Below are 427,529 nucleotides of genomic sequence, written 5' to 3' on the forward strand. Positions count from 1 at the left end.
GCACAAGCTGAAAAGAATCCCACAACACTGGACAAGCAGTTGCCAAGGGGACATCATCAGACATTGTCAATGTGGCATCCAAGTCGCGACGAATACGATCGATTTTATCTGCAAAGTGTTGGACAAACACGTCACAGCGGCTGACCGTGTATTCCTCCTGGACTACCGGAGGGGCCTGATGAAGGAGGCCCCGCACCGCACAGAACAGCTCTGCCGGATGGCTATCAGCAGACACAATGGTAGCAGAGAAGAACAATCTCTTCGCTGCTACCACCGCCACGGAGTAGGCTCTATAATGAGCTCTACTCCGTGTCCGATCGGATTCATCGCGAGTTTTCTGCCACCGTCACTCTAGACGCCTGCCCTGCCGCTTCATCATTCGCAGCTCCTCAGTGAACCAAGGAGCCGCTCTGAGTCTGCGACGTGGCAGAGGTCGCTCCGGAGCAATCTCATCCACAGCCCTGGAATTTCCCCATTCCAGAGGTCGACCAGGGTCTCAGATGAGGCGCCAGTCTTGGCAGTGGGAAAATCCTCCAGGGCCCTCAGGAAACCTTCAGGATCCATTAGCCTCCGGGGGCGGACCATAGAAAAAGGTCCCCCGCCTCTGCGGAGGTAGGAAGTCGCAACAAGCCTAAACCCTACCAGGAAGTGATCTGTCCATGACAACGGAGTGATGTTGATCTCCTCTACCTCCAGATCATTGCCCCCATGCCCAGCTGTAAACACCAGGTCCAACACGTGTCCTGCTGTACGTGTCGGGGCCCAGATCTTCTGGGACAGGCCCATGGTTGTCATGGCAGCCATGAAATCCTGAGCTGCACCTGCCACAGGGGCCTCGGCATGAACATTGAAGTCCCCCAGCACTAACAGGCGGGGGGCCTTCAATGCCACCTCCGAGATCACCCCAGTCAGCTCAGGCAGGGAGACTGTTGGGCAGCAGGGCAGGCGGTACACCAACAGAATCCCAATCCTGTCCGGCCCTCTCAACACAACATGCAAGCACTCGAACCCAGGAGACTGCTGGACAGGGCACCTGGTAAGGGAGATGGACTCACGATAGACCACTGCAACTCCCCCTCCCCGTCCCTGCAATCTTGGCTGCTGCAACACCTGGAAACCTGGCGGACACAGTTCAGAGAGACTAACGCCTCCCTCCACGTCCAACCAGGTCTCCGTAATGCATACCAGGTCGGCTTTCTCATCCAGGATCACATCCTGGATGATACAGTTCTTGTTATTCACCGACCTGGCATTCAAAAGCAGCAGCTTCAGATCCAGGGACTCACCGCCAGGACCACCAAGTATCTGAGAATTGGGGGAAGGACCAGAAGGGGAGATGATCTGCCTACGATGAACTCTCCTTCTCCTGTAATGGCCTGTCCAACCCCCACCACCATATCTCCCCTGGCCCGTCACACTCTTGACAATGGCACCCTTCCCTTCCCCTGAGCTCCCTCCCGAGAGAACAGACATGTGGCGAGGCCCACCTTCTGAGACTGGCCTGCAGGCAGATCCTCTGCTGCTAAAATAACTATTGCTCCTCTCTCCCCAGCCTCAACAAAAGGGGAGGATCTCCGACGACTGTTGATTGGTCTACTGTTCAAGAGGGCAGCAGATCTTCCGGGCACGAGCCCCAGGCCAAGAGCCCTTTGGCTCGCGCCAAAGGCTCGCGCCTCTGGCAAGCCCAGCAAGCTCTAAATACCTGGGGAGAGAGGAAAGCAATTAGGCAGGCCGGCTTGCAGGCTCCACCCCTCAGCTGGTCAGTCCCCCCAGCTGGGCTCCTCCAGAGTAACTGCCAGATACAAAAGGGGACGGAGTACCTATACCTTTAACCATTGTACAGAAGAGGGGATTTTGGCAGGTGCAGCTTTTTAAACTCTTCCATGTTGAGCTGTACCTGCCAAAATTCTGTCTTCTGTACAATGGTTAAAAGTATAGGTACTCCGTCCCCTTTTGTATCTGGTAACCCTAGGTATGCTAGAGTTATTATGAAGTATAAAAATAAACCATAACATGCCCTTAAAATCAGAGGATTAAAAAGACCTGGACATGACACACCCCTTACCTAATCTAGGTAACAGTTACTGCTAGACATTTTCACTTATGCAACTAGCTAACTTCATTGAGAAATCAGAGGTTCCATGACAATGGGCAAAGTTTTTTCTTCATGCCTTGGTCTCCCTTCCCACCTTGGTCTGCTGACCTGTATTGTCCTGAGAGTTTGCAGGGACAGTTGCTGGGCTTTGGGGGAGGTGCACTTGAGAAGAGCAATTAGACCTTTGTAAACCTGATTCTGGTACTTGGGGTTTCCATGTCCTAGGGCATCCAGAAGAATCTGTATTTGTTCTTGGGTCTCCTCCAATTTGGAACAAGCCAAAAACTCAGCAATCGATCGCACACCTGTGTGGAAAAAGAATTTGTAAACCACTGCTAGAAGCAGATGGCAATGTAGTTTCGTTTTTTTAACTTACTCAACAATATGTAATACATATATTTTGTAAGTAAAACAGGTAACCAACCTCAAACATGTACAGTATTGATGGAGGCAATAAATTATATAATATCACACTGAGGTGTGACAATAGGTCTACTAAAGCTGCTTCTCTGATAGAGGAAGGCAGCACATTCCTGCTCCTTCAAAACTACCCTTCCCATGTTGTAGGAGCAAGTTCAGTGAACAAATCATCTCCTCTTCTGCAGAGGCATACCTAGGCTTCTCCAGTCACCTTCCTCAGGTAGGAGTAGGAGCATACAGCCATGCTAGAACCCATTCCACCTAGCCCCATTCTGCTGGAGTACAACATGCTTGTGGAGGGTGGGTAACAAAAGAGCCTCTACCACTAGCGGTCTAGCGGTTGTCATGGATGAGAAACCTTGCTTCAGTGGCAGCAGTGAGGCTGGGAGAGCAGGACACAGTGCCTGGCCAACATAACAAGAAAAGATGACAAGGGATTCAATTGGAAGTGGTTGCACCATAGAAGCCTGAAGTGGGGGGGGGGGAACCAGCAAGAGTGATAATTGCTGCACAAGACCAGGCATTACAAACAGATGTTATGAAAGCAAAAGTGGAAAAGATATATAACAATGCCAAATGTTGACTCTAAAGAAAAAGATGAAAAAAACGGATCACACTGTAAGTGGGTGTAACAAAATTGCTCAGAGCAATAAAAAAATACCACAATGAAGTCACTGCTATGCTCCACTGAAATTTGTGCAAGAAATATGGAATAACATCAGTAAAGAAGTGGTGGGTGCACATGCCTGAAAAAAGTTGGTAGCAAATGAGCAGGTTACGTTCTCAGTGGGGCACTACAGTTAACATACCACATCATGGTAAGTACCAACAACTAACTAATGCAAAGGTTCCCAAAGTATGTACCGCCATGCCTTAAGGCATGGCAGCACACTCACAGGGGTACCACGGATGCCCCTGGTGGCCCCTCTTACCTGTTCTCCCAGGCGCCACCATCTTGGATCTAACAAAATCTTGTGAGATCCAAGATGGTGGCACCCAAATCTCATAAGATTTGGTTATCACCATCTTCACCATCTCATGAGATTTGGGTGCTGCCATCTGGATCGCATGAGATTTTGTGAGATTCAAGATGGCAGAGCCTGGCTCAGCTGGGAAGAAGAGACTGTGGGGGTGTTGTGACCCAAGTAATTTTGGAAACCATTGAACTAATGTAAAGCAGATCAATTTCCATTTCATGAGGCAAAAATATTACATTCCCCTTTGCTGAAGAGAATTAGTTCTCTGGGCCAGGGGTGTCAAACTCATTTGTGGGAACTCATTTCAAACAGCAGGATGAATAGCATTCATGGCATCTGCTAAGGGCTAAAAGTGACATCTTTAAACAGGAGGTGATGGCATTAAGCAGATGATGGCCAGAAATAAGCCCTTTGCTCTCACATAAGAACTCATTAGCTACAACTAACAGAAGAGAAAATGTGCAAATCTTGATAATATTTTCAAGTTATTGGAGAGCCCAATTATCATGTGGACTACGGGCCTTATGTTTGACACCCCTATTCTAGACTGTACCAATCTTTAACAGTCAAAATTTTGTATCCTTCCCCTCCTTAAGAAAGGAAACCTTAAAAAGTTAGTAATTTTTGCTAGTTTCAAAGGGGCTGCAAGTGGGACTATTCTTCAGCCAGGTGCAAACCTTTCACTACTATGTCCAGTGAAAAAAATTACAGTATTATGAAGTCTGCTTCTTGTGGGACTCAGAGACTTCCATTCTCTTTTTTCAATGAAAGTTGGACCAATGAAAGATGTCACCTATATGAGATACTGAACAAGACACAAAAAGAAAGCAACCTTTTTCCATCAATGGGACTCACTGGGACTGGAAAGAATAAGCTTGGCTCTGTGGGAAAAACCCTGAGGTCATACAGAACTGCTTCACTTCAATATCTGGCAGTACATCTCACAATCTGCCTACCATAGCTTTCACAAATAATCTCTTTGAACTTCCTGCCAGAGCTTGCTACTAACTGGAGAAGCTTTATGGACTCTCTTTTGTCCTCCTCCTTCAGTTGCTTGAGCCCAAGTATTTCCAGCAGTGTGAGGATACCACCAACCTCCAAGAATTCAATAAGGTACCGCTGGCTGCAAAGATTTAAGAACAAAGCAAAAATCTTAGTCGGAAACCTTTTTCTTTCTTTTTGCAAGTTCACATACAATGACTTTCTTAACACATATCAATCATCATTCTCTTCACATAAACAGGGTAATTAAAAGGGTGACCAAAATGTTGTTAAGAAAAGACTGAGGCTATAGAGTTGCCAAGGGAAAAAATTCACTCATCGTGGTCCTCTCAGCTACAGAACCTTCCATTGGTGCAACAATGAAAATAAGTCAGTAAAAGTAATTCCAATCACATTATATGGGACAACAATATTGGGCATAGGTAGTTCCAAAACCATCACAGTCACCCAGTTTTCCAGTCAAGGGATGCCTCAGGGCCCAATTCAGAGCAACACATGCCGACCCAGCATTGATGCAAACTGTTGCAAACATGCTGTAACGTACACCTGCAACCGTATCCACCGGTCCAGCACCAGAGCTGGCTCAGCATAAGTCTGCACTGAGCCAGCACTGGAAGGTGAACTCTGGGCAAGTACCAGGCAGCGGAGAGGTAAGTCTTGACGGGGGGGAGGCTTTCTGGGATGGGGGGAGGAAGGTATGACGGGAAGAGAGCAGGGCAAAGATGCTGGCAGGCCCTGCTGCCATATCCTATCCCTCCTCCCAGCCCAATAGCGGGCACAGATCCAAGGAGACCCATTGGGGCCACTTGGCTGTTACATGGGGTAAGGGAGTGTAAGCTCCCTTATCCTGAGTAGCCCTGGAGCAGCTTCCCAGCCAAGCTGGATGCAGCAGTAGCCATTTTGGTGCTGCTACAGCCCAGGGCTCTGGGAAACATAGGATTGGGCTGTCAGTCCCCCTAAGAGCAGCCCCTGTAGCACTTGTGGGAACAGATTCTACCCCCTCAAGCTATGCCAGTGTGACTGTTGCGCAACTCAGGGTTTGATAAAATCATACCAGAAAATATCACATAGCATTTATCTTGTTTATGTCAGTTAGTCTTCAAAGGATCTTGTGCTACTGAAGGTTTCTGAAGACAGTAATCCATGGAAGTTTGTAAATAGTAGATTGTCTCCAGTCAGTGGAGATCAAATATTATTTATATTTATACAGGTATTTATATACCGCCTTTCTTTGGTCATCAGATTTCTCCTCAGACTTTTAATCCAAGGTGGTTTACATAGGCAGGCTGTTCTAAACCCCGGTAGGGATTTTTACAATTGAATAGTTCTAGTCTTTCATAGAACTCCTCGTTGAATTGGGAGAGAAGAGATTCCTCAGGTGTACAAAAACATTCCCAGAGAGGCACAGAAACACACACCAGATGGCACACATCCTATTTTTGTCAATCCTTGGATAATACAACACTATTATGACAAAATTTAAACTTATAATTTCTCTTTGACTAGGATGCTGACACTCTCAGGGACCCATTAAAAATTTTTACTCACCCATTTGCAGCTGAAAGGAAAATGCCAAGGGATTTCAATTGTTGCTCGAGACATGTTCCATACATGTAACTATTGTGAGTTTGTTAAGGCTTTAATTAAAAAAACTTTCAGGTATACTAAAATTCAGCTAAATTGGATTAGCTCCCGATCTACTTTAGTTGTTTGCAGGGACTCAAGATTGCTGAATGTTTAGAAGAATGGTATATCTGAAGCAGGTGAGATGCATCTGTGTAGAAAAAGGGTTCTGGGAGGAAAAAAAATCATGTCCGGGATTAGCAAATCTTGCTAAAACAGATTTGTATAGAACTGCCCTCAGATTCCTGCAATGATGTTTCTCAAACTGTGGGTCAGGACCCTCTAAGTGGGTTGTGAGCCAATTTCAAGTGGGTTCACATTCATTTCAATATTTTGTTTTTAATATATTAGACTTGATGCTACCATGGTATAGCATTTGGGGTGACTGCATTTGGGGAAATGTTACAGACTTGTACTTTTAACAATGACAGTAAATGGGACTTACTCCTAGTTAAGTGTGGCTAGGTTTGAAGCCTAGGATTGTTAAAAAATTTTCTGTGATGTCATGACTGGAAGTGATATCATCAAGTACACATGTGGGTTGAAGTGCTAAATGTGTGAGAACCACTGCTGTACAATTTTAAATGCTGTGCTCATTTTGTCCAACATCATTTAGCCACCCTTTGTCACTTTCATAGGGACATGCTTCCTCCTTATTCTCCTTTTACATCTGAACACTTCCTCTCCAAAGAAGTGGATACGTCAGTCTGAGCCAGGCCGTTAGGCGGGCCAGAAACAGACTGGCTCCTTGCGAGAATTCCATCTCCAGTTCTGGACCTGTCTTGCCATGGTTGGTCAGGATGAAATCATTCAGAATACGGCTCCGGGCAACTTTGCCACCACTGTCCCATTCCTGCAGAAAGCTTATTAATCTGCTGATGGCTGCCTGCTCCTTGATGGAACTCATGACTAGTAGCGCCCACCTATTGAAAAAAAACAACAGAAGACTTCCAGAGATATTTAATTTAGAGCTGCACTGCATTAGATTAGATGTAGATTAACGCTCCCAATTTGTAGCTCCAGAGCTACCATTTTGAGATCCGATAATGGCCTGAAGCCCTTGATGCCCTATGTAGCTTGAGTGGAGCTCCCTCTAAGTATCACTACTCAACCAACACCACAATCCAATCAGTGACTTGAGCTGGTGCAGGCCCCCTGCATTGGCTCCCAAGTGTCGAAAAGTGCACAAACTGTGCCGGCTCCTGGGTGCTGACTCAGGAGTTGACTGGTCCCACCCACCCAGAGCAAATCCCATAGCTGCGTCAGCCAGAGCAGGTAGGTTTGTGCCGGGCAGCACAGCGGGTGAGAGAGGATGACAGGAGGGCATTCCAGGGGCATTTCTGGGTGGAGATGACAGACTAGAGATTGGGGGTGGGATCAGTGGTGGCAGTGCATGCCATATCCTAGCTTTGTGATCTTTGTTAAGTTCAACGAACCTAGCTCAAGCCAAAATTTATTCTGTAAACCTTTGTGGTTTGAAAATCCAAAACTTTAATAAGAACCACTGAAGTATGCTCTTCTACATATATCTGTCTTACATATGGGACACAAAATTTAAATTTGGTTCCTATAAGCACCCATAAGTTTAGAGGTAACTTTTACATAATCACTATGGAATATTCTAGGCTACATTAAATCCCTGGAAGATCGATAGATCTTATATCATGCATTTTTTTTTAACAGCCCATTCAAATTGTATCAAGAAGAAATGCTGAGAAATGCACAGGAATCCATTACAGAATTAACAATCTGTGGACTATAGGAGCTTTTGTCCTTGGCAGATTATTTTCAGCAGAGGAGAGAAGGTCTGAAATAAATCAATTTTCCTTGAATAGTTGTGATTGAAAGTGTTATTAGCCATAACAAATGTTAGCGCTGACAGGGGAGCAGCTGAAGCAGACTTTAGGAGGAAGGAGGTGAAACATGAGTCTCATTCATTTGATTTACAGAATATTTGTGAAATGTTACTTGTGAACCTTGTAGCTGATAGTTGCGGTTTGGGAGAAGTTGTTTTTCATAGAGATCATCTACGTTAAATTTACAGCCCCATAAAGGGCTCCTGTGTCCTAAACACTGATCTCGTTATAAGAACTTTACCACCTGAAGCAACCCCTAGATTGAGTCTGAATTAACATCTCTATATTTACACAGGGGAATGTATCTCCTCTTTTTTCTAAAGAGCAGAGTCTTCTCAATGCTAAAAAAATTAATTCTTCAGCTTCTGGATTACAACACTTGATTACAACACAGGAATTACAACACTTAGGGCGCAATCCTAACCCCTTACGTCAGTGCTTTCCAGCACTGACATAAGGGCAATGAAGCTCCGAGGTAAGGGAACAAACATTCCCTTCCTTTGAGGAGGCCTCCGTGAGTGACACCCAACTGCAGGATGCTGCACATGCCCCATTGGCACCACTATGCTAGTGCTGGAAAGCACTGACATAAGGGGTTAGGATTGTGCTCTTAAAGGTACAGGGGAGAACTCACATGCATGTTAGACAAATGCATGTGTACTCCGTGTGGGGCTGCCATTGAAAATGGTTTGGAAGCTTCAGCTGATGCAAAATGCAGCCACGAGAGTGCCAAGTTGAGTCAAGCAGACAAATCACATTACATGAGTTTTGGCTTGGAATATTCTGATATTCTTCTGGGACCAATTCAAAGTTTTGGCTTTAGCCTGGGACTAGTTTATCTTAAGAACTGTCTCCTCCTGTATGAAATGTGCCTGGCCTGCAAAATTGGGCACCAAGGCTTTGCTTGCTTGCTTTGCCATTATCAAAATGGCAGTGGATAACAAGCAGGAGCAGGACCTTTAACAAATGACAAACTGCGTACCTTAGGAACACCTTGCTCAGACAGGTTAGGATGGCCCCCTCCTTCCTCACTTTTAAGCCATGCTTGAAAATTATTCTACAGGGCTTTTGATTTTATTTTTATGTTATGATTATTCTTGAAAAACACATTTGTTTATATCACTGCTGTGTTTTACTTTTTGTAGGATTTATATTATTGTACTATTGCTCTTTTTCAAGTTGCTAAGCCGCCATTCCCTATAATTTAAGTAATTAAAAACCTTGTATAGAGAGTTTGGGATCTGGGTAATTGTTTCACTTTTATATCATTTTTTATTTTTTATATCATTTTTATATACCAAAGGCTCCAGGCACAATATCTAGGGCTGTTTGTATATATGACTTCTTCATTGTTTTTCCATCGAGTTCTGCACAACCATCTTAGGGCCCAATCCTATCCAATTTTCCAGTGCTGGTGCAGCTGTACCAATGGGACCTGTACTGCATCCTGCAGTGGGGAGGCAGTCCCAGAGGCCTCCTCAAGGTATGGGAACATTTGTTCCCTTACCCTGGGGCTGCATTGCAGCTGCACCAGTGCTGGAAAGTTGGATAGGATCAGGCCCTCAGGGGGCAGATTGGCAGAGGTAGATTGATGGGAGCATCCTGCACCCACCTTGCACCTCATTATACCTCTGCCCAAGGGCTCCTCTCACCTGATGGTTAACTATTAAGGAGTGGAAGGGATGTGTGGAAGAGAGCAGAGTGGTGGGCTGGAGTAGTGGCTCTCAAACGTTTTAGCACTGGGACCCACTTTTTAAAACAACCCTCTATCGGGACCCACTTAGGTTTACCAGGCTTCTAAAAAAGGATATCTAGAAAAAAATATTTTATTTATAAAATAAATAAAAAAGACCCTCAAACATTTATCCCTATATTTATACATGCTTGCAAACTGCAGAAGCTAAGCTCTTTACAGGGTAATTAGCTGCTACAGTATCTGATTTTTTAATACCTCAGGGCTTGAGACAATTAGTTATCTGATCTCTCCATTACCTTTTGGCTACCCGCCAAAAATCATGTCACAAACCACAAGTGGGTCCTGACCCACAGTTTGGGAACCACTAGCTAGATCAACACTCTAGCCCACCTCTTTCCTCTTCTCCACATGTCACTTCCTTCAGCTCTGTTCCAGGCAAGGGATGGAAGAAAGAGGAAGAGAAGCAATAGTGGTAGCTAGCTCACTGCCAGGTAAGGAGACATGGGAAGGGAGATAGCACACTCTGCATGTTGTTTTGAGTGACTGCCTTACATGCCTCTATCACTAGAATGGTTGTCTTTAAGAGAATCAAAACAAGATCTTGATCAGTATATTGTGCTTTGTTATTCACAACATCCAACAAACACAAATGGGTGACATTAGGAACTTGGGATCCAACAATTTTACTCATTTTAATCAGAATGTCTTCCCAAGGGTTAGACACCTTTGTATCACTATTCCCAAATCCCTCCAGCAGCTTCTATTTCTAGTTCCCTTGAAACAGGCTATTCCAGTGTTTCTCAAACTGTGGGTTGGGACCCGCTAGGTGGGTCACAAGCCAATTTCAGGTGTGTCCCCATTCATTCCAATATTTTATTTTTAATATATTAGACTTGATGCTCCCATGGTATGTGACTGCATTTGGGGAAATGTTACAGACCTGTACTTTTAACAAGCTACTATGTATATTCTTTTAACAATGATAGTCAATGGGGCTTACTCGAGGTAACTAAGGGTAGGATTGCAGCCTAGGATTGTAAAAAATTTTCCTACTTGATGATGTCACTTCTGGTCATGACATCACTTCCGGTGGGTCCTGATAGACTCTCATTCTGAAAAGTGGGTCCCGGTGCTAAATGTGTGAGAACCACTGGGCTATTCTATCAGTGGTGAGGTATCTGCAAGCCACCATCTTATACAGTTGGTACCTGAATGATGCAATAATTTGCCCTTTGGGGAGGTAAAGCAGGGTACAAATTTAGTAAATAAATAAAATAAATTATTTATTATTAAAAATTATGGAATCATACTTCTATATCCTATTCCAGCTGATATCTTCAACTGGTTTGTTTTAATTTTCTCTTATGCCTTTTCATACTCAGGATGGGAATCAAGACCATGCTTGGAGCAGGAGGCACAGGCCACAATCCTAACCAACTTTCCAGCACTGACGCAGCTGTGCCAATGGGGCAGGTGCTCCATCCTACAGTTGGGTGGCAGTCATGGAGGCCTCCTCAAGGTAAGGCAATGTTTGTTCCCTTACCTCAGAGCTGCATTGCCCTTATGTCAGTGCTGGAAAGTGGGTTAGGATTGCGGCCATAGTGATGCAAGATCCCTATAAAACTAAAGAAATTAAGGGTGCAATCCTAAACCCTTATGTCAGTGCTTTCCAGCACTGACACAAGGACAATGCAGCTCTGAGGTAAGGGAACAAACATTCCCTTACTTTGAGGAGGCCTCCATGAGTGCCACCCAACTGTAGGATGCAGCTCATGTCCCATTGGCACAGCTATGCCAGTGCTGGAAAGTTGGTTAGGATTTGGGCCTTAGCTGAGAATATCAGCTAATATGAACTCAACGGGATGTATGCCTGAGTAAACCATAGTAGGATTGGGCTGTAACTCTGTTTCCATGGAGGAGTCAATTACTGTGCATCTGAAGGAATCTAACCCCATCTTAACCTGTCCAAAGAGACCCTGAACAAAAATTAAACCACCTTAGTGTGTGTCCTTTTTCAGTCTTCTATGGAGAAGTGCCTGGCAAGGGCAATATCTGCTCCAAAGGCTTTAAGGTTGTATTGAAATTGCAGAAGGTATGGTGAGGAGACAGGATGTGGTGTTAGCAGTGGCCCCTTTAAGGCTTTGAGCTGGGCTTTGAGCAGAGGGTGTGCTGCACAGAGGCAGTCAGGCCATTACAGGATATAAGGAGCACCTGATGCAGAGAGAGTTAGTGGATAGCAGTAAAGCTTGAGGAAGCAATGGAACTGCTGATGGACTGATGCATGAATGGAGTTTGGAGACTGCTGGATAGGAAACTGCTGGAGACAATAAGATTTTTGTGTTTTTAGCTGCCACACCTAAGACCTGTGGAGAACCAAGGGGATGCTGGCAGGAGAGAGGACCTCTGCAGATTGAACAGGTGAGCTACCCCTGATAGTGGGGTCCAGCAGGATTGCAAGGCAGAACTAGAGTCATTGTTGGGTAAAAAAGGGAGCTAATTAGCTAAAAGTGGGCATTAATTCTCCAGGCAGAGCTTGGACTGGGAATCTGGGAAAACAAAGGTGCAGGGTGGCTGCAAGCTGTTTATCACATTCAGAGGATCTGTGTGGTGTCCTGAAGGCTGCAGAAACACATCAAGGGACAACTTACAGTGGCTCACTCTGAACCACTCAATCCTGTAGTTGTTAGTCTGCCCCCCACCAGCCAAGACTTGTTCCTTTGCATCCTAGAGATGTTTTCTTACTCTGCAATTTTTTATTCTGTTCCAGCAATTATGTTTCACTTACAGCACTCGGTTTGGGCACTGCATGAGATGAGGAATAGAGGATGTTCTGAAGAAAAAGATGCCCAGTGTTGCTGCTCCTTTCTCACTAAAGCTGCAGTTCTATTAATGGGAGTAAGTCCCATTGACAGTACTGGGCCCCAGGGAGTCACTTCAGTCTGACCCCAGGCTGAAGGCGCAGCAGAGCTTCTAGGGTTGCACTCCTATCCACACTTACCTGGGAGTAAGTCCCATGGATGATGATGGGATTTACTTCTGAGTAGACATGCCCAGGATTGGGCTCCAAGGAGTCACTTCTTCAGCCTGTCCCCACCACTGAACCCAGGATCTTAGGCTGCAATCCTAGCCACACTTTCCCGGGAGTAAGCCCCACTGGCTATACTTCTGAGTAGGCAGGCATAGGAGTGGGCTGTGAGGTGCAGTCATGTCCACACTTTCCCAGGAGCAAGCACATTGATTCTAATGGGGCTTACTTCTGAGTAGACCTGCCCAGGCTTGGGCCCCGAGGAGTCACCTCAGCCTGCCCCAGGCCGAAGGCGCAGCAGAGCTTCTGGGGGGCGGTTGTAGCCCTTACCCGGGAGTGAGTCGCACTGCCTCCAACGGGACGTACTTCCGAGCAGTCACGGCTGGGCTCGGGGGAAGGACGGCTGACCCTCTGCTCACCTCCTCCTCCAGCCCTGGGCTCCCTGTTGTGTTTCGGGAGGGGGTGGGGAGCGGTTGCTAAGGCCGCCGCGTTGCTAAGCAGCGCCCCGCCGGCTGGCTCCCCACGTGGGGCAACTGAACGCAGCGTGCGCTCCTTCGCCTCTTCCGATTGGCTGGGGCGACACTCAAAGGGGCGGGAGCTTCCGGCACGGACGGGGTGGAGGTGGCGCTGCGGTGTCTGGCGCAGCCAGTGCGGCCTGGGCGGGGATGGCGGCGCGGGCCAAGGAGCTGGGCTGTGCTGTGGAGCTGCCCTCGGGGTCGCCGGAGCGAGGCGTGGGTGAGTGTGGGGGGCCCTGGGGCGCTCTCTGGGGGCGGCCTTGGAGGGGAAGAGCCCAGGAGGAGGGAAGGTTGGCCGCCTTTGCTGTCCCAAGAGGCTGGCAGCCCAGTCCTAGGCATGTCTACTCGGAAGTAAGCCCCATTAGAGCCAAAGGGGCTTACTCCCAGGAAAGGGTTACACACTTAGAGCCCAGACCTCTGCATGTCTACTCACAAGTCCCTTTAGGGTCAATGGACTTGCTCCCAGGTAAGTGTGGATAGGATTGCAGCCTCAGAGCCCAAGCCTATGCATGTCTACTCAGCAGTAAGTCCCATTAGCGTCATTGGACTTACTCCCAGGAAAATGTGGATAGGTTTGAGTGGTGGGCTCTCCAAAGCTTAGACCTGGGACAGGTCTCCAGTGCCAGAACAAGAACTGAGCCTTGGCAGGGAGCCTCAAGGGCTGCTCAGCTGGCTGGCTTTGGAAGCTGCCTGGGCACCTGCCACTCTGTCATGGCGGTGTGGCTCTTGTTTATGCCAAGCCAGACTGCAGCCTTCTGTTTGTTTTGCTTCTCTTCCAGGTGCAGGTGCGGAGAAGGGCACCAAAGACAAGCTGCCTGTGGTGATCCTGCTGGGATGGGCCGGCTGCAAGGACAGGCACCTGTCAAAGTACAGCACCATCTATCTTAAGAAGGTGAGTAGTGCCCTCTCATATAGGCTTGCCCCAACCTGGTTACTCCAGTATCTCTTGGTGTGAGAAGAATAACCCCTGAAGGTTTTTACAGGTAAGCCATTTATACACCAGAGGTACCAAATGTGTACACCTGTGGGCCAAGCAGAAATGGATCAATGCTGGGACAGGTTCATTCTTTCAGCTCTTTAGGTTTTGGTTCACTAGGGGGGTTATGGGCTGCGCAGGGTGATGCACATGGGGGGGGGAGTGTTATATCAGTGTTTCTCAAACCTTGAATGCCAGAAATTATCACAGTGTTTAGTAGCAGATGTGGAATAGGGAGAGGGGAGTCGTTGGTGTTGGTGTGTTCCTAGAATGCTACAGGTACAAACATGAAAAAACACTCGTGCACGATTTTGTATCCCACCCACTTTGTGACTATACGTTCTGAGCTGTCCTAGTGAAATAATTGTTCCAATTATTCTTAATGTGTATGCGTAAACAAGGAGAATTAGGATCTTGGGATTAGAATGTTTCTGTGCTCGACAGAGGCTAGGGTTGCAATCCTATGTGTACTTTATATAGGAGTATGTCCTGTTGGATGCATAGGATCAGGCTGTATGTCTGAATTTCCTGATATAGCTAAAAGTTGTCATTAATTAACAGTGTTTGGGACATAGTGCAGAGACAGTAGCTTATTAACTGCTGTAGTTCAAAGGTCATAGTGTGGGTAAAAGGCACAATTGACAGTTAAAAGATTATGCACATGTTTAGTTAGAAAATATATGTACTGATAAAAAAAACAGAAGCAAAATGACTAATCTGAAAACAGGCTGGTGGCAGCATACTTTCACCTTATGTATGCAGCATTTTATAGCTCTAGCTGTTTTAAATATTTCACATTAAAAACAGATAACTTTCAAATTATCCTAACAGCAGCTGTGTTATTTGTCCTTTTTACCTCTGGGTATGAAGCATGAGGCTAGGCTTCTCCACTTGATATCTGATTTATACAGGTTGTAACTAGTAAAAGTTAGGATACATCCTCTCTACCTCATTTGAACCACAGTCATTTATAGCTGGTCTGCTGTTGCAATCTTATAGTACTGTAGTAGGTGTAGTTTGAGGCTTTTAAAGCAGTGAAGTGTATTATACCCATAGTTTACTCTCCTGTATAAATCTAACATGGGTCTGTTTTGGATTTAACAGCCAGTGAGAAAAGTGAAGTACAGGTAGTGACAAATAGTATTGCTGGTCAGTGCCCATCAGACAGCATTTGCCTTCAGTCATATTTTTTCTACAGATGTTGTTGTTGGCAACCTTCAGTCTCGAAAGACTATGGTATCGCGCTCTGAATGGTGGTTCTGGAACAGCGTCTAGTGTGGCTGATAAAAGACCACAGTCCTGCATTCAGCTTGAGATGTGTTCCTTATGGTTGTCTTCCATACCTGTTCCTCAGTACATCTGGAATGTTTATGTCTGAGGTCCAATTTCACATATGTTGGAATGGTGTTGCAGTAATCTGAAAGTTAGCATCCTTCAGTCTTGGAAGACTATGGTATCGCACTCTGAATAGTGGTTCCGGAACAGTGTCTTCTCCAGTGCGCAAAGCCTGGGTAAGATAGATATGGAGGATAGACTGTTACCCATGCAGCAAATCCCCCCTCTCCATGTCGCTGAAATGGTCCAGTGGAAAGGCAGAAGCCAGTACGGTTGGTTCCAGCGGTGTCGCAGGAGTTGCCAGAATGTGACTGTGTTCAGCCATGAACTACCTTAGGGACTCGGCTCTGGATTTTGCCTCAGGGTTGATTCCCGAATCCTTTTCCATAACTGGATGTAGCCACAAGGCAGTGGAGGTTTGGGATCGGAGTTTTCCTTCTCTCAGATGAGCTGCCTTCCCAGGCTAACGAGTCCCATCTACCCAGTAATTTCCGGTAATCTGAAAACAGCAACTATAAAACAAGTTACTTGAAAGTAGTCCTATGGATAACCATCCAGTGTAAATGATTTTAGAATTTGGGCTTTGGCTCTGTTGTGCTGATCTTCATGAAGTATCTAAACAGCAGCATGGCAGTTTTTATGGCTCTGGCTAATGCAAGTAGAGAATACATATTACGTACCATATTGTAAAATATGGATAACTTGCTACACAAAGGAGTCTGCTATTGTTTCCCTGTAATGTGGATAGAATTTCATCAGAGAGCATAGTAGAGGACCACAGCTTTAATTCCTTTAGGATACCTTTGTGGTTTCTTTCTCAATTAGGATTCCTGTTCCAGCAATTGTGTATAGGGCTGGTTCTCCAAAGTTACATTGTGGATTAAATTGTTCTGGTGTCTGTGAAGTTGCTAAACTGGAAAATTCTATCAATTTTCTAAAGCTGTGATCTTCAACCTTTTCTGTGCCTTCAACCTTTTTCCGTGCCATTTATACACACATGAATAAACGAATTAGTCTGGGGATCCACAACCAGGCCTACCCCCCATCCAATCCACCCAGTTTTGATAAGGCGGAAGCCTTATTTGATTGGATCAAAGCCCTCTCTTGCACAGGCTTTGAAAAGTTTCTGCAACCCTCTAAAAGAGGCTTCATGATCCACAGGTTGAAGAACACTGATCTAGAGGAGAACTCTTTTTTAGGGTGGGAACATGTTGCTGAGTTTAAATTTAACCAGGTGGTGGTCTAAGACAGTGGTTCTCAAACTTTTTAGAGGCCCTAGAGGTTGCTGCTTGATTTATAAATGCCATTTGGCTGTAATGGTGATTGGGTAGCAGTGCTCTATCCCTGTAGTAGTTTGTTTAATCCTTGATCAACATAGCCTAATCTACCAGTTTCACAAGCCACCAAATATTGGATCATGACCCACTGGCGAGTCCTGGACCCACGGTTTTGAAAACAGCTGTCTAAGAACAGGTGTGTTGTACCTGTAGACAAGTGCACATATCTGCATGTTATAAAAGCAGAGAGAAAGAGAAATATGTACAACACCTGTCTATTTTCATGGTCTTATCAGCACCATCTTGGTTAAGATATATAGAGCAGCTCAAGGAGGAAGATGTCATTGAAAATAAAAGAAAGTGGGGAAGCTTGGTACTGTGCTGAAAAGTTGATTTTTTTCCCACTTATATGTACTTGATAATGATCATGGAGTTGGGGACCACATCAAATGCTAAATGAGACTGAGGAGGAATTGCAAGTGATCGGACTGACAAATGGAGAGTATCTGATTTGGCCCATACACACAGCTTCTCAGTTTTACAGTAACCTAGTATGTACCTGGTTTGTTTTTCTTCTGAAAATTATTTTGCCATTTTATTCTCTTACTCAAAAATATACATCTAAGTAGGAAATCAAACAGGACCTGCTGCTATTCTAAGAGCCTAACCAAGGCTCTGAAAAATCCAGCACTTTCTTCATTGCTAACCAAGCAGGCTGTTGCAAGCCATGCTAAATTATATGACAATGTTGTTTTTAAGACTTGCCTCTTCCCTGAGTGAAAGAGGCTGAGGAGAGCAATCCTCATCTGCAATAAAATTACAGATTCCTGTTGACTCAGAAGACCATGCATCTTTTCAGTTGCTTGTTCTTTGTATTATATGGCCCATATTAAAACGTGTATTCCTTGCAGGGGTGCATAGTGATCCGCTACACAGCTCCCTGGAAGTTGGTGTTCTTCTCAGAATCCTTGGGTATAAGGTCCCTGCGCAACTTGGCGAAGAAGCTGTTGGAACTCCTCTTTGACTACAAAATGGAGACAAAGCCCCTGCTCTTTCATGTCTTCAGCAATGGTGGTGTCATGTTCTACCGTTACATTGTGGAGCTTCTTCACACTCACCAACACTTCCAGCAACTGAAGGTGGTGGGTACTGTGTTTGACAGTGCTCCTGGCAGGAAGAATGTGAAAGGTGCTCTCCGTGCCTTGTCGATTATCTTGACATCAACAAATGTGTGTGTTAAGTACTTTCTTCTACTGATATTTGCAGTTCTCGTAGCAACACTGCGGATTATACTATATCCTTTGACCCGCTTTGTGCATGAGAGCCACTATGATGCCATGCTGAAGCACCCTTCTTACTGGCCTGAGCTCTACCTCTATTCCAAGGCTGATACAGTTATTCTAGCCAGTGATGTGGAGAACATGATAGAGGCCCGGCGGCAGCTTCAGGTTCTTGTTAAGGCTGTAGATTTTGTGGGCTCTGATCATGTCAGTCATCTGCGAGCATATCCTATCTTGTATGCCACTCATTGCACCTCCTTCATGTACAGTTGTATTGGGGGCACTTAGGATTGCCCCTCTTGCAAATATGCATGTGTCGACCTATGTCTCTTCCCACTCCCATCAATACTTGTGAAACTGTTTGTAATTCTCAGTAAAATAAAAATTGGTTCTACTTCACGTCAGTGAAGGCCAAAGTGTTTTTCAGAACCTGAATATCTGGAAATGTCTTGTAGCTAAGCAGGAGTGGAATTGCAGAAGAAAGCTGGGATTTGGAATGTGGAAAGTGTTTTGCACCTGGGCTGTGTGTGTACTTTCTACATTTAGGAGTACACACATGCATGCATTTCTGTGCTAAGAAAAGTTAAATTGTGTGAGCAGGATAAATGTGTGCATGCTTATATTTATTTTGCATACTTTATGGTGCTTCTGGTGCTCATAAGATGGGCAAGGAACCATACAGGGTGCTAAAATTCTGCTCCCACAACTAGTGGAAATCTTATTCAACTTCCTGTTTAGTTCCTGAGACTTTACCATGCATAGACTTTCAGTCTGTGTCATATACTAAATTCCATCTGTTTGCTGCATTTATGTGGAATTGCAGAATACAAACAGTCTTGTCTACGCCAATTTCATCCTTAACTGCTTTCTTTGCTGCCCTGTCTCTTTGAGTTTGCATCTCCATCCTTGTCTTGTTTCTACCCCTGCCACATTCTTGGCCATTATGTGACAATGAAGCAGAAGTAATTCCTTTCTATTTTTCTATGTGAATTCCTGCATTTATAACCATGGATACACAAACATTTCTGGGCTTCTTTCTCTTAGGCTTGCATTGTGGCTTTCAGCTATTCAGTGAGAATAGAAAGTTCTTGTGGAGTTAGACCTGTACAAATGGAACTACAGTTTCAACTCAGTTACAGACTACAACACAAATTAAGAGTAATCTCTCTCTCTCTTTCTCTTCTCAGATTAGCATATATAGGTTGAGCCTTATTATTCTCCTGGGTTCGTTCCAAGCACTCAGTGGATGGCAAAAAACGGCACTATAGCAAATCAATTTAAAAAACAAAGTTTCTTTGCTCCAGTGATTGAAAAACAGCCTTGCTGACCTTTGTGATGTAAGATAGGAGTCATTAAGACAATCCATCAGTCCTCCCCTTCACCAAGTCCCTCCCTTCACCAATGCAAAGTGATCATCTTTCTTTCATGTACTTTCTTTCTTTCATCTTTTCTTTCAGGGAAGGGAGGGGTTGCCTGGAGAGAGGAGGATTGATGGATTGTCAGCCAGCGGCCCCCCCCTCTCTCTCTCTCTCATATTAAGAAGGCTATTGTTAAAGGACTGTTCAGTTTTTTAAATAATACAGGTATTTTAAAGGTATTTTAAACTGATTTTAAAGGGATGCATTTTTCCCCTTCTCCAGGGATCAGCACATTCCTTCTCATTTGCAGTGGCCATTTGTGTTGAGTCAAATCCATGTATAAAAAAATATATATTTTAATGGCAGAGTGAATTGGACAGAAGAAATGGAAACAAGGCTGATCTTGACTAAGTAAAAACCTTGCAACTGGTGATTAACAACCTCATAGCTTGTTAATTAACCCTGTAGTGTGCTGAGAAACCCATGGGTTGGATTCAGACCCCTTCCTGTGATGGTGTTAAGTCTTATTATAACCTCTATTTTGTCTTTATCTAATCTCTTTGGAAAGTTATTAGTCAAAGATTATTGTCTTAAGAGCCTTAGCTGAGTGGCTAGGGAACACTGCTGCCACTCCTGGTGAATGTAACTGGTTTTACTGCTGCTTTTCCACAATTTTGCCAAAAACCAGAACTGAATTATCCAGTCTACTATAGACAGACTGAGAACCAATATTAGGTATTGTCATTTAGTCTTTATTTGAAAACGAGTTTCTGTGGTGCACAATGCACCTGTGTTGACTAATAGACACAGTGGGTGTCATAGCCCTTGTGTATTTATGTTTTGTTCCTGTGGTATGTTGGCTAGAGTGACCTTGAACCAGGAAGATCTGATTTCAGGTTCCCACTCAGCCATGCAAGTCACTGAGTATTCTTGGACCAGTCACAGTAACTTAGCACAACCTACCTTAGAGGATTGGTGTGAGGATAAAATGAGATCACTTCATGTACACCTGTCTGAATTTCTTGGTGAAAGATTGGGAAATGCATGGAAATTATTAATAAATAATAAACTAAATGTTGCAGGAACTTTGGAGTTGCATAATTCTTTGTGCCAGATCACCTTGTATGATACATGCCTTACAGTGTTCTTCTTGTCCTTCTCTAGCAGTGCATATTAGCTTCATTCCAAGCTATCTTAGTTCACATTGTAATTTGGATTCAGCTGAAACTGAAAAGTTGCTAAGTGACAGACTAACTGCAGGCAGTGACTCTTAACTTTTGGTGGGAGTATTTGTATGGAATTTACTACACAAGATTTAAGTGAGGGGTTTAAGGGTTCTTGGGAGAGTTTACCAGAAAACATGGGTTCTGCTTTCTTTCTCCAGCGGCAGTATGCAGGGGGTGTGAATATGTATTAGTTTATATTTTGACATATAGACAGCTATATTTCCATTAGCTGTCTAATGGAGGCAGAAGGCTAATGGGGGCAGGAGGTCTGGTCTAGAGGGTTGAGCCTCCATTTGCCTGAAGATAACATTCAAAGGTCACCAGTTTGAGGCCACCAGCACCGTGAATGGCGAGACCGTCAAGCAGCTGACAAGCCCAGCCAAGTTATTCCACCTGCTCTTGGAAAGATGAAGGAGCTGCTTGTCAGCCTGCGTGGGAGGAATCTGGAGGTCAGAAAGTGATAACAGACCATAAAAGATCCATCTGAAATGTTGTGCGGTTTTTGAAAGATAGAACCTTTCTTCAATTGTAAAAACCCCTACGGGGATTTAGAACAGCCTGCCTATGTAAACCACTTTGAATTAAAGTCTGAGTAGAAATCTGATGACCAAGAAAGGCAGTATATAATAATAAAAATAACTTTATTTTTACCCCGCCTTTCTCCCCGAAGGCACTCAAGGCGGCTTACAACAGGTTAAAAACAGATTAAAAATATAATTTAAAAGCATATTAACACATATCATAAAAACAGCAGTCAGATAAAAAGTAGAGCAGCAAATCATAAAAGAATCAGGCCTGTAACCAAGTACTTAAAAAATATTAAAAGATGTTGAAAAGATGTTAAAAAGGACGAGAACTCAGAAGGCTTGTTTAAACAGAAGGGTCTTCAGGCCTCGCCAAAAGGTCTCAAGAGAGGGAGCCATTCTTAAGTCAAGGGGCAGCCAATGCAGTCGCTGGAGAAGTGGACTGACAGTCAAACCATCTACCTCCAGTAACTACACGGGCCGCGGCATTCTGCACTAGTTGCAGTTTCCGAACCATTTTCAAGGGCAGACCCACATAGACTGCGTTACAATAATCTAACCTCGATGTCACCGCAGCATGGATCACCGTAGCCAGGTCTGCATGATCCAAGTACAGCCGCAGCTGGCGCACCAGCTGAAGCTGAGCAAAGGCCCCCCTACCCACAACCGCCACCTGGGAATCCAGGAGCAGCTGTGATTCCAGGTGGACCCCCAAGCTGTGGACCTGCTCCTTCAGGGGGAGTGCAACCCCATTCAGCATAAGCCGATAGTCCAGCACCTGCATTGAGGATTTCCGAACCAGGAGAGCCTCTGTCTTATCCGGATTTAATTTCAGCTTGTTAGCCCCGATCCAGATTCTCACTGCCTCCAGGCAGCGCTCCAGGCCCTCAACCGCCACCCTGGCGTCTGGAGGAAAGGAGAGCTAGAGCTGGGTGTCATCGGCATATTGATGGTACCCCACTCCAAACTCCAGGATGAGCTCTCCCAATGGTTTCATGTAGATGTTAAATAGCATGGGGGACAGAATTGAACCCTGTGGCACCCCGCACCTCAAGGGCCAGGGTGTCAAACAGGCATCCTCCAGCACCACCATCTGGGATCAATCCTCCAAGTAGGAACGGAACCACCAAAAAACAGTGCCTCCAACTCCCAACTCAGCCAGTTGGCCCAGAAGGATACCATGGTAGATGGTATCGAAAGCCGCTAAGAGGTCCAGCAAAACCAACAGGGATACACTCCCCCTGTCCAGTCCCTGGCATAGCTCATCCACCAAGGCGGTTTCCGTCCCAAAGCCTGGCCTGAAACCAGATTGAAAAGGATCCAGATAATCCGCTTCATCCAAGACCCTCTGGAGTTGAGACGCCACCACCCTCTCAATTACCTTGCCCAGAAACAGGATGTTGGAGACTGGCCGGTAGTTGTCTAACACTGTGGAGGGGGTGAACCACCGCCTGTTTCAAAGCACATAGCAATGTCCTCTCCATCAAGGAAGAGTTAACCACCCTCCCTGTCCACTCAGCCAGTCCACCCCGGGCAGCTCTTATCAGCCAAGCTGGGCAAGGGTCAAGCAGGCAGGCAGATGGCCTCACACTCCAAAGGAGTTTGTCCATATCCTCAGGCTGTACAAGCTGAAAAGAATCCCACAGCACTGGACAAGCAGTTGCCAAGGGAACAACGTCAGACATTGTCAATGTAGTATCCAAGTTGTGATGGATATGATCGATTTTATCTGCAAAGTGTTGTGCAAATATGTCACAGCGGCTGACCATGTGTTCCTACTGGAGGGGCCTGATGGAGGAGGCCCCGCACCACACGGAACAGCTCTGCCGGACGGTTGTCAGCAGACGCAATGGTAGCAGAGAAGTACGATCTTTACGCTGCTACCACCGCCACGGAATAGGCTCTGTAATGAGCTCTACTCCGTGTCCGATCTGATTCATCCCAAGTTTTCTGCCACCGTTGCTCTAGACGTCTGCCCTGCCACTTCATCATTCGCAGCTCCTCAGTGAACCAAGGAGCCGCTCCGAGTCTGTGATGTGGCAGAGGTCACTCCGGAGCAATCTCATCCACCACCCTGGTCATTTCCCCATTCCAGAGTTCAACCAGGTCCCCAGATGAGATACCGGTCTTGGCAGTGGGGAAATCCCCCAGAGCCCTCAGGAAACCTTCAGGATCCATTAGCCTCCGGGGGCGGACCATAGAAAATGGTCTCCTGCCTCTGTGGAGGTAGGAAGTCACAACAAGCCTAAACCTTACCAGGAAGTGATCTATCCATGACAACGGATTGATCTTGATCTCCTCTACATCCAGATCACTACTCCTGTACCCAGCTGTAAACACCAGGTCCAGCACATGTCCGGCAGTATGTGTTGGGGCCAAGATCTTCTGGGGCAGGCCCATGGTTGTCATGGCGGCCATGAAATCCTGAGCTGCACTTGCGGCGGTGGCCTAGGCATGAACATTGAAGTCCCCCAGCACTAGTAGGCAGGGGGACTCCAATGCTACTCCCAAGATCACCCAGGTCAGCTCAGTCAGGGAGACTGTTGGGCAGCAGGGCGGGTGGTACACCAACAGAATCAATCAATAAATAAACCAATAAATGCCTGTATTATTTATTCAGAAGTGTTTCAGGGTTCCAGCAGTGAACATGAAATGTTCAGCCCTGCAAAAAGTATTTTCAAACCTAAGATTAAAATGGGCACAAAACTGTTCTTTCATAAAAGAGATGGGGAGAAGCGTCAACGATTGGTGGCGGCTCTGTAGCTTCTAGTGTATTTTGATATTAAAATTATTTTCAGAAAAGGAAACTAGTATATAAAAAACATTCTTGGATAAAGTCCTTGTAAAATAGGATAACTCTTGCCCTCTAGTGGTTCTAAAACAAAATAACAAAGTTTAGAATTCTTTAAAAAATTGTTTTACCAGAATGCTTTGTTTAATCCCGGCAGCAGGTAAACTTTGTCTGCTCATTAGACCATTGCATTACTTATTCAGTACAGCTGGGCATTATTTCTCTTTTTTTACAGATGAATTTTTTTGGAAGACACATATTATGTACCAGGGTCATATCTATTATATTATCAGCAATATGGGAAGAGAACTGCTTGTACATTTTAAGAAAGGGAGATGTGTCAGGCTACAATAATTATAACATATTTATGTACCACTTTTCAGTGTAAGTAAGTGTAAAGTAATGCACATTGGGGCAAAAAACCAAAACTTCATATATAGGCTAATGCAGTGGTTCTCACTCTTTTTAGCCCGGGACCCGCTTCTGAGAATGACAATCTGTCTGGGGCCCACCAGAAGTGATGTCAGCAACCTGGAAGTGATGTCATTGCCAGAAATGACATCAAACAGGAAATGACATCACTCTGGTGTCAGGGCCAGAAGTGATACCATCAAGCAGGAAGTTCTTGCCTAGAAACTCAAACTGTAAATGACAAGAGACAGTATTCCAGCTCAGAAGCTTCTTCCAATTCTCCCTGCCCTCACTATCAAGCAAAAAATAAAACTACATCTGGAACAAAATATTTGTGTATTTATTTGCTACTGTTCTGCCTTTATTTACAAAAGCTCAAGCTACTTCTTGTATTGCGCTTGAAACTAACAAACATTGATGTGGCTATTGATACTGTGCTCAGCACTAGCCAGAAACAAATGCACCCTACTCATGCACCACAATACGAGAAGTAGCTTGAGCTTTTGTAAATAAAGGAAATAAAAACAGTAGTATCCCCCTCAGAAGGAAGATAAGCAGGGACGCTTCCCCTCATCTCCCCCAAGCCTAAGCACATCTACTCAGAATTGACTCCCATTATTGGCAATGGGGCTTACTCCCAGGTAAGAGTAGACAGAATTGCAGCCTAAGAGAGAAGTAAGAAGAGGGTAAAGGTGCACATCTGAGAAGCAGCTGGGTGAGCAGCACTCTCCCTGGGTGCTCCCCCCCCCCCACATGCCAGGCTTGCCCTCCTCCCCCCACTCCTGGCTGCTCTCTTGGCAGCCAGGCAACCAGGGATCCCCCCCTCAGCCCAGCAAAGATATAAAGAGAGGACTTGCTAGCCAGGGCAGGAAAGGATCGTGGCTTCCAGGCGACTGCAGAGAGAGGTGGTGATGCAGAGGACAAGAACAGCAGTGGGGTGGTGGTGGCGGTGGCGGCGGTGGCACCGATGCTGCTTTCAAGGCAGGCTCACAAGAGGGAAGATCATGGGGGTCTGCCTCTACTCACCCAAGCCCTGTGTTCAGGTCTCTGCCTACACTCTCCAGCCCAGTCCAGCTGCGAGGGGGGGGGGAACTGCTCTGTCTTGCAACCCTGAGGCAGCTCATCCCATCAAGGCAGCCAAGCTAACAAAGGTTGGTGGGGAGAAACCTGGCTGGCTCGTCCACGTCTCTCCCGGTCCTTCTTTGCCTGCAATCCAAGCCTGCACTCCGCGATTGGCCCCCCTGAGGGAAACCTGCAAGTGCAGAGGGAGGTCCAGCTGGAAGGCAGCAGCACACTTTCTGGGGAAAAGCGGCACACTGTTTTTTTTGCACATGTGCAAGCTGCTCTTAGTTACGTCTCAATGCCGGAAAGCTTAAAATGTCAATGCCTAGGCTTTGCCCACTTCCAAAATGGCGCCGCCTAGGTCTTTTGCCATCTTCCAAGATGGCTGCCGACAGCTTCTGGCAACCCACCAAGTGGGTCCTGACCCACAGTTTGACAACCACTGGGCTAATGGGTTCTGAGCTATCTTGTGACAGGTCAGGAGAGAACGCTTGGGGTGCTAGTGAAAAGCTCAATGAAAGTGTCGACCCAATGTGCGGTAGTGGTAAAGAAGGCTAATTCCATGCTTGGGTAGGATCATTAGAAAAGGTATTGAGAATAAAATGGATAATATAATGCCATTGTACAAATCAATAGTAAAGCCACACCTGAAGCATTGCGTCCAGTCCTGGTCACCACATCTCAAAAAGGATATAGTGGAAATGGAAAAGGTGCAAAAGAGAGCAACCAAAATTATTACTGGGCTGGGGCACCTCCCTTTCAAGGAAAGGCTACAGTGTTTGGGGCTCTTCTGTATAGAAAAAAGGCACCTGAGGCGGGTCATGATTGAGACATACAAAATAATACAGGGGATGGATAAGGCAGGAGGTCTGGCTCAGTTGGTAGAGCTGCCGTCTTGTATGCCTGAAGATCTTAGGCTGGCAGTTCGAAACAACCAGAAGTACCCGAGAACTGACGACACACTGATATACTGATGAGCTGACCCTTGGTGGCAGAGAGTAGTTGCCGTCAAGTGGAGTGTGGGAGGCAAAGGGCCAGAGAGAGGCCAGACCGGGAAGGAATCCAGCTGGAACGAGGAGTTTGATGATAGACTAGAACTATTCAATTATAAAAATCCCTACAGGGGTTTAGAACAGACTGCCTATGTAAACTACCTTGGATTAAAAGTCTGAGGAGAAATCTGATGACCAAAGTAAGGCGTTATATAAATACCTGTATAAATATAAAAATAAAGGGGATGTTATTTTCCCTCTCAAGCAACACTAGAACCAGGGGGCATCCACTAAAGTTGAGTGTTGGGAGAGTTAGGACAGACAAAATATTTCTTTACCCAGTGTGTAATTAGTCTGTGGAACTCCTGGCCACAGGATATGGTGATGGTATCTGGCCTGGATGCCTTTAAAAGGGAATTGGATAAATTTCTGGAGAAAACGTCCATCATAGGTTACAAGCCATGTTGGGTATGTGCAACCTTCTAATTTTAGAAATGGGCTACCTCAGAGTGCCAGATGCAAGGGAGCGGCGCCAGGATGCAGGTCTCTTGTTGTCTTATGTGCTCCCTGAGGCATCTGGTGGACCACTGTGAGATACAGGAAGTTGGACTAGATGGGCTTTTGGTCTGATCCAGCGGGGCTCTTCTGGTGTTATAACCAAAAAATAGTTAATGAAGTGATCTTGCATATAATTTTTTTAAATGGTTCCCTGTCCTAGAGGGCTCTCGGTTTAGAAGGCACCAGCAAACAGCCACTGAAAAAGGCACTATGTTTGAATGAATAGGGACTGTAGTTCTCCTAGTTAAATAAAAAGGAGCTGCCACTTAGGTGCCTCTTAGCCCAATTAGCTAACGGTGCTTAATGGTCCATATCTGCTTATATAGGACAAGCTTATATCTGCAGGTTTTCTGTCCAGTGTTTTGTCACTGGCATTGGACTACATTGTTAAGATCAGAAATAAGTGGAGAGACATCAATTTATGTATTTATCTTATCTCCTTGGTGGTTCCTATTTTTATTTCACATCAATGTATGGATAACTTGAAAAATAGTTTTGAAGTCTGTGCTCTTGTGCAATACCTTTGACTTATTTTGCAAATCAACTATATTAAACACAGATCTATGGCACTATGCAATTGATGCTGCAAATACTACTGTTACATTTTTCAATGCCATCAATTTGTGTCTGCATGTTTTGTTAGCATCTGTAACTTCTGAGCTATTTTTTTCTTTCTTTTATTTATTTATTTATTTATTTATTTATTTATTTGCAAAATTTATATCCCACCTTTCCACTCCAGAAAAGAGCACTCAAGGCGGCTAACAAATGAAATACCAAAGTATGTCACTCCTACCCCCAACTCCCTTGAGATGTCAAACATATTGCCCCACAAACCACACAACCTCAACCACACACTCCACTCAGTATTCAGTCACTCACACTTCACTATTAAATTATTACTACATACAACACCCCCTCTCATTGAACTCTCATGCTTCCTGTCCCCCTCTCATGGAGCCAGAGGTTTCCACCTTCTCCCCTGTTCCCCTCTCAGGGAGCCAGAGGACACCAGCTTCTCCTTGGAATCCTTGATCTAAGACCAAGGTCTTGAATCACAACCAAAACTCACTCACAGTACACCTCCTCAACCATCCACTCACGATTCTGCTTTCAGTCTCACACAAACCCTGATGCTGACACAATGCCTCATCACCCCTGAATTTGAATTAAAATATGGTAAATATAATTTAGATAAAAGAGAACTTTTAAACAGAGCCCTATTGTGAAACTCAGTGCTGCATAATTTTAAGGACAGAGACTTAAACACTTACCTGAGAGTAAACCTTACTGAACATAGTGGGACTTACTTCTGAGTAAACATGTTTAGGATTGTGCTGTAAGACTCTGAAGAGATGGTATGGCTGTTATGAGGCTACAGAATCTACTAGGCTGCGTCAGTCTCTGACCCTGTTAGCCTAAATGTTTCAGGCAAACAGATTTTTAAAACAAAATTGATCATACATTAGGATTAAGCAAATATTTGGTAGCTTGGTGCATAAAGGATTTTTTTTTTTTTGGTATATGTTTTATTTATTTATTACAGATACAGGTAAGGAAAATTGGATAGACTTAGGGCTAGGACTACATAGGTTACACACAAGGGTGGTGGCCATCGATTACAACAAACATTAATCCAAACGAAATTAATAATCAATACAAAAATTATCATATTCTTTAACCCTACTGGTTAATACTTTTACATTCCATATTTTTCCTCTAACCTTATCTAGCCCATCATAAAAAAAAATTCAGACTTTTACTTATACACTCTTCTTACCACTAAACTAGTCTCTAAAATAAAATCTTTCTTATCTAATTCTTAATTTCTAATATGACATCTAAAAAAGAAGTCTCTGATTACAATGGTATTACCTCCTTCAGTATCTCTTATAACATGTTATACATCATTTTTCATAACTATCCAATCAAAAAAGGCTTCAAATTTTTACTTATAGATTCTTCTTACCACTAAACTAACCTCTAAAATACAATCTATCTGATTCTTAATTTCTAATATCACATCTAAAAACAAATATCTCCAATTACAATAGGTGCATAAAGGATTTTTATGTAGTGTTTTTACCCTCTCCAACTATCTTCTTACTCAGTGATTGTTACTAGGTTTTAGGTGTACTTTATAGTACTTCAAATGTGCCATGTACCTTAAGGGACCTTTTGTGTCTGAACGTGGGAGCCACAAGACCCATCCAGAGAATACACAACCCAGTTAGCTTATGCCCAATGCATTTGTTTGTATGCTTGGGAGAAAAGATCTTCATTGCTGGTTTATGGATTCTCAACCACTTTGCAGAAGATTTACTATTGGTAGTATTTATTTATACAGCATTGTTGTGCAGTCTTTATTGTAGTTGTCCCATAGCAACCTGGTAGGTCGGTTGATATTCTACCCCTTCAAGAGTGGAAAACTGAGGAGGAGGTCATGAGTCCAGGGGCACAGGTCTTGAGGATCAAGGTGGATTCTGTATGCACCATTTTCCAACAGGTTATAAAATGAAAAACAGTAAACATATTTTTAAAAGACTGGATATTCACTAGTTTTCAACCATTTATGTTAATAGGAAGACTAATCTCAGATTTAATTTAAATATATGTGCATTTGTACTGGGCAGAGGATCAAAGGCTATTTAAAAGTTTGTGTCCAAACTGGGCACAGTGTAGACTAGATTCAAGGCGGGGTTTAAGTTCCAATAAAGCACAAAAATTGGTCTTAGCAGGGGGATGGGGACACTAGTGTTTGTGTGTGTGTCTCTGCTGTCTGCACACTTCAGTGGCCTTGGACCTCTCACTTTGATTAACGAGCTGACAATGGGATATTGATAAGGAATTAACCTTGAGCCCTTCTTGCTTCAGTGTCAATAGACCAGGAGCCAAGTACTACACGCCTCCAATTGGAAATCTGTGTTTGGCTTCTCAGGATCTCTGCACATTGACTTATAAGGACAGAGAGCCAGGGTCCAGGAGCAAGGAAGCAGGACATGAATTTGAGCCTGCCGTGATGTGCGTGCAAATGAAGTCCACCTGCTTTTTAGAAATCCTGCTCTGATGCCTCCCTGCCCCTTTCCTTATGGAGAGATGCAAATTTTAGATGATTCTTGTGCGTAATTTACAAAAAGGATGCAAGTACATGTATAAAAAATACAGATTCTGTTGTATGATTTAAAGTATGCATGCTTGCATTGTCATTTTGCATGCCTTAGTTGCATCTGGGTTTTCAGTTAATCTGGAGAAACCTAGAAAAAAATGTGGTGGTAGACTAACTAGGAAGGAGGTGCATAGGCCTGAGATGAAGGATAGTTAGATAATAGAAATCATGAAAAATAGCAAAGAGTAGGCTAGATCTTTATCCATTTGCACCCTTTTGAGAAACTTTCTCATATTTTGAACTTTCAGCAGAGACTGTACTGCCTGAACTTATTTCCAGTGTGTTCATTGCTATGAAAATGTGTTTGAGCTCATAGCAGACAAGAAGAATGAGATCTTCAGCCAAAATTCATTCCAGAATCTCTATTCCAAATTGCAGTGTACATCTAACTTGCAGATCATTAATAGACCGATCGTTTATAGCACTTTCTGATCCCAGGCCTTCTCCTTCCATTGGCTTTTGCTGCAGTTCTATTACATATGTAGCATATAACTTTACAGATACCTGTGTAATATCACAATAGCATTAATGACCATGATACTCGCCCATTATGCTTATTGCAGACATGCCTCCAGTCTGACCCTTCATCCCATTTGACAGTATGGCTTCCCATGTTCAGCGCATAGAAGACATATGCCCCACAAATGGGGGATGCAGGCTCTGGATGTACCTCCATCTGGGTGAGCTTCTATTAGAATTGGATATTATGGCAATAAGGCACATAAGCAGCTTGTAACCTTTATTGAATTCAGAGGTACACTAGGATGCTTTTGGGTCGGCAGAGGTGTTGCTCTTTGATTCCTGTAATGACTGGGGCAGAGACATGTTCTTTCTTGCTACTGTCCCCATCAATACTCTGCTAGGGATGCAGTTTGTCAGGTTATCTTTATCCCTTGCTTTTCAGCCAAAAATTGGCTTCCAGAGTGGCTCACAGCAATAAACACCAAGTGCAATGATAGCTAAAGTTCAATACAAAATACTTCTGGGGGAGGGCACTCTAGGCTACCATGATGCCTGGCTATTGTGTCTCTTCCCTCTGACTTGGTACCCAGAAGGAGAGGGGTTCTTGACTGGAACTGGATGAAGACATGGTGGTGGGATAACTACGGTCTGTCCCTCCCTCTGATTGCCGCTACCACAAAAACATGGTCATTGCTATCTGAAGATCACATATCATATTTTGGGTTGTCTTATGGTTTATAATGTGTCAGCCGAACACACTGTTAAGTTGGGCATAAGGCTATATGCACCACTTTGTCCTAGACCAGAATTGGCTTCCTTGCTTGGCAATACAGGAGGTCTGGTCAGTCTGGGCAGGAGGTCTGGTCCAGAGGGTAGATCCTCCGTTAGCCTGAAGATAACATCCAAAAGTTGTCAGTTCGAGGCCATCGGCAGCTCCGTGAACAGCGAGAACTTGAAGCAGCTGACAAGCCAAGCCAAGTTATTCCACCTGCTCTTTGGTGTGAGCGAAGAAGGGTCTTGGCTGCCCTTCAAGTGAAGGAGCTGCTTGTCAGCCTGCGTGGGAGGAAACCGGGGGCCAGAAGTGAGACCAGACTGTGAAAGATCCATCTGAAATTTAGTGCGGTTCTTGAAAGGCAGAACCTTTCTTTGATTGTAAAAATCCCTATGGGGGGCTTAGAACAGCCTGCCCATGTAAACCGCCTTGAATTAAAGTCCGAGGAGAAATCTGACGACCAAGAAAGGTGGTATATAAATATATATATCATGGTCTGTCAGCCTCTGTCCAAGACTAGTTAAGAGTCAGTGTATTCTGCTCATACCAGTCAATTGGGGGAGGGGTGTGTTTGAAGGACTTGTCCAGGATCCAAAGGACACAGGATGGAGGGGTAGAATTGGGATTTGAATATCTGTTCTTTGAGTGCCAACCTGGAGCCCTCATGAGCTTAGAGTATTGGTTCCACTGTCCTTTGTTGGAGACAGAACAGCTCTGAAGTTGGGGCTTAGATGTTAGGCTGCCACAGTGCACGCAGTTTGTTTAATTAATTGTTTTGCCTGATTTCCATAACAAACTGGTGGCTTGTTGTCAGCGTGACTCGCTCATTCATTACCGTTAATTAGATATGGATCTCCTGGAAGGCGGCAGAGAGTGATGGACGAGCCTCTTGACACGTGCTATTATGCATTAGCATTTTCTCAATACATTCGATAGATCATCTCTCTCCTTTTTTGAAGATATTTTAAATAAAATATTAGCTGCACCATCAGTGAGATTTATGTACCCCTCCCTTGCATAGTGTCTGCCTCATTGGCCTGGGTAAGAAGAAGTTTAATTATTTATTTCCAGCCCCTCAGTTTGCCAGCCTAAAGGTAGTAACCATAAAAGAACAGTGGACCTCTTTGCCTCCTTTGCTCATATGAACCATATTATCCACGGGCATCACTGCACCCTTTTGGAGCAGGGCAATTTGTCTAAAGCCACCTCCGGAGTCAGTGTGGCTGCACAGGGAGTTAAGCTCATCTGTCCTGGGCTTCAGAAGAATATTCCTGTGTATGTCGCATGTGCGCGCACTTGCTTTCCTATATAACTGCTTTATACTTTTCAAAATGGGATTGTATTATTATGTCTCAGTGATGTTAAACAAGGGCTGATGCTGGCTAGCAGATTGTCTCCAGCCTCAAGGACTGTGTGGAGCCAGACCTCTCTCTCACAGCCCATTTAATGCTAGGGCTGTACCCTGGAGCATGCAAAGAAGAAATAATAACACGAACGGCTGTTCCTCCCCAGAGTAAATCGTGGGGGTCCTCTGCTCTCTCTGTGTGTGGGTGGATGTCTGTCTAACGAATTCTATCCTCGCTGATGGTGACAGGCTACTTGGGCCCACAGGAGCTGCTGGAGAATTTTGACAGGGATGCTGCTGACTTTGACGGGGGTTGAGAAGGAGGCAGCAATTCTTCCTTGCATGTGGTACATCCCAAGCAAGGTTAGGAATTGTTTTTTTTCTTATTCACCAAAGAGCTGGGTGGGTGGAATGCTGCCTTGATTGACCTGTCTGCATGATGTTTGCACACTTGCAGTAATGGCGCCACGTCTACCTTCCCAGTCAGCAGAGCTGTTGACCTCAAGCCCCAAACATCCAGCCTCACTTTCACATAGTAGTGGGGCCAGTGTAACTCTACCCCCGAGTCTGTGGCCTCCTAATGTAAGCCCTTATAGATCTGTTTGGGCTGTGCTTATGTCTCCCTTTCTTTGGTCAGGAAAATGACAAAATAATGCAGCTGCCCTGACTTCATTACCAGAGCGTTTAACAAACCTGACACCCTCCTTCAGTGCACTAAGTGTGACGTTAGCCTTTGACCTCCTTGAGTTGTATTGATGGTGTCAAAGGACAGCTGGGACAGGCACACACTGGTCAATCTTAATTGGCTTCTCAGCTGGGATCAAGGAACCATTTAAGGGCCAAGCAGGTGGTTTCAAGCAGTACTTACCCAGGGGAAGGTAGGAACATGGCCAGTAACTTTACTGGTTAATTTCAGGGTGATGTACTATGTAATTTCAAAGTACATAGTGATCATTGTCTAACCACTAGTGGTCTAACCTCATAGGAAGTGGAGATGACTTGGGCAGTGGCACACCAGTGGGCAAGATGCTGCTGCCTGGTCCTTCAAAAGAGGCATGGCTTGGAGAAGGAGGTGCAAAGCAAACCCCCAATTGAAGGGAAAGTTGCTCACTCCTGTGTACCACGACTGTGTACAGTCCTTACGGTGATGGCATGGTGGAACCTGCAAAAGGTTGAAAAGCCCTGGCTGTCCAGTGTAGTGTATATTCCTGATGGAAAAGCTGACACAGCAAGTAAGAGCAAATAGACAACCTGCTAACATGAACACTTTTCATTTGATTTGGTATCACTTTATTACATACATTAACGGCAATAAAATGAAGGTGTGGCCTCCAGTGATACTGACTAATTTCTGGATCTTCTTTGATGGGAGAAACAGAGAATGGATCTTAATACAATGAGGCCCTTTCACACTAAGCTCCTCTTTGGCTTTGACAAATGTGTGATGATTTACATTTGACCTCTTAGTTCATTGACTTTATTTTGTATTTGAAAATCCTTAATTTTTGTTTAATTTTGGGAATAGAAGCTGTAAAAAATGAGAGATCAATGGCCCAGTCTAGTAAGTGATCCATAGGCAGGAGTAAGTTCCATGCAAATGTACATCGACACTCTGACTCTTCCTTGGATCCATGTTGAATTGACTCTTCTGATGCAGATGCATCCTCATCTGGGCTGCAGGTTGTGTCTGATGGGCTGAATTAAGGCTCAAATGTTGGTTTTTAATTTCTTCCCACCCATTGATTACACCTCAAGAGGAATTTCAATGAATAGGAAGTTGCTAGGAGCTGATGTTGAAGGTAGAATGAATGGACTCAGAAAAGTAGCAGGTATCCGGATCAGAATGTTTGAAAGGGTCAAAAACTCAACTTTGACAGATGTGCTGGTCTGAATTATGACTTGCTCAGTTTAGTTTAAAGTGTAATGTTGAAACGGTTTTTAACCTTTGTGACGTTACAAAAGAAGTTATGATTAAATAAGAATACTAGCAATTTGGTTGATACACAATTATATTTGAACTTTGTATTGGCAAGAAATAGCATTCATTCTCAAAAAATTAGTTAATGCGCATTTGGCTAGAAATAGAAGAACTGCTATATATCGTAGGATAATTATTCTTGCCATCTTACCCCAGTTTTGGAATTCAGTTTCACTATGCTATGAAATGAGAGAGGTAGCAGTTTCTTTCAAGCGTCCCAATTGTCAAGAACATCTTCCAGTTGAATGCAATTTCTAAGATGTTCTTTCCTTACCCTTTCAATGTCCCTGATTCGTAGAATATGTTCCCTTTCTTACAGATTTGTCTGCAAGCTGAGCAAATTGTTACCAGAGATTATGGTGAAGCCTGCCAACTGAACTGTAAAGGGGGCTTTGCTCAGCTGGTTTTCCTCATTTCCCCCACCACCCCAGACCCTCAGATTTGCAGTTCACTCATTCCAAGACATTTCTCACTGTTGTGCAAACCCATAGCTCTTCATGAAGTATTTCTTTAATTTCAGATGCTTGTTGTCATTGACGATGTCACTAATTTAAATGCATCTTGCCCCTGATAATCCCTTTTGCTAGAATTCAGAAGTTGAGGGAGACAGACTTGATTCTCTGGATTGCATGCATGTCGACGTGTGGGTCCAGCTACCTGCTGTGCCTTGAGACCTTGGTGCAACAACATCTTTTGTAACCTTTCTAGGCCAATTGTTGTGACAAGCAAAAATTCAGTAGGTAAACCTTTTCTTGGTATCCAGTACAGTACTGTAAAGCCTTTACCTGTTGAATTTCTGTTTGTCGTACTGCTATTAAGGGCACAGGAGCCTTCCCAGAGGAAAAAAAAGCCAGCAAACTTGCATCTTGCTGCTGCAGAGTAACATGGATAGAACAGTTCTTTTCTTACGTGGTAAGACTGATGACACAACTTTCTTTCTCTTGTACTTGGAATGTGAGATGGGAAGGGATTATTGAGATAGAGAAACTGATGTCCCTATTTTGCTGGAAACATATTCCCAACAGTTTCATGACATTCAGCAACTACGAACATCTCAACTTCATTGTTTGAGATCTTGACATAAATATACTTTCAGCCTCTTTTGCTGGCTGCAGTTTCTTCTGCTCTAAAAAGCTGCTTGCACCAGCAGGTGTCAGCATTGATCCACCCAAAAGGCTCCATAAAGCTCCTCTGCTTGTATATGGCACGGGAAGGCCCTGGGGAAGCTGCCATGTGGGTCTGGCTTTGATAAATGGCAAGGAGGTGTCCTGTCCTACCACATTTGGAACCTTTCCTTGTGTGATTGGTTTTCAGTTGAGTGGCTCACTTCCCTCCAGGCAACCTCTCTGGAAAGAGCCAAGAGGTGAATACTGAACCCACAGAACACTGCCCATTGTGTACCTTGTCACCCATGAATAGATGCCAACCTGATATCCTTTGAATTTCAGCGTGCTGTTCTGCAAAAGGACATGCTCAATATGTTTGACAGAATAGTGGTGGTCCAGTTAAATCTGGACGATAAGGAATATCTGACAGCCTTTCTTTTCATGGCGTCTTGGCCACTTGGTATCAAACCATTAAAAAGAGGGTTTTTTTTCTTTTCTTTCAGACATGATATGGGGCATGAATACAGCCTCCATTGGCAGTCAGGACTATAAAGGCTATTCCCGTTCAAACGACCCTGTCTCGGAGGAACTGTACCTGAATGTAATGGACCAGCAGCTCCAGGGAGCTAACTACCTATTGACACTGAGCATATGAATTGGAATGAGAAAGATGCTTTCTTTATGACATGATACAGTTTTTATTATGGGGAATTAGGTCTTGGAGATAAACTCCCCAACCTGCAATCACATGGGCTTAAGGGGACATATATCAGCAGGGAACAGTGGACTGTGCACCAGGGAGCTATTCTGAGAGGCAGGCGTGCAGCTGAATGGATTCTGGAAGGAGCCAGTGGCCAATTCCGACAGTCTCTCAGGCCTTGTTCCAGGGGCATCAAGATCTGGGCCTCGCTTTGCAGAGTCTTATTCCCAAGATTGAATGGAACCTGCTACCTTAAGCTTCATGGGGAATTTGAAAGAGAGCATTTCTAGTATATTTAGGGCTGTTCCATATGTGTGTGGGTGTGTGGGGGGGGTATTGTCATACCCCCACCTTTGCTGATAAAGATGACAGGACAGTAACTGCTCTAGCAAAACAAGCCACCTATGAATCCTTCCTTGAGCTTGGTGTTGTTGTTTTTTTGCTACACCTTTTGGTATGTAACTTAAGTTAATGTTAATGCCTTAATTTTCTCTTGCATGCATGAGATCTGGTTACAAGGTCTGGCAATGCAGGCATTTCCTCTTGCACGTATGAGGTCTAGCTACATGAATAATCACTGCAAGCATAGCTTATTCCTACAAAGACAGGTGCTGAAGCTCAAAGCCTGCCTGGAAGCCACACTCTCAATGCTAGTCTGAGAGGTGTGTCAAACTTGCTGTGCTTATTCTACAGTGACGGAACAGCAGTTGGTATATGTTCAGCTGCACTTATCTTTGACATCATTTAACATGTTCTATAAAAGTGGAAGTTCTCAGTGTTCCCATTTACAGGCAGTGGTGAATTCAGTCTGGTCAGAAAACTCCTTCTGAAGCCAGTGCTGTTGTTTATTACACAACAACAGCTAGAGTTGGAAGTTGACATGCCAGGTTAACTTGTCAGGTTGCCAGGTGCCAACTCAGAGCCAACCTGTAGTTTTTCTCCAAGGTAGGAAGAAGTTTTGCTCTAAGACCTGTAGTCTTTGCTTTAACAGCCCATTCACCCCATTTTCTGCTCTATGTGCTGTGGGACAGGGCCTAGGAGAGGGGAGTAAAGGGGGTAATTTGTACCCCAGCCCAGGAGCCAAAGGAGAAGGCCTAGAAATGGCCCTATCTATTCAGACTTGTTGCCCGCATGGGATGATGGGGATACTACCACAAACTTGCAGTTGCAGCTACTGGCAAGCCATGTATGCTGGGAACAGGAATGCATACATGACACTCCTTAACAGTGTCAAATCTGGGAGGAAACTGGCCTGCCACAGTAGCTCTTTGACTTGTGGAACTGCTTACCATGAAGGAGTGTCTAGGGGCTCAGGGACACAGCTGCAAGACTACAGCTGCTGCAGAAGCACGTTTTGGTACACACAGGACACTTTCCATTCTAGCGTGAGCCTAAATATGTCAATGCTAATTTTCTGCATGGTTTTCTATATTTAAAAGATTTTAGAGAGACTTAGGAGTGTGTTTGGTTTTCCATATTACTGTATCTACCTGCCAGTGCCACATGGATGGGTAGACCTGGGCTCCAAAGACTTTTCCAGCTGTCTCCACACTCCCCTTACCCTGTTTTGCCCCTCCCTGCCCCCATTCTGCTCATCCGTCACCACCCTCCCCTGCTCTGTTTCACCCCTCCCCTTTGCAAAGCAGCCCAAAAGAAACTTTGTACCCCTTGGTAAAATTCCTCTTAGAGGCCAAAACGAGAATCTTGCTTGCTATGTAGCAGGGAAGAAGAGAGGAATAAATGAATGCCTTGGGGATGCATAACATTTGCATATGTGAACCATGCTTCTATCCTGAAACCAGTTATTCTAGGGTTGATTGCAACCTTGACTTTACAGTAGAAGCTGCACAGCTGTCCTGCTTTCATAACCAGGGTGCAGCCTTTCTGCTCTTATTTCAGCAATTGAATACATTCCTGAAGCACATCCAGTCTTGTAATCCCCTCTAATTGAAGACAAGCTCATGCTTATTAGGATGATCCCCTGCAAAGGAGGATCCAATACCTTTAAGAATTATATAGGAAACAGAATTTTGGCAAGTGCCGTTTTTCCTCCCCTTGTAACATGATGGCAGGTGCAGCTTTGTGTCATGCCAAAACGTCTTCTTCAGTCCAGCGATTAAGGGTCGAAACTCCTTGCACTCTGTCATCCAGTCATCTGTCTGTCCAATTCCTGATACTAATCTGTAAGGAGAGAAAAGAGATCACTGTAACGACTATTCTCACATGGATTGCCTGTGCTAGATGCCTCTTCAGGCTGCCAGTTTGGGAGCAGAGGGGTCTGCTTTGTAGCCAGGGCCTCAGTTACTTGAGTGCGCTCTGCTCATTCCTGTCCTTGCTTCATCTTCCCTCCGTCTTTTATTTATTTATTATTTATTCCTACGGCGCTGAATGTGCCCTGAGGGCAGCCGACCCCTGCCTTGCATAGCCCTCTTTTTTGGAGCTGCCTTCTCTGCCAGACTCACTCACACACTCTAAGCTCACTCACAATCCAGTGTGTGTGCTGCAAAGAAGAGGTCATAAATGCTTTACGGATAGTCAATAGTGAGATTTCTTTCGCTGTGCTCCATAAACTGGAAAATCCTCCTCTCCCCGCCCCTTTGGCTCCAGGGAGCCACAAAACCCAGGACAGATATTAAACCGTCACATTTCAGGAATCAGCTCCTGCTGCCCGACCTTGGTCAGCTTGGTGTGTTATTGCTTATGGTAGTGCCTGGGATTTGAGGAGTCACTTTGAATTTCCTTCCTAGCCAAGTTGTCACTTTCGGGAGGTGTGATAAGAGTTGAGGTTTTGAGACTCATTTGGATTGTTCAGGGTGTGTGAACTTAGTGAGGCTTTTGGCACTTATTATGGGCTAGGTGAGTAACTGAGGCCTTAGCTACAAAGCAGACCCCTCTGCTCCCAAACTGGCAGCCCGAAGAGGTATCTATGCCCCTGGAAAATGAAGAAACAGGACATGATGAAGATCATCATCTCCTATGTGTCTCCAAGTATATGGTAATAATGGAGGTATACTGCCTCCAACTATGGCAGTATGTACTCACCAATAGGCCATATTATTGGACATGGCCTATTATTGGCAAGTACATACTGCCATAGTTGGAGGCAGTACACCTCCATTATTACCATATACTTGGAGACACATAGGAGATGATGATCTTCATCATGTCCTGTTTCTTCATTTTCCAGGGGCATATAAGTGGCTTGAAGCAAAGTCCAGCAGACTGCCAGGAGATGTGGTAACGACTACTGGCTCCAGCTCTGTTCCGAGATACAGATAGCAGCTGACACGGGCAACATCAAGGGGATGTATGATGGTATCAAGCAGGCCCTAGGTCCAACACAGAAGAAAATTGCCCCTCTGAAGTCTGCCACAGGCGAGGTCATCCAGGATCAGACGCAGCAGATGGAACGCTGGGTGCAGCACTACTCTGAGCTATATTCCAGAGAAAATGTAGTCACCGAAGAAGCACTGAACAACATTGAGTGCCTGCCTGTGCTGGAAGAGCTTGACAGTGAACCAACCCTAGAAGAACTTCACGTGGCCCTGGACTCCCTTGCCTTTGGCAAGGCACCTGGAAAAGACAGCATCCCTGCTGAAGTCCTAAAGTGCTGCAAAGAGATCATCGTCACTGAGCTGCATGAAATCCTCTGTCTCTGCTGGAGAGAAGGTGGAGTACCTCAAGACATGAGGGATGCAAACATCATCACGCTGTACAAGAACAAAGGCGACAGGGGTGACTGCAATAACTACCGTGGCATCTCTCTCCTTAGTGTTGTAGGAAAGTTGTTTGCCCGAGTTGCACTAAAGAGGCTCCAGGTACTTGCAGAGAGCGTTTATCCAGAATCACAGTGCGGATTCCAAGCCAACAGGTCCACCACTGATATGGTATTCTCCCTTAGACAACTGCAGGAGAAATGCAGGGAACAGCGACAGCCACTCTTTATAGCCTTCATAGATCTCACGAAGGCCTTTGACCTGGTCAGCAGGGATGGCCTCTTCAAGATTCTCCCCAAGATTGGATGTCCACCCAGGCTCCTCAGCATCATCCGATCCTTCCACAAGGACATGAAGGGCACTGTTGTCTTCAATGGCTCTGCATCAGACCCCTTTGACATCCGAAGCGGAGTGAAGCAGGGCTGTGTTCTTGCACCAACCTTGTTTGGGATTTTCATCGCTGTCCTGCTGAAGCATGCCTTTGGAACCGCAACAGAAGGCATCTATCTCCGGACCAGATCAGACGGAAAGCTCTTCAACCTCTCCAGACTGAGAGCAAAGTCCAAAGTCCAGCTGAAATGTCTGCGTGACTTCCTCTTTGCCGACGATGCAGCTGTCACTACCCACTCTGCCAAAGATCTCCAGCAGCTCATGGATCGTTTTAGCAAGGCCTGCCAAGATTTTGGACTGACGATCAGCCTGAAGAAAACACAGGTCATGGTTCAGGATGTGGGCTCACCTCCCTGCATTACAATCTCTGCGCATGAACTGGAGGTTGTCCATGACTTTGTGTACCTTGGCTCAACGATCTCTGACACTCTTTCTCTTGATACCGAACTAAACAAATGCATCGGTAAAGCAGCTACCACGTTTTCCAGACTCACAAAGAGAGTCTGGTCCAACAAGAAGCTGACGGAACATACCAAGATCCAGGTCTACAGAGCTTGCGTCCTAAGTACACTTCTGTACTGCAGTGAGTCATGGACTCTTCGCTCACAACAGGAGAGGAAACTGAACGCTTTCCACATGCACTGCCTCTGACACATTCTCGGCATCACCTGGCAGGACAAAGTTCCTAACAACACAGTCCTGGAACGTGCTGGAATCCCTAGCATGTATGCACTGCTGAAACAGAGACGCCTGCATTGGCTTGGTCATGTCGTGAGAATGGATGATGGCCGGATCCCAAAGGATCTCCTCTATGGAGAACTTGTGCAAGGAAAGCGCCCTACAGGTAGACCACAGCTGCGATACAAGGACATCTGCAAGAGGGATCTGAAGGCCTTAGGAGTGGACCTCAACAGGTGGGAAACCCTGGCCTCTGAGCGGCCCGCTTGGAGGCAGGCTGTGCAGCATGGCCTTTCCCAGTTTGAAGAGACACTTGGCCAACAGTCTGAGGCTATGAGGCAAAGAAGGAAGGCCCATAGCCAGGGAGACAGACCAGGGACAGACTGCACTTGCTCCCATTGTGGAAGGGATTGTCACTCCCGGATTGGCCTTTTCAGCCACACTAGACGATGTTCCAAAACCACCTTTCAGAGTGCGATACCATAGTCTCTCAAGACTGAAGGTTGCCAACAACATAAGTGACCATTGCTGAAGGCAGAAATCTAGTCTAATCTAGCCTGTGGTGTCACCAGGGTTTGTGTCACTTGGTGCAGGAGGCCAGTGTGTCACCCCTATGATGAACATTTTTCCATGCAGTGGGTGGGGGCAATGCCCTGGGCAGTGGGCATGGTGACATACCATTGCCCTGTATCTGGGTTTTCTTGGCTATAACTTTTGATAGAAAGGAGATATTTCAACAGTTTGTTTCATTGCATTCTGCATGAAATTACACAATGATTCTGTATACCATGATAGTGGTGTTTGAAAATACTGAGATTAAAATTTTTTTGGTGAGGAGTGGTGTGTCCCCCCCTTACGCATCACCCGGTGTGGCCCACGCACCCTAGTGGGTCTAGCAATACAATTATTATGTTTGCAATAGCTGAGTTGGTCTGTTGCTGCAGCATGTATGTTTCAGGGGGTAGTATCTTCCACGGCTTGTAGCTTCACACATAGTTGGATATCTTGAGCATGTTGCTGAGTAAAGCAAATGCTTACTGAGTCTTTTCAGCTTCCACTGGTTTTGTAATTGCTGCCTCTTCAGAGCATATGAATGGAGGATGAGCACAAACTCCAGATCCAGCACACTGTGGTTGAGGAGAGGAGAAGTCATTTATACCGCTGATGCCAGCAAAAGTACTTCTGTTTTGCAGGAGGTGCTTTGCACCCGCTTTGACTAAACATTCCAAGCCGTGGAGGGCGCTCTGCAGCCTACTGCAGTCCTACCTATGTAAGTGAAAAGAATCGCCCTCGCTGCCCTAGCCCCTCCCCCACAAAGTAAAGCTCCCTCAAAGTTTGAGAAATGCTGGCATATAACATGATGGTATGATTCCTACAAACCACAATTTTAGCTATTTTCATCACTAGTGGTGTCATCCCGCCCATGTATGTCACCTGGTCCGCACCTCCCTAGCAATGCCATTGCTCCGCTCACCTGTTGACAGTGCCCTCTGCCATAAGCCACCACGCTATTGGGCTGTAGGGTTGCATGGAAGGAGCAAAAGATGCACTAAAACTGGCTACTAGTCATGCTGGTTATATGTTATCTCCTGGTTCAGAAGTAGCTACTCCTGAATACCAGCTGCAAGGGAACAATGGGAGGAGGAATAGGTCTCCATCTCCTGCTTGTGGACTAACTAAAGGCACCTGATGGGACACTGTGGAAAACAGGATTCTGGCCCAAATGAAATCCAGCAGGGCTGTTCTTATGTTTTTAAAACAAAACAAATTTAGGGCGCAATCCTATCTTGCGCTGGAACAGGTGTCGAAAATGGCTGCTGCTGCATCCTGTGCACTCCTTGGGAAAAGGAGTCCCCCGGATAAAGCAGGTAGTCCTGCAATGGGGCTACTCAATTCACCGCCAACTAAAAGGTCGGTGGTGAATCAAGAGCCTCCATGTAGGGCGGCAAGCCCAACACGGCGGCTCTGGATCTGGTGGAGCTTTGCTCCTGCCTCCTGCGCTCTCCCCCCTGCCCTCTCCCTACCCTACGCCCCTCCCTGGAACACCTCCTCCCTGCATTTCCCTTCATTCTCCACTTACCTCTCTGCTGCTCCGCCGTCCACGCAACTGCCGAGTGGTGGAGCTTTGGTGGCCACCTGGCAGTAGCCCAGCACCAGCCGTCACTGGGCTACCCCCCACACTAGGGCCTGCAAACATGCCTTACATGTACAAATAAAAAAAAGTGCAGAACATAAAGTTTGGGTGGCAACTGAGCCCTCTTCCTTTCATCAGTTTATGAAGGCAGGAGACACTGCAGTGCCTGAACTGTGGTTTGGCATGCAAATCCTGGAAAGAGGCTCAGACTTTACACTGGACTTCCTGGCTCACCTGCACAGTGGCAAAGAGGCCAACACATGTCTCACAAAAAAGAGCTTTCCACTCAAGACAAGGAATGGCTTTGCACAGGACTGCTTTTTTGAGCAACAAGGCACAGTCCTAAGCAGGCTGAGCAACAGGGTTAGAGGATTTTTATAGTTTTTGAATTGGTTCCCAAGTTTCAGCACAAGTGCTTCAGAAAAATGGTTCCATGTGAAAGCACCTGAGATCTGTTTAGCACAGAACCTGGAAGCAATTCCTGTAGTGTCATAAAATCCAATTTTTTTTTTCATTCAGTGGTCATCTTTATTTTTCTTAAACCATATAATTTTGTAACCCTAAAACTCTTATCAACTTGGGCTACCAATTCTTCTTTTATTGCAGTAATTTTCTACTGTTGTCATCCCACAGCACGCTGGTAAGGTGCTAAAATTGTCAAGGCACACCAGTTTTCTGACAAGGTACTGCACTGCTGGTGGGGGGGGGGGCTCGGCTCACATCCCCCAGTGGTCCTACTAATAAATGCCCCTCCCCCAAACGCTTGTGGCACACATGTGGACCATTTGTGGCACACCAATGTGCCATGGCACAGTAGTTGCAAATTGCTGTTTTATTTGTGTGTTCTAATATTTGTATGTCTATGAGTATTTGGGGAATTGAACTTGGTACATAAGTGCACATTAGATTGGAAACCCCCTTAATTTGGGACGTAAGAGTTCAACATCAAGGCAATGCCACTTTATTTTTCTTAAACTCAGCAGGTGCGCAATGGTGCCTAACCTTTCTAGTGCCCAATTTTTACCTGCAAATGTCCCATTAACAGGGCTTACCTGTTTTTTTGTCTAGCTGCACTCTGAAATGGGGGGGGGGAGATTGCAGGGGCCCAACTAGGAGAAAAATGACCTGCTTGGTTACTGAAAAGAACTGGCAGGCATAAAAACGGTTAAGCGCCTTCATACACGCCCATCTTATTCTCTCCCACAAGTGCTCCTGCATTCAGATTATGTGGGCAAATGCCATTTAAGGACAGGTGTATGATAAGGTAGGCTGGTGAGGACATGAGGGAGGGACATCTCTATTGTGGCACCATATACATGGTCTTCTCTGTCACTGGAAATTGTTGCTGCCTTCATTACCAGCATGCTGGCAGAAACTGAAATACACTTAGGCCCAAATCCTAACCAATTTTCCTGCACTGGCATATCTGTGCCAATTAGACGTGTGCTGCATCCTACACTCACAGAGACCTCAAAGTAAGGGAATATCTGTTCCCTTATGCTGGTGCTGGAAAGTGGGTTAGGACTGCACCCTTAATTTCTTTAGTTTTTTAGGTTTTGTTTGCTCTGTTTTGGAGTTTGACTCTTGTTCTTTCTTTGCTGCCTTGTGATTTGTTTTGCTGCTTTTAATTGTGTTTGGGAAGTGAGAGGGTGTTAAAAATCATTAATTGAATGATTAGCCACCTTCAATACCTCTCTCTCAGGTGGAGAATAAATACTTTTAATAAATAATGAAGGTAACATATAGCTCCACTACTAAATTCTGGGTGCAGGAAGATGGATCTTCATCTGCTATATGTTCTTGTAAATTACTTTTAAGTTTAGACAAGAAGGGAGTCAGTTCTTTGTCCAAATTGTTTGATATTGCTTATGCATAGAGGTGTTTCAAAATGAAATTGTTCATTTTACTCAGAAGTAAGCCTATTGTGTTCAGAAAGACTTGGGCTATAGTCCTATCTTGCTCACCAGAAACAAACACTTCTACTTCTACGTGCTGCTCTCCCAAAAGCAGCTCCTTGGTCATAGGGCACCATCCGTACATGAGACTACTGCTGCATTCCTAGAAGGAAAAGAGCCACAGTCTGGTTCTCTTCCCATCAGGATGGAGAAGCTGTCATGGGGACTGGGGTTGAGGGAGTTAGTTGGTCTGCTTTAGTGGGAGGATGAGGGAATGGGCAAAGACTAATGGGGCAGAGAGAGCATTAACCTAACTCACCTTGCTTGTGAAATGTCCTACTCTTGTAGTAGAATCACTAAGAGCCAGCCTCACCGCAGCAACTAGAGTATCAGAGTAGAAGTAGGGAAACCCAGGTTCAGACCAATGCTTCTCCTTGAACTTCTCCCGAGGCATCTGATAGGCTGCTGTGAGATACAGGAAGCTGGAGTAGATGGGCCCTGGGCCTGACACAGCAGGGCTGTTCTTGAAGTTCACTGGATGACTTTGGCCCTGGCCCAGTTGCATCTGTGGAATGACAATCTGCAAGCTCCCCATTGGCCTTTCCACAGGGCCTAAAGACCATTCTGTGTCATTCTGCCCTTTATCATTGTTTGTGTTTGGTTTAGTTTTAGTGTTGTAATGCTGTTAGCTACCATGGGCCCTTTTAAGATGGGCATTGTACAACTGTGTTAAAATAATAAAAACCTGAGGGATGATGGCCAGCACACAGCATGCCACATGCCACTTTTTAAGTACAGAATCTTGAACATGCCACTTTAGCTGCCTATGGCAGCATCCTTGCCGAGTATAGCTCAGCCAGGATGCCCCACTCTATCAAGAGGGAGCGGGGCCCAGCATTGCTCGTCTCCTGCAGTGACTGGACCCACCATACTTTTGTCCATACTCCTGGGCCAAATGCCCGGGTGGGGAGGTAGTTCCCCAGCACTTTGTGCACTGGTGACTGCTGGTTGACCAGCCTGTGTTAGCCCTGGCTCAGCAGTGGCCTTTCCAAAGAGTTGGTCTGTGCAGTCAGGCATGGAGGCTTTGCCCAGGCTGCCAATGGGGGGGGGGGGGAAATTGGCTCTGCTGTGTGTGCCATTTTGACAGTGTCTATGTCAGCCACCCCTGGTAACTTTTCTCAGGGAGTAGTTATAAGGATACAGTGCAGGAGGGGAAGAACCATATTCACTGCCCTAAGTTAGAGTGGAATAACTATTTATTACATAATAAAACAACTTATTAATGTATGCAGATTCCACTTAAGATTCACACGGCTGGCAAGATAAACAGAAGGATAGTAAAAACTTCCGGCTGCAGAGAAGGCAGCAAATAAGCCTGAACTCAAAAGCAGCTTAATTAAGCGAGCATTCTCTCCCCCCTCCCCATTAGCACATGTAGAATGCAAATAGCTGTTGCTTCTTGCAAATCTGGGGAAAATTGTTTTATGATGTGAAGTTTTTTTAACCCCAATAGATTGCACACATGGAAAAATGTCAGAAAAGGAAATGTGACAAGTGCTGGAGGTTCCCCTCTTTCCTAAAGATCAATGAGGTAGTCAGGCAAAGAGCAGCTGCCAACTCCTCTGCCAGAACAGAGACCTATCTTGGGGTCTTGTCTGTCTGCACAACTAAGGAGAAACGGGCCATTGACTGAATTTAGAAATGGAACAAAATGACTGTTACTTGCAGCCCGTCCCCTGCACGGGGGAAAAGATCCATTGTCTGTCTTACCATTATGATCCTTGGTTTTGAACATGCAGCACCTTTCTTTCAAACTACTTTACAAGCACAGCTTGTTTTGTTCTTGCAACAATCTTCCATGGGCAGGCAGGACAATATTTCCATTTTGCAGATGAGAGAATGGAGGCAGATTTGCCCGACAGTGAATCCATGGTAGAACGAGTACTTTTGAGTGGTCTATCAAATCTGAGAGGATCTCTCTGAAAATGGTTTGTCAACTTTTTCAACAGCTCAGGTTACACTAGATGAGCAAAAGATAATTTTTTGCAAGTTGTTCATAAATTGGTGGATTTCACAGCTCAGCTCTCCCCCATTTAATTTAATGTAATACATAGGAATTGTAACTCAATTAAAAATCAGTTGACTTAAAAATGGATTTAGAAACTATAGGCTTTGAACAGCATAACATACTAAGGGCCCAATCCTATCCAACTTTCCTGCACCGGTGCAGCTGCAATGCAGCTCCAAGATAAAGGAACAAATGTTCTCATACATTGAGGAGGCCTCTGTGACTGCCTCCCCACCACAAGATGCAGTGCATACTCCATTGGTACAGGTGCATTGGCACTGGAAAATTGGATAGGATTGGCCCCTAAGGCTGCAATCCTATACACACTTTCCTGGGAGTAAGCCTTATTGACGTCAGTAGAACTTATTTCTGAGTAGACATGCATAGGATTGGGCTGTTAAGCTTTTTAATTTGTCTCCTGGTCTGTTCACACCTCAGCTATTTTGCATGTTCTCTTCCTTTTTTTATGTCATCTGCAAGTAATCATGTAATTTGTACTGCATCTCACCCTAATCTCTTCTGGGTTTTGTCCCCCCAGTCCAAGTCATCTTTAAAAGGATACTGTTGTGCTGGCTTTCATGATAATGCTATTACTTCATCAGTTGCAATGTTCTTTAGTAGTTTGAGTAATTTCTTCTCTGCTTCACTCCTTTCCCCTTTTTTCTTGCTGTCCTTCATCTTCATTTTCTCCTTGGAACATGCCTGCTACATGTGCTATCGGCTCTCTTCCCTTCCCCTCTTAAAAGCACTACCTAGGCTGCTCGCATGCAAGACCAGGATTCTACCAGATGGCAAACTCTAAGTGACAAATGACTTGAAAGCCAGCCAAATGCCACCCTCTATACAAAAAGTGTACCTTTAACATTTTTAAAAAGAAAGTAAGCCATGAAAAAAAATCAACAACAGTATGGATGGAGATCACTCTCTGACAAGGTAAAAACAAGTATTTTTGCCCACATGTTGGATACTTGCAGTTGCACGTAACTGTGTGTCGGTTAATTTTGGAATGATCCTGAATCGTTAGTTTGAACAAAATAGAAACAAACTAATGAGATATGAGCAGAAACAAGGTGGGTGGTGAGATTGCAGCTTGAGTTTGAGCTGTTTTTACACACTACCATTACTGAGAGCATTAAAAAAAGCTACAACTATAAAAAAACTGGACATTTACTTCGTGAACAGTAGAATGTTCAGCATTTCAACAGTTGACTGAACAGTGTATGAAGGGGCTGCATGCTTAAAGTGAAAGAGGGAGCTTGGGTCAGGCTGATGATTCAATGATTCTGTATAACTGTAACTTAAATTACTATGTAGTATGGCAAAAGAGTCAGGGCTTGAGAAGAACAGGAACAGAAATATCTGGTCTACGCAGTTGCTAAAGCAGGGGAAGAAAACTAGCAAACAGGCAGAGGACGGAAGGAACACTTGGAAGATTTTATACTCATTTAATTAATGTCAAATGTAGTTTACAAACGGGAATGACAAGTACCTTTTTATAGAATATACATTGACACACAATCATTGACACAACTTGAATATCACCTTGTGCAGCTGGGCATCTTTGGGCAAAGAAAGTTCATTTAGTTTCAAGCTCATTGTGGAAGAGGGAGGAAGTTGAAGAGTGCTGCAAAAATGTGCCTTGTGTCAGAGGAGGAAAGGATCAAGTCAGTCCCTTTAGGCCCCTCCCTACCCTCTGAAAAAAAAGCAAGGACAGATTAATGTTAAAAATAAGTTAATTAGTTATGTGTGGTTGTACACAGATGCATTTGGCTTCATGGTGGTCCACAGGACCAGAGAAAGCTCTTTGCTCCCAGTGCCAATTAGCTGGGACATAATGAATGAGCCCTCTCAGCACAGCCTATTTTCAAATATATTGGGGAGAACAGCAGCTCTGTACTAAATGTCCTCTTAGCAATTGTTTGATTGTACTGGGCAAACAGGCTTGGGTGTGGCACCAATATCCCCATCATGACCCATTTCAACTGATTGCCTTGAGGAAGACTTAAGTGGTATATCAGACCCTCCTGGACACTCCAATGACTGGCTGTTGTTGCCCATCAATGATACCAACTCAACACTCTTGCTCTTCTCTCAACACAAGCTGCAGCCAGACCTTCCCCCTCCCCACTTGTTTAAGTAGCAGCAGCCAGAAACGTGTTGTTATAAGTGAGACACCGATGATTATGAGTACTTTGGACTCAGAATTGTCTAAAGTTAGACAGAGGCCAATATTCAGTGGGGAAATGTCAAGCAGCATGACTCACATAATGATGGCTGTCCCCTCTTGCATTGAACAGAGACAGCATCAAGTGCATAAGCAGCCAAATTGCAATGGGAATCTGGAATCAAAAAAGACAGTTCTCTTGTGGTGCTCTGCTAGATGCTTGATCCATATACAACCAATCCTTTTCACAACAGCATAACTGGAGCTAGCCAGATATTTGGTGCAACCATGGCCTCTAAGGGCTCAAATCCCAGATCTGAGTTAACATCCAATGGAATTAGTCAAAGTGGAAAAAACATGATGTTGCAGGAGACCCCAGAGTAGCAAGTGAGGTTCATTTCATTCTCTTAAGGGTAGTTCATGCCAGGCCCATTTGCCTGGCAAAGTCAGCCACGATGCATGCCAGGGAAACAGCCAGCTACCACTCATCTTCCTAGAACCTTGCAAAACACTCCCTAGGAAGAAGACAGAAGCCTTGCTTGAGCTGTGTAGGTAAAAAGTTGCAGTTTTGTTTTTGATTAAAGCAGATAGCAAGCAGATTTCATATGGCCCACAGCTGGGGGCATTTTGCAAAAAGGAGAACTGGGGGAAGCAATGAATAAAGGTTGCTGTGAGGATAATTGTGGAAATATATGAAGAGGGCTTTTAAGAATCCAATCTCATGTGGACCTGTATCGAGTTCTGCTGTTCTGCAGCCCAAGGATAAATAACAGGAGGAAAAAAAGACCCCACTACAAGTCAGCACATACCTCCTTTCTTTCCTTTTGAAAAGTGGAATATGAAGTGCGTTCTTGCAATGGAATCCCTGAAAGGGATAGGACCTCATGAGGTACCTCCACTGCGAAAAAATCAGAACAAGGTACACCAACAAGTCAGTGTCAGAACCTACTTGACTTAGAGAAACCACTGAGGAGGGAAATGGACTGAGGAAGCACTAGACTCCTCTTCCTCAAACACAGGACAACAGGAATGAGGCGTTTCCCTAGTGCTTCTTTGCACTTATTCTCATGGGCATAGGAAGGGCTACAGAGCAGAGTTCAATACTAGCTGGTTCACAACCTGGTGAATACCATATGCTTGGTTACAAGCAGCTTCTGCAAGATAAGCAAGTGGTCTGAGCAAAGCTTTACCCAACACTGCCAGGGGCACTAGGCGATGACCACTTTCAACTTCTACGGATGCATGAAGTCCTTCCCAGCTGGCAATGGAGTAAAAGCTTGCAAACCTGATTTACACACTTCTTGCTTTCCCTCAGCAAAAAATTAAACACAGCGGGATAAAGATTTGACATAAATAGCCCCATTTGCTACAACCAACGACAAAAATCTTGTTTTCCCTACTTCCCCCAGAAGTCATGTAAGTTACGGGCAAAACGACAGCCATTACTAGAAGCTGTTAACTTCATATCTGAATGAGGAAATATACACCACAGAACATTAAACCATTTATATTATATATATGTATTATATATATATATATATATATATATATATTTCTTTTAAACTAATGACTTTAATGTCAAAACTTTGCAGAACTAAGAAAAATATGGGTTTAATGTTCTCTGCTTATTTTTTTTCTCTCTTTTTTAAAAAAAGTACAACCCAAAAAAATCAAAACAAAGGGGAAAAAATAAAAGGGAAACATATTAGTATGTAATGTTGGAGTCTATCCCATTTATACACAACATTGTAAACATATAGTCTATATTACATGTGCTTCATTCTGCCTTTGTGGGTGCGTGGGTGTAGGCTCTCACTTTTTTTTTTAACCACTAAAACACCACAAAAAAGGGGTGGGAGAGAAGAATACAAGTTACAGGTTATGAGCGTTCCTGCTGTGGAAGATCCTGGCCCTTTGCAGGTTGGCTCATGGGGTTGGGTTGGCTACCAAGACGCTCCACTGGAAAGGCTTGCAAGTTGTCCACCCGGAACCCGGCTCATGGAGAAATGGGACAGGTGTGGAACATCAGTTTGTAAAAAAAAAGGTGGAGTCACAATAAGGATTCTGGGTCGGCCTTCTCATGGAGTTGGCGGCACCAGTGACAGGTCTGGAAGCAGAGGCATCGTGCGGCTCCCTCAGCCTCTAGTTCACATTTGGAGTCTTTAGTTTTGTTTTCAATGTCTGTTGCTGCCGCTCCTTTCCCCTGATCCCCATGATACAACAAGCTGGTCTGAGCAAGCTCTGTCCTTCATAAGTAGATGCGCCTGAGGTCCCCTGGAGAGGTGATGGTGTTGCACTGAGGACATAGCTTCTTAGCACCCTGTACAAGATTGAACAAGAATAGTGTTCAGGAAGGTGAGCAGATTCAGCTACATAGAACAAGATATGAGAAGAGGTAGAGAAAAATTTCACACTGTGTCCAGCTACTACAGGAAATAGACCACATGAATTAAGCCTCAAGTCCACGGAAGAGACATGATCTCCCTTTCACATGAAGTTATTACCAATGCTGAGGACAGACCAGAGAGGAAAGATAGGAGCAGACTTCTGGCTTGCTTGCTGCCACAGCCCTTTTACACTTACTTTCATCTGACTCAATGGGATCTCTCTTCCATTACTTTTTCTGGTACAGAGACCTTTGGTTACCCTCCATGTCTTCTAAGTTGCAAAGTAAGGCTGTCCAATGGCAGATCAAAAAAAGTGCCTAGCTGAGGGATGGCAGGAGCTGATATTGTTCCCAATAGAAATAGTCATATTTTGTAAGGATCAAGGTGGCATGGGGGAAGGCCTGTTCCTCAGTTATCTAAGAGTAGCCAAGTGTTCTTCTGCAATTCTGAAGGCTAGAGACTTGCTGTTAGAAAATTAAAAGTGGAGCTCCAAAAACCACTTTAACCTAATCTTCTCCATTCTATGATTGTTAAACCCAATTAGACATGATCACAACCACTGTGGCCCAATTCCTTTGGATTATAGTCATGCACTGTTTAATGACAGGGATGTGGATCAGCATCCCTGTTGTCAAGCAGGGCTTGACACTATGCGAAGCCTCCGAAGGTGAGGGGGAAGCTACACTCCCCTACTTATTTATTTATTATGTATGCCAATAAAGGTTCTCGGAATTCGAATTCACTCCCCTTGCCTCTGCAGGCTTTTTTGAGCCTCCCAGAGGCTCAGAATGCCGAAATTGCACAAAAGACATTACTACCAGCTTCCTCAGATTTCCAGTAGGAAAGCCTCCAGAGGTGAGGGGAGCAAAGCTCCCCTCAGCTTCGGAAGCTTGGGGGGTGTGACCTCCTGACCAGTGGCAGCTGTTGCATATGCGAACTGTCACTGGCTGGAAAGTCATTAAGGGGTGCAACACCTGTGCTTCTGTCCAATAGCTAACAGTCTCCAGTTGGGCATCAATCTGCACTGCTAACTAAACCATGGAAAGCCCAAGCATGGCAAGGAAAAACAGTAGTTGATGCATGAGAAGTAAAGGAAATAAAACAATGTCTGATACATCATTTGTCGATTAGACTGACTGATGGGGGGGGGATATATCTCAGAAACAGGGTCAAGTTATACCAGTAATTATCAGATTGGCAGCTGTGATGGACGAAAAACAAGAGCAATGACAGACAATGCAATGGCAGTGCAGCCTAGGCAAGCAGTTGTGAGGTGCATGGAGACAGTACAAGAATTTGGTGTCTTTGGCAACAGAAAAATGGGTGAGTCCCTGTCCAAATGATCCAAGCCTCCTGCTTGCATTGTGCTCACTCGGAAGTATTTAATGACAGGCTTCATTTATGCCACTTCACCACACAGCATAATGGCTGCTGCTGCTCAGAAGAGATATTCAACATGTAGATTCTAAAAAACCGCACAAAACTCAGTTCTGGCAGAGGCTTGAGGGGAAGGGAAGGAAAAGCCTAACATGCTGGTGGGGTTTATGACCCCTGCAAAATTTAGAAGATTAGCATTTGGTGGTGGCTAAGATTAAACAGGTTAAGCCTAATCTGCAGATCTGGTTCAACGTGGTCCCTTGAACCCACATTGAGCCAGATTCGGCCCAACCGCCTCTGAAGGCGACCAGAACTGTGCTCCGGTCACCTCCAGAGGCTCCTCTAAGGCCTGTGGAGACCTCTGTGGGCCTCAGAAGGTCTTCTAAGCCTCTGGTAGGCCTTAAAAAGCCAGTTGACGTTTTAAGGTCTTATAAGGCCTTTTGGGGGCCTGGGAGGGCTTCCCCAGTCCTCCAAAGGTCTTATGAGGCTTTTAAAATCACTTCTAGTTTTGACGCGAAACCAACTGACCTTCCAAGGCCTCCCACAGGTCTCCATAGGCCTCAGAACGTTATTAGATTAGAACACAGCTCTGGTCGCCTTCGGAGGCTTTAAAAGGTGCCTAACAGCAGATTTTTTATCTGTTTTTTTTGTTTTGTTGTTATATGTGGGGGGTCTGGGAACAGATCCCCCGTGGGTACCAAGGCACCACCTATAAACCACTTGAGAACAATCTTTGGAAAAGCAGTCCAGGCATTGAAAAGCTAAAGAAACAAGGTCCACTATGTTAGTATATGAACGCATTCTAATGCAGCGTTTCTCAACCTTTATCCCCCACCAGTCCTCGTTGCAAGGTCCACCTACTGGAAGGGCCGCTTCCAGTGGTCATCATCATCACAAGTTACTTCTGGATTGAGAGGCCAGATGCAACATGACAAACACCAGTAAGGGGCTCAAGGTGGATAAGAGAGCTTTTCAGAGCACATGAAAAGCATGCTTTGGAGCTCTGCCTGCTGAACCATGTCTCCTACCAATCTTTGTCACATCACATCGCTGGTCTCACTGCCGGATGGTAGATGTCTGGGAGTCCCACAAGTACCACCAGAAACCAGCTCAATTACCACTGGTGGGACTCATACTACTGGTTGAGAAACAGTGTTATAAAGTGTTCAGGCACAGATTACTGTCACCAGAGACAAGCTTTGCTAGCAGTGACCAAAGTCTGTGCCTGCAGCCTAGTTCCCTGTGCTAGTTCTTGTCCTGCAGACAAATGAGGACATGATATGCTGCAACCAGTGATCGCTCCTTCGTGTCTACAGAGAATATGAACAACACAAGCCATTTCTGCTGCAGGTTTAGAAACCAAACAGAATCTAGATGTGTCGTCTTTCAAACCAACTTCTAGCCAGAAGACTTTTACCACAATTTTTCATAAGTTCCAGTCCTTATTTTCTGCCACCTATACTAATTCCTGAACAACTGAGAACATTTTCAAAATTACAGAGCGAGGAGAGAGAGGGAAAGAAGATGGAACCTAACATCATGCAACAAGACAGCCAGTACTGTGCAGCACCCCAAGTGGGAACTTGGCTTGTCAGAGATACACTGAAAATCCATGGTGAGGGGCTGAAGCTCACTGGGTGATTTTCTGTAAGTGGTTCTTGCAGCCATAACCTATGAGAAAGTTGTGAGGGTCGTGGAGATGAGCTATAAAATATTTTGTACACAAATGCTAAGCAAGATTAAAACATGAAAGTTAAGGAAACCACTGATCCCTAACTTGTTATACAGAAACTGGATCTTGGCTGCCCAACTGTGAGCCCGGCTGATTACATCCAGGGATGTGGGTTGAGAGCGACGGAAGTTTAAGGCACTTGCAGGCTCATTCTTCCATTTAAACATTTTCTCAGTGCTGTATAATGCACTCGTTACATGAGGCAATTAAACAAGCCTCACACACATGCACTGGCACTGAGCCAATGAAAAAGAACTTCCTTCCCCCAACGCCACCCCGCTCACCTGCCAGCTGGGGTTACTAAACTTTTCCCTTGAAATAAAAATACTGTGGAATAATAAGCCACACCTGTTGGCCATGGAAAAAAAACTCTGAAATGTCCTCCTGCTCCTTTCATCGTTGCCCCATGGAAAAGCCTTGATGGGTAACAGCAGTGTATGCTGCACTGAAGGCCACCTCAGCTTTTCCGTTATAAACCCCAGTTTTCCAGGGTTTATAAAACCCGGCTGCAAAATGTAGCTCCAGGGCTGAAATACAGCACCAAAAAGGAATGATGAAGAGGTTTTATTTGCCCCCACGCATTCTTAATTAAAATTTGGCAAGCGATTGATCTAAAATGTGGGCTAATCACTTTGGAGAGTTTGAAAATAACGAGTGCGTCCCACTTTGCAAAGTCATTATATCTCACACCATGTCAGGAAGGAACAGTGCTTTAAGAAAAGGGTGGAGAATTTGCTTTAGAACTCAGAACACTGAACATTTGCTGTTCAAGATAATTCCATCTCCTGGTCTGTGAAAGGGTAGGGAACTTTGCCACTGAAGCGATCACAGAGAATCAAATAGTTAAAGCACAACAGTGCCTTGCTCAAGAGAAGGATTCAATCACCACATTACGGATGCGAACAAGAGAAACACAAACCAAAGAAAGGAGAGGACCAAGACTACAATTTTCTGGAAGGGAAGGAACACACCAAATGCTATGTAACAAGGCAGGTAGTAGGAAGGGAACTTAATGTACATATTTGAGAAGAGGGGGGCTCTGTCGCTCCAAATTCAGCACCAAGATAACTCAGTCCTCACCAATAAATGATATATACGTACAAATAATGAATATAATTGTCTGGTAGCTTGTGCATTCAGAACTTGGCATTTTTCACAATTTTTTTTTTTTGCAATTATCAGTACATACTGTACAAGTATGCCTCTTACAAAATCAGGCATTGGTCCATCCTGCTCAGTTTTCCTTTGCACTAACTAGTAGCAGTTCTCCATGGTCACAGATAGGAATTCCCATCTGAATGACAGTCTGACGATATAGTTAAGGGAAGAAGACTACAGATTCATAGCAACTGCCAGGAAGCCATTCAGGGAACAGAAACTCCAAATGCTGTGCTGTGGAACACAGGCTGCCTGTTCACATGTATCCTGACATATGTATCAGAAAGTTTGCTTTATCAAGACATAAAGCTGAGATCCTAGCAAATTCACACTCTGGACCTGATATTTAATTTTGCTTGTGGGTTTGTGGTAGGCTGTTAACATCAAAAAGCAAGGAATGAGGCAATTTGACTCCAAAGTGTAAATATGTACAGGGAAATGTGTTATTCAGTGAGGGTTTTTAACTCCAACAGATATTCCTTGACAGGTTGGAAATTTCCAAAGCCACCAGTGCAACTGATCAGGATTCTGGGAGCAATCTGAGTTTAGGGCCTGCTCAGAAAGATCTAAGGATCTTGAGAATTTAAGTAGCAGACTTTTGGTTTCTAGCACTGCTTTTGTCCACAGTTGTGCCCAAACATGGCGAACTGAAGTTAAGTCTGGATGCACTGACCTGGAAACCACTGTCAGTCAGTGACAGAGGTAGGGTGCTCAGCATTAGAGAAGCTCCAGACCAATGACAGCCTGTGGTACGTTCCCTCCTGCAAACTAGCTACTTAAGACTAATTCACAAGACCTAAACTTTCATTTAGTTGACCTAAGGTAACCTAAACCTCACACATGCTGAAGTATGAGTACACAAGAAAGTTTAGGTTGAACTTTTGGTTTTCAACATGCAAGATAACCTACTGAAACACTAATTGGCAGTGTCGTGATACAATGCCTGTGCAAGCAGAAATATCAGGACGACTGTGAGATGACGAAATCACGTAAGTATCTGTATTACAGCATATTTAGGGCTAAACTACATGAGCACACGAGGTGTGCTTGCTACCAGAAGTGCCTTCTTTTTCCTTTACCACAGTTTTGCTAGGCAGCAATCCCAGTTAGAACCAGAGTGTCTGCAGGGTGGAGTTCATTCTCCAGTGTGCCGTTTTTCCCCATGGGAAATGTGTTGCCCCATGTAACTGTTTCAAAGGAAGAAGAGAGGTGGTACTGGTTGGAAGCATGCCAACATTTTTCCATCTCATGGCATGCTGACAAGCTGCTAAAATTGTCAAGGTACAACACCAGTTTTTTGACAACTGGCAAGGCACACCAAGTTGCCAGTGTCTTCACTAATAAATAAGCCTCCCCCAAATGCCCAAGGCACACCTGCAGACCATTCATGGCACATCAATGTAATAGCTGCTCCACAGCAGCCGTTCTCAACCTTTTTTTTTTTTTTTGGGCTATGGCTCCTTAGGAGCTCTTCTCAGCTTTCAGCTGCCTCTTGCCCCCCAGTCAAACAAGGATACAACATGAACAGATAAACATATGCTCCCCTTCTCAGTTTTCAGTTTGTGGCCCCTTCAAATCTGCCAGGGCTCCCCAAGGGCCCAGATGACTCCTGTTGAGAATGGCTGCTCTAGAGCATGCGTTTACATGCCCATGTAAGTAGGTGCTGCTAATAATAATAACCATCATCCCAAATTGCTCAACTATCATACTTTTGAAAATAGTTGCTATGGTTGGATGGCGATTTCCAACCAGGTGAGAGACAACAGGGATCAGCAAACAGCCTTAATGTGGGATGAATGTTTCCCAACAACTGTTCAATAAAAATCTGGAACTTTCTCCTCCCCTCACCCATCTCCACAGTCAATTCAGAACACTGTTTCTCTGTGCAGGCATAATTGATGCTTCAAAAAAAATTCTTGCCACGTTTGTTTCAACCGTCATTTCCCAGCTGAGAAACTGGAAAGCAGCAGAATATTTAGATATTGTGGGAAAAAGGGGATAAGGATTGTAAAGACGTTGTGCAATAAAGTGTCATATTAATGATTAGTCGGTCAAACCATCACCCAAAACTGAGGATGGCACTATCTTAGAGCCATTTTTGTGAGCCCACACCGGTGGCGTAGCTGGAGGGGGGCGGAGCACCCAGTGTGGCTGGGAGCCTTAGCGCGGTGGGCAAGCGGCTCCTCCCTTCGAAGCCATTCCTGGCGGCGGCAGGGGGAAAACGGCTCCGTTTCCCCCCCCTGCCGGGAATGGCTCCAAAGGGAGGGACCGCTTGCCCACCACGCTGAGGCTCCCCACCACAGTGGCTGCTCTGCCCCCCTCCAGCTACGCCACCAGGCCACAAAAAAGCAGAGGGCCAGAAATGCCTGGAATCTGCAGGATAGCCTTTCAGGGATTTAACTATGCGAGGACCAAACTTCACATGTATTCACACATCTCAACCTCATTTAAAAATTCAACTGCTATTTTTACAAGTCAGGGAGTGGGGCTGGAGTCCTGAATGGAGATTACAGGAGTATAACCATTTTCCGCCATGAATATCCCCACTCTCAAACTATTTTGCTCAACAGATAAACCATGCATGTGTGCATATGGTTTTCCTACCAGGACTAGTGGCTTGTGTGTGTGTGACTGACTATGTGAGTGTGTGAGTGTAGGGTTATTGGGAAAATGACATAGGGGAAGAGTTCACCCCCTTCTGAGCTATGGCCTTGGCTGGATTCTTGCCTTCCACCCCCTGCCCCCCAAGCAACAGTTATTTTTGAAAGTTTTAAAGAGATGGCTATACTACTTCATCATGGATCTAGTTTGGCCTATAGCAAACATAGAATGCTTGGGCATTTACTAAACTTTACTAAACTTGCATTTATCCCCATGAAAGTTTAGGAATTTCAGGCCTACTTTGTTTCCAGTTTCTTTACTCAACTAACAATACAAGCATTTGGTCTGGTCATATAAATTGCAGACACAGAAGGAAAAGCTTGATTTTTTTTCCCCTAACGGAGGAAGAATGGCAGAACTCCAGAAATGTTCAAACACATCAGGAAGCCCAATGAGCCAACCTCCCCCCATAACTCCCATTAAGTGCAACAAATTGTTTATTGCACAACACAAGAAATATGCTGCCCCCTTTGCTGAGCACATTTTTCCATGTGTGCTGCACACACAGGTTTCGCTGCCCTCTCCCCACCAAGAGGGAAGTCAGTTTTGCATCCAGAGAAAGGTAACTTGTGGCAATTATTAAATCCATTATCCTATAGCGCCTTGCTAGTTAAAAGCACACACATAGCATACACACCCACCCACCACAAGCATCTCTTTTGTGCCCCAAAATAAAAGGAGATACCTTAATTAGAACAATGCAGGTTGGTGAGTATGAAACACCCAGCCCAGCTGCCGCGTGCCATTAAATTCATAAAGAGGAGGAGGGGGAGGGAAGGGCGGCCTTAACGAGATTACACACATTGACTTTGATCAAGACACAAAAGCACCAAGGCGTTCCAGGGTTTTTATTGCTGTCTTCGGGCTATATTTTAATGGTTACATTAGAAACATGCGAACATAGGCTGAGAGGTTTTTTAAAAGAGCAAGAGCAGTGCCTGTCTTGCAAAAGGCCTTGCTTTAATAAATTGTGGGCTGTAGGGAAAAGGCAAGGGCTGGAGAACAGATGAGTGGCCACTTATTAATTGTTTCCCCTGTGCAATTCCCAATTCTGAGTGCTGTGTTCCTGTGGAACAGTCCTCATGCCCCATGGCTTGGGAAGTGCAGAAAACATACTCCGAGTGTGGCTGGGACAACAACTTGAGCTTGCTCCTCCCCTCACGGATAGATTCACAATTTTATACATCAGTGTTTTTCAAACTGTGGGACAGGACCCACTAGATGGGTCATGAACCAATTTTAGGTGGGTCCCCATTCATTTCAATATTTTATTTTTAATATATCAGACTTGATGCTACCATGGTATGTGACTGCATTTGTGGAAATGCTACAGACCTGTACTTTTAACAAGTTACTATGTACATTCTTTTAACAATGACAGTAAATGGGACTTATTCCTGGGAAAGTGTGGATAGGATTGAAGTCTAGGATTGTTAAAAATTTTCCTGCTTGATGATGCCACTTCCAGCCATGACATCACTTCCAGTGGGTCCTAACAGATTCTCATTCTAAGAAGTGGGTCCCGGTGCTAAAGGTTTGGGAACCACTGCATACACTGTTGCCCTTTGACACTTTTTTAATATAGAAGTGGGCACACTTATGCCTCACTCTCAAAACGCATGCAAAGGTAATAGAGGTACATGACAAAATGGGCATCTATTGCCCGGTGAAAATATGTATGTTCTGGCCTAGCAACACTAGTTTGCTTGACCCCCCCGTCTTCTCTGGGAAAACAGCATTATATTGCATCTAAAGTCTTGGCTTGGAATGGGTAGTAGGGCTACTGAAGCTGAAAAGAATCATTATTGGTTCCAAAATCTAGATGCAAAGGAGAATGAAAAGGGACACAAAACGGATGAAGACAGCTTGCACCAGACACACTTGGTTTCCGAAGGCAACCGCTGTCAACAGATTCGATTAGGCATAGCAAATTAGCAGTACATGGGCAGGATCTTGCCCATGAAGCAATTTTATGGAGCCCCCAATGGGCTTTAAATCAACATGTAGGTAACATTTTTCCCAATTTCACTTGCAGGGAAAAGAAAATTGTTTTCAAAGCTGGAAAGAGATTCTACGCTCGAATGTTACATCTCTCTTTTGGTATACAGTGCGCCAGCAGAAAGCTACTGGGATAAGCTCTGAGATTCTATGTGCATTTCATATGCATTTTATTGCACTATTGTCTTCCTGAAAGGATGTTTGCCAAAGTACAGCTGGAGGGGATTTTTAGAGAAGAATATTTGTTCTTAATTCAGCCATGCACCTCTAACACACGCAATTTAGGACTGCTTACCACCCAAGTGCACCTAGTAACTATGTAGCCCTTGCTTCTAGGCAGAGCTGACTTTATTTAAAAAAAGAGCTTAACCACCCTGAAGTGGCACTGCAGACACTTTTGTGATTGCCCTACTGGTTGTTGCACTGTATGCAAAACAGTTCCAATGAGCTAGAGCAGTGTTTTTCAATCAGTGGGACTTGTACCACTGGTGTTACTTGAAGGTGGTGTCTGGTGATATGCGCAAGAGAAGCCCACTGCCTGGAAGTGAGACCAGAAATGCAATGTGGCAAGCAGAGGTAGGAGGCTTAGCTTGGCAGGCAGACCTCTAGCATGTGCTTTTCAAATGCTCAAATAAGCTCTCTCGTCCACCCTGAGTCTTTTACTGGTGTTTGTTGCATTGCGTCTGGTCTCTGGAAACAGTAGTGATGACATTACTGCCAGTTATCTCTGGTGGTACTTCCAATAGGTGGGCCACGCAAAGTGATACAGTGGGGGACAAAGTTTGAGGAACACTGAGTTAGAGTATAACAGAAACACTGTCTATAGCAGGGATGCTTAAAGTTTTTGGCAGGAGGGCCACAACATCTCTCTGACACTGTGTCCGGGGCCGGAAAAAAAAAGAATTAATTTACATTTCAAATTTGAATAAATTTACATAAATAAATATATTAGAGATGGAAAATGAATGAATGAATTCAATCCAGTTTACGATTCCATTCACCCTAATAAGGGGGGGGGATCTTCATGCCAGTTTATGATCCCATTCACCCTAATAAGGGGGGGGGAATCTTCATGCCAGTTTATGATCACATTCACCCTAAGAAGGGGGGATCTTCGTGCCAGTTTATGATCCCATTCACACACACACACACACACACAAATGGAGGGGGGGATCTTCCACACTTTCACATACCCGCCTGCTCACCTGCCCCCTCGCCCTCCCTCCTTTCCTTGCTTGGGCTGCCTGCCTGCTTGCCCAGCTGCACGCCTACCTGCCTGCCTATGTGCTGCTGCTGCCTGCCTGCCTGCCTGCCTGGCCAGCCAACCAGCCCTCCCTCCCTCCCTCCCTCGGGAGACGTGCTGCGAGCTGGGATGGACTCCCCTCCCTCGGGATCTCTCTCTCTCTCTCTCTCTCCCCTGCCCTCCCCTGGCTCAGGCTGCAGGATGGGAGGGAAGCGGAGCCAAACGGAGCTGAGCCCAGCACAGCCCAGCCCATGGGCAAGAAAGAAGAGACCAGCGGGCAAGTGCGCAGGGCCTTTTATAGTGGGAAGTAATGTGAGACCTGCAAGTCTCATGTTACCTTCCCACTATAAAAGGCCCTGCGCACGCGCTGGGCTCGTCTTTCCTTCACTGCCACTGAGCTCAGCGGCAGTGAGGGAAAGGAAGGCGCGGAGCTCGTGTGGCGGGCCAGCGTGGGCTGGGGTGAGGGCCGAGTGGCCACTGGAGGTGGGGGGACCCCCTGGGGGCCACATGGGGACCCACAGCGGGCTGGGGTTTGGGCACCCCTGGTCTATAGGAAAGGCACATTAGTGCTTAGGGTGGCATCAAATCCCACACTTCTCATAAATGCAAAGCACCTTCTAAAAAACATTCCCTACTGGTAGATTCTGTGTGGGAAAAGATGCCACCGGACTTTGAAATGGAGTAACTCAAATGTGTATGGTTTGTGACCAGAACCCTGAAAAACCTTAAGGATCAGCTAGTCCAAACCTCTGCTCCATGCAGCCAACAAACTTGCACTTCCCATTCATCAGCATCAGAAAAAGTTGCTAAGAACTTAAGACATTCCGTAGTCTACTCCTTAGAGTTTTTAAGAAAAAAACAATGACAAAAAGTCAAAATCATACAAAGCAGTTATTGTTGAAAGGATTCCAACACACTCTTCCTTAGGGCAAAAATTTTGATACGAAGACCTGCTCTTTAATTCAAAAGATCTGCTCCTTGGGCACACAAACTATAATGTCAACATGCCCACAGAGCAGGGTCTGCCTTTTTTGCACCAAAGACTGACGTGTATCAGCATCCTTTCATTAACACACTATTTTGGATTTTTGCCTTTTTGCTGTTGTGTTTCTTTACCAGTGGCACTCCTCTATTACTTCTAGAGAAATGCAGAGTGTTTGGATGCTGACTCAGTTTAAAAGAATTTGATTATACTTGTGGGCTGGTATAACTATATTCATTAGGAAATGTTGAATGGGGGTAGAGATGGAATAAAATGCATTACTGTAGATCTGCTTCTCATATTACTTTTCTGGTTGTGCATTCCTGAGATGCACATCCAAGAGCATTCAGAAAATGCATATCTTTCTAACTTGTAAGAAGTTTGTGAAGATGCATTTGACCATTTGGTTGGTTCAAAGGTAAACATTTTATGATTGAATGCTTTCCTTCCTAGACACCTGACGTGAAAAACTAGTTTCTTGCACCCACATGTAAACATCCTGAGTTGTTGCTTTCAGATGAAACAACAAATCATGGTTTGGACTTGTGTACTTCCCTCTCCTATAGGTGCAAAGGAAGGAAACGTGAAGCTTCTGTTTGCAGTTTGGTAGAAACTGCAGATTCCCATTTTGACCAAATAAAAGAAACTGTGGTTTGTGTACCACTGTTTGTTAACAAACTAGAATATTAAACCAAGTTTTGATGTGCATGGGAAAGAGGGGGTAGGAGGAGAGGAAGTGTGGAAGCCTGAGACTCACCATGGCACATACCTGCAACAACAAATGTCCTCCGTCCCTCCCTCATCCATAGGCCATTCCTACTCATCAATGTACTTTTGTAAACTCCTCCACCTGTGGCCCCTGAATCCAGCTGTTCCAGAGACAATACCTCTTACTCATACTTCTGGCACACACTTCCCTTTTAAAATCAGCCTCAACTCCTGCTGCAGCTATAAAGTGGTGGACAAGTTGTTGTAGGGATGGGCAAGCAAGCAGAAGGCTGCAAGCCAAGTATGACTGGGTCCCAGTGAAAATCAATGAGCTGGAGTCTTGAGGGGATGCTATCCTGTGCACAATGCTCTTGAGATTCTCATCACCCAAGCTGGGCCACGGGAAACAGGGCCAAGACATTCCCCAGAAAATTCTCATGCAGCAAAAGTAAACTGAGACTTGCAAGATCAAACCACTGGGAAGGGAAGCCTTTATCCCACGAAAGATTCCCATTCAGTTGTAACTGTAAGTAGGGAAAACACTTAATAATACAAAATGACATATGAGCCACCATTCAAGAAACCAAGGGCCTCACCAGAGTCCGTAGCCAGCATTCTTCACAGTGCACGTGCCAGCACTGAATGGAGGTCAAGGGCATTGTATATGAATCCTGTAGAGAGAAAGTGGAGACACCTGAAAAATCTGGGAAGTCTCCCACTGAAACATGAGCTCCTAGGATAGGATGCAAAGGAAATACTATACTACTATACCTTGATTTTCACACTGCCCAAACCCCCAGACCCCCAATCCGGCCCCCAGGGAGCCCCTGGTCTCCAACAAACCTCCAGCCCGCTGGAGACTTGCAGGAGCCCTCTTTGCCCCGACGTGCTGCTCTTGGCAGCATCAGTGTCAATGAGGGAAAGGCTGCCCTGCCCAGACTTCACAGGAGAGCTCTGCAGAAGCCCCGCCTGTCCGCAACACTCCCCTGAGGTTGGGGAGGCTGCAGCTGAGTCCGGGCATTGGATGGGGGTGAGAAGTCCTGGGCCTGATTGTCCTGCTTGAGTTTGGCTTGGAGGGGGCGGGGGATGGGTGAGGAGGAGGGAGTGAGAAAGTGTGGGTCTGGGTGTGCTGCTTGAGTGTGCCTTGGGGTCTGAATTGGAGAAATGGCGGGCTGTTTGAATGCAGCTGGAGAGCAGTAAGCAGTAAGTCTACTCAGCAGTAGGTTCCATAGAGACAGTGGGGATTACTCCCAGGAAAGTGTGCATGGGGTGAAAGAGTGTCTGGGGTGGCAGGTGCTGCAGGGGAGAAGTCACAGGGATGTTTGAATGCTGCTGGAGTGCATGTCTACTCAGCAGTAAGTCCCATAGAGTCAGTGGGGCTTACTCCCAGGGAAGTGTGGGTTGGTTGGGCTGTGAGTGCTTGGTGTTGGAGGTGGGTGCTGCAGGGGAGAAGTTGCAGGGTGTCTGAATGGGGAGGAAGCAGGCTGCTTTTGCTTGTTAGGGTTGCTGGCAGAGGAGGAGGAAGATGGGGGTCCCTTTGTGAATGGGAAAACATGAAGCTCTCTGCCCGCCTGTTTGTTTGATGCTTGATGCTGGCTGGGGGAGGGATGGGGAGCCCAATGTTACTTCTTACTTACTTCTGAGTAAAGTTCCATTATAGTCAATGGAGCTTACTCCCAGGAAAGTGTGGATAGGATTTCAGCCTAACAGAGAGACATACACAGCTCCCTTCTGTGTGTGAATGAGGAGAAACAAACTCTTGCCCTGAGGGGGGAGGTGCCCACCAGCTCCCTGGCTGACTGTGTTCCTTTGCTGCTGCTAGTTGCCAGAATGGGGGGGGGGGGAGAGAAAGAGTAAAAACATGCTCCTGCAGGGAAGGGGAGGGAGCCCAGGCTTGCTCCTCTTAAATTTGTTTTTTACATTTCCCTGGGAAGAGGTGCGTTAGGTGTGTCAGGAGGTATTTTAACACCCCCCTTTTCTGTATCTCGTGCATTAGAAATAAGCTCAGTAAAACCCATTCATTCATAAATGTTCCATCGCTAATGTATTCCTTTATGCAAAATTTATGTAAATTTATTCAAATTTGAAATGCAAATTTCCCCAGCCCTCTGACACAGTGTCAGAGAGATAATGTGGTCCTCCTGCCAAAATGTTTGGACACCCCTGGTTTACACAATAGTGTCAATTCCCATACAGCTGAAAATAAAGGACCCTTGAGACTTCTGCTTGCACAATAGAGCACAATCCTAAGGCTTGGGCTGGTGCAAGCTGCTTGAGCTGGCCTCTAGGGGTTGCAAAAGTGGCATAAGGCACTTCTGAGCCACTGGAACAGTTGGAAGGCTGGTACACAGAGGTGCGCACCTCTGGAGGCCAAATCCAGCCTCCAGGGTGCCAACCCAAGGTCTGAGGAGGGTAGGGGGCAGGCGGGCAGAGAGCAGGCCGGTGGGAAGGGAGCAAAACCTAATCCTGGGCCACTGAGATCTGTGCCACTGATTTAAGTGGCACAGATCCAAGTAGCCCCATAAGGGCAACTGCTGTGCAACATGGGGTTAGGGGAATGAATTCCCCTTAGTTCGAGCTGTGCTTAGTTTGAACCCTGTGCTGGATGTAGTGTAGGCCAGCTGGCCTGCCTGCTCCAGGGCAGGTTAGGATTGACCTTTCAGTCTCAAAGAAAGTACAGCCACAGTGCAACACAGTGTGGTTACTTGGAGGAGGGGACAGAAACAACTGTGGTGGCCATCACTTCTTGTCCCACAACTGGGGGCAAGGGGGCCAGGTCAGTAGGTTTATGGTAGACTGCTGGCAGAGGCAGTATTGACCCTTATCTTGAACAGCCAGATTTTAGACCGAGATTCCTTGAGGCGCTCTTTTTGAAAACTGCTGCTAGCAAGTTCCTCTTGCTAGGTTATTCTCACTGGAACAACCTCCAGTAGGCAAATGAAACTCCCCCTCAATTGGCCACTCTGTGGTAGCTCATCTCTCTTAGCACCCAACTATTTATTTCAACCATTTTCATGAGCAAAGAGAAGAAAAATATGTATGGGCTTGTACAGGCAACCATTTGGTTTTTAAAAGCAACAGGAGCCACTTCCCTCCCACTTACTATGCCAATGTTAGCCGCAATTCTCAAGCAATATTGGGATTAGTCACATGTTATACTGTATACATGTGCATGAATCTGTACTCGCATATGCATTTTTATGTGAGTAACCACAAAGGGATTGGACCCTACAAAAATGTAGACATTATATGCACTGCTGTATGTATTGAATATACAGCAAATGGGTTGAGTAAAGTGAATGCGACAACTGTATAAATATATTATTGGGAAAGATACAACTTGATGCTACAGGAAAACATTTTCTAAAATAGTGGTTTGGAAAGTGAGAAATTCATCCTTCAAAGAAAAGGAAGTTAATGAAAGTGTTAATTGAAAGGCTGTTACTGCAGGGAACGGGGTAGTCTTACATCTTTCTTCTGTTAAGTAATTTAATTTTAAGTAATTAATGAAAATATCTGCATGCCTCCTTTCATCTGAAAGGTTCTGCAAAATAACCTAACATGAATATAAAAAGAAAAAATATACAAGCAAAACAACAACAAAGCAATCCCAGCACCCAGCAGCTTTTAATGTTTATCCTTTTAAGGAGTAATGCTTAAAATAAAATTAGAACTATTCCAGAAATGCATAGTAATAGCAGGAAATGCAGACATGGCCCATATCTGGAAAGCCCTTAGGATACATGAATCTGTGGATACAGGGAATCACCCCCCTCAGGAGGTAAGGGGAGCTATGTTCCCCTCACCTCCAAAGGTTTTTCTGAGCCTGGCAGAGCCTGGCTCTGAATGACCAAAAATAGAGAAAAACACTACTTCCGATTTCTCCATGAAAACCATAAGTGACTCTTTAAATGCCTTGTAAGGCATAGGGAGGCCCCGGGAAGCTCAGAAGACCCTCCAGAGGCAAGAGGAGCATAGCTCTCCTTGCCTCTGGAGGGTGGGAGTGGGGGGCTCTCCAGCATCCACAGATAAGTCAATCCATGGATACAGGATCCACAGATATGGGGCCCCCTTGTATATGAGTATTACCCAACAGGTGCCTATGGAAATCATGGCATGTTCAGAGTGCTGATTAGTGGGTAAAGAGGGGCAGAAAGGAGGGCATTTTCCTTGCAAATTGTAATTTGCTCTTCAGAGTGGCATGAAAAGTCAGTTGTCATAAAATGGAGACATAACCTGGAGGAAAGATATCCTTATGATCTGTTGATAAAAGGGATACAAAAATAAGAAAAACAAATTGGCCTTAAGAGATGTGAACCGCTGTAGACACCAAGCCACTAGAGGGAGTGTCAGCATTTCAGTAAGTGAGTCACAAAGGTCAGGTGCTCATCATCAGGACATAGATAACTTTAAATCACTCAGACTAATGGCTTATACTTAAGCCATATGGTGGGCATTAGATCAGGCATTCTGGTCTCCTTAAGGCACGTGCAGAAAGAGAGGAATATGGACACTGTAAGGTCAAAGGCATAGGTGTTCTATAAAATGACCACTATATAGCTGGTGAGCTGTTCAGGAAACTATACCACAGTGGCACAAACTGAAATCGACCCCTGAAAAGAGAAACTTGAGCTACTTCTGTAGAGCCAAGGGACAGTCATAAGGTATCAGCTGCACTACTTTGCTATTTTCAAAGCAGAGGTACAGAATCATTTCCTTATTCATGACCACTACGAGCAAGCTACTCACCATGCAAATGAGACATTTATAGCGGTCCCCGCGGGAGAGTTGCCTTTCTAACTCACGAACACGAGCCTTTAGTGCCTCAAATGTTGTCACTGCTGAGTCTTCTGTAATCCTAAAATAGATGACACAAGTCAGGGCTGGCTGAGTTCTTAGAAACATTCCACTGATTTCATTATGTGCCAAGTATAGGCAAAACCAAATGGTGGCAGGGTGTGTCTTGCCTCTTGCTAAGAGCAATTTGATGAGGGCAGAGAGAGTCAAGAGAGCTTAGACCAGCCTTTTTCAGCTCACTGTCAAGGCACACTCCCAGTTTTTTACTTACATTAAATTACTATATTACAATTGATTTTTAATTAATATAATTAATACAATTAAATCATTACATGACAAAGGCCACAATCCTAACCAGGTCTACTCAGAAGTAAGTCCTATTTTGTTCAATGGGGCTTACTCTCAGGAGAGTGTGGTTAGGATTGCAGCCAAAGACTTGGGGGAGAATGTGCTTGTGGGACTTACTTCTGAGTAGACATGCCTAGTACTGGGCTTTTGGTTGCACTATGTTTTCTCAAATACCAAAGTAGGCAATTGGCACTTCTCTCTCCTCCTCTCCCCCATCCCACCCCACCCCCTCCCACAGGCACATTCCCCCCTCATCTCATAATTGCAGTTAGCACCTCTCCTGCTGTCCCTCCCCTCGCTGGTCCACACCTTCCAAAGGTCCAGAACCACTTGCCTCACATTCCCTCCCCCCAATTGCCTGCCCCTGTATTTCAGAAAAAAAGTATGACTAGTAGACACTTTGCCCGATCCTAGGCATGTCTACTCAGAAGTAAGTCCCATTATAGTCAATGGGGCTTACTCCCAGGAAAGTGTGGATAGGATTGTGGCCCAGCATCCCCCCTCTGAAAGGCAAAGGCAAGGCAGGGAGGGTTGCTTTGGGGAGCTGCAGGCAACTGTGGCAAGGAAAAGGGACTTTCGTGGACCCTCAGCCAGCCCATTCTTAGGCTGCTGGCCTCAGCAGACGTGCTTGCTTCCTACCTTCTTGCCTGCCCAGCTTCCTCCTCCTCACTGCTCCGCAGCCCAGACCTCTTCCAGGCTTTTCTGGTTGCCCAATCAGCAGGCAGGGCAGACAAGGGACTTGATACCCAATCCTAGGCATGTCTACTCAGAAGTAAGCCCCATAATAGTCAATGGGGCTTACTCCTAGGTAAAGGAGGATCGGGTTGCAGCCTTCCTCTTGCTCACAGCAGGAGATGCAAAGCAGCTGCTGCCACGTGAGAGGCTAGGGTCAAAGCAGCCGCTTCACCTGCCTCCTCTGGCCCTGCGGCACACCTGAGGCTGCCTAGCAGCACACTAGTGTGCCGCGGCACCGCGGTTGAAAATCGCTGGCTTAGACAGTTTGCAGCCTTGAGAATCACACTGTAGCAACAGAAACCTCTGGGAAGATTTAGATACAAAGAACACAGAACCCCATCCTAGAGGGTCAGCATTATATTGAAGTACGTGCGCAAAAACTCACGATCCAATTTTATGTTTGGCAATACTAAAATTATGATAGCCACTATTTCAAGGGAATCCTGCAAAGTTAATGTCAAATCACCATAAATGGGAGGGGGGCACACCCTTAAACAGAATGGTATATGAAGGCTGTGATATGCCACAGGACTCTAAAGTGAAGAGAGCCACAGTAAAATAAGGTGATACATATCTAGCTGTCCCAGATGCCCTCATGAAACTGTATAGCATGTGAAGTTAAGGAGACAGGGATGAACAAGAAGCTTCTGTTTGTTTCGGAAGAAAAAAGGAACCTGGCTGCTGTTAGGACTAAAGTCTATGCAACATTCTGATGATGGAAAGAACAATATGCATTGTACTGCAACACTGCTACATGTTGTTGGCAGAGCAACTGGCGCTGATACTTTCTACCATAGTTCGGTGGCAGGAAGGCCCTTCAGTACATTAGCTCTCACTAATCCTTGCTGCTGCTAAATCCTTCCAGACTATCACAGATTGAGAGGCTGCAATCCACTCCCCTCACCTAACCCCTTCCTTGTGTGATCCCTTTTAAATAAACAGGAAGTGTGGGACACACTGGAAGCACTCCCAGGGCATGCCTTGATTTCTTTAAAGGGCCAGTGTGAGAAGGGAGCACAGTGATGAGGTCCGACTGCTGGCGTGGTGCATTTGTTTTTCCAGCAGCAGCCCTGCTTGAGGCATGGGAGCAGGACCACACTGTGCTGCACCAATGAATTGCCCTAACCAGGTGGCCTAGATGGTGGCGGCGGCAAATTTTTCACACCTCACACATGACTTGCCCTTGGACTGGGCCTGATACCAAAAGCCATTAGTTATGGCTTTTAAAATGCAATATTTGATTGTTTTTCCCTTTGTTTTCTATTGCTTTATCAATCTAGAAATACCATAAGATGTGTACAGCAGAGCAACTATAGGCTATTTAGTAAGGCAATGTTGGCATTCTTGCTGCCTGGCATCAAAATGCAGATATTTCTTTATCACAGGGACTAGACATCTACCTGACATGACAGTTCTTTGGGTACTTCATCAGGAATAGTATCTAGTTGAAACCAACCAGGCTCCAGCTCAACAGGATCCTCATTCGGTCTAAGGGCCAAATCCAATCCAACTTTCTATTTCTGGTGTGGCCAGTGGGATGTGCACTGCATTCTGTGGTGGGAGGGTAGTTGCAGAGGCCTCCTCAAGGCAAGGGAACATTTGTCCCCTTGTCTCGGGGACCTTACTGCAGCTATACCAGCACTGGAAATTTGGATAGGATTGGGTCCTCAGTAAATTACTGCAGCTTTCAGCAGCAGGGTAAATAAGGGAAATGTAAGCCTTGTATTGAACTCAGCTACCAGCAAGAGCAAAGTAGGCCAACAGGAATGCTATGTAGCATAACTTGGTTCAGCTTTCCAGAAAACTGAATATGTTTAAACCAACTGCATTCTGCTTTGTCCCTAGATGGCTGATAGAGGAACTGGAACCCCTAAGAGCAGGGCAGCATCTCCAAGCATAGTATGGAGCATTGCCATCTGATAGAAACTAGAGCCTGAGAAGGAAAAGGCAGGCAACAACAGAAAACAGCTTGTTTATAGGAATCTGACCCTCACTGGCCAATTTCAGAAAGTCTCTCAGGTGATCACTGCTGTCCAGTAATAAACAAATGAATCAGAAAAGGAGGCTGAACAGAGGAATAAGCAATAAGACTCAGTGCCTGCCCAATCCAATGGCCAATCAATAGCAAGGCTGTAGATCAGGGTGCTAGTTAGCTGGAAAATTACCACATCGCCTTGTGCGTCACGCTGGAGGAATCCTTGACAATCAATGAGGGAGGTATTGATTTAGTTATTATCACTTCATATGCTCCAGACATTGTTAAATATACATTTATTAACAAGGCTGGGGGCATACAGCAAGCAGTGAGTCTGAACAAGTACAACCTCTCTTCTAGTCAAGCCAGTATGCCTGAACTTCTATGACCACATGTGCAAGATTCAGCCAGACCTTAATATTACTTACTCTGTTTCATCTTAGTGGAGTATAGGGCGATGTTTCCTAATCTTTTTCCTTTGCTGTGTGTGTAAAGGCCTCAACAGTAAAGGAAAAGATGACCGCTTCCTTCCATCTCTATGGGATTCATGACTGATCAAAAGATCAGCCATTTTGCAGTTGGCTTTTCTTTTTCGTTGTGAGATTATGTTGAAAAGTGAAGGGGCGAGGCAGTGATTCCTAAACTGTGAGCTATGGCTCCCCGGAGAGCAGTGGAAACCAGCCAGAGGAGCCATAGAATCCACACAAAAAACCTGCTGCCCTATACAATGTATTGCATTCATAATGGGGAGCTGCAACCAATGGTCCAGTAGGTCAAGGGAGCTACCAGGCAAAAAAGTTTGGGAACCACTGGGGTAAGGAAACATTCTCTTCACTTGATGCACCTTTAGCCTATACGATTTCATGCCAGAAGGCGGAATTCAAATAATAAAGGCTTAGCAGCAGGTAGGACTGTGCGTAGAGCCTGGAAAAAGTGTACCTCCGCTCTCCTCAAACCTGCTGTACAGGAAACTCACCTGCCTGCTTTTCTTACTGTGTCCTGCCACGCTGCTAGAAAAGGCATAAAAGAAGCAAGAGAAAGGGTTGTGCTACTTCCACAGTCCAGAAGCGGCCATGGGCATCTCAAAGGGCTAGGAAGAACACACTGTATGTAAGATTCTTCCTAGGGCAGTGATTTTCAATCAGTGTGCCACGGCACATTGGTATGCAAATGTGCCACAGGAGTTCAGGGGAGAATCATTTACTAGTAGGGCCATTGGGGGATGCGATCCCCCTACCTGCAGCATGGTGTGTCTTACTAATTGTCAAAAAACTGATGGTGTGCCTTGACCATTTTAGCCCCTTGTCAGTGTGCTGTGAGATGAACAAGGTTTAAAATTGCTGCTGTATGGTGTAATATCCTTCCCAGTTTCGCTTCAGAAGTACAAAATGGCAGGTGGTCTGGTCTAGAGGGTACAGCCTCCGTTAGCCTGAAAATAACATCAGACGGTCGCCAGTTCAAGGACACCGGCAGCTCCCTAAACGGCTGAGAATGAGACCTTGAAGCAGCTGACAAGCTGAGCTGAGTGATTCCACCTGCTCTTGGTGTGAGCAAGAAGCGTCTTGGCTGCCCTCCATGTGAGAGATGGAGCTGCTTGTCAGCCTGCCTGGGAGAACTGGAGGCCAGAAGTGAGACCAAACCAGGAAGATCCATTCTGAATTGTTGTTGGTTCTTGAAAGAGAGATCCTCTATGTTTGTAAAAATCCCCTTGAGGGATTTAGAAATGCCTGCCTATGTAAACCACCTTGAATAAAGTCAGAGGAGTAATCCGATGACCAGAAAGGTGGTATATAAATACCTAGTTATATTATTATTAAAATGCTCTCAAAATCCATCTCCCAGTTTGTTTATTTCAAAAGAGAACACATTTCCTTCCTCTTCATAAATGGTCACACTGTACATAACATTCCATAAATTTTTACAGCCCTGCTGTTTGTATGTATCTTGTAAAATGCATTTAGAACTGATTAAACGCACAACCAATAAAATTTCACAGCTACTTTCAGCACCTGATATCCTGACCTTCTACTCTTTCGGTATTCATGAATACGAGAATTGGGACAAATTTAAGGCATCTACCAAATATTAACTCTTAAGAGATGTCTCTTTCCACAAAGAGACAGATTTCTGATACTTTCCATCAAGTAAGAATGTGATACATACAAAACAGACCCCCCCCCCCAAGAAAACTTAGTCAACAGTGATATTCAAAAAGTGAACAAAATATGAAGGCCACATCTGATAAAAGGTGAGAAAATTGAGGGGCCCATGGAGAGCTTCCAATTGTGAGGGAGAGCTCCTTTGCTCTTCTGCTCTTCCTTACCTTTTGCCACAACACATCTACTTCCTAGCAACATCAATGAAGCGGCTGTTCTCCTTCCACAATTATCAGTTATTGCAGAAGATGCAGACATCTTTGTTCAAACACTTCTTCTGCAGAAAAGTCACATTTTCTCAACATTCACAGTGCAACATCCGGTTACTAGGAAAATGTGATTCTTTCTCCACCCAACAGAACCATTTCTTTTTGTAATTGCTTCTGGAAATGTTGTGTTGCATCATTGGTATTTACTGCATTTGTGCCAAAGACATTACTGATAATGAGTGACAGTTCATGAATCCCCTTCCATAAAAGCAGAAGATAATCCTAGCTACTTCACAGTTCCAGAGTCCAGCTATATCATGATTCCACCCATCTCAAGTCACTGTGCCTTTATTTCTGGGAGGGAAGGGGAGGCATAGTATATCAAATTTACTGGTGTATCTATGAGTACAACCACACACAATTTGCATTTATTAAGAAAAAAGAAAGTGAAAGCCCAAATTTGCAATTCTGTAAATAGAAAATGTAGGAAGATTTAGTAGAACATGAAATAATGAAATTGAACTGAAAAGTTACAAATATGTTTGTCTCACTGCAGGCTTAACTGGATGTAAAAGTTTAACTATCTGGTATGAAAGTGTTAGATATGTATCACTACTAGCCTGTAAGTGCACTGCTGCTTTCTTGGTAGCAGCAGAATATCAAAATGAGTTTAGAGTCGCACTAGATCATCCCTACCAGTGGACTACATGCATATCTTTACTGAGAGTATTTATAATATAAAAAATAAAGGATGATTTTTGGGCTTGACAACAATCCTGTATGACTGTCCCCACAAAGGAGATTATAAAGTTCCACCAAGAAGCAGCAAAGCATATAAAACCCAAGTGGATCAAGCAAGTTGTACCACTTGCTGAAGTGTCACCAGTCACTTTGACCTAGAAGAAATTCCTTCCTATTCCAAAGACAACTATCTGACTCCCATCTTCAGGTGAAAGTAATAGCTATCTAACGGCTTTTCCCCAAATAACATTTTCATAGCATATCAAGCTCTGTCCAGTACCAGAGAATTGCAAAGCATGTGCAACACATGCATTTTAAGACCAATGAGACTGTAAAAGGCTTCAGTGCCAGATGCTAGCAGCAGACTGGCTTCATGCTGTCCTCATGAGGGGGTAGGCTACCGACTTGGCAAAAGAGTGGAAGTTACACTACTGAATAAAAAGCCAAGATCGAGCGGAGCAGATCCTTAGCTTGACTGCATCAATTGGCACAGGTGTCCCTCCATAGAACTTTGGTGATACAGTACTGAGGTGGAATGAGAAAATGTCACAATTATTTGCTCCTAGCTCCAGGAGTAGGTTTTCCAGCTGCAGACGCAGAAATCTTTTCCATTGTTTATCTCTGTAAACTAACCTTCTAGAAACAAGACTTGGAATTCTGTGAAGGAATGTTTCCTCTATTAAAGAATTGGCAAGGATGCTAATGCATTGTTCTCTAGGAGTGTCCCCCATCTTGATTAATGTATGTTTTGGAGCACAATATATTAACAATACTGTTCACCTGTAATTACAGTGGGTGTTTATTTTGGCAACATGCCCCAATTCCTGGTTGCCAAGTTATGAATAATGCAGCATGCCCTGGCCTAATTTCCATGTTCTCAGTTGAAAATTTGGAAGAGGTTGCATGCAAGGGTGCGTGTCTGCAAAGCAGAGGCCCTCTGAGTCACAAGTGCCTCTATTTTATACTTGCTTGCACAACTTGTTAATGCCACCAGCTGCTTGCCAAGTTTGGAGTTATCTGTTGACTAATTTAATCTTCATGCAAAGCAATAGTGTTGTGTTGCTCCACTCCGCAGAGGAATTATTCTTCTTACACTTGCATGCTCTATCACAGTGGCATGGAGGGAAAGCCTACTGCCACATTCTAAACTGCATTTTAGTTAGGATCTGGGTAAAGATTCCCCAAAGAATTTCTCTACAGCAGAATTCATTATGCTGCTTTCACGCCCTCATCCTCCGCTGACATGGAGCCCAAGAATGTCTCTACAGAAGCAGAGAGCGAGTTCAGGAGTTGGCACTTCGCCTTCTCTGCCTCTGGGGTTCATGTGCCTGGCCTGATCAAACTGCAGACAGATGGCACCAACGATCAATGAAAACAGTAAGAGGCCTCCAAGTCAGCGTGATTAGAGGCATCTGAGGGATTGTGGAGAGCTACTAGGAAGGATGTATGTATGTATGTATGTATGTATGTATGTATGTATGTATGTATGTATGTATGTATGTATGTATGTATGTATGTATTTAAGAGGGAGGGTAGAGTAAGACTGAGCTTGAACCCAAACGCAAAGTGCATAATTTGAACAATTATGTGCCTATACGATTTTGGGAAATGGCTAACACCAAACTTAGCAAGCAGCTGGGGAACATTAACATCTATCCCAGGGGTGTCAAACATAAGGCCCGGGGACCGGATGCAACCCATGGAAGCTTTTTATCTGGCCCTCAAGCTCTCAGCTGCTGAGCAGTGCTGAGGTGTTACTGCTATAAGGATAGCCCACATGAAAATGGGGCTCTCCCATAACTTGAAATATGATCAAGATTTGTGATCTGTTCTGTCAGAAGAGAAGTTTCTCTTCTGTCATTTGCAGCTAATGAGTTCCTAAGTGAAAAAAGTACTTATTTTTGGTTATGACATCATTTCCTGCCTAATGATATCACTTCCGGCCCTCAGCAGGCACCAAGAATGCTGTTGGGCCCTTGGTATGAAACAAGTTTGACACCCCTGATCTATCCTATCCTCATGTTGTTTGAATGTGAATGTTTTGTCTTCCTTCTTACAAATGCCACACTGTGTTCTTCACTTTGCCTTTAGTTAAAAAAAGTTGGGAAGACAAGTTTTACATCACTGAAAATCAGCAGCAAGTGTCATTCACAATACTAAATAAGAAAACAAATACAAGCAAAAGGTTACAAAGCACCAGAGGGTGAGAAGTAGCTGAATGCTACACAACAGAAGAATGCTTGACCTCTGAAAATGAAAGTCTCAAAGCAGAAAAAAGTCTGCAAACCAACACAGGAATTGGTTGGAGGCGGTGGACTGGTGTTGCTCACTATCAGTGATACCATGGGCTTTACTGCATTTGAAGCACTAGCTGAGGGACAAAAAATATGCTGCATTTTTCCATGATAAATGAATACTGGGAAAGTGCAATTTCCACACAAGTAGCACCTTTGGAGGAAATATCTTTTGAACCTGTCCACATTATCTGGAAATAATTCTCAACAACCAGGACTCCCTGATACAATTCAATAGCAGGGAAGGCACCTCAGAGCAGAGCTTCCCAAACTGGTGGTTCCCTTAGAGCAGGGGTGTCCAAACTTTTTGGCAAGAGGGCCACATCATCTCTTTGACACTGTGTTGGGGGCTGTTTTTACATTTAAAATTTGAATAAATTTACATATATGAATATATTAGAGATAGAACTTATATGAATGAATGAATGGTCTTGCAATAGTTCAAGGATTATAAAAGGCTTTGCACAAAGCAAAGCTGGCCTTTCCTTTGTGCTGCTGCAGCAGCACAGACATGAAACAGCAAGCAGCGGAGGGAGCACTAGGCCCACAGCTCACACGAGAGGTTGAATAGTCGCCTTCATGCTGAGATCAGTTGCGTCGGGCCAGCACAGACTCCAGCAAGTCTCTGGAGGCCCAGAGGCTCATTTGAGATGGGGGGGGCTCCCCATGGGCTGGATTGGGGGTCCCAGAGGGCTGCAAATAGCCTCCAGGTCGGGATTTGGGCACCCCTGCCCTAGAGCAGTGGTTCCCATGCTGCCTATGCACCCGGTACTACAGCATGTCCCCAGTGGCCTTTTCTTCCTGGCTTTTCCAGGTGCCACCATCTTGGATCACACAAGATCTTGCACTATCCAAGACAGCAGTGCCCGAGAGAACCAGGAAGAGGCTGCAACGAAAGAAGGGAGGCATGATCACAGTGCCTAAGAGACTTAAGTAAAGTCTCTAAGGTTCCCATGGTGCCTGGGAACAGCTGCATTAGAGACCTGAGCAAACTTCAATGACAGCGGTCATGCCAGCCCTCAGCTATATGCCATTGACAACCTATGCAGAATGCAGCTGAATAACATCATGGATTCATTTAACCGACTGACATTACCAGCCTCTGCTGTGAAGAATTAAACCCAGAACAAATTTCAGGACAGTGCATTTTGCGGATTAGGTATAACCACACACACGCCTGCCAGGATTAGGGAAAAGAAGCAAATGAAAACAACTCAGTAGTGAATATCATAGGCACTAGGTTCCATATGGTCATGAGGAGTGGAGAGAAGGTAGGGTGGGAAAAGGGGACAGCAGTAACACATTAGGGGCTCAACAGATCTCTGATTCCGAACTGGGCCTCTTGTTTCTTTTTCTGAGGCTATTTCAGCTGTGTGCTGGACTGGAAGAGCAGTAGGATGTTCGTTCTGTGTCTAGAAAGGTAGAGGCAACTTCAGACATTTCACAATGCAAGGGAATTTCCTTGTCCTCAAACAACTTTGCATATTGTCAAACAACTTACAGCACAATCCTAACTTGTGCTGGAACAGGAAGGGAAGGCTGGCAGCCCTGCCCCGTATCCAGCACAAGTTTGGGGCTGACAGGGCCCAGTGGAATAACTTCCCTTTATCCCTTGGAGAGCCGCTGCAGCCCCAATGGGTCTAGTTGGACCTGCCTGGGCTGCCCAGGAATGGGATGAGAATCTAGCATAACTGCTGGGTCCTGGTCCCACCCCCATTGCCCCTCCCCCACCCATGGGCTCTCCTGCTGCCTCCCCTCCTCCTGTTCCGGAACGCCTCCTTCCTGCCCTCCTCACGCCCCCAGGCGCCCACACTGACAGAGCTTGGCTAGTGTGGGTTTAACTGTTGCCCTGGCAGCTTGGGGCCTACACTGGCCTCTGGAGGTTATCGCACTCACCTCTTAAGTTGGCATGAAAGTGCTTCATGGCACTTTCACATCCATCTTGGGCCAATTAAAGAAACTTGCGTCGGCCCAGGGCACAGTTGGGATTGCGCCCTTAACCTACTTTCAAATGGGCAAGCTGTTGCCCCACATCGAATATTTCCAGAAGCAGCCTCCTGTGTGGGTAAAGTGGACTAACCTAAAATGTAGAATTTGCCAATCCTCTTAGTTATCCTACTTTCATTTACAACACTCACAAATCTCAAATACAACTATTTCTAAGCACTGTAAAGAATTTCATAGGCAAGAAACTGCCTCATATAGCTTCTCATCAACCTTGCAAGCTAGAAATGCTAAAAACTTCTGAAACCCTGAAGAGAGGCAGGTAATAATTTTTGCTCCCATGTGGCACAGTTCAGGTTCCCAGAGTAGCATTCGCTTCTTTTTTTTTGGGGGGGGGGGTGTGCAAGGAGAATGGCCCTAGTTGCATTTTCTAGGCTCTGGTTTGCCCCACCTGTGGGCTAACTCTAGTATTTCACACAGAATCATCATCCATCTAACTGAAATGTCCTCTAAATGGCCCATCAGTCTTTCTTCTCTTTGAAATAGTCCAGGAGGATTGCACAAACTGTGATTTTTCCCCTTCTAAGATGTCTCACTCACTTCATAAGCTCAAGATTGACATCAAATTTCACACTGCAATAGCCCCCCATCAATTTCTCACTTCCAAGAAGCAACTGCACAAATTAAAGTTAACAGCATTGTTGAAACTTAGAAATAACTGGAAAAAAATTGAATAAAGATACCTGAACTATACCCTCCTTACCAGGGTTTTAACATTATGGGGGTGGAGGAGGAGCCAGAGGCTCTTTCTAGACAATTAAAAAACCTCCAAAAGAAGCCTGTCAATGAATGATACACCAAAGGTTCCTAAAATGGCAGAATATTGGTATAAGGGCAAAAGAAAAGGTTTGCTGGCACCAACATTAAAAAATGGGCAGAGGCAGCATGTTTGCATTGAAGTGCTTCACCCTACTTCACCTATATCCCATTTTAGAAATAAAATGCCATTTAAAAAACACATGGGACATTGGGGATGGTGGGGTATTGCTGCTTGTCCATAGCTATAAAAAACGGAAAGGGTCATAGTTCTGTGGTAAAGCACATGCTTTGCATGCAGAAGACCTTCAACTTCAATTTATTTATTTAATTAACAGAGTTTTATGCTACCTTTCTTAAATTCAAGGCAGTTTGCAACATAAAAGAATGTTAAACATGCTAACTGTAAAATCAATTCCATAAATTACAGCAATTAAAACAGAGAAACAAAGTACGGCATAACGAAACAATCTGGAAAGTCACATTTAAAAATGTCTAAAGAGAAACAGTAAAAGAGAAGGAGAGCCAGCCAGATGCACCCCCTGTGGGAGAGAGCTTAACAAGGAAGGAGCTAAGCTGTGCCACAGTGAGATGTCCAGGAAGGCCTCCCCAGAGGATCTAAGAGTAGGTTCTTGTGGGAGGAGTCAGACTACCAGGTAAGGAAATCCCACATCCTTGGCATTTCCAGATAGGGTGGAGGAAGTTCCCCAGGTAGAACTCCGGAGACAGCTGGTGTGGTGTAGACAATCCTGAGCTAAGTAGACTAATGTTCTGACTTGGTATAAAGCAGCTTCATGTGTCAACTTTACTGGTAGCTCCTGTGCACTTCTGCTCTTATCTGCCACCAAGGACTACTCATTGGTCCACAGATTTCATAACAGGGACCTGAACCTCAAAGGCAGGCTTCTGACATACACAACTTCAGTTCCTACAAAAGATGCAACAAGGGACATATGAAGCTAGTGTGGTGAGGTTGCTAATGTGTTGGACATGGACTTGGGAGATGGTTGAAATTCCTACTCGGCCACAAAGCTCACTTGATGACCATGAGTCAGTCACTGTGTCTCAGCCTGACATACCTCACAGGGTTACTGGAAGGATAAAATGAAAGGCGGGTAAGCAGAACCATGTACACTGCCTTGAGTTCTTTGGAGGATAGGTGGAACAAAAATGTAATAAATATACTAACTATTTGGCAAGGCTTCTGTACCAGCTGCCCTAAATGCTTAGGAGAAGCGCTGAAGTGCCTCTCTCTGGTGGATCCCTAGAAAAGCCTCATGCATAGTGATAAGCAACAAGAAATAAGATGGAAAAAAAAACCTTAAGTTAAAAGCACAAGTGGAAAAAATCATCTGTTCAGCGCCTAACCCTACACATACTGGAATAGAGCTTTCCTTCCTTGTATAGAAACGGGGGTTATAGAGGACACCTCCCACTCTGTACATGTTATGTGCAAAGAAAACTCAAATTTCATGCTCATAAACACCATTTCACAAACTCAGAGAATTACAGTGGGCCTTTGGGATTTCCAAGAGATCTGTTACAGGACGCCCCACACCTGCAAATACTGAATTCCACTGATAATGAGATTGATCAGCAGCAGAAGGACCTCAGAACAAGTCCAGGTGCAACTGGAAGTCACCAGCACCAACTGGAAGTGACTTCCAATCGCATCTAGCAAGTCCTCTGAAGCCTTTCAGTCACAGGCTCGGCATCTGCGGATACTGAAATACTTCTCCATACATCTCAACATCCATTACCTTTGTTTACCTTCTTTACTCTGGTGCCAAGCAAGCATGTTTCTTTCTTTCAGAGAACATTAAAAGAGGAACGTGGCAAGCAGGCAGGCAGCCAGGACACTAGAGGGAGGAGACTAAGTGAATGTAAACAGAAAGCTTCCTGTTAATATTCTGGATGTGTCCCTCTAGTGTCCAGGTTGCCTACCTGCTTGTTGCGGTCCTCTTTTAGAGCCCAATCCTATCCATGTCTACTCATAAGTAAATCCCGTTGTACTCAATGGGGCTTACTCCCAGATAAGTATGGATAGGATTGCAGCCTTAGTGTTCTGTAAAAGAAAGAAACATGCTGGCTTGGCACCAGATAAACAGAGGTAACGGGTGGGGGATCCCGCAGACAACTGGGGATAACTGAATTTGTGGATATAGGGGGACACCTGTATCTGTTTTACAGACAGATGTGTGCGCACAGCTGTTCCCCACATGGAGCATCTCCGTTTTGCCAGACGAGGGAGCTAGTATGTGCATGGATTGGCATCTTTCACTAAAAGAACAGGGGTCACAATAAACTCATGAAACGTATCTGAGAAATCTCTGGTTTGGAATGACTGCCTAAAAATATTAAAACTAGTTTCCACATCCACAAAAGCAAGAAATTGTATTTCATTTTTAAAGAATGTTTCAGGAAACACAACTCTGCAATTGTCTCAATCACCATGGAAGGTAAGAATTTGCTTTTACTTAGAAGAAAAATGTTTAAGTAACTCAATTCAATACTGGAGTACAGTTGCCATGTTGTGCAGCTGATCAGAATATGCTTAGCCTTACTTCTGGAGTAGATCTGAGGGGGAATAACGGACGCATGCACACTCACATGCGTGCGCACTGACCTCACTCCTCTAAAACCCTCTTCTAAACCCAACAAGCACCTTGCCCAATCAACCATGAGGAGCATGAAGAGTTAGATAAAGAAGATAATTATAAAGGGATTTAATGGTTGGCAAGCTCAAATTGCCAAGGCTTATGACAAAGGTAGCGCACATGCTTGCTTAACTGGCCCAGTGCCCTGGCTTTGCTCTTATGTAAGCAGCACAGCCGGAGTCGCATCCCAAATGAGATTTGTTTTATGGAAAAGAAGAGCATGGCCCCTTTGCTCCTGGGAACAGCAGCAGTCCCACCTCCCTCTAGTTTTGCTCCCTTCTTGATTAATGATCTTGTCTGCCTGATTTATGACCCACCCTGACAGATTAGAGTTTCCCCTTCAACTGCCCCTCCTTTCCCCCACTACCTCAGAAGGCACAGCCACACTCCTCTGGAAATATTAGAGAATTATTAAATAAACATTCATACGTCATGTCTCTTCCCATCCTGAGCTCATCCTAGTCAACACTCCGCAGCCCAGGCCTGTTTGCTTTTCATGCTGACAACAAACAGCTGGAGTGATTCATGGAGAGGCTGGCTACAATGTTTCATGTCATATATCATGCTAGCAGGGCTCCCTGCCCCAACAGAGATAAACTGATCAAGCACAACGGGCTGGAATGAATTTATGACAACACAAAATTGAGGAAAACAAATGGGAGGTGACCCAGTGGGCCACTAACCCAGACTCTTTCCTTGGCCTGCAATCTAGTTTGGTGGCAGAAAGCAAAATTGAACATTGGCACTCAGAATTAAGAGGCTGGCTTCTTAACCCCAAGCAGCCTTGATTTCAAGATGGCACCAGGCTACATGGGGAGCGTCTGCAGGAAGAGAACGTGAAGAGGAGTTGTAGATTCTGCAGCCTGCACGCAGGTGGGCTAGTCTAGCTGAATGTCACTGCAAACAGCAGAGAAGATTCAAGAATCAGCAATGCTGAAGGGAAAGTGCCAAAAGCATGAAGAGGGCTGATGGATCTAAGCACCTACTCATGAGAGAAGGAAGACATTATATCAAAGTTTAACACAATTTTAAACATGCATAAAGAAGGATTGTTCCCAGGAAAAATTGTTCCTGATGACAGGGCAAGGGTAAAATATTTAAGTTCCAAGATGGCAGGTTTAAGGCAGAGGTGTCAAACTGGGGTTCGAGAGCCACATACCGCTCTTGACCTGCAAAACCAGAAAATTCAAGAAAAAGGTTTGCTCCTGCTTCTCCTCAACCATATGTTGAAAAGAGGGGAACAAGAGGAGATTGTAGAAGCAGCAGCAACTTTCCCTGGATCCCAAGATGGTGAGTGCTTTAGGATCATAGCCAGGATCCTAAATAAGGAAATTAAACGGAGAACATGAGAGTAGAAGGGAAGCAGGCTGGGTGGAATGGATGGAGATTAATTGGTACAAAGGCAAGGGGCTGGAAGAAGAGGTAAACAGCAGAGACGGTTATGGAATGATAGTGAAACAGGGCTGGCGGAGATGTTTGAAAGGAAGCAGCAGCAAGGCTTGGGGTTTGCAGCAATGGAAACATTTTTGTGTGCTATTTTTAGGCATCCAAACTTCCCAGTGACAAAAATATGCAGAAAAAGCTAACAAAGGATTAGACCATCTGTCCAAAGCCTAACACCAGCACCAAGTGTCAAGAAGTTTTCATCCAAGAGTCTGTTTTTCAGATTTGTCAGGATTCTAGGATGCAAACATAAAGGAGGGAGGTCATCCACAGACAGGAACTATGACCTCACAGTGTGCAGGTATTTCCCACAGGGGACTCAGAAGTGCTTCCCACTCGCCTCATTCTGCATCCTCCCTGTCCTTGCCCAAGAGTTCATTGGAACCTGCCTCCCCCTCACAGGGAAGTATCAAAGAAAGAACAGCAAGTCTCCAAAGGAGGCAAACTATTTGCCCCACTACAAAGCTCAACTACTGATTTGGATCTTCTGAGTGCATGCCTGGGTAGCAGTTAAATAGAAAATCAAGACAACAGTTCCTACTACAACATTCTATGATGCCTATTTCTTGGTATCCAAGCTTTATTTCTAGCTTAGTGTTGTAGCCACTGCTAACTAGCCTAACTGGCAGGATTTCTCAATCCTGAAATAAAGATTGGCTGTCTGGATTCACTAGACTCTCTTTTCGTACTACCTAGCTAGTTCTGTCTAACTATTAGTTGATCATCTAAGCCAGTGGTCGGGGAACAGGGGTAAATTACCCCAAATGGGGTAAAAGTGAAAATCTGGGGGTAATGAGGAGGTTGCGCTGGCCAATGGCGGAACTATCGGCATAGCAGCAGTTATTACGGTCCATTATAGCACGGACGGCCAGTGTCAGTGTGTGTCAGTGTCACCGCATCCTCCTTCTCTGCTCTGCTCCCCCCCGCTCTCTCAGTGGACTGCTCCAGCGTTTACGTGTATGGCGCAAGCGCTGTAGAGAGAGCGGGTACCACCTGATCCAGAGCCGCCATCTTCAGTCTGCCTGCGAGGAGTGTCAGACGAAGAAGCGATAGGTAAGGTTGCCTTACCTAACTGTGTGCGGGCGCCGGGCGGGGAGGTAGCGGAGGGAGTCAGCGCACCCGCTCTCCACCCGCTCCAGGGGGCCGGCAGCGGGCTGGTGCGCTGTGTGCACACCGCCCGCTGCCCTGCTCCCTTCCGCTCACCTTCAGATGCGGTGAGCAGAAGGGAGCAGGCGATACACTCAGGCTGTATCCACAGCCTGCGTGTATCGCAGCCGCCCGCTCTCTCCGCTCTGTGCGGGAGACTGGAGCTGCCCGGCGCTGTAGTGATGATGTCATCACACAGCGCCGGGCCGTCAGTGTCTCCCGCCGAGCGGACAGAGCGGGAGGAAGAAGAAAAGCTGCGCCGACCGACGTGGGATCGAGGTAAGGTGAGTATTGTTTATTTATTTTTATTGGGGGCATCGTTATTTTAGTAATTTTAAATACAGTATTTGAATTCAAAATGTTATTGGATGTATGATTTCCTTACTTTCAAATCAAGGGGGTAACGTCTGCGTTTATAAATTTTTTGGGGGGTAAGAGGTAAAAAAGTTCCCTGACCCCTGATCTAAGCAGTAGCCTGTAAGCTCTCCTTGCACCTGCAGATTTCACTATCACAGAACAAGTTCTTTTAAGCAATTGATCCTCAACTAGTGGGTCATGAAAGCGGAAGCAGGACAGTTCCTACTTCGTCTCCTTCTAGCGTGCAGGCTGCTTGCCTGCAGGCACATTTTTCAATGAAGCAAGACTGTTCCTTTGTTAAAGCAGGAACACTCTGCTTTCAGTGGCACTAAACAAAAACAAAGATATGGTAATGGTGTCGGGGAGGGTGCACCCCCCTCTCCCGGAACAGCAGATAACTGAATTCATGGATACTGGACCCACAGATACAGAGGGTTTGTATATGCCTTGGCAATAGACAGTCCAAGGCATCCTTTTTAGCCTTCCTATTTCATGGGATTTGAACTCACTTGCCCAGTTGCAAAAGCTGAATAAATTTATCTCAACATCACTATGAAGTCACAACCAAAACTGAATCCTGAGGAACTTTGAACCCTGACCTTCAAAGCTCCCCTTGGCCTTGTCCCTCTTTCCTTCTCAGCTCTCATAATGTCATTGGTGACATTTGCTCCTCTGGCTCTACTGCCCTCAGCCATGCAAAGGCATCCTGCCCTCTTCAAACAACTCTGCCCATTCTTCCTTTTTGCTCCTTATGCCTGGAACTCTCTCTTAGATCACCTGTGTGATGCTTACTTCCTTCATATCTCTCTTCAAATCACGCCTTTTCTATGAAGCCTTTGGCACAACTCCCTCACCTCTTTATCTGACTGCCACTAAGCTTAAGTGCAGTGGCGTCACTAGGATTCGCATCATCTGGTGCGGAAGGCCAGTGCGTCACCCCCATGCAATGGGTGTGGAAACGTACCATTGCCCCATCCCCACTGGTTTTTTGGCGGTACCTTTTGATAGAACACAGATATTTCAATGTGGTTTGTTTCATTGCATTATGCATGAAATTACACATTGATTGATATATAACATGATGGTATTACTCCTACAAACTGTGATTTTAGTCACTAGTGGTGTCACCCCGCCGGGTGTCAGCTTACTAATTATTGCAGCAGTTCTCAAACCTTTAGCACTGGGACTCACTTTTTTGAATGACAATCTGTCCGGGACCCACTGGAAGTGATGTCATGGCTGGAAGTGACATCATCAGGCAAATTAAAATAAATAATAATAAATAAGTAAAGTAAAACAAATAAATAAGGGGAAGCCAGCCCTGTTCCATCAAGTGAATTTTCTCTGTAGCCTGCCTGCAATAACCCCACCCTCCAAAAAACCAGTAAGGTTTTCAGCCCTACCCAGTGCCCAGTTCAATTTAACTTCTGTTTAAACTACATCAACTGTCAGGATTCATCTGGCCTTGCAAGTCTATAAAAGAAAAAAGTTCACCTTGCCAGCTGAAGCCTCTGTTTTTATCCTTCTTAGTGGGGGACAGATGGACTGCCTTCTGGAACATTAGTTGAGCTCCACTTTCATCAGATCAGGACAATTCTATTAGTCTCACATTCCCCTTTGACAGGCCTGACCACGAGCTGAGGCACGTTTGCTTACTCGTGAGTAAATGCAACCATGTGGCTCAGTTTCGCTTTCCATAGGGCTCAATACATTTGCCAGCTTGGAGGGAGAAACCTCCTTCTCGAGTGTTTTTTTTGGGCTGCATTCATTGGATCAGGACCATTCTTGTGTCTCTGGATTCCTCTCAGCCTGCCCTTTCCGATGGACTAAGGCAAGTTCGCCTACTCATGAGTAAACATGCAATACAGCTCGGTTTCACTTTCCATAGGGCTCCATGCATTTTTTTTTGTTTTCTGGCTTTTTGCCCATAACTTTTGATAGAATGGACGTATTTCACTCTGATTTTTGTCATTGCATTCTGCTGCAAATTATGCATCCAACGGTATATGACATGATGGTATTACTCCTAACCTCCGCAATTTTAGTGCGTCATCCCCCAGTGCATGTCACGGCCCCTGTGCATGTCACCCGGTGCAGCCCGCAAACCCTGCATCTCCCTAGTGACACCACTGCTTAAGTGTATGTACATACACAGGAGGTCTGGTCCAGAGGAGGGCAGGAGGTCTGGTCCAGAGGGTAGAGCCTCCGTCTGCCTGAAGATAACATTCACAAGGTCGCCAGTTCGAGGCCACAGGCACCGTGCGACCTTGGAGCAGCTGACAAGCTGAAGCCAAGCCATTCCATGTGCTCTGAGCGTGGGAGGATGGAGGCCAGAATGTGAAGCCAGATCGGAACGAAACACCTTGAATGTAGTGGTTCTTGAAAGAAAGAACCTTCTTTCAAATTGTAAAAATCCCTATTTAATAAGGGATTTAAATAAAAGCCTGCCTATGTAAACCGCCTTGAATAAAGTCTTGAATAAAGACCAAGAAAGGCGGTATATAAATACCTGTTGTTGTTATTATTATTATTATTATTATAAAACCATGGAATACTCTTTCCAATTACCCTGCCACCACTCCAATACCTTTACCACCTCCCTTGTTACTTTTTCTATAGATTGTGAGCCCCTCAGAGCAACAACCACTCCTCACATCTGTTGTAAAGTATCACTTATATTAAAGGTGCTGTATACATTATTAGCAATAGTTTTTTAAAAATTTTAACCATTTTACTAGCCCTCTACATATTGTTCTCCAGTAACCACAACCAACAGATTTAAGCAATATCCTTAAAACCTTAATTAACACATACATTAGAAAACATCGTGGAAGCCCTCACATGCAGAGAAGGGAAAAGAAGAGAAGGTCTTATCCTTGTCTTGTCACTATGGCAGTACCTATGAAGTTTACAGATGAATCCAGAGAAATGGAATGAGTACAGGAAAACAGCTTCAGGCAGGGCAAATGTGTGACGGCACAAACAAGGGATAGATAGCAAATATTTTCCTGCTAACCTAGGCATGTTTCTTAGCATGCAAAAGACCCAGCTACAAGAAGTGTGAAGCACACATTCCATTAACTTTCAACCTAAGTACATTAGCTGTGTGCCAAAACAAGGACAGTTTACTGTATTGTATTAGCTAATTAAAAAAATACTCTCTATGCCTGGACTTTGTTTTGGAAGGGGAGAGAAAATGAATGTCATTCTTATAAAAGTAGGATCAATACAGAGAATCACTGCTAACTCCATTAACCATTGTTCTAAATGGACAGCCTAGCTGACACAGGTGATAAACCATGTGCTTCTAAACACTTTTTAAAATGCTAATCAGACGTTACATGGAGCTTAACACACTAATCAATACCGCCCAGATTTAAAAGCAAAAATTAAAATTATGAACAGAAGAAACTGATCCCACAGAGAGCTCGCCACAAGCATCAACCAAAACAAGAAAAATGAAACCAATTTAGCTCCAGATTAAGAACCAGGAACTGGAGATGAATCAATTTAGCTAGCTGGGCTGGGCTGCCATATATCATGGCTTGGCAGTGCAGGTGGAAGCAGGCAGACAGTAGGAATAAAAGAACACCTTCTTTTCCGCGGGCCCTGAGGTCCGATCCTGGTTATCAATTAATTTAACAGAGCCCACCCCTTCACACACAGCATCCTAGCTCCTTAACCATCATGACACAAACTATTTATCACACACAAATCCCTGAGGGGCAGGAGCAGCACAGCTGGAACCTTTGTTTCTAAACACTGTTTTCAGCTCCCAATGGAAGTTAAGAGTCTTTAACTAAAAAGCCACTAAACCCTTTCCACAGGGGATTCCTTATGAACTAAGGAGAAAGCGCTGTCAGGTAAAAGAAATGGCATGTGGGCTTTTGCCTTCTTCTAAAAAGGGGATGAAAGTGGAGTGCCAAAGTATAATTTTTGACTTTGGAAGCCATGAGGTTTTTGAATGCCCCATGATGGGTCAGGAGTTGTCACAAAGAAGGAGCAGTGCCATATTTCATGATGCAGAATCACTGTATGCACCACTAGGAAAGAGTTTAGTGTCTGCCAAGAGGCACTGAATAAAGCTTTTTAATAATCTGATCAAGGAGGTGATGTCAATTCATCATTTGGACATAAGTGTTCTGGAGAATGTCTAACCTGCCAATGCCGAAACAACTTAAAGAGTTTCAGTTCTGGAGCATTTGGGGTGCGGGGAGGGAAATGCCTAGTCATTAACAAATGGCATAGAAACAACTGAATTATTCTATTCTCTTCCAGACAAAGGAGCCTATCAAGGAAGGCTTATGAAAAATAACACATTCTAAGGGAAGAAAGGGGGAAGCATTGATCCTGTAGAGCAGCGGTTCACAAACTGTGTGGTCCGAGACCCACCAATGGGTCATGACCAGATTTTGGGTGGTTTGCTAAACTGACAGGGCAGATTAGGCTATGTGCATCAAAGGTCAAACAAGTTGCTACTTGGAGAGGCTAGGCACTGCTGCCTAATCACTATTATAGCCACACCCCTTTATCAATCAGGCAGCAGTCTCTAGAGAAGCACTGCTTTAGAGAATTTAACACAAGGGGAGAATTTATCATCACCCCTCTAAAGCTACAGATACTGCACTGGGGCCTCGGGAATGAAAAGTGGAATCATCTCTCCATTTTAGAGCCAAAACACCAAAGTGGTTTTTCGCCCCCCCCTTCAGACTGGGAGATTCCGAAGACAGAAAAAACAAGAGATGTAAAAGAAACCCATTTGGTTTTCCAGCTAGACAAGAGATAATGCATTATAAGCTGGAGATAGGCACATGATTCTCAAGGGAAAGTAAGGAAGTGAGGATAGCCATAAGCAGCATTGTCTTGTGCACAGGTGTTGCACCTCTGCTAGAAAGACCCTGGCAATCTTTTATTTCATCCTCAGGAAAGTTATACTCAAGTTATACTCACTTCTCTATGTCACTGTTCTTGCAGGTTTTCTGCATGGGTTCTTGTTTACTGCTCTCCCCATTACTCGTTGATGGCATTTCTGCAAAGGAAAAAAGTGCACAGATCAGGTAACAGGAACATTTATTCAGAGAAATCAAAAAGACTTACAATCTGTTCTAGTGTTGGTTTCCAACAGAAAATTGCTAGAAATAATCAAGTCCCCAACTTGCCATAGTATCCCAGTGAGGGGTGACCTCAGACTATATTCCTGACTGTCTGGTATAGAGACCTGCAAAACTCACTCTACCAACAATGCTGTTCTGGAAAGATGGCCATGGATTTTTAAAAAAAAAGAAATTCTACTGGTAAGTAAAGAGTTTGGGATGCTGGACAGTGAGAAATTACATCAGATCCTCTCCTCCTGTGCCTGTGCAGCTGGGCATCTAAAACTGAAGCATCCAAGATACATCCAGCCATTTTCAAGTAGGTCAGACAGAAGAGTCAGTTTTTCTTGTAATTCCAGCAAAACACATTTGGAAGATGGCTTGTATGCAATTTACTCCTCACAGTGCTATGAACTGCAGTCAGGATTGTGGATGGTTTCTGTTCATAGAACTGTTGGGAAGTAAAGCATGTTTACAGGCCAGATACTATTTACCCGCTCATGAGAATAACCTGCTGAAATCACCCTGCATCTGTAGACACATAATAGGATCTGGCCCAAAATTTCCCCATGAAATAATTTGGTGCCCAACACAGACTGGGGTGCAGGGAACACTGCAGGATAGCTAACAGCACTAGCACTTTTAGGGAGCTAAACCATAACTGAATTTTACCTCTCACAGAATTTGTCACAGTTCTTTGACCAGCTACATTACTGATATTTAACTTAGTCGCCATAGAGAGAAGCAACTATGTGGTATTACAAAAATGAAGTAGAAAATGATGGCTACTGAACTTTTAAAAAATGTTCTTCTACTCCAGGGGTGCCCAAACCCGGGCCCTGGGGCCGCTTGCAGCCCTCGAGGCCTCTCAATGTGGCCCTCAGGGAGCCCCCAGTCTCCAATGAGCCTCTGGCCCTCCGGAAATTTCTTGGAGCACGCTCTGGACCGACGCAACTGATCTCAGCATGAGGGTGATTGTTTGACCTCTCGCGTGAGCTGTGGGATGAGGGCTTCCTCCACTGCTTGCTGTTTCACGTCTGTGATGCAGCAGCGGCAGCAAAGGAAAGGCCAGCCTTGCTTTGTGCAAGGCCTTTTATAGGCCTTGAGCTATCGCAAGACCTTCATTCATTCATATAAGTCCATCTTTAATATATTCATTTATGTAAACTTATGTAAATTTATTCAAATTTTAAATGTAAATTAATTCTTTTTTTCCCTGGCCTTTCTCTGACACAGTGTCAGAGAGCTGATGTGGCCCTCCTGCCAAAAACTTTGGACACCCCTGCTCTACTCCAATTCAGCAGCGGTTCTCAAACTAGGGTGTCATGACGTCTGAGCCTGAGGGCCCTGGCCTCTGCCCCCTTAAGGGGCAGGGAGGGGGGAAAGGAGCAAAGCAATCGCCTGGAATGTGCCGTTTTAGAGGGGTGCAGAGGCTTTCCTGAACTCACCAGAGGCTGCAGCAGCTTCCCGGGGGTGTGGAGAGCCCCATGTAAATCTCTGCAGGGCCCACTAAAGTGTAAAGACGCTGAAAATAATGATTGCGACCCACTTCCATTTTTTTGTCATGAAACTGGAAGTGGGTCGCAATCGTTATTTTGACAGTTTGTGCACTTCAGGGAGCCCTGCGGAGGCTTGTACAGGACTGCCCGCACCCCCAGGAGCTTCTGGTGAGTGCAGGAAAGCCCCTGCACCCCTCGAAAATGGAGTGATCCAGGCAATTGCTTCACTCCATTCCCCCCTCCCATGTAAGAACTTACAGGAGGGCTCAACCTCCTGTAGAGTTTGAGAACCGCTGCAATTCAGAATACTTTCCTATCTTGCACATTTTGTCTTTGGAGTATTGCCAAAATACATACAAACTAAAGACACTTTCAACACAATTTTTTCTCAGCATGCAAATTCACACTTTTTTTCTTAAGATGTATGCAAATGTTTCTTGTATGAAGAGCCCAAATAGGTTAATTAAGAGAATACTGAACTATAAAAATTGAAAGTGAAATTATCCTAGGATAGCTTTTGATTTTAAACAAAATTTTTCTGGCAACAAATGGAAATTTATGACATTCCCAAAACCACTGTCCAAACAAAGAGAAATTAGAAACTATATCATACTGAGCACAGGACTGCAAGATAGAAAACCATATCTTAACTTGAACTTTCCTGACTGCCTCATTGTTGGTTTTTTTTTTTAAATTAAGATTCAGTCTTTCTTCTGAAAAACAGAAAAAATATTCATCTATAGGCATACAGATTAGATTGCTGCATGGATTTCTCCATTAAAAGTTGGAAGGCACTATTCCAACTACTTCAACATCCCAGATGTGTTGAGAGGAAAGTTGTATCTGCTATACAAAAACCATTAAAAATGCATCCTGAAATACTCAAAGACAGAACAATCCACTTTCAACCTTCAAGTGTCTGCCTGGCCAACACACAGACAAGCCACCTACAAATATCTTTCACTCACCATCACTTGCCCACTTGGAGAATTCTGGTGTTATTCGGGTACTAGGCGTGCCACCGCTGGAAAGAGAGAAAACAGTGAAGGTTGTCACAGGGAAAATTCTACAGCATACATTTAAACCAACTATTAATACCCAGCTGATATTTATCATGTTGGTAACCTTCAGTCTCAAAAGACTATGGTATCGTGCTCTGAATGGTGGTTCTGGCACAGCGTCTAGGGTAGCTGAAAAGGCCGATTCGGGAGTGACAATCCCTTCCACACTAGGACCAAGTATAGTGTGTCCCTGGTCTGTCTCCCTGGCTATGGGTCTTCCTTCTTTGCCTCAGTCTGTTGGCAAAGTGTCTCTTCAAACTCGGAATGGCCATGCTGCACAGCCTGCCTCCAAGCAGAATGCTCAGAGGCCAAGGTTTCCCATCTGTTGAGGTTCATTCCTAAGGCTTTCAGATCCCTCTTGCAGATATCCTTGTAGCGCAGCTGCGGTCCACCCACAGGACACTTTCCCTGCACAAGTTCTCCATAGAGGAGATCCTTTGGGATCTGACGATTGCCCATCCTCACGACATGCCCAAGCCAACGCAGGCGTCTCTGTTTCAGCAGTATATACACGCTGGGGATTCCAGCTCGTTCCAGGACTTTGTTGTTTGGAACTTTGTCCTGCCAGGTAATACTGAGGATGTGTGAGAGGCAGCGAATGCGGAAAGCGTTCAGCTTCTTCTCCTGTTGTGAGTGAAGAGTCCATGACTCGCTGCAGTACAGAAGTGTACTCAAGACGCAGGCTCTGCAGACCTGGATCTTGGTATGTTCCGTCAGCTTCTTGTTGGACCAGACTCTCTTTGTGAGCCTGGAAAATGTGGTAGCTGCTTTACCTATGTGTTTGTTTAGCTCGGTATCCAGAGAAAGAGTGTCGAAGATTGTTGAGCCAAGGTACACAAAGTCATGGACAACCTCCAGCTCATGTGCAGAGATTGCATTTTAAAATTGTCAGATGCTTTACAATAAATTTGCATTCACTCTCACAACTGTGTGAAGTAGGTCACTTTTGCTTCCATTTCACAGATGGGGAAGAGAGCATCTTTTGAAAGGTCACAGAATGAACCTATGGCAAAAACAGGTCTTGAATTAAAAGATCTCCCAATCAAAGTCCACCATATATTCACTGAAGCATATTGGCTCCTAACACAGTTTGGTTACTAGTACATTACAGTCCTGAGCAGTTACGAATGGCTCCCTCTTGCATAAGTATTAGGGACTACCCTACTCTGTTCCTGACTGAGTTTGCAGGGATGATCTTGAATTTGACAAAGAAGAGGATCCTCAGGATTATCATTCTGGAGAATCTCATTATTCATGACTGGGTCTCTTTGTCTGAGGTGACTCAGGATTTTAAGCTTCCGTTATATCCAATGGGGCTTTCCCACACGTTATAGGCTCAACATATGTTGGTGAGTCACAACCCTTACTTGCTGTTCTCAACAGGATGGGAAAATTGTGGTTGGGGGCAGGGGAGATTACTCTGACTCCTCGGTTATGGACCAGACCACTTCTTGATGGGGTTTAGACTGTTGAGGGTTATTCCCTTTCATAGGTGGGTGGACCCATTAGAATGGTCCACTCCCAGAGACTGAATCAATTTCGTTTAAACTCCTTGCAGAGTTGCCAGTTGGCATGGCTAGTGCTCCTAGCAAAGCCCTAATTGCTCTGTGGAATGCATAGGGAACGAATGGAGGAAGAGCTGCCATGAAGTGCGCTCTTTCACTCTTGAACACCTTTCTGGCTTGTTGGTTGACTAGAGCGATGGAAGGCAATACGACAGTCTGGTAGAGAATTAGAATACATATGGAGGAAAAACTATATGAATTTGATTAAACACAAATTCATTGTCAAGTGCACTCTGTGGTGCTGAGGGCAGCAGAGAAACATCACTAACACAATGGTGTTCCATCTTGTGAAACATTTCTGGATGATTCAGGACCTACTTCAACTTGGTTCCCCATGATGATGTAGAACCCTTGGAAGTATACCATGACCATGGTGATCCTAGGGGGAGTTCATGGGTGCAAGTGACCGCAGGTGGCATGGCTGGGGGATCCTGCTGCCACCTCAGCTTCCCTGGCCTGAGGGCCACCCAAACCCACTGCCTACCCTTCCGGAGGCCTTTTGAGGCCTCTGAGGGTGTGAAAACATCACTTTCCGTCTCTCAGGAACGTTCCTGGTCCTCCATATCCCTCAGAAGGCCTTCTAAAGTCCTGGAATTGTCATTTCCATTTTCCTGAGAAACCAGAAGTGATGTTTTCATGCCCTCGGGAGGTTTTAGAAGACCTTCTGAGGGCCAGAGAGGCTGTGAGCAGCCAGGATTGCAACGGGGGGGGGGGTACAGGTGTGAGAGATGGTAGCAACAAAGACCAACCAATGATTATGGAATGCTGAGATCATATCTGTGTTGAAACAGTTTCTCTGACTCAATTCATTTCCAAGCACAATTCAAAGCACTAGTGCTTGAATTCTGTAGGGTTTAGGACCTAGGTACCTAATGGTATGACTCACTGCCTGGACATGGATACAGATATTCAAGGCCTTTCTTTAGATTTTTCTACTTTCTGAGCTGAGGCAGTTGGCAACTGGAGAGAAGGCTTTTTCAGATGTTGCACCCAGTCTATAATACTTTCCTAGGACAACTTGCCTGGCACCTACTCTGATGTCATTTATGTGAAGATCTCTAATTTCACAAGCTTTTATCCTTACAAACTGCTATTTAATTATCTGCAGTGTTTTTGACTAGTTTAACTGCTGGTTTTTGTTTTTTCATATTTGATTTTATATTTGAGTGTCGCTCTGATCAGCACTTGTGTTGAAGAGCATGATATAACTATTTTGAATTGGTAAAAAATGTATTTAGTTCCAGTCCTACAGTATCCCTCAAACTATGACTCTACCCATAGCTTAACATGACAGGCCAAAGAGGGCTTGTGGAAGTACAAAATCTGATTTTAGTGCATTTAGATAGTTTTAGCAGCATTCAATTCTAGGGATCGGATAGGTTAGACATATCTAAGCTTTCCTCAAAGATCAAGTACTAGCTACTGTTAATTCAAAATTCCTGGAGGAACCAATAGTTTGAGCCATACAGATGTGTATTTTTCTAGAGTGAAATGTGATTTGTGGCCACTGCACACAATGTTAAACAGTAGGAAAACTTCATTTCACTGCTCTATCAATTTCTTTAACTCAACCTCTAAAGCTCATTCAGTCTAAGAGACTTAGGCAATGCAAGTGCCGTTTCCACATAGGGCAGAGGGCTTGAAAAACCATTCAATTTCTTGGCTCCCTGTTAACATCCACTCAGTTATTGCCTGAAGTGCTTTCTTGAGTTTTCTACTCTGAGGCTTATGCAGAACTCCAGCTGACAACAACATGGCGTACAAAAGCTATTTCTACTAGTTAAAGTAGCTCATTCCTGAAGTCTTCTGACTCTTTCTAGATTGCAGAATGCTCTGGAGGATTCATATGGTCCTGACATTGAGCTAGTGAATCACTAGAATGGGTATGTGACCCAGATTCTTGAAACGGCTCCTCAGCACCTCATCCAACAATGGACCCAAGCCCCACCCCCTCCATGGTTTCAATAAGCGGCTCTGGGTAATAAAACTGTGGGAAGTAAGCTAAAACACCAGTGATTAAAAGCTTGGGATAAATCCAATCAAAAAGTTTGGCACTCATTTGAAGGTCTACTCTATGGCACTAATGACAATGAAGAGAGCACAATTCCCTTATGTCATTGCACTGGTAGAGTCATTCTGCAGAGCTGTCCTGAGTGCTGAATGGGCTGTTGCAACTATGTCTATCACTCAGTGATGAATTCTCTGCAGCATGGTGTGATGTAAAGAGCTCCTCCAGTGAAATTGCTTGGGTTAACCTGGATGCACTGCTTACACAAAATAGTTCACTTTTGTGTACCAGTACTCCTGATTGCCATTTAAAAAATATATATATTTTGGTCACTGCTCCTCAAGGATGTGGACATCTTTGGAGAACCCACTGTGCCTCTCAATAAAACAAGGATAAAACAAAAGTTCTAAACCTAAATCAACTGGAGCCAAGGCTAGAATTTCTAATAGAAACTACTTTAGAATAAGCCTAGGGGATGACTTCTGTCTGGATGTAGAATGAGGAAATCTGAACATGTTAGCGCTAATAGACCTCTCAGCAGTTTTTAACAGATTATTCTGATCCAACTCAAAGGTTAGGAGGCACCATTCTTTGGTAATTTTGCTCCTACCTTGTGGACTAGCTGATAAAAATTAGGCAATTGCTGCTCTATCCCAAGAGATTTGCCTTCTGTGGTTCTGCAAGATTCCATCTTCTCCTCACTCACTATTAAACAGCCACTTGGAGTGATTACACAGGCCAACACACATTTTGCTTCCTTAAACGTTACACCAATTCCTGGGTATTTTTGGGGTGCTGATTCCAAAAATGGCATCCATTTTGCCCTATCACGTCTAGTTTTGGAGACACGGCATAGCCTCTTTAGTGAATGGTTCAAGCAGCTTCCTCATGAGGAAGCCTACACCATGGCCTCCTAATGAGGAAGCTGCTTGAATCATTCACTAATGGGGCTATACTATATCTTCAAAACTAGATGTGATAGGGCAAAACAGAGGAAGCTGCTTAAACCATTCACTAAAGAGGCTATGCCGTGTCTCCAAAACTAGACGTGATAGGGCAAAATGGATGCCATTTTTGGAATCAGACCCCCAAATCCATATCAAACCACCATGAAGTTTGGGAACAACATTTCTGACCCTCAATTGTGTAGGCCTGTGTTATCTGGTGTTTGGAGAATGCCAATACCCAATGCTACTTTTCATTTACACAAAACATGGCACAGCAGTCAGTTCCTTTGAATGTATGCCCCAATACTGTCAACGGCTCCTAGCAAGACAGATCTGTGGAAGATTAGCAGAACTGGGACTATAGAGTTAGGGGTATTTCCTATTTTAGACAGGGATACACTTCCCTTCATTATGTAGCTTTTACCTGCAAGTAAGAACTATATTTGCTAGTGTTTTTCTTCACTTTTCACTGGTTGTGGCAGGGTGTTTCGGGCAGTGTTTTTTTTATTGTTTTGCTTGTTTCCCCTCCATAAAAGTGAACAGACTTTGAACGCCACATGGTAGGAAAGGTGCCTAAGAATAAGGGGCGGTTCTTTGTACAAACTCAGTGAACAGAGCAACTGATACCCTGACGCCATTTAGGTTTAGAAATCTACATGACTATACTCTTGCCTCCTGGATCCTCATTCAGCAATCTTACACAGAATATAAGAGTGTATGAATACTGACTGAAAACTAGCATTTGCTTTAGTCTTAGAAGGGCTTACACATTCAGTCCCTATGAATATAATCTCTAAATATGGTGATTTTTTTGTATATGGAGATTATGTATGATAAAGGGGGGGAAAGCCTCTGTGTGGGGCTTTCAAAAGCCAAGTCAAAAGCTTAGTTTTGAATAAGTCAAAAGCTTAGCTTTCAACAGCTAAGTCTTTTTGCTCATCATCACTCTGGGCACAATCTATTCTACTTTTATTCAAATCAGTGGGAAAAGTCCTTGAACTGTGTGTGTGTCTTAATGATTTCAGTTGAGATACATCAACAGAGTCTCCATAGCTCCTTTTCCTGTGCTTATCCATGGATAGATACACATCTGTTTCTCAATGCTTCTTCCATGCCACACTCAGTTCTGTCAAAAATTCACAAATGCAGATTGTTCTCAAAATTCAAAATGTAACAAAATTCAGCATTCAGCAATTATAATAAGTTCAGAAAGTTCTGTAGTGTTATAGAAATTTAATTTCCTGTTTCTAATGGCAGAATTATGAAATTGTTTGCTTATGTAGACAGTTTTTTGTATATGCGTTTTAGGTAGTTACAGAGGTAGTACTAAGAAAGGTTTGCCCAGAGATGGTCTATAGAAGCAAAACATGCCACAAAACTGCCTTTGGAGAGTCACCAGGCTAGTGGGATGGATTTTTATTGTTTCCTGTCTTGTAGAGTAAATAGCTTCTTAGTGTAAAGTTTTCAAAACTTCTCCTTCTCACTTTGATGTGCATCTCACACTAAGTTATAAAAGTATCTGCCTTGAGGAAAAAAAGTATAAATCATATATCCGACATGATGAAGTATATCCTGCTCCATCCATGATAGTACTTTTTTAAGCACATACTTACTTTAAGACTGCACCTCGGAGTGCCTCTCTTTCTTTGGCTTCACCTGGTTCTTCCCCAGTGCATGGAATGATATCTGCTTCTGTGTATCTAAGCATGGAGGGTTAAGGAGAATAAAGCCTGATGCAAACTTTGGTACTAATGGTCTTCATCCCAAGACACAGAACAACCAAGATATTCTTTGAAGTATGACATCCAGACCCAATGAGTGTTTGATTATAATCATCTTAGCAATCATGTTTCTATTGTTTAAGGTACTAAAGACTGAAAACTTCAAATGCTAAGACAAATGTGGGATGGAAGCATGCTTCACTGCAAGCAGCACAAAGGGAACTCACCTTTCCAGCAAGGATTGGCATGTGAATGTTGCTGCTGGGGAACTGCAACTGGTGTGTGCTCATCTTGCTATGTTAAGCAGGAATACTCCCCTGATAAACCTTTGGAGCACATGCAACCTATGGAACGCTCTCCTGACCCAATGAAAATTTGTGTATGCACTGGGGAAACTGCAAGGGTTTGAGAGGCCCAGTGATGCCACAATCATGTGGGAATTCAATACATCTAGAAAATGATACTGTGGTTTCCCATATTCCAGTGTGTCATCTCCATCCACATCAAGGTCAGCATCGCTATCTGGATTCTCCTTGCCACTGCACATGACAAATCCAGACCCTATAGGGAAAGAAAACATGTGAAGCACACATCACAACAGAGCAGTCCAAACAGAGGAACGCAAAGTGATGACTTGGAAAAACAGTAACAAAATACTCTGAGGGGACAGGACTGGAGAAAGTTAGTAATCTCATTTGCTTAGTGAGCAATGATCCTCCTCCAGTTTAATTTTAGCAAGGATTTGACTCAGATACTTCTCTGGCATGGATATGTAGGGCAATGGTAGAAATTCCTTAGCACTTTCTGGGCTTGTAGGGAGATCAGAGGTAGCTCTATATTTTGATTTATGAAAAAAGAGTTTTATGGAATTTCCTTTGCTCTTCTTAAGGGGATAAAGAGCATTGTGACGAATGAGAAGTCTGTCAGAGACAAACTGAACCAGGAACAGCATTTCAGCAGCAGCAGATAAAAGTTAGTAATCTCATCTGCTTAGTTATGCAGCAATGATCTTCCTCCACTTTCATTTTAGCAAGCATTTGATTCAGAAAAAGTGTTTCTAAGTCCAGAGCTAGCTGGTCTTTTTGAGGCAAACAAGAGGAGGTAACACTAAACATTCAAATGCAGAGACAGGCAAGTAAGAAACAGGGGTTTAGTACATGCTGTATGGACTAAACTGATATGTAAAGCAGAATGCTTGTCCATGCATAAAGGAAACACTATCATCAAAACCTGTCACAATTTCATACAACTGAATAGTTTGCTACCTTTTCCTCCCCCTACTCTTCAGATTACCCAGATCAGATTATAAAGAGCAACGGGAACTAAAGTGCAATATGCTAGAGGTGCGCCAAAGAAAAGAAAATGCTTATTATCTAGATATCACAAACATCTAGCCACATATTATGCTACCTGCACCAAATTACAAAATGCCAGAGGCAGTCTTATGTGTGATGAATTCCCAACCACAAATTCAGCAGCAAACTCTAGAAGAAAGCAAAATTCATCTATTAGGCTACCTGAGAATTTTCATCCCTGTGTCACCAGCTCCTAGCACAGTGCAAGCATTTCACCTACTCTCAGGATCATCATATGGAAGTCTAAAATTCCAGATTTGTACAAAAAAATGCAGTATTCTACAACTCAAATAAATGGGAAGAACAAAGCAAAAGTGTAAGCATTTGTTCTTACCTATTTGTTTGTAATTTTGTATTCAAAATTAATTCCAGCTCAGGACACCTGTGAAGGCTATAATATAGTGTTGACACAAAGTTATATCTGGTTTTTTTTCTCTATGCTGCAACGGTTGTTTAATTCCATGATCAAAACAATTATAACTTGACTTTCTAGTAAAACAGTTAACACTAACAAATCATGTTTTACTTTCTACAATACTTAAAATATTTTAATATTTATCAAAAATATAACATTCTATATACTTAAGACACCCGAGTTGTTTCTTGAAAGAGTGCACAACTTGATAAAATGGACAGGTACACTGGAATCTCTGCCTACCCCCTCTGCTTTACCTTACTTAATACAACTGTATATAACCTTGTCTGAACTGTCATAATTTCCAAGTCTCTTAAAATCAGGCTCATTTGGAAAGTCTACAACATTTCAGTTCCCCATAATTAAGAGACTAAAAACAGAAGACTTGCTTAAAGAGTGGGACATTCTTCCATAATTGCTCAAGGATGAGTTGTGCTACTTTATAGATGAGACAAAAAGACCACATAGGTATCAGCCTTCACCAATATAATACCTACATCAGGCATCACACTAGTTTGTCATCTCTCACAGTCATAGCCATGCACTCATTGGCTTAATTATTTCTTCTCCTCCCATCCCTCCTGCCAATACAAAGTAGAAAATGTGGCCTGGCTCATTTGGCTCATGTGGCCTGGCCTGGGGTGATCTGAATGCTCACGAAATTATGTACATTTTAAACAACAGTTGGGGCAGAAGAAAACCAAACAAATAGAAAGGAGTTTTCTTTTGTTCTTCACTTTAGTAACAGAATAGATGCAAAAAAAGAGACAAGCAGCTTTCAAGCAATCTGACTTCAAATCCCATATGCCAAATGAAGCAATCAAATCCTATCCAAATGACATGGGTTTAGTTAGTCAAGAAACCATACAACATTTTCAAATGTCATTTGCTTAATTTTACAGCTTGGATTTTGGCAATTCAGTTTGAGATGTCTTCCAATGCTCAGTATTTTCTGGCAATATTCCAGCCCTCTTCCTTGGTGACTCCAATAAGCTCTTCTAGGTTCCTGGTATTCCTTTCCTAGGCTTTCATTCTGAATATCAAAATCTAAGCCTCCTCAAACTAAGTAGTAACATCTGTAAATTTTACCCAGGACAGACTCTATGGCATTAAATTCAGAAAGAAGACTGAGGACAGCTGGTACCAGCTAGCTGCACAGAATTAGGTTCATGCAGGTAATTGTAAAGCAAAGGAGCAAATAGCACTTGTCTCAGTGCTGTGTATAAAATTTGATAATATGATTCAGGAGGGCTTAAAAGTTGGTTGACAGGGCAGTGAGGGTCACACACACACAAAAAGAGGAACTTCACAATGGTTTTCAGAAACCTCTGCAAGATTTGGTGAACTTAAAATGTAATCCTGTCACTAGACTTGTGAATACAACAAATCCTTTGCTCTTGTACTCATTGCTAACTGGACTGGTTCCCCAGGACTGTTTCCCACTGTACCTCGTACTATAGTATCGCCATCTACTGCATCTACTGGAAAGATTGACACAAATTACAACTATCAATCAGCTATAGAAAGTCAAAGATCCCTGCCCTAAGTTGCACAGAACCAGGGAAAGAGGGGGATGCTTTAATTCCTAAACTGCCATCAGGTAGCACTACAGCATTTCCAGGACCCAGAGTGGCCTTGCACCAAGGGTTCCCAAACTCTCAGGGAGAGAGTTTGGGAACCAGTAAGTATTTGCTGGTGAGGGAAGAGGGAGGGGCAGTCGCAGCAACATAATTGGGATGATCATGCTGCTGCGGGGGGGGGGGGGGATTGTTTTTTTCCCCAAGTTATCTAGGGGTTGCTATGGTTCTCAGGGTTGTCCAGAGAGCCTTTGACCCCCTCTGCAGCCCTCCCAGCAGATCCAAACTGATGAGAAAAAGAAAAAAAAAAACTTCCTGTTTTTGTCACAAAACCGGAAGTGGATTTTCCCTCTTTTTTACAGTAGTTTGGAGCTGGGGGGGAGGCTCCCTGGACCCTCCAGAGAGCCGTAGCAGCCCCCAGATAATTTGAACAAACAATTCTCTCCCCAGCAGCAGCACAACTGTTCCAATGGTGTTGCTGCCATTTCTGTCACCCTGCCCCTTAAGGGGGCAGAAGCAGAGCTTCCTTGGCTTGGGCGTTGTGGCACTTCCGTTTGGGAACCCTCTGCTCACAAGGAATCCTGTGTCTAGCGCAGGGGTGGCCAACCTTTCATCCTTAACAATGTTGTAGAGGAGGGAATTTCAGCAGGTGCAGCTTGTTATCTGTGAGATGACAAGCTGCACCTGCTGAAATTCCCTCTTCTACACCATTGCTAAAGGTCCAGGAGCCCTAAAGATGAAAGGTCGGCCACCCCTGTGGTAGCAAAAGGACAGTTTTAGGTCCTCCAACAGGTTCAAGACTTTCTCTGACCTTTGTGGCTCAAGTTGCTCACATTTGCTCACGGCACAAAGAAAGTGAACATACTCCAGCAGCTGTTCAAATATTTGCCGCTTAAACTGCTTTACATCAATTATTCATCTCAGGTTCAGTGAAACCAGATTTCTGGACAAGAATTAAATAGATTGAAAAGTGTTTTGAGAAGCAAGACGTTCTGATAGGCCCATATCCGGTGTGCACAAACGAAGTGTAATGTCTTTAAAACCATATTGCTTTTTAGTACAAACATACTTTCCTCATATATGCAGGCACGCAAAGTCGCCAACTGAACCTAACCCTGTAACAAGAGTGCTCCACAAAACCGAAGGTCACTCCATTATTACCTTACTCAGAAGACTAATCATGCTAAAATACACATGTGTCTACTTGAGGCAATACACTAGGGGAGAAGGGAAGATGAGAGAAGAAGCACATCTCATCTAACTAAGTGTCACTTGGTTAAGTGTTAGCTTTAGGGGTTATAACCAATCTGTTCACTATGTTTTATGTCTATATATCCCTATTTTTCCATTAATGAAAAGGGGATGTGTGAATGTAGCACTATGAAGAAAAAAGTGCTTCGGTTGCTTACCTTGCATTATTTCAAACGCAGCAAAAGAGCTTGCTGCAGAGGCATGGGGTTCAAGGCTTGCCAAACAATCAGGACTGGTCAGGAGGGGATCTCCAAAAGAGACAATGAGTTGAAAGGTTTCCGACAGAGCTTGCTGCACAGAGAGGTTAGCCAACTACCTTCCTACCAAGACTTAACATCATCCACATGATTGAACAGATTTGTAACATCTACTTCCTGCCATAAATTATCTTATCTGGGAATCAAAACAGAAAAATTTTGCTTCCTGAAGCTTCATTTTCCCTAAGTTGTTTCAAAACCCATGAGGGAACTCTGGTCACTGCTCACTTCGAAGGCACAAGGAGTAGAATTCTGTATGCATGCATCAGCGATGCTCCACCGTCCCAGTCTAGATAAATCCAGCTGCTTTCTCAGCTCTGCCTCCAGCCATAAGAAATCTCAACCTTAGCATGATGGAAGTTCTGGCCATTTTTATGGTTAACATTTCTCTCCTTATTGCCAGAAAGTTGCAAATCTTCAGGTCAGGCCTCAAAAGAGGACTTGGAGGGAAGGGGGATGATGATAACTTGCCTCCCCCCGCTAGCTTCCTTCACTGTGCTTCCTCCTCTTCAATACGTTTCATGTTTGGGAACTTGGTTCTTCATACATTTTATACTTTTTGTGTATAAAAAAGTATATACTTTTATTTTATACTTTTAAGATTTAACTGCTGTATTATTGGTGTACTGCTACTGCTTTTGTCCTTTTCCATCATTTTCTTGTTAATTGCTTTTTAATGTAAGCCGCCTTGAGCGCCCTGTATTTTAGGAGGAAAGGTAGGACATAAATAAAAGAACCTTGCAATTACACTATGAAAATTTTGACTTCAAAAATAAAAAGTATGCTTTAAGACTTGTGTCTACTTAACATTCCTGTAAGAAAAGCATTTTTGCCAGCTCACCTCCAATATGACTTTGGATGTGTATCACCAGCCCTTGGTGATATGACCAACCTTACTGAAGCTAAAGCAACACCATTCTCTGACAGTCTTAATCCAAGATGCCTCTTTAAAAGGTCCAGACAAACAAGAGTGAGCATGCAGGTCAGGCTCTAGGGCCATTAAGCCGAGAAAAAACAAAGTTACTGCTCTGTCTCTGATCCCCATTGCTCTTGTAGGCGGCTGCTCTGACAAGCAATTCCAGCACCGGTATTGAGTGGCACCTCTATAAACCCTGTGACAGTTCAGGAGACAAACTCTCTCATCAGTCAGAATGTACCTATCAAGATCACTTACCTTGAGAGCCCAGTAGCCCTCCAGTGCTGTGTACACAACTCTGTTCTGCCTGGCCTTGCAGCTGATGGTCCCAGTGCCAAAACAGACTTAATGCTGAACACTCCAGTAGCTTAGAACATGCCTTCTGTTTCAACATGCCTTAGAACAACATGCCTTAGAACAAGCTTAGGTTTCTTAACATGCCTGCTGAGATACCTGTGCAGAAGCTTTGTAAAAAGCAAGGAGGCCAATTTTACATATGTGACAGGCCAGCTCTAATCTGAACAGATTGGACAATTCTCCCTTCAACTTCAGAGTTAAAAATGATTTATTTAATCTCTTCTAAGGAACACTTTTCCCTCACAAGTATTTCCACAGCACTTCTGCATGAAGGTATATGGCAGTGTTATTCAAACTTTGAGGCGTGGCTCCTTAGGGAGGCGCCAGGAACTCAAAGGGGAGGCACTGGGATGTCCTCTTGCAGTGACACAGTCACACCCCTGGGCAGAATACAAGCCCCTCCGTCCTATGCGCTTTTTCTTAAAGCAAAAGAAACAGGAGTTGCTCAGCTGTTCCTTCCAAGTGACTGCGAGAGTGGCTGCTGCCGCCCCGCCCTCTTCTGCCTCCACTCTGAGGTTGCCGCCTTCTGTGTTTGCTGCATGTTATTTCCAAAGCTCTTCAACTCCAACCCCCACCTGGCAAGTACCAAGCATGCTCATTTTGCAATCCTTGTCCTTGCTGACCGTCAGAAAGAAACCCTCCTTGATCCTTGTCTGGTTGGTTCCTAGTTCCCAGCCTGGGAGTGCTTCTAATCAAAGTGAAATCTCTCTTTTCAGCCCCTTCGCTCTTCCACTCACCCCTTTCGATCTCCAAACCTTCCCGCTTTCCTCCCCCACCCCAAATAAAACGCTTCCTATTTTACCAGTCATCAAGACTCTTAAATTTGCTTCCATGCAGTTGGCAAAGGGGGAGGGGAGAGACAAGCACACACTTCACTTGGCCAGGAGCAAAAAAAGGGTACTGTTTTTAAAGTGATTTATTAATCTTGTTGTTTGACTGAAGAGGAAAGGCTGTATTTTTAAAGTGATGAATCTTGCTATTCGAAGGGAATACTTATCAGCCAGTGATGAAATGATTGCCAGCCCGATCCTATCCACACTTTCCTGGGAGTAAGCCCCACTGACTCTAATGGGACCTACTTCTGAGTAGGCATGCGTAGGATTGGGCTGTGCATCTGCTAGTATAGGAGACAAATCAGCTTCCTAACCAAACCCTTATCAGCTCTGGTATATTTTCATGGTCTATTTTTGTTTTCCCCACCAGCTGCTGGAAAAATTTAATTTCATTAAATTAATAAAGGGTTCAATCCTATCCAAGAAGAATGGGAGAAATGACTAGTTGGATTGGGGTCCACAGGGGTGTGTGTGTGTGTGTGTGTGTGTGTGTGTGTGATGTTGGTCAGACTGGTTTGTAAGCATACCAATAGAATTGTTTTATCAAATGAACTTTGTGAACAAAGTTAAAAAAAACGAGTCTTCCTGGACCAGACAAAATCTACCTACTCCAGCATCCTGTCTCCAACAGTGATCAGCAGCTGATCATTTATAAAGCATGTATATTGCTGTGTATTAATAATATGTTTTTAAGATCTGCATTTAATTAATGATATGATTAATATAATTAATATTAATGTAGTTAATATTTCTGGCCACTTCCAGTTTAATGATGTCATTTCCAATGCTCAGGAACATGATGGGGAATCATGGCCAACAGCCACGGAGGGTCAAAGGAGCCACTGGCCGGAAAAGTTTGAGTACCACTGGTATATGGTGTTTTATCTCAGGTGGTATTAACATGAACAACCTGGAATAACAGCCAGGAACACCAACCTATCTGGGATAGCACTAGGGCGCTCAATGAAATTAATTTATGTACTAAAAGAAAGGCATTGATAATATGTGGTGCTCACTGGAATACAGCACACCTAGGTTAAGACAAGTTACGTAAACACAATGAGGACATGTTCTCTTGGGGCCACATTTCACAAGAACACAGAATCACTCTCGTTCTCATGTTGCACGCAACATACACATCTATTTTTTGTTATACTTCAGTCATTAAGCAAGCTAGGTTTAGATTGGGGGGTTGTGGTGCCTCAGGAGGCACCTGCTAAAATCCAAAACTTCCTCCCAGAAATGTGTCCAGCACTGCTGTGGTACAGATGCAAACATTTAAAAGTACCCATGACCCACGCATGAGAACCACTCCCCACCCCTCTTGCAAAAAGGCTTTGAGTTGAAAATTTGCCATGAAACAGTATGCACATTTCACAAGGGATGGGCAAGTCAGGCATGGTTTGACTCGAGCTGCGAGTCTTTGCCCCCCCGCAACTCGACTTAAAAACAAGTCATAATGGGGGCACTTTCCAAGTCGCCCACAGAGTTTTCACGATTTGAAAAGACTTGAGTCACGAGTAGTTTCTTTTAAAAAGCCAGTCGTGGGGAAAAAAACGGGGCTGCTACTGGTGTGTGTGTGTGTGTGTGTGTGTGTGTGTTGGAGTTCTCTTTAAACACTCCCCTACTGTCCCACCCCACCTGTAAATGAGGCAGGAGGGGGTGGAATGGACTGTGAGGGAGTGGGGACAGAAATGGCAAGGTGGAGGGTCATGCACAACAGCTGCGAGGCTGACCAGGATGACCCAATCCTTTGCAGCTCCACTCAGAAGTAGTCCAATTTGTACCAGTCATTCAATGAGACTTCCTCCTCCAAAGTAACAGAGCCCACTGGTAGTGTAGCTAGAGGGGGTGAAAAGTACTAGGTTTTGCAGGGATCCTCACCTTGGCTTGCAAAGCACTGTGTGTTGCACAGAGCCTCACTGCAGGCATGTAAATGGCCCCCTGCCCTTCAGAGCAGGAGTGGCAGAACTGTCCTGTCATTGTCTGAGGAAAAGTACCACAGCAGCCCTGCCTGCTTACACCTGATGAGGCTATCCATACACTCAATTTCTCAGGTGTAAGGAAAGCCTCCGCAGGTGTGAGCAGGTAGGGAAGCTGTGGTACTTTTCCATGAACTACCTCACCTGCTCCAGCACTCAGAAGGGGAGGCTCCATGCAACATGTAGTGCTTTGCAAGCCATGGTGAGGCTCCCTGCAAAACTTAGTGCTTGCACCCCTCTAACTACGCTACTGGAGTGCACAGGCGCCAGCCATGCAGTTGAAAAGAGTGATCATTATGAATCTCCATAGAATCTCTGTGGGTTAAATTACCAGGCCTGAGCAGCGATGTAATACTGGGGGCGTGCTATCGTCCTCCAGACCAGAAACCAGAAGGGGACCTTGAAATGAGGAAACAGATCAGGGAGGTGACAAGGAGGGACAGGGTTGTAATCATGGGGGACTTCAATTATCCTTATATAGACTGGGTCAATTTGTGTTCTGGTCACAAAAAGGAGACCAGATTCCTTGACATGCTAAATGACTGTGCCTTAGAGTAGCTAGTCATGGAGCCCATCAGAGGACAGGTGACTCTGGATTTAATATTGTGTGGTACTCAGGAGGTTGAAAGGGAAGGTAAAAAGAGTCAATTCTCTCCAGAGTGTATGGAGGCTGCTTAAAACAACAGCCCAGCGGAAGCGTATACTGCAAAGGAAGAAGGGCTCCACTAAGTCCAGGAGGGTGCCCGCATGGCTAACGAGCCAAGTTGGAGAGGCTGTAAAGGGCAAGGAAGCTTCCTTCCGTAAATGGAAGTCTTGTCCTAATGAGGAGAATAAAAAGGAACATAAACTGCGGCTAAAGAAATGCAAGAAAGTGATACGGGAGGTCAAGAGAAACTATGAGGAACACATGGCCAGCAACATTAAGGGGAATAATAAAAGCTTCTTCAAATACGTTAGAAGCAGAAAACCCAGCAGAGAAGCAGTTGGCCCTCTGGATGGTGAGGGAGGGAAAGGGGAGATAAAAGGAGAGATGGCAGAGAAATTAAATGAGTTCTTTGCATCTGTCTTCATGGCAGAAGACCTCAGGCAAATACCGCTGCCCGAACAGCCCCTCCTGACCAAGGAATTAAGTCAGATGGAGGTTAAAAGAGAAGATGTTTCAGACCTCATTGATAAATTAAAGATCAATAAGTCACCGGGCCCTGATGGCATCCACCCAAGAGTTATTAAGGAATTGAAGAATGAAGTTGCTGACCTCTTGACTAAAATATGCAACTTGTCCCTCAAAATGGCCACGGTGCCAAAAGATTGGAGGATAGCAAATGTCACACTGATCCTTAAAAAGGGAGGGAGGGGGAACCCGGGAAACTATAGGCCGGTCAGCCTAATATCTATACCAGGTAAGATGGTGGAATGCCTCATCAAAGCTAGAATCTCAAAACACATAGAAGAACAAGCCTTGCTGAGAGAGAATCAGCATGGCTTCTGTAAGGGTAAGTCTTGCCTCACAAACCGTACAGAATTCTTTGAAAAGGTCAACAGGCATGTGGATGCGGGAGAACCCATGGACATTATATATCTGGACTTTCAGAAGGCGTTTGACACGGTCCCTCACAAAGGCTACTGAATAAACTACATAGTCAGGGAATTAGAGGGCTGGTCCTCTCATGGATTGAGAACTGGTTGAAGACCAGGAAACAGAGAGTTGGGTGACAATGGGCAATTTTCACAATGGAGAGAGGTGAAAAGCGGTGTGCCCCAAGGATCTGTCCTGGGACCGGTGCTTTTCAACCTCTTCATAAATGACCTGGAGACAGTGGTGAGCAGTGAGGGGGCAAAGACATAAGAACAGCCCCACTGGATCAGGCCATAGGCCCATCTAGTCCAACTTCCTGTATCTCACAGTGGCCCACCAAACACCCCAGGGAGCACACCAGATAACAAGAGACCTCATCCTGGTGCCCTCCCTTGCATCTGGCATTCTGACATAACTCATTTCTAAAATCAAGAGGTTGCGCATACACATCATTTTAAACTGATCCCTGGGGGAAGGCCGACAGGAGCCGAGGGGCATCCGGTTTGGGACTCCTCATCCCTATGGGATGAGGATGGGGAGGTTAGAGAACAACAAGACAAAGGCAGGGTAGGAGAAGAAATTGGGAAAGGTAGGGTGATGGGATGTGATAGACGGTTTGGCACAATGACAGGATGCGGGGACAAAGGAGCGAATAAGCAGCCCATCCTGGGGCATTCCGTGTATAAATGCTTTTATGCGAATGCCCGAAGTCTACGAGCAAAGGTGGGAGAACTGGAATGTCTGGTGACAAGGGAAAATATTGATATAGTGGGCATAACGGAAACCTGGTGGAATGCGGAGAATCAGTGGGATACCGCAATCCCGGGCTATAAACTCTACAGGAGGGACAGGCAGGGGCGTGTTGGAGGTGGGGTGGCCCTTTATGTTAAGGAAGGGATAGAATCCAGCAAAGTAGAGATTGAAGGTGGGTCCGACTCCACCGTAGAATCTCTGTGGGTTAAATTACCAGGCTTGTGCAGCGATGTAATACTGGGGGCGTGCTATCGTCCTCCAGACCAGAAATCTGATGGGGACCTTGAAATGAGGAAACAGATCAGGGAGGTGACAAGGAGGGACAGGGTTGTAATCATGGGGGACTTCAATTATCCTCATATTGACTGGGTCAATTTGTGTTCTGGTCACGATAAGGAAACCGGATTTCTTGACGTGCTAAATGACTGTGGCTTAGATCAGCTAGTCACGGAGCCCACCAGAGGACAGGTGACTCTGGATTTAATTTTGTGTGGTACGCAGGACCTGGTTAGAGATGTAAACGTTACTGAGCCATTGGGGAACAGTGATCATGCTGCGATCCGTTTTGACGTGCACACTGGGGGAAGAATACCAGGCAAATCTCTAACAAAAACCCTTGACTTCCGACGGGCGGACTTCCCTCAAATGAGGAGGCTGGTTAGAAGGAGGTTGAAAGGGAGGGTAAAAAGAGTCCAATCTCTCCAGAGTGCATGGAGGCTGCTTAAAACAACAGTAATAGAGGCCCAGCAGAGGTGTATACCGCAAAGAAAGAAGGGTTCCACTAAATCCAGGAGGGTGCCCGCATGGCTAACCAGCCAAGTTAGAGAGGCTGTGAAGGGCAAGGAAGCTTCCTTCTGTAAATGGAAGTCTTGCCCTAATGAGGAGAATAAAAAGGAACATAAACTGTGGCAAAAGAAATGTAAGAAGGTGATATGGGAGGCCAAGCGAGACTATGAGGAACGCATGGCCAGCAACATTAAGGGGAATAATAAAAGCTTCTTCAAATATGTTAGAAGCAGGAAACCCGCCAGAGAAGCGGTTGGCCCTCTGGATGGTGAGGGAGGGAAAGGGGAGATAAAAGGAGACTTAGAGATGGCAGAGAAATTAAATGAGTTCTTTGCATCTGTGTTCACGGCAGAAGACCTCGGGCAGATACCGCTGCCCGAACGGCCCCTCCTAACCGAGGAGTTAAGTCAGATAGAGGTTAAAAGAGAAGATGTTTCAGACCTCATTGATAAATTAAAGATCAATAAGTCACCGGGCCCTGATGGCATCCACCCAAGGGTTATTAAGGAATTGAAGAATGAAGTTGCAGATCTCTTGACTAAGGTATGCAACTTGTCCCTCAAAACTGCCACGGTACCAGAAGATTGGAGGATAGCAAATGTCACACCTATTTTTAAAAAGGGAAAGAGGGGGGACCCGGGAAACTATAGGCCGGTCAGCCTAACATCCATACCGGGTAAGATGGTGGAATGCCTCATCAAAGATAGGATCTCAAAACACATAGACGAACAGGCCTTGCTGAGGGAGAGTCAGCATGGCTTCTGTAAGGGTAAGTCTTGCCTCACGAACCTTATAGAATTCTTTGAAAAGGTCAACAGGCATGTGGATGCGGGAGAACCCGTGGACATTATATATCTGGACTTTCAGAAGGCGTTTGACACGGTCCCTCACCAAAGGCTACTGAAAAAACTCCACAGTCAGGGAATTAGAGGACAGGTCCTCTCGTGGAATGAGAACTGGTTGGAGGCCAGGAAGCAGAGAGTGGGTGTCAATGGGCAATTTTCACAATGGAGAGAGGTGAAAAGCGGTGTGCCCCAAGGATCTGTCCTGGGACCGGTGCTTTTCAACCTCTTCATAAATGACCTGGAGACAGGGTTGAGCAGTGAAGTGGCTAAGTTTGCAGACGACACCAAACTTTTCCGAGTGGTAAAGACCAGAAGTGATTGTGAGGAGCTCCAGAAGGATGTCTCCAGACTGGCAGAATGGGCAGCAAAATGGCAGATGCGCTTCAATGTCAGTAAGTGTAAAGTCATGCACATTGGGGCAAAAAATCAAAACTTCACATATAGGCTGATGGGTTCTGAGCTGTCTGTGACAGATCAGGAGAGAGATCTTGGGGTGGTGGTGGACAGGTCGATGAAAGTGTCGACCCAATGTGCGGCGGCAGTGAAGAAGGCCAATTCTATGCTTGGGATCATTAGGAAGGGTATTGAGAACAAAACGGCTAGTATTATAATGCCGTTGTACAAATCGATGGTAAGGCCACACCTGGAGTACTGTGCCCAGTTCTGGTCGCCACATCTCAAAAAAGACATAGTGGAAATGGAAAAGGTGCAAAAGAGAGCGACTAAGATGATTACGGGGCTGGGGCACTTTCCTTATGAGGAAAGGCTACGGCGTTTGGGCCTCTTCAGCCTAGAAAAGAGGCACCTGAGGGGGGACATGATTGAGACATACAAAATTATGCAGGGGATGGACAGAGTGGATAGGGAGATGCTCTTTACACTCTCACATAATACCAGAACCAGGGGACATCCACTAAAATTGAGTGTTGGGCGGGTTAGGACAGACAAAAGAAAATATTTCTTTACTCAGCGCGTGGTCGGTCTGTGGAACTCCTTGCCACAGGATGTGGTGCTGGCGTCTAGCCTAGACGCCTTTAAAAGTGGATTGGACGAGTTTCTGGAGGAAAAATCCATTATGGGGTACAAGCCATGATGTGTATGCGCAACCTCCTGATTTTAGGAATGGGTTAAGTCAGAATGCCAGATGTAGGGGAGGGCACCAGGATGAGGTCTCTTGTTATCTGGTGTGCTCCCTGGGGCATTTGGTGGGCCGCTGTGAGATACAGGAAGCTGGACTCGATGGGCCTATGGCCTGATCCAGTGGGGCTGTTCTTATGTTCTTATCATGGCTTGTATCCCGTAATGGATTTTTCCTCCAGAAACTTGTCCAATCCCCTTTTAAAGGCCTAGGCTAGACGCCAGCACCACATCCTGTGGAAAGGAGTTCCACAGACCAACCACATGCTGAGTAAAGAAATATTTTCTTTTGTCTGTCCTAACCCGCCCAACACTCAATTTTAGTGGATGTCCCCTGGTTCTGGTATTATGTGAGAGTGTAAAGAGCATCTCCCTATCCACTCTGTCCATCCCCTGCATAATTTTGTATGTCTCAATCATGTCCCCCCTCAGGCGCCACTTTTCTAGGCTGAAGAGGCCCAAACGCCGTAGCCTTTCCTCATAAGGAAAGTGCCCCAGCCCAGTAATCATCTTAGTCGCTCTCTTTTGCACCTTTTCCATTTCCACTATGTCTTTTTTGAGATGTGGCGACCAGAACTGGGCACAATACTCCAGGTGTGGCCTTACCATCGATTTGTACAACGGCATTATAATACTAGCCGTTTTGTTCTCAATACCCTTCCTAATGATCCCAAGCATAGAATTGGCCTTCTTCACTGCCGCCGCACATTGGGTCGACACTTTCATCGACCTGTCCACCACCACCCCAAGATCTCTCTCCTGATCTGTCACAGACAGCTCAGCACCCATCAGCCTATATGTGAAGTTTTGATTTTTTGCCCCAATGTGCATGACCTTACACTTACTGACATTGAAGTGCATTTGCCATTTTGCTGCCCATTCTGCCAGTCTGGAGACATCCTTCTGGATCTCTGAAAAGTTTGCAGACGACACCAAACTTTTCCTAGTGGTGAAGACCAGAAGTGATTGTGAGGAGCTCCAGAAGGATCTCTCCAGACTGGCAGAATGGGCAGCAAAATGGCAGATGTGTTTCAATGTAAGTGTAAAGTCATGCATATTGGGACAAAAATCAAAACTTCACATATAGGCTAATGGGTTCTGAGCTGTCTGTGACAGATCAGGAGAGAGATCTTGGGGTCCTTGTGGACAGCTCAATGAAAGTGTCGACCCAATGTGCGGCGCCAGTGAAGAGGGCCAGTTCTATGCTTGGGATCATTAGATAAGGTATTGAGAACAAAACAGCCAATATTATAATGCCATTGTACAAATCAATGGTAAAGCCACACCTGGAGTATTGTGCCCAGTTCTGGTCGCCACATCTCAAAAAAGACATAGTGGAAATGGAAAAGGTGCAAAAGAGAGCGACTAAGTTGATTACTGGGCTGGGGCACCTTCCTTATGAGGAAAGGCTACGGCGTTTGGGCCTCTTCAGCCTAGAAAAGAGGCGCCTGAGGGGGGATATGATTGAGACATACAAAATTATGCACGGGAAGGATAAAGTGGATAGAGATGCTCTTTACACTCTCAAACAGCACCAGAACCAGAGGACATCCACTGAAATTGAGTGTTGGGAGAGTTAGAACAGACAAAAGAAAATATTTCTTTACTCGGCGTGTGGTTGGTCTGTGGAACTCCTTGCCGCAGGATGTGGTGACAGCATCTGGCCTAGATGCCTTTAAAAGGGGATTGGACAAGTTTCTGGAGGAAAAATCCATTACAGGTTACAAGCCATGATGTGTATGTGCAACCTCCTGATTTTAGAAATGGGCTATGTCAGATGGAAGGGAGGGCACCAGGATGCAGATCTCTTGTTGTCTGGTGTGCTCCCTGGGGCATATGGTGGGCCACTGTGAGATACAGGAAGCTGGACTAGATGGGCCTATGGCCTGATCCAGTGGGGCTGTTCTTATATTCTTAATCTCCTTCTCCCCCTCCCTGGACTTCTCCAGCCAATTTGAAGCAAGAACTCCTTGGGCTCCTCCTTCCGGCCTCCTCAACCTAAGAAAAAAACCAGACCATCCATCCTTCATCCAATGACCACTGGTTCCACTGACATGGGCAAGTGATCCTGCTCCTGCCTCCCACCCGATGCAAAAGCAGAACATTAACCCTCTTAGCTGGAACTTCCCTGCTGCTCGCCTGGTCTGAAAGATGGCTCCATGAGGTCTTCCATGCCGCAAAAAAAAGTAAGCAAGCACACCCAGACACAGATACACTCCAGTGTATGCATGGGGAATCAGTGCCGAGTCAAGTGACCTCAATACCTGTGTCATCAGTGCTGGTGACTCAAGTCACAAGTCTGCAAAAATGCTGCTCTTGCAACTCGGACTCGAGTTACCTGACTCAAATTCCCATCCCCACATTTTACAGACCCAGAAACTACATTATGATTTAAAGTCATCACATCTCTTTTGTAGAGGAGATGAGTTGAATTAAAATAGAAACACATATCTTTTATCTATTGATGGTATTTATTAACAGGGTGTTAAAACCCTACTGAGCGCTTTCCACATGCGCTGCCTCCGACGCATCCTCAGCATCACCTGGCAGGACAAAGTTCCAAACAACACAGTCCTGGAACGCGCTGGAATCCCTAGCATGTATTCACTGCTGAAACAGAGACGCCTGCGTTGGCTTGGTCATGTCGTGAGAATGGATGATGGCCGGATCCCAAAGGATCTCCTCTATGGAGAACTCGTGCAAGGAAAGCGCCCTACAGGCAGACCACAGCTGCGATACAAGGACATCTGCAAGAGGGATCTGAAGGCCTTAGGGATGGACCTCAACAAGTGGGAAACCCTGGCCTCTGAGCGGCCCGCTTGGAGGCAGGCTGTGCAGCATGGCCTTTCCCAGTTTGAAGAGACACTTTGCCAAAAGTCTGAGGCTAAGAGGCAAAGAAGGAAGGCCCATAGCCAGGGAGACAGACCAGGGACAGACTGCACTTGCTCCCGGTGTGGAAGGGATTGTCACTCCCGGATTGGCCTTTTCAGCCACACTAGACGCTGTGCCAGAACCACCTTTCAGAGCGCGATACCATAGTCTTTCGAGACTGAAGGTTGCCAATACAAAATAAAACCCTACTTGACCAATTACTAGTGCTGAATAAAGTATCCCTCAGTTGATGTACTGTGTGTTTAACCACACAAACTGGCTTGAGAGTTCCACTCTCTGAATTGTAAAGGTTGAACTATATTTTCTTTTACACACACTTATTTCAAATTTATTCACACACAATTACTTCCAACTCAGGTAGCTACTACTTGTATTTTAACTGTGTTTTATTGTGTTATATATTTAAACTTGTTCTAAGTAGCAGTAGTTTATGGATATGTTGCTGTATATTGTTATTGATTTTCAATGGTAAACCACCTACAGGGCTCTGCTGAGTCAAATTGGTAGGGATATAAATAAAATATAATAAATAATAATAATAATAATAATAATGAGCTGCCAGAAGAACTGTCCATGAACCTCTGGTGCAGAGCAAGAAAGCTCATCTGCTTGTGGCATGTAAATCTAGGCTGCCCTGTACTTTGACTCCAGAATTTTAAGCAGAGGTTTCTTCTGTGATCAGTGTGCACGAGTAATACCGCACAATTCACTTTTTCACTTTAAAAACACAGACCCTTAGGAGCTGGTCAGACTCCAGCTCCACCCTTACTTTGGTGCAGTGCCTTGTTTATGACTGTATTGGCCAGAAATAAAATTGGTTTTTAATATTGATTGTGGGCAAATTCACCTAGATTTGGTGCAAAATACAGTTTCGAGTTATAGATCTTAAAATGATAGGCTTGCCAATTCCTTTTCCCACAGAATAAACTACCCCCTTGCTAAGCTCATTCACCTGCTTCTCCCAATGCGCAACTCACTGTGAGACAAAAAGTTTAAAAAGCAGCATTAAAGACTTTTATTGCTAACATGTTGCCAGGCCTCACACACATTTCCTGGGAACAGCGTTTAGTAGTGTTTGTTTCCTCAGCTGCTGAAATATTCCCAAACTAGCACTAAGAGAACATAGCGACATGGATGTGGCTTTCCTTTAAACATGGCTTGAGGAAAAACAACCTGCCTTGCCTCTTTTAAAAGGCAAAGGAAAGGGCCACTGTAGTCGCATTTTCTGGAGCCAGTTAATAGATTGCTTTGTTCTATTACCTTATTGCACTATAAATAAGCAGGTAAACAAGAATTGGGTTAGTAATGTTCATGGCTCCAGGTTAATGGAAAGTTTGCCACCTTTATGTGAATAAGGCTAAGTCTGATTTTCACTGACTGCTATTAAAGCACAGAACGAGTTTCATAGGATTTATAGAACAGCAGGTTTCTTGCTTATGAGGATGTGCACATGGATCGCTGTAGCAGAGATGCAACTCTCAAGTCAGCATTCATAACTGCAAGCAAACAGAATCCTTAGATGCAAGTTTGGATCTGGCTACTTGTAGTAATCTTTACTAACAGACCAGAACAGCAGGCTTTAAGACAGGGCTATATAATTTTATGGCTGTTAATATTTTGTGGTACTGCTGTATGCCAAGGTGAAAGTAATCAAGCTTCAACCTCAGGGGCCAAGCTGATTGCCAGTAGAAGTATTTTCTCTCCCATAAATGCAATCTCAGAACTTGGCTAACAGTATTATACACGCTCTCCTTAGGTCTCCACTGCACATGGCCACAGCTGCAAAGAGGACCTTATATCCAAGCTACTATGGCAGTTCCTGCTGCCCTGCATCAACCTAATGTTCAGCAGAAGGCAGGCATACATTTGTGTGCTTGTATGTGGAAGACTGCTATACAAAGGGAAATTTGCAAGCAGAGGCTTAGCAGTCACTGATGTAATTTCCATGAAGGTGGCTCAGGGGAATTTCTGTTCCCATGAGGGAGAGTGGAAACAAAAAAGGAAAAAGGGAATTAAAGTAATCTTGAATTACTAAACAGGTTCACATCACTGGATCAATAAGCACCACTGACAGGGATCACAGTCACATTGCAATTCTGCCAATAACAGGAGGAAGGCGGAAAAGCTGAGAGGATGGACTTTTCTAAAGCAACCGAGCATGAAGCTGCAAGTTTGGTGAGCAACCAAGAGCAATGTCCCGGTTTGCAGGCACCAGTAGAAGCAGCAGGCCCTGTTGTCCACTCATTTAAACAACAATGCACTCAGGCTTGATGGAAAGCATCATAAGACGGAACAACAAGCTTTCATAAAGGGAACCTGCATGCTCATCACAAACCAATTCACATCTAGGCCAGGAAGAAGAAAGAAAATCAGTGTTAATTTAATCAATTGATCAGGCTATTGACTGCAAAACTGGAGCTGCTAGTTAGCCATGTGCGGTAACGCTTCCTGCTTCTGAAGCCACAACACACACAATTGATTTTTCTTCACCTGCTGCACCAAAGTAAAAATACAGAATGCTTTTCTAAGGTGTGTGGGGGATGAGGGGGAGATCAACTGCAGTCCAAGGAGAGGAAGCAAGCCACTAAGCACACCAGCCAGGAAAACAGGGGCAGTGCACTGTCTTGCAAGTTTCAAACTGAAATTAGTTACAGATGCAGTCACGGTGTCTTGTGTAAACGCTATCGATTGAGAAGCTGACAGTCTTAGGAGCCTCAATGCTAGGACAATCAATCCGGCAGCAGTGTCACCTGCCACTTTGCTGAATAGTTGACAATGCAATTATCCAGTGTGGAGGCAGAGAGTTGGCGTGTGTCAAACGCAGTTAACCACTTTCCGGGCACTACTTGATAATGCGTTTCACCGCCTGGTGCGAGAGACGACATGCGAAGACAAGGAGCGGTTTAAAGTCATTGAGAAACCACACTTCTCCTCTTGGGGGGGGGGAAGAGAAAAAAAGTCACACTGCCCTAGCTTAACAACTGTATTTTAAAATGCTATTAAAATTGCGTCGATCAGCAACTTGTCAGTTGAGGCTGAAGGGCAACCCAAAGCCCATAAGAGAGGCTGCACTCAGGGCAGACGGCTTGAAAAAAATAATCAAATGACTGGCTTAGAGACTGGGACCTTCACACTGAGAGCAGAAGGAAAAAAGCTATTGTAGAGGCAATGCTGCAAGACCTAGGACTAGATGAGCTCACACTGCTAGTCTAACAGCCCCAAAAAATGTACATTTAAAATGTATGTTCTCAACTTGGAACCTAATCAATTTCCAGCATGGAATAGTTTCAAATGTTACCCCTTTACCCCAGACTCCTCCTGCCAATTTAGTTTAACAATCACATTTTCATTCTCCCTGCCCCACATTAATCTTTTTCCTTCACCCATTGCTGATCGGGAAACTCATGCCAAGAGGGAAATGGTTTACTCAAAGTGCTGCCAAACACATGGTTAAGCTCAGAACAGATACTAGATTTCTCCTTGATCTCTTTCAAGTTTTAATAATCTTGTCCGTGACAAGACAAGTAAAACTTCAGTCATTTCATTTCAACTGCAGTTTCTTTAATAGAATTCCACCCAATAGTGGAAAAGTGGTAATACAACAGATACCGGACATTCTTCCATATGATGCTTGACTTTTTTCTAAAGCTGGCAGAAACATGGTGAATCCTACATGCTCCTACTCCCTTCTCAAATACAGGGTGTCTCAAAACAATGTACACACATTTTAATGAGCTCTAATTTATACATGCTTCAGTGTAGATAACCTGCAACACTTGAACATTTAAGGGAAGCAATTTAACCCTTTTCTGCTCAGCCCATAAGGGCACACATTTGACCCTGTTGAGTATATGCAACGTTGGACAGAAATTGTTTAAGAGATGTGTGGAATCATCCCAGTGCACACACCATTAGTCAATGATGTAAGCTGTGGACAGACAGCAATGGGAACATTTTGAACACTTGGTCTAATTAACTAATTAAATGAGTCAAGCAACTGCTTCTGTGTATACTTTTGCAGTATGCATGTGAATTATAATAAATGTGTGAATTGTCACACAATAAATTTGATAAAGTATAGCATCTATTTTCTTGAGATTCAACTGTATTCAACTCAAGTACAGGTGGGGCTTCTGTATCCACGGATCCTGTATCTGCAGATCTGGCTCAACACAGGCTCCCAGACACTCCAAAAGGGATCAGAGTACAGCTCCAGAGGGCTTTCTGAAGCCTGCAGAGGTGAAAAAAATGCAACTTTTGGTTTTCCAAGAAGTCTTTTCATGCCTTTAAGGTATTCTGAGGCCCTGGGAAGCCCCCAGAGAAGCAGCTCCAGTTCCCTTTGGAGGGCATAAGGGCCTAAAAATCACAGATTTGCTTATCTGCGATGTTGGTATCCCCCAAGGATATTGAGGCCCCTCTATATCCTGTGTATCTTTCTGTAACTTAAACCCATTTCCCTGACATCACTGAAAACTTTTGTTTTTTGTCTTTTCATGATCTTTGACATTTCAGATTTCCTGTGGTCATCTTGTATTTAAAGAAGCCCAATTTACTGTTTTCTCATAAGGTCTTGTATTCCTCCATATTCAAGAGTACATGGTTCTTGAAAAATAAAAGAATTATTGAAAAATAAAATAAATGGTTTGCCCATTTAAAGTACCAGAGCAGTAACTTGACTGGAATTCATCCTTGTATTCAGAAACACACTCATATTGTACAACTTTGCCTGGAACTCTACTACTTTAGGAAGTAGGTAACAAGTTGCCTCTGTTAACACCCTTGACGTCAAAACACCACCTGCACACAAAAAACTATCGCATCAGGCAAACTGATCCATTAGGACCATCTCCCTTGCCTAACTTTCCAAAGGCAGGGATTTGCTGAAGTGGAGAACCGTTCAATCATACCATCCTCACATGCATTTGAAAGTGGCCCCGACCCAAGAGGGCTAAGCTACACTCTTTTTTGGAACATATAATTGGTTCTTCATCTGTGGTAGCAAACAGCACATTGCCAGTTAGTAGCTTACTGATTTATTGTGACATCACCTCATTCAGGCTACACTGACAAATGTGTTAAATTGACTGTGAAGGGGGTAGATAGGTAGGACAGGCATCCTTCGAATTCACAGGTACCATATCCGCAGATGGTTTGTTTATTTATTTATTTATTTGATTTAAAAGATTTCTACCCCACTTTTCCTCTGCTGAAAGCAGATGCCCAAGGCGGCTTACAATTTATAGATTAAAAAAATACAATATACAGCAGAGTTAAAAAACCAGAAAATACAATATAACAAAAGAAAAAAGGAAATATAATGGGGGGGAACACCAAGTGGAGGAGGGCAAAAATAACTCAAGGAACTGCTGTAGAGGTAAGCCCTGGTTGAAATGCCATGAGGGAGGAGGTAGATCTTAATTCCTCCTGTAGAGAGTTCCATAATGGTGGCGCCACTACTGAGAAGGCTTGCCCCCATACCGCCAACCCCCTAACTTGGGAGAAAGGCGGCACTTGTAGGAAAGCCCCCTCGGGTGACTTAAGAGGGTGGGCCGGAATATATGGGAGAAGGTGGCCCCTCAAGATAACCTGGCCCCAAACTGTGAAGGGCTTTAAAGGTCAAGGTTTCACTTATCCCCCCTGTAGCACTCAAGGTTCTCAAATTCCCCCTGCTGCACCTCTTTCCATTAACAAATTCTATGCAAAGGGAAGATTTTCTTTCTTTTGATTTGGAACGCTTTGGAAAAGGAAGTAAACAGAGAGAACCTACATTCATAGCTACTAGAGAAACACTACAGGAGGTAAACTTATTTGATTTCTCTGTAAACCACTTTGTGAACTCTTTGTTGAAAAGCAGTATATAAATACTGTCAATAATAATAAAGTGAGAATGGTAACAGAAAGAAAGTCTAGAGTTCTCACTGCCTGTCTGCTTCCTCTGCTATAAGCTTCCTGCTAGCATTCTCACTGTTGCCTCCTGTAGTATTCTTCTAGCAGCTATGAGTCTAGGTTCTTGCTATCTGCTTCATGTTCAGAAGAGAAAGGAAGAAAAATCTTCCTCTTGCAAAGGGTTTGCAAATGAAGAGAAATCAGTGGTGAGCACAATGGGGAGATTTGAGTAGTGTCTGCTGGATCTGTAGTAGCAGCAGAAACCTATCTCTGGCAGATGGGGGAGGGGAATGACACCTGAATTCAACTACAGAAATGTACTAACTATTCTGTAAAAATATGCTTAGAGTAAATTCTACCTTCTGTTTTGAACTACTATTACTACAGTGCAAGGTCTGTGCAGCCAGGTCAATGACCGACAATGAAGGGAAATATCTGGAGAAATGGAGGGCTCCATGAGTTTCTCTCATTCCATGAGACCCATGGAATCAGGACCATATTCTCATGACTATGGTAGAATAAAAGGCTATGTATGAAGACATGTATAAAAACCTTGCGTAAAAACCCTACTTGACAAAAATTGAGTTTATCGTTAGCCTGCCGATGTAAACTGCCTTGAGTTTGCAAGACTTAAGTTTAAGAGAAAGGTGGTATATAAATACTGTAAAATAAAATAAAAATAGAATACTTTAAATACTTTATTGATAAAAAGTTATTTACAATAATAAGTATATTTTAAATATTACAGCACTAAACAACTTTAAGGCATCGTTAATTATACTTAAATAGGCAGATCTCATGGTGTGACCACGCAAAGCACTACGTTGCAGAGGATGGCAGGCTTAAATGTGAAAACTCATATTCAAGTTCCTACTTAGCTATGAAGCTCGCCTGGTGACCTTAGACCAAGGAGTAATGATTTGTCTACCTACTCTTCACAAGGTTGCCATGAGACTAAAATGCCACACTAAGATCTTCATGGAGAACAAGATAACACAAATATAACATTTATTTTTACTGTGGATACACAGCAGACTTCTTTCATTAGTTGTCTATCTTTACTCATCTACTGTGTTCTGAAAACAACGTCCTGAGGAAACCACAATCAGAAGACTACTGATTGACCCTTTACAATCAGTTCCACTCACCCTGGAGATATTTTAAAGGATTTGGAGACGACTTCTCAAATGAATTTGCTATACTTAAGAGACACACAGAGAAAGAGATGAAAGACATGAATATAGTCAGCCCCAAGAACATTTAGAGGGAAATGTAACGTAAGAAGTATCCCTGATACTAGAAGGATGCAGAAATATAGCCAACAGAATATACTTGTACATCCCTGAGGAACAGAGGAAAATGGCATATTCAGCAGTTTCAGAGGACCTTGAACTTGAGCAGTGACCCAGGCTCCTGCTGCTACCCTGACTCAAAAATAGGCCACAACATGCAAATAACCAACTTCACAAATCTCTTCAGGTAATTGTGTGGGGTTCCCATGCTAAAGAAAAGCAAGGCTCTGAGTATACAAGGGCTTTTCCCCATTCTGTAGCCAACAACAGGGCAATGGAAGTCACATTTACAGTCCCGTCTCGATTGCAGCCATTGCATTTAATCAAACAATTATTCTGAAAGGAATTGCAATTTTCATTTCTTCTCAAAGAAAGTATGTTTTAAAAGTAAAAAGGCTTATAACAGGAGGCAGCCTTGGGTAAGAATTTATTATTTGAGGGAAGATGATGAGAAAATACATTATGGAGAAGCAATTCCTGAAAGAAAGGATTTTCAAAGTGGAAAGCGAGAGGGGGGGCAGTTAAAGACTTCATAGATATGAAACTCTCTTAAGCTCCACTGCCAATAGTTCTCCAACTTCACTTCCTTCTGTCAAGTTCATTCAGATCCACGGATAACAAATATTAGTTACAGATTCATTCATCCAAAGGCTCTTGTACACACTACAGACACCTTTTATTTCCTGGCCAATCCCCAGGGAAATCTCATTGTCTCTTGCACTAATGCCACTGCCAGCTCTCTTTGATATGACCTTAAATGCAACTTTAACTTGACAGACTAGGTGATGGAAATCAGGCACAGCCCTGTTAGTTTTGCAAACTACCCCAAAGAAACTAATCTTCCTTCTTATGCTCAAGAAACAAAAACCAGAACACACAGCTAATAATTCCAAAGAAAAACAGATGGGATGTCACTGCCGCCTATAAAAATCACATTCTGAGCAAAAGACAATTATGATATCTACATTTTTCTGGAAGAATAATACTTTTGAGATGACAAGATAAAAAAACAAGAATGATGAAGGCAAAACGCCATGCATTTCCATATCAACATGGCAGTAGCAGGATTTCCATGGATCTCAGCCTTACACAGTACAAATGGTTTCTTCTACTTGCACTGAAAATGAAAGTCATCCCCCCCCCTCCAGGTTTCAGGGCAAGAAGGGTGTTCCAATGTATAGTGATGCCTCTCTGGGACTCTTGACTCTCTCCCTTTAACTCTTCCAGATAGCAAAGAATTTGGGAGTATGTTTTGCTTTTGAAATTTCTTAACAAGTATCCAGGAATTTTTATCTTCTTTATGGGTGGTCCCAATTTGACTACAGTCCTAACAGCATGTAGACTTCAGAATTAGAAGAGCAGATTACTGCTTTTAGATAAAAAATTATCAAAGCAGTTTACAAGCAAAAAATGAACTGCATTGTCTCTACTGTATCTCTCTGGAAAAGTGATGTGGCACTTTAAAGTATTTAAAATGATTTTAGATTCCACCCACATAAAGAATGTGTTGCTGATGGTGATGTCACTTCTGCTGTTTATTCTAATTTTTTAAAAAGCCTGCTGTGACATTAGTGCTCAAAGCAAAATGAATTTTGAAATTAGAGGGACAACCAGGCTGCAAGACTATAGCGGATGACAGCTGACTTCTGGAAATGCCAGGCGCTCATATCTTTTATCAGCCTGACTTTTCAAACAATCATAACGAGTACAGCTGAAAATAACGTTTGGCACAAATGATTAGGGTCTCAAGTCACTCTCTCACTTTACAAATTAAGAAGAGCCCTACTGGATCAGACAATGGATCTATCTAGACCAGCATCCTATTCTTAATTACAGCCTGGCAAATGCCCCCAAGAAATTTGATAAGCAGGGCACGAAGGCAATAGGTTCTCCTATTGTTAGCCCCCAACAGCTGGTATCCAGCAGAATACTGCCTTTGGATACCAAAGTTCCATTTAGGAGCCATCCTTCTAGTTGGTAGTATTTCCACAAACTAAAACTAGCCAGGAGATGCAGGACTTCTTGCTTACCAGGACTTCTTCACACATGGTTTTGCAAGGGGTGGTTAAAAATGTGAAATGTCCAAAAATCAGTATTTCCACAGAGCTCATCTCAGGAGGCTCCTGTTAATAGCTCTTTAGAAAGCCTTACTTATTGCCTTAGTGACTTTTACAACTTTGCCTGTGTATGTGATTTTCAAGGTAACTAAAATTCCCAAGAATGCCAGGTGAATAAACAACTGGCCGGTTGTTGCTGCACCTGTCAAGAGGTGCAGTGCAGAAGGGCCAAGGAGAAGCAACTTGGCTACGTTCTTCAATCCCTTCATATCTGGAGAGGGCAACAATCTCGGCTCTATCAGACAGCACAGCTCAGAGTTTAAATGGGACTTGCTGCTCGCTTGCTTTTCCTGTCTCTGTCTCTCTCCTTTTGAAGTTGCCTGGACAGCTTCCTCAAGCTGGCGTTATCACTCCCTCTAACCACTCTTGGCAGGCAATCTAATTCCCCCTGAAAAGGTCACCGCCATTTTAACTGCCTTTCAATCACATTAGGAGTGCTGCCGCTTGTGCCCGCAGAGCTGCGCCTGCAGCTCTCCTGGTTGAGGTGCGATCAATAAACTGACATACCGCTTTCCCCCTCACCCTCCCACCCAGCCTGTCCCCTCTTTCCCAATGGCTCTGCCATTCAGACTCCCCCCATCCCTACACCACTTTCTTTGGCTAAAGGAATGACACAAGATGCTGATTGACCAAACTCTCCTAAAAGCCATCCAACACAGGGGATAGAGATAACCTATCATGCATTAATCTACTTAGCCTATTTGCTCCAACAAAGAGGAGGGGGGATAGGCTCTCTCCCTAGATACACAGAGGCAGCAACATCCCAGAGACTGGCCAGCTCTGGCTCCTTTGAAGCCAAGTTACTACAAAGAGTAAGCCTGCCTCCAGCAGCCCTGCATGCAATCATTACTGTTATCTCTCTTGCATTCACCCTTTTTTCCTCACAGTTACCAGTGCCGTGTTTCCCCCATCGATCTTCGTGTAAGACACTGTTTTAAGTCTGCTCGCCTTTTGACTGTGCTAAGCCGTTTAAGAGATGACAGCAGCCTCTATCAGCACAAAGCCAATATGATTCTTTTCTGATAAAGCACTTTTTCTCACCCACTCCTGCTCCCCCCCACTCTTTCAAGTAACAGACTCGTTCACAAAAATGCTAAGCTTTAAAAGAAAAGCAATTTTTGAACTTCTCTCTGCAATTCTTTAAAGGGATAACCTTACAATGTAAATAGAGTAAACGAGCAGCTGTTCTGAAGAGCAAATGAGGAACTGCTGCAAATGCAGAGAATTTAAGGGAAAACTTATCAGTGGGGAAAGTACTCAATGTCTCTGTTCAAGCAGCAGGAAGTAGATGTAACTTGGTAGACACAGACTGTAGGCTATAATTCTCCATAAAGTTTAGCAGATATAAATATTCAGTAAGCAGACCCTACCCCATGGATTGGAGAGTCTACAAGTGGACAGTAAAGCTGAAAGTCTGAAAAGCAAGTTTGCATCCTCCAAAATAGTTCCTGCTTACTGCTGCAACTGTGTCTAACTTCAAGCACCTGTACCTAGGAATCAGAGCTCCAGGGTGGGCAACAGTTGAACAAATCATGTTTTAAAAATTTATTTACTTATGTTCATAGCAGGAAGGATAAAAAAGTTAAACTGGACATTTACTTTCCATGCTATGGAGGGGCACTGTTGCACCTATTAAGAGCCAATGCTTGCTTCTGGAAAATTCAGGACACTAAAGTCTTCAAATAAGTGATCTTGCTTAGTGTTTTTACACATGCAGAGTCTGTAAGATGCACTACAAAAATGCTTAATTTCATAATTACTTTCCTAAGCAGTTCTAAATTACTAATTAATTGATTAATTATTTAGAAGACTTCTATATCACCTTTCCCGAGGTTACAATCTTGGTGCCCAGTGCAAATGGCAGGAGACCTGCATGTTGGGGTGTTAAATTATACTCCTTGGTAGTGCCAAAGCTCTGCTTCTTAACATATAAATTTGAAAGTAGGAAATTTGATTTAAACTTGATCCTTTTCTCCTTGGTAATTCAGATCACCTAGATTTAAATTAACCCATTCCAATTACCTAACTGAAAGAACTATGCGGAGATGTGTCTTACCACATCACTCTGGAACAGTGGAAGAACAGCTACAGACAGAGACCTGTTCTACTACTTCAGCATGAATTTGGGGTCAGTTTCAGGCCACTGAGCTGCGACATGCAAGCTAAGTCCATGCAGAGCCCAACACCTATCGAACACATTTATTTGTCCACTCCCAAATAAATCCAACTAAGTCCAGTGGAGCTTACTCTCAGGTAAATGTGTATAGAATTGCAACCCTGGGCAGATCAAGTTAGGTCAGGCTTACCTAGAACAGTGCAACATAAAACGAATGTCTCCATATTAGTTATACTTTATTCCAGCAGGCTCCAAACTGTGGCCCACAGGCCAGATGTGGTGGCCTCAAGAAAAAGCTTTTGTGGCGCTTAATTTTCCACATGGCAGTTTCTTATCTTTTCAGCTGATCTGCTCACAAATTTGTGCCTGCCAGCCATTTCCCACCAGAAATCAGGACACAGAGCCTGCTGGGGCAGTGGTCAGTGGAAACAGCTGCCAGGCATGGGTTTGTGAGCAGATCAGCTGGGAAGATAAGAGGCTGCTGCAGAGAATGGAAAGCCCCACGCATGCTTTTTCTTAATGCAGTGGTCCACAGTTTGGAGACTGCTGCTTTATTCGATGCTGTTTTTCTCAGGTGTTACCTCCCCCCAACCATCAATTAATACAGAAACTCATGCAAATCTGAATCACACAGATCCATACAAGCTGTACTAAATAAAGGGTACGTTCTCAAATTGAAATCTGCTTCTTTTTCTAACCAGCTCAGATTAAAGTACTTTACAAACTCAGATCCACTTGGTTTCTGTTTCCTTCAGTTAGATTTTTAGCAGCCTCTTGGAAAAGTAGCCTAGAATAACACTACTTCATAGGAACATAGGCAGCTGCCTTACCAGTAGCCCATCTTGTAGAATGTGCAAGACAATAAACGGAATGATTAAGAAAATAATCCATGGAATGAGTAGACTTTCAGAAAATGATTGCTTTACACATATCTAAATAGCTTCTATTTATCAACACTCAAATAAAGGCAACAAACAGTATAGCAATTTCTATTAAAAGGAAGACAAACATTGAAAAATATTTCACAAAAAGGGCAAAACAGCATGGAAATTATCACTTGTCTGAAAGGTGAAGGCCCATATTTCCAGGCCAACAATAAGACAGGTATAGTTGAATTTACAGTACAGTTAATTTTAACAGCAGAATACTCCCCTGCCTGTGCAAATAAAAAATGTTGCATCCGCGCTGCTGGGTTTGCATATCTAACCTCTGGGCTCTGCAGCACAAGTACAGCATCAATTTACAGTGTTATCAGGATTGGGTGTGACACTATGTACAAAGATCAGTTGGCTGCTAAATGGTTAAGAGGCACTTTTTTCAAGTGGGTGCTCCTCTTTTATTTAGCAGGGGTAGAATAACTGGCCCACCTTACCCTTGCAGTGTCTTTTCTAGTGGCTGTCTGCTGATGTTCTTTTGCATCTTTTTAGATTGTCAGCCCTTTTGGGACAGGGAGCCATTAGTGATTTGATTTTTTTCTGTATACCACTCTTCAACAAAAAGTTCACAAAGCGGTTTAAACCGCTTTGTGAACTTTTTGTTGAAAAGCGGTATATAAATACTGTTAAGAACAACAATAATGGTCCTGGTTAACAAGGAATAACTCTATCATGCTACATTTCCTCTTACATCCAGCCTGTAGGAAACCAACGGCGCGCACACCCTAGAATTCCACAGGCTTAGGGAGGGGTGACAAGGTTAAGATCTCCTCCACCCACAGAAGTCAATTCACTGGATGGAAATAATGAGCTAAAAAACTGCAGACACAGGAAGCACAAGAGATGAAAAGGACAGGAACAATTTCAGATGACAATGTATCAGAAGAGGCTAAAGCTGTTGCTGAGGAAAGGACTAGGACACCTGGGACAAAACAGGTACACTATTTAGGCTTCGAATTCCAGTATTCAACTCTGAGATCACAAGCGCAGGCATAAACTTCTGTTCCCCACCACTATGAAGTCTCAGTGAAATCAAGTGTGCTATGCTAACTAAAGTAGCTGTATTTCAGCAGACAAGTCCTTGCAATTGCTGTAGCCAAGAGAGCACACTTTTCCCTTATGGATAACCACCAAATATCTGTCAGTGCTGTTTAATCTTTGGGATTCCTGTCTGGTTTTTAACTGGGATTTCTCCATAAAGAAAAAGGGGCATTGTTTAAAAACCCAGGTCACAAATGCAGCTTTTAAATGTGAATCCCTCTTCCAGTGGGATTTTGTCTTGGGATATTTTAAATTTAAATCTAGGGCAAGCTATTACAATATGGTCCTTACATACACCATGATACAAACTCTTACTCTGATGCGGTGAAGGGTGGGACACCATCTCCCACAAGGTTCACACCAGACAGTTTAGTCAGTCCTGACACAGAGCAAAAGGCTGAGTGTAAGAAAGGAGCCAGGTGCACAGCTAAAATTACATTCACCAATAAAACTCACAAAGGTCACATTTTGCCATAACTCATTCTCTCCTTTGCAGCCGATTTTCCTGTCACAAGGGAAAGAATAGGAGGAGGAAAAATAAGATGTGTTTGTCTGGGAGCCCCGAGGGCTGCAGTGTTGAAGGTGTATGGCAGGTTGCTGAATTCTCATTTATCAGCCTTAAAAAAGATGGAGTGATAAATGCATAACCGGCCCTTTAATATTTTATGCAGGTGCTAAAGTGACTTAGCTGTCAACTTCCATACATCACCAGCGGCTGATAAACCAGCTTTCGTCACTCCAGACTGGGGCTTTATACAATTTCATTCTCCATTAAAAAAAAAAATACACACAGTATCATTGAAACCAATCTACCTGTGGCTGCTCCTGTCCTCTCTAACTTTGGGCTACATTTCCCTGATGCCAGTTAAGAGCAGTGCTTTACTCATAATGTCTTACAATTTTATTCTGTTTTCACAAGCATAGGAAATAATTTTGGCACTGACAGAACTGCAAACTCCTAGGTAAGCAACTGGCATGTTACGCAATTAAACAAGATTTACTGAGGGAGAGAATGTTGAGCCTCCTAAACCAGAATAGACAATAAATGCAAAGTATTTCTCCAGTTAAGAATATAGAAAGGGACCTTTATAGGACCAATTCTGCTATCACTACTTTGCAAGGGTTTCCCCCCCCCCCCATCTTCTGATAGGAAATGCAGAACAACCATACAACTACTGATCATGAGGGGCACACCATTCATCACGACTGTGCTAAAGACTGAGTGGATAGAACCTAAGCTTCCTTGAGTAAGCAAAGCTGTTTCCAAGATTCACAGAATCTAGCAGCTGAACATGAACAGACACATACACACATCTTTCTGAAGATATGTTTGTTGTGGCAATGACTTGTGGATGTATTCGCGCTGACAAAAAAACTAGCATGGGCTATAGGCCTAGAAAGACAAAATGATTACCCAAGGTTAGCATTCTATGTGCTAAGCCCCACTTCTTAAGATAAAGAGAACCTAAAGAGAGCACCTGTTCAGCCGACACCAGGTCGTATCAATCCCCTGCAGAAGCCCTCTTACCTCTGAATCCCCCTTCCAGGAGGGTGGTGGCACGTATCCTTTTCTGTCCACACCATTCATATTCTTCAAAGCGATTACCATTCTCATTTTCAATGTCCACAGAGTCATCCTCCATCATGCAAGAACCTTCCCTCTGGATAGGCAAAGAGAATAGAACCAACAATCATCATAATGTCTGGAATAGAGAGAACTGTATTAGCAGAGTGGGATTCCTGCCAAAAGAAGGTGCACTTCTGAAATGTTTATATAGCATGCAAAAAATATATAGTGCAATTTTCTAGTTTTGTTTACTAACAGACATGCTAAATTTGATCTCAGTTAGGTAATGTTAGGTAATGATCTGGACAAATTTCTATATTCAATTTTGTTCCCCAAAACCTATCATTATTGCCCCAAACTTGAGCCCAAGTTCTTCAGCATGTTACATAGAAAGCTTCCATACAAGGACATGGATGCCCTAGTTCCACTGCCTTGCAAATATTAACGATGAGCACAGCTAATGTGGATTTAGAACAAAACGAAAAGCATTACATAGTCTCAAGTCATAACTACTAAGATTGAAATGATCAGTGGAATCAGATCCTTAATTACAGATGAAAACGGTCAGTTTTTAAGAGATGATACAGATGAAAAAGTGATTGGTGTTGGAAGACTTTCCATCAATGCCATGCACATCTCGATGCATGAAAAACATGCAAAATGCTTACTATGTTCTCAAAATATCATCTAGATTAAGACCAATGCCAGTTTTAAACACTGGGAAATGAGGCTAGCAGCCTGATCCTAGCAGTCCCAGTGTTGGCAGTGCTGTAACAAATGTGCTGTAAGGCACACGTGCATCACCTAGAGAGGAAGCAGTGCTGGCGGGGAGGCCTGTGCTGTTGACACCAAAGACTGACCCCTGGCCACCTCCGCCAAGCAGGTAAGCACAGAGTGGCACGGGGGTGTGGTGAGAAGAGGACAGGACAGGGAGAGGCCTGGGAAAGGGATGGGACCAGTGGAGGCCACCTCTGCCAAATACTCTATCCCATGTCAGGCCTGAAAGCCCGACACAGGCTTCTTGAGTCTGCGTCTGTGAAATAGCTGGCACTGACTCAAGATGCCCATTGAGCAGGCTGGGGCTTTACTCAGACAAGGGGACAAATGTCTCCTTCCCTCGATGAGACCTCCAGTCTGTTTGGATCCAACGGTAGCCATTTGGAGCTTCTGCTCCTGTGCTAGATAGGACTGGGCCCTAAATTATATCGGATGTCCAAGGTCCCTTACCAAGACCATGGCCTAGTTGGAATGTGAATTTAGGACTGTTGCCCATCTTCAACAACCTTATCAAGTAAGGTTGTGTGCCTTAGCATGATAGACAAAGAGCCAAGTTCTTTTCTCCTTCCCAATGCTGGAAGGGACATGATATCTTTTAGGAACTATTCAAATAAGGCAAAACCAGGAAGTTAGAGAAGGCAGAAGACAGAAAAGTAGAGCTTCTGCCAAACTAAGAGCAAACCGTAACACTCTAGATCAGTCTTAGTATCAGTGTTACCATTGGGAAGGGATTCTTCAGCACCGTTAGAAGGCACAGAGGTGCTGCTATCATAATTGTTTTTATTTTTATAGCATATACAGGATATGTATGCCAAGCAATATGGGGAAGAGGACAGAATCTTGAGAAATGCTGGATATCAAGGCTCTTGAGGATGGTGCGTAATAATCTATCACCACAGTTTGATTCCAATCTTGGAAGAGACTACTCAATCCACCAACTGGCAGTTCTAGTCACACTAACAGCGTTAAACAACTCCCAAAATATCAGTCCATGGTTAGCTGTATCAGAGCCTGCTGCAAGGCCCACCTTGACCAAGAGAAGCAATTCTCTATTAGTAAATTTTTCATCACCCTAACCACTTCCATCTATCCTACAGAAGTCTTCAAAACATTACTGTTCTGCAGCTACACTGCGACAGCCTTTTTCATCTTCCTAAAAGTGAGAGACTCTCCAATAACAGGGACAGACTCGCCAATAACAATAACTCAAGTGTCAGCAGGTTTGTATTCTGGGGATAGAAAAGCCTGGTCTGCATCTAACTAGCTATTTGCTCTCCAATCTATGCTTTCACCTTTAGAGTTTTGCTGGATTATTGTGTAGCTGCCTCAATATAACCAAAGTCTAAACAGAAGATAGAGGACCCCCCCCCCCGAACAGCTAAAAGTAGTAACTAAACCTTCTGTCCCCAGACATTTAAAAGACTGAGGGCACAAACCTAACCAGGTCTCCTACAAAGTAAGTCCTATTTTGTTCAATGAGGCTTACTCTCAGGAAAGTGTTGTTAGGATTGCAGCCTAAGAATACTACATCTAGCATGATGAGACTGCCCAGATCCCCATGACAGGACAAAACCCTATCAAGCCATTTTCCAAGATAGAAATCAAGTACAGATCTGCAAAGGACGGCTTAAGCCTGAGGAGTTCATTCTGCAAACCTGGGTTTTTACACAGATTGCAGGCATAGCAAAGCGCAGAAAGACAGAAATGAGAGAAGCAGCAGGGAGCCCTCAACGCTTCTACCTTTGCAAGGCATTGTTCGACATGCCTACTCCTCTCCTCCTCGGATCCTGAGAGAGGTCGGCTGCAGAGGGGACATACCTGTCCTTCGTCTTGCTTCCTCCGTTTCATTTTCCCAATCCGAGCTATGCAGGGAAGGCAGAGAGGAAGGGGGGAAAAGACACAAACAGGTTATATATATATACAAATATTGTAAGGTCTCTGACCTGATGCCCACTCCTATTCCAACCATCTCCCACAGCAACTTGAAAAAAGAGAAAACTTTCAGATTGTATACCTAAAAGGCAAGGCAGCAGCCTACTCATCAAAACTTTTACCTTGAGCAGTTCAGAACCTGAAGGAATCCAATTGCATCCTATGAACTAGAACAGTTTTGCTATTCTCATGGAACAGCAGAAATTACAACAAACACAAAAAGCATGACAGGCTCTATTACTCGTAGAACACAATTTCTTCCCCAAGAGAAGCTAGGAACTGATCTTTTCCAGGAAATCTCAGTTATCTCCTACAAATGCCAAAACTATCACAGGGATGCAGGAACCATATGGGGCATCTTCCCCCCAAATACAATCAGGACAACATATCAACACATTTTTGCCTCTGTCATTCCCAATTCAATTTATTTAGTATTTTTCATGACATTATTTTTGCTGCAAAGACTAATATGGATACAAATACACTAATATGGATACAAAGACTAATATGGATGCGTGCTAAAAAATATCCAAGTAGTATAAGTGGAAAGGACCAAGCACCTAGTAATCTGTACAGCTGTGATGACACCACAGTGTTCCTCTCAAAAGAATTTTCTACTATGCTCCCAAGTATAAGGAATTATGAAAGTGAATTTCTGTTTAAAAGGTAAGGAGGTGTCTACCAATTTATCTCTAATAAATATTTAGAAACATAAATAGAACTACATTGGGCTTCCAGTGGTCAGTAGAAGATTTCACTCAGAACAACTCCTAGCCACTGTTGCTGTCCCTCTACAAGTAACATCCTCCTATAACCCTCTGTTCCATCCTTCATTATTCTCCCAGTTCTGCAAAGACAGAAACACAAAATATGCATATTTTGTTATTTATTACAATCATGGAACTTTAATTGCAAGGAATGCAATCTTTCCCTAGACCTGAGACGTATCAGTTAGGAGAGCCGGTTCCTTTACCCCAGTGGTTCTCAAACTCTCTGGGAGAGTTTGAGAGCCACTAAGTACTTGCATGGGTGGGGGGAGGCAGCAGGGGCAGGGGGAAGGCAGCGGCATGATCCCCAGGATCGCGCCGCCCAGGGGGGCTGCAGGGGCTTGGGTGCACTTACCCAAGCTTCCTGCAGCCTCCCCAGGTTGCAGGCAGCCCGGCGTGACCTGCAGCAGGGCTCCGCGCAGAAGTGAAAGTAAATGGGGAGCGACTGCGCCTCACCTCGGAAGTGGAGCATGATCACTCTGCATTTACTTTCACTGCTACAGGGAGCCCTGCTGCAGGTCGCGCCGGGCTCCCTGCAGCCTGGGGAGGCTGCAGGAGGCTTGGGTAAGTGCGCCCAAGTCCCTGCAGCCCCCCTGGGTGGCGCGATCCCAGGCTGCACTCGCCCCTTAAGGGGGCAGAGGCCAGGGCTCACAGGCTGGGGTGTTGCGACGCTGCAGTTTGAAAAGCCCTGCTTTACCCATTTGCTGGTTAACTTGAATCATCATTAAATGCAGACAAAAATCTGCATTAAAGCAACATCTATCCTTAGGAAAAATTGCTTTAGGCAGATATTATCAAATATCTCAATCATAGGCAGGGAAAAAATGAACAGCTTAATTAATAGGGAAGGTCAAAATTCTGATGGAGACCCTAAGAAGAGCCCAAGGAAATCCTGTACGTATGGTAACGTGAGGTGACATGATGGAGAAATTGTTTAATGCATCAACAACCGACGCTATGCTTTCTGCAATGCACAGCCAGATTTGTAAGGCATTATAGTTGCACTGCAACTAAAAGTTGCATACACAGTGAGAAGAACAATTTGAGAACTAGAACTAAGGGAGAGAATGGAAAATAGAATGGGGGGGCAAACAGATGGCACTGGCAGTTGTAGGCTGTAATAGTTTAAAGAAGCAAATTCAGGAAAGGCAAAAATTTTCAGCGAGTCAAAGTTGACCTAATGTTGCAACATCTATTTTGGCTCCTCTTTTGGGTCTAACATACAACGACACTATGAAGTATTTTCTACTGACGACAAGGAATAGTTCATCAGTCTCATGGGTCATGAGTCAACCCCCCACCACGCTTCCCCTCCTCTCTTCACTCCCAGAAGATGAGAGTGAAAACTGACCAGCAACCCCTCAGCTCTTAGAATATGCAGAAAGTCCAAAGAGGTTTTTGTAATCTAAGCTAAAAAAAGTAATCTACCTTTAGCACTGAACTAGTATCTTTGACTCAACACTAATGGCTCAAACCTTCCTTTCTCCCTCCTAGACAGAGTTAAAGGATTTTCTGGAGACACAAAAAAAGAAATAGCCAGTCCTTCTACATTTGCAAAAGAATAAGGAGCAGGACCCATGCTGAGCTTTTGTTCCATTTTCTCTAGAAGAAACAGAAGGTCAGTTCAACGAGCTGGTTCCTCATGGTGAGAATGAACACCTGTTTAAGACAGAGAGCATCTTAACTTAAACTTGGTGGAGGCCTGTGAGACTGTTCCCATCCCCAACAGAAGGAGATGAACATCCTTGCACAAAGCCTTCAAAGCAGGGGAATTTCATTACCGACAGAACATGCCTTGTGGTTTATTTCACGTTTCCATAAAAGGGACAAGATAGATAGTCTCATGTGTCTCCAGAATCCATGAGGAAAGAGTCTACTCAGACAGGAAACCAAATGCAGGCCTCTTTCACTTGGTCTATTGGGGCAATTTTTATTTGCCCCAGACAAATGATTTGCAAGACTGTATTAGATGCCACTAACATTAAACATCTTATATGAAATACATTTTTGTCTACCTGAATTCAGCTACCAAATCTACATCATAACTTGCATTCACGTGCCTCAATGACTTCCAAACCTGAAGTTGGGAAGCCCTTTCCCTCTCACATCACTCAAGTTATTTTTCTCTATCTTTGACAGAATGAGGCAAGTCTGAACCACTAGGATTTACTAAAATTTCAAAGGAAGCATCTGCGGAGACATACATTGATATTCTGTTGACTCCTGCTGGCATAATAAAAAAAAAGAAAACAAAAAACTGTTTGCCTCAAACTTTATAGCCCTATGTAGATGCTACCTGAAATAGAGAGAAGAATGTGGGGGGCGTAAGAAAGCACCAGCAAATTCCACTCTCCACACTGATGTGGTGAGTGGAGGTGTGTAATTAAGAAAAACAAGTGCAGCATTTGCTCAGTGTTCTTTGTCATGGGAATGATCCTTTCCTGAATAGAACATATAAATAACAGGAAATAGTGCACAAGTGGTAAGTAGGATGTATGGTGAATGAGGAGTGCAACAGCATGCTTCCAACCCCAATTATACATTTCTCTGCCTATATCAGGAAATGTCTATGAAAGGCTCATGGCAAAATATAACAAATTGTAAGCCATTTGCACAACCTGAAGGCTCATTCATATGTTACTAGAGCACTTTTAAGTCTATTTCATGAAAAAACTAAATTTGAATTCAAAGTGATTTTGCAAAACTTTCACAGCATTGATACTAGTAACCCTATATGCTTTAGAGTCAGTTACATTTTGGCAGCTTTTTCTGCCATCAGTATTTGTGCACTACTGTGACACACACTGTACTAACGCAGAGATTTAATTTTGTGCCTGGGCTTATGAGTTTTCAATGCAACACAGCAAATAAGAGTGTCTTGTTATCAGACTCTCAGTAACAGAACTAACTTTAAAGACCCATGAGGGGTCCTGCAAAGAAAAATGCTCCTACCCACAAAATTAAATGACATAAGTGAAACAGTAAATGGACGACAGAGGAGGTACCCAAGTTTCTGTTCTAACACCTTTTGGAGTAACTTGATCTTGGCAAGAGGTGGATCAGAAGAGTGAAGCAGACTGTTGGAAAGCTGCAACAAGCAGAATTTTCAATTGCTGCCACGGAGCTCAGCTATCACTTCCAATCAACGTAGGAGGGATGGAGCAGCCCCAGAGGAAGGGGGGGAATTGCTGAGCTGTCCCGAAGGAGAACAGCTCAAAAGAACACACAAGTGAGACCACAGTATTGTTAATTAGTGCTGATAGATGCAATCATTTCTAATTAGCTCACTAATCCTTCTCCACATACTCCTGTCGAAGGAGCAAAGACAGGGGCCTTGGATGATTTTTCCCTTACCCCTCAAGTCACAAAGATTTTTTAAAATCTGAATAAAGGCAACAGGGAGACTTTCACTTAAGCTTCCCTGATTTCTGATTCAATCTCAGCTTCTAACAAAGCTTCTATTCCAGCTCTGATTCAGAAAAGCAAGGTTACTCATTTTCATCACTATTACAATAATATACCACTGAAAAATCTTGCTACATAATGTCATGATGTCAAGCAACCTATTTTGCCCGATATCTCTCTTCATTACCACAGTTGCTCACTCTGGACTGCACAGAACTTGGCCAGAGCTGTAGAGGAAGGTCACCTCAGTAGCACTTTTGTTACCTAGACCAGTGCTTGCCAAAGTTTTTAGCTCTAGGACCCACTTATTTTAAAAAATGACAATCTATTGTGACCCACTAGACAAGAAAGATCTAAAAAAATAATATTTTATCAATTAATAATAAATAAGTTATTAATTAATAAATGGGGTCCTGTGCTCCTGAGGCTGCTAAACACCTTAGATCTAGTATGTGTGTGTAAACATTTGCTAGACTCTTCCTAGAAATTTAGTTCAAGGGCTGTTCTCCCAAACCTTTACAGTCATTCCAGGGTACCCAGAAGGCTGAACAAGATGTAAGACATGCAGTTAGGGACTTCTAGGCCAGACAAAAGGCTGAAACTGGGTTCACACCAATTACTAGAGAAAACTGGAAAATATGACATTTTAATTTGGGGGGTTGGAAGATTACCTCATATCAGCTATTTTATTCTGCAGTCGAGGCAAGGGTGCTTGCAAGGTTCTTTGCTAATGTTTTAAAAACTTTTCACAACTCACCAAAAATCAGCTTGTAGCCCACTGGTGGGTCCCGACCCACAATTTGGAAAACACTGGCCTAGACCCAAATAACCATCAGAAGATGTACCTTTATCCACCAATTACAAAACCCAGATTGTTTTAATGTTCCAAGAAGGCAGAATCTGAGCTAAACCTCAGTCTTTTCAGCTACAGATACATTTAGTTCTGGTTCAGCAAGTTCTTTCTTTCTTGGGAGAGGTGCTGCTTGAAGACAATCACGTTAGTGTTCCTGGGCTGGCTGTCCAGGTGATAAGTTCTCTCAGAAACAGACTTCCCAAGATTCTTTCAGTGACTCCGTTTCTTTCCTCAGGCCTTTGAACATTCTGCCTTGTCTTTCCACAGCTTCTTGCCAAGCTTCTGTGTGTGTCTGTCCTTGATGTCAATTCCTGGAACGCTGCTGAAGGGGCAAGCTCAGAGTTCTTCCAGTGGCTGGAAGCTTTGGAACCCACACGAACCTTTCTGCCATGTCCAAATTACACATTCTTGATTCATGTCTTGTTATATATGTGTATATATACACGTATACACACACGTGCACACACACACACACACAGAAGCTTAATGCACTGTGTACCCCACCTATCCTATATATCTTTTTCTGCTAAAAAATACCATGCCCTAATCCTTTCTAGTTTCCTATAGTAGTTTCTACTGATGTGCTCATCTTGTAAGTACAGGTCCCATCTGTTGATTGCTGAGGTCCTAGATGTTCTTCATCTAGTCATGCCTGCTATAACTGGCTGAAGTCCCATCCATTCTCTCTGTTCCAATTTTCTGTAGTAGTCTAGACTTGCTGCATATCCCAAGTTCAAGATGAAAGGATATAACTGAACTACGCCTGATAGTTTTAAAGATTCAGCAAAGCTGCTGGGGAGGGGGGCATCAAGGGGCTTCATATGGGTTGGACAGAGAGTGGGGTCCTGTAATTCACACAGTTCAGCTGGCATCTATTTCCAGCTAGCCTGGCATGGGACTTAACAGGTCACCGAATATGTTCACTCAAGCAGAGTGCTGCAACAGAACTCCTTATAGGAAAATCTGTCTTCCCTCATCTTCAGGTATAATTGCTCCAAGTAGGAAGAAATACCTAATTCAATGGCTTTTGAAAAGAGAATCATTTTAAATACTTCTAGCATTCATGCTGGCAGCAGTGGAAAATGCACCATTTTTCTGTTCTATGAATCAGCCAGCTACTTGTAGTTTGCTCATATTTTGATTTGTACCCTGATTTTTGTTTAATCCTCTCTTCCAACAAGAGACCTTAGAAGATTTTCACAGAAACAGCCTGGCTGGATCAGGTCAAAGATCATTTAGGTCACTTTCCTGTATCTCACAGTGGCCCACTAGATGCCTCAGGTAGCACACAATAAAACAAGGTACTTGCATCCTGTTGCCACTCTCTTGCATCTAGCATTTTGAGGTGACCCACTTCTAAAACCAGGAGGTTGCATATACCTGTCATGGCTTGTACCCTGTGATAGACTTTTCCTTCATAAATCTGTCCAATCCCCCTTTCAAGGTAATGAGGCCAGGTGACATCACCACATCCTGTGGCAAGGAGTTTCACAATCTAATTACAAGCTGAGTAAACAAATATTTTCTTTTGTCTGTACCAACTCTCCTGACACTCAATTTTAATAGATATCTTCTGTTGCTGTGTGAGAGGGAAAGAACATCCCTCCATCCACTCTATTCAGCCTATGCATAATTTTAGATTTCTCATTCACATACCCCCTCAGACACCTTTATTTCTAGCCCCAAACTCTCACAAAGGTTCTTCAAAGATCTTTTGACAAAGCACTGGAATACAGCACAAACTAGAATCCAAGCATCATCTTCCCTACATTCCTTACATAACATCAAGTACGGTAAAGCTCAGCTATTCCAACTATGAGGCTTCAGTGTCTGCACTATCTATATGTAGGAATTCTGGCAGGTGAACCCTGAAATTTTTAAAATGTGTGTCAAATACACCCTCAATAAGCCAACAATTCAATGTATAAGACTTAACACTGAAAGGTTAGCTATCATCTATAACAGCCATTCTCAACAGGAATGGGACCCAGGGGGGCCCAGGAACTTGAAAAGAGCTCCTAAGGGGGGCTATAGCCAAAAAAAGTTGGGAGAATGGCTGATCTAGAGGAAGCAGCTTCTCACAACTACACAGCAACAGGAATTCAGATTTCCATACAAATTGCTCACAGGTATCAATACTGCCCTGCAAAGCCCTCAAGTTGCTGAAGACATAATCACGCCACAAAGTTATGTCACAGAGACCAATTCCCTTCCGTGGAAAGGCTGCCAATTTTCCTTAGAATCCATTTTCTCGAAAAAGAGGTGGCAAGAACTTCACAACATTGAAATCTTGCACTACCATCTCTCTGTCCTACTTATGTATGGTGTCTGCTATCATTATGGTGATAAAACAAAAAGTGCTGAAACTAAGACACAATAATTGCCTGTTCACATAAATTATGGTGTCTGGAACACCTGACAGAAATGGCATTAATACTTTACAAGAAAGCCCTGTGTATTTCTTCAGCTCATTTCTGAAAACCAGCTAATGATTCAACCAACCCTCTTAGCAATTTGCTTTACAACACAACAAATAAGTTTGTTTTTAGGAAATGCTTAAGTTGGCATCTTTCTTCTTGCAATGGAAGTGATTTCTCTACTGTGATATACTATTTCACTCTCACTCTCTTTCTGAGAAACACTATCTGCAAAGAGAAACTTTCAACTGGCAGCTTTCAATCTGCCAGACTTCACCACAGTGTCTTCAAAACAGCTGAAGAAAGAATCATTGCATAACACTGCACACAGATCTTCAAACAAAATTTGACAGGCAGCCCAATCCTAACTTACACTGGCTCAGCCAGGCTGCATGGCCTGCGCTGTATCCAACTCAGGATAAGAGATAGCAGAAGGTCTCCTTGGGGTAAGAGGATATATTTCCCCATTACTCCAGGTAAAACCCCAGCCACCCTATGGGGCTTCTCAGATCTGTGCCCGCTACATAGCAGGCACAAATCCAGGAAGCCCAGTGTAACACAGGGTGACCAGAGAGAGGGGTTAGGATACTGCAGAGGCCTGCTCTGCTGACCACACCCCCTTCCAGGCCTGATCAACTCAATTCCACCTTCCCACACCCAGAAACACACCCTCCCTGCCTACAAAACTGCTACCATCTCCCAGCTCCCATGCCACCCAGCACCACCTTACCTGTGCTGACCAGTGCTGCCCCTAGATGCGGAGTCAGCAGGCCAGTGTAGGACATTGGGCTGGCACTGCCGGCTCATGAGTAGTCGCAAATATACTTTATGACATATTTGTGACACTCTGAGCTGGTGCAGGGATCAATCAGCACTGGCTCAATAAGCAGTTAGGATAGTTCAGTAAGTGCTATTAAGGAAAGGGGACTTTGGAAACTGCTATGGGGAAAGAGTGTTTCACTTATGGGTTATATTGTTAGCTACCCTGAGGGCTCTGTGAAATTATTCAGCAGAATAAAAATGACAAAAATAAATACTTGAAGCTGCATGTCATTATGGTATCTGATCAAAACTAAATTAGAAAAAAATTAAAATTGAATATGTCTAATGGAAGTATCAGTTTCCATTTCAGAAAAAAAATGTTGCAAGATGTGTCCTATTCAACCATTATGCCAGGCTCCTAAGATGATTCGGAAAGAGGGAAAAAAGCACAGTAGTGGTGATAGAGGTAAGAGAACCCCTGGCTACCAGGAAAAAAAAGAGCCCAAATGGATTTCATCTATTTATGATAGGACAGCTCAATAAAAGCGTACTGCAGACTTTACGACTTGAGTCCCAGCCTTTTCTTTAGAACCCTACAAATGACTAACTTTAGAATCCTGCAACTTAGCAATTTTGAAATGTCATAAGATAAAAAGCCGATACAGAATAGTCGGTTACAAAGATCCTGAGAACAGCAACAAGTGAAGACTGAGCAAGAGCAACAGTTGCAACACTGAATGCTCACAATGATCTAGCGTAGAAACAATGTGCAATGTGCAACATGTTCTGGTCTGGTTACAAAAGTGGTCACATGTTGGAAAAATATTAGTATTTCTGAAACAGACATTTCCAATAGTAGCTTCAAGGGCCCCAAGAGATGTTTGCGAGACGATCAATAGATAGAATGCTGTGATACTATTCATTAATCACATGCTGGAATTATTCAGTAGCAGAAAGACTACAGTGGCTGTGTACATGAAATCATGGATATTCACTATGCAATCCACAGTTTTCATTAATCCCGATTAGAGTACCGTCTTGCAACCTGCATAGTGAGTACTACCAACAAGGATCTTACAGACTTGGTGCTTGTTGGTATCCAAGAATGAAGAAGAAAATCTTCCTTTCCCTTGCAATATCAGGATAATTTACAACTGCTGTTGGTTTTGAGGACTTTTATTTTGTTTGTCTCTACTAAATCACTTTTGACAGAACTGAGCACAGCAAAGTGCTCTTTATTTCTCCGCAGAGATAATGAAAGTCTAATTAGTTAAAATAAAGATGATATAACTTGATAAATTATTCCTATTTAGTGACAATACAAGGTTTTGTTGGTTTCTTTAATGCTACAAAATTAACACACAGAATTTGTGTTGAATTCTGCACAGGTTGTGCACAGGGTTGAATTAAAAGCTTCTGAGATGATAGAAATAAAAATCTAGCCTCACATCAAAAGTTCTTGAAATTGCTGTGATGCTCGTATATTTATAACAAGCACACAAAAATGAAGCACAATACTATAGGCCTTTTATCCTATACATCAGTGGTTCCCAAGCCGAAGGTCCAGAACTCACCAGTGGGTCATGACCCAATTTCTGTTGGGTCACAAAACTAACAGGGAAGATTAGGCTAGGTTCACCAAGAGCTAAACAAGCAGCTATGGGGGGGGGGGGAGAGCACTGCTAACCAATCACCATTATAGCCACACCCATGGCATTTATAAATCAGTCAGCAACCTCCAATAAGTTTGGGACTCACTGCTGCACATGATTTCAAAAGGGGAAATTGGGGAAGGGGGTCATTTGACAGAAAAACAGGGCAAAAAGAGTTTTAGCAAAACAAAACAGATGTTATATTGTTCATACAATTTTTTATTATGCAAGGATTAGACATAAATGATTAAAGGGTAGCATTACTAACAATTGGGGTTTATTGTTGACTTCACAATGCTTTTGCAAAGAAGAGCAATACCATTGCATTTGATAAAAAAGAATAAAAAATGCAAGTACTGTACTAAAGTACTCTACAGGACATTAATGATGTTTCCTCTGGAACAATTAGTTTGCATAGCAAGACATGTGTCAACAAATTGGACACTACATTATTCAGAGAAACAACAAGTGTTTAAAAATGCAAGCAATGGGATAAAGCTTAAAAACTTTTGGGGCATATTTAACTGGAAATTATTAGATCCACCAACCCCGATCCAGGCAGTTGTAATCTCAGAACACAGAGTTAGGACAGTCTACAGTTCTTGCTACACTCACCATTCAGCCGGGTCTGTCTATTTGCCCTCACTCGCAAGAAGGTCTGCAGAAAGAAGACGTAAGAGCAAAAAAGCATTAGAGTTTTGCTTATGAGAAAACTATATAGCATGATCATTTCCTTTCTGAAAAGCAGTCTTGAAATAAGCATGAATGTTAAAAAGATAAAATACCACACATCCATCCAACCCATAACCCCCACCCCTTTTCTGGGTACTTCCCTTTCCTCTATTCCCCAATTCAGAATAATAACACCCTCCAACAACTTCCTTAAATATAAAAAAACCCACATTTGCTTTTAGTCCTAGCTCTTGATGTCTTAGTCCTAGCTCTTGATGTCTTAATTCAGACATCAAGAGCACCCCCTATAAACACATAACACCCACTCTGTCGAGGTGCAATACCCCTTCCTGCTCCCATAAGCCCTCCACCTGCAACAGCACCTATAACACAGATCAATATAACCTATATTTTGACTGCATACGTGTGTTTGTGCGTATATTTTGACTGTATGTGTGTGTGCATATATATAGGTCAGTGTAACCTATATTTTGACCCATAAAAACAAGGCAATATATTGCATTGTCTAGTTCTAATACAGCTATAAGCCAGTTGTTCTCAAAGTTTTAGCACCAGGACCCGCTTTTTAAAATGAGAATCTGTCAGGACTCACCAGAAGTGATGCCATCACAGGAAGTGATGTCATCAAGCAGGAAAATGTTTAACCATCCTAGGCTGGAATTCTTACCCATTGACTATCACTGTTAAAAGCATATACAAAGTAGCCTGTTCAAAGCCTAGATCTGCAACGTTTCCCCAAAAGCAGTCGAAGACCACGGCAGTGCTAAGTCTAATGTATTATGAACAGAAGTGTGAAGTGAATGGGGACCCGCCGGAAATGGGCTTGCGACCCACCTAGTGGGCCCCAACTCACAGCTGGAGAAACACTGTTGTAGGGTATTTTCCTTATAGAGAAACAGATGTGCTTAGCTGGTCCTTACTTCCTAGGGAGCACAGCAAGAGCCTTCCAAAGTGTGCCCCCAACCCTCCCCCAGACCAAGCTGTTGCCGTGGAGCCCCGGGGGGGGGCCAGGCCCCCCTTCGCCCTCAGGGGACAGACAAGCCCCTCCCACCTCAGGGAGCGGCGGCCCAGCCCTCAGCCGGGATGTAAACAAGCCCCACTCCTTCCCTGGCTCTAACCGGCCCCGGCTCCAGAGACGCTGCGGCCCCCCAGACGCGCCCCGCCCGCACCTCCTCCCGGCCGGCGGGCTCCCTCCTCTCGCTCTGCATGGCCGGGGATGAGGGCGGATGCGGGCAACGGCCCCGGCACCTGGGATCAGCTCCCAGCGGCAGCGGCGGCCGCCGCCATGTTAGCTCCGGTCATGTGACCGGCGTCGCCGCGGCCCGCGTAGGGTGAGAGGTCAGGTGCAGTTCCCATGGCAACCGGCGGGCCTGAGGGCTTTCTGTCCTTAAGCGCTGCCTAGGCAACCCCCAAGCAACAGCGACAGGCCGTCCTCTGGGCCTCGGTGAGGAGGCCCTCCCCACGCTGGGGCACCCCCAGCCCCGGGTAGCGCGCCCTCCCGCCCCCGCCAGGAGCAGCGCCGCTTCTCCCGCTGCGCAGGCTGGAAGGGCCCCTGTGCGCTGAAGGGAGGCGCGCCCAGGCACCCCAAGGGGGAGAAGCTGCAGCTGGCAGGACTCTAACTCGCACCTCCAGCGTGGCACAGAGGGGCCCTGCAGTGGTCCTGCCTCACGCCAAGGATCAGTGCCCCGCAGCCACACCGCCCCACTGTGCTTTGTGGAAGGGGCCTTCTCAGCTCACCCAGACCCCACTCCTAGGCAGGGCAGAGCTCAGTCCCATTATAGTCAATGGCACTTACTCCCAGGTAGGCGTGGACCGGACTGCAGCCCGAGGGCCCACTCCTGTCCAGCTTTCCAGCTGCGGTTTAGCCACAATGCAGCCCCTTTGGTAAGAGAACACCAGTGCCCACTGGAGAAGGCCCCACTGACTGCCCCTCTACCACAGGATGCAGCGCACACCCCACTGGCACAACTGCACCTGCACTGGAACATTGGAGAGGATTCAGCCCTCACTCTGTGCTGGTTTGGGAACAAAAAGTGCCTTTTCCTGGTGGTGAAATCTATTTAAAACTTTTGTTAGACTTTCAATATGAACATTACCAGCTGCAGCCTGTGAAATGCCAACCTGGTGCTTTAGAGTTCATATGTGCTTTTTCTAGAGGCACCAGAGACAAGATGCACCTACTGCTCACAAAGAGGTTTTAGCATTTGGCAGCCCAATCCTATGCATGTCTACTCAGAAGTAAGTCTCATTAAAGTGGGGCTTACTCCCAGGAAAGTGTGGATAGGATTGGGCTGCAAGCCATTTCTGCCCAACATTGCATAAGCACAACAGGGACCAAATGTGTACATCTGTGGGCAAGGCAAAAATGGATTAAGAAGTGATGCAGGGAAAGGAGCTAAGAGCTGAAGAATGGTAACCTTAGTAGCCTGCACTAACAAAATTTCAGAAAAGCATCTACACAATCTGACCCAAAGAGAAAGCAGGGGAGTTACTTACTAGGTGAAAGTATCAGAAAATGGGTGCTGTCCATGATAAATAGCAACAGCTGTCTGTCTAGTACAACTATGAAAAGTACAGAAACCCTCTCAAGATTGGCATGTAGGTCATCCTTACTCTCAGCCCAGCTTTTCACAAAAGAAGACCAGTTCTCCTTTTTGGTGCCCTGCTTCACTAAGGTGATATTACCCAGATGTATTTACGCAGCTCAAAGTCTAATTATTTTGAACCTTAGTCCGCCTTTAAAATAATAGCTGTGATAAAGCTAATGAGAAGGTTCAGCAGTCCATCAGTAGTCAGGAAGCTAGGACTTATTCAAGTTGCAACTGCATAGAGGCACTCTGGTTTGATAACAAATTACTGCTGCCTCCATCCAGAGAGATACATGATTTATATGGAAATGCTATACATACACTTGTTAAGTACTGCTATGCTTATATCTAAGAAATCGTTCTAAGCCTGTAGGTGGGGTCTATCTTTTTATTATAAAGTAAAGCACTTTAATTTTTTTTCTGAAGTATTGTACAGGTATAAATATGTGTATAAAATTGAGGTAAGAAAAATGGGTTGATAAGTATATATGTTCTGGTCTTGTAAACACTTAGGTATAAGCAATTCTATTGGAGTCAGTGGGAGTATTCAGCTCTGGTGCACTACAGCTCTCCGTAGGGACATATAAAGATAAAAATCTTAGCAAATACAAAATGTTAGTGGGTAAAACAGTCATTATTCTATTGCTTTATGACCCTGAAGTCACAGTCAGTGGCTGCAAGAAAGATAAATCTATAGAGTTGCTTTTATCCAGCTGACCAAGGTCCAGATCCTGCAAACACTTAAAGGAAGTGCTCCACTTTGATCCTGTTAGCAATCCTACTGAAGCCATCAAGACTATCCAAGTGTTTAAAGCCAAACATGTGTGACAGTGTTGTAGGCCTGAGGCCTAAATTGCTAAACCCCCAAAACCTTTAAAATCCTTAAGCCTCTTCAAATGTTTTCTCATAAACCTTTGAATTATTTCAATATACCAGACTCTCCTATACTTTGTTTCAGTAAATCTAGTTGATACTGTTAAAATGACAGCAACACATTTCAGTCCTCTTTTAAAAGGAAAATAAATACACAATTTAGGGGATGAGATTCAGGGAAGGTCTGCATCCTGTTTCTAGTATTTATTCTCACATTGGTATATATTATCTAAAAAGCTACCCTTGATGGTGGGAATTCTCATTAGATAGCCCTAGAATAAATTACCAAAGTCTGCCTCATGTGAACATATACAGTAGTGTTAATTCTGTTCCAGCTTACATTCCTTGTACACTGAGGTCAATGGTATTTAAGAGAGATGTGCATACTAAACACCCCTTGATTTGGAAAAAGGGGAGAAAAGCAATATTTTTGGGACTTACTTTCAAGATTTTGCTTTTAATTAGTTTTTCTAATAGTATCTCTGAGCATCAAGTCTGCAATGACCTAAAAAGACACACAGCAAATGCCTTGGAACCTTCACAAACTGCTGTATTAATGACATGTTTTACATTTCACAAATGTTAACAGATGTTATGATACTGGTTTTGGAGCTAAACCTTAGTAAAATACATATTATTGAGTTTTTGAGCAGAGAGGGGAAAAGGTAATGCTTGCTTTAAGCAAAGTCTTGGCTGGCAGCTTCGTTCTAGTACACTGAGCCTGCTGTGTGAGTGTTTTATTAACGTCTTGTTTAGAAGCTTTATCCACATTATCTGATGCACTCGGGTTGTCAATGGACTATCCCTCAGTGACTCCAAAAAGAACCCAGCATATCAAAATCTACTAGTCTTCATCTTTCTGGGTGCAAAATACTGTAACATACATGAGAGTTTAGGGGGTACCACAGGGAATTCCTTTATTCAACTGTTTAAGCACATCTTCCCAAGATGTTTGTGTGTTTTGAATTTGCTTTCAGTTGGAAGACGGAAAATCAGGACATAAAAACTAGCCAGTGCAAACCAAAGAAGGTTTTACATAGTGCACTCATACACGTGGCAAAAATGAAGTTATGCAATAAACAACAGATAATGCCTCAATCATTTTTCAGTGGACAAATTAGTTTTATGGATATTGCTGATATTCATGCAAGCTGATGTGGTTGTGCGCCAATGTATTTCTAAGAGCACAGCCTCCTTAAATTGCTGAAGGTAGGATATAACTGCGCTGAATGAGATTGGCTCCTCCCCCGCAATCCTACTGCCCAGAGAGATGGCGAAATCTGATTTTTAATGGATTTTTCTTCACGCAAATTGCACTCTTACCAAGCAGCTCCACTCTACTTACTGTTCAAAACCTTGGTCTGGAATATTAGGGCCTGGCTCTGTCTAGTGCTTAGCATCCTCATTTCAAATTTATTAGAGACAGATAGGAATGCTCCATATTTTCTAGGATCTGGTCTAAATTGATTTTCTGTGTAAGAGAAATAGGTGCTAACATACTCTTTAACTGGAGCAGTTCTTTTTGTCAAGAAACAGTCATGTCATTAATCCTATTTAAAGGCATAAGGCTGAGAAGAAAGGGTACAGAGTAAAAATTATATTTTCAAAAGCCATGTTGCTCTCCTTGTATTACTCAAAAGACCTCAGATTAATGCAGCCAAAATAACTTCAAACATCTCATTTACCTACCTGCATTTCTACTTTCCTTCACCCTTCTACTCAATCACCAGCCTTTAGCATTTCACTTAACCAGATCACTCAAAAAGGCTATATATCAGTTTCACTTGCTCTCTCCTGAAGCAGTGTAAGTCTGCTAGATCTGAGCTGCAAATGCAGATGGGAAGATTTCAACTGCAACAAAACCTGCTTGCTTTCTTCTCTCTGGTGATGCCATCAATACTTGTTAATTCTGAACTTTGCTACAAATTTAAGGGCTTCTAATGCTCAGTTAAAAGAAGAGGTGTGCATTATGAGAGCCCTGAATCCTTCTCAGTTTAAGATCCAAGCAAGAGAAGAATTCCAAGTTTACCCCCATCCATCCATGTCCCAATTCCCCTCCCAGTTCAAACACTTACTAGCCAAATGGCAGTGGCAGGAGCTTTCTGGTACCAACTCCATCCCCCAGCACCTGATGCACTGTAGCTTTCCTACAAGTGACTTAATGTCAGTACCCTAAGTCTAAAACAGGGGTGTCCAAACTTTTTGGCAGGAGAGCCACATCATCTCTCTGACACTGTGTCAGGGGCCGGGAATAAAAAAGAATTAATTTACATTTCAAATTTGAATATATTTACATACATGAATATATTAGAGGTGGAACTTACATGAAGGAATGAAGGTCTTGCAATAGCTCAAGGCCTATAAATGGCCTTGAACAAAGCAAGGCTGACCTTTCCTTTGCTGCCACTGCTGCATCACAGATGTGAAACAGCATGCAGTGGAGGGAGTCCTCGTCCCACAGTTCATGCGAGAGACTGAACAGTGAGAGCAGCTGCATCAAGCCAGTGTGGGCTCCAGCAAGTCTTCTGCCAGAGACTCATTGGAGACTGGGGGCTCCCTGTGGGCCGGATTACTCAAGGGCCGCAAGTGGCCCCCGTGCCGGGGTTTGGGCACCCCTGGTCTACAAGAAAGGAGTTGGACATTCTTGGTTTTTTTTCCCTATCTTTCTCACAGTCTAGCTCTAGCCCTATTTACTCAGTAGCATATTGTGTTGACTTCAATGGGACTTGTGTCCAGGTGCGTATGCTTACAACCTCAGATACAGTCTGCTTCTTCACTAGCTATTCTTCCACCCTTATGTCTTTCATTTTTTCCCATCTTTGGGAATTTTTCTTAAGAATTCACTCCACCTAGTCAAGAAGAAATAGAAATAAATGAAAAGCCCTCTTGCTCTTTCCACTGAAGGACCACTTGTTCAGAGAGACATTCTCTCAATCACCTCATTTGCAGTTTTTCTGTATCAAACATTTTGCTCCATTCTTGCAGGAAATCCTAGGTGATAAACTGGATTGAAAGGTATATTGCACTAGTAATCAGGGCTGGAACAAACACTTCTTACATACTCCATAAATATACCTTCTGTTTTTGAATGGAAGTTTCCCCAGCTTATTTCTTTTTCAAATGGAAATGAGGTCCCATATTAGCTCGCAGCAAACTGTCCTATGGAGTTCTCATAAAATTAAAAGGGAAGGATGTTGTTTGCCCCATGGCTGAGTCTTATACCCCAAAGATAGTGTGGACCTTTATTATCCTCACCTCATTATTTGTTGCCTTGAGTCCTTGATTTCCTTCAATAACAATTATAGCCATGGAATAACAATACATACTTCAGTTTTCTGATCATCCTATCATATTTCATAATAAGGTAACCATTTCCTAACACTGCTCTTATTGAATTTTTACTCTCCATACTATCGTAGATTGTACTGTATTTGTATCTAACTGGCCCATATAGCTCAGTCAGAAGTTCTACTAACATCTGCACTCCCCTACCTGAATTTTTGAAGCGATCTGTTTAGAGGGGCTATGGACAACTGAGGGAAAGCAAATTTCTGCTCTTGTAGTTATTCTGAAGGGAATTTTATAAAACCTGGAAAGCTGATGCAAATGATAGTTTATCATGCAGTGGCCATTTGTGAACATGCTGCTGTGTGCATGTAACCACACCAGGAGACAGTACCATTTCTACTCCGAGGGTGACAATTAATAATAAACCATTCAACTAATAAATACAACATATCACAATAAAATGTTTAAAAAGCAGGACCAATATAAGAATAGCAGTGACAGGATAATACCAGTTCAAATTGGGTTTTACAAGGCTTGGGAAAATAAAAGGTTTATTTACCTAGTGCTGAAAAGACATAAGAATGGGCTCTACATAAGCCTTCCTTACAAAGACAGTTTACAAAAAGGCCACCTTAAGATGAGTTTTACAACCAAGTTGCTTCCCCACATGACTGGAATGTGGCAACACTGGCCTCATGAATCAGCCAACAGCTTCCCAAATAGCACATGTAATTGCATGCATAGCAGGTAAGTTCACAGATGACCAACATGGGGTAAATGGTGATCTGCACCCATCCTTAGTAAACCACCAATAGAGTTGTTGGTCTAAGCTTACTGAAATCCCCTGCAGATTAGTCACACAAGCAAACATTTTCTTGCCAACCTCATATTTCCTAGCAGATCATAAATGCCACAAAGAACCTGCAATAAAAAATTACCAGCACAGCAATTTTAAAGAAATATATAATCAGGGCACCCATCCAGCATATGGAATGCTCAACTTGCAGCCCTTGGAATCAAAGGGAGATTTAAAAAAAAAAAACAAAAACAAAGCCTGTTGGATTAGCTCCTAGAGGGGATTTACCTAGTTATACATTAAAATTGCTTTGTATCATCTGGCTTGCAATTTCTAGAGTAGTATGAAATAGCTGTAGTGCAAAAAAGGTCTTATCCTCCAGGGTCTTCTCCCCTGTAAAAGCAAACTACGATACCCATTGTGCCACTGCTTTAATGAGCCTTCATGAAATACATGTATTGTAACAATAGCAACAAAAAGAATTCTTCACCTAACAGAAACGGGGAATTTCTCCATGTTCAAAGGAGGACATTCTAGAAATATTTATCTAACTTTTGACAACATTCATAATGGCACCGACTCATTTGTGGGAGCATTGGGTAATAAGAAGTAGAGAGTGTGAGCAGTTCGTATCCCTAAGATCTGACTTATAGTCTGAGCTGCACAAATAAGTGAGCTGCACAAATAAAGAGAGTGTGAGCAGTTCATATCCCTAAGATCTGACTTATAGTCTGAGCTGCACAAATAAGTGAGGTCATACAATAGTCACAGAAGGTACATTCTACCTGGAGATCATTTTTAATTCATGAACACAGCCATGCACAGTGCAGCCCATATGGCTCAGGGATGTCAGGGCAGCATCCCATGATGTCTCAATTTAAAAACCAAGGAAAATCCAATTCTGCACCCACAGAATGCAATAAGGAATGGAGGACAATGAAGCTGTATTCTTTTTGGCCAGTGAATATCAAAGAACCCATGTACAATCAAGTGTTTCCACACCTTAACGGATACTAACAGTGCTACATCGGAATTCTTTACCCTTACAAATTCAGTGTGCTTTGAAATGTTGCAAAATTGCTTTCAGAATGGAGTCTCACAGGTTAAGCTACTTTTTTCTGGTTAATTGGGGAAGTTTGTTGGTTGTCTTTTCTTTCAGATTTGTTTGTTTCTACATGCAAAATGATAATAACAATTGACACTCATGTCAATAATAAAGTACTTTGATCTTTTACTATCACAAAGGCCACACAGGGATGTGTCCATTTTGAAAAACCTCTGCTGTATTTTCAAATGTCATGATGCACCAAGAAAAATCCAGAATCATACAGCTGCATTGGTCATAATCCTGTTAAAGGCCCTGGCAGCCTGTAAACATTAACATTTATACCCTTTAGTACTTTCTAGTTAAGGCTCCTGAGATACGGGGCAAACACATTAAACAAGTGGGACATTAAAATCTCTGAATTACAGATGGGACGAAAGAAGTTAAGGACTTGCATGGTCACTGAAAGAACTGGGAATGCCATGCAGTAGTTCCTGGCTTCTAGTCATCAGAAGAGTCCTCTGGGTAGCTCTCTCACCTGGTATCTGTCTGAGTGATGGATATCATCTGAAGAGTGAGGTGACGCTGTTGGAGAGTCTCCTTCCCGCTTGATTGAGGCTGACAACAAAATTGACTGTAGGAGGAGGAGAGGGAAAGGCAGTTAACAATGCAAAGTGTTTCTTATTCTCAAGAGGAAACCTAGCAGGAGGTATGAGGTGTAATGGCAATAAGCGCTCATCAAGAAAGCATTAACACCAACAATCAGCTATAGTGAGGGGCAGCTTCTTGGTTAGGTGGGCACACGCTTTGCTAGCTCTTGAGAATGCTTGAGAGAATGATATAAGGTGCAGTTTAGAGAGCCAAACTTGCCCCCCCTCCCACACACACTCCTGTGCCAAGTCTATCACCCCAACAAGGGAGAGAAGAGTATATCATTCTTGTGTGTCATTTGTGACCTGCAAACAGTTCCAACAGACAGGACTAGTGTATATACTGTATACTTAGGTAATGTCCCTCCCCCAACTCCCTGGGCTTCAGCTTTCTGGACAAACATGCTACATTAGAATAAAATAAGATGAAAAGGGTGATTCAAAAAAGACAGGACAGCAACTTAAATAGTTAGGTACATGAAAGGCATTATATAAAATAAAGTTCTCCCATAAACCCCTTAATTGCCACTGATAAATTGCATAAATACACAAATCTGAAACCTAGACCCAAATTCTAATCAACACTCCAGCACTTACTCAGCTGTGCCAATGGGCATGTGCTGCAGTTGGGTGGCAGTCACAGAGGCCTCCTCAAGGTAAGGGAATGTTTGTTCCCTTTTCTCAGTAAGGCTGTATTGTCCTTACCTTGCTGCTGGAAAGTTGGTTAGGATGGCACCCTTAAAGTGACAAGCAGTCATAAAAGAGCAGTCTAAGGTTATGGCAACATATATGACATTACCTCTACATCTTGACTAGCAGGTGCCAGAAATCTGTTGGCTAAGAGTCAGCAGCACCACATGAAACTTCCAAGAAGCCAGTGCGAAAACCTGCTTTTGTCAGTCACAGTTTATTTTATTTTATTGGTGATTATCAGCTGCAGAAATACTAGGTGGAAGTTCAGTAGCAGACAAAAATCTACCCAACTGTCTTCCCTATGAAAATCTTTCAAAAAATGTTGAGACTCAAGACCTCAAACACCACATTACTGATGTATGCATCAGTGGACAGAAGTATTAGGTACACTAAACTGCAATTCAGCTGAACAGATTTTTTAAGTAAGTACACATGCTGGCACATTAATAATCATTATCCTAATTATAGCATTCCTCTTTAATACTCTGAAATACCCAAAATAACACAGATTTTTTTAAAAATAGCAGGCTATGAAGGCAAAATGGTTAGCAATATACTGGTATTTGTGAAGGTTGTCAGTACCTTGCAGACTTCAGAGCAATGGCAGAAAGGTATGAATTCCATGCACAACAAAGTTTTATGGGAAATGACAAGAATGCTTTGACACTATTTAAAGGAGATTCATTCAGTAAGCGTGTTATGTTATCACTAAAGTCTAAGGAGAAATACTAACTAAATTTTGTAGAAGAAAAAGAGTAAAACAAGAAATTGTAAAAAGGAATATAGGCACTAAATGCAAAGTCACCAAGTATTCGTTGCTGTGAAAATATGACAATAATGAATAATAAAAAAATTTATAAGAATAGCATGGTAAATTAAACAGACTTCAAGAGTCAAAATAGGTTCCTCCTTCCTATTCTTGAAGCTAAATCCCAAAGCTGTTTGGTCAAAACCACTACCTTTAGCAAAACCTTTCCATGAACCAGTCTAGCCTCATTTTACCCACTCCACAGCCACCTGAAGAGTATTCACTATCCCTTTCTTTCCTCTTAATGGTAGATTCTATACATGACCTCTGTGTAGGACAGTGGTGTCCAACCTTTAGAAGCTTGCGGACAACTGAGATGAAAATCAGAACTGTTGTGGACTGCAAGCAGCTGCGGGTGGTCTGGTCTCCACCCTCTCTGGTGGTCCATCTCCCAAGCACTCCCCAAAAGGACAGAGAACGGACTATCCACAGCCACGGATGACACTTCAGTAGCTGTGGGCAGTCCGTTCTCTACCTTCTTTGATTGTCCATAGGAGATTGCTTGCTAGGCGAAACACTGGAAGTGATCAAAGGTGATTTTTTTTCCTCCAAGACCTCACAGACCACTTCTCAGGGTCTCACAGACCACTGGTTGAAAACCAATGGTGTAGGGACTGCGCCATGTCTTCATTTTTTCTGTCAGCAAGCACACCACTGGCACTATTGTAGTAATAGTTGTAGCAGTTGCTGTATACTGACCTTTGTAAAAGAAGCTCAGGGCTCCATACTAGATAGTGAACAACTTTAAACTGACATTTGCATGCCAATGTGCAATGGCTCCTTTTATCCTTTGGGAAATTTGTCAACCCTACTACATTAGGGTCTATTTGTTCTGATCTGTAAAATACAAGTGGCAAGCACCTCCCCCTTACTAAACACAGGGCCAACCCTGCAGTTGGGTTTACAATCTTGACTGACTGAAAATTAGCAACCTAGACAAAAAGCTAGTCAACGCTGTGTTTGTGATGTCTGAAAGCACCACCAGCACTTTGAGATGCAAGGAATGGCCAATCAACCTGATGGGGGAAAATCCAAGAGAAAATAGACAGTCTGGGAGCAAACATTCATATTCTATAACTAGAGGTGTTTGAAAAAGTCTTGCCTCATGAACCTTTTAGAATTCTTTGAAAAGGTCAATAGGCATGTAGATGCGGGAGAAACAGTGGACATTATATATCTGGACTTTCAGAAGGCATTCGACACGGTCCCTCGCCAAAGGCTACTGAGAAAACTCCACTGAAAAGTCAGGGAACTAGAGGGCAGGTCCTCTCAAGGACTGGGAACTGGCTGAAGACCAGGAAACAGAGAGTGGGTGTCAATGGACAATTTTCACAATGGAGAGAGGTGAAAAGCTGTGTGCCCCAAGGATCTGTCCTGGGACTGGTGCTTTTCAACCTCTTCATAAATGACCTGGAGACAGTGGTGAGCAGTGAGGTGGCCAAGTTTGCAGACGACACCAAACTTTTCCGAGTGGTGAACACCAGGCGTGATTGTGAGGAGCTCCAGAAGGATCTCTCCAAACTAGCAGAATGGCAGATGCATTTCAATGTAAGTAAGTGTAAAGTCATGCTCATTGGGGCAAGAAATCAAACCTTCACATATAGGCTAATGGGTTCTGAGCTGTCTGTGACAGTTCAGGAGAGGGATCTTGGGGTGGTGGTGGTCAGCTCGATGAAAGTGTTGACCTAGTGTGTGGCAGCAGTGAAGAAGGCCAATTCTATGCTTGGGATCATTAGAAAAGGTATTGAGAACAAAACAGCCAATATTATAATACTGTTGTACAAATCGATGGTAAGGCCACACCTGGAGTATTGCGTCCAGTTCTGGCTACCACATCTCAAAAAGGACATAGTAGAAATGGAAAAGGTGCAAAAGAGAGTGACTGAAATGATTGCTGGGCTGGGGAACCTTCCTTCTGAGGAAAGGCTACAGCATTTGGGCCTCTTCAGCCTAGAAAAGAGGCACCTGAGGGGGAACATGATTGAGACATACAAAATTAGGCAGGCGATGGACAGAGTGGATCGAGAGATGCTCTTTACCCTCTCACACAACACCAGAACCAGGGGACATCCACTAAAATTGAGGGTTGGGAGAGTTAGGACAGACAAAAGAAAATATTTCTTTACTCAGCATGTAGTTGGTCTGTGGAACTCCTTGCCACAGGATGTAGTGATGGCATCTGGCCTAGATGCCTTTAAAAGGGGATTGGACAAGTTTCTGGAGGAAAAATGCATTATGGGTTACAAGCCATAATGGGTATGTGCAACCTCCTGATTTTAGAAATGGGCTACGTCAGAGTGCCAGATGCAAGGGAGGGCACCAGGATGCAGGTCTCTTGTTGTCTTGTGTGCTCCCTGGGGCATTTGGTGGGCTACTGTGAGATACAGGAAGTTGGACTAGATGGGCCTGTGGCCTGATCCAGCGGGGCTGTTCTTATGTTCTTATTTTTATTAAGAAGTTAGCCCATTGGATTCAGTAAGACTTATGCTGTAATCCTATCTTACCAGGAACAAACACCTCCACCTATAACCCTAGAAAGTGAGAATTTTCAGACAAATCCATCATGTTGCAAAAATGTCAATATCTTGGTGTCAAAAATGATAGAAATTGCAAAATATGATTTAAAACTAATGGTTGAAATTCTGCTCTTCATGTTGTAATGAACCAGAACAGGATTTTGTCTGCAGGTTGCAACATATATCCTTCCCTTCTTTCTCAGGATAAAGGGAACAAGTAATGGCAGAAGTTAAAGACACCTCACTTTTCAATTTGTTATAGTGAAGAAATAAAAATACAAAGCCACTGACTCAAAGAACCACAGCAACAAACCTTCATAGTCTCCATCAGGCCCCCGCACCACCCACTGCCCATCTGCTGCTGCAAGTAGCTCTAATCCAATATTATTATCTGAAAAATGGCTGGACTAGCTACGGAGACAGTAAATTAAACGTTATGTATTAGTTTTTAGCGTGTGGTCCTGAGAAGTACACTGGCCCCATTTATTCTACAAACCTCCTGAGCACCATGACAACGACCTCTGGAAAAAATGCAGGGCTAAACTAATCCCAAAGATGTCAATCTCAGGCCCTCTTCTACATACGCTTGCCGTTTAGATGAATAAACTGTCTCTTAAAATTGTAGCAAGGAGTTCTATTCTAAATACCTCAGCAGCATGCTAAACACAGTATCAGGGAGCCAAGCCCCCACGCTCCAGCACCACACTTCATTTGTATTTTTCATTTCACCAAGGTGGGCTGACCATTCTCCATTTAGAGAAGTGTCAAGAGAACTATCAGGAGTGGTGGGGCAGTGTGGGGAAGAGCAGCAGCAGCAGCAACTTTAGAATCAAAAACCTTTCCAACTTTAAATGAACACCTCAGGGCCCAATTCTACCCAACTTTCCAGCACCAATGCAGCTGTGCCAATGGGGTGTGCACTGCATCCTGTGGTAGGGGGAAGTCACAAAGGCCTCCTCAAAGTAAGGGGACATTTTTTCCCTTATCTTAGGACTGCAGTGTGGCTGCATCAGTGCTGGAACGTTGGATAGGACTGGGCCCTCAGTCAAGCAAATCCCCCAATATTGGTGTTTGGCCATTAGCTGAAGGGTTGGTGCTCACAGCTGGACTCTGATTTAACATAAGGTGGGTCATACTGATGATGATACCACAACCATCGTGGAGTGAGAGAAAAGAAGGGAAGGGAAGAACAGAGAGAGGGGGGAAAATGAAAAATACTGACAGAGGGAGGAGAGGTGGGTCCCAGAACATAGTCTGAAGGCACATGATGGAGTAACCTTGATGAAACTAAGCAAGTCTGATAGCTCAATTCTACTCTTGCATTACAGCTGATGTGCTGTGAGGTCTGCCATTGCGGTAGCCACTCTGCCAGCCTGTGGAATGCTGACACCAGTGCAAGGGCTGGAAGGTTGCAAACTGCCAGCACCACAGTGTAGATCTTCCAGTGAATGGTAGGGAATTGGGGCAAATTGGGGGTGGGATGGGGCAGATCTCGCTGGCATTGACATCCACCATATGTGGAACGCCCATTCCAGGCCTGACATGCCCCCAGCAGGGTCTTCAGAGTTATGCCAGCTACAAAGGTTTAGAAATTAAACGATCCTGATGTGCCAGACGACAGGGATCCACTGAAGATAATCTAAACACTGTCCTGCTTTTGGTGTCACCTCCGTAGCTATGGAATGCTGAGGTCACAACACATTCTGTAACTTAGCATGGAGGACACAAGATGTGTTGCCACTTATGTCGTGTGGAAGTGGTCCACTTTCCCTATCCTTCCTAAGCATTAACCCACAACTGGAGCAAAATATCTGATCAAATCTTTCTCAGTCAGAGCTCCTTTCCTCACTTCCATGCCATGGCAAACCACCATTTCACCGCTGAAAGGCAGAGCAAGGGACTTGAATGCGCTCCAGATAGGCCTTATATTTCTAGCCCTCCCCCTTAAATCATCTCTCCATTGGGTAGAGACACTCTTTGTTGAGGTTATAAACCCTAAGAGGATCAGCCTGAGCATTACACCTGGGGCAAGCTAAATAAAAAAAGGTCACTGGTGCTTTTTAAACATGGACAAAAAAGCAGTAAAATGTGTTTGGAAAAAAAAAATCTGGCATTAAATCATGACTTTTTGCCTGGCTCGCCTCATTAAAAGTGGCCTTTTGGAAGGTAAAATTATCATTGTAAGCGATAAGATCTTTAAGAAAATAATTCACGGCTTCTTCACCCTTTAATACGATAGCCGCCACCGGCTAATTTTTTTCTTAATGGCAACGAGGCCATCAATCTTGTCCCAGCCTTGTTCTCACTCTTGCTTCCCTCCCTTGTGCGGTCCCATGCAACCAGATTCCCTACTCAGCTCATAGGAGCAATAGTCTTCTTTTCCAGCTTCTGCTCTGATGTTTTCCAACTTGACAAATTCCACTCTGAAGAATAAGCTAAGAAGGAAAGCTCAGTTCCAATGTGGGAAGAAACCACTATCTACCATATAGATCTACTGAAAAGATAGCAGAACACACTGTGTGTCTGGGAGCTAAAACATTCAATATTAAAGAGCTGTCTGGTCAGCAGGGAATGCAAGTAAACATTGGAACTGGATTGCACAGGAAAGTAGTGGATTCTTTGTCATGTGTATCTGTCACACAAGGCTGCATACAGTGGTACCTCGCATAACGAATGCCTCGCACACCGAAAAACTCGCAGAACGAAAGCATTTTGCGAAGTTTGGTAACTCGCACAACGAATTTTTACGACCCGTGCTTCGCAAGACGAATTTTTTTTTTTGGTTTGTTTTAAGGGGGGGATCTTCATGTCAGTTTATGATCCCCATCACCCTAGTAAGGGGAGGATCTTCATGTCAGTTTATGTAAGTAAGTCCCATTGTGCTTGCTCCCAGGAAAGTGTGCACAGGATTGCAGCCTTCAAACTCCCCACTCAGCATCCCCCCCGTTTTTGAAATCCTCAGTGCAGTATGTATGCCTTTAAAGAGCACGTAATAAACACTTTGTAAACCAAATTTGACTTTGTTGTGACTTTTCTTGCCCATAGGAACGCATTAATTAAATTTCAATGCATTCCTATGGGAAAACGTGCTTCGCAAAACGAAAAACTCGCATAACGAAAGGACTCGCGGAACGAATTAATTTCGTTATGCGAGGCACCACTGTATCTTTAAACAGAAGCTGAGTAGCCCAATCCTAACAAGTGCTGGCGCAGTGGGGCTGTTGTGTCCAGCACTCAATAGGAGCAGGCTGAGGTCCACTCGGGATAAGGGGATATTTTCTGCTTTACACTGAATAATGCTCCAGCCAATGGGGCTACTCTGATCTCCACCAGTTATTTAGCTGGTGGAAGTCCAAGCAGCCCTGTGAAAGGAGGAGGCCTCTGCCAATCCTGCCCCCTTCAGGGCCTGATCCACTCCCATTCTGCTCACTCCCACCCCAAAATGCTCCCTCTCCACCTCCAAATGACCCTCCTGCTGCCCCTCTACCTGCTGTAACTTTACCTGCACTGTCTGGTGGAAGTCCTGGATGCAGCGTCGGTGGGGTGGCTCAGGCCTCCCCACTGGTGCTGCTTACTCTCCAGGTGTCATGATGTACCTTATGGCACATTTGCGACACCCTCCACCGGCACGGGACCGCTGTGGATCGCCTCCTTTGGATTGTGTTCCCTTAGTCAGTGCTAAACTAGCATGCTCAGGAGAACTTCAGCGTTGTTTTAAAGGGCCCTTGTGCTGGTCTCAAAACCTAATAATGCAGGAAACATACTCAGATAAAGTTACTATTACAAACGATTACTCAGTTAAAGCAAAATGGTGTCTCTGGCATACAGGGCATGTTCCATAACAAGCTTATTTCTCTGGGCTGATATGCAGGTAAATATAAACAGATGTGCAAGTGTGGACAAGAAAGAGGGAATTAATTCTTGGAGGACATTTCTCTGTACTAGAAGTTCACAGAACAGCATCCACACTTCAATGTGGGTGCTGTTATACTATGTTAACTTTCATAGTCTGGGATAATGCATTAAAAGCAAATGCAAGAGCTCAAGGATGCTATCTCAGCAGGAGGAATATTGCAAAGCCAATGAGGGGAAGAACATTTTTTAAAAAGAGAAACCCATACAGCTTGTCTCTCACAACATGGAACATTCAAGAGGTATGCTAGTAAATTTTGCATTGAATACAGTGCTCTGTGACCACCAGTCTTAAGGCTAATTCACACAACTGCTGTGTGCAAAGCAAACAGATTTTTAAAGGGGGACAAAAACCCTACATAGCCTTATGTTTATTATGAGTCAGTTCTCTGAAGCATTAGATATGAATGAAGAACATAACTTGAAACCTTCCCCACAAACATTTCTAAAATTGGTTGGATGTGCTGAATTAGGATTTGCTGGCACACATTAGGGCCTGCTGCAACTACAGGACTTGCTTGCAGTCATGATTGAGAAATATCACCAGTAGGCAAAGACCACACACTGCAGGTGCTTATTGTGGGGGAATAGGCCTCATTTGGTAAGGGAGATGAGAAAAGAATAGGGGCCAATAGATTCCTGGGAGATGGTTGTCACTGGCATCAGCAAGCAGGTGGGGACAATGGCAGATGGTCCCACTGCAAAGGTGACAGGACCACCTAGGGGCCGCCCCACAACTTACAGCCATTTGTGAGCAAGAAAAATGAGACAAGAAGCAGGCATGACTTGGAATCCACTAGTAAAAAGGCAGAGGAAGGAAGACATAGTGGAGGATCTCCCTGGAGTTTTGCTTGAACTGGATGAGGAGTGGGAAAATGCATACTTGTCAAGCCCTTTCCCTCTACTCAGCCACAGGGACCTGAGGCAGGAGCCATACAGTGAGACCACAGAGGTCCTTTTCCCCCAATCTCCATTCCTTGCACTTGTGAGGTGGATAGGTTCGGTATAGAAGCCGAGGCCACTGAAAGTCCCTACATGAATACTTCTTTGTGTGAGAGCTGAAGAACCTGCAAGTTTGCACGAACTGGCAGGAACTCAGGTCCAAGTGTATAGGTATGAATTATACCTTATGAGTGTTCTGGAATGGCCACTGGTGGTCCTGGGGGAATCAGGGGGGTGAGTCGGGGGTGCCATGTCTGTGGAGGTGGCACTGCCATATCCCCACTGCGCTGCCACTGCCACCCACCCTCCAGAACCCTTCTGAGGGCTGGGGAGGCCCCATGCGGTTTCTCCTGGCCCCCTGAAAGCCTTCTGAGGCCTCCAGAGGGCTGTTAAACAGTACTTCTGGTTTTCATCTGTTTAAGGGCCCTCCGGAGGCCTCAGAAGGCTTTTGGAGGGCCAGCCGGGGATGTTGCACAAGGCTGTGTAACCAACCGGTAAGTCTCCTCTCCGGTGGAGGGGCATTTTGCAGTCCTGTGCCCCCAGGTGGCATGCGGTCAGGTCTGCAATTGGGAATGGTTATGTCTACAAACTATGCTGTGTGCCACCTGAACAACGGCTTTCATATACTGTGTGTGGAAGAAATACATGTGCATGTGTACACGCGCAGAGGCATGGCCAAGAGAGGCAGACATGTACATGTTCATGTAGCATGTTAGTGTACCATGCTGGCCCTGGGTATAAGAAGAGGAGGGAACAAAAAGAGTAAGGTATGATCTGGGTGCAGCCCTCAAGTCCAAATAAATGCATCAAAATTGCAGCACATGCTTACTGCCTCCTTTTCCAACCCTAACTACCTCCTCCCTGTCTAGGACACAGGTCAGATGTCAGCACTGGGAAGCGGTGAGCCGGCAGCAGTGACACTCTGTTTCCTTTCAAGGCCACCCATTTGAGACTATTAAGTGCTGGGCTCCTGCTTTTTGATAGCCCTGAAAACACAGGCAGTTTATTTCTCTTAAACAATCAATCACAGCTGCTGTCAGCACAACAAATACTCTAACCCTGCTTTTTACATCTCGCTCTGGCCTTTCCCTTCTCTCCTGCACAAAGTGTTTCCTGCCTGATGCGTTGGACTTTAACTCTGCCATCTAAATAGGTACTTATCACTTAACATGGAGGTGATGGCTTGACATGTTTTCTGTCTCCTGCCCTCCCCTGCACGGTGGGGAAGCAGTCAAAGTGTTGCTAATAGCTGTTATCACTTGGGAACTGTAACCCGAATGCAATGAGTGATACCAGCCTTTGCTGTGCTTTATAGCAGCACCAGAGCTATCGGCATTCCAAGACATGAACACTAGCATATTTTATGCTCTGACACTTTCCTAGGCTAAGCAAACTCACAAACTCCCAGTGGCTCCTTTGTGGTCCTAATTCAGGAGGCTGCAGGAGCACTCACTATAGTGACACTGAAGACAGAATGCAAACTCCAATGTTGTGCCTTCTTGCAATCTTACCATTTGTGTCATACTGGAAGCCTGTTCACTGTACTCTAAGTCTCCAAAGAGTTGGGGAAGGAAAAGACGTGACCAGGCTTACAGGTTGCCATACAAGGGCTCTAGATCACTTTGCTCTCTGCATTACATACCAGATCTTCCTGAACCTCAAGGAAGGTGTAATGCTATTTTCCACCTGGCTATTGGCAATGAAGTCACATGAAGTCACCTCTTTCAAGCTACAGCATGCCACAACCAAGGTGCCTTCACAGCTTCTCTTGTGACTTTTTCAGGTTGCCTCCTAACTTAGAAATTTGTTGAAAGAAAAAGAAAAACATTTACTTGGAAATAAAACTCATGGCGCAATCCAGACTTGCACTTGGGTCGACGTAAGTCCCCTGCACCGGCCCAGGAGTGTTGCAAAACTGCTGTAAAGCGCTTTTGCACTACTCTGAGGGGAGACATGGGCCCCATGGAAATGGTGAGTTGCATTGGCCAAGATCGGCTGACACAGGGGTCTATGGTACAAGGGGAGGGCATGGAGGAGATGGGAGGAAGACATTTCGGGGTGAGGGAGGGAGGGCGGAACCATGGGCAGGCAGGCTGGTGGGGAGCAGGAAGCAGGGCCAGGATCTGGCAGTTATGCCGTATCCTGACACCATTCCCATGCAGCCCGGAACAGTCCCAGGCTGCTCGGATTTGCGCCGCTGATTTAAGGGGCGCAGATCCAAGTAGCCGCATTGGGGCTGCAGTGGCTTTCCCCAGGGAAGTTTCCCCTTGCCTTGGGGCAAGCCACAAACTGTCCAAAACTTGTGCTGGATGCAGCGCAGACGCATCAGCCTGCCTGTTTGCAGTGCAAGTTAGGATTACGCCCTCATTTACCTTCATAGCACTTATTTTCAATAAAGTGTATTCAGGATCAGAAGCTTAGCAGATGTTTCCAAACTTAATTGAATCTGCTTGATCTTCTTTCCATTCCCTTCTCCCACATGAAAATCTTCCCTAAGTGCTGACATATTTCAACTACACATGGACAGTTCTCTGGTCTCCCCCTCTCCCCTGCATCCACGGTGATCAGATTTAGTTATTAATCTTTGCTTGTCTATCATTTTGTAGAGATTAAACCCTGAGGTGTTATGTGATTTCCCCAAGGTCAACACAAAAGTACATGGTAGAACTGCGACTAAGGATCCATGACTACAGACCCAGAGGTCGACATATATAATGCTTTCCCTGACCCAATCCCTAGACAAAATTCAGAAGAGAGCATTTTGTCTACAGTGAGATATCTGGAAAACATTCACACCAAGTTTTTTTCCTTGGGGGGCTTAGTTGTCAGGGAGACCACCAGAGACAGCAAAATTCACTGCCAAAAAGTGCCAGTGGGGGTGGGGACAAGCTATAGAACTCAAGCTATATTCACTGAGCAAGCAGTGTGAAGACAGGTTGCAGTGTAAAAGTGTGTGTCAGAGCCCCACCCATTTCACAGCAAATTTCCACCCTATTCCCCTTCCTATAAATACAAGTATCATTACAGAAAAAGGTGAAGCTCTACAATGAGAGGAAGGGCTTGGGGAGGGAACCTACCAAGATATGGGCTGCAATTGCTGCAGTTAGAAACAGGACAGAAAAGTGGTTTCATTTCCTCTTACAGAGGTAGTGAGATAAAGGGATGCAGTACTGGAAATATTTTACTGTTCTGTGCCATTGATTCCAAGTAACAATATGTCCTTGTGGGTACATCAACAGACAGAGACTACTGGAGAACTATCTGAGTTCTTAATTTTCAATTTCCAGGTCTGAGGGCCCAATCCTATACAACTTTCCAAAGGCAATGCAACCATGCTAATGAGACACAGGCTGCATCCTGCACTTGAGGGGCAGTCACAGGGTCATCCTCAAGGTAAGGGAACAAATGTTCCCTTACCTCAGGTCTGCATTGCAGATGCATGGGTGCCGGAAAGTTGGCTAGGATTGCGCCCTGAGAAAGTTTAATCACCAAGTGCAATGTGAATACAGAATCCCTTTCATGGTGTTAGTTAAATAAGCTGTTTTACTACCCAGTGAAATTGTTTCCTTAATAAAAATTTCTTACACATAAGAAAACTTTGAAGACCCTAGTGCATGCAGATTTCTCAAGAGACTTCTCCGTAAGAGTTTAGCTGTGAGATGTTACCAGCAAACTTGGCAAAAATACAGTAGCAGCAGTTCAGCACCAGGAACAGCGCTCAGAACAGGGTTGTAGGCGTGGGGGGGGGGATTGTACTTGAAAACTTCATGCCTATCTATGTTTAAGCCCCTAGTCCTGCTTAAAGGACAGCTCTGTGGATTCTCCCAAAGAAGTCCAAATAGAAAGCAGTACCTGAGACTCTGCAACCTATCTGCTAGTCTATAGGTTGATACAAGAAACCAAGAGAAAGGAGAAATCAAGAGAAAGGAAAAAGAGGTTCTGAGCACTAAGGAACAAATGACCTAAAGTCAGGCCCATCTGCAACAAGTATCTCTCCAATAATTTAAGAATCACAACAGAATAATTTGGAACACATTGCAAATCTAGTTGCTGGATTGGTTCTAATGTCATGGAAACGGATCCAGTGCCATCAGTGATAGTACCTCGTGGGTAGAAGGCTGAAATTCATACGTTCATGCAGGAACTTTTATTGGGATGTATATATGCATGAGAAAAGGACAGAAAATAAGCTGGAGGGGAAAAGGCTGAAATCATCAGAGAGGTGCCTAGAGTTTAAAACCACACAACCACACCGACCTCCATACACACCACAACATCATCACATCACATGCATTGGTTACAAGTTTTTTTGAATGCAATGGGATGAAAAATGAACTTGTACAGTTGTGTGAGGCCCTTTTGCTCTTCTGTGTTAATAGGCAGGTAAAGAGTGCAGAACACTGCAGTTTTCACAATGGAAATGTCACAGAGCACAGCCTGGCCACTACAGCAAATGGTGAGAGGTATCGGTGGGGCAACAGTGGTCACCACAGAAGACCTAGCGTTGGTTAGTTGGTATGGGGGCTGGGTGGGCAGAATGGGGTAGGGAGGAGAAGGAACAGCGTGGGGAGTGGGGCAGATAGGGGTGTGTGCCGCGGGCAGGAAGGGGGTGGCCATTGGCAGCAATGGCTTCGCTGATATCCTATAATCCTTCCTGGCCTTTTCACCTACCTGGATCCACTTGGACTTCTGCCAGCATATAGCTGGCACAGATCATAGTTGACCCATGCGAGCATTAGAGGCTTGCTCCAGGGCAAGGGTACAAATATTCCCTTATCTTGAGGAGGCCTCTGGGGCTCAAAACTCTCCTGTGGGATGCAGCTCATGTCTCAATGGCACAGCTGCATTGGTGGGGGGGGGGGAGGGAGGACTTAAGTTGGATTGGGCTATGAGATTATTGCTATATTTTTATGTCTTTTCTTTAACCTTACAAAAATGAACTCAATTTCCGAATTATGGGCATAATCAATTCTTCTGCATGCATAGCTACATGTGCAGGATGAGATCAGCAAAGATCTCAATGAAGCAAGTGGACTAGGATCTTGGAAAGGAGAAGTACAACTATATGCTTAAATGGAAGGCACACAGACATCATGTTGAAAGTCAAATGTGTTACACTGCAATGTACACATGATGAGTACAGTTGTGGGAGGAATGAAGAAAGCTCCATTGAACTCTATGGCAAACTTTTCCTTATGTTTTTAGGCCTCATGGTTGCAAGGAAAAGCTTTGAACATATGTAAAAGCACTAAACTCACAAACCAGACAAGCGTGGACGGTATTTCCAATGACTGAGAACATCTCTGCTCATTACACCTCCCTGCCATCCCTTCCCTCTCTCCCTTTCTTTTTCCCTACATGTGTGCTGCCTGCTATACAAATATTCCTTGTGTCCTAAGTCTTGTATCTTAACATCTGTTCCTACCACTGATAAAAAGGAAAAAAAGTTCCAAATTTGAAAATTAAAATCCAAATCATGCACAGCTGAAAGAATTCCTAGTATACAAAGGATGTTTCCATCCAGGTCACACACCATAGTGTTTCTAGATAGTCTGGAACCCCGGCATCTCTTTTTCTAGAAGTTAAGCCCTGAGATATAGTGATTTGGATTTGCCTAAGAAATCTGCTCCTCCTCTCTCAACACTTGGCTGCCAAATTCTTGGCTGGAACTACTAAGTAAAATGAGAAGCACAGCACTTTTTGCAACACCCAAGCCTGTTCTTCAAGCAAATGCCACTTGAGAATAACAATTCTGAGATCAAGTGGCTGAAAGAAGAATTCAAAAGATCCCGCTTTTTAACTCATGTGCAGGCGGGAGGAGGAGAAAATCCATATGGTGACAGGAGATGAGTGATCTTAGTTACACAGGACCCCTCAACTGTCCTGCCTTAATCCCCTCTCTCAAAGCAAATGGGATTCTTTGTTGTTTGATGCTTCAAAGGCCCATCCCTGCTGGGAGAAAAAGCCTTTCTTGGTTATCTGGTGACTGTCTCTAACTCACTATATTTACCTCCAAACAGTTAATCTGCCTATTGAACTCCTCCTCAGGCTTGGTGTTTGGGACAGACCAGTTATCTGTACCCAGCAATGAGCACAAATGCAATGGGTAAGACAAAAGTGGTTTTCATGCCTTTTTATCCTCTCTTGTGAGGCATAGTGATGATTCTTGATGCTTAAGCACAATTGATGTGTTTTCCCCAACCCTGCCTGCTGATGCAGAAGCGTCTGCTTCTGTTGTGCATGTTTGTTTCTGGGATCAGAAATAACAGCTCTTGAACTGTCAAAGCATCACGAACACAGCACAGTGCAGGGACCAGAGCACATACTGCTAGAAGCCAATGACAGCCACAAGTCATGGCTGACTGGGTTTCCTTCCCAGTCCTGACGGCGACTTCAGTCATTCATTATATGGCAGTCCTCTATTTAACACAAAGTACACTGTACACATTCACCGAGGAGCTATGGCCAGCTCCCAGATTCCCTAGAACAACAATTCTGGATCTGAGCAAGGTGCACACTTAAGTTCAACTTCCAATGACTGAGAACTGGGGAACAGGCAGGCAGACTTGCTAACCCGAATCCTAACCCTGACTTCTAACCAAAGAAGAATATTCTCCCTGGTTTTGTAACACTCAGAATGAGCGTCAGAGGTTATTTTATACTCTGATCATGGGGACTTAAGACTCATTGCGGATAAAATCTGAAACTATTTTAGAATGCCCGAATAGTTTTCAATAGCTCCATAGCAGCTCTACTGTGATAGCAGATGCAAAAATGCAGACCTAAGTGACTATGCAAGAAATGTTATGGTCTTTGTCTAAGAAACAGGAACAGCACTTTGATGCTACAAACTGATACAATGGCAAAGGGGAAAGCAAATTGCGACAAGGAGAAGCATGTTTGTAAGGACAATGAAGATAATGGAAATAAATTAACATTAACAAATTGTGTCTGAATTTACACACTTACCTTGGGGGTGCCTGGGGCCATGACATCCTTCAATATAGAGTTTTTACTGCCAAGAGAGAAAAGAAGAAGATCAGTAAAATCATGAGTGTGAGGGAAGAAACTTTCCAAACTTCTGAAACTTTGGGTTTTGGAAAACTCTCTCTTCCAAGGTTCAGACTCTTAGGAGCTCATTATTTCCATGCAGGGTTAGAAACCCATAACTGCCAGATTTCACTGCATTTGGCCCGTGAGGACACCAATCTCTTACCCCTTTTATTTTTTACATTTCAATCCCACCCTGGCACCAAGGAGCTAAGGGAAAGTTAGCTTTGTAACTATTCTGTGAGGTAGATTCTGGATTTAGGTATAACACAAATGGCCCAATCCTGTTCAAGCACTGTACTAGCAGAACATGCTGTTCTTTGCAAAGCACTTTGCAATAGCACAGAGAGCCAGAGTGCTGGCTGGAAGCCATTGTGCATGCTGGTAGCCATTGGGATGCTTGCCAGACTGGCTGAGTACAGCGCAGGAGTGGAATTGGTGGTGCCTTGTGAATGCTGGTAGCCATTGGGATGCTTGCCAGACTGGCTGAGTACAGCGCAGGAGTGGAATTGGTGGTGCCTGTGCATGCTATACTCTAACCCCTTCCATTTCTCTTCAGCTCATGACATCCATGAGACACTTGAGGCCCAATCCTATCCAACTTTCCTGCACTGATGCAGCCGTGCCAATGGAGTGTGCATTGCATCCTGTGGTAGGGACAGTCATGGAGGCCTCCTCAAGGTAAGGGAACATATTGCAACAGTTCCCATTGCAACTGCATCAGCACTGGAAAGTTGGATAGGATTGGGCCTTGGTCTAGTATAGGAGTGGCCAACCCCCAGCATGCCACATAATTTTGAATGTGCCACTCCACCTTATCTTGGCCCTCTCCAGACCTGCTCAGGTGGTTTCACTGGCCCATGTGATCTGCCAAGCCTCCGTTCTACTATCCTCGCCCTGCCCCGGCCCTTGTCACTTTCTTTCTGGGTTTCAAGCTAGGAGGAACACGAAGCACTCGTGTCTGTGGAGCCCTGCATCAACCGGTGCAATCATAACAGGTGACTTTGTGAATGCCACTTTGAAAGTGTCGACATGCCATTAGTGGCACATGTGCTGTGGTTTGGCCACCCCTGATCGAGTATGAACACAGCCCGTTCATAGAATTAACGTATTTAGAATCTAGTGGGAATGACAAGCATTAGATACCACCCAGGCTTGGACCAGGAGAAAAGAAGGTGAAGAGAGGAAGAAAGAGAAAATCACTAAATTAGATAGGCCTTTTTCCTGGCTGTAGGCATTCCTTCGTTTTTGGTTGGTTGATTTGTTAATTTCACTCCATTTCTATTTAATGGCTGGAAGGAGGTTCACACCAGGGTGAGTTTCCCCCTTCCCACCCTCCCTGGAGCAAGATGCTTCAGATTTAATAATGCCTTTCACCCTCACTCCAGACAGGTTAAATTTGAAACAATTACACATCAAAGGCGACAGGGCGGGGAGACCCCACACTGTAATTTTTTTGGTTATTAAAGTAATCTCTCTCATGTAAATTCTCCCGCTAACACACCACAAACAGCATTAGGAAATAAATGATTTCCCCATGATTCGATTTACTGATACAAAGCACCTGCAACAGGCAAAAATGGGGCTCTGAAATATGTTATCCAGGCTGATGTCTTGCGCCTGCAGGGCTCCCGCAGCTGGAGGTCTCCCTCCACAGCCTTGGGGGGGTATGATGGATGGATGGGTGGATAGGTGGTGGGGAGGGTAGTTAGGGAGGGGGGAGGATGATGGGGAGAGAAGGAATTGTACTTAATAATAAAATTTGTATGCAAGTCGGCATCCCAAGCTAGGGATGAATGATCGGCAGCCAGAAAGTATTAAAAAGCCTTGCTAAACAGATGCTGACAATAGAACAAGACATATCAAATCAGATCTATTCCAGAAGCATTAATACATATACACACACACAAACACACACACGCTCCTTTCTTCCCAATCACAGCAATATGGGAGACATCAATAAATTTTTATGAGACTTTTAGAAGATCAACATGCGACTGAATGTGACAAAAAAGCAATGTGGCTGTCATGTTCGCTTTGTCGGGGACACTTTAGCCCCAGATGTCGAGCTGTGGCAGCAGTGAGTAGAAATTGAATTTGGCTGGCTTTAATCTGCCTTTCGTTGGCAGATGGCTGGGCGTTGCAAAACAAAACGAAGAGGGTTGTGTGGAAGGTGTTGGCTCCTGGGGCTTGCAATATTCCCATGCCACCCTTGCCCCTTCCCTAAAAACACAAGGCATCTTTGTTACAATTGCAAACCCTCCAAACAGGAAGAGATAGAAGTCGTCTCTCTTCCCACTATAGCCAAGGCAACTCTTGTCCAAGAATTGCAGCTGTTTGGGATCACTGACTAACAGCTGGACCTTGATGCATTCCCAAGAGGGAAGACAGCAAATAGCCCTTAACAAGAAGGAAGCTCTGTGTGCATGCATGTGTAGTGTGCACAGGTGTGTATTTAGTACTATTTTCCCATTTTTTTCAGCCAATCCCTTCTAGATTATGATTATTTTTGAAATTTGCAAATAATGGGGGTACTCTTTCTTGGACACTAATCTTACCCAAGTATTCTCCACTTGCTTAACCAATTCTTCCTTTCCTCATTATTTCCTTTGATTTCTAACCGTAGTGGCCATGGAATACAATAAAAGCACTCTCTAACAGCACATACTCAAGATCACTTCACTCATGGTACCCACTCCAGAATAATTAATTTGTAATATAAGAATGTAATCTTGTGAATTTTGCTTAGGAGCATTCTCTGATGGCCTGTTCTCTGATGCCCCATATTGTGTGCTTCAACATAAAACCACAAAACCTAGCACAGTGATAGAACATATCATTCCTGTCCTAATGTACTCTCTGAAAATCTCCATCTCAGCCTTCAATTTTGGAACCAGAGTCAAGTCAGACATCCTACTTGTGAATATGCAGAATAAGTGTATTCTTGTGTATACACAGGAATAAGTACTGTGTGAAGAGGTAATATACTGTATTGCTTGTCCCTTCAGACAGCAAATCTATTAAAAGTCACCAGCATGATGGCCAGAGGACCAAGAAGCCATATGCATAGAGAAAGCTTCCTTCCCATAAACAGTGCTGGCAAATTAAAAATGGTAAAAGGGGAATCACGACCTTTAAAGTTCAAACACTTTTCGGCACCTTTTAAAGTTTTCTGCTCCAGGCCCTTGCAAAGAGCACAATCTTTGGAGACCTCAGAATTCTCTTTAATCACTAAGCAAGTCAGCAGTGGTCTGAAACGATCACACATTTACATAGTAATAACCTCAGTCGACACTCCCCACATTATTTCATGGCCAGCATATTGCCACACAGTGAGCAATCCATGTGGTTTAAATTATAACCCATACATAAAAAATTAGTTGCTAACTATGATCTTCACAGGTTTGTCTGACACTTCTAATTAAGATGATTTACACAGAATTATCCTTTGAAAGCAAAAAATGGTGTTTTGCTAGCTAATAAAATATAATTACTGCATCCCCCTCCCCGCCCTTTATAAGTTACAGTTAGTTTTAATCTGTTTGGGGAATTGTTTATCCAGTTCATTATGATAGCACAACTTACTTGCCCCTTTTAGATGGAAACAAATTACAAAGAGAAAGAAAGAAACAGATGGGGAATAGAAAGCACCCCCTGAAGAGGTTAAGGAAGTTGGTAAGCAGGGTTTACATTCCCAGGGCTTTGCATTCTGACCAAGATTAATTCATGTTTCCATGTTGATCTACTTTCTAGGAAATGCTGCTTGTGCATATTAATACACAAATATATGTAGGCGTTTGGATACATACACAAGTGTTACAAAGCTGAGCTATTTCATTTGTTTACTAAGTTGATAACACAACTGATCCTGAAAGCTCAGAATGCAAATTAAAGAACTAAAGAAAGGTGAAGGATACAGTCCATTGGGAAGTTCTACTGAAGTTCTACAGCACATGCACTGACTAAATGGATGGGCTACCTAAGAATCCCATAATCCAATGTCCTCCGGAACATTCAGCCTGGGGAGGATTCCTTTGGGACCTGGAAGCATGCTTCTAGTTCGTCCAGTTCGTCCAAATAAAGGATATCTCATTTACAGACCAAACCTACCTAACTCCTTGCGTGGTGATGCAGTTGCACCAACATGGCATCCACTGAATCCCACTGCAGAGTTTCAGCCTCAAGAAGCCTCCTTGGGGTAAGGGAACATTTATTCCCTTCTTCTGGAGTAAGCCTCTGCTGGCCCAGTGGATCAATTTGGACCTGCACCAGCGATATTGCTAGTACAAGTCCACTTTGACCTGTGAAAGCACATCAGACCCAGGAAGTGGGTTAGGATTCATTGGGTGCTGCTCCCACCAAACTCACCTTTTTCAAGGATCTGCCTTCCTCCCAGCCCCCACCCCTACCCTTCTTCCCACCCCATTCCACCTCCCTGCCTCCCTCTGACCTTCTACACAGCCATACCTGTGGTGGTGGGCATTCCTAATCTGTTGTCAGGCAGACCCATCAACTCACTGCTTCCAGTGGTGGCCAGGCAACACTCACTTGTGTTGTGTTTATGACAGCTGGAAAGTGTGTTACACTGCTGGAACATGTGTTCTGGTGGTGAAACCACTAGATAAGATCAGGCCATCATTCCCCGTTTCATGAGATCAGAGGCTGCTAGTATTTCACAGCCCAATCCTATCAAATTTTCCAGTGCCAGTGCAACTATGCCAATGGGGCATGCGCTACATCCTGTATAGGATAGGCAGTCACAGAGGCTTCCTCAAAGTAAGGGAACATTTGTTTCCTTACCTTGTGGCTGCATTACAGATGCACTGGTGCTGGAAAGTTGGACAGGATTGGGCCCTCAGTCTAAAAAGAATACTTCTGCTTTTAAAAAAGGTTCCCCCCCCCCACAAGGCTAGTTCCCTATCTCCCCTACAGTGTCAGTGACACACTGAAACAGCTCCAGTTACCTGGAGATACATGACTATGAACTCCTTTCCCACATTTTGCATCACGTCTATTTTCAAACTGTGCCACTGTACATGACTGCCTTGCTTGCAGAGGCAACATTTACTTAACCTGTCATGGCTTTTTGCTTGTGGCACACTGGTCATCTGACTTGTTTACCACAAACAAAAGATGCACTTTTTTCAGTGAGTCAATATCCTTTGGAATGTGAATATGTTCAGTCACTATGGCTTGGCCTCCACTACGTTGATAAAACAACACTGCTCACTTTGGTACACACTTTGCATGCAGGAAATCCCTCAAACTTAATACCCAGCATGTCAAATAAAAAGCCAGCATGACTGCAAAGGCCTCTGGGATTCTGGAGAGCTACTGAGGCTAAATGGACTACTGATCTATAAAGTATAAGGCAGTCCCATATACACAAATTACAGCCAATGCATATAATACTTTTTTACTATGTTTCTCTGCTGGCCAAATACTATGGGGGCCTTGTGCTGAGTGAATGAGTGTTCCAGCAGCACAAGGACCTCTATGACTGTGACAAATGGTGACAAGACATTTAGCATGACTGAGCCATCACTATGCGCCAATGGCCCGCCAACGACCCAAACACAGGTAAGTCAGCACGGGGGATGGGGGGATGGGGCAGAGACTGGGGCAGGGAGGGAGTAGATCAAGGCTGGGAAGCAAGCAGTATCAGCAGCAGTGGTGGCCCCAATATCTTATGCCCCCTCCCAGCCCCAATTCACCTTCTTGTGTCCACTTGGACTTGCGCTGGCAAAATCACTGGTGCAGATCTAAACAGACCCAGCAGGGCAGAGAGGGCTTACCCCTAGTCAAGGGAACAAATGTCCCTGTACTCCGAGGACTGGGACTGCACCCCGCAGGATACAGCAAGTGCTCTGGTGGCACAGCTGCAATGGTGTGTGTGTGGGGGGGTAGGTAGAATTTGGGCTGTCCATGTTGTACACGTTATCCACACCTAAACTAGGTAGACAATGGCTTCACAGAGGTCACAAGCATCTTCCAGTTTCCAAGTGATACCAAGGTATTGACTGGAAATCTTGATGCTTCGTTCAACATCTTAACAAGAGTTTGACTGGCTGGTTTCAAAGACATTTAAGATTAAGCTCCCTTGATAACATTTCCTTTCTGGAATCAACAACATTTTGCCTTGAAACGCTCTGCTTGTACAGTAACACCCAATAGCAATATGTGCTGGAATAGAATAGAACAAAACAGAGGCTTCAACCACTTCAAGAGAAACAAAAAGCCAATAAACAGAGGCAGTGAAAAAGTGAATCGGAAATTTTGAATGTCACTTTTAATCAGCTGAAGGAAGACTCAATACAGATGAAGAAGGTTTTAAAAAAAATACAAAGGGCCTGTAACAGCTAGTGGTGACTGGAAAAGCTCCATTAACTATATGAAAGAACAGTGTTGGATGCCAAATGGAGTAGGCACCACAATTCCGCTCACTGCCTGTTTTAGACAAAGCATCAGTTGGCCTAAAGGTCTATGTCTTAGGCTGCAATCTTAACCACACTTTCCTGAGAGTAAGCCCATTGAACAAAATAGAACTTACTTCTGAGTAGACCTGGTTAGGAGTGTGCCCTTAGAGGTTGTGACTGGCTCAAGGTCACCTAACAAGTTTCACAGTTGAGTAGGGATTTGAACCTGGCTGTTCCAGTCCTAGTCCAACACACTAATCGCTATACCGCACTGGTCATCTTGACTGATTGCTTTTGATAGGTTATGGATATGCCTAATACTATTTGAAACTATGATAATACTGACCCTTAATACGTAAGCAGCAAGCCTGATGTTTAGTTGGCTGCATTGCTCTGATGTGAGCTTTCTTATAAAAGAAAGTTAATTTACAGCCATCATGAATGCAAATAACATTTGAAAATGTAATGGCAGACTTTTCTTGAAAAGGTGCATTTGTTTTCCTTTCCATGTTAAACATCCATGGATCAGACACATATCACAGTCATAGCTTTTATGGAATTCTTGCAACTGCTATAGTGCACAAGAATGCAGCCCCCATGCTTCACTTTTGAGGTGGAATTGGACTTCCATAAGAAAAAGGCAGAACCCACCTGTCCGAGATGAGTTTCCAGAAGCTCATCCAGACAATGTGATGGATGCACATCCCTACTGCACACTAGCCCTTGCACCACAACTCTTCCTTCTTACGGCCAAACCACACATTGGAGTAAATACATTGTTTGCCCCTGCAAGTGTGTTTTTTAGCTTATGATTAGCTGCAGCTGCTGGTGGTGGAGAGAATCAGGACTGGAACCACAGCATGTGGCAAGGAGATTGTGCTGCAGTCCCCAGCATGCTCAAAACTGCTCTTAGCCTCAGAAGGGAAGCTTCCACTGGCACTAACTGAAGCTTCTCCCAGATTTAGTAGCAACTTCAGAAAAGCAATTCTTGTCAGGAAAACAACACAGCAAGAAAGAGTTGCCTCTCTGCATGCTATGGTTCCAATCCCAACTCCACCTTCTGTGGCTGCTATTTAAGCTACTCCTGCTGCTCCAGGGTCAAATTACACATTTAACAGAATGTAATGTGTGGTTTTGGCCATGAGACAATAGCAATATATCCAGTCCACACATAATAGAGAGGGATAGATAATTTTGCTGGCTGTAGGAGAAGATCTATACTATGGTCTGCCCCTTAAAAAAAAATCAGGTATATGTGCATGTCAGTGCTGCTGAGGGTGGGAACAGGACTGGATGCACAGCCTCCAAAGAACTCAAAGTGCACAAAATAGCAGTGCATTGTTGCATGGGAAGAGGATAGATTACATTTGTCGAGCTAAAATCTTCTGGAATGGCCTTAAAAGAGCTCACAGTACTCCAATGCTGATTGAGCCTGGGGTTCAGTCATGTTGGCACCTCCCCAAACAATGGGATCAGCAATCGACAACCCTACTCTGGCTGAAGGAGGCAAACTCCACTACAAGCAAATGTCTTGGTAATACTAACATTCAACCCACAGCAACTTCTTGCCCTCCCATCACAACCCCTATAAAGAATCTACAAATCAGGATGTCCCAAGGAGCTCAGCCTACATTTATCAGTGGAGTACTTCCAGACAAAACATCACTGGCTCAAGCTCAAGATGACCTCAGTGATTTCTTGCCTGCGCCTGCATGGCGCAAGTTCACACAGCAGTCACCTCCATGATAGTATCTTGGTTATTTAAGAAAGGGGTCTAGGCTCAACAATGCCTAAACTCAGCTCCTCAATCTTTCCTTTAAAAGGAAATAATAAAGGGGGAGGGGTATACCAGCCTGACAAAGACAAGCTACTACCAGAAGGAAGAGTAATGTGGAGAGCAATCTTTATTGCCTTAGGTAAAATGAGGGAATAATTATCTCCAGCTGGTAGCTTTAATGTACCAAAAAAGTGCCTACAATTGTACTTAGCTTATAGGGGAAAAGATTTAAGGCCCAATCCTATCCTTGAGATAGTGAGTTTATCTCTACTGCAACAACAGCCCCGCCAGTGTGGAAATCTGCCCACCAACAGATGTACTACGGATGCTCGAGCAACACTGCATAAATGCAGCTCACTTGGATGCCAGCACAACTCTACCGAAGGACAGACCCAAACTGGGAGACCTCCTACCAGTCCCCTGCCGGCCGCTTTCCTATGATGGAACATAGAATACAGCAAATCACAGCACACCAAGTCAGTACTAAAGACCCTGCCAGACCAGACACTCAACATAGGGCTATATACGTCTGGTATCTTTTCCTGGTGAAAGGGCACCTGCAGCATAGAAGGGGTACACTGCACACAAGGGACAACCTCTTCTCCTTCCTGATCTATAGTTTGGTAATACTTGTTTCCTCAGACTTCTGCCCCAGGAGGAAAAAACGGAGCTCCTGGCAGGGTGTGTGTTTGTGTGTGAGAGTTCTCATTTAACATTTCCCTGATGTCCCCATCCCATCTGTAAACAAACTGCAGAAAGCGCCCATTGGTTCCTGACGAACCCCAGCAATGAAACACCTCCCCTCCCTCCATTCATATTGCACCTTCAGAAGGAGCACTGGGCATGCTAGGGCATGAAACAACAGGGACTGGGAGGTGCCTGAGCTTGGCAAGGTGGGAGGGGGTGGGACAGACTGCATGAGACGGGGACAGAAGCGGCAAGAGCAGCTGGGAGGCTTACTAATATGACTCAATCCTTTGCAGCTCTACTCAGAAGTAGTCCCATTGTGGCCGGTCATTCAGTGAGCCTGCTGGAGCCATGAGTTTCTCTTTAATGGCTAGGAACTGCCTCCCCCCCCCCCGCCTTCTCCTCTCACTCATCAAGGGAAAAAAATCTTCATCCAATCATCATCAGTTCCTTCAGAGATGGACAAGAGTGTCCACTCCCACCTCCCTCTCCCCGCCTCCTGCTTGATGCAAAATGAAAATATTAACCCTTTTCTGCTTCCTTGCTGGAACTTTCCAGCTGCTCACCCAGTCTGACTGATGGCCCCACGACATCTTTCACACTGCAAAAAGTAAGCAAGCACACCCAGAGACAGAAAGACTCAAGTCTGCGCATGTGGGGACTCGTTTCCAAGTCAGCGGCCTCAAACTTGAGTCTGTGCCGGAGTCACTGACATACGTGACACGAGTGAACACAAGGCAGCAAAAAACGTGTTTTTGCAACTCAAACTCGAATCACCTGACCCAAGTTCCCATCCCTGCTGAATAGGTTGTGGCCTTTTGAGACAGTTTCTATTTGTTCAGTTGCCCAATCTATCCTTTTGTCCCTGCTTTCTCCCACTCTGTGCCCTGAACCAGGGTATCTGGGCTTGCTCAGCTAGTGTACCTGACCAATCATATGGGGCATCCTTCACCAGCAGAATGTCCCAGTGTCTCACAATCACTGACAATTTTATAATTATAACCCCTTTTAACCTTTCTATGCACGTGGGGCTCAGAGGCCCAGATGAATTGCCAGATTCACTTAATGTCATAAATGGAGAATGTGATCAAGCCTGAACTTTTGTGCTCTGAGGTCTAACGCCAAACTCAGACCTAACTTCACGTTATCAGTAGTGAGAAGTACAAAAAAGGGAAGCATCTCAGTCTTTGGGTGTCACTGTTCTGTCTTTGTCCCTTCTTAGTGGCAAACAGGGCAGGACAAAAACCCAGTTTGCCAAGGGCAGAAATAAGACTACAAACGATTCCGCTTTTTCTAATGGCTGCCCTACTGTGCTTTTAATAGTAGCATGTCGCAGAACAATTCAGCAGGTGATGTTTTACTACTACTTACCTACATGCCAGGAAAAAATTCTCTTATGATCCAATCTTACGCAGTGGACTCAATCCACTGCTGTAAATCCTATTACAGTTGCATCAACGGTGTGAACATAAGAAGATCCCTGCTGGATCAGGCCAAAGGCCCATCTAGTTCAGCTTCAGTGGCCCACCAAATGCTTCAGGGAGCACACAAGACAACAAGACACAACCTGCATCCTGGTGCCCTTCCTGCATTTGGCAATCTGAGGTAAACAAGGTTACCGTCTCCGGGTGGGCTCGAACCACGAATCTTTCAGTTAACAGCCGAACGCTCTAAGCCAGGGGTGTCCAAAGTTTTTGGCAGGAGGGCCACATCATCTCTCTGACACTGTGTCAGGGGCCGGGGAAAAAAGAATTAATTTACATTTAAAATTTGAATAAACTTACATAAGTTTACATAAATGAATATATTAAAGATGAACTTACATGAATGAATGAAGGTCTTGCAATAGTTCAAGGCCTAAAAAGACCTTGCACAAAGCAAGGCTGGCTTTTCTTTTGCTGCTGCTACTGCAACACAGACGTGAAACAGCAAGCAGTGGAGGAAGCCTCATCCCACAGCTCACACAAGAGGTCAAACAGTCGCCCTCTTGCTGAGAGCAGCTGTGTCGGGCCAGTGCGGGCTCCAACAAATCTCCAGACGGCCAGAGGCTCATTGGAGACTGGGTGCTCCCTGAGGGCCGCACTGAGAGGCCTCGAGGGCCGCATGTGGCCCCAGGGCCAGGGTTTGGGCGCCCCTGCTCTAAACGATTGTGCCACTGAGACTGACTTGAGCCACTGTTGTGAGCTCTGGAGCTGCTGGTGCAAATGGCTGGAAGCTCCATGCCCTAGCCAGCAGAACCCAGATGTTCACCGGAGCACGTATGGTAGCAATTACATTGATCATTCCACTGGCACTCTTTACTACATAGCAACTGGTGAGTTTGTTCACAAAGATTTTGAGTAATGGGTGCCGAGTGTGTTTCAGGAATATTCACTTCAACTATAGGCTGATGAGACCACAAACTTCCCCCAAACCCCAAGGAATTTATATCTTCCTGCCTGCCTGCTCACATTATAAAAAGCAGGATGGTACACATTCCCTTCCTACAGTATACTAACCAGGCTTTAACCTGAACAGCATTTCCATCCCTGTGTACATTTATTCTCCATTCACAAAGTCACTTCTAGACAGGGTTGCCTGGCTGTGGCCTGGAAAATGTCCATATACCTTTAAGTCCCTTGACGTAGTAGTGGAAGACAGAGTAGCCATGGTTTCTCTGTCCTCTTCCCTTGCACCACTGGTTACAGAAGGCAGGTCTCCAAATATTCAGGGTCAGGAAGCTGTGGTTGCCTCACCTTCTCTTGCCTCAAAGGATTAAAAAGTATATTTCAAAAGCAATACCTTAAGGCTTGCCTCTTTGCTGAACCATGGATTTGACGACACCCAATTAGGCATAATCTGTGAAAAGGGACAGGAAAACTTGAAGGAAAGGAATCCTGTGAGGCGCTTAACAGACCTATCTTTGGGATTTTCCAGGCATGAATTTATGCCTTGAGAGATCACCTTTTCAAAGGCTTCAGTAATGTGTCTTGCTGAGGTTAGTGGTCCCTTTCTGAAGATCCTGCAACAGCAGGCAGGCTATCCCTTAAAGGGAGAGTGTGCTCTGTGCAAGGGGATGCACAGAAAACAGCTGCCCTCGCCAAGTCCCTCTTGGTGACAAGAATAAAAAATTACACTACCTCAGAATTTATCATGCACCCAATTACAATGTTAATTGGCAAGCCCCAGAAATCAATTAATTCGCAAATTTTTTTCAATTAAAAATTAAGATAAATCATAAAAATATTTCAAGTAAAGGCCAAACACTGTGAACTTTCTCATTTCTTTCTACTGGGATGGATTACAGAGGGGTTTTAAAAAATGAAAATAATAATAAAATAATAATTATATATATTTTAAAAAGTGCTTGTGTTGTTGAAAGCCTGGTTGCCCTTGAGTGTCTTTGGTGATGCGCAGGAGGCCTGTCATCAGCAGGACTGGGCTGAAGACAGATAAAAAAGTATCGACCGGTCGGACACACGGCTTCTGCTTTATTGATCAGGCGGGAATTTAACTTGCTGTGCATATCCACGGTGTCAGCAAGGGCCACAGGCGAAATTAAAAGTACTTGGCTTGGAGATGTCGCCATGATACGGGGGGGGGGGAGGAGGAGGAATGGGAAAAGAGGAAAGAATGAAAATTTTAAAAAGTAGATGTGGGGGGGGGGGAGCCAAGACAAATGATGAGAAAAAAGTTAGCGAATTGAAGAAGATGGGGGACCACCTGGGTCTCATTCTTACTGAGAGTGATGCTGGCTCATCTCTATCTTTAGATCTCTGCTTGGTTGTCAGGGTGCTTTTAAGGTGAGAGATTTACTATGTATTTCAATGGAGCTTTGTAAAAGAAAAAGCCCCTCACTCATAAATGTCTCTAATCTCACTTGCTCAAAGCTCTGTAAGTCCTGGAGTGTTGGCTTATTTGGAGGCACCCGTATGCTGCCTGGCCGCTTTATGTCCTTGGGCGTAAATCTAGGAGAGCAAGAGGTGAGTGCTGCGACCCTGACATGACATGTGACAACAGGACTTATTTGTGTTTTATGCACTCCATTTATTCTTCTGGGGGACGAAAAGTGCAGCTTGCATACCCCTGGGGGACTGGACTCTTGGGAGGATTCTTATGGAGGCAGAAGCAGGGAGAAGCAGTCAATTGCTGAATTACCCAGACAACTTTGTGCTATGTACTTGTTTACATGCTTCTTGTTAAGAGAAATTCCTACTGGATTGACCCAAATGGTGTTTACAGTACAGTACAAAACACCATATTTCAAGCTGGAGTGCCTTCACTAACCTTAGTCTTAAACCCAGTAGTTACACTGTATCAGATTTTGGTCTCCCCAGTGCCCTTTTTTTATGACCACAAAACAATGGAAGAGGGGCCTTCTAGTAACATTATGTGAAAACAGGATGAATAAGGAACAGAAGTATCACACATTGGATGTGCACTCAAGAGATGCTATCATTTGTGGAGCATACATGATACTTTTTGCATCACAACCACATACTTGAGCACACACCTTAATAAACATGTTTTCAGTGATTGGGTCCTTTCTCACTGTATTTAGAAGTGGGAATAATTGAACAGTGTATGTTTGGTTTTCTGTGCAAAAATAGAATACTCCATATTCGATAATTAGAAACAAAAATTCCACTTTCCATATAATTTGGCAAATATCTATGTATCTTCTAACTTTAAGTTATATCACCTACAACATTTGAATTACAGGTCCAGCCTATTTATACACAGATTTTTTTATACACGGATTTGACTCAATACGAATGGCCACTGAAAATGAGAAGGAATGTGCTGATCCCTGGAGAAGGGGGAAAATGCACCCCTTTAAAATCAGTTTAAAAAACTGAACAATCCTTTAACAATAGCCTTCTTAATGAGAGAGAGAGAGAGAGAGAGAGAGAGAGAGAGAGCGCAACTGGCTGACAAATCAATCCTTCTCTCTCCAGGCGACCCCTCCCTTCCCCCTGAGCAGGTGAAAGAAAGATACTTTGCATTGGTGAAGGGAGGAGTCAGAGTGAAGTATTTCTAAGCACCTTGAGAGAAACGGATTGTTGGATTATCGTCTTAACGACTCTTATCTTACATCACAAAAGTCAGCAAGGCTGTTTTCAAATCACAGAGACAAAGAAACTTTGTTTTTTAAATTGATTTGTTATAGTGTGCTTTTTGCCATCCACCTGAGTGCTTGGAACGGAACCCACACGAATAATTAGTCTCAACCTATATTATAGAATTTGGATTTCTTTTTGTAGGAACTGAGGGCCCAATCCTATCCAATTTTCCAGTGCTGGTGCAGCCGTGCCAATGGGACGTGTACTGCATCCTGCGGTGGTAGGATAGTCACAGAGGCCTCCTCAAGGTATGCAAACATTTGTTCCCTTATTTCAAGGTTGCATTGCAGCTGCACAGGTGCTGGAAAGTTGGATAGGATTGGGTCCTGAGTTGCCAAAGGAGCAGGGAAGGATCAAGTTGCAATAACTGGGGAAGGAGTTATGTGTTGACCACGACTCCTACCACTTGAACATTGCAAGCAATTTAAGCACCACTTTCCTTGTTTGCAATGGAGAATGCTCACGGATTGTCAATAATTTGCCACAAACATGAGGATCAGAAACCTATTAAAATGGAAGCAGAAACTCTTTGAATTCTGCCCAGAATGTGTACAGGTGAGCTCGATTCGACAACATGGTTGTAGCCTTGAAGATTTCTAGACACAGGCTGCCACCTGAACAAGGTAGGCAGAACATTTACCAACCATTGCAAAACCTAACATACTAAGGTGTATATGTGGGGAGTGGGAGAAGTTCTTGTTTGTGAAGAAATGTAAACGGAGAGACTGCATGCCTGCAAGTGCCCTAAATTGTGACATAAACAGGAAAACTTCTGCATCCACTTACAGAACAGATTTTGTTTAGATAACAGAAAATGTCTTAAGAGTGCATTCAGATGGAGGATTTTGTGAGCATCATGTTTGCTGATTAGGGCAGCTGAAACCTGCAAACTATACAGAGATTGTGCTGACCCTGCATGATGGTCACTACTGCTACTGTAAATGAACTGGCAGGATCAGCGCAGGGGACACTGCCCAATTCAGTGAGTGTAGGACAAAAGCATAACACTAAATGGTACCTTTTCCTTGGGGTATTTTCCCTTCCATTTCTGTTTCAGTGTCAGTACAGATGGGGAAAATTGGTAGAATTTGGTTCTAGGTTTTTGTGTCCTCCCTCATCAGATAATGTGCAATTCCTCCAACAAAGAGCCGACCATCTCCCAGTGAGAATGCTCATTCATTTCCATGATGCTTCAGTGTACTCCCTTGTTGGTCTTTAGATCACTGGAAAAGTCCAAGGAGGACTGTGGTGACAATGGGCTTGGAACCCAGTTGAGTGGGCCCATAAACATCCATGAGCCCTGGACATCTGCCCCACCATGCTGGATGCTGGAACTGGCCATGCCTAGATGGAGCTTAACTGTACAATTATTTTGGAAATAAACAAGGAAGTTGTACCATCTTGTCCTTTGGACATTGGGAGACTTGAGAAGCCTTTGCAAGGAATTACATATTTAGGAAGTACAGAGAATTTTGGCACAACTGGGGAGCCAGCTTAAAGGACTGTTGGGGCACTTTTCAATGTAGCAATTCTATGAATGTTCTCTCATGAGTCAGGATACCGGGTTCTGGGCGCTGGCATCTCTGTCCCCTTCGTCCTCCACCCTAGGGGTAATAATTGCCTTGTCCGGTACCCTAACCCAGGGCGATGCACAGCATAAGCAGCCACTTGGCATTCCGTGGGAGGGAGCGGATCGGTGGGGAGAGAAAGGACTGCATGCAAATTTCATTTCTGAGCCACTGGCGCTGTTTCAAGTGCCAGGAGCCTCGGAGCCCCTTCTCGGCATTACATATGTAACAGCCTCATTGAACTTGACATGTCAAATTCAGGCCATTTGTGCAAAATCTCCCTTTAATAATACCGTTTCATTTCACTCAAATGAGACTTGAATGCATGTAAAATGGAAAAGGATATTTAAGCACTAACATTAGGCAGATGTCTTGCCAGAGGCCGATTGAATATATGAGATTTTGAAGTGGTTAACACGATTTCGCTGCTCTCTCTTAGAATATGTCACCTGCCGGGCGTTTCACCCCCCTCCTTTTCCCTTTTTAAGCGAAGGATATAAATTGAAAGAAAACAAAACTACAAGCTTCAGCTTGGAGGAGATTAACTCCGTCCACGCTGGCATGTCCTTCTGAAAAACAAACAAACCTCTATCTTACCTTCATAAGGCAGTTTAGGAGGACATCCTTACAGACTGGATACAGCTATAATGGCAGTGCTTTGTGGCAAGGTAGATACTAGGCAGTGCTAATAAAAATGTATTGGAAAAAGCCTTAGAGATCATGTAGTCCACACCCTGCATAGTCAGGATCCCTTGGCCTAAACTATCCCTGATGCATGCCCATTTAGCTCTCTTCTAGGGATTGTCAAGTGCTTTTCCCAACCATAATGTGATATGCACTCCACTCATTATTAAAAGCTATCATGTGCAGAGATAGCAATGGTGCAGAAAGATAGGGGTTGACTGAAGAGGCTATTTGAGCAACAGGCTGGGGGAGGCAGACAACTGCATGATGTGCCCCCACAACCCATGCCCACATCTTTCCTCCTCCAGCATAGCTGAAGAATGAGGTAACCAATGCTGCTGCCTCCACCACCTTGAGACTGTTGCTGCTTCTACCACTTCCTTTAAATTGCTTGGATGGGGAGGATGCTGGGAGTAGAGGCTCCACTTCCAGGATCCTTCCCAACTGGCCAAGTTAAAAGCAGCAGCAGCAGCAGCAGCAGCAGCAAAAGAGAAGACTGAGGCAGCTGTGATGAATGAGATGGTGCACAAGCACAATGGCAGCGGGCAGCAGAATGTGACACTACTTTGGACAACAGCTTGGGCCGGGCCAGCTTGCTACAAGGGGATGGCCACACTCCTTTGCACTTCCCATTTAAAAAAAAAAACACCACACAGGCACAAAAAGTGAGTGACACCACAGCTAGTGGAAGAAGAGGAAGAGTGTTGTGGCAGTTAATTGACTTAGGCTACAATTAGAAACAGGGCTACAGGGCCAGCAAGGCAGCTGGGATCTAATATTATATATAATGGCCAAATCCTATGGGGCCTCTACACCACCAGAACTAGCATTCCAGCAGCATGGCGTGCTTTATAGCTGTTGCAAAAGGCAACACACCATAAAGCGCACTGGGCCACCATTTCAAGCAGTGTGTAGTCACAGCCGCATGCCAGCAGAGCCAAGATCAGCCGCAGCATCCTTAAATCAGTGCAGGGGGGGCAGGAAGGAGCTGAGAAGAACCCAGGGTGGGAAGGGAGGGCATATGGAGGCCAGGAATGGGAAGGTACCAGCATAGTGGTGCAGTTGATCTCCTAACCCCCTTCCTAGTCACAATTTACCTTCCCAGGGCCACTTGGACTTGTGCCAGTAATATCGCTGGCACAGGTCCAATTAGACCCATAGGGCAGTGGAGGCTGCCCAAGGCAACAAATGTTCCTGTACTCAGAGGAAACCCTGGGACTGCCACCCTGCAGGATACAATGAGCACTCAAATGGTGCAGCTGCATCAGTGGTGTTTAAATAGGATCAGGCTGTGAGACAGGGCTAATTAAGCAAGAAATTTTTTAAAATCTAAAACCTTTAGAACTTCATAAAATGGTGCACATCACAAGCATCTAAAGACAGTTGTGTCACTCCAAGTTTGCGTCACATGCTTAAAAGGACCAAGACTGAATTTTTTACCCATACTACAGAGGACAAACCTACTCTGACAGAGCAATCAGTTATCCTTGGATAATAACTGATCTGTTCACACAAGTAAAGGTTGAATCAGAAGCTGAAGTGCGTTAACAGAAAGTCAGCAGTAATCATAGTTAAACTCAGAAACTCTTTATCCACATTTCTTTTACTTTGGGGCAAGGCCACCCTATCCATGAGGCCAACTGAAGTTGTTGTCTCAGGGACCAGATATTTTTTTGGAGGAGGGGGGGGAAGAGACCCATCTTTTTCTGCCTACTTGCCTGCACTGCTTCTCCTTCTCCTTCCGGTCCCTTAATTGGGAAAGGAAAAGAGGGGCAGAGAGGAAGAGGAAATGAGGGAAGAGAGTGCTAAGCAGAGTATCAGAGAGAGGGATAAGCAGAGGCTGATACGTAATCGGGTACGAGGGGGCAGTATTTGGCATGATGCTCCAAGCATCAGGAGGAGTTGGGCCAGCCTTGTTTTGGGGTATGAAATCATACATCTAAAGTCCTAGGGCACTGTCTGAAGGCAGACACCTTGCCAAAGCTAAGAAGGTCCCAGTCTTATAACAGCATGGTGGGGAGAACACTTGTGAACACTGTGCACTGCTTTAAGTTCCATGATGAAAGAAAAATTGGTTATAAATGCAAGTAATAAATATCATATAAATTGTACTGAAAAGTTATGCCTGGTGAGTGGAATCTACAATTCCATTGCCAGGCCAATCCTATCTTGTTCTGGTACAGGCAGGCCAAATGCTTGTGCTGTATCCAGCGTGAGATAGGGCACCAAAGTGGCTTAGCCAGAGGTAAGGGGAAACTCTTCCCCTTACCCCCAGGTAAGCCGCCACAGCCCCTATGGGTCTCCTCGGACTTGTGCTACCTCCTGAAGTGGTGCAAGTCCAAGGAGAGCAGAGTGGTTTGCAGCTACTCCATGCTGATTGGAAACAGGGGTTGGAATCTGGCATAACAGCAGGATCCCAGTCCTGCCTCCCGCTCCCCACTGCCCACCCATGGGTCCACCTTCCACCCACATTCCCCTGCCCACCCCAGAGCCTTGTGTCAGCCAAACTTGGCCGATGCAAGGCTCACTCCATGAACTGCCACAAGGTTGGATGCAGCCTTTATGCATGTTTGTGACCCTCCTAGGCTGGTGCAAGGGACTTGCGCCAGCCTAACATGAGGTTAGGATTGCGCCCTGTGAAACACAGTAACCAGTCACACCAAGCAAAGATGTAACATTCTCAAGTGCCTTGGTAATATACCTAAAAGGCTTGTGTTTCAGACTGATAGCCCTAAAATAATTACTTCTAAATCTTGACCATGTACCCAAGGCTTTAGAGGCCATGGAACAAGTAGGATTTTTCTGGTCTGCAATGTCCTCATGAATACAGGAGTTAAATGTTCGGGAGCAAAGTCCTAATCATGCAAGGCACGGTCATCATTCACTCTGGTGCCCTATTGTGAAGAGGCAAAGGGGCAACCTTTATGTGGGCCATGAAGAGAGGAGGCTGCTTTTCCCTCTCCTGGTCACAGGAGAGATTTTTTCCCCCTGAATGTTAATGTATTATTTGAATGAAAAATCTGTGCTAGGTGCATCCTTTTTAAAAGCATTTATTAAAGATAATTCTCCTTGGCAAGGAAGATTCTCACTCTTCCCAGGAAGCTTTTCCCATACCCTATGATAAGCAACATCTGCTGGACCATTTTGGTAATGACTGAAGTTTGGCATGGAGCTAGGCTGGGCTCCTATACTATGACCTGTCACATTTATGAGCCTACATTTATTTTTAAGTTTATTAGCTTACATGAGGATTGTTATTAGCTTCCCTTTGTCATTATGGATGGCTTTTGAGCATCCTAAGTTATTTCTGGGGACAGGGTCGCAAGCCAGAAGGGTGGTGCCCAAAAGCACCTCTTTCTAACTCGGTGGAATTTGTGTTAAACAGAAACAAGTTCAGAGAAGGGATCATTTATCCACCATGTTCCATTGGAGGGAGCCCCGAACCCCAGTTTCCAGGGAGCTCAAAAGCAGCTTGACATTTAGGGTGGCTAGTTCCTATTGCTTGACTGGGGCAGGATATGCAAGCAGCAGATGATTAGCCCCTAGGGCCTGATCTGTGGAGGAGATTGAGCGCTATCTATCGCAGCACGGTAGGAGTCATTAGTTAATAATTAATAAAGACCCTGCTATTGCTCTTCCCCACGCATGCAGCCGGAGCGGGCGAGAGCTAGGAGTGAGCTGTCTCCCCCTTTAACTGCCGTGGTTATTTAAAGGAATAATGCCATTCTTTTTCATTTGTCAGCTGGCCCACAATGGCCCTTGTCAGCCTTTATGATTTAGTGTTTCCTTTCCTTTCCCATTAAACGCCACCTTCCTCCCCCCTTCCCTGCTACCCGCCTCACGCCAGCCACAGGCTGCTCTCGGCCAGCTCCTCTCCAAGACTAGCCTAGCTCTTTCCACAGGCTCCTCTAAGCGCTAATTGCTTCTGTTCATTTAAACCTGTTCGTTAATTTGCTGTGGCCCTTTATTAAGTTGGATGCAGCCCAAATTACACCATAAATTATGCGCACAAGGGAACTGGGTGTCGAGGGGGATAAATGGCTTGGCTGTTGCCTTTTTCTCCCTCTCCCACCCATCCAAGAAGTGGCAGATTCTGGCTCAGTACTTGATACCACACGGGCAATGGATCTGGGAGGTCTTGGGCCAGCCCAAGATTCAGTAGGCCCCTATCTACCTTGGATAAACTCACTCCTTACACCTGCATCCAATAAGACTTTGTTATGTTTGAGAAAAGACCCCCAGGCTAAGCTGGGCTCTCTTTCCAAATCTTGGGGGTGGTCCATTCAGGTGCTGGAGAGCCCAAAAACTAGTTGTTCCCTGCTTCCTGCTGTTCCCAGTCACCTGATGACATCACCTCACTGCCAATGGCAGCCCAATCCCTTTCTTCACCTTTTAATGACCGGGGAATTCATTAATAATTGAAATAAACACGCTCTCTCCCAGGCTGCAGTTTTATTAAAGGAAGGCCAGGGATCTGCCAACCCTTGGCTGCAGCGATTTCCTAAATAACTGCTAGCAGTTAAAATGCAATTAATTTTTTTTTTTTTAAAACAGAGGACTTTTGCTGTGCTGGTGAAAGCAGCAGGCAACTGAGAGGCAGCCTTAGGGCAAGTGGCAGCCCCCTGGGAGGTGGGTTGGTGGACTCTACCTTTGTGTCCACATGTTAACCTTTTCTCTGCTGAAGTGGTGGGGTGGGATACCTGAGAAAAAGGGTGCTGGTTGTTTAGAAGTAGCATGAAGTATGGGGGAATAGGCGGAATCTGGAAAAGCATTAACCAAGCTCTTTGATAATGTCATTTTCCTGATTGATAACATCCCACAACCAGCGGCATAGATACAGGAGGGCAGCAGGGTAAGTACCGCAGGTGCTGCAATGTGCTGTGTAAGTGGCCCCTCCTACTTGCCATCAAAGCAATTCTGAGCAGTGAAGGATCTCCTGAGCATTGCCATTTGCTGCCCAGAATGGCTCCAACAGCAAGTGAAAGGGGCCATTTACACGGCATGTTCTGGTGCCTGCAGTACGCACTGAGCCACTGCCCCAGTAGCTACGGCACTACACAAAACCTTGATTTTGCAATGGAGTAAGGCTGAAAGAAAGGCCCAGAAAAGAGAAAGAAAAATAAGGGATGTCGTTGGGCAGTAGAGAACTTGTATGTTAAGTAAAGTGAATACTGGGAATTCCGTGGACTAATTCAGGGGTCGACAGACTTAATACTTGTAGAATCTACCCTGTTTTTTTTGCTGTAGTCCCAAGGTGCACTCACTGGAGACAGGTGAAAAATAGAGGCTTAAAAAGATGGTGACCGAATTAAGGAATGGACTGCCTCTAAGCACATACTCAGCTCTGGACAATACTTTCAGTACCAGAAGTTCTGCTCACAGGCCATTCAGACAAAAAATAATAATTCCTGCTTCTCCTTTTCTGCAACTTCATTTATGAAAAAGCCTCTCCGTTGTTGCAATTATTAAAACAAGTGAGAATCGGAAACCCTTGCTGATCATCCAGAGTAGACTTCAAGCTACATTCTGCCCAACTCTGATCTGACTGGCCCGCCCTTTAAGCCCCAGAAAGCAACACTTGGCAGGGCTGGCTGAAGCATGAAGCTAAGGGCACTATCCTAACCAGGTCTACTCAGAAGTCCTATTTTGTTCAATGGGCCTTACTCTCAGGAAAATGTAATTAGGATTGCAGCCTAAGAAGGGACACAACTTAAGAAACTTAAGTTGTCCCAATAGACTTCAAGTATTTATACTCTGCATCAGGTTAAAGGGTTTTACAGATTCTCCAGTTAAGTGGTACAAGTCACTCTGGCTGTAGAAGGAAGGAGGTGGGTTGCCTTGTACTTAAGCCTCCGTTCTGGTGCCCGTAGTAAGACATGCATTTAGCAGTGAGTAGCTGCTTGATTTTCTTACCTGATGTTCAGCTGTGTTAACTTCTCCAGCTCCTGCTCCATGTGCTCTTGCAGCTCACCTGGGCGAAGCAGGACCTGACAAATGGGGCAGATGGGAGCCTGGCTGTCAAAAAGTGTTGCCTTCTTTTTACCTGTAAGGAAACAGAGGGCATAGTCTTGAGTGTCGTGCAGTCTCAGATCCATAATCTATTAGTGGCTTTTGGAGCTTGCAAATCTAAGAAATGAGGAAAATACCAACAAGCATTTGTAACTATTTAAAAGTAGCAGCTTGGTGCAAATGTTAGCAGAGCCAGCCCAAGACCTTCTGGTGCTGAAGGCAGAGCATCAAATGCTAGTACCTACCCCTTACCTGGTGATGTGCCAGCCTCTACTCCTCCTGCTTCCTGGATTGGAAAAGAAAGAGGAGGAATGGAGCAGAGTTGTAGAGGAGAGTGGTGGGGTACAGCATCTCCCACACTTGAATATCCATCACTGTCCTCTCCTCCATGCTTCTGCTTCTCTTTTGCCCCTTTTTCTTTTCCCAAGGAAGTGGCTGGTGATGGAGGTAAGTGGGAGAATGGAGATACGTCCTCCCCTTTCCCCAACAATCAGCTGCCTGTGGCAACTGTCTCAGTTGGCCTCATGAACAGGCCAACCCTGCATACTGGAAAACCACCTCCATCTGTTATGTTGGGTGCCATCCCCTGTCTGTTTCAGGATTGACTCAATGAGTCAAACACTGTTGGCTAGGCCGAAATGATCAGCTGCTCATCAGTGCTTCTTGCCTATAGAGAAGTGGCTTCCACAAGCTGCAGTAGTTGTCCTTAGTCTGAGCCATTTATTAGCTTAGATTAGGGTGTCTGATGGCAGAACAGTCAAAATGAAGAAAGGCTCATGGCTTCAGTAGTAGCTTCATCTGTGCCATCTACAAGGCTGGAGGAGATAATTCAAGGGAGGGCAGTAGGAGCCTCAGTGGAGAGAGTCATCCTTGGGGCATGGCGAAGGCAAGCCCTCTCTTCTATATCAACCAAGAAGCAAGCTGGGTAACCTTGGAACTCTCACATCACACAGCCTTTGATGGGCATTTTTCTTTATACAGTACTATGACATTACCTATCACTACCACTAGGAGGAGACAGAGGACCACAACCAATTTTGAGACCTACTTACCACTGCCAGAGGGGGCAGAGTGATAACAGTTTTGTTGTGGTTTAATGTCACCAGTACATAGGCACTAACTTCACTACACCATTTTCTTACATGCATATTACTTTCTTGTAGGAAAACTGTGCACAGAAATACATATCTAGATCACAGTTGAGCAGGCATATGTTTGCACACAGTTTTCCCCAATGAAACCAACATCCACATAGCAAAAGTATGTTTTATGAAGTGGCCCTGAATGAGGGAGATTCCCACATCATTATGGTTAACCAACATCAATATTTTACACCATAGTCCTGCAAAAGCATGTCCGTTTCGACATGCACGTTGGGGGAAGAATACTGGGCAAATCTCTCACAAAAACCCTTGACTTCCGACGAGCGGACGTCCCTCAAATGAGGAGGCTGGTTAGAAGGAGGTTGAAAGGGAAGGTAAAAAGAGTCCAATCTCTCCAGAGTGCATGGAGGCTGCTTAAAACAACAGTAATAGAGGCCCAGCGGAAGTGTATACCGCAAAGGAAGAAGGGCTCCACTAAGTCCAGGAGGGTGCCCACACGGCTAACCAACCAAGTTGGAGAGGCCATAAATGGCAAGGAAGCTTCCTTCCGTAAATGGAAGTCTTACCCTAATGAAGAGAATAAAAAGGAACATAAACTGTGGCAAAAGAAATGTAAGGAGGTGACACGGGAGGCCAAGCGAGACTATGAGGAATGCATGGCCAGCAACATTAAGGGGAATAATAAAAGCTTCTTCAAATATGTTAGAAGCAGGAAACCCGCCAGAGAAGCGGTTGGCCCTCTGGACGGTGAGGGAGGGAAAGGGGAGATAAAAGGAGAGAGATGGCAGAGAAATTAAATGAGTTCTTTGCATCTGTCTTCACGGCAGAAGACCTCGGGCAAATACCGCTGCCTGAATGGCCCCTCCTGACCAAGGAATTAAGTCAGATAGAGGCTGAAAGATGTTTCAGACCTCATTGATAAATTAAAGATCAATAAGTCACCAGGCCCTGATGACATCCACCCAAGAGTTATTAAGAAATTGAAGAATGAAGTTGCTGATCTCTTGACTAAAATATGCAACTTGTCCCTCAAAACGGACACGATGCCAGAGGATTGAAGGATAGCAAATGTCATACCAATCTTTAAAAAGGGAAAGAGGGGGGACCCGGGAAACTATAGGCCGGTCAGCCTTACATCTATACCGGGTAAGATGGTGGAATGCCTCACCAAAGATAGGATCTCAAAACATATAGACAAACAGGCCTTGCTGAGGGAGAATCAGCATGGCTTCTGTAAGGGTAAGTTTTGCCTCACAAACCTTTTAGAATTCTTTGAAAAGGTCAACAGGCATGTGGATGCGGGAGAACCCATAGACATTATATATCTGGACTTTCAGAAGGCATTCGACACGGTCCCTCTCCAAAGGTTACTGAAAAAACTCCACAGTCAGGGAATTAGAGGGCAGGTCCTCTTCTAGATTGAGAACTGGTTGAAGACCAGGAAACAGAGATTGGGTGTCAATGGGCAATTTTCACAATGGAGAGAGGTGAAAAGCAGTGTGCCCCAAGGATCTGTCCTGTGACCGGTGCTCTTCAACCTCTTCATAAATGACCTGGAGACAGGGGTGAGCAGTGAGGAGGCAAAGTTTGCAGACGACACCAAACTTTTCTGAGTGGTGAAGACCAGATGTGATTGTGAGGAGCTCCAGAAGGATCTCTCCAAACTGGCAGAATGGGCAGCAAAATGGCAGATGCGTTTCAATTGGGGCAAAAAATCAAAACTTTAGATATAGGCTGATGGGTTCTGAGCTGTCTGTGACAGATCAGGAGAGAGATCTTGGGGTGGTGGTGGACAGGTCGACGAAAGTGTTGACCCAATGTGCGGCGGCAGTAAAGAAGGCCAATTCTATGCTTGGGATCATTAGAAAAGGTATTGAGAACAAAACGGTTAATATTATAATGCCGTAGTACAAATCGATGGTAAGGCCACACCTGGAGTATTGTGTCCAGTTCTGGTTGCCACATCTCAAAAAAGACATAGTGGAAATGGAAAAGGTGCAAAAGAGAGCGACTAAGATGATTACGGGGCTGGGGCACTTTCCTTATGAGGAAAGGCTACGGCGTTTGGGCCTCTTCAGCCTAGAAAAGAGATGCCTGAGGGGGGACATGATTGAGACATACAAAATTATGCATGGGAAGGATAAAGTGGATAGAGAGATGCTCTTTACACTCTCACATAACACCAGAACTAGGGGACATTCACTGAAATTGAGTGTTGGGAGGGTTAGGACAGACAAGAAAATATTTCTTTACTCAGCATGTGGTCGGTCTGTGGAACTCCTTTCCGCAGGATGTCATGACGGCATCTGGCCTGGATGACTTTAAAAGGGGATTGGACAAATTTCTGGAGGAAAAATCCATTATGGATCCATTATCCATCCATGATGTGTGCGTGCAATCTCCTGGTTTTAGAAATGGGCTATGTCAGAATGCCAGATGCAAGGGAGGGCACCAGGATGCAGGTCTCTTGTTATCTGATGTGCTCCCTGGGGCATTTGGTGGGCCACTGTGAGATACAGGAAGCTGGACTAGATGGGCCTAAGGCCTGATCCAGTGGGGCTGTTCTTATGTTCATATGTTCTTAAGCCATCTCTGTAAAAGCAACTGACATATAAATGGGGGGGGGGGACTGAAGGCCCCAGATGCCACCTTTGGGGGGTGTAACCACTAGGGACCAAATCACTAAAATCGTGATTTGTAGGAATAATAACATCATGTTATATATCATTCGATGTGTATTTTATAACAGAATGCCATGAAAAAATCAGAGTGGAATATCTGTGTCCTATCAAAAGCTATAGCCAAATAACCAGAAAAGAAAAACACAACTGCCTTATGTCACAAAAGGTGGATTTCTTCATCTCAAAACTGACCAATGAGTCTGAGTGTTCTGAGAGCCAGCGAGGTGTTATACACAGCATGGAACCAATAAGATGTTGTTATGAGTCAGCTCCCTTTTCAGTGTATCAGAGCTAGGACTTGAACTCCTATTCAGTTGTGTGTCATCAAGTTGGTCATTTTTTTTGTTGGTTACTGATTGGTTGGGTAACCCGTACTGCTCTATAGTAAAGTAAATAAAGTTAATGGGGGTGACACTATGAGTTATCAGACCAGGTGACACCAACCCTAGTGATGCCATTGGTGGGCAGGTTGGGTGTTGTTGTACACTGGCTTAGATAACTTTTAAAGTTAATTCTAAACATTGATGGTAGACTACAGTCTATCAGTGGTTATTAACCATGATAGCTACATTGAACCTCCAGATGCAGGGACAGTATATCCAGTGACAAATCTAGTGTTTGTGTTGGGGGTGGTGGTAGCATAAGCACTATCTTAACTTCAGAGCCCAGGTCAACTAGGCAGATAGATGTGGGCTCCTAGCTGAACTTAGGCCTCTGTGGCTGAGGTTTGCTGAGTGGGTATACCTGGGATTCCACCAGGTCTTGGAGCCCAGATCTACTAGTTGGGTAGACTGGGCTCCCATTCTGACTGCCGTCTTGAGCTGCCTCTTCCAGGTGTGTAGACCTGTGCTCTGCGTTGGACTTTGGTCTCCATGGCCAAGGTTTGCTGGGCAGGTAGACAAGGGCTCCCACCCAGACTTGCAGTCCAGATTAATTTTGTCATATGGGGGGGGGGGTGTCAAAAATTATAGGCTCTGGGTGCCAAATGACTTTCATACATCACTGGCAAAAGCCATAGTCCTATAAAAGCCATAGTACTGTTCCAGCCCTGGCTGGAAGAATCTCAAAGGGAACTAAGCAGAGGCAGAAACACTTCATTTTTAAAATAACCCCTCTGTCCTACTGAACTGGAAGGGCGGATTAAGGCACAGCAACTCTCCCTGTGCTGACCTAAGGAACCTCCACTTACTGCAACAGTGGAGGAAGGAATGTGTACCTAAATCATTCCTGTATAGCAGAGCAGATGCAAATCACTAATGTAAGCCAGCAAAAGACGAAGTGGTATAGCAGCTACAGTGGCTGACTAAGATTGGCACAAATCCCCACGAGGCTACGAAGTTTATTGGGTGACCTTTGGGCCAGTCTTTCTCTCAGTCTATCTTACAGGGTTGTTGTGAGAATAAAATGGGGGGAGGGGACACCAGATATGCCACCCTCAGGTACTTTGAAGAAGAGCGAGACAAAAATGTAATAAACAATTTAAAAAATGTTATTACAAATGTAATAAAAACAATGTAAATCAACTCCCAGGGGAGGAAATAGGGATATACAGCAGGGTTCTTTATAGATATGAAGGGGTTTAACCTCCCCAATATCAAACAATTGCCTTGAATTAAATGTCATACCTGTGCTAGTTCCAAACTCACCCCATCCATGTGTGTGTGTTTTGATGGGTCAAACGAATATTAACAGAGCCAAACAAATACACAGACCCAAAGAGTTTTTGTAGGTCCAAAGGTTACCAGGCACAGAGGTATGATGAATTGCTACCAGAAATGATCTGACTGTACACAGTTTCTTTCCCTCTCTAGGGCAAATTCGGTCAGTCATGACCTGAAAAGATGGTGAGAAACTCTGAACTATCGTGAGGTGGGGATGGGGACAGCGAATTCTGAACCATTTTGAATCACTTGAGAAAAAATTCTCTACTGACCAACCACAATACATGTGAATTTTGATATACAGCAGGCAGTTATTCAGATGTCTCTATTTATTGGCTTTATAAATATTGTTTATTCCAGAGCCAATTTCTTACCTGGTTCAGAGACTTTATTGCACCCTGCATTAGAACATACAGCTAACATAAAATAAAACTCTACAGCAAACAACCAAGTTACCATAAACCAGAGGGAACCATGCAGCTTCAAGCATCAGCTCCACAGCTGTGTTAGCTGCTCTGGTCATCAGAGGGCGTTGCACACTCAGATCTGATGGCTGCTGTGAAGGGAAAACATGCTTTATAGTTTCCTATTGTCACCTAATGTGAAGCGCTCCTGCCAAATTATTTATTTATGTATTAGACATGGATCAAATTGGTTAAATCTGCACGAGATGCAGTAATGCGCCATAAAGCAGGCTGCACACAGTGCGGCCTTCTAATCAGAAGCCAAAAGGTGCCATTTTATGGCCCCAAGCGAGAAAAGCAGAGCCCAGTTAAATGGATCCCCTTGAAAGGAACAAACCTTCCCAAAGGATAAAATGTTGGCACAAGCACTTTGCTGTGGCTACATAAACGGACAGAGGAGGGAAGCACTTTATTAGGAGGGAGGGCAAGGGCTGGAATGAGTTTGGAGATAACCTTGGCACATCCTTGCCTTCCAGTTATGCATCAGGCCATGCTTCAGGGGAGCTGCCTTTCAGTGGCAGCTGCCTCATTACATAATACACCCGCTAACTGCATCATAGACCCCTTTATGGGATTAGGATATTTCTCTGAACGTACTGAGGAGGGAACATGAATTCCGTGTCCCAATTCTAGGCTTCACCCCCGCTGCAATCCACCACCATTTCTTTCCCTTCCAAATCCAAGGAGCAAATCTAGGAATGTCGGTTCCCTGATCCTACCTCTGTAAACCTTTTTAAAAATATTAGAGCAGGGTGGGGTAGTGGGGTTCTTGTATCAGGGAGCAGAAAAAAGTGAGTCTCCCCCAAGTTTCCTCTTGCAATTCAAGCATTCTTAAAGTCCCTTTCCAGGGCAGAGAAAGAGAAGGGGGAGGCAGACAGAACATGAAATGTGGATTCCTAGTCTCTTGCCCCCTCCCACCTGCTGTCATTCCTGAGCTATGCACTGTGGAGCTAAAGGAAGACAAGTGGACCATCCTGCAGAGCTCCCTCTTTTTCCTTCATACACTGATTGCTGCTGCTTTTCAATAACAGCCAAACCTAAACAATCCTCCCACTTTGACTGGGAGGGTGAGCAATCCCAGCTTCCTCTTGGAGCCTTTCCACTTTTGTGTGGTCAAAGTCCAAAATAACCCCAGAAGGTCCCCCACTGCCTTCTATTTATAACTGTAGCCCCATCAGTGTAACAATGCCGGTGTCTGAGTCCTCCCTCCTAAAACAAATAGGCAGCCTTTGAGCAAACGGGAAATCCTGCTGGATCCTGCTGTGGTCTGCATGCCTGGATGGGTAAACATGCTGCCCTCCACCCTGCAACTCGCAGTCCCCTTCCCAGAGCACTGCAAGGGCATGTAACACTCATCTGGGCTGCTTCACTATCCATCACCACTAGAAGTGATCTAGAGCCACCAGCACAATTAGCTCAGTGCTATTTAACTTTAATTGGCCTCTTTCCCATCTTCATATGGTAGAAATTTCTTCTTTACTTCTTTTCCCTGGTTTTGACAATTTGAAAATGTGGTTTTCAACAAAAAAGACATCCAATCATTGGCATACAAATGAGGGGGCCAAGGGGGCTGCAGGCCCCGGGTGCCAAGCTGCAGTGGAGTGACACCACTACTGACCAAAATCGCTCAAATTTTGGTTATTCAGAATAATACCATCATGTTATATACCAATAAATGCATAATTTACAGCAGAATGCAATGAAATAAACTGCATTGAAATATCTGTGTTCTATCAAAAGCTATAGCCAAATAACAAGAAAAGAAAAACATCATCATCATCATCAACTGTCTTATGCACAAAAAGCAGATTTCCTCAACTCAAATCTGACCAATGAGCCTGAGTGTTCTGAGAGCTAACAAGGAGTTAATATGGCACAGCATGGAACCAATAAGATGATATTATGAGTCAGCTCCCTTTTCCGTGCTATCAGAACTAATACTAGAACTCCAAATTGTGTGAATGTCATCAAATTGGCCATTTTTTTGTTGTTAGTTACTGATTGGTGGGTAACCTGTCCCCCTCTATAGTAAAATAAGTAAAAGTAAAATAAGTAAAAGTTAATGGGGGTGATACCAGGAGTTATCAGACCGGGAGACACCAAACCTAGTGATACCATTGTTGGGAAGGTTGGGTGTTGTTGTACGCTGTCTTAGGTGACTTTTAAAGCAGATTCTAAACATTGATGGTAGACTATAGTCTAACAGTGGTTATTAACCACAATAGCTACATTGAACCTCCAGCTGCAGGGGCAGTATGTCACTAAGGGTGCAATCCTAAACCGCTTTCTAGCACCAACATAAGGGTGATGAAGCTCTGAGATAAATGAACAAACATTCCCTTTGTTTGGCCGCCGAGGAAGCCGCCGTGAGTGCCACCCAACTGCAGGACAGTTGGCACAGCTATGCCAGCACTGGAAAGTGGGTTAGGATTTGGACCTGAATCAGGGATGGATCCAGTGTTTATGTTGCGGGTGTGGCTTCTGTGGCTGAAGTTTGCAAGTTCCCACCTGGACTTGCAGCTCAGATTAATTAATTTTATCATAAGGGGGCAGTGTCAAAAATTTGTGGGCCCCAGGTGCCAAAAGACCTAGCTATTCCACTGCATCCACTTAAAACAAAACAAAGCACACACGTTTTAAAACTGCAGCCCTATGCATGTTTGTTTAAGAGGCCTGTACTGCATGCCTCTAAGCCAAAAATGACAGTAAGATTTTTAATGGTTTTGCCAAAAAGCAAATTAACTCACTTGCTGATCATATCCGACATATGAAAGAGAAAATGCCCGACGCAATTGCCAGCAGAGGGCACTATTAAAGCAAAATGAGTTACAATTGCAAACTCTTCCCTAGGACAGTGGCCATAAAAGTGACCATCATTTGCTGACCTTCAATCTAAATAACTTTAAGATCATTAGGTGGCAATCCCATACATGCTTTCCTGGGAGTAAACTCCACTGAACACAGTGGGACTTTCTTGGGAGTAGATATGCACAGGATTGCACCATTAATCTACATGCTGCTAAGCGGAAAAGTTTGCAGTTAATTATAGGGGAATGGATGCATTTCAAAGGTACCAATCTATTCAAAGAGCTGCCACAGTGACTGTGTGTCAACCAGACTCCAAGAAAAAATCTGCTCCCTGACTGGCCAGGGGTGGGGGGGAGGACTCATGTAGGACCCACTGGTATAATTTTCTGTTTCTTCCCCAGTCACGCTTGTAGAAGAGTTCTGGTGAAAATGAGATAGCGGTTAAGAGCCTGGTGCCAAGCAAATAACCATGCCACCCAGTCAGTGCCAAGTCTCTGTCTACCATTGTGCCATGAGCTCCCACGCCCCCTTGTTTCAGCCAAGGTTGCAACCTCTGAGTGGCCCCTTTCAAGCTTTGTTTTTGGCAGCTGTGTTTGTGTTTGCTTGGCCTCCCTGCCTGTCCTTCCCTTCCCTTTGGCCCCTTGTAACTCAGCAGGGTTCATCTCCAATGTTTACCCTCCTTGGCATGGCTGTGCTCTCCCCTGCAGCCCTTGGCTTGCTAAGGCTGCAAAGATGAAAAGGACCAGCCACAGCCCTCTCCTGTGTGTGTGCAGACTCCCCTGGGCTCCAAAGAAATGCCTCATTCTAAGTGTTTGAAACTCAGTATTTCCTGTCCAGAAAGGAAAAAAAATACAACCTTCAACACAGAAACCACAAGACCAGCCCTGCGAAATCCGTTCACACATCACAGCCTAGCTGGATCCAGACAAAAGGAAGAACACACCTGCTAAACCACAACAGCTGTATCACCTACCGCAACTAAACCTGCATGTGAGCAAATCATGCGTCTAGAGTGGTCTTGGTCCTTACAACGCTTGCAGAAGGGTCTATAGCTACACGGGCCTTACACAGACAGTTGCACTCTGCCCCCTCCCCAGCTTTTTTATACTCCCCATTGCCACACGCAGCCTGAACTGCTGCCAGGAAAAGGCGCAGCAGATTACATGGAAGGCATAAGGGCAAAATATTCTTCATAAGGGACTTGGAAGTCATAACGATGCCCCATGGTGCAACAGAAATCACATTTATTCCAGAAGTATTCTGGAACTGACCCAGTCACTTCAGTGAGACAATGGTGGAATAAGAATTTTTGAGAATTTATTTCATTTATTATGTATTAAATTTCTACCACAATTTTCCTTCATAGACAACAGGGCAACAAAGTCTCAGGGCAACATATATGGCTCCTCCTGCTCCTGCCTCTCCCACTTTATCCTCCCTACAACTCAATAAGGTAGGCTAGACTGAGAATGACCCAGGTAGGTTATGTGGCTGAGCTGCAATTTGAATTATGCATTCAAATGTAGGCTAATCTTGGGTGTCTGATTCATTTTAAGGGCATACAAGAAATCTGGATCACTGAACTGTTCTCATCTGCTGATCTGAGGGTTGCCCTCCTCAACTCCCCTTTAAAGAAAGGGGAGGAGAAGAAAGCAGCCCTCAGATCCGCATGGAACTGTGCCGACAGTGACTGCACTCCTGCAGCCACTGTCAGCGTGGTTCCCAACCTCACAAAAAAACTGGTGGGGGAGCGGGTCACAGTGCTGCCCCCCAAAGCCTGGTGCCAGAGGCATTTGCGACTGTTGCCCACCCCAGGCACGCCACTGACTGAACACTTGAATTATAGTCGGTGCTATGCAGGTACAGTTACAATCACAGTCACACATAGTTATGTAGAAGGAAGTGCACAGTTATGTCAGGACAGAAGTGTAGCTGGGGGTGGGTGGGCAGTAAGTATGGTAGTTGCTGCCCCAAATGGCTCTGACATTGAGGGGGAAGAGCTGCTTCAACAGCATGTTGCAGCCCCTACCATACTCACTGTGTACCCCCTCAAAAAATATGGCTTGCTTCTGTACCAGAGAAACCCATATAAAAAGGATTCCTCTATGTTACACTGAGGCTGTGTTTTCACTGCAGCTTTTTTCACCTGGATACCACAGCCCCAAGGCTGAAGCCCTGTTGGAGAATCCACATGCAACTTGGTGTTATTGCTTGAGAATAAACCTCGGTATTGCTTGGTTACAGCAACATTGTCAGGAACAATGTTGCAACCCCTTCTTCAGGTACTTTGCACTTGTTTTTTCAGAGGTCTTCCGCACTGGGACAGGCTCAGGAAGCAGGGCAGGTGCAACACAGTTAATATGTTTGCTCTGTGGACTTCTTGGGTTTCAATGGCTGTAGTAGTGTCCCCAGTGCACTACCGATCTGCAGTGATTACACACAGTGCTCCAGGCCAAGGACACTAAGCTTCAGAAGAAAAACAGATCCGTAGGTGCTTTGCATAGGAGCTATTTGAAAGCCAATGTCTTGTGACAACATACCCTTAATTTTCAGTAACTAAGGCTGTTTTCCAGTCAAACAGCAAAGCAAATCAATTTCACTCTTGCTCTCCTGCATTTCATAAACATGTGTCTGCCCTAACAAATCCACCCAAATCATTTACTCAGAAACGCCCCAGAATAAATGAGCAGCCCTCTCCCCATGCGAGAGACCTGTTGCCTGACAGGTTGCACGGGAGCCTGGTGGCAGGAACATAATGGAAACGCTGACACAGCCTCGGGCCTGTAATCAAGCGCCTGAAGTTTCCCTGGCGATTGTTCTCTCCACAGTGATGGGCCTGCTGTTATTTCTGTACTGATAGCAGGTATCTGCTGTGACAAGTTGCCTTTCCTTCCAGCTCAGAAAACAATCATACTGAGAAAGCCCCACATTAGCTATGGAGCAACCAAATACTGCTTCTGCTCCCAGAGAAAGAGGCAACGACCACCCAGGAGTACAAGGGGGATATCCAATTGGGATTTTTGCTTTCTTTGGGGATCTGATGTATTTGCATAAGTGTCTGGTCCCCACAAGCCAGTGAACAGAGACTGGGGCTGAAGGTAGAACCAGCATGAACTGTGCTGAAGAGTTTGGACCGTGCCAGCAAAGGTTTCTTCTCAGCATTGTCTTACCTTCTTCTTTAGGCAATTTCTCCCTTATTTGGTTAGCATCAAAGAGGGAGCTGAAGTTCCCATGCAGATGCTTAAAAAGGAAGTGTCCCCTCTTGTCTAATGAGGAAGATAATCACAAGGCAAGAGGAGTTAGTTCAGTTGTCAAACTAATGCATCCCAAAGAGCACAGGAGAGAGTGGTGGTAGTGGAATTTACCTACAGTAAAGCTAAAACCAATCACTGTTTTTCCAAACTAAGTAGTTATTCCCAATAACCCTTAAATACTGTAACTTTGAGTATAGACACCTCCTTTGAAGAAATCACAGGGGCTATCTCATTCAAGTTCCCTCTCTACACAAAGCACCTTATAACGAAAGTTTTCTTTTACAGTGGTAGATCTCCCATAACCTCTCCTAAATGATTTGTATCACTAACTGGTTGCAATTCAATGAATATTCCACAATACATCTATCTATTCCCTCAATGTGTCCCTTTCCTAAAGATTTTATCAGCATGGTTTAAAATGGAAGAGGACATGCCATGTTTTCAAGGGTCCCATAAAATCTTTTCTAGGAGTTGGCTGGATACATTCACCAGGGTTGGGTCCCAAATCCCAATTCATTTGTAGAATCAATCTGTGTGTGAATCTCCCTTGACCTGAATAGGTCCATTGGGCCACATAAGGAAAGTAAGGAAACATGCTCTAAATGAATTGTTGCAGTGAATCTATGAAAAAAAAGAGTAATATGTAAGATTTGCTGAACTTGAAGACAACTAGTCAAAAGGCTGAAAATCTAGTACTGTAGTTGAAAGGTTGAAGACAAGTAGTGAAAGGCTGTACACAGTACAATATGTTTCTGTTTTTTGAATATTGCTTTGTCGTTTTGCCCCTCTTTGGTGTTCTTCTGCCCTTCCTTTACATCTGCTCATGCAGGGACTGCTAAGTAAAGCAGGAGACAAGAGTCAGTGGAAAAGGTGCTAATGCAAAACATAAAGGAACTGTGTTTGATTGGACACAAAGTTTTTGCTTACTTCTTGGTAGGCTGTCTACTCAGCAATGGGTCTCCTCAGCCCCACACCACCTATTTTGCTGATTTAAGTTCAAGGAGAGGAAGGGAGTGTGTCAAGCAGCAAAAGAGGAAACCCAGGTGCATGCTGCTGCACCCCCCCTCCAAACCACCCCCTGCCCTCCTCCCTTCCTGCCCCAAACCTTCCTTGAACCACCCACAACCCCCCCCTTTCCTGATTTAGGGCAAGCTGGGTCCATCAGTGGCGGGCACACAGAGCTGCCAACCGTTTGCATCAGTAGCTCCCATGCACACCAGAAGCAGTGCACCATTTCCACCACCAACGTGGCATTTATGACAACGGATCAAGAGATCTGCTGTCATAAAGGCCTGATAGGATTGAGCCATAACTCATATAACAGGATGCTATGAGGCACACCATACCTAAAGTACCTGCATGAATTAAATCTCTAGGGCTGCAATCCTCTACACTCGTACCCCAGAATAAGTCCCACTAAACTCTGTGGGACTTACTTCTGAATAGACATGCCTAGAATTGCACTGTAGATGGCAAAAGCCAAAGAGCAAAGCCATATATTGCAAGAGAAGCCAAAACAACTTTCTAGATCAATTAGCCAGTTGTACTTTTTATGAGAAGAATTAAGTGTTGGAACACAAATGCTATCTTTAAAGCATTTTGGGAGTCGGATTGATCCAAGAGGCCTGTGAGAACTTCTGCAACAACTACTGCCCAATCCTATCTTTGCAGTCTGCTGCCTGAATTAGTGTTCCAGCAGTGGAACGTGCTTTCCAGCCATTATAAATGGCAATCTGGAAGAGCACATAGCCGCTTGCTTCCAGACTACTGCTGTAGAGGCCACGGTGGCCCAGTGCATGATGGCAGGAAGAGGACTGCCCACTGATGATGGTGAGTCAGCAGCAGAGGCTGTAATGGGCATGGGGGAGAGTGGAATGGGGTGGGATTGGAGGGCAGAAGGTATGTTGGAAGTGGGAGGAGGTGGCACCTGGCGTGGGCGACCTTTGCAGGTTGCTATCCTCTCCAGAGCAAGCCACCATACCCCCTTAGTCTCCTTGGACTTGTACCTCCCACTCAGCCACCCCCCAACACTCACACTATAATACACAGTGCAGCCCATTTTGGTGCAGCTGCATGCTGTGGCAGAGAAAACATAAGATTGGGTTGTTGGAAGTTTAGGTGAAGCTGAGCATTAGCAAAAATGCATTGCGAGAAACAAAAACAGAAGTCTAATATTCAATTCCCTTGACAAGGTCTAGTACAACTTACTTGCATTTTGTCCTCATTATGCAGTGCATTTTTCTTCCCCACATCATTGGCTGCCACTGACGATGGTGGAGAGTCACACAGTCCAGTGATGCCATTTACAGAGGAAGAAGGGGGAGCTTAATACAGGGCAGCTGCTTTGGCAGTAGCTCTGATTCTCAGAATGCTTAGTTCCAACCTTACCCAGACTGGGCCTTCATGAGGATTCGGCACAGGTAAGGAAGAATGCAAGCTTCACAGACTTACAACCGCAAGTCAGGCACCCCACGAGTTCGGATACAGAAATGTACTTCTATTGTATAGGGCTGACGACATGGCTCTGCCAGCCCAATATCCCACCTCCCAGAGTGGCGCATGCTTGTTTTCCGTTACGGGGATCTGAGTCTCTGGCTCGTGATGCTGAGCCCACAGCTGCCCATCCTCAGCAAGAGGAAGATGGATTGAGCTGGGCAATAATTTAAGAAACTGAGCGAGTCTGTACATCCAATCACTTTACAAATCAGGAGAAAGGGAGAAAGGAGGAAGGGGGGAAGGGGAAAGAAGTGAAAAGGCCGCGCAGGGAAATGCATCACAATTACTGTCTAGTCTCTAATGAGGGGCCTGTCAGGAGGCTGTCATCCTGCGGAAAGCCACCTACTCAGAGAGATTCAATAAAAAAGTAGCAGAGAGATAAAAAAGAGATATATTTCAACCCCTGCTAATATTCTTTTCATTTGTCCCAGCACAAAATAAGATACTGCACTTAACCAGCTCGGTTAAAATGAAAGGGGGGAGGGGGGCTGCGTTGATCAATACCGCTAAAAGCTGGGCGACACAGTGATGGAGTGCAATTTTTTTGTCTGTGCTGAAGCCTAGTAGAGGCCCGGGCTGTGTAATTTATGATTCACACGCAGGCCAGCTAACTAGAGGCTGACAAGACAATGAATTCTCGATGAGAAGGAAGAAAGGAAGAAGACACCGTGGCAGAGATCCGAAAGAAAGAGCCAGGCACACCATCCACCCTTTCCTAGAACATCACCTGTTCTGCAGAAAAGATATAGAAGGCTAATCACAACAGATAAAAGGAAACTTCCCACATGGACCACCTCATTATTTCTGATCTCATGTGGTTGATCTGGGTCACATTCTCACCCAAAAGAAGAACCCAAAGCTTCAAAGGACAGTACCAGGCTTGGAAGTAGCCTCTCCATGGAAAAAGTTGGTCTTAGCACCAGGTGGTGAGAAACTAGCTTAATTCACAGGTTTGGACTCACTTTCTAGCAAAGAATTAACCACATCATAATGCAGTAGCACATAACCTTTAGGTACACAGCCCAATCACTTACTTTCTATCCAGGCTGATGAACACCTTGCAAGAAGCACTCAAAAATTCAATGTGATTAAAAATGACCCCAGAAAGAAAATGAGACTGGTTAAAAGAATGAAGTATCAGCTCCTTTCTGAAGCTTTAACTTCCTTGAATCTTCTCTGGTGGGGTGAGATGGAACTTGTATTTAGTGTGACAGATTCTACCCTATCACAAGAGAGAGTGCATGCATCAAGAAACACCTTCGGTAGAACTGGACACTAGATTACTTGCACGATCTGCAGTAAGACAACGCAGGAGATTTCAAGATAGTAACAATGTCCACTAGATATGGGAACTGGGTGAAGATTGCTTTGTAGCTCTTTTAAACAGTCTCTGCTCCAGAACAATGCTCTTTCCTTGGCTGCAATGTGAATTATTAAACTTGTTGTCCTAGTAGGCAGGGTTACAGAAAGTTACGTCTACCCTGTACAAAGTTTCAGTAAGAACAGTGAGAGTCACTGCAAGAGAGGGTTCAACCAATTGCCCATGTTGCTTAAGGCTCTGATTCAGAAACAAGGCACTACCAAGATCAGAACAATGCATTTGGAAAAGAAGATGTTCCCAGACCACAGCAAAGATCCATCTCTTATCATTCACTCCCATTCTTCATCAGAGATTTAGCAGGTCCCACACAGCAAAAAGTCGCTTCCCATAGACAATCCTCACCAATATCCAATTGCTCAATTGGATGAACTGTACTTTGAGGTTTCTTATGTATCAGTGCATAGATTTCTGTTTTATTCTGTCTTTTGGAAGTGACTTCCATCCCTGGGTAATCTATGGTCTCCCTGGGTAAACCATTTACAGCCCAATCCTGAGCTCCCATGGCACGCAGCTTTGGTGGCACCGAAAATGGCTATTGCCACATCCTGTGTGCCTCGAGCTACCGCAGATGGCACATCAGGAGAAGGGGACTTTTGTCCCCTTCTCCCAGATAAGGGAAGCAGCCTTGCAATGGGGCTACTCAATTCACCGCTGACCAAAAGGTTGGCGGTGAGGTAAAGGCATTCATGTAGAGTGCTGAGCCCCACACGAACGCTCTGGATCCAGTGGAGAGGGTCTGCTCCACCACACCCGCCTCCTCCCTCTCTGCTCCCTCACCCAGCATGCCTCCTGCCCGCCCTCTCCCTGCCTCCCGCTTCCCAGTCACACCTCCTCCCTGCCCTCTGCCTGCCTCCCTGGAACGCCTCCTCCCTACCTCCTCCCACCCCCACTTTCCTCACCACGGCTCAGCGATCTGTGCGACCGCTGAGTGGCGGAGGCTGGGTGCCCGCCTGGCGCTAACCCAGCACCAGCCAGTGCTGGGCTAACACGGGTGCTCACCCGGCAGTAAGCCAGTGCATCAAGCTCAGGATTGGGCTCTTAGTCTTTACGCTAAATATTTAAATGAGTGATGTGAGTAGTAAGGTCTTGAGAATGCTCTTGTCAGTGCTTTCCTTTGCCTTCTGACTTGTGCTCTGAAGCAACTGTGGGCCAAATGGACACTCCACAGCAACTGAGTTGAATTGGTCAGGCAAAGTATTCTGGGACCTGGTCTCCAGTGCAGAAGAGGTAGTTTATTCTCTATCATCTTGTTCATAAGCACTGTGTGTGAGTTGTGGCTGAAGGGGTAGACTGAGACAGATGTTCAGCCCATGACCTCAGAAGCTGACAAGCGTCAGGGAAGATGGCAGTATGGGAGAGCAGTTGCAGATGACAATCAAACAGATGAAGACACTAAAAAAGCAGCAGCTCAAGTGGGACCAATATCTTCATGGGCGTATGCTTGTTTTTTTTCTTTCTTTCTTTTTTTAACATTTACACTTCCTCTGCTTGCACAGAGCATTTGTTTAAAATTTCTTGCTTCCCCAATTATGGAAAGCTTAAAAATACATTACTATGCAAAGACCAAGGCTCTTAAAGCTAACCTTCCACCTGGGAAGGATTCCTCTCCCCTGAACAGTTCAGCTAGGAAGACTTACGCTACAGCTAACTGACATTAGAAGAACTAGCTGTTTATAGCACAGACATGGTACAGGAGTCCTCAAACAACATCCAAACGACAAATTACTATCACCTGACACTTATGCATTCACTTTCAAATGCATTCCAGTATTATACAGATGTTTGCTCTGTATATTTGTTGAATATTCCAGGGGTATATTGATTACACAAGGCATGTAAAAACCCAAGTACTTCTACAACCAAGAGTCCATCCCAAGACCCGATGGTCTTCGGGCACAATCCTAACCAACCTACCAGCACTGGCATACCTGTGCCAGCGGGGCATGTGCTGCATCCTGCAGTTGGGGGGCAGTCATGGACACTTCCTCAAGGGAGGGCAATGTTTGTTCCCTTACTTTGGAGTTGCACTGCCCCTTTATGTCAGTGCTAGAAAGTTGGTTAGGATTGCTGCCTTAGCGATCAAATTGTGTCTTTCTAATCAATGACTAGAAATCTTCTGTATCATCTTAAGAAATGGAAGTCAAAATGTCTTACATAATACCTACTCTTTACACAATAGATTTATGGATACTGATAGAATAGCAATCATAATGGAACAAGTCTGGGTAAACTTAACCAAATCCAGCTGGATCAAAACATAATTTTCAGGCCCTTGAACTAAATGTTCTAGGTTGCTTAACTGAGGAATATACAGCTTGTTAACTCTTTATATGGCCCAGCAATCATCCAGGCATTATATAAATATGCAGGTAGTATATACATATTTTTAATAATTAACAATGACAAATTCTATATGGTCTAGCTGCAATCACCACTAGAGAGGGGGAAAAAAGAATCACAACACCTGTGTAGCCTCATACCGCCACCAGAGGAGGTAAGAGTACCATTGCCTCGGTGAGGCCCATTGGCCATCGCAAGGCAACACCCATTCTGTGGTGGCTCCAATTGTACATTGTCATTTCTAGACATGCATGTGACCCTCACTGTGGCAGTGAGTTTACAAACATAAAGGACAGTGTAGAAATCTGCTTTTGCAGGAATGCATATGATCATTGGTCCTTCCATATTTGTCTTCCATCCCTTATAGCAACAGAACATGATGCGACAAAGAGGAGCACCAGGCCAAGTTTCCAATAGTATGAGAAGTTTCCATTCTATCCTTAGCTAAGGTAATTTTCAGACTTCCATTGGGATATATATCCTCTGTCTGCAGCATTAACTGTTCTAGGACAGTGTACATGTTCAAAGTTCATTCAAAGAACACTGTAAGAAAGGAACCACCTGGAAATGCTGGGAGTTAGAAAACTAAAATTTGTAAATTCTGGTGTTTCACAGCTTTGCAGCGGAGATACTTGTGAACCATGTTGGATCACCCACGAACAACAGCAGAAGGAAGCAGCCCCATGACACCATGACACTCTTGCAGGTAGCTGTTGTCCATGATCCGGAGGGTGGCCTTCTGGGCTGGTGATATACAGTGACGCAAATGTGAAACAGTGCCGGGGCAGAGTCCTCTAGCAGTTCTTGCCATTTCCACAGCATTGCCCTCCCGCCTCCCACTAGCTTGGTATGACAAGGAGGAGGGAGAAGCACACATACTGAAAACACAGATATTGAACTGTCAAAACTATTTCCTACAAGAAAATAGATTCATCAGCTTGCAGCAAGCAGGGTCAACGCCACATATCCCTCTCGCATCGGCACCCGCTCATGCCGGCGCATACCCAATGCTTCTTCGCAGCACCAGCACTTTAGCTTGTAGCTCAGGGCCCCTAAGTGACTTTGAGAAATGGATAATCGATTATAATTCCAGAGGCCTCTCTGCAGATTTATCCGGAGAATGTAGAAAAGGCAGAGCTCAAGAGAAGGTAGGTCCTTCTGGCCGGCACGTCAATTGCCTGCACTCTCTCTCCAGCTCGGAAAATCGCATCCTGAGCACGACTCCGTTTAATCCATCAGTACACAATCAATGCACTCTGTAATCAACTCTTGATCACTTAATTTTACACATGTTGGCTGAATCCCTTTGTTTAATCACAAGATCAGGCCGCATCGCCATCCTGCCCCTCTTGCACCACCAAACACAATCAGGCGCCTTCATTTCACCTTGAGGAAGAGCTCAGTAAATTTAGAGAGCACTCAGGCAGGGGTAGCAGCAAGCAGCAGCCCAAAAGGGGAACATACAGAGATAAGATGGGTGAACAGCTGAAAGAAAGAAAGAAAGAAAGAAAGAAAGAAAGAAAGAAAGAAAGAAAGAAAGAAAGAAAGAAAGAAAGAAAGAAAGAAAGAAAGAAAGAAAGAAGAGATTTTTTAAAAGGCATATCTGTTGAACAATTTTTATATGCTTTAAAACAAATTATCCTTATTTATTTGCAATGTTGTTAACCTCACAACAATTCAATAATGTAGATTAGGCTGAGGAAGAGTGACTAACTCAGGCTGCAATCCCATACACACTTTCCTGGAAGTATGCCCCACTGGACTTAAAGCCCAATTCTGAGCTCTTTAGAGCCAGCGGTACAAGCGTACTGCCATCACTGGGTGTCACAAATGAGCCGTAAGGCACGTCTGTGGCACTTGGAGAGAAGGGGCTGCCAGGGCTGGGCCGGCACCAGTCAGCACTGAACTTCAGTGTTGCTCAGAGGGCTGGCCGGCACTCCAGCAGCGCCAGCCAGCAGTAAGTAGTACCAGGGCAGGGGAAGGCAGGGAGTGAGTGGAACAGGGTGGGGGGGGGAGCGGAGCAGGGGAGGAACCAGGGTAGGAGGGGGTGGAACCAGCGGAACTCTGCTCCGCCAGATCCTGAATTCTGTGTTGGGCAAAATAGCCGGTGCAGACATGAGAAGCTCCACTGAGGGGCTTTGGACTTTCCCTGGGGGAAGGGGAAGAAAGTCCCCTTCCCTTGAAAATACTTCCAGTGACTGCCGCAGGGCCACAGGATTCAGCAGTTGCCACTTTGGTGCCACTGCATCCAGCTGTGGTGCCACCTTTAGGACTGGGCTACCCATGGGACTTACTTCTGAGTAAATATGCACAGGATTGAGTTGTCAGTCTTACCCAATAAACTTCATGGCTGAGGAGGGATTTGAACCTGGGTCTCCCTTGAATCTGAGGTTCACACTATCCTTTACATAACACTGGCTCTTCATTCCATAATGAATCCTGCATCACTCCTTCATGATCCAGCAACTCAAGCCTCCACATGGAAAATATAAGGGTCTAAGTACCCAGGTTGCTCAAAGGAGCAAAGTTGCTCCCAGGTTGCTCAATGTTCATACTAAATCCACGCACCAAACATATGCTGTCTCAAAGTCACATGAATACTTAAGTGAACAACACCTTCTTGCTGATGGCACCTTCTGTGTGAAATGTCCCCCACTCCCGGAGACTCATTCCTTCATTCCTGATCTCCTTCACGTAGCAACACTTTTTGCCTTGTATGCTTACAGGCGGCTGAGCTTGAATTACCTGGTGCTATGCTGGTTTCTGGGTTTTTTGTGCTGTTGTTGCATATTATTCTTTTGTATTTTATGTTGCTTGATTATGTTTTTTTGTTGTTGCTGTTGTAAGCTGCCTTTGGTGAGAAAGTTGGGATATAAATGTTTTTAAATAAAAATAAAGTTATGGTGCCATTCTGCAATAAACAAAAAAAAATTCTCCTAATAAAATGTTCATAACAAAAAACCACAGAAAGCACAAACACACACGAACTACATGCCATTTGTTTCCTGAAAATCTCATTCACGACAATTCTTTTCTGTTTGTTTACTTACGTGTTGGCTTTGTTAATTAAGGTGCAAAGCAAAGTGGTAGGAAGCCACTGAAGAAGACTGACAGCCCAATCCTGAGCTGCCCGGCATGTGGGGATGCCGCAGCAGAAAAATGGCTGCCACAGCATCCCGAGTATGCTGGGCAGCTGGCAGTGGCTCCTCAGGGAAAAGGGACATTTGCCTCCTTCCCTCAGGTGAGGGAAGCAGCCCCACGATGAGGCTTCTTGACTCTGCATCAGCTATTCAGCCGGCACAGAATCAAGATGCCGGCCTCCCACTGGCACTAGTCCAGCACGGGCTCACGCTCAGCCAGCACCCGCGCTGGCCCCTCACTGATGGTCACAGGCGTGCCTTGTGGCATGTTTGCGACACTGCCAGTGCGCATTGGCCTGGATCAGGCCCTATGCTATCCAACTTTCCAGCACTGATGCAGCCATGCCAATGGGCACATACTGCATCCTGCTGTGGGAGGGGGGCAGTCACAGAGGCTTCCTCAATGTAAGGGAACATTTGTTCCCTTACCTTGGGGCTGCATCGGAGCTGGAAATTTGGACAGGATTGGGCCCTCAGGGAGTGGGGCCTCAAAGGTGTCCAAAAGTGTATTCCTCTATGTTCTCCCATATAAGTACATAGTACTACTCAGGGAGAATGAATGCACTGGACATTTTTCTAATGAGGACACAGTCTGATTGATGGGGATCCTCACACAGAGACATTCTGGTATCTTCAGGGGTACCTATAATGTGAAAGCACTCCTAACTCACACACATACTGCAGCTGTAGGAATGATGTGCACTTTTCTATTTAATAAGTACAACCAATTATGATATGATCCTATTGCACCACAAAAAATGTGATAAAGAAAAGCAACATCCCAGGCAAACCACATTTTTAAAAAAGAGCTAGCATAACTCCTAGACACCTTTACTTACAAGTGCTAGTGATAGAATCTCTTTGAGCAGAAACGCCACATGCACATGCAAATTTTAGCTTGTGATAGCAGACACAAAATCCCAGCAGCGATGGAGACTATGTTTTGACAAAGGCAGATGTTTGAAGAGGATGCTGGTGACCTGCCCTATAGGAAGAGGTCTTCAAAGAGCCCCTGGCGTTACACACTTCTCAGCAGGGAAGGAGAAGCTTGCACAAGATGAAACACAAATAAATGATTGCCAGTACAAAAGATACACACTGAAAAATCCCAAAACTCACATTGGCCAGCTGTGCTTTCACTGGCATCTGAACATAAACAAAACGTAACATTAACCTAGTTTGGATATTGTGAAACTAGGTACATATTTTTAAAATGCATAACTGGGTTTTAATTGGAATAGCCAACCTGTGAATCATTTCACTTCCACACAAGGGTCTGTTAATAGAGTGCAGACTGAACCACTGCACCAGTTGTGTTGTACTCTGGGAGGACTGCTCCAAGGTAGGACCAATTCGGGTTTTGCCATGCAATTTGCAATAGGAAGTCAGTTCTACCTGGCCCAAAGTCAGCCCACAAAAGGAACATTTCCATTTTTTAAACGGCAATAGACATGGATCAAGAGTTTGGGCCAGTCCTGCTTCTTTAAGGGTTTTCTTCCTCTTTTTATCATAATATTACTTTATGGATAGTATTTTCTTCCACCATGCATGAATTCATCAATTACGTAAATGGACTAGGGAAGCTAGCAGTAAAACACCAATTTGGTCATGTTAAAGTTGCTTAAATCCCACTGAATGACAAAGCACATGCTTAACTTTTCCACCAAATCAGTGGAACTTAAAATGTTTAACTTTGGTTTGACTGCAACAAAAGGAAAAGTGAGCAATGCATCTAGTCAAGGAGCCACAGAAGCAGCATGAAAGCTCACTCTGAGGTAGAAACAGGAGTCACCAGGCACCAACAAGAACTGACTGCCATGTGTGCGTGATGTCACTGCCACGCATCAGCCAGCTGGACAGGATGGGCAGAGGCTGATGAAGCCCCAGCTGCCAGCATTTTGATTGGCTGATTAGCGGGGCAGGAAGGAGAAGGGGGATGGACATGGGGAGCACCAGGAAGAAGAGGAGACAAAGAAGAGCAAGGAGTAAGGGAGGGAGAGGGGGATGCAGAGATGGGAGGAGGGCGAGCGAAAGAAGCAGAAAGAAGGAGACAAAACAGGCAAGATGGGAAACGTGGCATAAGTGACCCATGGAGGGAAGGCAACCAGGGGCATGGGGGGAAACCCTCCAAGGATCCCTTCCCAGATTGGAGGCCCACAGGAGAGCTGGGAAAAGGTACAACTGCACCTGCCAGGCTCATACAGACATCCTGCACAAGGTGATCCCTTGCTATTGTTGCAGTAGGAAGTAGGCACTTTGGTACCACTGCAGGCCCTGCGACACTGGGGGTGTGGAGACAGCAGTTGCCTCCACAGAACACAGAACACCTTTCAAAAGAAAGACAGGTTCAGAAGAAAAGTGAAATTGTTGCTCTCCATTACTCTAGCAGCCCACCACTTTCTTCTCCTTCACACTTCCTCTTCCATTCTATTCCCCTGTTCTTTGTCATGGAGGAACAGGAGGAGAAAAAGCAGTAGAGGAGGCACCCCCAGCTGGTCAACTGCCTGACAGCCCAATCCTATCCAACTTTCCAGCACTGGTGCAGCAGCAATGCAGCCCTGAGGTAAGGTAACAAATGTTCCCATTAAGGAGGCCTCTGTGACTGCATCCCCAACACAGGAAGCAGTGCATATCCCATAGGCACAGTAGTACCGGCACTGGAAAATTGGATAGGATTGGGCCCTGAGGCAGCTACTTCAGTCACCCTCATGAATGGGTCAGCCCTGCTAACAATGCTAATTCTTCAACAGGGGTTGAAAAGGAAGAGGGGAACAGGAAGGGGGGAAATTCAGTGAACCTCCCGTTGAGGAACACGGCTCTCTCCACCCAAGACACAATGAAGCCAAGAGAAAGAAACGACACTGTAGTCATGTGAGGAAAAAAAAAGTTCATCTCATTGCACACCAACTACATAGAAGCCCCATTCCAGGTCTGTACTGCCCACACGATCAATGAGCCAGCACAAGCAGGCCGGTTCAGGCACTGCCCTCCTGTGAATCTTTAAAAAAAAAGAAAGTGGGGTGGGTATAAGGGGAGAAACAACAACCTGCCAGGCACTAATTAATATTTAATTTACTGCAAAATGTACTTATTATTTCCAAGTAATTGGCCAGTTGCACAGCTGCGGCCACTAATGAACAGAGAGAGGACCAAAATGAGGGGAGGGAGAAGGGCAGGCAGAGGACCAAAGGTGTGTGTGTGTGTGTGTGTGTGTGTGTGTGTGTGTGTGTGTGTGTGTGTGTGTGTGTCCCTTTCTCTCTAATCACCACACACTGCTGGGCCTTAAGGTGCCTTATAAGCAACACTAATGCCTTTGATTTCTTTCTTTAAAAACAAACTGAAAAATGCTTGTGTCACTGTCTCATGGATCATTGTTTAGCTTATGGCACCTTGATTGCTCTATTCCAGCACCGGAGATATCACTACAGAGAACGGGAACAAGGGGAAGGGGTGGGTGGGACTACTAAAGAAAACAGGGGCAGGGTAAAGGCTGCTTTGGAAAGCACCACTGGCAAATTGGAACAAGGCTGCGGACTGGCCTCGGCTGGAGAAACAGGCAACAGCTGTTTGTTACGATTGCTTGCATAGATTCCCAATACGTTGGGCCCTCTGCATCGTTCTCTCCATCGGCTTTGTCTAGCTTCCTGATTGAGCTATTGGCTTGGTCCTCTCTGCAGGATGGGAAATATTATTTTAGTGGCTAATAAAGGAGAGATCTGTTGCTAATTGGTGGGAGGTCTAGGCAGGTTCTTTGAAGTGGCACATTCATTGGCAGGAATGATAACTGAAGTGTATTCCTGGGCAAAGTGCCAGTATGGAGCTTAGAAAACATGTATCTTTCTGTTTGCCTCGAGTGCAGTTGGGAATTTTAGAGCACCCAGGCCTCATGACTTATCTGGCATAACCCTGGAAAGGCAGCTCTGAGACTTTTGGGGAGCTTACATGGAGTGAAGAAGCTTGAATATTTGTTTGGTTCACTCCAACAGATTGATTTGCATGGAATCAAGACTGGAGTACAGAAATGGTAGCAGTCTGAGCAAAGTTCAGGCCCACATCTTGCTAGCCTTCCTCAAATGTTTTGATTTGGCAGTCAAAGCTGCCAAACACCTCTAAAACTTGCTGATGTAATTACTTTGGGTGTCACCACTCAACAACAGATCTAGTTCTCTGAATGCATAGTTTTGTTGAAAGACAGAAGACATTTGAAAACTGAAAAGTTCAAGTTCAATGTTCAAAGTAGCCAAGTAAAAAAAGAAGTATACTTTGTCACAGAGGCAATTAAAACATGAAGAAACAGTTATGTGGTACAGTTTTTTCCTAAACTGTATTACTGCAGACTATAGGTGGAGGGTTAGGTTGCATGTCTGAATGTTCCTTCATGTCAAAGGTTTTGGACATATGGAAAGCTAGCACATCAGAAAGTGTCTTATCCTAGCATTACCCTGATACACTAGCTTTCCATTTACCCAGGGGAGCATATGAAGCATGAAGCCCCCCCCCCCAGCTGCTCATAAGATTGTGATTAATGCCCTGTTTTTCTGCCTACTTTTTCTCAGTTTTTTGACACTTTTAACTCCCTAGAAACTCCTGTGCAGGTTGGACAGCCAAACCTGTCCATCTAGGTCTAGAAAAATGGAATGGAATGACCAGGTAGGATCCACTCCTCCAATCAGGTAACTTGATGACAAAAATCAAAGCAAAGTTATATATTTACTAGCTTACAGGAAGTGGCAGTTGCTCTTTGCCAGTGATGTGACTGATTCAGCGCTAAGAGCTCTGCACTTGCTCACCCAGGAGTGCAATGACTGGGAATTCCTTGAACAATTTAAATAATTTAAACTAGGGACTATCTACCTAGATTGTGATAAGACACTATTTGTTGCTTTGTCTGCTAAGTGACTCCAGCCAGCATGTAAACTTTGGTTTAACTACACAATGGGCGGGGGAGGAGAGGGTGTTAGCAGCTGAGAATTTGAGTTATCTCAGTTCCATCTGCTGGGAATTAATGATCACTGCATCCATTTGATGAAAACTTTGTTCTTTCCAGCCAAGTTCAGGCATTTTCCATCAGCTTGCTAGTATGTGAACTACTTACACTTTTCTTTCCCCGTATTGTTTAATAGACTTTTAATAAACTAATTACATTTTGACCCTTTATCTGCCTAGTCCATGTTCATGGGTAATTCAACTGATTGTCACATCTTTTCACCCTGCAGACACTACTGTGGATGTGATTTTTAATAAGAACCCCTGGGGTTCAGTGCTTTCTTGGGAGGGTTTTTTTTCTTCCCCAGACAGCCCTCCACCCCCATGCTTGGTCTCTATAGCCTGCAATAGCAGCTATAAAAAAACTACTAAAGTTTTCCCTCATTCAGCTTCTGGTCAGAAAAGGGAAGGCAGGTAGCAGGAAGGGGTGCGTGAGTACTCCCCTTGATCAGCCTGCCTTTTCCTGAGTACCTTTCCTGATAAAAATTGACAAAGACACATGATACTTGCACACTTCTGAATTGACCCACATAACGGACAAGCAAAGGGGACTAAAAGCCATTACCTGCTTATGAGCTACTCTTTTAAATTAAGTGACTTAGGGCACAATCCTAACCCCTTATGTCAGTGCTTTCCAGCACTGACATAAGGGCAATGCAGCTCTGAGGGAAGGGAATAAACATTCCCTTACTTTGAGGAGGCCTCCGTGAGTGACACCCAACTGCAGGATGCAGCACATTGGTATCGCTATGCCAGTGCTGGAAAGCTCAGACATAAGGGGTTAGGACTGCATCCTAAGCAGCTTGATTTTTCTTTATGTTAAGTGATATTCAGCTTTAGGGGGAACAAGTATAAGACCTCATATTCAAGAGAAGTTATTTCTGACCCAAAATGCCAATCAGAAGTCTAGGCCTGATGTCCTACAGCCAGTTTGCTAAGGGACTACAGTCTCACACACATTTCTCCATCACCTAAGAGGGGGTTTTCATTGATCACTGCCAGTAGCAAAGTATTAGGATAGCAGTGTTATTTCATCTGAGGAAATTCCTGAGTTCTTCATGCCACTGTCTCTAAACTGAAGCAATTTAGACATAAATGAGAGTGTAATTTGCTGGCTCTCCTTTTTCTGCTTCCAAACTTTACCGTGCATTCCCATTCAAAGACATTGTGTCAGGCCAACATCCTGATGCAAGATTCCACCTTCCCAAGGGGCCTTTTTTCCTTTGGCTAAAATAAATAACTCCTCAAACATTGTCTCAGCAAGATGGACATGAGAGAAAGTCTCAGCAGCAGGAGGTGAACAGGAGGTTGTTAAGAGTTAGTCATAAAAATAAAGACCACCTAAACCCTGAGGGTATCAAAGGGAGATTAGCAAACAACAGTATGTCCCAAGAAACCTTCAGAGGTCTGGAGGCCTTGACGATAAAGCCTTGTGCCTGTGTAGTTCAGCTAAGGCAAGATTTCGTCCTGACCTTGCAAAGGGGTTCACTTGACCATAGTTACAGAACTCTGTGAAGATAAAGCTCAAGAACAGATAATGACTAGATTGGACAATACGTCTTCTGTATCCTGTGGGGAAGAGCATGGGCATGCAATAGAATATGACTAAAGTATATCTGCAAATGAAATAGGAGGTTGTTGCAATTTTCCCAACAGCAGCCAAGAAAGCATATAAGAAAACACCTGAAGTAAAATAAGCAGCAACTGAAAAAAGAAGATTTAAAGAAAAGAGAAAAAAAGAATAGGGCAACAAAATGAGGGTATGTATGTCCAGTAGGGGCCCTGAATGGTAGGAGGTCCTACTGCAAGCCTTGTGTGGGGCCCTACATGGCACTCTCCACCCAGTGGCACACTGGGTACTCCCACTGCTACTGAGGCTTCAGGAGTCAGCCTGGTCATGTGGGCCCTCTTATGATAGGCATGAGCCCCCAAGTCAATGTGGCCAACACCTCTGACACCACCCCTGTTCTAGCAAGATAAAAAGCTAGTCCAGTGTTTCTCAAACCATGGGTTGGGACCTACTAGGTGGGTCACGAGTCAATTTCAGGTGGGACCCCATTCATTTCAATATACGTATATATATTTAATTTTTTAAACTTGATGCTACTATGGTATGTGAGCGCACTTGGGGAAATGTAATACACTTGTACTTTTAACAGTCAACTATGTATATGCTTTTAACGACAGTCAATGGAACTTACTCATGGGCAAGTGTGGGTAACCTAGGATTGCAACCTAGGATTGTTAAAGCTCTTCCAACTTGATGATGTCACTTCCGGTCATGACACCACTTCTGGTGGGTCCTGACAGATTCTCAGTATAAAAGTGGGTCTCGGTGGTAAAAGTTTGAGAACCACTGAGCTAGTCAGAACAAAATCTTGTATGTTTTCTCAAACCTCAACCACTCAGGGATTGTGCAATAAGGAACTATTTATTGCCTTGTGCTGTTATATAAATGTCCTTGGAAACATTCGGTTTTGATCCATTTAAAAGTTTCACTTCTAAGTAATTTTCTTTTTCAGCAGAATGCAGAGTCCACAAAGTAGCCCTCCTGTACATGAAAGCTGCCCAGCAGGATCAACAGCACCCTGACATTTCTGCTGCAATAACGTGCAGATCCTTATCAGAATTCACAAAAAAATTTTCTGCTACCCAATTATATACATGGCATCTGAATTTATAGAATCCAAAGCAGACCATAAAGAGCTCCAAAATGATCTCTCCATACTGGATGAACAGTATTACTAGTATTATCTATTGGCTGGCAATACTGACAGTACAAACAATACAGACAGTACAGACAGTACAACCTCAACAAGTGGGTTGGGGGTGTAGATGTGAGCACACCCTAATGACATCAAAATATATTTATATGGGTCTGCATATTTTGGATAATAAGCATATCTGGGTTAAGGATGTGGGTTAAGGATATGGGTTTAAATTTTGTGAAAATGCCCTCTGAACATAACTCCATTGATCAGGGCCTATTTAGGTAGGCACTATCAGGAGACTGCCAAGGCCCCACTGCTTCAGGTGAATGCACCGGCACCAAACCCTGACCAGCCATCACTGTGGAGCAGCAGCAGCAACCATCAATGTCAGTGATAGACTGGGTTCTTTGGGAGGTTTCAGCCCCCCATCCTCTGTGCAGCAGTGGTGGCACCCACAGTGATGGCACCCCATTCTTCTCCTTCTATCCAGCCAGAGGGCAGGTGATACTTGCTGAGCCTTGCAAAGCTGTCACCATTCTCTCAATTGCCTGCCCACCTAAGTAGGCAAGTGGGCAGCAAGCAGAATCAGCACTTCAAGGAGTAGCCACTGCTCCTTGACATCTTCCTCTCCCTCTGAAGGGTGGTAAGATTTGAGCCCCAAAGTCAGCATCTGATCTTTGCCACAACTTACTCTGGGTGGAAAGTGGTTGGGGGGAAGTGGAGGGCCAAGGGTAAAAAAACTTAGAACTGGTCATGAGAAAAGCTGTTGACCATTATGAATGTAGGAGCGGGATCTCAGAGTTGAATGCCACATAGACAAACTGAAATTAGGCAAGCATTCCAGCACAATTAGCAGGGCTTAATTCTAGGAAGGAAGAGTAGATCTGGCAAATTCTCCTTTTCCTATAGAGCTGGTTGAAAAGAGACTCTTGACAGATGAAAAAGGAAGAACGTTGAAAAATTCAACGTCACAGTGCTGCAGCCCACAGACAGCCTTTCTCTATATCCCTTCGACATGCATTTTATTTCAAAAGCATCTCCTGCTCTCCTTCTTGACTACACATTGTGTATTATTCTCATAGTAAAAGTGTAACAACAGCAGAATACAACAAACCTGACCCAATAAACAATAACGGTCCCCCTCGGAAGCATTACGAGGAAGCGTGTCCAAACTGATAGCTGTGTCAGCATGGAGGGAAATGCATACAGAGCTTTAACAGTTCAAGCATCCCATCAAAATGGGCAAGGAAGCAAGGCGGGGGAGGAGGTGGATAACAGAGATGCAATGGAATTTCAGCAATTCCTATCACTTTTAAAGACCATCAAACCGATTAAGAATCTGGATACTTTTCACACTGGCTGAAATTCAGAAACAGATTCATAGCACTGTAAGGGTACCCCAACAAGAACTCAGAGGAGATCTCTACAATCCAGAAGCTTGATCTCATTGGGTCTGGGAGTAAGCTCACCAACATCTGAAGGAAGTCTAAGACCTCCAGAAGAAGCACTACAGGTATGATCACACAAATGCTATTGAATAGCAATTTTTCCAATAAGAAAGTTCAGTACTTTGCTTCTGCATTGTCCACACTATCAGCTCAAGGTGTACTAGCACCTAACTCTCAAAGAGAAATCATTTTCTTGAGCCATCAAATAACTTTTCCTGTATGGACAAAAGCACAGGAATAAACTACTTGTGTTATGAAGAGTTGCATTATACTAAATCAAATCACCGATCCATGTCATCCAGTATTGGGTATTGTGATTGTTAGCAGCCCTCCAAGAACCTGAAGCCCTGCTATTTGGGACTCTTTTAACTGGAGAACTAGGGAATAAATCTGGGACCTCCAAAAAGCAAGAGAAGTCCACACCCAAGGTTTGCAGAACTTGAAGTGGTACAGTGGCAGCCAGCAGTAGCCTGGAACTCTAGCTGTCAGCTCCACTAGTGATATCCATCTTTTTGTTTTGTTTTGCTTTACCTACAAGCTTCCACCATAACGTAACATCCCAGTGATGCAGCACTGGGCAGGGGCATTGTGCTATGGGCAAAAGATGGCCACCACCAAGAAGGGATCTAGGCTGTAGGGGCCCAATCCTTGCTGTGTCTGAGTAGCAATTCCCTGTCACACCTAGAGTGTTCCCTGAGGGTGCCACATTGTGATGCTGGACCTGCTTACAGAAACTCTCTGTGCCATGACTTAACAGTGGAGGAAAGAAGAGAATCCACTGGCAATGTTACTGGGGGCAAAGGGGAGAAGCACCAATGTGCAAAAGCAAGTCCTTGCACACATGTCTTTTGAGCCTACAGTACATCTAGCAATCATAGGTTCCACTGCTTGGTAGTTTGGCAGGAAAGAGGGTACAATGAGAAACAAGAGCAAAACCTACTTTGCTTTGTATTTTGGGAACAGGACCATAGTTCAGTAAGATAGCATATGCTTTACAAGCAGATGGTCCCAAGTTCAAGTCCTGGCATCTCCAGGTAAATGATCTCAGACAGCAAGGCTGGGAAAGACTACAGCCACAGAGCCTGAAGAAATGTTCCATCACCAAACAAAGAGTACAGCTTATAAAAACAGTATTACAGAGGAGGGTGGCAGTGGACACAAGCTCTTTGTCAAGTGCTTGTTCCAATGTAGAATTTTTCTTCCACTGGATAAACACGGGTTTCATACCTGAGGTAAAGTGTTGCATGTACATTTCTCTACAGGTACTGCACTGCAGAGGAAAAACATAATGAAGTCAGCCCTTTGTCTTACATATTCACACAATGTTGGCATCATGTGAAGCATGATCAGTAAGAATGGGAACTGCTCGCCTTGAAACGTGTTAGTCATTTGCAGTCAAGAAAACTACCATGATTCAATAATGCAGACACCACCTTCAAAAGGTTGTGAGAGAAGAGCAGCTAACTGGATTCTTCATGGCTTGCCAATGTCAACTGTTCCCAAGAAGATGGAGACGGCCTCAGTAACCAGTCATTCCTTGTGCCCTTACTCTCTCTCTCTCTCCTCCTGCTTTCTCACTCCGGTGCTTCTTTAGCTGTCTAGTCCAAAATAGCAGGCGCTATCAAAACAATCTCCTCCTCACAACCACATTTTCATGTTACTGCCAATGAGAGAAGCTTATAAAAGGGGGGGGGGGAATCAGTCAAGAAACAGAAAAGACAATATTGAGTCTGCTCCTTGGCAAGCTCAGGGGTTGTTTCTCTTCACTGTTTGATTTCTCTTTACAGTCTGCTGGGCCTCTCTCCACCACCCTCAGATCAGAAAAAGGCAAGATGTCAACACTTCCAAGTTTTATATTTTTGAATGTATAAACTCTCAACCCAGCTGTTAAGAAGGGTAGAGCTGGAGAGGAACTAAAGATGTTTACTACTCATGCAAGATCCCACATATTCAAAAACTAAGATTTGTATATCCATTTATTTTCTTTATTTAAAATATGTATAGCTACCCCATCCGTTCCCCTGGTAACAGGGGGCCCAGAGAGGCTTACAATATTAAATTTTTTAAATAGGTAAACATTTGAAGCCAAAGGACAACGAACAGTGTAAAAACATACATAATACCAAAAAAAGCACAGAACATAAAATGCAGCAGCAATAATAATGAAAATACTCTTGGACTGTGTAAAAGGAGGATGGTGGGACTTTACCTCCTCATCCTCTAGCTCCAGTGCCATTGTGATCCTTTCTTAACTACTCTTAGGAGAAGTCTCCAGAAAAAAACCTGGAACCATTTACTCCTTTTCTCACAATCACTTCTTGCAAAGTATCCAGGTGGAGAGGATGCTGGGAGCAGAGTGGTTCTCCCGGCAGGGTTCATGAGAGGAGGCTTAGTCGTATCCGGTCCCAGGGTCAAAAAGGGGGCCCAGAAGCTAAAGGAGGGCCCCCAGGAATTTCTTGGGATCTTGCATTTTCCTATCTTACTTGGACTTGCAGCCCAGTTGGGATGCTGGAGGCAATACCATGGCTGTGCGGTGATGGCTGCTGCCACAAGCCAAATGCACTGGGCCCAGGAATACATATATGACACTCCTTAACGCAGTGTCAATCTGGGAAGAAATTGGTCTGCTACAGTAGCTCTTTGGCTTGTGAGTCTGCTTACTATGAAGGAATGTATAGGACCTCAGGGACACAGCTGCAGTACTACAGCTGCTGAAGAAGTAAGTTTTGGTACACCCAAGACATATTCCATTCTAGTGTGAGCCTAAATACAATGATGCCAATTTTCTGCCATGATTTTCTATATTTAAAAGATTTTAGGGAGACTTGGAGTGTGTTGGTTTTCTGTGTTACTGTATCAAACTGCAACACTATGCAGGCATGTAGACTGGGCTCCAAAGACGATTCTGGCGGTCTCCCCCCCTCTCCACCCCCATTCTGCCTACTCCCATCACCACCACCACCCATTTTTTTGCCCCCTCCCCCTTTGGAAAGGAGCCCAAAAGAAACTTTGAAATTTATCAGGGGGTACAGAGGCCCTGTCTCCCAGGATCCTCCTCACTGGCCATTTTACAAAGAGCAGTGCCTAAGGGGGAATACTGGCAGGGACTGCAGATTGGCACTGTTTGGGGTGGGGGATTGCCTTTGACTGCCTGCTGCTGCGGCTACCTATCAAATTAGGTACTGTAATCCAGCATGGGGGCAGTTTTTGGGCAGGAAGGGGAACTAATGGGCATATTGCGGAAGGAACCGAGGAGTGCCGCACGGGAGAAAGGGGGTAGATCTTTGGCAGTCATACATGCTGGATCTTATCTGCTCTTTTCAAAACCTCCCTACCATTTCTCTCTTCAGACATAAGCCACAAAATGACTGGCATATGTCTGAGAAAACTCATAGGCAATTGGGTAGCCTACCAGGAGGTAAATGAAAAAAAATATACTTATTGCCTGCAGGCTGTCTGATTGGCCCCCTCCAATAACATACACTGCAGCCACTGTGGCACACTTGTATGCTATAACGTGGTGGGGGATAGAACTAGGCACAAGAGAGAGACACACACACGCATGGATCATCCATTACTTCCAGTGAAACACTTAGATTTCAATGCACCCAGCTGCTGGTGGGGGGGGGGCAACTGGAGCCAATTCTTCAGACTATGCTCCTAAATCCTTTTCTTTTACATGCCTCATCTCTTTTTCTCATCCCTCTCCCTTTAGGGTAGGGTGGAAAATCCACCCCAGAGAAATTTAGAACTCTTGACAAGGCAGGTACTATTGATGAAGGAATATAAACATTACTATCATGATGGTAACAATGGTCTCACTGGCCCTAAACCTGAATAGCCCAAAGAGATTGTTGGGTTCGATCCATCAGACTCAAAATGCTGGCAAGTTAGGGTAGCTTCATAGACTGTATTTTATAGGAGCTCTCAGCAAACCTCTATAAAAATGTATTAGATTAGTAATTTGAGTCCCAAATGACCAATTTGAAACAATTGCTTTCTTATGATATTTCTGAAAGTGCCTGTTTCATGAGAAATTGCTGAGGAAAAAAAATGAAGTATTTCATTTTTCTTAAGGAAAAAAAATTGTAGTCAGCACCCAGGACAGGTGAGCATAGGGAGCAGCTATGCTTTTTTTGAACACATTCACCCTAATGTCAGAAAAGCGCTATGCCAACAAGAGAGAGCTGGTGTCGGTAGGAGTAACCCCATTGTAACAGGGAAAGAAAAAAACGGGGAAAGAAAAAGCACTCAACCCCACCTGTTCACTTTCCTACAACAGAGCATGGGACATAAACTATGTTTGGCAGTCAATCACAGCACACCAACTCCAGTATATAAGCCCCTGCCAGAGGGGCCACAGCTCAGATTATAAAATGCATGGCATGCTTCTGGCCTCTCACAGGGGAGCTTTGGTGACAGGAACTACGGGGAAAGGGCACTTGACACAGCAACAGCCTCCCAGCAAGGTATGCCTGTTTGCAGTGATGCCAAGTGTAAAGAGATGCTCCTTGCATGTCTCCTGCTGTGGCTAGATGAGAGTAGCTTTGGGGAGTAGCTGGTATGGGTTCTAGACCTGCCTCCCCCTCTTCTTCTGCTCCTGCCATGGGTATTTCTGATCATGCAAAAGATGAGTGCCTTGCTAGATAGGGCAAGTCCGTGAGCTGGGCTGAAATCCATCCTGCCTGTCCCCTGGCCTTATCTTTGTGCAGTGAGCTATCAGCACCCTGCTTTGCCTGCCAATGACTTATCCCACTCCCTCCCTGGCAAAATAGGTTCCTTCCAGCTTGTGAATGCCGCCACAGGAACTTGAACCCTTGTTTTTGAGGGACTTGTCTTTGCACATGCATGCACAAGTGTGATAGTCCAATCCTATTTTTCCCCCCTCCGCCAATGCTGTGACACCAAAATGGCTACCACTGTAACCTGGGGGGGGGTGGGCATCTGTGGAGGTCTCCACTGGATAAGGCAACATTCATTGCCTCATCCAGAGGTTTGCCTCCACAGCCTGGAGGGGTCTACTCAGACTTAAGTTGCCAAATTCAGTGGTGCAGGTCCCTGTGGACCAGCACATGGGCGGGATGAGATCTGGGAAGGGGGTTAGCCATCAAACCTGTCCCCCTGAACCACCCTTTCCCTACCTCCATCGCTGCCCCATTATGCCCTCCCCCACTCCATCACCACCTTGTTCTGCCCTCCCCTGTCCCACCTCCCCCATTGTCCTTCTTGCCTCGATGGATCCTCCGGGATCTGCTCATATGTACAGGAAGGCTTTGGCCTTCCTGCCAGCACTCCTGCAGTGCACTACTCTGTGTGTTGCTGGAGTGTATACCATGACTGACATAAGGCAGTCAACACCAGCAGAACGAACATTTAATTGGCCCCGATAAGATTGGGCCATGAGCATGTGAATAATGTGGCTATCCTCTTCCAAGGGGCCTATCTTTCTAACCTTGCTGTGCTCTGCTAAAAGAGATATCTCTTGGATATATGTATGTGTTAAGGATTCCTAGAAGTTCTTTGCTTTTGCTGCCACTGTAGCTTCTTTAAGTGGTAGGATGCTGTGGCATCCTTGTGTTGTGTGTGTGGTGCCATTGGGCCATCACCCCATCGTGCTGCCTGTTGCTGTGTTGCTCACTCTTAGTGGCTGGTGGGTAGGAGTTCCCCCAGCAACGACTACTCATTGGCCCTGTGCCCCTGGGCTGAGTGGATGCAATGATTGACTCCTTGGACTTCACACTGATAATGCACTAATATCAGGGCACCACTCCATGGGTGACGTACTGTGTTGGGGTTTCCACGGCTACTGCTGGGTTACAGGGATGGCTGCGCCAGCATTGTGTTGTCTGGATGGGCTTAAAATATGACAGTAATTGCACTGGCATCAGTAGGATTGAGTCATAATTATTGTATACAACTCTGTTTTGATAGGTAGCAACTGGGACAGAATGATCAAAGAAGACTCTGGTTATGGTCAGCACTGGTTTATGTGATAGCTTCACTGGAGGAACTTTTGTTTGTGTAGGGGTACCTAGCTTCTAAGTTACATAGGCACATCATGGACTATCATGGATGGACAGATCCATGGATGGACACATCATGGGGATGGACAGAGTGGATAGAGAGATGATCTTTACACTCTCACATAACACCAGAACCAGGGGACATCCACTAAAATTGAGTGTTGGGAGAGTTAGGACAGACAAAAGAAAATATTTCTTTACTCTGCGTGTGGTTGGTCTGTGGAACAAAATGTTGAAATTTTAAATTCCACCTGTTGCAGGGCAGTATTGTGTGTTTGTTTTTGCTGGTTTTTGACCGTAACAATAAATACCTACCTACCACTGTCCCAATACTATCTTTTTCTTTCATATGTCTTATCCTCTAGGACCAGTACAATAAAACTACCAATACAGAAGAAAAAAACTCAGATATTTTGCTTTACCAGTAATTATCAGTAGTACCCACTAGGTATAACAAAGGCTACTCTAAACAGCTTATCACCAACCATTTTTAAAATCTATATGAGCAATCAAATAGCAATGCAATTCCTTCCACTAATTGCAGTATATAAAATGATACTATTTTTTCCTACAATCTTAGTTTCTTTAAAAAATATTATCTGGTTACACTTGGTTTAGAAAATTTGGAACATTTTTGACATGAACTTTGCACCAAAAAAATTAATATTTTGCCCCTTTTATAATCGGGTCTTTTGCCAAGCACAGAGAATCTATTATACACTGGGTAGACAGCATGAGGCTCTTTTCACAGTTTCCATCAATTGCAATAAGATTTATATGTAAATATGTTAATGGTACGATTAATAATTTAACGGGGGCAAGGCATGCTGTGTTTACATAATAAATATGATTAAGTGTTTCCCTCAAAGAAGTTGCTGAACTGTCATGCTACCCCAGGTTATTATCTATGTGGCTTTAAAATGTTAATCAGACAATCAAAAGGAAATGTTTCCAGAGTCTGGCTACACGCAATACAAATTTCCTGAGAAGATCCAGCAAATAAAATGACTAAAGAAAGCCTCTCCTACATAGCTGAGCACAACGATAGCAGTCCAGGCGTTTTCTGCATTTTGTTTCACAGTAACTAGCTGAATTAAATGCTGCAATAATTACATTACAACATGTCTACAGTTTGTGTAGTCTTCTCTCTAGTCAAGTCAGATAACCCCATCCTTATCTTTAAAGATTGAGGGTTGGAGGTACCAATTGCAGTTTTCTCAAAATGGATCAAACAGGTGCCTAGATCATCATTCTGATCTGGTCGCTTTGGGCATTGGGGCCAATGCAAAGAAACCTCTTACCCAATTAGCTACTACATGAAGCACCTGCTTCAGATAGGCTGGATGGTCAGTGAGAGGGAATGTGTGCATAGGTAGTCATGTAGACAGGAATGGTATAATCTCTTAAACCCATCTCTACCACACACACCGAGGGGTAGAGCTGATTTAAAGGAAGGGCCTTAGTGTTTGCTTCATTGAAGGATCTAAAGTTCAGTTCATGCACAGTTCAAATATCTGCCTCACAATCCTGAACAGGGCTAAATCCTAAAAGGAGGAGATTAGCTTAGAAGTCGTGTCCAGGCATTTCATGCAGAAGACCCCAGGTTCAATCCTTGTCATCTCTAGGGAGGGCTGAGAAAGCCCTCTGAAGAACCACAGCCAGGGAAGACAGTACTGTGCTAGTTGGACCAACAGGCTGCCTTGGGATCAGACAAAGTTCCTTTATTCACTTTTTTCCAGCATCACAGTTCAGCTTTGGAAGCATGTGCCTTTGAGTAGGCTTTCCCTTTTCCCTTGTCACTTCAGCAACTGAAACCAAACTTCATGTCCTTGAGTTTGAGAGAGGAGTTTCCTGATCAGAGGGTGCAATTTCCACACAGGCTTGAGCTTCACCCGATCTCATTTTTGAAAAAATCAGCGCAGGCCTAGAGCTTTGCATTAAAATTAGCTACAAAGACTTCAGAATATGCAGACTACACACTGTAACCTCAGCCTCTCAACCAAACTTGCTCCTCAAGACTAGATTTTTTCACAAGTGGCAAACATTCTGTTATTACAGGCCATTTACACCAAATGCTCTCTCCTTACAAGGAACAGAGAAGATGCCCAAAACTGCTGGTGAATGGTGACTGTAGATGCTTGCAAAGAATCACATGGTTATTTCCACAGTGCAGTGGTACTGCGATCAATCCATTCACAGGCCTCCGGGGAGGCATTGAATGTCTCCTCCAACAGAAGCCAGCTCTTATTCCAGCTCAGGAGGGGTTAATTTGAAATGAAGGCAGGGCCACTGGCGTCAAGGTGTCAAACTATAATTTTATATTAGGCACCATAATAGTTACTAGACTTTTACTACAATAACTACATGTCCAAGCAGAGTTTAATGAGAAAATCTATAGTTTTGCTATGGTATTTTCTCTTAGTTTGCATAATTCCCTGAATATAACCCAGTAAAGCTTTTGACCCAAGATAATAAAAAGGTGATAAAAACGAGCTGTAAAAATCAGCTCGTATATATATTTGAAACAGCCTCTACAAAATTATGGATCGTTTCCACAAAAATAAAAGAAAACAAAAAATCCCCAGGCGGGATTAACCTTCGGGGGGGGGAAGGGGGAGAGGAATAAAAAGAAGCTATTGCAAAAACGCAACCGTAGATCTGCCTAAGAAGGACAATGCAGGTGAATAAAGGAAGATTTGACACTGATGGAACAGAACTGGGCCAGTACAGAAGGGGCTTCACTGGTGAATATGATCTCTAAGGCTTGTCCATCTCAATTGTACATCCTCTCACAACTACTGTGTTTACATGAATGCAAATCTGGGGCTCTCTTTTAAGTGGTGTGTGTACCAATGTGCAACGAAAACACAGAGAACATATGTCATGACATGGGTTGACTGTACATTTGCCATGAGCTGATGTGCAACCTTGAGGCAAAATCCGGAGCCGGAGTAGGGACTCCGGGGGAGGCAGTTCATGGCTGAACACAGTCACGTTCTGGCAACTCCTGCGATGCCGCTGGAACCAACCGTATTGGCTTCTGCCTTTCCGTTGGACCATTTCAGCCACGTGGAGAGGGGGGATTTGCTGCATGGGTAACAGTCTATCCTCCATATCTACTTTACCCAGGCTTCGTGCACTGGAGAGGACACTCTGTTCCAGAACACTATTCAGAGCACGATACCATAGTCTTCCGAGACTGAAGGATGCCAACAAGTAAGTAAGATGTGCAACCAAGCCACAGAAGCAGTTTGCGAGTGCTATAATGGAAGTATCAGCAAAATTTCCAAAAAAGGAAATCTTTTCAACAGCCTTTCAAATTAAGTGGGTTCAGGTTGCTACAAAGCAAATATAGGTTAGATAACTGAGAAAAATCAACCATACGAACGTTTAGGAAACAGTTGTCTATGAAGCTGTAGAATGTCTTTTCCTAAAGGGTTTTTAAGGGAAGCCAATACAGGCATCTATTCCAGGTGACCGCACTGCTGCAGAGGACGGGCGAAGCAATATACTAATTCCTTCTCATTCTCTGAATCCATACAATGCACTAAAAAGAGCAAGACACATCCACATTCAAATCAAGGCCCTGTTATAGCAGCCTGTGTGATTTACCTCTGGGATACCTTGTTTCACGCCTGTATTAGATAGCTGCTCTCCTTCTTCGTAATGGTAGCCTTTAAGATATTTTAAAATTGCCCATAATATTGCCCCTTAATACTCTTTTCCTCCAGGCCAAACATGCTTAGTACTACGTTCAATTTCCCCCCCCCCATATTACATTATGGCAATTCAAAGACAAAAAGGCCACAATCAGAAGATAACCTAAGTGCAGCACGGACAGCTATTCTTTGGACACAGAATGATAATCTCATGGGAATTGGTATCTGAAGAGCAACTTAGGCCAGGAAAATGGAACTGTTTTATTTGCCCTATAGCAAAACCATTATTAGAGGAAAATAAGTTGTTTTGAAGCATTCTCTCAGAAACTGGCTTCATGTGTTTTGCTTACATTTTGAAATTCATAGAAGTCATCCAACCATTTTTACTCACTACGAGAGTGTCAATTCAGTTACACTTCCCTTGATTGTTCTTGCTTCCCATAGTGGAATGTAACAACAAAAGGAATTTGAAACCAAAATGTTCAAGAGTAGTAGCACTGACTCGGTGACAGCACAATACTATGCATATCTACTCAAAAGTGAGTCCCACTGAGTTCAGTGGGACTTACTCCCAGATAAGCATGCATAGGATCACAGCCAGAATGTTATAAGGTGCAGTTATCAGACTTTGAGAGAACACCTACCTTTGATGTGGTTCCTCCCTGCCACCTTATTCTACATAGCATCACAGGGATGTCTCTCTCCTGTCTCCCATAATACTTGTTTTTCTTCAATAAATCTAAGCATTGTATTTGTCAGAGGAGGGAAACATTGCAGGTGAACATAACCCCATGACCTCCCCAGAACACACTTGCGCCAAATTGCCACAAGAGAACCCACTGCAAACAAAATAGTAAGGAAGTTAAATGTATTATGTGCCAGGTGACATCTCACTTACAGTACTTTGTGACAAAAGCCGTACTCTCCACAGCTGGACCCCCCTCAAACCCCAGCGACACAGCCTCTGTAGATGGGACAGCACTGTTGACAGATTAGTGGAGGCTGCTTCATTTGCAGTGGCCTTTGGTGAGCTCATACTTCCTCCAGGTAACTTTCAGGTGGACCCAACACCTTGGCATCCTCTTGTCTGTCACTACTGCCAGCATGAGGCTGTCCCTCTTCTATCACCCCCATCAATCAGCAGCCACAGGGATGATCTGTTAATGTTTTTCCTATAGACAGACACATTATGTCTCCACGCTGCCTCTGCACACACTGTGTTTACACCCCTTCTCTCTCCAGGGAGTAAATCAACCAAATTGATACGAGCCGTGATTAATTGTGTATCTCGGACCAATCTTTCCCCGAGTCCCTCACGCGGGTGGCTTCCTCCTCCTCCCCCAATAAGCCAGGGGAGAGAGGAGGCCCTGCTTGGTTTGACGGATAGAGCCTGCCCAGGACGCAGCGAGATAAATTTGAGAGGCCTATGCTGGGCTGTCAGCGTTAAAGATGATGGATGGGGGAGGTGAGGCAGGAGGGACCCGTTGAGCTTGGCGTAATGGAGAAGGTTCCTGGGGGATGGATGCTTGCCCAGTGATTCGGCGTTAATCTCCGGGCGCTGCTGAGGTGCTGACGACTGATAACAAGGAAATAGGAATGACAACAATTTTTAGCCAAGAGATTCTTCACAAAAATGCCAAGCTGCCGGAGGTCTGACAGGCTCTGATTGAACGGGTGTGGGGAGGGGGCAGCCACCTTGGCAAACATGCAAAAGATGGATCATTTTATTTCCCCGCCTGACCATCTACATTTATTATCATTCCTCCTAATTCCGCCTCGCTTAGCAGCTTGTCACCACCGTTTCTCTTCCACCTGCTGGCTGATGGGACCAGACCTGCTGTGCAGGTAGGCAGGGTATGAGAGCCAATGGCCAGGTTCTTCAGTGAGAAGGTGCTGGCTCAGTACAACAGTCGGAGCCATGTGGGATGTGCCACTGAAAAGTCATCTGCAGGAGGGAGAGTAAGGAGTTGAGAAAGGTATTGAAGTGTTGACCAATGATACATGTGGTCAATGACATTATTCACAACTTTCACACAGAAACAGTGAGGGAAAACAAGAAGACAAAGGCAGGAGTAGATACACACTTGTAGACAGACTGGCTAGCCTTACATTGTCGTACTCGATACAGTAGGGTCAGTGGAATTTGTGCCAGGGTTCAACCTCAGAACCTTTTCAGTTTCAGGGCAAAGTCCTAGACACCAGAAGTAATAGTAAGGAAAAGTATCTCTGAGCCTGTGCAGAATGTCTTTCCTTCACCACCGAACAAGCCCACTATGGGTCAATACACTTAACAGTAAGGAGAAGGCCTCTAATGCAGAAGATGCACCTCTCAGGCAAGCTTGAGATCCAGCACTGCTCATTTTAGAAATTAAGCACTGATAACTAGGGAAAGTATTACACTGCCAACCTTCCTCATCCATTATGGCCTGAGACTACAAACTGAATCCAACAGAGTAGCAGAGCTCGCCACTTCCAACAGGATAGGCCCAACCAGAGCTCTTCTTCCCTCCCCCACCTTGAGTATTAGCCAAGCAGGGTTCACTGTACAGACCCTCAAATATTCCAAGCTTCAGGTCCAGTTCTGTGCTGAATACCCTCCTTCTCCACAGGCTATGATGTATTGAATTGTCCACAGGTCTCACAAGAAAGGAGAACCTGTACTTTCCTCTAAACTTAGCATTTCAGGCTCAGGCATATTCACAAAAAGCACCTGTAGAGGCACAAAGCTCAAGGACTGATTCACCTGAACACTAAGTTTGTAGTCACTCACTTTAGAGAGAAAAAAGAGGGGATCTGGCCACATGCAGAGTATTTGTGTGGCAGATCCTGAATACTTACCAATCAACTGGTGTGCTGCAAATGTGGCTTGAGGGAGTGTGGAACTGTTGAATGATTGCTTCATCATCTGCACATCTTACAACTCATGCACATTTATGGTGTCGCTGTTCAATCCAGATGTGGACAGATGTGTAGCAGTGCAGTAAATATGGTTTTAGGTGCTAGCTAGTTGTGAGCTTAAGCAACTGCATAATACCTTCATCACGTTTGAAGTCACTCAACTTGTTTGCAGCCTTCAACACAATTGCTTGATATATTATTATTATTATTATTATTATTATTATTATTATTATTATTATTATTATTATTATTACCCCGCCTTTCTCCCCGGAGAGACTCAAGGCGGCTTACAAACAAGGTTAAAACAAATTAAAAAACATAATTTAAAAACAGAAAAAAACGTAATGACATATCATAAAAACAGTAGTCAGATAAAAAAGTAGTCAGGTAAAAGAGCATAGCGCAGCAAATTATAAAAGGATTAGGCATGTAACCAGATGTTAAAATAGATATTAAAAGATGTTAAAAAGATGTTTAAAAGGCCAGGAGCTCAGAAGGCTTTTCTAAACAGAACAGTCTTTAGGCATTGCCAGAAAGTTTCAAGAGAGGGAGCAGTTCTTAAGTCAAGGGGAAGGGAATTCCATAGTGTTGGTGCCACTACTGAGAAGGCCCTATTTCTTGCCACCGCTCCATGTACCTCCCTAGGCTGCGGCACTTGTAAAAAGGCCTTCTCTGATGACCTAAGAGGACGAGCCAATTGTACGGGAGTAGGCAATCTCTAAGATACCCTGGCCCAGAGCAGTAGAGGGCTTTAAAGGTCAAAACCAGCACCTTGAATTGAGCCCGGAAACGAAAGGGCAGCCAGTGCAGTCGCTGGAGAAGCAGACTGACAGAGTCAAACCGCCTACCTCCAGTAACTACATGGGCCACCGCATTCTGCATTAGTTACAGTTTCCGAACCGTCTTCAAGGGCAGCCCCACATAGAGCACGTTACAATAATCTAGCCTCAGTGTCACCGTGGCATGGATCACCATGGCCAGGTCTGCACGATCCAAGTACGGCCGCAGCTGGTGCACCAGCCGAAGCTGAGCAAAGGCCCCCCTAGCCACAGATGCCACCTGGGAATCCAGGAGCAGCTGTGAGTCCAGGTGGACCCCCAAGCTGCAGACCTGCTCCTTCAGGGGGAGTGCAACCCCATTCAGTGCAACTCCAGCACCTGCATCAAGGATTTCCAAACCAGGAGAGCCTCTGAGTTATCCAGATTTAATTTCAGCTTGTTAGCCCCCATACAGATCCTCACTGCCTCCAGACAGCGCTCCAGGACCTCAACCGCCACCCTGGCGTCTGGAGGAAAGGAGAGATAGAGCTGGGTGTCATCGGCATATTGATGGCACCCCACTCCAAACCCCAGGATGACCTCTCCCAGTGGTTTCATGTAGATGTTAAATAGCATGGGGGACAGAATTGAACCCTGTGGCACCCCGCATCTCAAGGGCCAGGGTGTCGAACGGGCATCCCCCAGTACCACCATCTGGGACTAATCCTCCAAGCAGGAGCGGAACCACCAAAAAACAGTGCCTCCAACTCCCAACTCAGCCAATCGGCCCAGAAGGATACCATGGTCGCTGGTATCGAACACCACCGAGAGGTCCAGCAGGACCAACAGGGATGCACTCCCCTGTCCAGACCCCGGCGCAGGTCATCCACCAAGGCGACCAAGGCGGTTTCCGTCCCAAAGCCCGGCCTGAAACCAGATTGAAAAGGATCCAGATAATCCGCTTCATCCAAGACCCTCTGGAGTTGAGACGCCACTACCCGCTCAATTACCTTGCCCAGAAACGGGATGTTGGAGACTGGCCGGTAGTTGTCTAATACAGTGGAATCCAGGGAGGGCCTCTTCAGGAGGGGGCGAACCACCACCTGTTTCAAAGCGCGTGGTAACATCCCCTCCATCAAGGAAGAGTTGACCACTCTCCCTGTCCACTCCCTGTCCACATCCCAGGCAGCTCTTATCAGCCAAGCTGGGCAAGGGTCAATCAGGCAGGCAGATGGCCTCACACTCCAAAGGAGTCTGTCCACATCTTCAGGCTGTACAAGCTGAAAAGAATCCCACAACACTGGACAAGCAGTTGTCATCTAGCAGTTGCCAAGATATAAATCCCATCTATTTCAATTGAATTAACTTTCACAGAAATATGCCTCACGTGTCGCATCGCAGCACTGTCTGACTCTGAGTTTTGGTGAGCCAGCATGCAAATAAGTGCTTAGTACTGCACAGACTATGAAGACAATGCCCTTCTCCTCAGGTGTGGAGAGAGCTTCTTCTCAGCCCAGAAGTGCGACTGCAGCATTTTGCACTGTTGCTCTTATAGTGGAGTTCAAGCCCAGACTGGAAAAGCAGTTGGAGGAAAGAGCAGAACAGTGGGATCTCTTGGGCACACTCAGTAAGAGCAAAGAGTGTGCATGAGAATGGCGCTATTACCTCCCTGTAGGTCAGGAACATCTCCTGCAAGCAACAGAGAAGAAGCACGCATAAAGGGATCACAGCAAGCTGGCATTATCCTATTTTAAAGGACAGGTGAACACACTCCACCCCAATTCTTGGAAGGCCTCAGCTGCACTTATTTGCCATTGGGAAGCCCCCCCCCCCACCAGGGCCAGAGAAAGGGGAAGAAGCAGCAGAGTGAGGGAAGCCCCTGCCCAGCTTCTCCCAACACTGCAAGAAGCTTTACAGATGCCAACAGTTTTGCCAGTAAAGCATCGCATAACACAACTACACAGACATTAAAGAAAGATGCAGTGGCAAGAAAGTTTAGGATGGGGAACCACTCACTCTAGCCACACTACTGTTCTTAGTCTAACAGAAAGACTCTTTTCCCTCGTTCTCCCTCCTGCTGCGGTATTAAAAAGCAACCCGTTGCTGGGAATACATTAGCGATCGCAGCAGATTCTTCTTTGTAACGATAATTACAAAAAATAGAGGGACAATAACTATTAATATTTTATTGCAGTATTTAATGAGCTAAAGCCGATCATCTCCCACTCCACTGGAACGGCATATTTTGTCACTCGCCTGTCCTCACCATTCTCCTTTCAGGCGGACGGGCCTTCCTTTCCAACCAATTGTGCAATCCATGTTGTGTGGTGTGTTTTCTTAGACTGGAAAATGACCTTCCTTATTTTTAAGGTTTCTCTCCCTGGCCGCTACGTTCCCAGAGTCCCCACATCCACTTGGATAGGCCCTCTGGCTCCTTTAAGCCTTACTTTTAAATGGGAGTGCTCCTTTGCAACAAGAAGCTCAAATGTGGGGAAGGGCACCAAATATGCCAGGGGGGGGGGAAGTCAGAGAATGAAAATCCATTGTTTATGGGCATACCAAAGGAATGCATAGCCTAAATTGTAGGAAATTTTCTTAATTAGAGAATATTCACTTAACTTGTCCCAGAGCCCCTAGTAAGTCAAGAATTGACCTACATACCCAGCTTTAGTTCTGAGATCTTCTAGAATGAAGGCTGAAATCTTATACACACCTTCCTGGGAACAAGCCCCCTTGCACATAAGACTTACTTCTGAGTAGACAAATATAGGATTACACTGTAACGTTCTTAAACTCTGCAATCATGAACTTTCCCAAGAGTTAACTAATATAAGAAACACTGATATGGAATCTGGTCTCTCTTAGGAGTAAATGTAAATTGAATGCTGCCTTATGAATGGGTTTGTGGAATGTAAAATTAATTAATGAAAACAAAATCAAGAATCAGAAAATAAGAATTGACATACAAGGGTCAGACCAAAGACACACTGTTTGATAATGACCAGACAGATGCCCCCCTAAGGGAACTTGCAAGCATGCAAATGAACTGCACAAATACCTAAAACCAAAGACAGCAGCGCTGTACTTCAAAAGTCAATACCGTCTATCCAATCAAAAATACTGGCTTTAAAATCACAAGAATTTAAAAGCCAGTAAATCTTGAGTCTTTTTATTTGCTTTCTGCTTTATGAGCTTTTAACAGCCGCATTTCCCTGCTTTTTGTCTATACCTGTGACTGAAGCATTTGGAGATTCAAAAGTGGAGCACTTCATATAATCCTTTGACTCTCAGCCATGGGAGTTGAAGCAAAGTCTCCTGTGCCACAGCAGTGCGAGAGCCTCCAGCCAAACTGGCTCAGTAACAAGTCAGGGACCAATTTCTCTCCATGTGGATTCACGGCCACTGTGGCAAAGCGGTAATCAAAGCAGCATGGACGGTGGCTCCTATCTTTATAGAATGACCACTTTTGCTACCCCTTCAATTGCCCACCATGCACTGACAGCATCTGCTTGCCATGAGGCTAGAGGAAAAAAGCATTTTAGAGTGGCCCCATGCTAAACTAAACCAGGGCTGATTTTGGATGTGTGAAAATACCCCAAGAAACAAGTCTGAGGTGGAGTGCTTAGGAAACAGGTGATGGCATAAGAAAGACAGCAAACCTGAAATGGTTCAATTTCCATAGGAATTTTATTTGGCAGAGAATACCCTGGAGGTTGTTCTTCCTGGGATAGGAAAGACAAGGTTCAGGTTTTCCTGTACCTTTGCAACCAGGTGGCCAAACTAAAAGGAAGTGGGGTGGGGGGTGGAGTAGCGCTGGCTTCTCAGAAATAAATAATCACTCCAGCAGCCTCCAAGAGCGGCAGGGAGACTTAATGTGCTGACAGCGCTGCATTTTTTACCTTTAGTCAATATGAAAAAGGCCCCAAGACTATGATTCTAAACATCTGGATTCCATCAATCCGTGATCCATCATCGCCTATCGGCATTCGACCATTGCCTGGCCGGAGCAATGCTGCTTGTTTTATTAATACATCAAATACATTATCCATGTAATACACTTGTCTTCCTATACCCCCTCCCACACACACCCTGCTTCCCCACTCCTTCCATGCAGCATATTTGAATGTATAATGGATCAGTTTGCATTACATGTCTCTATGTCATAATTTGTCAGGTTTAATAGAACTTAGTAAGGAGAGAAGGGAAGGGAGAGAAGGCTTCATGTCGTGTGTGTTTAGTACAGAAATGTCTGGATCACTTTATTTATTTCCCTTTTTGTTCCCGGAAACCAGAGAGTGCAGGGCGTCTGGGAATTGCCAGTTTCATCCATATGTCCCTGCTCATCTTTCTCTCGTTCTCCCCCCTCACAGCTCACTTGCAGGGGCGATGGGCTCATGCCTCAAGGTGGCCTGTATGCATTGTGCTGTTAACTGCCAGCCAACAGATGGTGCTCAAATGCCCCTAACAGGTGTCAAAACAAGTTCAGATCACACCTTGTGTAACTTTACATTCCACCTCCACTTCTTCAAGGAAGGGTATTTAAAGTAAGGAGCTAAGACAGTGGCAGCCTATTTCGAATACAGTCTTCAGGTTTTCTTCCTTACAGACAAAAGGGTCTCAAGTTAAAACCACAAAGCCAGCCCAGTGAACAGATCAGATTTGTGGGGAGATGCAATTTATTTAGGCTCTGAAACCTTTTTTTGTGACATGACAGGTGGTTCTGGGATTACAACAGTTCAATTGCCATTTAAAAAATTCTTTGTTGTAATAAAGATCCTGGAACAGACAAACTGCAGAGACACTTCTAACGAAAATTTTCATAGTAGATCTTTGCCACCTAAGGGCCCAATCCTACCCAAATTTCAAGCACCAATGTAGCTTGAAATGTAGCCATGCCAACAGGAGGTTCCCATCCTGTGATGGGAAGGTAGTCATGGGGCCTCCTCCAGGTAAGGGAGCATTTATTCTGTTGGTGCTGCATTGTGGTTGCCTGTGTGGGAAAGGTGGATTGGGCCCTTAAATTACCATCAAAGGCACCTGACATAACCCACAGTTAAGTCAGAGGAAGCACATCATCTTTCTCCAAGACAACTTGGGGTGCTCAGCAAACTTGCAAGGAAGTGCCACAGATTTCCATAATATCCATGCATACATGCACCAATCACAGCAACAGTTACTGCAACTGAGAAACTAAACCACTGCCTGCCCCTGAAGGATCTCAGTTTCTACTCTACACAATAATCAAGAGAGTCAGAGGGTGCTAGATAATTATGATTCTAAAGGTAGGGATTTTCTTTCTGTGACTGAGCAGGAGCGTTTGTTCACTACGTGACTAGGTTCCTCTGCCTTTCACCCATGTCCTCTCTCCTGGGACCTATGCTCTTATCTTCTGTTCCTTGATCATCGTAAGCTTGATTGGCACAGTGGGCTGTGCCTGCCTCCCTCTTCTACTCTGTGCTATTTCCTGAGGAAGTGATGTCATGTTTCCTTAATGGGCAACAGTCACGTCGCCTTAATAATAGTCCCAGAAACAACTGCACATTTACTATCCGGCTTGCTCACTTGGCACAGCGAACCCATTCCCTTTCCAAGCCTTAATTTGATTTTGACATATTGGCTTGAGATTAAAGGGATCTCGTAAAAAAAAAAAAATCCAAGCACACACACTCATCCAGGTCCCCCTCCCCTCCTTTGTCGTCCCTTTCGGGTCTAGCAGAAAAGTGCTAACACCATAATATTTTAAGGAGAGAAAATCCAAGTGTGCTTTACCCCCTGCTGGCTCTTATGCTGGCCTTATAAAAATTAAGTGGGAACTTACACAGCTGTGGGCCATAAACCCTTTGTTGCCAACTCCACCAGGCCTGGAGACTACCTGCCTGTACAGAAAAAGTAAATGCAGAGTAACCCAAATTCCATGGAGGCATACGTGACTTCCAGGTGTAGGAATGTTTCCATTTGATACAGCAAGGAGCTCTCACTAAGGCAGATTTCCTGCAAATGGCATGTATGCTAGGGGTAAATACCAGTGAAAAGGAGAGCAGGGAGCAGGCAGGCAATATGACGGCGTGCAGTGAAGCCGTCACAGCCCTCCCAGATGAATATCAATTAGCATCAATTACCGACTTCATTTAATTGTCGTAGAAGATGAATTTGTCATTTTTAGTCTTGAATTAATGGGAGACCTTCAACTTTTCCTTGGCAGCAACCTGCATTTCCTGGCTTTGCTCATCTTGAGTTAGGGGTGGGAGGATACAAGGAATGAGATAGGAAAAGAAGATCTGATCCTGCTTCATTCTAAATACACTTGACCCAGGAGATAAGAACACTGTATTGTGATGGTGAACTATTCTATGTCTTCCAGCAGGGGGCACTGTAAAGAGGACATAAGTGCTGCTTTTAGGGGATGGGACATTCCCCACTATTCCAACACCAGCTGCTCCTAAAAGAGGGCACTGGAGAACTGGTAAGCAGTTTGGTTATTCTACTCCAGAAGAGCATAAATCCTATTACTGTTCTTTACATGACAGAACTGGTTTGCAAACTGCATTATACCCCAATCTTATCAGCGCCTAGCACCACCAGTACAAGTGTTACAGCAACATTAGGCACTAACATAAAAGGCAGCATGCAGGAGCACATGGCCTGCCCCACAACAAGTGGCCAGCTCTGCATGCCAATGAACTCTGGACACCTACCAGCCCTATTGAGTAAGCATAGGGGTTGGGAGGGAGGCCGGGGGGTGGACAGAACAGGGTGACGGGAGATGGATGGATTGGGACTGGGGAGGGGGTAGGTTCGGTGACAGCAGTGTCCACTAAATCCAAATCCCCTTACTGGCCTCAATCCTCTAACTCAACTACACACAGACTTGTACCAGTTATAGACCCAGCTGCCCAATGGCAAAATAACAAATATTCCCTTCTCCTGGTTGGTTGGCAACCTTCAGTCTCGAAAGACTATAGTATAAGCCTACAGCACCCGGTATTCCCAGGCAGTCTCCCATCCAAGTACTAACCAGGCCTGACCCTGCTTAGCTTCCAAGATCAGACAACATTGGGCATGTGCAGGGTAACAGTTGAGGTCTCTGGAGGCTGAAACTCATCCATGGGATATAGTGGGTGCCATGTTGGCACACCTGCATTGCTGCATAGTGAGTTAGTTAAGGTTGGGCTGCCCGTTGGGCTGTTAGTTAAGGTTCCTCCTTCCCCTGCCAGGTTGGTGACAATGAAAATGAGAAAACGTAAAGTGAGAGACTATGATCTCACAAAGGCTTCAGTCAGCAGCTCAAAAGTACAGGTGAGGCTTAATCCTACAAGAAGTGCAGCATGCACTTAAATACCCTCCGATATGAAAATGCCCAACACTGATTCAGATCATTGGTCTATTTAGCTCAGTGAGTTTAACACTCCTTCCAGGTAGGGGTTCTTTCCTAGACGTACTTGGGGATTGAATCTGGGACCTTCTGCATGCAAAGTCTGCATTCTGACAATGAGCTACAACCTTTCCCCTCTCCACAGTGGGAATTTATACTCCTAATTTCAATAATTAAATTGAACACTCCTGCTACTCAAACCAGACTTACATTTTCAGCCCGGGAAACATAGCAAGTTAAATGAGGTATCTGGGCAAAAGGCAGAAATGGAAAAGCACTGCAGTTTGGGCTTTAAAAGTTCTGAAGTGCCACCACACTGCCAGTGCTCTGTTCTTGTATCTGTTTTGATTTCTTATTTTCTCTCCGTCTTTTCATCCCCACCCCCTTACCTTACTTCTCAGGCCCAGAAATTAATTTTTCAGCCATGAAGTGTTTACATTTTTTCCAGCAAACAGGCAATGGTAAACAATAAATGCTCGGCAGCAAAATTGAATTTATAACTGCATTACGGCGCCAGATAACGCCCTAAAATAACAGCGCGATAAGGAAATTCGATTTGATTGCCTCTGCACATCAGCTTGGGCCCATCTGCAGCCGGGGCCTCCCTGTAATAATTTTCAATTGGGTTTGTAAACCTTATTTGTCCTTAAATATTTCTGTCATTTTTCATTGCTGGAGACAAATCCTTGGGTATACAGCGGTAGACGGATTGCTCTTTAGCAGAGATTTGTGTTTGAAGGGGTGTGTGTGTCTGTGTGCCTGCCAAAGGGGTGGGGAAGGGATGTTGGTGAGCAGTGGTGGAGGTTGCAACAGGGGGGTGAATTTGGAGCAGGCGCTGACAGCCATATGTCCAATCAATCACACTGCTGACAGGAAGGAATCACAGACCAGAAATTGAGTTTGACTCACAAGGGACGACTGAACAAATTAATAGACCATTAGCCAAGCGGTGACCTGAGAAATGATGGGCGGGTGCCTCTCCATAAGGCTAGGGCTGGCGTTTTTAATATGCACAACCCCTCAAATATGGATAGATTCCAGCACTTTCCCAGGAATGTGCCCCTAGCAGTCTTCACATTTCAGACCGGGCCTTATGAAGCTGCTTTTGGCTTCAGGGCCCCAGAGCACACCATTACGGTAGAGAGGACAACTTCACATTTAGCATCCTTTTTGTAACATACATCTACAAAGCAAATAGACTGACAATAAGATCAACAATCCCAGTTAACTTGCCCTGGGCAGGAGGCAGGTTTAGATTCTATATAGGAAGTATTGACCGCTTCTAGGCTTTGTCAGTCTAATACTTACTGATACCCTTGCCCAAAGGAAATATGACCACATTTACAGCACAATCCTCTGCATGTCTACTCAGAAGTAAGTTCCATTAAATTTATTCCCATATGTACAGGATTGCAGCCTAACTTAGCTAACAGAAACTATTACTCTAATCTTTCATTAATTCTAGTTTGAATGTACATATGCTGTAGCAGCAAGTTCCAAAGATCAACTGTATGAAAAAAACTCTCAAGCTTCCTTCTAACTCATTTGATTTGTATCTGATCATAATAAATTCAATATTTTTTTAAAACAGCGACAGTTTATTCACAAGCTAATACACTGTAACTGAAGTTGCATTAATTTTTTTCCACTGTGTGTAAAATCACTGAGAGTCCTGCTACTAGAGGGCATCTTATAAATTTACTAAATAAACTAATGAATAAGTGTGTTCTTGTCAACAGCAAATTTCATTTGCCATTATACTGTCAACATTTCCAGTGTTATGAGGTTAGTAATTCACAAGAAAACCCTCACTAACCCTAGTGAGTTCCTGCACAAATGTGATATTCTCTCTCTCTCTCTCTCTCTCTCACTCTGAATCTAAGCTTGTTTAGATCTGCCACCTCTCCAACCAACTATTCGTTGGCCTTTGGTTGTTAAGTCCAACTTCCTTTTCTGTAAATGAAAGAAGTCAACAGGAATGGGATATTCCAAAACAGTCCACATTTGGGGGGGAGGGATAGCAAGAAGAAAAGGTACTACAGAGACTCTTCCCTTCTTTGGAACCTGATCACCAGCCTGTCTCAGACCTCACCAACATTTGCCATTGGTTATACCATTGGCCTCAGGCCAACCTTCTGGTCCCTGACACTTCCTGGTAGAGTGGCCATTTGCCCTGATCAAGGTATTATCTGTTAAGCCAGACTGCCTAGATGTTCAGTACCCTGTGCAAGCATTTTGGCTAAGACAGACAGATGTTTCTGTGTTCAGAAGACAAGAGCAAAAAACACTCCCTCTTTGCTGTAGGTACCATGATCTGGTACTGCCCAGAGGTTTGTGTGAGAAAACAAGGAGTTAGACACATCCTTACTGGACTTGTGCTCCTTTTTCTTAAGAACTGTGGGAAATGCCTTCTGCTTTTGGTGTCAGGACATCCTTGATGGAACTGCCAAAAAGTTTGTTTTGTAGGGGTACATCACTTCCCATTTGTACTTTCCAGTACTTTAACCACAGGTTTCAACAGTCCACCATCTGTGGGACCAGAGCTCAAGTTGAGCATCTAGTCATGCTGGCCACATAACCACAGAAACTGTCTATGGACAAACGCTGGCTCTTCAGCTTAGAAACGGAGATGAGCACCGCCCCTACAGTCGGACACGACTAGGCTTAACGCTGGGGGGCAACCTTTACCTTTTCCCATGGTGAAGGATGAAGCCTCATGGGTTTCATGTTGGTGGCCTGTTACATCAGTTAGCACTTCCAAGCCATCTTTGAGAACTACCACCTTGGCTGTTAAAAGCAGTGACTGGTGCATCTATAATTGGAACTCAGGTTGTCAAACTTGCTGCATACAAATTTGAAATGTGAACCATGCCTTATACTGACAAAACTAAACCAAAATTAAAATAGATGTTGTCAAAACAAAAACAACAACTCTTATGCCTCCACATGTCATGTTACACAAGCATACTCATACCGCTTGTTGCAGCTATAAGAAATATACACACCTAAGCATCTCCCAAAAGTAAATCTTACTTATTTCTGCCTTTTGAAAACTGGAAAACAAGCTTTTGGAGAAAGTACAAGCACAAACTAGCGTAAAACTGTTTCCTAAGAAGCACTCTTTGTGATGCTAGGGAAACAGGGATTGTTCACTGTAATGCTTATTGAACAACGACGATGTTCAATTTCTTATATCTTGAATGGAGGGTACAAAATGTCAAGAGTCAAAATCAGGGTGGTTTAACACCATCAGGGTTAGTATTGAGGAGGAAATGGAAGGTGGCAAATTGGTGCCATATTTATTCTCCCAGAAAGTCCTGTGCCTCAATCATCTCTCTCTCTCTCCCCACATATCCCTCTCACCAGGTAGTATAACTAGGATTTAGATCTGCAGTTGCTAATTCCTACCATATTTTATACACTGCCAAAGCTAGACAGTTAAAGGCCAAGTGGGTACACAAAGTATAGTGTAACCTGTGGGTCAGTTCTGACCAGATGCTGGAGGTCAACAACCACAAAAACACTACTCACAGAAATACATATGTTCACATGAGCTGTGTAATATAGGAGCAGCAAACCCAAGCGAGATTGCCTGCTCTCTTCTGTGAACTGGAAAATTGCAACTTGCAATTTTTCAGTACACGAAAGAGAGTGGGTGATCTCATGCGAGTTGGCTGCAAACATTATACAGCTCATGCAAGCGTCTTTGCGCATGTCAGCCTCTGACATGTTTGTCAAATCTATGTTTGAAGTTTCTGAACATTACAGTAACAAATCCAAACAGGCATACTGCCATAGATTCATTACATTTGCTCCCTGTCTACCTTAACAATTACAAGGAGGTTTAATAGATTAAGTTTTGGATTCAACAATCCTGGATCAAATCCTTCTTCAGACAACTGTAGCAGGTAGTTTTCGGCAAGGCATTCTCTCCCTCTTTTAGTCCATTTCCACAGCTATACAAGAGAACTATTAATTGCCTAGCTTGTTGTAAAGGTGAATGAGATAAATATTACAAAGTTCAGCTTCCTGTAGATATGGTTAATTTTAATGTCTACAGTGTTGTGTTGACAGTGACAAGTCCTGTACACTATGCTGCTCTTAGCTTAGCAAAATGCACAATGACAACTGTAAATAATAGAAACCATCACCACTGCAGCCAACTCTCCTAGAAAGCAAGCACCAGAGGGCAATGGAGAACAGCAGGAGTAAAGAGCTATAACACAGTTACAACAGTGCAATATAACTGGCTTGGATATTTATCAGGTAGAATTGTAGTTATCCTAAGGCTCAGTCCAAGACTCCGTCTGAACTCAGTCCTTCTGCCATGTGCTCATGTTATAGATACTGTTTCGACAGTATGAAATGCTGTGTTAATTTGAAGACCCTGCTTTTCTTTGTCTCTCTGGGAGATAATCAGGTAAACTATAATAAAAACACACGTGGGCCATTTACCTTTTCATCCCCATGAGCTTGGAGGGTTTCAATTACCGGATTCTGGGATTTAGTGCTTAGGGCTTTTTGGTGTGTGTAAGATTTATTAGGAGGTTTAGTATCAGTGGAGAATTCATGCATTTACTCCCTGGAGCCGGGCTTCCGCTCAGAGCCCCTAAATCATGGCCCTAAAGATGGGCCACTGTCACTTATGGCATTAGCATCGTTAGTGCGCTCAGTGGATGATTAACAGCCATGTATGCGCAGCCCTCCTGGTCTTGCCCTTCTGATGTGGGTATGCTCCCTTCCCCAAGCCTCAAACTCCAAGCAGCAGGGCCAGCTGCAGCAGGCATGGAGACCACACTTCTGTGAGCTGATATAGATTGCAACTTGTGCAGTATTCAGCACCCCGAAAACATGCTGCAGGAAGGCACACTTCTCAGGATTACTGCCAAAGTTGGAATGGGAGTTGAAGGGAGCAAAAATGTTTGCAGATTGCAAAACATATGTCCCTTTGGACAATTTTTTGTGCTTCTTTGAGAAAAGGATTCTAGGAGGGTTGTAAGAGGGTAGGTGTTGTGGAGAGAAGGGAGCATTTCCCTGTTGTAAAAGCAACAAGGGTGACACTCCATCACTTTGATCCAGCCACACATAGTTGTCTGCAGTGGTAGAAATGTGAGTAGAGGTGTGCATCTCCATACACCTTCTGCCTCAGCTAGCCATGGGTAACTATGCAAGACCAGAGCTGGACTTGTGTTTGTGGGCAATGAATCTGCCAGAACAGTAGAGCATGGCAGGAGGCATCAGCCTGGCTGTAACAGATATAAATTCCTTTTCCTCATTCACCAAAGCAGATGAGGGCGGCTTTAAAAAAATTGAAAACAGTGGAGAAGGGGTTGTCACAAACATTTTATGCCCTCCAAAAGGACTCATGAAAAGTCTACACAGCACTACAGAGAGCAAACCATACAGCAATTTAAGATTTAACACTGTAATTCCTGAAAATTTATAAAAGCTAGAACCGCAGAGCAGACAGGGTCAAGACAGACTAGAGGTAAGTGCCAGATCAGGTAGAGCAGGAACAGAAGGGCCAGAGTGACAGGACAAAGTCAGGCTGAGCACTGAGACAAGTACAGACTGGATGAGTGTTCTGATCTTAATGACCATGACCTTGTCCGAAGCAGGTGGGTCTGTGCTGTTGGGGCTGTGATGTGACATTCCGTACTGTATGGGTACACAAGTGAAGTGGAGCCAGACATGCCTTCTGCCAGGTGCTCCTAATTTTATTTTGTAACTAGTTTACAACTGTGCCATTCCTGTATCATCCTGTCACACTTCTGGGTTACACCAACCATCATTTCCTTCCACCACCTACCTTTTTTAGTTTGCCAGTGATCTGACCCCCAATTCCTGCCCCTTTTCTTGGCTGTACTCCTTGTTCCTTACAGCTATCTTCTTTCTCACTCTTTGGCAGCTCCCCATTTTAGTCTGCTGCTCCTCTTCTGTTTCCCTGACTTCTCTGGTCTCTTTCTCAGTTTCTACTCCTCACCTAGCCCCTTCACTCTAAGCTCTTCCTCCCTTTGCCCTCCTGCTCCTTGCACAGATGCTTTCTGTACTCATTTTCCTCCCACTTTTGTATCAACTTCCTTGTGTCCACACTGGATTGCCGCTCTTCATCTGTCCTCTTTCTCAACTCCCTTACAGTCACACTTGGTACCTCTCTGCACTTTCTTCTCTCTTTCTCTCTCTGGCTTCCATTATGCTCTTCTCTCGCTCACCTCATCCTCCATTTCTCCTTCTCCCACCTCTGTCCTTGATATCTCTTTCCCTCCATTCCACCTTCCTTCCTCTTCCTTCCCCTGTCCTTTAAATTCTCCTGCTGACTCATCCTTGGTCCTCCCTCAAGTTCTATCAGCTGTGTGGCAGCAGCCATCTGCCCACATGCTCATGCCAAGCAGCTGCTTTGTTATGGCGCTATTAGGAGCATGGAAGCAAGTCCCCTAGTTGCTTTTTTTTCCACTGCCCTGAGCCCCAGCATGGCAGCAGCACCAGCTGCTGCTACAATGAGGAAAAACAAGCCTGTACTGTTGCTCAGTTAAGTGATGTTGCTCTGACTGAGCATCAAGACATGATTGTTATACAGAGCAAGTAAGGTCCCTATTGGTTCCTCAAGGCACCTGCTGAAGAGTTGCAAAACCAATTCCAACCAATATATGGGTGGCATTGCACTGCACCGCAGCAGAGAGCAGATAATTGTTGAGAATTTATCTCCCTCTCCTTCAGTTGGTACAGTGGTACAAGAAGTAAGGTGCTAGAGCCCTAGTGCCAGAGTCCCTGGTTCAGGACTCCCCAGCATCTTATGCACAGGCCCCCTTGCAAAGGCATACTAGAGATACTCTAAGCAAGTCAGGATAGGTTAGCTTCCAGTATTACCAGTAGAACTCTATAGCACACAAAACAGAAATGTGGGGTGTGTTCTGGGGAAAAGCAAGCACCGTTTCTCTCCCCAGATAGCCCTGCACAAAAAGCAAGCTGAGAGGATTGAAAAGTCCCATCTGATTCCATGCTGTTCTGTGTCAGTAGTGCAAACCAGTGGGGAACCAGCAGAAAGTAAAAACTAGACATCAGACAGTGTGGGCTAGCAGCATAGAAAGGTCACACCCATTCAACGCACTACTACCAAAACATGCAGCCCTACAAAGCTCCAGACACTCTCCAGGCCCTCAATGGGCACTGCTGATTATTATTTCAGGAGCAGTCAATCTAGTTTCAGGTCATCCAGCACATCCACTGATAGTCAACTGTCAGTGTTCTCCAAAACCCATGGACTACAGATGAGAAACAGTTCTGATAAGTACAAAAGAAATTCTGATAACACAAACTCAAGACTTCACAGCCCTTTTGGGTAATCTTAGCTGCAATTCAACACACAACAAAGACAGCTCAATTTCTATTGAAATCAAAGCCATATAAACACATTTAACTGTGTGCAAGACTGAATCCCTTCTACTTCGGTAATTTGCTTTGCCTTATTTTGTTTCAATTCCCCTGATTTCCTGCTTTACATAAATAAACCTTCTGCTTTACTACTGATCTTTAGCAAAAGAGAAAAAAAGCATGCTTTTATCAAAACACACTTTGGGCACAATCCTAACCCCTTATGTCAGTGCTTTCCAGCACTGACATAGCAGTACCAATGGGACATGTGCTGCATCCTGCAGTTGGGTGTCACTCACAGAGGACTCCTCAAAGTAAGAGAATGTTTGTTCCCTTACCTTGGAGCTTCATTGCTCATGTCAGTGCTGGAAAGCACTAATATAAGGGGTTAGGATTGTGCCCTTTGTGTTTTAGCAAACAGAACTAGGATACCTACTGCAATGTTTGGTGTTTTAAAAATCAGAAATATTGAAAAGCTGTGGAATATTTATCATTTTACAAGCTTTATCACTGTGAGCCTGCAAAAAAAAAAAAAGCTTGCTTAAAGAATCATTCTACCTTAGCCTTAAGCATGTGATGGAAAACTCAAGATCCTGCTTTGCTTTACACCTGGAGTTTTCTGGGAACTAGCTGTCCCTCCATTATATCCTGGAGCAGACAGAATCTTGGGTTGCTAATGAGTGTAGGCAGCCCCCAATGCCTTTTGTCCTTTTTCCAATACAGTGTTACTTACATTCTTTCTTTTTTAATTAAAACATCCCCGGCTGATTTTACAAGCTGCTGCTTCTCTCTCTCTCTCTCTCTCTCTCTCTCTCTCTCTCTCATATGCTTGAGTGCTAGTATTAATTATTAGAGCCAATTTACTGTTTATACTCTGATGTTTTAACTAATTACCACTAATGGCAGACACCAGTGGGCAATCAACTTCATTTAGTTCCCACTGCAAACCACTCATTACCAGCAGAGAGAGTGAGAGCACACACACCAAATGCAGGGCGGAAGAATGAACAGATGTTGCAATGCTCATGGATGAGTTAAGAGCAGGGGGATGAGGAGGGCAAAGGTGTTTGCTGTGATTTAGTGTCAAATTCCCTCGTGGCAACATCCTTTTGGGAAGATTTCAAAATCAGGTGGACAAAGTGCTTCCCCCTTAGCCAGTGAATTTTGACTAGTTGGTTTGATGTGGTTAAGAATATTTTAGCATGACAATAGCAGTCACAGGATGCGGTTCCATTCCAGTGTGGAAAGCCAACTGTGGGCAGTCTAAAATTGACATATACATAAGATACTTTCATGTACTTTTACCAACTTTGGGGGGGGGGAGTAGGTGGCATGCTGCAATCTTGAGTGGGGGGGGGACAGGTGGGGGAACGGCTGCATAGTCCTTCTGGTCATTTTTCTGCTATTTTAAATGTTTTTAGATGCTTTATGTCCCTTCAAAGGCACCACCATGGCAGCTTACAACAATACAGTGAACCCTCAATTTAACAGATTAATGCGGGGAAGCAGTGTCCATTAATATCGAAAGGTTGTTAAATCCAAATGCATTTATGAGAATGTACACACAGAAAACATATATATATAACATATACAGAAAACATATACAACTCATTTTTTAAAAAGCAGAAAACATCCACTTTTTCTGAAGTTAATTAAATCAAGATTGATTAAAACAAGGTTTCACTGCATAGCAAAACACACAGAACATTAAAATACACTTCTTCCCCTCCTAGCTGTTCCCCTCAACCCACATACACAAAGGAGAATATTTGGGTACCAGTATCTCCTTCCCTGTGAGGAAAAATACATGTAGGAGCATGAGTTGTTCAGTGGAAAAACAGTCAGAGAGAAATGGGTAAATTGGCTCCTCCCCTTGCTCTTCTCCAATTAAAATCAATGCCTCCCAGGCCGTTTCAACAAAATAAAGTTGGCAAAAGATTCATATGATGATGTGTCACCTGTAGTTTCAGTGTAAGAGACGTGTTGCTAATTGCAAGGATCCAAAGTCTGCTGAAGCACCGTATGCCACCCAAGAAATTAGAACATAAGAACAGCCCCACTGGATCAGGCCATAGGCCCATCTAGTCCAGCTTCCTGTATCTCACAGCGGCCCACCAAATGCCCCAGGGAGCAAACCAGATAACAAGAGACCTCATCCTGGTGCCCTCCCTTGCACCTGGCATTCTGACAAAGCCCATTTCTAAAATCAGGAGGTTGCGCATACACATCATGGCATGTACCCCGTAATGGATTTTTTCTCCAGAAACTTGTCCAATCCCCTTTTAAAGGCGTCTAGGCTAGACGCCATCACCACATCCTGTGGCAAGGAGTTCCACAGACCAACCACACGCTGAGTAAAGAAATATTTTCTTTTGTCTGTCCTAACCCGCCCAACACTCAATTTTAGTGGATGTCCCCTGGTTCTGGTATTATGTGAGAGTGTAAAGAGCATCTCCCTACCCACTCTGTCCATCCCCTGCATAATTTTGTATGTCTCAATCATGTCCCCCCTCAGGCGTCTCTTTTCTAGGCTGAAGAGGCCCAAACGGTGGGTGTCCCAGCCGTTCCTTAATCATCTTAGTCACTCTCTTTTGCACCTTTTCCATTTCCAGTAATTAGGATAATTACTAGACTGAAACTGAGCTCTTTGCTGTCCATAATTGGGTCTGTGTCCATACAGAGGTGAAATACATATGAACCTGCCTTACACCAAGTCAGACATTAGTCAACCTAGCTCACTATTGTCTACAGCAGGGGTAACACTCATAAGGCCCATGGGTTGCATGCAGCACCTGGGAGCTCTTTATCTGCCCCCCATGATAACTGGGCTCTCCCAGTCACACCCTTTCAGCAGTGCTACTTTTGCTGAGGTTCTGGAAGGGAGAGCACAATAACCACACAGGCTGCCCTCTCAGCAACATCTCTTCTGCCAAGGCATCACTTCACAGACCACCTCTCAGCTGCAGAGGTGTGAACTGGTGCCCCTGAGAGGGTGGCTCATGTGATAATTGAGCCCTTCCACAGCATTTCCAGGCATAAGACTTAAAGGGGCATCTCTAGACAAAAGACTTACAGCATTTCCAAGCAACAAAGCCTGCTAGGATCCAGCAAGGTCCAAGAGCAAAGCAATGGCCAAACACAGGGGATTATATAGACTTGCCTTTGCTGCTAAAGTGGCACAACAAAGCATAATCCTGTCACTTGGGAGAAGGGCTATCAAGCAGGTGCAGCTAAGTTGATACATGTAAAGAATAAACATAGCCTTGAGCTTTTGGGGTAAACATGCAGAAATGCTTCTCTATCACCTCATTCTCATAACACCAGGCAGGTGCAGCTGCTGAGGTCATTGTTTTTGAGCCCAACTCCTCAGCTTCTCATGGGAACAGTCCAGTGGGAAAGCGGATGGTTCCCAGGGGGTGGGAGACACACAGGAGATGGCTGACAGGCAAGGAAGATGGTTGCTGGACATTCCAGGTAGGATTGGGCTGTTTGTTAGTCATAAGGAGGAATTCAGTAGACTGAATCTGAACTATGGACTACTGTATATACTTTGGACCCTAATATTGTTGTTCAACAGAGCATAACGAGACTGCTTATTCGGAAATGTAATACGTACATTCTTGTTTGAAAAAAAAAAAACACACACACATAACACATTCATAGGGTTTGTGTGTGTGTATTAGAAGTTCAAATTGATTAATTATAAATAAGTAACATGTTTTTAAACAGCACTTCCACTTGTTTCTTTAACTGTTGCATGCTTATGTTTTTGGATTCCACCATGTATGGCTACTTTTGGACAGTGTGGGCTTCTTATTGAATCACAGGAAGAAAGATCATTTTGTTTGCACACCACTGATTAGAGGTGATGGACTCACCTTAATTTCCAGCAGCCAGATTACTGAAGGGTATTATCCTTCTGTGTTCCCTGCTTGAGGCAAGCTAATTTTGTTTTATTGGGAGGGGGGAGCAATTAAATCTTGGTTTGACATTTAAGCAATCAGGCTTTGTTACCTGTCTATAAGCAATTTTGCCAATCCTGACATTTCTAGTTTGTCACCTTTTCAAGCAAATAGATGTGACAGTGGCATGGTCAAGCTACCAAGAGTTGCCCTTTTATCCTGCATCAACAAACACAAAATGTTTTACAGGATAAGGTGAGCTAAGATTTTAACTGGTATGGTAGAATTCACATGAGGAGGTACAACCATGTCCAAAAATGACAACTCCTGGCTTTGTTGTATCACTGCCCTGTCAAATATATGTCATTTGGCTTTTTACCAAAATAGGGTACAATTCACAACATAACAACAAGGCTTATGAATGTGTCACCCTGGGTCAGTCTTCTTTGTGCTCAATTGCCACCTCTGCTACTTCTAGAAGTATCCACTCTCACCACTGATAGCTTAGTGGTGTGGGAATGACACTCTGCATGGGTTCAAAAACACTCTTATTACTTCACATATTCCAGGGCTTCTGGTCCCTGGCATTGTAGACAGGGTCTAAAGCTCAGGCCTGGTCATTTCTGGCTCAAATGAAGTCCTTATGCTTAGAGACAGTTGTAAAAAGACAGTTCTTTGGAGAAAGATGACCATTGTATGAACTAGAAATTACGTAACTACAAAATTACAGAAATATGTTAATTACATAAACAAACAAAACATCTGCAAAAGCAAAATCGGAGGTCTGTTTCAAGTGAGTGAAACTTCCTAGGATAGATAGTTAAATGTGAAAGAAATAGTTGTTCCCTACCAATACATTAATTTGAAGTTATATCCTAAAAGTGTGCTGGATGAGATATGTTGAAATCTTCAAGTTAATTGCTACCCAATGAGCATGTGAACAGTGGCTATTTTGTGCCAACAAATACAGCAACAGTAATTTGTGTGAATTTACACAACATAAATAGTTTCTTTAAAAAAATTATCCAAGTCAACTCCCTAATACATTCTATAACTTATCATGATATGCCATTCTTACCACTTCCCCTCTTCTGGAATGTAGCACAAAGGGAAAAGCTTCCTCTGCCCCACTGTACGCTGGTTCTAGGTTCATCAAATGTGTGTATATTACATAAGTGTACACATTAAAAGTACAAACAGCATTCTTGACAGTATCTTAAAGAATCATAGTGCTGTACACCATGAGACTGTTGTTTATTTGTGTAACTGGCAGTCCAGATTCCACTAGTGTCTTTACCCCAATCACTTAGGCAGTAGTTGCAACACAAGGCAAAGGCACAGAAAGTGAACTGATGCCTAAGGAAATATCACAGGCTGTTCTGCATCTTTTGTGTTCTGATTTGTCCAGAGTAAACCAGATAACTCAACAGGCTTTGGGGAACTGAGTGGGGGAAAGGAACCACTGTGGGGTTAACTGCCTCATGGGAAGATACATTATAACCACTCACACATCTGCAAGATAATTGATGTCAGCTCTTGCAGTGCAAAGGCTTAATCTGTCCCCCCAGACCCATCGGCCCTGATGCTGCAGATCCGGCACAGCTGGTTTTATGGACTGTCACCCCACGACCTTTACAAATCCCATCATTCCAATCAATACGTCTCATTAGCGTTAGGTAAATGTATGGGGCAGACTGGGATAAAAAAGTTCTAAGCAACGGGGCTTCTGTGACTGCCCTGTTGCCTGTTTGCTTTGAATACTTTTTGCTAAAAATAAGTGACATGAACAGGACTCCATGTCATATCACCAAGACCAAGTTAACCCACCAACGCCGCTAAAGTCATTTCTCCCTCTCCTTGGGAAAGAGCTGTACAATTAACAATTTTTCACTGTGCCAAATAACTGAAATAGCAAATTCTGCCAGGAAAGATTATTCTAGGTGTACTACAAGCCTCTACACCATTATCCTGACATATGGCAATTGCTTTAACACCCAACAGTGGTACTACTTGAAATAGGCAAGTATTCCTACTTGAAATTCCTACTTGAAATAGGCAAACAGGAATGGTAAAACACCGACAAAAGTATGGGAAAAGGGTCTAAATACATTTGACATAGCCCATTGGCCATTGTCATTATCGGGCCATTCTTCCAGAGGTTCCAGTCCAGTGAGAACACATTGCCTCACATCAAGAGATCTAAGCCACTGACCAGTAGAAGGGCTACTTTCTGTTTTCAATCCTAAGATCTCAGTGTCTCAGGATGCCTGTCACAAGCGCAACAGTATCACTCAAGAGTGGGCTTGTTACTTTCTATTCACTGGACAGACGCACTTTCAATCAACCAGTTGCTTCTTTTTCCTCTCTGCATGGCTGTCTTCACAGTAAATTACATACTTGTATAACTGTTCTTAGATATGTGCCTTAAGACATGGATCTTAAAGTATGTATTGTATTGGCAACCTTCAGTCTCGAAAGACTATGGTATCGCGCTCTGAAAGGTGGTTCTGGCACAGCGTCTAGTGTGGCTGAAAAGGCCAATCCGGGAGTGACAATCCCTTCCACACCGGGAGCAAGTGCAGTCTGTCCCTGGTCTGTCTCCCTGGCTATGGGCCTTCCTTCTTTGCCTCTTAGCCTCAGACTGTTGGCCAAGTGTCTCTTCAAACTGGGAAAGGCCATGCTGCACAGCCTGCCTCCAAGCGGGCCACTCAGAGGCCAGGGTCTCCCACTTGTTGAGGTCCATCCCTAAGGCCTTCAGATCCCTCTTGCAGATGTCCTTGTATCGCAGCTGTGGTCTACCTGTAGGGCGCTTTCCTTGCACGAGTTCTCCATAGAGGAGATCCTTTGGGATCCGGCCATCATCCATTCTCACGACATGACCAAGCCAATGCAGGCGTCTCTGTTTCAGCAGTGAATACATGCTAGGGATTCCAGCACGTTCCAGGACTGTGTTGTTTGGAACTTTGTCCTGCCAGGTGATGCCGAGGATGCGTCGGAGGCAGCGCATGTGGAAAGCGCTCAGTTTCCTCTCCTGTTGTGAGCGAAGAGTCCATGACTCGCTGCAGTACAGAAGTGTACTCAGGACGCAAGCTCTGTAGACCTGGATCTTGGTATGTTCCGTCAGCTTCTTGTTGGACCAGACTCTCTTTGTGAGTCTGGAAAATGTGGTAGCTGCTTTACCGATGCGCTTGTTTAGCTCGGTATCGAGAGAATGAGTGTCGGAGATCGTTGAGCCAAGGTACACAAAGTCATGGACAACCTCCAGTTCATGCTCAGAGATTGTGATGCAGGGAGGTGAGTCCACATCCTGAACCATGACCTGTGTTTTCTTCAGGCTGATCGTCAGTCCAAAATCTTGGCAGGCCTTGCTAAAACGATTCATGAGCTGCTGGAGATCTTTGGCAGAGTGGGTAGTGACAGCTGCATTGTCGGCAAAGAGGAAGTCACGCAGACATTTCAGCTGGACTTTGGATTTTGCTCTCAGTCTGGAGAGGTTGAAGAGCATTCCGTCTGATCTGGTCCAGAGATAGATGCCTTCTGTTGCAGTTCCAAAGGCCTGTTTCAGCAGGACAGCGATCTTAAAGTATAACGGAATATAACGGATATCTCAACAAAGTATTTCTATGACTACGGATTCAGGTCAAAGATGGCATGGCTGCTGCCGTAAACAGAGAGCAGCCAAGTCTACGCTCCAATGGTCTGTCCCTGTCCCTGGTAAGTCAAGGGGGGGTGGCAGGGAGGGGAAGAACTGAGTGGGGAGGAGGGCAAATCAAGGCAGGGAAGGGGCAGTACCAGCAGCAGCACAGTGCCACCAATATCCTTGTGAGTTTGTTGGCCCCAGGGCCCTTGGGTCAGGAGGCATCAGGATGTTGATGAGGGAATGCTACAATGAGGCTGCCCTTCCCTGCATCGCCCCCAGACCCGGGACCGAGACACCAACCTGGCAGCTATCTTCCAGAAGCTGTTTAATCAAGTTAGGGCCTGATCTTAATGGGCCCACAACCAGTCCAGCACCGGCACAGTGTAGCAAACATGCCATAAGGTACGCCTGCAATACATACTGTTTGGCCAGCACGGGCATGGCTCAGCATGAGCCTGTGCTGAGCCAGTACCAGGTGGAGGAGCAATGACCATACCGGGTGGCAGACTTGCAAGTTGGGGCATGGGGGAGAGTGGAGGAAAGGTGCTGTGGGAGAGGGGTGGACATGGTGAGATGGAGAGGGGCTCTGCTACCATATCTGAACCCCCCTCCCGGACTGGAAGACCCAATGCGCTGAATAGCGGGTGCAGATCCGAGGACACCTATCAGGGCTGCCTGGGAATTACAGAGGGTAAGGGAGCTTGCTTACCCTGAGTAGTGTTGGAGGAAATTAAAAATAGTTTCCTCTTTGGGGGGGAAGCAGAGTAGCTTAAGCAGCAGACCCCCACCTTTGGGTATCACCCCAGGGAACCTCCCTCTCCTGGCTGACTGCTAATCAATAAAAAAAAGACAAAGAGGCAATGGCTTGTTAAGGTTGCAAAAAAGAAGTTATTTACTTACAGTTCCATTGAGCGTATATTTACAGCATCTGATTAGGATCAGAGGTTCAGCTAACACTTAGAGATAGCAAGGCCCTGGAGCTGCTCAGAGGAGAAGGGGTTAGGGCCACACCCCACAAGGATCACAGAGAGAACAGGTAGAAAGGTCAGAGTAACTGGGTCATAGCTTGACCCCTTCTGGGCAGCATCCTGCCCCCTCTGGACAGCAGACGGAGTTGCACCAACTCCAACAAGTAGACCCCGCACAGCTTCCCAGTCCCATGGGATGCAGTGGTAGCCATTTCAGTGCCACTGCAACCCTGGATGAAGGGAAGCACAGGATTGGGCTGCCCTAGTCTTGATGTTCATTAAGGGTCTCCTGTTATTTCACAGGGTCCACCTGGCAGGCTAGCAGAAATATCTTCTTCTCCTCAGTTCTAGGATGAGTAGCCCTCTTTGCTGCTGTAGTGATGGATAGCCTGGGAGAGGATCCCCCAGAAACAGCCTGACTGTGAGAGGCTACTGGTGAGGCTAGCTCTTCAGGAGTCAGGGAAACACAGGTTGCAAACTCATGGCCTCTAGGTAGTCCCAATGTGTTTGGCCCCAACTCCACAGGCTAGCCAGGGAGGGTGCCGGGGGCCCTTCTCCTATGGTCAGAGTCCCTATGTCCTGGTCCTGTGGGGTCTGGAACCCCCTCTCATACCCCTGAGAGGTTAAATGGGGCCGTGACCCAGTCTGGAGGAGGGCAGCTAGTGGGGGCTTCCGAGTGCTAGTTGCTAACGTGGGCCCCTAGGAGTTTGCTACTGGGGCCAGCCTCCAGGGGTCAGGCAGCCCCAAGGCAGCCTCCAGAAGCCAGGGATTCTCCCACACCCTCTCAGAGTGAGAGAAGAGCTGGATAAAGACTACAGGGTCTGCTCTAGTAGCAGTGCCTTTCCTGTGTCTGCCACTGCTGGGAGAACAACCACCCACATTGGCCACCTAGCCCCTTTTGAAACTGGCAGCCATGGTGGGTGGCTCTGCCCCATCCTTGGGCAAGGACAAGCAGAATGTTGCTGGCCAGCTGATCACTGTAGCATACCCAGTCTGACTCGCCCACTATGCCACAGCTGGACAGCAAACCTGTACCCCTTTCCAGCCTCAATCTGGCTTCCCGGGGCCACTCAGACATGCACCAGCAACATGCTACTGACAAAGGTCATAGAAGAATCATTCAGGCAGAGAAGCCAATCCCCAAGCATTCCTTTATCCAGAGAAAGCTCTGGGGCTTGAAACTCCCCCACAGGATAGCTCCATCACTGTGTGGGGAGTTACAGAGAATTGGCTGCCCCTCGCCTCACAAGGTTGTTGTAAGGACAACATAAAGGTAATATAGTTGAAGTGCTTTGAACACTCAGAGAAAATGCTATGCCAATGATTATTACGATAATTATATTTTACCACTGAATTACAAGAAGTGCAAGATGTTTATGTGAAGTGTCTGCTAAACCTAGGGTGCTGCTGCTTCAAAACTAAAACCAGTACCAGTTTCCATGAGAGGCATTTCTTGGACTCATATATAAATCACTACACACATACAGTATTAAAATCACATTTCAAATACAAAAGGTGATCCCAAGTAGGTTAGCCTCATGCCCATGCTGGATGTGTTTGGACAACATTTGGCTCCTGTGCAGCTGCTTCCTGCTCTCTACCATCTTGTTTGTGTGGGACACTCTCCAGGGCACTCAAACTGTTGACAAGCATGGATCACTGCAGTGGCAGCAAAACCATTTAAAGTGCTAAGCTGCCCTGGGCTTTAGCGAGATGGCTGTACAGCGAGAGCTCTTAGCATAACACCTGCCACGAGGCAGAGGCAAGGGAAAATGAATAAATCCAGCAGCCAGCCAATTTTGCTCAGGCTGACACGCTTCTCCTCCTGGAATTAGATGAACAGCTCCCCAGGCACCCTGCCCCACAAGATCACCAGCCATCTTGAATCTCCCACCAACACACACTATGCTAGCTAGGCTGGGCACAAACATCACACTCTGGCCTCTAGATTCAGGGAAAGAAGCTCACAAAACAAAGTTTGAAAGAGGGATATTTGATCCGGCAGAGAGAAGCAGAATGAGACTCAGTGGCTGAGTATTAAACCTGAATGCATTTCAGCTCCAAGTAATGTAATTAGATTGTCCTGGTCTGTTGTTATTCAACCTTTTTATTAATGACTTGGATAAAGGAGTGCAGCACACTTATCAAAGTTGCAGATGACACAAAGCTGGAACGAACTGTAAATATTTTGGGGGGAAAAATATTAAAATTCAGAAATCTCTTGATATATTGGAGAACCAGACATAATAAAATTAAATTCCACGAAAATGACAGCACGGGCAAAAACTCAAATGCAAAATGAGCTAATAAATGGGCGGGTTCTCTTTGCCTTTTCCAGAGGGTGTTCTTCCACAGTCAAATTGAACAGATGGAGTTTAACTGGAAAACCTTGGATTGCTATAGTCCACAAAAGATTATGGTGAAAGAAATTTGTTAGTCTTTATGGTACCACAAGATTCTTTGTAGTTCCTGTCTTGTAATTCCGGCTTTTAAGATTGCACGAGTGTTCTTAAAGACAATGTGTTTTTAAGATACAGGAAATAAGAGTGATGTATTTTGTTGTATGGTGATTTTATTGTGAGCCACTTCAGGGGATCTGGCCCCCCAAAAGGGATATCAAACCTAGGAATACATCAATAAAATTCAGTAAATACAGTTCTGTGCAGCACTGCTAAGCTTCAGCTTCAGTTGCATGTCCAGTTTTGAGAGCCATGTTCAGGCAGACTTGGAAGCATTATGGGGTCAGTTCTGATACCATTAATGACATCTAGTTTCCAATGTGCAGGCTGCATCTACACTAAGTCTACGGGTTAATTTAGGATCTGCTGAACATTAAAGTGCAACTAGCTAGTGTGGTATGGATCATGCAACAATTGGCTGACATTGCAGAGCAGAGTGGAGCGATTACTGCACAACTGTCTATCTAGCACGCCTGTGGTTTAGAAGCCCATCCCATCAATGCAACAGAACATCAAGGATCTAAGACGGTCTGCACATAGACTGGAAGCTTTTTTCACAAGCCGCAACTGATCATTCAAGCAAAGCGGTGATGCACTCCAAACTGCATTGTATAGTTTTTCACTATTTAATACTTCTGGATAATTTCGTACAAAATTGTGTACTTTTTTAAAGAAGAAAACTCTTTCTGTAATTAGTATAAATGTATGTTTCATTCTGACATTCTTCCTGGTCTTTGTCCCATTCACCTTCACAGCCATTTTTAAAACGCTGAACCTCTATCAGTGTTCACCATAAACATCTTACTATTTTTTCCTCCTAATTTCTTTTAGCAGAAATTAAGTCTCGCCATCTCACAATCCTGTCTTAAGGCTCCCTGTCTCCTCGTTTACTACAGTATATTGGAGTATGAATTTATACGTTGGTTAAAAAAAACAAACTACAAGAACAGCCCTGAGCATGCAATAGCAAGATAAGGGAAAGGTGCAGAGGAGTAGAGGTAAATTTTGAAGAGCAGGAGCTCATCTTTACATTTTGTCATAGCCATGGTGTCAGAGCCATGTGTTCACTAGCACTTACTCCCAGTTAAATTTGCTTAGGACTGTAGCCTTAGGGTAACATGAGTTATAGACTGTGTCTCAGGCAGCCTTTGCGAAAGACAGCAATCTAGACCAGCCATTTTCAACCAGTGTGCCACGAATGGTCCCCAGGTAAGCTACAGAAATTTGGGAGAGGATCATTTATTAGTAGGGCCATTGGGGGATGTGAGCCCCCCATTGACAGCACAGTGTGCCTTGTCAATTGTCAAAAAACGGATGGTGTGCCTTGACCATTTTGGTGCCTTACCAGTGTGCTGTGAGATATGAAAGATTTAAAATCACTGATCTAGACATTAACATATGCCTCTAGACAAATTTCTCAATTTGCCTCTAGGTGCTTTTTCCTCAGTGAGGTCCTTCTGACAAAAGTTTCAAGGCAGTACTTGAGCACTGCTGCTGCTACTGATGTCACATGTTAACCTGCAGAAGAAATCCTGGAATTCCACTCCCGTAGACTACACCCCAGGAGACGTGTCCAATGTGGCAATATTATAGCACACTCCTATGCATGTCTACTGACACATGCATAGGGGCATATTCCCAGGGAAGTGTGTACAGGATTGTAGCCTCAATATTGGAACAGTTTGGGACAAAAGCGAAACAAAGTTTAATGCAACAAGAGTGATAGTCTGGATACTTGTGAAAAGGGAATTACCTCTGAAGTAGACAAGCAAATATTGTTTTCCCAGGAGTAGGAAAAGATGAAGTCGCTTTAGATTGCAAGAGGGCCTCCTTAGAATAGGCTGGATAATTTTTTTTATAAAAAGTACATCAGGGCAACAAAGACAGTTGATGGGGCAAGTCAACCAGTCTACGTACAAAAAAGTGGTTTTTTTTGTCTCTTTCCCCTTACCCTTCTTAAATATGTAATTCAGTCCAATTCGGTTCTAGTTATTGGAAGTAAATTCCTTGGCCCATGCTGCGGAAAGTGGATATGTTCACAGCATGCTATGTAACCTTGCTGGACCTCCACAATTACAAAATTTTGAACTTCTTTGAGCTTTACAGAGTAAACGCTGGTGAAACACTCTGTTGGATATAACTGGGCCTGATTGGGAAACGGAGGCTATTAACACAAACCTGTTTTGTACCCTTCTAACTACAGACTCTTTGTGTGTATTTCACACAAAGAAGCAGAAGAATCATAGAATTCACTAGAAAGTAGTGTGAGAGATTAGAATGAACACACAGAGAGCATCAAGCATGCTTTGACATCTCACTGTTCACTCCCCAGCACCATAGGACTACAGTTAACCTTCTTAAACTCCATCTGACTGCAGCAGAAAAGGATGGATCAGTATTGTAGAGAGACAGGCAGACCCTGATAGTGGCAGGGTGGGGGAGGCAGTGGAGGAATGGGGCCATGTCAGAGTATCTGCATAGCAGGGTCACCCTGGTATCCCAATCAGGAATCCTTAGTGGAAATAGAGGATTGTACTGCACAAAAACTCTGTAGAATAAATCTAGATTGGAGATTTGTAGCAGGGATAACAGGTGCAGAAGGGATAACAGGTGTAGGGAGACTCACCTTTACCTCTCCTTTCTATGGTGCTATGATACCACTAACAGCAATACAGTGGGTGAAGTTCTAAGTGGGATCGCAGCCACTGGTGGGCCCATAGTTCCTATGGATAACAGTTACTCTTAATTTATCCTTGGAACTGGAATCTAATAGGATGAAAGAAGAGACTAGAGTAGGAAAAGGCCAACTCATCTTTCCACCCAGATACTTTGGAGAAGGGAGTTCTCTTATTTGTGGGGAAGATTTTATTTAATGCAAGTTGCTTCACCATTAGATCCCTATACTGTTCCCCTCTTCTACCTGAGGCAATTTAGCTGAGATTTAGCTTAATTTAAATTAAGGCCCTTTTATCCTCCAAAGTAAAGCTAGGAGATGCTAAAACAGAGCTGTCCTTCACTATCTAATTGCTCCCTCATCCCAGGTCTTGTTTGCTTTGAAGCTACCTGCTTCTCAGAGAGCTACAGCAGGGCCATATCTGTACCATGAAGCTCCCAGTCTACTTCTCTACAGCCAGCCTTTTCTTCTATGAGGAGACAGGTGCTTCCCTCTAAAGAACAGCAGGTGAGCAAGTCATATGCTTGATTAGGTGAGGTCTTTGTGTGCCAATTAGAACACCCCTCTCTATCTGTAAGGGGCCTCCATAATCAAGCAACGAAAGTGTTAAAAATTAACTGACATTTCTATGGCCCTGGTTCAGAGTAGTTTAGATTCTGCCACTAACTTGTGGAGCTGCCCTGAAATTTCACTGAAAATTTAATTTTGTAGGGTTGTAGAGAACCCTGGTCCTTGAAACATGCTTATCCTAAACCCAGGTCAAACTCTCCAGCCATATATTTTTTTCCCCAGTGGTTCCTGCCATTTACCAGAGCCTGTGAAGGAAAAACATGCCCAGAAGATTATGAGAACAAACTCAAACGTTTCCTGCATCAAGTGAACTTCAAGGCCAAGGATTTTACATGAGTTAGAATTGCTCGGCTGTAACAACAAAGCAAACACAGCATTTCTCTATTTCCCCACACTCCCTGGACAGTACTGCCTCTCCTCCCCAAACGTGGGTGGACAACACATTGCCTGAATGTGGCTGCTGGTCCATTTGTGCACTGCTGGGAGAGTTTCCTCAAGGAAATTCATCTCTGTGATTCCCCAACAGTGCCAGATTAAATTAGGGGACAACACGTCAGACCTCCCACCCTTCCGTCTCTCCACATTACAGTCCTCTTCACAGGGTGCTGTTTGCATTTGTCTCAAATACTTCACACAGAAAGTTTTTGAGGTTACAGAGAAAATTCACAGGACCACCCTGTAGCCAAGTTCCCCTTGGTGTGTTCCCTGAAGAAAATGACAGACCAGCCATGAAACATGATGGCCAGCTTTGCAATTCCAATCCCTGCTTAATATCAAAGAGGAACTGGGATGAGTTTCATGAAATGGGGGAGATGAAAGAAGGTGATCAGAGGTACTTCTGACATTGGATGTCACTTGAAGGGAGTCTGACCCTATCAACCAAGTTGAAAAGTCATAACCAGTATTCTGTTGTAAATGCCCTGCCCTGCCACACTAGTTTTGACATGTTTTTCTGCTCTCTTTTTCTCCTAAGTCTGAGTATATCTTGTACCTGCAAGGTGAGGAAATGAAGCAGATGGGGAAGATGGCTACCTGAAGAACTCTGGAAGCTACAACCCTACACCAATTCCTTTTTTGAAGGATGCAAATAAAAGCAAAGTAATTCTATGGGGATGTCAACACGCAGGTGCCAACAGCTCTTCCTCCTTACTATGAATCTCTATGATCAGTACAAGGAACACAAATCATTCAGGGCAGGGGATGCTCCCAAACAATTACGGTTTGTATGTGGGCAGAGAAAGGCAGCTTTGTACTGCCTGGGGGCATCCGAGGTGAATCCAGAGCTGGTACGATGGTGACAGCTGCAGTGGGGTGACAGAAGCTGCTGGTGCAGGGCTAACCTCCCACCCTTTGCCCAAGCACAGCATGTCACTGTTTTTATTTATTAAACTCAATGCAGCCTATTTCTTTGTGTTTGCTGGTTTCTGCTCTGCTGACCTGCCTCATGCTCCTGTGCTCAGGCCATCCGTCAGCACCAGCAGCCCAATCAATCCCATGGCTCTGAAGTCTTGCTCCCAGGAGCAGAGGGCACACAAAATGTGGCATGCCATCACTCTCTCTCTCTCACTGCCCATCCCATCCCAAGCAGATCTGGCGGGGGGGGGGGGGGTCAGCTATGAATGTCAACCTATGCACCATAGGCTCTAGCATGAAGACAGACCAAGGCCAAAGGGTCAAGCTAGGAACAGAAAGCCTGCAAGACTCAGGAAAAACAGCTGTATAATCAGAGGCTGGTAGTCACGTGCCACCTAACTCTACATAATTCTGCCCCCTACCTTTATCCCCATTTCAGCACACCAGCCTCTGCAGGGAGACACAGAAGTGTCACTAGATCAGCTCCAGGGAGCCCCTGGCTCCCTTCTGCCATTGATGTCTTTATCCAATAACTGAACATCTGCTTCACCTCTTCAATCAATACTCACTTCTTAATAGTCTTGAGTCTCCACAAAAAAACCAGTGACATTAAATGTTAATTATATCTGTTTGGATTCGAAAAATTTTTATGGCTTGAGTTAATTATACCCAGAGTCGTAAAAAGGTTTCAAAGGAAAAGAGGCCGCTGCCTTTCCAGGCCAAAAGGCAAGCAATACAAAAAAGTCACTCCCTTGACAGGCAACTTATAGTGGTGTTAGCAGTATTAAGACATACTCAAACCTCCAGGAACTCCTCTGATACAATCTGATAAAATGGATGACAAAACTGAAACACTTGGCAAAGTCCACCCCACGCTGTAATACATGAGGGAGATGTTACAGCAGATGCAGGGCTGATGTCACTTCATCTTTCTCCATCCTTCCTGTTAATGTCCACTACGGCACAACACGTTACTTGTGCTATGTTTGTCTGTGTCCCTGATTCATGTAACTGGCTGTCAGGGACAGGTGTGAGGAAGTATGATGACGTCATGTCATATGCTAAATTAAACTAAAACAGTATGAGGAAGCTGGGAGAAAGAGATGCTAAGCGGCAGCAGCTCCGTGTCTCTTGTTTCACCCCAGCCTTGGCAATCTCTTGCATTTGCTGATAGTGGCTGTTGCTGACCCAGCACTATTGAGCCATGTGGTTGCATTAGTGCCATACCTGGGCTGCCTGGTGACACCCCACCAATGCAATGATATCACAGCCCAGTTAACTGGCTCACAGTAGTTGATGGTGCACACTGCCATTAGGAATGTCACATATGCTCACAGATTTAATGGACCAGAACTCCAGATCACTAAGATCCCATTTATATATGAGATGGAAGCTGTTTTGCATTCAGACAAACAACAGACTTTTGGCTAAAACCTAAAAACAGGATAACCTGGTTTAACTTATTTGGAGGACAGTCTTACTGTCCTATTGTTGCCTGTTTCAGAATACTCCAGTCCATGTCGGAGACAATAAGAACATAAGAAGAGCCCCACTGGATCAGGCCAAAGGTAATCTCACAGTGGCCCACCGAATGCCTCAAGGAGTACTCAAGACAACAAGAGACCTGCATCCCAGTGACTTTTCTTGCACCATCTTTTAAAATAAAGCAAGCAGACCTGCAGATTTTCATGCATCAAAGCTCACAGTGCACAGGTGCCACTGTTTTCTACTTGCTTACCCAGAACTGGGTAATTCCCACCTCCTGAAAACCCTAACATTTGGAGCCTCATATACCTTACCAAAATGGTCACAACAAAATACTTGTACGTTATGTATGTTTGTAACTTTGTAATGGTGTCTGCCAGGAAAAAAGAAGTATGGTGTAAGCTGGGCTGAAAAAGACACGTTAAATAGAATTAAGCCATTGTAGGTACAAAAGCAGCCTGTGTACAGACCAAACTACTAGGAAAATAGGCACAAGGTTAGTCAAGAAAGGTTTCTAGAAAGCCACTTTCACTCATTGTCCATCTCCCTATCCATGCCAGCGGGAAGCTTTCTGTCTCACTACAGAAATAGGTCTAGACATACTTGCTGTCAGGGCAGCAGCAGGTAGCTATGTCAGTGCGAGGCCTGCCCTCAAGCCTCTGGGCCTCTAATTTACTGCTTTCCTCTTACCATAAAACTGAAAGGGGAAGGTGCAGCCTTTAATCGCTGCCTTTGGGGCCCCTCCTGGAACCACACAGCAAGTGAGCAAAGGCTACGAGTTAATGCGCCTTCCGACACCTCTGCCTGATTCATGGGCCTGGCCTTGAGCAATAAACCGCTCAACCTCCTTGGTTGGGCAGCAGGATTTACAGCTTGTGGGGGCTGGCACTCACATACAAAGACCAGTGCAACAACATGTTACAATCACAATGACAGAACATGGTATGTGTCCATGTTCGTATCCTTGTGGACAATCATGAACCTAGAGGTGAACATACCAAGATATATAAAACAGAGACGGAAGTATAATTTAGATCTCCTAAAAGCTCTCACACATACAGAGATACACAAAAATGTATATAACTACAGAGAGAAACGTTCAGACACATCCACAGATGAACACATGTGGCAAGGACTATGTAATGCAGTAATGCAATCAGTAATTATCCACATATTCACATGTGGATCCACATGATATATCCATATATCCACATATACGGTCCAAATTTTTTTTAAAGAAAGTATCTCAGTGCATAATTATAAATATAAAGGCATAAATATAAAGGTATAATCCAGTAATGCTGCATATGTTCCACACTGTGGGCCCATGTCACCAGCCACCACAGAACATTCAATGCACAGGAAACATGCAGTATGGAAGACAGGTTATCATGTCCCCAATCCTCACCCTTTGGCTCCACAGGGGGTACATGTGGATGCCAAGCTATAACAAATGATGGATATGATGGGCTCTTCCTTCTCAACCATTATTGTTCTTCCTTTTATTGGGATAACTTACATTGAAATTGTGTTGCTTGTACCCCCTTCTTTATGGTCAGTAAAGGACATGGCATGGAAGCTAGTGCTGGTGTAGTTGCTCCTGCTCAGTATGCATGTCAAGAACATGAGTAGTGCCTCGTGCTTCACTTCTGTCTGATACTTATGCTAAGCACCCTGTTGTATCTCTCACCCCTTCCACATCTAGGGCTCAAGGTTTATATCTCTGCTTGTTTTGCTGGGTTTCTGCACCTTGCTTTTCCTGTGCATGAATTCCCATGTGAGGTTAAATGCCAACAGTATGCTGATAATACATCTCACGCACAGTTTCATGAACGGAACTTCATGCTTACGTGACAGCCATACAAGAGTCTCACTGGATACATGGATACACTGGTACATACACAGATGTACAGACAGAACACAAACACACCCAGGATGCCCATTCATGCTCCTTCAGTACAATACATTACCATTTCCCCATTTTAAAGCACTAGTGCCTTTGGCAACACACAGGGAATGATTCTGGTCAGTGCCCAGAAAATGACAAGCTAGGCAGTGTAACACACTGGAAAAACAGGAGGCAAGTAAAATGCACCTGGTCTTCTCCAGATAAGAACTATCTAAAGCCCTGCCTGAAAGCTTTTACCATGCCAGAGTTCACAGCCTGACCCACCATGAACCCATCACTCAAAGCTGATGCTTATTCTGAACCTTGGCAGCCAGATGGACTCAAAAATGCACCATTAAACACATACCCATTGAAATATCTTGCAGGATTATGACATTTTCAAGGAGCAGGTACTGACATGGAAATTTCAGTAGAAACTGTTAACATCTCTACTGACATGAAATTTATGGGTTAGATTTATTCCAGTTGTTGATGTCAATGTTCAGAACAAACATACTGGAGTAAAGCCACTTCATGTATAACATTTCTTAGATACTTGGTTAAGTGCATACTAAATAATGTTCTATGTGAATAAGATGAGCATACAGAGCATATAGGTATATACATCAGAAAGGCAGGATTGGTTACAGTTCCCTGTGAAGTACACACTCAGGTTGCAATCCTACATATACTTTCCTGGGAGCAAGCCCCATTGAACACAATGGGACTTACTTCTAAGTAGACATGCATAGGATTGCAAACCCAGTTGCAAACCCAGGTTTGCTACAATGAAGTGCACAGAATGTATCGTCTAAATTGGGCACTGCTGATCAAGAAAAACTAAACATGCACAGAAAATACTGGGTGAGCAATCAAAATTCAGAAGAGGGCTTGGTGGAATTTCCTACAGTCAGGGCCTAGAGATAAACAGCTACTCTCTGCAAAACTTCCCTGCCCTCTTCATATGGTTGGTTCCAGGGCTTCTTCCACATGTGCTGCGCCTCATGTCCCACGACAAATGCTATCATCCACAAGACACCATGAAAAATGCATTCAGGAAAATGGTTGTACCCAATTTGCATTCATTCTGGTTAAACTCTTTTGCTCTGGGGACTGCAGAGTTTTGAGAGTTTAGCTCATAGGTCTATGTGAACCCTTCTTGATGACAATTTTAGAGTTTTGCAAGTCCCTTGGATACTCTCCCTTCCACCCCATTGCGAATTCAACCTTCCACTCCCTGTAAAACTTAAGGAGGTGCCCAACAAAACTCTAATCTCACTTCTCACTCTGCCTGCTCGAGTGTGACTAGGACCCAGTGCTGAAGAGTCAAAGCAAATTAGCTCCCCCAAAGCAAGTTCCACAATATGTATCTTTTTAAAATAACATTCTTTTTCTCATTTCAGCCCCTAGTGCCACCCTGCTCCTTTAGCATCAAATGACTGCCTGTTTTTTTGTTCCTGCCAAACAAAAGAGGGGAAAAAACACCCTTATCTTAGAAAGCAGAGTTCAGGAAAAAGCTACTGGTCTTTTGGACTCGACAAGCCCCACTCAGTAGCCTTGCTTGTCATCTAGAATTTATCAGCCCAACACACATCTGCCATAATGTGCCATATAACTAGTGCATAAACAAACTTCAGCATGATAAATGCCTTGCTTTGAAGCCATAAAGTTATTAGCTGGTGGCTGTTAGCTACCGCTGAGCACAGGGCACAGTTCTTCTATTAACCCCTGACTGCCCACCTCGGTGTTCATAAATCCATCAAACCTGGGGGCAGGTTTTGGTGGCTAGAGACAAGGGAAGCCCCACACATATTCCAATGCACCAATGGGTAGGACCAATGCCATCTCTGAGTGCTTATCAGTGCCCTTTGTACCAAGGAGAAAACAGTGGCACCAACTGAGGCCTCAGAGAAGTTTCCTGGTTCTAGCTATGCAGATATGCTCCACTTAATGATAATATTATGTAGTGTTTAGATAGTGTTTTAGACTGTTCAAAGCACTTCACAGATACCTTGCTACAGTCCTTACAATCACCACCCCTGGTAAAATAGGTCAATATTACTGCAGATGGAAAGGAGTAGTTGGGGGAAGGATGGCTTACTGCAGGTCACTGGTGTAGCTGGGGGGGTGGCACACTAAGTTTTGCAGGGAGCCTCCCTGCAGCGTGCAAGCAGCTCCTCCCCCTTCCTTTGGCAGCCACTCACCTCTGTTCCCCCCCCCCCCGCCCACATGGCTCCAAAGGGAGAGGAGGAGCCATGGCTCCCAACCAGAGGGGGAGGAGCCATTTGCATGCTGCAGGGAAGCTCCCTGCAAAACTTAGCATGCCGCCCCCCTCTAGCTACGTCAGTGCTGCAGGTGGCAGTTAACTGTTCACAGTCACAAAAAGAAATCAGGGACGTTGGGTGCTCCAGAGCTACATAAAAATAAATCAAAAGGTTCTTGAAATGCCAAGGGTAACCGGTATTTGCCACTTCAAAGAAAGAGCAAGAGAGAGAAACCTTAATATGGAAAGGTACATTAAAAGAATGCCCAGCTGCTAAAACAAGAGGGCAATTATAGGAGGCTTTTTCTTCCTGTAAGTATTCTGTACTAAAACACTACAATGCAGTCTAGCAGCCCAATCCTAACTGAGGGTCCAATCCTATGCTTCCCAGCACCCAGGGCTGCAGTGGTGCCAGAATGGCTACCACTGCATCCAGTGGGTCTGGGGAAGCAACATGGAGTCTTCTTAGGGTAAAGGAGCTTACACTCCCTTACCCCTTAAAAACCCCAGGCAGCCTTGATTGGTCTCCTCAAATCTGTGCCCACTCTTGAGTGGGCGCAGATTCAAGGAGACTCATATTGGGAATTCCAGGCTGGGAAGGGGGTCAGGATATGGTGGTAGGGCTTGCTGCCATCTTCTCCCCCTCCTGCACTGCTCCCTCCCCCTGCCACGCCTTTTCCCTGCCCTCCCCCGCCCCGGAATGCCTTCCCCCACACCCCATCTTACCACCTTGCCACTCAGCGCTTCACATGGAGTGCCAGGCAGTGGACGCCAGCTTCTGACCGGAGCCCTCACTGGGCTGGTTCTAAGTTCCACAAATGTGCCTTACGGCACATTTGCAACAGTGCACACCAGCAGTGGGTTGGTGCACACTGTTCTAGATTGGGCTGTCAATCCCTGTGCAGTGATGCAATGGTGCCAACATGGTTTCTGCTATATCTTGCAGGAGGTTTTTGGCCACCGGAGGTCTCTTTGGGGTAAGGAAATGGGAGCTCTCTTCCTCCCTCTCCCTCCAATATGCAACTTGCCCTGTATCCCAGTGTCAAGGTATGCATTTCTCTGGCATGCATTTAAGAAATTCCTTCCCAAATCGCCAACTGCCTGGTGCCTGCATTGATCCACAGTAATATCTCAAAGAAAGTCTAATTGTATAAATGGTTTCAGGAAATGTGTTCTTTATTTTTTTTCTCTTAGAAATAAAGAAAAAAATCCATAATGAAGCTGACAAGGATGGACAGCCTCACAACAGCTAAAGTACTATCAATGAAGTTTGAGCCTGATCCTGAAACCCTGTAAGCAAGCAAAACCAAAGCCTAGTTGACAGCAAGGTCTTAGGAGGCATTTTAATATTTTTTAAGAACTATGCTAATGGCTGGATCAATCACTTCAAAAATTTCTCTGGGAAAGTTGTCTTACTGTAGCGTGTGCCAATGCAAGACTGGGAGGAGGAGGTGTGTCTATTTTTAGTCGTGTCATAATCAGTAGGCTCTCATGATACTTGAGCATTCCTGACACTACTAGTAAAAGCAAAGGATGCCCTATCTAGGGGAATAATCACATGTCTTTTCCAAAGACAAAACACTGAGTTCTGCAAAAATATGATGATCCTAAAACAGATCTACACCCTTATGAAACGAAGCTCATCCAGACTGAAAACAGATTGCATGGTGTGTGTGTGTGTTGTTTTTTTTAAGCTTTCATACTTTATTTTGATACTATGAGCATTGTGATAAATGTGGGTGAGATGTTTTTCTGGAACTCCATACCTGTCCATTCCTGCCCAGTTTGACCACTGGTCCTGTACTGTATGTGCGTGAAGAACAAAGACATTCTAGGGTCTTCGGATTTTATCAACTCTTGCCCAAGGTGGATAACTACATTTTAAAACAAATGACATAAAATACAAGGGAGGACCAGATACAAAATAGGTACTGTGATGTTTTGTATTGGACCACAAAAGAGTTGGAAATTTTCCAATGTTAAAGCACTTGAAAACTACCTACTTTTTTTTAAACCCATGTATAGTTTCCTACTCTGCTTTGTATATTTTATTTTCTGGGACAGGAGCAATTCACCAAGGAGCAATTCACTAAGTCAAATATAATGTGCACATATATATGCATACAGAACAATAATAATGATCAGAGACAACAGCAGGATACTCATCACCCACCAACTTTGCAGACCCATCAGGAGCTCCTGAGTCTATTTTTTCTCCTTTTTGCTGCTGAAGCAATAAAAAGGGAAAAACCAACATCCAAATGATCTTGTTTATGGTGGCTAAATAAGCTGCATGTGCTTAATCCGTTAGAGTTTAATGAATTTATGACTTGCTTTGGAATTTGACAAGGGTCATAAAAGAGTAATTAACATTTATCAGTGTGTTTGCTACGCCTGCACACGCCCTCCTCCCCCGGCCCCTCTTGCAGCAGTGTCGGGCACCATGGGGGGATATAAAAGTGATCAATTAATTTTTAATAATCTCAGGGAAAGATTGTAGAGTTGCAGTATGAACTCTGGGAGTGTCAATAAATGTGCCAAAGGTCGACGCCTCTTTCTCCACATGCTTTCCAGTAAGGATTGCGGGGGAGGGGGGAAGGTACACAAAACACTGCCATGGGAACTAGATTGTGGAGCCATCCATGAGCCATGTTCCCAGGCAGTTTACCTCTTTGTCTAGTATGACTACTATAATTTCAAGGGGAAGCTTGCAAGGAAACACATCACTAAAGGGGCCCAAAATGATGGGAAGACAATCAAAAGGGTTCTGGTTCCATTTGCTTTCCTGCTACAATCAGCAGCTGAATGGAAACATGTACACACCCCAGATTTATCTATCTGAATACCACCCCAGGATCCAAAATATTTTATACAAACACATGTTTCAAGCATTGCACTGTATAGGGTTCCATTCATAACTGCAGACTATGATCAGAACCATACGAAGAAAGTGTGGACATGCCTCTACCATGCTGAATACAAATTCTGTGCTTCAAATTAGGTTATAGGAGTTTCCATTTTATGACAACTTGCACAACCAGTCAACTGTGGTTGCACTATGTGTCTCTTTGCCACCTTCAACTCTTTAGCAATGACAGAAAGCGGTACAGGACAAAGAACGCAGAGTGAAGCCCTAAAGTAGAGACAGGGGATTAGGAAACAGCAGGGTTTCTCAAACTGTGGGTTGCGAATCACTTGATGGATCATGCCTTGATGTCCAGTAGGGTCCTGGGTTGGGCCCTCCCTCCTGTTGTTGTGTTTGGTTACAAACTGGAGCCCTTTGGATGCAACTGGAGGCCACGCTGGACCTCCACAGGCCTCAGAATCCTTCCAGAAGGAGCCAGAATTACTTCCCGTTTAGTTAAAGTGATTTCTGGTTGCTTCCAGAGACCTGTGGAGGCCTTCTGAGGTCTGTGGACACTGCTGTCCTTGTAAGTTCTGTTTAAAGTACCCACTAGTTGCTGAGCCTTCAAAATGCATTGCCAACACACTTGCTAAAGTGTTCTCTGAAATCTTGAGGTCTAGCTACTTGTTTTTAAATGAAATCTGAAGTTTTTAAGTCAAGTTTTATGGTAGCATTCAAATTCCATATTATATAATACTCACATGGGCATGTATAATGCACACAGTCATGAGTTGGAATCACTGCAGGAAAGCTGCATATTTGCTGTCGCATCCCTTAGCATTCACTGTCAGTCCCCAGATCAATCATTTGTCTGACCCATCCTGGCAGTGGCTATGTTTCATTTTCAGTCTCATATATAGTTATACATCTCACAAACCATAGTGAACTAAGGGCCCAATCCTATCCAATTTTGCAGTGCCAGTGCAACTGTGCTAATGGGGCATGCACTGCATCCTGTGGTGGGAAGGCACTCACAGAGACCTCCTCAAGGCATGGGAACATTTGTTCCCTTACCTCGGGGCTGCACTGCGGCTGCACCAGTACTAGAAAGTTGGATAGGATTGGGCCCTAGCTATGCAATTAGACTTAACTCATAGCTTTTAGCCCTGTCCACAGTTAGACTTAGGATGCAATCCTAACCAACTTTCCAGCACTGAGGTAAGGGCAATGCAACTATGAGGTAAGGGAACAGACATTGCCTTACCTTGAGGAGGCCTCTGTGACTGCCCCCCAACTGCAGGATGTAAAACATGCCCCATTGGCACAGCTATTTCAGAGCTGGAAATTTGGTTAGGATTTGGACCTAAGAGCACAATCCTACAGATGCACAAGGCCGGCGCAAGTCTCTTGCGCCAGCATGGGAGGGTTGTAAACATGCCATAAAGCATGTTTGCACCTTCTTTGGAGAAAGCCATGGCAGTGCACAGAAAGTGGCTAATGAAAGTATGTTTGCTCTGGCTGAGCTCAACCAGCGTGGGGGTCTGGGGGGCATGGCAAGGACAGGGAGAAGGCATTCTGGGGGTGGGGGAAAAGCAGACGAGCCCATGGGTGGAAGTCGGAGCCAGGATCTGGCAGTTATACAGGATTCTAGCCCTGTATCCAGGCAGTGCAGAGTGGCTCCAGGCTGCTCTGTTCTGCTTGGATCTGTGCTACCTTTTCAGGTTGCACAGATCCGAGTAGATCCATTGGGGCCACTGTGGCTCTCCCTGGGGTAAGAGAAATTTTTCCCTCTTTCTTCGGGCTGATTCTCAGCCAGCCCCAAACTTGCACTGGATAAGTGCAGGCCTGCCTGATCCAGTGCAAGTTAGGATTGTGCTGTAATATGCTGAGCTATAATAAATGTTTTCATTTAACAATGAAAAAGTGTGAACTGATCGAAACAAGAAAATGCTTGATTTGTTCCCAGCTCTAATCAGAGCACATGGTCTAGTAAGGCACAGTTGAAAGGATCAAGGTGCCAGAACTCCTGGGTTCTATTCCAAGCCAAATACCAGCATGCAACTCAGTGACATTTTTTAAAGCTGCTGATGTTCTCTTTTCCTGCCTGTACTATGGGGCATGTTTGGTAATGGTAACAACAAAACTATCCCCATATTGCTGCAATCTACCCAAGCTTGTGTTCCATTTTCTCCCCCCCCCCTTTTTTCTGAACAATCCCCAACAGTAATAAAAGAATAGACACTTACAGAGGGGGAAAGTTAACGCCATGCGCTGGCTGGCCCCCGCAGACGCCGGTGGCCCTCCTTGGCTGTCGCTTCTATCTGGCAATCAATTGACAAGAAATTGAGATTATGAAATATGACAATGAGCATCACAAAGGGTGGCGATCAATCAATCGATTCCTACAACTGAGCAAGCAACATTTAACAGCAGTGATTTTCCAAACTCAGCAAGTGCTGTGGGATTAAGCACCCAAAAGCGGATGCTTCAAGTGCTGAAATCTTTTAAAGAAAGCACAAAACAGACTATCTTTCATAAGATTTCCCCCAGGGAAAAGATCACCAAAATATGTGGCTCAAACATTAGAAGACTGTAGAGAGAACGTTCAACTTCTGTACAGACTGTGCAGATCCCTCCTATGCAGTTTGTTCTCTGTTGAAGTATCTCTTTTGGGTGGGTATCATGTTTTCATGTGAAAGGAAATCCACTCCCTTGCCCAGATAGGAAGCCTGTCTTAATGGTCAGAGACTCTCTTAAAATTTGGTCCCTTTCACAGTTTAGATATGACTTTAAATTGCAGAGCCCTTGTTCAGGTCTTGGAGTTTTATGATCTTCAGTGACTAAGCTTTTTCCCTGAAAGGGGTCATATATATGGCTATACATTTGATGGAGGGAAACTTGTGAGTAGGGTTGACAGAAGGGCTGTAAAACCAAAGTGGCACTTGGACAGAGCTTACAGTAGACAGGTGTCAGTGCTGTGTCAGTGCTCCTGATACCCTTTCTCTGCCTTTCCTGATTGCTTCTGTCCCCACCCTCTGACCTTCATGCCTTTCGCCACCCTGATCCTTGACATAGACAGACAATTTTGTTAGGGAACACAAAATATAAATACAGTATATGCAATACATATTATTCTAAAAAGCAAGTTTAGGCTTGTTTAACAAGAACTGGATTTTTTTTTTTAATGGCAGTGTATACAAAAAAAATCTTATTTTCAATGTTCATCAAACCCCTCCTGATAAAACAAAAGCATCAAAATTATAGGTGACACCTTCAATGTGACACTTCTATCTTGTCAATGTGACATTTGATTTCTAGACCGTTTTCCTAGTCCTTTCCATCACCAACTTCGGATCCCAAAAGGTGCTGTTTCCTTTGACAATATAATCAAAGACAGAAGAAAGTGAGGGGAGAAAACTGACTTGCATCAAGTGCTAGTTCTGTATCACTATCTTGTTAAATAAATTTAAGTTGGATAATTCTATTAAAATCTTTCCCAGTCTGCTCTATTTGTAAGAACTAATTAATTTGTAACTAACCTGTTGCAAAAATTTACCTGCATAATTAACTTGCAGAAGAGCTGAGCTCTTGCAGGGAGAATTGGTTTGATCTATAAATTCTAATAAAGATTATATCAGCTGTCAATAACATTATGGAACTTCACTGAAGATATAAGTGTGGAAAGAAATCTCTTCCAATCTCCTCTAATTGAACAGACAAATATCAGTTAATTTGCAAACACATCTTGCAAAGGTTATCCTGTGTAATTAACTTACAGAAGAGCTCTTGCAGAGAAAGCTGGTTTGATCTACCAGCTTAGTTCTTACAAATATTATATTAGTGACACATAATATTAACAAACTCCAGTGAGGAAACAAATGGTTTGTGGCCCAAACAGATCAAAACCAAACCAAACTTGAGAATAGATACATGAGCAGGCATGTGGATGAAGCCAAAGATCTAAGATGTGGTGTTTACAGGCCTTCGGCTGCTACTCTTGCCATGTCAAAGAACTGCAAAATATCCAGGAACTGAGCCAGGTTTTCTGCTCCTAAGGCTGACCAAGAAATCTTAAGATCCGTCACCAGGAGGCTGCACATGTGGTTTGAGAAACCTTGTGCATGCAAAGCCTGTTGCATAACAAACCAGGGTCCCATTTCCTGTCCCCTGGAACCGTTAAAACCTCACAAACCACCAGGTCCCAGCTGGGTGTGGAAGAACTGTTTCCTGCAGGTGCCCAGGCAGAGACCATGAATCACACCTTGTCACAATGTAGGGCATGAACAGTTGCAACATGACCCCCACTGTAGGCAGGCATTTCTTACTACCTTGCCATTGTACATCTCCCCCACTCCTAGGGTCTACAGCCTGACCAGTGAGGGGTTAAGCGGGTGTTAATCAGATACTTTGCAAGAAGCTTTGAAAACTAATCCAAATATTATAAAAAATGTCTTTAATCATCTAATAGCCCAAACGGGTAGGTGATGGATGGGCTGATCTCTTCTGCCTGAGCAGATGAGCCTGGGGATGTGGGTTTACAGGGAAGGGGAGAACGACACTTTTCCTTCCTCCCTCCCCCCTTGGAACAGTTAGAAATATGAGGTCACCCAGAGAGAGATGATAACACATTAAGGGCTCTTGAGAGATTAGCCTGTCAGCCTCGTTAGGAACAGGCGATTGGGGGCTGACTGCATAATTAGAGGCTGGAGAAGCCATAACTCACAGCAGTTTAGACAGCATGAAGGGGCCACATCCGCAATGGTCCTTTCTGTGTTGAAAAGTCGCCTCAGTAAAAGTATGGGTTGGTTCTCCCACACTGTGGCCTGGAAGGTAGTGAGTTCCTCCTCCCTTGCTGCAAAAGGTATGTTCCATCTGCAACCTTTAGGATGTAGCCTGAAGTCTGAGCAAAATACAGTACTTTCATCTAGCCTTGCACAGATGAATTAGTGCACACAGCTACCCTACTATTGCCAAAAGGAAAATCAAGTATGACACATGGACAAGATAGTACATACAAGAACTTTCTGAATGATGTGGGGATAGTTTGTAATCCAGGAATAATCCGTTCTCATTGGATTATTTTATGAGACATTCCATCGATATCTGGATTATTACTGTGTCTTTTGCTAGGTTCAGGCAGAGGCTTGTGACATAGCAGGTATGTTGGGGTATGAAGGGTGTTTCTGGATAATTCTAGTTGTTGGTGGCACTTCTCCAGTTCATCAGTCACTTTAAGTAGTTGTCCTGTTTTAGCACAAACTCATGACTTGTCACATGACAAGTTGGAGAACCACTGTACTGGAACTCACAAGTGGGCACAGTATCCAAGCACATCATGGCTATCTTTCTCTTGCAAGATGAGTCTCAAGGAGTTCTCAATTAGGACACCACACACAACTGGGAAAGCTGGGTTTTACGAAGCTGAATACAATCATTGGGTGCATCTGCCTGGAAACCTCCCACTATATCCCAGTTGGATGCTTTAGCACTCAAACAGAAGTACCAAAAAATAGAGTACAGGGGATACAAATCTGTATCCACGACTTCAGTTAACTGAGGATCGAATATGCAGCCCCCCTGCGCTGGGCTCTTTTCACCTCAGGAGGGTATTCTGAGCCCCAGAGAGGCTGTGGGCTGACACACACAGCTTCTGCATGCTCCGAATATCCCCGTGCCTCCCTATGCCTTGTAAGACATTAAAAATGTCACTTCCTGTTTTGACAAAAAACTGGAAGCCTTGTTTATCCACTTTAAATGGACATTCTGAGACCTGCAAAGGCTGTGGGTGGACACATGTGGCTACTGCAGGGCTCAGAATACCTTCCAGAATACCTTCCAGAAGCACAGCTCCACTCACCCTCGGCGGGGGGGGGGGGGCGCTGGGGCAGCCTGGGTATCTGCAATTTTAGTAAACCGCAGGGAGTTCCAAAATGGAATGGAAGCTGCACGGATATTGGGTCCTGGCTGTACCTCTGTCCAAAGTGCCATTGCATAACCATGCAATGTTACACTTGAAGCAACAAACTGTACACTTTTCTTATCTGCTCCTGATTTGTTCCAATATGCCAGAAAGATGATCAGGAGACAAGCATAATGATCTGCAGAAATCATTCATTTGCTGCAAAATGGGAAGGGACCTTATAGTCAAATCCTACTCTAAAGGGATACTGACAGTACTTCTCTATACTCACTTTCAGTGGCTATATGCAGTGATGCAGCTATGTACAATATGAAATAACCTTAAGTGATTCTGATTACACAGGCCTACAAAATTGAGGGTCAGAAACTTTTCCCAAACTTTATGGTGGTTTGATATGAATTTGGGGTGCCGATTCCAAAAATGGCATCCGTTTTGCCCTATCACATCTAGTTTTGGAGATATAGTATAACCTCATTAGTGAATGGTTCAAGCAGCTTCCTCATGAGGAAGACATGGTGTAGGCTTCCTCATGAGGAAGCTGCTTGAACCATTCACTAAAGAGGCTATGCCGTGTCTCCAAAACACACATCTCCTGTTGCTCACTTCCAGATTTCAGCACTGACTCCTAGCCACTATGACTTACAATGAGTGGATGACCCATCTGACATAAATTTCTCTGATGCTTTCACTTCACTGTCACATGGGTATGTGTCATACAAGACAAACATGCAAAAAACAAAACTTTCCACTGTACGCCTCAAGTAAGATGTCCACCCATAAGTTCCTGTAACTCAAATTCTCAGTAATTCTCAGTAAGCATTCAGTTCCCAACTTGATTTGTCAATTAACTTTTTGGACCAAACTCACATTCAGTGAAAGCCAAGAAATCTTGGATGTGACCCAAGCTGCTACTATGTTTAGGTACTTATGTTTTGTCTTACAAATAAATCTTCTAAGACCTCATTAGTACTTCCTATTTTTGCAGTTTGCCTATCTTGACTTCATCACATTATATAGCCACAAAGCTGCTACCTGCCTTGGAAAAATTCCTTGGCTCCTTAGCTCTTGACCTGTTTTTAGCTTATGTCCCCCTCTCATGCCACCTCTGAAGCTATGATCAGACTGACAACTTCCCCTTCAACCACCATCACCCAACACTTATTTTACAGCTCCATCATCAGCTCCTTTTGCTAGGTTTTCTAACAGCCTGATCCTAACTGGGCTCTATGACACTGCAATGGTGGTACCACTGTCATATATGGCCACACAGGAGCGTGCTATGCGCACTGCTGACAGTAATTCCAGAACCACCACCGTAAATGGCAGTGATGTCAATGGCCCGCTGCCACTGCGCAGTGCACAGTGGGAGCACAGATAAGCCAGTGTGGTGAGAAGAACAAGGCAAGGAGAGGGAGAAACAGGGGTGTGTCTGGACTGGGAGGGGATGGGCAAAGGCAGAAAGGGGGAGGAAGGGGTGGATCCCAGTGACACTGGGATGCATAATAATCCTACTCCCATTCCTCTCCCATACTCTCCTCAGACCTGCATGAGCAAAATGACTGGCACAGATCTGAGAACCCCCTCTGGGGCAGTGGAGCCTTGACCCAAGTTAAGGAAACATTTGTTCCTTTACCTCAAGGAGGCTGTCGGGACTGTTGCCCCCACATGATGCAGTGCATGCTCTGTTCGGTCAGCTGCATTGGTGCGTGGGGGAGGGGGTTTAGTTAGGATCAGGCTGTCAGTCTCTTAGCTATCCCCTTCCTACTTGTCACCCACTCTGCAGAAATCAATGGTCCACTGATGATCCTCTGGATTCTTTGGTTGGAGCAGGATTACGAATTCTGGGGAAAGGATGACCTTTTCCAAATGTCACATGTCATTGGATTTTATATCAAACATGAACAGCATGCTATGGGTATGCAAATCTTTCTGCCAGTGTGTTAAGTGTGTGAGTGCATGAAATAGTGAATATGTGTATGAATGTGATAAGAAATGAAAATCAGACTGCCTTAGAATGTAGACCAGGGTAAAACACTGCTAAAATGAGTATTTGTGGCACCTGGAAGTATGGGCACATGTTCTCTTTTGGGGTTCTTTGCAAGGGGGGAGTTATTCAAATAATCAGGAAGTTCTAAAGCAGGGGTATCAAACATAAGGCCCGTGGGCTGGATGCGGCCCGCAGAAGCTCTTTATCTAGCCCTCAGGCTCTCCCAACACCACCATCATCTGCTTTCAGCAGCTGGTCACTGCAAAAAAGGAAGCCCACATGATAATTGGGCTCTCCCATATCTTGACAATATGATCAAGATTTGCATGTTTTCTCTTCTGTCATTGGCAGCTAATGAGTTCCAAAGGGAAGAAAAAAAGTGCTTATTTCTGGCCATCATCAGCTTAACAATGTTAGTTCCTGCATAGTGACACCACCTGGCCCTCAGTAGGCATCATGGATGCTACTTGGCCCACTGCATGAAATGGGTTTGACACCCTTGTTCTAAAGATTGCCACATTCAAAATTCCAAGACTCTACCAAGGATTTCTGTACACACCAGCAATTATTCTTTAGCACATGTGTAGTCATTTCTAGGTAAAAGGCAGTTCCCCAGATACCCTGGGATAGTGTGCTAAAAGAGGCCTTTTATTCAGATTCCACAATCTGAACTGCTCTTTGGGAAATATCCCCATGCAACATTGCAAAATGATACAAAGAGGCAGTCATGCCTCTGAATTTTCTAAAGCAGGGACATCAAACTCATTTCATACAGTATGCCAAATTGCATGCATGTTATCCGCTGAGGGCTGGAAGTGACATCATTCGCAGAAGATGACCAGAAATAAGTACTTTGTTCTCATGTAGGAATTCATTAGCTGCAAATGACAGAAAATATACAAATCTTGATATTTCCAAGATATGAAGGCCCAATACAGACTGCCCTTTCAGCAGTGCTGCTTTTGCTGTGGTGTCACCTCACAGCTCAGCAACTGAAAGGTGCTCTGTGATGTGACATCTCAGCAGATGTGATGTGACACCTTAGCGTGGCTGCTAAAAAGGTGATAATCAGAAAAAAAAACTATGTTAGAGAGAACTCACATGCCTCTGAACAAGTACTGCTAAAAGCAGAATGGCAAAACACCCTTGAATGTGTGCCTGATCCCTTTGGTGTGCCACACACAATTCTCTGACTGTAATAACAATGTTGGGATACAGTCAAGGAGGGACAGAGCAAAAAAGCAACAAGCTGTGTTTGTTTATCCAGTTTCCCCTCCTAGCAAGAATGCCCTGACACTGTGTCCTGCAGTGCTGTGTCTGCAGCCCCAACTAACTAAATTTATCCCAGCTGTAGCCATGTTTAGAAAGTTTGTCCTGTTTACACTGTGGCCCCATCCTGCTCTAGTCCCAGCCAAAGACATTTTACAAGCTGTGCACTCTGCTCCACTTCCTTGCCTACTCTTCTCTGATGTGGCAAGGCAAAGGTGATCACACAGAGACTTGGTTACAAAATCTCATCTAGGGATGGAAGAAATGGGATGGAATATATTATCATGTATGTTCCCAAGAATTCGACATCTGTTTTCTGTGGCTAGACTAGACACCTCCTCAATACTAAACTGCTAGTCTTTAATAAAACCGTCTTCTCTAATTTGTCTCTAATGTCCATTTGTCAATTGTTAAGTTTAATTAACATATCCTTAAGTTGTTTCCTTAAAAGTCAGTTTTTTTAATTTTTCTTGAACTCTTAATATAAAAGCATTTATCCTAATAGAAAGAGTGGACAATGAATATAGAAAGCTTCTGTTTTTAAAAAAATAGAATTATAGAGACTTCGCTTCTGTTCATGGTGTTCCATTGCATTGTTTGGGTCATTGCATTGCATTGCAGTGATGCCAATAAAGGTTATTGAAGTTAGTTGGGTCACAAAAGGAAATATCTAGACCAGTTGAGGCAGTTAAGGGAAAGGAATCAGAAGGCAATGCAAGGAGTGAAACCTCAGTCAAGAAGGAACTGGAGCTGAAGAATTCTTTAACAGTGAAGTGTGAATGATGACATAGCAGCTTGAATTCTGATGCAGTTCACCTCCTAGAATTGCCTTCAGGTGGCATCCGCCAAACACTTCACCACAGATTCTGAATGCTTCAAGGAAAAGAAAAACTTGATAGCCCAATCATACCCATTAACAACTCCCCACTGATGCAGTACGGCAAAACGGTGACTGCTGTATCCTATGATGGGGGGTAGTCCAGGAGGTCTCCTCTGAGCAGGGCAACATGTATTCCCTTACCCTGGGGTAAGCCTCCACAGTGTGGAGGGGTCTACTTGGACCTGTGTTAGCTAAATAGGGCATAGGTCTGCATGGACCTGCCCTGTGGGGTTGGATCTAGGAAGGTGGACAGGATATCAATGGCCCACCCCCCTTCTGGCCCCAATCTACCCATCCCCTGCCCCTGTTGCTGCCCTTCCCTGCCATGTTTTGCCCCTCCCCACTCTGTTCAGCCCTCTCCCCACCCCTATTGTCCTCCTTCCTGCCTATCTCACTAAATCACTTTTCAGTGCATGGTGGGAGAAATGTTGGAGCAGAAGGAAAGTCGCAGGCCTTCCTGCAGCACATTGAATGGTGCACTCTTGGAGTGCCTCTTATGACTGCTGCTGACTACGGTAGTCAATGGCAGCACAGCAAGTGGACAGTACACATATTATTGGGCTGTTGGACTATGACTTTAAGAATACAAATACATTACGTTTATCATTTACCAAAATTACAAGAATTAGAACAGATCTGATGAATGTGAAGGCCAGCATATTTAGAATAGAGAAGTTACAACTCTGCAACGCACAACACACCTATAAACCTAACCACTAAAAAAGTATGAAGACATAACTGAGTTAACAACTGGAGCAAATTCACAGACGGTTGGCCTGTCTATGAGTGTGTAACTGTCCAGGTAGTTAAGGACTGCAGTCTCATGCTCCACTAGTTCCCTAAGCCTCTGTTTACTGAATCCTCTGAATGAATTATGCACCATGGACAGATATACAGCTTTTCATACACTTTCCTGTAGCATCCTACATCAGCCACTGCTGAAGGCACCTTAGCAGCCCAGACTGGCCATATGTTTGAACTAAAACCTCTTCCTACATGAAATTCTTTAAATATATCAGCACTAAAAACTGTGCATGGTCCAATCGCTTGAGTTCTGCTATAACCACCATTGGTTGAGAGCAATATAGTATGTCATGCAGATGGCAAGAGGTTAGCAGAGTTCTGTGTCCTTATTTTCATCAGGGGCACAACCCAGCCCTACATATGGAAGGGACAGAGCATAAGGCGGCCACACAGGACCTCAAGGATGTCAAAGGGAAACACAAAACGTATGTACCTCTTGCTCATACATGCAGCTCTTCATCTCCGGAAGAGGATCCTATAGCCAGGAAGTCATGGCCCTGATTACTTTGTCTTCCCCATTTAAGAACATCCCTAACTGCTCCTTGGATGGCTCAATTAGCAAAGTGAATATATTATATAAAGTCTAAAAGATTAAACTATCACAGGCAGCCCATAATTTCATGAAGAAGTCAGGGGAGCATATCCCTCTTATTAACTCTATAACAAATGTGATGAAAATGTTCAAATAGAATGTTAATGCAATGTTACGTGTAATTTTCCCAGGCGATCTCCTGCTGAAATATTTCTTTATTAATAGTAATTGAGGGTATAAATTATGAATGAGGCGATTTTCTTCTTTCACCGGGAAAGACGTCCTAATGGCAATAATTCTTTCTAATCATTTTTGGAGAGTGGGGAGAGGTGGAACAAAAGGAACAGTTTTTTTTTTAAAACCCTTCCAAAAGAATACAAAATGCAGAAAAGTGGCATATCTCTGTGAAGAAGGAATACTTTGCACTCACACTGGGTGCCTGTGGGTATACCTGCAGAGAATGGAGTGTTCCATTCCCTGAGAAGACCCAGGTTGAAACACCCACCGAGTCATGAAACTTGATGGGTGGGTTTGTGCCTATCCTACCTCATAGCAGTAATGTGAATTATCAGGGTGTGAATACACAAATTGTCAGGGTTTTAGGGGGCCCACAACTTGTGTGCCAGCACCAAGTTCTGGCCACAGGAGAGAACCAGTCAGATCCCTTAATTGTTATCAGCCAGAGGCTCAGGCCCAATAAATGCTTCCAGGTCAGGCTTGCTTTGTTGTACCTATCTTTTCTTTCTTACTGGTCTTAAAGTAACTCCTTATCTTTTCTGCTTTCAGTTTCTCACAGCCCAATCTTATGGGCTCTGGCCAGCAGTGGAAGGCATACTCTACTACCAGAGGCTGATGAAAAGCAAGCGTAAAGCACCTACCGGCAGCATGCTAAATAGTGCACTACTGAGACACCGGCAGGAAGGCCAGAGCTTTCCAGCCCGTGTCGTCAGCTCTCCCACTGCCCACCGACACAGGTAAGACAGCAGGAGAGGTGGAAGGGGACAGGAGGAGAAAGGAACAGTGGCTGCAAGAGGGGGTGAATTCACAGGCAATGGTGCTTACCAGATCTTAAACCCCATTTTTGCTGCCTCCCTGCCCCCTTTCTCTCCTCAGGCATGTGCTAGCGAAATCGCTAGCATAGGTCCAAGGAGACCCATTGCAGGTTGGGAGGCTTCTGCAGGGGTTGGTGGATTTAAATACCCTTTCCCTGCTGAAGTCTCCCAATCTGCCCCCCACCCCTGGATACAGTATGCTTGTTTTTGGTGTGGCTGAATGGGTGGGGGGAGGCTAGGATAGGACTCTTAGCTTCCTAAACCTCTCTTTCCCTTAGGAATGTCCCAGTGACTGATGCAAGCAATTGAGGTGAATGAATTGCTGTGCAGTTCCTTTCTTTCTTCTTCCTTATACAATTTCCCCCTTTCCTTCCAGTTCTAAATGGAAGATGAGTTTTGCCTAAGATATAAGGTTTAGTTCCCAACACATCCAGTTAAAGCAGTGGTTCCCAGATTTTTTATCACCAGGACCTACTTTTTAAAATGACACTCTAACGGGACCCACCTAGGTTTTCCAGACTTTTAAAAAAGGAGATCTAGAAAGAAATAATATTTTTATTTATTTATAAGTAATAACAACCCCAAATGATCCTCAGACATGTATCTCCCTATATTTACACATGCTTGCAAACTGCAGAAGCTGAGCTCTTTGCAGGGTGACTAGAAGCCACAGTATCCGATTTTGAATAGCTTCAGGGCTTGAGGCAATTAGTTTTCTGATCTTTCCATCACCCTTTGGTGACCCACCAAAAATCAGGTCAGGACCCACCAGTGGGTCCCCACCAGTAGGGTCCCGACTCACAGCTTGGGAACCACTGAGTTAAAGGATAGCAGCGGCTGGAAAAAGCCTCTGCCTGAGTTTTTGTGGAGGGCTACTACCAAATAGAGAAGACAGTACTAGGCTAGATAGACCACTGGTCTCACTCATTATAAGGCAATTTTATATTCCTGTACTCTGACCTACTCTGGGAGCAGGTCCCTGAGAGGCAACTCATTCACAAGCGCAAAGCTGATATGCAAATTGAATGCTTTTTACAAAAAGCATAGGCCCCACTGAAAATATTAAATCACATGTATAGCATTATACTGAACTGGGTCTCATTAACATTTGAAATTTGAAATCTAGCAGTTAAGGCAAATCATTTTTCTTCCTCTTCTAAGGACTATTTGGATTATGCCTCTTTTGAAGTCAAAGTTCCCATCAGTGGCCATTGTCCTGTCTCTTTCAGCTCAGTAAGAGAGCACATTAGCGACTTTCTCTCTATCATCAACTTGGTTTGAAGTTGCTTAGGTTTTCTCTCCTGATAATCAAGAACAAACCATGATCCTGAGAAGCAAATCACCTTCCAAGAACCCAGGGGAATCAGTTAAGGGGTCCCTAACTCTCTGAAAAAGGAGCAAAAACAAAACAAAACACCAGAACCAGAGAGGGGCCGGACTGGAAGCCAGGAGTTCAAGAGGAACTTTATTAGGTTCTAGTGGGTTAGAATAGTAAAGAGACTGGACATCATGACTCATAGGCCTGGAATGTGGTCTAGTGTATTGGAGAAGGGGGTTGGTTGGAAGTGAGGGAACACCTGCGTCCTTTGATCCCACTCACCTGATTGAATTTGCAGTCCATTGCTCGCTCCTCTTGCAGCTTCAAGGCACGATCGCCCGGCCGCCAACCCCATGCTCTCCCCGTCAGAAGAGGGGCTAATTCAGTTATCCCAGTGGCATTAGCTGCTGTGAAGGATCGCCCGCCAGCACAGCCCATGTGCCTGACATAATATTAAAGACCCCGCTGCCCTTGCTTGGGGCGGATTAAGCTGTAGTCATTGCTTTAATGCTGGTCTCCCCACAAGAAGCTGCCCCTTAACTCTATTACCCCCTGCTTGGAGCTGCCTGACCCATTGTTCCCACTCCCTCTGATAATTCACCTCCCTGGAAACTTTGCCTTCTTGACCTCATGCTGGAGCAGCAAAACGAGACTGGATCATATGTTCTATGACACATGTAGAGGCATACTTCTCTCTGTTTCTTAGCTACTCTCCTACATCCCAGGTTCCATTCCATGCCAGCAATGTTCATTGCAATTAGTGAATTATTTGTTTATTCCAAGGACTCCAAGACATAGTCACCGGAGTGACAAAATAACACACACTGACATGCAGGCAGCATACTGAAACAAAGCACGGTACAATGGGCAAAGAGAAAGAGGTACCCGTTGCGCACTGTGACCAGCAAAGAGAAGCAGAAACGAAACGGGCATAGTTGTCCCAGGAGCCCCTCTTATCTGCCCTGGAGCATGTGGCCTGACATACATTGACAATTAACTCTCTTAACAGAACTTGCAGCCCATTTTTGTGCTTCAGTCCAAACTCTTTAACTGTTATTCAACCTCTGCTGTGCAGCAGAGCTTCAGCAGTCTTCAGGCTTCAGCTTTTGTCAGAGAAATGCCTGTGCCACCCACTGAGCTGCCCAAGGTTTTGCAGAAGTGCTGATGACTTTGATACCTGCTTTTCTGCTACCCAATTGCCTTAATACTTGGGGGGTCACTATATGCATCTCTCTCCCTGCTCCCACTCACTTCCACATCTTAAGTATTTGCCTGGTGACCCACAGAGTCCCCCTACCCTAAGGGAACAGAACACTACCACTTACTGCACTGATCCATTCAGTCCATATTTGCAATACACCTATTTCCTGTGTCCAAAATTGGCCCACATGTTACTGGCATACTGCATCCTGCATGTTTGATTGAGGCAGTTGTACTAAAGAATAGAAAGGATATGAAAGTTAATGGAGAGGGAACCATTTGGGTGTGAACAGGTCTCAGAGCTTTGGACACACTGAGCATGCTGCCTTCCTTTCCTTTGCTACCTGTCAAAATGATCAGGGTGGCTTCTATGATATGGAAACTGTTGCGGGGGGGGGGGGGGGAGAATGGAAGGTATATCTCCCTAGTAGTAAATGGCCTCATAAAAGTGACAGAAAGACACTCATAGAGATGCTTGTTAAAATTTTATTACTAATCACCTCCAAAGTCAGCCACTATATTTAACTTCTTAGGGAGGGGAGAAGGTACCAAGGGAGTAGAGAGGGGCACCAAAGGAGGTAACTGGAATCAAGCCTGAGAAAGGTAGAAAAACCAAATTGTTGCTGCCCAGGAACAGAACCAAGACTAAATTGATTCTATTCTCTGAGCCATCAGAAAAACCAAAGCCTGAGCAGCACCATTTTTGAAATCAACTAAGATAAGTCAACCTCAAGGCTACCAGACTGATTTATCTGCATTACCGATATGAAATTGCTGCTGGTGACTGGCAGTTTTGGAAACCTAACTCTCTTGGTTTATGTAAAGCCCCAGGCTCTTCCCATCCCAAAATGCCCTTTTTGTCAAGAATGTGGATACTGCTCTTCTCATTCATCCATCTTGGAGTCACCATATATATCTCCAAAAGCCTTCCCGGCTCCTCATATATCTGTCTAATTAATATTATTCCTAGCCCAGCATAGTCTTTTCCCCTTAATAAGCAAAGTGCTGACTTTATTACAGGTTTTTCCACTCTTATTACTTTAAATCATATTCAGGAAAGAGCTTACGGAGGCAAGTGCCGTCTCCTGGCCTCCATGCCACCCCAGTCAGCACCTTCGTCCGAGCCTAGCTGGGGCCACTGGGTGAGAAGAGTGAACAAAAAAGGAGGAGGCATTTCAAGAGTTTCTAGCTGCCAGGTGGCTCTGAACTGAAAAAAAATGGTCAAAAGGTCACCACTGTGTTGTCTGGTCAAAGCAAAGCAAGACATTAAATGACCACTAATTAGACACATTCCAGTATGGCTGCCTCAGCAGAACTGACTTCAGTCAGAAGGAGCAGGACAGGGAGAATTTATACAGGGCATTCACAGGACAAGCACACTACCTTGAGGAACATGGGAGAAGTCATGTATACCCTGCCCTTCTTTTTCAAACAGTGACAGTAGCTGTAGAATTCCAGAAGTGTAGTTTTTGATATGAGCTCATCATGGACACAAAACACACAGCACATCTCTGCCTGAGATGTGCCAATGTCTCCCTTTTGCCTTGGAAACATTAATGTGCAGTCTGGCACTGTACTTTGCTACTTACAGAGCAATATGTTGGTAGTTTTGCACTAGCCATTCTCAGCACTTTCAATGACAACTGCTCTGCTCCTCACTCACAGGTGGAATTATCTAGTCGAAGATTTTGCGAAGTAAACCTTCATTGTAAGCCAGGAGATACTGAAAAATTAGGGGAAAAATATCAGCTCCAGGGTACACATTCATCCCTCTACCCTGTCCTGGCAGAATGCAACGGAGAATTTCTTTACCTTTAGTTCTTCCTGCCAGTGCCATGTCCCTGCCCCTGAAAGAGTTAACCCTCCCAGGACTGTGGGTGTTGAGGTGAAAGGGTTATGTGTGTTGTGCTTGGATCCTGTGGCTGTAATGCAATTTCTCAGCTCTCACATCTATATTTATTCAGTTTTGTCAACACTCCACACCACCACCACCCTTGTGCAGCAGTTATTGATCAGTCTAATGGAAGGGATCCGATTGCACACGCTCTGGCGTGCGTCCGCATAGCCTCTCCCACTCCAGGCCAGCCAATCAATGCTATGGTGCCCCCGAAAATTTGCCATAATCCAATTTGAAGATGTGCTATTGCTTAATAAAAGCTACACTTGTTCCTTCCTCTTAAAGGCATGTGTTTGGCCTCTTTTGAGCCAGCTGCAAATCCTGTCACTTTGCTCTTCCTCAGAAATACCAACAGAACAGGCCCAAGAGAAAAGCTGAATGGGCTGTAAGGACAAGCTATGGCTTTAAAAGAGAAGAATTCTTTTAAATATTTAAATAATAAAACAGCCCTGCTGGACAAAACATCCACCCAAACGAAAATTTTGTCTCCAGATGTGGTCAGTACTGGATGTTACAGAGAATTATCAATAGAAACCTCTGGTGTATCAACAACAGACAACCCTCAGCAATTTTAGAAACTCCTTACAAGAGGATGTATGCTATGACCTGGCCATTGCTGCTAGAGGTCCTTTTTTGTCTGTGCCGCATGAACATTTCAGGCATTTTTAACACCATTACTTTGGGCCATCATCCTATACTGTAGCAGGGAATTCCACAGTTAGATATTATATGAAAATCAATTTCTGCTCAGCTAACTTTAAAATGATGCAAATAAATAGCAGCTTTTAAATCACAAGACAAAATTCTCCCACCTTTTTTTTTGCACTAGCAACACAGAGGAGCTTCCAATAAAAAGTACAGAATAGTAGTTTTTAAAATAAAAACTGAAACGAAATGTATTAAAAACCACAAGACTTCACATTTATCTTGCATTTTTGAGCATCCAAAGTACTTCACGTAATTTATCTCCGTCATCCTCATATTGCAAATGGAGAGTGGGAAGAGGGATGGTGGCTTACTCACGGCATGGCTCAGGCAGGGTTTGTGCTGGGTCCTTCCCGGTTCATAGTTTATACTGCTAGCCACTACATTACATCATTTGTAACTTTAATTGGCGGGGGAGAGAATGTTGTTTCCTAGTAATACGTGAAAGGATATACAGCTGTTCTCCACTGACTTTCTCCAAAACAGTTATGACTTTGCATACCTTATTTCCTCTTACTTTAGACATCCTTCATCATGTAAGCCAAATTTCCAATTGAGGAAATGAAAGGAGGAGAATGAGCGGGCAGGGGGAAGGGTAGGCAGAGTGAAGTGGACACCCCTTGCCAATCTACTGCCTCAGACAACTGCTTTATGCTGCAATCCTAACCACACTTTCCTGAGAGTAAGTAAAGAGAGTATTGAACAAAATAGAACTTACTTCTGGGTAGACCTGGTTAGGATTGTGCCCTCAGTTGGCTTCATGCGTGGCCCTGTCCTTACCCAGTGGCAGCACAATCCTGTATACTGCATGATGATGCCTCAGGTCTGCTGCCTCTGCACAGTTTGTTTTTTTTTAAAGGCAGCCATTTACCAGGCTCCCTGTGCAGTTTCTTCAATGGCAGAAGTACTGAACTTTCAGTTTGATTTAAAGGTACCATGTGAATGAAGGAGCTCCTTCATTCACGCAGCATCTGTAAATCAAACCAGAACAGAATCAAACTCACATGTTTGAAGGAACCATGCCTGGAGCATGGTAAAGAGGCAGGTGATCCACTTTCTGCTTCCTTCTAGTTGGCAGAAAGAGGATTGGTGCAGGTTGCATCTGCAGACTCAGGGTGAAGGGCACTCCAAATCTTGCAATCTGCTGCTAATACAATCCACGTCACTTTGCCTAATGGATATGCCACGCCTGTCCTTACCAATTGCTTTTCTCTTGAAATTCACCCCCTAACTGCTCTCTCCCAATTAGGAAAAAAAAGCATCTTAAGCACTCCTTCCTTCTTGGAGCCTCCATTAGGTGAAAATTACACATGATTGTGATTTGATGTGTAGGTTATCCCTATGGACAATATACCATGTTTGGCTTCCCTTTTAGCATTTCTCCTTTACAACTGCAAAATTCTGGCTGTTCACCTGAACTGGCAGAACTAACCTTGGGTTGAGAGTTTCTGGCCAAAGTATAGATGGCTGAGATGTTGGCAGTGATCCCATTTTCCTCCCGGCACCCAAACTCTAAGGTTTTCTACAAGAAAGAAACCCAAGTATATAGTAATGGTTTTCCCTACTGGCATAATAATCATATTTTCCTAGAATATATTTTGTGTTTGTCTGAAATGGGAAAAGACCATGCATCAGTGTTAATTTTCTACAAGCACTTGGGACTTAAATTAAGTTGTTGACCCCAGCTTCACCTCCAAATGCATCTCTCTCTCTTCCTCCACTCCCCTGAATGCCTCACAGGATGCAAGTATTATTCGTTCTGCCAAAATTGCCAGTTCCAGTCTCAGGCATGATGTAACACCTGCCATTCCCTCACATGATACAACAACAGTTCACGTACACGGAGCTTGGCACAAAAACAAAGCCAGACCATGCCTGTCCCTTTGTATGATAAAGGAAGCGCCACTGCAAGCTGAAGCAGCAACAACTCACTCAGGAATAGGGTCACACTGGCAGCCAGCTGAACTTGAGCCCTTTAGATCAATGGTGATGCCCCATTCATGTCCGCCAGGGCTGAAACTCAACACCAGTGCTCAATAATTTGAGGGGAGAGAGCGGGAGAGGGGCTACTGATGACTTCTCAGCTCTTCAAAGAAGAGAGCAAATTGAAAGGCTTGTCAGGAGTCAAAACAAAGCAGGGCAGGGATGTGCTGAATGTCAGAAAGGTTACAACCAGATGCAGAGCAGAAAGGTTGCATGGGGAGGGGAATGGGCCATGAGGGAACATATGCCTCTACTGGTCCTTCCCAGTTCTGCCATCAGTATCTTGTATTTATAATACTTCTTCTGTTTAACAAATATAATCCACATTCAGTAATTTCTACCATTTGAGAACATAGAACACATATCCGATCATTAAAAAAAGATGATCCAAATTTCACAGACTTTGGATCTCGGTAGCGAAATGTTTTTAACCAATGTTTTGTAATTCTATTACTAGATAAAAGAATGTCATTCGAGAAGTAAGATGGGAGGGGTGGAGAATTCTAGTTCTTCCACTAACCCCACTCAATACCATCCTAGTTCCCAAGTGAGAAGAAAGCAAAGTTTGCTGAGAAGGCAAAATTCCTATTTCTAAACTGGATGATGGGTGCTCCGATACACACAGATGGATGCAAGGCAAGCTTCTTAACAATTGTTCACACACAAAACGCACACAATTTCTGATTCAGGAAGAATTCTCCAATAATTTCTCAATCAAAGTTGATGGCTTAGGATAAATTCAGATATGCGCTTGACATGCCAAATCTGTTTTTTTCCCCTGTGCACTGATACACACATCCACATGGGTCGCAACATCCTGGATGCAGATCTTCTGCCACTGAAAATCATATAAGCTAAGAAGTTTCTCACTATCTGACACTCACAATTCACTGCCATAAGTCCCAGGATGGTGGTGCAAAAACCGCTCTGATGATGAGTGGGCCAGGGCTGCCAGCACAAATGACTGGATGCCCCACTTGCATGCCAGCAGCTCACCCAGCCTGGAGCAGGCTAGGTGGTGGCCGAGGCAGTTCAAGTGAGGATCAGGGTGTGGAGTGGGCCAAACTGGGGTGGAAAAGGAAGGCTCTTGGCAGCACACACCAAGATCCTATCATCCTTTTCCTGGCCCAACACAACCCCTGACTCTCTTCAGACTTACGTCAACTAAATAGCTGGCACAGATCCAAGGAGACCCATAAGTGACCTGGCAGTCTATGGGGAGATAAGTAAAAAAGATTTTGACTTACCTCTCCTGGGCTGTCTAGCTGCCCCTTCCCTCACCATAGTATGCATAGGACTGGGTTGTAAATTAGCTTTTCCATCACCTGCTCCTGGAAATTATGCCAGGTTATACACCACGGCCTCTAGCGTACACTAATTCCTTGTTACAGAGGTGCCACAAAGGTGCCTCAATAAATAACAGTGATCTTTCAAAAGACACAGGTATGATAATGAAGAGCTATCTTTCTTCCCCAAAGCTCAGTTGTAGAATTAAATATTTATAAATGATATTTAGAACTCCAAAGCCTGTAAAACACCTTTTTTAATGCAGATAATATATGTTGACACTGGAGAACCAAACCAGTTCAAAATTGATTAAATACAGAAGCAAACGACATGATTCACAACTCCCTGTCCCCACAGGACCTGCAAGGTTTGAAAAACATCAAAATTCCCTGTATTTTAGCAGCAAAGCAGACACACAATCCTCCGTGCACGCGACACATATGTTCAGTGTCCAGCTTCAGAAGCATAGCTGTATGCCGCTCACTCAGACATTTTCAGGTTGCCATCATTTAAGTGGCTAGGTGGGGGAGAAGAACACAAGTAAAAGTAAACTGAATCTTTGTAGCACTTAATTGGTCTAGAACAGTGATTGTCAAACTTCCTACAGCTGGGGAGCTTCCTCTCCTCTTTCTGCACACATTTGTCTGCTGTGGAACCTCTAGAAGTCTGCACTCTCTTAGTGTACTTATATAGCAGAATCAAGTGGCACGAGATGGGAGCTCAGGCAGCCTGGGCAACCCTCTACCAGAAAAGGTTAGCCCCTGCCTGAGTGGTTCCCCAGTGGGGGACTCTGCCCCCCCTCTTTCTCCCTAGGTTTGGTCCTGCTCTGTCCGTGTTGCCTCATTCCTCTCCCATGTTTCTTCCCTCTCTATTTCACCCACCTTCCTCTTTCACATCTCTTTCTTTCTTCTCCCCTTCCCTGGATTGCTCTTCCTATCAGGCGATAGCGTCACTGCCATCTAAGGGGGTCTCATCCTTCACCCTTCTTCCAGTAGTTGTCTCCCCATTCATTCTTTCCTTCTGTCTCTCTCCTTCCAACTTCTGTCTCCACATCCCTAGTTGTCTCTGTTCTGCTCACCAATCCTCCTCATTTCCTTTGTCATTGCCTGTCCTGCTCTCCTCTGCTCTCTTTTCCCTCCCCATCTGGCTCCCCATCCTACATTTTGAATTCTCTCTCTCCCCCTCTGATGGACTCACAACAGGACTCTTGGCAGCTGGGCCACTGCCAGCATCTTTTACATCACGGGCACCTGGTGGTGATGTCACCACCAAGCCAGCAATCCTGCTGCAACAGGATGCCAATGCTTCCTGCTGGAGATGCCCTGCTTCCAGCTGGGTCTGCTGGAGAGATTGTGCAGGAAGGCAGACGCCACAGTTTCCCAGACTACAAATCACAGTTTTAAAGGAACAGATGCTGTTTTTTCAAGCTCCACCCACAAGTTGAAGTCTTCCTTCTCTCTATACCAAAATGGTTTCTGCCTGCAAGAGGCTGCTGGATCTTAACATAATTACTGAATGTGGGATAAAAAGCAACTGGCAGTTAAATGAAACAAAATGTTTCAGAACACAGACAAGAGAAAGAAGGTTTCGCAGAGACTGTTCCATGTTTTTTATAGACTGACCAATATCACTGCATCTGTCACCCACTGGAAGACAACCTTGCAAATGCAATGTCAGGAATGGAAGAGAACGGCCATCAGAAGACAGCTTATGTCAGTTCTAGAAGGATCTTTCACACAAGTAGTATCCAGAAGTTGTTCCTAAGCATACTTTAAATTAAATCCAATATTCTAAAGAATAATTCGGGTCTGCCATAGATCATGCTGCACTTGTTCACAATTGTCTTTGTGGATATATTTCCCATTTAGTTTCTCTGGAAAAAGCTTCACAGTAGAAACACCTTTTCACTAGTTCAGTGTGGGGCATCTGCACAGTTATCAAAGTCTAGTGGTTGCAACAAAAGATCCTGTTCCTCAAAGTAAACATGCTATGCTATGTGGAGTAGGAACTCTTAGTTAAAGGAGGGAGGACTTCAAGAGAGAGAGAGAGAGAGAGAGAGAGAGAGAGAGAGAGAGAGAGAGAGATGAAATCAGGCCAATGTAGGTGATAAATAAGAGACAGATCTTTCATGTGGCTGAAGAAAGGCAGGCAGGGATAGTTGAACACACAGAGAGAGAGAGAGAGAGGTGGGGGAAGGATGTGCATTTGCAACTGCTGAGGTCATCATGAAGCAAAAATGTCAACAGTTCCACCTGACACCCAAAATATCCAAGGGGAGAACTTTCCAGTGTCTGGGATGGCCTGTTGATGCACCCAAGGTCAGGTTTCAAGACATACAAAAATCAAGACCTGGAGCCCATAAGGAACAAAATAATGGGTACATGGCAGTAGGCAGAGGGCTATCTGCCACAGAGCATGTCATTAAAGAGCCCACATGGTGTTCGTGGTAAAATGTATTTCCATTCCTTTGCAGGTGTGTGTTTTAGGGGAAGGGCCTAGGTGCTGTTTAACAGCTGTCCCCACCCCTCCCCCTCTCCACTGTTGCACAGATGTCGCGTCAAAAGGGCAAAAACACTGAATGACAGCAGATGCCCTATAAAACTGCCTCGCTGAGAAGGTCTGGCATCTTGTTGCAAAGGGTCCAGGCAGCCTGGCCTCCATGTGCAGGTAACAAGGGGAAAGAGGGTGTGCACTTCAAAGGTTTGACATTTGTGAGGCACAGCACACAGGAGGGCGTGAATTATAGGCTTTGATGTTTCTGCGGCAGCAATGGAGTTGGCGTGAAGATTGTTTAGAAACCGCCATTTGCAGCTGCCCGTAAGGGCCAGGCAGGACCTTAAAACAAAGGATCAGATTTAACAGGGACTGCTGGAGAGTTGGAGGGGCTGGAAATCCGAAGGTTTTCTAGCTCAGCTATTTTTCGAAGCCCTTCGCTCCAATGTGTCCTCACACTGCAACCAAACACCCTTGTCCAACTCCTGGGAGCAACAGTTGCTCTCTTCTTTTCACCCACCCCCAGCAAAAGGAAAGTAGTATTTTGTGGGCTCAATAACTACATGATATTAACAGGTGAGAGGAAAGTGGGGGGCACCTGATCCACTACTAAGCAGAAAGTTCCTTTTCACATTCAACAGACATGTGGAACACTCTGCCATGGGAGAAAGGAAAAGACCCAAGAGAAAAGGTTTTATTCAATTTTAAAAATGACAAGGTGTGATGTATAATACATTCCTCAATGGCTGGATCACTGGCAGTGTTCACATTTGCTGTCAAATTCAAATAGCCTGGATGTTCTTAGGTACAGAACTACCAAAGTCCAGGGTTTGAACTGGGATACTTTATATAATTGTATTACCTTAGATGTGATCTTTGTGCAATTCTGGTGGATGGTTTTAGAATTTTAGAGTTTTTTGTTGAAAGAACGGATCTGTGGTAACTGAGATGTAGATTTGTACTTGGGTTTGCAGGTTGTCCCAGTGTATAGATAATTGGATGTAGTATGTAAGTGGCTCCACTCCCTGAGACACAATTTTGTGTACATTCTGGTCACTGCTGGCCCAACCATGAAGCCACATGATGAGGTTTGCATCAGCAGCAGACCACAGGAGAGGTGATAGGGGATTTGGGATGTCCTTCACCCTGAGTCTGCTGTAGCCTACTTTTAGTTCATTGCAGACACAAGCTGCATTAATCCACCTCTCTCTCTCTCTCTCTCTCTCTCTCTCTCTCACTCACTCGAGACCATCCACCTCCCTTCCGTGCTCCTTGCACAGTTTTCTCAAACTCAGGTTTCTGATTTCATTTATATGAACCTTCATATATGGAACTCCTTCATTTGCATGGTCTCTTTAAATAAAATCAGAAATTCCACAAATTCAGGTTTGAGAAAACCATGCAAGGAGCACAACAGAGGTTTTTCCCCCTCCACAGTTCTGCAGCAGTCCACGTTGCACCACACCTCGTTTTGCACCTCCCTCCCTAGCCATGCAACAGGTTTCATTTGGGGGGCGGGGGTTTCAGGGGAAAAATCTTCCAAACCTGAAAATTGTACACCTCTGTGAAGGAGATTGGTGGGTCTAATCCAGCCATTTTCAACCAGTGTGCCACGAATGGGCCCCAGGTGTGCCACAGGAATTTGGGAGAGGGTCATTTATCAATAGAACCATTGGGGGATGTGAGCCCCCTTTGACAGCCCAGTGTGCCTTGTCAAGTCAAAAAGCTGATGGTGTGCCCTGACCATTTTAGTGCCTTGCCAGTGTGCCGCGAGATGAAAAAGGTTGAATATCACTGGTCTAACCAGTTACTTTAGGCAGTGACCAGAAGGACAGGAATCAAAAATTTTCTTCTTCTAGTAGCATCTTGCTGTTCCCTCTTATGGTCTCCTGCTTTCTTCCTGCCCTGCCCTACACCTACCAGGACTGAGGCTTGATGGAGGAATGAAGAGGGAAGGGGAAGTGTTAGAAAGGGAACGCGATCTTCAGCTACTGCTTACCTTCTACAAGTGACCAACTGCATCTTTATTCAAATGATACATACAAATAAGGCTCAGCCAGTTCTTACCCTAGACTTTCCCATCAAGTTTGATAAATGCTCATGTGACAGTGATTTACATAGCACTAGTGTTGAAAACACAGGCTAGCTGTTGATTAGGAAGACAAAACAACTCATCCTGGCTTAATACAGGAACCCATCAGCCCCTTGCTTCACTAAACTCCATATCTTGTCTTTCAAAATGACTGCTAATGATCACTTACAGGTGGAAGTGATCTGCGGAACTAAATTCCTCTCAAAATAGAAACTTTCAGAGCTATATGCTCTGCTCTGCTCTGGGCCAGGGTATCTTAGAGATCGCCTACTTCTGTACAATCCGGCTCGTCCTCTTAGGTCATCAGAGAAGGCCTTTTTACAAGTGCCGCTGCCTAACGAGGTACGTGGGGCGGCGGCAAGAAATAGGGCCTTCTCAGTAGTGGCATCAACGTTATGGAACTCCCTTCCCCTTGACTTGAGAATGGCTCCCTCTCTTGAGATTTTTCGACGAGGCCTAAAGACCCTTCTGTTTAAACAAGCCTTCTGAGTTCTTGGCCTTTTTAACATCTTTTCTACATCTTTTAGTATTTTTTACTGGCCTGATTCCTTATGATCTGCTGCTATATGCTCTTTTTTACCTGACTTTTTATCTGACTACTGTTTTTATGATGTCTGTTAATGTGTTATTATGTCTTTATCTGTTTGCTAAATCATGTTTTAATCTGTTTTTAACCGTTGTAAGCCGCCCTGTGTCCCTTTTGGGAGAAGGGCGGGGTATAAATAAAGTTGTTGTTGTTGTTATTATTATTATTTATTATTATTATTAAATCATCATTTTAACCTGGTGGGCCGCCAAGTAAGGGAGTTCTTTGGTCAGTAACTGTGTGGATCTTGGGTTTAGGATCTATGACAGAGACGTTGACTAGAGCTGCAATTCTATACAAACTTACCTGGGAACAAGACCCAAGGAACTCAATGGAGCTTATTTCTGAGTAGACATGCATAGGACTGCACTTTAAATGTTTTTAGTGTGCATACTAAAGAGGTCAGGAAAATCACTGCCACATAACCCATAATCAGACCTCGCATGTTCCTGAACATTAACCTGGGAGACATCCTTGCCTTGACCACTATACACCCTACCACTACATCATTTTCAACCATGAACGTCTGTCCATTGCCATAGTAGTTTATATGTCTACAGAGCTGAAATGTGAGCCTCATCGTCCTTCTGATTTCTATATCCTTCTGAAGCCTTTCTACATCAAAATCAAAATCAAAGGCCAATTCTATGCTTGGGATCATTAGGAAAGGTATTGAGAACAAAACGGCTAGTATTATAATGCCGTTGTACAAATCTATGGTAAGGCCACACCTGGAGTATTGTGTCCAGTTCTGGTCGCCGCATCTCAAAAAAGACATAGTGGAAATGGAAAAGGTGCAAAAGAGAGCGACTAAGATGATTACTGGGCTGGGGCACCTTCCTTATGAGGAAAGGCTACAACGTTTGGGCCTCTTCAGCCTAGAAAAGAGGCGCCTGAGGGGGGACATGATTGAGACATACAAAATTATGCAGGAGATGGACAGAGCAGATAGGGAGATGCTCTTTACACTCTCACATAACACCAGAACCAGAGGACATCCACCAAAATTGAGTGTTGGGAGAGTTAGAACAGACAAAAGAAAATATTTCTTTACTCAGCATGTGGTTGGTCTGTGTAACTCTTTGCCACAGGATGTGGTGATGGCGACTGGCCTGGACGCCTTTAAAAGGGGACTGGACAAGTTTCTGGAAGAAAAATCCATTACGGGGTACAAGCCATGATGTGTATGTGCAACCTCCTGATTTTAGAAATGGGTTATGTCAAAATGCCAGATGCAAGGGAGGGCACCAGGATGAGGTCTCTTGTTGTCTGGTGTGCTCCCTGAGGCATTTGGTGGGCCACTGTGAGATACAGGAAGCTGGACTAGATGGGCCTATGGCCTGATCCAGTGGGGCTGTTCTTATGTAAAACAAAAACAAGGATGAACAGACATCCTGGCAAACATCCATTTTGCTGGCCTCTAAAGAACAACATCCCCATACAAAAAAGGGGAAACCAAGGACAATGAGCCACATAGCTAGGGCTCTGGGATCTCAAACTGATCATTCTTTTTCATACACAGCCAATTTTATTTCCAGGAATATTTCTATGCTTTCCTCAACTACATGTTTTCAGACTCTCTCTCTCTCTCTCCTGGTGGTTTTGCCACAGCTCCCGTTTGAAGCTGGACCAGATGGGAGCCTGGCCCAAGGATAAATAAACCAATCAAGTCTGAGAAAACAATCCCACAACCATCCTGCCCTCCTGCCTGCACCAATGAAGGAGGAGGGCTCAGGGAAATGCTGTGTTGCCGGGGCCATCCCCTTCATCTACCCTTGAAAGCTCCTCCTCTTGACACTGTTCAGAATGCTCAGTTTGTGGGGGGTTTGTTTTTTTAACATGGTGAACACATGGGCTCTCCAAAGCCCATTTATTTTACCTTAGAGATCCTGGGGCTTTTCACTCCAGAGCCTTGCAAGATAGTTCTGCACACATATTTTTCAAGAACTATGGGGGTGGGGTGGACACCCATCTAGTGTCTAGTGGGGTGGACATAACCACAGCAAGGCAAAAACTTGGACTTGGCTTATTTTGGACAGATCATCACACAGGCTTACTCCATTGCCAAATTAGGAAATAGAAGCTAAAAAAAAGAGTCTGCATGCATCTTGAACATGCTTGCAAATAAACCCCTCTGCTTTTGTTCACTTTAGAAGGGAACACTCTGACTAGTTCATATAATACTTGTTTCCAAGATATTTGATCACATCTATTTATTTAATATGCCAACATAGCAATTTTCAACCAATGTGGCCCAGCACATTGGTGTGCTGTGAATGGTCTGCAGGTATGCAGCAATTTGGGGGGAGGGTCATTTCTTAGTAGGCCATTAGGGGCCCCCACGAGCACTGCAGTGTGCCTTGTCAATTGTCAATAAACTGATGGTGTGCCTTGACAGTTTTAGCACCTTGTCAGTGTGCTGTGAGATGAAAAAGGCTGAAAATCACTGCACTAACCAAAACTGGCATACACCAAAATAAGAAAATTTTTGTCACAAAAAAATCTGTCAAGGCATCCGCCTGTGCTATTTTTTTTTGTTTTTGTTTTACATGACACTTTCCCTGGTATTTCTAAATTCCACTTCAATGGATGTCATCCCAGATAAACCTAAAGATATGTCCGATAGATCTGCCATTCAAGCTATTATTTATTGTTTCTCCTGTAACTGAGCCCTGCAATGCAACAGAGATACTTGGGGATATCATCCTTGGGTAACAGACACATGGGAGGAAATTATCTTCCCTCTTGCATCAGAAACCTATCAAAATACACATCCTGAGGAAGAGAATAAAATGGGCTCCTGTTTTCCCTATGATTGAAACTACAAAGATTAGTGTCAGTACTGAATCTTGACAGCTGATTGATCCTACTTAAGGAGTAGACAGTCGGGGCAACCATGTGTTTCTTAAACATGCACCTGCCCCTTTCACCTACAACATGGGAATGGACAGAGTCTATTTTTCTACTGAAAGGAACATATGGGGAGAAGCAAAATCCACCCACCCCATCTTACTTTGCTGTGCTCCGCTGCCTTCAAGCACTTCCCTCCCATCCTGTCCCCCATTCCCCCCTCCCCCTGAAAGAGAGCCGGGCTGGAAGAAAACTGCTTAAAGAAGCTGCACTCAGCAAGTTAAGGGGGGGAAGGAGTGTCTCATTCCAAAAGCCTTCCAAACATTAGCCTACAATTGGCCATGCTTATTCTTGAGATGCTACCATTTTAAAAAAGCAGATTACTAGTTTAGGTATGAACTATTAGTAGGTCTTGCTGCTACCATGAGTTCCATTCTGCAGGGCCTTGGTTTGGCATGGTCAAACAATTGATTTTCTCAGCTACTAAAGAGCTTATCTGTCCATCCATGCTGAGGGTGATGTCCCAGCACAGCAGGCATTTGTGATCTCTTGCATGCCACACATTTCTACAGCTCTTCTGGGAATGCAGATCACTTTTTAATTCCTTCCTATGTGGCAAAGATGCCAGCCTCCACACACAGGGAATAATCTCTTCCTGCAAGGCAATCCTATCATTAGTATCCACAATGTGTGTACACACACACTCACGCATGCAGGCATGTACATTCACACACACGTCTGAGCATGAAGAAAGAATGTGGGACATGAGTACAATGCATCTTGGAGTAACCTGATCTGTTAACACAAGCCCCCTCTGATGTGGGCAGCCTGCTCTTTACAGCATTAAGAGAGCAACATTTCATGGAAAATTCAATAAATAGCCTCTTGTCCAGCCAGACGTCTGTAAACAAAGGCTTCCAAATTCAATCAGGCTGTGGCCTCAACGTGGCGTTTATAGCAAGAATGGAGATCAGACACACACACTCACAGAGAAAGAGAGAGAGAGAGAGAGGGAGAGAGAGAGAGAGAGACTGTAAGTTTATGTGCGGAGTTCTGCATAAAGTTGCAACGGAATGGGAAATTTTCTTACCGTAAATTCCTGTTCTTCAGTGTGTCCAGGTAGTCCCAACATTCACAATAGCACCCCCTGCTTGGGAGACAAGGCCAAATTCTGATTCTAGCAGGGAGAAGGGCAACAGATTTCCCAGACAGAAACTGAAAAAGCCAAAGCCCCTCAGCTCCTATAACTTGATTCAATATGGAAATGAATAACAAATATAATAGATCCAAATCAGAACACACAAATGCACACAAGATAAGATCCTCCCTATAAGGCCCTATCCACTTCCTTCATATATGCCTAAGAGCTTCCGCTAGCCCAAAACCCTCCATTGGGTGTACTAATTGTCCTCTAAATGTGTTGAAGAACAGGAGTTTATGGCAAGAAATTTCCTTTCCTCACCATACCCCATGTCCACCAGGTAGCCTTAACATTTTGAATGTTAAATGCAGTAACCTCCTTGAGTAGGCTTCACAGAAACAGGCACACATTAGGGAACCCAGATATGTTACAGAATTCTGCACCCAAAGGCAGCATGTATCAAGTTCAGGGATATACTTTATAATTATTGGAGAAGGTTTACACTGATGCCAAAGTGTCAGTCCTGCAAACCTTTTCCACTGAAGATGTATCCTAGAAGATTGCTGATATAGCTGTTCCTCCTACCATATGGGCAGAAACTGGTTGATGGGGGACCTTCTTAGGAAATGGCTAAGGAAATTCAGGATTAGGGTACCTTACATAGAAACCTCATCTGAAGGATTAAAGAAGACAGTACTAAGCCATTTCTGTCCAATGTTACATATACGCGACAGGGACCAAATGTGTACACCTGGGGGCCAGGCAAAAATGGGTTAATCAGAGCCGTAGCTTTATGTTTCAAATAGGAAAATAGTGTGCAGGAAGCAAGAGCTTGAGTGCCACACCTCGCAATAATCTCTACATATAATATCTACTTCCAGTATTCTATGGGAGAGGAGATGGATGGTTGTGGGGAATCAATGACTCGTTTAACCTGTGCTTTACCAGGTATTATTTCCCATTTCAAACAACTACGTAGTCCCTATTAGACCTTTCAGATACTATTGGATACACAGCTTTGGGAGTAAAGGAGCTGACCAATCCCTGACCTTGTCATCTGTACCTACTGACAATTCTATGGATATACCAACATCAGGGCTTTGCTTTCAGTGCTGAATTTAGAAGACCAAGAAATGCTCCTAGTTTTGTAGTGTTCATGCTTGTTCAGCTCTAAATTAGATCTAAAAGCTTCTTCTGCCCCAGTACTTCATCACAAGAAAGTCATGTATAATAGTGTCCAGTGTGCTCAATTAGGTAGGAAATCCATGGTCACAACACCACTTTTGTCTCTGTTGACCTCTTCTGGAAGGTGTGGAAGAGTTTCCCAGTGTTCGGTGTGCCTAGGAAGAATGGACTACCTAACATTAACTGCTCAAGAAGTGAATTAGAGGCAACAGAGCCATCATTTCTATATCTGTCACATGCAGGGATGTGTCACATCTGTCACAACAGGGATGGAATAGAGGTGTGGAAGGGGTCTTACTTAATTGTAAGAGGAGTACACAGGAATGGGATGCTGACTCCTCTCCCTTCCTACACTTCACCTCCCTGTAGTGGTTGTCATTGATACTTTGCTTCCTTCCTGGCTCCACCAACAGTAGCAAGCCAGAGATGGAGAAAAGTGCCTTTAGCATTTGACTGAGAAGAGGCAATGTAAGGGAGTGGTCAGCTCCTCTCACATGGCTCTTTTGCTATTTTTTTTTAAACCCTCCACCTCTCTCTTAAATGTGAATGGAGCAGAGCCATGAAAAGAAAATTGTGACCAGCACAATTTAGTTGAGTTCTTCATAGTCTTGGAATTTGAGCTTGTCACATTAGCTTGTACTAGCTCATCCTGCATACATGACAGAGCTAAATCTGAGCCAGGGTTCACAAGGACTAGAACATATTTTCAGAGCCAGAACTCAATCTTGAAGAATGTAAACATAATCAAGAAAACAGTGCCTTTGAGCATGTCTAATTGCTCCTCAGTTGTGCTTCTCAGACATCTGTGATTAGGGAAAAGAGCTTCTTGGCTAGAGGACATTACTTCAAGGCAAACCTTATCCCTGTATCCTGGTGCTTTTATTTTAGAAATTAAGCCCAGTTAAAATGCAAATACAGCCCATTTTGGAAATGTCATCCTTTGTAAACTAACCCTAAAAAGCCCAATTGTGCCATCTGTGCAATCTCACAGATTTATTTATTTATTTATTTATTTAGGGGCTCTTTTAAAGTTCAGATATAAATGGCAATGGTTTCGGTAACCACCAGAAAATACACTCCTTATAGAAATACAGAGAGCTGGTTATAGAAAATATGCAGCTGAAGCTATCAGAACATTACCTAATTTACAATGCTGCCTCTGGTACTGCACAGAGTTGCCTGTATGGAAAGCAGAGAGGGGGAAAAGGTTCTGTTCTAAGCAAGTGCTTGAGGAAATGGATACCCTTTTTCACCTCCAAATGCGTTTGTGTGGTCCATTTTGAAAATGAATAGCCCAGAATGTCACTTGAAGAGGTGAACTTTCTTAGAAAAAAGAATGCAGCAGAGACACTAGGCTTGGCAGTGAGAAAGGGAAATCCCTTCCAAAGTTAAACAAGCCCTTAGTGAGATCTCCTCTCCCTTGCCCTTCCCCCTCCTCTACTGCTCATGGCTGATAGGATCCATCTCTCTACCGAAAAGTGTCCAATTTGTCATGTCATGCCCAGCTGTTAACCTCCCGTGGCGGAGCCATAGGGAAGACTTGCTTTCTCCTATTTATTTATTTGCCACTTGGACAATGGGAGCCCAGGGCCTGCTGAGCTCTTTATAATAAAGCCACCAACAATTCCCTCTCCTCCCCCCCATTCTGAATCTCCTCTCTGTCCCTCCCCTCCTCCCCATGTCAACAGCACCAGCCCAGCTGCAGGTGTCATTGGGTAATAACCCCTCCTTTACTGGCAGTTCCATTGAAAGGCAATCATGGGGTGAGGGGAGAGGGAGGATTTGAGAAGGAAGAACAGGAGGACACTTGGGCTTGGTACAAAGACTAAAAGGCAACCAATAACCATCACTCCGGAAAGCTTATTGCATCACTGCAGGGATACTTAGCAAATGAGCAGCCAGCCCAAAAAAATGGGACTGCCTAGCCACCCAGAGAGAGAGGTGGGGAGGGACTGGGGGGAGAGGCTGGCAGGCTCACTGCAGCCCTGGGGATACTTAGCAACAGTGCCCAGGAACTTGACAGAAATGAGTGGGTCCAGAGTATGAGGACTATGATAGCTATGCATTTTGATGCTTTACAAAGGCCATAAGTTCCCACTATATAATGCGCTGCATATAAAACAAACAAAAAACCAACTTTTCCCTCAACAGACAGAAGGTGTGCCTTGTACCCTGTGCATGTGCACCAAAAAAAAAGTTGCTGTTCCCCCATCTCTACCTCATCCTGAAGTACAAAGGAACTGGAGCAGTTTCTTCAGGCCTTCAGCTAAAAGACAGACCTTGAAAGGGTATTAACATGATTGCATGTGCTGGATATTAATTGTATATTGATAACCATATGAAAACCTGTGGGGGGGAGGCAACCCTGAGAAAGGGAAGGCAACCCAGAGAAAAACTTCAAAAAAATAACATTTAAAGGAAAAAAAAAACAGAGAAAGATTTTTTAAACTTTAACTTGTTTTCAGGCAGTGAGAATTATACTTGCTGCAATCTAACTGTTCCCGAAAGCCAGAAATACAAAACAAAAGTGATCAGATGGGCATACTTATTTATAGACTCAAAATTTCTCCCAAAATATTTTAGAATGTGCAGGAGTGTGTGTTTTAATTTTTGCTTTCCCCCCCTTGCAACAAGAGGTGTTTTGTTTTTTTGTTTGGTTTTTTTTTTTAGGAAAATACCAATCAGCTCACCATGAAATGGTGAAAGGGGGAGGGAAATTCTTGTCAAGCATGATTTGGCACTTGATAAAAGAATCTGCATTTATTGCAAGAGGTTTATGGAGTTCTCCTTTGTTAAGCTTCTAAAAAAATAAGGTTTGTAATTTGATAATGAGGTTTAAAGACTTCTGCAGGAAGGAACAAAACTCACAAACACACAGAGACATCACCTTTCCTGAGTTCATTCAAGGACCAAGAATGTACTTCAACATGCAGCAGAATGCAAGAGAGTGTCCTGGGTTCATGTCCCCTGGTGTGAGAACATGTAGTGTGAACCATGCGGGTCATAGGATCTATCAGCCCCTTGACTGTGTGAGCAGGGCCTACTCATGTATGAATGTATTCATGAAAAATATCTCAACAATAGAATTGGGAGCATGTTTGCTCCTGTAGAACACTTATGCTGGGACCTTGTAGGATTCTTCTCCCTTAATGGCACATACATGCAGGTGCTGGTTTATACTACAGCACTGCTGCATGAGGCATGGACTAGCCACAAATTCAGTGGTGGTTCCACAAGCTCCTAAAGAATCATAGAGTTGGAAGGGACCTAATAGGTCTTCTAGTCAAACCCCCTCCCTGTAGCAGGAAATCCTCCAAGAGCCTCTCCAACAGATGTTTATCGAGCCTCTGCTTGAAGATCTCCAGTGAGGGAGAGTTTACCATAAGTTCCTTATGTGAGAATCACCATCAAATCTAGTATGATTTCTTGTATTTTTACAAAGTGTACAAAGGCAGATGCCTGCCAAGGGACCAAAAGAAAAGTAAAAGGTACATGCTGAGTGTACTCAGGGGCCTTTAATCCTTAGCAGAGAGTTGAGATGTATAGTATAGTAAACTACACCTAACAAATGGTTAGAGACTGATTACAACAACTTTGTTCCCATTTCAAAATATATTTAATGCAAGCCAGAAAATACCTTTGCCACAGCCCTGCCAAAAGCAGAGTCTCTACCCTTACCAAACATTCAAGGAAGTTGGGTCAAGACAGCACATGGTTCAAGTCAGCAAACTTTCTGTCCTGGAAAGCGAGAGAGAGCCATAGTATGTTAGAAACTCCTGTTTGTGCTTCTAAGGCAAGCGGATATGAGAGAGAGAGAGGATGTGCATTTGAGGAGATGGATAGATGCTGATGGTAGGGCTAGAGATGGATGTTTATTCCTGGGACGTTTAGAGGCATGAGTGATTGAAATGAGAAAGGATGAATGGATGGATAAATGGCTAAGGCCAGATTGAATGTATATCTCTAAGCTTTTCTGGTAACAATTAATATCATCCTGACTCTGTGCAACGGCCGTTAACTTTATTATTGCCACTCAGAAAATCATATTCCAAACTGAAGACCCACTTCAAAATGCCTTCTGGCTCAAACCAGATGTGATAATGGAAGTTCCATGTGAATAAATCCAGATCTGTCCCTACTGTGTAAAAAGCAGGGGCTAGGAAGCCTGTTTAAGCAGACAAAGAGGCATGTGGGTAAGGGGCACAGAACCCCTCCATATGCCCATGGCTTACATTCTTGCTGCTCTTCTCCCCGAATGCACTTCTCTCAACTGAGTCCACTTCCAGTATCAGAGCCCAGATGGGGAAAAATTTTACCTTAGGGTCCAACTGCACAAAGATAAGCTGCAATCAGGGGAAGGGTTCTGCATGCCTCACCCATGAGTTCTTTCTGCACTTCAAAAAGCCTTCCCCCCACTCCAGCACTTGCAACATAAATGGGGCAGACCTGGGTTCAATCACATAGGTCTGCCTCTATCAAATGTAGTTGGAACCTCTTCTGCAGGGGGGGAAATATACAGAGAAGAAAAGGACACTCAGTTTTCCAGATATAGACCAGATGCCTATAATCTCCTTCCAGAAACATTTCAGAGATCAGCAACCTTATTGAATTGACATGGGACTCATATTATGAGGTATCACAGGTCACACAAGGGCATTCAAATCTCAACTTCAGCTGCAAAAGGATAATTCTGAAGACTGATAAAGAAAACTGTTGGCAGGAACCAAGGATAATTTTATATGTGCTTCTTTGGCAATAAAATCACACCTGACTTTCGGAATGAAAATGGTGCTACACAAATGGAGGCAAACATTCAGTCATCAATGTCCTCCAGTTCCCAGCCACCTGTATTTGGGACATGATGCTGAATGCTAGACAGCAGCACCCTGCAAAAAGAACAGTTTTTATAGCATGTTCACAGAAAAGCAGATAATAACAAGAGAGGCAAGGGGCAGGGGCAAGGAGATTTTAAGTTACTCATAAAAGTCAAACCCAGGCAGTGTGTGGCAGCAACAGCTTCACTGTTTCTTGCTAAGGGCTTAGTGCCATAAATAACTTCCCTGCATGAAGGCAAAGGAAAGCAGGACGCAACAACACAAAATTTTTCATTTTTCCCCATAAATCACTGCAGCGTGGGATAATATTTGTTTTTTCTAATGAGTCTCCTGTGATCCATTCTGGGAGCGAACATCAGGGCCTGTCAGAGGGTGATGTGTGGCGTACTTCAGCGCTTTGCAAAAACTGCCGGCTACACAGATTCTTTCCCCCTCCCTGCATGTAGTTTATGCTAAATATTAATGCAGTCAGATTTTTTTTTCCTGAGGACTTGTGGCTCTTCCCAGCTCTGCACTTGTTCTATGGCTTTCCCTTGAAGGTCTTTAGAAGTACACAGCCAAGGGACAGAGAAAACGTCTCTGCGGTATCATCCAGGTGGACAATCTGCCCTACTGGAAATTGTTCTCTTCTGAGCTACAGCACACTGCTGTGGACAATTCATTCAGAAAAGCAAGCTATTTTCAACGACAAGCCACGTAAGCAGATATTCTGATCACAATGGCAACATGCATACTCAAAGATTTTTTTTTCTTCAGAATGTTAATCACACACCCTTCCAATTTGGGGTCTTATATTCAGTATGCCCATGATGTTTTTTCCAGTGAGAACCAAATGTCTTGCAGTAGTCCAAGTGCACCCAGATCTTGATTTATGAGTCCACTACACAACATATTTTGGAAATGCTTGTGGTATCACTGTAAATTGGAATTTGGGTAGATAGTGAAGCACCGTTGGACAACAACAGGGTATGCTCAATCCAAGCTAACAAAAAAGTTGGCACAGTTTAAATTAAAACTCAAAAATGGGATATAAGGACATCACTCAGCAATTTTCATGGCAGAGTGGTTTCTTTAGACCAAGCCAAGACCCTTAGTAGAGCAACTCTCTACAACCACGAATTTCATGGGCAGGAAAGACCAAGATCCAGTGAACCACAAAACCTGGCACTCCATCCCACAGTTCCATTACAGGGCCCAATCCTATCAAATTTTCCAGTGCTGGTGCAGCAGTGCATGGGACATGCACTGCTTTCTGCAGTGGGGAGGCAGTCACAGAGGCCTCCTCAAGGCAAGGGAATGCTTGTTCCATTATCTTGGGGCTACATTGTGGTTGCCCTGGTGCTGGAAAGTCAGATAGGATTGGGTGCTAAGTTATCTGAGGGCCCAATCCTATTCAATTTTCCAGTGCTGATGCAGCTATGCCAAAGGGAGATATCCTGTGGTGGGAGGACAGCCACAGAGGCCTCCTCAATGTAAGGGAACACTTTTTCCCTTACCTAAGGGCTGCACTGTGGCTGCACCAGTGCTGGAAAGTTGGGTAGGACTGGACCCTAAATTGTATCTAACAGAAACAATGAAGAGTCAGGCAGCCCAATCCTATGAAGCGCTGGTGCAGCAGGACCGCCAGGACTGCACTGTATCCAGCGCTGCAACTGTGTAGACGAGAAGTCTCCTGGGTGCAAGGGAACATTTGCTTAATGTATGATTTAGACACAGTGATCATTTATAACAGCAGTAACTGGTGATTATATAGTGTTTCTGGCTAAACTCAGGTTGCAATCCTATACACACTATCCTGGGACTAAGGTTAATTGAACAAAATAGGACTTTTGAGTAAACATGTAGAGGATTCCACTGTAAGTTGCTTAACATATGTACTTCCATCTGTCCCACTCCCTCCCCCTCATACCTTCTCCCCACCTTCCCCTGACTCCTCCGCCCCAGTACACCTCCTCACACGCCCCCACTTACCTCTCCGTCACCCAGCGCTTTGTACGGAATGCCTGGAAGTGGTCCGCTGGCCTCTGACCAGCATGGGCCCAGCGCAGGCTTGCCCTGGGCCAGCTCCAGTACTAATGGTCACAGGTGGGCAATACAGCACATTTGCAACAGTGCGCCAGTGGTGAGCCAACACACATTCATCTGGATTGGGCCCTTAGTGACTCTTAAGAAAGTTGTCCAGTCAATCAGCCCTATCCAACAGTCAGTTCTACTCCCAAAGGGTAGTATTCTCATATTTTCATCCTCCATTCAATGGATCTTTCAGTCTCTATCCAGTGCCACACTTGGCAAGATGATGTTCTCATTTTGCTCTGTCTATAAATGTTGCTAGAATGAAGAAGCAGAAGCAAATAGTATACAGAGACATGATTCCAACTGCAATGTATACATAGTTCTCTCTCTCTCTCTCTCTCCTCTCTCTCTCACTCACACACAGGATCAGGTGGAGTTTGGATGTCACAAAAGAGATGGAATTTTCACCCAGGTGGACTCCTGACCACAGAATAACAGTAAACTAAAACGTTTTTAGTGGAAGAAAAAGAGACAAGAGCACATTGGATAAAGGGTGGCCCTTTTATAACAAGGAGCCAAGCAAGAAGGAGGCTTTTGTTTCTATCAAGAATCTTGCTTTGAACCTTCTATTACCGCCACTGCTGACATAAGCTAAGGCAGCTCACAGAGTTACATTCACCACCACCATCATCACAGTTCACCATCATCAACATTATTATCATGAGCATCATTGATATAGCGGCTCCAGACAGAGGATCCCATTGCTGGGGCAATGCCAAACTGGTGAGATCTTCAGGGAGCCATTATGTGACAGTCCTAGAGCAATGTGTGTTTATTCTTGGCCAACGTTATGTATGGAAGAAAGACACAGACACACACACACACAGAGGTAGTGAGATAAACACTGCCATGGGCCATTTCCATCATCCACTCACAAGAGTATAATAAAGCCCTTGTAATATACTAGAACTTGTGTGGTCCTGGGCTCTAATTTGCATACTAATTACTCCGTGCAAATGGGAATGCAAGCCGGGTGGAGGGGGAAGAGTGAGCAGGCGGACGAGGAGGCCCAGACTATTTGCTCTGCCATTTCATATCATGCTAACAAGCTAATCCTGCGTGCAGTTAGCTCCTGATATATAACTGCTCATTAGTATTATAATAAAGTACATGAAACAACCATAAAACGTTATATACTGCACAAGTGTTGTTTTCTTGCCAATTATCTGCGGGCGGATTTATCACCGCAGTTGTTGCGAATTCCCTTCGGTGAGGTTTGGGTCGAATAAAGAAAGGTGTTGGTGTGAGGAGGGGGGGCTGCTTTCAAGGGGGAGAACATGTGTTTTCTTAAGTAGCACTTACCGACGCGCCATTTCATAAGGGAGAGAGTGCGTGAGGGGGAAATATTGCATCCTGAGCAGCTGCTGGGAGGGGAGAGGAACACAACCACTCTAACCCAAACAAAAGAGGTGGGGGCAAAGCAAAACTTCAGCCCCTGCAGAGTAACAAAGTTTAAAGCCTTCCGAGTATGGACCAAATCTGGCTGCCTATCTTCCTGGAGTGAAAAGAATTCTCTTTCTCTCTCTCTCTCTCTCCCCCCCTCCAAGTTGTTCATCAGTTTTAGAGCGGAAGGGGGGGCATGTTGTCAGGTGCTCCACAACATAATCATTGCTACAGCACTTAACAAGCTTTTTACAGACATGAATTAATTAATCCACTTGGATGCAATGCAGGCGGGTGCTATATAAAACCTTTACACGGACAGAATTCCCTTGTGTGATGTGGAGTGGGGAAGGTTAATTATAAGTGGGAAACAGAGGCACTGAACAAGGTGGGACATGAAGAACAATCAGCAAATCTAGAAACCTCAAGCTTTGCTTTATGTTCTTCAAAAATTCTTACTTTTACCTTATAGACTTGTAACTTATTGCAAATGGGCCCCAGCAGGCAGCAAAATACACCAATTGTCTCCTGAGTCCAATCTAGGGTACAACAAAACTTCAGTGGCAGTTGCACATTGCCCTGAGCTATGGTCTGTACTTCCACAATCTAAAATCTGGGATTGGAAGGATGAAAGCTTGGAAGTATCTCAACACAGGAAACCAAATGGAAATTTCAGCAACAGAAGAAATATAGCAGAGTGAATGTGCATCCCATTTGTTTCTTTTTGATAAAACTACTTTGAGGGGATGCAGAGAATATTCATTCTATATCTACTGCCTCATCTAGAATGCAAACTAGAAGACTTTGGATACCAGTACCTTGAAATTTCTGCCAGAAATCTTTGTGTTCTTAGGGGTTTAAAGGGTTGTGGCAAGACCGCATCTTTCCATCAATGGGCAGAGATGCACCTACCACAGTCCTCCAGATGCTATCCTAGGAATCCCTGTTGATTACAGAGGACATTCTGTTTATTCCCTGTTTCAAAGTACATGAAACTGAGGCACAATGAAAGAGGAAACTCACTACTGAAGGCCTTCGCTGGTGGAATGTGCATTCCTAACGCCCTTCCTGGGTCTGATCTGCCTGCATGGATCAACATGGACTTGCACCCGCGATATTGCTAGCTAAGTCCAAGCTGCCCCATTGCAGATGCTGGTCTTACCCAGGAGTAAGGGGACAAATATCCCCTTACCCCAAGGAGACCTCCAGCAACCAAAAATCTCTGCGAGATGCAGAGTAACCCACACTGGTGCCGCTACATTGCCGTGTGGGGATTTAGGTAAGATTGAGATGTTAGTGTGAAATACATTCCACATCTCCTGGGCCTGTTTGGTTAATGAGAATCAAGTCCTCTTCCCCCACCTGTTCCTAAGGACTCTGCAGCTGCGTCCTCTGGTAACAGAATGTGCAACCCATATTATATGGGGAAAAGAATGCAAATACTCTTTCTATCTTCTATCAACAACTACTTTTTACTGGACCCCTCAAACTGTTGGTGAGCCTGTCCATCATAGAGCCTATGCCTTTTTTCTCACTGCAATCACCAACGGCATTTGAGAGGAATCTGTAGCAGCCAACAAGCATGCCAAAACCTAACCTTCCCAGGCTCTATCCACCTTCATGGGTCCATGAAGACTTGTGCCAGAGATATAGTTGGGATAGGTCTACGTAGACTCATTGGGCTGGCAGAGGTGCACCATGGGGCAAGGGAACAAATGTCATCTTGCCCTGAGGAGGCTTGCAGAAGCCAAAACTCCCCCATGGGATGCAGCAGGTGCCACATTAGCATCACTGCATCCCTGTGCAAGGACTTACAGTGCATAGGGCTGCAAGTCACTGTGAAAGGATGAAGAAACATGCTCCACCAAAACATGAATGATAAAAACTCATTTCTTTCACTCATGAAGCTTATCTAAGAAGACCAATCACCATTAAAACTGCTGCCACATGGAAAAGAATGGACACTCCACTTGGTGAAGATAGGATCGCCAGTACTTTGGTATCTCTCCCTCCACTGGGGACAGTTCCTGCATACAGTGGAACTTTAAATGGTCCTTTTCTTTCCTGGTAAAGTCTGAGCATGCTGGGTAGGAGGTTTTATTTTTCTATGGTAGGTTGATCAAGGTCTAAGTGCCTTGTCTCTACAGCTCAGCTACACACTTGTGGTAATGAACGCATTTATAAACACACAGCAGTAGCAGAGCAGCTATGCTGAGTCCTAGCAGCTTATGGCAGAACTCCAGCTAAAGAAGGCAAGGAGACACTACTATGCCTGGAAGCCATCCAACAAAGATGGGCTAACTGTGACACTGCTACACCCCCAGCCCGCATGCGTCAGCTCCTCATGTGTTTGAGCAATGAGTGATGATAGATCTATCCCACACCTTCCCACACTCTGCCCAGGGCACACTCAGCTTTATACTGGGAGATAAAATTTCAGCAAGGTTATAACATCCATTTCCCAGTGTATATGAGTCAGGGAGTGAATATCTTGTAGTAATTGCTATGGAGTAAGGACAAAATGCAGGATAAGTGAGAGGCCTTGCCTTTGCACAGGAAAAGTTGTTAAACCATTTACAAACATCCAAGTGGCATCTACTGTACATACTTGCTTTGCTTCAAGTATTTACAGGTAATAGGTGATGTCCAGGGCCTCTGAGAGGAATTTTATCAGGGGGCGAAGCAGGGTGAGGGGAGGGTAAAGACAGCTGGAAAAGTCTTTGGAGCCCAGGACTACCCACCAATGTGACATCAGTAGTGTCCCCAGCATCCCCAGTCATGGTAGTGTTCCCAGCATTCCGTATGGACAACAAATCTGAGTAGATAGGAAAATGTCAGATCCCAGGAAATTTCTGGGCCCCCTCCTTTGGCTCCTAGGCCCCCCTTTTGACCCTGGGCCCGGGTACAAATTACCCCCTTTACTCCCTCTCCTAGGCCCTGGTAATGCCATACATGAAACTGTTTAAGAAATTTGTCAGCTAACATGAGCGTTAGCCATGTAATCTAATCATGTGAACAGTGTAATGTCAGAAGAGGGGACCCATAATACTGAAGATCCGTTCCTGTAAGCTGGGCACACACTGAATCAAGAAATCCTGGTGAATACTGCTTTCAAATGTTGCTGTATAGGGTTTTGCCACTCACACAGGGACAACAGTCACACAGACAATTAAACACTCATGTCCGCCAGCAAAAATTATGTCTGAATTGGCTCACAATTACCATGCAATGCTATCAGCCACATAATCCCAGCCATGCATGTATGTATGCTAGTGTGTACAAAAAAAGCAAAAATGTGTACACACACACAACCCACCCCAGTGTGATGTAGCAGTAAGAGTGCTGGGCTTGGATTGGAAGACTGGGATTCGAATCCTTGTTTAGCTATGGGTGCAATCTTAACCCCTTAAATTACTGCTTTCCAGCACTGGCATAGCAGTGCCAATGGGATGTGTGCTGCATCTTGCAGTTGGGTGTCACTCACAGAGGCCTCCTCAAAGTAAGGGAATGTTTGTTCCCTTCCCTCAGAGCTGCATTGTGCTTATGTCAGTGTTGGAAAAACACTGACATAAGGGATTAGGATTGCGCCCAATGTTTCTCTCTGGTGGACCTTATCCCACCTTCTCTCACTCACTCTAACCTACCTTGCAAGGATAAAAGGGGTGACCCATGACTTCATCTGTGTACATCACCCTGAGAGTAAAATTTAATTACAAGCAATAAGCATTTCTTCTACAGTTATGATTTTCTCACATACTCACAAGTAAGGCACACACCAATGCATAAACACTTCTACTTATAACACATAATGTAGTTCTGTCACATTTGCATGAAATGATCATAGTTTCAGGGTCCAACCCTGCCAGTGGGGCATGTGCTGTATCCTGCAATGGGGGGACAGTTACAGTGGCCTCCTTAAGGTAAGGGGATATTTGTTTCCTTACCTCAGGGCTGCATTGCAGCTGCATCAGTGCTAGAAAGTTGGATAGGATTTGGCCTTCAGTCAGTAACACTAGACACAAACCAATTTTCACCACCAACAAAAGTTCACCCCAAATGCAGAATCGCCCACATAACTTTCTTACTTGCAATTACAGGGACATTCTCAAGCACATACAGATGCATACACATAAACACAATAAAAATCCCCCCATCCCAAGTGCCAAGGCACAGCAGGTGATGCCTTCTTTTTCACATAGGAAAAACACTCTGTCACACAGTCACAGTCATACTCCTCCTCCCCCCTCCTCTCTCTCATTTACACACACACACACACACACACACACACACAGAGGCTCCCTTGCTGTGAAGCATTTGCTTATTTATGGCTTGTTTTTGTCACTGAGAAGTGGGACTGACAGCTCTCTGCGGTTGGGCTCTGCCTGTCTAACTCCATAATAAGGGCCATGATATCCATTCTGCTGCCAGCAGGGAGTGAATTGCCCCTCCCCAGCAGAACTGCAAAGGGAGGAGTGGGAGGGCGGAATGTTTACGAACTCCACAGCTTCTTAGCATCACAATAGTGAGAGCAAAGGGTGGCCCAGGCTCATCTACCTCCTCCTCCGCTCTTGAGTTAAAAGGAACAAGCAAGTAAGGAGAATATCGCAGGTCCTACACATAAGTAGTTCTTGAAGTTATTTTCCGAAACAGATTAGGGTTACCATTGATACAGAGGAATCACTTCCCCATATCCTCCCTGACACAATCCTCCTCTGGCTGGAAGAGGGACCAAGGCACCCTCACTTAGCAGTGTCAGCCCTTAATGCCCTTAGACCTTTGCTGTCTGGATTGGCCAATGGCCAACTTTGTTCTGTTTGATCTGGCTTAAGAACAATGCCTTGTTAAACCCAGTGGCCAGTAGCAAGCTAAAGCAGGAACCATAGCACCTCCATAAGCAGTCATCTTTCTGTAAATTCTTCAGATCAAGATAGGGCATCCTTCTAAAACAGATGTTTCAGAAACACAGTGAAGATCGCCTCCACCACTGATATGCACGGGAAAGCTTCCTAGGGGGGCCCCTGGGTATTAAAAGCAAGTAACAAATCTAGCGTCAAAGTTTCAGCCTCAGAAGCTCTCTCCAGGATCCAGTGATTCTGGAGAACTTACCAGTGTACATGACCTGAAGTTTCCAGCAGGACTTGTCAAAAGACATAAGAAAGGGGCACCCTGTAAGACCAGTCTCAGGCCCTTGTGCTGAAAGATCCCCCCAAATGGCCTGGTGACCAGTAGGGGAGCTGCTAGTTACAGCTTTTTTCCCCCCCAGGAGATAAGTAGTAAAATGATTGCTACATCCTTTCAATAAAGATTGTGTTCCTTGTTCCCAGACAGCTTGTGAAATCTTTTAAAGGCTTCTCATATTTCCAGAGAAACCCACACAGAAGAATTTTGCTTATTATCAGTCCTGGAAAACCCTGATAGATGGATGACATTTTTTTTTCTCCCTTCCATTTTCTTTCCTTTTTTTTTTAAAACAAGCTTAAAAAAAAAAGATAGTCGCCCAGTGTGCTTTATAACGGCCTCTCTGCATTTCAAAAGCTCAACAAGCACTCTCTGCTCACCCTGATAAGCCCTGGGCTCTTAGTGTCTTAAATACCTTTGACAAGCTATACATTACAGCGCTAATAATTTGGCAAATTTGGGCCCATAATATGATATCTGTAAAACGTCAAGGGCGGTAATGCGATTAGCAAGCCTCAAATGAAATATCGAACATTCAGCATTTAGGCCCTGAATAGGGAAAGAAAGGAAAGGAAATCAATTTCAAAAGCAGGAGGGAAAGAGGCGATAAGCGTGTAATAAAACAGCTAAGCGGTGGAGACAGAACCAGCGCACTAGAGAAACTACAGCTTTGCGCTCACTCCCTTAGAAACTTGCGCAAATTGGTCAAAATGCAAAGTGTCCAAATTGCCATGGTTGCCATAGTAACCCTGAGTGATTGAGGGGGATGACTGCATCTGACCCCCCAGCCCCCTCTCACACTACTGCCATGCCCCCAACAATTTGGGTCCATAAAATTCAGGATGTGAAACTCAGAGGAGTCTGAGGGTGGGCTGCCCCCTCCGCTCTGCTCAGGGTGAGAGAGTCGTAATGGACTAATTATCGTAGACCACTCTTCAAGCTGAAAAGAAACCGTCACATTCCATGGCGGCAGACTAAATAACAACATCCCCACACCTGCAGCTTTATGAGCCCCTCGCTAGGGGAAGTTCCCTGCTTCCCACTGATGCATAGGACAGTCTCCAGCAGGCAAAGGGCAAGACAAGCTGTGCCCTTCCTTCCATTTGCATATGCAGATTCCAGACCCAACAGCATTTGAGGAAAACCGGAGCAGCTAATGCAGTGATAGTGGGTCTCTTCACAGGCCCACCTTGGAACAATGAAGCCAAGAGCAGGTGCAAATTCAAAGAAGGCCCAATAGTCTTGAACAAAACTAGACCACACATATGCATTTGAATGCAAAGACGACATTATCCAGTGGCCAAACTGGTTCACGCTCATACTTCCCCTTAGTCATCATGTTTATTCTTCAACCCACAACCTTCTGAAAACTCCAGATGCAATGGCTGAATGCTTCATCTGAAAGACACCATCTTTTAGGGGACAGTTCAGCACTGGAGAAACAAGCTTTATCTGACACTTTATGCAAAGTGAGAAGAAAATGAATCAATTCCTCTGGCCATGCTTCATTTTTTCCACACACACTGAAAAGGAGGGGGGGTTCCTCCGACACACTATTTAAAAAATCAGAAAGAAAAAAAATCAGAATCAAAGGGCCTACAAGGGATGAAAAAAAAATGAAGGAATGCCATTCATTTCATTTCTTAGTCAAATCAAAGGGCATAGGGCTACAATCCTATGCATACTACCTGAGAGTAAGTTCCACTGAACTCAATGAGACGGAGTTCTGAGGAGACATGAATAGGACTAGGCTGTAAGTAGTTTGCTTCTGGGATAGCTGAAGGACTACTTCCTCCTGAGCCTACCCATACCCTGTCGTATGCACTCATTCCATCTGAGATATGGTGGGTGAGATTACCTGAGGTAGGTTACCTGACTTGGCAGCAATAGCACCAACATTGTAAAACTCCCTCCCTAGAGAAGCTTGCCTTTCTCCTTTCCAGTTGTGCTTCAGGCATTTAACAAAGGCAGTACTTTTCCAACAGGCTTTTGCAGGTCTTGTGGCTATTCTATTACATTTCTTTACTGCTACTGATAACCTAATGTTCTGTTGGACTGCTGCCAGTTTTATCTTGTTTTGTTTCATTATGGTTATTTAACATTTTTATTAGAATTTTAATTAAGTTTTGTTAAGCCATCTTTGGATGTGGAATGGAAAGGGGGAAATAAATGTTTTGAATCAATTGCTAATGAATGTGATGGTTATGTTTAAGCACATCTGTGGAGGAAAGGACTTGGTACCAGAAGATGCCCCTGGGTCTACAAGGAAGAGACAAAAACAAGCAGCAGCAGGCTTTTGTAGAGAGATGAAATGTCATGTGGAACAAGAAAGGTGTTTTAAGCAAAAAGAGAGCTAATCCCTTAGGACAGGGCATCTAGCATGACTATCAAGTCACTTAATACTCAATCCCTCTAAATCAACGTAGGACTTCCTCCTGCATCAAAATATTCAGCAGCCCCCTCCCAAAAAACTGAATGGAATTCTCCAAACTGTACTAGATAGTCTTGCCAGATGTCACTGTTTGACCTGGACAATTTGGAGTTTTGACATCAAAAGTCTTATGGGCCACTGATTACTGCCCAGGTTTAATTCTAAAGGCAGCTGGTAAGTTTAACTATAGCTGAATCAATGTCCATGGAAGGAAAGAGCCTCTGACACAGAAAGGATAGCCATAGAACTCCAAGGATGCAATCCTCTCCATACTTACCTGGGAGTAAGCCCCACTGACCATAAAAGGACTTACTTCTGAGAAGACATGCCAAGGATTGGGCACCAAGGCTGCAGTCTTGTGATCCTTTAGAGGCAGCTTACAGCCCCCTCAAGGGGCACCATGTAACAGCTTTCTGGAGTACAGCAGTGTTCAGGCAGGGTATTATCAGGTTGAAAAAGGAAAAGAAAACTTAACAAAAATCACCTACTTTCTGATGAAACAAACAGATCCTGAGAATGATGAAACATACATATTTAAATATGACATTTCAAATACAAGCAATAAAAACAAATATTAAGCAACACATTGATGAAGCAACCTCAGGCTCAAAGTCTCTTGCATTCTTTTATTAATAAAAAACACTCCAATCTTCCTTAAAATGCAGGCTTCATCCCTTCTGTTTGGTGTTACAGATTCAGGTTGCCCAGCTGAAGGCAACTCTATAGCCAAAGTGCCAGTTCCCTAATGGGAATAACTAAAACTGAGCAAGGCTGCCTTCGTCGCCTTTCCTTTGCCAAGCATGGAATGACCATTACAAGGCCACTTCTTGCGGCACCACGAGTCATTAAAGCCAGGCGAGCTGAGGGAGCCATCATCTTGGGCTAGATGACTTCCCCAGATGTGGCCAGCTCTCAGGATGTAGGGGGAGCCCCCTCCCCGCCATGGACATATACCTCCTATCCCAGCATCTCCAGACAAAACATTCCCAGCAACGGTTCACTTTCCCACCCCAGACCCTGCTAGCAGGAGCGTTCTAGGCCATTTAGCAGGAGGCCGTGTTTGGTTTTGAACAGATGTTTCTTTCCCCTCAGCGTCTCCTGCCTTCATGCAAACCTTTGAGCCTGGATGGCAAATGAGTTCCACACACTCGCATACAGCCAGTCAGGTGCACATTCGACAACAAGCACAGGTTCCAGCACGAGCATGTGCCCCTAGACCCTAAACCAGTGTAGACAAGGGATATATAACATGCACAACATGTCTGTTTTCTAAATCCTTTTCAGAAACAAACAGGCTTTTGAACTGCGACCAAGTATAGCTGTGCTCTCCTGCTGTGATCTCCACAAGTCTTTTAGCCTTTCAATGTTTCTGCTCCTCTTATGTACAAGGACCTATAAATAGACTCACCTTCAGCTGGGATAGTAAGGATTATACTGCTCCCTACCTGGTGGGATACATACCTTGTAACTGTTAATTTCACAAAAGAAAAATGAAGGATAGGCCTGTGAATTTCACTACTGGGAAAGATCAAGATAAGCAACTTATAGCAGACTTATGGTGGTATGTTGTACCTGACCACTTTATTTTGTTGCCCATTCCTATTCCACTTCCATTTTCACCTTCTTCAATTTTATTGCTTCTGCGGTCCACAACCAAAACAGATTTTTTTCCCCTGTTTCAGACAGGTAACAGAAAAGTCCTGTGCTTTCCCACAGTACCAAAATGTATTCAGAGATGATAGAACTCCACAGTATCTTTTGGACTAACATAAACTCCAGCTTAGATAAAACTAGAAGTGGTATGTTGTTCCTAAATTACCTTGGACGCTTCTACAGTCCTTCATTTACAGTGCAATCCTATACATGTTTTCTCATTACAGTCAATGGGGCTTACTCTCAGGAAAGTATGCATAGGATTGCAGCTTCAAGGCCCAATCCTACTCAGTGCACTACAGTTCATCACTGGTGTGCATAGTCGCAAACGTGCCATAAGGCATGTTTGCAGGCCCTAGCACAGGTGCTCCACCAGTGCTAGTGGCGCTGAACTAGTGCTGGAGGAGCACCGGAGCTCCGCCACTCAGCAGTCATGTGGACCACCAAGCAGCGGAGAGGTAGGTGGGGGCATAGGAGAAAGGGAGAAGGAGTTCTGGAGCAGGGGGAGGCAGAGGGAAGGTGGGGAGGAGGTGTGCTGGGGGAGGGACTGGGGTGGGAGAGAGGTGGGACTAGTGGAGTTTTGTTCCACCAAATCCAGAGCTTCCGTGTAAGGCTGGCCACCTGACACGGAGGCTCTGAATTCTTCACTGACCTTCAGGTCGTTGCAGAATCAAATAGCCCCAGTGCAGGGCTACTCACTTTACCTAGGGGAAGGGAATGAAAATCTCCTTATCTCAAGGAGGAGTCAGTGACTGCCTAGAGTGCGCTGGATGCAGCGGCAGCCATTTTCAGCACTACTGCAGCCCCGTGCACTGGGCAGTTCAGGGCTGGGCTGTAAGGCTACAATAAGCTCCATTCATTGCAACGGGGCTTACTTCTGAGTAGTCATGCATAGTATTGGGTTGATAGTGATATAAAGTATTCACACCAAGTTACCCCTGATCCTCTTCCACCCTACAATTTAAACATTTACCTTCTACATGAAAAGCTCTGCTTGAAACAGGAATAAATTATGATGGCATCAAACAATGTAAGGATGAAGGTATCTCTGTATATTATCTATCTGTGAAAAATATTTCTTTACCCAGCGAGTAGTTACTGTAGAACTCCTTTCCATAGAATGTCATGATAGCACCTGGCCTAGATGTCTTTAAAAGGGAATTGGACAGTTTTATGAAGGAAAAGTACGTCACAGGTTACAAGCCGTAATAACCATAAGCAACCTCTGGGTTTTAGAGGCAGCATATCTCTGAATGCCAGATGCAAGAGAGTGACAATACAATGAGGGTATCTTGTTGTCTTGAGTCCTCCCAGCGGCATGCGGTGTGCCACTGTTACAGGAGGTTGGACGACATGGGCCCTTGGTCTGATCCAGCAGGGCTCTAATGTTCTTATGGCTTACAGATATCTAAGCAAAAACATTTTTAGATTTTTTTTTAACTTAAGGCAGAAGAAGTTGCAGGCATGTCCAGGCACTACAGTGACACTAAGGCTGCAGTCCTACACACACTTACACGACAGTAACAGCCCAATTCTATCCCCTACCACTCCACAGTATGCAGCCATGAAAATGGAGCACATGCTGCATGCTATGGGAGGGGGCGACAAGATGGCCAGAGATAGATAAGTAAAAAACCTTTTACTACTATTGGTAGACCACTTGGTCAGCAATGGATTTCCTTGGACCCACACCAGCTATTTTGCTGGTGTAAGTCCACAGAGAGGAAGGAGATGGGTGGGTTAGAAAATCAGAGACAGAATCTTGCGTGTGCTTTTTCCACTGAGATCCACCTGCTCACCGTCCTGACCTTCTTGCTCCCATTCCCCCTGAACTTCCCCCTCCCTGCCCATGACCCATCCACTCTGCTGCCTTACCTGGTCCAATACACCCTGAGTGTACACAGGTATACACACTGGTGTACACAGGGAGCCACTGGTCGTTTCCACTGGCAGCTCCATTGCGCTTGTCAGCAGCACACTATTTACAGCAGCACCACATTCTTTACAACAGCGTAACAGAAGTTCTGCTGTTGTAACTTCATGATAGGATTGGGTCATAATCTCACTTTGTCGAACAGGACTTAATTCTGAGCAGACATACATAGGAGTGTGCGGTAATTAAGCAGAAGACAAGAGAGTTGTGCATACAAAATTCCTGTTTGCAAGAAGGAGGAATGAAAGCTCTCCATAGTGGTTCAATATAAAACAGCTGAAACAAAAGATATCCAAAAATGTACAGCCCCATGTCGAGTAATATTCCTGAGACCAACGCACCATAATCCTATTTGAGCTACAACAACCTATTTATATGGGCAGGGTCTAAGACACATCTTTTAGGCCACTTGCCCTTCTTACAGCCTAGGTTCATCATCAAGTCTGCAGGGAGAGTTTGTGTTCAGTTTCTCTCTACTCTAAACTTCTGCTGGCCTGGCAGCTTGCACCTTAGACGCTTCCTAGAGAACAACTTAATAGGTGTTGACTTTAGGGTCTGTTGCAGCACTATCCCAACAGCAACAAGCTCTATACACTGTTGTTCAGAGAAAGATCAATTGTTGTTTTAGATTAAGTGATGGGTGAAAAATAGCACACAATCAAAACAGGGACAACAAACATGGTTCCAAAAAAAAACAACCCCAGAGAAAAGGAAAGGGGGAGAAATCCCCCAACATAGAGTGGTAAAAACAAACAGCCGTTTTCACCCCCCAAACCGTATAATTTTGTGTAAATTTTTACTTTAAACATCTCTTTTTTCCTTGAGCTGTGATATAGGCCCTGTCAAAACCAGGGGCAATTACTGCCATTAGGTTGCCATTATGTCACTGCCGCTCCCCCCATTACCAAGGTCTCCAGCACACAGAGCTATAATCTTTGTTCACTCTCACTCCATCATTCCCAGAAGGAACAAAATTGTGTTGTTTTTTTTAAGTGCCTTTATTTTGCCCCTGTCAACTCTGAAAAGGAAAGAAAGGGGGGAAGGGAAAGAAGAGGGGGAAAATGGAAGAAAGTAATGGGTAAATATTTAACTATGAGTCTGCCAGATAGACCAAAGTCATATTACCTATAATCCTAGATGATGAATTCTGCCATCCTGTACAAAAGTCCAGATATGATCTAACCAGCAACAGTGGAAGAGAACATCTCTTTGGCCTGTGCACTGCTGTTTTTTCTATAAGTCTTAACTTTTAGCCCACTATTTCTTGCCCACCTGTATCTGCAATCCATGAAATTATGTTCGGTACATGGCAGCATCTGCCTTGGTCTGCCCACCTTGACAACTCTGGCACGTTTATAACTTGGTTCACTTATTAAGCTATCTATGCTACAATATAGATATAGATATATAGATATTCTGTCATAATACATCCAATTTAATAAGTTCCACTTAATAAGTCCCATTTAACAAGTGCTGAGCAACAGAAAACCCAGTCCAGCTAACATTCTAAAAGTCAGGCCTTGGGGGTTTCTCAGTGCAACTTGGTCCTTTGTTGCTACCAATCTCCTGCCAGCATACCCTGTAGGAATCCCCACCATGGTGTTCAGCCCTTCCATGACTATGCAGCAGCAGGGCAGGGCCTCTGGACATTCAGCAATGGCATCACATGTCTTCGCTGAACTTCCATGCAGTTGAGCTCTGAGCTGCGCAGCCATGCATCTTAGGAAGAACAGTGCTCCTGACTGCATGACATTAGTACACTGGATAAACAGAGAGCAATCAGGGTAGGAAATGATTGCCCTCTCCCCTGAACTATCAGGAGTCCAGGATACTCTTAGCCTCCATTCACTTCTGACCTGAGATGGACAAACTAGATCCTATAGCACCGTTTCATACATTACACAACAACAAATCCATGTGTGCCACTGAAAGCACACTCAGTAGAGAGCTGTAACCAAGTCAGCCTTGCAGGTCTTATGCAATACACCTATTTTCAAATTCTTGTCAAATTTGCACGTGACACTTCTCCGGCATATATCTAAAACATGATGTATGGATACGATAAACAAACAAGTGATTCTGTAGGAGCATCACCATCTTTTTGTTCCAAACTGCCCACAGTGAGAGAAAGAAATTTCTGCCACTGATTCAGTACTGCTACAGAGCTGGACTGACAACTAGGAAAATGAGAGTGATTGGACCATGGCAGACCATCTGACAGTCTCATGTGACTAAAGTCCCAATCAATCACTTCTAAAATAGCCCTGAAAGAGGATTCTCCATCACACACTTTCTTTAATATAGTGTAATGCTTTGTAGAGGGAGATATTCTAGAGACACAAATAAGTGTGAAGCAAATTCACTTCCCAGCCTGGACTAAAAAGCCCCTTGCTGATCTCTTGCGCCTTTCCTGCAAGGAATGGGATCAGTGTCTGCGCATCAGTGCCACTGTTGTCCTTCTCTCCACCCTGCCCCCCATACCCAGAGAGGAAAGGGACCTCCCAGAACCTACCAGTGCTTTGAATGCAAAGGTCTCGCCCACCCTTTCATGGAGAGAAAGGAAGGCAGAACATGACGGACACTTTGGCTCCCACTGACGAAGGACTGACCTAGCAGAATGAAAGCTCCCCACCCGGGTGTGAGAGCTGGGGGAAGGGAGGGGAGGTTCCTGCCTACCAACCACCCACCCACCCTGCCTGCCAGTGTTTTGTTTTTGTTTAAATCAAATCAAGAATGCCTTTAAGCAATTCAGAGAGGACTTTCCCTCCCCACACCTCCTTCAACTCCCTATCTTCACCATGCCAGCAGCAGTCCCTAGTAACTGTAGCCTGTCCTATTGTGAGGCTGATGATTCAACCTGCCAGAGCACTCCAATGATTAGTACACCAGCCTGGCTTTTCTGGGGACACAGATTTTGTTCTTTCTCTTCCCACTGCCTAGTTATGTGAGCTTGAGTCAGGGGCCTTCTCTTTCTGATGGCAATTTCTCTCCCACTCATTCCCACTAGCAACAGCACATTCGAAAAGGGCCATAGATGATAATGGCCTCCTGCCTTTACCTGAAGAAGACTTTAAGACTAATAGTTCTCAAGTCCTCTCATAAGAAGGCAGGAGCAGCAGTCACATGAGGCAGATCAAGATGGGAACCCTGGATGACAAATTCTGGGGCGACCATCAAAGAGGGGCAAACAGCCAGCTTTTTTGTTTAACAACCCCCCATGCATGTGTCTGTGGGTGATCATTTTAATTTTCTATAACTGTTGCTGATGTGCTTTGGGATAGTCCTGATTCCTTGGTGTTACAGGGCACAAGAACTGGGTTTAGTAAATGGCTGTTGGGATCAAAAGCAACTGAATGGGGATGTGGACAATTAATGTGTATAGGACACATTTCCTCTCTAGTTCCAGAAATGCAATGGGAGAAAGGAAATTGAGAGAAAGCCCAAAGTTGTTCAGCGGTCATCCCTTTGATTGGCTTGCCTGGATCCAAGGAAAGACAGGCACAAATGGGAGTGTTACTAGATCAAGTGTTAGCCAAGGCATCTGTACTGTACTTTCAAACTGTGGTATTCCAAGATGTGTGCTTTGCTGCTTTTAGACAATTTATTTGCATAACATGCATCTTGGTTTTCAATCTATTTAACTTTGTGACAGCTATTAAAATGTTCACTACCAGTGAGCTGCAATCTGATATTAATGGCTTATACATGTTTGTTTAGCTTTTACCATTTTATTTTCGCGATCATGATAAGCTATCACATAAACTTTATTTGGTTTGATGTGGCCTGACAAGAGAATGGAAAAAAAAACACTGCCGCAAGTTAGGAATCCCAAAGTAAATGTCACTTTATAGCATCCTACAGAAGAAGCCTGCGGTAACCGTAGATAGATACAAAGCACTGGAAGTTGTTTGTGGAAAGATTCAAAAGACAATTGGGAGCCATTTTTGGAATAGCAGTGAATGATCTGAGGTAGAACCACTTTGGATTCGAAAATCAAAGTTTACCTTCAGATCGCAAGGACTACAGGACTTCCCAGCAGATGCTATCTTGTTGTATTTGAATATCTGAGTTTTTCTAAAACTTAAATTTTGTAGTTGAAACATGAGAGGAGGGAGCATTGAAATGAACTGAAGGAATAAATAGGTGTATGCACCAAAGGACCTATAGAGTATAGAATATTTTCAAGCAATGCTTAAATGAGCCTTACAGCCCAATCCTAACCTCCTCCCCAACTAGCATAACTGGCGTGCGCCAGCAGAGGTTGCTTTACAACAGTTGCAAAGTAGCCTCCACTGATGTATGCTGCAGGCCCGCTGCTGGAGAGGCCTCCTATGCACTGGTAGACCCATGGAGATCCAATGAAGCATGTACGCCCACTTAGGGGGTTGGAGCGAGGTGGAGAGCGGTTTGAACGGGAAGGGTGGAGGGCAGAATGGGGGAAGGGTGGGCAGAACAGGGAGGTGATGGCAGTGGTGAGAAAGACAGATCAGGCCCAGGAGATGGGCGAGATTGGTGATGGAGGTGACACATGCCAAATCCCAACCTCCTTCCCAGAACTGAACCACCTTCCAGGGTCAAAGCAGACTCCCACCAGTGATTGAACCGGTGCAGGTCTGAACAGACCTGTAGCGGCAGCTGAAAATCCCCTGTAGGCTACAGTGGTAGCCATGCCAGTGCTGCTACATTGCCGTGTGGGAATTTAGATAGGATTGGGCTGCTTGGTTGCAATCCTATGCACATTTACTTGGGAGTAAGCTCCACTGAACACAGTGGAACTTACTTCTAATTAAACAAACAGAGGATCGCACTGTTTGAGTGCCACTGAAGCGATCTGTACTATGTCTGAAGGCTATTAATAAAGGACAGCAAATGGAACAGAACTCAAGTGCATGTTGTTATTTTTTATACAACACCATCAGAGTGCATGCCACTTCATCAAGATTTGTAAGAAGACAGGTCCACATAAGCACATAACCTCACAAACCCACATAAAGCTGGCTGAGGCCTAATGTGCAAAGTCCATAGACTAGAGGGCTGACCTGCTAACAGAAATAATGCCCCTTGGTAGAATCTGCTACTGCACCCAAGCCAAGAAATTCTGAAACTATTTTTAAAAGAAAAAAGGTAGAATCCTGGGAACCTCAGGCTGGTGCACCCCTTTCAGTGGCAGGTAGATCTGCTGGGTGAATTAAAGAATTATAAATCCTGATGACAATCACAATTAGGATCCTGACAAAACCAGCCTACCATCTGCAAAAGACAATAGACTCAGTCTTTATCTTCTGGCATTGTACCAGCCTATTGGCCAAAGAGCAGATAGAGGAGGAGAACTAGCTAACATAATTTATATGGAGTTTTCAAAAAGCCTTTGACGAAAGGCTACTAAGGAACTGAAGCCAGGGTAGGTGGGAGGCAAAGTATTGTCACGGGTCAGAAAGTGCCTAAGAAAGAGAGGAGCTGGGAGTGGGAATGAACGGTCTCTGTTTGGTCCAGGCAGAAGATTAACTGTGGAGAGCCCCTGAGCCCCATACTCTTAATACACTTATTAATGACCTGGGAAAGGAGACGGGTGCTGAGAGGGCAGACTTTCAGCTGACAAGGGTCCTAACAAAGCTCAGGAAATGAGCACCACAAAGGGACAAAATGATGTGCTGTACCATGCGCTGTTGTGCCCACGGGAATGAAGGATCCTTTTGCTCTCTTCAGGCATGATGACTGGATTGGAAATCCACAACAGTAACATTGAGAAAAAGAGATCCTGGGATTTAATGCTGGCAGCTTTCAGCGTCACACAGTAAAAGACATACACAGTCAGGGGACTCAAGTTGAAGAACCATCCTTCTCAGAATAAGAGATTAGGAGCCCATTACTAACACTTTCAGAACTGTTGGTGTGCTTAAGTTTTATGTTCAGTCCCAAACACAGATCTGCACCACTGCCACTGAAGGGAAAGTAAAGTTGGGTCTGATAGGGAAGTGTAAAGAGCCATGCTGCTCTGGTTATCTGTGCTTGGGAATTTCCTTAAAGCCATTTATTTTCAGAAATTCTAAACAAAGGATGTTGATGTGGGTCATCCCAAGCCTCTGGCCAGCTCTTGAATAACCTAGCTGCCAAGCTAGTGTGAGGCATACAAGTCCCATTCATGGTACAGCTCAACAGGCAAGGGGAAGAACACATGCAGCAGCTTCAATGGCTGCTGGGGCTGGGTTAAGTTCCAGAGCTGGTGGCAAGGGGGTGAGCAGTGCCCTTAAGCTAGCATTACAACCCCACCACTCCTTTATGTGAGATGTGAGGCTTGGCTTGCACAACTGTTCAGTAGCTGAAGTGTGAACACAGCCACTCAGGAGCAATTGATACTTAATCCTTAGCTATTCACACCTCAATAATGGGGAGCAAATTAATCTTCACTATCCATCTCACAGAATTCTTCACTCTTACTTGTACTATAACACCAGGCAGGAGCTTGGTCTTTTGGACTGCCTCTAAGCGAGCCTGCCTGCTCCAGATACAACAGGTACACCAAAGGGAGATGCAAAATACTTGCATGCAAGGTATACATACATTTAGACAGAGGAGCAAAATGCCATGCAACAATAAACGAGGACTAGTCAAGTGGGGCATTTGGTGGGCCACTGTGAGATACAGGACGCTGGACTAGATGGGCCTTTGGCCTGATCCAGCAGGGCTTTTCTTAAGTCCCAGCAGGAAGGAGGCCAAGACCATGAGTGGGTCTCCCAAGGGTTTGAGCCTGACGCTGGGGGGGGGGGAGGGTATGACCCATAAATATTCACTCTGTGATATTACAGAAACTGAATGGTATCTTTGTAAGAAAGTGGGGTGCAACTAATGGACAGCACTGCTGACATGCAATTCATGGGTTTGTTCCCAGTGGACCTGTCCTAAAAGCAAACATCTTCCCATTCTGGAAACGGCTTTCAAAGGGTTAAAATAAAAACTTCCACACAAAACCAGGAAAGGGGGGGGGAATAGGCACTGGAGAAAGAGAAGGACAGAAAGTTAATTGAAAATGCTGTTTAATTTTTCAGCTCCACTGGACTACACCCTGGCACAGATGGTTCATCAAGACAGTCTCTGTCTGTATCACTGTCCGTCCCAGTCTCTCTGCTCCCCCTCCGCCTAGTCGCCTTTTAGAACAGGAGGAGGGGGAAAGCACAGCAGGCAGTAGCTCAGAAAAGGAAAAAAAGGCAAGTTAACACAAAAGCACATTCTGAGCCGCTCTTTTCAAGGCACTGGGACAATGCTCCCAACTTGATCCTTTCAGAAAGAGAATGTTTCAGGGTCAGAAAACAGGACACATTAAGCCTGAAGAGGCTGCAGCGCAGGCCATTTTGCTGCTGACTTTGGTGGCCGGTTACAGGCTCATAATGGAGTTGGGAAGCTTCCTTCCTTCCTTCCTTCATTTATTTATTTATTTATTTATTTCAAAGCTTTTTTTCCCAAGCCATCCCAGCCTTAGGGTTGCCATTCCCCATTTCTTTCTGTCCCTCAGTATCTATGTTTCCCAGCTAAGGACAGCAAAACAAAGATAAAAGAGCGTCCTCTTTAACTGGATTACCCCAATGAGCTACCAATCTAAAGAGGCTCAGAAAATAGGCCTTTTATTAAAGCCATTCAACATCTAACCACCAATCCTTCCTAGTTGCTCCCATTCATATTTCCACTCATGTTTTTTTATTTATCAATTAGCAGTCACCATTTTGTTGATGAAGCTGGCTTGTCCTTGGATCTGATTTCAAACACAATTTGCTTCTTGCCAAGATCATGATTCACAGACTTCCCAGCCAAAACGGATAGTTAGTATTGAAGCCCGCATAGTCCCAGGGGGCAAAGGAATTCTTCTTCTATCTGCTGCTTCTCCTTTGCAAACATTCTGTTCTAATAAGCTGAGCAGCTGGATTTTTTTTACACAAAATGTAAGTTCTCTGTCCATTTGTATTTGGCAATTCAATGTTACTATCATAACCCCAAACCAAACCTGAGACAAAAAGATTGTCTCTCTGCCTGGATCCTAGACCGGTAAACAAGAGATATTAGTAAACCATATAGTCCCCAAACAGGAAACCGTGAAAGATCTGTTCAAAGATAATAAGGCGGCTAAAGATCATGACTATCTTTCAAAGCAGCCTGGCATTGCTGACCTGTTGATACTGTTACTTGTGTTGTAACTCATGGGCAATTTGGACATATAGATACATACAGTATGTATCTCATGCATACTTTGTGCCAAAATTTGTTGAACCTGATGAACTGTATACACATTGCAACAAATGGGAATGAATGGTCTTTCAGGTCACAAGACTCCCCTTTGGCAATGTAAGCATACAGCCTTTCAGAAAAACAAACTACAGGTAATTTGCAAATGGCAAACTCATAAGTGGCCTAATTCCACCTACTACAACCACTTTACAAAATAACTAGTTATTCCAGTATAGGTCTATGATTTACCTTCACGTCCACTGTCAAGATTTAACAGGGGTGGCCTGACATCAATCTGAAGGTTGGTATTTTAAACCACAATAATGCAGAGGAAAGCCTTGAGAAATAAGAGAAGTAAAGCAGTAGCTATGGATTGGCAAAGCTTCTTATGTAGCCAGGTTCAAACAATTTAGAATTCTTGCCTTAGTTGAACTTAGGCTACAAAGAATGCCCTCTACTGCAACAGTATTCTTCATAAGGGAAGAACCTGAAGTGTTGCAGTACTGTCAAGTCAAATAGGGAAGGGACAAGTTGATTCCATCTTCCCTGCACACCCACTGTCTGGCTACATGTTCAAAATATTGAACTATTTCCGACACGCTCAGAAGTATTTCAGAGCACACCATCCCACTGTGCTTCTAAACATGAGCCTTGTGGGGTTCTAGAGCAATTGTCTAGTCCTTAGTCCTGATGAAGTTCTGGAAAAGTTATAGAACAAAACGTTGGACTTTTTTTTAACAAAACCATGGTCTTCCCACCCAGATATGTTGAATTGTTGGATTGTTGCTGGCCACGAAAACCTATGGACATACATAGACCTTATTTTGTTTCCTTCTTGAATAGGTACTCTTAACCACCGCAGGACCAGACTGCTAGGACCTCATGTAATTTGCTTCCCACTGCACTGGAAGCAAAGTACATGAGGGCAGCAATAGTCATGTGTGCGTGGGTGAGTTCCAACTGCATGTTCAAATATTCTGTACACTTCTGTTATTAAACTATAGGGAGTGGATTATTTTAACAAAAACTCTGTGTCTTGTCTTCTACTAAATTTTCCAGTATTGATCATTCTTGGACATGGAACACTGGCTGGATGGGCCATTGGTAGGTCTTAAGTTCCGATGGTGTGGAGAGGTTGAGGAGGTGTTACAATTGCAGAGAGGCTGGGAGCTAGAAGGGGAGGGGGACTGGGGTGGTCGGGAGTAGAATGAAGAAAGAGAAAAGAAAAACCCAGCAGTGCACCATGTTGCATTGTTCACGCTCAGACCTTCAATTTGCTCTCGGCATTCTCCTGTAGCGGGGAGAATGTTACGCTGGCTTAAGAGACAAATCGGACACAAAATAAAGACCAAGCACTCAGCAGTAAAGCAATTATCGCAACATTTTATGCCGGGGCTGTTCCTTTTGAAGGCAGCCTGGTGCTGCCCGCATGTACCTTAACCCGTTCCTAATAACCATAAAGTCACCATTATTTACGGTACAAGACATTAAATAAATAATGAAAAAAGGAGTCAGCAACAGAGCAAGGCAAGCAGGGTATGCAGGAGAATCCCCTGGTACTGGCTTAACCTGTGCCGCAGGAGCAAAGTTAACTAAACCCAGTGGCAGATCAGTAGAGATCTGGCATGCAAGAATCTGGTTGAACTGGAAGCCACAGGGAAGAAATAATGGGGAACAAACTGAAAAAAAAACCCAAAAAGTAGAGTGGACTCCAAGCTTTAACGCAATCATTCATGAATTTCAATGCAGCTGGAAATAAATCTTGTGAAGCCCATTCTGATCTCTGTTGGGCAGAGCAAGCAACTCTAAATGCCTGGGATCATGTCAAAACTAATCTCACAAAAATTATAATAGTGACTTTAAAAGTGATGCCATTCTTGCTTACTGGTTGCTAATGTCAGAATTATATTTGGAGCTATGTTCCTAAGCTACCGAAAGAAAGATTACAGTGTTCAGTTTTATGGAAAATATCTAAACTTGGCTCAAATGGGCTTACAGAACAATACTGCTTTGAACTAACTTTTGTCCACAACAGGTAGTTAGCAATCTGAACCTTAATTAAACCATAAAGGAATTCACGTTAATTGCGAAAATAAGCACAGATATTTTGTTTATATATTTTTCATACGGCCCTTTCTCCTTTGAGCTCAGGGTGGTATACATAATTCCTTTCCTCATTTTGTTCTCATAACAACCCTCTGAGGTATGTTGGGCTGAGAGACAGCAACTGGCCCAAGATCACCCAGGCAACTTTGTGTCCGAGCGGAGATTTGAACTTGGATCTTCAGGGTACAGCACCTCACGTTAAAAATACAAACACCTTTTTTTTTGGCTGTAACAGAGGAGAAAAAGACTTACATGTAATAAATTAATGTTTCCACTTACAAAAAATGGCCATCACAAACAATCCCATCCCATCCCATCGAAATCCCTGTGTAACAATGCAGCAGTGCTGGCACAGTTACCACTGTACCCTGCAGAGAGTTTTGGCTGCTGGAGGTCTCCTCGGGGTAACGGAATATCTGCCCCTTGCCCCAGGGTAAGCCCCAACAGCCTCAATGGGTCAACTTGAATCTGTGCCAATGATTTGGGCAGATCAGACCCAGGAAGGGGGTTTGGATACGATGTGTGCCAGCACCACTCATGCCCTTCCATGCCTGATCCACCCATCCCTGCCCTCTCTCCACCCCTGTGCTGGATGTACCTGCTCTGGTAGTCACCCCAATGGGCACTGGCGCATGTAAGATGGCTCCAGCCGGTGCACCTGGGCCATGCACTGATACAAAGCACTTTACAGCACTTTTGCGACAGTACACCAGTAGAACACATGTTCTGCCAGCACAACGTTTAGATCAGATTGGGCTGTTAATCATTCAATAAACCACTCAATCAAAGTTGTGTCAAAGAAGAAAAATCACAAACCAGACCATCCTATTAAGTTCTACCCCAGGTCACCATAAATTATTGTGGCTGGCGTTAACCCAAAATACCATATTCTCCTTGGTAACAGCCCTGAAACAACCTCAACACTTACACCAAAGCACTGAGTCCAACTGAAGGGCCTCTGAGTACTCTGTACATTTCACACTATGGCTGCTACTTCACCTCTCTTTCCAGTTTCTGCATAAATGTCTGGAATAAATATTTTAGCTGGAATCATAAGGTTACTGTGTTAGGAGCTTCAAAGGCTTCCTTCCAGGTGGGCAGATCAGGATTTACTGAGCAGTGTTTACTCTCCCAGGAGTACAAATAACCAGGTAAGAAACCAGCAAGAAAAGTCAACTCAGTTCTAACTCGCTGTGCAGCAGTGACAGTGCAGTACCCACTGAATCCCATGAAGGAGTTCTGGCCTCTGACGACCTCCTCTGGGTAAGGAAATATTTATTCCCTTGTCCCAGGGTAAGCCCAAGCCAGGCCACCAGGCCTACTCAGGCTTGCACCAGTTTCATAGCTGGCACAAGACTGCATGGACCCATGGTTGATTGAGGCCAAGAAAGAGGTTTGGATATAGCAGATGCTGCCTTCCTGGACCCAAACTGCCCTCCTCCCCAGCCCTATCACTACCCTATTCTGTCTACTCCCTGATTCCTGATTCATGCCCTGCACACACTGACCTGTGACAGTGGTCATCTGGAGGCCACTGGCATGCAGAGTCAGCTGCTCAGCTGTTGCAGTGGTGGCCAGGCCATGAGGTCCAGCATGTCACATTTTGCAATCACCAGAAAGTGTTGTACACCACTGGAACACTCATTCTGGTGGCATGCAGCTTCAACAGAATTGGGCTGACAACAGATGAACTATTACTTATCAGTAAATAGTTCTCATCTCATCTCATCTCATTGAATACCTATGGCTGCACTTCCCATGGCAGCCACATCAATATGGAAGGAAGCAAGAGCAAGGGATAAGAAAATGAGAAGATCCTGCATATTGCTTCTGCCTCCACAGAGGTGTGTTTACATCAGTGATGTTATCAGACAACCATGGGATATTGCAGGGTTGCCCTAAATCCATCAAAGGGCAGTTGTGCAGTACTGGAAATCTGGTACTAAACTGTTCTCCCCCCCCCCCAAATGCAGGCAAAGTCTCAAGGAAGCACAGCACAAGGACACCTTGGAAATTGCTTTCATTTTAAACAACTCTACCCAAAACAAAGGAAAATAACTTCTCAGGCAGCTGAATGGTCAAGAATAGACACAACGGCAGACTGGGCCATCTGCACAGAGCCTCTGAGAGGAGACGGAGAAAAGTGGCACGGGTTTTGTTTACTATAGGGAGAATCACAGTCCTGCACTGTGCAACAATGCTGCACTAATGCATTATGCAACCGCCTGGAGGCCTTTGGAGCCAAGGGTCTGGAATATAAATTCAAAAATAATTTTTATAAATGATTCAGGACGGCTCATACAAAATAAAGATATGGAGAAAAATCACAGAGCAGTTGATATGAAATACCAAGAAAGACTAGGAAAATGCAGAGAAGGACCACTGAAAATCATGCAGGGGATGGACAGAGTGGATAGAGAGACGCTCTTTTCTCTCTTGCATAACACCAGAACCAGGGGACATCCACAAAAGTTGAGTGTTGGGAGAGTTAGGACAGACAGAAGAAAATATTTCTTTACCAGCGTGTAATTAGTTTGTGGAACTCTTTGCCACAGGAAGTAGTAATGGCATCTCGCCTGGATGCCTTTAAGAGGGGATTGGACAAATTTCTGGAGAAGTTCATTACGGGTTACAAGTCATTGTAAGTATGTGCAAGCTCTTGGTTTTTGAGGCAGGCTGCCTCTGACTGCCAGATGCAGGGGAGGGCACCAGGATGCAGGTTGTGTCTGTTGTCTTGTGTGCTCCCTGGAGCATTTGGTGGGCTACTGTGAGATACAGAAAGCTGGACTAGGTGGGCCTTTGCCCTGATCCAGCGGGGCTCTTCTTATGAGGCAGGGAGTAACAGATGAATTTATTAATGGGATACTACAAACTCAGAGAATTGTTACAAGAGTGAGAGATTTAAACCCCCCTCACCCCCTCCAAAGGCGTCTTACAAATAGCACACAGGGTTCAGAAGATCCTATTGACGGTTCTCAGTCAAGATAACTTAATAGAAGTCAGAAGGTGTACAAAGCGGTAGGAAAGAGGAGCAAGGCTGTATTCCAACCGCTGTATAAATAATAGAAGAGATTGGTTGTAGTAGTAATTGGAGTTGTAGTATTTTCTGTTCTCATTGGAAAAGGAAGACAGGTACAGTTTTGACATGGGGAAAGACAGATATCTTGCTAAGATCAGTTAAGGGCACTAGCTTTCAAGGAAGAGTATACATTCCCCATCAACATTGTCAAAGATGCATTAAGTGTAATTAACCCTGCCTTGGTATTGGTGGAATAGATGAGATTATCTTTTGGACCCCCTTCCAGTCCTAAAATTTCAAATTAAGAAAATTGGTGAATTTTAAAAATACTGCTATTCACACCTCCGTCCCTTCCCCACATTGGTCCAGTGCAAACCTGCCCACAAAGAGGATATAGAGCATTTCTGTATGAAAGACGTGGTGTTAAAAGACAAATAGAATAGTACTCAAAAACCACCCACTCTTGATTGATTCATAGACTTAAATCTCTCAAGCTCGAGACTCCATACCCTCATCAGGATACTCCATCGTCACACCAGTTGACTCAGGGAGAAGTCAACCAAGTGCAAACAAAGTCATTCTGTTGGGTGTCCACGTATCTGCATCAGAAGGCCTCTGTGACGTGTGGTAAAGAGAAAGTGCACACACACATGCTAAGCACACAATGACAGAATTATAATACTACACAGGAGCCAGCTGCAGGAGGGTTAAACCTGATTTCTTGACATCTACTGCTTTGCTTGACATCCCAGAACATCAGGTCAAGCAGCCACCCCAAGACAGGCAGCAGTGCTCTATGGTCGGGCCAGTTTGAATTTTCAGTGAAAGCGACAGGAGATTTCCAAGTTGGAAATGCCCAATCCTATTCCTGCCACGTTATAGCAAGCAGCTGCACCAACTAAGGTGCACTGCATGCTATGGGGAGGAGGAGATGAGACAGCATGCAGGAGGTGTCTTTTACTTCCTCTCCAGCAGACTGTCTGATTGCCTATGTGTCTCCTTTTTGCTGGTGTGAGTCCAAGGAGAGAAAACGGGCAGGGTGGTTTGAAAAGGAGGGAATAAGACCCGGCACACATTGGTGCTACCAAGATCCACCTCTCCATCTCCTCCCCCCACATGATCCTCCCCCCACATGACACACTTCCACTGCCAACTTACCAGTGCCAATAGAGGAATCTGCAACATGTGCCCTTGAAGGGCACAACAGCGGTCCAGCTTTCACACCACCATAAAGAACCTTTCACTGCCAGAACACTAGTTCTGACAGCACAAGGCCGTATCTGGGAAAAGTCTGTGCAAAGAAGATGATGTTTCACATGGGATGCTTCCTGTATAATCACATGTATCTGAAAAACAACTACAAAGTAACTCCCCGATTAGGATAATCATTGTCAACATCCACTCTTGTCCAAGACTGGAGAGAATATAATTCCCTGAAACTTGAAGCCTCCAGGGCCCAAAACAACAGGGAAAAGAACCTCACAGGCTCACGGGACCGAGTTAAAAAGCAACCTTCTCTCCCCTCTCAACAAAATCCCTAGTCTTCAAAAGCTCAACCTGATTGAAATTCAGGAGCTCCACAGTCCTCTCCCTACCTTAAAAAAAAAAAAGAGTGTATAAAACCACCAATACAAAGCCTCCTTGACTTGTACAGCCCACCCCCCAGGACCGAGGCTGTGTAAAAGGGAAACCCAGTTCTGACAAAGCCTATTGTCCCATCTCCCCTCCCCCCGCCACTACTGCTGGTGATCCAGGGGCTCCAGCAAGTTGGAGAACACACACACCCATACCAAAAATAAAAGAGTTGGAGACTTTTGTATGCAATACAAAGGAGCTCCACAATAACAAAGCTAGCCAGAAGATTTACTCACCTGCTTCTTGAGCCTTTCAGAGCAAACACCATTTGGTGATTATGGCAGTTGACTTCAATCTGCTATCCTAAACTCAGCATCATGAGAGAGTTTGAATTCTGTGCTTACACACACACAAAGACATCAAGCCCACTGCATCCATAGCAAACATGGCCCTTGTTCCTAACTCTTAATCTTTCAGTCCAAGGAGTTACATAAACTTTAAAGGTCAAAGAATAAAAGTAGTCTTACAACAAACTTGCTGTCCTCTTGTCTTGTGCATTCATTCTTGGAATTTATCTCAGTTAGTTGAATTCAGCAACTGGATCTGACTTACTAAGAGGACTTCAGAGTCAGTGAATCCAACCCGCCTTTTGGTGGGCCATTCTAAGGTTTTATCAGCCTAAACACTAGGAATAATCTTTTTCCAGGCTGATGTTATCCCATTTCAAATTCTAGCTATAATAGCCACAGTTGAAAGATGATCTTCTAAATAATCTGTCCACAGTTTCTCTGACACATTTTAGCCATTGCTGAATAATCCTGGAAATTCCTACACAAAACATAGTCAGCATTCCCTATGCGATGGAGGGTAGGGATGCCTTGTGAATGGAGGACAGAATTTGGTTGAGGATAGCAGACTACTGAGGGAATGACAACAGGATAGACAAAATAGGCATAGAATATAGGCTGCCATAACCTAACTTCCCTCCCGGCGTTATACTGGGCTTCCAGGATCTGCGCCAGCTATATAGATGATGTGAATCCAAGAAGCCCCATAGAGCAGGCTGGGGCTCAACACAGGGTAAGTGGACAAATATCCCCTTATCCCAAGGAGGCCTCCAGTCGCTTCCTAACCTGCACTGGATAAACCGGGGCAGGTTTAGATTGGGCTGTCAGTCTGTTAAGCCTCCTTATTTAAAAACTCCTAATTTAAAAACTATTATTTTTATAATATAAAAACTATTATAATATTATAATATATAATAATATATTATAATAATATATTATATTATTATATATATAATAATAACTATATTAGTATATATATAACTATATAATATATATTATATATATATATAATAATAATAACTATTATTATATTATAATATAAAAACTATTATAAAAACTTATTTAAAAACTAATTATTTAAAAACTATTAAATTTAAACTCCTTATTTAAACTCCTTATTTAAAAACTATATTAAAAACAGACTATGGTATCGCACTCTGAATGGTGGTTCTGGAACAGAGTGTCCTCTCCAGTGCGTGAAGCCTGGGTAAAGTAGATATGGAGGATAGACTGTTTCCCATGCAGCAAATCCCCCCTCTCCATGTCGCTGAAATGGTCAAATGGAAAGGCAGAGGCCAATACGGTTGGTTCCAGCGGCGTCGCAGGAGTTGCCAGAACGTGACTGTGTTCAGCCATGAACTGCCTCAGGGACTCCGGCTCCGGATTTTGCCTCGAGGTTGACTCCTGAAGCCTCTTCCATAACTGGATGTAGCCACAAGGCAGTGGAGGTTTGGGATCAGAGTTTTCCTTCTCTCAGATGAGCTACTTTCCCAGACTAACGAGTCCCATCTACCCGGCAGCAAGACTAATAGCATTGATATCAATAAGCAGTGTTATTACTGTACTGTACTTCAATCTCATGTGCCCCATGTACTCCAGCAGCAGGCAGAATATAGCTGAAACCACTGCTTCTTTCTCCAAGTACAACTTCTTCTTGGTGCCCTGAATAAGAGTCTCTTGGATAAATAGAGATTTTTGTTCTTACAAAAAACACTGTGGGCTAACAAGAATATGGACTGATTATTCCAAAAGATGTTACCCTGATATAAAGAATCCACTATGCTGCTGCACATCTACAAAAATCTCATTGGGTCAAATGTTTTTGAGCCACTGTGCTGCCAGAACACATATTCCAGTGGCACAGTGTGACTTTTTTATGAGTAGGCTAACAAGCTTTTTGCACTGGCACCTCCCTTGAGGCACTGTTACCATCCTCACCTACTTCCAGACAGATATAATACAAGATCCAGGAGTACCTGGAATCAATGTCATTAATGTATCCCTTTTATATTTAATTCAATGGGTTCTCCAGTCCAGACCATAATATAAGTAGCATAAAGCTAGTTTAAGGTCACAGGTGCAGGTCAGAGCTATTGAGTAACTCTGGCCAAAATAACTTTTCTGTGGTGACTCACTTGCAAGTAAAAGAAGAACAAGTTTTTCCAAGGGGAAAAAAATCCTTGGCAGGACCAATACATTTTACAGATCTCACTTTGTCCACCCTTCTGCTGGTGAATGCAACATAAGATAGTGATTATAAAGAAGTACAAGTTAACTGCTTTCCAAATGTCATGATTTGCTAATTTCAAGAGCTCCAAAGGTCTGGCTCAAGTTTTTCCACATTTGGGTTTAAAAAAAAAATCCCACAATCATTGGCCCAGCTGAGACATAACACTAAACCTTGTTTTACTGCTTCATGAACAATCCAAAGGAAGCCGCAGGCTTGTGTGTTTTCCTTTCCTTGCTCTTTTTTCACATGGGTAAGGAGAGCAGAAGCTTTTGCCTTCTCTTTAAAACAATTCTGTCTTTAATACCAGTTCTGTGTACTTATAAACTCAGGGAATTGCAATTTGTTAATTAACTATGAGTATCTCAAACCACTGTTCAGTCTTATTTATTTATACCTTGGTATGATTTCCTGGTTTGTTCTAATTCTAGACAGAACTAACTCTAGTTAGTTAACAAATTGCAGTTCCATGTGTTCATACCTAACATGGAACTATGGCTGTTCTTAAAAGTGAAAGCAGAAACATATACTTTTTCTGTGTGTGAGGGGGAAGAGCTGGGAGTCAGTACAAGCCTACTTTAGGCTCATTCACATAATGCTAACCCATGGTTTAGTGTAAGCAAGTCCTACTTTTCCATATACAACATTTTGGAATGCCTTTGTACCTATGAGTTCCATGGCTACCACCAGAGGTAGCAACTGCGCTTGTCCCACAGTTTAAGAGTAGGCTGCTTGTCCCACGGTTTAGGTTTCCGTCTGAACCCTCCTTACCCCAAAACTGCCTCTTTTGAAGGACCAGGAAGATAATAATAATAATAATAACTAGGTATTTATATACCGCCTTTCTGGTCATTGGATTACTCCTCTGACTTTATTCAAGGCAGTTTACATAGGCAGGCGTTTCTAAATCCCTCAAGGGGATTTTTACAATCATGGAGGTTCTCTCTTTCAAGAACCAACAACATTTCAGAATGGATCTTCCTGGTTTGGTCTCACTTCTGGCCTCCAGTTCTCCCACGCAGGTTGGCAAGCAGCTCCATCTCTCACATGGAGGGCAGCCAAGACGCTTCTTGCTCACAGCAAGAGCAGGTGGAATCACTCAGCTCGGCTTGTCAGTTGCTTCAAGATCTAGCCATTCTCAGCCATTCAGGGAGCTGCCGGTGTCCCTGAACTGGCGACCTTCTGATGTTATCTTCAGGCTAATGGAGGCTCTACCCTCTAGAGCAGACCTCCTGCCATATCCTGCAAGATGCACAGCCATATCTTGCCCACTGATGTATCACTGTCCCAACCATTTTCATTTTGTGGCATCAGGCAACAAAGAGGGGTGTCAGGAGGTTACCATGGTAGGGGAGCCAGGTACCATGTGCCATACTGGAAAGTACCAGTATGGCAATATATCTGAATGTAAATACATTTTGGGATGATATCATGAAAACGTTGTGCAAACTACATAAATCAACTAAACTCTGCAAATTAGTTGTGTTCCTCAGACCATACAGTTCTGCATGATAACTATTCTTGAATGAAAGGGTAACAAAGTCCTTGCTTGGGAGTAAGGAACTATAATGTCAAGCCCAAAGTGCTAGGCCAAGGCTCACGTTTGAGACTGTATGAGTGATAGAGGTCAAGTAATGAGGAAACTCAGCTTCTTTGGACTTTGCTACCTAATGGAGCAGATAAAACTACAAAGGAGAAGTTCACTCAGCTCTGAATTTTAAGCACCAAGCTGGCAGTTAAAGCAAAATTGCACAGAGGCAGCAACTTTTAAAAAACCACCTGCCAATAAGCCCACCTCCAGTGTTACCTCAGGTATCAAAATGGAACAGGAGGCCAGCGTTTAGTGTACTAAAAGGACACAAACTTATAATAAAACATACTAACAAGAAACAATCAAATGGTAGACAGGAACAGAGGTCTCTCTCGGGGTCAGACCCTGAAGGTACACCTGAAGGTACACCAACACAATTTGGCTGGAGCTAGAATTAAGGCAGAAAAGTCACGTGACATGGAGGCCTGTGCCTCAGTTGGTCAGATTCTGCTCATCATCCTAGCAAGGATCCAGCAAGGGAGCCATTACCTTCAGCTGGTTTTGGGCAACTATGGAGGGAGGAGGAGGGGAGGCTGTTTTGCTACATTAGCTTTAAAATATTGTTGGGGGGGAGGAATACACAAGAATCATTCACTTGTATTTCCATATAAAGGTGTGCCTCCTTATCCGTGGGGGTTCTGCTCTGGACCCCCCCCCAGCAGATAGCTGAAATCGTGAATACGGGCTAACATGCATCCCTGTTGTCCTAGCGGGCTGCCCCTCCTTCCAGATGTGAGGGGACATCCATCCCAGTTTCATAGAGAAACCAGAAGTGACATTTTAATACCTTATAAGGCATTGGGAGACCCCTGAAGGCATCCCCAGGGAGAAGGTGCAGCGCTCTGGCTCTTCTATGACATTTCAGTGTCACCAGGGCATTAAAAACGTCACTTCCAGTTTCTCTGTGAAACCGAAAGTAGCTTTTTTTTTTTTTTTTAACCTACATTGCTCAGTTTGAGCTTGGCAGAGGCTAGGGACAGATGTCCTGCTGGGTTCAGAAGCCTCTCCAGAGGCAAGGGGAATGGAGCTTCCCTCACTTCCAGAAGGGGTGCACGTGCTTGGGAGGCCCAGACCCGATCCATGGATAAGTGAATCTGTGGATATGGGGCCCACAGATATGGGGGACCCTGTATAGTAAGTGCTCCTAAACTTTCTTATTTCTCCTTCCCTTCTTGCTGTGCTGTCTTTTTCTTTGATTGCATGTTTTTTCTCACAAAGATTTGTTTTCATAAAAACCATTTAACTATTTACTGAAGATGCATTTATGTAATTGTTTATATGGTATGTGTTTTACATCTTACTTGCAACCTTCTCCGAATGCAACATGTAGAGGGATCCCCCCCCCCCCACACACACACACGCACATTTAAGCTAAAGAACTCTGGCATCCCAGGAAGAGGGCAAGCTGTGCATATTCACAACCATCATCCAACCTGCCCCATAATATCAAACCACAGTTTGAACCTGGTTTGTTTTAACAAACCACGGTTACCTAAATTTAGCTATAACAAGAAACTGTTGTTATTTTGAAATTGAAAGTAGCACACAAAGGAAGAGAAAGGAAATGTATGAGAGCATGCAGGAAGGGCAGATTTGATCATGATGATCTAGCATTACCATCTGAGCCAGCCTTATAAACAACTGAGGTACAGGAAATGGTAGGCCACCATAATCTACCACCAGTTTCTACAGTCCTATTTTCTAATCTAAACTATTTCCATTTTGCATTATTAGAGTAATATACTTTGGGGGCTAGTTATTGCACAGTAAAATTCCACAAGAACATTTTAGGATTAATTGGCTGACAAATTAATCCCCAGTTTTCCCAGACATTTCTACAAACTCCATCTCCCACCAGCATAGTTTCAAGGGTTTTTGCCTGGTCAAAATACCAAGCACAGGCCTCAACTTCGCTTAGTGCAGACTTTGAATTTCATCCTCACTTGTTTTGGCACAAGTTCTAGGGAATGTTAGAAGTCGTGAAGGAGGATTTTCATCTTGCCCTATTCAATTTCTCCCCTCAATAAAAATAAAGCTTAAAAAGCACCCTTAGGCCAGAAAAGTGACAAAGAAATTAATAATTAATCCAAATCCCCAGCAGCCCAACAGAGCATGACACTTTAAAGCATATGTGCGAACAGAAACCGGAGTGCACAAGCCAAAGCTAGTCTTTGAACACCAGCATCCAGGCACTTTTGCAGAGACAGGATTTATGCCACTACTCCAACAAACCAGTTCAGAGATCCCTTTTCTCGACAGCTCGCCCTGATGCCATTCTCAGAAGTCACTCTGGTTTTTTTCACATTGCCTTTTTTATTGTTTCAACTTTTTTGTTTTCTTTCACAGTAAGAAAGATGCAAGGGAGGGGGGACGGACCCACAAAACTTAAGGCTATTAAAAACATAAAAAAGCAAGAAAGGAAGCAGAGGGTAGGGGGAGAGGATTTTTTTCCCCTTCTCTGAAAGGCTGGGTATTCTTCTCTTTCAACCTGCCTTTGAACCAGTCAGACCTCATCATGATCTTTACCTTTCTAGCCACCTGTTGCTCCTGATAAAGGTGAAGAGGAAAAAGTTGTGTTGAGGGAAGAATAAATCCCTGCTTTTGTTCTAGGCAAAATCTCTACTAATTGCTTCTGGTTGCTTTCTGTGTTGTGGTTAACACTTGGAAAAGGGGTGACAGAACCGAGTTAAGGAATTTTTTAAAAATGTAGGCAAAATATCCGGGAGGGGGGCACTTTAGACATAAGTGCACAATGCTGAATTACAGAAAAAAAGAAGAAATAAAAGGAACATAGGGGGTCTCAAAATTGAATACATGACCTTATACTGCTGGGTGAGCCCCATTTTTCCTATCAGCTTTTACAGGGGGCAATACATTTTATTCATTGCCAGGCCTGACTTATCGCAGCCTTGTTTTTAATGAGGTATAATAAGGAGAACATTTTGTAACAACACGGCTCCTCTATTTTATCCGACAAACAGCTGTGTCATGGCCGTCGCCGGGAGAATGAATCATATCTCTCTGCCTGCATATGCGAACTCCCATGTAATTACCCTTGCATCTTAAATAAAGCAGGCCCTAAACCTGTCGCTCAGATTACAAGCAAGCAGAGCAACCCTCGTAACTGTGGCCTCTATCATTACAATTAATTTATCACAGAAGCACTGAGATTAGAGACTGGAATTAAAACACAGTAAGGGAGGGCACCACCGTGATGACAACAAATAAGGTGGGGTGAGAGAAAGGGGAGGCAAGAGGGTTTTATTGCAAAGGTTGAGCAGCCTAATTCGTTAACTAGAGCAACACAGGGGAGCTCTATACTTTATGTTATTCTCAAATCTTATTGTGGGGTAGTAGCAAGCTCTTTCGCAAGAAATAGAAAGGGCCTATGGCCTGGGCTACCCTTGCTGGTGAAAAATGTTTATAAAAAGATATAGAAAGGATTCATTTGAGGTGTAGTTTTGTAAAATATACAGAGATATAAATGATGCCAGCGGTTCTCAAACTGTGGGTCGCAACCCACCAGTGGATCACAAGCCAATTTTTGGTGGGTTGTGAAAAAGTTGCAGGCCATGCTGTCTGTGGCACCATAAGGCATTCTGCATCAATAACCAGCTGCCACAAGGCATTCTGGGGCCACCACTGACAAAGTGGGTTGTAATATTAAAAAACCTTTGAGAAGCAATGCCTTATACTATTAAATTCACATACAATAAATGTGAGTGTCATTATATTTGTATTTAATTTTACAAACACACACATTCAGACAAAACTCCACAAAAACATCTTCCATTCCCCTGCTTGTAAATATAGAAAAATTATCAGAAGTTCTCCCCCCGATGATCGTTTAGTTATTGTGAAATTTACTGCTGGCATTTTTTTCCCCACTTGAATTTACTTTTGCCATTGTGGAGAAAATTTAAGCCCCAGGTAGTAAAAAGATTTCATAGGGAAACCATTCACAAATTATTTATAGACATCTTTGCTATATGAAGCAACTGAATAGTTCAAGATGTGTCTTTCCAATTTTGAATACTGCCTCTTTTACTTCCTCAGAAGGATGCAAATACAGCTTATTATTATTATTAAGGGTTCCGTTCCCAGAACTCACATGGATGGCAAAAATTGCATTAAAGCAAATCCATTTAAAGCATTAAAGCAAATCCATTTAAAAAACAATGTCCCTTTGTGATTTAAAAACAGCCTTGCTGGCCTTTGTGATGTAAGACAGAGTATTTAGGCAGACAATCCAACAAATCACTCTCTCCAGTTGCTTAGAAAGGCTTCAGTCTGAGCCAGCAACCCCTCCCTTCACCCAGAGCAAAGTCTTTCTTTCACATGCGCATGGGGGAAGGGAGGGAACCTTGCTGTGGAGTGAAGCTGTTCTAAGTGCCTGGAGAGAGAATGATTTATGGATTGTCAGCTGGCTACCCTCTCTCTCATTAAGGAGGCTATTGTTAAACTACTATTTCCTTTAATTTAAAGGGCACTTCTCATTGCGTTGAGATAGAAAAATCAGTGGATTTTTCCACAGGTGAAAAATCCATGGTTATACCTATAATCACTTGCATGACTGTCTCTCTACAACAGTAAGTAAAGCAGTTTTCAAAATTGTGATTTTAAAGGGATGCATTTTTCCCCTTCTCCAGGGATCAGCACTTTCCTTCTCATTTGCAGTGGCATTCATGTTGCGTCAAATCCGTGTATAACAAGGTTGGACCTACATCCCTTTTTTTCAAACCAGCTCCATTGTCCCAGTCTACCCACTTCATAATCTGGCATCCTGCCAAAGAAGAGGAAGAATGAATTCCAAACTCCTATTCAGACACTCATTGGGCAGGGTGGTGATGGCCTCTATTCCTTGTCCCAACCTGATGTAGAGTTCTCCAGAGCTCCAAAGCTTCCTAACTACTTTGTGATATTTTAGTTGCTCCAGATAAAAGTACTGACCCACTTTGACCTTTGGATTTTGGTCTAATGGACCAATACAATTTCCACCTAAACATGTAACACAGAGTTTCTTCTCTCTTATTTTGGGATCATGTCACCCACATGTCAATGTGACCCAAAGGAAATAGCACTTAACACAGATTCAAGCAGGCCCAAACATCAGGTTTTGATAGACCATAAGGATGCATTACCATTTATCTTGGTAATGGTTTTCCTGTAAGTATTTTCTACCATTATGTACATTAACAAGAGACAAATATGAGAGACAGTGTTGAAGAAGGAGAAGGTGATTTAATGCTAAAGGAGAGGACACAAGAAACAGGCAACTAATCACATGCTATAATCACACTAAAGGCACTCAGTGGAATTTTGCAAGGATGGAGTCTTCCTTTAGCAGCCCACACTCCTTAACAGTTAGAAATGATCTCTATTTCTTTAAGTTTAAGGTGAGCAGGACTCCCTAAGGCAGCAATAACTGCTATGTATCTCCTTTACTGCTTCAGCCAGCTTCTCTTATCACCCAACTAAATGGGACTTCTGGTAATTTTAAAATAAAGTTAACAGCATCAAAACTGAAAATCTCCCAACAAAACTGCAGCCTTCTGCAGGCCACCCAGGATCATGTAAATTCAGCAGATTATCTATTCCTAACTACCCTCATTTATCACCTGCTTTTGGTATTGATCTACTCCTCTAAATCCAGCCAGACACTTTGGTGACTGTTTAAGAAGAGGTGAGAACAGGTTTAGTTGAGCCTGGGCCATGGCTCCTGCAGGTACCAGGGAACCTCACCCTAATTGCTACTAAGTTCCAATAACAGGCTTGATGAAGGTAGGATTGCCAGCCACTGCCTGGAGGAGCAGGCCAAGTGTGCAGACATAATGCATAAAGGCAAAAGCAGCCCCTGTAGATTAAAATGCAACCATTCCATACCTATGAGACCCTGGTGTGGCGCAGCATCACCATATTGGCTCACTCTACAGGCACCATCAAACTGCAGACTTCACAGAGTCACATACAATTTGAATGTCCACTCAGTGCAAGGAAGTCCCTGTTGAGCTTCATAGTTAAAGAACTGCTCTTCAAGGTCTCAGCTTTAATTCCTGGAAGACTTCATCAATACTTTCTAAGTTCAAGGATAGAAAAACCATGCAACCAACCAATGTTTAATTACATTTAGATGGAAGGACTCACGACAGTTGACTATTTGACTTGAGAAAAGCTCTGCTCTACAGTAGATAGAATAGACACAATCGTGGTGACACAAGACAATACAGACAGAAAATATGCTTTCTTTATGGTCTTAAATGAAACCTAATCTTGTGGGAAAAGTCCAAAACACAAACTCACCCAAAAGATCCTGTGGCTTGAAAAACTGTTAATCACAAAGATATTCTAACCAACTCTAGAAATTCACTGCCTGGACACAAGGAAACTACTCTCATGGAACATGGTTACCAGGGGGATAGGAGTGGGGGAGAGAAAAGACACCTGACTTCAATTACAAAGACACCCCCAATGCACTACCCCAACCCACTCACTAAACTATGCTGAAACCAAAATGAAGCAGGCAGCCCCATATGTCATAAGAATTAAAGGCACGGTTCCCACTTTGTAATGATGCTTTTACAGAAACTGTTCCACTGTAAAACTTTATGATTTGAATCTTTATAGCTGCCAGCAGAGCACATGCTCGCTGCATTACATGATAACAATATCAGCAGAATCTTGCACCTTCCAGCACTCTGATAAAGTTTGACCCTGTTCCCTGTCCCACTACCCACTACCTTCCCATGGCCATGGCCTCCAAAGGCATTGCATGGTGGTATAACAATGCCAGGTAGGCACATCTGGAGATACTTTCCTATATGGAGGTCTCATGAGCATACAAATGTACATAGGCAGCATGCCCAAAGGGTGCCGTGATGGATCTGTTTATTGCCATAACTGCAAAAACACTAAAATGCTATTAGAATTATGAGTACATCAATAAACACAGCTAAGGGGCTGCAACAGGCTGGATAGTACCAGAACCCCTTCAAAATTTAGATATTCCCACAGATGAAAAAAAAAAAAAAGTATTTGCACACTGAACAGAAAATGAGAATAGGCCATTCTAAGTAGTTGGCAACCTTCAGTCTCGAAAGACTATGGTATCGTGCTCTGAATGGTGGTTCTGGAACAGCGTCTAGTGTGGCTGAAAAGGCCGATTCGGGAGTGACAATCCCTTCCACAACGGGAGCAAGTGTAGTGTGTCCCTGGTCTGTCTCCCTGGCTATGAGCCTTCCTTCTTTGCCTCTTAGCCTCAGTCTGTTGGCCAAGTGTCTCTTCAAACTGGGAAAGGCCATGCTGCACAGCCTGCCTCCAAGCGGGCCGCTCAGAGGCCAGGGTTTCCCACCTGTTGAGGTCCACTCCTAAGGCCTTCAGATTGCAGATGTCCTTGTGTCGCAGCTGTGGTCTACCTGTAGGGTGCTTTCCCTGCACGAGTTCTCCATAGAGGAGATCCTTTGGGATCCGGCCATCATCCATTCTCACGACATGACCAAGCCGTCTCTGTTTCAGCAGTGCATACATGCTAGGGATTCCAGCTCATTCCAGGACTGTGTTGTTTGGAACTTTCTCCTGCCAGGTGATGCCAAGGATGCGTCGGAGGCAGCGCATGTGGAAAGCGTTTAGTTTCCTCTCCTGTTGTGAGCGAAGAGTCCATGACTCGCTGCAGTACAGAAGCCATTCTAAGAAGCCCATGTTATCTGGGGACATCAATGACCTGGTCATCAGATGACAAATGGGAAGAATATAGTCTTCCATTCACCCTCAACATCACAGCAAGCTCTAGAGCAGTGGTTCTCAAACTGGTGAATCGTGACTCACCAGTTCATGTAACGCTTCTCCCACCCCTTTAAGGGGCGAGGGGAGGGAGGTAGCAGAAGTGCTTTGTGCCCGCTTTTAGTGAAAGTTCCAAGCCTTGGGGAGCGCTGTGGGGGCTGTGCAGGGCTCCCTCACCTCCTGCAGCCCTGTGTTCTGAAAGTAAGTGTAAAGCACCCCCCCAGCCCCCTTAGTGATGCGATCCTGGGGATCACGTCACTGCCCTAGCCCCTCCCCTGCAAGAACTTACTGAGGGAGTTAAGCTCCCTCAGAGTTTCAGAACCACTTCTCTAGAGAGAAACAGCCAGAAGATCTTACAGAGCCAGACTTAACAGAGAGCAGCCCCTCGCCAAAGGAAGGAAATAGAACACAGCATTTCGGGCATGGCATAATGCTATTGAGGAGGAACTACAGTCTAAGCATTAGTCTCTTCATGCTTTTTGACTGCCACTTTACTGTTGGTTGGCTCAGTAGTATAGCTAGAGTGAGGCAAAATGGTAAGTATTGCAGATGCCCGATCGCGCGTATAAGCAGCACCCCCCCCCACCCTTGCAGCCATTCAGGCAGCAAGAGTAACATGCAGCAACACATTGCTGTTGCTGCCTGAAGGCTCCAAGGGTGAGTGGGAGGGGCTGCTTATACTCAAGTTTGGGCGCCTGCAATACTTACCATATTGCCCTGCTCTAGCTACGCTACTGGGTTGGCTGTGCCCAGAGTGCCAAACAAGATTTGATTCACTTCTCACAGCAACAATCAGTTGGGAAGTGGGACAAGATGGAGATGGAAGCCAGAACAATCAGTGTAGGGAAAGCAACTGGAAAAGGCCATAGCAGTGTTCCTCTCTGGTTTGAGTGGGCTATGGAGCTAGCCAGAAAGTAGCCAAGCAGTAACCTTTCCCTGCTGGGTTTTCTTAAAACCCCGCCCTACCTTCTAACATTCCTGAAGCAGCAGCCAAGCTGGGACCAGGTGAATCTCCCGTCTCCAAAGCAAGAGGCACATACAGGACACAGCCAGATATTTTTCATATTGCCATTTGCAACACATTTGCAATTGTGTAGTTGACAGAAAATCCCTGTAAAAGAGCCATTGTTCATCCTCGGCGATTTCAATGCTAGAGTTGGTGCTGATAGCAGTTCATGGCCCACTTGCTTAGGTCAGTTTGGCACTGGGAGGATGAACGAAAATGGCCAACGCCTGCTAGAGTTTTGCTGTCATCACGGTCTCTGTGTCAGCAACACGTTCTTCAACACAAAGCCCCAACATAGAGTCTCTTGGAGACATCCAAGATCAAAGCACTGGCACCAGCTCGACCTGATCCTCACCAGACGCTCCAGCCTTCCCAGCATCAAGATCACACGCAGTTATCATGGTGCTGCCTGCGACACTGACCACTCCCTGGTGTGCAGCAGAGTGAAACTGCAAACAAAGCGACTGTATCACACGAAAAAGGAAGGAAGACCTCGCATTGATACCAGCAAGACCCGGGATCAGAGAAAAGTGGAGGAATTTGCACAAGCGCTTGAGGAATCTCTTCCAGGCCCGGCCGACACAAACGCATCCAACAGATGGGAACATTTCAAGAATACCGTTTACAACACCGCCTTGTCCATATTCGGCAAGAAGACCAACAAGGCGGCAGACTGGTTTGAAGCCCACTCTGAGGAGTTGACACCAGTCATTGAGGAAAAGAGGAGAGCTCAAGCAGCATACAAGGCCTGTCCCAGTGAGCACAACCTGCAGGTCCTCCGAACTGCTCGCAGCAAAGTCCAACAGACTGCCAGGAGATGTGGTAACGACTACTGGCTCCAGCTCTGTTCCGAGATACAGATAGCAGCTGACACGGGCAACATCAAGGGGATGTATGATGGTATCAAGCAGGCCCTAGGTCCAACACAGAGGAAAATTGCCCCTCTGAAGTCTGCCACAGGTGAGGTCATCCAGGATCGGGCGCAGCAGATGGAACGCTGGGTGCAGCACTACTCTGAGCTATATTCCAGAGAAAATGTAGTCACCGAAAAAGCACTGAACAACATTGAGTGCCTGCCTGTGCTGGAAGAGCTTGACAGTGAACCAACCCTAGAAGAACTTCACGTGGCCCTGGACTCCCTTGCCTTTGGCAAGGCACCTGGAAAAGACAGCATCCCTGCTGAAGTCCTAAAATGCTGCAAAGAGATCATCGTCACTGAGCTGCATGAAATCCTCTGTCTCTGCTGGAGAGAAGGTGGAGTACCTCAAGACATGAGGGATGCAAACATCATCACGCTGTACAAGAACAAAGGTGACAGGGGTGACTGCAACAACTACCGCGGCATCTCTCTCCTTAGCGTTGTAGGAAAGCTGTTTGCCCGAGTTGCACTAAAGAGGCTCCAGGTACTTGCAGAGAGCGTCTATCCAGAATCGCAGTGTGGATTCCGAGCCAACAGGTCCACCACTGATATGGTATTCTCCCTTAGACAACTGCAGGAGAAATGCAGGGAACAACGACAGCCACTCTTTATAGCCTTCATAGATCTCACAAAGGCTTTCGACTTGGTCAGCAGAGACGGCCTCTTCAAGATTCTCCCCAAGATCGGATGTCCACCCAGGCTCCTCAGCATCATCAGATCTTTCCACAAGGACATGAAGGGCACTGTTGTCTTTGATGGCTCCACATCAGACCCCTTTGACATCCGAAGCGGAGTGAAGCAGGGCTGTGTTCTTGCACCAACCTTGTTTGGGATTTTCTTCGCTGTCCTGCTGAAGCAGGCCTTTGGAACTGCAATAGAAGGCATCTATCTCCGGACCAGATCAGACGGAAAGCTCTTCAACCTCTCCAGGCTGAGAGCAAAATCCAAAGTCCAGCTGAAATGTCTGCGTGACTTCCTCTTTGCCGACGATGCAGCTGTCACTACCCACTCTGCCAAAGATCTCCAGCAGCTCATGGATCATTTTAGCAAGGCCTGCCAAGATTTTGGACTGACAATCAGCCTGAAGAAAACACAGGTTATGGTTCAGGATGTGGACTCACCTCCCTGCATTACAATCTCTGAGCATGAACTGGAGGTTGTCCATGACTTTGTGTACCTTGGCTCAACGATCTCCGACACTCTTTCTCTCGATACCGAGCTAAACAAGCGCATCGGTAAAGCAGCTACCACGTTTTCCAGACTCACAAAGAGAGTCTGGTCCAACAAGAAGCTGACGGAACATACCAAGATCCAGGTCTACAGAGCTTGCGTCCTGAGTACACTTCTGTACTGCAGCGAGTCGTGGACTCTTCGCTCACAACAGGAGAGGAAACTGAGCGCTTTCCACATGCGCTGCCTCCGACGCATCCTCAGCATCACCTGGCAGGACAAAGTTCCAAACAACACAGTCCTGGAACGTGCTGGAATCCCTAGCATGTATTCACTGCTGAAACAGAGACGCCTGCGTTGGCTTGGTCATTTCGTGAGAATGGATGATGGCCGGATCCCAAAGGATCTCCTCTATGGAGAACTCGTGCAAGGAAAGCGCCCTACAGGTAGACCACAGCTGCGATACAAGGACATCTGCAAGAGGGATCTGAAGGCCTTAGGGATGGACCTCAACAAGTGGGAAACCCTGGCCTCTGAGCGGCCCGCTTGGAGGCAGGCTGTGCAGCATGGCCTTTCCCAGTTTGAAGAGACACTTTGCCAACAGTCTGAGGCTAAGAGGCAAAGAAGGAAGGCCCATAGCCAGGGAGACAGAACAGGGACAGACTGCACTTGCTCCCGGTGTGGAAGGGATTGTCACTCCCGGATTGGCCTTTTCAGCCACACTAGACGCTGTTCCAGAACCACCTTTCAGAGCGCGATACCATAGTCTTTCGAGACTGAAGGTTGCCAATACAAAGTTGACATAACTCTATTTTTAAAATACGTGTTCGATCCCTCCTAAAGGCTCCTTACTTCTTTAGAGGCTGAAGTGGTTTAGGAGTAAAGACATTTTGCTTTTGGTTTATAAAATTTATTGTGCCCTATTGTCACATTTTCAAATTTTTCTCCACCAAGTATAAGGAACAAAAATTTGAGAAACGAAGCCTTTGTCCTTATTCTCTTTGATTTCAGGATAATACAAATTCTTTAAAAATTCTGAGTCATGTGATTCAATCATGGTATGATTTGATGTAGTGATCCAGAAATATTTAACAAAAAGTTATCTAGAAACCCTATGTAAAGCTTTCTAGCCTCCACCGGTACATTTTGGAATGAGAGTTTCCGGAGGGGAACCCTTATTTCAAGCTCCATCACTGAATCCACGGCTGACTCACATTGTTCTTTTGGAGGTCAAAATCACCATTTAGTGACTGGTCGTATGAAATGACAGTACGCTGAGCCATCAAAACATCAGTGAATGGTTATATGCAAAAAAGTGGCACAAGTGCTCACAGGCATTCTAGAGAAGCAATTTTCACAATACTATGCCACAGGCCAATAACCACTGTGCAAGCAAGATGTGTGATCATGGATAGCGCCACTTTGCTGAAGAGTTCACTCAGCAAAGGGTTCAAGGGGCTGATACTGAATTGGCCAATAGCCTAGTCAAAACAAGCCAGGTCCTAAAGCCTTGTGCCAGGATTCACCTGAAAAACTGCTAGAAGAATCTGCTCCAGCTAGAGAGCTTGTCCTAACAGTACCCTTTCTTTAAGTAAAAATGATTGCAGTGCACGCATTAATTTGTTTATTTAATGCATCCGCATATAAACGCCTTTGTTGTGGTTCACAAAGATAAAGCCAATGTAAAACAACATACATGTCAACTTGTCCTTTATCTGCCCTCCACAACAGATACCTAATTTCTCTAAACCAGTGGTTCTCAAACTTTTTAAACACCCGAGAAGCTGCTGCTTGCTTTATAAATGCCAAGGGGTGTGGTATAATGGTGACTGGGCAGCTGTGCTCCCCCACCCAGTAACAGCTTGTTTCACCCTTGATGCACATAGTCTAATCTGCCCTGTCAGTTTCATGAACCACCAAAAATTGGGTCGTGACTCACTGGTGTTTCCCAGAGCCACAGTTTGAGAACCACTGCTCTAAACCAGGGGTCTCCAAACCCCGGCCCGGGGGCCAGATGCAGCCCACAGCAAGCCTCAATCCGGCCCGCAGCCAGGCTCCTGTCCCCTGAAAGCCTCTGGCCCACTCAACTGAACACGACCAGAGCTATGCTCTGGTTGTGTCTGGAGGGTGTTCTGAGTGCCAGAGAGGTTGAATGAATGAGCCCATTCATTCATTTATTCACTCATCTAAGTTCCATCTCTAATTTATTTACTTAATTTTTATATTGAGATTTTTTTTTTCCGGCCCTCAACACCATGCCAGATATTTGAAGCGGCCCTCTGGCCAAAAAGTCTGGAGACCCCTGCTCTAAACCATTTCTGCCCAATGTTGCATATACACAACAAGGATCAAATATGTACCCACACCTGTGGGTTGGACAGAAATGGGTTAAACAAACTTGCTGAGAAAGGAAGCACTGAGGTCCTACAGTCTTGAACAAACTGAACATTTTTTAGAAAAATACCTGATCTACAGAGTAGCCCATATCTCAAGAAAAGGAAGCATGCAAGAAAAGAATAAACAGAACAGAGTTGAAATCATGAGTGGCCCCTGGGCTCCCAAATGCCACTCTAGAGGTGAAAGTAGTATGCAAAAAGTAGAATTTATGGCACCAGAACTTGCGGCAATTGGCGACCATTTTAAAGAGGTAATTGCTGAGGTACGGATCTACCATCCATCACTTCCTTCTCACAGTGTCCTGCCAGGAAAACTAGTTGCTACCTAGAGCAATAATAATGCAACAGCCCCAAAGAAAACATGAAGAACTATGCTGGAGGGAAGAGCACTGGCACAGAACACCCTTAAGAATCACAACACATTTCCAGCGTTCCATCTGTTCCCTGGGAAGCTTCCCCCTTTAATTCTCCCCACACCAAGGAGTTCTGGTCAACTTATGGCCCAGGAATATTCCTTCTACAAAGCTTCAGGCAATTAAGTCCGCAGTGGCGTCAGCTGAAAAGAGTTACCTTCAATTGAGGAAAAAGCAGGGATCCCCATCTCTGGAAACACTCTCTCTTTTTTTTAGTCCTCTGAGACTTCCTGGGACAATTTGTCACCAGGGTTATTAGCATTTCTTCTGAGATATTGACAGCTTGTCTTTCTTCCCTTCCAACCAGTGAGTGATTTCTTCACAGAGTCGCCAAATACTGCCAAATCACCATGGTAAATGTATCGACAGAATCATATTAACAGCTGCTGTGCATTTACAGCACCGTAAGTTATACAGAGAGGCGGAAACACACAGGAAAATAAAGCAGCCTCAGTCAGCAACAGTGACAAGCGTTTATTTAGCAGTTGCTGCCTGGAACTATTTTTTATGCTTTAATTGCTAATTGTAAGACCCCATAAAAGAGCTGCCTTGGACCAAATTATCTATCACTCCTCCTCAGATCTCAGTATCCTACCTGGATACAGCCCAAAAACAAAATAAAATGATACTGCAATCCTATCCCACACTTACCTAGGAATAAGCTCCACTGACTCCATGGAACTTATTTCTGAGCTGACATGCATAAGATGGGCTCCTAGTGACCTTTTCATGTGGCATGGAGGATGCCAACAGACTAACAGCCCAATCCTGAACTGCCCAGAACGCCCAGGCTCGGCAGCACCAAAAAGGGCTGCCGCCGAATCCTGCGCCTCCCGCGCTACCGTGGGAGGCTCCGCAGGAGAAGGGGACATTCATCCCCTTCTCCTGAACAAGGTAAGCAGCCCCGCAATGGGGCTATGCACTTAAAGGTGCTCGTGTAGGTAAAGGTGCTCATGTAGGACGCGCAGCCCTCCACGAGCACCCTGGATCCTGTGGAGCTCAGCTCCACGGATCCTCCTCCTGCCCACCCCCAGCACCACTCCCACCCACGCCCGCCAGCCTCCCCCCTCCCCGGAACGCCTCCCCCATGGCCCCATCCACACCCCCGCCTCCCATTCCGCAGCCCGGTGGTCTGGGAGACCGCCAAGCCACAGAACCTGGGCCACCACCTGGCGCTAGCCCAGCACCAGCCAGCACTGGGCTAGCACTGGCAGGAGCCTGGTGGTGAGCCCCGCAAACGTGCCAGCTGTGCCGCCGACCACAGGATTTGGCTCTAAGAACTCAATCCTGAGCCCAGCATGCTGGCTAACCACTGGCATGCGCTGTTGCAAACATGCCGTAAGGCACATTTGCAAGCCCTAACACCAGTGCTCCGCCAGTGGTAGACCAGCGCTAGTCAGCGCTGGGCTACCACCAGGCGAGCACCAAAGCTCTGCCGCTCAGTAGTTGCACAGAGCACCAAGCAGCAGTGAGGTGGATGGAGGCAGGGGGAGGGCAGAGAGAGAGCGGGGAGGAGACATTTCAGGGGGAGGGAGCGGGAAAGGAGGGAGGCGGGACCAGTGGATCTTTGCTCCACCGAATCCAGAGCCTCTGTGTTGGGCTAACTGGAAAATTGTCAGAGAATCGAGTAGCCCCTTTGCAGGGCTACTCACTTTACCCAAGGGGGGGACAAAAGCCCCCTTTGCCCGAGGAATTGCCGGCAGCTGTCTGGAGTTTACTGGATGCGGCAGCAGCCATTTTCGGCACCGCTGCAGCCCTGCACCCTGGCAGCTCAGGATTGGGCTGTAAGTTGGTATGGAAGAGAATCTAGCGAAAAGACCTGTCTTGGATCAGAGTATGATACTGGACTCTCTCTCTCTCTCTCTCTCTCTCTCTCTATTTATTTATTTTTAATAGAAACATCTTGTTGTTAACCATTCCATATAATTTGATCAGGTATCCAGGAGTAAAAGAGGATCTACCAAACTGCTTAATCAAATAGTTTGGTGACTTCTCTAATGTAAGAAGCCCAAGAAGATTCAAACCAATCATTAGCCCTATAAACTGCTCTGATCCTTCTGTTCTATTTGTATGAAGTAGCTGGAAAATTACCATAAATACCCCTTAGGTAAAAAGTGTTTTCATGATTGTATGTACATATGTAGGATGTTTAGTACTCATGTACAGCTGCAAATCACAATGCAGCCTGGAAAGAAAACAAGCAGTTTCTTAAGTGTAGAGAAACCACAAAACATGAGATCAAGTACCGTAATTTGTGTATGGTGTTGCACAAAACTAATTCTTGTTCCTAGATGGTCCTGGGGGTGGGATGCAACTCAGTGAACATTAACATTAGCTTTCTGTTAAAGTTCTGCCTGTGTTCCCCTAACATGCAGGCTGCCTGCTTGTTTGTTGGTTATACCCTTCATGCTTATAGCGTCCTGTAAAAGCAAGAGACATTCATTCTTGACACTATCGGTAAGAATTAAAATGAAAGTAATGGTCCCGTGGGGCACAGAGAACTGCAGATATGTGAAACTGCAGCTTTGCACCTGTGGATGTGGGGGGCGACAACGAACTCCTGTACTTAAAAAACAAGCATTCCAGAATTTCTGATAAAGCCTTTATAGTGTGCTCCTTCATAATGGCATTGACTCAAAAGTGATTAAAACGTCTTCCTTCCACCTTGTCAAAACAAACCAGCGCTTACTACCATGAGCAACGATGTTGGGCTGAAATTCCTGAACTTTGGAATGCACAAGCAATGTCAAAGACAGTTTTCTTCAAGCAGTCCTTAGGATTCTGTCTCCTAAAGTTCTGAGCAATTTCTCAGAACTGGAATTTACACATGTGATTTTAGCCTTAGTTTACATTTGCCCCACCTTTCTCCTCTTTTGGGCATTGTCAGCACTGCCCACCTCCACCTTTATGAAGATATACTTCAGGTAGATGAGCAGTGTGTTAATCGGAGTTCCCTGGAAAGCGTAGCCTAATATCCAGTAAGTGATGCTCAGTTCAAGGTTCATTCAGCTATAAAAAAGCTCTTTAGAAGTTCATTCAAAGGTATTTTCAGAGGCTGTTCCAGCCCTGGACACCCTTTTTCAGTGCAAACCTATGCATGCCTTCTCAGAAATAAGCCCCAATGAACAGAATGGGATTTATCCCCATATAAACATATATACCCCCATATAAGAACTGCAGCCTTTGTATGTCACTATTCTACTGCGACTATTTTTTCCACTAGAATCCTTTCTGTTTTCATATCCCACGTTGCAGGAATAGAACAATTTAATTGGCTGTGGAGAAGAGTTAAACAAACAAACATGGAACAAAGGAGCTAGCTAAAAGAAGTAGTAGAAATTCTCAGGGAACTTTGGAAGAAAACTGCACACAATACTTGCACGGGGAGTTTAACATTCCAAAATCCTGGAAGAATCCTGCCCATCACAACCTCTTTACTACTCCACTTGATATTCTTCCCAATAAGCTTAAGAAAATAAACTCCTTAAAGCCAGGGCTGAAAAAGAGAGAGAAAACCCCCACCTTTTCACTCCCCTCCAAATCTCCCTAGCTGTTAAGCCTCTTAGAAGTTAGAATGTTGCTAAAGAAAGTGAGTCCATGCCAAGCAGCTTAGGAAAGGCCTAAGGCTCAGAGTGGGAGGGGGTGGAAATGAGGGGGTATGGAGAGGCAGGAACAATACTTTTGTTTGAGTCTCAAAAGAGGAAAATGAGAAGGAAATGTTGGTCATATTTGTCAACATTTGAGTTATGATTTTATATTTGTAGTATTCACTTTCGTCTGGTTGGAAAGCAAAAAGAAGGTGAACTGGTGGCTGAAGGGGAATGCATTCATTCTTCAGTTACACTGCTCAATGTGTTTCAGCAAAATGCCTTTTGTAGGGAAGAGGGATTCAAAAAATGCATGCACATAGTTCTGGTTGACCCAGAATGTTTCCCAAGTTTTTATCTTGTCAGCCCTTAGATAGAAGTGCTGTTGTGATAGGGTGTCTAAGGTATACTTGTGTGTGTGCTCTGTAAGTCCTAATAAAACAGCAAAATCCTAGTCTAACAACCCAGTTCGAGGCATGTCTGCTAAAAAGTAAGAACCCAATCCTATCCCCGCTAGTCCATAGCATGCAGCACCACCAACAGAGACTACCTAGTCACCAATGGGTATCCTCAGACACACATCAGCTGTTTTACTGACATAAATAGGAGGAAAGGAAGGGGGTAGATCCGGGTCAGGAAAGGGGGATAGGAAAGGAGGATCCAGAGTGCACAACAGCTGCCAAAATCCACCCTTGAACTCCCAACCTGCTTGACCCACAAACTACCCAAACTGCCCATGAACTGCCCCCTCTGCCACCTTACCTGCACCAGTGGATCACCCAAGCAGTTCTAGTACATGCATGGAGCCTGACCTATTCCCACATAAGTGGGTACAGGACTGCAGCCAAAAATGTTTACAAAAAATATTAATGCATTAAATAACATAATAAAACACTGATAAATTATTTATTTATTTATTTATAAATAAGAAAGATTTTTATTTTTCTTATAAATAAGAAAGCACCTTTTCTGGTGCTCAAAGGAGTTCATAACAAACAATAAAATACAACAATAAAGCAGTTAGATAAAACCACTAGAAGCAATTAATAAAAGTGTTATTGTTATGATTGAAAATAAGAATTCGTTAGTAATCTTATGGCCAAATCCTATCCGAGGCTTATAGTGGCAGATCTCACAATCTGTGAAAGCCACACCATTATTTGGCAAGCCACAGCCGCCAGAGCAAAAACCCAGAGCCAGAGCATGAGACATAGCAGCCTGCTGAACCTCCATCTTTCTCCACAGTTACAGTAAGTTGATGGTGGAGGAGTATTGGGGTGGACTCGGGCAGGAAACAGGCTGGGCCAGGGATGGTGCTGGTGCCAACTATTCAAGGCCCTGGGGCAAAGCCCCTCACTAGACTCCTGATGAATCCCATTCATGTCCACTGGCAGTGCTACCACGGCCACCAGTAGTTCAGCCTGTCCAGATGGGAAATTTGCCATTGCCCAACCCAGCTAACCTCTGATAACCCCGCACACCCCCCTCCCACTTTCAAGGCTGTAGTTGAGCATCACATCTGCGCATCACACCTGATCGTAATTTAGAGCTAAGTGAACAACCCTGAGAATGAATGATGAGAGAAGAAAAGGGTGAATGATGGTCTTCTCCTATGTGCTCAATGCACCTGCATACCACCAGGTATGCCAGCATAATGAGGGACCTGTCAGCATAGCAGCCTCTCTGACATGATTTGCACAGTACTGCCACTGATACAGCAGCTGGATAGCCACGCACTGCCAACTTTACGCAGGGTAGCTGATGGCAGGGTTCTACCAGTGGAAGGATGAGGATCAGGGTGGGATAGGGGCAGGTTGGGGCAGCAGCAGCAGCATCCTCAACCCCTGTCCCAGGCTGGACACATCCCCAACAGGTTCCACAGAGCAATGCCAGCAAAAGAGCTGGGAAAGATCTGAGAAGTCCCATAGGACTTCGGCAGTGACACAACTCCTCCTCCCAGGATAGTACCTTGGATGCAGCAGCCAGCCTTTCATGCTTTGAATCAGCTTCAGTAGAACTGGGCAATGATTTTGCTTTCACTCTAAGAACAAATCACAGTTCTGGGATATGTAAAAATTCAGGGAACTGTGGTTTGTTCTAACCAAGTTTGTTAATATTTTGTTCCTAGTTTATTTTACCCAACCACAGTTAGAATTAAACCACAACTCCCCAACTCTGTACATAACATAGAACTGTAGTTTTTCCCCCCTCAAGAATGAAAGTAAAAGCTTGAATGTGAGCAGAAGAGGAAAGTAGAAGGGAGAGTGCATGAGCCAACAGCACTCAAAGGTACAAAAATAGAGCACTAAACTATGGTTTAATGCAAGAGCCTCCAAACTCTAACCTGCAGGCTGAATCCAGTGCACCAGCATAATGACCTTGGATGCAGCGCGACAGTGGCAAAGCCTTTCCATGTTACAACCTCCTATCTTCACAGTCAATCTTTGCAAAGAGTCATGCTGAGTAGCCACCTCCTCCCGGAAATCAGGGGGCAGAGCCTTCTGGGATAATGTGTGGTGGAAGTGGCTGCCCCGTGTGAACGCTCTATAAAGATGGGCTGCAAAGATAGGAGGCTGTGATGCAGAACAGTAAGGTTTCACCACTGGTACACTATGCCCGAGATCATTGTGCTGGTACACTGCAGGCCAGAATTTAGAGAATCCTCGTTTAGCATTACATCTAAAAGATGCCACTGAGTGGCCCAATTACAACTGACAGTGGCACTAAAGGGAACAGCAATTTCTCTCTCTTCCTGCCTGAAGTGTATGATAGTTGTTGTTCAGTTGTTAAGTCATGACCGACTCTTCGTGACCCCATGGACCACAGCACACCAGGCCCCTCTGTCTACCAATTTCCGGAGTGTGTCCAAATTCATGTTGCCTCGTTGACACTGTCTAACCATCTCATCTTCTGCCATCCTCCTTTTGCCTTCAATTTTTCCCAGCATCAGGGTCTTTTCTAAAGAGATCTCTCTCTTCTCATGAGATCATCTCTCTCTTCTCATGAGATGACCAAAGTATTTAAATCATACCTGCTTATCTGCACATCTGGATTGGTGAAAGGACTGGAACATCAGTCATCCCACCTTGTCCATAAAACCTTAGCTATAAAATATGTATGACATTGTAGAAATGAAATCTAGGGAAGGCTATGAAGATACAGATAGAGGCTAACTTAATTCACAGTGGCTTCCATTCAATTTTATGGGGCAAGATGAACAACGCTGCTGGAATTTGGGACACAGACAAGAAAACACTTGCCCTCTGCTTTAGACAGGCTGCCACCATTCCTATAGAAGAAAAAGGAAAGCACTGCACTTGGGGAGAACAATGACAGCATTTATGTGCCAGGCCGATCAGGTGCCACACAATTGCTGCCCATGGCCACTATAAAGTATGACCCAAAGGAGAGAATCAAGAGAACTGCACTTTCTAACACTATGGATGACATGCTGACATTCAACAATACAAATTGTTGAAAAGGGAAGGAATAAAATCATTGAGGCACCAGGAAAGACTGAGAAGATAGTATACAAATTGGAGGCTCTCAAAGCAAAGGCTGTATGGGCAGGCAGAGCTGAGAATGTGTTTCTTGATGTAACAGAGCTCCCTCTAGGTTAAATATTCAGGTATTTCAGAAACCAAGGCTCACCCAATTCATCTGCAGTTTCTAAATCTCCAGCAGTGATTTTAGCACTCAGAGAATGCAGAAATTCCCAGGAAAGGAAGTGTTATTGCTACCTGAGCTAGCATGGGCTTTTCCCTGAATCGTATCAGACAGAGTTTACTCCATCTGCAAACATTTCGCCTGATATTAGTGCAATCTGGTCCACCGTTGTTCCGTCTACCACATTCCATCTACATCCACTTCATTCAGTTTGTCTGGAAATAAGAATGCAATTGCAGGATCATGCTTTTAATCTTAGTGAACAGTTCACAGAAAGTGGTGGCAGTGTTTAAATTATGAGGAGACAGGCAGGGAAATCAAATCCACAAGTTCAACCCCTGATTCCCCCTAGTTTTAGCAAAATCAGATCCCACTACAGTCTTCTAGCAATAGTAACTAAGGGTGCTGACACAACCATAAAGGGTCAGGCCCCTCTGCCCTCCCCCCCAAATTTGAGCATTAGATAATGGAAGGCAATGTTCTTCCAATGGAAGGCAAAGTTCTAAGTAGAATTTTTGAACTGAACTGCTGGTTGTTGAGATTAAGCAGAATAGATACAATTATTTAAACAGGTGATTGGTCTTTGGAAATGCCTTTCAGAACAAACAGATACCTCATTACTCAGTCTGTAATTGCCATTGGAATTTGTGTTTCTATTCTGGCTTCCACTGCAATGTGAGAAATGGGAATGCAGTGCTCATTCACACTGATCCATGAACCCCAGATAATTTTTTGAGAATACCAATTCTGTATGGAAGGGAGGGAGGGAATATAAGTTTTGCTTATTTACTTCATCACTTCTATGTAATGCAGAAATGAAATCCAACTAGGTCATTCCTTGCTCTGCTTTTGTGCAGAAGCACCATATTCACCAGACTGAGTTTGATTTATGCTCCATTTACTGCCCAATCCTATCCCCCACTGTGTTATGCATGCTGTATACTATGGTGGGAGGAGGTCAATCAGACAGCCTACAGGAGGTAAGTAAAAATATACTTACATCCTCACAGACTGCCTGATCACCTATAGGACTCCCCAGAACCTATGCCAGCAGTGCAGTTGGTGAAAGTCCAAGGAGATTCAGGGGTTAGGGCGAGCAGAAAAATGGGGAATAAGATATGGCATGCACAATTGCTGCCAGATCCACCCATCTCGCCCCCGGCATCACCGGTTCTTCTCCTAACACACCTTGTTATACTCCCTCCCCATCTAGGCTTGCCCCTGCCACCAATTTACTGGTGGTTGCAGGGCTTCCTGGAGCTGATGCTGTATGCGCCACACCTCTAGCCATTTGTAGCAGTCACCCAGCAGCACATGACACAGCCTGGCTTTCATACCACTGTAAAGGATCTTTAGCTGCTAGAAAGGTAGTTTTAGCAGTGCAAGACCCAAGAGGATTGGGGCCATAGACTAGTAAAATGATTATATAGGCAACCCCCACTTTTTGATGGTCCACTTTTCAATGAACTGCTTTTTAAACCCCTTTCAGTTATAACCAAAACCCACACATTCAACGCATGGTCTGCTCTTTTAACCTATTTCATCTATTCACAACCTTCCACGCACTTCTGCAAACATGCGGTGCTTGTTCACTGTACTGTACCTTTGTATATAGTGTGTTATTTAACTTTGGCATGCACTTAGAAGTGATATAGAATGCATTATTTACACTTTTTGGTGACCAAAATGCGTTTGCAAATTTAAAAAAGACTGGTTTCCACATTTGACTATTTCTGGTTTTCGACAGTAGTCTAGTTCCTCTGTCAAATAAGCGGAGAGTGCCTATATTTATTTAGACACTAGCAAAATGTTTTTCATTACAACAGGCAAGTTGGATAGATTAGGCCATGTTAGAATGGGGCAGAATCTTAGAAGAGTGTGGCAAAGCACTGATAAATGTCTTTTATACATATATATGGTATCAATAAATGACTGTTGGTGCCTTTGGCGCGAACAGTTGTTGCCCCTGCCCCCGCCTGATGCAGACAAGCTGAGGCTTGGCTTCCCATTGGCCTGCCTGCTGCTGCAGGGCGGGAATCCAGGCTGGGTTGAGCGTGCTTTGCCTGACCCAGCTTCAGTCCGGGAATGGCGGTGACAGTGGTGCTCACTAGGCTGTGTTCAGCCACATGGAGACAACAATAAATTGTTTCTACAAGTTGGTGTTCCATACACTGTGTCATTTCATGTTTACTAGATTACCATGTGGATTAACTCACCTACCCACCTGGTTCATAAAGCATTTCTGCCAGCCGTCTGGCAGAAGTGTGGAAACAACCCATATGTCCGTTTGGAAACCTGAAAAGGCTTGAAATATGGAGGAGCTGCTCCATGCAGGAAGCAGCTTTCACATGGTAGCTATTTAGAATTGCATCCATCAACCTGCATCGAAAAGTGGGGGGAGGAGGGGAGGATCTATTCTTTCTTTACTCTTTACTACCCTGATTGGGAATACAAAGAATGTCAAGGAGTAACTAATTCCTGTTAAACAGTGTTGAGTTTGTGCTCAAAATGTACCTGGGACAAACTGGGATAGAGAATGCTTAGCACAGTAGTTCTCAAACTTTTTAGTTCTGGGACCCACTTTTTAGAATGACAGTCTGTCAGTACCCACCTCAAGTGATGTCATTAACCTGGAAGTGACTTCATGGCTGGAAGTGACATCATCAATCAGGGAAAAGGTTTAGCACCCCCATACAACCAAAATAATTAATTAATTTATTAATTAATTGATTGATTAAATAAAGAACCCTTCCAACCCTCCCAAGCAGTTGCTGATCTGTTTAAAAAAAAAATTCCCAAACATTCCCAAAGACTGCAATCCTATCCACACTTACCTGGGAGTAAGCCCATTGACTATCATTGTTAAAAGCATATACATAGTAGCCTGTTAAAACACAGATCTTTCACATTTTCCCAAATTCAAGCATATATCATGGTAGCATCAAGTCTAATGTATTAAAAATAAAACAACATTGAAATGAATGGGGACCCACCTGAAACTGGCTTGGGACCCACCTAGTGGATCCCAACCCACAGTTTGAGAAACACTGACTTAGAACATTAGGCGACAGGAATATAGAATATTCTATATCAGTGGTTCTCACATATTTAGCACCAGGACCCACTTTTTAGAATGAGAATCTGTCAGAACCCTCCGGAAGTGATATGACCAGAAGTGAAAGCATCAAGTAGGAATATTTTTAACAATCCTAGGCTGCAATCCTACCCACACCTACCCAGAAGTAAGTCCCATTTACTATCATTGTTAAAAGAATATACATAGTAGCTTGTTAAAAGTACAGGTCTGTAACATTTCCCAAATGCAGTCACATACCATAGTACCATTAAGTCTAATGTACTAAAAATGAAATATTGAAATGAATGGGGACCTACCTGAAATTGACACCTGAAACCCACCTAGTGGGTCCTGACCCAGTTTGAGAAACACTGTTGTATACCAAAGTGAGCACTTCACTATGAAAAAATGGTTGGCAACCTTCAGTCTCGAAAGACTATGGTATAAGCCTACAGCACCCGGTATTCCCAGGCAGTCTCCCATCCAAGTACTAACCAGGCCTGACCCTGCTTAGCTTCCAAGATCAGACGAGATCCAGCATGTGCAGGGTAACAGTTGCTGCACTTCACTATGAGAAGGGCATGAAATTGCTAACAGTAAACCAGCTGCTTTCTCATCACCTAGATCTGGCATACCCCATGGATGCAGCTTCTGTCAGGGATAAATTCAGAATTAGAAGGACTACACAAGGATTGTGTAGCCGTGTTTATCACACAGTAATTGCAACCACCCTACAATATCTTCTTGGTTGTCTGGAACAGCCAGCATGGATCAGTTACATTTCTGAGGAAGGAAGCCATTGCCATGTGCCTGTTCCTCAGGAAAAGGTCTGCTGGAGCAGAAGACAGGTGGGAAGTTTCATGTAAGTCACCACGCGAGAGCTGTTCTGGCTCTGCCAGCAAGTACTTCCTGACATAATAGATTCTTCCAAGGTAAATGGCTCTATCATGTCACCCCTCGCCAAAAGTTATGTCCAGAGTGAGCAAAACTAAAATCACACATTCAAAATTTGCCTTGAAAATCTCTTACATCCAGAAAATATGAACTACCTCTTTAAAAATTATGAGAGGCAGGCAGGGACTGAACCCTGATGGAGGGGAAAGCAACCTAATTCTCAGATCTCATGCTCCCTTTCAGGCATGCATTTAGTAAGAAGAATGGCAGGTGGAACTGGCTGAACTATTGAAAAAGTGTTAGTTTTTGCTTGGTTTGCTGACCATATGAATATGCACAAGTCAACTGTATAAGATGAGGGGTGACTGTAGTTCATAGAAGACCTACTGAAGGCGTATACATGCCTGCATTTCTTCCATAGGTATTTAGGATTAATTCTACCTGAGATTTTCTCCCACTCTGTATAAGGGATTTCAACTGGGCCCTGCCCCTTTTTCAAAAAGGAGCTTAGCAGCCCATTATGGGCAGCCTGTGACCAGGCAGCTGGCAGAAACCCCTGTGAGTTAGCCAGGGCCAGGGGACCAGGCTTTTCACATCTGGTTAAGTACCACTAAACCGACCGACAAGCTGCCTAATTATGACAACACTTCTGCTAGAAAATTAGCATGCTTGACTGACCATGCTGAGAGGCATGGGGGGAGCAGCTGGCAGGGATAGAAAGCATTGCTAAGAATGCCTAGGAGAGGGGCCTTTGGTGCAGAAGCCTAAAATACAAATCAGAATCATGGTCCAAGGGCCTGCTTCTCCATGGCTCCTGAACAATGTCACGTGCTTGACACCAACAATGGACACCTCGCTTGTCATAGCTCATTTTGTGGAGCAAATGTGGGCTAGTTCATTTGCACAGAGAAAAGGTTGATAACGACTCGACTCAGGCCAGAACTTGACTAGACTGCTAGAAGTAAAAAGAGCAATGAAACGTATCAGAAAACTGTTTTATGTTTACCATTTGTAAGGGGGGAAAAAACTCAATTCTAATTTCATATGCAATTTTTTTTAGGTCCGTCAGTGTTACTTCTTAAATATGTAGAGCAGTTATTCACTAGTACTTCAGACAACAGTTTAAGTAGAAGTCATTTTTATTTGTAGAAAAATGCTTTCAAGTTTTAGTCAGTTGTTCCGAACTAATAAGACAGAATGCATAAGATTCTTACGGGAATTTTATGAGTGGCTGTTGATTAAGTAAGTTGTGGTACAGCAGTAAAAATGCAGGATTTGGACCAGAGATGTGGATTCAAATCCTCACACGAGGATTGCTGGGTGACCCTAAGTGCGGAATCCTACCCTGCACTGGAACAGGCAAGCCAAGAGGTTTGCGCTGTATCCAGCACAGGATAGGGGCCAGAATAGGCTCAGCCAGAGGCAAGGGGAAACCTTTCCCTTTACCCCTGGTAAGGCACCCTGGCCCCTACGGGTCTCCTCAGACCAGCACCACCTCTGGAAGTGGTGCAAGTCTGAGAAGAGCAGAGTGGCTTCAAGTTGCTCCGAACTCCGCAGGAACAGGAGTTGGGATCCGGCATAACTGCTGGATCCCAGCCCCGCCTCCTACTCCCCACCCATCCCCGGGGCCACCCACCACCTGCCCCCCCGCCCAGGAACACTTCTCCCCTGCCTCCTCTCTGCCCACCCTAGAGCCTTCCATCGGCCCAGCTCAGCCAACACAAGGCTCGCCACACAAGCCACCATGGAGGCTGGCATGGAGACCTCTGTGCGCCAGTGCAGCTTGCTGGGCCGGCGCAAGGAACTTGCATAAGCTTAGGACTGCACTGCATGTCAGTTACCATCTCTCAGCCTAGCCTACCTCACAGGTTAGTTGTGAGGAAAAAATGAATACTCCCTCGTCTGCTTCACTGAATGCCTGAAGAAAGGATGTGATGTAATTAGCAGCAAAAGTAAGGTATTGAACAAAAGTAAGGTATAATGGATTACAGCAGTGTAGTCTCTTAGCCAGAGGCTGGTACCACCAGGTGAATGCCAACATTTATTGGTGGATTTAATTTAGTGAACTGTTTTGGGAAAAGCTTCCACCAACAGTTAAAGAGACTGGGCAATAGAACAAATGACACAAGAAAGTTGTAGAACCTCCAGCCTTGAAGAACCTATGACGATTTTAAGAAGCTGAGTAATTATCAAGCAACTATGATTTAGATATAACAAACCCACCTAAGTGTTATAGGGATTAGCCTATCTCAGTGGTTCCCAAACTGTGTGCCATGGCATCCAAGAGTGCTGCAGAGAACTCATAGGATGCTTTAGAATGTCCCTGGCAACCTTTTCTTACCAGCTCTCCCTGGTGCCACTATACTGAATCTAACACGATTCAAGACAGCTGTGCCCAAGAGAGTTATGGTGCTGCCATGATAGGGTGCCAAGACTGCAGTAAGTTTGGGAACCACCTATCTAGTCCTTAAATTTCCTTGTGCCTTTTATAATTCTAAAATTTATATCTCTGGTCCAGAAGAATTTTTTTATAGCACCCACAGCCCAGTGTTATTCCCCCCCCCACACACACACACTGATACAGTGACACCAAAATGGCTATAGTTGCATTCTATGGTGGGAGGGAACATTGCAGAGGTCTCCTCTAGGTAAAGGAACAATCATCCCTTACCCGGGGTAAGCCTCCATGGTGCAGAGGGGTTTACTTGAACCTACAACAGTTATTCTGCTGTTGCAGGTCCATGTACACCCATGCTGCAGCACTGGACCCAGAAAGGGTGTAAGTGTATTGGTGGCGCCAGCACTGCCAATCCCAGTTCCTCTCAGGCCTGATCTGCCCATCTCTGCCCCATTTCATCACCTCCTTGCCCTTATTCCACCCTCCTGACACCCCTCCCACCTCTCCTGCTCTCATGATTGGTGGGAGACACAACACAGATGAGAAGGTGCAGTTCTTCCCACCTGTGCTGCTGAAGTACCTTTTGCGACAGGCACTGACTGCTTTATGGTAGTCAGTGCCATCGCAGGGGAGGAACCGAGGATGCGCAAGGAGCTTAAGATTAGGCTGTTAGTGACAAATGAACTGTCGCTGAACTAGCCCAGAGCACTTTACTGCTAGGCAAAAAAAGACACCTCACCTAGAACAGAAGGCAAAGAACTCCAGGATGTTATTCAGCATGGGTTCTAAGCATGACAGGTTGTGCTCTGCTTAACCTTATCTGCATCCCTCTTTGGGAAGTGTCAGGTTTCGTGTGCGGACAGGGCAGTTGTCATCCATGGAGCTTGGTTCCCTGCCTCCCAGGCCTTCCCAACAAGGGAGAGGAGGCCTAATGAAGGGTGGAGGGGAGTGCCTCAGGAGCCTCCGCTGGGTAACCAGAGGGAGGGGGTTACAGCACCCTTCTCCTCCGCTCTGTCTCTTGAGGGTGTTGCTCAGCAATGGCAGCAGGAACTGCTCCACACCTTGCTCTCCTCTCCTTCATCACAGGCTTCCCTTATGAAGCCCTCTCTGTTCCACCCTTCCTCCCACTTCCTTGGTGAGAGCCTTAAAGGGGCCTGGGGGGGGGCTAGTCCCTGCCGCCCTTCTTTCCCTTGTGTTTGGTGGAACAGGCAGCTGGGCAGATGTGACCAGGATCCTGGCAGCCTCTCCTCCTGAGGCTTTTGCTGCCAGTCTGGGGACCCTCCCCCAGCCTCTCCAAGTAAGTTGGGGCATGAGGGAAGCAGCTGACCCCGACAGGAAGATTGTCTTGATAGCACTATTATGAAACCAATGTTTGATGTCTGTGATTACTCGTCTGGAGGAGAGAAAGGAAGTTTGAATTTAAACAAATGTAAGGTAATTTGTTGTAAGGGCCTTAAGGAAGATTGCTGCTTCTACAGAACTGTTCTTCTTCTTTCCTTAGTCCTAAGTAACCATTCACCGACATTTCAAATGAATTCACCATATTCCCTGAAAATCATATCAGTGTCCCTTCCGAAGAAGGAAAAATGCTAAGCAACTTGCAGCTTACCTGTTAAAAAATCATCAACAAATTACAGAGCTTCTCAGGCTAAGAAAATTATGGTAGCCTGAATAATGATATATCCCTGTGCTGGAATGTTGGAAAAAGAAGAAAAAACTTTGCAACTTGAAAACATTATTTTAAAAAATTCAGTCTAATTCTGCATTTTTTGCCCCACTTCAAATTAGGATATTTGGAAGTATCTGAAAACAAATATTTTGTCAGCATCTGAGAAGTCAGAAGTGGCTTCAGATTCCCACAGGGCAAGCTGAGCCTTGAAGAATCAGCCACAGAACCAGACTCCACAGCTACCTCAGCTTCTTTAATTAAATTGCTCTCCTCTTGGCTCTTACTGGCATCACCCCAGTTCTTGTGAGGGGGTGTTATATTACTGGACATCACACAAGATTTTCTCATTTTAATTGCTACCGGGATATCGCAACTAAAATGGGTAGTCTTCAGACATGTTAACATATGAAATAGGTGCCATTAGGTTTCAATCCACAAAAGCAGTAACTATCTACCTGTATAGTGCTGTTTTGGGTCACATCCAGAAGGCTTCCTGCTCCATCATATGGGCCATAACGGTAATTTTTAAGAAGGAAAGCTTAAATCTTATGAACGAACAACTCTGAGGACTGGAACCACAAGTTGCAGAAATCGAAAGGAGGGAGGAAAGTAATCCGGCGGGCAGCCCAATCCTACCTAACCCCCTGTATGGCAATGCAATGGTGCCAACGCGGTGTCTGCAGGATTCTGCAGAGGAGTTTCAGCCTCAGGAGGCCTCCTCAGGGTAAGGGAACATTTGTTCCCTTTCCCTGGGGTCAGCCCCTGTTGACCTGGTGAGTCAACTTTGATCTGAGCAATTGATATCACTGACATAAATCCACTTTGACCCATAAGGCCAGGTTAGGGAGTCAGTTTGGGGAAGGGGCTTAGGATTCAATGGGTGCTGCCACTACTGAACCCACTCCCTTTCTGGATCTGATTCACTCCCTCCTCTTCCTCATTCCTCCTACCCTGCCTGGTTCCACCCCTTTCCCACCTCCCTCCAACCCCCTACACAACCCCCCTTACCTGTGGTGGCAGGCATCCCTGGTCTGTCATCATATGGACCTGGCCACTCACTGCTTCTGATAGCTGTCAGGTTGCGCTCTCCGGCACTGTTATGTTTGCGACAGCCGGAAAGTAAATTACGCTGCCGAGATGCTTGTTCTGGTGCAATAATTGCAGGACACGATTGAGCCATAACTGAGTTAGATATCTGCATGATTGACACTGAAATTTGTTTGAGGGGAAAACTCTTGGCTTTAGGAATTTAGTAAGAAAAATAGGGTGCCCAAAGATCCGTACTTCAAAATTTGGAAGAAAGATCAGAATTTTACCACTTTCATAATCATGGCTAGAAGGCGATGAAGTTATCATAGACAGCAAAAGCCAGCTCAGAAACAAAACAAGGATGATTTATGAGATCCATGAAGATCCCCAGTCTTTTTCTTTCTCTCTCTCTTTCTTTCTTCCAAGCAGTTGCAGGGAGATTTTATTTTGGTCAGAGCAAGAGAACGGAGGTATACCCCTTATTCCATATCATTTTCCCAATTTAAATTGTACACCTGCCCCCCAAAAGCTGCTGTTATTAGTTCCAGTGGGGAGGGGGAATAAAGGTCATGTATCATGTTTGTATTTTCCCCCCTAATGGCATGTTAGACAGGGGCAACATAGATTGAGAAAATGGCCAGAAAGGAAGGGTTAAGAATGGCGTGCTCAAGCACTATTATTTCAATCAAATTTTACCACCAGGTGGTTGTTTTTAAAGTAAAACAACAAACTGAGAGATCCAGTCACATATCTCTTCCATTACATCTGCTTTGGGTCACAGAACAACAGGAAAAGGAGATAAATCTGGGGTTGAAGCAGTTGATAGCTGGGAAGAACCACAGCAGGTGTAGCCAAAAAGAGAAGTGTTTATGCTAGGGTGTTCTGAAGGATTAGATACATCCCCTTTGGAGTGGAAGACAGTGCAATTTTGGTGAACAGGGTATGGACAATGACATGATTCTTCTAAGAGGAACTGGAAGAGAGAAAGGTTATACTGGTGTTGCTGGAGAAATGAAGTGGCATCATGCAAGGGAGAGGCTAACATTAAAAACATTAGCTAGTACGGTAATCAAAATGAAGAAGAAAAACTGAACCCCAAGGGAATAGGACAAACCAAATCTGTAAGAGCTGCTTCTGCTTGGCTTCCAGGTGCTGAGAACCATACCAAAAATATCAACAGACGTTGCTACTGAATGGAGGCATGAGCTGTGCTACCCATTAGGAAGAGGTTGAACAGAAAGGAATCTCCTTATCACACAGATTCCTAGGAAAAAGTTAATCACCCAGTCCATCTTTGATCAAGTTCAATCTGATCTGCTAATCAGTCAGCCAGGATTACCAGCAAGGATCCACCAAACACCATTGGGGCTGGGCTTGTCAGGAAGGAAACCAGAGCAGCCAGAGTCTTTTTGTTTCAAGGACTTTCTTAAATGGGAAAAAAAACAAGATTGTATGGCAGAGGAAGGAAACTAGATTCCTCGCTTTGCCTCCAGGAATGCAGTGGATTCCAAATACTTCCCAGCATATATTTTCTGGCACAGTGATATTTTTTCTCCATACCATAATTGCAATGGATTTTAAAATCAGAAAAAATAGCAACCTCCTACCATACCAAAATTAATAGAAATTATCATAACTTTTGATACATTAGTTTTTTCTAAACAAGAAACTCTTTTAGCTGTAGCCTAATTAACTGCTTTTTTCAATAGTATAAACAGGCAAACAGCTTTGAGTTTCCACAATTCAAAGCATATTTGATCAAGCAATCCCTGAAGTGAGACAAGACACAAGTAGTATGAAATATGTGCAGAATTTAGTCTGGATCAGATCAATTTCCATTCAATATGGTCCGATGTGCACAAACTTCCATTCTATGACATGATGAATTTTTCCCATCCCATTTTGGATTCCTGCCGCTATATTTCTAATCTTCAAGTTGACCTGCAACAATTAAATCTGCAGGTCATGCAAAATGTAAGAAAATGCTTTATTTTACCTTTGTTAAGCTTTTTGCCTATTGTGAGTTGTGAGCTGGCCTAGGAAAATCCTAGGCACCTACCAAACAGGTACCTAAAAAACATTTTTTTACGACAGAAAGATCAGTTATCTGTGGATTGGCCAACTTGTTGTTTTTTTAAAGTTGGTTGCTGATATGTTAAATATTTTCCAGTCCAGGTTATAACAAATGCAACTGTCATTATGACTCCATCAGTGTCTTCTACTGTGATCTGTAAACAAAAAAAGGCCATCAGTTTTTTCCTCATTTGTATATTTCAAACAGAAATAAAATCTCAGAGTATGCCCTTCAATGTTCCTGGAAAGCCTGGACAGAGCCGGAGCATAACCAGACAAAACAACACTTGTTCTGATTCTGCTTTCATACACAGAAGTGTATATAAGGAGGAAGTGAACCACTCCAAGGGGTTCCATGGAGACCCAGCTTAGATGAGACAGAATTGCATCCTCACAGTTCTCATAGATCTCAAAGTTTTCACTTGCTGTTAACAAAATTAATGCCCAGTGGACATCCAGCATTTTCAAGTGACTACACAAAAACAAACCGACTCAAATGAAGGGAAGAGGTGTTAGCAAGGACAATATTCAGGCAATAGTATACAGATGTTTTACTTTTCATTTAGAAACATAATCTTTCCATAATATCCATAATATCCTCTGTAAAATGCACAGGGCCCAATTAATGAAAGTGGGAGGTAGTTCTTAACCATGTGGTTGTTACTTGACACTTGCCATTGCAAAATGAAAGAGTTGCTACCTCTAACATTCCCTGCAGCTCACTTCTCCTGTAATACCTGGCTGCACAATTTACACTAGGCTATGCGCAGACATATCTTGACAGAATTATGCAGCAAGAAAGAGGCATACTTCTCCAGTTTCAAATAATCAATGGAAGGAGGGTAATGGAGAAGACACATTAAAAAGAGTCTCACAGCACTTTTCAATGTGCACCTGTAACTGTAGTGCACCAGCAGATCAGAACATCTATATGTACTACAGTCAATGGATGGTCACTCTGTTGCTGCCACATCCTCTTCCTCTCCACCACCTGTTGAGGAATGACGCACACTGCAGCTGATTGCCTAAGATGGGACACTTCTTTCTCTCTCTTTTGCTTACCGCCACCTTGCTACCACAACCCCTCTTCCTCCTACTGCTGCCATCTCAGACAACAACTACTGGGTGTTTCCCTCTCCTGAGAAGGAGGGGGGATGAGAAGGCAGTGATACAGCAGCCAGACAGTGACAGCAGCATATACCAGAATTCAGTTCACTAAGCTATAGCCACTTGTACATTAAAAAGTACACTCAATGCTCTGTCAGTCTCTTTTTAATGTATGTTCGTTTTCTCACTAAGTATTTATACCAACACTCAAAACTTTTATGTGTATTGCCAGAGTAAGCAAATAGCCCTTCCTCCAACTACCTCTCTTCTCAGTTCCCATCCAGCAAACACCCAAAAAGTTTGAGACTGTGTATACTTATACATGTTGCTATGTGACACCACAGGCAGCCCAATCCTGAGCTGCCTGGAGCACAGGGCTGCCATGGCGGCAAAAACAGCACTGAACTGGCACTGAGGGCTCACAAATGTGCTTTACGGCACGTTTGCAACAGTGCGTCTGGTGGTGAGCCAGCATGCACTGTTTAGGATTGGGCTCTGAGTTGCTTTACACAGGTAATGTTTTGCTGTTCAAAAAAGGTGGAGCTACATTAAAAACAAAAAACTCTGGTGTTGTCCTAATCATTTTGCATGATACAGTGGCAAGCTAGCATGCAACAGTAAGACTACAGTTTAGTTGGCACAGTTCAAAAGACATTTCTGTCCTCACAAATTGCCAACTGTTGAGAGCAGTGCTTTGAAACAAAAGGCTTGCCTGAAGTCACAAGTTTTGCTAGCTTTCTTGGGCTCCAGCCTTCTAGCAGCCCTGATATAAGCATGCAGAAAGAGGCTGCCAACAGCCTGGTCAATGGAAGAAGGCTAACCCACATGAAATGCTCCCTGTTCCTATAACAACAATCTTAACACACTATCTTAACAGCACATTCACAAATAACACTGCAGATACCTTTTTGTCTAACTCTGCTTTCAAACTTGCAAATTAGTTAATGTGACTGGTAATGTGGGAAACAATCATTTTTAATTCAAATGGTCTGGTCTCTACAAATTAATTATTTTAGATTATTAATGAACCAATTAATTCAAATCAGAAGCATAAAATTCTGCAGTAGGAAATGGTGAGGATGAGTGTGAAAACATTTAATATTTGAATATGTGCTATGCAGGTCAGTGTGTATGCGTTCACATACATGAAAAAATTTCTATTGCAAAAGCAATCTTATTCCTTGCCCCATGTGCTCTGAAATACTCTCAAACCCATGAGTGCAGCAAATACATCAGCATTTAGAACAGAGACCCAAACTTGCTATTAACTTGAAAGTAGTGGTAAGAACAATCCACAAACCATACACGCCAGCATATTCTGATGTACATTTTGCTGCTACTTATATTAGTTGCCCAGAGGAAGATGTTTGTGGACTGAAGACTCTGAGTCATATGTGTCAAAGGGATTAGCTAAACTTACATACAGGGACAGATCCAAGCAAAAAAGAAAAATCTGACACACTACAATGTACAGCTGTAATGTGCAATGTCACATCAAGGGGGTGATGCCACAGCTGAAAAAGGAACTTTCAAAAGAATTTCCAGTTCTAAAAAATATTTTAAGTGACTGTTACTTCTGAGTAATAGGGAGAAGGAAAAATTAATCAACCATAATGTGAACCAATATAGAAGGAGACAGCAAGTGGTGTGAAAAGCAGAATAAAAATTGTTATCATTTCCCACTTCCTGCTGGAATATTAATAATGGAAAAACACCTTCACCGTTCACCTCAAAAAACCAAACCTTAGACTTACGCATGCAAACTGTGAAATAAGTTCCACTGACTTTAACATGGCTAACTCCCAAGTAAATGTACGCAGGACTGTAGCATTACCAAACTGTCTAAATATCACACATGAAGTAGCATCTCATCTGTTAACTCACACATCTTTGAACTGTTTGTGCAGAGCAGAGAATGTCAGTCATCAGGAGACAGCTGTTTAACTTACAGCTCAATCCTATATGTGTCTACTCAGAAGTAAGTCCCACTGAGTTTAATGGGACTTAGTGTCAGGTAAATGTCTATAGGGTTGCAGCCCTAATCAAGCATTTCCCGACATCTATACTTATTTATTTCAAGTATTGACACGTTGTGCTCTCTGCTATAAGGCTCCTATGGCGGTGCACAAGTTATTAGAAACAGACTGTACAGTACGGTATTTGATTTCTTCCTATATTAATAGGGAAATGGGCCAAAACCCTACAGTTTTAATTATTCTGTCATTATTTACCCTGCTGTATTTTTTAACAGAAAAGTGGCACAAAATAAAATGTTAGTACATTATTTTTCAGACACACAGAGAGGAAAGTGAAGGCTAGAAAAATGCCGTTTCCTATTAGCATCTGTTTTGAGATACAATAATCAGTCAGCCAGGCTCAACTCCCATCCAGACCCAGGAAGTGGAGGGATGGGGTTATGATACCAGCCAAATCACTATAAATTGGTTTGTAAATCCAAAATACTTTTTAAAAAAATTATGTTTGCAAGATTGTTGTTTTAGACTTCCCTTATTTGAACTGTTAAAACAGAGAGAACAGGATCAGGCTCATTGAACAATGATACGACAGAATTTCTCTAAGTTTGGTTTTTAGAATAAAAGTTTCCAGAGAGAATATAAGACAGTACTCGACATCTTTGAATCAACTTGATGTACATTTTATGAATTTATACTGACTGTGTTAATATAAGATTGCATATGTCACCATGGTCATGGTTGGCAACCTTCAGTCTCGAAAGACTATGGTATAAGCCTACAGCACCCAGTATTCCCAGGCGGTCTCCCATCCAAGTACTAACCAGGCCTGACCCTGCTTAGCTTCTGAGATCAGGCATATGCAGGGTAACAGTTGTTCATATGACACCAACAACTCCTTTTTCCTAGGAAGAGTTGTCTCTTTTTTTAACCATTCTGAGACAAAGGGCCCAATCCTATCCAACTTTCCAGCAACAATGCAGTTGCAACGCAACCCTGAAGTAAGGGAACAAATGTTCCCTTATCATGAGGTGGTCACTGTGACTGACACCCCCCCCCCCACAGCAGGATGCAATACACACTCCATTGGTACAGCAGCGTTGGTGCTGGAAAGTTGGATAGGATTGGGCCCAAATACACATTATACGAAAATGCATGTAAGGAAGACTTAACAGTAAACATTTTTAATTAAAAGTGGCTTTTGAAGAGTGCTCCTTAGAACAGGGAATAGGTGCTTTGCCAGTCATTTTTCCACTCAAAATCCTCCACCCCCCACTATCTTTTCCCACAGCTGAGTTCTAGTTTACCCTCAGACCTCTAAGGAAAACTCTGAGATCAAAACCACCAGTGAATGTACAGGGGATAGCACTAGTCTTCCTATCCTGTATGCACATATTATGGCCGTATTACATGTTATGGCTGATGGGGGATGAATAATTTCATGTGAAAGCTATTTCCATATATTCATGTACAGTGGTTTATGGTATAGACTGGGGAACTTTCAGTACACCAGTGCAGTGTAAGCATCTTTTGGAGCATCTGTGATAGGGTACTAAAACTCATCCAATCCACCTGGCTAGCCACAGCACACAAACAGCTCACTATGGGAAATACTTTCACATCATCAACATGTGGCTACTGTAATATGTAAACAGACCCTCATTCATGAATGGAATAGGGCTCTGCTCACTGTCCTGATAATTACAGATGATTTCATAGAAGACAGATTTTATCCATAATGCTATATACCAGTGTTCCTCAAACTGAGGGTTGGGACCCACTAGGAGGGTCTTGAGCCAATTTCAGGTGGGTCCCCATTCATTTCAATATTTTATTTTAAATATTTTAGACTTGATGCTAGAAAATGTTACAGAACTGTACTTTGAACAGGTTACTATGTATATTCTTCTAACAATGATAGTAAATGGGACTTACTCCTGAGTAAGTGTGGGTAGGATTACAGACTAGAATTGTTAAAAATTGTCCTGCTTGATGATGTCAGTTCTGGTCATGACATCACTTCCAGTTGGACCTGACAGCTTCTCACTCTAAAAAGTGGGTCCTGGTGCTAGAAGTTTGAGAACCACTGCTACACCAATGGTTCCCAAACCTTTAAGCACCGGGACCTGCTTTTTAAAATGACACTCTGTCAGGACCCACCTAGGTTTACCAGACATTAAAAAGAGGAGATCTAGAAAGAAATATTTATTTATAAGTAATAATAACCAGAAAAAGACCCTCAAACATTTATCTTCCTGTATTTACACGTGCCTGCAAACTGCAGGAGCTGAGCTCTTTGCAGGGTAATTAGCAACAACAGCATCTGATTTCTGAATAGCCTCAGGGCTTGAGGCAATAACTTACCTGATCTTTCCATCACCCTTTGGGGACCGATTAAAAATCAGGTTGCAACTCACTAGTATGTCCCGATCCACAGATTGGGAATCACTGCTATATACTATACTAATTAGCCCTGATCTAGTACCAGTAACACAGGGCCCAATTCTATCCAATTTTCCAGTGCTGGTGCAACTGTTCCAATGGGGTACTGTATCCTGTGGTGGGGAGGCATTCACAGAGGTCTCCTGTATGGGAACATTTGTTCCCTTATCTGGGGGCTGCATTGTAGTTGCACCAGTGCTGGAAAGTTGGATAGGATTGGGCCCACAGTATGCTGTCCTCACATAATAGATGGATGATAATCTTGCTGTAGGGACAGTGACCATGCTTTTCCATATAATATGCTTTTAAGAACATAAGAACAGCCTCACTGGATCAGGTCATAGGCCCATCTAGTCCTGCTTCCTGTATCTCACAGCGGCAAACCAAATGCCCCAGGGAGCACACCAGATAACAAGAGACCTCATCCTGGTGCCCTCCCTTGCATCTGGCATTCTGACATAGCCCACTTCTAAAATCAGGAGGTTGCACATACACATCATGGCTTGTACCCTGTAATGGATTTTTCCTGCAGAAACGTTTCCAATCCCCTTTTAAAGGCATCCAGGCCAGATGCCATCACCACATCCTGTGGAAAGGAGTTCCACAGACCAACCACATGCTGAGTAAAGAAATATTTTCTTTTGTCTGTTCTAACTCTCCCAACACTCAATTTTAGTGGATGTCCCCTGGTTCTGGTGTTATGTGAGAGTGTAAAGAGCATCTCTCTATCCACTCTGTCCATCCCCTGCATAATTTTGTATGTCTCAATCATGTCCCCCCTCAGGCGCGTCTTTTCTAGGCTGAAGAGGCACGCCGTAGCCTTTCCTCATAAGGAAGGTGCCCCAGGCCCGTAATCATCTTAGTCACTCTTTTTTGCACCTTTTCCATTTCCACTATGTCTTTTTTGAGATACGGCGACCAGAACTGGACACAATACTCCAGGTGTGGCCTTACCACATTTTAAATAGGGCTGGAAGGTATGTCACTCATTGCTAGGGATGTCACTGACAATGTCCAGTAGGTGTTTTACACTCATACAACCACATTCCAGATTAAACTCACAACTGCAACAGGTGTACCACATGAGGAAAGCAGCATGTTTTCTAAGACAAAATTGTAGTTTATGTGCAAGGAAAGTGCAATATCCCCTAAACAGGAATATTACTTTTAAGGGAAGTTCAAATATTACTTTGAACGCCTTGCAACAAATAAATAATAAGTGTGCATTTACAATATTGTTAATTGGTTGTCTCAAAAGAACTTTTGTTTCATTTTTTAAACTAACCATTTTATATAGATTTTGTGTCCTTATACGTACCAATAGCTTTTAGGGTTTAGAAGATTAAAAGCAAAATATATAAATAAATTCTATAATTACAATAAATCTTGCTGAAGGTGACTGAATTCTGCATTTTATTAAGTAAACAACAATACAATAAGACGAAGGAGGATTCTGTCACTGACGGCTTGCACACTGCATTTTTTTACTTCAGCAATTGCAGTACAACGTTCAACATAGATTCAAATAAACAGCTGAATAGTGACTTTTATAAGGTAGCTACCTTGGAATGGTTGTTTGTTTACTTATTTATTTACTTACTAATTTACTGGTGGGTAATGACATGTCTGAATTGCATGGCCAGTCCTCAGTTGCTTAGGTGAACTCACCCCTTAGTTTACACAATTTATAGGTTCATCATATTCTTCTATTTATGTTATCTTAACAATACTTATTAGTGTCCAGTAGTCAAGTTTGTCAGAGCTGATAAGTGGAGACAATCCAAGATATTTTAAATCTGAGGTAAAAAATCAATAGTACCACCTCCCCACCTCTACAGACAGAGGTGTAATAACAAGGTGTAAAATAAAGTTAAAAAACTAAATGACAATTCACTGTCATCTAGTGGAAACCCTAAATTTGCCACCTGAGGCACCCTGTCTAATCACAGGGCCAACCCTGCTGACCAGTGCTGGAGGTCATTATCCCTATTTTTACGCATAAAGAAACTGAGGCATGAAACATGATCCATGAGAACACAACTGGTGATTCCTCACTTCTAGGGTTCTGTAATCTCAAGAAGAATTTTCCTTCCTGCACTCCTTAACTTTAGAACTTTATAAAACAGAAAGCTTCGGTCAAGTTTGTATTTTAACAAAATCTCTGTTGAAGAGCAGGATTCTGCCACCAGGTTTGGGAGTCTGCTCTTAGGATGGTGAGACAGGGCTAGATTTGTTCATGAAGAAAGCGAGATTAACTCATCCTGCCCACAGATAATAAATCCATAAGCATTCATGCAAATACAAACACAAACGCTCAGTGGAAAGGACAATAAACATTTAGTGCCCATATGTGCCCTCCTTCCCAGTTGTGGACAGATAAACACGATGTTTATATCTTGCTCAGTGCTCCTTGGAGCCACAGTTACAAGCCCCTCAGAGTTCCCCATAAAACAGCAACAAGCAGGAGTCCAAAAGGAAGATGAAGGCACAGCTAAATCACCACCATCTCCCAACAAATGAGAAATCTGGCCGGGTGGTAGGGACTGTGTGGGGAAACATTTCAGAGGCTCAAACAACCCTGGCCCTCCCCCACAAATGATCAATTAAAAGCCGTCCTTCTGCCAAGAGCCAGGCAAAGACGGGCAAGCGACTGCCGCAAAGAAAATGGTCCTCCCGATCAGTTCTGCATGACAATTGATGGGAAGGGGCAGGCAGCAAGGCCCATCTTCTCACCATGGTGATTAGGCATTCCAAGTGTGCAAGATAGCCCCAGCTAACATAAAGAGAAAGAGAAGCTGGAGACCAGCGGATACGAGCCAGAGCCAGATGGTCCTGCAGCCGGCAAAACTAGAGCAGCTCACACCCAGCCCTCTGCCACTTTAACGGCCCAAACGCTTCTTTATTCCAGCAAGACAATTAAACAGAGCAACATGACAAGGAGTCTCGGCAACAGTTTGCTGAGGGGGAGGAAAGGGAAAGGGTAGCCAAAATACAGTATTGAAGGTGTGGGAAAGAGAATGCCTGAGTGCTCCATTGGAGTCCCGACAAGCCAGTGCTAATCAGGAAAGAGTACTGAAATTCACTGGTTCATTCGCACTAGTGTAACAGATATCAAACCTGGCCCTTGGAGACTGTCTTTCTCTGTATCTGCAATCTGGATGTCACTCCCCTACAGCTTGCTCACATGCACACTTTAGAAATTTAGCTCCTCTGCTTGCTTTATTTTTTCTAGGCTTGTAAATGATCCCGATCAAAGATGTTGTCCAATAGCTGTTGGAAACATCATTTTTACTTTCCTTCCAGCCTATAATTTAATACACCTAAAGAGTGTCATGTAATCATGGAAAAAGCTTTCAGTACACAGCAGAGAACTAAAACAAACCTCAAATCTACATTGTGCAAATGAAACACAGACGCACACACCACCTTAATATAAACCATAGTGTATAAGCACCTGAACAGCATGTGCTCTGCTGGGGTAAACCAGAGCTGAGGTAAAACTTCAGTCTATTGTTTGTGCCGCAGTTATATAATACGTTAAGAGAAAATGAAAACCAGGAATTAATACATTATTAATAATTCCTGTTTGGTGCTTAAGCAGAACAGTGCCTTGACTTGTTCTCAGATGTTTCCATTCATTAGCTGCAACACCACAAGCTGCTGAAGTGATCTTCAAAAGCAGTCCAAATTCTAAGGCCAAACAAAAAGTTCACCCCCTACAGTGATGCAAAATTGTGAGGAGAAACTGAAGTAGCAACAAACTGATGTTGCCTCAGTCAGTCTTCCCCATCCCTCTCACCTACACTGGTTGTTTGTTTACACGGTTCACTAAGGGACATGGGGGGGAAAGCCTGCTGTTGGTAAATTGCTAGAAACAAGCAGGGATTCCAGAAGAGACCATGAAAATGAACTCACACAATTCTCAGACCTAATAAAAGGAATGCAACTGTGACCCACATTACAGATGTGGAAAACAAGGCTCAAACTTTGATAAAGGAGAGCCTGCTCCTTTGACAAAAGACTGAAGTGTAAGGGCATAGCCACAGAAAAGAGGAGAAGTGAACCAGAGACACTGTAAGAAGTACCATTTGTAGACTAAATAGTGTAATTAATTGGGGTACAGAAGACAACATGTTCTAGAGTTCTTCTAAATAAACAGAATTACAGCAACCAAGTGGTTTTGCCCAGCAGGAAAATTTGTTCTGCATGCTCCAGGTGCTATTGGGGGCCCATCTACAAGTTCCCTCTGTTGAGAGGAAATGCTGCGGCAACTGGTCTGTGGGGAGCAGCAGTCAGGACAATTTATTTTAAAAAAAACAGAGGATAAAGGAGGATTTATTTTTTTGTTTTTTCTAAAGGGAGGTATAGATACCTGTCACACAGGGACACAGCATTTATATTCACTCCTGCTGGAAACTTCCACACTAATGAGGATACATTTACTTGAAGAACCCCATGAAATGCATCCATCGATGCCTGTATAAGAAGCATTCCACACACAGTGTAAGTAGCATTCCCCAAACATCATTAATGTTCTCAATGAACATCAGCTACCTGAGACAATGTTTGTCATAACAAATGATCCTAAATCCTGCATATCCTTCATGCGCAAATCCTGTGGGCAGTGCTCTCATTCCCAGAACCATAGGAACCAGGATCCAAAGAGGAACTTTTGCCAAGGCACTGATAAACTCTTTCCAAGAAGGAAACCGCAAAAGCAGAATCCAAACAAGCATCAGCAGATACATGCTACAGGCATGTGCTTTTCCTCCCACCCCACTTAAGTTATGCCCATTTTGTAACTTGAGATACAATTTTGCCTCTGTAACATATTCACTCCAAAGTGAAATCCATCATTCATCACAACTAACAACATAATATCATGAGCGTGAAATAGTACTAATATTCTGGAGGCAGAAACCCTGTTATGCCAATCCAGATTTATACCACTAATGAGCAGAGATTAGAATCTAGCCTCATGGGAATATAAGCGTACAGAATATAACTTTTGTATTTAATAAAATGAGACACCAGAATATATATCTGTATACAAACATACTTTTCTCCTTCATTGAGTCCTGTTAGTATCAAAGAATACCTCAGATAGCATTTCTGTTTTTAAAAAATGGCAGAAAGTTTAAAGCAACGGGTTGCATTTCTTGTCTTAAAATGAAAGGAATCAGTTAGTGAGAAACCCAACTTTGACATTACAAGAAACAAATAAAAAAGGGAATATTGTCTGTTGGTGACGGCACAAGTAACGTTATGTGTTGCAATTAAAGTTATTCACCCGTCATGTGGTCTGATTCCACTGCAGTATTTGGTATAATACAAATAAACAGTAGAGCCCTGCAATTCTGTAGGGTGTCTATTGGAGGCATAAAGGCTGTGCTGATCTGATGGATTTTACTACACCCGTCAATACACTTTTGCCGACCAGCCTGTCTACACAACCATTTCTCTGCAATGTACATTAGGGTGGTAGTGAAAGGATCCTTGTTTCACAGAATGGTTTGTATATGCTGTTTGAACAAGAAAATGGAGACAGCTTCTTAGGGGTCACTGACCAGGTATTTATAAAAGCCCATAAGGACACATTTACATACATGCAAATATGCATGTATGCCTCCGCTTCTGTCTGAGACCACAGAGACACTAGAAAGCTACGTTAGCCTTCAGACCCATTCTAGAAACTGCCAACAAAGAATCTTTCACACACTGAACACGCAGTACGTTCATGTCCAAGTAAGTGAAATGCCGCAAAATATATATTCTATGAAATCATGCCTAAATACACCAAGGGTATTTGAAGGTCATAATTAGTTTCAACTACGTAATCACATACATACACACATGCACATACACAGGTGACATTACAATAATCAAATGCTCCTAAAATCCTTGACTGTGTTAAAGTTTTAACTACTTAAGTGTCTATTTAGTCCCCAAATCTCCAAACATTTTATACTTTATCCAAGCCTATTGGGCACTTAGAGCCCAATCCTATGCATGTCTACTCAGAATTATGCCCCATAATAGTCAGTGGGGCTTACTCCCAGGTAAGCATGGATAGGATTGCAGCTTAAGTCAGCTTTTGTTTTACTCCCATGAAAGCACTATAAAATAAAACCAATTTACTTTTTCAAAGCAATGAAAGGAAAATTGAGAAATGCATTTTTCTGTATCTTGATATGTTTCAAAACCATCTGCATATTTTTGATTCTGCCTTTCATACTACAATATCTGTTTCCAAAACTCTCAAAAGAAGCTCTTGTTCTCTGTTGTGCAGGATGCTTTTATGACATTCACCTATTTTCTCCCTGATAAATCAGAACTTCTAAGAGAAAAGTCAGGAAAAGGAAGATCAAATCCTTCTGACTGAAGGACCAGAGACATGTGTGCATGTGCTGCATGTGTGCACGTAAATATGTGTACATACCCATCATCCCACCCTGTTTCTACATGTTGTCCGATTATTAATACAAAGAACTTACTCCTTAGACCATCTTCTGACAGGAATTATGAATACAACATTCATTGCATTCTAAACATATTTAATCAGTGAATACAACGTGATTTTCCAACATGCATGTTCTGAGCAAGTTCCTACGGACAGGTTAGACTTATAATTGAGGTCACCATAAACCACCAGCCTACGTTATTTTTAGTAATGGACAATCCCATTTCTCCTTTCCTTCAACTCCGATTAATATTTTTCCTCTATTTCACACCCACCCACACATACGCTTTCAAATACTGCACTCAGGTATCAAAGACAAAAAAGAAAAACCCACACACACACACGCAAGTAGTTCTAACACAGCTTAAGCCACACTAGGGAAAGAGAGCACATCTGTAGTGCAACATGTAGCTTCTGACTTCAAGAGGGAATCATTCCACACTTACAAACGTTGACATAAAAGACACACTCATGGCATATTTCAAAACCAAAGAGCGATGGATTTACAAGGCAGGTTGATTTTATGGTGACTTTTATTGACAAGGTACGCGGGCTTTCGGCAGATGCCTCGTAGCACTGGGAAGTTAACACAGTGCCTAATTCAAGGAGACAGCCCGAGGAAGCAGCACCGACAGGGGAGAGAGCGCAACAACGTCTCTATTACTCTCCTTGGCATCATAAAGGAGAAGAAGAAAAATGGTATCCAAGGGGAAAATGGGAAGCTGCACTGCAGCTTTTTAAAAAATCATTGCTTCTTCCCACACCCAACAAAAAAAGGAGAAGACAGGGAAGGGGAAAGAAATGGGGCAAGACTCCACAAGCTAGAACAAAGGGACCCACATGATGAAAAAACTCAGCTCAGAATCTAAGCTTAATTTTGGAGGTGACCAGCACCAGCCAAACATAGCTATATCTTAAGTTTCTTAGATGGAGTACCATATGATGCCACTGGGCATCACATGACACTATATGAGAAAGGGGGTTATATGTGGGGTGGAAAAGACTGCCGCAACAGGCACTATTCCTACAGGAAACCTCATACAGACTACTGACCATCTTAATTATTGGTCTGTGAAAGACTATTTCATGGCCAAATTTACAGAAAACATCTCTAACAGTTTGGGATAGAAGAGGGCAGGGTCTTCAACTTCCTAACAGCATCTCTTTCTTTCTCTGCTTCTATGATAAGGTTGAAGCTAGTTTACATTAAGTATCCAATAGTTATAGCTACAGACTGATCTGAGAACCAGATCCTGGTGCAATGGTTACAAAAAGAGGCAGATGTGATGAAAGAGGTCAGGGGAAGAAGGTATAATACCAAAGCAGGGAAATACTCCTCATATGGGAAAAAAGCCTCTTGAAACAAATGTTGCTGGGCATCTACAGAGGGATACTGTTCAGCGCATTCACAGTATAGAATCTCTCTTCTCTTTCCAGAGTGCTGGCAACTTTCTGTGGTCCAGTACCCTATTCTTGCATGAAAACAACAACTTCTTTGCAGAGGTTCCTGTCAGTCCACCTCCCTCTGAAATCTATCAACACTGTTTAAAGAAAAACAGGACCACAAGTGTTATGTGCTTCTTTAATGCCTCCTCGCATTATAGAACACACCTGTTGAACATTTCAACAGGCCAGCTAGACAAAGTTGAGATACTTACATCTATCATTTCTGTCCTCAGGGCTGGATGAAGTCTCACGGTCTGAAATGAGGCCAGAGACAGCAAAGATCTTTTTCCCCGTGTCATCAACTTTGAGGGAGCCAGGGGAGCTAGATGGGAGCTGGGCTCCAAACTCATACTCCTTGCCATCAGCATCTGAGAAGCGAAGGTGGGGAGAGTCAGTATCATGGCAGTTCTTCAGGCGTTTGGCAGGTGTAAAAGCCGACTGGTAACTCTCCCTGTCTTCAGTGGAGGCAAAGGGACGGAAGGCCCCAACGCCACTGTGGTTCAGCATGCTGATAGGGGTGCAGTCCAGATTGGGGGGAGCAAACTGGGGGTGGAGATGCAGCAAGGAAGGTGGGAAATCACGGTTGGTGAATGCTCCTGGCACCCCACCTTGTCGGTGATACATGGAGGCAAAAGTATAGGAGCCATTGGTGAATGGGATGTGCACATCTTTGTCCACCGACACAGGGACGCCAAAGGGCCTTGGTTGCTGGCAAGGGATGGAAGCATCACGACTGGCTTCAGCAGTGGAAGCAAGAACCATCAGGGCTGGAGATGCCAGAGGATTGGGAAGGTAGGAGGAGTTTTCCATCTTGAAGGCTGCCCGGTGTAAGTCCATCGGAATCTCTTTCCTTGACAGGGCCACAGGGGAAATGGTCTTCCCTGGATGGAAAGCAAAGCAATGTCTGGCTGTAAAGTTGGGGAATCTTACTGGTGCCTCATCACCATCCCAAAGCTGTGAAGAAAATAAGGAAAAAGAAAAAAAAATACAGAAGGTGTCAGTTCATCTTTGGCCACTGGCTGTCCTTTATGCAGCAAAAAAACAAAGTGCTCAAGTCAGAACCAAAACTCCTCATTTTCTCATTTAGGAAACCAACAAGCAAGCTCACAAATAAGTGAAGGGCCTCTGTCTCCCTCTAAGGGTGTGTCTGCACATGTATTTCTTCTGCTTCCCGTTCAGCTAAAGTTCAGTTTAGCACCAGACCTAACATTAACAAACTTAGGCTGCAATCCTAACCACACTTTCCTGAGACTAAGCCCCATTGAACAAAATAGGACTTACTTCTGAGTAGACCTGGTTAGGATTATGCCCTCTCAAAAGTAGATTAAATATGGCAGAAGACCACACTGGTATATTGTTGCTCATGCAGACAGATCCTCACTATCCTCTCCATCAACCTTACTGATGGGTGAGGAACCACTGCAGGTTTAGATCAAGGAAAACGAGGTCAATGAGGATCAAATGCTCTGAACAAGTGCATCTGATTCCTTGCAAAGTGCCATGTGGATGAGCAAATGAAATAAAACATTAATGACCTAACTGACACCAAATAAAAATACCATAAGAAAAAAGACATCTTGGAATGTGAAAACCTGGGGTGGGAAACTTAGGTGTCATAAGTAAAACTAATTACTAGAAAATGAGGCATTATTACTCGCAATTTACAAATGTACATTTCTATAAGAATTTATGTGAACTAGAAAACATAAATGTCTTTCTAGAGGGATGCATGCACTGGATGCCAGTGCAAAAACATACCTAGGTTATGGATTTTATGTTACCCTCAGTGGTGTATGCAGAAATAAATGATGCGCTCACTTTATATATTTTTGAATATTCTCCATGTCATTCCTTTGTGTATGTTTTTAAGGAAACTCCATCACGAAAGAACTTGGCATCTCTGACAATATTTAAAATCATAATGGGTGCCTGTGCCATCCGATCTCTCAAAAGCATCTGCTTTTCAGGTCAAGAATGGCACAAAACGGATCAGTAATCTTACTTCCTAATTTGCTCGTGCTTAAGTAGGTTTGTAAACTGTCCTGGATACTCCATTAACATTTAGAGAAAAAAGTTAACAAAATTTCTTGGGCAGCTTTTCCTTTGAAACTATATATAAATTCCCAGTAGTACACTGCAAAACAAAACTCCCCCCCAAAAAGTTACAGTCATGCATATTTGCATATATGTATAAATGAGAAAATAATCTTCTTCTAAACCCTTCAGAGTTTAAATCAGAAATCCCTTCACCACCACCCCACTTCAAAACTTGCCTAGCACCCTTTCTTCTAAACTGCTACTCCCAACCATTCAGAATACCACAATCCGTTTTAATATACGAGGACTGTTACTCTAAAACAATATACTAGCCTTGCGGCACTCAAAAGGCCACAAAAAAATCATATAATAAAAAAGCTGTTACAAAATGTGCCTGTTCGCTCCAGAAGGTCAGACATAGCAAATAAAACTTACTGAAAGAGTCTCTTTTCTAATGGAGTGGCTTTTGTATTCTGTGAATGAGCAAGCCTAGGTTAACAAACTCTATGGAATCCTGGCTGTGCCTTTCACGCAGTCCAGCAATAACATGTCCTTTCCTCCCATCCTGTATCCAAATGTTCAGTGACTGTTATTAAGTGTGAAGATGAGTGGGCATCATCTCTCTCTTCCTCATTTGGCTCCCTTCCTGATACAGATCAGTGCTAAATTACCAGCTTATCGATCTCCCATTAACTAAGTTCAGTCTCTTCCAAATTTTAAATAACTTTCTATCAAGTTCTAACTGTGAACCGAGAGATGGCAAGGGCAGCCTGACCAGAACTCTTTCAGGTGATCTTTTCTTGCTTCTTTCTGCACAATTGATTTATCAAAATTCAAGAGATTCCAAACTAAAAATTGAAGTCTTTGGTAAGTTGAAGGGGGAGAAATCTGGATATTTATATTCAGTTATTTTTAAGGCAAAAAAAAAACACCCTCAAAAATATACTATTAATATTTAAATTGAACTGTGAAATTTGTTGAAGATCATGGTTCTCTAAGATTTAAATAAGGGAGGGGAGGGTGAGAGCACACTGCTGATGTCTCTTGTGCCTGCTTTTCTATTTTTACTTGCACTGTCACCTCATTACGTTAAATGTATTTCATAAATTAGTAATCTGGAAGCCACACTTGACACTCCTTGTAGGATACCGTGAATCACTCCAACCACCTTATTCGTTTGCAAGCTTCATCACATAGAGAATAAATCAACATATTACAATATTGCACCAGACCAAGTTTAATTTTTTTTTTAACTCCTGCATTCTTTTTCTTTTTCTCCTTGGCTTTTACCTTCTAGCCGCCATCCCTCCATCTCATACTATTATTCCCTATTGCTACCATCATTAGAAACATGTACAGATGAGGCTGCGGCAAGTGCAGTCATTATGAAAATCTATAGTTAATACACTCCCAATGTCAAAATGTCATTGGTTTTTAAATATGGAACCCAAAATAAGAAAACTAACTGACCTGCTTAATTAAAAAAATATGGATTGCAGGATAACCAGCCTGATGAAACATTTGGGTGAATGGAAGGGAGCGGGCAGAGCCAAAGTAAGTAACTGTTACTTTTTTGCCTCTATGCTGATTTTTTTAATTTAGCACCCTGTGCAAATCCAGATTAAAATAACTCCAGCTATTGATCCAAGCAGTGGAATTGACATTAATTTTAGTTCACTTCTCACTTTGCAAAGGGATCAATAGGAAGTAATAACAGCTGACATCCTTGCTGAAAGGAAGAGAAAAGACGGTCCAGCGACAGAAATCGAAAAGCAACCAAATAAATCAGCAGATACTTTTCCACGGCATCAGACAAACTCCAAACAGATTGCAAAAAGTCTTTGTTGAATTAACTAAACAAGGAGTGGAGGAGGCCAAGGGGGTGGAGATAAATCTATGAAACTCCATAAACTGTCCACTGGGTATCTGAGTTAGATGAGCTCACAAAAAACATATCTTGCTTTCTTACATTTCAAAAATCACCACTTTGTTTCATGGATACAAAAAAGCCTCCTTTTTTAGGCCTACAAACGCCATCCATTATTTTCACCTATTACCAAATGCAAAGTGGTAAGACCAAGAGAAACAAAACGAAATGCTTCAGTCTTCATCCATAACCACTACATCTAGTATCAGCCATCAGCCATGGAGATTTAATATCTCTGCCTAACTTAGCTTTTGGTACCTTTGTTTATTAATTATTATAATCGTATTTTAGCTACCTAAATAAAGAGTCAACTAAAAGGAAGCCAAGCTAAGATAACGCAGAACTGACCGTGCATTCTCTTAGTCAGCATTCAAGGGGATAAAACAGTGCTGGTCCCAAGCTGCAGGTGGAAAACTCACTTGCTAATCAGTGCAAAATCTGTCTTAAAATACAGAACTCAAAGCCCTAAAACATGTGATAGCGTTTTTCCTGTAACAAACTACTGCACTTTTCTATTATTAATTAAAATGAATAGCCTTCCACATCCAGAATTACAAAAACAGGTTGCATTTTTGTGATCTTTAAATTAATTTCCCAAGTCCAAGAATTAAAACGCGGTTACAAAAATAATCATTTTGTCAGAAGGGAAAGAAGCTTTACAAACTAGGAAAACATCATGTTTCCAGGAATCCAAGAAGATGGAGAGGGAGCAAACTACAGGTTAGCTCTCTTGTTGCTTTTTAATGGCATCGTTTGAGAAGCAAGAATTCAGAAAAGAATTCCTAGCGATGAAAAGCCAGGCATTAGAAAGCAAAACCATCTCAGCGGGGGGGGGGGGTTAAGTCCTCAAGTGGATCTGGTATTCTGGAACTAAACGGGATTTCCTTCGAACAAATGAAAACAAACGCAAGACTGAGGAGGAGGCGATCCCCGTCCCACGCATTCACACAACGGTGTAGGGTTGCGTGACTTGTAGCTCAACACCAGCGAGTTGCTGGGAGTTGCAAACGTGAAAACTAGATTACAAGCCAAACGGGGTGGGGGGAGAGGGGGGGAATCGGGGAAAGTCGCTTAGATCAGGGTGCAAGAACCCGATGGTGGATTGGGCCCCGTCGTGCAACAACCAAGCAGCTGCCTCGCCTCTCCTGAAATCGCCTTGAGACTTTTCTGTTTCTCTTGCAGAAAATGCAACCAAATGGAAATTAAAAGGCGGGGACTTGGAAGGAGGCAAACCCAGCAACGAAAGAGGTCGCGGGGCGACTGGAGCCCGCCAGGATTTGCACCCCCCAAAAGGCGCCCTTCTTTGGCCAGCTTGCCACGGGCACTTGCAAAGCTCAAAGCTCCACAAGGTGTTTGGAGCAACAAATGGAAGAGCAGCTAAAAGTGACCGGCCTCGCTCACCACCCGCTCTGCAAATTTTGGGTCCCCTGGTCACCCCGGATCCAGGAAGGTCCTTCGAAGGGCAAGGGGTGGACCCCGAACGTGGCTGCAGCTTTCCCAGTTCAGGGAGAAAAACAGAAAGTCTCCCAACTCTGCTTTCCTGGTCGGGCGGGGGGGGGGGGGACTGGACTGATTTAGAGCCTCATCCCCAGTTCCACGCCAAAGAGGGAAATAAACTCCCCTTTCGTTTCAGGGCAGGGACACGAACCGGCAGTTTGATCACTTTCCGCAGTTGCACATTAAAACAGGTGTCTCGTCCTTTCCCGCGGCCTCAACCGAGCGTGGAAGAGTCGGGCTGATCTGATATCATCTTGCAACGAGACCCCCCGCTCCATCAGCCCCCAAAGAAAGCGAGAGAAGAAGATCTCCCAAGTGCATTTAGGAGATACTTTCTGCACCCTGTGATTTCCTGCGCTGTTCCCTGCCCTCCCTGCCCGGGCACTTGTCCACTGAATGCCCCCCACCCAACCCCCCAAAAATGCCTACAAAAATAATTCTGCAAAATCGGCTCACAACCTTGCAAAGAAAACAAGGTTTCCACTCCTGGCAGGAAATCTGTGCGGGGCTGCGGGGGGGGGAGGATGCCCACCCCAATTTCGACGGCCCATCCAGGGCTCGTTTCTTCTCTTAAGCGCACCCAAGCAAAGCTCATGAAACGTGGGGATGACCCGGGCGGTTGGGATTTATTGCAACAGTCCCTTCCCTGCACATTTCCTGCCTGGCAGGCGAAAACACTCGGTGCGACTCCCGAGTTGGACGTCGCCTAATGATTTCATTGTGCCCAAGCAGATGGTTTTTATGGATTTCGATCTACAAGGTGAGGAATTATTTCCCCTTCCGTGCAGTGCAACCTCTGTGCCGACTGACTTCCCTGCCCCGCTGCTGTCTCCTGTCCAAAGCTGGCTGGCTGGCCGGGCGAGAAAGCAGCAGAAAGTTTTGCAAAGGGAGTGCCGTGAAATGCGCCTGTTCTCATTGTTTTCCCCTACTCGCTCTGGCCCAGGCGTTTGCACCGGTGTGGATCCTACACGTGCACTGCTATTCCTGGCGCAAACATGCCCGGGAGGCAGATCTTGCACCTCCAAGAAATGCAGGCCGGGGGGGGGGGAAGGCGCTTGCCTGAACTTCAACCTGGCCTCCCCACGAGAAAGTCTTCCGCGTCCGCAGTAACCGGGAGAACAACGAAGGTGGAACAAAGAAAGGGCGCCCAGAGGGGAGAGAAGGAGAACTTGGGGACGGCGGGGGTGCCAGTCCGAAGGGGGGCACTCCGAGTCCAGGCGCGCCTCCGAAACCGAAAGCTTCCTGAGGGATGGCGAGGACCATCCGGCGCGCCCGGTGTGTGCACGTTGGGGGGCTCCTGCGCAAAACTGATGCCACCGTCTTTGGCTGCCTGGAAAAAAGTAACTCGGGGAGACCCACACCGGGGAGGCAAAGCGCCCCCCCCCCGGGTTTGTTTAGGGAAATGGCGTGGCTGCGGCCAGAGAGCCGGGAAGTACCTCCACGCCTGGCGCACCGGCCGCGGGCTCTCGCTCTCCCCACCCCATCAGCACTTTCTTGCCTTGTGGTTGTTTTTCGTTCTTCTTTCTCAAGGCTGTTTGCGCTCATTTGGGGCTGCTGCTGCCGGCACCTGATCCCACCCCCTGCCCAGGAAAAGCAGCAGGAGGGGCAGAGTCCCGGGACCTTCCGACGGGAGGGGGCACTTGGAAGACACACTCGCCAAGATCTCCTTGGTTCCCCCCTTCCGGCGTCTCCACGCCGAGAAGCAGCTCGAGCTTTGCGCTGGGGAGAGCGATGGAAAGTTGCCTGGCAAAAGTTTGCCTCGTCCCCAGAGGGAAGCGCCAGGCAGCGGGGCGAGAAGCCCGGGACAGGCACCCTCGGAAAGTTCGCCCGAGCGCCGCAGATGCGTAAAAACGCGCGCGCACACGCCCAGCCCTGCTGGCCCAGAGGCGCCCCCGGGACGTCCGCTACTCACCGCGGCAGGAGCTGGGGAGCGGCTTCCCCTCGGCTTTCAGGCTGGGCTGTGGCATGGGAGCGGAGCGGAGCCGGACGTGCACAGCCCGGCGCGTGTGTGCGGCATGGGAGTGAGCGGGAGCCTGGCGCGGCGCGGCGCTGCCTCTCGGAGCCGCCTCTAATCAGTGAATGAGCCTCCACTCTCCCAGGGACTCCGCGCTGCTCTCTCTCGCACTCACTCACCCACACACACACACACCCAGGCACGGAGCCGGCTCGGGGACGGAATACATTAGGGCAGCAGGGAGGAAGCCTGGGAAATGGAGTCCACAGCTGGGGCGCACAGCTGCTCAGGGCTGCCGCCGCCGCCTCCCCTCCGGCGCAAGAAGTTTGGCTGGGCGCTGGAGAAAGGTCCCCGGGCGGCGGGGTCAGCACCGAGGAAGCGCTCGCGCTCGCGTCGGCTGTGGCACTTCCCACCTCTGGGGCCCGGTCCTCGCCAACTTGGCAGCACGGAGGCAGCCACAAGGGAAGGGAACAGACGTTCCCATCCCTGGAGGAGGCCTCGGAGACTGCCTGCCCACCCCGCAGGCAGGGCAGCGCCAGCACTGGGAAATGGGAGAGGACTGGGCCAGGGCCCCTCTCAGCACTCCAGTGCCACGCTGCACCAGTGCCAACCTACATCTCCCTCCTGTGAACGTTAGCAACATTCACAGAGGTTTAGTATCATGTATGAACGTTTTATCTATTGAGTTTAAATCAGCAAAAGCTTTAGGGCCCAAACCTGTTCAACTTTCCAGCACCAGTGCAGCTGCAATGCAGCATTGAGGTCAGAGAATGCATGTGTGCCGGCCTCCCCACCACAGGATGCCGTGTACCCCCATGGGCACAGCTGCACCGGCACTGGAAAATTGGATAGGATTTGGAAATCCTATTGGAAATTAGATTGGAGCCCAATCCTAAACATGTCTAGCCAGATGTAAGTCCCATAATAGTTAATGGGGCTTAGTCCCTTGTAAGCAAGGATAGGATTGCAGCCTTACATAGGTCCATTCTAGTGCAGCATTTCTCAACCAGTGGTACCTGAGGTGGAGTCTGGTGGTACTTGTAGGACACCTGCCACTTGGCAGCGAGACAGGAAACATGACACAACAAACAGTGGTAGGAGGCTCCAAGGCATACTTTTCTGCTCTCAAAAAAGCCCTCCCATCCCATCCACCCTGAGCCTCTTACTAGTGTTTATCTCGTCGCATTTGCCCTCCCAACCCAGAAGTAACTGGCAATGATGTAATCACCAGTTAACTTTCAGTGGTGCTTAGAAAAGATGGACCATGTGAAATGGTACAGCAGAGGACAAACATTGCGAACCACTGTTTTAGTTCAGTGTTTCTCAACCAGTGATATGGGTACCACCAGTGGTATTTGAGATGGGTCTGGTAGTATTCTCGGAACCCCTGGACATCTGCCACCCCGCAAAGGGACCAGGAACACAACACAGCAAACAGTGGTAGGTGGCTTGGCAGGTAGAGCTCCAAAAAAGCCCTCCCATCCACCCTGAACCTCCTACCAGTTGCAGACCTACCACTGAAGTCTATGGGGCAAATGACAGGGGTGCAAGCCTCTAGGACTCCATAGAAGCCTCTCAGAGGCTCCCGATGGGGTCGGAAACTGTGTTTCTGGTTTTCCAGAAGCACAGTTTATAGCATCAGGAAACCTCAGAGTGGCTTCCCCGACGCGGGCTCAGGTGGGTCAGAGGATGGATTTGCTTGTGGGGGGTGACGACAGCCCATAAGGGGGCTCCATCATGGACCTTTGCCCCAGTGTGCAGTGCTGGGGAGGTCTGCCAATGCCTCCTACTGGTGTTTGTTGCATCACAACTGCCCTTTCAACTCAGGAGTAACTGGTAATGGTATCAGTGGAGGACAAATGTTGAGAAACACTGTTCTAGTGTAAAACCTACATTGGCTACAGTTTACATCTGATCTCTCTTCTACTTGCTATCCCACATTAGCAAGCGAGGTTTTAAAAAATAGCTTTTTCATTACTTGAGTGCAAATTTTGTCAAGACATTTCAGGCTAAAAAATGATCTTAGTGACATTCTGTGAACACTGACTCTTAAGTAAGACCCAGTTAATACAATGGAATTTGCTACCTACCAAGTGTGCTTAAAATTGCAACCTTAGTATCAATTGTTGAAATGGGCTTGAATTTTAACAGAGATCTTTAGATGTGAAAGAGATCTTTCAGCAGTAGTGCCTGGTATGTGGACTTAGTGGCAGTTAGTATATGCTTGGTATTATTATTCTTTTTCTATAATTTTTAGCAGTATTTGCTAAATGGATGGGATGATAGATATAGGTTAAATTACCGTGAAGTTCCTTCCAGCATCATAATTGGTCCCTACAATGGGACATCTAGCCCACTACAACAGTGACAAATGATCTATGTACAAGATACTAACAGTGCAGCAATTCTCTGTGCCTTTAGTCCAGAATAATCTCAATTATTTAAATGGTGAACTACTTCAGGGAAAGCAATATGGAGACCACAGCAAGAATTACAGTACAATCCTACAATGCAGTTGTAGCAGGTATGGACACTTGCCCTGGGTGCCCCTTGAAGGGGGCACCACTGAACAGAAGGATTGGGGGCAACCAGAAGTGGCCACCTTGTGTTTTGGCGGCTTTGCGATCTGGCTGACCCCCGTTCCTTCTGTTCAATGGCACCCTCCTTCAAGTGGGAGCCTCCACAGAATGGGGGCGGCAGCTAGCTTACCAAGCAGCCACTGCTAGTGCCTTCTCCTCCTCCGGAAGAACCTAGAAGTGATGTCACAACATCACTGCCCCAGGCAATGGAGCCATTAGGTATGCCACTGCAATCCTATGCATGTTTACTCAGATCTAAGTCCTACTATGTTCAGTGTATCATCCAATCCTATGGTGGAATTACACTGACGGATCTCTCAATCTAACTTTAGACAGATCTCTCAGTGTTTAAAGATGTCTAATTTAGAGATCATACTGTGCGTGGCTTGTTAATGATGACATTGGAGCAGGGAAGCCCCATGCCAGCAGCAATGGGCTATCAAACCCACACCACAGCAGATAATTTGACAGCTGGGCAGTTTGGGGCAGGATAGAGTGGTTCAAGGGCAAGATGGGCTAGGCCGGGGGCACAATGGGAAGGGTCTCAGCAACAGTGGTGCATGCTGAAACCCTAGCCCCTTTCCTGTCCCAACACAGATCTCTCCCAAGCTGGGACGTCACTCACAGCAGACATCTGTGAGCAGTCTACCCTGGCCACAGGGAGCCAAGCCACGGTGAGGCAAAGCACCCAGGAGTGGTCAGCAAGCTGGGGCCAAGTGGTGCCTGCGTGGCTGGATGCCTGGCCCTGCTTCTGGGGGTGGATGGAGTGGACATCACAGAACCAAGCACGTACAGTGCACTGAGGCCAAATGGAGCCTGCGCACTTGGCACCTGCCCACCAGCTCCCGGAGGCAGGTGGCGCAACCTCCCCGGCTGACCAGGGCTCCCCGCAGCGCCAACCGAACCTATGGCATGAGCTACCTGCCGGCACACTCCTTCCTCCATGGCTGACCAGGGCTCCCCACAGCCCTGTTGTATTGCTTCCCTGAAGCATTTCGGGGGGGGGGCGCCCAAATACCTGAAAGTCTGGGGCTCAGCCAGGATAGCCTAGGCCCTAGGGGCTTACCATGGGTTAATACAGCCCTGGGAGACACACTGGAGGCCAAGCAGTAAGATTTTCGTTTACCTCTCCCAGACCATCTGGTCACCCCACCACCACGGCATGCAGTGGGCATTCCAACAGTAGCACTGTGACCTGCAAGCTGGCAAATTGGACCATGGATTGGGCCATAACTCCCATAAAAGTGTGCATAGGAATGCAGGGTTAGTCACTGATACTAATCCTAACGAATCCAGCCCAGTCCTAATCAATTTCCCAGGGCTGATGCCACCACAATGCAGCCCCGAGGTAAAGGAACAAACATTCTCTTACCTTAAGGAGGTTTCTGTTGGCACGACTGTATTGGTGCCGAAAACTTAATTAGGATTGTGCTATTAGTTTCTAGTGATTGTAGGTCACCTTGAATATTAGGATCCTGTCCTACCCCCCTTACAGCCCACTCTATGATGCAGTGGTGCCAAAATGGACTCCGCTGTATCCAGCACTGGAATAGAGGCTACTGGAGGTCTCCCCAAGGTAAGGGGAAATTAGTCCCTTCCCCTGGGGTAAGCCCCAGCAGTCGCTATGAGGCTACTTGGGCTTGTGCCAGGAAAATCACCAGTGCAGTTCCAAGCCCCGTGTCAGGAAATCAGGCCCAGGCCTAGGATACAGCAGTTGCCCCTGCTATTGTTCCCGTCCCCTCCTCCAGCCCCCTATCTGCCCCTCCCCCACCCCACCACCCAGCACCCCCTCTTCACTTCTGCCTTCCTTCCCAACCCATCACCTGCCATCCAGCAGGAGCTTACCTACTCCACCGGGCACTCCACTCAGATCTGGCACCGGCAGGCCAGTGCAGACGCTGGTGCCAGGAGCATCTGCACTATCACAGCATGCTTTCCAACATGTTTGCAATACTGCAGGCACTCCTTCTACCCTCAGTAGGCTGGTTAGGATTGCAATCCTAGCTAACTCTAACTGACCTGTACCTCTTATTTTTGTCTGAATTCAGATATACTGTTAAACATTGCTGCACCTGGTGGCAGCAAGTTGCACAGCTCAACAGAAGGCTATATGGAGAAAAATTATTTTTGCTTTCTTTAGATCAGTAGTTAAAACTTTTACCACCGCAACCCACTTTTCAGAATGAGAATCTGTCAGGACCCACCGGAACTGATGTCATGACCAGAAGTGACGTCATCAAGCAGGCTGAGTTTTAACAATTGTAGGCTGCAATCCTACCCACATTTACCCAGGAGTAAGTCCCATTTACCATCATTATTAAAAGCATATACATAGTAGCCTGTTAAAAGCACAGAACTGTAACGTTTCCCCAAATACAGTCATATGCTATGGTAGCATCAAGTCTAATATATTAAAAATAAAATATTGAAATGAATGTGGACCCACGTGAAATTGGCTCACGATCCACCTCTGGCCCTCTGGAGATTTGTTGAAGCCCACATTGGCCCAACGCAACTGCTCTCAGCATGAGTGTGACTGTTTCACCTCTCACGTGAACTGTGGGATGAGGGCTCCCTCCATTGCTTCTTGTTTCACATCTGTGATGCAGTAGTGGCAGCAAAGGAAAGGCCAGCCTTACTTTGTGCAAGGCCTTTTATAGGCTTTGGGATATTGCAAGACCCTCATTCATTCATATAAGTTCATCTTTAATATATTCATTTATGTAAACTTATGTAAATTTATTCAAATTTTAAATGTAAATTAATTCTTTTTTTCCCTGGTCCCCAACACAGTGCCAGAGAGATGATGTGGCCCTCCTGCCAAAAACTTTGGACACCCCTGTTCTAGACCAATAACAGGGTTTACGATTGTTGTAATTTATGTAGCACTTTTCAACAAAAAGGTTTACAAAGTGATTTACATAACAGAAAAAATAAGAAAAAATCCTTCCCTGTTCCAAAGGGATTTACAATCTAAAGCAAACCACTGGAAAAGATGCTATGCTGAGATGAATAGAGAGTATAGCGCTCCTATGCTAAGTATAGGAGAACCACCATTTAAACAGTGCCTCTTTTTATCCAATTAGTGGCATTGCTCCTTGGTCAATGGCACATACAATCCTGCTCAGTTACTATATAACTTGGGCCTTGCCTTCACAGGCCGCATGAACTGCCTGCTGCTACTGCTGGCCACCTTCCGTGTGAGCCAGTTCAATGTGTCCCCTCAGGCAGCCACATTGGCAGGCAGAGGGTGAGCTGGCCAAGGCTCATGGACATGTAGCATTGGGGGCAGTACTAGACCTTTGGCTGATGTAGCTTCCACCACCCCTACAGCCAATACTGCAGGACCCTGGGCAGCCAGATTAGCGAATACCAGCCCTTGGGTAGATCTTAGTTTTACAATTTCTTTTCTGGCAGGTAAAGTAATTCTTACTCTCCAGACTGTATTAAAGATTGAAGGATTACTGCCTTTCACGGCTACACGTACATATTGTTGTTTAGGTCTGCAGGGGAAAAAATGTTATTTTGAAGGTTTCTGGCAAAACTGACATTTTAACACAACAGTATACAAATTTTTGAAGTCAAATGCAGTTGATCTCTCAAACTTTGAGACACAATCCCCTGGCACCTTTGTTGTTTTAAAAGTTGTGTTAGAATGCAAATATGTGCATTTTTATTCCAAAGTAAATCTCACTGTGTTCAGTAGGACTTATTCCTAGATAAATTTGTATAGAAATGAAACCTGAATGTACTGTAATATAAGCTATATACTGTCTCTTGGGGAACCCTTGTGATGGATTATGGCTTACAGTCCAATCCTAACTGCCCATGTAGTGATGCAGTGGTGGAACCTCCTGAACCCACCACAATCCACCTTCTTTCCCATTCCATCCCCTCTCTGTCCCATCCCACCCCCTGCACAATCTTATCTTGGGTGGCAGTCATCACGTGTCCATCTCCTCACAGAGCCAGTCACTTGCTGCTTCTGGCAGTGGCCAGCCCATGTGCTTTGGTGCATCTCCTTTCACAACAGTCGGAAAGTGTGTTATGCCACTAGATCACTAGATCACAGCAGCATAATGCCACAATAGAATTGGATGGCTAAACAGTAACATATGGCCCTAGAGAAATTTTTCAGTTTGCCTCTAGCTGAGTTTGGTGTTCTTTTCAGGTAAGGTTCTTTGAGAAAGAAAGAAAAAAGTTTAAATGGAAGCTCCAGAGTACTCCTGCTGACGACATCACTGCTCTTGCAGGTGAAGAAATCCCAGAGTTCTGCTTTCCCCTGCTCCCCCTTGACTTCACCCCTGCACCCACCCACCCAGCCACCCACCTAGACACACAAACACAGCTTCCTTCCATCAATCCTGCCTTCCTCTACTTCCTTGCCTTGCCTCTGTCACCATCTCCTTTCCTTATCTTGCTCAGATTGCTAGTCTTTGAAACTTTTCTTGTCTCAGCACACACCTGAGTTTTGAACGGAAGGGTGAGTCGGGCAAGAGGAGAGGGAGATGCTGTGCCTTCCAGTCTCCCCTGCAGGTTACACTATCTCTTTCACATTTCAAGTCTTTGAAGCAGGGGACAGGGGGACGGGACTGGGCAACACTGGCAGCAGCAGTAGGTTGAAAGGCAGGCATAATTAATAAATAAATAATAAACTTTATTTATATCCCGCCCTTCTCCCTAAAGGGGCCCTTCCCCCTAAAGGGCATCATCATGATACAGGGTGACCCCCAAAAAACAGAACCCATAAACATTTTATTAAATCCTACAAAGGTCCAGTAAATTTCAAAATGTCTTTTCCTTGGTTGACCAAGACATATTGGGGAAGATTATTGTTCCAATATTTCATGCACAAAGTCGACTTGTATACCCTGCAAGAAAAAAGAAAAATTAAAATTAACAGTTTTATTCAAAGATTTGTGGGTTCTGTTTTTTGGGGGGTCACCCTTGTACTTCCATGGACACTTCACTGGAGACTCCTAAAACTAAAGAAATATCCAGCCCTGCAGATATCTACATCTTTACTCTTGCAGGCTGCACGGTCCTATAATATGTATCTACATTACAATCCAGGTGGTGAACACTGGACGCCTCCAGAGCATGACTATCACTGATGTACTCTTAATTTGTTGATTTGGGATTGACACATACTTGCCCAAACTTAGGGCGCAATCCTAACCCCTTATGTCAGTGCTTTCCAGCACTGGCATAGCGGTGCCAATGGGACATGTGCTGCATCCTGCAGTTGGGTGTCTCTCACGGAGGCCTCCTCAAAGTCAGGGAATGTTTGTTCCCTTACCTCAGAGCTGCATTGGATTTAGGGTTAGCAAGGGTTGCAAGGGTTAGGATTGTGCCCTTAATCTGATAATTTTTTTTTTTTTGGTATTCATTGATGTTACCATGTAATGTAATTCAGGCCAGTTCCAGAATCTGCTGACCTTGAGTTCCACAGTTCTGGGCACAGGCCTGAAACCAAGAGGGGTAAGAGTGTGGGAAATGCAGTCTCAAGTATGATGAGGTCAGCACATTTCAAGTTGGTTTTGCACATCTCTTGGGGTGATGTGAACCACCCACTTTATGTAACCTCAGAGACAGACCTCTTAGTTCACCATCACCCTTTCTTCCTGCCCTGCGTATGATTCAACTTCAGAATAATGGGAATAAAATAAGTTAAACAGGTCTTCTCTTTTTACATGAAATATTCCAAAATAACATGACACAACATTCCAATGCTCTGAGATTAGTGAGACACTTGTGGCTGGAGGGAACTCTCCAGACACTTTACTTTTTCCTTGTTAACAACTGCACAGCTGCACCATTCCACTTTATGCCAGGGTCTCAATTTGTATTGGCAACCTTCAGTCTCGAAAGACTATGGTATCGCGCTCTGAAAGGTGGTTCTGGCACAGCGTCTAGTGTGGCTGAAAAGGCCAATCCGGGAGTGACAATCCCTTCCACACCGGGAGCAAGTGCAGTCTGTCCCTGGTCTGTCTCCCTGGCTATGGGCCTTCCTTCTTTGCCTCTTAGCCTCAGACTGTTGGCAAAGTGTCTCTTCAAACTGGGAAAGGCCATGCTGCACAGCCTGCCTCCAAGCGGGCCGCTCAGAGGCCAGGGTTTCCCACTTGTTGAGGTCCATCCCTAAGGCCTTCAGATCCCTCTTGCAGATGTCCTTGTATCGCAGCTGTGGTCTACCTGTAGGGCGCTTTCCTTGCACGAGTTCTCCATAGAGGAGATCCTTTGGGATCCAGCCATCATCCATTCTCACGACATGACCAAGCCAACGCAGGCGTCTCTGTTTCAGCAGTGAATACATGCTAGGGATTCCAGCACGTTCCAGGACTGTGTTGTTTGGAACTTTGTCCTGCCAGGTGATGCCGAGGATGCGTCGGAGGCAGCGCATGTGGAAAGCGCTCAGTTTCCTCTCCTGTTGTGAGCGAAGAGTGAGCGAAGAGTCCATGACCCGCTGCAGTACAGAAGTGTACTCAGGACGCAAGCTCTGTAGACCTGGATCTTGGTATGTTCCGTCAGCTTCTTGTTGGACCAGACTCTCTTTGTGAGAGTCCCACCTCCTCCCTGCCCTCGTCCCCCCAGACCTCCACGTCGGCCAAGCACTCTCTTTGTGAGTCTGGAAAATGTGGTAGCTGCTTTACCGATGCGCTTGTTTAGCTCGGTATCGAGAGAAAGAGTGTTGGAGATCGTTGAGCCAAGGTACACAAAGTACACAAGGTACACAAAGTACACAAAGTCATGGACAACCTCCAGTTCATGCTCAGAGATTGTGATGCAGGGAGGTGAGTCCACATCCTGAACCATGACCTGTGTTTTCTTCAGGCTGATTGTCAGTCCAAAATCTTGGCAGGCCTTGCTAAAACGATCCATGAGCTGCTGGAGGTCTTTGGCAGAGTGGGTAGTGACAGCTGCATCGTCGGCAAAGAGGAAGTCACGCAGACATTTCAGCTGGACTTTGGATTTTGCTCTCAGTCTGGAGAGGTTGAAGAGCTTTCCGTCTGATCTGGTCCGGAGATAGATGCCTTCTGTTGCGGTTCCAAAGGCCTGCTTCAGCAAGACAGCAAAGAAAATTCCAAACAAGGTTGGTGCAAGAACACAGCCCTGCTTCACTCCGCTTCGGATGTCAAAGGGGTCTGATGTGGAGCCATCAAAGACAACAGTGCCCTTCATGTCCTTGTGGAAAGATCTGATGATGCTGAGGAGCCTGGGTGGACATCCGATCTTGGGGAGAATCTTGAAGAGGTCGTCTCTGCTGACCAGGTCGAAAGCCTTTGTGAGATCTATGAAGGCTATAAAGAGTGGCTGTCGTTGTTCCCTGCATTTCTCCTGCAGTTGTCTAAGGGAGAATACCATATCAGTGGTGGACCTGTTGGCTCGGAATCCACACTGCGATTCTGGATAGACGCTCTCTGCAAGTACCTGGAGCCTCTTTAGTACAACTCGGGCAAACAGCTTTCCTACAACGCTAAGGAGAGAGATGCCGCGGTAGTTGTTGCAGTCACCCCTGTCACCTTTGTTCTTGTACAGCGTGATGATGTTTGCATCCCTCATGTCTTGAGGTACTCCACCTTCTCTCCAGCAGAGACAGAGGATTTCATGCAGCTCAGTGACGATGATCTCTTTGCAGCACTTTAGGACTTCAGCAGGGATGCTGTCTTTTCCAGGTGCCTTGCCAAAGGCAAGGGAGTCCAGGGCCACGTGAAGTTCTTCTAGGGTTGGTTCACTGTCAAGCTCTTCCAGCACAGGCAGGCACTCAATGTTGTTCAGTGCTTCTTCGGTGACTACATTTTCTCTGGAATATAGCTCAGAGTAGTGCTGCACCCAGCGTTCCATCTGGTGCGCCCGATCCTGGATGACCTCGCCTGTGGCAGACTTCAGAGGGGCAATTTTCCTCTGTGTTGGACCTAGGGCCTGCTTGATACCATCATACATCCCCTTGATGTTGCCCGTGTCAGCTGCTATCTGTATCTCGGAACAGAGCTGGAGCCAGTAGTCGTTAGCACATCTCCTGGCAGTCTGTTGGACTTTGCTGCGAGCAGTTCGGAGGACCTGCAGGTTGCGCTCACTGGGACAGGCCTTGTATGCTGCTTGAGCTCTCCTCTTTTCCTCAATGACTGGTGTCAACTCCTCAGAGTGGGCTTCAAACCAGTCTGCCGCCTTGTTGGTCTTCTTGCCGAATATGGACAAGGCGGTGTTGTAAACGGTATTCTTGAAATGTTCCCATCTGTTGGATGCGTTTGCGTTGGCCGGGCAGGGTCTCAATACAGGCCATGTTACTCAAGGAACCATATACAGAACTATTGAAAGATGCCTGCCTACAGTATAAGCCAAAACCGATGATAGCACAGAACAAAATCCTATAGATTTCCAAATTCAGAATTGTGGACAGTCAACTACTTTCAGAAATTCTTCTAGAAGTTCTATTAGACATTCTTCCAAAGACAAGTATTCCTACTAAGGCAATCTGAAATTAAATTTTTGTTGTGCCCCAATTTTATTTGGAACATAATGCCAACAATGCAAGTGTCTCCTTTAGTGTGGAGCTTTGTTTTGTAAAAGAGTTAGGATGGGCAACAGCAACCAAATGTAGCACTATGTCAAGGGGAAGATGCTCTTGAGAAAGAAAAAATATAAAACAAAAGATAATGGCAATTTGCACCTGGATAACTCAGGATGTTAAGACACCACAAACTTCTAAAGTGGAGAAGGAAGGCTAGAAAAATCCAAAGTTGGTTAGAAAATTGGAAACACAGGGGAATATTACAGATTTTCACCACAATCAGTCATAGTAAGAATGGGAGGGTGGTACAGATGATGTCAATTAACTGAAGTAACTCAGGGCCCAGTCCTATCCAGGTTTCGAGAGGTGATGCAACTGTGCCAATGCACTGCATCCTGGAGGACAGCAGTCACAGTGGTCTCAAGGTAAGGGAATATCAGGCCCTTACCTAAGGCCCACATTGCAGCTACATCTGCACTGCAAACTTGGATAGGATTGGGCCCTCCCTAAGGTATTGACCTATTGGTTGTCATTGGTCCAAGTATGATTAGAAACCCATTCAAGTAGTTTGGAAGAAAAATCCTAGCAGAAGTTAGATGAATCAAATTTTGGTTCAGAAAGAAAACCCTATTTTTATATATTAGACATTTTGCTGTTTGTTGCAGATTAATCATGTTATTTAAGCAATTACCTCTTAAGTACCCTGGAATTACAGGCTCCAAAAATTATTATTTTTTGTTTTGTTTTCAAAGTTATTTTGTCATCTGTGAAATGGGATTATTTGTTATTTGCTTCATAAAGTGTCCTGAGGACAAACCAATGAAAGATTGTAAAGCATTTTGTGCACGAAAAGTTTATCACATTATAAGGAATACTGATTCACACACAACATAGACTCCATGAAGAGTCACGTAAAAAGGGTAATGTCCTCAGTACGTGAGGTGGTTCAGATGTGAATGAGCAAAAAGGAAACTTGGATGTACATGTTCTCTCCTTACTTAACCTTCCCCTCCCTCTCCCTCTTCTCCTTGTGTGTGGTAATTCCCTCTCTCCGAGACAGAAAACTATGGTTTGTACTTGCCAAACCAAGTAGGAAAAGAAACTTTTGTCCCAATCCTATTCCCTTCCCCCGCTGGCATATCTAGTGTTGTGCCAATGGAGGCTTCTTTATGGTTATTGAAAATCAGCCTCTTCCAATCAGATTTTGGATGAAATGCCAAACTCTGGTTTGCCTCAAATTGGTATTGGAGAGAGGAATGGGATTACCATGTCTAAGAAGGGAGGGAGAAAGGAGGAGAGACTATGTAAGCTCAAGACTCCTCAGGATTAGATGAGCTGGGTGGCATTGTTGGGGGTTGGTGAGTGACCAGGGTTGGGATGGATTCTGGTTTAAAGGGGCCCTTTGCAGAATTCCCTCCTCGGGCCCATTCCCCAAGGCTTATGGTGCAGCTTAGGCTTCATCTCAGTGTTTGTGGCTCCTATGGTAAAGCCAACCAAGCCCCACCCTTAGGGAGAATGTGAGTTTATATTCTCTCTGAGAGTGGGGCTTCATGTGCCTCCTTCCAGCTCCTGTGAAGGCTGGGAGTCTTCACAGGAGCCAGAACAGGCATGGCAAAGCCACTAGCCCCTGAAACCTGGAGGTGACAGGGCCATCTGGTGACTGGAGTCTGGACTGGAGCTCCAGGTGACTGGAGCCTGGGGGGAGACATGTGCTCCCCCCCACGGGCATAGCACCCAGAGTACATGCCCTTCAGGATCCACCCAAGATACACGTCTGAGCACATGCACTATCACAAACGTGCCATATTGTATGTTACAGCAGAATGGAGGCCTGTGGTGCCAGTGAAAAGGCCTGCACCGGCCTGCTGACACTACTCCATAGCCTGTGCCTGCTGGAGACAGTAAGATCTCCGCAGGCTGGCAGAGAGACAGGAGGAGGATGGAATGGAGGCTTGGAGGGGGTGCAGTGGGGTGGGGGAAAGGTGGGGAGGGTGGTGGATCAGTCCCAGGAGAGGGGAGGGAATGGCAGCAGAGGCCTCTGCAATATCCTATCCCTAGGTGTTTGAAAACTATTATTTACTTTACTCAGAAATAAGCCCATTGTGTTCAGTAAGACTTAGGCTGTAATTCTATTTTACTCACCAGAAACAAATACCTTTATCTCCCTTCCTGGGAGGTGATTTCCCAACACAGTGTTGCTAGGATTTGCGCCAGCTATTTTGCTGGCATAAGCCCATGTAGCCACATTGTGGATGTGGGGCTTACCTGGGTAAGGGAACAAATGCAGTCTTACTCTGAGGTTCCCGCCTGCAGCCTCCTGTCCTGCACAGGATGCAGCAGAGGCTGTTTTTGCGCTGCATCCCTCTGCAGGGCAGAGGATAGGATTGGGCCATTAGAGATGAAGAGAAATAGCTACCAAAAAAGGAGCAAGAAGAGAAAAGATAAACATACAAAATAAATGAGAAAGCCACAGGGATAAAGATAATCTATATAGAAACCTAAGAAAGAAAGAAATAAAATAATCAGGCTGGTCAAGAAGAATTGAGAAAACATGATACCAATCTTGATAGAAGGTTTATCATGACCAAATAAATCTGATGTATATTGTATTGTATTGGCAACCTTCAGTCTCGAAAGACTATGGTATCGCGCTCTGAAAGGTGGTTCTGGCACAGCGTCTAGTGTGGCTGAAAAGGCCAATCCGGGAGTGACAATCCCTTCCACACTGGGAGCAAGTGCAGTCTGTCCCTGTTCTGTCTCCCTGGCTATGGGCCTTCCTTCTTTGCCTCTTAGCCTCAGACTGTTGGCAAAGTGTCTCTTCAAACTGGGAAAGGCCATGCTGCACAGCCTGCCTCCAAGAGGGCCGCTCAGAGGCCAGGGTTTCCCACTTGTTGAGGTCCATCCCTAAGGCCTTCAGATCCCTCTTGCAGATGTCCTTGTATCGCAGCTGTGGTCTACCTGTAGGGCGCTTTCCTTGCACGAGTTCTCCATAGAGGAGATCCTTTGGGATCCGGCCATCATCCATTCTCACGACATGACCAAGCCAACGCAGGCGTCTCTGTTTCAGCAGTGAATACATGCTAGGGATTCCAGCACGTTCCAGGACTGTGTTGTTTGGAACTTTGTCCTGCCAGGTGATGCCGAGGATGCGTCGGAGGCAGCGCATGTGGAAAGCGCTCAGTTTCCTCTCCTGTTGTGAGCGAAGAGTCCATGACCCGCTGCAGTACAGAAGTGTACTCAGGACGCAAGCTCTGTAGACCTGGATCTTGGTATGTTCCGTCAGCTTCTTGTTGGACCAGACTCTCTTTGTGAGTCTGGAAAACGTGGTAGCTGCTTTACCGATGCGCTTGTTTAGCTCGGTATCGAGAGAAAGAGTGTCGGAGATCGTTGAGCCAAGGTACACAAAGTCATGGACAACCTCCAGTTCATGCTCAGAGATTGTAATGCAGGGAGGTGAGTCCACATCCTGAACCATGACCTGTGTTTTCTTCAGGCTGATTGTCAGTCCAAAATCTTGGCAGGCCTTGCTAAAACGATCCATGAGCTGCTGGAGATCTTTGGCAGAGTGGGTAGTGACAGCTGCATCGTCGGCAAAGAGGAAGTCACGCAGACATTTCAGCTGGACTTTGGATTTTGCTCTCAGTCTGGAGAGGTTGAAGAGCTTTCCGTCTGATCTGGTCCGGAGATAGATGCCTTCTGTTGCGGTTCCAAAGGCCTGCTTCAGCAGGACAGCGAAGAAAATCCCAAACAAGGTTGGTGCAAGAACACAGCCCTGCTTCACTCCGCTTCGGATGTCAAAGGGGTCTGATGTGGAGCCATCAAAGACAACAGTGCCCTTCATGTCCTTGTGGAAAGATCTGATGATGCTTAGGAGCCTGGGTGGACATCCGATCTTGGGGAGAATCTTGAAGAGGCCGTCTCTGCTGACCAGGTCGAAAGCCTTTGTGAGATCTATGAAGGCTATAAAGAGTGGCTGTCGTTGTTCCCTGCATTTCTCCTGCAGTTGTCTAAGGGAGAATACCATATCAGTGGTGGACCTGTTGGCTCGGAATCCACACTGCGATTCTGGATAGACGCTCTCTGCAAGTACCTGGAGCCTCTTTAGTACAACTCGGGCAAACAGCTTTCCTACAACGCTAAGGAGAGAGATGCCGCGGTAGTTGTTGCAGTCACCCCTGTCACCTTTGTTCTTGTACAGCGTGATGATGTTTGCATCCCTCATGTCTTGAGGTACTCCACCTTCTCTCCAGCAGAGACAGAGGATTTCATGCAGCTCAGTGACGATGATCTCTTTGCAGCACTTTAGGACTTCAGCAGGGATGCTGTCTTTTCCAGGTGCCTTGCCAAAGGCAAGGGAGTCCAGGGCCACGTGAAGTTCTTCTAGGGTTGGTTCACTGTCAAGCTCTTCCAGCACAGGCAGGCACTCAATGTTGTTCAGTGCTTCTTCGGTGACTACATTTTCTCTGGAATATAGCTCAGAGTAGTGCTGCACCCAGCGTTCCATCTGGTGCGCCCGATCCTGGATGACCTCGCCTGTGGCAGACTTCAGAGGGGCAATTTTCCTCTGTGTTGGACCTAGGGCCTGCTTGATACCATCATACATCCCCTTGATGTTGCCCGTGTCAGCTGCTATCTGTATCTCGGAACAGAGCTGGAGCCAGTAGTCGTTAGCACATCTCCTGGCAGTCTGTTTGGAAGCTAAGCAGGGTCAGGCCTGGTTAGTACTTGGATGGGAGACCACCTGGGAATACCAGGTGCTGCAGGCTTATACCATAGTCTTTCGAGACTGAAGGATGCCAACCATAGGAAATCTGATGTACTGCAGAGCTAATTCATAAACAAAGTTTGCTACTCTGTACTGTGATCCAGAAGCATGGAATTTTTGTGATAGTGTAAAGCAGGGACTCACAACCAAATACTGCTGTGTTAAAGCAGTTGTGTGAACTGGTCCCAAGTTTGGCAAGGATCCTTGACACCTGCACATACAGACAAAAGCAATGTATGGTATGGATAACTCTCAGTCAGGTTCCAACATCTGATACTGGTTTTCAAAATAACTTGCTCCAATTAGCTTGGTTTCATTTATACACTGAAGTGTATGAATCAATATTCTGGTTGTGAAAGTTACCTGTCTGCAGAAAGATATCTGTAGTACAAGTGTGGTATAAGAATCTTTATACCATCTTTATAAGATGGTCTACATCTCTTTAGGCTTCCTAGCCTAAGCATACTTACTTAAAAGTAACTTCAGAAATCCCAGGGCTGAGCTCTAGCATAGAAAAGGCAGGTCTGAGGTCCCACCTTGGTTTCATTCTCTGTTTTGTGGAGAGGTTTTTAAAGATCTCTACTCACTAAAGAGTACTCCATGCCCTCTGCTGGAAGGAATCAGAATTTTGGGACAAGGGTTGCCTAGTCTAAATTCCAAAAATCAGGGATTATAAATGGAGAGCTAACAGTTTGAAGCAGGGGACATTTGTGATAATGGGAGGATCTGTGGTCAGCAGTGAGCATGCCTTCAAAGTAAGGGGCTGAAGTGCATTGGATAGGTAGAGATCATGGAGGAAGGAGCTGCTCAGATTCTACCTTAGGCCAATAGTTTGAGAATCCTAATAGACTGTGTTATACTCTCCCTTCCCTCTCAGCACCATAAAGTCTGCCTGCCAGGCGTGTCATTTAAGATTTCAGGGGAAGGACAAGGAAGCCTGTCGTCAAGTTTTAAATGCTCACTTATGGGTATACAGTGGTACCTCGCATAACGAATGCCTCACGCACCAAAAAACTCACAGAACGAAAACTTTTTGCAATTTTTGGTGACTCGCACAACGAATTTCTATGACCCCTGCCTCGCAAGACAAATTTTTTGTTTTGTTTTGGTTTGTTTTAAGGGGGGGATCTTCATGCCAGTTTATGTAAGTCCCATTGTGCTTGCTCCCAGGAAAGTGTGCACAGGATTACAGCCTTCAAGCTCCCCACTCAGCATCCCCCCATCACTCATTCACCCTCTCACTGCCCCATTTCCTTCACGTCCCCCCCTGATCACAACAAAAGCAAGCAATTGAGTGCAGCTGCTGTCCTCCTCCCCAGCTTAGAGCACAATCCTGTGCATGTCTCCTCAGAAGTAAGTCCCATTGTGCTTGCTCCCAGGAAAGTGTGCACAGGATTACAGCCTTCAAGCTCCCCACTCAGCATCCCCCCGTTTTTGAAATCCTCTGTACAGTATGTATGCCTTTAAAGAGCACTTAATAAACACTTTGTAAACCAAATTTGACTTTGTTCTGACTTTTCTTGCCCATAGGAACGCATTAATTAAATTTCAATGCATTCCTATGGGAAAACTCGCTTCGCAAAACAAAAAACTCGCATAATGAAAGGACTCGCAGAATGGATTAATTTCATTATGAGAGGCACCACTGTATTCAAAACTCAGTTGCAAGAAAGTGTATTTTTAAAGCATTTTCTGTGATTACTTAAAAAAATTTAACTATGTATTTTTTCTTGTAAAAAAATACCCCATGCAATTACATATAACTTTTTGTTATATGTAATAAACAAAAGGTATAAAGGTAATATTTTGCAGTTATTGCTTAAATCTTTCCTCTGCTTGCATTTTCACAAACCTGGTAGGAAGAGTTGTGATTTTTTTAAGATTACTGTACATTTAGATCCCCCCTCATCCTCTCAACACTTCAAGGCAGAGTGCATGGCTCTGTCTTCTCTCCATTTTGTCCACCCAACAACACTATAAGGTAGGTTATACTGAGAGAGAGAGAGAGAGAAAGAAAATGACAGACACAATGTCACCTAGGCTGCAATCCAATGCCCATGCACCTGGGAGAAAGTCCCATGGAATACAATGAATCTTACTTCCAATAAAACTCATAAAGGGCAGGCCCAGGTATCTGCAGGGGTTTCATTCTGGAACCCCTCATGGTTAACTGAAACCGCGGATACTAGGGAACATCCCCCCACCCTTTGGACACGAGGGGAGGAGAGCTCCCCTCACCTCCGGAGGGTTTGCTGAGCCTAGCACTAAAAAAAAAATGCTACTTCTGGTTTCTCCATGAATGCCATTTTTGATGCCATTAAAGGCATTAGGAAACCCAGAGAAGCCATGGATGTCTGCAGACTTCTGCTGGGCTTAGAGGACCCTCTGGAGCAGGGGTCGGCAACCTTAAACACTCCAAGAGCCATTTGGACCCGTTTTCCAGATTAAAAAAAACCTCAGGAGCCACAAAACCCTTTTGACATCTAAAATGAAGATAATACTGCATATATAGTGTTGTTTTTTTTTACTTATATGCCCTTATAGGTCTCATTTTTATAATGTAGCCCCCTCTTGCAGCTTTTAGTTAGTTTTGTCATACATTTTTGTCCTATGTTTTCAGACGCCTGGTCCTCTATGGTGTTTTGCCTGATTCCGAGGCCATTCTCTGCCTGGAGAATTATGCCCATTTTAAGCAAGTTAGCTCCCCTTCTTTCCCCCAACAAATGACCCTGGTTCTGCCCTGCACTCCTGCTGGACCCCACCTCCAGGGTAGCTCGCCTGTTCAACCTGCAGAAGTCCTCTCTCCTGCCAGCAGCCTCCCACCACTACAGCAGACCCTGGGTCCTCAGCAGGTCTTGGGCACAGCAGCCACACTTCAAACTCCAGTGTCTCCAGCAGTCCCTTAGTCACAAAGTCAGTCAGAGTATCCAGGGCAGAGTCCAAAGTCAATAGCCAAGTCACAGTCCAAGGTCAGATTCCAAAGTAAGTCAGTCAAATCAGTCAGAGTATCCAAGTCAAAATCAATAAACCCAGTCAGTCTCCTCTCCAACCTGCACTCCTTCTCCAACCTGCACCCCTCTTCCTGCCTCAGGTGCTCCTTATATCCCTGAGGGCCCTATTGCCTTCAAGTGGCTGCAGCTGTGCAGCACATTCCCTGGAAGCCCAGGCCTTACCCTTAAAGGGGCCACTGCTGACACCACATCTACCTCCTCACCAGATCTTCCTCAATTCCAATACATATGGTGGTTATGACATCTGCTTATCTTACATGGATACTAAAGAACTCCCCCCACCTTCCAGAGGCACCCTGCTGGAAGGAAAAAAAGGACACAGACTCCAGAGGTGGGGAAGAGAAGAGGTGGGGGGGCATCCACAGGCCAGCTTCTGCCCTGCCTGCCTGCTGCCTGTCCTCCCTCACTCAGGCTGCAACCCTCTCCACACTATCCTGGGAGTTAGCCCCATTGACTACAATGGGACTTCTGAGCAGACAAGTTGGTTGGAGCTCTCTGGTTGCAATCCTCTCCACACTTTCCTGGCAGGAAGCCTCACTGACTACTTGTGAGTAGACCTGCATAGGAGGGGGCTGAGGCTGCAGCCCTCCACACCTTCCTGGGAGGAAGCCCCACTGACTACAGCAGGGTTTACTTGTGAGTAGACCTGCACAGGTGGAGGCTGAGGCTACAGCCCTCCACACCTTCCTGGGAGGAAGCCCCACTGACTACAGCTTACTTGTGAGTTGACCTGCATAGGAGGCGGCTGAGGCTACAGCCCTCCACACCTTCCTGGGTGTAGCCCAGGGACTACATGGGGCTTACTCTCGAACAGACCTGTTGCAGGCTCCCACTGGCTCCAAGGCTGCCTTCACAGGCACCCTTTCCTGGGAGTAAGCTTCATCCTCTGTAATGGGGCTTACAACTGAGTAGACACACGTAGGAGCAGGTGCCAAGGCTGCCATCCCAGGCACCCTTTCCTGGGAGTAAGCTTCATCAGCTGTAATGGGGCTTACAACTGAGTAGACACACAGGATGTCTCCTCAGCTGTGGAGGAAAAGCCTCTCCTTGCACTGAGTGGGGACCTGCTCAGGGAAAGGCAGGCTGCAAGGGCTCCCAATGGCTGAGAAGGAGGGAGGCTCAGGATTGGCTGGTCTGTCTGCCAGTGAAGGGACCTGAGCCATTCCAACCAAAAAAGCCAGGAGCCTGCTGGATGCTGATTGGCTGAGCCTGCTGGAGAGTTGGGGAAGGGAAAAACAGGGAGCTTAAGCCTGCAGAGTGGGCAAAATTGAAAAGGGAAACCAATGTGGGGCAGGTGGGGGTGAAGGGAGAGGAGGGCAGTGAGCTCAGGGGGCAGAGGGAAGCAGCCTGCCCTCCCAACACAGGTGCCTCCTGTTACCCCCTTTGCCACTTTCACCAGGAGGAGAGCCGCAGGTTGCCGACCCCTGCTCTGGAGGGAAGAGGACCTTCTGCTAGTGGGTTTCATGGCCGAACGGGGATCTGAACCTGTTCCCCAGATCTTGTCTAGCATTGTGACCACTACACAACACTGGTTACTTCTGTGTGTCTTATAATAATTGGAATAATTTTATGCTATAAACCAGCAATTTTCAAACTTTTTCATCTCAAGGCACATTGACAAGGCACTAAAATTTTCAAGGCACACCATCAGTGTACTTACCATTGTCAAGGCACACTGCACTTCCAGTGGGAGGCTCACATATTCCAAAGGCCCTACTAATAAATGACTCTCCCCTATACCCCCGTGGCACACCTGCAGACCATTTACAGTACACCAGTGTGCCATGACACACTGCTTTGAAATCACTGCTATAAACACACATTTTGTATCAGTAAAGGGGTTTATTCCTATGGCATATATACCTAGCCCTTGGACCTGTTTTGTCATTCATAACAATGACCAGTCAAAACCAGGGAGCCAGCCAGAGATGTAGATGCTCTCTGGAAAGAAATGCTCTCTGGAATACAGGGGAAGAGTGGTCTTAAATGACAGATCTGCTACCTGTTTGCCTAGATCAGGGGTGCCCAAACCCCGATCCAGGGGCCACTTGCCGCCTTGAAACTCCCAATTCGGCCCACAGGGAGCCCCCAGTCTCTAATGAGCCTCTGGCCCTCTCATGACATGCTGGAGTCCGCACTGGCCTGACACAACTGCTCTTAGCGTGAGGGCAGCTGTTCGACCTCTTGCGTGAGCTGTGGGATGAGGGCTCCCTCCACTGCTTGCTGTTTCACATCTGTGATGCAGCAGCGGCAGTGAAGGAAAGGCCAGCTTTGCTTTGTGCAAGGCCTTTCATAGGTCTTGAGCTATTGCAAGATCTTCATTCATTCATATAAGTTCCATCTCTACTATATTCATGTATGCAAATTTATGCAAATTTATTCAATTTTAAAATGTAAATTAATTTTTTCTCCGGCCCCCAACACAGTGTCAGAGAGATGATGTGGCCCTCCTGCCAAAACGTTTGGACACCCCTGGCCTAGATGGAGATGGCGTTGGGAATGAGAGGTCAGGGGAAAACTCCTGCTAAAATAAGCGAGAGTATTATCCCTTTGTCTTGATACACATGGGTCTTTATGCACTGCAGCAGAATGCATGCAAGAATCTCTGCATACTCACTCTCTGGTTGATGCTGGCAGAATGTACAGTAAGTTTAGAAGGGGGGGCCAAGTTCACAATGTCTGAGAAACACTGCCTTAATGGGAACAAGTCTACGTTTACTCTTCCATATGGCAGGGGAATTGTTTGAAACCTAACTATGGCATAACCCTTAAGGCTTGAAAAGCACAAAGGAAATAAAACTATTACCTTTAGTTAAAGTAAAGCTATAATCCTTTATGAATCCCAGCCACTGACCTGGGCACGATTACATCAGACAATGTACAGAGGATAAAGTGTAACCCTGCCAAAGCCTAAATACAGGAGAAGAAAAGCAGGTGGAAAAAAATTACAGTTAATCTGAGGAAAGTGTGAAGCAATAAAAGTCATCAGTGATCCCTTTCGACCTGCCACCCAATCTTTGTCCATTTTTATATACACATCATGGGGGCATTTGAAGGAGGACAAAGAAGCGTTTCAGTAAAAGAATTATTGTGATTTGATTTTTGAGAGTATGATTTGTCATTTTTGAATGTTTGAATGACAACCCCATGAAGCCTGGAGCATCTGATCTGTGCTAGATTCTGCAAGGCTACAAAGGTAATGTGAAAGAGGCACTCACCCCAACACACTCATTGCTGATATACACAATGCTCAGTCTCTGACAGCCATGGGAAAAAGAAACCTATGGGTGCCCTGGAGTTTCTTGCACACATTTGTTCACAGCACATGGTATTTCTCTAGCCACAGGAAAAGCTCAGCCTTTGTGACTTCCATGTCAGCTGGACAAATGTGTGCACAGCCATGGACTGAACACAATATGGATTTGGCTTTTGGCAAGCCACCAAAAGTGAATTTGACTTTTGGTAAGTCACTGTTGGTGGGTGGTAGTATTCCAAAAGCAAATCCAGGGTGAATTCAGTAGGTGATAACAACAACAACAACAACAGGATTTATATACTGCTTTTCAACAAAAAAAAAAAGTTCACAAAGTGGTTTACAAAGAAAATCAAATAGTTGCCTGTCCCAAAAGGGCTCATAATCTAAAAGGATGCCAAAGAACATCAGCAGACAGCTACTAGAAAAGACACTGCTGGAATGAGTTGGGCCACTTACTCTCCCTTTGCTAAAAAGAGGAGCACTCACCTGAAAAAGTGCCTCTTACCCAATTAGCAGGGCAAGTACATGTACAGGCTTACAGGGTAAGTACAGACTTACTTGTCTTGTAAGTACATGTACAGGCCATTTGGCATGATGTGAACTGGCTGCAAGTCAGCATGACAGTTTCCTACATGACTAGGATTCAAACATTTGTTTCTAAAATGCAAAGTATTGAGGCACAACTGCTTTGAAATTCTACTCTTTGCCTTTACTCCTATTCTCAGGAACAGTTAGCATCACAGACTGGGAAGATTACCCTCTCCCTGAAAAACTGTTTTCTCCTTGCTCCTCCACAAAATATCACTTCTCTAACATCTTGCATCTGCTGAAAGGCAACACTTGCCTTGTCAGAAACTAGGTTGCACCTTCTTTGACTCTTACACTTTTTTCCCCCTCAAGTGCTGCCACTGATATCTGGTGGGTGGCTATTGGTTGCAATTAATCAGTGATAACAAGCCTTTCTGTTCAAGGGCTGAATTGGGATACTAAAAATGGGACTACACTCAGATAAGTTTTGGCCAAATGAAACCCTGTTGGAGACACCAAGATTGGTAGGGTATCTCTTTGTCAACATAGGGCAGGTTATGTCCTACCTGGAAAGAGACTTGTGACAGATCCCATGTCTAGCTCCCCTTCTGAAGCAACCTCCTATTAGCCAGTCAGCAAGTGTCCCAAATGGATCTATTGCAATGCACTAATTACAGATTCCATCTGTTGTGCATTAAGTGGATAAAACTGCAACCAGCCCAGGGGCACCATGCTCTTTGCCTTAATTTGAGCTGTGTGCCAAATTCTCTCTTGCTGCAGGCAAAAGTAATTTCCCTAGCCTGGAAATGTGATTTAATTTTGACCTTGTTCAGACAGGATCAACATTTTCACATTCCCACCACTAATTTCAGTGGGACTATGGGAAATCAGTTAGATTCACAATGATGGTCTCTCAACTCTACTTTTCCAGTACCCTCTGCAACCCTCATGGTCTTTCCAGTCTTATGTAGACTTCTGCCTTTTATTATTAAAAGGGCACTATGCCAAGGTATATAGTTTGATAAAGAATTGGGTGAAGCAAATCTGAAACAAGAACCTTAGGGAGCATAATAGATAAGCAATTAGCAAAGGACCTAGAATGCAAGTTCTTTCTCTGAAGGGTTTTCAGAGGAGACTGGATGAGTGTGTTTATCTCAGAGATGGCTGACCCCTAGCAGAGAGGAATATACAACATTTTAAATATTGTGTACCAAAAGAACATAAGTGAACATCCAAGTGAACCTAAATCCTGTGCTAATATAACCCTCCTCTGCAAAATTCTGTGCCAAAAACAAAACAAAGTAATCAATAACATCAAGTGATAAGGTAAATCCACGATGCATCACTGCGCCCTTCAATCGGAAAGCAAGTTAATTAGGGGTAGATTTAGGTAGAAAGCTTTTGTTAAGAGTGTGTTCAAAGTAGGAAGGGGTTGGAGTGTAATTTACAGTGAACCCTAAATTTAATGGACCCCAATCCAACAGACTTCAGAAATAATGAATGTTGTCTGCTTCTTTAAACATTAGTTATATATGTTTTGTATATGTGCGTTGTCACAAATGCATTTGGATTTAATGGACTTTCAGCAGTAACAGACATCTCTTTCCCATATTACAGCACAATCCTAAAATTGTGCTGGGCTGTCTAAAGTCCCTTGTGTCAGCCTGGGGATGTTGCAAACGTGATGACTCAGGAACAGGCTGTGCTGGCCTCCTCCCACCAGATCCAGTGGTGGAGGTGGTAAGGAGACGCCAGCTTGGAGAGGCTGGCACATGGGCTTGGAGAGGGCGGGGGAGGGTGAGTGGTGGGTGAGGAAGGCCCGGGAGGGGAGTGAGATCAGCCTCTGGCACATAGGATGGATCCTAATCGCCTCCCGAGCAGCCCAGCCTTACACTGGGCTACTCAGATCTACGCCAGTGATTTAGCTAATGCAGATCTGAGTAGCCCCATGGAGGTGGCTGGGACATTACGCGGGGTGAGGGGACATAAATTCCCTTACTCCAAGTTGTGCCAGGTCCACCTCCAACCATGCACTGGATCCAATGCAGGCCAATCGGCCTGCCTATACCAGCGCAGGTTAGGATTGGCTGTTAGCCTGATAAAGTAAGGGTTCTCTGTACTGTAGCCTTTATGTGCCCAGCGCCATAGTGAGAAAATTTATTGAACAAGAAGTATAATTTTCTTTTTTAATACATGCAAAGAACAATCTGGCTACATGCATGGAATGGTGGTGCAGATCCAAGTAGCCCCATTTGGAATGCTGCCACGTTACCTGGGGTAAGGGGCGATTCCCCTTGCCCTCGGTTGTGCTGCAGCCAGCCCCAACCTTGCGCTGGATACAGTGCAGGCCAGCTGGTCAGCCTGCTCCAGCACAGAATAGGATTGGGCTGCCTGTCTTTTAAATGTCACAAGACTGTTGTTTTTCAGAATTATTGACTTTCACAATAGAGATCTTAAGGGGCTGTAGTAAGTGCAGGACTGTATGTTTGAGGGCACAATCCTAACCAGGTCTACTCAGAAGTATGTCCTATTTTGTTCAGTGGGCTTACTCTCAAGAAAGTGTGGTTAGGATTGCAGCCTGGGTGTGCCAATAGAAAAAAAAATGCCTTGTGCAGGTTCATTCTCCCTGACTTGTTAGTCTTGTATATACAGATATTATATTTAAAAAATTGCAGTCTGAAAAGGTACAACCCAATAAATGTGTACAATGTGCAAATGGTGTGTTTTAGTTCTAAGGCTACAATTCTAAACACAACCTCAGCTGAACTCAGTGAGACCTGTTTCTGAGTAAACATGTGCAGGATCATACTGCATGTATGATACAAATGAAAGAAGGGGGAATGTGTAAAAACAACAAAAGTAACTGCATTTGAACCAGTGCATTTTAAGTTTGTCACCCAAATTTCTTTGTCCCTAACAAGTAAGTTTACAGTACAGTCTTATGCATGCCTACTCAGAAGTAAATCCCATTGTTTTCAATGGGGCTTACTCCTGTCAGAGCATGCATAGGATTGCAGCTTTGAAGGATTATTTGCTGAACTACTTATTTGTTCAAGTGTGGGTGAGACCTGGAACACCACTTAACATATTTGCAGGGTTTTCAAAGAGTTGAAAATTCTTCATTTAATTTCAACAGGGTATCAACGCCCCTAAATGCACAATATTTTTCCTATAGTGATCCTTTCTTGTATAGGAAAAATGTAATGCGCAAAACAATCTTCAGAGAGGGAGGGAATGAGAATGCAAGAACAAGCAAGCAAGGCTTTTGAAGGAATCAGTTGGAGTACATTTGGCCCAGAAAGGACCAGCCTTTCAAGGTTTTGTGCCCGATGTTATGAACCTCTTGCTGGCAGGATTTGCTGGAGCCTTTTGGCTTTGGATCATTCACAGGTTTATCAGAGCTGACTTTCTGCCTATTGTGGTGGACACAAGTGTGTTATTCTGGATGTAAAGAGAAAGACATAAATAGCAGTGAAGAAAGAGGGTAATAAGAAAAATATTAAACTGCACAGTGGAAATCCCAGGGGAATGACTATTGCAATAACTGACCTCCAATATAGTGCCATTTATTTCATGCCATGGCAGGTTTATAGGTGCTTGTAGGGCTGCAGACGAACACCAATTTGCCACTGCAGTTTGTTTTGATAACTGAAACTTTCAATAAATCTGTATTAAAATCAAAGGGAAAATTAAATAGACCCAAGTTGGTGGCATGAGGGATAAGGTAGTACATTACTATACTGGCCTCCTTGGTGAGAAATATCTGTCTCATAGTTCAGTTGCAGGTCACAATAATAATGATTTTTGGGGGATCCAGGGGACATCCCTCGGTAGCAAGCAGCCAGCCATTCCACAGAATGTAGAGGGGAGAACTGGCTGCTTGTCAACAGTCCCAATGATGGCACTTCCTCAGCAAAGGGCCCTGCCCCAGGCCAGTGATTCTACCAAGCCACAAGAGAAGGTAACCAGCAGATACTATGACGACTCCTGAGGACTGAATCCCACTTCAGCTCTAAACGTCAGGGTTTTCCTTCTTCTGTGAGGGATGTCCTTCAGCCTGAAGAGAATTTTTAAGAGTCTTTTCCTAAAGTCAATCCCTCTAGAGCAGCATTTCTCAAAGTGTGCTCCTAGGAGACTTGGGGCTCCCTGAGACCCCTTCATGGGCTCCACAAACACACCATGGGCACCCTGGGGATCTCCAAGGTTCCATGCAAATGCTGGCAGTGCTCCCTGAGACTCCTCTTAGGGGTTCATAGATTGAAAAGATTGAGAACCACTGCTCTAGAGTACTTCAATCTTACTGTAGTAACATGGCCACTGAAGAGCTAACCTCTCTTTTAGGATGGAGCTAGATGGGATGGAGCTTCAACTTTTCTTTCTTAGTCCTTTTAGGCTGTATTTGTTTTTCAGCCTCTAGCGCTAGAGAGCTGTTCTTTTTTCTCATTCCAGCATGCTCAGGTCGCATTCATTTTTTACATTCTAGCGTGCTTGGCACACTAGCAATTTGAAATGTGAGCTCGGAGCTAGAAAAGATGGCTGCCTCCATGCATTGCTTTCTTCTGGCAGCAACATGGTTACCTCCATACATTATAGTAACAACATGGTGGCCTCCATGCATTGAATTTCAATGACTCCTCAAGACTGGACGCTATTTTGTCATTTTTTAAATGAACCGTGCTGGAAGCATGCTAGAGGCAGGCTAGAAACGTCACTTCCTCCTATCTTCAATCTGAAAAACAAATACAGCCTTAGTTTCTAGTTTAGTTGCATACTTCCCTGCAATAAAGAAGCATGCTTGTTTGTAATAAACAGTAAGAATTATTTTCTTCAGAACACAAGGCCCTATACAAAACTCACACTTTGAATTCAGGATGAATCCTGATATAGTTTGGTCCAGTAACTCACAAGAGTAGCAGAGCATGTTAGCCAGAACTATGGAAGCTTGAAGTGTGGATCAATCAAAGCTGCCCTTGGGCATGTTCAGATAGGGCAGAGATTTTCAACCTTTTTCATCTCATGACACACTGACAATGTGCTAAAATTGTCAAGACACACCATCACGTTTTTGACAATTGACAGGGCAGACCACAATGCCAGCGGGTAGGGGGGGCTCACATCTGTCACAGGCCCTATAAATAAATGTCCCTCCTCCAAACATCCACTGCATACCTGTGGACCATTCACAGCACATCAATGTGTCATGGAACACTGGTTGAAAATCACTGAGACTGGGTGTTTAGGCTGGGATTATCACACCTTGTTCACTCTCTCTTTATGGGCTTCATGCAATATCATCATCCATCTGCTGTCCAGCTGCATCCTCACTGCACTGAAATTATCTCATTTATTAATACATGAGATCTGATCTTTTGGAGAACAATGATATAGCAGCACAATACTGCACATGTCAACTGTTGTTAGAGCTTCTGTCTTTTTGTGAAAGGTATGATAAAAGGGGTGGGGCAGTCAGCTGGAGTCAGCTGGAGCAACTGGAGTGAATTTTCCAACTGACATACTGCCTCAGGCATTGGAAGTTCTTGGGCTGGCCCAAAAACTGTGGGATCTCTTGCAAGACACATAAGCCTTACAGAACCCTGAGGCCTGGAGGAATGCCTACAAGAGGACTCACAGGGACTGGACTCAGCTGTGGCTTGCAAAAGCTAGACAGCCAAGGAGAAACTGTGCTGGTTCTCTTTGAAACAAAGGGGTGGTTATGGAGCAGCAGTTCTCTGCTACTTGGAGCATCTCAAAAGAAGGGTTTGGAAAGAGTCATGCATCCAGAAAAGTACATGAGTCCTGCAAGGAAAAAAAAAAAAGATGGCAGGTTTCCTCTTTCAGAAGGACTAAACAGTTGCTTTTAAAGCAACTTACAGCACAATCCTATGCACATCTACTCAAAAGTAAGTCCTATTGTGTACAGTAAGGCTTTCCCTTAGGAAAGTGTGTATACTGTATGCAGAGGTGCCCAAACCCACTTGCGGCCCTTGGGGACTCCCAATGTGGCCTGCAGGGAGCTCCCAGTCTCCAATTAGCCTCTGGCCCTCTGGAGACTTGCTGGAGCCTGCACTGGCCCAACGCAACTGCTCTCAGCTTGAGGGCGACTGTTCGACCTCTCATGTGAGCTGTGGAACGAGGGCTTCCTCTACTGCTTACTGTTTCACATCTGTGATGCAGCAGTGGCAGCAAAGGAAAGGCCGGCCTTGCTTTGTGCAAGGCCTTTTATAGACCCTGAGCTATTGCAAGACCTTCATTCATTCATATAAGTTCCATCTAATAAGTTCCATTAATATATTCATTTATGTAAATTTATTCAAATTTGAAATGTAAATTAATTCTTTTTTTCCCCCCGGCCCCCGACATAGTGGCGGAGAGATGATGTGGCCCTCCTGCAAAAACGTTTGGACACCTCTGCTATATAGGATTGCAGCCTTAATTTGTATATGAGGGATTATGATGGATAAAGGTATAAAGTTACAGATCCAGTTCAAAGAATAATATTATCTGGCAGAATAAGGGGCAATATCTATTATCTCACCAGTACTGGAAATAGTGGGATGGTGTAGAGAAGAGGTCACTTTGTACACAGCTTTCCCCCTATCTTGAGAACACTGATTGGGATTTAGGAAGCGCGATAAAAGGCAATTGAGCAAAATTGTTTCTGCTGACAGCATGTCAGGGTGGTCTCTATCAAAGGTTCCCACCCAAACAAAGTCCTGCCCCATGCAGAATTACATTCAGTGCTCCTTTAAGAGGTGTCAGCATCAAGCACAGTGGATCTCAACCAGCTTGTTTCTTAAAGCAAGTTCCCTATGCCAGAGAAGTCATTTCGGCTGAGTACAAATATTGTGACAATGTCTCTAATACCCATAAGCGGTAATCTTGCATTACACTATTTTCTGTTTAACAAGTTCATATTGTGCCAGGCCAAATCCTTCAGTTCCTAACATTGCCAGTGGGACTAATTAACCAACTTGGATACACATTTAGGGGAATACTAATATTCACAATGAACATTTTTATATGCATGTTATTTCTTGTAACCATGTCTCTGTTGCAATGTATTTGGCTTAAACATTATTTTGCAAGTATTCTTTACCTATTTTATGTTTTCACTCTTCCTGTTGCTCTCTCTCTCCAACATAATGTTTGGGCATCTGACATCAGTGATCACTGCTGCAAAGAAAAACTTATTCCTTGGATTTGATGTTAGAAGGGAGACACAAGCCTGCAGCTCTGTCCAATACTTCACTGATTACAAGGTGGTTTAGTTTTAGGCCAGGTGTCTCCAAACTATTTGGCACGAGGCCACATCATATATCTGACTCAATGTCGAGGGCTGGAAAATAATTAAATAATAAGTATGTGAAGAAACGATGTGATAAAAGTTTGATTGAATACAATAAATGGGTGGGGATGGAAGGAGGAGGGAACCAGAGGTCTAAAATGTAGACTATGAAGTCGGTTCCATTGGATCCATAGTTCCATATGTATGCATTGTGAGGGTAAAAGAGAAAATGGTGAGTTAGTTAGGAGTTTGGGGACAGTAAGGGCCCAATTCTATCCAATTTTCCAGTGCCGGTGCAGCCATGCCAATGGGGCATGCACTGCATCCTGTGGTGGGGAGGCAGTCATAGAGGGCTCCTTAAGGTATGGGAACATTTGTTCCCTTACCTCAGGGCTGCATTGCGGCTGCACTGGTGCTGGAACTGGTGCTGCACAGGTGCTGGATAGGATTGG

The 427,529-nt window shown here is 44.5% G+C and overlaps 3 protein-coding genes across 6 annotated transcripts in view; 1 reads left to right on the forward strand and 2 right to left on the reverse strand.

The window, feature by feature from the left end:
* The window catches only part of ARMH1 (armadillo like helical domain containing 1), an 18,501-nt gene extending 11,477 nt beyond the window's left edge, over window positions 1-7,024 (reverse strand). Inside the window, exons 1-4 of the mRNA XM_066626113.1 lie at window positions 6,819-7,024; window positions 6,043-6,111; window positions 4,449-4,615; window positions 2,204-2,400 (exon numbers count right to left, since the gene is read on the reverse strand). Coding sequence (XP_066482210.1) covers window positions 2,204-2,400; window positions 4,449-4,615; window positions 6,043-6,111; window positions 6,819-7,024 — 639 coding nt within the window. The remainder of the gene's footprint in view (window positions 1-2,203; window positions 2,401-4,448; window positions 4,616-6,042; window positions 6,112-6,818) is intronic.
* Window positions 7,025-13,338: 6,314 nt separating this feature from the next.
* Window positions 13,339-18,870, forward strand: TMEM53 (transmembrane protein 53). Its single transcript, XM_066625860.1, has 3 exons — window positions 13,339-13,429; window positions 13,989-14,101; window positions 17,709-18,870. Exons 1-3 carry the CDS (start codon window positions 13,360-13,362, stop codon window positions 18,363-18,365), a joined length of 840 nt encoding a protein of 279 aa, XP_066481957.1. The 5' UTR covers window positions 13,339-13,359; the 3' UTR covers window positions 18,366-18,870.
* Window positions 18,871-48,838: 29,968 nt separating this feature from the next.
* RNF220 (ring finger protein 220) lies at window positions 48,839-390,581 on the reverse strand. 4 transcript variants are annotated; one of them, XM_066622880.1, is made up of 15 exons: window positions 389,942-390,581; window positions 276,727-276,801; window positions 191,784-191,913; window positions 169,556-169,601; window positions 153,604-153,699; window positions 144,398-144,440; window positions 133,735-133,856; window positions 131,179-131,311; window positions 99,796-99,892; window positions 99,224-99,310; window positions 92,998-93,053; window positions 90,388-90,466; window positions 68,569-68,677; window positions 64,416-64,490; window positions 48,839-51,893 (listed from the first exon to the last, which is right to left on the reverse strand). In XM_066622880.1, exons 1-15 carry the CDS (start codon window positions 390,564-390,566, stop codon window positions 51,822-51,824), a joined length of 1,845 nt encoding a protein of 614 aa, XP_066478977.1. In that variant the 5' UTR covers window positions 390,567-390,581; the 3' UTR covers window positions 48,839-51,821. The 4 variants fall into 4 exon arrangements, with proteins under 4 accessions (XP_066478977.1, XP_066478976.1, XP_066478975.1 ...); XM_066622879.1 differs by lacking the exon at window positions 276,727-276,801 and having other exon boundaries at window positions 133,813-133,856; window positions 389,942-390,566; XM_066622878.1 differs by lacking the exon at window positions 276,727-276,801 and having other exon boundaries at window positions 389,942-390,566.
* Between the last annotated feature and the right edge of the window lie 36,948 nt (window positions 390,582-427,529).

This window comes from Tiliqua scincoides, chromosome 4 (genome assembly GCF_035046505.1).
Source record: "Tiliqua scincoides isolate rTilSci1 chromosome 4, rTilSci1.hap2, whole genome shotgun sequence".
Classification (NCBI taxonomy): domain Eukaryota; kingdom Metazoa; phylum Chordata; class Lepidosauria; order Squamata; family Scincidae; genus Tiliqua; species Tiliqua scincoides.

Excerpts from the sequence above, each read along its gene's own strand:
- TMEM53 (XM_066625860.1), top strand. The coding sequence starts at position 13,360 with ATGGCGGCGCGGGCCAAGGAGCTGGGCTGTGCTGTGGAGCTGCCCTCG. Across the intron at positions 13,430-13,988 it reads GTCGCCGGAGCGAGGCGTGG|GTGCAGGTGCGGAGAAGGGC; the intron begins GTGAGTGTGGGG and ends CTTCTCTTCCAG. Across the intron at positions 14,102-17,708 it reads GCACCATCTATCTTAAGAAG|GGGTGCATAGTGATCCGCTA; the intron begins GTGAGTAGTGCC and ends TATTCCTTGCAG.
- RNF220 (XM_066622880.1), bottom strand. The coding sequence starts at position 390,566 with ATGGACTTACACCGGGCAGCCTTCAAGATGGAAAACTCCTCCTACCTT. Across the intron at positions 131,312-133,734 it reads TCGAACAATGCCTTGCAAAG|AGGGAAGGTTCTTGCATGAT; the intron begins GTAGAAGCGTTG and ends TTGCCTATCCAG. Across the intron at positions 51,894-64,415 it reads AATGCTGGCTACGGACTCTG|GGTGCTAAGAAGCTATGTCC; the intron begins GTGAGGCCCTTG and ends AATCTTGTACAG.